General features: G+C 42.6%; 1 protein-coding gene across 3 annotated transcripts; it reads right to left on the bottom strand.

Moving 5' to 3' along the window:
• Positions 1 to 119,397: 119,397 nt before the first annotated feature.
• Positions 119,398 to 573,815, bottom strand: TMTC2 (transmembrane O-mannosyltransferase targeting cadherins 2). Of its 3 annotated transcripts, XM_073556990.1 has the most exons (13): positions 534,212 to 534,717; positions 388,144 to 388,714; positions 340,683 to 341,511; positions 290,352 to 290,466; positions 272,627 to 272,712; positions 272,083 to 272,267; positions 266,729 to 266,807; positions 235,842 to 235,963; positions 211,185 to 211,266; positions 202,719 to 202,833; positions 170,010 to 170,073; positions 125,931 to 126,139; positions 119,398 to 123,601 (listed from the first exon to the last, which is right to left on the bottom strand). In XM_073556990.1, the coding sequence occupies exons 1-12, from the start codon at positions 534,292 to 534,294 to the stop codon at positions 125,960 to 125,962; spliced, it is 2,511 nt and encodes an 836-aa protein (XP_073413091.1). In that variant the 5' UTR covers positions 534,295 to 534,717; the 3' UTR covers positions 119,398 to 123,601; positions 125,931 to 125,959. The 3 variants fall into 3 exon arrangements, with proteins under 3 accessions (XP_073413091.1, XP_073413092.1, XP_073413090.1); XM_073556991.1 differs by lacking the exons at positions 119,398 to 123,601; positions 534,212 to 534,717 and adding an exon at positions 573,674 to 573,815 and having other exon boundaries at positions 124,735 to 126,139; XM_073556989.1 differs by lacking the exon at positions 119,398 to 123,601 and having other exon boundaries at positions 124,735 to 126,139.
• Positions 573,816 to 576,716: the final 2,901 nt, after the last annotated feature.

The following is a 576,716-nucleotide window of genomic DNA, read 5'->3' as shown; positions in this document are numbered from 1 at the left end:
GCCCCCTGCTGCCTAAACGTCACTGACACAGGCTGCAGCAGAGACAGCGGTGAGCAGCGATGGACCGGGGGACAGGGGAATATCGCTATACTCACCCATCCTGCCGCGGTCTCTGCAGCCTTGCTTCTCCACTGTCTCCCTTCCTGTCTTCAGCGGTCACGTGTTGCCACTCATTACACTTATGAATATGCGCATATTCATGAGTGGTAATGAGCGGTACCATGTGACCACTGAAGACAGGAAGGGAGACAGTGGAGAAGCGATCGAGGCAGCAGAGACCGTGGCAGGACAGGTAAGTATGATCTCTGACACCCCCGCTCCCCCTCCCCCGCCGAGCCCCTGGTATATGACCCGTGTATAAGCTGAGAGGGGGACTTTCAGCCTAAAAAAATGGGCTGAAAATCTCGGCTTATACACGAGTATATACGGTAGGTACATATTTACATGCATAATTTGTTGCTCATAAATATACAGTTACGTCATGATATTTGTATAGAGATGTAAACACGTATATTTCTTATATATATATATATATATATATATATATATATATATATATACACACACTGTATATACTGTATATATTGTTTTATATGTTTTGTTGTTGCATAAATGTGTATTCATTTTTTAAAGCATTTTTACTTGAATTTTCAGTTATATTTGTTTATATTATTCATACTTATTTTATATGTATTATTTGTGAAGATCCGTAGTCTTTAATATTGAATTTGGTTTGAACAGCTAAGGCTGGTTTCACATTTGCGCTTTTGTGCGCAGCGCATCGTGCGCACCCGTGCGCATGCGCACCTATGTTTAACATGACGTGTGCATGGTCTTGCGCACACTTGCGTTTTCGTGCACATGCGTTTTTTTGTCTTTTGCGCCAGGCGCGCCAGACGCAACATGTTGCATTTTTTGGTGCGCCCTGTCTCGGCAAAAAAACGCATGCGCACGCTTGCGCACGGAATGCGCAAAAACAACACATTGAAGTCTATGGGAACGCATGCGTGCGCATGGTCTTGCGCACAGTTGCGTTTTTTTGCGCATGCGTTTTTGAGTGAAAAAAGTCTAGAATGTTCTCTAGACAATGGAAAAAATGTCACACCTAAAAACGCATGTGCATAAAAAAACGCAAACGCATGCAAAAACGCATGTAAAACGCATTCATTATTTTCCCTGCTATCATGATGATGAAACAGATCCACATCAGCATGCTTTGCAATCAAGACAATCATCCACTTTAAATTTCCAGGTAAATGAAGCATTATTAGCTGAATGACTTCTTGCTGCAGTATTTAAGGAGACTGGATTGTACGACAGCCATACCTTAAAAAAGAAGGGCTGGGTCTCTTCAAAACATGTTGGTAATTTTGGCTCTTTTGGAACTCTGTAGTTTTCTTTGACGTCACACGCGATCACGTATCCTGCCGGTCGGAGTGCACTGCACCACAATCAAGGAGTTTGTCAGGCCAAAAGGGAGGACATTCCCACAACACAACATTCCCTCCTCAGACCTATGGACTTAAGAACACTCTACAGGCAGCAAGGATTCCGGAACCTCCAGTGACTGTTTACATCTGATGATCATTTCTATTGCCCCCACTTTATCAGGACCTATGGTTAAACATTTTTTGTTTTATCCAGCAGCTATTTTAACAATCGGACTTGTGAATTTTACTAGTGCACCTTATCTAGAATTTATTGTTCCATATGTAAATTGCTTTGAAAACACTGTTTTGTGGCTACAACCCATTTACTATTAAATAAATTGCTCCTTACATTATTGTGTGCACAGCATTCGCCTAGCAATTACTAGACTCAGTTCTAAGGATTTCTTATAAGATTCAACAATTGGTTTCTACAGTTGAAACAAGAAGTTTACATACACTGTATAAAAAGACACATGCATGTTTTCCTCAATATCTGACATGAAATAAGAATAAACCTTTCCTGTTTCAGGTCAATTAGGATTACCATAATTATTAATATTTGCCAAATGCCAGAGTAATGAGAGAATGTTTTAAGGCATTTTTATTTCTTACTGCAAAGTCAAAAGTTTACATACATTTCATTACTATTTGGTACCATTGCCCTTAAACTGAATGACTTGGTTCATACATTTGGGATATCCTTCCACAAACTTCTCACAATAGTTGGTTGGAATTTGGGCCTATTCCCCCTAACAAAACTGATGTAACTGATCCAGGTTTATGGGTGACCTTGCTTGCTCCTGCCTTTTCAGCTTTGCCCATAAATTTTCATTTGGATTGACATCAAGGCTTAAACCACTTTGTTACCATTTTGGCAGTATGCTTTCGGGTCATTGTCCACTTGGAAGACCCATTTCTGCCCAAGCTTTAACTTCCTGGCTGATGCCTTGAGATGCTGCTTCAGTATTGCCATATAAGCTTCTTTTCTCTCAATGCCATCTATTTTATGAAGTGCACCAGTACCTCATGCAGCAACCTCACAGTTGGGATGGTGTTCTTTGGCTTCCAAACTTCTCCCTTTTTACTCCAAATGTAACGATGGTCACTGTGCCCAAGAAAGTTCAATTTTAGTTTCATTAGACCACAGGACATGTCTCCAAAATAAAGGTATTTGTTCCTGTGTGAATATGCAAACATTACTCTTGTTTCACACTTCAGTCTTTTTGTTTCAGTCACAATCCGTCGTTTTGTGAAAAAAAATGGATCCAGCAAATTTGCCAGCTGGATCAGTTTTTTTCTCATAGACTTGTATTAGCGACGGATTGTGGCGGATGGCCATCCATTTCATCCGTCCTTTGACGGATCCGTCATAAATTCTTTGTCCATCGGCCGGAGACAACTGACAAAGTAACGTTTTTTGTGTACGTCGAAAAATCAGACAGCGACGGATCCAGCGCCGTCCATCCTTGGCTATAATGGAAGTCTATGGGAGCAGGATCCATCGCTGTCCTCGCTGGATTCTGTTTTTTCAAACTGAGCATGCCCGGAACAATTTCTCTTCAATTAATTTAACCCCCACAGCCTTTCAGGCACATAAAAATTCTCATTCTCTCTCTCTCTCTCCAGAATTTTGTTCCTTTAAAATTCCTACGACTGCTGCTTCGACGGATCCATCAAAAAAACGGATCCGGTGCATCAGTTTTTGCAATCTGCACAGGATCCATTTTTTCAACACTTTGACGGATTGTGACTGATTCTAAAAGACTGAAGTGTGAAACAGGCCTACATCTGTCTTTTTATGTTTCTTTTGGAGTAATGGCTTTTTCCTGGCAGAGGGGTCTTTCAGCCCATGTTGATACAGTACTCATTTCACTGTGGATATTGAAACAATCTTACCAGCTTCTGCCATCAGCTTCACAAGGTTATTTGCTTTTGTCCTTGGGTTGATATGCAAATGTCAGACCAAAGCATGTTCATCTCTGGAACACAGAACCCATCTCTTTCCTGAGTGGCATGATGTCTGGACATTCCCGTCTTGTTTGTACTTGCGTATAATTATTTGTACAGGTGAACAAGACACCTTCAGGTATCTAGAAATTGTACCCAAGTATCAGCCACACTTGTGCAAGTCCACAATTCTCTTCCTGATCCCTTTAGACTTTCACATGATGCTACACAAAGAAGCAGTGTGTTTCAGGTGTGCATTAAAATACATCCAAAGATGTGTCTCTAATTAACTCAGATGTTGTCAAAAAATATCAGAAGCTTCCAAACACATGACATCTTCATATGGGCAGTCCAGAATTGTTTAAAGGCATATTAATCTTAGTGTATGTAAACTTTTGACTTTGCAGTAAGTGAAAAAATGCCTTAAAATATTCTCTCTCTCATTATTCTGTCATTTGGCAAATATCAATAATTCTTGTAATCCTAATTGACCTAAAATGGGCATGATTTATTCTAATTTCATGTCAGACATAGAGAAAAGAATGCACATGTGTCTTTTTATATGGTGTATGTAAACTTCTAGTTTCAACTGTACATGTGGTATCTATATATATATAAAACTGAGTTTATGTATGTTTGTGTGTATATCAAGCCACACCCACTCCACATAGCCACGCCCACTCCGCATAGTCACACCCACTCCACACGCAAAGCCCCGTATAATAAATATCTAATATATATAATATCTAATCTAATATATATATATATATATATATATATATATATATATATATATATAATATCTAATATATAATTCATAGGCACATTTTCTTGACCACAACAGGTACACTGCCTGTGTTGCCCATATCAACCAATCACTAAAGCATATTTCATTTCACCAGAGCTGTTTAAAAGATGAAAGATGAGCAGTGATTGGTTGCTATGAGCAACAGTTTTCCTTGTAGACAGTTGTGGTAACTGAGGCCTATTAGTCTTATCATTTCTATGGTGTTATCATCCTTCTGTAAAGCTGGAAATAACACAATTACTGTGCTGACACAGACCACCCTCTGACACAGACTGCAGGAGGAGCCCAGAACCAGGAACTTCTCTTCGTCTGGCATGAAGCATCCTCATTAACTTAAATATTCAAACACAGATTAAAAAAGAAACACAAGATGGATTTCTCCAACCCAGGTATCATTTTAATCAGTGTAACAGCGCCAACCTGACAATGTTGACTCTGACAGGATGATGTTGGATATTAGAGGTAATAGCCCGGTGACTCTGACGGGATAATGTGGGATATTAGGGGTAGTAGACTGGTGGCTCTGGCTGATGGGATGATGTGGGATATTAGTGGTAGTAGTATGATGGCTGTGGCTGACGGGATGATGTGGGATATTAGTGGTAGTAGTCCAGTGGCTCTGGCTGATGGGATGATGTGGGATATTAGTGGTAGTAGTATGATGGCTGTGGCTGATGGGATGATGTGGGATATTAGGGGTAGTAGACTGGTGGCTCTGGCTGATGGGATGATGTGGGATATTAGTGGTAGTAGTATGATGGCTGTGGCTGACGGGATGATGTGGGATATTAGTGGTAGTAGTCCAGTGGCTCTGGCTGATGTGGGATATTAGTGGTAGTAGTATGATGGCTGTGGCTGACGGGATGATGTGGGATATTAGGGGTAGTAGACTGGTGGCTCTGGCTGATGGGATGATGTGGGATATTAGTGGTAGTAGTATGATGGCTGTGGCTGACGGGATAATGTGGGATATTAGGGGTAGTAGACTGGTGGCTCTGGCTGATGGGATGATGTGGGATATTAGTGGTAGTAGTATGATGGCTGTGGCTGACAGGATGATGTGGGATATTAGTGGTAGTAGTCCAGTGGCTCTGGCTGATGGGATGATGTGGGATATTAGTGGTAGTAGTATGATGGCTGTGGCTGACGGGATGATGTGGGATATTAGTGGTAGCAGTCCGGTGGCTCTGGCTGATTGGATGATGTGAAATATTAGGGGTAGTAGTCCGGTGGCCCTGCCTTATGGGATGATGTGGGATATTAGTGGTAGTTGTCCGGTGGCTATGGCTGACGGGATGATGTGGGATATTAGGGGTAGTTGTCCGGTGGCTCTGGCTGATGGGATGATGTGGGATATCAGGGGTAGTAGTCCAGTGGCACTGGCTGATGGGATGATGTGGGATATTAGGGGTAGTAGTCCGGTAGCTCTGGCTGATGGGATGATATGGGATATTAGTGGTAGTAGTCATGTGGCTCTGGCTGATGTGATGATGTGGGATATTAGGGGTAGTAGTCCGGTGGCCCTGCCTGACGGGATGATATGGAATATTAGTGGTAGTTGTCCAGGGGCTATGGCTGATGGAATGATGTAGGATATCAGGGGTAGTAGTCCGGTGGCTCTGGCTGATGGGATGATGTGGATTATTAGATTGAGTATGGCTATGCGCAGTGGGTGGGGCTATGCACTCAGCTTTATATATAGATGTAATCATTATAATTTGTTATAACTAACCACCATTAGTTACAATGTCCGGGCAATGATGGGTTCTTCAGCTAGTTGCATAAATTGGCCTTCTATACAGTGGTATTTGCAAGTGTGCTTGTGTTGCACAATTATCTAGCTATCTATTTTGAACGGACAGCGCACAAATCCATTTTTTGTACCTGCATCCTCAATTGAGGATTTAGAGAAATCGCCAGTGTTCTACCCTATACAATTTGTTTTGAATCTCAAAATGCTTGAATTTGAATTAATGCTGTACAGTTGTGGCCAAAAGTATTAACACCCCTGCAATTCTGTCAGATAATACTCAGTTTCTTCCTGAAAATGATTGCAAACACAAATTCTTTGGTATTATTATCTTCATTTAATTTGTCTTAAATGAAAAAACACAAAAAGAATTGTCCTAAAGCCAAATTGGATATAATTCCACACCAAACATAAAAAAGAGGGTGGACAAAAGTATTGGCACTGTTCGAAAAATCATGTGATGCTTCTCTAATTTGTGTAATTAACAGCACCTGTAACTTACCTGTGGCACCTAACAGGTGTGGGCAATAACTAAATCACACTTGCAGCCAGTTGACATGGATTAAAGTTGACTCAACCTCTGTCCTGTGTCCTTGTGTGTACCACATTGAGCATGGAGAAAAGAAAGAAGACCAAAGAACTGTCTGATGACTTGAAAAACCAAATTGTGAGGAAGCATGAGCAATCTCAAGGCTACAAGTCCATCTCCAAAGACCTGAATGTTCCTGTGTCTACCGTGCGCAGTGTCACCAAGAAGTTTAAAGCCCATGGCACTGTGGCTAACCTCCCTAGATGTGGATGGAAAAGAAAAATTGACAAGAGATTTCAACGCAAGATTGTGCGGACGTTGGATAAAGAACCTCGACTAACATCCAAACAAGTTCAAGCTGCCCTGCAGTCAGAGGGTACAACAGTGTCAAACTGTACTATCCATCGGCATCTGAATGAAAAGGGACTGTATGGTAGGAGACCCAGGAAGACCCCACTTCTTACCCCGAGACATAAAATAGCCAGGCTGGAGTTTGCCAAAACTTACCTGAAAAAGCCTAAAACGTTTTGGAAGAATGTTCTCTGGTCAGATGAGACAAAAGTAGAGCTTTTTGGGCAAAGGCATCAACATAGAGTTTACAGGAGAAAAAAAAGAGGCATTCAAAGAAAAGAACATGGTCCCTACAGTCAAACATGGCGGAGGTTCCCTGATGTTTTGGGGTTGCTTTGCTGCCTCTGGCACTGGACTGCTTGACCATGTGCATGGCATTATGAAGTCTGAAGACTACCAACAAATCTTGCAGCATAATGTAGGGCCCAGTGTGAGAAAGCTTGGTCTCCCTCAGAGGTCATGGGTCTTCCAGCAGGATAATGACCCAAAACACACTTCAAAAAGCACTAGAAAATGGTTTGAGAGAAAGCACTGGACACTTCTAAGGTGGCCAGCAGTGAGTCCAGACCTGAATCCCATAGAACACCTGTGGAGAGATCTAAAAATGGCAGTTTGGAGAAGGCACCCTTCAAATATCAGGGACCTGAAGCAGTTTGCCAAAGAAGAATGGTCTAAAATTCCAGCAGAGCATTGTAAGAAACTCATTGATTGTTACCGGAAGCGGTTGTTCGCAGTTATTTTGGCTAAAGGTTGTGCAGCCAAGTATTAGGCTGAGGGTGCCAATACTTTTGTCTGGCCCATTTTTTGAGTTTTGTGTGAAATGATCAATGTTTTGCTTTTTGCTTCATTCTCTTTTGTGTTTTTTTCATTTAAGACAAATTAAATGAAGATAATAATACCAAAGAATTTGTGTTTGCAATCATTTTCAGGAAGAAACTGAGTATTACCTGACAGAATTGCAGGGGTGTCAATACTTTTGGCCACAACTGTAAATATTAGGAAATTCAATTGCGATCATCTGCGAATCGATCTGCTCATCCCTATTTTATACGCCCTAATAAAATATATTGACAAGATTTGTCATTATGAAACTGCACCTTTGATTTAAAAAGAAAATAATTGTGATTTTGATCTGTTATATGCTAAAGACACCAGCACTTCCCTATAACTTATAATGCATAGCAATTACAAATTATGAGTAGAGATCTACTAGCAATTATTCTTGTATTTGGCTAATATGACTCCTTATTATAAGTAAAACAGTAGCCCCTGGTCTATTTACACTGCAATATTATGAACATTCCTAGAAAAGCTTGATTCATGATAATCTTGCAGTCTAAACAGGATACTCATTACCCAACAAATAGAACCAAGGCAAACTGAACGATCAATTACGGATAATGCATTGCACTTCTGAAGCAGGGTCTGCCTGGGTAAATCCGTTATTAAATGACCGTTGACTCTTGAATTAACGTTTACCTTTTAGATTTGTTGTGTACATCAAGCACACTTTGTGACGTTGTACAGCACCAACTTCATTGGTATTCATTTGGGTAAGCATTTAAAATGTTATTCATTTTGAAAAGATGCCGCTAATTACTATGCAGTTGTCTCTTTTCCTTTTTTCAATTAGTATCATTTAATGAATTCTACCATATCAAATATTGTAACCTTTTACACAGCCTGAACTCTGTAGTTCAAAATTTAATGAGATCCCATATAGGCGTTATCTATAATATCTTCTAATTATTATATATGCCACAAAAATAGCCATTTCTAGAGCTAATTAATGTGGAAACAAAAAGCCAGCTTTCTCCAAGAATGCAGCTTCCTTCACGATTTTGAATATAAATTACTCGTTGTTCTCTGAGATTTATTCTAATGGGAAAGTGGAGGAAATAATAATAATTCTTTTTGAATTAGAAACTGTACAATGACTTTTTTACCAAGAGGATTTTACCCAGGGAAATGAAAGCAGTAACAATACCACCTAGGTCAGAGCAGATGAAAACATCAAGACCTGAAATTCAGATGGGTGCAGAAAATGTCATGCTGAAGTCAGTCTTGTGAAAAAAATGAGAACACGTTACAATATGATTTATTAAACTGGTAGATGCTGATGCTGATCATATTGTAAGCTATGGCAGCAAATCAGATCCAGGAATGCTAAATTGATGTGGAAAGTCTTCATGCACACAATTGTTTTAGAGATGCAGTGACATGCCAAACTCTCTTGCTCATTTTACAGTATATTTCCCCAGAGAAAATATAGTGTGCACTATACTTGTATTAAGTCACAACTGGGAAATGGTGCCTGAGATTGCTCATTTGCTCCTATACCAGTACTATAAAGGACATGCAAAGCTGATACTAAAGGTACTGTCACACTAAGCGATATCTCTAGCAATATCGCTATAACTTGTGACGTTATAGCGATATTGCTAGCGACATCGCTGTGTCTGATACTTACCTACGACCGCTCCCCCAATGGTTATCGCTGATCACGCGAGAACGTCCAGGACTGTTTGTCGTTGTCTGCTTCCTGCGGCGCTTCCTGTGGAGAGGCGAGCGACGAGCGTGGAGCCGGGCGGGAGGACGCAGGATTGCCTGGTGTGACAGGTAAGTAGCGACCCCCGACCCCTGCGATGTCGCTGGTGAGATCTGCCTGTGTGGCAGCTCACTAGCGACCACTTAGCGATGTACCAGCGATCCTGACCGCGTCATATATCGCTGGTACATCGCTAAGTGTGACAGTACCTTAAGTTACAACCCTGGATTATCAGCTTTATGTTGACTTTTCTGACTTTAAGGTATCTGTACTTCTCAGTTTAGGCAGAGGAGTATCTATAGTGGAGTCAAATGGATTTCTAGGACCTGGTCCAGTAGCCACGTCAGGAATCTGTTGCCAATGGATGTTTGATCTGTGAACTGCCTCTTAATTGAAAGCATCTCTTCCTTGTCTGAATAGTCAGCATACAAAATTCTCCCCATCTTTGACCAATACTTATATGGTCTCTTGGGAAAAATGTTTGTTTGTCAAAAATGGGGGAAGTATAGGGGCTGTTTGCTATGGCAGCTACATTGAAGACTTGTTCATTTGGGATGTCAATGTGATGGCCACACAGTCCTTTAGACATATATCAATTCTAATTGGATGGGTCTGAAATTTGTCAGCCATATTGAGTATTACCAAATTAATTTATTGGACTTAACTTTGAGTTGTACTTTGCATTCTACTAACATTTCTTCTTACACTTTCCATAAGGAGACTTCCAGAAACTCCACCTTATATGGATCCTCATGTCACCCTACCCACACTCTCAAAAGTGATCCAGTAGGTGAGATGATCAGAGCAAGAAAAAATGGCTCCACAGCTGACACTTTTATTTACCCTCAAGGCCACCAAAATTCAAGATCGTTTTGCATTATGAGGTTATCCTGGGTGGTCTCTCCACAGAGCGCATAGTATCTCTTGTGCTTTGTGGAGAGATCTCTTAAAAACATTTTGGTTGCTAACCAATACCAGTTTGCAAAACCTCAGAATCTGCAATATTATTCACAAATATATACCCATCCATTAGGGTGATTAAGTACTTGCTAAAGTTTTGGACAGACATGGACACAGGTGTGTGGCTACGAAAGCTCTTACCTAGTCTGTTCAGCACTAAAGTGGTTAAACAAAGCACCTGGTTGCAGCAAAAAGAGACATACAAAGGAAAAACACCAAATGCATTTGTTTCAGTTTTAAAAAGTGTCCCTATGCTTTTCATCCTATAGTAACAATATTTCTTTTTGCATAAAACAATATATTAATTGCCATACTACCTTTGTTGTTTATTTTATTTATTTCAGGGAACGCCCTCTTCAATGCTTTAACTGTGGTACTTGTTCAATAAACACGCACATCAGAAGACATCTTTCTGATGCTGTTAATTCTAATATCAAGAATATTTCTGAAGTTTCATGTCATTGTGCATCAGTACACCATGGTCAAACAACATACCTTTCTGTGCAGGTGTCACGTACCCACTTCTCAGCATGCGACTTGGGGTTGTGCCAGCAAGGGTTAATCTATCTCCTCTCACTCAGTCCAGCATTCAACCTCTGTTCTATGCTGCAGTGGGAGCATAAATCACACCCCGACATAAACCACACACCCCGCTCATACACGCTGCGACCACTCACCAAACACATGGGCGATGAGTCCCAGAAGTACTACTACTACTATGTGCCAATCACCAGGAGCACACACTCTAAGGCTATGGATTCTTTAGAGCATACAAGGTTCAGACTTATTAAAGTTTTAAGCTTTAATATAAAAGGTACAATGCTTACAATAAAAACGATATAAAAATGGAAATAAAAACTGACATACAAATATGCAAAAACAGTTATAATATAAATCGAGAAAACTTACAGAAATATCGAAGTTTGCAGTCTGGTACTCTGTCCCTGAGGGAGGGAGAAATGTGGAATGGCTCACATCAGCTTTCCAGGCTGCCCCCACATGTGAACATCTTTCTTTGTGTGTAGGCCTAATTTATAGACTTAGCCCAGAGATCAGATTGCCAGACCAGCCTCTCATGTTAATATACTAATTGCTGGTTTGTGACTGGAGCATGGAGACTCTGCCAATGAATACATTATTTTTCTCTGAAGCTCTTTGTGTAACCTTTCTCATACAGTGTCAGGCTGTAATTGGCATCTCTCTTCAAAAGAGCTGGAAGGTGTTAAATGTTTCCACTTTGTGGTTCTCAGTAAAGCCCCCTGGTGAGATTGGAGACAGGAGACTGCCTTCTCAGGATAACATGCGCTGTGACCCCTGTGAGACCTGCAGCCTAGAATAGATGCTAATTACTGCCAGTCATACACCCATACCTGTACAGATTTCACTACAGCAGGGAATAAAAAGGATTAATCCACTATTGAGAGGTGATGACCATAAACATAAGATTTTCAGAACCATATGGGGTGTTTTCTCTCAATATATGTACACCCCATGTATTAAATCACAAGTAATATCACATATTGCATTATTGATCGCATGTTTTTCAGAGTTAATATATATTTTTTGTTTTTATTATATAATTGTATTTTAACTGTTTTTCATGTCTTGCATTATAAATCGGTTTGTTCATTAAATCCACACCTGAATTTTTCTTTGTGATTTTGACACCCAATGAACATGAGGGTTATTTAAAGAGATCCTGACAGGTCCTCCATGCCCTCAGAACCACCAGCCATTGAGTCTGAATACATAAACACCCTGCCTAACAGTCCCTGTATTGCTTTACAGACATAAACAGAGACTTCCGATCATGCGCAGTGCACCTCTCTGAAGCGGACAAGCGTATGAAGGATCACTTTGTGTGCAATGTAATACAGGGACTGTTAGGCAGGGTGTTTAGCTAAGCAGATAGAACTGCTAGTGGTTCTGAGGCACAGAGGACCTGAAAGCTTCCCTTTAAATGTCATTGCTTTTTTATGTTTCATGCCATAAAGACAGATCATAATTCTGAAACACATTGCATACTTACAGTCTGTTTTGTTGATATATTTTTATAGTTTATTCAAAAAGTCATCTATTATTTTGTTTTGATTGTACTAAGATTACTGTAATAGAGAAATAGCGCAATAGTGCATTATCCGATGTGCAGATAACAATTGCAAGTAATACACTCACCAAATGGAGTTTTGTAACAGGCAATGGAGGAGTCGCTGCTGCAGATCCACAAGGGACCAACATAGAAGATTCAGAATAGGAAAAATGTGGTCAGATAATCCGCGCTTAATAATCCGAGTTTTTAGTGATTCGCAGCGCGGATTGTCTGACCACATTTTTCCTATTCTGAATCTTCTTTGTTTGGATTGTGGGATGTGGATGTTTCTTCTTTTCCTGTCATTGCACACAGACCGTATGACCATGCACCTTGTGGTGAATGAGCTGGACTTCTCTTTTCTACTAGCGGAATGTCATTGTTATGTGACGCTGCACTAGGGCGGCTAATCAAAGAAATAGCTGTGGATGCTGGCAGTTAGAAGGCAGTAAACAGGGCTACCTTCTGGTGGGCATAGACTACCAACATGGCCCCTGGACCAAGTCCTGGCAATCGCTTTACACCATCTCTAGTAGTGACATTACATTTGATTCCTGCGCCTTGTGCAAACTGAGCAGTAAGAAAGAAAACTTCACCACTCCTTGTGGGGTGAGATGAACTTATTCTTGTTTTTTTTTTATTGCCACAAATATGAGGACATTTGTATGCAAGATATTGTTAAGCGGGAATACAAAGGAATGAATATTAGCAAATGGGGGGTGTAAGGATGGAATATTATTAGGTGGGGTAAGAATTGGGGAATATTGCTAATTGTTCATGTAAATGGTAGAATATCGTTGATTGATGGCACAAATGGAAGAACATTGCTAATCAAGAATACAAGTAGGTGAAATATTGCTAGGGGTGATGAAAATGGTAGAATAATGCTTAGTGGATGAATGAATATTGCTAAATGAGGGGTCATTTCTAGGGATGAGTGCCGTGCCAGAGTGGACTCGACCTCAGCCTACGCAATGTTTACCAAGTGTGCCGTCAGGGACATGTAGCATCCCTAGCCACAAACGCTCGTCCACGTGTCGGTCATTAAGTGGACAATGCCAGTAAGTGCCTTGGTTAAGGTATGAGTCATGTTCCTATACACGTTCTGGTGCAAGGGACCAAGTACCTTGTCTATAATCCTGAATGGCAATATTTCCACCTCAAGCAGCCTGGAAATGTGCCTGTTTAGCCTTTGGGCATGTGGGTGGGTGGCTGGGATAACTTTCTTTTTCATTACAAGGCCTGGAGTAGGTACAGCTGAACGCTGGGTTGGGACAGGAGGTATCTGCACAAATGTTTTGGATAGGGGATTGGGAAGCACCTAGCACAGGGGAAGAGGCAGTTGTGTCACCCGATTACATCACTCGCGTACCAAGGCATTCTGCCCACAGAGCCTGGTGCTTAGTTGACATTTGCCTGATCATGCTGGTGGTGGTTAGGTTCTTAGTGGTCAGTCTCCTGCTGTTCTTTGCGTGGCACAGGTTGTAAATTGTCATTTTGTTTGACTCAGAACTCTCTTTAAAAAGTTGCAGATTTGGGAACACCTAAGTCTTTGATGGAGAAATTCAGGACTGTCAGTGCTCTGCGTTTCAGTTGCCCGTCTTCTCTCTCTGGTCCCCCCACTGCCTCTTCCTGTCTTTTTCGGTGCTGCCAATCTCTTTCCCTCAGCACTGCTGGCCTCGCTCTGCATGTGTCATGGTATGCCTAGGTTACTTTAGGCAAAAACCCTGGGACCCCTGCGATGTCCCTCAGACTAGGGGAACCCTGTCTGTCCCTCTACCCAGGGTTTACACTGAAGGTGTGCCTGCCTGAGCCTCCACCCTGTCCCTGTCTCCTGTCCAGCCCTAAGCTGAACCCACCTCCCTCCACCCAGTGAGGGGACCAGACACCAGACCCCACAAATACGTATGGACAGGGGTAAAAGAAACACCACACAGTTAATACACAAGGGAATACAATAATGTGCAAGGGCAACCAAATATATCTATATATAACAGATTGGAGAAAGAACCACTGAGGGATATACTGCACCAGATATCAGACGTTCCAACACCACCACTGCTGACCGGTATTGCTAGCACTAGGCTAAAGCTATAGTCGGCGACGCCCATAGTCAGGACGAACTATTTAAAGACCAAGGGCGTGGCCCAGCCCTCAGCCAGCATGACAACCTGGTTAACCCTATCCCGACTGGAACAGAATACCCAACAGGGTATTACCGCTGTCTGCCGGACACCCTGGTGTGAACAGTGTCCGACATGACAGTACCCCGCCTTCTACGAGGGACCTCCGGAACCTCACCATGTCGAGGACCTGGCTTGTCCAGATGGCGACGATGGAACATAGTAACCAGTCGATCAGCATGAATGTCAGAGGCCGGCACCCATGTCCTCTCCTCAGGACCATAGCCACGCCAGTGGACCAGGTACTGTAGAGTGCGACACACAACCCTAGAGTCCACCACTTTGGACACCTCAAATTCCAACGCGCCATCCACCAAGATGGGAGGTGGTGGCCCGGGGGAACCATCCACCAAACCCACGACCTTCTTTAGCAATGCTTTGTGAAATACATTATGAATCTTATACACAGCCGGCAACTCCAAACGAAATGCCACGGGGTTGATCACTGCGGAGATTCTAAATGGGCCAATGAACCTGGGACCCAACTTAAGTGACGGTATCTTGAGCTTAATGTTCCTAGTAGATAACCACACCCAATCACCCACACACATGTCCGGACCTGGCACACGTCTGCAGTCAGCCACCCGTTTGTACCTGGAACCCACCTTCAACAAGCGCTGCTTGACTCTCCTCCAAACAGACGACAATTGAGCTCCCAACTGGTCCTCCTCAGGGATGCCAACTGAGCACCCCTGACGCAAGGTGCAAAATTGAGGATGTTGACCATACACACAAAAAAAAGGAGATTCCCCAGACGATTCCTGGCAATGGTTGTTTATTGCGAATTCTGCCAGAGGAAGAAACGCTGACCACTCTTCCTGATTGTCGGAAATAAAGCAGCGCAAGTATTGCTCCAGGTTTTGGTTCATCCGCTCAGTCTGTCCATTCGACTGAGGGTGGAAAGCCGATGAATGTGATAATTTGATTCCAAGGCGAGAACAAAAAGCTCTCCAAAACTTTGCCACAAACTGTGTACCTCGATCAGACACAATGTCAGACGGGACACCATGAAGTCTGACCACCTCGCGAATAAATATCTGAGCAAGAGTCTTAGCATTGGGCAAAGACGGTAAAGCAACGAAATGTGACATTTTGGAGAACCTATCAACAATTACCAAAATGACCGAGTTCCCTGCCGAGGCGGGCAAGTCAGTAATAAAATCCATGGAAATCTCAGTCCATGGCTTACTGGGCACCCCGAGAGGCTGCAAGCTACCAGCGGGACGGGAACGAGGAGTCTTGGCCCGTGCGCACGTGGTACAGGCAGCCACATATGAGGCCACATCCTGCCGGATTTTAGGCCACCAAAAATGACGCGATACCAGTTCCAGAGTGCTCTTAACCCCTGGATGACCTGCCAGTACCGTGTCGTGATGTTCGCCCAACACTCTAGAGCGTAGATGTAGTGGCACAAAAGATTTATTAGCAGGCAACCCCGGCGGTACCACCTGCTGAGCCTCCGCAATCTCTGCCTCAATCTCTGTCGTGATGGCAGATACCACCACACCCTTTTGGAGAATAGGCACCGGCTCTTCACATAACTCTCCACCAGGAAAACACCTGGATAAAGCGTCTGCCTTAACATTCTTCGACCCAGGTCGATAGGTAACAATGAAGTTGAACCGGGTGAAGAATAATGCCCAGCGAGCCTGTCTGGAGGACAGGCGCTTAGCAGATTCTAAATAAAGCAAATTCTTATGGTCGGTTATCACAGAAATCTGATGAACAGCCCCCTCCAAGAAGTGTCACCACTCCTCAAATGCCAATTTGATGGCCAATAATTCCCTGTTGCCAATATCATAATTACGCTCCGCAGGCGACAGCTTCTTGGAGAAGAAGGCACACGGATGCAACTTGGCCCAAGAAGGGCCCTGAGACAGTACAGCCCCCACTCCAACCTCCGACGCATCCACCTCCACGACAAACGGTAAGGAGACATCGGGCTGCACCAGAATGGGCGCTGAGGCAAAACTATTCTTGAAGAATTCAAATGCCTGTACCGCAGGCTCAGACCAGTCAGAAAAGTCGGTACCCTTCTTAGTCATGTCAGTCAGTGGTTTGGCAATCATAGAGAAGTTCTTAATAAATTTCCTATAGTAATTGGAGAAGCCAAGAAATCGCTGAAGCGCCTTAAGATTATCAGGCTGATCCCAATGTAGTACCGCCTGCACCTTTGCGGTGTCCATCTTAAAACCTGAGGCGGAGATTATATAACCCAAGAACGGTAGCTCCTGTACGAAAAACACACATTTTTCAAGCTTGACATAGAGCCTGTTCTCTCTGAGCAACTGCAGAACCTGTCTAACATGCTCTATATGTGTATCATGGTCGCGAGAGAAAATGAGGATGTCGTCAAGATAAATTATAACGAACCTCCCCAACAGCTGAGAGAAGACATCATTAATGAAGTGTTGAAAGACCGCCGGTGCCATAGTCAACCCAAACGGCATTACCAAACTCTCAAAGTGACCCTCAGGGGTATTGAACGCCGTCTTCCACTCATCCCCCTGACGGACTCTTATAAGATTGTACGCCCCCCTGAGGTCCAGTTTGGAGAACCACCTGGCACCAACCACTTGGTTGAATAAATCGGGTATAAGTGGCATAGGGTAACGATCACGGACCGTAATCTGGTTGAGTTCTCTGAAATCCAGACACGGGCGTAAACCGCCATCCTTCTTTTTAACAAAGAAGAAGCCAGCAGCCAGAGGAGAAGAGGAAGGTCTAATATGACCCTTGCTCAGGCTATCCGCAATGTATTCCTTGAGAGCTAGCCTCTCGGGACCTGAGATATTAAACATTCTAGCTTTAGGTAACTTGGCCCCTGGTTTCAACCTAATAGCACAGTCATAGGGGCGATGCGGTGGTAGTTCTGAACAACCCTTCTCAGAAAATACATCCGCATAGTCCAGCAACGGCTCCGGGATACTGGGGGTCAAAGCGGAAATACATGTAGCCAGGCACTTCTCCTGACACTCCCTGCTCCACTGAATTATGTCCTGGGTCTTCCAATCAATAACAGGATTATGCATTGACAACCATGGAAAGCCCAGAACCATCTGAGCCGGTAAGTTACTAAGCACCTTACAAGTTACCCGCTCTGAGTGTAATACTCCAATGTGGAGTTGTATATCCAACACACACTCTGTGATCTCCCCTTGAGACAACGGGGAAGCATTGATGGTAACCACCCGGATGGGGTTCGGCAATTTCTCCACCGGAAATCCCGCTGTATGCGCGAACTTCTCATCAATGAGATTGGCAGCTGAGCCACTATCAACAAACACTGTAATAGAGAGCATTTGCCCCCCAAGTGCTACCCTAGCAGGGAGCATACACTGGGAAACCATGACGGAGGATACACAAAGGCTCAGACTAGACTCCTCCAAACCTTCTGAGCCTATCAGTTTTCCGCCGGTGCGCCCTTCTTAGGTACCAGGGGGCAAGCGTTAATAAAATGTCCTCCTTTGCCACAAAAAAAACAGAGCCCCTGCCTTCTGTGCCAAGGACGTTTAGGCTTGTTACTCGGTGACTGTGCTATACCAGCGATCTGCATGGGTTCCACGGATTCAGCCGCGGCAACCTCACCGACCACTCCCCCACCTCCCGGAGGCAACGAAACCAGCGCCCCCTGACGGAGATGTCGGTCTATGCGTACTACAAGTGCCATCGCAGCCTCCAGAGAGGCAGGAGTCTCGTACATTAGGAGAGTCTGTTTAACCCTTCCAGAAACCCCATGCAGAAATTGACTTCTAAGCGCAGGGTCATTCCACTGCGTGTCCACCGCCCAGCGCCGGAATTCCGTGCAGTAATCCTCAGCTGGTCGATCACCCTGTAGCAGTGAGCGTATCTTAGACTCTGCTAAGTTTAATCTATCCGGATCGTCATAGATCAAACCCTGAGTAGAGAAAAAAAAATCTACAGATTCAAATGCCGGTGAGTCTGAAGGGAGTGAAAAGGCCCAGGCCTGTGGGTCACCACTCAGCAAAGAAATCACCAAGCCCACGCGTTGAGCCTCTTTACCTGAGGAATGTGGACGCATACGGAAATACAATTTGCATGACTCACGAAACACCGTGAACCTACCACGATCACCAGCAAATCGTTCAGGAAGGGGAAACTTGGGCTCAGCTGCCCTGACTGCAGCCTCAGCAGGTACTGCAGGAGCTGACAGGCCTTGTTGCTGGACCGCCCCCCTGAGTTCAGTGACCTGTATGGATAGAGCCTCCAGCTGCTTGGTTAGGGAAAGTATAGGATCCATAGTAAGTAACCCCTATATTCCCTATCTATACCTCTTTTTTTTTTTTTCTTTTTCTCTCACTTTATTATTTGGGCCGACTATAATGTCATGGTACAGTATGCCTAGGTTACTTTAGGCAAAAACCCCGGGACCCCTGCGATGTCCCTCAGACTAGGGGAACCCTGTCTGTCCCTCTACCCAGGGTTTACACTGAAGGTGTGCCTGCCTGAGCCTCCACCCTGTCCCTGTCTCCTGTCCAGCCCTAAGCTGAACCCACCTCCCTCCACCCAGTGAGGGGACCAGACACCAGACCCCACAAATACGTATGGACGGGGGTAAAAGAAACACCACACAGTTAATACACAAGGGAATACAATAATGTGCAAGGGCAACCAAATATATCTATATATAACAGATTGGAGAAAGAACCACTGAGGGATATACTGCACCAGATATCAGACGCTCCAACACCACCACTGCTGACCGGTATTGCTAGCACTAGACTAAAGCTATAGTCGGCGACGCCCATAGTCAGGACAAACTATTTAAAGACCAAGGGCGTGGCCCAGCCCTCAGCCAGCATGACAACCTGGTTAACCCTATCCCGACTGGAACAGAATACCCAACAGGGTATTACCGCTGTCTGCCGGACACCCTGGTGTGAACAGTGTCCGACATGACAGTATGCCAGCTTCCAAGGTTGGGTCAGTGACTTCGTCATCCACCATCTTGTCTTCCACCACCTACCCCTGGTCTTACTAACTTTGTGACTTAACAACAACAAGACTTAGCGGCAACTGTGTCTGATAATCATCTTCCTCCTTATCCCAAATTTGAAGTTCCACACCATTATGTTCTTGTGGCTGTGACTGCTCTAAGTTTTGTGCATGTTGTCTTGTCCCAATTGGTGCACGCAGGTTGAGAGGCCACAGTCAAGAAATTTTGTGGTAAACAGCTCATCGGAGTGTCCTAGTATGGGATCACTAGTTTCCTTGGACTCAACATTGTGGGAGAAAGGAGGATCAGGGTAAAGATTATATGATCCAAACTTTAGGCTGGTGAGACTGTACCGTGTGGAAGACAGTTTGATGCTGCCAAGCCTCCTGGAAGCATTATCTGCTATCCAACCAACCACATGATCACACTGCTCTGGCTTCAGAAGTGGTGTACTGTGCCTCCCTGCAAAGTGGAGCAGGAACCTATGTGTTGTGGATGGGCATTTTTCTTGTGCTCCAGCAACAAGTGTAGTCAGACCTGCCCCATGTCCTTGACATTTGAGTGCACCATCATCAGCACTTCTACTTCCCCGTCCCTTAACACATAGCTTATGCATTTTTGTAATTGCTAGGTCTCTTGAAACCAAGTTTATTTTTAATCAAAGAAAAAAAATGGTCACCTGCAACAATCAAAGTTTTTTTTTTTAGTTTAGTCCACCATAATGTAACAGAAAGAACAGAAAAAGTGCATGGATGACAAATTAAATCCAGAAAAATGTTTCAATTATTTTTCTCAATTCTAGAGATCACAGAAATGTTCATAAACCATGTAACACTGTATGTCTGAGAAATCTAAGCTCACAAATTTAAAATCTTTTGTTCACTTTATCACAGAAATGTTCAAAGACCACGTAACACTGTCTGAGAAATGGAGGCCTACAAAATTATTGAAAGCTTTTGTTCACTGAGATCACAAAAATGTATTCCACACTACGGAATAGTGTATGGCTGAGTAATATAGTCAAGGAAAATGATTCAACAGTTTTTGGGTGTGTTGTATTACACAAAAGAGAACCTCAAAGCACATAATACATGATGGCTCAAAATATATTCAATTTTTCCAACACCGAGGAAAAAAACTGCAGTTATATGTTTGCCAACGGACTCCACAGTCCTAATACCTTTCTACAGACTAAATTCTGCCACTCTTCCTGCTTCTACGAATCTCTCTCCCTCTGTAGGCTAAATGCAGTTTGTATGTGCTGCAAACGATTAGCCCATATAAGGACTGTTAGTATGATGGCTCAAATTCAGTACCAGTATCAACATTACAGGCCTCAGATTCGTTATACTGTGCACACAGGCCTAAAAAAGCACTCTCTCCCTCCAATACAAAGTGAAACAGAGCTGTGCAATGGCATCAGTGTGCCGAGTCAGACGGCACCTATCCTTTTATAACCTCTGATGATGTCAAACAGCCAGCTATTCAAAGTAATGCCACAACCAAGATGGCTAAGGCATTGCAGTGACTCACAGGCAATCCCCGCAAGTTTATTGGCTGCGTAAAAGGCTCCAAAGATGCGGGTTGAGAATTCAAGTTTTACATCGAGCACCTCCAATTACTCCGAGTAACAAGCACATCCATGCACCATAATACTCGAGTGATAACTGTGCATCACCGAGCACGTTCGCTCATCCCTATTAACAATGTATCACTGCATGTCTGTGTCTAATAATTTCATACATAGCATTAGTAATGAATCTTTCATTTGGTTGAAGATAAACACATTATTGATTTTTTGTTAATAAATTGGTTAACAATAATTCTAATAAACTCAAAAGTACATTAGTTTATTTTCCCATTATAATGCCAGCTAAACATTGAAATATAATTTGAATTTTGGTTGTTGTTATTTCCCATGGGCACAACACTTGCCTTTAGTAGGTCAGGGAATATCCTATTGTAACACTAATATAGCTATTGTAACACTATTACCAGCACCACTGCATGGTTCTCCTTCCCCCTACATGCAGGCATGCTGGCATACTCACTGCTCTGGTCCCGTTATGCTGGCAAGTCTCCTGCTTGTGCACACTACACTTCCTAGCAGCACGCCTCGGGCACATGCTTGTGTTCCCCCATTCTTAAAGGGTCAGCACGTGCACATAGTACAATGCTCACGGCGAATGGCTGGGAATATCTCGCAGCTAGAGATATGTGAATCTGAACAGTAAAGTTCGGGGTCTGTACCAAACATCAATTGTTCGAGCATGGACATCGAACACGGACTTCAGCGGTGGTCCTGATATGCGGTAAGATCATTACCACTGACAGGAGAGCTGTGGTTCCCATGCTGTCAGATGACAGCATGAACCTCCGCAGCTGTGACCGGCGGTAGAAAGTTTACCACCAGTCACAGACGTCGGCTGACTGGGCTCCTATTTCACCAAGGAATCCTATTATATTATGCCAAATAGCATTTCTCTTAAATTACCATATGTGTCCACCAAAATCTCTGGTTATATTATCCCTTATTGTGCTTACTGCCCACACAATGAAAATAGGCAAACCGCATGAATTCCAAGTTCCCAAAAGGGTGTACTTACTATAAAGTGAAGAGAGGTGTTTAAAGCCTGTAATGCCGTCCCCGCGCCCCAACGCGCGATTCGCCCACTTGCTTCTTCCAGAAGCATAATATAATAGGATTCCTTGGTGTTACTCTTATATGGTATATATATATTTCCCTTGTATTTATATAACGTAGGATGTGCTTTTGATAATTTGCATTTATGTATAATTTATGCCATGGGCTTAATAACAAGACTTTTTTATTATGATATGTTATATATCTTCCATTGTGATATAGGAATAACCCTTAATGTAAACATGGGGTTTTTTTTGAGCCAGTTAATGCTGTCCCTTTGGGGTATGTTGTTTGCATTGATAGAAAGTAGCATTTTTATGGATTTTTAATAATTAAATAAATACATTTTTTGACATCATTTATGGTTCTCTTCTGTTGGTGTCAGTTGAAATACTGCCTCCTTTGGTTTGTGTATATGCCAAGTGGAAAACAACCAAAAAGACAAATCTCCAATGAAAAAGGAGTTTACATGGGGTTTACACCTTAAATAATAAATTTAAAAATACTGAAACAGGACACCAGATATATATACAATGCATCTCATTGAGATCAGTCACTTAATAAGAGTATGCAGAAGTTGCACATAACATATATATATATATATATATATATATATATATATAGTAAGGTAGCGCTGTCATTCAAGGTTGGGGACACTCGCTAGGCAGCCAAATAATCACGTCTGGCACGGGTTTTTCATAAAACAATAACAGTCCATGTGGTTTATTCAGGCATCATAAACCCACAGCAGCTCATATAAACAGCATAGCGTCCATGACAGAGCTTCACTCTGTTTATCCTGTAGTCATACAGGTTGGGCAATGTCCAGCACACAGGCTCTTGAGCCTCACAGTTATATCCCCTGTCAGGGTTACCTTCTCATAGCTGTTTCTCAGTGCAGAAGTTCATTCCCTCTCCCTGGGGAACTGTCAGACACGTGCAGCCATTATGCACACAGGCACTCAGGAAGGCTTACACATTTTCTAGCGAGACCTTCCAAATGGACCAACCGTGTCCCAGCATTCACTCATGTAACCTACCCTGGCCACCTTATATGGTCCGTAGCCATGCACACCAGGTCACATGGCTATGACCTCATCACAGGTCCTTCACACTCACATAGTCTTTTACTACCAGCATTTTCAGACACACCCCTGGGTAGATTTGTAGGTAGCTCTCCCTAACACATTGGCACGAAAGATCAGCTCTGCTGATCAGCACATAATCAAGCCTTCATCCCAAGGTCACCCACCTTGAGATACATTACGATCATTCATCATCCTACTCCTATCAGGACACTGGAAATGCTTATACGCCTGTCCTGGGACACCCACACAGCGCCCCCTAGCGGACTCAGTGGTCACTACACCACTATATATATATACTGTATATATAAACAGAACACCATAATTCACCAATATGTTTGAACAAAGAGTATAGAAGTATCAAATATCTTATAGAGGTAGGTGCAGGAAAAAAAGAAGAAAGGAGAAGTGTGGTATAGCATGACGAAAACCCCACGAGTATCTTCTGCAGTATATCCTGACACAGTGCAAATAAAAGTGTAATTATGATACCTCTGAATAAACATAACCATTCAAGCTGTGTTATAACTACACTGTGCCCCTGAATAATTGCCCCTCACTCTTCTCCCTTCACAAAAAATTATATCCACTAGGTCCCTATTTTGATACATGTCCTCAATACTGTCCTCACCTATGAAATATTGCCTCCACACCATCCCTCTTTATAAACTTTAACCGCCGTACTGCCCACCCATATGAATTATATTTACTGTGCCATCTCCTTTATAAATGATGGCTGCCATACCATCATCCCTTATGATACATAAATACAACATGTACTCCCTCACGAACTGTAGATGCCTTACTGTCCCCCTTCATGACCTATGGCCTATACTCTGTGTTCACCATTCACACTGTTCCAAACGTTATAAACCACGGCCTTGGTTATGACCCTGTTTCCTTACCTCTTCTTTCTGCATGCTGCTGTAAGGGTCGGCCAGGACCGTAGTCATAGCCAAGAACACCGGGGCTCTGGTGTCCTGAACTCCCCTCACAAAAAATCACTTTCACCATTTGTCAGCATACCTGTGCCTTCAGGTCCAGTTACTTCGGATTCCCCTTTCCGCTGTGGGAAATACTCTCCAAATTGGTCAGAAGAAACTGAGACACAGACCAATTCAACTTTAATAATAACATCTTTACTGGTTTCTTTGCACAGCGCATCCACAGACTTCACATTCTTTATAACAGGCTTTACCAAACAATGTTCCTTTTCTTTCCCTGCACAACTTTGACGGTCACAAAGTGTGAGCCCAGAGCGAATACTCTCACTGCTTCCGTGGGGTCCCTGGACTGTTTTGCCCCGGCTCCCAGGGTTTCTGCCCAAGCAATGAGGTGCCTCATCCTAAATCTTCTCCAACTGTTCTAGCCTGCTGATTTTCCTTTACCGTAGCTGTGGATGGTTGGTGTTCTCTTCACTACAGGTTGCATGACTGCTGTGGCATCCTGGGCATATAGCCCATGTGGACGGTTCGGGCATCCATAGCCCTCTGATCCTAACTTTTCCTGTGTCTAGCCTTACCACACAGCAGCCCCTCCTATGTTAACCATTTTCTATACAATTCACAACACACTAACTGAGAGCATTAAACACTAGAATGCCCCCATCTAGTGGCCAACAAAAGATCTGCACTTTCCCTATTATAACAGCACATAAATATATAAATTACATATAATACAGTAAAGGTAATACATCCAATGATGTAGCAGTACCAAGGTGGCATAGATACATTATTGTGTAGCAGTACAAAAAAGCATGTGCCCTCCTTTTATACACTGCCCACCTATACTGTGCACTCATACTATATACTGCCCCATCTCCCTATATATAATGCCCCCACACTTTGCTTTCCTTTTATATATTGCCTCTAAACTGTGCCCTTACAATACCATGCACTGTCCTCCCTCCCCCACTGCATCTAGCTCACTCTATGATTTTGAACCAGTCACAGAAGAAGTAAGTAGGCTCCTTGCATCTTCTCGCCCAACTACTTGCACCAGTGACCCATTTCCGTCACATCTCCTCCAGTCCCTTTCCCCTGCTGTCACCTCTCACCTAACTAAAATATTTAACCTCTCGCTCTCTTCTGGTATCTTTCCCTCCTAATTAAGCATTCCATCATACATCCACTACTTAAAAAACCATCCCTTGACCAAAACTGTGCCGCTAACTATAGACCTGTCTGTAATCTTCCCTTCACCTCTAAACTCCTGGAACGCCTGGTCCACTCCAGTCTTGTCCGCTATCTCTTCTTGACCCTCTCCAATCCGGTTTCTGCTCTTTACACTCTACTGAAACTGCCCTCAATAAAGTCTCTAATGATCTACTAACAGCTAAATCAAATGGTCATTACTCCATGCTAATTCTTTTGGATCTCTCTGCAGCATTCAACACTGTGGATCATCAGCTCCTCCTCACTATGCTCCATTCCATTGGCCTCAAGGACACCATTCTCTCCTAGTTCTCCTCCTATCTCTCTGACCGCTCCTTTACTGTATCTTTTGCCGGTTTCTCCTCCTCTCACCTTCCCCTTACTGTTGGGGTTCCTCAAGGATTGGTTCTAGGCCCCCTCCTCTTCTCCTTGTACACTGCCCCTATTGGTCAAGCAATCAGTAGATTTGGTTTCCAGTACCATCTCTATGCTGATGACACCCAATTATACGCTTCTTCTCCTGACATCACGCCAGCCTTTCTAGAAAACACCGGCGATTGTCTAAACACTGTGTCTAACATCATGTCCTCACTATATCTGAAATTGAACCTGTCAAAGACTGAACTCCTTGTGTACCTATACCCGACATTGCCATTTCTGTGTGTGGTTCCACTATTACTCCCCAGCAACATGCCCGCTGTCTTGGGGTCATACTTGACTCCGAGCTTTCCTTTGCCCCCCACATTCGATCACTGGCTTGCTCTTGTCATCTGCACCTCAAAAACATTTCTAGAATTCGACCTTTTCTTACTTTTGACTCTGCAAAAACTCTTACTGTTTCTCTTATTCATTCTAGTCTCGACTATTGTAACTCTCTTCTAATCGGTCTCCCTCTTACCAAACTCTCCCCTCTCCAATCTGTCTTGAATGCTGCAGCCAGGATCATATTCCTCACCAATCGTTACACCGATACCTCTACCTTGTGTCAGTCATTACACTGGCTACCCATCCACTCCAGAATTCAGTATAAACTTATTACCCTCACCCACAAAGCACTCCATGGCTCAGCACCACCCTTAATCTCCTCCCTTGTTTCAGTATACCACCCTACCCGCGCCCTCCGTTCTGCTGATGACCTGAGGTTAGCATTCTCAATAATCAGAACCTCCCACTCCCGTCTCCAAGACTTTACACGTGCTGCGCCAATTCTTTGGAATGCACTTTCAAGGTCAATACGATTAGTCCCCAATCCCCACAATTTTAAGCGTGCCCTGAAAATGCATTTATTCAGACTGGCCTATCGCCTCAACACATTAACCTAATCTATCCCTGTGTGGCACAGCCAAAAGTTTTACCATAACCAGGTTCCCCGTATCATTTTCCCACATGCTTTATGCATCCATTAGCCCTCTGTGTCTGTACTGTTACACACTTAACATTATGGCTGGTCCATACAATCAGGGCAACTGTTACCACCCACCTTTCGTGTCTACCTCTTTCCTCATAGACTGTAAGCTTGCGAGCAGGGCCCTCATTCCTCTTGGTATCTGTTATAATCTATGTGATTATTGTTATGCTGTAATGTCTATTGTCTTTACAAATCCCCTCTGAAATGTAAAGTGCTGCAGAATTTGTCGGCGCTATAGAAATAAAATTTATTATTTACTAACCCCTATATTGTACCCTCCTACTATATACTGTGCTACATACTATATACTGCACCCACACTGTCTATTCTGTCTCACCCATAGTGTGCTTTCACTGTCATTGCTCTTGGCAAAACTTGTCCGATTTACACGTCATGTGTGATGAATGGTTATTGAAAAGTGTCCCTCTGTATAAGCCGCCTCCATCTCCCCCCTCCTCTTTAGTTTTGCTCCTTTGGCAGCGTCTGATGAGCTGAACTGCCAGTGAACCGCTCAGCTCATCAGACGCTGCCAAAGGAGCAAAACTAAAGAGGAGGGGGGAGATGGAAGCAGGCGAAGCTAAAGCTGTTCAATGTGCAGGTGCAAGATTTACAGCCCCGCAGTGTGAATACTTCATTACACACTGCGGGGTGGGATCAGGGAACTCCAAAACATGCAGGCTTCATAGCTTGATGTCAGTTCTCGGGCAGCGCACACCGCGCATACCCGAGAACTCCTGGAACAACGCAGGCGGCCTCCGGCATCCAACACAGGAGGAGGCAGTGCCAGATGCTACAGGGGGTTGATGGACAGTTGGGAGGCGGCTTAAACAGAGGGACACGCCGTACCTCTCTGACTGATTCCAGGTATGAGGACCTAGTTATAAAAGTCAATATTTTGCCGTTTATGGGGGTCAGAAAGAGAAGAGCCACCTTCACAGAATGCAGCCTTATTGGTGCTGAAGGTGGCTCTTTTAGTTAAAAACACCCTGGGGGAGTGACAGGTTCCCTTTAAGAGATCATATCTCATTATAGAAAATTTGTATTAAATAGAGTCTTAATTTTTTTGTTAGCATTACCTATAGCTTTACTTGTCATCCTATAGGCCCCCTTTAATGTTTGAAGAGTTAAGTTTAATCTGTCATTGGAACTAGCTCTCTTACGTCATCTATGTGGGCATGCAGGTCATAGGAAGCTGAATAAAATGATACCTTGATTTCTGCAATCAGATGTTTTATGCCAGAGAAATTCATATTTTTTAAATATGTGACTGAGCTGTTAAGATCTATGGGAGGGACATGGATGTCCCTGAGAATCTGCATCCAGAGGTTATTTCAAATGGAAGGGGGTATTACCAGTGTGAGACATGTAATGACTGACAGTCTGCTCTCCAGATTATAGATGAATGAACTTGTTTGGAAGACGTTCGCCAATCTCAAATTTGGCACAAACATTGCACATTCAGATTTGTGTTCGGATTCCGGAGCATTTTCCACAAATCTCAGTAAATGATTGCGTTTCCACTAAGGCTTACCACTGGTAAGATCATTACCGTCGGTCAGAGCACTGTGGGGGCATGCTGTCAGATGTCAAATGACAGCATGAGTCTGCAGCTGTGATTGGAGGAAAAAGGTTCACCTCCGGTCACTGGCATCAGCTGATGGAACTACTATTCTCATCAGCCAATGACTGTTGCCGCTAATAACTGTTAGAGCAGGAGTGGCTGATGGGAGTGGTCAGTCAGTGCCTGCGCTTTAAATAAATAATACAAAAATTATAAAGACTGGCATGGGTTACCCTGTAATTTTGAAAACCTGCCAGGTAAAACTGACAGCTTTGGGTTGCAACACTCAGCTTTCAGCATTAGCAAGGCTGGTTATCAAGAATAGAGGGGTCCCCAAGCGTTTTTTTCCCCCATTTTTGACAACCAGCCAGACTAAACCTGACTGCTGGAGGCTGGTATTCTCAGGCAGGTAAGGGGCCAGGGATATTGGCCCCCCAGCCTAAAAATAGCAGCCCACAGCTGCCCAGAAAAGGTGCATCTATTAGATGTGCCAATTCAGGTGCTTTGCTTGACTTTTTCCACTTGTCCCGTGGTGGTGGCAAGTGGGGTTCATTTTTGTGGGGTTGATGTCACCTTTATATTATCCGATATACAATATAAAGGAGCAGCATCTATAAGATGCCTATCCATGCTATTCCTATAGTTATATTGTAAATAAACATACAGCAAGAATAAAATCCTTTATTTGAAATAAAAACAAAACACTCTTTTTTATTTAAAAATGAAAAACACAGTTATACTCACCTGACGCCCATTACAGTGAAGCCCTCGTCTCCTGTAGTAAAACAAAAATAAAAAAACAACTATATCCCTCACATGCAATAATCCAATATATACAGAAACTAGAAATATGTGATACAGGTAATATAAGAGAAATGCAGATTTATCGTGAATGAGGAAATAAAAACAAGTCTGCCAAAGATTGACATATAAACCTAAATATATCTCATAAATATAGGTACCATATATACTTGTGTATAAGCTGACCCGAGTATAAGCCAACCCCCCTAATTTTGCCACAAAAAACTGGGAAAACTTATTGATTTGCGTACAAGCCTAGGGTGGAAAATGCAGCAGCTACTGGTAAATTTCAAAAATAAAAATAGATACCAATAAAAGTAAAATTAATTGAGACATCAGTAGGTTAAATGTTTTTGAATATCCATATTGAATTAGGAGCCCCATATAATGCTCCATACAGTTCATGATGGCCCCATAAATGCTCCATACAAAATACACCCCATATAATGCTGCACAAAGGTTAATAATGGCCCCTGTTATGAATGGGTCACCGAGGAGGATAGCAGGACCAGGCTAAGCCACCAGAAAACCAGAGAGGTTGGTAACTTAGCAGATTGCAGACCCCTGATCCTATCCACACAACTAGCAGTAGCCGTGGAGCGTACCTACAATGCCCTAGATGCCTCGGCACAGCCAGAGAACTAACTCAGCCCAAAGCAAGAAAGGTGAAATCTAAACTGCCCTGGAGCAGGCCCCAAAGGAATAGACAGCCCCCAAACATATATTGTTGGTGAGACAAGATGAAAACACATACGCAGGCAGAAAAATAGACTGAGCAAATGATGGGGCCCAAACTGACTAGACAGGACAGGAAAGGAAAGACACTGTCTGCAATCACGCAAAAACCCTGAAAAATCCAACACGTCTGATGCAAAAAAACACTGAAGTCACACGACTTTGCCCCCACTATATCAGCACTCTGGTATATACTGAAGGCAAAGCAAAAAGAGACCAATATAACAGGGGACAGAGCAAACTGACACAAGCAGTAACATATGGGCGGTGATCCAGCATAGCCCCAGCAGGAGCAAGCTGACCCGCACAAAGCAGAGATAGACAAAACCAGATCAAATGCAAAAAGATTAGCAAATGAACCTCTTAGCTGAACCATGCAGGAACAGAGCAGGAGACATCAGACACCAGACCTCAGAAGGCACAGGAAGAAAATCACCAGCAGGGATTGAAGGAAGTCAGCTGTCTTAAATACACCAGTCAGAAACCCCAGATCTCCAATCGTCATCATCATTATCAGGTTGCAAGCCTCTGTCAATCTGACCAGCTCCACTACCTCCAGTAACCACCAGAGAGAGCCCAGCAAGAGAATTCACAACAGGCCCCATAAAGAGAACTCGCAACACCTCTGTCAATCTGACCAGCTCCACTACCTTCAGTAACCACCAGAGGGAGCCCAGAAAGAGAATTCACAACAGGCCCCATAAGATGCTCCATGGAATAATATGCCCCATATGCTCCATAAAAGTTATGTCCCCATAGGATGTTCCATAAATTAAGCCCCCATTAGATGCTCCATAGATTATGCCCCCATAAGATGCTCCATATATTATGCCCCCATAAGATGCTCCATAGATTAGGCCACATAAAATGCTCCATAGATTATGCCCAATATGCTGCCCCATAAGATGCTCCATGATTATGCCCCCATATGCTGCCCCATAAGATGCTCCATAGTTTATGCCCCATATGCTGCCTCATAACATGCTCCATAGATTATGCCCCCATATGCTGCCCCATAAGATGCTTCATAGATTATGCCCCCATATCCTGTCCCATAAGATGCTCCATAGATTATGCCCCATATGCTGCTGCAAATAAAAAAATGACATACTCACTTCTCGTCACTGGGGGCCAGGTACCGGTGTCCAGAGCAGGCGGGGACACCGGCGCGCTATGGGGAACAGGTGCAGGTGTCACTGCTGGCTCAGGGCCCAGACACCTGCGATATTCACCTGTCCCCAGTCCATCACTGCACGCTGCTCTGGCTATCGCGTCCTCTTTCAGTTCAGGCAGAGGGCACAGTGCGCACTAACTACGTCATCGCACACTCTGCTGCCTGAATGTCACTTGCAGAGGACATGGGGGACAGAGCGGCGTGCAGTGATGGCATGGGGACAGGTGAATATCACAGATACTTACCCCCTCCTGGCACGGTCTCTGCAGCCCAGGCCTCTCCAGCAGCTATTCCTTCCTCCAGCGGTCACATGGTAACGCTCATTAAAGTCATGAATATGCACATATTCATGACTTTAATAAGCGGTACCATGTGACCGCTGAAGGAAGGAGCCTGAGACCATGGGAAAAGCGGGGGGCTGCAGAGACATGCCGGAGGGGGTAAGTATGATCTGACACCCCCGCTCCCCCTTCCCCGCCGACCCCCTGGCATATATGTCTCACGTATAAGCTGAGAGGGGGGACTTTCAGACCAAACAAATGGGCTGAAAATCTCATCTTATACGCGAGTATATACGGTACTTATAAGAGAATGACTAAATCTGCTTTCTCATATACAGGGGGGAAAAAAGTATTTAGTCAGCCAGCACTTGTGCAAGTTCTCCCACTTAAAAAGATGAGGGAGGCCTGTAATTTACATCATAGGTAGACCACAACTATGAGAGTCAAAATAAGAAGACAAATACAGAAAATCACCTTGTTTGATTTGGCAAGATTTATTTTGCAAATTATGGTGGAAAATAAGTATTTGGTCATTAACAAACCTTCATCTCAATATTTTGTTATATATCCTTTGTTGGCACTGACAGAGGTCAAACGTTTTCTGTAAGTCTTTACAAGGTTGGCACACACTGTTGGTGGTATGTTGGCCCATTCCTCCATGCAGATCTCCTTTAGAGCAGTGATGCTTTGAGTCTGTCACTGGGCAACACGGACTTTCAAATCCCTCTAAAAGTTTTCTAAGGAGTTGAGATCTGGAGACTGGCTAGGCCACTCCAGGACCTGCTGGTATAGGTACATTGTGTTTTATCAAGACCAAAGTCAGTGCAGCCGTCTACCAAGAAATTTTAGAGCACTTCATGCTTCCCTCTGCCAACAAGCTTTTTGGAGATGGAGAATTCATTCTCCAGCAGGATTTGGCACCTGTCCACACTTTCAAAAGTACCAATGCCTGGTTTAAAAACAACACTATCACTATGCTTGATTGGCCAGAAAACTCACCTGACCTTAGCCCCATAGAGAATCTATGGAGTATGGTAAAGAGGAAGATGAGAGACACCAGACCCAACAATGTAGACGAGCTGAATGCTGCTATTAAAGCAATTTGGGCTTCCATAACACCTCAGCAGTGCCACAGACTGATCGCCTCCATGCCATGCCACATTGATGCAGTAGTTGATGCCAAAGTAGCCCCGACCAAGTATTGAGTCTATTTACTGAATATACATTTCACAGGAACACAGAGACACAGAACAAACAAAAAATGAAAAAATACTCTGCTGTAAAAAAATTCCCACAATAAACAGCAAGTGCTAGTAAAAAGATGATAATAAAACAGGGTATTTAGTTGATACTTTTTTGCAAAAAATGTATGCTAAGCCGCTCTACCAAACGCCAAGGAATAGCCATCAGAGCAGTCCTATCCAATGTATTTAAAACCTGAACATGTGAATAGTACCTATATGAGCAGGGTTCAGAGATGCAATGTCTGATGTGGACATGCTGTGTGAGACGGCTCTGATGGGTATACCTTGGAGTTTGGTAGAGCGGCTTAGCATACATTTTATGCAAAAACCGTATCAACTAAATACCCTGTTTTATTATCATCTTTTTACTAGCACTTGCTGTTTATTGTTGGAATTTTTTTTACAGCAGAGTATTTTTTCACGTCTGTTGTACTGTGTCTCTCTGTGTTCCAGTTTCTTGGTGGTGTGAACAAGGCCGGATTTAAGAGGTGGGTGGCCCGGGGCCCATTTTGGTGGGAGGCCCATTTTTCAAGGTGTTGCAATATGTAATACAAAAACACAAAATGAAACGAATGCAAGTTTATTTAAAAAAATCATTTACGCAGAGTAATTCAGGTAAAATCATTCATTTTTTACAATCCAGGCACTGTCCTTGATTTTCGTGTTGCAAAATCACTAATGATGTCACTAAAGTCCAATTCACGCAGTATATCTGACTCGATGCTCATGATGCCCAGAAAGTTTACATTTCTAGATGATCCAACCAATTTGTTATTTCCTCTAAATGCTAAGCCACGCTCGGCAATAAACTGAATAACATTTACTACTCATTTCAATACTGACCTCCAATAATGCTCCTGAGCCTCGACCTGTTGTGTTAGCTCCACATCAATTCGCCCAATCGCTTTTAACCTCATATTGAAAGCAATTGTAGAGTTCAGATGTTCCGCTGACTGCTCATGACTTTTTATATGTTCTTGTGAATGTTTCCAATCACAGAATCCATTAGATGAAAGCTGAGAAGTCTCAGATGCTGTAATAAAGCACATCAATCTGCACGTGAAGCAGTAAATGCATCCTTTAGAGGGAGAGAAGCATAACCAATATGACTTCTCCATTATGATTTTGATGCCGGAAAAGCCCAAGTGTGCACATTCTTGGAATATTGCGGTCCTTTCTAGGTTGCTGAACAGAGTGTGCAATGAACAAACTTTCATCACAGTGCTGGATTGTTGATACCCCCTTTTCAGCCAGTAATCTCGCATCTGTTCCAAAATAATGGATGGCCAAAGTCCAATGTCATCGCCCGCTGGTGGGCCCTCAACTTCACTTCTTCATAAGATGTGCCAATGTGACACCCCAGAGTCCGGTTGTCACAGTGACATTACCTCCCTCTAATGGGTAAAGTCATGCTTGGAGGCAGAAAAGGGACCCCCATGCTAGGCAGCATAGATTTAATCACAATTTCCTGCTGCAGGTCAGAAAAGGAAAATGCCTTATAAATTCTGGCCAGCAGAGGGGGTTGATGAGTCAGGTAGAAGTCAACTGAGGGAGTTGTCATGGAAACGAGAGCAGCTGTGAGCTGTGAGGAGAAATGATGATAGTTAAACGTGAGGACGTGAGGTAAAGAGATTTTTCTGGAAGATCCTGTCAGATGAAGACAGGGAGCTGATCTGTGAAGAGGGAAAGGACAAGAGCAAAGACTGACAGACTCTAGGGAAGCTAAAATACTGCATATAGCAGACCCCTGAGTGAAGCGCTAATAAAGAGAAAAGGGACATCAGAGTCCTAGGCTGACAGGAACTGTACGCCCTGATAGCCGAATCTGAAAGTACAGGGGATTGTAAATTCCTGTGCACATTGAACACCTGAGGGCACGTCAGTGGATAAGGAGCCCGGGGCTGATGGTGAAAAGGACGGTACCCGTGGAATAGGCTCACGCTGACAGCAGTACAGGTTACTGAAACCATCACGAATAGAGGGTCGCAGCATAGTTATATACAGCGGAGCTCCACACACAAAGCGCAGAAAGGAAGGTCCTAAATCCCCACCTGGCAAGGTGGATCCCCTGAATGCCTCCAGGCGAGCCGGACTCATTCCATCACCTGTATGTGGTACTCCGGACTGCAACCTATTACCAGTAAAATGTAAAGAAACTGCACCTCTCTGTGTCTTTCTCTCATTTATCTGCAGCCCAACGTTTACAGCCATTTTTACTATTTATTTAACATCTTTGCCCTGGTACTACAGCTCTACCTGTGGAGGGCTACAACATCATAGCTGCACCCAACATCCATCCCAGAGGAACAACACCGCAGCGCTGGTCACCTCTGACCAGAATGCCACAGGTGGCATCACGTATTTCACCATCTATAAACATTATCTTTATTTTTACCACATTAATACCACACAACTTTCCCCTATTTTAATTACTGGATGCCTCTAGGCCACGGACCGGGTCGCCGCCGTGACACCGTCCCCCATTGAAGTCGACAAGCCCGGAACCAAGTACCGCCAGACCCCAGGGGGCGCTCCACCACTATCAGTCTCCTTTTCTTTGTGTTCTTCAGTTGTTCAGCCTTTTCTTTTCCAGGATCAACAACCATTTCCACTGAAGCATTGTCAGGTTGATCAGATTCTGCAAGGTCATTACTCCTTTCCGACACTTACCTTGAACGAACAGTCCAATTTTCTTGTCTTCGATATCTCTTCTGTTGATTTCATTGTTGCTTCTTTTGCCTTACGTCTTTTAGAAGCCCCAGACTCCCAAATTCTTGTGCGATGTCTGTGCCTATCTCCTTCACGATTGTCCATGATAGTAATCTAAAAGTAACAAAATGACCTTGTCAACCCTTGAAGTCCTGAAAGGTAATTAAAGATTAAAATATGTACATATGTATGTATATTGTAGAAATTTGAGCTGTCTATATCAAAGACTGTTGCTGGGCTCTATATGTCAAAGGCTACTGCTGGGCTGTATTTGTATGAAAGGCTTTTGCTGGGCTGTAAATGTATAAGAGGCTTCCTCTGGGCTGTATTATATATGAGGAGCTGCTGCAGGGCTGTATATATCAGAGGCTGTTTACCTGCATATATCAGAGGCTGTTGCTGTGCTGACTGTATATAGAATAGAGGCTGAGGGGCTCTATAAAGTGTATACACAGCACTATACTGTAAACAGGTCCACACTATATACATACAGTATACACACTGTAATGCAGGATATAGTGTGGACCTGTATATACAGTATAGTACTGTGTAGGACAGGAGCTGCAAGAAAGATACACAGACAGACACACAGACACATTCACAGACAAACACACCCACCCACACACAGAGATCATACTCACCCACCGCGACAAAGACTGAACCACTTCACTCTGGATCTTCAGTGACTGAAGATCCAGGCTGAAGTCCTGCCGTGCTCCGCGGTGGAGAATAATCTTCTCCCACCGACATCGTGGCTCTGCCTCCTTCCTTGAAGGTAGCTGAACTGAATAAACTCTCATCTGATCTAATCTGAGGATCAGGGAGCAATATAGCTGAATAGGTAGCGTGGCGCACCTAGAAGCTTCTCTTGGTATCGGAGAAGGCCATAAGCTAAGCATTAGGTACAGGTACTAAGGAACTCTTGATAGCCAGGTCAGTGGATGCTGAGGCAGGTGCCATGACTCTGCCGCTCTGTGCCAGCTACTGAGATGTAGGACCGTAGCCAGGTCCCTACACTTTCAATAGTTTCTCTTTTGTTAAATGTTCCTTATCATTAGAAATGGTTCACAGCAAAGATAGACATGTATTTTACATGTTTTGAGATATTTATCCCTATATTGATGGGAGGCCCCCGCTTGGTGGGTGGCCCAGGCCCCTTGGGCCCCCCTAAATCCGGGCCTGGGTGTGAACACTGTCTTACTGACTTGTTCACTGTATGTGCATGGCCCATGCATTTGTTTGTATTCAATTGGTTTCTTGCTTTTGCAAGTCTTTGGGAGGTTTCCACCCCTCCCATGTGGGCCATGCACATATAAAGCTGTTTCACACAGCATGTCCACATCAGACATTGCCTCTCTGAATCCTGCTCATATAGGTACTGTTCACATGTTCAGGTTTTAAATACATTGGATAGGGCTGCTCTGATGGGTATACCTTGGCGTTTGGTAGAGCGGCTTAGCATACATTTTTGCAAAAAACGTATCAACTAAATACCCTGTTTTATTATCTTTTTACTAGCAATTGCTGTTTATTGTTGGAATTTTTTTTACAGCAGAGTATTTTTTCACATTTGTTGTACTGTGTCTCTCTGTGTTCCAGTTTCTTGGTGGTGTGAACACTGTCTTAGCGACTTGTTCACTGTATGTGCATGGCCCATGCGTTCATTTGAATATACATTTCAGTAGGGCAACATTTTGGATTTTAAAGTTATTTTTTCAAGCTGGTGTTATAAAGTATTCCAATTTACTGAGATAATGACTTTTGGATTTTCATTGGTGTAAGCCATAATCATCAACATTAACAGAAATAAACACTTGAAATAGATCACTCTGTAATGACTCTAATATATGCGTTTCACTTTTTGTATTGAAGAATTGAAATAAACTTTTGGATGATATTCTAATTTTGTGAGATGCACCTGTATATGTTGCAGATAGCCCAGATCAGGAGACCAAGTAGTTGGGCTGATTGACTACACAGGTCTGCAAGAGTAAAATTGTTCAAAAAGTAAGAGGTAATTTTGATAAACTTTCAATAGTTGAACTCAGTCAAAATCTCAAAACAATTCTATCTTATAGTTTTTTCACAAACACTAACCCCATAGGCTTTTTCTTGCACTATATTTTGACCCCTTTGGTGTTTGATTTTGGTGTCATTAGATTGTTTATAAATTAATGGATGGGGTGCTGCGAATGGCTGCTGTAGGCAGAGAAGATTTTCTTAACCCAGATTCCAAAGAGTGTGATAGTGTCACATAGCATCCCATCATAGCATAGTTTTCATTTTACCTCAGCAGTATAAGAAATGTAATTGGTTATTATGGGCAGTAAAGACAGTTTTTTTTTTCTTAATCACAGTTCATAACAGTGTAGTGGTGTCCATAGCAATCAGAGCACAGCTTTCATTTTACTTCAGCAGTATAAGAACTGAAAGCTGCACTGTGGATCGGTTGTTATGAGAACAAATGCAGATTTTCTTTTAGACAGAGTTCATAAGAATGTGGTGGTGTGCTAACCAAGGTTCCTTTAAGTATTTAGTGGTTGTGGTGGATTAAGCTTCTGTTTCTAAAAATATGTTTGAAATGGCTACAAAGGGGGTGTCATAATCCACCTGACAACTTTTGCTTCATTTGCAGTTGTTTTGAAGAAACAACGAAGGAACGTTACAGACTTTGTGTATTCTGCATACTTTGGTATAAAACTAGGTGATCAGGACAAAGTGTGGGCACAACATGTAGTATGTTCTGTGTAGAAGAACTACGACAGTGGTCTCTAAAGGGAAGAAAGATAACTTTTATTTTGGCAGAATTGCTGTCGTTATTGGGATCCAAGCACAGTCTGTAATGTAACCCACAGATCAATGAAACAAGTCTAAGGGCTCATACTCACTTGCGAGAGACTCTCATGATTCTCGTGTGAGTCTCTCGCATGAAAACCCGGCACTCGGACCGGAGCGTGTGGCTGCACAGAAATACATGTAGCCACACGCTCCAGTCCCAGTGCTGGAGGCTGTGCCAGGTTTTCATGCGAGAGACTCACACGAGAATCCTGCGAGTCTCTCGCAAGTGAGTATGAACCCTGACACTGCATTCATATATTCATGTGAAATGTCCGCTTGCATCTTTTTCTTTCGGACAGCATACAACCCATAGAGTTGAAGAAATCTATTTACACATCTATGAAAAACATGAATCTGAAAGAAAGATTCATAAGACTCAGAACAGATCTAATTCTGATGCATGTCTGCAGATCAAACTTGTCCATACAAATCAAAGGGGATCCGCGAAACCAGATGCAAATTGGACTGCTATCAATTTGCTTTCATTTTGCTTTTTTTTTCTCATGGATTTGCTGCTAACTGAAAAATTTAAATAAAAATATGTAACCTTTCGAGATTTTTTATTGGCTTGGAAACAAATGCAACTTTTCAGTGAAAAAAAAAACAGATGAGAAAAAAAAACCATACAAGAAGGATGTAACTGGGACCTTAGAAAATAAATGATCAGTTTCTTGCGGGTGGTGAAATTCACACAGACCCTTACAAAATGGTGATGCACATAGCAACAAATTGGATTATTTTTTTCAAATACTAATCTGAACTGAAAAATTAGAAGCTAAACAGCGTTAACTAATCTGCTCTCTGAGGCCGGATGCACACGATCCGGAACTGGCAGCACTTTGGACACAGCGCATGTTCGTTGCGTCCAAAGTGCTGCCGTCTATTGAACGCAGGAGAATCCACATGTGTTCATTGAACCATGCGGATTCAGTGCGTCCAGTACATTCTATGGGTAAAATTTCTCTTGTGGAGACTAGAGTCTGCAAAAGAGAAATTGACATGCTGCTAGTGATGAGCGAGCTCTATAATGCTCGGGTGATCGTTGCTCGGGTCGAACAAACTGGAATACTCGGGTACTCGGACAGAACAACGAGCCCAATGTAAGTCTGTGGGAGACCCGAGCATCGTTAGCGCAATCCCCCCCCCGGGGTCCTTTCAAGGTCTAAAAACTTCAGAAAATGATGGAAACACTGCTCAAATGACACGGGAACATCATGGCAACTGCCGCTGGAAGCATTTCTCATTCCTAGGTCACAGATCTAAACAATGTTGTCAGATTTTCACACCCTTTTTACAGGTGCACCAAAAAACCTACAAAAACTAAACCAAAATAGATTTTGCTGGAAAATATGTTAACGAACATCCTTTCCAGGTTAATGACTTTTATGTAAGCCAAAATAAGTAATCCAAAACAATAATGTTCCTCCATCACTTGGGCTATGTTCACACACAGCGTTTTTGAGGCGTTTTTCAAATTTAGAGAAAATAGGGGGGGAAGCCAGCACTGCTTAAGGTTAGAACGCATAAATTGAAGTGCATATGCACATAATATCCAGCTGTATTCAAAAATGAGATATTTGGCAAAAAAATTGATCAATTCAATTGAGCCACCCCGCCGCGCCAAGGCAATCTCATGTGGGGGGTCCTACTCTACATTTATAATAAATACTGTGCCATTACGGCCTCCTAAGAGCATGACCACATCAAGTGCAATCTGTACCTGAACATTACTGGATCCATTATGATGGATCTAGGCTGCTGTGTACACACACGGCAGCCCCGCCCTGCCCCAAGCTTTATTTAATTGTGCACCTGTGTCTGGGCCAACATCGCCCTTCATCTATGTTTGCTGGTCGGGCAATGTGTGGAGGTCAATCCTGATATGTCTGTGTTCAGACCTGGTTGGCCTTCATCTGCACTTGCTTCATCTGGCTTCATGGGAGCGATCCAGTAATGTTCAGGTACAGATTGCACTTGATGTGGTCATGCTCTTAGGAGGCTGTAATGGCACAGTATTTATTATAACTGTAGAGTAGGACCCCCCACATGAGATTGCCTTGGCGCGGCGGGGTGGCTCAATTGAATTGATCAATTTTTTTGCCAAATATCTCATTTTTGAATACAGCTGGATATTATGTGCATATGCACTTCAATTTGTGCGTTCTAACCTTAAGCAGTGCTGGCTTCCCCCCCTATTTTCTTGTTGTTGGTTTGTGGCTCACCACCACTATTGCCGTGCACGCTTGGCTATGTCCGCTATAATTTTTCTGTGTTCATTATGATGGATCTAGGCTGCTGTGTACACACACGGCAGCCCCGCCCTGCCCCAAGCTTTATTTAATTGTGCACCTGTGTCTGGGCCAACATCACCCTTCATCTATGTTTGCTGGTCGGGCAATGTGTGGAGGTCAATCCTGATATGTCTGTGTTCAGACCTGGTTGGCCTTCATCTGCACTTGCTTCATGGGAGCGATCCAGTAATGTTCAGGTACAGATTGTACTTGATGTGGTCATGCTCTTAGGAGGCCGTAATGGCACAGTATTTATTATAAATGTAGAGTAGGACCCCCCACATGAGATTGCCTTGGCGCGGCGGGGTGGCTCAATTGAATTGATCAATTTTTTTGGCAAATATCTCATTTTTGAATACAGCTGGATATTATGTGCATATGCACTTCAATTTGTGCGTTCTAACCTTAAGCAGTACTGGCTTCCCCCCCTATTTTCTTGTTGTTGGTTTGTGGCTCACCACCACTATTGCCGTGCACGCTTGGCTATGTCCGCTATAATTTTTCTGTGTTCATTATGATGGATCTAGGCTGCTGTGTACACACACGGCAGCCCCGCCCTGCCCCAAGCTTTATTTAATTGTGCACCTGTGTTTGGGCCAACATCGCCCTTCATCTATGTTTGCTGGTCGGGCAATGTGTGGAGGTCAATCCTGATATGTCTGTGTTCAGATATATAAAACAAAACCATACGGAACCAAATGTAAATCCCAGTAGAGTCGCCCACTATGTAGTGCCGTCTCAATGGGAAATGGACACTCCAGCATAACATATTAAACAGAGAAAAAAAGGGGAGTACAAGTCCAATCACTTAAAAATAATAAGCAAAGTTTATTAAACATGTAGTACTAACAGTTACATAAATGACAAAAGATATATAAAGGATCAGATAAGTATCTGCTGCTTGTTAGTCCTAAGAATTGACAAAATAAAGTGCTTAGTGCCTGTAACAAATATGGGCCATACTTGAGGGATATAAAGGTAAGAGAGATCCTAACAGGTGCGCATCCTGAAAAAATCACTATCCCAAGCCATAGTGCTTACCCATATTGAACTCTGCCAAGGACCACAAGCAGCGCCGCCACCGACGCTCGTTTCGCTTCTTTTTCAAGGTGCCGTTTGTGGCTCACCACCACTATTGCCGTGCACGCTTGGCTATGTCCGCTATAATTTTTCTGTGTTCATTATGATGGATCTAGGCTGCTCTGTACACACACGGCAGCCCCGCCCTGCCCCAAGCTTTATTTAATTGTGCACCTGTGTCTGGGCCAACATCGCCCTTCATCTATGTTTGCTGGTCGGGCAATGTGTGGAGGTCAATCCTGATATGTCTGTGTTCAGACCTGGTTGGCCTTCATCTGCACTTGCTTCATCTGGCTTCATGGGAGCGATCCAGTAATGTTCAGGTACAGATTGCACTTGATGTGGTCATGCTCTTAGGAGGCCGTAATGGCACAGTATTTATTATAAATGTAGAGTAGGACCCCCCACATGAGATTGCCTTGGCGCGGCGGGGTGGCTCAATTGAATTGATCAATTTTTTTGCCAAATATCTCATTTTTGAATACAGCTGGATATTATGTGCATATGCACTTCAATTTGTGCGTTCTAACCTTAAGCAGTGCTGGCTTCCCCCCCTATTTTCTTGTTTTTCAAATTTAGCATTGCTTTCAACTAATACAAATCCATTCACTGGGAAATGTCATTGTAACATTTAACAATCCTAGCTGGCCATTTGTGTGACACATAAGCAGACACATCTTGTTTAATTTCTGAAGGAGGGACTCAAAGTCACAGAGCCTATTTTTACAGGGGCATCAGGCAGCATTAATGTTCTTAAAGGGCCATTATTAAACAGTGGGTCTCCTATGCTGTTATTGACTATGCAGTGTCAGTGCGTGGATGGGCTGCCAAGAATTACAAAACACCCCAAAACCTCTTTCACTAGAGGTACAGAAGGGCTTCCTGAAAAAATGTTGCATTGAATGCAAGGCCTGGCTTTCCGCAAAGTTACATGCACCCCAATAAGCTTTTCAAGCCACGTATTGGATGGGCACTTCACATTATTCATTTTGTACTCCCATACTCTTTTCTTATGCATTGACAGCAAGGCCTGCTCTGCTGCCAAGTCATATGCACCCCAATAAGCCTTTCAACCCAGGTACTGGATGGGCACAGGAAAATCCACTTCACATTATTCATTTTGTACTCCCATACTCTTTTCATGGGAGTACATGAAAACTGCAACCAAGTCATATGCACTCCAATATTCCCATTCACCCCTTGGAAGAAACATGGAGGAGGGCCTCTTAAAAAAAAAAAAATCCCATTACAAAGGAGCAGTTCTCCTAGACTTGTTATGCCCATACACTAAGTGTATGGGCTGGCAAACATTTTCTCCTGTGGGGTACACCTGAACCTTTTTCAAAACAAGTATTTTACGCCCAGCATCACCAACCACCCTTGTTAAGAATTCGACACTGGCTGTAGCAGCACGGAATACGTTAACCCTGGTGATCTAGTTGCGGTGGATGATGAGACATGGAGGAAGGCCTGATTAAAAAATAGACCCAATATAAAGGAGCAGGTCTCCTTGACTTATAATGCCCATACACTTAGTGTATGGGCTGGCAAACATTTCCCCTGTGGGGTACACCTCAAACTTTTTCAGAACAAGTATGTTATGCCCAGCCTCAACAACTACCCTTGTTAAGAATTCGACACTGGCTGTAGCAGCACGGAACACGTTGACCCTGGTGATCAGGTGGCGGAGGATGATGAGACGTGGAGGAAGGCCTGATTAAAAAATAGGCCCTATTTAAAGGAGTGGATCTCCCAGAATTGTAATGCCCAAGGCAAACATTTCCTCTGTGGGGTACATCTCAACCTTTTTCAGAGCAACTATGTTACACCCAGCCTCAACAACTACCCTTGCTAAGAATTCGACACTGGCTGTAGCAGCATGGAACACGTTAACCGTGGTGATCTAGTGGCAGTGGATGATGAGACGTGGAGGAAGGCCTGATTAAAAAATAGGCCCAATTTAAAGGGGCAGGTCTTCTAGACTTGTAATGCTCATACACTTAGTATATGGGCTGGCAAACATTTCCCCTTGAGGGGTACATATTTTTTGAAATTTGATGACGGGCATCATAACACCCTTGCCAAAAAATAGAGTGGCTGGAGCATGACGGAATACGTTCACCCTTGTGTTCGAGTCGTGGTGGACGATGAGGAGGACACCAGATAGCCAAAATCATGAAGCATATACCCATGTGTGGGTTTGAAGAGGTGCATAGGAATACACTGCCCAAAAAAACACTACATTTGAGTTTGTTTGCTGTCATCATTTGGTGGTGTCAAGAAGTCTGGCCCAATCCATCCCTTGTTCATTTCTATAAGAGTCAGCCTGTCTGCTTTTTCTGTTGAAAGGCAAATGCGTTTATTTGTGATAATTCCAACAGCGGCACTAAAAACTTGCTCTGACAAAACGCTAGCGGCAGGGCAGGCCAGGACAGGCCAGGACCTCCAAGGTGTAGAGAGCCAGTTAATGCCACGTGTCAAGCTTGGATACCCAATAATTAAAAGGCACTGAGGAATCACGGAGTAAGTTTGTACGGTCAGTAAGGTACTTCCTCAGCATCTTAGAAAACATTGCATTCCTTGTGAGATTACCCCGCACCTCAGGGCCAGGGCGATGGGAAGGTCTGATAAAACTGTCCCAGAACTTTGCCCTGCCTCTTCTGGAGTGGAGATGCATCTCTCTCACCTGTCCTCCTTGGTTGGCCAACGAACTGCTGCCAGCGTGTTGGGAAGGGAATTTTTTTTTAATAATTCTGCAACAATGGCCCTATGCTACTGCACCATTTTGGTACACCTGTCTGCCTCTGGTACAAGAGTTTGAAAGTTCTCCTTGTAGCGTGGGTCTAAAAGTGTCACTAGCCAGTAATGACTGTTACCCAATATTTTTACAATACGAGGGTCGCAGGAAAGGCAGAGCAACATTATGTCAGCCATGCATGCCAGACTGTTAACAGGCAAGCTTTCCGTGTCCTCACCAACAGGATGACTGACAAAGGTATTCTCATCCTCCTCTTCCTCCCTGTCCTCAGGGCATCCACACTGAACAAACGGTATGACAGTTGTGCTTGTTGTCCCATCTATAGTGCATGAAAGTAGCTCCTGTTCTTCCTCCTCCTCTTCCTCATTGTCAACCAATCCACGTTGGGATGACATGAGGCTGGGCTGTGTGTAATCACACTGTATGCTTCCTTGATCCATGTCCTTGTGCTCCGCCTGCAATGCAACCGCTTTCATTGTGAGCAGAGAGCTTTTCCGAATGCAGAGGAGTGGGATGGTGACGCTAATTATGGCGTCATCGCCGCTCACCATCTTGGTGGACTCTTCAAAGTTTTGGAGGATGTTGCATATGTCTGACTGAAAAATGACGGCCTTGTTGATGCTGTATCCAACAACTGCACGCTTCTGCTCACAAATCCTTTCCAACATACTGTATGTAGTGTAGAGTTCCAACGCGTGGGGCCATCACAAACCAGTCTGTGAGCGGCTGAAGCTGTAGCTGACTTTCTAAAATGGCCACACAGGTGGCGTACTTTCACCAGCAGATCTGGCAGCCCCGGGTAGCTTTGTAGAAAACGTTGAATGAGGTTAAGCACATGGTCCAGGCATGGTACATGTATCAGTTCGTCTCGCCTCAGAGCTGCCACTAGGTTTCTGCCATTATCACACACAACCATGCCTGGTTGGAGATTCAGTGGTGTCAGCCACACATCTACCTGCTCTTTCAGAGCTGTCAACAACTCTTCAGCATTGTGCGGTTTGTCATCTAAGCAAATTAGCTTAAGCACAGCCTGTTGCCGCTTGACTTCGGCAGTACTGCAGTGCTTCCAGCTTGCGACTGATGTGCTTATTTCAGAGATGGAGGCTGAAGAGGAGGAGGTGCAGGAGATGTACACAGTGGGGGCAACCCTGACTGATGTAAGGCCCACAATCCTTTGTATCAGTAGGACGTGTTCCGTCCCAAGGTCTGACTGGTTCATGGCTTCCACTATGGTAACCCAGTGTACCATCAGTGAGATGTAGCGTCCCTGCCCACAAGCACTTGTCCACGTGTCCGTGGTTAGGTGGACTTTCCCAGTAGCAGCATTGTTCAGGGCACGGAGACGGCCACTGCCATCAGGTTGCAGAAAGCTTCCGTCTCCACAAGCCTAAAAGGCAACATTTTGACCACAAGTAGACGAGAAATGTGTGAATTTAGTCCTGTGGCCTGTGGGGTATTTGCTGCATATTTATGCTTGTGTTCCAATGACTGGGGTATGGACAACTGAAGGCTGCACTGGGAAAAGGACAAGGGGTGGACGTGCTTGATGATGGTGGTAGTTGAGTATGGGCAATGACAGATGCAGGGCAGAAGGCATCTTCACATGCACCGTGGACAGGGGATTGGCTTGCATGCACAACAGTGGATGAAGCAGTGTTTTTTCCCACATACACTGTTCCTGGGGCCTGGGTTTTGGACCACAAAATCGGGTGCTTTGCTGTCATGTGCCTGATCATGCTGGGGGTGGTCAAGCTGTTAGTTTTGCTACCCCTGCTGATGTTGGCATGGAAGGTTGTGCAAATGGCCTGTTTGGGGTTATCGGCAGAGTCTTTAAAAATCATCTAGACTCGAGAAGACCTAACAGTTGCACTGCCAATTTCCGTCATATTGGTGTTACGAGGAATGGTTGCCCACCTTCTGTCTGCTGCCACCACACTGATTCTTCCTGCCTGTTGGGGTGCTATGCCTCCCTCCCCCTGAGTGCTGCTGTCCTCGCTCTGCATGTTCTCCTGCCTGATTGGGTCAGTTACTATATCATCCACCACTTTGGCTTTCACTTCCGCACCCTGGTCCTCCTCCTGACTTGCTGGCAATTGTGTCTCATCATCGTCCACCTCTTGTGACACATTCCTACCATTCCCTTTGCGTGACCGTGGCTGCTCAAATATTTGGACATCGCTACATGCAATCTCATCTTGCCCGTTTCAAGTGGACCGGGCGAGAGGCCCGAATCTATAAATGGAAAAGTGAACAGCTCTTCGGAGTGCCCAAGTGTGGGTTCAGTTGTCTCCGGGCACTTGGCGTGGTGGGAGGAAGGAGGATCAGGGTGAGGAATGTGCGGTCCAGACTCAAAGCTACTCAGGCTTGACCGTGTGGAACACAGGGTGGTAGTGGAAGTGGTGGTGGCAAACTGACCGAAAGCATTATCCACTAACTAAACAACAATTGTTTCACACTGCTCTGGTTTCAATACTGAAGCCCTGCTGAAGGCCCCTAGTAATTGGGTCCTGAAGGGCGGGCGAGAAGATGTGGGTGTTTGTTGTGGCACAATTTCAGCTTGCCCACATGGCCTCAGTGTCTGAATGCACCATCACCATCATGTCCACTTCCCCGTCCCTTGCCATGCACCTTGTTCATTTTATCATAAATGGACTACAATATTTTCCACGTTCACTACAAATAGCTGAATTGGTAGTGAACTTGTATGTGAACCGTGTGCGGGAAAACCACACTTTAAAATATTTGGACTGTAGGTAAAAATGTATTTTTTGTTATCAAACTACAGTCATGGCCAAAAGTTTTGAGAATGACACAAATATTATATTTTCACATGATCTGCTGCCCTCTGGTTTTTATGTGTGTTTGTCAGATGTTTTTATCACATACAGAAATATAATTGCAACAATATTATGAGTAACAAAAGGTTATATTGACAGTTAGAATGAGTTAATGCAGCAAGTCAATATTTGCAGTGTTGACCCTTCTTCTTCAGGACTTCTGCAATTCTCCCTGGCATGTTCTCAATCAACTTCTGGATCAAATCCTGACTGATAGCAGTCCATTCTTGCAAAATCAATGCTTTAATTTTGTCTGAATTTGAAGGTTTTTGTTTGTCCACCCGTCTCTTGATGATTGACCACAAGTTCTCAATGGGATTAAGATCTGGGGAGTTTCCAGGCCATGGTCCCAAAATCTCTATGTTTTGTTCCCTGAGCCATTTAGTTATCACCTTTGCTTTATGGCAAGGTGCTCCATCATGTTGAAAAAGGCATTGTTGATCGCCAAACTGCTCTTGGACGGTTGGGAGAAGTTGCTCTCGGAGGACATTCTGGTACCATTTTTTATTCATGGCTGTGTTTTTAGGCAAGACTGAGAGAGAGCCCATTCCCTTGGCTGAGAAGCAACCCCACACATGAATGGTTTCAGGATGCTTGACAGTTGGCATGAGACAAGACTGGTGGTAGCGCTCACCTCGTCTTCTCCGAGTAAGCCGTTTTCCAGATGTCCCAAACAATCGAAAAGGGGATTCATCAGAGAAAATGACTTTACCCCAGTCCTCAGCAGTCCACTCCCTGTACCTCTTGCAGAATATCAGTCTGTCCATGATGTTTTTCTGGAGAGAAGTGGCTTCTTTGCTGCCCTCCTTGAGACCAGGCCTTGCTCCAAGAGTCTCCGCCTCACAGTGCGTGCAGATGCACTCACACCTGCCTGCTGCCATTCCTGAGCAAGCTCTGCACTGCTGGTAGCCTGATCCCGCAGCTGAAACACTTGTAAGAGACGGTTCTGGCGCTTGCTGGTCTTTCTTGGGCACCCTGGAGCCTTTTTGGCAACAAGGGAACCTCTCTCCTTGAAGTTCTTGATGATGCGATAGATTGTTGACTGAGGTGCGATCTTTCTAGCTGCAATACTCTTCCCTGTTAGGCCATTTTTGTGCAGTGCAATGATGACTGCACGTGTTTCTTTAGAGATAACCATGGTTAACAGAAGAGAAACAATGATGCCAAGCACCAGCCTCCTTTTAAAGTGTCCAGTGGTGTCATTCTTACTTAATCATGACAGATTGATCTCCGGCCCTGTCCTCATCAACACCCACACCTGTGTTAATGGAGCAATCACTGAAACGATGTTAGCTGGTCCTTTTAAGGCAGGGCTGCAATGATGTTGAAATGTGTTTTGGGGGATAAAGTTCATTTTCTAGGCAAATATTGACTTTGCAAGTAATTGCTGTTAAGCTGATCACTCTTTATATCATTCTGGAGTATATGCAAATTGCCATTAGAAAAAAATGAAGCAGTAGACTTTGTAAAAATTAATATTTGTGTCATTCTCAAAACTTTTGGCCATGACTGTAGTGTCAATAACTAGGGTAAGACACAGTAAAAACAGTAGAATGTAGGCCTGAAATGCCACAATTTGTAGGCCACAGATAGATCTGGTATGTGATGGAGATACTACACTGTTCAATTTGTGGTCTGTATTTTTAAATTTTGTACCCCAAAATAGTGTATGGAAATAGGGTAACAGACAGCAAATACAGTGAAATGTAGCCATAAAATGCCACAATTTGTAAGCCACAGATAGATCTGGCGTTTGACGGAGATACCAGACTGTTCAATATGTGGCCTGTATTTTTAAATTTTGTACCCCAAAATACTGTATAGAAATAGGGTAACAGACAGCAAATACAGTGGAATGTATCCCTGAAATGCCACAATTTGTAGACCACAGATCGGGCGTCTGACAGAGATAGCACACTGTTAACCCCTTTATCCCAAGGGTGGTTTGCATGTTAATGACCATGCCAACTTTTACAATTCTGACCACTGTCACTTTGAGGTAATGACTCGCCCCCAGAGGCCGTGGGGTACTCGGTGCCGGGCCCGTTGATTATAATGGGAGATGTCACAGTGGCAGTGACCCGGTCCGTGGCCTCAGGCGGTCAATGTAAAAGGGATACAGTGATGGGGATAAAGATGTTGCGATGATTCGTGACGCCACCTGTGGTTTCTGGTCAGTTTGACCAGCGCTGCAGGGTTGCTTCTCTGGGACAGATGGTGTGGTGCAGCAATGATGTTGAAGCTCCCAACAGGTGGAGCTGTAGTCCCAGGGCAGTGTATATGAGGTTGGCAAGTGGGGAGATGGTGTAAAGAAGTAGATATAGCAGTGCCGGGTGTAAGGTGCAAGAATAAGTGGAGGACACAAGGGCATGTAGTTCCAAGGCTTTACTCAGTCTGGTGCACACAGGTGCCCGCTTCAGTGCCGTGTCCTCCAGGTCAGGGGCTCAGCCAACTCCCAGGCAAGGTAAAGTACACCTTTCCAGCACTCCTCCAACATGTGCCTTCTCTGAACGTCTCCACACTAGCGCCTAATCTGAAGTACCTGTAGTTGCATATTAAACTCAAGTTCCTCCTTCTTGATGTTACTGAGAACTCTACTTGTACTGCAGACAGCTGTAGCCTGCTTCGGGGACTCCTTGCTATCATGTCCCGGCTCACCCACGTTGCTGTTGTGCCCCCAAGTGTTAGATGGGAATAAAGTGGTGATGACTTCTATTCCTCTGGTTTCTGCTGCAGGAACATCAGTATCCATACAACCTCGGGGACCAGACCCCCGCCATGCACTTCAAACTTGAGGAAGGGCTCTGCTCTGACCCTAATCCTTAGTTCTCTTCTTCTCCTTACGTTCCGTACTAAACTATCTTCCTTCTGAAGAATCATGCTTTCTATGGCTCTTTCCAGTGCCAGCAGCTCCAGGTCACAGGAGTCTGCTGCAGCACTTCCTTCACTTCGTCCCTCTCAGGGGATCTTCTATCACAGACTGACCTTTTCCTAATATTCTCCCACTCTCTTGGGCAGTCATAGCTCCACCCACCTCCCAGCACTCTTCGTGTTCCAAGCAGGGAGCCACCAAGGTTTCTCTTATTGTACTTCATGATAGTGGTAAAATTTCTTTGATATGACTTGTGTTTATTTGTGAAAAAAAACAGAAATTTGGCAAAAATTTGTAAAATTTCACAATTTTCCAACTTTGAATTTTCATGCCCTTAAAACAGAGAAATATGTCACATAAAATAGTTAATAACATTTCTCACATATCTACTTTACATCAGGGCAATTTTGTAACCAAATTTTTTTTGTTGGGAAGTTAAAAGGGTTAAAATTTGACCAGCAATTTCTCATTTTTACACCACCATTTTATTTTAGGGACCACATCAAATTTGAAGTCACTTTGAGGGGTCTTTATAATAGAAAATACCCAAAAGTGACATCATTCTAAAAACTGCACCCCTGAAGGTGCTTAAAATCACATTCAAGAAGTTTATTAACCCTTCATTTGCATCACAGGAAGTTTTGTAATGTTTAAAAAAATGAACACAACTTTTTTTCACAAAAAAATTACTTCAGATCCAATGTTATATTTTACCAAGGGTAACAAGAGAAATTGGACCCCAAAAGCTGTACAATTTGTCCTGAGTACACTGATACTCCATATATGCAGGTAAACCACTGTTTGGGCACATGGCAGAGCTCGGAAGAGAAGGAGTGCCGTTTGACTTTTCAATGCAAAATTGGCTGGAATTGAGATCGGACGTCATGTCGCATTTGGACAGCCCTTGATGTGCGTAAACAGTGGAAAACCCACACAAGTGACACCATTTTGGAAAGTAGACCCCCAAGGAACTTATCTAGATGTGTGGTGAGCACTTTGAACCCCCAAGTGCTTCACAGAAGTTTATAATGTGGAGCCGTAAAAACAAAAAAATCGTATTCTTTTTCACAAAAATTATTTTCGCCCCCAATTTTTTATTTTCCCAAGGGTAACAGGAGAAAATAGACCCCAAAAAATGTTTTGCAATTTGTCCGGAGTATGCTGATACCCCATATGTGGGGGTAAACCACTGTTTGGATGCATGGCAGAGCTTGGAAGGGAAGGAGCACCGTTTGACTTTTTCAACACAGAATTGGCTGGAATAGAGATCAGATGCATGTCATGTTTGGAGAGCCCCTGATGTGCCTACACAGTGGAAACCCCCAATTCTAATTTCAACCCTAACCCCAACACACCCCTAATCCCAACCCTAACCCTAACTAATTTTTATCAGCAATTCATGAATTTCTTTTTTGGGGGGGGGGCATATACACCATTCCATGTGTGGTAAAATTGATAAAGTAGTTTTATTCTTCGGCTCAGTATGAAGTTTTGGCGCTTTTATACAATAAAAACTTTTATATAAAAAAATTATTTATGCATTGCTGTATTCTGAGAGCTATAACTTTTTAACTTTTCGCTGATGACTCTGTATGAGGCTTGCTTTTTGCGAGACAAAATGACTTTCAGCAGTACTACGTTTATTTATATCTGTCTTTTTGATCACATATTCCACTTTTTGTTCGGCGGTATGATGATAAAGCATTTTTTGGCTTGTTTTTTTATGGTTTTCACTAAAGGGGTTAACTAGTGGGACAGTTTTATAAGTCGGGTCGTTACGGACGTGGGGACACCAAATATGTGTACTTTTATTGTTAAGGGTTTTTTTTATTCAAAAATGTATTTATTGTTGCAATAAATATTGATTTTTCTTATTTTTTAAATATTTTTACAATTATTTAAAACTTTTTTTTTATTTAATTCTTACTTTTACACTGTGTCCCACTATGGGACACTCATTTTGTGCAGGATGATTGCTTCTATAGCATGCAGATCTGCATGCTATAGAAGCTGTCAGCGCTGCATGCATTTTACACTGACCTGTGTGCCTTCCTGACATGCACTGTGCATGACAGGAAGTCTCTCAGGCCTGGAGACCCGGATGCTGCCATAGAGACCTGATGACAATCGGGACCCCGCGTCATGCTGTGGGGTCTCCGATCCAAATACAGAGGGACTGTCACATCTGACAGCCCCTCTACCTGCTCTCAGAACGCTGAAATCATGTTTGATTGCAGTGTTCCAGGGGGTTAAAGTGCTGGGAACGGTCCGTGACCGCTCCTGGCACTTAGTGCCGGGTGTCAGCTGTGACAATCAGCTGACACTGACCGTGATTAGCCACGCTCTCCCCCGTGAGCGAGGCTGATCGGTGATGATGTACTATCCCGTCCATGGGAATTCAGTCCCAGGGCACATGGACGGGATTGTACGTCATCTGGCAAAAAGGGGTTAAATATGTGGCATGGATTTTTTTGGCCACCAATATTATGTGAATAAATAGGCTATGACACTACAAAAAAATTTTTTGGAGGACTAAAATTGTAAAATATTTAGCGCAATGATATGTGATGCGTGTGGCGGACAAAACAGTGTTAAATATGTGAACTGTAGCTAAATATTTTTTTGGCAGATGAATATTTTTTTGGCAGATACTCCAAAAAATACTACATTACCACAAAAAATGTCAGAATTTTCTGCGCACTCAGATGTGATGCCTGGGACGGGTAAAGCCATTTAAAATTGCTGGATTTTCATGCTGTAGTATTAAAAGGATCTGGCTGTAGTCTGTAGTGTCAACAAGCAAATGGAGAAATAAAAAGGGCTCTTGAGCGCTTTGGGATAAAATAATTAGGATTAAGGTGTAAAAAAAAAATATTCCTAGCCACTGATACATTGAGCTAGGTATATATGTAATAGGCAGCAGCAGACAGTAAAGGACCCTTTTGTATGCAATGATATCTATATACCCACATACAGTGCCTGCATGCCATGCAATGATGTGTATATACGCACATACAGTACACTCCCTGCCTACCTAGCACTGCAATCTATATACCCCATTATTAGTCCTAAGGCTGGGATCACATGCAGCTGCATAGAAATACATGGAGCTGCTCGCTCCGCTCCTGAGTGCCGACAGCAATGTCGGATATTAACATGCGAGACTCGGCCGTATTCCTCGCATGTGTGATCCCAGCCTTAGAAGGACTGTTGGTTTAGCTGGATTTGTGGATTCTATGATGGTATACCCATGCTAACTAATAAAAGCACAAATCTGTCCCTAGCTCAGCAACAGCTCTCCCTACACTGTCTGATTCCGGATGTAACTGTGACGAGCAGGGTGGCGGCAGGTCTCTTATAGACCTGATGACGCTGTGCAGCAAGCTAATCACTGTAATACCCCAACAAAGATGGCTGCGGCATTAAAGTGCATGACAGACAATCCCTGCATGTTGATTGGCACTCTAAAGAGCGCCAAAATTGCAGGGCGGAGACCCAAACTCCAGCCGAATAATCCCGGAAATGCTCGGTGCTCGCCGAGTACCGCAATTAAAGCGATACTCGGGCAAGTACTGAGTAGTGGCGAGCATGTTCGCTCTTCACTAATCAGCATCCTTCATTTTTTGTATCATCTTCTTTGTTGGCTGGTACATGGATGGAGGTATAGGTCTGTACTTTTCTTTGATTGGAGAATGGGAACAAGTGGGAATGGGGTGCTCGATTGTATGGAATCTCTCGAAGTCAAAGGCAAACTTGCTGAATATATGCTGATGTTCATGGGCAACTCTAAGTACTCCATCTTTTTGCTCGAGGGGAGTCCCTTCAGCGCCTATGTAGAGTTCATGCCACCACTCTTTTTCAGCTTCTACACTTAGAGAAGGTTTAACTTGCAGAGAGCATTGGGATTCTTGAAGGATATCCTAAAAATTGAGTCTACTCAGTTTTGTTACCGTGGTATATTTATGCAGGGTCACAGATTGGTCCCTGCAATTTATGAGACATGCAGGTACTACACCGTAACAGTAGCCAAACTTCTTGCAGCTATAATGACTGTATCATCTTTGTGTTCATTTGGTTCAACTAGAACTTCATAGTCCTGACCCTTTAAACCCATATTATTTTTTGCACCACATCATAGTTTCTGTACGCGGTTTTAGGATTACAGGCCTGGAGTCCATTATCCTGGCAGGGCCGATCTCCCCTCTTGAATTAGTAAATTTCTGGTGACTAACAAGAAGGCGGAGTATCTTCTGAATGGTTGTCCTCTTCGTGGGGGATGCAGCACTAAGAGCGCAAGTAATGCTTTATAATTATTACTGTATTGGAATCTTCGGAATAGGAAGTATGCGGTTGCAATAATTGAGATCCTTAGAACATGTGAACAATCCTTAACATTCTATTTTTAAACTGTCTATAGCCTAAATAAATGAATATTCATTGAACTTTACAGAAAACATAGCATAAAATTCTCAGTTTTATGGTGTTGTATGCAACAAATCCATCCAGAAAACACAACCAAAATTGTAACTGACACCATGATATTTCTAAGTACATATCCTCTCATGTAAATTAAAAAGTGACTGACAAGCAATGCAATATTTAGCGACTGTGCTTAATTTCTTGCTGACTAAAGAATAAATCTCAACTGCAAATCCCATTATTCCTCTTTTTATGCTGTTTTTATAAAATGATAAATCATAGAACAGCACAGCCATGTTGATTAACTAAAATCCGCTGAATGAACTCATCATCATAAATGAAGCAATAAATGTTGATTACCCAGCAAGGCACTAGAAATATTGGAGGCGCTTTCTGCATGGTGCATATGAACACTGATAGCACACATAAGAATATTTATATTGCTAGGCATCAATATTGTAATGCAAGAGAAATAAATACTTTCACTAAGTAGTGAATTTAAGTGAAACTCCAGGATTAAATTAAGGAAGCTGGTATCTGGGAAACTGCCGCTATGTATTTACTGTGTGCACACAAGCGCAGCCATACAGTATAGTCCATAGGTGTCCTGTGTATGCAGATATCAGGGTAAGTGGAGGTTGATTACAGACAAGAATTTCAACTCAATAAAAGTGCTTTAATAGTAGTAGACCCCGGCTAATGCTCTTGAGGCTAAATGACAACTGTTGCAAAAAGAGTACACAACCACCAAAAAACGTACAGGTAAAAGTCATTGAATTGTTTCAAATTAAAATTCATGAGCTCCAGCAAATTTTCATAAAAAATTATGACTTCCGGTGAATACATTCATTGTGAACCACAATAGTGCAAAGTCTCTAATTCCCCTGAAAAAAAGGTTTATAACACTCTGAGGTGTCCTAAGATTGAATAAAAGGGGTTGTCCCACAAACAAAGTACATTTTAACTAATAGATCTTAGAATAATAATAAATTCCACATCTGGTTGTGTTAAAAAAAAATATTCTGGGCTGAGTAAATCCTAAAAAAGTGCCCCTGCTATGTACTGTGTAATGGTCTGATCATACCACAGCTCCTGTGCAGAGAAGGACGAAAAAGAGAGTATACAGACAGGACAGCATGGGATTGCAGCTGATTGTTTATGTGAGGTAAAACACGTTTCAATATAGGCAGGGAAATGTTTTACAGAAAGAAGTATTTGTAATCCAATTCTGTCCTGTCTGTATCCTCCCTTTTGCTTTCTCCCCTGCACAGTAGCTGTTGTGTGATCAGACCATGTCCCTGCACACAGCCATTACACAGTACACAGCAGGTGCACGTTTATAAGATTATCTCAGCACAGGAACATTTTATATTAACACATCCAATTGTGGCACTCAGTTTATTCCAAGATCTATGCAATAAAAACAGATCAAGACATTGTATCTATTCCAAATGGATATAAATAAATCCATAACCATGCAAAAAAAACAAGCAATTACCCAGCTAGCTCAATCAACAGAAAATTAAAAATGCTACAAGTCTTGGAATATAGAGACAAACAAAAAAAAAATTATTTTACAAATTTCTGAAATTTTTTCTCTACTTAAATGAAACAAATGTTTGGTATCGCCTTATTCATACTTATCTGCATACAAACGTAATTCAGAGTAATTTTTACAGCAGAGTGCACACCGTAAATACAAAACCCAAAAAACAATTTGGAATAGCATTTTTGTCACATTTTTACTACACTGTTTTCCAGCACACAGAACGTGAAAATGAATTGTGTTTGTCAAAAATTCAACCCATCTTGAAAAAAATAAGCCCTAATGCTGTATATGTGTCATGAAGGTGTTGGGACTTTGGGCACTTACCAGGTCCCTAGAACAAGGGGCACCCTGCTCTATCCCTGTTCATTGGATTACTCCTGAAGGTGGAGACGCCATGTTCTCGTACCTTGCTATGCTCCTATATCTAGCCTGATCTGTTCCGAGAAAATTGAGGTGTCTCTTTATGCCTCGGACAAAAACAGTGGTCCATATGGATAGCCTGAGACATAGCCGCCTCCAGGGAAACCGGGGTCTCATACAGGGCAAATGTATATTTTACCCTCACAGAAAGCTCCTGGCAGAACTACAGAGCACAAGGTCATTCTACTTAGCATCCATGGACCAGTGTAGATTCGGTCAGAGAGACGCAGTCAGAGTCATCGTATATATGACCCAGAGCCAGAAAAAATTCCTCAACCATCTGAAGCGACTGAGTCGGGAGTCGGCCTCCTACTCTCAGCAGGCTGTTGTTGTCGATGAATGGGTTGAGTTTTCTCAATTCGCTGCTCGCCGGTATTGAAGCTTTGTTAATAAGACATTGGATTTCTGCAAAGTAGGTTTCTCTTTGAATAGTGAAGATGATGTGGTTTCTGGAGAATTCTAAGTCCAAGGTAACATAGGTATTTTTACAAAGATGGCAACCTTTACATTTTTCTGTGTCACAAGCTCTGGTGGACCTGAACGAGCAAGCTATATGGGTCAGGCAGGTAATGGCTCGAATAAGTGACTTCAAACTTGAAAATTTGTCGAACCTGTGAGATCCAAGCTGGATAGCAGAGGTCATTGTATGAAGTGTAAACACCTGAGGGGAGATTTCAGCATCTGAGTCCTCTCCTACTAGTTCAAAGGTGTCTGGAAAACGTTCCTCAGTGTACAATAGTTTTGGTCCTGAGACCCATGTTGTGCTTCCTAGTCAGCTTGCGTCAACTTCTCTAGTTGCGTGATCTGCAGGATTCTGGTCCATGGGAATGTAATGCCACTGTTTCAGATGAATTGATCTCCTAATTTGTAGCACTCTGTTATTGACATAAACATAGAATCGCCTGGTTTCGTTGTGGATATATCCCAGGACTACTTTGCTGTCAGAGTAGAACCTGGCCTGTGTCAGGTCAATATCCATCTCGAATGCGACAAAATCCACTAACTCACCTAAGACTGCGGCACAAAGCTCTTACCTGGGTATAGTGTGCTCTGGTTGTGGTGCTATTTTGGCCTTCCCCATAACAAATCCAATGTTGCTCTGACATTTGTAGTCTACAGTTTTGAGATAGGCAACAGCAGCAATTGCTTTGACAGAAGCATCTGCAAATGCGTACAGTCTTTGGCTTTGTATTTCTGTTGATGGCAAAGGGGTGTATGGTCTTGGTACGTTCAGGTTGGAGAGGGCTGCTAAAGAGTTCTTCCATCCTTCCCATTTGATTCTCTTATGTGGCAGAGGTCCAACCCAGTCAAATGTTTCCCTAGTTAAGTCTCTTAGTAGGGCTTTGCCTTGAATAATGACAGGAGCTGCAAACCCAAGGGATCGTACAGACTGTTGATGGTGGACAGGACACCTCTACATGTGAAAGGTCTTTCTTCCTGGCTGACCTGAAAGGTGAAAGTGTCTGACTGTAGATTCCAGAGAAGCCCGAGGCTGCGTTGCATTGGTGCAGGGTCTAACCTAAAGTTCAGGTCTCTGAGACTGTTACATAAGTCCTGAGAAGGGAATGCTTCCATGAGTTCTTGGCTGCTTGAGGCTATTTTGTGAAGCCTGAGGTTCGAGCAGGCAAGCATCTCCTAGGCACTCCTGAAAAGACCGATGGCAGTCTCATTTGAAGGCATGGCTTTCAGACAGTTGTCAACATAAAAGTCTTTTTCTATGAATTGTCTGACAGCTGATCCATATTCTGTTTCTCCTTCTTGAGCCGACCTTTTGAGACTGTAAATGGCGACTGCAGGTGAATGACTGTTGCCAAAGATGTGCACTCTCATGCGATACTCTGTGCCTTCTTTAGTAGGATCATTGTCTCAGTACCAGAAGAATCTTAGGAAGTTCCTGTCTCTCTCTCACAAGGAAACAATGGAACATTTTGTTGGATGTCAGCGATGAAGACAATGGAATCCTTACGGAAGCGCATAGGTACTCCAAGCAGTTTGTTATTAATGTCTAATCCTGTCAGTAGAACGTCAATCAGGGAGACATCATCAAACTTGGAACTGGAATCGAACATCACTCTAATCTGGCCTGGTTTCTTAGGGTGGTACATTCCAAAAATGGGTAGGAACCAGCATTCTTCAGAGTATTTGAGAATGGGAGCTAGCTCTGCATAACAATTCTCGAAAATCTTTGACATGGAGAAAAAAATGATTTTTCATCTCTGGTTTCTTTTGCAGATTATGTTTGAGAGAGGAGAAACATTTTAATGCCTGATTTCTGTTGTTCAGTAGACGTGGTCTGTGGGTACTGAAGGGAAGAGGTGCTACCCAGCTGTTGGTCTCATCTTTAACAAGTCACTTGTCCATTACCTCCAAGAACAACTTGTCCTCTACCGACATTGCCACTTGGTTGTCCTGCTGAGCTCTCTGGAAGACTGTGCACCCTAACTAATCCTCATTCCTCATAGCTTCCTGACACTATACTGCTGTCGTGAGTAAAGTCTATTAAATGATTGGGCAGATGGATGCTGTGTGGTAGTTCTCTGACATGGAACTCATTGTTACATGGTTGAAACAGAGATGGGTGTCCTTTCTCCAATGTATTTGTCAGCATGCTTGTAACAGAAGATGGGGCCTGCATGCGTCCCAAGCATATGTTTCCTATTATGACCCATCCTAGATTTAGCTTTTGGGCATAGGGAGCATTGTGGAGTCCATTGATATGACATCTCATTTTATGAACCTGCAGGATATCTCTCCCCAACAGCAGTATTATCTGGGCCTGATGGTCAAGTTCTGGTATAAGGTGTGCTATGCGTTTTAAGTGAGCATGCTGGATTGCCACATCTGGCGTGGGAATTTCAGATCTGTTGTCCGAGATCTGGTTACACTCGATGATCGTAGGTAGTGGTAGGCAGAATTGTCCATCTAAGGACTCAATTTGGTAGTCAGTAGCTTTCCTGCCTGCTGTTGTAACAGTACCTGCACACGTCTTTAATGAGTAGAGAGTGCTTGGCCCTTTGATGTTGAATAGGTCAAATAATGTTGATCTAGTCAAGGATCGAATACTTTAATCATCCAAGATAGCATACAGTCTTACAGCTTTGTCTCTATGGCCTTTTGGGTACACTCTGACGAGGCATATCTTTGAAAAGGACATACTGTCTATTGTCCCTTTACAGACTTCAGTACATTGTGAAGTGATCTCTGGCATAGCTGCATCAGTGTTCCTTTCCTCCCCACCATGCTCACTGTCAGCTGGCATGTTTTGTGTACTCCATGGAGCTGGGCCAGGGCGTAGAGCAGTGTTATGATCTGTGGTGCCATATTCTGTGCATTTTACACTAACCTTGCAATTCTTGGTGAGATGAGTTGTGGATGAGCAGCACTTGTAGTAGATACTGTTCTCTTTCAGGAAGCTTTTGCGATCTGGCATTGATTTTCCTCTGAAGGCTCTGCATTTCAGGAGAGGATGAGGCTTCTGATGGAGCAGGCAATGCTTGTCAGGGTCCTGTATCTTTGTCTCTGATTGGGAGCAGCCAGCAGACCTGTAATCAGAACCTGGAGAAGAAACATAAGTCTTGTGTACTGCCACAAACGTTCTGTGTGGATTTGGAGCTGGTGACTGTGAGACATGACATTGCAAAGTCAAAGCTGGGATCATTTCTAATTCTCGCTTGTTGGTGCATAAAGTCTACAAAAACGGAGAAGGGAGGGAATGGAACACTGTTTGTATTTGTACGTGGCACCATGTATGAGCCACCTCTCCTGTAGATTGTAGGGTAACTTTTAAACTATAGGGTTAACACCTCTGGCTGTGTCGAGGAATGCAAGTCCTTGTAGGTCATCTTTGCATTTAGCAACTTGGACTTCCTTTAGCAGGTCGCTTAGTTCTCTAAGTTTCTGGAGACCTTTGTTAGATATTTTAGGAAAGTCAACAATTCTTTTGAACAAGGCTCTTTCTATTACCTCTGCAGAGCCGTAACACTCATCCAGCCTCTTTCAGATCTCTCTGAGGCCAGTCTCAGGGTGGTTTATATTAATGTCTCTGATCCTTACTGAATGTTTGACTGACTCTTCTCCCAGGTATTTGACTGAGAGGTCTAGCTCTTCCCTGTGTTGTAGCCCCAAGTCTCTAGTGACATTTTGGAAGGAAGCTTTCCAAGCTCTTTAACATTCAGCTTGGTCAGTGAATTTCATGAGTCCCTTGGCAACCAGTTCACGTTGTATGAAGAACGTAGCAAATTCTGTTGTGAACCGGTTGTCAGCAGAGTACACTGGTGATGGGTCGCCCTGATAGTGATGTGAGGTGCGTTCATACCTGTTAGTACCCTCTGGGTGGCGCCAGCTGGTGTCGTATTGCTTCGGCCTGACATACGGTGTGTCACCAGAGTGATCTACATTGGTTACCTGGTGAGGGGCAAGGTAGTCATTAGCAGAGTTGTTTTGCTCTACATTTTCGAGTTTGTTTCTGTCCTGAAGCTAAGCCTCATGATGAATCTCACTCGCTTCACTGAAGATGTCTTGTTTTGATACTGGTTCAGGGTTATAGTTTGAATCAGGAAGTTCATTAACGTACTGAGATGTGCGTTGTGGTGAATCTTGCAGTGGAAACTCCGGACTTGACATACTGCAAGGTTTTGTGTGGCTTCTAGTGATTCTGCTTCGGCGAGGGCTGTGGCAGCTTCTGTTTTTGCTGCTAGGCTCTCTAAGGTGGCATCCACATGTGCCTTCTCTAACTGCATCCTTCTCTCTTGGTCATCCAGGTGTGCTTTCTCTATTTTAAGTTGCATCTCTTGGTCAGCAAAGCTTGCTCGCATTTTGGCAGCCTCAGCATTTGCACGGGAAATGGCGACTGCGCTGCTGATGGATGTAGTCTTTGAGGAGACAGAGGTAACAAATCTTGTCCTGTGTGAATTTTGACACATGGTGTCTTGGGGAATACAGAGATTGCTGTAAGCTGTCTCTGTGTAGCCGGTGACTTGAATCCCACTAGCTGGATGGTTGCCATTTCACTGTTCTATCCTCACTAAATGAAGCAGACTCAGGTAGCTATACAGCAGTCAGATAAACTGCTATACCGGGGTCCAATAAGGAGACTGTGGTTGAGTTTGTGCTTTTACTGAACGATATAATATATTGATGCGGTGAAACTGTAAACAATCATATACATACAATCAGTGCATGGTACAGCAGAAATACACATTATACATGTTATACATTGTGCATGAAGGTTACAAGCTAGAACTGACTAGGGATACAGCTGACTATGCTAAGGCTACATTCACACGCAGGTTTTTGCGCTGCGCACCGTGTGCAGTGCAAACGCACATAAAAAACACATCATGCGTTTGTGTGCCTTTTTTTGTTGCGGTTTTGAGCATGTTTTTTTAAAAAACGCATGCTTTTTTTGCGCTGACGTGCGCATTACCATTACCATCATGCCTCTGTCCTGTGTCTGGGCGCTGCCTCCTCCTGTGTAGTATGCCTGTGCTGTGACAACTCTAGCTGCGCCTTTCCCCATCCCCTTTCTCTTTCTTTTTCCTCTCTCGGCACACAAGCAGGTCACTCGCAGGTCAGCTCATCAGACGCTGCGTGGTGAGGGAGGAAAAAGAATGAGGAGGGGGATGGGGGAGGCTGCAGCTAGAGTTGTCACAGCACAGGCATACTACACAGGAAGAGGCGGCGCCCAGACACAGCAGGGGCATGATGGGCGGCTGGCAGATGGCTGATACTGGGCTTTGGTGGCAGCTGCCTGACACTGGGCACTCCAATTTAGCTTCTTATTGACTAAAATGCCTAAGTCTTTTTCCATGTCTGATTTCCCCAGCAGTTTCCCCATTTAGTAAGTAACTGTAGCATCTGTTTCTCCTTCCCATGTGCATAACCTTACACTTATCTGTGTTAAACCTCATTTGCCATTTTTCAGCCCAATTCTCCAATTTACTCAAATCTGTCTGTAGTTGCAAACTGTCCTCCATTGTGTTAACTTCCTTACATAGTTTTGTATCATCTGAAAATACTGATATTTTACTGTGTAAGCCATCCACTAGATCATTAATAAATATATTAAATAGTAGGGGGCCCAATACAGAACCCTGTGGTACCCCACTAGGAACCCTGGCCCAATCTGAGTATGCACAATTAATAACGACTCTTTGTTTTCTATCACTAAGCCAGCTACCTACCCATCTACACACATTTTCCCCTAGCCCAAGCTTTCTCATCTTACTTACCAATCTTTTATGTGGGACAGTGTCAAATGCTTTAGAGAAGTCGAGATAAATGACATCCAATGATTCTCCTTGGTCCATTTGAGAGCTTACATTCTCATAGAAGCTGATCAGGTTAGTTTGACAGGAATGATCCTTCATAAATCCATGTTGATATGGAGTTAAACATTTATTAACATTGAGATATTCCATTATGGTATCCCTTAGAAACCCTTCAGAAATTTTACCCACAACAGATGTTAAGCTTACCGGCCTATAGTTTCCAGGTTCCCTTTTACACCCCTTTTTGAATATTGGTACCACATTTGCTTGCCGCCAATCAAATGGAACAGGCCCTGTTTCTATAGAGTCTTTAAATATAAGGAATAGAGGCCTGTCTATCACATTACTTAACTCCCTTAATACCCGAGGGTGAATGCCATCAGGGCCTGGTGATTTGTCAATTTTAATCTTACTAAGGCGGTTCTGCACTTCTTCCTGGGTTAGGCAGGTAATACTTAATGGGGAGTTTACATTATCACTCTGCATTTCCCCTGGCAAATCCTTTTCCTGTGTGAACACTGTTGAGAAAAAAGTATTTAAAACATTTGCTTTTCCCACATCGCTTTCTATGATCTCACCCTCATTGTTCTTTAAAGGGCCGACACCATCAATTTTAATCATTTTACAGTTTATATAATTAAAGAATAGCTTGGGGTTTGTTTTACTTTCCTTAGCAATGAGTCTCTCAGATTCCACTTTTGCTAAATGTTTTTTTTTTGCACATTTTATTTTTTTCTCTATAACATTTTAATGCTTCTTTATTGCCTTCTTGTTTTAGCTTCTTAAATGCCTTGTTCTTGTTATTTATTGCCCTTTTTACATCCTTATTTAGCCACATTGGTGTTCTCCTGTTCCTAGCCCTTTTATTTCTGTACGGTATGGCTAGCTCGCAGTGGGTGTGTAAAACTGATTTAAATATTTCCCATTTATTTTCTGTACTCCTATTTTTGAGGACATTGTCCCAATCAATTCGGCGAAGGTCCTCTCTAAGCTGATCAAACTTTGCATTCCTGAAATTCAGCTGAAATGCAGCATTTTTGTAACCCCCTTCCAGGGCACCTAACTGAAGGACAAGTGGAATTGTATTGTATTGTGGTCACTGTTCCCTAGGTGCCCGTCGACTCGTACTTCTGTTATTCTATCTGGCCTGTTGCTTAAAATTAAGTCCAGAAGGGCTGTCCCTCTAGTTGGGCCCTGCACAAGTTGTGACAGATAATTATCCTTGGTCACTGACTGAAATTGGTTTCCTTTCTGAGATACGCATGTTTCAGTTTCCCAGTCTATGTCGGGGTAGTTGAAGCCCCCCATAATAATCACCTCATAGATAATCAAAGATAATCAAAGATTACAAATTAGATGTCGGAGACAGAACACAGTTCATTAAGTGGCTTTCCCTTTTCCTCTCCCCCATATGTATTTTTTGAGCAATTACAAGTTTTCCAGTATTGAGATTCACAAAAATTATTTCACCTTGCATCAAAATTTTGGGGAAAATGAAGAGAATTTCAATTTCAAAAGATGCACTCATCTCTAGAAGTTGGTCTATCAAGTTTAACCTTTGTCAGCTAATTATGAATTTTCTCGATAATTTAAAACCCATAATGCCATTTGTCATGAGAAAAGCATCCAGCCCATTCTTAAATGCTGATATAGTATCTGCCTCTTTCCTCTTATGATAGAATAGTCAGACTGTGGAATGCCTTATCAGTAAAGAACCCTTTCCTATTCAGATGCTCAAAAAGTATAATTTCTCCTTGCGGAGAATGACATGCTAAGCATGTCTAGATGAGGAGACTTAAAGCCGGCTTTAAGTCTCCTCATCTCGACATGCTTAGCATGTCATTCTTCGCAAGGAGAAATGATACTTCTTGGGTCAGACTCCTCTCTCACAGCCAAAAAAGATCTCACACTTTGCACTGACGAGGGGCAGTAGCCCAAAACACAGTGTCTGCAAATTGAGATTCTGGCTTGGCTTTTATCCTAAGTCATGTAACAAGGCTCGAAGGGTCGACATTGACTTTTAGGATTGCTACTTCCAATTGGTGGCACTAGAGTTCTAGTCCTCTTCCTCTATGAAGAGACAATTTGCATAATTAGCACTATTCAGATGCTGAAATTAGTTTTCCTCTATATGTAATGAATGCCCCAAAGTCATTCTAGGGCAAGACCATGAGGTCAGATTTTATTCAGATTCTTTATGGAGGTGTTATAGCTAAAACGAGGGATGGATTTGAAAAATGAGTAATATTATCTGTCCTTTATGCTTTTTATTACCTTTACTATCTACATCTGGTTTTGGCTTCAAAATTACCTCAGAAAACCTCAGCAAAAACCTGACTGTGTGCCCTGAACATATTACAGCTGATCTTTATATATCATAGATCGGTTTAAATGAATCACTTAACAGTTTGCACAGGAAAGATGCATATCTTTGTACCGTGTTAGCCAGTAGATAGAAAAATATTAAGATTTGAGATTCTTCAGTGGTTGATATTTTTTAATGGCTAACTGAAAAGATGGTAACAAATTGCAAGCTGTCGAGACAATTTAGGTCTCTTCATCAGGCATAGAATAACACAAAATCAAAGTCAAGTATTTATACACAATGGGACACAAAAATAATGCAATATACACTCACTGGCCACTTTATTAGGTACACCATGCTAGTAAGGGGTTGGACCCCCTTTTGCCTTCAGAACTGCCTCAATTCTTCGTGGCAGAGATTCAACAAGGTGCTGGAAGCATTCCTCAGAGATTTTGGACCATATTGACATGATGGCATCACACAGTTGGCGCAGATTTGTCGGCTGCACATCCCTGATGCGAATCTCCCGTTCCACCACATCCCAAAGATGCTCTATTGGATTGAGATCTGGTGACTGAGGAGGCCATTTGAGTACAGTAAACTCATTGTCATGTTCAAGAAACCAATCTGAGATGATTCGAGCTTTATGACATGGCGCATTATCCTGCTGAAAGTAGCCATCAGATGTTGGGTACATTGTGGTCATAAAGGGATGGACATGGTCAGCAACAATACTCAGGTAGGCTGTGGCATTGCAACGATGCTCAATTGGTACCAAGGGGCCCAAAGAGTGCCCAGAAAAAATTCCCCACACCATGACACCACCACCACCAGCCTGAACCGTTGATACAAGGCAGGATGGATCCATGCTTTCATGTTGTTTACGCCAAATTCTGACCCTACCATCCGAATGTCGCAGCAGAAATCGAGACTCATCAGACCAGGCAACGTTTTTCCAATCTTCTACTGTCCAATTTCGATGAGCTTGTGCAAATTTTAGCCTCAGTTTCCTGTTCTTAGCTGAGAGGAGTGGTACCCAGTGTGGTCTTCTGCTGCTGTAGCCCATCTGCCTCAAAGTTCGACGCACTGTGCGTTCATAGATGCTCTTCTGCCTACCTTGGTTGTAACGGGTGGCAATTTGAGTCACTGTTGCCTTTCTATCAGCTCGAACCAGTCTGCCCATTCTCCTCTGACCTCTGGCATCAACATGGCATTTCCGGCCACAGAACTGCCGCTCACTGGATTTTTTTTCTTTTTCGGACCATTCTCTGTAAACCCTAGAGATGGTTGTGCGTGAAAATCCCAGTAGATCAGCAGTTTATGAAATTCTCAGACCAGCCCTTCTGGCACCAACAATCATGCCACGTTCAAAGGCACTCAAATCACCTTTCTTCCCCATACTGATGCTCGGTTTGAACTGCAGGAGATTGTCTTGACCATGTCTACATGCCTAAATGCACTGAGTTGCCGCCATGTGATTGGCTGATTAGAAATTAAGTCTTAACACACAGTTGGACAGGTGTACCTAATAAAGTGGCCAGTGAGTGTATAAGACAAGTGACGTGAAGCAGAACTATCATTATGGAAGAGGGATAAACAGTTCACAGATAAGGAGTGTTAAAGTTTTATTGTCCTGTCATTGATGAAGTGGCCTAAACACCTTGGTGTCCTCTGAAAAACTTTTTTGAATTAGGACTACAACTATAATGACCAGGCCAAACGTTCCCTGCTATCCACCCCCACACGGTATCCGCAGCTGAAGGAATTATGACACACACCAGTCTTGGGGATAACAGTTGCTTTTACTTCAGCAAGAATGGGAATTATAACTTGGAACAAATAAGGAACAGTTGGGTTTTCTAAGAGATACTATACTGGAGTATCTGGACAAGAATAATCTCATGACCCAATATCAACATGGGTTTACAAGGGACCGTTCCTGTCAGACTAATCTGATATGCTTTTATGAAGAGGTAAGTTCCGGACTGGACCAAGGGAATGCAGTGGACGTGGTGTAGATGGACTTTTCAAAAGCTTTTGATACGGTGCCACACAAAAGGTTGATACATAAAATGAGAACAATGGGGATAGGGGAAAATATGTGTAGGTGGGTTAAGAGCTGGCTGAGGGATAGGAAACAAAGGGTGGTTATTAATGGATCACACTCGGACTGGGTCACGGTTAGCAGTGGGGTACCACAGGGGTCGGTTTTGGGCCCGCTTCATTTTAACATATTTATTAATGACCTTGTAGGGGGCATAGAGAGTAGAATTTCAATATTTGCAGATGACACTAAACTCTGCAGGGTAATCAATACAGAGGAGGACAATTTTAAATTACAGGAGGATTTATGTAAACTAGAAGCTTGGGCTGATAAATGGCAAATGAGCTTTAATGGGGATAAATGTAAGGTCATGCACTTGGGTAGAACGAATAAGATGTATAATTATGTGCTTAATTGTAAAACACTGGGCAAAACTGTCACTGAAAAAGACCTTGGTGTATGGGTGGACGACAAACTCACATTTAGTGGCCAGTGTCAGGCAGCTGCTGCAAAGGCAAATAAAATAATGGGATGCATTAAAAGAGACATAGATGCTCATGAGGAGAACATAATTTTACCTCTAATAAGTCACTAGTGCGACCACACTTAGAATACGGTGTACAGTTCTGTTCTCCGGTGTATAAGAAAGACATAGCTGAACTGGAGCGGGTGCAGAGAAGAGCGACCAAGGTTATTAGGGAACTAGGGGGTCTGCAATACCAAGACAGGTTATGACACTTGGGGTTATTTAGTTTGGAGAATCGAAGGCTTAGGGGTGATCTTATTACAATGTATAAATATATGCGGGGACAGTACAAAGACCTTTCTAATGGTCTTTTTACTCTTAGACCTGTGACGGGGACAAGGGGGCATCCTCTACGTCTGGAGGAAAGGTTTAAGCATACTCACAGACGCGGATTCTTTACTTTAAGAGCAGTGAGACTATGGAACTCTCTGCCATATGATGTTGTAATGAGTGATTCCCTACTAAAATTTAAGAAGGGACTGGATGCTTTTCTTGAAAAGTATAATATTACAGGGTATATACACTAGTTTCCTTAATATTGCATTGATCCAGGGAGCTAGTCTGATTGCCATATGTGGAGTCGGGAAGGAATTTTTTTCCCCAATGTGAAGCTTACTGTTTGCCACATGGGTTTTTTTTGCCTTCCTCTGGATCAACATGTTAGGGCAAGTTAGGATAGGATATGGGTTGAACTAGATGGACTTAAAGTCTCCCTTCAACCTTAATAACTATGTTACTATGTCTCTCAAGGGTAGTCCACAGCAATTACAGTTCACACTTAGATACTGAGATGTGATTGGGGTCTGGAGCTTTAAGAGCACTGGACAGTGTCTTTTGGCATTTTACAGAAGGAGGAAAACGCAGCAATTAGAGGTTACAGACATGTACTCGGGGTTAGCTCCACAGTGGGTCATGGCATGTGCACAAGTACTTACAGGTGAATGTGAAAACTGTGGTGAAAACAGTGAGAAAAACTTTAGAATGATGTTTGTACAGGTTAGAGAGGGAATTCAGGCCTGCAGGAGATCTTGAGGTAAAAACATCCTCCACGTGTGTTCTGCTCTCCCTGAAGGCATCCTTCAGACTAAAGAACATTCTAGACTTGCCTGGAAAACAGCTCCGCCTATTGACCATCTGACTAGGAGCTGGCCAATAGGACACCGAATTCACATCTCAGATCCTTACAAAACAATAATTATGAGTCATTGTACACTTTCACCATTAGATGGTGCCAGAACACAGCAAATGAGAAATGCATTTCATCTAAAATGGAGGTGACTAGAGACAAAGAATTGCAGCTCACAAATGTAGGGAATAATGTAGAGGGGCAGTTAGAGAGTGAGCAGTAGTGTACAGAAGCTACTCACAATTCAGGATTACTTAAAGGGACGGACACACTCTGGAATGGGTCACTACACTACCATCCAAGAACAATTGAAAACCAAATTACAAGAGCCAACAGAATATCAAGGAATCACCTCCTACATTACAAAGCTAAAGAACAAAGCAACCAGGTGCTTCTAGTAGTCACCTACAATCCAAATCTGAAGGTGCTAAGGGGAGCTGCATGGAAATTACAACCTTTACTTCAAAAACATGCCCAATTACAATCCTTATTTCCAGATCCCCACTACTTAGGCAGCCCCCAAATCTAAGAAACATCATTATCAGAAGTTGCCTGTCCTCTCCAACAGCTACAGGAATCTTTTCCTGCAATCATAAAAAATGTTAAACAGGTCCATTTATAATGATCATGGATAAGATAAAGATCCCCAACTCACATCAGGACTACAAGATCCCAGGTACTTTCAGCTGCGTCACATCTAATGTGGTGTACTTAATTATATGTACCAAATGCCCAACTGGGGTTCTGTATGTAGGGAAGGCAGTGCAAAAACTTAGAACAAGGATGAATTGTTATCACCACATAGTAAAAGAAAAAAAAATAATAGATCTACCTGTGGACAAACATTTTTGTATCCCTGATCACAGCATCATGGACATGAAATTACTAGTATGAAAAGGCAGCTTCAAATTTCAGAGAGACAGAAGGATCTGGCAGTATAAACTTATGACAACCTTTGACTTACTCAGTGCAGGAATGAATGTGTCGCATGGATTTATGTCTCTCTACATCAACTAAGGAATGTGCTCCTTAGACTATTTGGGCTCATCCCAATCATGGACCAGACTTCAATCACAGAACAATAACATTTTCACACTCCTTGTTTATGAACTGTTCCAATATTTACAGGCACAACTGTTTATCCCTCTCTCATAATGATAGTTCTGCTTCATGTCACGTGTATTATCGAATGCAATATTTCTCTGTACCATTGTGCATAAGTATGTGACTTCATATTTTGTGTTATTCTGTGACTGATGAAAAGACCTGAGTGGTCTCAAATCCTTGCAGTTTACCATCTTTTCAGTTAGCCATTAAAAAGTATCAGCCATTGAGGACTCTCAAATCTTATTATTTGTTTTAATAGTTTTCAGAGCTAGAACATTTTTTGCACAGACTTTTTGTTGAACTATAAAATAAAATACGATTATTAGGCTGCTAACATAATTTTTCTTTTCTCTGATCACTGTTTTTGTAGCCATTTTGACATTTAAGTCTGAGAAGATACCAGTCTACTTCATTGAGTGGTGTTATAGTAAATCATATATTATTACATGAATACACTATATATCTTTAACAATGTAGAACAATATGCCAGAATAGAGATAATCTGCAAGCTGCCAAAATTAACAATTCTGAAAACCAGACTAAGTAGTTTGTAAAATTTATGGTTAACTTCACTGTGTCAAAGTTTATAACCATCAGCTTCATAACTACTAGTTTTTACTTTAATAAATCTTTTTCAGCAAAGACTAGGTCAAGAGCATTACTTTAAATTATCGGATTTTAAAAACTGCTGTAAAAATAAAAGCCTAGGATTACAATCACATACATCATAACTGGAGAATACATATATGTAGATATACACACATGGTCAAAATTGTTGGTACCCCTCGTTTAATGACAGAAAAACCCACAATGGTGACAGAAATAACTTGAGTCTGACAAAAGTAATAATAAATCAAAAATCTATGAAGCTGAACAAATGAAAGTCAGACATTGTTTTTCAACCATGCTTCCACAGAATTTAAAAAAAAATAAAACCGTGAAATAGGCCTGGACAGAAATGATGGTACCCCTGAAAATAATGTGACAAAAGAGACATGTTAAATCAAGGTGTGTCCACTAATTAGCATCACAGTGTCTACAATCTTGGAATCAGTGAGTGGGTCTGTATAGAGGGCTACAGATACTCACTGTGCTGTTTGGTGACATGGTGTGTATCACACTCAACATGGACCAGAGGAAGCGAAGTAAAGAGTTGTCTCAAGAGATTAGAAAAAAAATTAAAGACAAACAAGTTAAAGGTAAAAGCTATAAGACCATCTCCAAGCAGCTTTATGTTCCTGTGACTATAGTTGCACATATTATTCAGAAATTTAAGCTCCTCGGGACTGTAGCCAACCTCCCAGGACGTGGCCACAGGAGGAAAATTGATGACAAATCAAAGAGATGGATAATATGAATGGTAACAAAAGAGTCCAGAAAAACTTGTAAACAGATTAAAGGTGAACTTCATGCTCAAGGAACATCAGTGTCAGATCGCACCATCCGCCATTGTATGAGCCAATGTGGACTTCATGGGAGATGACCAAGGAGGACACTATTGTTGAAAAGAAATCATAAAAAAGCCAGACTGGAATTTGTCAAACTACATTTTGACAAGCTACAAAGCTTCTAGGAAAATGTCCTATGGACAGGTGAGACAAAAATTGTACTTTTTGGCAAGGCACATCAGCTCTATGTTCACAGATGGAAAAAAGAAGCATATCAAGAAAATAACATTGCCCCTACTGTGAAACATGGAGGAGGCTCGGTTATATTCTGGGGTTGCTTTGCTGCATCTGGCACAGGGTGATTAGAATCAGTGCAGGGTACAATGAAATCTCAAGACAATCAAGGCATACTAGAGACAAATATGCTGCCCAGTGTCAGAAAGCTTGGTCTCAGTCATAGGTCTTGCAACAGAATAATGACCCAAAAAACACAGCTAAAAACACCCAAGATTGGCTAAGAGGAAAACATTGTACTATTCTGAAGTAGTCTTGTATAAGCCCAGACCTAAATCCTATTGAGCAACTTTGGAAAGTGCTGAAACATGCCATCTGGAAAAGGCGACCTTCAAACACGAGACAACTGGAGCAGCTTGCTCTTGAGGAGTGGGCCAAAATACCTGTCGAGAGGTGCAGAAGTCTCATTGACAGTTACAGGAATCGCTTGATTGCAGTGATTGCCTCAAAAGGTTGTGCAACAAAATATTAAGTTAAGGGTATCATCATTTCTGTCCAGGCCTATTTCATGCGTTTTATTTATTTTTTTTAATTCTGTGGAAGCATGGTTGCAAAGCAATGTCTGACTTTCATTTGCTCATTTTCATAGATTTTATATTTATAATTACTTTTGGCAGATTCTAGTTATTTCTGTCACCATTGTGGGTTTTTCTGTCATTAACCCCTTTCTGACATGTGACGTATTAGCCCGTCCATGTGACCCGGGCCCGTGGGACCATGGACGGGACAGTACGTCACCGCGATCAGCTACGCTCACGGGGGGAGCGCAGCTGATCGCGGCCGCGTGTCAGCTGATTATAACAGCTGACACCCCGCACTATGTGACACCGGTGGTCACGGACCGCCCCCGGCACATTAACCCTTGGCACACTACGATCAAACATGATTGCAGTGTACCGGGGGCATAGGGAAGAATCGCGCAGGGAGGGGGCTCCCTGCGTGCTTCCCTAAAACCCTCAGAGCAACGCGATGTGCTCGCATTGTTCCGAGGGCCTCCTCCCTGCAGGCCCCAGGATCCAATATGGCCGCGGGGGCCTTCGGCGTCCTGCAGGGAGGCGGCTTTCTTAAGGGGGTTTTACACATAGCGATATCGCTAACAATATCGCTAAACCATCACCGATTTGGTGACGCAGTAGCGATATCGCTATGCGTGATACTTACCTCCGACCGGCTCCCCCGCTGTCCATCGCTGATCGTGCAGCTCCATTTCTCGTCGGGCGCTTCCTGCTGGCGCCGACGAGCGATGCGTGGACGCGGACAGGAGGACGTCAGGATCACCGCGTCTGAAAGGTAAGTAACGACCGCTAGATCGCTGCTGTATCGCTGTGAGATCTGCCTGTGTGGCAGCTCACTCTCGACCATTTAGCGATGCACCAGCAATCCTGACAGGGTCGTATCGTTGTCGGGATCGCTGGTGCATCGCTAAATGTAAAGGGGCCTTTAGTGTCTGCGAGCAGCCTCTGCAGTGCCTGTCAGATCGCTGATCTGACACAGTGCACTTAAAAGTGTCAGATCAGCGATCTGACACTGTAAAGTAATGTCCCCCCTGGGACAATATAATAAAGTTAAAAAAACAAGTGTAAAAATAATTTTTAAGAAAATCCTAAATACATTTTTTTAAAAAATTCCCTAATAAATTATTTTTTTGTAAATAAAAAACAATAAAAGTACACATATTTAGTATCGCCGCGTCCTAAATGACCCACCCTATAAAACTATCCTACTAGTTAACCCCTTTAGTGAAACCCATTCAAAAAATAAAAAACAAAGCAAAAAAACAAACTTTATCATCATACCACCGAACAAAAAGTGCAATAACAAGCGATCAAAAAGACGCATATAAATAAACATGGTACCTATGAAAATGTCATCTTGTCCTGTAAAAAACGAGCCACCATACAGCAACATCAGCAAAAAATAAAAAAAGTTATAGCTCGCAGAATAAAGCGATGCAAAAACAAATTTTTACATAAAATTGCTTTTATTGTATAAAAGCGCCAAAACATAAAAAAAACATAAATGCGGTATCGCTGTAATCGTACTGACCCAAAGAATAAAACCGATTTATCAATTTTACTACACGTGGAACAGTGTAAACGCCCCCCCAAAAAAATTCATGAAATGCAGGTATTTGTTCATTCCGCGGCCCAGAAATCGTAATAAAAAGCGATCAAAAAATGTCAAGTACCCGAAAATGGTACCAATAAAAACGTCAACTCGTCCCGCAAAAAATAAGACCTCACATGACTCTGTGGGTCAAAATATGGAAAAATTATAGCTCTCAAAATGTGGTGATGCAAAAACTATTTTTACAATAAAAAGCGTCTTTTAGCATATGACAGCGGCCAAACATAAAAACCCGCCATAAATAGTAAATCAAACCCCCCTTTATCACCCCCTTAGTTAGGGGGAAAAATAACATTAAAAAAAGTATTTATTTCCATTTTTCCATTAGGGTTATGGCTAGGGTTAGGTCTAGAGTTAGGGCTAGGGTTAGAGTTAGGGTTGGGATTAGGGTTAGGGGTGTGTTGGGGTTAGGGTTGGAGTTAGAATTGGGGGTCTCCACTGTTTAGGCACATCAGGGGCTGTCCAAATGCAACATGGCATCTGATCTCAATTCCAGCCAATTCTGCGTTGAAACGGTCAAACGGTGCTCCTTCCCTTCCAAGCTCTGCCATGCGCCCAAACAGTGTTTTACCCCCACATATGGGATATCAGCCTACTCAGGACAAATTGCACAACAACCTTTGTGGTCCAATTTCTCCTGATACCATTGGGAAAATAAAAAATTGTGAGCAAAAATATAATTTTTGTGGAAAAAAATGATTTTATTTTTATGGCTGTATGTTATAAACTTCTGTGAAGCACTTGGGGTTCAGAGTGCTCACCACATATCTAGATAAGTTCCTTGGGGGGTCTAGTTTCCAAAATGGGGTCACTTGAAGTGGGTTTCCACAGTTTAGGCACATCAGGGGCTCTCCAAACGTAACATGACACCCACAGACCATTCCATCAAAGTCTGCATTCCAAAATGTCACAACTTCCCTTTCGAGCCCCAATGGTGCCCATACAGTAGTTTTCTCCCATATATGGGGTATCAGCGTACTCAGGACAAATTGGAAAACAACTTTTGGAGTCCAATTTCTATTCCTTGGCAAAATAAAAAAATTGGGGACTAAAGATCATGTTTGTGGAAAAAATGTGATTTTTTTTATTTTCACACCAGGGCGTTATAAACTTCTGTGAAGCACTTGGGGGTTCAAAGTGCTCACCCCACATCTAGATAAGTTCCTTTAGGGGTCTATTTTCTAAAATGCAGTAATTTGTGGAGGATTTCCACTGTTCAGGCACATCAGGGGCTCTCCAAACGCGACATGGTACCCTGTTATGATGAGTCACCGAAGGAGGAAAAAACAAAATACCAGCTAAGTCCAGAAAAACCAGAGAGGTTGGCAGCTATCGGATTGCAGACCCCTGAACCTATCCACAACAACTAGCAGTAGCCGTGGGGGGTTCCTACGGTGCCCTAGACCCCTCGATCACAGCCGGAGAGCTACATAGCCTAAAGACAGAAAGGGGAAAAACTAAACTGCCCCAGAGCAGACCCCAAAGCAATAGGCAGCCCCCAACATATGATGGTGAAGCAAGATGAAAACACTAACACATATAGAAAGATAGGTTGAGCAAATGATGGGGCCCAAGCTGACTACATAGGACAGGATAGGAAAGCTGCTGTCTGCCATCCGCAAAAACCCTATCAAAATGAGCCAACCGACTGATAGGAAAAACAGGCCCTGAAGTCGCTATGCTTCAAAAGACTATATCAGCACCCAGGTATATTCTGAAGACAGAGCAAAAGATCAACAGATCAGAGACAAAAATGGAATTCAGCTCACCCCTGGCCGGGGATGGCAGAACTTCCAAAAAACAAGGCAAAACAAAACTGAAGAGTACAAAGCAGAGCAGAAAAACTTAGCTTTGAGACGCAGGAATCAGACTGGTCTCCAAGAATCCAGCAGGAAAATCACCAGCCAGGAAGAAGGGCGTCGGCAGCCTTATATACAGTCCTCAATTCCAGCCACCCAGTTATCATCTAGCTGCCCAGGTGTTTTGTAATCAGTCTCACTACCTTCCTTCACCAGAGGAGGGAGTTCATCAGACCTCATTGGTGAAGGGAAAATTGAACTCACAACAGTACCTCCCCCTTGAGGAGGGGTCACCGAACCCTCATCCATGCCACCAGGGCGATCCAGGTGAGCCCGATGAAAGGCACGCACCAATCTTTCGGCATGAATATCAGAGGCAGAGACCCAGGAATTATCCTCCTGACCATAACCCTTCCACTTAACCAAATACTGGAGTCTCCGTCTAGCCAGACAGGAAACCAGTATCTTCTCTACCTCATATTCCATGTTACCTTCAACCAATATAGGGTCAGGAGGTGCCACCACAGGAACTACTGTTTCAACAAACCTCTTCAACAAGGACTTATGAAACACATTATGAATTTTAAATGTGACAGGAAGAGCCAACCGAAAAGAGACCGGATTAATAATCTCCAAAATCTTGTAAGGTCCAATAAATCTAGGCTTAAACTTAGGAGAAGTCACCTTCATAGCGATATTTTTTTATGACAACCAAACCATATCACCCACCTTAAACTGGGGACCAACGGTCCTACGCCGGTTGGAAAACCGCTGGGCCTTTTCCTGGGAGAGAGACAACTTATCCACTACTTGGTCCCAGATCTGGTGCATTCTCTCCACCACAGTGTCAACACCTGGGCAGGCAGAAGGCTCCACCTGCCCTGAAGAAAATCGAGAGTGAAAACCAAAGTTACAAAAAAAAGGTGACATCAAAGTGGCAGAACTAGCTCTATTATTTAAAGCAAATTCGGCCAAGGGCAAAAATGAAACCCAATCATCCTGATCGGCAGAAATAAAACATCTCAAATACGACTCCAAAGTCTGGTTTGTTCTCTCCGTCTGCCCATTGGTCTGAGGGTGAAACGCAGAGGAGAAGGACAACTGAATTCCCAGCTTGGAACAGAAAGTCCTCCAAAATCTAGACACAAACTGAACTCCTCTGTCAGATACAATGTTCTCAGGAATCCCGTGCAAGCGAACCACCTGTTGCAAAAACAAGGGCACCAACTCAGAGGAAGATGGCAACTTAGGGAGTGGTACAAGATGGACCATCTTAGAGAATCTATCACAAATCACCCAAATAACAGTCATTCTCTGAGAGACAGGCATATCAGAGATAAAATCCATTGAAATATGGGTCCATGGCCTCCTGGGCACCGGCAAAGGCATCAACAAGCCACTAGAGCGAGAACAAGGTTTAGACCGGGAGCAAGTCCCACAGGACTGCACAAAATTCCTGACATCACGAGACAAGGCGGGCCACCAAAAAGACCGACTCACCAGATCTCTAGTACCAAAAATACCTGGATGACCAGCCAATGCAGAGCAATGAACTTCAGACATCACTCTCTTCCTCCACTGGTCAGGAACATACAACTTTCCACTGGGACAACGCTCAGGTTTGTCCTCCAAAAACTCTTCCAGAGCACGTCTCAAATCGGGCGAGATGGCAGAAAGAACCATCCCCTCGCCTAAGATGGTAGCAGGCTTAGTCACAACAGGAGAATCAGCAAGGAAACTCCTAGAGAGGGCGTCTGCCTTGACATTCTTAGTGCCCGGAAGAAAAGAGACCACAAAATCAAAACGTGTGAAAAACAAGGCCCACCTAGCCTGTCTAGGATTCAAGCGCTTGGCCGACTCCAGGTAAATCAAATTCTTGTGGTCAGTAAGGACCACGACTTGGTGTTTGGCTCCCTCCAACCAATGTCTCCACTCCTCAAATGCCCATTTCATGGCCAACAGTTCCCGATTCCCCACATCATAGTTACGTTCAGATGGGGAGAACTTTCGGGAAAAGAAAGCACAAGGATTCATTTTAGATGTCACAGGATCTTTTTGGGACAACACCGCTCCTGCACCAATCTCAGAAGCGTCCACCTCCACCTGAAACGGGAGTGAGACATCAGGTTGCCGCAAAACCGGAGCAGAAGTGAATCTTCGCTTCAGCTCCTGAAAGGAAGAAACAGCCTCCGGAGACCAATTCAGCACATCAGCACCCTTCCTAGTCAAATCCGTCAATGGCTTGGCAATACCAGAAAAATTAGCTATAAATTTCCGATAAAAATTAGCAAAACCCAAAAACTTCTGGAGGGCCTTCAAAGAAGTGGGCTGAACCCAATCATAAATGGCCTGTACCTTGGCCGGGTCCATTTCAATAGTTGACGGAGACAAAATAAATCCCAAAAATGAAATCCTCTGTACCCCAAAAAGGCATTTCGATCCCTTGACATACAGGGAATTCTCCCTCAAAATCCGGAACACAGTCCGAACATGTTCCACATGAGAGTCCCAATTCTTGGAGAAGATCAAAATATCATCCAGATAGATAATCAAAAATGTATCCACAAAGTCTCGGAATATATCATTCATGAAGCACTGGAAGACAGAAAGGGCATTAGTGAGCCCAAAAGGCATCACCAGGTACTCAAAATGTCCCTCCGGAGTATTAAACACCGTCTTCCATTCATTCCCATGCTTAATGAGAATAAGATTATACGCCCCCCTGAGGCCAAGCTTGGTAAACCAGCAAGCACCTTTAACTCTGGAGAATAGATCCGAAATCAGGGGTAATGGATACTGATATTTAATAGTAATTTTGTTGAGGGCACGATAATCAATACAAGGCCTTAATGAACCACCCTTTTTAGCCACGAAAAAAAACCCAGCACCTAAGGGTGAAGAGGATGGTCTAATATGACCCTTCTCCAATGCCTCCTTAATATAGGATCGCATAGCCTCGTGCTCGGGTACAGATAAATTGAAAAGCCGACCCTTGGGGAATTTACACCCCGGGTTCAGCTCAATTGCACAGTCATAACTCCTATGAGGAGGCAAAGACGCAGACTCATTCTCACTAAATACATCATAAAAGTCAGCCAAATAGTCAGGAACATCATGCGACTGGGGAGAGGTGGAGAAAACAGGAGCAGCATCACTAAGGGCACACCGACAACCCCAACTCACCACAGACGAAGATTTCCAATCCAGAACTGGATTATGGATTTGCAACCAGGGAAACCCCAGAACAATGGTATCATGTAAATTATGCAACACCAAAAATCTGCAATTTTCTTGATGGTCTGGGGCGACCCGCATTACCACCTGGGTCCAAAACTGAGGTTTATTCTTCGCCAAAGGAGTAGCATCAATACCCCTCAAAGGGATAGGCGTCCGCAGAGGTGTCATAGGAAATCCCCAACGTTTAGCAAAATCCAAGTCCAACAGGTTCAGAGCTGCTCCTGAATCCACAAAAGCCTTGGCGGAAAATGTGGACAGGGAGCAGATCAGAGTAATTGCCAGAAGAAACTTAGGTTGAACACCACCCACAGAAAACGTGTGTGCACAACGTTTCTCTCGTTTAGGGCAGACAGAAATAACATGCGAGGCATCGCCACAAAAAAAACACAGCTTATTACGCCTTCTGAACTCCTGACGTTGCACCCTAGACAAAACTCTATCACATTGCATAGGTTCAGACATTTGTTCAACAGGTGGCAACATATCTCGTGTAGTTTTGCGTTCACGTAAACGCCGATCCACCTGAATGGCTAATGACATAGAATCGTCAAGACCAGAGGGAACAGGAAATCCCACCATAGTATCTTTTACAGTTTCTGACAAACCCTTCCGAAAGAGGGCTGCCAAGGCACCATCATTCCAGGTAGTAAGGACCGCCCACTTTCGGAATTTTTGACAGTACAACTCTGCCGAATCCCGACCCTGGCTTAATGCCAACAGGGTCTTTTCAGCCTGATCAATAGCATTAGGTAAACTTAAAATAAAAAATATTGTTATTCTTACCTTCCGGCGTCCCGCGCAGCATTCCCGCCTCTCTCCACACATCCGTTCCCAGTAATCCTTTGCGAAAATGCCCGCGATGACGTCCGTTCGCGCGGTCATTCGCGCGACGTCATCGCGAATAACCGCGAGACATCGCGATCACGCGAGAACGGACGTCATCGCGGACATTTTCGCAAAGGATTACTGGGAACGGATGCGCGGGACGTCGGAGGGTAAGAATAACACCATTTTTTATTTTTTTTTACATTCTATCTTTTACTATTGATGCCGCATAGGCAGCCTCAGTAGTAAAAAGTTGGTCACACTCGTCAAACACTATGTTTGACGAGTGTGACCAACCTGTCAATCAGTTCTCCAAGCGATGCTACAGATCGCTTGGAGAACGCTAGCATTTTGCAAGCTAAATACGCTTGCAAAATGCTAGTTTTTCCGCGGGAATTTAAAATGCGATTTTCCCGCGGAATGGAATTCCGGAATTCTCGCGGTAATTTCCGCGAGAGTTCCGGTACGTGTGCACTTAGCCTAAACGCAAGGCATATGAATGAAATTTTACCACTAACACAAAGTACAATAGGTCATGAGAAAAACAAATGTCAGAATCACCAGGATCCATGGAAGCGTTCCAGAGTTATTACCTCATAAAGGGACAGTGGTCAGAATTGTAAAACTTGGCCCGGTCATTAACGTACAAACCACCCTAGGGGGTAAAGGGGTTAAACGAGGGGTACCAACAATTTTGACCAGGTATGTTATCATTTGTGTACAGTTGAAACCAGAAGTTTACATACATTATATAAAAAGACACATATGCATGTTTTTCTCAATATCTGACATGAAACCAGAATAAACCTATCCCGTGTTAGCTTTATTAGATTACCATAATCTATTATATAAAGCTCAAGTGTGTGTGTGTATGTGTGTATGTATGTATGTATGTATGTCCGGGATTGGCATCTGCACCGTCGCAGCTACAGCCACAAAATTTGGCACAGTCACACGTCTGGACCCCGAGAGCGTCCTAGGCTATGTTGTGAGGTGAAATTTTAACCCCGCGCGTTCCAATTCACCAAACAATTTTGCCCCTATCTACATAATGGGGAAAAAGTGTGTGTGTATAAAGCCCCGCCCCTCATTATGTCATAATGGTTGCCATGGCGACGCTGATGTCATCATAGGTTGCAAGCCCTGCCGCTCATTATGTCATAATGGTTGACTATGGGATAGAGGATATGTGATGGGTATATGGGCACTGGACTATGGGATGGAGGATATGTATGATGGGTATATGGGCACGGGACTATGGGATGGAGGATGTGTGATGGGTATATGGGCACTGGACTATGGGATGGAGGATATGTATGACGGGTATATGGGCACGGGACTATGGGATGGCGGATATGTATGATGGGTATTTGGGCACGGGACAATGGGATTGAGGATATGTATGATGGTATATGGGCATGGGACTATGAGATGAAGGATGTGTGATGGGTATATGGGCACTCGACTATGGGATGGCAAATATGTATGATGGGTATATGGGCATGGGACTATGGGATCGAGGATGTGTGATGGGTATATGGGCATGGGACTATGGGATGGAGGATGGGTATATGGGCAATCGACTATTGGATGGAGGATATGTATGATGGCTATATGGGCACAGACCTATGGGATCGTGGATATGTATGATGGGTATATGGGCACGGGACTATGGGATGGAGGATAATTATAATTTGCTATAACTAACCACAGTTAGTTACTATGCCCGGGCAGCGCCGGGCTCTTCAGCTAGTTATTAATATTTGCCAAATGCCAGAATAATGAGAGAACGTTTTGACCCCTTAACGACCGCCGATGTGCCTTTAAACAGTGGCAGTTAAGGGTACTTAAACCGCATCGCTGAGGTTTAAGGTTATAACGCCCCCCAGAGTCGGAATTTCTCTGGAGTCTCGGCTACTGGGAGTAGCCGAGACCCCAGAGAACATGATTCAGGTCGGTTTTACCAACCCTGGTGTTGCGATTGCCATTATTAATAGTATCACGTCGACCGCAAAAAAAAAAAAAGTAAAATTTTCCATTTAATATCTTTCTCCTCTGATGTGATCGCACATCAGAGTAGATAGAAATAGGGTCCCCCGATCATCGGTACCTCTGGTGTCCGTGCATGCCCCCTTGAAGTCCCCCGGGCCACTGAAATCTTCTTCTGCGAGAAAATTGCGGGCGTATGCACAATGTGCCTATCAAGATCTGCAGGCCGGCACCTGACAACAATTGGAGATTTTTGCTATTGGTTCATTTTGATCACTGTGATAGAGCCCATCATAGTGATCAAAATAAAAAATAAAAAATAGTCAAGCAACCCCCCTTTTATCACCCCCTTCGTTAGGTAAAAATAATAAAATAAAAAAAGTGTATTTATTTCCATTTTCCTATTAGGGTTAGAGTTGGTCTAAAGTGAGTTGGGCTAAAGTTAGGGTTAGATTTGGGGATAAAGTTAGGGTTAGGGTTGGGGTTAAACTTAAGGTTAGGGTTGGGGCTAAAGTTAAGGTTAGGGCTGGGGATAAAGTTAGGGTTGGGGCTAGGGTTGGGACTATGCTTAGGGTTGGGATTACGGTTAGGGTTGGGATTAGGGTTAGGGATTAGGGTTAGGGGTGTGTTAGGGTTAGGGATTAGGGTTAGGGGTGTGTTAGGGTTAGGGATTAGGGTTAGGGGTGTGTTAGGGTTGTTTGTGGTTAGGGTTATGGTCAGGGTTGGGATTAGGGTTAGGGGTGTTTTGGGATTATGGTTATGGTGAGGGTTATGGTTAGGGGTGTGTTGGGGTTAGGGTTGGAGTTAGAATTGGGGGGTTCCACTGTTTAGGCACATCAGGGGCTCTCCGAATGTAACATGGCATCTGATCTCAATTCCAGCCAATTCTGCATTGAAAAACACAAACGGCGCTTCTTCGCTTCCGAGCTCAGCCGTGTGCCCAAACAGTGGTTTACCCCCACATATGGGGTATCAGTGTACTTAGGACATGGAATACAAAAATTGTTGTGAAATTTCTCCTGTTACCCTTGTGAAATTAAAAAAAATTGGGTCTAAATTAAAATTTTTGAGAAAAAAGTTAAATGTATAATTTTTTACTTCCACATTCCATTAATTCTTTTGAAGTACCTGAATGGTTAATAACCTTCTTAAATGTGTTTTTGAGCACCTTATGGTGTGAAGTTTTTATATTGGTGTAACTTTTGGGTATGGTATTTTCTGCCATATAGACCTCTCAAAGTCTCTTCAAATGTTATGTGGTCCCTGAAAAAAATTGGTTTTGTAAAACTTGTTGGAAAAGTGAAAAGTTGCTGTTAAACTTTTAATCCCATTAATATGTTTCAAAAATTGTGTAGATGTAAAGTAGACATGTGGGAAATGAAATTTATTAAGTATTTTGTGTGACATAACTCTGGTTTAAAAGCATAAAAATTAAAAGTTTAAAAATTGCAAAATGTTCAAATTTTGTCAAATTACCGATATTTTCACAATTAAACGTGTCATATTGAACAAATTTTACTACTATCCTAAAGAACAATATGTTACAAAAAAACATCAGTGGGATATGTTGAAGCGTTCCAGAGTTATTACCTCATAAAGTGACATTGGTCAGAATAGTAAAATTTGACCTGGTTATGAATGTGAAAACAGGGGATGAAAGGGTTAAAAAAAAAAGCAAAAGCAGATTTATAAGGGAGAATCTGCATGTACCGTCACTGCAGATATTACCTCATAGGCTGATATTTTTGCAAATGATATGTTAGAGTCGGATACTTTCACTTTAGAGGAGATCTCATGGTTCCAGGGGTTGCACTTATGGGAATGAAGAATCCTTGATAGTATAAAATTAAGGTTTTTTATTACACCAGTTCATTTTGGTGATGGACTGGTACCTTTTTCAAGCTTTAAAAAACAAATGTTTTGGGTTTTATTAACCTTGAAAAAAACAATCAGTCCGTTGCTGAAACGAGTTGATGTAATAAAAACCTTACTTTTATAGCATTGAAAATTCTTCATTCCCACAAACACAACCCAGGCACCGTGATCTCTCCACTTATCTGAATTGCTCTGTGGAAGAATTTTTCTTCCAGCAATGGGGCTGCAGCCACGGATTCTAAGGCATTTATAAGTGCTGCATCCCTACACAACCACCTCAGGTGAGCACCACTATCACCCTTACCCTCTCATATTTAGCTTGCAGTATTGCCCTACTGTCAGGGCCGGTTTTAGACAAAGTGGGGTCCCGAATGCTCACATACTGCACCATCACTCAAACATTTTGGTTGTATTTACATGCACTTTCAGGCAGCTAAACGAGCGATTGACAATATTGAAATAGTTTGACGCTTGTTTCCCGGCCTCTTTAGTGTATGTGTACACGTTCCGTAATTTGCAGCACTTTGGAAGCAGCACATGTCCCCTGTGTCCAAAGGGTTGACAGTTATTGAACGCAGGTGAATCTGCAGGTGTTCACTGAACCGTGCGTATTCGCCGCGTCCAATACATTGTACGGGTGAAATTTATCTTGCGTCGGCTTACGTCTCTGCAAGATAAATAGACATGCTGCAGTCTATAAAGACATGCTGCATGTCCGTCTCCGCGGGTAATCCGCGGGCGTCTGTGCATGAATTGTGGACATGGTATTTCTTGAAATCCCATTCACTATGCTGCAACATTTGGACGCTGCACAAGTACGCAGCGTCCAACTCGCATCATTTACTGACTGTGTGCACCTACCTTTACTCCGGCTGAGGAAGAATAATAAGAATAATGGGTACATAGAGTCCTCGATACAGTATAATGCAGGTCCCATATAGTACATTTAGTAATATGCACTCCACATGGTCCTTGATAGAGTACATTGCAGCCTCCCTCAGAGTATAATGCAGCCTCCCTCAGAGTATAATGCAGCCCACTCATAGTATAAAGCAGCCCCCAGAGTATAAAGCAGCCCTCAGAGTTTAATGCAGCCCTACACACACAGTATAATGCAACCTCCCAGAGTATAAAGCAGCCCCCTCATAGAACATAATGCAGCCCCCTCAGAGTATAATGCAGATGCCTGAGTATAATGTAGTCCCCAACACAGAGTATAATGCACCACCCAGAGTATAATGCAGCCCCCCACACAGTATAAAGCAGCCCTCTCAGAGTATAATGTAGCCTCCCACACATAGTGTAATGGAGCCCCCCACATAGTATAATGCAGCCCCCTCACATACACAGTATAGTGCAGTCCCCCAACACATATAATGCAGCCCACACGCAGTATAATGCAATCCCCACAACACAGTATAGTGCACCCCTCATACAGTATAATGCAGCTCCTACACAAAGTATAATGCATCCCACACACAATATAGTGAAGCCCCCTACACACACAGTATAGTGCAGCCCCCACACAGTATAATGCAGACCCAACACAAAGTATAATGCAGCCCCCCACACACAGTATAATGCAGCCTCCAACACACACACAGTATGGTGCAGTCCTCACACACAAACACAGTATAGTGCAGCCCCCCACATACAGTATATTGCAGCAGGCACAGACACACATAACATAATATAGTGCAGTCCCCCACACAGTATAGTGCAGCAGACACACAAAATACAGTATATTGCAGTCCCTCCACACACAGTATACTGCAGCAGACACACACTATAATGTGTATAATGCATACACAAACACACTATAATTCATACACACAATATTTACCTCTTCTCCTCATCCCTCCGCTGCTGGCACACACTGCTCTCTCCTCCATCACTGCTTTCAACTGTATCAGCATCTATGATGCCGATAAGTTGAATGCACGATTCGAGAGGGGGGCAGTGCCGGGCCCCTCTTACTCAGGGGCCCCATAGTGGCAGCGTGGTGTGCTATTAGCAGCACACCACTGGCTGGGGCCCCTAACGGTGGCACTGCCTATCGTGCTCTACTGTCCCCACCAAATATCAGCATAGTCTGGTACTTTGCAATTTATGTTAGCCAACCGAGATTGCCTGGTTTAAACAAATTATTTTTGAATATTACATTGGTAAATATGAAAAGTCACCCATTCAGGACCCTCACTTAACAGCCAGAGGAGAAAGTGGCAACAAAAAGCTCTAACACTACAAAACATCACATGTTCGAGTATTGAGGGCACAGCCCATTGAATTCAGTTTATGATTTTCTTGGTCATACAATCATAACTATATTAATGTGCAAAATTTCCTACAATGCAAAAGTAAAAATGTGGTGAGTGACAAAGTCCATACACAAGTTCCATGGTAAGTTAGAAACATTAGCGATCCAAATGCATTCTGTATTAAATAAACTATTCTATAAAAATTAATATCATTCACATTACACTTATTGTTTGTACTTGTGCTTTGTTTTAGGCGTGTGACTGTATGATTGATGGGCAAAGAAAACTGTTCTACTTCTAATGCACTGATGATTTTACAGTAAACATTTTACAAAATAAATCCCATATTTCTGTACACATACAATGTGTTGCTAGGAAACTTGAGAAATGACATTGTGTCATTTTAACCCCTTCACCCCCAAGGGTGGTTTGCACGTTCGTGACCGGGCTAATTTTTACAATTCTGACCACTGTACCTTTATGAGGTCATAACTCTGGAACGCTTCCATGGATCCCGGTGATTCTGACATTGTTTTCTCGTGACATATTGTACTTCATGTTAGTGGTAAAATTTCATTCAAATAGCTTGCGTTTATTTGTGAGAAAAACGGAAATTTGGCGAAAATTTTGAAAATTTCGCAATTTTCCAACTTTGAATTTTTATGCCCTTAAATCACAGAGATATGGCACCCAAAAAACTTGATAACTAACATTTCCCACATGTTTACTTTACATCAGCACAATTTTGGAACCAAAATTTTTTTTTGTTAGGAAGTTATAAGGATTAAAAGTTGACCAGCGATTTCTCATTTTTACAACACCATTTTATTTTTACGGACCACATCACATTTGAAGCCACTTTGAGGGGTCTATATGATAGAAAATACCCAAAAGTGACAACATTCTAAAAACTGCACCCCTTAAGGTGCTCAAAACCACATTCAAGAAGTTTATTAACCCTTTAGGTGCGTCACAGGAATTTTTTTGAATATTTAAAAAAAAATGAACATCTAACTTTTTTTCACAAAAAAAATACTTCAGGTTCAATTTTTTTTATTTTACCAAGGGTAACAGGAGAAATTGGACTGCAAAAGTTATTGTGCAATTTGTCCTGAGTACGCTGATACCTGATTTGTGGGGGGGAACGACTGTTTCGGCGCATGGCAGAGCTCAGAATGGAAGGAGCGCCGTTTGACTTTTTCAATGCAAAATTGTCTGGAATTCAGATCGGACGCCATGTCACGTTTGGAGAGTCCCTGATGTACCTTAACAGTGGAAACCCCCTACAAGTGACCCCATTTTGGAAACTAGACCCCCCAAGGAACTTATCTAGATATGTGGTGAGAACTTTGAACCCACAAGGGCTTTACAGAAGTTTATAACGTATAGCGGTACAATTAAAAAATCATATTTTTTCCACAAAAATGATCTTTTCACCACAATTTTTATTTTCCCAAGGGTAACAGGACCCTAAAAGTTATTGGGCAATTTGTCCTGAGTACGCTGATACCCCACATGTGGGGGTAAACCACTATTTGGGCGCATGGCAGAGCTCGGAAGGGAAGCAGCGCCATTTGACATTTTTGGCTGGAATTGAGATCGGACACCATGTCGCGATTGGAAAACCCCTGATGTACCAAAACAGTGGAAACCCCCCACAAATGACACCATTTTGGAAACTAGACCCCCTAAGGAACTTATCTAGATGTGTGGTGAGAACTTTGAACCCCTAAGGGCTTCACAGAAGTTTATAACATAAAGCCGTACAATTAAAAAATCATATTTTTTCCACAAAAATGATATTTTCACCCTCAATTCTTATTTTTCCAAGGGTAACAGGACCCTAAAAGTTATTGTGCAATTTGTCCTGAGTACGCTGATACCCCACATGTGGGGGTAAACCACTATTTGGGCGCATGGCAGAGCTCGGAAGGGAAGCAGCGCCATTTGACGTTTTTGGCTGGAATTGAGATCGGACACCATTTTGCGATTGGAAAACCCCTGATGTACCTAAACAGTGGAAACCCCCCACAAATGACACCATTTTGAAAACTAGACCCCCTAAGGAACTTATCTAGATGTGAGGTGAGCACTTTGAACCCCCAAGGGCTTCACAGAAGTTTATAATGCCCGGGCATGAAAATAAAAAAATCGTATTTTTTCCACAAACATGATCTTTTAGTCACCATTTTTTTATTTTCCCAAGGGTACCAGGAGAAATTGGACCACAAAAGTTGTTGTCCAATTTGTCCTGAGTATGCTGATACCCCATATGTGGGAGAAAACTACTGTATGGGCAAACGTCGGGGCTCGGAAGGGAAGTAGTGACGTTTTGGAATGCAGACTTTGATGGAATGGTCTGCGGGTGTCATGTTGCCTTTGGAGAGCCCCTAATGTACCTAAACAGTGGAAACCCCCCAGAAATGACCCCATTTTGAAAACTAAACCCCCTAAGGAACTTATCTAGATGTGAGGTGAGCACTTTGAACCCCCAAGGGCTTCACAGAAGTTTATAATGCCCGGGCATGAAAATAAAAAAATCGTATTTTTTTCCACAAACATGATCAATTAGTCCCAAATTTTTTTATTTTCCCAAGGGTAACAGGAGAAATTGAACACCAAAAGTTGTTGTCCAATTTGTCCTGAGTATGCTGACACCCCAGAACGTGGGAGAAAACTACTGTATGGACACACGTCAGGGCTCGGAAGGGAAGTAGTGACGTTTTGGAATGCAGACTTTGATGGAATGGTCTGCGGGTGTCATGTTGCCTTTGGAGAACCCCTAATGTACCTAAACAGTGGAAACCCCCCAGAAATGACCCCATTTTGAAAACTAGACCCCCTAAGGAACTTATCTAGTTGTGAGGTGAGCACTTTGAACCCCCAAGGGCTTCACAGAAGTTTATAATGCCCGGGCATGAAAATAAAAAAATCTTATTTTTTCCACAAACATGATCAATTAGTCCCCAATTTTTTTATTTTCCCAAGGGTAACAGGAGAAATTGAACCCCAAAAGTTGTTGTCCAATTTGTCCTGAGTATGCTGACACCCCAGAACGTGGGAGAAAACTACTGTATGGACACACGTCAGGGCTCGGAAGGGAAGTAGTGACGTTTTGGAATGCAGACTTTGATGGAATGGTCTGCGGGTGTCATGTGCGTTTGGAGAGCCCCTGATGTACCTAAACTATTGAAACTCCCTACAAGTGACCCCATTTTGGACACTAGACCCCCCACGGAACTTATCTAGATGTGTGGTGAGCACTTTGAACCCCCAAGTGCTTCACAGAAGTTTATAACGCTCGGACGTGAAAATAAAAAATCATTTTTTTCCACAAAAATGATATTTTTGCCCCCAATTTTTTATTTTCCTAAGGGTAACAGGAGAAATTTGACCCCAAAAATTGTTTTGCAATTTGTCCTGAGTAGGCTGATACCCTACATGTGGCGGTAAAACACTGTTTGGGCGCATGTCAGAGCTTGGAAGGGAAGGAGCACCATTTGACTTTTTCAACTCAGAATTGGCTGGAATTGAAATCAGACGCCATGTTGCATTTGGAGAGCCCCTGATGTGCCCAAACAGTGGAAACCCCCAATTCTAACTCCAACCCAAACCCCAACACACCCCTAACCCTAATCTCAGCCCTAGCCCTAACCCTAGCCCTAACCCTAATGGAAAAATGGAAATAAATACATTTTTTTAATTTTATTATTTTTCCCTAACCAAGGGGGTGATAACGGGGGGTTTGATTTACTATTTATGGCGGTTTTTATGTTTGGCGGCTGACGCACGATAAAAGACACTTTTTATTGTAAAAATAGTTTTTGCATCACCACATATTGAGAGCTATAATTTTTGCGTATTTTGACCCACTGAGTCATGTGAGGTCTTATTTTTTGCGGGACGAGTTGACGTTTTTATTAGTACCATTTTTGGGCATATGACATTTTTTGATCGCTTTTTATTCCGATTTTTGGGACGCAGAATGAACAAAAACCAGCGTTTCATGAATTTCTTTTGGGGGGTGTGTTTACACCGTTTCGCGTGCGGTAAAATTGATAAAGCGGTTTTATTCTTCGGGTCAGTACGGTTACAGCGATACCTCATTTAGGTCATTTTTTTATGTTTTGTCGGTTTTATGCAATGAAAACTATTTTATATAAAAAATAATTATTTTTGCATCGCTTTATTCTGCGAGCCATATCTTTTTTATTTTTTCATTGATGATGCTGTGTGGTGGCTTGTTTTTTGTGGGACAAGATGACGTTTTCAGCGCTATCATGGATATTTATATGCATCTTTTTGATCGCGCGTTATTACACTTTTTGTTTGGCGGTATGATAATAAATCATTATTTTTTGCTTCGTTTTTTATTTTTATTTTTTAAGGGGTTCGCTAAAGGGGTTAACTCATGGGACAGTTTTATAGGGCGGGTCGTTATGGACGCGGCAATACCTAACATGTGTACTTTTATTGTTTTTTTTTATTTTCAAAAAATGGATTTATTTGGGGGAATATTTTTTTTTTTTTGTAATTTATTTGGCGATTTTTTTTAAATTATTTTAACACTTTTTTTTTTTTTTTTAACTTTATTAAATAGTCCCAGGTGGGACATCACTGTCCTGTGACAGATCGCTGATCTGTCACATCACAGATCAGCGATCTGTCACAGGCAGTGCACAAGGCTTCCTCATGCCTGCGCTTTGCAGGCACTGAGGAAGCTAGCTTCCTGCAGACCCCCGAAGGCCCCCATCGCCATCTTGGATTCGGGGGCCTGCAGGAAAGGAGCCCACGGCAGCAGCGCTGCACATTGCGCTGCCGTGGGGGGCTCAGGGAAGCACGGAGGGAGCCCCCTCTCTGCCGATGCTTCCCTTTAACCCCCGGTACACCGCGATCATGTTTGATCGCAGTGTGCAAGGGGTTAACGTGTCGGGGGCGGTCCGTGACCGCCCCTGACACATTATCACAGCTGACACCCGGCACAATCAGCTGACACCCGATCGCGATCAGCGGCGCTCACCACGTGGGCGCCGCTGATCGCGGTAGACATACTATCCCGTCCATGGGCATAGGGGCCCGGGTCCCATGGACGGGATAGTACGTCTGATGTCAGGAAGGGGTTAAAATGACTTAAATAAGTGCATGAAATTAGTAAAAAAAAATAATGATAGTTATTGTAATTCACTTCTTATAATGACTGTATTGTGATCATACAACATTATACAATTTTACCAATTTTTAAAGCCAACTATGCCTTAAATGTAACCCAGGATGCCTTAAATGAATAAAGCTAAGATAACTAGGAAACAAAGACTTGAAAAGTTGACAACACAAACTACAGGGAGAGGTAATGATTCTAAAATGCTTTGGTGGCAAATTAAAAATGCAATAATTTGCAAGGTAAAAAAAAACAAAAAAAAATCCTATCATTTTCTTTCTACTGGTTTGACATTTAACATTTTTGCAGTTCAGAGTAAAAAGGGCTTTCTAGAGGTTCAAAACATCCTTTAGTGGGCAAAATATGAAAATAGTAACTTATTAAATTCATGAAATAATACCGCACCTTTCTCCTTTCTTCCGTACTTACAGCATGGTAACATTGTGTTGATTGCATCTGACCATCATCATACACCGTGATATCACTGTAATGGGCACTGACAGGGCACCACAATCAGGTGATGTGACTGTCATCACACTTTAAACAAGCATTAGATAGAATAAAAAATATCATTGGTCTGTTTAAAAAGTTTACATATTAATGTAGTGCCCAAAAACTTTTCAAAAAACATTTAAAATTTTCTTGAATGTCATTATTTCAAGTGTTAAAAGTTGTATAATTTTAAAACAAATTGCAAAAAAAAACAAAAGATGTTGTGGAGACATGGAGGGTCATTGGTGCTGTCGCTACTGGCCTGAAACTGCATGGACCAGGGCTCATCCCACTGAATGCCCGCTTTTCTTTCCCTTGGGCATAATACTACTTAGACTCCACAGGGTGAGGGTAAATCAGTGTGCCAATACTTTATTAAACCACCAAACAAGCAATAACATATAGAACAGTCCCATCAAAATACTCCAGATTGGTGAAAATGACAGTCTCAGTCTTTTGCTGACTCACCGGAATTAGAACAGCTGCGACTTTGGGCTTCCAAGGTCAACTACCCCCTCCAGTGGTAACCTGCTTTTGGCGGGCACCTATGGAGAGGAGGTAACGATAAGATTAGGAAGCTATCAGTCCATTTAGGTACCTAGCCACTAGCCAGCTGTGCTGATTGTCCCAACCTGGTTTCTCATAGAATCATAGAATCGTAGAGTTGGAAGGGCCCTCCTGGGCCATCTGGTCCAACCCCCTGCTCAAAGCAGGATTCGCTAAATCATCCCAGACAGATGTCTGTCCAGCCTCTGTTTGAAGACTTCTAGTGAAGGAGAACTCACCACCTCTTGTGACAGCCTGTCACACTCATTGATCACTCTGTCAAAAAGTTTTTTCTAATATCTAATCTGTCTCTCCTCCCATATGGTTTCATCCCATTGCTTCTAGTCTTTCCTTGTGCAAATTAGAATAAAAATGATTCTTCTACAATGTGACAGCCCTTGAGATATTTGTAGACAGCTATTAAGTCTCCTCTCAGTCTTCTCTTCTTCAAGCTAAACCTTCCCAAATCCTGCAACCTTTCCTCATAAGACAGGGTTTGCAGACCGGTCACCATTCTGGTCGCTCTTATCTGTACTTGCTCCAGTTTGTTGATGTCTTTTTTAAAATGTGGCGCCCAAAACTGGACACAGTATTCCAGATGAGGTCTGACCAAAGAGGAGTAGAGGGGAATAATGACTTCACGTGATCTAGACTGTATGCTTCTGTTAACCCCTTAATGTCCAATGACGGACACAGTCCGTCATCAGACATATCCCCTGCTTTGATGAGGGCTCCGGCGCTGAGCCCGCATCAAAGCCGGGACATGTCAGCTGTTATGAACAGCTGACATGTGCCCGCAATAGTCGCGAGCGGAATCGAAGCTGACAGCAGGCATTTAAATAGCATTTCTGGCCGCCGGGCCGGAAATGACGTCATCGTCAACCCCCGTCACATGATCGGGGGTCGGCGTCATGTTGCCTTAGCAACCAGAGGTCTCATATAGACCTCTATGGTTGTTACAGGCTGATGGCTTTCAGCGCCACCCGGTGGTCGGCGCTGAAAGCACAGCAGTAAATCTGCTACATATGGGCGATCTGCTCATCGCCCATATGTAGCAGAGCCGATTGGGTTGCGCATGCTTCTAGCCTCCTATGGAAGCTATTGAAGCATGCCAAAAGTAAAAAAAATGTTTAAAAATAAAAAAAATTAAAAAAACCTAAAAGTTCAAATCACCCCCCTTTCGCCCCAATCAAAATAAAACAGTAAAAAAATCCCACATACACATATTAGGTATCGCCACGTTCAGAATCGCCCAATCAATAAAAAAAGCAATAGCCCGATCACTAAATGGCGTAGCGAGAAAAAAATTCAAAACGCTAGAATTATGTTTTTTTGGTTGCCAAGACATTGCATTAAAATGCAATAATGGGCGATCAAAAGAACGTATCTGCACAAAAGTGGCATCATTAAAAACATCAGCCCAGCACGAAAAAAATAAGCCCTCACCCGACCCCAGATCACGAAATATGGAGATGCTACGGGTCTCGGAAAATTGCGCAATTTTTTTTTTTTTTAGCAAATTTTGGAATTTTTTTCAATACTTAGATAAAAGAGGATATAGACATGTTTGGTGTCTATGAACTCGCAATGACCTGGAGAATCATAATGGCAGGTCAGATTTAGCATCTAGTGAACCTAGCAAAACAGCCAAGCAAAAAACGAGTGTGGGATTGCACCTTTTTGGCAATTTCACCGCACTTGGAATTTTTTTCCCGTTTTCGAGTACACGACATGGTAAAACCAATGGTGTCATTTAAAAGTACAACTCGTCCCGCAAAAAAATAAGCCCTCACATGGCCATATAGACGGAAAAATAAAAAAGTTATGGCTCTGGAAAGAAGGGGAGGGAAAAATGAAAGTGCAAAACCAAAAATACACCTGGTCGTTAAGGGGTTAATACATCCTAGAATTGCATTTGCCTTTTTTGCTGCTGCATCACACTGTTGACTCATATTCAGTCTGTGATCTATTAGTATACCCAAGTCTTTTTCACATGTGTTGTTGCTTAGCCCTATTCCTCCCATTCTGTATATGCTTTTTTCATTTTTATTGTCCAGATATAGTACTTTGCATTTTTCCCTGTTAAAAACCATTCTGTTAGTTGCTGCCCACTGCTCCAGTTTATTTATATATTTTTGAATCCTCTCTCTCTCTTCTCTAGTATTAGCTATCCCTCCTAGCTTTGTGTCATCAGCAAAATTAATCAGTTTACCCTCAATTCCTTCATCTAAATCGTTGATAAAGATGTTGAACAATACAGGGCCCAGGACAGAGCCCTGTGGTACCCCACTTGAGACATTTTTCCAACTCAATGTGCAGCCATTTACGACCACTCTTTGGGTCCGATCACTAAGCCAGTTATGAATCCACCTAACAGTTGCCTTGTCCATTCCATACCTAGTCATTTTTTCAATAAGGATTGTGTGAGATACAGTACTTTGTCAAATGCTTTGCTGAAGTCAAGATATACTATATCTACAGCATTTCCCTGATCCACCCAATCAGTGATTCCGTCATAGAAGGAAATTACGTTAGTCTGACATGACTTATTAGTTACAAACCCATGCTGACTGTTTAATCACTTCATTCTTATCCAGGTACTGACATACATGTTATTTAATCATTTGTTCAAAGATCTTTCCTGGTATAGAAGTCAGACTCACCGGCCTATAGTTGCCTGGGTCCACATTCTTCCCCTTTTTTGAAGATAGGAACAACATTTGCTCTTCTCCAGCCTTCTGGGACTTCTCCTGTTCTCCAAGAATTTTCAAAGATTAAGGAGAGGGGTTCAAAAATTTCTTCTGCTATCTCCTTCAGTACTCTGGGGTGTAATTCATCTGGACCTGGAGACTTGAATTCCTTTAGGTTAGTTAAGTGTTTCCTCACTATCTTTCTGTTTATAGATATCCTGGATTCTTCTATTCCCTTAATAGGACAGTGAAGAAAAGTTGATGCTACATTTCCTTTCTGAGAGAAACAGATGCAAAATAGGAATTTAAAAGTTCGGCATTCTCATCATCCTGTCTTACCATTTCATCATTTTCGTCCTGTAAAAATCCTATCGCATCTTTGACTTTTCTTTTACTTTTGACATATCCCCAAAATCCTTTATTATTGCTTTTGACATCTCTTGCAAGCCTCAATTCATTGTCAGCTTTAGTAATCTGATTTGTGCCCTGCAGGTTCTGCAGACAGCATTATATTCTTCTTTAGATATGCCTCCCTCTTTCCATTTTATAAACATTTCTTTCTTCCTTTTTAGCATGTGCTTAAGTTCTGTGCTCATCCATCCTGGTTTCCTTAAATGCTTCCTATTCTTCTCTCTTTTCCGAATTGTTAACAATTGTGCTTTGAGAATTTCATTTTTCAAGATTTCCCATCCTTCCTGGACATTTTTGTCTTTAAGGATATCCAGCCATTGGATCCCTCCAATTCTCTTTCTGAATCCATTAAAATCTGCCTTTCTGAAATCTAACCTTGACGTCTGAGTCTTCACCGGTCTTCCTCCTCTAGTTATCCAAAATTCTAAAATAGCATGGTCGCTACCTCCTAGGGTCCCTGCCACTTTTACCTCCTCAACCTTTTCCTCCCTGTTTATAAGGATTAGATCCAAGGTAGCAAATCCCCTTGTTTTCTCCCCTACTTTTTGGAAGATAAAGTTGTCAGCAAGAGAGGATAAGAATTTCCTTGACCTGTTAGTTTTGCCTGAGAGAGATTCCCAACAAATGTCTGGATAGTTGAAATCACCCATGACAACTATGTCATATTTTTTGGAGAACTCGGCCATTGGATGCATAAAGAGTTCATCCATATCTTCAGCTTGCACAGGCGGCCTGTATTAAATACCTAAAATGGTGTCCTTTCCATTGTTCTGTCCTTGTATTCTTACCCAAACAGTTTCCACAGAACTCCCAGTCTCTGAAGCTTCAACCTCTGTGCAGATATACGCGTTTCTAACATACAATGAGACACCTCCTCCTCGTTTATCAAGTCTGTTTATTGCAAATAAGTTGTATCCTTCTAGCCTTGTATTCCAATCATGTGTATCGTCCCACCAAGTTTCAGTGATTCCAATGACATCATATTTATTTTCCTGTGTTAGTAGTTCCAGTTCTCCTTGTTTGTTGCCCATGCTTTGTGCATTAGTATAGAAACATTTTAGTTTGTGATTGGTTTTTCTTTCTCCAATATTTTTACTTAGATTTTTTTGTCTTGGTTCTTTCCTCCCACTTCTAATACCAGAGTTCTCAATATCATTTGCCAGGTGTATGGCTTTTTCTGGCCTTTTGCTTCCCTTCCCACATTGTTCTAGTTTAAAGCTCTCCTGATGAGTGTAGCAAGGCGACTTCCAAATACATGTTTTCCAGTCTTCATAAGGTGCACCCCATCTCTAGCAAGTAGTCCATCGTATAGGTAATTCACTCCGTGAACCAGAAATCCAAATCCTTGCTGACGGCACCATCGACGTAGCCAGTTTTTCACCTGCAGAATCTTATTCCATCTCCTTGTTCCATGTCCATCCACTGGGAGGATTGAAGAGAAGACCACCTGCGCTCCCAGTTCTTTCACTTTCTTTCCTAAGTTTTCAAAGTCATTGCAGATGGTTTCCAGGTCATTTCTTGCTCTTTCATTTGTCCCCACATGTATTAGCAGGAATGGGTAGTCATCAGTAGGTCTGAAGAGTCCTGATATCCTGTCAGACACATCTTTAATTTTTGCACCTGGAAGACAGCACATTTCTCTTGAAGTTATATCCGGTCTGCAGATAGCGGCCTCTGCTCCTCTCAACAGGGACCACCACTCTCCGTTTCTTCTTCACAATATTTTTCTTTCTCCATCCAGGAGGATTCTGAAGGCGTACAAGGTTGCTGTTTGTGGGCAAAGTCTTAGGCCTGTTTCACACTTCCGTTTTTTCAAATCCGTCAAAATCCGTTGGTTTCCGTAAAAAAACGGATCCGCCATTTTTTTGCAGGATCCGTTTTTTTGTCCCATAGACTTCCATTAGTGGTTACCGCGGATCCGTCAAAAAAACGGATCCATTTTTTTAAAAACGGATCCGTTTGCATCAGTTTCCGTCAAAAAAACGGAAACGGATCCGTTTGGCGGACACAAAAACGGAAGTGTGAAACAGGCCTTATCCTGATGTATTTCTTCATCGTTCTCCTGCGTAAGAGCCTGGTACTGGTTCCTGCAGTATGGGTGCTGACAGCCTCCTGATCCTCCTGCTTCTCTGGGTCACATGCTTCTATTCCTCTCTTTCTTCAGGTGCACTTCGAATTTCTTCTCTTTCTGTAACATGAAGAGATAATTCTGCTCTGTCTAAGAACTCTTCTCCTTCCTTAATGATCTTCAACGTAACTAACCTCTCTTCGAGATTTTGCAACTTTTTCTCCAACAGGGACACAAGCTTGCATTTGTGGCATGTGAAGTTTGGCTTTTCCACTGGTAAGTCTGTGAACATGTAGCAAGAAATGCAGCTCACCAAATGGCTCCAGGCCTCTTCCATATTGAGATTTCAAAACGATGAAAAATGAGCCCATATTCTCCTCAGGACTCTTCCCCTGGTTTACCGATTTCCTCTTTTCAGCTGCAACGGCCAAAACCCAGTGATTGTTGAGCTCGCGGAGACTCTTCACTTATCCCAGAAGGCACTGGGAATATGCAAATGATCTCCTCAGGACTCTTCTCCTGGTTTACCGATTTCCTCTTTTCAGCTGCTATGGCCAAAACCCAGTGATCGTTGAGCTCACAGAGACTCTTCACTTATCCCAGAAGGCACTGGGAATATGCAAATTATCTCCTCAGGACTCTTCCCCTGGTTTCTCTGGATGTCTTCATGTGGCGAGGTGACCGGATGGTTCTAACCTGTCTTTTTCAAATGTATCCATGGTGCCAGGTGACCGAAGGGTTTCAATCCTGGCTTCCCCAAACATCTTGATGGGATCAGTGATGCTCACTGAATCATATCTGTATTCTTCCAGATATGGCTGTGGGTCTTTAGTCAGTATCCTGTAGAATGTCAAATCTTTGTCCCTCTTGATGGAGCCATGGTGTCCTGGCAGCTGTCCTGTAGAGTGTTCCTAGCGGTGTTTTTTGTAAAGAGTCTCCTTTTGCCAAAGGATAGAAAATCCCTTTTTATACCCACATCTGTGTTCCAGGTCATCTTCCACAGGTCAGGGTGAGGTGAGATGAGTTTATATTTCATTGTTTGAGTATTTAATCAATCTGCATAGGTTGTCCTTCTCTGTTTTGCAGGTCAACAAACTAGCTAGACTTATATAATGTGTAATCAACATATTAGCAAACATCTATTGTTCAACTACCCTATGTCCCTATCCCACAAAGATATCATCAGATACCTGCAGCAAACAATTCAAGAGTCAGCATTTAAACAATAGTCTATGATTCGTATGACAACAGTCTACCTATGTTTCTTGACCAACCAAAGAAAAACACAAATTCAACACTCAGACACTAGCTTATTTCTCCTGGCCTAATGAAAATAGATGTTGGGATCATTAAGATTAAATGCTGTGTCATCACAGATGTCAGATTTTGTTTTTTTTTTAGATTTATATTAGTGGATGTAAATTTAATACCATATAAACAATCTGAGCAGAGTGCTCAAAAAATTCACAATGAACAGCCAGAATATAATGAATCCTTATAGCAATTAAAAATAGGTAAGTATTTATTTTTTAGCATTGCACAAAAAAGTAATCGGCGATCTTGAATGTGAATGAATCAGATGTCCGTTTTTCAAGTATGTGTTTTTCACAGGGAGAACCTGTGACCATTATAATCTATGGAGCTGTAAATACGTCCATGTTTTTTTCCAGTCCGTGAGCCCTCAATAAAAAAAATCATGAAGACATGACCATTTTTGATCTGAGTCAGGGTTCAAAATTACCTATACAAATCTATGGTCCATTAAAAATCACTAACAGCACATATTGTCGTTCATGTGCTCTCTGTTTTTTGGAATTGCAGTGTGTAAGAAAAGTTTTGCAATTTAATTATTTTTTGTGGGAGAAAATCACTGATATAACACTTATGGTAAAAAATGACCCACTGACCAAGCACTGATGGAAAAAAAACTGATGAAAATTAGACTATTTTTTTGTATATGAAAAAATCTCAGATGTCTGACTGAGGGTTTAATGTGTTAATTTACTATTTATTGGAATACTGAAACTATCGAGCTCAAAAAAATTAAGGGAACACTTAACACAATGTAACTCCAACTCAATCACATTTATGTGAAATCAACCTGTCCACTCTTGAAGCATCACTGATTGTGAATCAATTTATCCTGCTGTTGTGCAAATTGAACAGATAACCAGTAAAAATTATAAGTAATTAGCAAGACCACCCCTATAAAGAAGTGTTTCTACACGTGGTGATCACAGACCATTTCTTTATTCTCATTTTTTTTTACTGTTGTTTTGGTCACTTTTGCATTTTGTCATCTCATCCCTACGGTAGCATGAGGTGGTGTCTACAACCCACAGAAGTTGCTCAGGCAGTACAGCTCATCCAGCATGGCAAATCAATGCGAGCTGTGACAAGAAGGGTAGATGTGTCTGTCAGCACAGTGTCCAGAGCATGGAGCAGATACCAGGAGACAGTCCAGAACACCAAGAGACGGGGAGGGGGCCGTAGGAGGGCAAAAATCCAGCATCAGGACCACTATCTCCTCTTTTGTGCCAGAAGGAACTGGAGGAGCAGTGTCAGAGCCCTGCAAAATGACCTCCAGCAGGCCACTAACATCCATGTGTTAGCTCAAATTGTCACAAATAGACTCCATGAGCGTGGTATGAGGACCCGATGTTCACAAGTGGTTGTTGTGCATACAGCCCGACAAAGTGCAGGGCAACTGCCATAGGCCAGAGAACACCAAAATTCTCAGATTTAACATTGGCACCCTGTGCTCTTCACAGTTGAGAGCAGGTTCACACTGAGCTCAAGTGACAGTGTTTGGAGACGCTGAGGAGAATGTTCTGCTGCCTGCAACATCCTCCAGCATGGCCAGTTTGGCAGTGTTAGTAATGGTGTGGGGAGGCATTTCTTTGGAGAATGCACAGCCCTCTATGTGCTAGCCAGAAGTATCCTGTCATTAGGTACAAGGATGAGATCTTCAGACCCATTGTGAGGCCCTATGCAGGTGCAGTGGGCCCTGGGTTCCTCCTTATGCAGGACAATGCGAGGCCTCATGTGACTGAATTGTGTCAGCAGTCCCTGTATGATGAAGGCATTAATGCTATGGACTGGCCTGAAAAAATTGAGTACCTCTGGGACATTATGTCTCATTCCATCCATATACATAACATTGCACCACTGTCCAGGAGTTGACTGATGCTTTAATCGAGGTCTAGGAGATCACTCAGGAAAACATCCGCCTCCTCATTAGGAGCATGTCCAGGCATTGAAGGGAGGTCATAAAGGCACGTGAAAACCACACACACTACAGTCATGGCAGTCATGGCCAAAAGTTTTGAGAATGACACAAATATTATATTTTCACATGATCTGCTGCCCTCTGGTTTTTATGTGTGTTTGTCAGATGTTTTTATCACATACAGAAATATAATTGCAATCATATTATGAGTAACAAAAGGTTATATTGACAGTTAGAATGAGTTAATGCAGCAAGTCAATATTTGCAGTGTTGACCCTTCTTCTTCAGGACCTCAGCAATTCTCCCTGGCATGCTCTCAATCAACTTCTGGATCAAATCCTGACTGATAGCAGTCCATTCTTGCAAAACCAATGCTTTTATTTTGTCTGAATTTGAAGGTTTTTGTTTGTCCACCCGTCTCTTGATGATTGACCACAAGTTCTCAATGGGATTAAGATCTGGGGAGTTTCCAGGCCATGGTCCCAAAATCTCTATGTTTTGTTCCCTGAGCTATTTAGTTATCACCTTTGCTTTATGGCAAGGTGCTCCATCATGTTGAAAAAGGCATTGTTGATCGCCAAACTGCTCTTGGACGGTTGGGAGATGTTGCTCTTGGAGGACATTCTGGTACCATTCTTTATTCATGGCTGTGTTTTTAGGCAAGACAGAGAGCGCCCATTCCCTTGGCTGAGAAGCAACCCCACACATGAATGGTTTCAGGATGCTTGACAGTTGGCATGAGACAAGACTGGTGGTAGCACTCACCTGGTCTTCTCCGAATAAGCCGTTTTCCAGATGTCCCAAACAATCGAAAAGGGGATTCATCAGAGAAAATGACTTTACCCCAGTCCTCAGCAGTCCACTCCCTGTACCTCTTGCAGAATATCAGTCTGTCCATGATGTTTTTTCTGGAGAGAAGTGGCTTGCCCTCCTTGAGACCAGGCCTTGCTCCAAGAGTCTCCGCTTCACAGTGCATGCAGATGCCCTCACACCCTCCTGCTGCCATTCCTGAGCAAGCTCTGCACTGCTGGTAGCCCGATCCGCAGCTGAAACACTTAAGAGACGGTCCAGGTGCTTGCTGGTCTTTCTTGGGCGCCCTGGAGCCTTTTTGGCAACAATGGAACCTCTCTTCTTGAAGTTCTTGATGATGCAATAGATTGCTGACTGAGGTGCAATCTTTCTAGCTGCGATACTCTTCCCTGTTAGGCCATTTTTGTGCAGTGCAATGATGACTGCACGTGTTTCTTTAGAGATAACCATGGTTAGCAGAAGAGAAACAATGATGCCAAGCACCAGCCTCCTTTTAAAGTGTCCAGTGGTGTCATTCTTACTTAATCATGACAGATTGATCTCCAGCCCTGTCCTCATCAACACCCACACCTGTGTTAATGGAGAAATCACTGAAACGATGTTAGCTGGTCCTTTTAAGACAGGGCTGCAATGATGTTTTAATGTGTTTTGGGGGATAAAGTTCATTTTCTAGGCAAATATTGACTTTGCAAGTAATTGCTGTTAAGCTGATCACTCTTTATAACATTCTTGAGTATATGCAAATTGCCATTAGAAAAAATGAAGCAGTAGACTTTGTAAAAATTAATATTTGTGTCATTCTCAAAACTTTTGGCCATGACTGTACTGAGCATCATTTCCTTGTCTTGAGGCATTTGTACTAAAGTTGGATCTGCCTGTAATTTGATTTTCCACTTTGATTTTGAGAATCATTCCAAATCCTGACCTTTTAATTTACATTGAACATTTTTATGTTTTATTGTTCTCAATGCATTTCACTACGTAATGAACATTTGCAACTGGAATATTTCATTCAGTGATATCTTTGATGTGCATTTTAGTGTTCCATTTATTTTTTGAGCCGTGTATATTGTATCAGGATAAAGTGGCAGATCATTGCATTACAAGGATATCTATAAAAGACCATGAAGAGAGAAAATATTTAAGCTGATTGATCTCTGACCCTGATATTAAGTGCAAAGACTTCAATTTGTATTGAAGCCAAGAAGGTGAACATAATATTACATCAAAGTAGGTATAGATGCATTGTAATATAGCTCTACCAAAAATAGACGAAGCACAGTTGTTTCAGTTGCCATCCTATTTCAGAGAAACGAGCGCTCGGATTTCACTAGTCTCCATGGTGAAAGTAAGTTAAAATCTAAATATACATTTCCTCGTACAATTCAACATTTAGGCCAATTTAAATTGCTTTTTATTCATTTAAGTAGAAAATTGTTAGGTAAGTAATTCAGACCATATTATATATAGAATGAAACTAAATGGCTGGTGTCTGAAAACCATTCACAGACACGCCTTTCTCTGAGCAATCTTTCCACAATGCTTTCAAGCATTATTATTCTAAATTCTGTTATTCGCAGAATCAAATGCATACTTATTGTTAATATCTAAACGAAGCCCTAATAAAGTTTATTTCTTGAAACTTTCTTCTTTTTCATCTTCATCTGTCCTTCTGTAACCAACCTCACATTGCTGAATGGACATTCATATCATTATTGTCTCAAACTACATTTAGCAGAAGCACTTGCTTCTCCTCAGTCCTAGAAACTAGTGATGGGCGAGCACTAAAATGCTCGGGTGCATGTTGCTCTGGTCGAGCAAATTGAAATGCTCGGGTGCTCGAACTGAGCCCAATGTAAGTCTATGGGAAACCCAAACTATTTTTTGTCACAACCACCCAGAGGTCTTTTTAGGGTATCAAAACGTTGGAAATCTAATCTATGGGAACAGTGCTGAAATTACATGGGAACATCATGGGACTGCTGTGAACAATGCTGTCAGTGTTATGCCCCTTTTACAGGCACACACTAAAACATACAAAAGCGAAACCAAAATGGATTTTCCTGTGAAATATGTTAAGGAACATCCTCTCCAGGGTAATGATTTGTATATAAGGCAAAATAAATAACCCTGCCAAAAAATGTACCTCCACCACTTGGGCTATCTTCACACGTGGCGTTTTTTCAACTTTAGCATTGTTTTTGTAGGAAGATGGACCGGGCCGGTGGTACCTCTCTCGCGCTGGTTCTGGAACTGTCGGGGCTGTCACCATTGTTGCCAGGGAGAAAGCTTTCTTACCTAGACAGATATTTGCACAGGACTGTAGATGGCGTGTCTGGGATCAAAGGGACAGCGCGCGGGGAAGCAAAGGACTTGGCGGGAAGACAGAGTGCGCAGCAGAAGGTTGGTTCACTCTCCTGTCCGCAACGCGATACCTCAGTTCCACACTGTATTTCTCCGGCTTATCAGTGCACTGACTGAGCAGACAGTAGCTGTGAGTCGGCTCACCCTTAACACCGAGAAGCCTCCTCTCACCATCCCGCTGATTCTCGTGGCCCAAGACTGACCTGGTGCTTCACACAGAGCCAGGCAGTTTCATGCCCCGCTGCCACCGATAAACTGAGCCATGCTTCAGTGATTCTACAGACTGTGACACCACATGTTCGTCAACCCGGTAATGCAGGACCATGCTTAGGAGAGTCTGGATAAGCAGCCCTTGTCAGGAACCAGCTCCTCAACTATCTTCAGGATCATGCCAGAGACCTTACGCATCACCTACGTGGATGTTGCCGTGAGATTGCAAGCCTTCACAGCCTGGACACCAGCAGACTGATAAGTTTACCTATTTCATGAACCATTGCTCTTATATAGACATAATATTCATGTTTACTCTCTATTAACCCATTACCTCCCTGAGTGGAATATTCTCTGTAATAAACCCGTTAACTCTTGTTCTGCCTCCTGCTCATTACTACAGCCTCCATTTCCTGCTATCTCACACTTTAAACCAATACAAACACATTAACTGGAAAATGTCATTTTATCATTTAACAACCTTAGCTGGCCATGTGGTGTGTGACACATCACCAGATACATCCTGTTCCATTTATGAAGTAGGGACTCAAAGTCACAAAACCTATTTTTATAGGGGCAACATGCGGCATTAATGTTCTTAAAGAGCCATCAGCCGGCTATGCTTTGCTATTCCCATTATTCAACAGTGGTTCTCCTATACTGCTATTGCCTTTGCAGTGAGTGGCTGGGCTGTCAAAAATTAGGACGCACCCCAATACCCCTTTGACAAGACATACAGGAGGGCCTCATGAAAAAATCTTCGCATTATAAGAAAGTGGGTCTCCCATAGTGTTTGCCTATGCATTGAATGCAAGGCCTGCCTTGCCCCAAAGTTACACGCACCCCAAAAACCCTTTGAACCGACATACTGGATGTCCACATGAAACCAAAGTTCCCATTTTTTCATTTGGTACTGCCATACTGTTAGCCTGTGCATTGAATGCAAGTACTGCCTTGCCCCAAAGTTACACGCACCCCAATAACACTTGGAACAAAAGTACTGGATGGCCACATGAATCCAAATTTCCAATAATAATGAATTTTGTACTCCCATACAGTTTGCCAAAGAAGTGAATGCAAAGCCTGTCCTGCCCCAAAATTACACGCACCCCAATAACCCTTTGAACCGACGTCCTGGACGGCTACATGAAACCAGAGTTCCCGTTATTTTTCATTTGGTACTGCCATACTGTTTGCCTATGCATTGAATGCAAGGCCCGCCTTGCCACAAAGTTACAAACACCCCACTAACCCTTTGAACAGGTGCAGTGGATGGCCACATGAAACCAAAGTTCCCATGATGCTCATTTTTTTTACTCCCATACAGTTTGCCCTTGAAGTGAATGCAAGGCCTGCCCTGCCCCAAAGTTGCACGCACCCCAATAACACTTGGAACAGACATCCTGGATGGCCAAATGAAGCCAAAGTTACCATTATTAGAAATTTTGTACTGCCACACTGTTTGCCTATGCATTACATGCAAGGCCCGCCTTGCCACAAAGTTACACGCACCCCAATAACACTTGGAACAGACGTCCTGGATGGCCACATGAAACCAAAGTTCCCATTATTATGAATTTTGGATTCCCATAATGTGTGCCCATGAAGTGAATGCAAGGCTTGCTCCAAATGTGGATGCACCCCTATAACCCAAAAACAGACATCCTGGATGGCCACATGAAACCAAAGTTCCCATTATTAGAAATTTTGTAATGCCACACTGTTTGCCAATGCATTGAATGAAAGGCTCGCCTTGCCACATAGTCACATGCACCCCAATAACCCTTTGAACCAAAAAACTGGATGGCAACATGAAACCAATGCTCCCATTATTATGAATTTTGTACTCCCATACAGTTTGCCCATGAAGTGAACGCAAGGCCTGCCCTGCCCCAAAGTTACATGCACCCCAATAACCCTTTGAATGGACTTTCGGGATGACTACATAAAACCAAAGTTCCTATTATTTTTAATTTGGTACTGCCATACTGTTTGCCTATGCATTGAATGCAAGGCCTGCACTGCCACAAAGTTACACGTACCCCAATAACCCTTTGAACCGACGTACTGGATGGCCACGTGAAATCAAAGTTCTCTCTATTATAAATTTGGTAGCCCCATACTGTTTGCCAATGCATTTAATGCCTGGCCTGCCCCAAATTTACACACACTCCAATAACCCTTTGAACTGCCGTAGTGGATGGCCACATGAAACCAAGCTTCCTGTGACGTTGCAGAGAAGCAAGCGCAAGAGTGGACCCTCTGGACCATGGAACTGACCTACCCCTGGGCGAGCTGACCTAGTGGAGGCCGACCCCTATACAGGGATTGTCAGGAGCAAGCCCAGAGTCACAGGACCACGGCAGCCGATACCAAGAGGGGCAACTCAAGCAGTGAATGGGGACTGAGACTAAGTGGAACCACGAGAGGGCGGAGGCCTGGAGGGAACAGGAGCCGGAGACACGGATCCCAGGACACAGGCGGGTACAGGAGAGAAACCAGAAGTGGACATCAGGACTAGACTACAGGTAGGGCTGTAGCGGAAGGTAGCGGTGGGGAGAGTAAGGGTACACAGCGGGGTTGAAGAAACACTAAGGAACGAGGGTGCGGTTGCAAGCAGGACAACGCAAGAGTACACAGGGAAACTGTAGGGATGCGAGAGCACAAGGCAGCAGGCACAGGCCCAAGTTATAAAGCAGATATTAACTGAATAACCAGGCACCTCCACATAGAGGAGGTGTTCAGGAATAGCCCATGACTGACCTGGATTGGCTACCGCATTCCACAGGGCTGAAGCCTCCAAAGATATAAAAATGCTTGAGAAAGGTGCGGAGGGACCCGGCGCATGCGCAGACACCGAAAAGAGCAAGAGGCCGGAAGCAGAGGGCAGACGCTGTGGGACAGTGTTTTGCATGTTTTACATATTTCCCATAAGGGATGGGGGCATTGCTCTAGAATCACTGCGTTGAGAAACATGTGATGGTGTCTCTGCAGTGTTGGATGTTGATCTCCATGAGTTCATTCATCCTCATTTATCACAGTCTTCTACTAGGCATTGCTCCTACTGGCCAGTTTCCTACTCCACACTGATGAGGGGCAATACCCCGAAACAGCTGTCTGTGGATGGATACCATGTTTTGGCATAGGTGGTTTCCTTCATTGGAGACTGCCCTTCCCGTGGTTGTTCCTTCCCAGGGAAAGACCTGGCTAGTCATTGCTTGCGTTGAGAAACAGGTGATGGTGTCTCCGTGGCTTGTGTTTTGCATGTTTTACATATTTCCCATAAGGAATGGGTGCATTGCTCTAGAATCACTGCGTTGAGAAACATGTGATGGTGTCTCCGCAGTGTTGGATGTTGATCTCCATGAGTTCATTCATCCTCATTTTTCACAGTCTTCTACTAGGCATTGCTCCTACTGGCTAGTTTCCTACTCCACACTGATGAGGGGCAATAACCCGAAACAGCTGTCTGTGGATGGATACCATGTTTTGGCATAGGTGGTTTCCTTCATTGGAGACTGCCCTTCCCATGGATGTTACTTCCCGGGGAAAGACCTGGCTAGTCATTGCTTGCGTTGAGAAACATGTGATGGTGTCTCCGCGGCTTGTGTTTTGCATGTTTCACATATTTCCCATAAGGGATGGGAGCATTGCTCTAGAATCACTGCGTTGAGAAACATGTGATGGTGTCTCCGCAGTGTCGGATGTTGATCTCCATGAGTTCATTTATCCTCATTTTTCATGGACTACAGGTAGGGCTGTAGCGGAAGGTAGCGGTGGGGAGAGTAAGGGTACACAGGTACACAGGCACCTCCAGATAGAGGAGGTGTTCAGAAATAGCCCAAGACTGACCCGGATTGGCTACCGCATTCCACAGGGCTGAAGCCTCTGAAGATATAAAAATGCTTGAGAAAAGTGTGGAGGGACCCGGCGCATGCGCAGACACCGAGAAGAGCAAGAGGCCGGAAGCAGAGGGGCGACGCGGTGGGACAGTGCAGGGACAGAGCACCGAGACCCAGGGGAGAAGCCAGAGGGATCGTTACCTGCAGCAGACAAGGTAAGTGACTGATGGGCAGGCACAGCAGCGGCAGCAGGCACGGCGGCAGTGACAGTATTCTCCTCTCTACAAACCCTCCTACCATGACTGGAGAGGAGCCTATTAAGGATACGAGGGGCACTGATGTTCTTTAGCGGCTCCCATGACCTCTACTTAGGGCCAAAACCCTTCCAATCAATCAAGAAAAAAGTTCTCCCACGAACCTTTTTCATGGCCAAAATATCTTTCACCTCAAAAGACATTCTCGGCACTCAAAGGTTGTGAAGAAGCACCAGAAGAGTGAAAGCGGTTGAAGATAGCAAGTTTGAGCAGAGACACATGGCAGGTATTGGGAATGTGGAGGAGGCAGGCAATCTCAGCTTGTAGGCCACATAGTTGACTTGTTTCAACACCTCAAAGGGACCAATGTAGTGAGGACCCAACTTGTACAATGGTATCTTGAGTCTAATGTATCTTGCAGACAGCCACACCTTGTTGCTGGGACTGAAAGGAGGAGAATGCAGGCGTCTGTTATTGGTGTGTCTTTTCATCCTACCAGACGCTTGGTCAAGCGCCCCTTTGACGTCTTCCCAGATCTGAGAAGTCCAGGATCGAAAAGTCGGCCGCTGGTACTCCTGAAGTTAGGGAAACAGGAAGAGGTATACCCGGATGTTGCCCGAACATGATGAAGAAAGGAGTCTTGGTGGAGGGCTCACTGAAGTGATTATTATAGGCGAACTCAGCCCAAGGAAGCAGGTCGACCCAATTATCCTGGTGCGCGTTAGAAAAGTCTCGACGATAGGTAGCTAAGACTTGATTAGTCAGCTCCATTGGCCACTGGTCTGAGGGTGGTAGGATGAGAAGTCCAATGTCACCTTCACGAGTCTGCACAGAGCTCTCCAGAAGCGGGAAACGATGTGCCGAGGGAACCCGTGGAGTATGAAGATGTTCCCAATAAAGATCTTGGCCAACTCAGGGGCGGATGGAAGACCGGGTAGAGGAATAAAATGAGCCATCTTAGAGAACCGATCGACCACCACCAGGACGACGGTACAGCCAGAGGAACTGGGAAGGTCGGTAATGAAGTCCATATGCTGCCAAGGTGCAGATGGCACTGGGAGAGGGAGCAGCGTTCCAGAAGGTAATTGTCAAGAAACTTTGTTCCTGGCACAAGATGGACATGAGGCAACAAATTCTTTGAAATCCAGATGCAGAGTAGGCCACCAGTAATAGCGGGTAATGAGAAGTTCCACTAACAGGAGCTCTATGGAATGCTCTCTCTGTCTCAACAAACTTTTCTACATCCATGATCTCTTCATTACTAACAAAGTTTCCTTCCTCGCCATCACCGAAACCTGGCTCACCCCCTGTGACACAGTCTCTCCTGCTGCACTTTAATATGGTGGATTCCACTTTCCCACATCCCCAGTCCCAGCAGAAAGCATGTCAGAGGAGTTTGTTTTCTCCTGTCAGATAACTGGTCCTTCACCCCAATCTCACTGCCACCCTCTGTTACCCTCCCTTCCTTTGAAGTGACTCTGTGCACATCTACTCCCACTCCAACCGGCTGTCATTTACCACCCTCCAGGGCCAGCCATCACCTTCTTCGACCATTTGACCACCTGGCTACTTCATTTCCTTTCCGCTGACATCCCCACTATGATCTTGGGAGACTTCAACATCCCCATTGACACTTCTCTCTTTCAGCTGCCACTAAACTATCTCTCACTTCCTTCTTCAGCCTCAATCAATGGTCTTCTGCAGCCACTCACAAAGATGGCCACACACTGGACCTCATCTTCACCCACCTCTGTTCCCTATCCAACCTCTCTAACTCACCTCTTCCGCTTTCTGACCACAACCTACTTACATTCTCTTCCTTTCCAGGTCCACAAACGTGCACACCCTAGTACAAATCTTAAACACCTGTCTGAATTCCTTCTCTCTCTTACAGACATAACTTCCCTACACAATGTGGATGCCACTCTATATAACACAATAATTGAAGCTCTGGTATCAATTGCCCCTCTCACACATACCAAAGCTCGCATAATTAACAGACAGCCCTGGCACACCAGCCTGACCAAATAAATGAGGCAGGCTTCCAGGGTTGCTGAGTGGAGATGGAAAAGATCCCACTCCAACGAGCACTTCATTGCATTCAAACAGTCCCACTACATTCAAGGCCACACTAGCTGCAGCAAAACAAACCTACTTCTCATCTCTCATATCCTCCGTCTCACAACCTAAAGAGCTACTCAACACCTTTAATTCTCTCCTGCATCTCCCAGCACCTCCTCTCTCTCCACTCATCTTAGCTGAAGACTTTGCCTCATTTTTCAAACAGAAGATTGATAACATCAGAGACAGTATTGGTCGACAATCCTCAAGAGTCCTTCCTCCTAACTGCCCAGCCCTCCTCCAAAACCAACTTGTCCACCATTACAGAACATTGACTCTCCACTCTACTCTTAAGATCACATCTCTTCTTACAAAACCACTCCTTTGTTGCCCTGGTGGTGTGCTTGGGATCATTATCATGCTTAAAGACCCATCCACGTTTCATCTTCAATGCCCTTGCTGATGGAAGGAGGTTTGCACTCAATCTTTTTTTCCACCATAATTTGTAAAATAAATCTTGCCAAATCAGACAAGTTGATTTTCTGGATTTTTTTTCTCATTTTGACTCCCATAGTTGACTCTCATAGTTATGTGTTCTACCTATGATGTCAATTACAGGCCTCTCTCATCTTTTTAAGTGGGAGAACTTGCACAATTGGTGACTGACTAAATACTTTTTTCTCCACTGTATATTAGTCGGCAGGATCTTCTATGCATGTGATTTTGAACACATTCATTTTGGGAAACCTATGTTTTTTGCCATTTTGTGGGACAAGATATTCACTGTCTTAAATGTTGGTATTCTTCACCAATGAATTACTGTGCCACATTATTCTTTTATATTAACCCCTTAACCCCCGGAAGTATTTTAGTTTTAGCATTCTCATTTTTCGCTCCCCTTCTTCCCAGAGCCATATTTTTTTTAATTCTTCCATCAATATAACCGTGTGAGGCTTGTTTTTTGCAGGACGAGTTGTAATTTTGAACGACACCATTGGTTTTACCATGACGTGTACTAGAAAATGGGAAAAAAAATTCCAAGTGCGGTGAAATTGCCAAAAAGTGCAATCCTAAATTTGTTTTTTGTTTGGCTTCTTTTACTACTAGGTTCACTAAATGCTAATGCTGACATTATGATTCTCCAGGTCATTACGAATTCATAGACACCAAAAATGTCTAGGTTCTTTTTTTATCCAAGTGGTGAAAAATAATTCCATATTTTGTAAAAGAAAAAAAAAAAAAAAAAAAAAAAAAAAAAAATTGCGCCATTTTCTGAGACCCATAGTGTCTCCATTTTCCATGATCTCGGGTTGGGCGATGGCTTATTTTTTGTGTGCCGAGCTGACATTTTTATTTATACCATTTTGGTCCAGATATGATCTTTTGATCGTCCATTATTGCATTTTAATGCAATGTCGTGGCAACCAAAAAAACGTAATTCTGGCGTTTTGACTTTTTTCTCGCTACGCCATTTAGCGATCAGGTTAATCCTTGTTTTATTGATTGATCGGGCAATTCTGAAAGCAACGATACCAAATATGTGTATGTTTGATTTTTTTTTATTGTTTTATTTTGGATAGAGCGAAAGGGGGGTGATTTGAACTTCTATATTCTTTTTATATTTTTAAAAACATTGTTTTCTACTTTTGGCATGCTCCAATAGTCTCCATGGGAGACTAGAAGCTGCCAAAACCCGATCGACTCTGCTACATACAGGCGATGATCAGATCGCCTGTATGTAGTAGAATTACTCACTTGCTCTGCGTGCCGACCACTGGGCCGCTTGTGGGTCACGGTTGCTAGGAGAACGGCTCTCTGACCCCTCGTGTCACATGGGAAGCCTGGCGGTGATGCAATTTCCGACGCTCACTTCACGTGCACCGCATTGAGTGCCCTGTATTTGAAACAGCTGTTGCTGGCATATAAATATCTTTACTGTAGTGACAGTTTGCCATGGCCCAACGTTGAAGCCTACGTGGCAGGGGCTGGCAGTCTGTTGACAACATTGTGATCAACGTGGGTGAGGATCAATCTTGAGTTAGCAATTTTACTGTTTGCCCCTTAACCCCTTTCCTACATTGGACGTACTAGTCCATCCATGTGACCTGGGACCCAAGTCCCAAGGACGGAATAGTACATCTAGTGCGATCAGCTGCGCTCACGGGGGAAGCGCCGCTGATCGCGGCCGGGTGTCAGCTGATTATCACAGCTGACACCCGCCACTATGTGTCAGGGGCAGTCATGGATCACTCCCGGCACTTTAACCCATGGCACACTGCGATCAAACATGATCGCAGTGTACCAGGGGCACAGGGAAGAATCGCGCAGGGAGGGGGCTCACTGCGTGCTTCCCTGAGACCCCCGGAGCAGTGCGATGTGTTGCGCTGCTTAGAGGGTCTCCTTCCCTGCAGGCCCCCAGATCCAATATGACCACGGGGGCCTGCAGGGAGGCGGCTTTCTCAGTGACTGCTGAGAGCAGGCTCTGAGAAAGCCGGCAGCAGTGCCTGTCAGATCGCTGATCTGACACAGTGCTGTGTAATGTGTCAGATCAGAGATCTGACACTAGACAGTGATGTCCCCCCGGGACAATAAAATAAAGTAAAAAAAAAAACGTGTAAGGCTACTTTCAGACTTCAGTTTTTAAGCATCAGGCGCAATGCGGCGAAAAATGTAAAAGCTGGATACGGCGCCGGTTGCCACCGGATCCGGCTTTTTTCCCATAGACTTACATTATCGCCGCATTGCGCCTGATGGCCATGCGGTGTGTCCGGCTTTTGCCGGAAACGGCAAAAAATGCCTGTCCGGCGTCTGCAAAAAAAACGTTCCATGCAACATTTTTTGACAGCGCCGGACCGCTTTTTTGCAGAGCACATGCGCGAAGCCTCTTTCTCCCTCTCCTGCACCGTAACTTGCAAAAACAGATGATCCGGCGGGCTGCGGCTTCTACCAGATCCGGTTTGCCAACTTTTCTCCGCAGCCCGTCGGATTTAAAATCTGGAAATGCGAAAGTAGCCCAAGACAATTTATAAAAAATACCTAAACAAATTAAAAAAAAATATTCCATAAAAAATACATTTTTTGGAAATAAAAAACAAAACAATAAAAGTACACATATTTAGTATCGCCGCGTCCATAACGACCCACCCTATAAAACTGTCTCACTAGTTAACCCCTTTATTGAACCCCTTAAAAAATAAAAAAAGCAAAAAAATGCTTTATCATACCGCCGAACAAAAAGTGCAATAACACGCGATTAAAAAGACGTAATGTATATAAACAAACATGGTACCGCTGAAAAGGTCATCTTGTCCCACAAAAAATGAGCTGCCATACAGCGTCATCAGTGAAAATATAAAAATTATAGCTTGCAGAATAAAGCGATGCAAAAATAATTATTTTTTATATAAAATTGTTTTCATTGCATAAAAGCGCCAAAACATAAAAAAAGACATAAATGAGGTATCGCTGTAATCGTACTGACCCAAAGAATAAAACTCCTTTATCAATTTTACCACATGTGGAACAGTGTAAACGCACCCCCCAAAAGAAATTCATGAAATGCTGGTTTTTGTTCATTCTGCGTCGCAAAAATCGGAATAAAAAGCGATCAAAAAATGTCACACGCCCGAAAATGGCACCAATAAAAACATCAACTAGTCCCGCAAAAAATAAGACCTCATATGACTCGATGGGTCAAAATACAGAAAAATTATAGCTCTCAAAATGTGGTGACGTAAAAACTATTTTTACAATAAAAAGCGTCTTTTAGCATATGACAGCTGCCAAACATAAAACCCCGCTAAAAATAGTAAATCAAACCCCCCTTTATCACCCCATTAGTTGGGGAAAAATAATAAAATTTAAAAAAATGTATTTATTTCCATTTTCCCATTATGGTTAGGACTAGGGCTTAGATTAGGGTTAGGGTTGGAGTTAGAATTGGGGGGGGTTTCCACTGTTTAGGCACATCAGGGGCTGTCCAAATGCAACATGGCATCTGATCTCAATTCCAGCCAATTCTGCGTTGAAAAAGTCAAACGGCGCTTCTTCCCTTCCAAGTTCTGCCATGCGCACAAACACAAGCAGCCTACTCAGGACAAATTGCACAACAACTATTGGGGTCCAATTTCTCCTGTTACCCTTGGGAAAATAAAAAAAAATTGGGGACTAAAAGATCATGTTTGTGGAAAAAATATGATTTTTTTATTTTCACGCCCAGGCATTATAAACTGTGAAGCCCTTGAGTGCTCAAAGTGCTCACCACACATCTAGATAAGCTCCTTGGGGGGGGTCTAGTTTCCAAAATGGTGTCATTTGTGGGGGGTTTCCACTGTTTAGACACATCAGGGGCTTTCCAGGGGCTTTCAGGGGCGTCCGATCTAATTTCAGCCAAAAAAGTCAAATGGTGCTGCTTCCCTTCCGAGCTCTGCCATGCACCCAAATAGTCGTTTACCCCCACATACGGGTATCGGTGCACTCAGGACAAATTGCACAATAACTTTTGGGGTCCTGTCACGCTTGGGAAAATAAAAATTGGGGGTGAAAAGACCATTTTTGTGGAAAAAAAATGACGTTATAAACGCCTGTGAAGCCCATGGGGATTCAAAGTTCTCACCACATATCTGGATAAGTTCCTTGAGGGGTCTAGTTTCCAAAATGCGGTAACGTGGGGGGTTGACATGACATGGGGGGTTGACATGACATGGGGGGTTGACATGACAAACGTGACATGGCTGAATTCCAGTCAATTTTGCGTTGAAAAAGTCAAACTGTGCTCCTTCCCTTCTGAGCTTTGCCATGCGCCGAAACAGTGGTTCCCCCACACATATCAGGTATCAGTGTACTCAGGTCAAATTGCACAATAACTTTTGCAGTCCAATTTCTCCTGTTACACTTGGAAAAATAAAAAAATTGGACCTGAAGTAATTTTTTTTGAGAAAAAAGTTAAATGTTAATTTTTTTTAAACATTCAAAAAATTCTTGTGAAGCACCTGAAGGGTTAATAAACTTCTTCAGGCTATGTGCCCACATTGCGATTTAATCCGGACACTCAAAACCGGACTCCTTCCCAAGAAATCGCGCGTTCTTTTCAGCGCGATTTTACCGCAATTATGTTCGCGATTTTCACGTGCGATATTCAAGCACTTTCCAAGCGATTTGAAGCATTGCTTGGAAAGTGATTGACAGGTTGGTCACACTCGTCAACAAGTGTGACCAGCTTTTTACTATTGAGGCCGCCTATGTGGCATCAATAGTAAAAGATAGAATGTTAAAAATTAAAAAAAAAAAATAAAAAATCGGGGTATATTTACCTTCCGACGTCCCGCGCAGTCTCAGCGACGCTCCCGTTCCCAGCGATGCCTTGCGAGACCTGTGATGACGTTGGTCTCGCGTTGCTATAGCGATCTCACGAGACCGCTAGCGTAACACGAGACTACGTCATCACAGGACCTTGCCACAAGGCATTACTGGGAACGCTGAGGCCCGGGAAGGCTGCGCGTGACACCGGAAGGTAAATATACCCCGATTTTTTTTTTTTTTTTTTTTACAGGGGTATGGTACCCAGCGCCTGGAGGACAGTCTCCTCTCCTCCACACCGTGGGTACCAACCGCACATGAGACGCTTAACTTTGCGCATGGTGGGAATAGCCACATGCGGGAAGTAAGCGGTTCTCATGCATTCCTATGAGTGCGGAATCGCGGCCATTCCGCAAAAAAGAATGAGCATGCTGCATTTTTTCCGTGATGCGATTCCGCCGCGGAAAGCGCAGCATTAGCACAGCATGTGCGGAATGCTACAGGAATGCATGGGGTGCGTTCTGTACTAGTGTTTTAAACATTTTCGCAGCATTTTCGCGCTGAAAATCGCGGCAAAAACGCTTAAAAATCGCATCGTGGGCACACAGCCTCAATGTGGTTTTGAGCACCTTGAGGGGCGCAGTTTTTAGAATGGTGTCACTTGGGTATTTTCTAATCATATAGACCCCTCAAAGTGACTTCAAATGTGATGTGATCCTTAAAAAAAAAAAAAAAAAGTTGTAAAAATGAGAAATCGCTGGTCAACTTTTAACCCTTATAACTTCCTTAAAAAAAAAAATGTTGGTTCCAAAATTGTCCTGATGTAAAGTAAACATGTGGGAAATGTTACTTAAGTTTTTTGTGTGCCATATCTCTGTGATTTAAGGGCATAAAAATTCAAATTTGGAAAATTGCGAAGTTTTCAACATTTTCGCCAAATTTCCGTTTGTTTCACAAATAAACTCAAGTTATATCAGTCAGAATCACCAGGATCCATGGAAACGTTCCAGAGTTATGATCTCATAAATGGACAGTGGTCAAAATTGTAAAAATTGGCCTGGGCATTAACGTGCAAACCACTCGGGAGTAAAGGGGTTAAAGCTTTATGCACAATGTATACTAAGGTCTATCTAAGAACTTGATCCTACCGGTTGTATACTTTCTAGTCTAGTGTTGTTTAACTGACTATTTTTACATGTGTCCTTCTTAGTGATTCTACCCATACAATATTTATGTATCTACATGTATCTAATGATTTTATTGCTGTCTATACTTGATGTCTATGCATAAATAATTTTGTATATACTTAGAAGACAGATTTCATGACTCCAATTTTTCTAATTTTATGTATCAATTGGAGTTGTCTGTCGTGTTGGCAGATTTGAGAAAACCATTTCTGACGTCAGATATTACATATTGTTGAATATTGCTCTGATTTGATTATTCATAAAAAGGGACAGGACAAATGCACCTTACTGAAGGGAAGAGATTTTGGCCAACAACCACCTTCCCTCAGTAAGAGCATTGAAGATGGGTCATGGCTGGGTTTTCTAGCTTGACAATGACCTGAAACACACAGCCAGAGCAAATAAGGGGTAGTTCCGTAAGAAGCATTTCAAGGTTCTGGAGTGACCTAGCCAGTCTCCAGACCTGAACCCAAAATAAAATCTTTGGAGGGAGCAGAAACTCAATGTTGTCCAGCAACAGCCTTGAAACCTGAAAGATCTGGAGAAGGATCTGTATGGAGCAGTGTGCCAAAATTCCTGCTGCATTTTGTGCAAACTTGGTTAAGAACTACAGAAAACATCTGAACTCTGTAATTGCAAAGGTTTCTGTACCAAATATTAGGTTCTGTTTTCTATTGCATCACTTATTTCATGCAATAAAATACAAATTATATGTAAAAATCATACAAAGGGATTTTCTGGATTTTTATTTTAGATTCTGTCTCTCACAGTTGAAGTGTACCTACGATAAAAATTACAGATCTCTCAATTCTTTGTAGGTGGGAAAACTTGCGAAATTGCCTCTCCAGGTCTCCGTCTAACCATTAGACGGGCAAAGCTCAGAGAAGATTACCTTACTACAGATCTCTATGGTAAAATCCTTATGGTTATTGGCAAACTTCAGCCTGGCTCTCCTTTGCTTCTTATTGATGAAAGGCTTTTTTCTACCTTTACATGACTTGAGCCCTGCCTCTATTAGGCTGATATGAACTGTTCTTGCCGTGCACTTCACCCCAGCTGCCAAGTACAATTCCTTTTGTAGGTCACTTGATGTTGTCCTGCGGTTGCTGAGTGACATTCGAATAAGATGACGGTCATCCTGGTCAGGAGTCATTGTGCCCTGTGCCGGTCTGTAGCTTTGCTGTCCCCATTATCTGCTGCTTGACCTAGTTGTAATGGACTGCCAACTTAGAAATTTTGAGGATGGAGGCAACATGACACTCACTGTATCCCTCTGCTAGTAAAGCCAGAATTGAGCCCTTTCTTTCTTCACGCAAGACTTTTTTTTTCAACTCCTTTGGCATGGTTAAAAGTTATTTTTTCATTCCTATAATTTTTGGGATATTACTAGCACTTGCTTTGCCATCCAGCTTGTCTTATTGCAAAAGATTGTGAACACCACAGCAGGGTTTTTTATACTTTCCTTTGTTATAAATAAGATTTGGTTCAAGTGATCACCTAATCAGAAGTACATTAAGTAGAATGAGGTGTACTCTGGTTGGAATTCAACTGACACTGGAATGGAATGGCTGTCAGACATGTAAAGAAGCTGATTTTTATAAAACTGTGCAATGGTCTCTCAATTTTTTGCCTAAACTGTATGTATAAGCTACACTTCTTTTGGAAATAACCCTTTAAAGAATATTTGTCATTTCATGTTACTGTTGAAGATAAGTTGTGAAGGCAAGAGAAGTTCCTACTCTCCTCTGTGTAGAAACTCTTCAAACGTAGCAGCAAGGAGAACAATATACAACAGTACTATAGATATAGTTGTCAACGCAGTTCTGGGGTTAGGCAAACATTTACATGGTGTGAGGCATTGACGGTGATCATGTGCGAAGGTCGAAATGTGTCCCCCAGGATGAGGATGGAGTCATATTAAACCCGCTAGAACGCCTTGTGTTTACCGCAGACCACCTGTGAATTACTAGGCATATTAAAAGAAAGTGTGGATTGGGTCCGAGTAGATGACCCAGTGAGATTTGTATGCAAACCCTTCAAGGGCTTTTATTGAATAAGCGAGGCAGTGAGGTGGATCATATGCAGGGGTCAATATGTGTTCCTTCAAGATGCAGACAGAGTCATATCAAACCAACTGGAGAGTCTTGTTCTTACAGCAGAACACCTGTGAATCACAGGGCAAAATAAAATGAAGTGTGGATTGGGTCCAAGTAGTTGACCCAGTCAGATTTTTAGGAAAACCCGTCAAGAGCTTTTGTTTTTAGAGGTATTTGCAGGTTTGGTAGTGGGGCAAATCCCTCTCTCCACTCTAGGTTTTGGAAGTGGCTATATGGCAATGAATCCATTTAAATCTCTCAGTTTGGCCTTGAGTGTGTCAGCTTGGAGTTTGCAAGCTGAAGAGCAGGAGGCTCTGTGCAACCCAGGCCTGTGTGGAGCTAAAAACAGAGCCAGGGACTTCAAAGCTGCTGATGTACCGCTTTGAGACATGGCGGTGACATTGGCTTTTGAACACGGACTGTATTTTGTAGAAACCTGGCTATGATCCGGAGGACATCACTCTCGTTATGTGAGTTTGAGAATAAAGACACTGTTTATGTTGAACTTTCTGTGGTCCTTGCCTATCTGTCGCACTGCACCAACCCCGCTAAACTACAATGGGAAAAGAAGTCAGAATGTGTGTGTCTCTCTTTTTGTGCTCCTCTTCCCCATGCCATAGACTTAAATAGGCAGCTTTAATCTATTCTCTCAATGAGAAATCATACCTCTTATCTTGAGCAGGGTTGATTTTAGATGTGTTTTTATTATTTTTTTGATGTAGTATTGCTGTTTAATGATTCTTTTAGATTCCTACATGAGATATCACTATCCTATCGGCTAACGATTCTCATGCCTAAATTGCAGTCCACTAGCTAGAGTAGGCTTTTAAGGATAATTATTAAATATTGAGTGCATGACCACCAAAGTTAATTAAGATTGACTCATAGCCTCCATGTTTTGTGAATGACTAAATGAGAAGGCATAGTGTTTAAGTGGCTCATTCAAAAAGAAAAAGAAAGCACAGTTCTCTGATAGGTTTCATATACTTAATCTTGATATGGATTTATGCAAAGTTTTTTTTTTTTAAACAAAAGTAACCATTCAAAATTAGATTACCCCTAAATTTCAGAATAAGATCAAAATAAAAACATTTCACCGAATTTGTGTACAATAGGTTTAATTGAAAAGTTTCCTTTTTTGCCTTAATGAGTTGGTCTAGAAAATATGAACACACTGAATACTTAGTTTCCAATTGACATTAAAGTGAACCTGTCACCTATATTTCAGAATAATCAATTATTGACAGTAGATTAATTGTACTATATACAACATTTTTCACGGCCTGCTGGAGATATGAAATGTGTCTCGTCATTTTTAATGTATTGAAAAAATGCAAATAATTATTAAAAATCTTTATGGGCAAACCTTATGGTTGACAAGATTAGAATGTATGGGACGCATAAAAGGGACCACTGCTCGAAACACCAGATCAAACAGCAGGTGAAAAAAAATGCTTTTGCTATGGAGGACCTGCATCATGTGGCCATCCATATATCTGAAAGGGTGGCTTGTATAATCATGTCTATCTGCTTGCATTTTGCTAGCTTCAGAAGTCAGGGTGAATAACTGAGCCCATATTAGAGACCACCAATTTAAAGAAGGGGAGGGATGGGATTTGGGATGCAAATAATACAAAATGCAAATATAGCCTTTTTACTTTTCTCTAAATGCTGTCAAATAGGTTTCAAAATCCACACACAACAAAAAGGTGACAGGTTCTCTTCATATAGTTCAAATATATGTAAAACAGAACCAAATGTAAAGCAATGTTAAGTAATTTTGTAAGATGTATTCCAATATATATATATATAGTAGCCCAAAATGTGGTTGCAGTGGTTTTCATATAACTCTTTCATAGGAAGAAAAATGATCAACTGAAAAAGTGAACATTTGTTACAATTCCTCAAAATTAACATCCAGTTGGAACAGTAAATAATACGAGAAATTCACATTCTTAGGTAAAACATATTACACTGCAGTTTTTCCTTTTTTTTTTTTTTTTTTTTTTTTTTTTTACAGAATTTAGAAACAAAATGCCCAAACTGCATTTTAACTGTTGATTGGATAAGAAGACCCTGTTAATAAATTCTACAACCCTGTTAACACATAATAACTCCGGTATTAGGCTTAATTAGGAAAAATAATATCATAGCAAACCTGTGTTATATAACCTTTAAGTGCTGGATTTAGGCTACTTGCAGAGACAAATCGTGTTTTCATTAGTGCAAATGTTTGAAAGAAACAGCCGCATACGTTAAGGTAGAAACTTTTTAAAAAAAAAAAAAAATCTTAAGCCTGTCGTAATATTTCTCGCTAAATGAAATAACGTCTAGAAGAAAATATTTGACTTTTCCGTAAAAGTTTAAGAAAAATAAATCTCTAAAAAGTACTGGCTTTAAATATCACACAGTGATAAATATGATGTGCTATATACATTAATAACCAGAAGGGATCATTTACAATTCTAAAACCGGGTGAAATTAATAGAGCTGCATGGCGTGCATTAACCATTTCCTTTCAAAGATAATAATTGATACATTGAAGAAAGTAACAGACGGTAAAAAACAAACAGTAAATATAAATGTCAATGATGCAGCTGGCAGGTTGCTTGGCATATTTTGTCTTGTTTGGAACGGTTTATTGTACTGTCTGCAAGCAGAGAAAAAAAATAAAACAGAAGCCTAAAGAGCAAATATCAACATATGGGAGCACAGCAAACTCAATCTTGCACCACAGGAATGGAAAGACTGAACAAAAAAGAGCTGTACAGCATAAGTCTCTCCGTAAATGTATAAATAAATTTATATTATATGTACATGGACACTGTATGAAAACAGATGAGTTTTCATAAAGCCATAGAAAAATTTTTGCTTAAATCTTAATGTAAAAATTACTCTTTTAAACAAAAATGTGAAGTATGTGAATATAAAACACATTTTGTAAACTATAAAGTTAAGTGAAAACTCTTTACTTACCGGTATGTGAACTATTCTATTTGTTACATTTTTTGCTTATTATTGAAAGGAGTGGGTGAGACCTGCAACCATATTGTTAAGGCCCCGTCGCACTAAACGATGTCCCAGCGATCCCACCAACGATCCGACATGATGGGATCGCTGGGACATCGTTAGGCTGATCGCTGGTGAGCTGTCACATAGACTGCCCTAGCGATCAGGACCAGCGACGCTGGACGCTGGTTTCTAATGTAAACGTCGGGTATCCAGGAGCCGCGCGACTCCTGGATACCCGCTGTTTACCTTGGAAACCGGCGTACACGCTGGTTTCCAAGGTAAACATCGGGTATCTAGGAGCTGCGCGACTGCTGGATACCCGACGTTTACCTTGGAAACCAGCAGGTATCCAGGAGCCGCGGCTCCTGAATACCCGACGTTTACATTAGCAACCATCGTTGCTGATCCCTCGCTGCCACACGCAGCGATGCCCACTGGGCAGCGGGAGACCAGTGATCGAAAAACGGCCCAGGTCGCTCGAGCACGATCAGCGATAACCGGCAGGGGGGCTGGTCGCTGATCCCCGTCACACACAGCGATCTCGCTGGCGAGATCGCTGATGTGTCACAAAATCAGCGATCTCGCTAGTGAGATCACTTAGTGTGACGGGGCCTTTAGGCTATATTCACAAGATGAGATTTTGATGTTGCAGATTTTCTGCACCCATTAAGAAAAACAGGTTACTAGCCTTTTTTCGAAATACACAGCGTAAAAAACTCACCAAAAACTCATGGTGGGAATGTAACCTTAAAGCGGCTTTCTCAGGACCAAAACTTATGGTTGCATGATGGTTGACCATGCGCTCTCCTACTCCAGTCAAGGTCTATGGGACTGAGTATAGCACAAGGTTATCCATCAGTACGATATACTTTGAATGTTGTGGCAGTGAACTGGTTGCCCGTCACACCATTCAAATTAGACCGCTGTTCTCTGGAGTGCTTGGACACTCAACAATACAAAGGAAAAGTGATGTGTCAATTCTACTAACCCCTTTAAATTTCAGTGAAGGAAACAATGTGTCAAAGTTTTCAGAGGTTTTCCAAACAGGACAAAAACTGTTACCTAAATATAGTGTTCTGACTGTTGATCTCTATTGTGAAGAGTTTATCTACCAAACAAAGAGTTTAAAAAAACCCATTCACATGTGCTATACTATACATTTTTGAAGACTCTACACTGCATATCTGTGGCTATTTGGCCTTGAGTATACAGACTTATGTGTAACATCAGGACTAAAACTTTTTTGTTGCAAAATAAAAGTAACACTGGAGTAACATTTATCAAGGACATACAATGTTAGCAATATAGCAAAAAAAAGTGTCTGTTTATTACATGTACAGAAAAGATCACAACAGGAAAACAGTAATAAGTGGAAGCAAGGTAACATTTCAACCCTACCCGGGTCTTTCTCAAACCTCACTGCAAAACGAATACATAAAGAATTAATGTGCAGTACATATTTACACATGATAATAAAACAAGCTTAAATAATCTGTTCGTAATAATTGTCCCTTCATAGTATATGAAATAAATATGATGCATTATAGCAGCCAATTGACATTCCAAAAACTACTTAGGCAATGGTGGGATCACATAGAGAGCCGGGACTGTGATATAAAAGTATACACAGCATCCATAAGGGCAGGCGAGTGGCATGAACATGCTGGAGAGTATTGGGTAGAATAGGTTGAAAATACTGAACTTAGGAGTAGAACAGATATATTCAAGTGTATTGAGTGAAGTCCACACTGGGGCTGTGGGAAAGGGATATAGTATAAGTACAATAAAGGTAATCCAGTGGGTGCCTATGGGTAAAATATTGCTTCTCACTGACCTCTACATTAATTCTTTATATATTTGTTTTGCAGTGAGGTTTGACAAAGACCCGGGTACAGTTGAAATGTTACCTTGCTTCCACTTATTGTCATTTTCCTGTGTTGTGTCCAGATGGCTGTAGAGTGGCTTCTAATCCGCTCTTCTCCGTTTATGGGGTGTAAAACTGATTGGCAGACAGCTCCCAGCTGCAAAACTGCTGGGAGACGACTAAGTCAGCATGACATTGACAGTCATGCCACATTGATAAAGCAGCCTAGAAGAAGAGCAGGTCTGTTGAAGTGGAGCAGCTGAATCGACGGCAAGAGCGGTCAGTGACCGATCTGTACCGGCCCTGGGTAGTTGCCTCTTTAGTTACTACCTTCCTATTAGTTTTTAGGCCCATAGTAAAAAAAAAAAAAAAAAAAAAAAGTATGGAACTTCAAAATTTCTTTGTGTCCAGATTGGGGAAGACTGTCTCCTAAAATAAGGATAATATCATTTAGTATATCATCATATACAGTAAATATGATAATCTATTTAGTACAACAGAGCTGTAGAAAATTATTTGCCCTTTAAATACACATGAAATTGCTAAGGTCATTACGATTTTATATGGTTAAAGGGTCGCTTACAAAAAAACTTCTAAGTAATAAGCCTATTGCCTAAGGGGGAGTAGGATGCAAAATGAGAACCAGGCTATCTACAAAGCTGTCAAAATGTACCTGTATTGCCTGGACTGTTCCTTTAATCAGGTGGATTGTTAATTCCTTACACAGATGTAGCAAACGTTACCTTTACATTTAACATGTTACATGCAGGATGTAGCAAACTTTAATTTGACATGTCAAAAAGTCAAGGAAACGTACGCTTCATCATGGTATACAATAGGTTTGATGTTAAGTTACAGTTTGTTACATCTGCATATTACAAGAAATGGAACAGGGTTATTGTTCATCCAATGCATGCACACAGTGCAACCCGTCTCAGGGTAATTTATTTTTACCCTAAGGGTATGTGCACACGGTGCGGATCTGCAGCGGTTTTGGCCCTGCGGGTCCGCAGCAGATTTAGGTGCGTTGTACAGTACCATTGTTTTCAATGGTAAACTGAAAAACGCTGTGCTCATGCTGCGGATTTTTCCGTGCGGGTTTGCTGCGGTTTAAAATCCGCAGCATGTCAATTCTTTTGTGCAGAACCGCTGCGGTTTCACACCTTATCCATTATGAGGTGTGAAACCGCAAGGCAAAACCGCAGGCTAATCCGCAGATAAACCACAGGACTTTACTACAAAATCTGCACAACCAAAAAACTACATGTGCACATACCCTAGCCTTGAATAGTGGCTATAGTTATCAAGTCCAGTTATTGGATAAATGAGGCCTGCTGTTCTAATTTAGCATGGTCAGTATATATGTGGTTTATGGGAAATCACCACAATAAACTGAAAGGCTGCACTGGAGCTAATACAGAACAGTGGTTATATCAGGAAGGCAATCGCCTCGCTCCCATGCCACACATAGAAGATTTTTATAAGTTTCAGGAATTCTATACTACACTTGTGTAACGTAATTACTGGCTCTAACATTATATAGAAATCAATAGAAGACAATATTGTGGTAATCCATCTTTTTCATTTTCACAAAATAAATATTTTATTTGCCTTAAAATAAAGGAGAATCTTGTGGATTTTAAAACACACACGCCCAGAGAGAGAGGGAAAAAAAAAAAAAAAAATCAGGTCCTTCATCACCTTCACTCACGACCACATATTAAACTTCCAGCAGGCGCAGGGCATGGTTTGTGTCACCCTTTGATTTTACTTTGTAAAAACAAACGGACCCATACTAATGTAACTAAGCCAGAGACAGAATATTAAGATATCCTGATAAGGAATTGTGTTGCATTGCTTTTGTTAGAAGCAATTTATCACTGCTCAAGCTCAATCATACAAGCATGTAAAAAAAAAAATAACGCATCAGATCACATCAGCAACCCAACTGAAAACAGTTTAGTTTGGCAGAAAATAATTACACATTTAATAAAATTAGTGAATTAGCTCTGTAAAGGAATCAATGTAAATAATTACTGTATTTTAGTATTGAAGATTACTTATATTGTTATACCTTGCATTATAACTTTATAGACTACTATCGATTTTGGCCTACAAAAGGTACTGTCACACTTAGCGATATCGCTAGCAATATCGCTATAACTTGTGACGTTATAGCGATATTGCTAGCGATATCGCTGTGTGTGATACTTACCTACGACCCGCTCACCCGCTGGTTATCGCTGATCGCGCAAGAACGTCCTGGACCGTTTCTCGTCGTCAGCTTCTTGTGGCGATTTCTGTGGAGAGACAAGCGACGAGCGTGGAGCCGGGCGGGAGGACGTCAGGATCGCCTAGTGTGACCGGTAAGTAGTGACCCCCGTCCCCAGCGATGTCGCTGGTGAGATCTGCCTGTGTGGCAGCTCACTAGCGACCACTTAGCGATGCACCAGCGATCCTGACCGCGTCATATCTCTGGTCGGGATCGCTGGTGCATCACTAAGTGTGACAGTACCTTTAAGAATTATGCACCGGTTGCATGAAGACAGACCTCACTTTAAGTGCTTTTTGTAATCCGGGCTAATGCAAGCATTTTCTAGTCTCTTTACGGATTTCACATCCTCCAACATCATTTTTTTTTTTTAATACAACTACTTTGCCAAAAGCAAAAATTTCTCCTAACATCGCCTATGGTTCCCAGACAGAATGCCCAGTTGTAGCTCATCTGTTGCTTTCACATCCAGTATTAGAAACTAACATTTGGTCAAATGTCCCTAGTCTTCTTTGTCACGTTTTTGACGTCTTTAGACCTTGTTTCTCCATGATGTTCCACAATTTCCGAAGGTTAGACTGAGTGATGCCATCATCCGGCTTGAACTGAAGCGCTCGGAGGTAGTTGGCTTCTGCTTCTTCTAATTTACCATTGAGATGAAGAATGGCACCCAAATTCATCAAAGCAGCAGGATACTGGAATTACAGAATTAAAATTAGACAAAAGTGCCCCAACAAAACAAGTTATCATTGTGCTTATGGCCAACAGTACAAGTTATACTCAAAGTTTCATGATAATTGAACACATATCAAATTCAACTTTTTATATTGTTTTAATTTCTGCTTTATTTCCGCTAATAGACTAGTATTTACATTAGCATTTTTATTGATAATACAGCATTTGCAATTACTACATCTCGAAGTAGGCCAGGTGTTTCCTCCCTCTACTAATGTACCTATACCCGACATTGCTATTTCTGTGTGTGGTTCCACTATTACTCCCCAGCAACAGGCCCGCTGTCTTGGGGTCATACTTGATTCCGAGCTTTCCTTTGCCCCCCACATTCAATCACTGGCTCGCTCTTGTCATCTGCACCTCAAAAACATTCCTAGAATTCGACCTTTTCTTACTTTTGACTCTGCAAAAACTCTTACTGTTTCTCTTATTCATTCTCGTCTCGACTATTGTAACTCTCTTCTAATCGGTCTCCCTCTTACCAAACTCTCCCCTCTCCAATCTGTCTTGAATGCTGCAGCCAGGATCATATTCCTCACCAATCGTTACACCGATGCCTCTACCTTGTGCCAGTCATTACACTGGCTACCCATCCACTCCAGAATTCAGTATAAACTTATTACCCTCACCCACAAAGCCCTCCATGGCTCAGCACCACCCTACATCTCCTCCCTTGTTTCAGTATACCACCCTACCCGCGCCCTCCGTTCTGCTGATGACCTGAGGTTAGCATCCTTAATAGTCAGAACCTCCCACTCCCGTCTCCAAGACTTTACACGTGCCGCGCCAATTCTTTGGAATGCACTTCCCAGGTCAATACGACTAGTCCCCAATCCCAACAAAGTTAAGCGTGCCCTAAAAACGCATTTATTCAGACTGGCCTATCGCCTCAACACATTAACCTAATCTATCCCTGTGTGGCACAGCCAAAAGTTTTACCATAACCAGATTTCCCGCATCATGTTCCCACATGCTTTATGCATCCATTAGCCCTCTGTGTCTGTACTGTCACACACTTAACATTATGGCTGGTCCATACAATCAGGGCAACTGTTACCACCAACCTTTCGTGTCTACCTCTTTCCTCATAGACTGTAAGCTTGCGAGCAGGGCCCTCTTTCCTCTTGGTATTTGTTATAATCTACTGTATGTGATTATTGTTATGCTGTAATGTCTATTGTCTGTACAAATCCCCTCTGAAATGTAAAGTGCTGCGGAATATATCGGCGCTATAAAGATAAAATTTATTATTTATTATTATTATTTCACAGATTGACTGCTCTAACTGTAATGAATCCTTTCCATATTTATGCCTGAATCATATTTCCTTCATATATATTTATAGATGTTATAAGGTCACCTGTAAGGCTATGTGCACAAAGATTATTTTGGAGTTGGTCCGCTCAGAAAAATGCATAAAAAAATTGCTTAAATGTAACCTGTCAGAACCTCAAACACTATTAACCTGCAGATATGGGGTTAATCTGCAGGTTAACAGCATTCTAAAGACGCAAAGTCGCTGCACCAAAGGTTCAGCTACCGGGAGGAAATGAAGTTTATTCTTCCCAGCAGCTTCTGGAGTTCAGTAATAAAGGCTTCAGTCATTGCTCAGTACATAGTGAGTGGTGGCTGTAACCACAACCCGGCACTGACTGAAAGTTCATTTCCTCACGCTGCCAGGCTTTCAGTGCAGCGGCCACAAGGCTTCAGAATGCTATTAACCTGCAGATTAACCCCACATCTGTAGATTGTGTTTGGGGACCGGACCGGTTCCCTTTTAAGAAACAATTCATTCATACATTCAGTCTTTTGAGCGTTATGTTCTATAAAATGCCAAGTGCAAGAAAAGAAAGTGCATGTAACTTTTTTGACATAGCTCCTGATGGAATCTGCTGCAAACTATGACCTGTCCATTCTGAAGGTTGCAAAAAACTCTTTAGGAAATACCCCCCCTCTAAAACGCTTTAAAAGTGCTGCCAGAAATATTTACAGGTTTAAAAAACTGGATGCAAAGAGGGAAAGTTTCATATAGCGATTTTCCACTAGAAAACTCATTTTTATCTGTCCAAAAAGAAAATCTTTTGTCAGCACCTTTCTCCCCAGATAGCTACAGTATACTGTGCAGCAGTGTTCTCTAATTGTTAGTCTTTGCATTTGCCTCCCCTGCCCTTCGTAGGTCAAGTGCACTAGTGAGAGCACAGCATTGGGAAAAAGTGGTACTAGTATCACAACCATACAGCAGACAGTTAACACTAGTCTAAAAAATACATTTACACTGCACGATTAATGTGAATGAGCGATCCAAGGAACACTAGTTTTATATAAAAAAAATTGCAGTTTAAATCGGCTGCTGATTGATCTGTAAACAGGACCTTCGCTGCCATTGACCACTGACAAATGGGGTCCAGGATGGGGCACAAATGAAGACCAAAATGGGGGACATGAGGGCCAAAATGGGATACATGGGGACCAGGATGGAGCACATATGAGGACCAAGATAGCGGACATATGGGCCCAGAATGGGGGAAATATGAGGGCCAACATATGAAATATGAGGACCAGGATGGCGGACATATGGGGTCCAGGATGGGGAACAAAGACCAAAATAGGGGGACATATGAGGGCCAAAATGGGATACATGGGGACCAGGAAGAGGGACATATGGGGAACAGGATGGGAGACACTATACACAGAGCTCTTGCGTAAATGGCACTGATGGTAATATCAGAGTTGTGGTTTTTATTAATGAACAGTATTGCAGTGTTCAGTCACTATAATAATAATAATCTTTAAAGATTATTAATATTATAGTTGGGGTTTTTATTAATGAACAGTATTGCAGTGTTCAGTCACTATGTGGTAATATGTGGTCTGGAAATGGTGTGGCAGTATTTGTCCCTTGTATGTGGTAGTTTTCGGTCACTATGTGGTGGTAATATGTGGTCTGGTCATGGTGTGGCGGTATTTGTCCCTTGTATGTGGTAGTATTCGGTTACTATGTGGTGGTAATATGTGGTCTGGTCATGGTGTGGTGGTATTTATCCCTTTTATGTGGTGTTATTGGTTATAATATGCATTTGCTGTGTAGCTGTAATGGTAGAGGACAATGTGTAGCCATATTATTTTGGCCTTTTATAGTGTAATATTGGTCTTTTTATAGTGGGTTTTAGGTTAGCAACTTGGTATACTCTATTTATATATCTATAGACCCTCTTTTAAATGGAGCTGGTTTTGTATGGGGGAGACATGCTCTTTCAGGCTTGGGCCCCTAATCTTTTAGGACTCTATCAATGACCCCTGTCATTTAGTATAGTTAAACTAATGTAACCGGATCTTGAAATTTTTGTTAATTGGTCATACATTTAATACTTTTTTTTATATTCAATACATATTGCTTACAAAAGCAGCATGCCTACTTGAAAATCTTGAGGATGTCTGTAACATAGTACACTGTGCTGTAATGGTTTATTGGACATGATATGGCTATGAGACAGATGATTGCTCTGTAGAGGCTAAGCATGACTTAGTTTTTAGCTTAAAATTTTAATTATTAAACCCTTTTTTCATTATCAAAACGATCAATTATTAAACAGTGTATTAAATATCAACTGCCCATTTTGCACAAGATGTTCATAATAAAAAGTAGTCATTACATCCATATTAACAGAACAGTTAACAAATCTCTATGTAATTGATAAATAAAAATGCTTTAATGATTCTTCTAAGCCCGCTGTTGTATGATATGATCAATATCGTTAATTGAAGCAACCAAAAAAACATTCATATGGTGACAAGATGGCAAAAAGAATATTTTTAAGAATTGTTGCTTCACAAAGGATAGGATTTCTAAATCTGTAACCAAGGTGCCTGCAGAGCTCGATCTCATTGGTATTTATAAGGTATAGAAATCTTCGTTGACACAGTCAAGTATGTGACCAGGGTGAAAAAGCTAAAAAAGTGGATCCTGATGCAAAAACCAACTGAGTAACTGTTACAGGTTAATGATAAGTACTGCTGTAGAAAAGCTTTTAAAAGCTATTCTCCACTTATAAAAAAAAAAATCTGTGCACTCAGCAATTTTTTTGGCAGGATTATTGCAAAGATAAAAGCAGATAAGTCCACTGATGAAAGAATAAATCCATTTCTTTGTAGTACTCTAGTTTAGCCTCCTTCCTTAATTGTGCTGTCCAGCAGTGACCTGTATCTTGTGGCTCTTCCAGCTGTTGTAAAATTACATCTCCCAACATGTCCTAACAGTCACAGTATACAAGATATTTGGGACTCTAAATAGAAGTCTAAAAATTAAGCCAAAGCCATTTGCATCTATACCTAGTAATATGATGTGAGGCCAGAGCTCATTGGCAACATACACGTACACTCACTGTAAAAAGCAGGAATTGCCATCACTTACACAAACTGCAATGTTTCCTATTGTTTAAGGACCACATTTTTATTTTTCTCCAGAAGGAAATGCTGGAGAATTGGATTTCATTTGGACCCCTAGGATACCGAGACAAGCAAGTTGCAAAAAGTCAACAACAGGTGAATTCTTGTGACTTGCTGGTGGGGGTAACATAGGAGTCACAATGAGACCTCGTTCACCTGCATTACTCTACGATGTAGCAGTGGCATTAAGTGATTTCTGCCCTTGACACTTGTGCTATTGGCCAAAATAGCTTTATAGACCAAGTCTTAAAGGGAATTTGTCACTAGGTTTTTGCTACCTAATTGCAGAGCAGCATAAAGTACTGACAGATACTCTGATTCCAGCGATGTGTCACTTACTGGGCTGCTTACTGTAGTTTTGATAAAACCATTGTTTTACCATCAGGAGAGTATCATTAGATGACTAGTAAACCTGCTGTCATGTAGTCCTCCATATTCATGAGCTCTGTATAACCCCGCCCCAACCACTAAATGGCAGCTACACAGTGCAAGGGCAGAAAACTTCCAGTCACTGATTGGGGTGGGCTAATACAGAGCTTAGCATTCCGAAAAATGGCACATCGCAGCAGATAAAGTGATTTTATCAAAATGACAGCAAGCAGCACAATGAGTGACACATCACTGGAATCAGGGTCTCTGACCTTACATTATTCTATCAAATTGGGTAAGAAAAACCTTATGACGGACTCTCGTCAATATTAATCCGTACGCAATATTTGAGATCAATTTGTAATTCTTTAGTAAGAGCCATTTCTTACAAACAAAAAACACCAATCATAGTAGTTCAATATAGATACAAGTACAGTATTTTATTCAAACTTATCTGCCATAGTATACTCCAAATATAACAAAAAAATCGCTTTAAAGTGTCCTTTAAAGTTTCAGTCAAAATACTGTACGGTATATTAGAAATCGCTTTATTTACGATTCCCGTGACTTTCCCTTTTAAGAATGATGGTGTCTACTAGCAATTACTTACTAAAACTAGATTACACACATCAAAGTAAACAGCAGTCTTTCACAGAGCAATATTTACATGCAATTTACGTTGCTTTACAGTAAATGAACTAATTTATATCTCATCATGGCCTGAAGCCATTGTCCTACAATAAAATGTTCAAAGAGCTAGCTAAGTCTCTGAAATTCCCATCTTTAATTTGATCTGAAACTTACAGCAGCCATGGGAGTTCACTAGGAGGCTAGTAACATCATGAGGCATAAATATATTTAACTGAACTTTTATATTCATTTGGAGTGCAACAACACTGCCCAAAGCAAAAAAAGCAATGAAAGCAATTTGCCAACATGTATTGGCTACAGTCTAAAAAGAGCCTGAAACGCGAGGACTAATTCATTTTTTAAAATGCTCTTTAGAAGTGCTCAAAGCTAATAAATTGCATCTTACTGAACATCTTAGTTAACACCCTGTTAAAAGTCTATATTTATGTCAACTTTCTTCTTGTTCTATCAAGTACGTCATTGATGAGGATGACTTCTCTAATGTATGCAGTTTCAGGGCACCAAACTAAGAAGAAATGGTGGCACAGCAGTTAGCATTGTTACCTTACATTCTAGGTATCTGGGCTTAAACCCATCTATGGGTAATATAAGCGTAGGGTGTGTGCCTGTGTGCGAGTGTATGAGAGAGTGTGTGTGACAGAGTGTGTGTGACAGAGTGTGTGTGACAGAGTGTCTGTGACAGAGTGTCTGTGACAGAGTGTCTGTGACAGAGTGTCTGTGACAGAGTGTCTGTGACAGAGTGTCTGTGACAGAGTGTCTGTGACAGAGTGTCTGTGACAGAGTGTCTGTGACAGAGTGTGTGTGCGTGAGTGAGTGTGCGTGAGTGAGTGTGCGTGAGTGAGTGTGCGTGAGTGAGTGTGCGTGAGTGAGAGTGCGTGAGTGAGAGTGCGTGTGTGAGAGTGCGTGTGAGAGTGCGTGTGTGAGTGCGTGTGTGAGTGCGCGTATGAGAGTGTGCGTGCGAGAGTGTGCGTGCGAGAGTGTGCGTGCGAGAGTGTGCGTGCGAGAGTGTGCGTGCGAGAGTGTGCGTGCGAGAGTGTGCGTGCGAGAGTGTGCGTGCGAGAGTGTGCGTGCGAGAGTGTGCGTGCGAGAGTGTGCGTGCGAGAGTGTGCGTGTGAGTGTGTGTGTGAGAATGTGAGTGTGTGAGAATGTGAGTGTGTGTGATCTCGAGTGTGTGAGAGTGAGTGTGCGTGTGAGTGTGCGTGTGAGTGTGCGTGAGAATGTGTGTGCGTGAGAATGTGTGTGTGTGAGAATGTGTGTGTGAGAATGTGTGTGTGTGAGAATGTGTGTGTGTGAGAATGTGTGTATGTGTGAGAATGTGAGTGAGAATGTGTGTGTGTGAGAATGTGTGTGAGAGTGAGTGTGTGAGAATGTGTGTGAGAATGTGTGTGTGTGAGAATGTGTGTGTGTGTGATCTCGAGTGTGTGAGAGTGAGTGTGCGTGTGAGTGTGCGTGTGAGTGTGCGTGAGAATGTGTGTGTGTGAGAATGTGTGTATGTGTGAGAATGTGAGTGAGAATGTGTGCGTGCGAGAGTGTGCGTGCGAGAGTGTGCGTGTGAGTGTGTGTGTGAGAATGTGAGTGTGTGAGAATGTGAGTGTGTGTGATCTCGAGTGTGTGAGTGAGTGTGCGTGTGAGTGTGCGTGTGAGTGTGCGTGAGAATGTGTGTGCGTGAGAATGTGTGTGCGTGAGAATGTGTGTGTGTGAGAATGTGTGTGTGAGAATGTGTGTGTGTGAGAATGTGTGTATGTGTGAGAATGTGAGTGAGAATGTGTGTGTGTGAGAATGTGTGTGTGAGAGTGAGTGTGTGAGAATGTGTGTGAGAATGTGTGTGTGTGAGAATGTGTGTGTGTGAGAATGTGTGTGTGTGAGAATGTGTGTGTGAGTGTGTGTGAGTGTGTGAGAGTGTGTGTGTGAGAGTGTGTGTGTGAGAGTGTGTGTGTGAGAGTGTGTGTGTGAGAGTGAGTGTGTGAGAGTGAGTGTGTGAGAGTGAGTGTGTGTGAGAGTGTGTGTGTGAGAGTGTGTGTGTGTGTGTGTGAGAGAGAGTGAGTGATCGAGTGTGTGAGTGAGTGAGTGTGCGTGTGAGTGTGTGTGTGAGAATGTGTGTGTGTGTGAGTGAGTGTGTGAGTATGTGAGAGTAAGTGTGTGAGAGTGTGTGTGAGAGTGTGTGTGAGAGTGTGTGAGAGAGTGTGTGAGAGAGTGTGTGAGAGAGTGTGTGAGAGAGTGTGTGAGAGAGTGTGAGAGTGAATGTGTGAGAGTGAATGTGTGAGAGTGAATGTGTGAGAGTGTGTGTTAGTGTGTGTGAGAATGTGTGTGAGAGTGAGTGTGGGAGAATGTGTGAGAATGTGTGTGAGAGTGAGTGTGGGAGAATGTGTGTGTGTGAGAATGTGTGTGTGAGAATGTGTGTGTGAGAATGAGTGTGAGTATGTGTGAGAGTGTGTGTGTGAGTGAGTGTGTGAGAGTGAGTGTGTGAGAGTGTGTGTGTGAGAGTGAGTGTGTGAGAGTGAGTGTGTGTGAGAGTGAGTGTGTGTGAGAGTGAGTGTGTGTGAGAGTGTGTGTGTGTGTGTGTGAGAGAGAGTGAGTGATCGAGTGTGTGAGAGTGAGTGAGTGTGCATGTGAGTGTGTGTGTGAGAATGTGTGTGTGTGTGTGAGTGAGTGTGTGAGTATGTGAGAGTGAGTGTGTGAGAGTGTGTGAGAGAGTGTGTGAGAGAGTGTGTGAGAGAGTGTGTGAGAGAGTGTGAGAGAGTGTGTGAGAGTGAATGTGTGAGAGTGTGTGTTAGTGTGTGTGAGAATGTGTGTGAGAGTGAGTGTGGGAGAATGTGTGAGAATGTGTGTGAGAATGTGTGTGTGAGAATGTGTGTGTGAGAATGTGTGTGTGAGAATGTGTGTGTGAGAATGAGTGTGAGAATGTGTGAGAGTGTGTGTGAGAGTGTGTGTGTGAGAGTGTGTGTGTGAGAGTGTGTGTGTGAGAGTGTGTGTGTGAGAGTGTGTGTGTGAGAGTGTGTGTGTGAGAGTGTGTGTGTGAGAGTGTGTGAGAATGTGTGTGTGAGAATGTGTGTGTGTTTGTGAGTGAGTGTGTGAGAGTGTGTGTGTGTGAGAGAGAGTGTGTGAGAGTGAGTGTGTGTGTGAGAGTGAATGTGTGAGAGTGTGTGTGTGTTAGTGTGTGTGAGAATGTGTGTGAGAGTGAGTGTGGGAGAATGTGTGTGTGTGAGAGTGAGTGTGTGTGAGAGTGTGTGAGAGTGTGTGTGTGAGAGTGAGTGTGTGTGAGAGTGTGAGAGTGTGTGTGTGAGAATGTGTGTGTGTGAGAATGTGTGTGAGAGAATGAGTGTGAGAGAATGAGTGTGAGAGAATGAGTGTGAGAATGTGAGTGTGTGAGTCTGTATGTGAGAATGTGTGTGAGAGTGAGTGTGTGTGTGTGAGAATGAGTGTGTGTGAGAATGAGTGTGTGTGAGAGAGTGTGTGTGAGAGAGTGTGTGTGAGAGAGTGTGTGTGTGAGTGTGTGAGAATGTGTGTGTTTGTGAGTGAGTGTATGAGAATGTGTGTGTGTGAGAGTGAGTGTGTGTGTGAGTGTGAGAGTGTGTGTGTGAGAGTGTGTGTGTGAGAGTGAGTGTGTGTGTATAAATGGAAATTTTCTCTGAACTACTCAATGACTAAACATTTTTTGGTCGGGTTAATACCGTAATGTTATTTAGGCGAGCCTTTACGCAATCCGGCTATATATAGGCATTCACTAACATAACCTGCTAACCAGCTTACCATTACACTGGCTCCAATGTGCATGTTACATACTGAACAATAGCCATGGAGTGCAGAAAATGTCTTCTGAAAGCAAATATTACTATGGCAATTTCCCCCAATTCATCTAATAACTGTACAATTGTACTCCTCCATAAAACAAAATACAGAAATAGCCAGTGTGAAAGTAGGATATCCGAAATCACAAAAGTAAAGAAAAGGGACTTTTCTTACATGAATAATGCAGGAAATCCCAAGACAGACATTTGTGGTAGCCAGGAAAGTTTATAAAAACACAACATATTTCTTTCATTTTCATCCAATTTAGCAATGCAGTTAGGGTAGAGTTTTGCAATTACCACTAATCTTCATTGACGTTTACCTCTTCAGTGGTCATGCCCATAAATTCATGGTGCGCCCTAATTTCTGTTTACATAAAGGCAATCTGTCTAAATGTCTGTAAACCGATCGCTTACAACCCTAACAAAGTGATTGCAAAAGAGGAAGTGATCCTATACTTGAGAGGCTTTCAATTACACCACTGATTCTCTAGGGGATACTTTTGTCAAATTAACTATATTCTAACATCATGTAAATTGGATTTCTTATTACAAACAGAATCTATCCTAATTGCTGAAGAATGCAAATTGATACATGCTGTAAATATGCATACAGTCTATGAGAGATCATGAGAAAAACAAAAGTACACAGCTATGGATCAGAACATAATAAAATAATGTCCTGACGCAGAAAACAATAAAATTAAAGGTGTATTTTGTTTCGTTCATGACTGTGTAAATACACACACACGTGTTCAAAGTCTTTTACGCAGATGAGGAAATAATGACATAATGCTGCAAAGTAAGAAAGCTTTCAAAACCAAGTGTTAATAGTTAATTTTTATATTTATAGTTAATATTTGGTGTGACCTCCCCTTTGCTTTCAAACAGCACAAATTATTCCAGGGACAGGCGAAAGTCAGGGAATTGCAAAGTTTATGATCTGGTGTATGAATAACTTATTTCACCAAACAGGTGATAAGGATCATCATCTTCATTTGTAGTTTAAAACACTGTTACTAACAAACAGAAACAACAGTGTAGGAAGCTTAAAAGTGGGTGAGGGGGCGTGGCCTGGATGCCTAGGATGCCAGTTGCATGAGCTGAATGCTCCTTCCCGGAGACCCTGCAAAGCGACAATCTCAGCGCCTTTCCTGCATATTAATCAACCCACCCGGCTGCCCGAATCCTCACTGATCACTGGCAAAATGACAAGGGGTAAGAGAAATCTCAAAAACCAAAGCAAATTGGAGATTTTCTTCAACAGGGATACCAGGCAAAATGGCCCCTCAGTAAGCAGAGTCTCCTGCTCCTCGGGAGAGTCCCCCTCTCCACTGCCCCTGAGCCCAGCAAAGACCACCGCTGCGGTGCAGGATGAGGCAACACCCACCTCACCTTATCTCCGGGGTCCGGGTCCATCACCAGGATCTAGATTTTCCCCACTTGCGGAGGGACACGAGGGAAATGTAGTTCCAGCAGACCGAGGGATGGATATGCAGCAATGCACACCTCCCCTGCACTCCCAGAATAACAAGAGAGATGTTGCAGAGAAAGGGGAATCTGGAGGGGACAATTGTAAATCTCTTGCAGTATTACAGCAACTTCCTACAACAGATCTCCCTGCTTCAGGAACTTTAATTAAAGATATGCTTATGGCTTTTAACACCGCAATGCTAAAGGACTTGTCTTTAATGTTAAAACCAGTTACATCTCACATTCAGGAGGTGGTGGAGTGAGTGTCCCATGTGGAGGACAAAAAGGGAGAACCTGCATCTTCCCATAACAACCTTATTGACTCTCACAATGACATGGCAGAAGACATAGAAGCCATATATAATAAACTTGTGGACTTGGAGGATCGTAACCGCAGGAACAACCTGAAATTAAGGGGTGTACCAGAAACCACCACACCCTCTGAGCTGAGGGGTTATGTGCAAGATTTAATCCAAGCGGTGGTCCCCTCCTGTTCACCATATGAACTAATCATTGATTGAGCGCACATAGTATCTCGCCCAAGCCACTTGCCAGACACTGTTCCGAGGGATATTGTTGCACGCATTAATTGCTATCATATTAAAGAGGAACTTCTGTCTTATTCCAGAAAGAAAGGACCTCTACCTTCACCTTTCCACCAAATGAAAATTTATGTTGATCTCTCGGCAGAGACACTGTGCTTCCGCAGACTAATGAATCCCATCACTGCAGCCCTCAGAGAATCTCAGGTGGTGTACAGGTGTGGGTACCCCAAGAAATTGCTCACTAACAAAAAAGATCGTGGCATACTGTCTCTCCATATGAAAGAGGAAGAGATTTGCTTCGTACCTGGGATATACAAGTGCAGGAACAACCTCAGAAACAAAGAGAGCCGCCTGTAAGGGCAGAGGAGACATGGCAGAAAGTCCTCCCAAAAAGAAACTGGCACTGAAGATATAATCATTATCTATATTTTACTATCTTTTAACAAGGGTGTTATCCTGACTGGTTGGTGCGGACAGTGATATACCCTCCCGCGGATTTCCTACTCCCACGTTTTGTGGACCGAGGTGCAGTCCTCGGTCTGTTTCATGACTTTACTTCTGATTTTATTAGTTTGCATTGTGTTTGTTTTTTGTTTTTTTTCTATCCTTTTGCATACCTGTGGTTTATTCGGGTCCAGCATTTTCCCGCTTTGCAGGGAATTCTGACAGGTGTAATGGGCAACCCATTAGTCATACTAGCATCTGTATGTTTACAATATGGTTATTACAATCTGCTAACTTAATGTTAGAGGCCTAAACAGCCATCATAAAAGATCTTGTATGTGGAAAGAGGCGGTCGCAGCAAAATGTGAGGTGTTTTGTGCCCAGGAGACGCACATATTGGAGAAAGACTCCCACAGACTGTCTCATCTGCGCTTTCCATATGTGGTCCAATCTAATTTCTCGAAAAAAAAAAAAAGAGAGGGGTGATGTTAACTATCAAGGGATCTGTTGCTTTCTCCTCGACTTATCTAGAACTTGACCCTGCAGGTCGATACCTCATACAAGTGGGCACCATAAATAATGTTTTATATACTATAGCCGTCATTTATGCTCCAAACCAAGCGCAGACTAGATTTATCAAAAAATTATTAACTAGAATCAATAAAGTTAAACAGGGCCACGTAATCATATGTGGGGATTTTAATTGTGTTTTGGATAATTCTCTGGACTCTTACACCCAAAGCTCCAGGGGGCCGCCTGTTCTCCTCCCCTTAGCCTTTCGGGAGGACCTATATGACATATGGAGGGTTCTTTATGCATGTGAGAAGGACTATACCTACTTTTCACAGGTACATCACTCCTACTCCCGGATAGACCTATTCTTGGTTAGCAGGTCTCTCCTTAATATTGTCAACTCATCAGAAATAGGTATAATAACTTGGTCGGATCATGCCCCCATAAAGATGTCTATTCGGAAACTATCTGAGTGCCCCCTTTACTCCCTGTGGAAGATGAACCCCTTTATTCTAAAAACCCCCCATTTAGTGGCACAAACAAAAGTAGCTCTTAAAGAATACTTTGAGCTCAATGCGGACTCGGTCACTAATTACTTCCATGTATGGAATGCCCATAAAGCGTTTATCAGGGGCCACTTTATTAAAATAGGCCATATTCTTATATTCTTAAAAAACAAACAGAAAAACGCTTTCAGCATAGTTCAGTTCACTGGAATACATGAATAAAAAAGAGCCCCATCCTCTGCCCAAATGTGTAAATTACGTGATCTCCGACTGGAATTGCGGGAATTACTCTTACACAATTATGAAAAAAATATTATGATCATCAAAGCCCATTACTACTCCCAAAATAATAAAGCGGGTAAACTGCTAGCATCCAGAGTGAAAATTAAAACTTCTAAAACTAAGATCCCCTTTTTGAGGAACTTATCTCCCGATTCTAAGATATACACTCCTCGGGAAATCGCCAATAAATTTAAGGATTACTATGCTTCTTTGTATAACTTAGATCCAAGAGCAGACCTCCATGGCCCAACAGCCCCTGATACAAATCTGTTTTTGTCAAGCATTAATCTCCCAACTCTTGCACCAGACCAGATAGAAATCTTAAACGCACCTTTGACGGAGACTGAATTGACCAAAGTGATTAACTCTCTCCCAGAGGCGAAGGCCCCAGGCCCGGACGGTCTTACAAACTTGTACTATAAAGCTTGCCAGGAGACCTTAGTCCCACACTTATGCAAAACCCTATAATTAGCAGCAAATGAAGGGAGCTTCCCAAAAGAAATGCTGACAGCTACTGTGATCACACTCCCAAAACAGGGAAAGCCACCGGAGGAGCCCCAAAACTTCCGCCCGATTTCATTGTTAAACACTGATGTCAAAATTTATGCTAAGTGTATTGCTCTGAGATTGGTGCCTATCATTCCTTCCCTTATTAACCCAGACCAGGCCGGTTTTGTGCAAGGGCGGACTGCAGCTGACAACACCAGGAAAGTAATTGATTTGATAGATGTAATAAATAGAAGGGGAACACCAGCTGTGGTAGTGGCCTTAGATGTCGAGAAGGCAATCGACCGAGTGAGATGGTTGTCTTCTCGGTTCTGGAGCGTATGGGGTTTGGGGGTCGGGTGCTGACTGCTATTAAAGCTCTGTATTCTGCTCCGTCAGCCAGGGTTTTTGTGAATGATACCATGTCAGAGACATTCCCCATTACAAATGGCACTAGGCAGGGGTGTCCTCGCTCCCTCCTAGTGTTCATTTTAGCTTTAGAACCACTTGCCCAAGCAATCAGACAAAGTCCAGATATCTGGGGCATAGAGGTGGGGAAACAATCTCATTGCATCTCGTTGTATGCTGATGATGTGATATTGACGTTAGCACGCCCCCTGGAGTCTTTGCCGGCAGCTCTAGAGATTATGGAAAAATTTGGCCTCCTATCTTACTACAAAATTAATGAGAATAAATCTCAAATTCTACCCCTTAACATACCATTACCGCAGTTGAAACGCCTTAAGGCCACTATGAGGATGGACTGGCAGATGGAGGAAATTTCATACCTGGGAACGTTGGTAACATCATCCTCCACTAATTTGTACAAAGCCAATTACCTCCCCCTACTAGCAGATATTGAGAATGTGATGAGCAGACTCCAGAAATTTGAAGTCTCCTGGGTGGGTCGTATTGCACTGTTTAAGATGTTATTACTGCCCAAAATGTTATATTTATTTCACACGGTGCCGATATCACCTCTGAAGGTGTTTTTTCAACGTTCTCATAAGCTTCTGAACGCCTTCATCTGGGGAGGAAAGCAGCCTCGGTTGTCGAGACATTTGTTGCAACGCGCAAAGCCAGTGGGGGGGTGGGACTCCCTAATGTGAACGATTACTATATAGCAACTCAACTCAGCCGGTTGAAAAACTGGTGGAATCGTGACCCCCCAAGTAGGTGGTCCCAATTAGAGGCACATTTTGCACCCTTACACGATCTCAGGGCGGTGCTATGTGCAGCTCTGGTTGACCCACGAAACCTGGGGGCCCTTCTTCCACTGACTAAGCACTCCCTGTCTAATTGGCTTCAGGTTCACTCCACTCAGACACACATCCCTGCATTGCCTCTCGAGGCACCTTTAGAACTTCTGGAGGTGTTATCAGAGGACCTTGACCTGTACCATTGGAAGATAGGCGGGATCATGGTATTAAGCGATATAGTTGAAGATCGCACTCTTTTACCTTTTGCCCAGTTGAAAAACAGGTTTGGCTTGACCTTTAATGACCATTTCTCAAATCTCCGGTACAATACATTTTAAAGAAATATCTAAACTTCCCATATAGGGTTAATAGTGATATTATTAGGACCCTCATCTTCCTCATCCTTAGATATGGGCTTGAGACCCCTTTATGATTCCTTGGGACATAAGAGCAGATTTGTAAAATCTATACCCTTCATATCTTGGGAAAAAGACCTTGGTAAAGCCATACCTGACAAGGACTGGTTGAGAGCAATTAAACTGGCAGGACGGACGTTTAGATGTGCGTCCCACTTTGAATCACACTTGAAGCTGATACTCCGCTGGTAGTTTACTCCCGTAAAGCTCCATTCCATGTTTCCCAACACCTCACACCTATGTTGGCGAAACTGTAATCAGGTGGGGTCCTTATATCATATATTTTGGGATTGTCCACTTATAACTTCTTTGTGGGATCACGCCTTTAGACTTATTTCACTTGTAGTGGGACAGATCGTCCAGCCGTCTCCCGAGATGGCGCTCCTCCTCTTAAACATACATGCACTCCCCCCGTGCTCTAGAGTGGTAACGGCTCATATTGTGTTAACGACAAGACTCCTATTAGCTAAACAGTGGAAAAAAGATGTCATTCCTAAGAAAGAGGCCATAGATCAAGCAGTTAATACGTTTATTTTTGAAAAAATGCTAGCCCACAAAAATAACGCCCTACAGAAGTTCACCAGGGATTGGCAGGCTTGGGAAGCGACACAGTTAGCGAGTCACAGTTGAACCAGTCAAATAAAGGTTGGGGGAGGGCCCTGGGTGGGAGAGGGTTAAGACCAAAGCTCTTTGTTTATACTGCAATGGTTGTATAATTACACATTTATGTTACTTTGACCTGTGTTGTACATTTGTGATAATGTTGTATTATAGTATTTTCAATAAAAACAAATTTAAAAAAAAATAAATGAGTGAACAACAGCCAAACTCTGCTACAAAGGTGAGGTTGTGGAAGATAGTTTCATAAGTCATATAGGTGATACATCGTTTTAAGACTGAGGACAGCAGATACAAAGCAGTTATACTACATCAACAAGGTCTCTGCGAGGCAATGACTTCAAAGCAGACTGGGGTTTCAAACTCTTTTGAAGAAGCACCAAGAAATGGACAACATAGAGGACCGTAGATGCAGTGGTTGGCCATGGAAACTTACTGCAGCAGATGGAAGACACATCATGCTTACTTCCCTTCCAAATTGGAAAAAGTTCAGCGATGTCATCAACGCGTAACTGGTAGCAACTAACGGGATCCAGCTACCCATCTACAGGAAGCCTGGCTATAAGTGGTCTTTATGGAATAATTTTGGCCATAAACCATACATTTGATATGGAAACAAGGCCAAGTGATGTAACTATGCATAATTATATAGGAACTGGGCTGTAGAAAATGTGGAATTTTAAGTCAAAGTTTGAAGAGTTTAGCTGTAAGATAAGGCAGTTTGTTCACTGAAGGGCTGGAGAGTAGTTTGGCCAACAGTGAAGCATGGTGAAGGTTTCTTGCAATTTTGGGGTTGCATTTCAGCTAAAGGATTGGGGGATTTGGTCAGGATTAGTGGTGTCCTCAATGCTGAGAAATGCAGGCAGATATTTATGCATCTTGAAATACAATCGGGAAGGTGATTGTGACCACAAATTTCTTCTACAGCAGGACTATGAACCCAAACATATAGCCAACGTAATTAAAAACTATTTTCAGAGTAAAGACCAACAAGGATTCCTTAAAGTGAAGATATGGCCCCCAGAGAGCTTTGATTTCATCATTATCGAATCTGTCTGGGATTACCTGAAGAGAAGTATTTTCAGAAGCCTACATCCACAGATAGTCATCTAAGTTTATTTATCCAAGATGTTTGGAATAAACTCCCTGCAAAAATACTGTGTGCAAGTGTACCTAGAAGGTGGTCCCTAGTGATCAGCGGATCTGACAATATTCAAATTGACTAAATTGCGTGGCTTTCAATGGGAAATTCGATTCACAGCTAAGTTAGTCTCAACAAATTGAATATTCCTTATGTACTGGCATCTCTCATACAGGTCTGGCAAAAATTAAGAGACCACCGCATCAAAACCTTGTCATGGGCAGCCCATTTTCCAGACATGGATCCCAATGAAAACCTCTGGAATGTAATCAAGAGGATGATGGATAGTCACAAGCCATCAAACAAAGAAGAACTGCTTACATTTTTGCACCAGAAGCAGTGTGAAACACTGGTGGAAAGCATGCCAAGATACATGAAAGCTGTGATTAAAAATCATAGTTATTCCACAAAATATTGATTTCTGAACTCTTCCTGAGTTAAAACATTAGTATTATGTTTCTCAATAATTATGAACTTGTTTTCCTTGCATTATTTGAGGACTGAAAGCACTGCATTTTTTTTTTATTTTAACCATTTCTCCTTTTCAGAAAATACAAAATTTAGTGCTTGGAAATTCGGAGACATGTTGTCAGAAGTTTATAGAATTAAAGAACAATTTACATTTTACTCATAAATATACTTATAAAGAGAAAAATCAGACAAACTGATAATTTGAAAGTGGTGTCTTAATTTTTGCCAGAGCTGTATTTGGATATCTTTGTAGATAATGGATGATCATCCTAAATGATCGCAGACTTGAAGATATTTCCTCAGAATCGACAAGATATTCTCCGCTAACATGAAAGATGTGTGCAATTTAATTTGTCAAGATGTGATGAAATTACCCACAGTCACTTTATAGCTTGTCTAATAAAAATGATAAGCATAGATTTGCCTCATGTGTTCAATCGGTCTAATAGGTGTTTCATTAAAAGAAACAGATTCCACTTAGTCGTATAATTGCTATAGGAATACCTATAGTAGTACCTGACCTGGTCTCATATAGCGATCATCTTACATTATAATAGAGTGAGCATAAACAAAGATGATGCTTATGACGTCTATAACAAAAAGGTCAATATTAATGTCTCCTCTGGTTATTGTTCCCCTAAAGTATGGTGGGGATGGTGTTTTCAGGGTGATGTGCAGTGTTAGTTTTCTGCCAGATACCAGCTGGCCGCTTACATGACATGTCGAAGAAAGTACTCTGATTAGATGAGACTTTTAGGGCTAAATGCAAAATGCTATGTATGGCAGAAAACTAACACTGAACATCGTCCTAAAAACACCATCTCCATCATCCATCAAACATGGTGGTGGCAGCATCACGCTGTAGAGATTCTTTTCATCAGCAGGAACAGGGAAGCTGGTCAGAGTTAATGGGTAGATGGATGGAGCTAAATACACAGCAATCCTGGAGGAAAATCTGTTAGAGTCTGCAAAAGACTTCAGACTGGGGCATAGGTTCAGCTTCAGCAGAACGACTATAAACATACTGCCAGAACTACAATGGCATGGTTTATATCAAAGCATATTCATGCGTGTGAATGGCCCAGTCACACACTAGATTAAAATCCCATTGAGAATATGTGGCAATACTTGAAAACTGCTGTTCACAGAGGCTCACCATCCAATCTCACTGAGCTATAGTTAGTTTGTAAAGAATGGGCAAAATTTCAGAGTCTAAATGTGATAAGTTGGTGGAGACATACCCCCAAAGACTTGCTTGAAGCTGTAATTGGACCAAAAGTTGGTCTTATAAAATATTGACTGGGGGGGGGGGGGGAGTTGAATACATTTTAGTTTGAGAGTAACATGAAAAAATGTAGAAAAGTTCACGGGGCATGAATACTTTTTAAAGGCATTGTATACATTAACCAGCGATAAGACATTAGCAGAAACGCAATGGGGCAGCTTTAGTAACATTTTATTAAATGTTGAACAGTTTAGAATTACTAGATGCACTAAATGTGTCACAATGGTCGATACTGGACACAATGGTCGATACTGGATGACAAACTTGGAGCATCTTGGCTTAAAGAGATATTCCCATCTCCAAGAAGCTATCCCAATATGTAGTAGGTCTAATAATAATTATATTAGCAAATATCTCCAATTAGCAATGTAGTTTAGTTTTTCTGATTTGCAGTATATATTTCCTCATGTGCAGGACCTTAGGTATCCATGGTTACGACCACTAGCAACTAGCTAACTGTCACTATATCAGTGGTCATACCCACGGATACCTAAGGTCTTGCAATGTCTACACATGAGGAAAGACAGAGCAAATTAGAAAAACTATACACTATTTCTAATTGGAGATATTTGCTAATATTATTACACCTACTACATATTGGTATAGCACCTAAGAGATGGGAATACCCCTTTAAGTCACTTTAGACCAAGTTTGGTTTCTGTTCTACAATGCCTGGCTGGGGACACTACACTATCTGCTTTGTTGAGTAAGGCATCACATGAATATGTCACACATGCGCTTCAGTGCATTTTAGTAAGTAAATATGTCCCAATGTTCTCAAAACAATCATAATAATAATTACTATTTTATAATAAGCAATTAAAATAGTATTCAGATTGTTCTAAAACAGTAAATACACAAAGACACCAAAAACGGTTCTGACTTTTAATATTGCGTTTTCCCTATTAAATGGGAAATTCCCCTTTGTATATATCTACCAATTTCGCACTATTAACACCAGATCTAGCTGCAAATTGGAAAATACAGACAGAGGTGCTTATTTCGTTTTATTATATTAAATGGCATGAAACCTTATAATTATCACATAAGCATGTGCTAACCCTCTCTTAATTGAAATGGGCTCACAAAGAGGATAGGGGCAAGGTGCCTGATCCTGTTATGCCACAAATCACTTACTGAGGAATCTAGCAGCTGGTTTGCAAAAGCTATTAACGTCATTATAAAGCTATTTATACTGCTATATGAACGAGATCTTCTGAAGCATTCATCTTTCAAGAGTGTGCAGCTACTTTACCAACACTCAAAAAACTCATTCTCCTATGCGAGAATCACTAAGAAGGTGCAGAATGGAAACTTGAGGTGCTCATTCATTGTAGGAACCCCTTTCAGACACATTAGCAGGGCATTGTCAGATAATTGAAGAGACTACCTCATGCCTGCTATATGGATAAAGAAGTTGAAAAGAGCATTTCCCGCTTGTCATTACACACATATAATGCAATTCTTCATTTCCCTGTTTTCACACCGCAGGGAAATTTAACACTTGCTGAAATGACACACTACAGTTAGTAGCTGATCATGGATGTACATGTCATTGGTTCAATGATAGGGAGGCAGCACAGTGGCTCAGTGGTTAGCACTGTATGTTCTCCCCGTGTTTGCGTGGGTTTCCTCCCACATTCCAAAGACATACTGATAGGGAATTTAGATTGTGAGCCCCAAAGGGAACAGCGATGATAATGTGTGCTATAACTGTAATGTGCTGCGGAATATGTTAGCGCTATATAAAAATTAATTATTAGGGAGAAACTTTTCAGGATTAGTAAAATAGTAAGGCTAAATTAATAAAATATCAGATCCATTTTTTATTTACTTTTTTTTTCACTCTAGTCCCTAAAATAAATGCGTCATGAACCAGCACTTCCGTGCCCTGCCTGATGTCACTATTATGTCGGAGGAATCACGTGGTAGTTTCACTTGCACCCACGTGACGTTTCGCAACCCCTGGGGAGACGCAAGGTCAGCTTGGCACAGTTTTACACAAACAACTTGCTGTCCAGACAGGAGTGAGTATGTGGCCCATGCAGTAACTGATGTGGCACCAAAATCGCTCACAACCCCGACAGGCTGAGAGGCCCCTTTCACTAGCACAAGTCAAACAGAACCTTATCAGCTCACCATGAAAGGTGTTAGGCCTGTTCCAGAGATCTCAAAAATGTAACCATTGTGTGGCTAGGACGTACAATAACTACATATTCTCCTTAAATTTCATGAAATTCCCCTCTGACTGGAAATTTGAATGAAGAAGTAGTACAGTGTGGGCTCCACAGGTGGTCATCCTGTATGAACTTGGATACTAAATTGTGTGGCTGGACCACCTGCTAATCCAGGTGTCCTGTTGCAGTTACAAATGCTGAAGGATTATAAGCTACATTAAATCCCCCTATATTCTTCACAAAGTATAATAAGTTATTCTGTACATCACAAATCCACATCAACATTCACCATGTTTATGTTGTCCCATCTAAATGTTTCATGAAGTAGAGGCAAAGAGCAGAATTTCAGGAGTCTGCTGTCTTCTGGTCTTGTTGCTGATAAAAAAAACTACCGTATTTTTCAGATTATAAAATGCACTTTTTTTCTCCACATTTGTTAGAAAAATGGGGATGTTTCTTATAATCCGAAGGTAGCTTACTTGGGGGAATAGTGCGGCTGGGGTGGGTACAGCTACAGAGGAGCGGGGTGAGAAGAGGCAGGGTCACTGCTACAGGGGGCCGGTGGGGGCAATGCTGAAAGCCCTGTGCTGGGAGGAGGGCATGTTCGGCAGTGCGAGGCTGCAGGCCCTGGGCTTTCATAAGATGGTGGTGGTGAAACCCCTCTCCATTGATTTCCCTACAGTGAGCTTCGGGAAAATGTATAGCGCGTGTGCAGATTGAGATCTTGAGAGACGAGATTGGACTATAAGATGCACCATTTAAAAAAATTTTTTTTCCATATTTTCCCTCCCAAAATTGGTGGTGCGTCTTATATGATGCATCTTATAGTCTGCAAAATGCAGTATACTATCTGCTGCAGCTTTGCTAGTCCTCTTAATAATATAAGTGAGATCCTGCCGAGTAGTCCTCAATAACCACAAGCTCTAATTATTCTCACCCCACACTACTAATCAGTAATTGGCAGCTTTCTGCCTGTGCACAGCATTTAGTATTTTATACGACCCTACAAGCTTTAACTTTACTAACTATAATCATTGAAGTAAATAGATATGTAATAATCGATTCCGATTGGGACACAAAAATAGGCAGATTTCCAATTCAGATGAATGTTTGCTGACAACTACCGTGAGAGTTATGTTGATAACTATGTCTGCGGTTAACCTTTAATTAGTCGTGTGGGGACCACTGGACCCCAAGCGAGCTTGTTTTCAGCAGATTTCCGCAGGTATGGAAGGTAGGTAACCGTCCGTTTTGGTAGCTTCCTAGCTACACGAGATACGCAGGATAAGTGATTTCTGAGCCAAATTATTACTTGTTGTTTCATAGTCATAAGTAGATTTTTACATTTTGTTGATTACTAAACATTTTATATTATCACTTAGCTAACACATTGTACCTTAAGTTCCTAATTAAAGTGAATAATAAACTAAAATTTGTTATATATGTTTTTTTTTTTATATGGAAACTGAGGTCCTATAGACCCCATGCGACTAATAGTGTAAGTATTTTGGCACAACTAACTGAAGGCCAATAAAAGAACTCTGCACCAAATTGCTCCAGTCACCATTCATTTTTAGACATTGCACACGTTCACTTAATGGGATGCTTTTTATCTATTTTTCTTAACCAATTGGTGCTGAGAGAGAGAAGTTGAATCAGTTGCTGTTCTGTATAAGAAACCCCAAAGAAAGTGTTATGAGCTCCATCCAATTAACAAAGGGCTTCTCCTATCACAATATATATGATGACCAATTCATAGGAAAGCTCATTTGTATTGGATTAGTGGGGTCTAAACCTCTGCACCCCTATCAGCTGATAGCAGCTCTTATGGTGTCCCGATGGAATCGTTGAACGGCGCTGCCCTGCACAGCTCCATACAAGGTGTAGCGGCCGCTGCCAGGTACTGCTATTCTGCAGTACCAATGAGTAAGTGAATCGGAGCTGTTCTGCAGTGCCCAGCAAGGGTACCACTGCACAAGTATTGCAACACCATTCAGTGTTTACTTCTGACAACCTGCAGAGCTGCCGGGTTTTGGACCTTCACTGATCAGATGTTGATGACCTATCCAAGAGGTATATATAACTACACTGTGAATGGACAAACTCTTAATTGGTATTTATATAGCTTGAAGATGCTTTCTCTTCAGTGCTGTACAGATTTTTCATGTTTAGCAGTTCTGTCTTGCTGTTAGAAATATGCAAGAAATGTCTGCCGTTACGTAATGGAAAGTACTCTGAGAGCAGTGTGATGTTGATGGAAATCGTATATCACAGGAAGCAAGCTGTGTTAAGAACGGGTCAGACAAGCCTTGCAGGTAGCACTATTTATTTTAGATGCAGACATGCGAATGCCAACTATCTAAAGATGGTGGATTGGGCTTTGTGGATTTTGTGAGCTTTTGTTTCATATGCTTTAGGCCAGACTTCAAAGACTCATCTTATTGTGACTTCATAGCCAGATGTGAGAGATACTTAAAAGCGATTTTAGTCAAAGATTATCCATTCACAGTTTTCCATTAGGAGCTTGAGGCATATGTCACACCTCAAACTATATTAGAAAGATATTAAAAAAAAAAAAAAAAGAACACAAAGAACAGATGGTCATGGAGGAACTTGAAATGCACATACACTCAAACATTTTTAAAGTAAGAAATGTACTTGTTTCAACATAAAAAATACGTAAATATACACCAATCAGCCATAATATTAAAAGCAGTTACAGTAAGTTATAATTAGTTAAAGAAGTTGAGCACTGCTTTTACATTGATGACCTATCCTTGGCCAACAATGTTTGATTGGCCAGGGTCAGACATCTGTCATCTCTGCTGATCGCTGTTATTGGTGTCAGCGGCCGCTGGCAGGAAGTATTCACTTGCCAAGCTGCTCTATCTTCTGGTAGAGGCCGAGGTTTGGTATTGCACATCCATCTCCAATTGAAATAAATAGGTGGCGGATGTGCAGTTCCCTATGGCAATGGCCATTATCAAAAGATGGCCAGCTCCGTGAGTGAGAACTTCCGGCCGGCAATTGTCGCCAACACCAATAACAGCTGATTACCTGGCTCCCCCACCAACCGACCCTGTCCAATCAGACATTGATGACCTACCATAAGGATAGGTCATCAATGTAAATGTAGTGGATGACCTCTGTAATGTTAACTGTTCTGACAAGTCAGTGTTTCATAGTTTATGTATGGACCGTGAGCCCCCCGATCCAACTGCAGGTCTCTCGACTCAACATTCGCCAGTTTCAAAGGCATATAGGAATCTCAGTAGGAGAGACTTAGGCCATGGGCACACGCTGCGGTTTTTGCTGCGGTTCTGCTGCGGTTTTGGCCCTGCAGAACTGCAGCAGTTCCGCAGACATGGTACTTTACCATGTTAGCCTATGGGTTTTTGAAAACCGCAGTGCTCACGCTGCGGTTTTTTACCTGCGGAAAAGCTGCATTTTTTTTCCGCTTCTGCTGCGGTTTCACACCTTTAACATAGTAGAGGTGTGAAACCGCAGGGCAAAACCGCAGGCCAAACCGCAGGTCACTTTACCTGCGGTTCCGCGGGAAAAAACCCGCAGGTGAATCTGCAGTGTGTGCACATAGCCTTAGTGGGTCCAGAAATCATGGTCTGTACACGAACCGTGAAACATGAACATGTGAATGCAGCCTAAAATGCATTTTAGAGAAGAATTTCAAGTAATGCATTATATGCAATTAGAGTAACATGTATTTAAATCTAAATTTATCACAAGATTGCTAGACGTGGAAATTTATTAAAATACGTCATCTGATGATGGAAATGAAATCCCTGAAATTTATTAAGGGAAAAAAAGGGAACTAAATATTCCCTTAAACCAAATATATGACACAGCAGATTTTAATAAATTACTTCACCAGTATAACCTGCTGTGAATTACTATATTATACACTTAGTTTCTCAAGTGCCAAGATGCTCAATTGTGTTAAATAAAATATCCCTGGCTGCAAAATGCCGCTATAAACATAATCAAAAACGCTTTTGAGCAGAGGTCTTCATTAACGTCCTTCAGGAGTATTAAATATAGTCCAGCGTATACAAAGCAACAGATAAAAGCTCCACAGGGAATGGAGAACGGCTCATTTCATCCACAGCAATATTCCACAAACGACAAGAAATATCTGCTAAAACAGTTAAGCCTTCTATTTATGAACCCAATGTTGCAAAAGATTTGTTGCTTTAAATGGAAAAAATACTCCAAGTTTAATTTGCATTTCACTTTGTGTCTACTAAAAAGTTTTCCTGTAAAGCATATCTTATGAAAAAATCTGCTGGCTGTGATAGGAAATCTTCTTTAACCCCTTTACCCCCAAGGGTGGTTTGCATGTTAATGACCAGGCCAATTTTTACAATTCTGACCACTGTCCCTTTATGCGGTAATAACTCTGGAACGCTTCCATGAATCCCGGTGATTCTGACATCGTTTTTCTCATGACATATTGTACTTCATGATACTGGTAAAATTTGTTTGATACGACTTGCGTTTATTTGAAAAAAAAGAAAAAAAAAAAAAAGGACATTTGGCGAAAATTTTGAAAATGTCGCAATTTTCCTACTTAGAATGTTTATGCCCTTAAATCACAGAGATATGGCACACAAAAAAACTAAAGAACCGTATTTTCCAGCGTATAAGACGACCCCCCAACTTTTCCAGTTAAAATAGAAAATCTTCTTAAAAGTCGGGGGGGGGGGGGGGCTTCTTATATGCAGTGTGTCATCTTATATGCCGGGTCTGGAGCAATCTGCATATGGCGGGGGAGTGGTCCCGATGACGAAGGGGAGGGTGTAAGTGGAGTTCTCATCCCCCTTTTACCTCATTGGTGGCAGCGGTGCTATCTGCGGGTCTCTGTGCTGTGGATCGGCGGCTCCTCCATCTGCAGTGTGGCGGCTCTGTGCTGGGGGTCGGCAGCGGGTCCTCTTTGTCCAGCATGGGGGCGCTGTGGCGGCTCTTTGGACAGCCTCGATGCTCCTCGGGCATTTCCCCAAAGCCCTGAGGCCCAGGCAGCTCCATTGCTGCGATGCGGGCGCCTCCGGGAAAATGGCCTCCGGAGCCCATGCATGCTGATTCAGATCTCGTATCCCGAGATCTCGGGATGAGATCTGAATCTGAGCATGCGTGGGCTCCGGGGGCCATTTTCACGGAGGCCACCACATCGCAGCAATGGAGCTGCCTTGGGCCTCTGGGCTTTGGGGAAATACTGGAGGAGGCCCAACGCTGGACAGAGAGCCACCGCAGCTGCCCCCCAGCACAGCGCCCCCACGCTGGACAAAGAGGAGCTGCGTCGACCCCCAGCACAGAGCCGCCACACTGCTGAAGGAGGAGCCACCGCACCGCTGCCACCAATGAGGTAAAAGGGGGATGATACCACCACTTACACCCTCCCTTTTTCATCGGGACCACTCCCCCACCATATGCACTCAGTGTATAAGACGACCCCCGACTTTTAAGAAGATTTTCAGGGGTTAAAAAGTCGTCATGTACGCCGGAAAATACGGTAACATTTCCCACATGTTTACTTTACATCAGCACAATTTTGGAACCAAAATTTTTTTTCTTAGGAAGTTATAAGGGTTAGAAGTTGACCAGCGATTTCTCATTTTTACACCATTTTTTTAGGGCCCACAACACATTTGAAGTCACTTTGAGGGGTCTATATGATAGAAAATACCAAAAGTGACACCATACTATAAACTGCTCCCCTGAAGGTGCTCAAAACCACATTCAAGAAGTTTATTAGTCCTTCAGGTGCTTCACAGGAATTTTGGGAATGTTTAAAAAATGAACAATTAACTTTTTTCACAGAAAATTTATTTCAGATCCAATTTTTTTTTATTTTACCAAGGGTAACAGGAGAAAGTGGACCCCAAAAGTTGTTGTACAATTTGTCCTGAGTACGCTGATACCTCAAATATGCAGGTAAACCACTGTTTGGGCACACGACAGAGCTTGGAAGGGAAGGAGCGCAGTTTTAAATGCAAAATTGGCTGGAATTGAGATCGGATGCCATGTTGCATTTGGAGATCCCCTGATGTGCCTAAAAAGTGGGAACCCCCCACAAGTAACACCATTTTGGAAAGTAGACCCCCCTAAGACACTTATGTCTTATGTATGTGGTGAGCACTTTGAACCCCCAAGTGCTTCACAGAAGTTTATAACGTAGAGACGTAAAAATAAAAAATATTTTTCACAAAAATGATCTTTTTGCCCCAAATCTTTTATTTTTTACAAGGGTAACAGGAGAAAATGGACCCCAAAAGTTGTTTTCCAATTTGTCCTGAGTACGCGGTTACCCCAAATGTGGGGGTAAATCACTGTTTGGGTGCACAGCAGAGCTCGGAAGGGAAAGAGCAACGTTTGACTTTTTCAACGCAGAATTGGCTGGAATTGAGATCGGACACCATGTTGCGTTTGGAGAGCCCCTGATGTGCCTAAACAGTGGAAACACCCAAACTATAACTCCAACCCTAACCCCAACACACCTATAACCCAAATCCCAACATTAACCATAACCCTAACCACAAACCTAACCCTAACACACCCCTATCCCTAATCCCAACCCTAATCTTAACCGTAACGGTAATCCAAACACTAAGCAACTCTAGCCCCAACCCTAACTTTAGCCCAACTCTAACCCTAAATGGGAAAATGGAAATACTTTTATTTTTACCTAACTAAGAGGGTGATTGTAACGATAAAGTACCTATCATGTATGATTTTCCTTGTTATTACACTATCCTAGAACGATTCATAGCTGCACAGAGACAAGCGACCCCCCCTTCCTTCCCCCTTGTCACACGCTGCAGCTGTGACCCCCCTGCTCCAGGGGAGATTTCTTCACACACACACTCAGTGTAACCTGAGACACCAGTGAGTGATTTCCCTCCCCACAGAGGGAGCTTCTTTGTCTTCCCATGTGCTCTGACTTCCCATAGAAAATAATGAGAATCTAATCATTTGGTCATAAAGCCATGTGAGGTTGTGATAGAAAAATAAAAAATACATATCCGTGACATTCGTGGACGGGGCTATTTAGTCTGTGTTTTTCCCAGTTCTAGCTTCAGAGGAATCCGAGAAGTGGATTCATGCGCAGCCGGGGCAGCCCAATGCTTCGTGTTTGGTTTTGAATGAACGCCAGCGACAAGCTGAATAAGATGATACTATGTGCATTTCTATACGAGGTACCATCTGCGAGATATGATTATTATAGTTTTCTTAGCCAGACTGAAACTCTGAAAGCAGGGGGAGGACTGTCACAAGTCAGCCCCTTTAGTGATGTCAGAAGCCCCGGGGTATAAGTCACTTTCACACAGGACAGCCCTAATTCTAGCCTGGGAAACTGCTGCATCCAGACCCCTCAATGCATTGTGACATTTGGCTCCTCCAACCAGCATGGTTTTGCCTGAAATGATCTAAGTAACATGTGAGTGCCTCTTTTCTTCCATTAATCCTCTTTTTTTATTTGTAATTGCGGTGTACATAATTTAATTGTCTTATATTGTAAAATCTTTTCATACCTTTTGTAAACACTGCCTACCTTTTGGAGTAAAATATAAAATTATTACTAGTAGTTCTCTATGTTGTATGACGAATTCACATGTCTAAAAGTTAATGACGCTAATAATTTGGGTTGGCTTCGGAAACCCTGTATTAATTTAAAATATTAATATAGAAATCGAAAGCTGGTGGCAGCGAAGTGTGTTTTGGCTAGGTGGGTAGCGCTGACAGTGACGGAGTGGTTTTTTTTTTTAAGCTGATTGAGTGGCTGCGGCCAAAGCATTTATAATTCCCTTGCTGCAGCGGGCCTAATAGCCAGTGCATAACAAGTAGCCCGTCCAGCGACTAATTATCCTAGGTGCAGTTCCCTGACTGACCTGAGTGTAAAGGGGATGCTGGAGAGCTGCAAGTTCCAAAGCAGATTTGGAAGTTCCAAAGCAGAACTGGAAAGTGGGACATACATAAATCCTGGCAGTTTGTAACACATTGTGGCAGGGGTGGGATAACTAAAATAAGCCCCCCCTGCGGTAAATTGTAAGGTCAAGACTAGCTTGCTGTTTTCATCACATTGTGGCAGCGGTGGGATAACTAAGATAAGATAAAACCAATTTAGTGCTTCAGGAAGTCAGTAAAAAGTAGATAGGAGTGTTCAAATGATAATCATGTTAGATCACAGTATTCTGGGGGTTTAAGTTCCGGGAGAGGTCTGTGATTACTCCTGGCACTTAGTGCAGGGTGTCAGCTGTGAGAATCAGTTGACACCTGGCCGCGATCGGCCACACACCATCAGTGTGTGCGGCCGATCGCTATGACGTACTATACCGGCCATGGTCAAATTGTGCAGGGTCACATGGACGGTATAGTATGTCAGATGGCAGAAAGGGGTTAAGAAACGGACAAGCTGAATTGAAAGGGTCAAAAAAATAAATTATTCTTTTAAGAGTAAAATATCATAAAGAAACACTAAACATAGAAAATGAACACTTATTTTTTTTTTCTGTTTTTGTACACAGTATCATGCAAACAGTTCAGGCAAGCGTGGGAAAAATTGTTGCAATGTAAGAATTCTTCGAAAAATAGTGTCATTAACCCCTTCCCAACATGTGCCGTAAACCAGCGTTTATATACTTCCTCATGATCGTGCGAGCACATGCTAAGCGCCACTGTGCTCAAATGAAGGTGTCCGTTCTATATGAGAGCTAACACTCTGCAGCAACGCCCATGATTGCTGCTAGTACGTTTCACGAGTGTTTAACCCTTTCATGACCAAATTTCTGTTTTCACGTTTTCGTTTTTTGCTCAACTTCTTCCCATAACTTTTTTAGTTTTCTGTCAACATGGGCATGTGAGGGCTGGTATTTTGTGAGACAAGTTGTACTTTTTAACAACACCATTGGTTTTAAAATATCATGTACTGGAAAACAGAAAATAAATTCCAAGCGCGGTGCGGTGAAATTGCAAAAAAAGAGTGCAATTCCACAGTTGTTTTTTTCCGGTAAGCGCGAGTTAAATGCTGCTGTCAGAAATTGATCCCGGCATTTAACTAGTTAACAGCTGCATGTGGATCGCGGTTCCACCAGCGGCTGCTGAAGCCACATGTCAGCTGTATAGATCAGCTGTCATGTTCCCAGATAGATGCGAGCTCTGGTGCTGGGGAAGTCCAACATCGGCGTACTAATGCGCCTAATGTCGGAAAGTGGTTAAACCCTCTGATGCAGCTCTCATGTCAATAGTGACAGTGATCGCGTTGTGCCGACGGTCTTCATGGTGACCTCGGCCCGAAAGATGGCCACGGGGTCACCCAAGGATGGTGTCCTGTAAGCTCCTACTCAGAGCAGGAGCTAAAAAGCCTCCTCCCTGCAATGCACTGATCTAATGACCTGCAATGCAGAAGCATGGTATTAGATCAACGATCAATCAGTGGAAAGTTAATGTGGCTTCCTGAGATAATGTAAAAATATAAAGAAAAAAGTTATACAAAATTGTAAAATATATGTAAATAAAAAATCACAGAAAAGAAAAAATTATTTATAAAAAAATACATTTATGTAATGAAGTACACATACAGATATGTGAAAAAGTGTTTGCCCCCTTTCTGATATATTCTTTTGCTTGTTTGTCACACTTAAATGTTTCAGAACACCAGAAAATTTAAAATAATTGACAAAGTTAACACAAGTGTGATGAACAAAGCAGGATTTAGGGCTCCAATGTTGAATAGCAAGGCCTTTTAGTATGATAATGAGATAAGGCCTAAAACAGAAATTCAAAGCGTGAGTAGGAGCCACCCCAGCATGGGGCAGGAAGGCTCCTGGGGGCTTCAGTTAGAATATACCTATCAGCTAGACACAGAAATACACATCCATTGTCTCTCCCAGCCGCCCCGACTCCATCCTAGGATCATGGATTATGAGCACATCTTTCGAGTTATGGACTCATGAAAAATATCTGAGTGACCCTGAGGAAATCGCACATCTGGCAGTATGACTCCTGAGGCGGTGAGGGTTCTGGGGCCTGAGATACATAGATTGGCCCTCCACAGCAACCCAATGGGGCCATGTTTGCTCTCCACACGACAGGCAAAACAAACCGCATTCACTGGTACCTCTCACGTCCTGATCCGATCATGCTGTTGAAAGTTACCCCCTTTCTTAGATATTGGGAATAAGTTCTGCAGGGAGCTAAAGGGTGGAGATTATTAGCCCACCCTCTGATACAGAGGGAGGGACCTAGTGTGCTTAAGAACTAGCAGCCCATGGCAGAGAGTCTCTCTCACAGAAGAACCAGACGATGATCTAAGAAGGAACTGGGGACAGATCTGCCAAGGGGAGCAGCGGCCCATGCTTTGGGGCCTGTCCGGCAACTAAGATTCTTGTACCTGTGGTCTGCAGAGCTCCCGGCACCCACATGCAACCTACAACCTGGTAAATTGTCCTCCAGCTTAATATCTCTAAGTCTTGTACCCTTATTGTTATATTTTACCTTGACTGCAAATCCATTGTAATTCCATTGTATAGCTTACTGCATATTTCTGTAATTATCTAGTGCGCCCTTAAGGCAATTAAACCATAAAATTAATCTTGGGCTGATGCTTTTACTCTGATTACGAATCTTAGAATACCCAGCGGGTAACAGGACATCCTCCCCGGCAGCCATTTGCTCTAGTTGCAGTTCCCTTACTGACTTGAGAGACAAAGGGGGCGCCGGAGAGCTGTGCCTGTGTAGTTACGTCACATTGGTGACGTGGGAGGAACGGGTCCTGTTTCCTCCACAAAAAGTCAACACAAAACACAGTTTTTAAATGAAGGTCTTTATTATTAAGGGAAAAAGAAATCCAATCCTCCAGGGCCCTGTGTGAAAAAGTGATTGCCCCCTGCCCTTAAATATAAATTAACTGTGATTGATCACATCTTTGGGAAGCAGAGTTCAAATTCCCTATGCACACACAGGACTGACTACTGCCACACCTGTTCTCAATCAAGAAATCACTAAATAGGACCTGTCTGACAATAGATATACCGCGATACAAAAAAATTCTGGAACAAATAAGAAAGTAATTGAGATCTATCAGTATGGAAAAGGTTATAAAACCATTTTTAAAGCATTGCGATTCCAGCAAACCACAGTGAGAGCCATTATCCACAAATGGCAAAAACATGAAACAGTGGTAATCCTTCCCAGAAGTGGCCAGCAGACCAAACATACCCCAAGAGTGCTGCGATGACTCGTCCAAGAGGGTACAAAAGACCCCACAACAACATCCAAAGAACTGCAGGCCTCACTTGCCTCAGTTAAGGTCAGTGTTCATGACTCCACGATAACAGACAGGGCAAAAATGGCCTGCATGGCAAAGTATCAAGATGAAAACCAATACTGAGCAATAAGAACATAAAGGCTCATCTCAGTTTTGCCAGAAAATATGTTGATGATTCCCAAGACTTTCGAGAGAATAGTCTGTGGACTGATGAAACAATAGTTGAACTTTTTGGAAGATGTACTGTATGTCCCATTACATCTGGCATGTAAATAATACAGCATTTCAGAAAAGGAAGATCATACCAACAGTAAAATATGGTGGTGGTAGTGTGATGATCTGGGGTTGTTTTACTGCTTCAGGACCAGGAAGACTTGCTGTGGTAAATGGAACATTGAATTTGTCAGTCTACCAAAAAATCCTGAAGGATAATGTCTGGCCATCTGTTCGTGAACTCAAGCTGAAGTGCACATAGGTTATGCAGCAGGACAATAATCCAAAACACACCAACAAGTCCACCTCTGAATGGTTTAAGAAAAACTAAATTAAGACTTTGGAGCGGCCTAGTCAAAGTCTTGACCATAATCCAACTGAGATGCTGTAACAGGACCATAAAAAAATTGTTTCATGCTCGGAAACCCTCTAAGGTGGCTGAATTAAAACAATTCTGCAAAACTAAATGGGCAAAAATTCATCTAGAGCGTTGTAAAAGACTCATTGCCAGTTATCGCCAACGCTTGATTGTAGTTGTTGCTGTGTCCCAACCAGTCATTAGGTTTAAGGGATAACCAGTTTTTCACACAGGGCACTGTAGGTTTGGATTTCTTTTTCCATTAAAAATAAAGCTCTTCAATTATAAACTGCATTTTATGCTTACTTGTGTTATCTTTGTCTAATATTTAAATTTGCTTGGTGATCTGAAACATTTAAGTGAGAAAAACAAATAGAAAATCAGGAAGGAGGCAAACACTTTTACACAGCTGTATTTGATATGCTGTGCCTGTAATGACCCAACCAATAAAACTGTCTCACTAGTTAACCCCTTCAGTGAACACCGCAATGAAATAAAAAACAAGGTAATAAAACTATACTTTTATAATCCTACCGCCAAAAAAAGAATAAACTGCGATCAAAAAGTCGAATGTAAATAAAAATGGTATCTCTGAAAAACGTCATCCTGTCCCAGGTAAAAAAGGTGCCATACAGCTCTGTTAGTGGAAAAATAAAAAAGTTATAGCTTTCAGAGTAAAGCAATGCAAAAATTATTCTTTTTCCTATAAAATAGTTTTTATTGTGAAAAAGTGCAAAACATAAAAAATAAATATAAATGTGATATTGCTGTAATCTTACGGACCGGAAGAATGAGGCAGCTTTATCAATTATATCACAGGCAGGAAAAAAAACCCTCCACCCCCCCCCCCCCCAAAAAAAAAAATCTGAATTGCTGGGTTCTGTTTATTCTGCGTACTCAGCTATAGTGTAAGCTTTATGACACTATTCCAAAAAACCCTCAGGGGTCAAATGTTGCACACAGTCTAGAGAGTATCCCACATAAAGTCAATGAAAACATAACCTTTAATGAACCATTAAAAGGACATAACACACAAAAACATGTTTTTGTGTGTTATGTCCTTTTAATGGCTCATTAAAGGTTATGTTTTCATTGACTTTGTTTATTCTGCCTCACAAAAATCAGAATAGAAAGCAATCAGAAAATGTCATTTGACCAAAAATGGTACCAACAAAAACATCAGCTCACCCAGCAAAAAACAAGCTGTCACATGACTCTTTCAGCTGAAATGTGGACAAATTTAACCCCTTAGTGACAGAGCCAATTTGCTACTAATTCTGACCACTGTCAATTTATAAGGTTATAGCTCTGGAACACTAACAGATCCCGCTGATTCTAAGAATGTTTTTTCGTGACATATTGTACTTCACGTTAGTGATAAAATTTCTTCGATATGACTTGTGTTTATGTAAAAAAGGAAATATGGCGAAAAATTTTTAAATTTTACAATTTTCAAAAAGTTCAATTTTTAGGCACTTAAATCAGAGAGATATGTCACACAAAATAGTTAATAAACACCATTTTCCACATGCCTACTGTACATCAGCATAATTTTAGAAACAAAATTTTTTCTTGTTAGTGAGTTATAAAAGGGTATGAAGTTGACCAGCGATCTCTAATTTTTACAACAAAATTTACAAAACCTTTTTTTTTTTTCAGGGACTACGTCACATTTGAAATCACTTTGAAGGGTCAATATGACAGAAAATACCCAAAAGTTACACCATTCTAAAAACTGCACCCCTCAAGGTGCTCAAAACCACCTTCAAGAAGTTAATTAACCCTTTACATGCTTCACAGGAACTGAAGCATTGTGGAAAGAAAAAATGAATTTTAACTTTTTTCACATTTTACTTCAGAACCAGACAAATGTAAAAAGAGAAAATGAACAACAAAATTTGTTGTGCAATTTCTCCTGAATACGTAGATACCCCATATGAGGGGGTAAACCACTGTTTGTGTCATGATCCAAGGTGGATCTGACAAGTAAATGGACAAAGTGAACTTTTTTCCCTTTGGCTTAGTGCCAAAGTGGGTTGATTGCCCCCGGTGGCCATTAGAATTATTACACGTGGTGTTGTTTGTTCTAAGTTGCCCCGGTGGTGGTGAGCGGTAGTGCACTCTAGTTTCTTTGGTTTAATGTGCACGTAATTATAAATCAGGTGTGAGGCTCTATAAAAGAGAGTCAGGTGTGTTCAATCACTGTTGGTGATATTGTGAGTTAGTCATTCTCAAGAAAGCCTGGGTGAAAGAAGGAGCTGAATGAGAGTCCTGGGCAGCCCAGCCAGAGGGGTTGAGTCAGCTATGGAGTCTGCATGGAGGGCTGGCATGGCGTGGTGGAGTCGCAGTTTATGGTGTCAGCAGGAGGTGCATGCATGGCTTGGTGGAGTGGCGACGATGGTGAGAGTTGCACTCAGCATGCTGGACTTGGTTGCTGAAAACTGGACTCAAGCATGCTGGACTTTTTGGCAGAAGCTGGACTCATCTTTGGGACTCTGTTAACTGGGCAGCTGCAACTGGTGGTAGACACTGCTCCAAGGCTGCACTATGGTGATGGATCCGGTTATGGTGATGGATCCGGGTGGAGAAGATGCACGCAGGTCGTGGGCTCTGTTGCTAGGAGCGTACGCAATAGAGCAAAGCTAAGTGGTGTTCCCCCTGTATTGTCATTTTCCCTTGTGTGTGTTTAGTGCAGTGGTGGGATTAGTTTCCGCACCAATTCCCTAGTGAGGGTTTAGGGTCAGGGCGAGTCAGGGTTTTAAGGTTCCTGTGCGTCGCCCGGGGGGGAACCGGCATAGGGAACGTTAGGAGTGCAGGGACTCTGGCTCAGGGGAGTGCAGGAGGTCTCCACGTCCCTATTCCCTATCGCATGGCCCACCATTGCTAATGTTACCCAGGTTCCCCTTTATTATTTAAATTCACCTTTCTGGAGGCGGGGTTTCCAGACTATTGTATAAATACGTGTAATACCTAGATTCGCCAGTTGGAGGCGGTGTATCCAGCTGCACGTCTTATTATTTAAATTCGCCCAACTGGAGGCGGTGTATCCAGGGTCACGTGTGTCATCTAGGTTCGCCTTGCGGTACTCGCTGCGTCCAGACACACGTGACCGTGACAGTTTGGACACACGACTGAGCTCGGAAGGGAAGGAGCGCCGTTTGACTTTTTCAATGTAGAATTGGCTGGAATTAGTAACAGGAGAAATTGGACCCCAAAAGTTGTTTTCCAATTTGTCCTGAGTATGCTAGTACCCCATATGTGAGAGAAACCTACTGCTTAGGCACACGTCGAGGTTCGGAAGGGAAATAGTGACGTTTTGGAATGCATACTTTGATGGAATGGTCTGCGGGCGTCATGTTGCATTTGCAGAGCCCCTGATGTGTTTGAACAGTAGAAACCCCAATAAGTGACCCCATTTTGGGAACTAGACCCCCCATGGAACTTATGTACATGTGTTGTGAGAACTTTGAACCCCCAAGTGTTTCACTAAAGTTTATAACACAGAGCCATGAAATTAAAAAAATTTTTTTTTCCACGAAAATGATCTTTTAGCCCCCAATTTTTTATTTTCACAAGGGTAACAGGAGAAACTGGACCCCAAAAGTTGTTGTTCAATTTGTCCTGAGTGCATGGCTCGGAAGGGAAGGAGCATCGTTTGACTTTTTCAACACAGAATTGGATGGAATTGAGATCAGATGCCATGTCGCGTTTGGAGAGCCCCTCATGTGCCTAAACAGTGGAAACCTCCCAATTCTAACTCCATCCCTAACCCCAACACACCCCTAACCCAAATCCTAACCACAAAACTAACCCTAACGCAACCCTAACCCCAATCCCAACTATAACCACAATCCAAACCCTAACCCCAACTTTAGCCCCAACTCTAACAATAACACTAATACTAGCCCCAACCCTAGCCCTAATTTTAGCCCCAACCCTAATTTTAGCCCAAACCCTAACCCTAACTTTAGCCCAACTCTAATGGAAAATAGGAAATAAATACATTTTTTTATTTTATTAGTTTTCCTTAACTGATAAAGGGAGGATTGATTTACTATTTTTTTTTATTTTGATCACAGTGATCAAAATGAACCAATAGGAAAAATCTCTTATTGTTGCCGTGTGCCGGCAGGCAGATCTCGGTGGGTGCACTGCGCATGTGCCCGCCATTTTCTTACCAGAAGACAACGCTGGCGGCTGTCGAGGGAAGGAGGGCCCAGAGACAACGGGAGGTATCTGTGAACCCTATTTCTCTCTCCTCTGATGTGCAATCAAATCGGAGGAGAAAGAAATTAAATGGCAAATCGGACTTTTTTGCAGTCACTGTTATACCATTAATAACGGTGATCGCAACCCTGGGGTCGGTAAAAAATGACTCGAATCATGTTCTCTGGGGTCTCTTCTACCCCCGGCAGCCAAGACCCCGGAGAAATTCTGACTCTGGGGGGCGCTATAAATTTTTTCCACAGTTAATTAACGGCGCTGTGGTTTAAGTACCCTTAACTGCCACCATTAAAAGGTGTATCGGCGGTCGTTAAGGGGTTAAAAATTATAGCCATCTAAATCCGTGACATTTTTTGCAATAAAAAGTCTTTTAGTGTGTGCCTGCAGCCAAACATAAAAACACGTTATAAATCTGGTATCTCTGTAATCATACTAATCCTAAGAATAAAGTCATCTGATGACTTATACCACATGAGGAATGAAGTAAAAAGTGTGTGTCTCTTTAGGCGTACAAAAAAGCATGGTCTGTCACAGTTTAGTGCACTTCTGAAAAGGAATACGCTGACCAAATGCCAGACGGAATCCAGATTAACTCTGTTACCTCACTGCAGTAAGTGGCTCCCTCGGGGGGGGGCATCTGAATCATGTCACTCAGAGATTTAGATGAAAACCCCAGTATAAGTGCTCAGTGTTGAGTGCCGGATAAATATGATCCCAAATGCTATGTAAAATGTTCCCAAAAAGAGTCAACTTAATCCACAAAAAAAGCAAGTCCCCATTCAGGTATGTCATCTGTTAACAGAAATATAGGGGGCTTCCACATTACTGGTAGTACTGAAGCTCTGGAAAAGTGCTATGGCTCTTGCCCCCAAAAGAAATTCAGCAAATTCTACACTCCCAAATCCAAATGCCCTCTCCCTTCTGAGCCCCACAGTGTGTCTAAACTACATTTAGCATTCACGTCTGTCATTTTGATAGTGATGAGAGCCCATCTAATTGACAGGTCCATGTCTCCAGAATAAAGCTGGGCACTACAACATACTGGTCTACATTCTACAGAAATTGTGGAACATATTTTGGTGCCATTTTTACTAATTTCCCAGTGTGAAAATGTAAAATCTAAGGCTAAAACAACATTTTGGTGGTAAAAAAGTAACTATTTTTTCTTCACTGTCCAATGGTATAAAATTCTGTGATACACCTGTGGTGTCAATATGATCACAGATGAATTTATTGGATTGGTGGTGTGTAAAATGGTGTCACTTATGGGGAGTTCTGCTGTTCTGGCACCTCAGGGGCTCTACCAATGTGACATGGCACCCTCAAACCAGTACAGCAAAAAGTGAACTCCCATATGCCGTTTCTTCCCTTTTAAGATTTGCATTGTGCTTTAAAATTGGTTGTTGACCACATATGGGGGGTTGGTGTACTCAAGAGAAATAGAAATTGCTATCCTGCTATCCTTGCGAAAATGAAAACTTTTGGGACTAAAAACATTTTTGTGGGAATTTTTTTTTTCATTTTCACAGATCAATGTTGTTAAATTCTGTGAGGAATCTGTGGGTTCAAGGTGCTCACCATACGTCTCGATAAACTCCTTCAAGGGTCTAGTTGCCTATGGTCATTTGCGTGGGGTTTCCACTGTTTAGGCACATTAGGGGCTCTCCAAACGTGACATGACACCTGCAGACCATTCCATTAAAATCTATGTTCCAAAAGGTCATTCTTTCCTTTCCAATACCTGCCATTTGCCCAAACAGTAGTTTCCCCCCACATAGAGGATTTGTGCGTACTCAGGAGAAATTGCACAACAAATTTTGAGGTCCATTTTCTATTGATACCTTGTGAAAATCCAAAATCTGCGGCTAAAAGAACATTTTTGTGGGAAAAATATGATTTTTTTTATTTTCACGGCTCTACGTTATAAACTTCTATGAATCACCTGGGGGTTCAAGGTGCTCCCCACAAATCTACATAAGTTCTTTGAGGGGTCTAATTTCCAAAATGCGGTCATTTGTTGGGGAATTTCCACTCTTTAGGCACATCAGAGGCTCTCCAAACGTGACATGACACCCGCAGACCATTCCATCAAAGTTTGCTTTTTAAAACTTCACTCTTCCCTTTCTGAGTCCTTTGACACTACGTCCGCTAATGATTCCAGCAAATTTTTCATTAAAAAAGTCAAATGTCGCTCCTTCCCTTCCAAGCCCTTCCTGCTAAGAATATTTTTAGTGGGAAATAAGTGATTTTTTTTCATTTTCACAGTGCTTACCACACATATAGATAAGTTCCTTGAGGGGTCTAGTTTCCAAAATGGGGTCACTTGTGGGGGATTTCCACTGTTTAGGCACATCAGGGGCTCTCCAAATGCGACATGGCATTCACTAATGATTCCAACAAATTTTACATTCAAAAAGTCATATGGCACTACTTCGAAGCCCTGCCATGCACCCAAATAGTGCTTATCGCCAACATAAGGGTTATCCATATGTTCAGTAGAAATTGCACAACAAATTCTGGGGTCTATTGCCTCATGCTACCCTTGTAAAAAATATTTTTTTCAAAAGGACAATTTTTGTGAAAAAAGTTAATTTTTTCATTCCACATTGCTTTGTTTTTTGTGAAGCACCCAAGGTGTCAAACATCTTGAATGTCATTTTGAGCACCTTGAGGAGTGCTGCAGTTTTTAGAATGGTGTCACTTTTAGGTATTTTCTGTCATATAGACCTCTCAAAGTCACTTCAAGTGTGATGTGGCTCCTAAAAATACGGTTTTGCAAATTTGAAGTGGTTAACATATAAATTAACGTACCTTTAATGTAAATGAATTTCATTATGTTTGGGGTCTTTGGCCCGCTGCAGAATAAATTTGAAGGTAGACAGACTCTTCCCTGATAATATTACATGATGATAAGCATCTGCCTGTATTTTGCATTGAGGACACCATTATTCCTGACCAAATTACAACTGCATTTAGAGAAATGCAGCACCAAATTTGCAAGAAACATCCACTATTCTTCACTGTTGCCTGCAGACGCTCCTTATCTATTTGCTCTCCAGCCCTTTGGTGAACAAATGATCTTCTGTTACTGTCAAACATATATAAACTTTTGACTCATCAGTCAAGACACTTGCCGTCATTTCTCTGCACCCAGTTCCTGTTTTTATGGGATCTCTTGGCATTGTTTAAATTTGAAAGATATGGCTTTTTTTTAGTTGCAATTCTTCCATGAAGACCATTTTTTTCCCAACTTTTCTGAGCACTAGATGTGTATAGCTGAGTCCAACTGGTTTCTGCCAATTCTGAGGGAAGGGCGCTGCTGGACAAGTTGGACAACTTCAAATTTCAAGGAGTAAGCAACCTCATGAGGTACCTTTTACTTACTGCAATAAATTTACTTGGTCATCCACTACATCTATGGTCAATGTTGCCCATTTAGGGTATGTTTCCAAGGTCAGTATTGGCAGCGCTTTGGACGCAGCTCCGTCCAAAGCGCTGCCAGCTTTTGTACGCGCAGTGATTCCGCATGTGTTCATTGAACCATGCGGAATCACCGCATCCTATACATTGGACTGATATTTATCTTGCAGAGACTGAGTGTCTCTGCAAGACAAATAGATTTGCTGCGGTCTAGAAAGACGCAATGCATGTCCGTTTATGCAGGGATGCCGGAGGCGTCCCTGCACGCACAGTGTAGATGGGATTTTATAACATCCCCTCCACTATGCTGTAACATCTGGTTGCTGCACAATGGACTCTGCGGCTGTACGCAGCATCCAATCCGCAGCGTTTACTGACAGTGAAAACATACCCTTATTGTTGCTATTTCATAAGAGCTTGTCTGGGAGAGACCTTAATGATACAATATAACTAGCTTGTGTCTTGTTGCTGGGCTGAGTCTTGCTATGGTTTATGACCCGACATGAAACTGTCTTATTCTAGGAAATCCACTTTTTCCTTTCGTAATATATAAATTAGCTGTTAAAATATATGGACCAGACAGATCTCCACCAAAATCTGTTTCCAGAGCTTCTCATTATCACATTATTGGTATAATTGGTTTCTCATAAACCTGACTATAATTGTCGACCTCAAAGAAGTAATGCTGTTTTGAAGGCAAAGGGAGGTCATACCAAATATTAATGTGATTTAGATTTCTCTTTTGTTCATTCACTTTGCATTTTGCTAATTGATAAAAATGAACTTTTCAACATTCCATTAAAACAAGAAAAATGTTAACCAAAACAAAGAAAGAATATTCACACACAAAGCTTTTTGTAATGCTATTTGCAGCCTCTTGTATGAAAGGTACAGAGCCTTGCGAAAATATTCGGCCCCCAGGAACTTTTCAACCTTTTCCCACATATCATGTTTCAAACATAAAGATACCAAACGTAAATTTTTGGTGAAGAATCAACAACAAGTGGAACACAATTGTGAAGTTGAACTAAATTTATTGGTTATTTTAAATGTTTGTGGAAATTCAAAAACTGAAAAGTTGGGCGTGCAATATTATTCTGCCCCTTTAACTTAATACTTTGTTGCTCCACCTTTTGCTGCGATTACAGCTGCAAGTCGCTTGGGGTATGTCTCTATCAGTTTTGTACATCGAGAGACTGAAATTCTTGCCTATTCTTCCTTGGCAAACAGCTCGATCTCAGTGAGGTTTGATGGAGATAGTTTGTGAACAGCAGTTTTCAGCTCTTTCCACAGATTCGATTGGACTCAGGCCTGGACTTTGACTTGACCATTCTAACACCTGGATACGTTTATTTTGTGAACCATTCCATTGTAGATTTTGCTTTATGTTTGGGATCGTTGTCTTGTTGGAAGACAAATCTCCGTCCCAGTTTCAGGTCTTTTGCAGACTCCAACAATGGTAATATATTTGGCTCCATCCATCTTCCCATCAATTTTAACCATCTTTCCTGTCCCTGCTGAAGAAAAGCAGGCTCAAACCATGATGCTGCCACCACCATGTTTGACAGTGGGGATGGTGTGTTCAGGGTGATGAGCTGTGTTGCCTTTATGATAAACATATCGTTAGGCATTGTTGCCAAAAAGTTTGATTTTGGTTTCATCTGACCAGAGCACCTTCTTCTACATGTTTGGTGTGTCTCCCAGGTGGCTTGTTGCAAACTTTAAACAACACTTTTTATGGATATCTCTGAGAAATGGCTTTCTTCTTGCCACTCTTCCATAAAGGCCAGATTTGTGCAGTGTACAACTGACTGTTGTCCTATGGACAGACTGTCCCACTTCAGCTGTATATCTCTGCAGTTCATCCAGAGTGATCATGAGCCTCTTGGCTGCATCTCTGATCAGTCTTCTCCTTGTTTGAGATGAAAGTTTAGAGGGACGGCCGGGTCTTGGTAGATTTGGAGGTATGATACTCCTTCCATTTCAATATGATCGCTTGCACAGTGCTCCTTGGGATGTTTAAAGTTTTGGAAATCATTTTGTATCCAAATCCAGCTTTAAACTTCTCCACAACAGTATCACGGACCTGCCTGTTGTGCTCCTTGGTCTTCATGATGCTCTCTGAGCTTCAAACAAAACCCGGAGACTATTACAGAGGAGGTGCAATTATACAGAGACTTGATTACACACAGGTGGATTATATTTATCATCATTAGTCATTTAGGACAACATTGGATCATTCAGAGATCCACAATGTACTTCTGGAGTGCGTTTGCTGCACTGAAAGTAAAGGGGCCAAATAATATTGCACGCCCCACTTTTCAGTTTTTGAATTTCCATAAAAATTTAAAATAACCAATAAATTTCATTCAACTTCACAATTGTGTCCCACTTGTTGCTGATTCTTCACCAAAAATTTACATTTGGTATCTTTATGTTTGAAGCATGATATGTGGGAAAAGGTTGAAAAGTTCCAGGGAGCCGAATACTTTTGCAAAGCACTGTATTTGCCACAATCTTCTGATTCTTTCCAGAGAGAGGTTGTTTGGAAGGATTTGACACTGTTCAGTTGCATTCATAGAACAGGTTTGTCCAGTTGTGATAAAAACTGCTAGGGCCACAACTAGCAAAGTCTGGCACGTATCTCCAGCTGAGAATGTGCTTTATTTCAAATAATTTAGTTTTTAAAACCTAGCGGTATAATTTTTTTTACTGGATGCACCATTTCATAAAGTAAAAAGCTGCAAAATTTAAGGCCAACAGTCAGAACTGGGACTAAATTGACCTCCATCAAGTTAATGCGGGTCTTTCGATTTGTTTAACATATGGGATGAGAGCTTTCTCAGTGCTTACAGTACAGGCAGCAGGAAAAGACCCCAAAGGAAGAACCATACACAGCATGAGATCGAATTTATTTAACCAAGTTATAGTCTTAATACAAAAAAGATAAGCCCTAAATTACAAAATGGATAAATGAAAAAATGAACCAGTATATGGTCTGTTAAGACTAGTTTTGCAGATAGGTCAAATATAAGTGAATGCATAAAAAAGATGTACAGTATGTTCTTTGATAATTGTAAGACATCTAAATGTACTGGCTAAAATTGAGTTGATCCGACAATTCTAGGAAAGGTTTCCATGGGGAACACAGATTTTAGGTTGTATGGGAAAAAAACTTAGATTTTACTAAGGCTAAAATTTGTCATTTTATTCAATTACACACATAAGCAATAAACCCTTGGAACATTAGTGGAACGTGTCAATAATGCAAATATAGCCAATATGGAATGGCCAAAGTGACTGCACCTTCTGACTCAAAGTTACAACCTCATATATGTATGAGGGGCTGTAATTTTGGGTCAGGAGGCCCACAGTCAGTCTGAACATTGTGGTCCAAAAACGGACCATGAAAAACGGTTGTCTAAACGTTGCCATAACCCAATCCATACTTTTAAAATAAATAATTACATTTATGATATGGTGTAGAAAAATTTACAGCATCCAGCTAGTTAAAGTAATTCACTTACATTAGGCCGCAGTGCAGCTGCCATTTTGTAGTATGTTTCTGCTGCTTCATTTAGACTAGCTTGCCTAAAAAGGAAACAATTATATTTATCAATCACTAAATAGATGAGTATCTGATTATTTCAGAACATACAGTGAAAATGTTGTTTACATGTTAATTATAAATTACATATAAATTAAATATACCGGTATCAAAGTATCCCATATGTTTCACAGAGCGTGACATAAATTACTCTATTATTCTACCAGTCCAGATTCGGTTATTTATTCACAGTAATCAGTTTAGTTTTTGTTTTTTTCTTCCTTTTTTATTATTTACAGAAACAAATATTTTAACTACTGAAACTGCTCACTGTTCAGCTCACTAATAGTCATTGTCCAGAACATTAATAAGATCTCTGCCCATCAATCATTCTTTAGTAGAATTATAAAGGCAAGGTCACATGTAATACAACAAGGCAAACTTATTGCAAGCACCAGAATGAAAAATGACATTCACAAATTAAAAGCTCATTTCTTTTGACACTATTGTAGTAGTATATTGCGAAAATTACATTGGTGCAGAAACTATGCTATCACTGAAACGCAAGAACGTTTTTACAAAGTTGCATTCTTTGGCTTTTTTTTTTACATTGACATTAAAACTGTAATCTTTAAAGGATTTGGAAAACTTCTAGTGTTTGGTACACTTAAATGCATATACTCTGGGCTAAAAATATTATTTGCAATTATTTAGCATTTTTGGCTTTTTTCATTGCTCATTCCAGAATGACATAATGGAAAATCCATAAGTGAGATTGTTCATTAACTCACAACATACTAATTCCTTGGAGATGTTGTCTTTGGTGAGATTTGGACTCAGGAACCCAGAAATGAAAAGCAACAGAGCTAACTACTGTGCCACCGTTCTAAATTTTTGTTGCTGCACAAAAAATATACAGTTGTACTAGCCAATCAAGGGTGGTGTATCACGGCCTGATATCGCAGGTATTTCTTCCGAGGGACAGAAATGTATGCAGTATCTTGATTCAATAACTTAAAGAATAACCTCTTACTCGAATCCAAGCTGAGAAACCAGTTAGTGACCCTATTAATTAGTTAGTGACCCTCTCTCTCCAATTACTCAAGTCTACGCAAGTATAAACACAATATGAGGCTGAAAGGCCTTTGGGTCCTATCAGAGACAAGGGCCTGGTTGCTAAAAACAATAAGACGTAGAAAGGCCTTTTGACCTATCAGACACCAAGAATTTGTTGCAAAAAATATGGGGCTAAAAGGCCTTTGGGCCCCATTAAACACCAGGGCCTGATTGATAAAAACAATATGAGACAGAAAGGCCTTGAGGAATAAAAGCCTTTAGGTCACATCAGACTCCTGGGCGTGGTTGCCAAGAACAATATGACATAGAAAGGCCTTTGGGCTCCATCAGACACCAAGGCCTGGTTGGTAAAAACAATGTGAGGTAAAAAGGCCTTTGGGGCCCATCAGACACCAGGGCACAGTTGGTAAAAACAATATGAAGCAGAAAGGTCTTTGGGTCCCATCAGACACCAGGGCCTGGTTGGTAAAAACAATATTAGGTAGAAAGGCCTTTGGGTCCCATCAGACACCAGGGCACAGTTGGTAAAAACAATATGAAGCAGAAAGGTCTTTGGGTCCCATCAGATACCAGGGCCTGGTTGGTAAAAACAATATGAGGTAGAAAGGCCTTTGGGTCCCATCAGACACCAGGGCACGGTTGGTAAAAACAATATGAAGCAGAAAGGTCTTTGGGTCCCATCAGACACCAGGGCCTGGTTGGTAAAAACAATATGAGGAAGAAAGGCCTTTGGGTCCCATCAGACACCAGGGCACGGTTGGTAAAAACAATATGAAGCAGAAAGGTCTTTGTGCCCTGTCAGACACCAAGGACTGATTGTGACAACTGCTTCAGCACCCACTATCGCTATTTATGTCTGTCAGAAAGTTCATTGACACCAGGTACTGTGAATTGTTTCTGGGCTTTTACCATCATCATTTCTTTTTTCTCAATCTAGAAACAAGCACAGTAAACTCAGCTCAATTTACTTTTCTCATAAATAAAAGAAAAAAAAAATTAAAAATAAATGGCGTGTCAATGCCTTAACATATTTACGTTTGGGTCCTTCATCGGTTTTCTATTTAAAAGACTGATTGGTTTGCAAGCTGCTATGTAGCATATTTCTATTTACTGCTAGCATTAAATAATTCTCCTGCTCTGCCACAGAATATAAAATATTACAGCCGAGGAAATCATTATTCACCCAGAGATGGTTAATGGATTAATTTTACATTGCCCAGATAACAAAACAGCAGGATGAAATATGAAGTCCACTTTTCCCTTTTTTATATATTTATTTTATTTCCTGTGCAACTGTTACATTAGTTTCTGCCTCCAAGAACAAGCTAGTAAGGAATTCATGTCAGTATAAAAAAAATGCTAATATTATTTCCACGGCTATAAGCGTTCCGCGAGTCTCGTTTGTAGTCTGCTTACAGAAATATGATCCTCCATGCAATGCACAAAATGGATGATGGTTATTACATTCTCTACTACTCAAGTGGAAATGAAGAATTAAAACACTGCAGAAATATTTCTCCACAATCACATGCTCAGAGAGTGGTATTTAGCCATTGCTCCATAGAAAGTAAAATCACTAAAACATACATGAAGTATAGTCCTCCAGGGAGTCTCACCAGTTTAAAGTGGATAACTGATAAGGGATTTTCCTTCCACATGAATAATGGTTTATCTAGTTCACAAACATATTTAAGCCTCCTAAAATGATGCATTGCTACTATCTACAGCTCTGCGTTTGTCATTTCTAAAGGATATTGTTCTTCTGCAGGGATTCTTCTTGAAGAAAAAAAATACTGAAATTCTACTGAAATGCAGATTTTGCTTTTCTGATCTGTTCATAGTTCAGGAATATAAATGAGAATGTCACAGACAATAATTAGAAGATAAAAAATTAAACCCTCTCCATTGTAGCTAATGAAATAAGTAAGAAATTCAAATTATCATTATGGCAAGATTTTGCACACTTTTAAATTTGCTTCAGTGGTAATAAAAAGTGTTTAGGAAAATGTATAAAAGGAACAATTGTTAAAAAAAAAAAAAAATACTGCACAGTAAATAAAATAAAAATTCTTAATGTTATACTCCTCAAAATGTAAAAGCATTGCTAGCTGAACAGAAATGTTTCTGGCATTAAAGGTGCTTTCTGGGTCTGTTTTTTATTCATAGCCTATCTTGAGGATAAGTCATCAACATTACAATTGGGTAAAGACTGGTAAGGCAAAGTTATTCTATCACATAACCCAGTTAAATGCACTTTAACACATCTATGGTCTTTTAAACAGGTTTGATTCCCACAGGAAGAAGTAGTCAGGCGAAACCTAGGGTGAGACGATAACTGGCATGTCTGTTTGTGATTTTATCATCTTTAACAAGATAGGAATTTGTCAGTAAATTTTTTATTTTATTATTTTCTTTAACAACGTGTCTGGCTGGAATGCTCTATGTTTAGTAGCTTTTTAAAAGTTTTTGACATTAAAGAAACTTTGTGTCTTAACGCAGCAAAACCACACCGGTATCAAACATCTATAGATACACCTGGGGAGGGTGATCTTTTTTTCCGTCAAAGGCCAGTTGGATATTTATAACATCCTTCGGGGGCCGTACAAATTGCATGCGGATGCCGCCCATATACAGTCATATGTTAAAGTTTGGGCACCCCTATTAATGTTAACCTTTTTTCTTTATAACAATTTTGGTTTTTGCAACAGGTATTTCAGTTTCATATATCTAATAACTGATGGACTCAGTTATATTTCTGGATTCAAATGAGGCTTATTGTACTAACAGAAAATGTGCAATCTGCATTTAAACAAAATTTGACCGTGCAAAAGTATGGGCACCCTTATCATTTTCTTGATTTGAACACTCCTAACTACTTTTTACTGACTTCCTGAAGCACTAAATTGGTTTTGTAACCTCATTGAGCTTTGAACTTCATAGCCAGGTGTATCAAATCATGAGAAAAGGTATTTAAAGTGGCCACTTGCAAGTAGTTCTCCTATTTGATTCTCCTATGAAAAGTGGCATCATGGGATCCTCAAAACAACTCTCAAATGATCTGAAAACAAAGATTATTCAACATAGCTTTTCAGGGGAAGGATACAAAAAGTTGTCTCAGAGATTTAACCAGTCAGTTTCCACTGTGAGGAACATAGTAAGGAAATGGAAGAACACAGGTACAGTTCTTGTTAAGCCCAGAAGTGGCAGGCCAAGAAAAATATCAGAAAGGCAGAGAAGAAGAATGGTGAGAACAGTCAAGGACAATCCACAGACCACCTCCAAAGACCTGCAGCATCATCTTGCTGCAGATGGTGTCACTGTGCATCGGTCAACAATACAGCGCACTTTGCACAAGGAGAAGCTGTATGGGAGAGTGATGCGAAAGAAGCCGTTTCTGCAAGCACGCCACAAACAGAGTCGCCTGAGGTATGCAAAAGCACATTTGGACAAGCCAGTTACATTTTGGAAGAAGGTCCTGTGGACTGATGAAACAAAGATTGAGTTGTTTGGTCATTCAAAAAGGCGTTATACATGCGCTGTATTGTTGACCGATGCACAGTGACACCATCTGCAGCAAGATGATGCTGCAGGTCTTTGGAGGTGGTCTGTGGATTGTCCTTGACTGTTCTCACCATTCTTCTTCTCTGCCTTTCTGATATTTTTCTTGGCCTGCCACTTCTGGGCTTAACAAGAACTGTACCTGTGTTCTTCCATTTCCTTACTATGTTCCTCACAGTGGAAACTGACAGGTTAAATCTCTGAGACAACTTTTTGTATCCTGCCCCTGAAAAGCTATGTCGAATAATCTTGGTTTTCAGATCATTTGAGAGTTGTTTTGAGGAGCCCATGATGCCACTCTTCATAGGAGAATCAAATAGGAGAACTACTTGCAAGTGGCCACTTTAAATACCTTTTCTCATGATTTGATACACCTGGCTATGAAGTTCAAAGCTCAATGAGGTTACAAAACCAATTTAGTGCTTCAGGAAGTCAGTAAAAAGTAGTTAGGAGTGTTCAAATCAAGAAAATGATAAGGGTGCCCATACTTTTGCACAGGTCAAATTTTGTTTAAATGCAGATTGCACATTTTCTGTTAGTACAATAAACCTCATTTGAATCCAGAAATATAACTGAGTCCATCAGTTATTAGATATATGAAACTGAAATACCTGTTGCAAAAAACAAAATTGTTATAAAGAAAAAAGGTTAACATTAATAGGGGTGCCCAAACTTTTACATATGACTGTATGTCATCCTGACACCAGCACTGGTGTCAGGATGTAATCTTTCATTGCACAAGCCTCAGTGTTCAGTAGAGAACACTGTGTGCGAGCTCACACAGCAAGAAGAAATTAATAGTTTGGTGGCCATCAAAATACAGCTGCTGGCCCAAGCATCAAGGGATGTAAATGGACCACGGACCAGGGGTTCCCCACCCATGAGATAGACCAACACACAAATGTGGAAGAGGAGGAGGACTTTCTAACTTCTCCAAAGAACGTGGATGTGGTAACGTGAACTTAATTGCATTAGGTGGCCAACCAATAAGTAGGCGGGGTGTCAGGAATAGAACTCACTAATCCAAACAATATTAAAGAACTAAAATCATCATTTACGTAGAGTCTTGATTCTTGAATGCTTTTTAAACCCAGGAGCTAATTGCTAATATATTTATTTTATTTAAAGATGGGTTATACAATTCAACTAAGATATGTCATTATAAAAGAACAACTGGCTCTAAATGAACGAGAGAACATAAAGTTTCTAATATTTCAAGGTTCATGTCTACAAAATAAAGAATACAGAATGACATTTGAAACAAGAATCATCACATAGTTTAGAATCTATTGTCACTGAGTAGAATTTTACTGTAATAATATAACCAATTATGAAAAAAAAAAATTGTGGCTAGTCACCTTGAAACTCATTTACTTCTTTGATTACAGTCTTTGATTAGAAAATTTAGACACTGACTGGAAATACACTTAAAGCACTTGGATAATCTGGGGTATACAAATTTATTAGGTTGAATGTCTTACTCTACCTAAATATAATGCAAAATGAACAATTAATACTTTAACCCCTTCTCGATATCCGTGGTATATGTACGGTGCTGTGGGAGCGTGTCAGCAGCCAAACAAAAAATAAAAAATAAAAATCTGGTAACGCTGTAATCGTACCAACCTGAAGAATAAAGTTGATTAATCACTGTTGATTTTTTCATGTTGCCTCGAAAAGAATCTCAGTATGGCTCTGCTCACATTTATCCTGTGCTCTACGCTGAGCCCTTACATCGGGGTTTCCGTGTAATTTTCTGAAATACGTGACTCAGATGGAACTCATGAAGGAAGATTCCTTATACTGAAGCAGATGGAGTCACTGTGGATGCTGTCTGGCCTGTGATCATACTGTGTCAGTCTTTTTAGGCATTCATAAAAGAGCAGTCCGCCGCAGTGTTGTTTACTTCTTTAAAGAAGGACAAGACTGAACAGACAACAGAGTAACTCTGCTGCCTCATTATAGGGAGTGGCTCCCTTGGCTGTTTCATCTGAATCACGTCACTCTGAAATTTAGATGGAAACCTCAATATAAGTGATAAGCTTCAACTCAATTCACAAATAAAGCAAGTCCCCACTCACGTCTGTCATCTGTTAACAGAATAATAGGAGGCTTCCATGTTATTGGTAGTACAATGGCTTGGTAAAATGCTATTGCTCCTTGTCTCCAAAATAAATTCAGCAAATTCTGCTCTCCCAAATCCAAATTCCCCCTTGCTTCTGAGCCCCACAGTGTGTAAACCACATTTAGCATTCACATGTTTGACATTTACAGGTGCATATCTCCAGAGGCATGAGATGGGCACTACAATGTACTGGTGACTTCAACGTACTGGGCACTACAATGGCAGTTTGCAATTTTCACTCAGCAACACCCACTACTACTTGAGTCTGTAAAACACCTATTGGGTCAAAATTGTCAATACACCTGTAGATAAATTATCAAAGGGGTATCATAGTAACATAGTTATTAAGGTTGAAGGAAGACTTTAAGTCCATCTAGTTCAACCCATATCCTATCCTAAATTGCCCTAACATGTTGATCCAGAGGAAGGCAAAAAAAACCCATGTGGCAAACAGTAAGCTTCACATTGGGGAAAAAAAATTCCTTTCCGACGCCACATACGGCAATCAGACTAGCTCCCTGGATCAACGCAATATTAAGGAAACTAGTGTATATTATACCCTGTAATTTTATACTTTACAAGAAAGGAATCCAGTCCCTTCTTAAATTTTAGTAGGGAATCACTCATTACAACATCATATGGCAGAGAGTTCCATAGTCTCACTGCTCTTACAGTAAAGAATCCGCGTCTGTGAGTATGCTTAAACCTCCTTTCCTCCAGACGTAGAGGATGCCCCCTTGTCCCCGTCACAGGTCTAAGAGTAAAAAGATCATTAGAAAGGTATTTGTACTGTCCCCGCATATATTTATACATTGTAATAAGATCACCCCTAAGCCTTCGATTCTCCAAACTAAATAACCCCAAGTGTAATAACCTGTCTTGGTATTGCAGACCCCCCAGTTCCCTAATAACCTTGGTCGCTCTTCTCTGCACCTGCTCCAGTTCAGCTATGTCTTTCTTATACACCGGAGACCAGAACTGTACACTGTATTCTAAGTGTGGTCGCACTAGTGACTTACATAGAGGTAAAATTATGTTCTCCTCATGAGCATCTATGCCTCTTAATGCAGCCCATTATTTTATTTGCCTTTGCAGCAGCTGCCTGACACTGGCCACTAAATGTGAGTTTGTTGTCCAGAAAAAAACACCACAAAAAATTATTGGATCAAATATTCTGAAAAAACCAAGAGAGCAAAAGGAATTTGACCCTAAAAATTAACTTTTATTCCAATATTTAAAACCTGGATAGTACCAGTATAGGGAGCAGGGTACATAATATTTTGGACATACAAATTATGCAATATATCAGGGCACTACACTCGCCCTAATAAGCCCTAGTGCGTCCCTTCCTTGCCGCGGAGGTTGGCACCCTAATATATGCGAAATATATTATACTATACTGGTACTATCCAGGTTTTAAATATTGGAATAAAAGTTAATTTTTAGGGTCAAATTCCTTTTGCTCTCTGAGTTTGTTGTCCACCCATACACCCAGGTCTTTTTCAGTGACAGTTTTGCCCAGTGTTTTACAATTAAGCACATAATTATACATCTTGTTCGTTCTACCCAAGTGCATGACCTTACATTTATCCCCATTAAAGCTCATTTGCCATTTATCAGCCCAAGCTTCTAGTTTACATAAATCCTCCTGTAATATAAAACTGTCCTCCTCTGTATTGATTACCCTGCAGAGTTTAGTGTCATCTGCAAATACTGAAATTCTACTCTCTATGCCCCCCTACAAGGTCATTAATATGTTAAAAAGAAGCGGGCCCAAAATTGACCCCTGTGGTACCCCACTGCTAACCGTGACCCAGTCCGAGTGTGCTCCATTAATAACTACCCTTTGTTAACTAAACCTGAGCCAGCTCTTAACCCACTTACACATATTTTCCCCTATCCCCATTGTTCTCATTTTATGTATCAACCTTTTGTGTGGCACCGTATCAAAAGCTTTTGAAAAGTCCATGTATACCACGTCCACTGCATTCCCTTGGTCCAGTCCGGAACTTACCTCTTCATAAAAGCTTATCAGATTAGTCTGACAGGAACGGTCCCTTGTAAACCCATGTTGATATTGGGTCATGAGGTTATTCTTCTCCAGATTACTCCAGTATAGTATCTCTTACAAAAACCCTCCAGGATTTTACCCACAGTTGAGGTTAAACTTACTGGCCTATAATTTCCAAGGTCAGTTTTTGTCCCCTTTTTGAATATTGGCACCACATTTGCTATGCGCCAGTCCTGTGGTACAGACCGTTATTATGGAATCTTTAAAGATTAAAAATAATGGTCTATGACTGTGCTTAATTCCTGCAGTACTACGGGGTGTAGCCCATCCGGGCCCGGGGATTTGTCAATTTTAGTGATTTTTAGACGCCGCCGTATTTCCTGCTGGGTTAAGCAGGTGACATTTAAATGGAGAATTTTATCCCTGATCATGTTATCCGTCATGGGATTTTCTTGTATAAATACTGTTGAAAAAAAAGTCATTTGGCATATTGGCTTTTTCCTCATCCACCATGTCACCCAGACTATTTTTAAGGGGACCAACACTATCATTTTTTAGCTTCTTACTATTTATGTATTTTGGGATTATTTTACTTTCTCTGGCAATGAGTGCCTCTGTCTCAATCTTTGCTATTTTGATTTTCTTTTTACAGAATTAATTTAATTTTCTGTATTTATTTAATGCCTCATCACTACCTACTTGCTTTAATTCTCAAAATGCTTTATTTTTGTCACTTATTGCTCCCCTTACAGCTCCATTTAACCATAGTGGTCTCCTCCTATTTCTAGCATGTTTATTCCCTTACGGTATACATTGTGCACAGGTCCTATTCAGGATGCTAATGCCTCCCATTTTCTTTGTGTATTTTTATGTCTCAGGATATCGTCCCAATTAATTGTACCAAGATCATCTCTCATCCATTGGAAATTTGCTTTCCTGAAGTTTAGTGTCCTTGTAACCCCTCTACTACACATCTTATTAAAGGATACATGAAAACTTATTATTTTGTGATCACTATTACCCAAGTGACCCCCAACCCTTATATTTGATTTTCGGTCTGGCCTGTTGGTTAATATTAGGTCTAGTAGGGCGTGGCCTGAGCGGCATGTGAGGAGGACGTGTGCCCGCTGAGCTCCCGCATATTCCTGCTTTATTCAGCCGTTTCGTCCCCACAGCACGGCTAGTATAACCCCTGGAGGCTGCACCGGAGTCGGTGGACACCGCGGGGCACCGGAGATTGCCGCTTCACCCCAGGATATGGGGAAAAGAGGTCAGAGAAGGGTGGCAGGAGAGGCTGGAGCGGGGAGCCAAGATGGCGCCGCCGCCTCAGCGCGCGCTTTGGAGGAGGCCGCAGAAGACAGCGTGGCTAGGAACAGGGCAGTGGCGGCCAGGCTGCAGCGCTTTGCCCGCACGGCTGAGGCAGAACAGGAGTCTCTCCAGGACTCTGATTTGGACCAGGAGACTGTGGCAGAGGACATGAGCCCGGGAATGGGGGAGGAGGAGGAGGCTGCCCATGCCAGAGAGCAGGGGGGGAAGGGAGCTGAGCCTAGCTGGAGTGATCTGGTGGAAAGAAATAAACAACACCTCACAGCCTTGCAATTACAAGTTCCAGACGAGCCCACCAACAAAGATGTAATGCTGGCAGTGGTGCACTGTGGGACTGCGATCTCACATGTCCTGACGCAACTGGGCTTTCTGCAGGAGTCCATGCAGACTGTGCGACATGACCTGCACAGTGTTAGAGACAGAACAAGCCAGCTGGAAAAGCGTATGGGTGCTGTGGAGAATTCTGCCTCTGACTCAGGACAGCATTGTACAGAGCTCAAGAAGGATATGGCAGCTGTCTGGGCTAAAACTGATGACCTTGAAAATAGATCCAGACGGAATAATGTTCGTATTGTGGGCATGCCAGAGCGTTGTGAGGGAAAGAATCCTACTGCCTTCATTGAAACATGGCTTAAAGAAACAGTAGGTGAGGACAATCTAACACACCTGTATGCAGTGGAAAGAGCACACAGAGTGCCGACTCGGCCCCCCCTCCCTGGTCATCCACCAAGACCTGTGCTGGCTAAAATCCTTCATTACAGGGACAGAGACGCTATCCTTAGATACTCGAGAGAACACCCTGACCTTACAATGGAGGGATCCAGAGTCTCCATTTACCCGGACTTTTCGCCGGAAGTTCAGAAGATGAGAGCGAAGTTCATAGACATCAAGAAGCGTCTGAGAGCCTGCGGCGTCAAGTACTCAATGTTTTTCCCGGCTAAATTGCGTGTTGAGGCCTGGAATAAAAGCCACTTTTTTCTGGACCCCAGGGAAGCCGTGGACTGGTTGGACCTTAACGAGCGACAATTGAGGAAGGAGAGGGAGGAGCAGGAATGTGGCTGATGGTTTCTCGACTTGCTTAGCTGTTATGGAGTCATGCGGTTGGAGTCTGCGGTCCTGATGCAATGGACTGCCTAAGAAGTTATATTTCTATCTATTCTTTTATTATTCTGTTATATGCTGTTCTTTTTTTAAGAATTTGTGGTCCTTGTGGGGCCTTAATCTGAATATGGATAAGGGACAATGCAAAGTGCTGTGGGGTTGTATCCTGTCAAATGCGGGTAGTGAACAGGAATTGAAGCGCCTGCTGAATGGGGTGGAAGGGTTCGACAGTACCCTTACTTGCTGCACCCTTGGTTCAGCCCAAGGAATTATTGGAGGGTGTTTTTTGGGGGGAGGGATTGGGTTCAAAATGTCCTTTGGCATGCTTGTACATTTCAATATTGGCTATGGTACGGCCGGGGGGGAGATGGTAGGCAATATGCTATGGTACGATAATGGCTGATCTTAAGATACTTAGTTGGAATATCAGGGGGTTGAAGTCGCCAGTAAAACGACAGGCCATATTCTCCTTCATAGCGGACCAGAAGCCGGCGGTTGTTTGTTTGCAGGAGACGCATCTCACACAGGAGACGCTGGGAATCCTGGATAAGAGATGGGTACAGGCGGGCTTTCACTCTACTCATTCCCAATACTCTAGGGGGGTTAGTATATTGATTCACTCCAGGACTCAATTTAAGTGCCACCGAGTGGTGGTGGACACAGAGGGGCAATTCGTCCTTTTATCTTGTACAATCTTTTCCATCCCACTGGTTTTGACGTCTATATATGTACCTCCGCCTTATAGCAGTAGAGTTATCTATAAAGTTCTGGCCATTCTGAGAGATTTTCCGGGGGTTCCGCATTTGGTGGTGGGAGATTTTAATAATATTCTGGATTCACACTGGGACAGGGGTAGCCATGAACCTCTGAGGCTGGGAGGTAATCTTACGCCATTTGGGGTTCTCGTGCGGGAGATAGCTTTGACCGACTTGTGGAGATGCCGTAACCCTGGCGTCCGTCAATTCTCGTGCTTCTCCTCTACTCACTCTTCCCTGTCTCGCATTGATCTGGCCCTGGGTGATGATCTTATGCTGGGTAAAACTTTAGAGGTTAAATATTTGGCGCGAACGGTATCTGATCACTCGCCTGTTTCAGTCATGCTTAGGGGGGGTGGGAACGGGAGGAATGATAGACCTCTCTGGCGTCTTAACCCGTTTTGGCTGCAGCTAATCGATAAGAATGGCGGCTTTATCCCTGAGTTGCAGGAATATCTTAATCTTAATAGAGGCTCGGCTTCTGTTGGGATCGTCTGGGAGGCCTTAAAGGCATACTTAAGGGGAATGTTCATACGAGAGATTTCTAAAATAAAGACCGCCTCCAGGGCAAAATCACAACTTACATTTAGGGAACTGGAGGATGCGGAAAGGGCCCTTGCAACGCAGAGCACACCTGCCACTCGGAAGCGATTGGGGGAGGCGCAGTGAAAGGTGACCAAACAGACATTAGAGGCGGCGGCGCAAAAACGGCTGATTCAATCTACTCAGTATTTTGAGAGTGCGGAAAGTGTGGGGCATTTGCTTTCTGTCGTGACATCGGCACAGAGAGGGTCGGCGGTTATAGCGGGTCTTCAAGATGTGAATGGGCGACTGCTCACTGACGCACCGGGGATTTTAAAAATTCTAGAGATATTTTATGCTGACTTGTATTCCTCACATGCTAGGGCCCCGACAGAGGATGTTGTTTCCTTTTTGGAGGCTGCTAATCTCCCAAGATTGACTCCTGAGGACAGACGCTCTCTAGATAGACCTCTAAGTCTGGACGAGTTGGAGGAGGCTCTGGGAACCATGTCCAATGGTAAGGCTCCTGGGGTAGATGGGTTGCCAGCTGAGGTATACAAGCGGTATAGAACGGTATTGCTCCCTGCTCTATTGACAGTGTTTAATGATAGTCTGGAACGGGGTGTTCTCCCACCGTCTATGCGAGAAGCTGTCATTGCCGTGCTGTTGAAAAAGGATAAAGACCCAACTCTGCCTGCGTCGTATAGGCCCATCTCCCTGTTGACGCTAGACATTAAACTTTTAGCGAAGGTCCTGGCCATTCGACTCTCAAAGGTAGTAGCTGTGTTAATACACCCTGACCAGACGGGGTTTATGCCCAACAAATCGACGGCTATGAATATTAGGAGATTATATCTGAATATGCAGGTGAGGCCTGATAATGCCGGGAAGAGGGTGGTTCTGTCCCTAGACGCCGCTAAGGCATTTGATAGTGTGGAGTGGGACTATTTATGGGCGACGCTTCACTGTATGGGCTTTGGCCCGGGCTTTATTGGCTGGATCAAGCTCTTGTACTCGGAGCAGAGTGCTCGGCTGAGGGCTAATGGTCAGTTGTCTGACCCTTTTTCACTTCATAGAGGAACAAGGCAGGGATGCCCTTTATCCCCGCTGCTGTTTGCTCTCGCGGTGGAGCCGTTGGCCTCGAGGATAAGATCGGATGCTGGCATAGAGGGATTCCGGTATGGGGAGCATGAGGAGAAGGTAGCATTATATGCGGACGACCTGTTATTATTTTTAGCGGACGCGGACAGATCATTACAAAACACGATGACACTTCTTGGGGCGTTTGGGGAGGTCTCGGGTCTGGTTATTAACTGGGAGAAGTCTGCGCTCCTCCCACTGGACTCAAGCTCCTGCGATGTGGTAGGTGTGCCGGTTGCAACGTCCCTTCAATATTTGGGCATAAAAATATCCAATAAGCTGACAGATTATGAGAGTCTAAATCTTGTCCCGTTGTTGGACAGGATCAAACAGAAGGTTAAGGCCTGGGCAAAGTTACACCTCTCTGTAGTGGGAAGAGTGAATCTGTTGAAGATGGTAGTTATGCCGCAACTCTTATATGTCCTTCATAATTCCCCTGTCTGGCTTCCTCAGAACAGGTTTCATAAAATTAATATGATTTTTAGAGAGCTCGTCTGGCTGAAACAAGGCGCGAGAATTAAACTTGAACACTTGCAAAAACCTAAGGATGAGGGGGGACTTGCGTTGCCCAACCCATGGCTTTATTTTTTGTCTTCCCAGTGCCAGCATGTAGCAGGAGGGATGGAGGGCGAGTTGGCGGATTTGGTGGGAGGTCAGAAGATCCTTCAATTTTTAGTGGGACGGGGATCACTGGTGTCGAGTCTGGAGTCGGGTAGATTTCGATCTCTTGCATCCAGGTTTCCTACGGTGCTTCTAATGGTGAGAGTATGGGATAAGCTGAGGCAGCTGAGAGGAATACGCGGTCTTACAAAGTACTCCCCCATGTGGGACAATCAGCATTTGCCATGTATGAAACCGCTCAGAGGCTTTGCTCACTGGAGGCGGATTGGCATATGGTGGGTGTCGCAGCTGGTGGAGGGAGGGGTTTATAAAACTTTCGAGCAACTGGGACGGGAATTTCCCCTCCAACGCTCTATGTTTTATCAATATTTGCAGCTGCGTCACGCGTATATGGTGCAGAGCAAAAAAGTTGACCTAACCATACACCATGACGTCCTTATTCATAGGCTCGGTATGCAAGGGTCCACCAGAGGACTGATTTCAATGGTGTATGGTGGCTTACTTGGACAGGTCCTGTCAAGGCATCCTATTGGCGCACTGATAAAGTGGGAACAACAGCTGGGTACGATATCAGTGGAGCAGTGGGACTCGATTCTACAGATGATTCCCAGATTGTCTCTTAGTGAGCCTGGCCGCCTGTCTCAGCTATATGTCCTCTATAGGACATACAGGTCTCCCGAATGGTTGTTTAATAGAGGGTTGCGGTCGGATTCAAGGTGCCCCAAGTGCACAGCAGATAATGCGGACATTTTACACATGATGTGGACATGTTCTTGCCTGCAGATATTTTGGATCGTGGTCCTTGGCCTTATACACTTGGTCACGGGACAGGATATTCCCAGGGACCCCATGATTTGTGTTCTGGGTTATGTTGATGAGGTGGGAGGGGATCAATATCTTAAAATTGCTGTGGCCAGAATGCTATTTGTGGCCCGAAAGCTGATAGCTTATCACTGGATTTCTGACAAAATCCCCTCAAGAAAAGAATATATTAATAGGTTGAACCAAATATTATATAGGGAAAAGTCTGTGTATCTTAGGAGAGGTGTGCCGCATATTTTTGGGAAAATATGGGAGGGATGGTTGAAGATTCCCAGCCTGGCAGCCTCGAATCTTCTGGATTAGTGGGTGGGCTTTGGAGGTGGTCTTCTGTCGGTTGTTTCTTGCCTTTTCTCAAGTGATTTGGCTGTGTGATACAATTGGGTTTATTCGCTATGTACCAGTCCATGCCATCGGACAAGGGGAGGGGGGTGTTATGGGGGAAGGGAATGTTTGATAACATGTTGTAAGTTGTACATGCCTGTCATTTCCAAAACTTTTAATAAAAACTATCTGATTAAAAAATATTAGGTCTAGTAGTTCCAAAATGGGTAACTTGAAAGGTAATTCTGCTCTTCTAGAACTTAGAGGCTTTGTATATGGAGTCTGCAAACTACTGTAGGAAAATATGTGCTCCAGGAGGCAAATAGTGCTCCGTCCCTCCCGTGTCTCGCCGGATGGCTAGTCAGTACTGTACAGTCACATATGAAGTACCGTATTTTTTGGACAATAATACTCACAGAACCATAAGACGAACCCCAAATTTTCAGAAGGAAAATAGGAAAATAAATAATGTGTCAAATGAGGGTCCGTCTTACAGTCCGAATTCAGCTTTCCAGGGAGAGGATCCACACAGGTGGAGAAGTCACAGGGGTCGTTCGGTGGTCGACTGGTGCGGTGGCCTCCGAGAAATCCCTTCCCAGGCTGGTGTGGTGGCAGTGCTCTGTGTTGCGGAGGTGCTCTGTAGGGTGACTGCTCTGTGCTGTGGCGGCTGGGCTCTGTGCCGTGGCGGTAGCAGTGCCGCTCTGTGCCTTGGCGGTAGCAGTGCCGCTCTGTGCTGGGGCAGGACTGCTCTGTGCTGGGGCAGTGGCAGCTGCGCTCTGTCCTGGGGCAGCAGCGCTCTGTGCTGGGGCAGGTTCGCTCTGTGCTGGGAAAGCGCCGCTCTGTGCTGGGGCTAGGATAGTGCCGCTCTGTGCTGGGGCAGGTGCAGTGGCGCTCTGTGCTGGGGCAGGTGCAGTGGCGCTCTGTGCAGGGGCAGCGCCGCTCTGTGCTGGAAAAGCACCGCTCTGTGCTGGGGCAGCGCCGCTCTGTGCTGGGGCAGCGCCGCTCTGTGCTGGGGCAGCGCCGCTCTGTGCTGGGGCAGCGCCGCTCTGAGCTGGGGCAAGGATAGTGCCACTCTGTGTTGGGGCAGCGCCGCTCTGTGCTGGGGCAGTGGCAGCGCCGCTCTGTGCTGGGGCAGTGGCATTCTACATTCATCTGAAATTACGGTAGCCATATTGGTGCAATTTTTTCCCATTTCTGAGTGTGAAAATGTAAAATCTGGGTCTAAAACAAAATTTTGGTTATAAAAATGTAATTATATTTTCTTCACTGCCCAATGATTTAAAATTCTGTGAACCAACCTGTGATGTCAATATGATCACTGCACCCCTAGGTGAATTAATTGAGAGATGTAGTTTCTAAAATAAGGTCACTTGTGGGGGGTTCTGCTGTTGTGGCACATCAGGGCGTCTACCAACGTGACATGTCACACTCAAACCAGTCCAGCAAAATCTGGACTTCAATATGAAAGCTCCTTTACTTCTGAGCGTTGCATTGTGCCTCAAAAGTAGTTTTCAATCACATATTGCACAACTAATTCTGGGGTCAATTTTCTCCTGTTATCCTAGTGAAAATGAAAAATATTGGGGCTAAAACAACATTAATGTGGGAAAAATGAGTGTTTTGAAGCACTTGTGGGTTCAAGGTGCTCACAACATAGCTAGATAAATTCCTTGAGGGGTTTAGTTTACAAAATGGTGTCACTTGTGATGTGTTTAGGCACATGAGAGGCTGTCCAAATGCAACACTGCGTCTGCTAATTATTCCAGCAAATTTTGCATTGAAAAAGTCAAAGGGAGCTCCCTTCCCTTCTGAGCCGTGCCATGCACCCAAATAGTAGATTTCCTCCACATATTGGGTATCAGCATACTCAGGAGAAATTGCACACCAAATTGTACAGTGCAGTTACTCCTGTTACCCTTGTGAAAAAAAAATGGATCTGAAGTAAAAAAATTTGTGAAAAAAAAAAAAAAGTTAAATGTTAATTTCTTTCTTCCACATTGCATCTGTTCCTGTGAAACACCTAAAGGGTTAGGGTTAATAAACGTCTTGAATGTGATTTTGATTACCTTGAGGGGTGCACTTTTTAGAATGGTTTCACTTCAGGGTATTTTCTGTCATACAGACCCTTCAAAGCGACTTCTAATGTGATGTGGTCCCTAAAAAAATGGTTTTGTAAATTATGTTGTAAAAATGAGAAATTGCTGGTTGACTTTTAACACTCTTCATTTCCTAACCAAAAAAATACCTTTCAAAAATTGTGCTAATATAAACGTGATAAATGATATTTAGTAACTATTTTTTATGACATAACTCTCTGGCTTAGGCTGGTTTCACATTAGCGTTTTTTGCGCAGCACATCGTGCGCGTCCATACGCACCCATGTTTAACATGGCATGCGCATGGTCTAGCGTTTGCACGCGTTCATATGCGTTTTCGTGCACATGTGTTTTTTAAGATGCGCGCCAGACGCAAGCTGTTGCATTTTTGGGTCCGTCGAACGGTGTAAAAAAACCGCATGCGCACACTAGCGCACGGAATGCGACAAAATAACGCATTACAGTCTATGGGAACGCAGGCGTGCGCATGGACATGCGCAAGCCTGCATTACAAAACGCATGCATTTTAAGAGTTAACATGGCTTGAAACTGGTTAAAATGCTTGCGCCTAAAAACGCAAATGCATGCAAAACGCATGATGCGTTTTTTGCATGCGTTTCTATTGCGCACGAAGCGCTGCGCTAAAAAAACGCTAATGTGAAAGTAGCCTTAACGGCATAAAAATTAAAAGTTTGAAAATTGCTATCCGTGGGATCTGTTGAAGCATTCCAGAGTTACTACCACATAAAATGTGATAAAATTATACAATTTGGCCTGGTCAAGAAGGTGAAAATTGCCTCGGGGTTGAAGTGGCTAAGAGCACTACAATATATTTTTATTAACATTTACCGTATTTTTAGGATTAGAAGATGCACTTTTTTCCCAAAAAATTTTTGGGGACAATTGGGGTGCATCATATAGTCGGAATATACTTACAAGTAGTATGGTGGCAGCAGGAGTCGGGTGGTCCGACACTGCAGGGCGATGATCACACACTCTTCAGGATGGTGCGTCAGTATTCGGCGGTGTAAAGTGGTACGGGGACTCCACTGACATTTTGTGAAAGCCTGAAGCCCCCACATTTTCATTGCTGTGATGGGTGGCCTCCGGGAAATTGGCTGCTGGAAGCAGCGCATGCGCAAATTGAGATCCCGGCAAAGAGATCACGTCCCGAGATCTTGGGAGACGAGATCTCAGTACCAAGATCTCAATCTGCGTGTGCACCGCCCCCGGAGCCCATTTTCCCGGAGGCCACCGCATCGCAGCAGTGGATGTGTAGGGGCTCCAGGTTTTCACAAAATGTCAGCGGAGCTCTTGCACCACTGAGCACTAACGAACCTGCCGCACTAGCCTGGGATGGGATTTCCCGAAGGCCACCACTTCATAGCAATGAATGTGCGGGGGCTCCGGGCTTTCAAAAAAATGTTGGCGGAGCTCCCGCACCATGAGCACCGCAGAACCTGACGCACCAGACTGGGATGTGAGTCATATCATCGACGGACCATGGAACACCCTCTGTGACCACACTCCACCAGCGCTACCTATTTCCCACGGTAAGCTGAATTTGGACTGTAAGACGGACCCCCATTTGACACATTAATTTTTTTTCCCATTTTCCTTCTGAAAATTTGGGGTGCGTCTTATGGTCTGGTGCGTCTTATAGACCGAAAGATATGGTATTTTAAGTAGATATAAAATATAAAAACAAAATATAATACAGATTTGATACAACCTTTTTTGTTCTCTTCACACCCACACACTTGTATAGGTCAAAGAGAGTCATTAATCCCCCCTTTTGCTTGCCTTGCTTTTTCCTACTTTCAGCTCTCCGGTAAAAAAAACTAGCCAGCTTCCGTTTATCTCCATTTTCTTTTTTTTACGCTTTAAAGCTGCTGTTCATAGGCCTACGGCTACACTGTGACCTTTGCAATACAAAGTGTTACTTTATGATTTGGTCCATGTATATTCAATGAGGATATTAAAATTTGCAGCGCATTTTCCAGCACCAACTATCTGGCATCAAGACTTCATTATTACAGCATGCGATTTAACTGATATACTTTACTAGATTCCAATGGTACAAAGTGTGTATTTAGAGTTAAAGTAGGTCTGACTCCAATTTTCTTCAAAAGCTATTTTATGTTGTTACTTGGCCATCACATTGGAAAGTATCTCATGGCACTGATCTTGCTGGGGAATACTTTGTAAGGCTTACTGTTTATATATGTAACCTCTAATACAAAGCTACTAATACTGAACTGGTATCTGGCTGAGTGTTCAGATAATTAACCTTTATGTCAGAGAATACCACAAATATTTCATGGGCAATGCGCAAGAACCAAGAATAATACCGACAGACAAAACATTTCCTTCATAACCATAAAGTGACCATAATCTTTGCAGGAAAAGACAGAAAAATTGTGCTAAGTGACCACATGTGATGAATAACACTCGAAAACTTAGCATCAGTCATAGATTATTTCCTACTAGTCCAGACAATGGAATTGCTGGCATACGTTTGTGTATATTGCAAAACGGCAATTTCTTTAGGGTGGAAAAAGGGTGGGGGGATGTAGGCAGACAGCAATAAAGCAGGACATGTGAATACATAAAATTCTACATGAATACTACATAAAATTCTATTATGCATACTTAGAAGTTGAATTTAATTGACTTGACAGTAGTTAATAGAACATATTAAGCACAAATAAATTATATAATATACTGAAATGAGACCCGCGATGAAGCTTAATAACGAGATGGACGCACAATTCTGTCATAGGAGATATGACAGAATTGTGCGTCCATCTCGTTATTAAGCTTCATCGCGGGAACAATTTGCAACTACGGCTGGGAAAGTACAGCATTCAATCGCCCCCATGTGACAGCAGCCTAACCGGGAAAGAAAAAACAAGAAACTATACACGCTTTTTTTTTTTTCCTAATGAGCGGTTTAATGACACTTTTATTACAGCTCTCCAAAGGAAGGTACATTACTTCAATTAAATCTTTTAATTAGAAATATATAACTATTGGAGGCATTCTTGTAAATCACAGTATGCATAATACAGGACTGGGGAACAGATATGTATGCAAGGTTAATAGCTAGCAGAGAACATAATTAAAGTTTCCAGTTGCACATCATGAAACCGACGCACTGTTAACTATCCAAGGACAATGAAAGGATAATAACTGCACTTAAGAGCTCATTGCATCATAACTAGTTGAACTGCAACACTCTGATCAATCAATTACTCATCAAGTTGGAGCTACACTTAATGCCTATTCGACCGGCGCCATCGGAACACTATTGTAAATGACTATGCTTAAATAAGATAATCTGGCTTCTTCATATCCAGAACTTAAAACTCTCTTTGTGCAAATCCCTGGAAAACAGAGCAGGTGGTCTGCGATGGGAGTATCTCAAATTCAGAGATACGGTGGATAGTTATTCACCTCATCCCTGATCTTCAGATATTTGTGGCTTTTCCCAACGGTAAGAACAGTTTGAATCCTTACACTCCATATAATATTTTATGATGTACAAGTTATTAAAGTTACATTTTTACTAAAAACTTCAAGTGTAAATGTTCACTTCACTTTTAGACTAATTCATCTCCTTTCATAGTGTGATAAATAGGCAAATCCGCGAAGCACAATATTTAACTCCTTCACCCCCCGGGGCCATTTTCAAATGGTTAAACTGACCTGGCAAGTTGATTCTCCAGGTCAGTACAAGTACGCAGATACCAAATATCATACATATCATATATATAGATATATTTTTATTTAAGTGGTGAAAAAAAAAGAAATCTACACGGAAATTATAATTCTGCTTTTGTCGCCATTTTCCGAGACCCGTAACGTTTTCAGTTTTCGGGATCTGGGGTTGGTGAGGGCATATTTTTTGCACTCTGAGCTGACATTTTTACCGATACCATTTTGGGGTAGATGCAATGTTTTGTCTCTTATTACATTTTATTGCAATATTGTGGCAGCCCAAAAAAAACTTAATTCTGGTGTTTTGATTTTATTTTCTCGTTACACTGTTTACAGATTGGATTCATTTATTTAATTTTTTTTATAGATTGCATATTTCTGAACAAAGCAATACCAAATACATGTATTTTTTATTTTTTACTTCATTTTCAAAAGGGGGTGATTTTAATTTTTTTTCCACACATTTTTATGAGGCTCTGGCCTTATCATTCTAGGCTTAAATGACAGATCACTGAACCTACAGTGACCTGCCTCCTATTTTAAACACTGCACCTGCGCAATTAATATTTTGGTATTCAAAAACAAAAAAAAATGTTGCTTAAACAAAATGGCGCTGGCTCAAATGTAGTATCATCTATCGGTAAGGGTTGCTCTGAAACTGCGCATGCGCCGCCCACTGTATTCTTAAGATCAGTGTCGGAACGTGCACAAAAAGAAGAAATTGTCACCGCTCAACATAGCAATGCTCCCGCACTGCTCCCCAGAACACATTGGGCAGCATAGAGCAGATTGAGAGCATCACTTACCGATAGATGCTACTACGCATACGCTGCCAGCGCCATTATGTTGAAGAAAAATTTTTCTTTTTGAAGACCAGAATATTAAATGTGCAGGCACAGTATTTAAAATAGGATGCAGGTTACAGAAGGATCAGTGACCTGTCATTTAAGCACAGAATGATGATGATCATGAGGCCAGAGCACCAAAAAAAACTCGCCCACAGGCCTGCCCCATCGCACGAGCATCTCATTAATTCAAAACTGCCAGCATGGATTAAACTAGAACCACAAGACTGATTTCTTCAATCCAGGTATCATTTTAAGCAGTGCTAACAGTGCCAAGCTGACAATGCCTGTAGTTCACTTGGCAAAATCCTGATGACTGGTTCGCTTTAAAACAGGGACTGCTTATAGCAGATGGGGAGGGTCTAAAACAGTATTAAACTGCAAGATAATCATGAATGAGCATTGTTAAAATTGCTTCCTCCACGATTATTTTACTGGGTAAACAGGCTGCTGATCACCTGATGAACAAGCAAAATGCTCATTCATAGGATCTTCAGCACAGAAGCGGAGTTCCTAGACTTATTACGCTGATATTGCTTACAACAAATTGGGTGCACATAAAGGCAACAGGACTATGCTTCTACCCAGGTTTTCGGTGACATATTTGTTTTAGTAGATACTTTGTAAATATTACTTTAGTAAAGGAATCAGCAATTCTGGAGCATGCTTTTCGAACTCTGCATTATACTATCCAATCAGTGCTGACAGTGTCAGACTGTGTAAGGCTATACCATAGTGGCTAAGGGAATTAAAGTATAATGACTAGTAGTCAATTTACTATTAGATCACTGTTAGGATTTTATGGAGGAAGTAAGCGGGAATACAATTAATTGATAAAATATAATAATCTTTATTTTTTATATAGCGCTAACATATTCCGCAGTGCTTTACAGTTTGAACACATCATCACTGTCCCCGATGGGGCTCACAATCTAAATTCCCTATTAGTATGTCTTTAGAATGTGGGAGGAAACCGGAGTGCCCGGAGGAAACCCACGCAAACACAGGGAGAACATACAAACTCCTTGCAGATGTTGTCCTTGGTGGGATTCGAACCCAGGACCCACTGAGCCACCGTGCCGCCCTAAAATAGACAATTAACCTCAACACAAGATGACGTATAGTCACTGGGGTGTGTGGCAAGGGCTCAGGAACTGTGCTCTCTCCATATGTGGCAAATGGCGGCTAGGTTATACAGTTAGCATCTGTATCTCCCAATAAACATATTGGAAGGTAAAGCTCTGTAACCACTAAGCAATATATATGGCTGTTGAGTTCCATCCCTTATATTGCATAGTTTTGGCTGCTGCCAGAGTGGATTTCAGCTGATCGGTGGGGGATGTTGGATCCCATCAATCTCATATTGATGACATGTCTTATGGACAAAGCGTAGCCATACTGGTTGCATGTTTGAGCTCCTTAAAAACTGATGGTAAAGACATTTTATTACGGTGTTCAATGAATATCATAGTAAGAGCTTTACAATCAACTGCTGAGAAGAAAATAGAATAAAAACAACCAATATGGCTGCCATGCCGAGTCAAAAATAGGTTTTCCTATTTAAAACACTTATGACCAATTCATAGTAGCTTTAATACTGGGTCTCCCTACAATCACAAGAATGTGGGTCCCATTTTTCACATCTTAATGGGACAATTTATTGAAATGTATCCATTTTCAACACAGCGACATCATGTATGCTCAACCACACCTCATTCAAAAACCTTCCACATACCATCTACCTGTTGGATAACAAATATGTTTTGATTATTAAAACTCCTTTAAAATTTCTAAAAAAAAAAATCCCTATGTTGTCGGAGAATGTGCACGGAGATCATCACATAAAGATGTCTATGTACCGATGCTACAAAGCAGGCCACTTATATAGTAACATAGTAACATAGTTATTAAGGTTAAAGGGAGACTTTAAGGCCATCTAGTTCAACGCATATCCTATCCTAACCTGCCCTAACATGTTGATCCAGAGGAAGGCAAAAAAAACCCCATGTGGCAAATAGTAAGCTTCACATTGGGGAAAAACACGGGTATTACATACCTGGTAATGTGTTTTTTCATGAGACATGACGGCACCACGAGAGAGGGGATCCGCCCAGCGAGGACAGGAAACCTTCAAGATAAAAGGGGCGGCTCCTCTCTCCGCATCAGTTGTTTTACAGAGCACGAGAGGAACTCCGCAGGTTAGTGTACACATAAATAATACAACTTTAACGCTGATAAATTTCCGACACCAAGGGAGTGTATAATACTAATAATGCACCCAACTAATGACGTGATCAAATAGGGAGGGAATATAAGGGTGCCGTCATGTCTCATGAAAAAACACATTACCAGGTATGTAATACCCGTGTTTTTCCATTCTACATGACGGCACCATGAGAGAGTTACAGAGATTTGTATTCTCTTTAGGGGGGGATCACTGCTTGTAACACTCTTCTCCCGAATGTGAGATCAGAGGTAGCAGATAGGTCTAATCTATAATGTCTGAAAAAGGTAGATGGAGAGGACCAAGTGGCCTTACAGATCTGGTCGATGGAGGCGTCCGCTCTCTCCGCCCAGGACGTTGCCATGGCCCTCGTGGAATGGGCTTTTAGGCCCTCTGGAACAGCCCTACCTGCACTACTATATGCTAGTATGATGGCCTCTCTCACCCATCTAGCTATAGTTTGCTTAGAGGCTTTAAGGCCCTTCCTTGCCCCCTGATATGAAACAAACAGGGCCCTCTGTTTCCTCCAGGGTTTTGTCATCTCCAAATATTGTAGGATACATCTCCTAACATCTAAGCAATGTAGCCTCTCCTCCTTCTTGTTACCGGGGTTAGAACAAAAGGATGGCAAGACTATTTCTTGAGCTCTGTGGAATTTCGACACTACCTTAGGGAGGTATGCTGGGTCTAATCTTAAGACAACTCTATCGTCCATAATCTGAGTGTACGGCGGGTCTGCTGACAGTGCGTGTAAGTCCCCCACCCTACGTGCCGATGTAAGCGCTACTAATAAGGCTGTTTTTAAAGTTAACACTTTATCTGATGTCACGTTTAGTGGTTCAAATGGACTTTCTGTTAGAGATGATAGGACTAAGTTTAGATCCCAGGGAGGAGGTTTAGGAGATGGGACAGAGTTGGCTCTAGTACAGGCCCGGATAAACCTGGCCACCCATCTATCATTTGCTAGGTCATAATTGAATAATGCTGCCAGTGCTGAAACGTGTACTTTGAGGGTGCTGACAGCTAAGCCCAAGTCTAAACCCCTTTGCAGAAACTCTAGCACTGCCCTCACAGGTACTTCCCCCTCCTGTATTGGGCCCGAGGTGGACAAAAATTTTCTCCATATTCTCCCGTATATTTTTGTAGTCACTGGCTTTCTGCTACTGATTAGGGTGGAAATTAACCTTTGTGAAAACCCTTTTTTCTCTAACAGCGACCTTTCAAATTCCAGGCTGTCAAATGCAACCTGGAGTTCGGAGGGTGATTGAAGGGACCCTGTGTTAGGAGGTCGTGGTCCTCTGGGAGTACCCACGGGTCCGTCACTGACATCACTCTTAGCCAGTAGAACCATGGTCTTTTTGGCCAAAAGGGAGCTATCATAATTACTCTGGCTCGGTCCTCCCTGATCTTCTTCAGGACTAATGGAATGAGGCATATCGGAGGGAAGGCGTACAGGAGACCTGATGTCCATTTTATCCTGAAGGCGTCTACCGCCAGTGGCATGTCTGCCGGACTTAGAGAGCAGAACTTTTGAACCTTTCTGTTGGTTTTTGAGGCGAAGAGATCTATTATGGGTTTCCCCCACATAAGCATAATCCGTTGAAAAATGGACTCTTTTAGACACCATTCGCCTTGCTTCAACCGGTTCCTGCTCAGAAAGTCTGCCTTCAAGTTGTCCACACCTCGGATATGCAGGGCCGATAATGAGAGAAACTGACGTTCTGCTAGAGTCAGGATTCTTCCCGCTATCTTCATTAATGACCGAGAACGGGTGCCCCCCTGATGGTTCACATATGCTACTGCTGTCCGATTGTCTGATAGGACTTTCACGTGATGTCCTGTCAGGTGTGTCAGTAAACCTTCCAACGCCCTTTCGATGGCTAACAGCTCCCACTCGTTTGAGGATAGATCTCTTTCGTCCTGAGCCCAAGGATCTTGAAGCCATAGGGTGTCTAGATGGGCTCCCCAGCCCCAAGGGCTGGCATCTGTCGTGATTACTCTGGAGGCTGTGTATGTCCAGGGTACTCCCCTTGGAGAGGACTCCATCTGTAACCACCACCTGAGTGACTGGAGTACAGGGTCCGGGATGGTGAGTTTTTGCTCTAACTGCCCCTGAAGCCTCAGATCGTTTTGTAACATGCACCACTGAAGTTCCCTTGTGTGAAACTGAGCCCATTTTATTGCTGGTATGCAGGAAGTTAGGGATCCCAACACTGACATGGCTTTCCTCAGAGTCATTACTGGCTTTCTTAATGTTGTCCTGATTAGGTTTTTGATTTTTCCTTCTTTTTCCTCTGGGAGGCGACATTCCTGCACCACTGAGTCTATTGTTAGGCCCAAAAAATTCTGGATCATTGTTGGTTCCAGTTTGGATTTTTTGAGGTTCAGTTGCCAACCCAGAGTCTGAAGTGTCTCCATCACTATCTTGACTTGTTCCTGACAGTGAGAGAAATCTCTCCCCACTATCAGGAAGTCGTCCAGATATGGTATTACCAGGGCATCTTTTTCCCTGAGATGTGCCGAGACCTCCGCAATTAATTTCGTGAAGACCCGGGGGGCTATTGCTACCCCAAAGGGCAGAGCCCTGTGTTGGAAGTGATGCCACTGAGATTTTATCTGGACTGCCACCCTGAGATATTTGCGGTCTTGCTGCCGGATCGGGACATGATAGTAAGCGTCCTTGAGATCCAGGACCGCCATGTAACACCGAGGAAAGAGGAGTTTCACTGCAGATCTTATGGTTTCCATCTTGAATGATGGGACTATCAAATATCTGTTGAGGCTTTTCAGGTTTATAATTGTCCTCCAGGAATTGTCTGGTTTCTTTATTAGAAATAGGGGGGAGTAAAAGCCTTCCTTTTTTTCTTTTTTCCGGAACTTCTTCCAGTACGAGTTTCTGTATGAGTGACAATACCTCCTCTTCCAGACTCTCTTGTCTTTCTTGAGAAGATTGCACTGGAGTCTGAATGAATTTTTGTGGTGGCCAATGGTGGAACTTTAATTCCAGACCTGACCCCACTATCTGTCGGATCCAGGTGCTGGATGAGATTCTCTCCCAGGCTGGGAGGAAGTGAGAGAGCCTTCCCCCCACCTGAGAAGGACCGTCACTGGGAGGGCTTTTTGGCTTCCCTGGAGGGCTTACCGAAATAGAAGCCTCTCCCTCCTCTGTATCGTCTGTCAGAATTGTTTTTGTCTCGATCTCTGAATTGTTGCTTTCTGAATTTTCGGCCCCTCTGAAAGGAGCGCCGAAACGCCTGAAATGGTTGTTTTGGAAAATTTTTCTTTGTATCACCCGCTTTTTCCAATACGTCATCCAACGCTGGTCCGAACAAGAAATTTCCCTCGCATGGCAGAGAGCACAGTTTCATCTTTGCCTGAGTGTCTCCCGGCCAGCATTTTAGCCATACTGCGCGCCGTCCTACATTGGTTAAGGCTGCTGACTTTGCTGCTAGTCTGGCCGAGTCTGCAGAAGCCTCTGCGAGAAAGTCTGCCGCCGCTCTAATAGCCGGTAATGCTTCCAGAATTGACTCTCTGGGCACTCCATGTTCTAGTTGATCCTCCAAGTTGTCTACCCATATCTTTAGAGACCTAGCCACACACGTAGCTGAGATAGCTGGTCTTAGTGCCCCAGCCGAGGTTTCCCAGGCTGTCTTAAGGCAACTGTCAGTCTTTCGGTCCAGCGGTTCTTTCAGAAACCCCAGATCCTCAAAGGGTAGGGAGGTTTTCCTGGCGACTTTTGATATCGCTACGTCGATTTTGGGAGCTCTATCCCAGGATGAGGATGCCTCTTCCTCAAAGGGATACCTCCTCTTCAGAGAATTAGATATCTGGGACTTTTTCTCTGGTTTTTCCCATTCGCGTTTTATGAGCTCTTCTATTTGCTCATTAATAGGGAAGGTCTTACGCTTTTTCTTTTGTAGTCCACTGAACATAAGTTCTTGGGCTGTCTTTTTTGCTCGCTCCTCTACCAGACCCATGGTAGATCTGATTGCTTTAATAAGTTCATCCGTAGATTCTACTGGGAACGTATCTTCCCCATCTGAGCTACTATCTGAATAGTGCGTTTTATCTGAGTCCTCCTCTGATCCTGTATAGTCTTCTTGAGAGACCCCTGAGGGGCTGGATCTATCCCTAGTTTTCCTATCTGCATCCGCAGTTTGCAATGCACTTACTGACTTACAAACCTCGGTTTGAATTAGGGACCTCAGACTATCCGAAAATGAGGGAGTCTCCTCCGCTATAGTTTTGTTAATACACTCCTGGCATAACTTTTTATTCCAGGCTGTTCCCACGGGACTTTTGCATAAAGCACATTCTTTATTTTTAGATTTTCCCCTACTTTTCCTAGGGACTTCCTATACTCCACCCCGCCAGTGTATGTAAGAGAGGGAGGAGAAGGAAGAGAGGAGACCAGAGAAAGAGAACAGACATTAGAGTACTGGACTTTCTCGTAGTTCACTCACCACTCGGACGCTTTCATAAAACGGGTACCGGATCTGGAGGCTGACTGGTCTTCTCACTGTCTCCCAAGGAGACTAGGGACCCCTCCTTCTTGCGTTGACGATCCGCCCGTGCGCTGCCCGAGCGGCTTCTACTGCTGCTGCGGCGTGTCTGGCTCTTTTCGTGTGAGCGTGACCGCCTTGCTTCCTGGCGTGGTTGTATATGCTCTGGTGAGGGGCTCTCCATCCTGCCGTATATGTCTGCTGCTATCTTGTGCTGAGAGCAGTCACACCCTACCATATAATGGTGTAGTGACGCCTGCCGCTACTGGTTTAAATAGCAGCCCCCAGCTTCCAGGTGCTTAGCAGGAGCCACTTAATGAGAGCAGTCACCTTCCGCCTAAGAGGGAAGGTTATTCCCCCTTTTTTTTTTTTTTTTTTCTAATTGGACCGCCTGGTCCCCGCGCCCTGCTTGCGCCCTGTGTGTGCGCGCCACCGCCTGTGCCCGCGCGTCCCCAGTAACTGCGCACACCCTCCTGTGTCTCTGCTGAGCGCGCCAGTACTACTTCCGGGTCGCCGCTTACCACTTCCGGTTTAGCGTCGGCTTCCTCCCAGCAAGGCCCCGCCATGCGTGCTCCCATGCGCGCATCCTTGCCGCCCCGGTGTGCTCAGCGGCGCGATCCCAGGTTGCCCGGTGAGCGCCTGGGCCCTATACCGGCCATCTGCTCCCTCTTACCTGAGGAGAAGAGGATGGGCGACCACTATACCACCAACGCATCCACCAGGTAAACCTTCCCCTGAATCTTGCAGGGACTGGCGTCGGGTCTCAACAGGGTGGGTACACCAACGTGGCACCCCCGAGGAGCAATATCTTCGCCCAGACACCGATGTGTCGCATGGGCTGCATGGCCACCGTACGTCGACAGGGAGGGAACACGAAAAGTGGCCTCCGTGGACGTTTTACGGGGTATTTTTACCTCTTGGAGGGTACACCACCTGTGGCCTCCAAGGTATCCAGCTTCACCCGGGCATCTGCCCCATGGGCTGTGGCCATGCACTCGCTCAGGGGGGACATAGGAATATATGACCCCCGAGGCGACTACCGGTACCTGGTATCAGGTGTAGCAGACCGGCGCCTGCTATTTGATCACCCGATCCAGGCCCAGGCATCCTCTTCTTTCTTCCATCAAGAGGTTTTCATCTTGAGGGTTTCCCATCGAGGACAGGAAACCAACTGATGCGGAGAGAGGAGCCGCCCCTTTTATCTTGAAGGTTTCCTGTCCTCGCTGGGCGGATCCCCTCTCTCGTGGTGCCGTCATGTAGAATGGAAAAAATTCCTTCCCGACTCCACATACGGCAATCACACTAGCTCCCTGGATCAACGCATTATTAAGGAAACTAGTGTATATACCCTGTAATATTATACTTTTCAAGAAAGGCATCCAGTCCCTTCTTAAATTTTAGTAGGGAATCACTCATTACAACATCATATGGCAGAGAGTTCCATAGTCTCACTGCTCTTACAGTAAAGAATCCGCGTCTGTGAGTATGCTTAAACCTTCTTTCCTCCAGACGTAGAGGATGACCCCTTGTCCCCGTCACAGGTCTAAGAGTAAAAAGATCATTAGAAAGGTCTTTGTACTGTCCCCGCATATATTTATACATTGTAATAAGATCACCCCTAAGCCCTCGATTCTCCAAACTAAATAACCCCAAGTGTAATAACCTGTCTTGGTATTGCAGACCCCCTAGTTCCCTAATAACCTTGGTCGCTCTTCTTTGCACCCGCTCCAGTTCAGCTATGTCTTTCTTATACACCGGAGACCAGAACTGTACACTGTATTCTAAGTGTGGCCGCACTAGCGACTTATATAGAGGTAAAATTATGTTCTCCTCATGAGCATCTATGCCTCTTTTAATGCGTTCCATTATTTTATTTGCCTTTGCAGCAGCTGCCTGACACTGGCCACTAAATGTGAGTTTGTTGTCCACCCATACACCCAGGTCTTTTTCAGTGACAGTTTTGCCCAGCCAGTGTTTTACAATTAAGCACATAATTATACATCTTGTTCGTTCTACCCAAGTGCATGACCTTACATTTATTGCCATTTATCAGCCCAAGCTTCTAGTTTACATAAATCCTCCAGTAATATAAAATTGTCCTCCTCTGTATTGATTACCCTGCAGTTTAGTGTCATCTGCAAATATTGAAATTCTCTCTATGCCCCCTACAAGGTCATTAATAAATATGTTAAAAAGAAGCGGGCCCAAATCTGACCCCTGTGGTACCCCACTGCTAACCGTGACCCGGTCCGAGTGTGCTCCATTAATAACCACCCTTTGTTTCCGATCCCTGAGCCAGCTCTTAACCCACCTACACATATTTTCCCCTATCCCTGTTATTCTCATTTTATGTATCAACCTTTTGTGTGGCACCGTATCAAAAGCTTTTGAAAAGTCCATGTACACCACGTCCACTGCATTCCCTTGGTCCAGTCTGGAACTTACCTCTTCATAAAAGCTTATCAGATTAGTCTGACAGGAATGGTCCCTTGTAAACCCATGTTGATATTGGGTCATGAGGTTATTCTTCTCCAGATACTCCAGTATAGTATCTCTTAGAAAACCCTCCAGGATTTTACCCACAGTTGAGGTTAAACTTACTGGCCTATAATTTCCAAGTTCAGTTTTTGTCCCGTTTTTGAATATTGGCACCACATTAGCTATACGCCAGTCCTGTGGTACAGACCCTGTTATTATGGAATCTTTAAGGATTAAAAATAATGGTCTATCTAGGACTGTGCTTAATTCCTGCAGTACTCGGGGGTGTATCTCATCGGTGGATTTGTCAATTTTAGTGATTTTTAGACGCCGCCGTACTTCCTGCTGGGTTAAGGAGGTGACATTTAATGGAGAATTTTTATCCCTGATAATGTTATCCGTCATGGGATTTTCTTGTGTAAATACTGTTGAAAAAAAGTCATTTAGCATACTGGCTTTTTCCTCATCCACCATTTCACCCAGACTATTTTTAAGGGGACCAACACTATCATTTTTTAGTTTTTTAGTTTCTTACTATTTATGTAGTTAAAGAATATTTTGGGATTATTTTTACTTTCTCTGGCAATAAGTCTCTCTGTCTCAATCTTTGCTGTCTTGAATTGCTTTTTACAGATTTTATTTAATTTTCTGTATTTATTTAATGCCTCATCACTACCTACTTGCTTTAATTCTCTAAATGCTTTATTTTTTATCTCTTATTGCACCCCTTACAGCTCTATTTAGGCATAGTGATTTCCTCCTATTTCTCACATGTTTATTCCCATACGGTATGTATTGTGCACAGGTCCTATTCAGGATGCTAATAAACATCTCCCATTTTCTGTGTGTATTTTTAAGTCTCTGGATATCGTCCCAGTTAATTGCACCAAGATCATCTCTCATCCGTTGGAAATTTGCTTTCCTGAAGTTTAGTGTCCTTGTAACCCCTCTACTACACATCTTATTAAAAGATACATGAAAACTTATTAATTTGTGATTACTATTACCCAAGTGACCCCCCAACCCTTACATTTGATATGCAGGCTGACCTGTTGGTTAATGTTAGGTCTAACAGTGACCCCCCTCTTGTTAGGTCCTGCACCAGTTGTGAATGGTAATTGTCTCTCATAGTAGTCAAAAACCTATTACCTTTGCTGGAACTGCAGGTTTCGGTTCCCCAATGTATTTCAGGGTAGTTGAAATCCCCCATAATAATGACTTCTCCTTGAGTCGCAGCTTCATGTATTTGCTTTATGAGGATATTCTCTGTTGCTTCCATTATTTTTGGAGACTTATAACAAACCCCTATCAGTAATTTAAAATTTTTCCCCCCTCCCATTATCTCTACCCACAGGGACTCTACATTTTCATTAGATTCATAAATATTATCACGAAGGATGGGCTTTAAGGATGATTTTACATATAAACACATGCCTCCCCCTTACCTAAGCATATGAGCTGCATTGAAGACAACATCAAATTCAGAGCTGTCCAGTTCTGCAGCTTTCTTGGCCATTTTTGCGGCTTCTACAATACGACTTTCTTCAAGAAGAAACTGGCCTGAAATGCAAATACATATAATCAGATGTCAAGAAATAGCACTGCTGCATTCAGTGGTAGCGGAAAGGCAGTGAGCGCAGCTGTCAGCGAGCACATTCATGCTTTATCTTGGTGATAGATGTTGTCTGCCTCATCCTACCTTTTCCTATGCTGCAATCATTAACTTCCCTGCAATAATTCAATCCAGAATGAAAACTCTGTGTTCTACCTCTTCACAGAGAGTAGGGCCAGGAAAGTTTTCTTTCCTTTTCCTAAGTGATTAAATCTGTCCGACAAAACATTTAGAACCAATTAGCAGCTATCAGATGACCACATAAAGCAGTGGTTATCTACGTTTCACTTGTCTGATGTCTCATCATGGAGCATGCACAAAGCAGAAATTACTACAGTAAGGTGGTCAATTAATCATATTAGAAAAGTGTAAGAAGATAAAAGAGCATAAGATAACACATATCCTGACGTGTGTAGCGCGAATTGGGAGGTATTCATGATATACAGTACATAATTATATTATAGACAGTCAAGGATTTTTCTTGTATATCACAATAATATATATACTGTAAGTTATATAGTTAGAAATCGGAATCCTCTATGAAATTTGCAGAACGGTGAGGGTGGACTCTTCAGTATATGATCCAACAATACCAAAAACCCTTCATAGGTTAAGAGGGAACTTGACAGTAAATTAACCATTTGAACTTGTGACATCTTGCCTTTACCTCCCCAAAGCTTGAGTGTTGCATGCTAGTCTGCCGCTCGATAATATACAGGTTTGTCTAGCAAGAAGTCAGTAACTGGTTAATGCTTTCTGCTGGATAGCGTGAACTACAGCTCAGTCGTTTTGGCTTTACATCAAGTACATTAGGGCCATAATTAAGCACCACAGCATTTTAAAAGAGGGCAAAATGAATTGCGAGACAGGTAATTTAACCCGATGAAGCGCAAAGTGACATTTGCACAAGTGTGCACCTCAACACGCATCTTTCTCCAGTCAATGACTGGAGTGAAACTTATTGCATAAAGTACATCAATGCTCACCATGAGATTGAAGAGAAGTTTGTCATGACCCATTCTGCCCCCATCCCAGCTCCACCCACATAGTTGAAGCTGGGAGAAAATGGCAAGGAAATGCAAAAAAAGTTGCAACTTTCCAAACATTTTTGCACCAGTTTTCTGGCATAAAAGCTTTAATGAATCGAGGCCTAAGTCTAGTTGATCAGCCAACAACACAGCAGGTCAGCAGACCAATTCCTGCACATCTCCCTACTTTAATTTTCACTTGACACTCCAGCCTTGCCAGTTTTACCAGCAAGAACTAACTCTGGTTACATTACTCCTGTTGATCCCTTTTATCTGTGCCAAATTATTTGATACCTGTCACTGACCCTGAACTTACTAAACCATCCGCTTCCATGACGACTAACAGTGATTCAGTCCTCCTGGTTCTCATCTCAGTACTTCATCTACTGTATGTCTCTGCCTCCTTATTTCATCATTAAATCCATGTCTCTGTTATTTTCCTAGCTAGATAACTATCTCCTTCCAATTCGCTCCACTGGCCAAAGGCTGAGCAGGGAGTCATGTAAGGGAAGATCCAAGTAAAGGAGTTAAAAGGTGAAGGCTGTGGTGAATCTGGGACCTGTTAAGGTAAGTGGCTTGCTCCACGTCAGTCGGTGGAAGTGCTTTTTAGAGTTCCTAGACTTCCACATATGGCCCTAGTATAACACTGTGATGGCAAAACTTAGAGATTCATATGATAAAACATCCATCAATGCGTTGTTGTTATGTAGATTTTGCTTCCGATCCCCAACTACATACCGTATATATTCTACAATCCATACAATAATTTACATATTTTTTTTCTTTTTATTAAATCTGGCATACTGTTCTAAACATATAGACCTTTTCCTTTAGTGCAGATTTCTATGTTTTTTTTGCAAGGGAGTGTTGCTAACAGGATTCTTTGGGGGGGCACGTTTTTAGACTGCTTGGTATAATTCAATATCTCTGGAACTGCATGGCAGATCTCTAAAAAGAAAAAAACTGAATACTCAGGGGAGCAGAAATAAAACGAGGACAAAAAATGGCCACTATTGACCTTGCGACAAGTTCTCTTTAAGCAACTACATCACAAAACAGAAAATTCCAGAAAACGTTTTTCATATTGTTAAAGTGCTCTTGATCAGAGCCTTTAATACAATTCTTACACTGCTCCTTGAGTCGCCCCATAGATGTCTTGATATACTTTTGGAGCACTCCATTATAAAGCAGAATCATTTCCATTAATGCAAATAAAATACAGAATGTCTCACACTGTAGCTAATATTATACTAGAACATAAAATGCAGATACCCTTACTTGTGATTTATTTAACACGTCCTTTATCCTGATTACAGACTACTAAAAAATAGTTTTAAAAAAATAACTTCCTACTAAATCAGATGCCTAATTGTACAAACCACTGTAAAATGCCTTAGAAGATTGCTTTGTATCAAGCACAGTGATTGCCGATGGGACCAACTACAAAGAGGGCGAGCACTTGTTTAATAGGGTTCATATATATTTTCAATGGGTCATGTTACACTCATTCCTTTGAAGTAAATGGTCATGAATCAATTTCTGACAACACTTAAGAATTGCAAATAACATAAACTGAACTTAAGTCTTTAATCCACTAAACTGAGCAGAAAGTTTAGCAGTACACAACAGTGTCCGAACGACTGTCAATCTTTCATTCCATGCAAGCAAATTAATCAAAGTAAATGAAAGCAGTAAAAAGCCACCCATCCGTCTGCCGATAGCTTGGGCGGCATAATATTCACAATGTCTGACGATGTATTATTATACACGTCTCGAGAGCCATTCTTTTGATGGTTGTTATAAGCAGAACTTCTAGCTTGCATTCTAAATGGGACCGGCAAATTATAATAATGGTGTGCAGCTGTTGGGTCCGACACATGGTCTCATAAAGTGCTCATGGACAAAGTTAGACACGCACCATTCTTGTTGCATGCTTTTTTTTGTTAGTGTCAAAATGTCTAAATAGGTACTCATCACATCTTTTTTTAGATAATATGAATAAATCTAAATATATACTATTTTTTCTTGTCTCTAAGTAGACCTTGTAAGGTAGGGAATTTCCAAGGTGGCTATGCGTCATAGACCTTGTAAGGTAGGGAATTTCCAAGGTGGCCATGCGTCATATAGGCCTATCACATGTACCACCCATTGCACGCTGCCATGAATGACTAGTAGAGATTGTACAGATACACCATTAGAGACCAATACATATTTACAGCAGCATGCAGGCTCAGAAACTACTATATTATATTACGAATATACTGTGTATAGATAGTACTCTACTTGCAACTGAAGCATACAAAGTTTTTTCTATTTTTAACTTAAAAAAATGGTGCCATATTACATCAAATGACAAATTACAAAGATCTTCTGCATTACTTCTAGGGGAGAATATCTCAAAATTAACGTGCAATAGGTGGCACATAACTATAGTTTCAAATTATCTTTTGTTCTTGCTATTTTTGACAACTGGTCTTTCGAGAAAAACATTTGTGGTGCCTGCAGCTAATAATCACACCAGCAAATGATAAAAAAGAGAGATCTCAATTTTAGTTTCTGCTTCCAGTCTTTCAGTCAGTTCAACTGACTACCATATTGGAAGTAGCTAAGAGGCCGATCTGTCTGAGAAACTGTGTGTTGTGTGTATCATCACGTTCAACCTATTGGGTGGTCCTTCGTAAGCGCCACACAAAGACATTCCTCGCTGTGCAAAGAACTTGCAGCAAAGTAAGTTAAGAAGGTCGACTGATTAATTTATTCAAAATTAGTTTCTTTCAAATCTGTGGTCAAGGGCCTGGAGCTTTCAGTTCACGCTGATTTTGGAATGCAGCTTCGTTTGTATTGCTCTTGGCAATGCTAGCTTATGAAGAACACTGGATGATGGTCAAGCCCTTTCTGTTGATTAGCAATAATAAAAATTATTTAATCACGGTGAAATAAAGAATATAACTATCCATGAAGCTGAAAGAATGGCCCATAAATTTAAGTCAAGAACAAGTGCCAAAGGTTTATTTCAACCAATAAAAACACATCACTTTAAATATATGGTATTTTTTCTGTGCTTCTTATGCTTTTTTGAAAAATATTTTACAAACCAAAACGATTTGAAATTATAAAATGTATCTTAAACAGATGGTATTGGATTTGCTCCTTTTCTGCTTTTATTCTTATTTTGGTGTTTAAAAACTATGATAATAATACATATTGACTTAAACCTACGATCATTTGCTTTTACTAAACATAGCACTGTATCTACAGTGAAACTCACGGTCTCCTATGAATACCAGCTAAATGCTGTCTTTCACAAAAGAACCATCGTGCCAACCAAGGAAGTCTTCAGCAGACCCCCAGATATGATGGCAACAGAACTGTGCCACGCAATCATAATACGGGTGTGCCGATGGGCGCATGGAATGACGCAACCCCTGTTGGCACACATTAAAGGGAACCGGTCACCAAGTTAGGCCGATATGAGATGTGTCCACCACCTTTCAGGGCTGATGCACAGCATTATAAAATGCTGTATATCAGCCCCCAACCCAACCTGGAAGAACTGAAAAACAGCTTTTATTATACTCACCTGCGGGGCAGTCTGGTCCGAGGGGGTGTCGCTCTTCTTGGTGGGAGGCGTCGGACCTAGAAGAGCGAGATCAATCGGACCGGACTACCTCGCACGTGGCAGCTAGTCCTAACCCCTTTGGTGCATCGAAACAACGCTGGGGCTCTTACCCTTGGGCACATGCCGGGCATGTAGTAATATTATACGGACTTTTAATTTTACATCTTCTGATGGCAGCAAAGATTACCGCATCCTGACCTATATTTCATGCAGCTCACGATATGTCGTATATTATGCGACATGCCCTTGTAATTTGATTTACGTGGGCTTAACATCTCGTGAGTTGCGTGTGAGAACCCGTGAACACGTCAGGGATATCCTGGCGGCAAAGGAATCTATGGATTGTCCCTGGCCTAAAGACAATCCCTAGACATTTTAGACTCTGTCATGATTCTGATCCGTCTGGACTACAGATACGTGGGATTGATCGGGTCCATTGTGGGATTAGGGGCGGTAATTTTAAGCTCACTTTGGCACAACTCGAGTGTCGATGGATTGTTACCCTCGGCACAATGCATCCTAAAGGTTTGAATGAGAAATTATCATTTTCACCATTCCTATAATCTGTCCTTGTTCTCTCTTGATTTTAATTGGTGTTGTGGGTTGTTTTTATTGATAATATTTTTTTATTTGTTTAGTATGAGTATATATGACCATCTGGACTATTGAAGACGATCTTTTTCAACAAGCTGTGAAGATTTGGACCCTGTTTATAGCCCGATCTGAAGAAGAGTTATTTATGATCTTAATGCATTGATATGTTCAACCTAGTATCATGTTTAATGTTGTATTATATTATGTATCTTTAATTATACGATTCTTGATCCGGATATGACATATTAGTATGTTTTTTGTGGTAGGACATATTTTGTTCATTTATTATTTTTCATTTTTCATTATTTGTTATTACTTATTTTTCATTATTTTTATTTTATTATTTATTACTTATTTATGTATTATTCATTATTTATGTAATATATAGTTTTTATTTTTGTATATGCTTTTTTGTATATGCTTTTTTGTGTCCTGGCCACAATGGTTGCAATGTAATGTGCATTGAGGTTGTTACCTTGATATAGTCTCCTTAATGATTATTGGTTGACATATCTATGATTGGCTCTTGTAAACGAGGTTAGGCTTGTGTGCACATTTGCACTTTGCCTTTGAGCCTATTCACTTCTTTAGTTAAGGCTTTTGTGGCAGGCGCATGCGTTGTGCACATGGCCGCCGCGTCGTGAAAGGCATCCGAACGGCTTCGGCGCTCGTCGGGTCTCCATAGTGATGTGGATGCCATGACGCGCGTCGATTTCCGGGATGGCTAAAAATGACGCGGCGGGGACTCCGTGTTCACCGCGCATGCGCGGCTAGAAATGGCCGCGCGCGTCAGGAAGATTAGTGCCTCTATAAAAGGGTCTTTAACCCATAATACAAGTCACACAGCCCCCCGAGGAAGCCCTTTGGAGCGAAACGCGGCGGGGCCTAGTCAGCGCCACCTGAAATTCCCACATGGGTAAGAGACTAACTTTATACTCGGATGTTTTGGCATGGTAATAATAGATTGGGTAATTAGGGAGGTCCCAGGTATATTATTGGAGGGCCTTTGTCCCTCAATTTACCTGATATGATCTTTGTGCACTATGCTGTTTGAAACCAGGTGCGTCCCTATACACAGTTCTTTTAAGATACACTGTTATCCCTGTAATGTTATACTATAATAATGACATCAGGTATTGCCTCTCGTCCGTTTCACCTATATGGTGCCAGTTGTTATGACTACAATCTTTTCAGGTGATTTTGCTGTTAGTCTTCCACCTTATGTACTCAATTGTTTTGTATATATATATGCGTTTTTATGAGGACACTAATAAATACATTTAATGGATTTTGCACAAAAAAAAAATTGTTTTTTGTGATTCACTGGGATTTTTTGAATCCAGGCGTTTTAAACTCTTGTATTTTGTAGGTTTACCTCGCACGTGAGTATAATAAATTATTTTTCTTCTCTTATAGGTCGGGGCTTATATACAGTATTATAGAATGCTGTAGATCAGCCTTGAAAGGCGGTGGCTGTAACTCGTATCAGCCCAACCTGGAGACAGGTTCCCTATAAATGCTACTATCAAAGACTGACAGAGGCATTTAACAAGATAACAGCAGAGAGCAGAGCTCCACTCCACCCACGGCTGCTACAGGCAGCTGATGGTTGAATAATTCAGCCATCATCTGCAGGAAAAGATGTGGGTTTGGCATTCGAGCTCATATCAAAGTCAGGTACCCGACATATGATATAACTGTACATCATATTTCGGGAAGAGGTTAATGGGAATCTGTCAGTAGGCTTTTGCTAAATAATCTGAGTGCAGCATAACACAGGGCAAGGGAACATGATTCTAAGGACACATTACTTTCCTGGATTGATTGGTGTATTTTTCACACATGTGATTATCTATTCCATATCTGTGTTTTGCCCTTATGCAGATCTAATTCCGTTAGGATAACATTATAATAAAAACTACAGCAGATATTACCAAAAAAGTAATTCTTTAAAATTAATTTTCATTCTGGACATGACTAGAATCTGCAACAGTATGTACATAAATAAAAAAATTATAAACTACGTGAAAAACATGCCCTATTTTTAACCTTGCTATAAGGTCTAATAGCCAAGATGCAGATTCTTTTTAGTACAACTAGGATGCTCATGTACTACAATGTCAAAGTCAAATAACAAAATGTAATAAAATTGTAAAAACACTACTTTTCATGGAAACAACACATTACAATTATAAAAGTAACTGATGAATTAATGTTTTATTTCATAAAACAAAAGTACACATAAAAAAATAACAAACTTTGTAATATATCTCAGAGAAATCTGCTTTCTATTTTTCCTGGACTGATTGATTATTATGAAAATTCTCAATTCAAGGATAAAACCAGGATTCAGTGAAGAGATAGGATTCAGTATTCAGCGACTGAAAAAGGAGATGGCAGTTGGTGCTTTTAAAACTCTATGGAGAGGATAGAGGCGCTACATGAAAACAGTCTACTGCAAGATTGCATCAAACGACAGTTACAGTTTCACAGAACTTTATGAGCAGCAACTGCAATCGCAATCTCGCATTTCAGTAATGAATGAGGTCTAAGGGGTAAGGTTTCTCGTTGTGGAGATTGACATGTCAAGCCTGCCATACCAGAGTGAGGAGACTTAAAAGCCATGCATGTTCCTCTGGAAAATTAAGTATGAAAATTTCCTCTTCAGAAAATAAATTCTATGATTCCATGAGAAATGAATGAGAAAATTTTACCACTGAATTATGAATTTAGAGAAGGAATGATCAGTCCAGGGGAACTAAGAGGCAGATTTATCTAGTAATCTAGTAAGACATATTACAAAGTTTCCTATTTTCATGTGTACTATTGATTAATGAAAAATAAATAAGTAAAACAATGGTTATTCTTTAAAGGTTCGGTTAACATCCTTTATGCTGAAAGCTTACATAAATGAATAGGTCAAAAACAGATACCAAACTTTGAGGTAGTTTATAAATAAAGATAAAATAAATGCCACTTAAAATAATGCAAAAAAGGACACAAAATCCATGGCCGAGAACAGTAAGTAAGATGATGACTATTGTTACTGATAACTCACCATAATGCATATAACAATTTCCTTTGGTGGGATCCAGCTGAATTGCTTTCAAAAAGTAACGCTCAGCTTCACTTTTACGACCCTAAAAGTAAACAAATATTTTATTATTTATTATGATGTACTTAATGCAAAAAACACAATTTACAAAAAAATGAATATATTTATTTTTCTTTACATTTACCCAATGAACTATACTTGAGTTTTCCTGGAACGCTTTGGACTGATATATTGGAAATGAGTGAAGATATGTAGGAAACTTATGAACATAACCTGCACCACCTCGACCACATTAAGCTCTTGGGTGGTCCATCAATGACTCCACACACACATTCCTTGCTGTTTGTGGCGACTTTCCCATAAACTTCTTAAGTAGTTTAAAAACTTGGTGTTTTGAGAGACATATTTAATTGATGTCACTATCTATGACTGTTATAAATATGCTAGTCATTTTTAAGTGCGTTACGTTTTAAATGAATTAATCTAAAAGCTATGTAAACAAAGTATATGTTTCAATTACCCCAAAAATGTCTAGGAGATCTCCTGACCTTTACGCTTGCTTTGAACTGCCAGCAATGTTGTAACTTTTCATTTTCTAATTAATCCTTAGAAGGTAAAGTATTGCAAGGTGCTAGATGATGGTCTCCATCACCCAAGCAACTTTCTAATATGGTGGTGCCAGACATTTGTTTTCTTAAAAAAATGTAACATATTTAGGTATATGTACCTTATCCAATAGCTCCATTTAGAGCCTTATGATATCTGTGAGGTCGACACTTGGCACCCCCAACAAGCAGCTGATATTTGCTCCAGGAAAGGCCAAATGTAAACAATGTATAGAGTGAAATAATGCAGCTCTGGACATTGTTTAGCGGTTGATGCAGAGCAGAGCAGTTTAGCTCCCATTCTATTAATAGATCATTCATTTTGCAGTCCCAAACAAAACCCCTTTAAGTGCAAGTTGTTCAAAATAGTCAAGTTTAATTACTGATAAGAGAATTATAGAAATTCCCAATTTCATAAATGTTTGCAATGTCCGATGACCAATGCATGTCTGCACCATCTCAGCTTCAAGAATATCTGTACTTCATCTTAATCAAAATTCTTCCTCATGAGTATTAATTAGGGTTTCCGTCAATTACACAATTCATAATTTAGTAGGTTCCTCTACATGCTGACAACTTGACAGGCTTATAAAGTGAACTGACTCTTCTTGCTGAGGAATACTGAAGGGGTTGGACAAAGCTGGACGCAATTTAGTCAGAAAAAAACCAACAATAAATAACGGTAAGTAATAAGCATAAATTGAAGAGGAATGGTCAGTGTCACATACACTCATCATTAAAGCACACGACGTGGGGTGAAACTGCAAATGTTAATCTACCTCCTTTCACTCAATCTTGCACTCAAAGTCTGTCATAGGCTGCAAGGTGAGCATAAATCAGACCCCAACACAGTCCATACATCACAGATACACAACATACTTCCATCATTCATCACACAGAGTGTTAAGTTGCCAAAATATACATTAATGTCTGACAGTCAAAAAGCCACACTTTCCAAAAGGCTGTGGATTATTTGGAGAATAAAAGTACCAAATGCACTAAAGTACTCAGAAGAAATGAATAAAGAAAGGGAAACGTGTTTACACATAAATATGCAAACAGTTATGTGATGACACAGCATTTAATCTTAATTATCCAGATGTCTATTTTCAGTAAGAGAGGACGCATATACTGTTATCTATATGCTGACTTTTGAATATATGTGTTTTACATTGGTTGGTCATGAAAACACAGACTATTGTTTGTTGAGCCTGTAATATTGACTTTTGAGTTGACGTTTGTTGTAACATATTGTGTAGTTATCCTGGATGACAGAGATGAAGGGTAATTGAACAACAGATGTATGTTGATTACACATTGTCCAGGGTAGTTTGCTGACATGCAAAACAGAGGACGGACTATACCAATTGATTAAATATTCAAACAATGTGAGTTATTCTTCTCATACTTTCCTCTTGACCTCTGGATGATGGCTTGAAGGACAACAGTTATGAACTATATAAAGCAGATATGCTTTTGTAAGAAAAGATCCAAAGAACCAGAGACTTTTTATAAAACTACAGCCAGGAACACTCTACAAGTCAGCAGCCAGGACACCATGGCTCCATCATGAGGGACACAGATTTGACATGCTACAGAATACGACTGACCATAACTGAAACCATGGATACATTTGGGGAAGCTAGTATTTGAACCCACCTGTCACCAATCTCCATGGAGATGTTTATAGAAGCCAGGTTGTGACCGTCCGGTCACCTGGCCTTGTATCTCAATGGACTGTCAGCTTCCTAAGCTTGTTGCTACCTCCTCTCTATGTGTGCCACACGTGGGGGGTTGCCGACTCTGGAAGTCGCAGCTGCTTTAATCCCAGCAAGTCAGCGGAAGGGCAAGACTCTAATTTTGTACCATCTTGGGTATTTTGTGGGGAGTGTTCTGTGTTTTTGTCTGTTTGTGGTTCAAAAAAGTATTGCCACACTGTTTCACCCTCACACTGTGGTGTATGAGTAGTATTTTTCCAAGGTAAAAGGAGAACGGGGGGTTATGTTGGAAGAACCATGGTCCATGAGGTCTCCAGCCAGTGGATTAGAGCATCCGCTGATTCCCTGTGTCTCCACAAGTTATACAATAGAAAAGGGAGAAATTACAGAAATACCTAAACACTATATCTAATCTATAGTTCTTCTTCTGTTTTCTTGAGGGTAGGGAAGGTTTACGGGTCACACTCAGCTCAACTGACACCCAACATGTGAACAGTTGTCCATTTTTTAACCCCTCTTTATATGCCTACTCCTGGGCTCAAGTTTCAAGGACAGCCTATATTTTAATAGGGAAATAGCAAGTTTGTAACTGGACTGTAGGCTAATAAGTAGGCAAGTATATTGTATATTAAATATCTTGCTTTCTTTTATCCCCCTTACTATAATAAACTGGGGATGCCCAACTTTGCCGAATAGGACCATCTGACCATGCTTTGAAGCTGATGCTCACCAGGCCAAGGTGTCAGGAATGACACACTTCGTAGTCCCTTCGATACATTCTTTGATTCTGTATTCCTTTTAGCATCTGGAACTGTAGAGTCGACAGACTTTATGGCCCTTTGTGCAGAGTTAAAGGGGTTGTCCGGGCTCTTCACATAATCTCAGTACATATCTGGGCTGCAGAATTATGACAATAAGTAATTTACTTTCTGTCACTAGTTTGCACGGTTTTCTAGATATTCTGAACAGAACGTCCAAGGGGGGGTGTTATGGCATTGAAATGAGAACTAGTCGTAACCTCCTACTCTACTCCAAACATGCCCTCTATAGCAACAACCCCACCCTCCATAGCTACAGGCCCTCCCCGTCCACATGAAGAAGCCCTCATCACACAGTAACAAATCCTCCCCCTCTAGCAGCCTCACTGCAGAGAGCAGCTGCTCCTCCACCAGACACATGCTGAACAGTGATCTATGGAAAGTGAAACTAGTGAGGAGGGAAAATCGTCCTGTATTCTGGGCCACTCCATGATTACAATACATAACTCATTATCAGTAATTCCTTCCCTCACTGTCCTAGGCTGCTGGCAGCAGTGAGGACTGTGTGATAGCCAGTGATGGGGGTCTGCAGCTTCTAATCTGCACAGGGGATGGCAGTCACTGATGTAATCTGTTCTGTGACAAAGCCTCTGTTGTGTGAATGAGACAGCTCTGTGTCACTGATGTCTTCACACAGCAGCAGATTTGGTGCAGTGCATGTGAGAGCACTGTGTCTCTAATGACACAAATACTGATGGGAGCAGCCTGTCCCAGAATACAGGACAATTTTCCCTCCTCACTAGTTTCACTTTCCATAGATCACTGTTCAGCGTGTGTCTGGGGGAGGAGCAGCTGGGTGGTCTGCTCTCTGCAGTGAGGCTGCTAGAGGGGGTGGATTTGTTCCTGTGTGATGAGGGCTTCTTCATGTGGACGGGGAGGGCCTGTAGCTATGGAGTGTGGGATTGTTGCTATAGAGGGCATGTTTGGAGTAGAGTAGGAGGTTACGACTAGTTCTCATTTCAATGCCATAACACCCCCCCTTGGACGTTCTGTTCAGAATATCTAGAAAACCGAGCAAACTAGTGACAGAAAGTAAATTACTTATTGGCATAATTCTGCAGCCCAGATATGTACTGATATTATGTGAAAAGCCTGGACAACCCCTTTAATTATGAGAATGTCAGAGTTAACATAATATTAAACTCCTAATATTACAATTTCCCTTACAGTCAGCTTTCTGGAAGTGTAAAAATGCTTAGGTTCTCCATAAAATAAGAATTTAGAGAACTTTGCTGTTGGGCTGTTATTAGTTCTGGAATTGAAGTAGTTGAAAATGTGACGTGTTACCATTTCACTTGTCAATTATCAATTTTGTTACAAACTGTGACACTATCTAATCATCTTATGGACAAGCTGAATGGACTGCTCAGTTGTCAATATATTAATAAAACTCTCCTATCTCTCTCTGGTGGCCTACGAGGAATTCTACTCTACCTGTTCTTCATTTGGTCCCTGGGACGTAACTGCTTTCAAAAGCACTCCTAACACAAATAGCCTAATAATTCAGGCAAGAAAAAAACACTAATAGCAATAATTGAATCCATATCATTGCTTTTTTTTCTTGATTTTTATTAGATTATTTTCAGATTACAGTATGTCTATTTCCAACAATATATGGATTTCCTATTTCAGTAATGAAGGGGCTTTTAGATCAATGCCAGAGGAGGTACTTGTACCACAATGGACAGCACATGCCAAAAGCAGCAGGGATCCTGAGAATGTAATGTCCTTATTATTCACAACACAGGAAAGGGCAGCTTTCTATTAAAATATTAGGAATGGAAAAAATGAAACACAGATACATGTACAATGACATTTTAGGAAAAGTCAATAAATTATACTCCGCTCTACTAAAACTTGCTAACATCAGAAAATTGAGGAAAGTCCTAAATAGCCCAGGCTGATATCAGTGCAACAAGTCAATTGTTTCAATAAATATCAAGAAAATCATGTTGAAAAGTAATATGGAGATAAAAAGGTGCTGATATTAACCAAATACTTTTCAAAATTGTAGTCAGATTCTCATTGTCAGATGTGATGAGAAAACTACCGTATATACTCACGTATGAGCCGAGATTTTCAGCCCATTTTTTGAGCTGAAAGTCCCCCTCTTGGCTTACACGCGAGTCATATACCAGGGGGTCGGTGGGGGAAGGGGGACCAGGTCATACTTACCCCCTCCTGGCGCGGTCTCTGCAGCCCCCTGCTTCTCCTGGTCTCAGGCTCCTTCCTTCAGCGGTCACATGGTACCGCTCATTAAAGTCATGAATATGCGCATATTTATGACTTTAATGAGTGGTACCACGTGACCGCTGAAGGAAGAAGCCTGAGACCGGGAGAAGCGGAGCTGCAGAGACTGCGCCAGGAGGGGGTAAGTATAAGCTATATTCACCTGTCCCGGGTCCATCGCTGCACACTGCTCTGTCCTCTCCGTGTCCTCTATCTGTGATGTTCAGGTCATAGGGCACGGTGAAGTAGTTAGTGCGCGCCGCGCCTCTGCCTGATTGTCACTGACAGGATGCGGAGGAGAGGACAGAGCAACGCGCAGCCATGGAGCGGGGATCGGTAAATATCGCCAGTGCCGTGGTCCTGAGCCAGCGGTGACATCAGAACATCAGAGCCTGCTCAGGACACCGACATCGGGCCCCCAGCGACGAGAGGGGAGTATGTAATTTTTCTTTCCTTATTTGCAGCGGCAGCAGCAGCAATATATGGGGGGGCATAATTATAGAGCAGCATATGGGGGCGTAATCATGGAGCAGCAGCATATGGGGCATAAACTATGGAGCAGCATATGGGGGTGTAATCTATGGAGCAGCATATGGGGGCATAATCTGGGGGCAACTGTTACCACCCACCTTTCGTATCTCCCTTTTTTTTCCCTCATAGATTGTAAGCTTGCGACCAGGGCCCTCATTCCTCTTGGTATCTGTTATGACTTATGTGATTACTGTTATGCTGTTATGTCTTTCGTCTGTACAAGTCCCCTCTAAAATGTAAAGTGCTGTGGAATATATCGGCGCTATATAAATAAAATTATTTTAATCTATGGAGCAGCATATGGGGGCAAAATCTATGGAGCAGTATATGGGGGCATAATCTATGGAGCCGCATATGGGGGCATAATTATGGAGCCGCATATGGGGGCATAATTATGGAGCAGCATATGGGGGCATAATCTATGGAGCAGCATATGGGGGCATAAACTATGGAGCATCTTATGGGGGCATAAACTATGGAGCATATTATGGGGCAGCATATGGGCCATAATCTATGGAGCATTTTATGGGAGCATAATCTATGGAATATCTTATGGGGCCATAACCTTTAAGGGGCAGCATATGGGGCATTGTTAACCTTTGTGCAGCATTATATGGGTTGTATTTTGTATGGAGCATCTTATGGGGCCATCTTGGACTGTATGGAGCATTATATGGGGGCTCCTGATTCAATATGGATATTCAAAAACATTTAACCTACTGATGTCTCAATTCATTTTACTTTTATTGGTATCTATTTTTATTTTTGAAATTTACCAGTAGCTGCTGCATTTTCCACCCTAGGCTTATACACGAGTCAATAAGTTTTCCCAGTTTTTTTTGTGGCAAATTTAGGGGGGTCGGCTTATACACGGGTCAACTTATACACAAGTATATACGGTATATATCGCCACCACATAAAATTCTGCACACTGACCATATTATTTATATTATGTTTTTACTATAGTATATTATCAGCCTACATTAGATTTGCCTTTCAGATAGCTGTCAATATAAATACTTTCGCTGAATCTCACTTGTTACAGATAAAAAGTGCACTTTATCAAATATTGAAAATACTAATGAAAAAGGAACAAAAACATAATTCTATGTAAGTGCAAGAATATACTGTATACAGCAAAAAAGGCCAAAGCTTTAAGGAAATTCACATGGGACTTGGTACACTAGACCACACACAGAGATAACTACCTCTGGGGAGTTGCAGTAATCCACCCACTCCATTCTCCAAAATATCTCTTAAGTTATAAAATGTAATAAAATCACAGCATCTCCAGCTTGAATATTACGTTTCACATTAACTACTGTATTTTGGGCATTAACCTATTATCCAAACTGAAAAAAGTAGCCAAGCTCAAGCAGTCAATTATAAATAATAAATATTCAGAAAGTGGAATGTATCTGGATATCTTTCCAGTAAGTTTGTTTACTTGTAATAACTGGTAAATACTTGAAAATGTGCCATTTCAATGTTGTGCATTACACTGCAAGAATTGTTGTAACTCTGAATCACACAAATAGATATATTTTTTTTTTTTAATTAAAAAGTAAAAATTATCCCTGCTCACATAGTAGCCCTAAAATGAATTTTCAGCCTTTAAAAACCCCTCTCCCCGGCTGCAATTTGTCTATTTTTTTTTTTTTTAAATACCAAACCCTGCTTTACGCACCCTTCCTAGGTCCAGCGCAGAGTCTCTGCTGCTACTGCTCCCCCCAGTATCTGTTATTGTCTGCAGCGTTGACCTTCATATGTGATTGTGTGGGTGTAGTGTGCGTCACGTGTGCATGTGTAAATGTGTGTGTGAACTATAAGTGATATTTATTAACACATTTCTGACAAGTGTTTAAACTGTTCATCACAGTTGAGATCTTATTCCCAGGTCTGTGATGCACATTTTTAACATTGCAATCTCACGGGTGATATCACTGTATTACATAGCCCAACCACAAATGCAAGAATAAATTAAAAATTAAATTAAAGTGAACTCTGGAACTCCCTCCCAGACAAACCAATTTCCTATCTTTTGAATAACAAAATATCTTGCAATAACTCATGGCCCCTAGAAGCTACAAAACGTCCAATTAATTAACTTCAACAAATTCATGTGTCTCATTTTATGAAACATATCAAAAAATTAACCACTTCACCTTCCAAGTGGCTTTGGTTAGACTTGCTAATGAAAATAAAACCGCCTATTCCAAGACTAATTTCAAAAATATACATCAACCTTTTAAACGCTTAAATTAACATTACTCCACTATTTTTCCATTCTTGGGAAGTTGAACTCAATATCACCCTATCACCACAAGATAAACAAATGATTTGTTCCAACTCTCATGGCTTTTCTAGATCCTTTCAAGGTGGTATCTCACCCCAGAGAAGCTCTTTCATTTGGGCTTAGCCGAGTCTCCAACTCTTCTGGAGATGTGAGCGGTCGAGGGTCACACAAACCCACATTTTTTGGACATGTCAGAAACGTCAACATTCCTGGCACAAAGTCAATGACATCCTGAAGGCCTAAGGCTAGTTTCACACTAGCGTTTTTTGCGCTGCATTTTTGGCAGTGCAAACGCATACAAAAAATGCATCATGCGTTTTGTATGCGTTTGCTGCTTTTTTGCGCATGTGTTTTAACCATTTTTTAGCCATTTTTACTCTTAAAACGCATGCGATTTTAAACGCAGACGTGCGCACATCTGCGTTCCCATAGACTCTAATGTGTTTTTTCGCGCATTCCGTGCGCATGCTTTTTTTTGAGACAGGTCGGACGGACCAAATATGCAACAGGTAGCATCCGGCGCGCTTGGGCGCACACTACAAAAAAAGCAAGCGCACGTAAAAATACGAACGCGTGCAAACGCTAGACCATTCGCACCCATGTTAAAGATAGGGGAAAAGGACGCATGCGCATGTATGCAAAAAAACACTAGTGTGAAACCAGCCTTAGGAGTGTTAAAATCAGAACTTACTGCCCCAGAAGTACTTCTGTCCCTCCCCACGCCAAATTTCAAACCTAAGAAACATCTTCTACCTTTGTTGTTGGGGGCCGCAAAACACCCGATTGCCTTGAAAAGGATACAAAAAAGCCCCACCAGTTTTGGGGGAATGACTTAAGAAAATTAAACCTATCTATCGACTAGAGGAACTCTTGAGTTAGGAGACTTTTTCCCACGACCGTTTCCTAAAGATCTGGGCTCCCTGGTTTAGATTTACTGGAAAGGATTAGGTTTTCTAGTTAATTCTTGGAGGCCACGGTGATCGATCTCGCTTGGAGGGAGGCCCCTTTGATCCAGAGTGAAGAGAGCTTCCTTTATAGTTTATATGACCCTTGATTTTTTGCCATAAACTTTCTTCTAGGATAATTATATTTACCATAAATAAATGCTTACACGATAAGTCTACGCCAATTGTTAGTTATTGATACACCTGGTATTCGTTTTGTCCTTTTTACACCGCTTGTACTGGTTTACTAATTTTCTGTTTTATAATCTATACAAACTCACGTGTATAATGGTGTTTATACAATTGACAACGCACTTTGTGATATATTGAGCTGAGAGTTAAATTTTATTGTATGTTTAAAATTCATAAATAATTAAAAAAAACATTAAAGGGGTTTACCGGCTTCAGAAAACCCCTATTCCCTGGGCTGGCTTTCATAGGTCCACTTTAAGCAAGCTGTGTCCCTACCGAATTGTACATTTTTCACATTATAACTTGGAGCCTTTACTTACAATGGTATAACACAGGAAGCTTATCGTGATAGGACAACAGTATGGTTTCGGAAATCAGTAGTACACTTCCTTGTAAGAAAATGTTAAGTAAGAAAGTAATCTTCTAATTTACATAACAAAAAGATGTAGATTTTATATTTAAGTTCATAAATAACCCAAATCAATACAAATATGGTAAAAGGTTGCCTTCAGGTTACACAACAGTCTCATCAAAGTCAGTTATTATTCAGCTCCATCTCCTGACCAAAAATAGATTCTCAAGATCAGTGTGGCCAAGGTCATAATTCTCACAAGTTAGAAAAAAATGTGTCTACTATTAAAAAACAACAACATTTTTTCATGTAATTCAAATACCAATGAAACAATTTTCTGGAAATTCTGATTTGTTTTAAACAGGAAAAAAATCCGATTTATAAACATGCTAAAACTGCCAAATATGGACGCTGTAAGCCTTTTTGTTGTTTAGTGGTTTGATTAACAGGCCACCCAATTCACAGATCAGTGCAATTGCAATTATGTCATGCCAGAACAGGATGAGTGTCTGGATGAGCACTTCTTTCTCACATTACCACAAAAACATTACGCAGCCCGAAAGCCAAACGCTGTCACTAGAAGAATAACTGGACTCTTGCTTTTCAGCAATCCAGGCATACTTTGCCAACAAATATCTACATTGAAACAGTTTTGAAAGTTACAGTACAATACACATAGTATATATGCACTGCTCCTAATCTCTTTGCTTTGCATTTTGCACATTAGGCTGCAGCTATAAACGAACATTATTTTGGACCAAATCCACTTTCTTCGTACAAATAAAAAACAGGTCTTGGTGAAGATTTCAGAAATGTACACTAAAAGAAGAAATTTAAGTGCTCGGCACCAATTCAGGAGGGGTTCATTGGGGTTTCGTTAATACACTGCTCAAAAAAAATAAAGGGGAGACTGAAATACCACATCCTAGCTATACCTAGATGAATTAACTATTCCAGTTGCAAATTTTTATTCATTGCATTTTGGAATGGGTTGAGAACAAGAAAACACAAAAATAAATCATAATTAATATCCCATGGAGGTCTGGATTTGGAATTATACTCAAAATCAAAGTGGAAAATCAAATTACAGGCTGATCCAACTTCAGTGGAAATGCTTGAAAACAAGGAAATGATGCTCAGTAGTGTGTGTGGCCTCCATGTGCCTGTATGACATCCTTAAAATGCCTGGGCATGGTCCCGATGAGGCGGTGGATGTTCTCCCGAGGGATCTCCTCCAGACCTGGGTTAAAGCATCAGTGAATTCCTGAACAGTCTATGGTGCAACAAGATGGATGGAATGAGACATGATGTCCCAGATGTGCTTGACTGGATTCAGTTCAGGGGAACGGGCAGGCCACTACATAGAATTAATGCCTTCATCATGCAGGAACTGCAGACACACTTCAGCCACCTGAGGCCTAGCATTGCCATGCATCAGAAGGAATGCAGGGCCCACTGCACCTGCATATGGTCTTACAATGGGTCTGAGCATCTCATCCCGGTACCTAATGGTAGTCAGGGTACCTTTGGCTAGCACCTGGAGGGCTCTGCGGCCCTCCAAAGAAATTCCTCCCCACACCATTACTGACCCACTGCCAAACCGCTCATGCTGGAGGACGTTGCAGGCAGCCGAATGTTCTCCATGGCGTCTCCAGACTCTGCCTTGTCTGTCACATGTACTCAGTGTGAACTTGCTTTCATTCGTGAAGAGTACAGGGTGCAAATGTCGAATCTGCCAACCTTGGTGTTCTCTGACAAATGCCAATTGCCCTGCAAGGTGTTGAGCTGCAAGCACAACACCCACTTGTAGATGTCGGGCCCTCATACCACCCTCATGGAGTCTATTTCTGGCAGTTTGAGCAGACATATGGATATTAGTGGCCTGTTGGAGGTCATTATGCAGGGTGTTGTGAGTTCATTTTCCCCTTCACCATTGAGGTCTGATGAACTCCCTCTTCTGGTGAAGGAAGGTAGTGAGGCTGATTACCAAGCACCTGAGCTGGATGATGATGACTGGGTGACGGGAATTGCTGACTGGATATAAGGCAGCCGACGCCCTTCTGCCTTGCTGGTGATCTCTCTGAGGGATTCTAGGAGACCAGTCTGATTCCTGCTCCTCAAAAGCTAAGTTTTCTGCTCTGCTTTTTGCATTTGTGGTTTGGTTTTGTTTTGCCTTGTTTTTCTGAACTTCTGCCATTCCCTGCTGGGGTGAGCTGAATTCCTTTTTCCTCTGTCTTCAGAAAATACCTGAGTACTGATATAGTCTTTTTGAAGCCTAGCGTCTTCAGGGCTTTTTTCCCTATCAGTCTGTTGGCTCTAGTTTTGATAGGGTTTTGCGGATTGCAGACAGACGCTTTTCTATCCTGTCCTATTTAGTTAGCTTTGGCCCCATCATTTGCTCAGCCTATCTTTCTATCTGTGTGAGTGTTTTTTCATCTTGCTTCACCGTCATTATATGTTGGGGGCTGCCTATTGCTTTGGGGTCTGCTCTGGGGCAGTTTAGATTTCCCTTTCTGTCTTTAGGCTATTTAGTTCTCCGGCTGTGATCGAGGGGTCTAGGGCATCGTAGGAACCCCCCACGGCTACTGCTAGTTGTTGTTGATAGGTTCAGGGGTCTGCAATCCGATAGCTGCCAACTGCTCTGGTTTTCTGGACTTAGCTAGTATTTCTGTTTTTGCCTCCTACGGTGACTCATTCATAACAGCAGGGCTCTGTCACTGCTCCTCATGTTCCTCCTTGCACAAAGGATGAGGTAGCAGTCCTGCTGCTGGGCTGTTGCCCTCCTACGGTGTCCTCCACGTCTCCTGGTATCGGCTCCATGCTCTGGATCAGAGGTCCCCAACCTTTCGGACTTTGAGAGTCACATTCATCTATGAAAGAGGGTCGCGAGCCACATCCAGATGCTGCCCCACTCACAGTAGTGACATCAAGAGCCCCGATTACATGTATAATTACAGTCAAAGATTTTCCACTGAAATCACACCAAGGCAGTATGCCAAGCTTCACGGTTTCCTATCTTACTTCATTTAGATCTGCTCTTCTGAGCAGGGCTACACACAAAAGTCATCATCTGGAGATCTGCTCTTAACAGCTATTTGCTACACCTGGTGATACTGCACCAAGCTGGCAGACGGTTGCAAGCCACACATCACAGACCTGCGAGCCACATATGGCTCCCGAGATACAGCTTGGGGACCCCTGCTCTGGATACTATGCTGACAGACACAGCTACCCTACTTGCCACAGTTCGCATTGTTGAGCCTTCTTGGAGGAACTACCGGAGCAACTTCTGTGGGTTGTAGACACCGCCTCATACTACCGCACAGTACCTCTAGGGGTGAGAGCAATGACAAAATGCAAAAGTGAACAAAACAACAACTAAAAATGATAAGAATACAGAAATGGTCTGCAGTCACCACCTGCAGATCGTTTCCTTTATAGGGGTTGTCTTGCTAATTGCCTATCATTTCTACCTGCTGTCTGTTCCATTTGCACAACAGCAATTTAAAGTGATTCATAATCTGTGTTGCTTCATAACTGGACAGGTTGATAACACAGAAGTGTGATTGACTTGGAGTTACATTGTGTTAAGTGTTCCCTTAATTTTTTTTTTTTTAGCAGTGTATGAAGCTGTTCACTTCTTAAAACGAACCCCCAGAATTTATACTTCCAATTAACCCAATTCTCCAACTTAGAGCAATTTTTGGGTACTATTAATTTTTCAGGACCAATGGAGATGACATTCTGCCCTGACTCTGGTAAAATTCAAGACATTTGGCCTTCATTCGAATCCCATAAAAAATATATGTCAAAACAATGTAAAAAATGATACTTGTGTGAAGTATCTGTAGACTATTAACCACATGTCGACCTTCATATTCAGATACCAGAGCAAAAGGGAAGACAGATGGGAGGGGGTGTGGAGTGTAAGTGCAAGTGCAAATGTGTAACCCGAAGTAATATTAATCAAAGACCTAAATAAGCAAACCCAGACAATGTTTTGCCTACAAAAACAATAGGAGCCAGATGTCTCAATTACATAAGGAAGCAAGAAGAAAAAAAAAAAAGGCAGATTTCTAGTTCTTTTAGGAACAGTTGCAGAAAGGAACACTAGCAATGGTAATATCGAATCTATCATAATATAAGGATAGATAACAGTCAGTTGGGGAAGGCGGCACAATTAAGAGAATTAATTAAGGGTTAATTTTCCTTATAAAATATACTAAGTTTATTTTCAAATATGGCACCAAGAAATCAACATTAAATAATATATATACCAACTGAAATGAATATAAAGCTTACTACAAGTAGATTTAAAGTGGGTTTTCATGCAGATTTTTGACCCTTAGGCCTCATTCACATGTTCAGTATTTGGTCAGTATTTTATATTCTAAGTAATTGTAAGCCAAAACCAGGAGTGGGTGATAAATCCAGAAGTGATGACATGTTTCTATTATACTTTTCCTCTGATTGTTCCTCTCCTGGTTTTGGCTTACACATACTGAGGTGAAATACTGACCAAATACGGAACGTGTGACCGGGACCTAGCAGAAAACTACCGTATTAACTGGATATAATGACATATAATGAATGTCATATATAAACAATCTGAAATCAAGGAAAGAGCGCACACAGGGCGATAAAAGTGATTTTTTTGGGTGACAATAAACGGTTAGTGCACTCACCTTTACAGGTTGTGAACAGTCACAAACCCTTGTAGAATGTGAAAGGAACCAGTGGTCGCTGCAGACTCCCGTAGATACCAGTGTCACAAAGGAGGAAGAAAAAGACTGTTTTTCAATGTATCCACGCTGACAACACAAGGACAGAAATATTCTTCATAGCTTTATTGTGCCGACGCGTTTCATGGCAGATCTGCCACTTCCTCAGGGCCCAAGAACTCGGCACAATAAAGCAATAACGCGTCGGCACAATAAAGCTATGAAGAATATTTCTGTCCTTGTGTGGTCAGCGCGGATACATTGAAAAACCCGGTCTTTTTCTTCCTCCTTTGTGACATATATATTAGCAAAGAAATGATTGACTACATAGGCAAGCCAATATTAATATAAAAATACAGTATAGCACTTATATTGGACAAGGGCTATTAAGAGGTTTTTGTCAAGCAACAGTGATAATAGTACTCCATATGTTATATTTGTCTGAGAATAGTCATGACCACCTTTTCCTATATGCTGCTGGCAGAGGCTACTACCCCTCCTATGACTCCACTCTATAAGTGGTCAATCTATAGTGGGGAGACATGCTACAATGAGTGATTCTAGTTCCAGTTGACCTGGACTGACATGCATGACAAGGTCGGCTAGTGATTTGGCCAGCCTGTAATATGACAATAGCCATATTGCCATCCACAATGTCTTGTGCCAATAATGACTGCTTGTCGGGGTATCAGAAGCTGGACCCCTGGCGATTGCTTATCTGGATGTGCTGATGAGAGCCTCAACTTGTTTTGTTTCACGATCATGATATACAAATTCAGCACCTTCCTGCATTATGAAAATATTCCAAAATTCTGTGCCATTTTACGTTACAAATTCAATTGGGAGATTCAAAAATAGAATGCAGCTTCAGAAAACCGTTCAATCTTGTGGCAATTTGTAAGCCAGTCAAAGGCTTTAAGAAGCATTTTACAAGGGTCTGAGGACCTTTTTTGTTTCCATGTTTCCATTGTTTGACTCGTCTTTAAAAATTTGTACTTTTCTTTTTAGTCAGTGGTGGCAAAAAAAAACCCTGAAATCCAATGAGACCAGCATAAGATTCAAAGCTGCAAATGAGGAGCAAGCAGATCTGATGACCTGTCCATTTATTTAACTATGCTGGGTCAATATGTCAGAGGGCCATTACAAAGTAAAGAGCAACAGAAGGTCAATGGTAGGACAGCACATGAAAAACTGTATTATAAATAAGAAGTAATGTACTTAGTTATCTTGTCTGATGTATAAAAATATTTTTACACACAATATAACATATCTTTCTTTCTGGGTTACATTTACATTAAGAATTGATTTTAGCACAGTGTTTCCCAACACTGTCCCCCAACATATCGCGTTTTCAGGATTTCCATAGCATTGATAGAACCAGTGACAGTTTGATGCCTTAGTAAACAAGGGGAACTGCTACGTTGGATCTAATCCTTATAAACAGGGAGGAAATGGTTGAGGAGGTAAAAGTGGCTGGGACCCTAGGAGGTAGCGACCATGCTATTTTAGAATTTTGGATAACTAGAGGAGGAAGACCTGTGAAGATTCAGACGTCAAGGATAGATTTCAGAAAGGCAGATTTTAAGGGATTCAGAAAGAGAATTGGAGCGATCCAATGGCTGGATATCCTTAAGGACAAAAATGTCCAGGAAGGAGGGGAAATCTTGAAAAATGAAATTCTCAAACCACAATTGTTAACAATTCCGAAAAGAGGGAAGAATAGGAAGCATTTACGGAAACCAGGATGGATGAACACAGAACTTAAGCACATGCTAAAAAGGAAGAAAGAAATGTTTATAAAATGGAAAGAGGGAGGCATATCTAAAGAAGAATATAATGCTGTCTGCAGAACCTGCAGGGCCCGAATCAGATTATTAAAGCTGACAATGAATTGAGGCTTGCAAGAGACGTCAAAAGCAATAATAAAAGGATTTTGGGGATATGTCAAAAGTAAAAGAAAAGTCAAAGATGCTATAGGATTTTTACAGGATGAAAATGATGAAATGGTAAGACAGGATGTTGAGAAGGCCAAACTTTTAAATTCCTATTTTGCATCTGTTTTCTCTCAGAAAGGAAATGTAACACCAACTGTTCTTCACTGTCCTATTAAGGGAATAGAAGAATCCAGGATATCTATGAACAGAAATATAGTGAGGAAATACTTAGCTAACCTAAATGAATTCAAGTCTCCAGGTCCAGATGAATTACACCCCAGAGTATTGAAGGAGATAGCAGAAGAAATTTTTGAACTGCTCTCCATAATCTTTGAAAATTCGTGGAGAACAGGAGAAGTCCCAGAAGACTGGAGAAGAGCAAATGTTGTTCCTATCTTCAAAAAGGGGAAGAAGGTGGACCCAGGCAACTATAGGCCGGTGAGTCTGACTTCTATACCAGGAAAGATCTTTGAACAAATTATTAAACAACATGTATGTCAGTACCTGGATAAGAATGAAGTGATTAAACAGAATCAGCATGGGTTTGTAACTAATAAATCATGTCAGACTAACTTAATTTCCTTCTATGACAGAATCACTGATTGGGTGGATAAGGGAAATGCTGTAGATATAGTATATATTGACTTCAGCAAAGCATTTGACAAAGTATTTCACACAATCCTTATTGAAAAAATGACTAAGTATGGAATGGACAAGGCAACTGTTAGGTGGATTCATAACTGGCTTAGTGATCGGACCCAAAGAGTGGTCGTATATGGCGCACATCCAGTTGGAAGAATGTCTCATGTGGGGTACCACAGGGCTCTGTCCTGGGCCCGGTATTGTTCAACATCTTTATCAACAATTTAGATGAAGGAATTGAGGGTAAACTGATTAAATTTGCTCATGACACAAAGCTAGGAGGGATAGCTAATACTAGGGAAGAGAGAGAAGATTCAAAAAGATATAAATAAACTGGAGCAGTGGGCAGCAATAACAGAATGGTTTTTAACAGGGAAAAATGCAAAGTACTACATCTGGGCAATAAAAATGAAAAAAGCGTATACAGAATGGGAGTAATAGGGCTAAGCAACAGCACATGTGAAAAAGACTTGGGTATACTAATAGATCACAGACTGAATATGAGTCAACAGCGTGATGCAGCAGCAAAAAAGGCAAATGCAATTCTAGGATGTATTAACAGAAGCATACAGTCTAGATCACGTGAAGTCATTATTGCCCTCTACTCCTCTTTGGTCAGACCTCATCTGGAATACTGTGTCCAGTTTTGGGGGCCACATTTAAAAAAAAAGACATTTACAAACTGGAGCAAGTTCAGAAAAGAGCGACCAGAATGGTGACCGGTCTGCAAACCCTGTCTTATGAGGAAAGGTTGCAGGATTTGTGAATGTTTAGCCTGCAAAAGGGAAGACTGAGAGGAGACTTAATAACTGTCTACAAGTATCTCAAGGGCTGTCACATTGCAGAAGGATCATCTTTATTCTCATTTGCACAAGGAAAGACTAGAAGCAATGAGATGAAACTGAATTGGAGACACAGATTAGATATTATAAAAAACTTTTTGACAGTAAGCGTGATCAATGAGTGGAACAGGCTGCCACGAGAGGTGGTGAGTTCTCCTTCAATGGAAGTCTTCAAACAGAGGCTGGACAGATATCTGTCTGGGATGATTTATCGAATCCTGCTTTGAGCAGGGGGTTGGACCAGATGGCCCAGGAGGTCCCTTCCAACTCTACGATTCTATGATTCTAATAATTCCATCACCTGTACAATACTATGGAAATCCTGAAAACATGATCTGTTGGGGGTTGTGAGGAATGGGGTTTGGGAAACACTGGTTTAGCGTGATGCACCAAGCTATGACTTTCTTCTCTAGCCATTACATAAGATGTCAGTCTATGTCCGTGGTCCTCAAACTACGGCCTGCGGGCCACATGCGGCCCGCCGAGGACATTTATCCGGCCCATCAGCCCCTGGGCCTGGCTGACATTGAACTTCACTACAGCTCAGTGCCGGTGGACCCTGTAATCGCAGGCAGAACGACGAGGCGGCAAGGAAGGGGACTTGTGGCCTTCCATATGCAGCACAGACCTGCGTGGCCTGATGAAGTCACAACGCCTGTGCCAGAAGAAGACGGAGTCGAGCGGGCACCTCTTCAGAGCAGCAGGGGACATAGGTGAAAACTTTTTTTTTTTTTTTTAACGCCGGGTCTGGTCTATTATGCAGACCTATGCTGTCTATTGGGGACATTTACCTGCCTATTAGGGACCTAATGATGCCTATTGGGACATTTACTTTCCTTAATGGGGACCTATGCTACCCATTGGGACATTTACCTGCCTATTGGTGACATTTACCTGTCTATTGGGGACCTATGCGCCCATTGGGGATCTATGCTGCCTATTGGGACATTTACCTGCCTATTGGTGACATTTACCTGTCTATTGGGGACCTATGCTGCCTATTGGGGACCTATGCTGCCTATTGGGGATATTTACCTGTCTATTGGGTACCTATGCTGCCTATTGGGGACATTTACCTGTCTATTGGGGACCTATGCTGTCTATTGGGGACAGTTACCTGTCTGTTGGTGACCTATGCTGCCTATTGGGGACAGTTACCTGTCTATTGGGGACCTATGCTGCCAATTGGGGTCATTTACCTGTCTATTGGGGACAATGCTGCCTATTGGGGATTATGCTGTCTACTGGGGACCTATATTGCCTACTGGGGTCTATGCTGCCTATTGGGGACATTTACCTGCCTATAGGGGACTATGCTGCCTATTGGGGATATTTACCTGTCTATTGGGGTCATTCACCTGCCTATTGGGGACTCTCGCACCACACCAGTCTGAGCCTGAGGTAAAAGCAGAATTCCTCCATTCTGGGCACTGGTGAAGGCTGAAAGGATATGGACTGGCAAGGCTGCATTGATGGGCACTGATCAGATTGCATTGATGGGCACTGCAGTCTGTATGTCTCTGTGTGGGCAATTTTATTGCTGGTATATTGTTTTTGTAGCGCTGTATATATATCCCTAGGATACCATGATATCAAGAAAGAGAACAATTGCTTCACTTGTTACGACTATCAGTGACAAATATGGAACCGGACATTGACCATCTCAGCCAAAAGCAGGCCCATAGTTCCCATTGAAATACTGGTAAGTTTGTTGATTTAACTTTACTTCTTCATTTTCAATATTGTATTTGCTCCTGTTTTTTTTTTACTTCAAAATAAAATATGTGCAGTGTGCATAGGAATTTGTTCATAGTTTTTTTTTAAACTATAGTCCGGCCCTCCAATGGTCTGAGGGGCCGTGAACTGGCCCTGGGTTTAAAAAGTGTGAGGTCTATGTTATTACACCAATGAAATACAGCCATATCCCAAACGCTGACTTTGGGGGAATACTGAGATCATGGTATTGTCCGCTATGGAAGAGACACTAAATGACACTTCAGCTTCCATTACAATAATGCCTCCAACATCTGCTCTCAACCATGATTATATTAAATATAAAAACACAGTAATGAAAAGCACAAAGTTTCTGACAGAAATTTCTATGAAGAGAAGAGATAATTAAAAGAAAAAAATCCCAAAAGTTCATCCTTTCACTTGTTCCCTTTGTGCACAGACACTGTGAGGGTCTGTAAAAAGCTCTCTTTCTATTACCATTAGAAAACAAGACTGTACCCAAGGCCACCTGGTGTGAAGATATGCATATTAGAAGAACAGGACTGCACCTGCCTCTGTCACTACTGACAGAGTCTTGGTACAGAAATAGGAGACCTTCAATTAGGAGTCTTAAACAAGATCTATGTTTCCTTTGTGGGAAGGAAATAAATGACTGAGCTGCTAGAACTCATAAGCTTTCACTGCATACTTGCACTCCTGCAGTAAGACAAATAAGTTATTCAGGGCGTCCTTTATAGTTGCTTCAAGATATTTAATAAAATACGGGAGATCTTACAGACTTCCTTCAATCCTTTGGTATCGTCTGACTACAAATATTAATACATTTTTATTGGATATGACATACTTCCCACAGGGCACCAAAAAGCTATGCATCTGATGGATATCCAACAACTTTGCTTTTCTGTGTATAACACCAAATGTAAATGAAGGTACTGTGTTCAGTCTTGGCAAAAATACAATTTGCTGGCAAATCCCTGGCATAAGTAATGCCAACCCTTCTCCCAGCTATGCCACTGCTACACCACTCTTCTAGGCGGTATAACATTATTGTTAAGAGCACCCATCTAACAGCATTTTATAAGCCAATACTTAAACTGTAGCACTAGTCTCAAAGTGGCACAAGCACTTGCACAACAACTAAAATAAAAAAACTAAAAATGGCTAATTTCAAGTTTCATTGGCATTAGGGATTGGCCTTGGTATTTTATCTGGACCAAGACCACTCCCTAATGCCACTGATAGATCTTTTTTGCACTTTTATTATGCAGGTTGCAGGCCGGGTATTTGGAGTGGTGGCTAGGTAATGTAGGGTGTCTGGCCTGTGGATGCACATTTGATATTGGCAGCACACCTGATGTAATAGTTGGGAATAGGCTGCTACACAAATAGAGGTGCATCTCAGGTAATGGTGTGAATGGCACCCTATGCAGACCTGTGCGCAATTAGAATACTAAGCAGCCGCCCCACAGATGTTTGGTGGGTTAGTAAGTGGTTGTTTTCAGTATTTTGCACCTGTGCTAGCCCTGCCTTTAACATTTTATCATGGGAGACCGGCTACATCCTGTTTGTGCAATTGTGTTTGGACATGGTATTGCAATACCGGAGGTCACAGCTGAGCACTTATGCTGTCTCACCAGCAGGGATGATTTCACCGCCCATCAGAAGAGCTACGCTGGAGTATCCCACGCTGTCACACAGCGTGGGAAACACCAGCTTTTGTGCTATGTTAGGCTATATTATGCGATATAATCGACTAATAAATTGGCGAATATTGCAAATTCTGTGATCGTGAGCTGAAATAAACATTGAAATATTCTATCTCTAGACCTGAATGCTGGGATCCCACGACTAGGAGGTTCAGGCCTGACTTTTCAAAGTTTAGATGGATTCTTTACACTAGTATTGGGGACTGTTTTCTACATTTCATCGAATACGTCATATTTAGTAAAATCATATGTTTGTGGCTGCCCACTGTTTTCTTAAATAAAAAGAGAAGCCACAGACAGATTATAGGTTATCTAAGTTACAATCAACTATAGATGAAGCCTCAAAGCTCCAGCTGGGCATTGACCTACAGCCACTTCTGTACTGTAATAATTCAGCTATATCAAAGAAGCGGTACCAGACTGCAGAGAAGACCCCCTGCTTGGTGTATAAAGTAGTAGAGGTCACGTATTCAAGTGAACTAACTCTTCCCAGAACTAAAGTGCAGCCTATAGTTCTCATATTTAGACATGCAATATACAGCAGTAGTAAAAGACAAAAAAAAAAAAGAAGAAAAACATTTATTTTTCCCACAATAGAAAAATGGACGCATATAATTATTGAGCAATATGAATAGCATGGATACAAAACAGCAACTCGCAAGGGCACTAATGCTGGATGGAGAAAGGTTTGAAGCTAAAGGCAGAAGTACACCTTTTGGTCTATGACGGGGAAAAAGGTGAAGGCAAAATAACATGGCATCACACCAGACTGCTTGGATCAAAGAAGATTAAAAAATAGTTTTCTTCTTTTTCTGCTTTGATGTTTCAGTTTGTTATCATGGCATTTGGGGTTGGGGTGGGGACTAAGGAAGGAATGAATAGATGTAAGAAAATAGGATTATAATGTAAGTAATTTATTTATGTATGGCTTGTTTCTGGAAGTATTTCAATAAAAAAAGCAACATGAATGTATTTTCTATTTATAATTCGTATTAAATGTATTTGTTAAGTTCTACGAAACATTAGAATACAGTCCTAGTGGGCACGTAGGTCATAGGAAGCTGAATAAAAGGATACCTTGATATCTGCAATTAAATTTTTAATCCACTTTTTAAACACGTAAATAAGCTAAGATCTATGGGGCGGACACTGATCTGCATGAGAATCTGCCTCTAGAGCTTAGTTTAAATGAAGAGGGGCATTACCACTGTGAGACATGTAATATCAGACAGTCTGCTCTCCCTAAATAGCTCACATATTATGTATCATTTATATATTAGGAAAAATGTGGATTTTTCTGGAATGCAACATCAGATCGCAGATATTAAGCTATCATTTTATTTGGCTTCCTATAACCTACATGCTCATGCAGATGGCTCAGGAGGGTTGATCCTACTGACAGTTTCCCTTTAAATGACTTCAATGAGTTCAACATCTGCTTGATTGACTTGAGTTATTGTCCAAGGTTTTCTGTACATTGCTTCAGAAAATGGCTAATACAGTCATATGTAAAAGTTTGGGCACCCCTATTAATGTTAACCTTTTTTCTTTATAACATTTCAGTATTTCAGTTTCATATATCTAATAACTGATGGACTATATTTCTGGATTCAAATGAAGTTTATTGTACTAACAGAAAATGTGCAATCTGCATTTAAACAAAATTTAACCGGTGCAAAAGTATGGGCACCCTTATCATTTTCTTGATTTGAACACTCCTAACTACTTTTTACTGACTTCCTGAAGCACTAAATTGGTTTTGTAACCTCACTGAGCTTTGAACTTCATAGCCAGGTGTATCAAATCATGAGAAAAGGTATTTAAGGTGGCCACTTGCAAGTAGTTCTCCTATTTGATTCTCCTATGAAGAGTGGCATCATGGGCTCCTCAAAACAACTCTCAAATGATCTGAAAGCAAAGATTATTCAACATAGCTTTTCAGGGGAAGGATACAAAAAGTTGTCTCAGAGATTTAACCTGTCAGTTTCCACTGTGAGGAACATAGTAAGGAAATGGAAGAACACAGATACAGTTCTTGTTAAGCCCAGAAGTGGCAGGCCAAGAAAAATATCAGAAAGGCAGAGAAGAAGAATGGTGAGAACAGTCAAGGACAATCCACAGACCACCTCCAAAGACCTGCAGCATCATCTTGCTGCAGATGGTGTCACTGTGCATCGGTCAACAATACAGCGCACTTTGCACAAGGAGAAGCTGTATGGGAGAGTGATGCGAAAGAAGCCATTTCTGCAAGCACGCCACAAACAGTGTCGCCTGAGGTATGCAAAAGCACATTTGGACAAGCCAGTTACATTTTGGAAGAAGGTCCTGTGGACTGATAAAACAAAGATTGAGTTGTTTGGTCATACAAAAAGGCGTTATGCATGGAGGCTAAAAAACACAGCATTCCAAGAAAAACACTTGCTACCCACAGTAAAATTTGGTGGAGGTTCCATCATGCTTTGGGGCTGTGTGGCCAATGCCGGCACCGGGAATCTTGTTAAAGTTGAGGGTCGCATGGATTCAACTCTGTATCAGCAGATTCTTGACAATAATGTGCAAGAATCAGTGACGAAGTTGAAGTTACGCAGGGGATGGATATTTCAGCAAGACAGTGATCCAAAACACCGCTCCAAATCTACTCAGGCATTCATGCAGAGGAACAATTACAATGTTCTGGAATGGCCATGACAGTCCCCAGACCTGAATATCATTGAACATCTGTGGGATGATTTGAAGCGGGCTGTCCATGCTCGGCGACCATCAAACTTAACTGAACAGGAATTGTTTTGTAAACAAGAATGGTCACAAATACCTTCATCCAGGAACTCATTAATAGCTACAGGAAGTGACTAGAGGCTGTTATTTTTGCAAAAGGAGGATCTACGAAATATTAATGTCACTTTTATGTTGAGGTGCCCATACTTTTGCACCGGTCAAATTTTGTTTAAATGCAGATTGCACATTTTCTGTTAGTACAATATACCTTATTTGAATCCAGAAATATAACTGAGTCCATCAGTTATTAGATATATGAAACTGAAATAGCTGTTGCAAAAACCAAAATTGTTATAAAGAAAAAAGGTTAACATTAATGGGGGTGCCCAAACTTTAACATATGACTGTATGTGCTGGAGAATGAGTAGCATAGTCGTGTTTTTATCAAATGGGTCTTGATAGATTTATTCTTTTAATGTTTATAAAATGTTTGATCAACTAAAGCAGAAAAATTCATAAACCGGCACATGCATAGCCCACCTGCCAACTTAGGAACAATCAAACCACAGAAGCCTTCATTTTCAAAAATAAAATACAAAGAAAATTCACTGCAATTTTACAAACTTTTTCTGTGAAGTGTTTGTAAAGAACTTGCACTATAAAAAGAGTTGTCTTTCTCACCGTAAGGGTCAGTAGCTTGCCATAAGTAAGATGTGCTGGGATGTGGTCGGGCTTTGATCTTAGAGACTCCGTGTACCATTGCTCGGCTTCAGACACCTTGTTTAACCTCATGTAGGCTTCCCCTGTAAAAAAAAATAAATAAAAAATAATCGGACATGGGTTCAATGTTACTTGCATCAGTAACTTTATGCTAAAACAAACTGTACCAAGCAAAAAAGCCTGATAGGAGCAGCAGACACAAAGTTATCCATCTGGTAAGCAAAGATACGGAGGGGAAATCATTGAGTCATGGTGGAAAGGGTTGAAGGAAGTTCTTAAGTTCATTCTCTTTGCAGTTAATCTGAAAGGGGATACACCGCATTTCATAGTGTCTGAACTTTCTGAATTGAGGCAACCTCATTTGGGAGATTTACAATGCAAAGCAGTTTCTTTCTAGAAGTTCATGAGTCTCATAGGGATAGAAACAAAAGGCAAAGATAATATGAAGAATTTACAGAAGAATGTTTAAGAAAGTCTTCCTTTTTGAAATGATAAGTAGCACAAGTTTACGCTAAGGCTAAATTATCTCTGATACGAATGCAATCATACACCCTATAGTTTATGATACAATATGTGACCTTAAAGGCTATGCCAACATTGGGAATAAAATTTATTATTACTTCAATACATATAAAATACATGAAGCTAAATTTTAAGTAAAGATAAAGCACTATTTTTTTGTCTGCAGTTCCTATGTATACCGTAACTGCGTGTCATTATGGTTATAAATTACAAAAACACCCTCAATAACTAGATCATACTGTCAGAATCTTGCAATGTGTCCTCAACATATTTCTAATCTGTCCTCTCCAGGATATCCAGCTGTTTTTGACAGTTGAGTTGCCGACCCGATCCTTTTAATTGCAGAAATAGGTTTATTTAAACCCATTGCTGACCACTGACAGGTCAAGTTTTGATACTTTTAATCAGCAACAAAGCAGATCACATTACAAAATGAGTAAAAACCTACACTTAAAACAGGAAAAACTGATTTATGTGTTTATAGGTAAAACATTACAGGTCAGGCACAATTTAAAAACAACTACAAGCTTTATGGTCAATTGTTCTACTTCCTTCAAGAGAGCAACTTTAGAACTACAATGAAATTATTTAGGCTATTATTTCAGATCACATTCTCCAGAGAATTCTGTATTGGCAAAAAAAATTTGTTAATTTGCTGTGATTGATGGGAACAGGAATTATTTTCTTCTGGAACGTGCACAAGCTTTCAAGATTTAGAGCTAGATTTACAAACGAGAAGTTGGCTCAAACACGATAATTCCCCCCAAAAAGTAGAATTGCAGAAAAATCATATATGATTGTATAGGAAGCAATCTAGACATAAAAAGTTGAATGAGGCAGCACAACTGAAATATCTGGACATAGTTTTTTTATATTCGTTATTTGCTTCAAATACTTATCCCAACATAGACAGGAACACAAGCATATGTGTGTGTGTGCATCCCTCCAAAGAAATGGCACCCCACACCATTACTGACCCTCTGCCAAACCTGTCATGCTGAAGGATGTTGCAGGAAGCAGATCGCTTCTCACGGCGTCTCTAGACTCTGTCACATGTGCTCAGTGTGAACCTGCTTTAATCTCTGAAGAGCACAGGGCGCCAGTGGCGAATTTGCCAATCCTGGTGTTCTGTGGCAAATGCCAAGCGTCCTGCATGGTGTTGGGCTGTGAGCACAACCCCTATCTGTGGACATCGGACCCTCAGACCATCCTAATGGAGTCAGTTTCTAACCATTTGTGCAGACACATGCACATTTGTGGCCTGCTGGAGGTCAGTGCTCCTCCTGTTCCTCCTTGCACAAAGGCTGAGGTAGCGGTCCTGCTGCCGGGTTGTTGCCCTCCTATGGCCCTCTCCACATCTCATGGTAGCGCCTCCAGCCTCTGGACACTACGCTGACAGACACAGCAAACCTTCTTGCCACAGCTCGCATTGATGTGCCATTCTGGATGAGCTGCACTACCTGAGCCACTTGTGTGGGTAGGTCTGTGGTCCCCACCTGCAGAACCACTCTTTTATTGAAGGTGTCTTGATAATTGCCAATAATTTCCATCTGCTGTCTTTGACTTCACAGAAGTTTGATTTCGTTGGAGTTATACTCTATTGTTTAAGGGCTCCCTTTATTTTTTTTGAGCAGTGTGTATATATATATATACACACACACATATATATATATATACACATATATACACACACACAAGCCCTCTTTTCTGGGACAGGTTGATCTTAGTGTCAAATGTCCATAGAATGCTTTTCTAGAACTGGGCTGGCTTCATTAGATGTTTTTTGACAAAGTCTAATTTGGTCTTTATTTTTAACTCCTTCAAGACCCTGCCCTTTTTCGCTTTTTGGTTTCTGTTTTTTGCTCCCCTTCTTCCCAGAGCCATAGCGAATATATTTCTCCATCAAAATGGCCATGTGAGGGCTTGTTATTTGTGGGACAAGTTGTACTTTTGAATGACACTATTGGTTTTATCATATAGTGTACTCAAAAATGGGAAATAAATTCCAAGTGCGGTGAAATTGCAAAAAAAAAAAAAAGGTCAATTCAACAACCTTTTTTTTTTTACCATGTTCTCCAAATGCTAAAACTCTCCTGCTATTTTGATTATCCAGGTCATTACGAGTTCATAGACACCAAACATGTCTAGGTTCTTTTTTATTTTTTTGATTTAAGTGGTAAAAAAAAAAATCCAAAGTTTGTTAAAAAAAAAAAACACAAAACAAAAAAAAAAGCACCATGCGTATCCATTTTTCGTGATCTTGAATTGGGACCACTGAGCGGCAGTCATTGCAATCCGGCACTGACAACCATAGAGGTCTCCAAGAGCTCTCTGGTTGTCATGCCTAGGAACCGGTGACCGGCGATCACATGACGGGGGTCATCAGTGAGTGGATTTCTGGCCTGATGGCCGGAAGCGCGCGTTAAATGCCACTGTCAGAGTTTGACAGCGGCATTTAACTAGTTAATAGCTGTGGGTGGATCACGATTCCACGCACGGCTATTACGGGCACATGTCAGGTTGAGTTCAAAACAGCTGATATGTCGCGGGAAAGATGTGGGCTCAGCGCCGGAGCCCACATCAAGGGGAGGGAAGCGACCTTCGCTGTACTAGGATGGCGGAGGTTGTGAAGGGTTTAAGGGTGATCCATGGTTTGCACCTTGTGGTGTACCCTCTATATTTGTTCTCATGAAGTCTTCTCTGAGACATCTACTAACCTGGAGAGTCTTCTTCACTTGGGTGGTTATTGTGAAGTGATTTTTCTTTGGCATGAAAAGGATTCTATGATCATTCACCACTGCCAGGCCTTTTTGAGTTCCAAAGCTCAAAAAATCCCCAGCACAAATTATTTTTCCTTAAAATTTACCATTCACCAGTCTTTGTATGCCTTGTTTATTTAAGAAAAAAGTTGGCAGCCTCACACTGCTGAATTTTCTAAACATCACCTATTTGCAAAAGCAGACTCAAATGTCTCCCTTTGGCTAGTATGCCAGGTCCGAACTTCTGGGTTGTGGTATCGCGCAACTCTTTATGGTCCTCATTGCTGTGAAAGAGTGACTTCTCGCTTTTTTTTTTTTTACTAAACCAGCGGTAGTGCGTACTAAGCTGTTACTGAATGGTAACATGATTAGAGTGATTACAGTTCAGTAACAGCTTGGTAAAAAAAAAATTGGCAGCTCTGGGTTACAGCACAGTGCAAGATCTTGCTCTTCCATAGCAACAACGTTGGTGACAGCTTGCGGGATCCTGCTCTTCATGCCAGGAGCCAACAACCAAGAAGTTCTGGTAAAACTCAAGTCCGGAGGACATTAGGGACAGCTTTTGTTAATCGGTGTTATTTGGAAAATTCACCTTTCTGAGGCTGCCCACTCTTTTCTAGTGATAGGTGCTCTTTAAATATTTTACATGTGTAGTATAATAAGCACATGATGTTACAGGCTGAAAGTCTACAGAGAGATTCGGAAGACTTTGAACTAGATTCATCAAGACCAACAATTATCATGCCAGTCATGATGAGGGGGCATGGCGGAGTCAAATGCTCGTGTTTCATTAAGAGGCGTGTGCCTATTAAGGAATGAGGAGTGTTTGAAAAGTGGCAGTCACCTTCATGCAACTCCCCACTGTTCCAAAACAATGCACCTTAAAAAAAAAATAGAAAAGTCATGTTGTCATCAAACATTCTTTTTCAGACTGAAACCTACAACTACAATTCAATTACATCTAAGTACATAGTAGGATAATAAACAGGTTTCAGATGAAAAATCTTAATGTTCTTCATTTAGGTCTCATAGTACATTAGGATTAACATGTAAGAACTCATGCTGACAGCTATAGCCTCAAAGAACATATACACAAAATGGAAAAAAAACTGAAGAGCCAACCAAAATGATTCATTTTAGTAATAACTGCTATCTACCATTAGACAAAAAATAAATATATATAACGGAGTTGTCACATTGCAAAAAATCACCAGACTATTGGTACTCTTGAGAAAGCTGAGACAACAGGACAAAAAACTGGCTGGGCACTTTTTTGTTGCACTGCGACCACCTTCTTCCAGACACTGATAAGTGGGCAGAGCAGTTGGACCTTTGCCGACTGAACATTTCTAACATATCCTAGCATCAGTGTCTGTTCTGAGAGAATCCCAATGAACCTATGGGCAGCACGATGGCTCAGTGGTTAGCACTGCAAGGAGTTTGTATGTTCTCCCCGTGTTTGTGTGGGTTTTCTCCGGGTACTCGGGTTTCCTCCCACATTCCAAAGACATAATGATAGGGAATTTAGATTGTGAGCCCCATCAGGGACAGTGCTGATAATGTCTGTAAAGCGCTGTGGAATTAATGGCGCTATATAAATGAGTAAAATAAAATAAATAAATAAACCAATCATAATTTGACCTGCTATTTCTTTCCAATCATTGCTTTAAATTGTGACTGGCAAAGAAAATCCCATTTGAGGAACAATAAATTGGCTTGTATGTCTTAATGGAAAAAAATGAAGGTATGAACACATCATAATTAGCTATCCAAATCGGTAAATGATTTGAAGAGACTGCTCTAGATAAACACATTGTGAATCACACTTATCACATAGAGAGGAAGGAGGCAAGTCCCTTAACATCAACATGTAACCGCTGACAACAAATGTTATTATCAAAGTCCTCAAAATGTTATCAGCATGGCACAGGACACAACCTCATCGTCCAACTCTCCCCGAAGGTTCAAGAAATGATTATTTCCAAGCATACCTTTCCTTCCGGATTTTAACATAAAAGATAGGGAGGGAAGTCTTTGTCTTGAGTGTTGTTTACTACATCACAACTCAAAAAATGACAAGTTATAAAGTAAAACGCAGAGAAAAATGGAATAGCATAGGAAACATCTCTCCAGCTAAGACAGCTCTGCTCATGCTGGGATAAACATACTACAAACAGGTGTAGAGTCTGTAAAGCTATATTAGCCGCTGGAGCGATTTGTCAACTTTACTTCCAGTTGGAATTTCTGATTGCATTATTCCGGCTCTGGAAAGACTGCAAATATCATCTCCGCACGGAATGCTAGAATTCTTTCCATCTATCAGAGTTTGTGTAATCCTTTAACTGCCTGGTCATACCTGATTTATAGGGAACTTGCATTAAGATGTGCTATGAAAAACTTTGAGTGGGAAGCCAAGGAACTTGGAAGGAGCCTTCTTCGAAATTGTTCTGCAGCCACAATTATTTTGGCTGCTTGCGACCATATGCTTAGCTAAAATAATTAGAATACCAAAACTAAACACCCACTAGAGACAACTCAAAGCAAAAATTCTCTTAGCTTAGCTAGACACCAAAGGACACTAGATACTGTATATGGAAAGCAGTTTAACCTTTGATGTAATGTTAGGCTGGAGTCACTCTAATTAGTTTTGTTGAGAAGTTAATGTGCTTACAGGGTATCGCCTTTAATTGACGCTACACATTGCTATCCAGGTCAACACAAGTTAATTAGGGACTGATAGAATTATTTATTTGTACAGTGGTGGATTTTACATAGGACACAAAATTGCGATCAATTAAGTGAAAAATTCAACATCAATGACTTGAAATACCCCATGCTGTGTGTCGTGTCCTGTTTCCACATAACATAATAATAATAATAATAATCTTTATTTTAATATAGCGCTAACATATTCCGCAGCGCTTTACAGTTTGCACACATTTTTCATCACTGTCCCCGATGGGGCTCACAATCTAAATTCCCTATCAGTATGTCTTTAGAATGTGGGAGGAAACCGGAGTGCCCGGAGGAAACCCACGCAAACACGGGGAGAACATACAAACTCCTTGCAGATGTTGTCCTTGGTGGGATTCGAACCCAGGACTCCAGCGCTGCAAGGCTGCAGCCACTGAGCCACCGTGCTGCCCATAACATAAGGTTTTACAATCACTGATAACCAAATACACGCTTCATGCCAAAGGATTTCTGCATAAACTGCATTTATACTTAAATTTAACTTTAACATTTTATTTCTAACCCAACCAAAATGGTGATTTATAGTAGATTAATATATTGCAGGTCATGTGGCTGTTTGTATAGTCAGATAAGCTAAAAAAAAAAAAAAAATCAGAACTGATCCGCCAAAGAAAAAGCAGATTGTAATCTCTGCATTTGCCTTCTCATTATAACCCGCATAGTTCCTGTCACACACTCTGCATGCCTCCATCTACAAGTCAGTTGGAGTTCTGTATCCAGTGTAATATCAAATTTACTGCTCTCAATTCAAAAAAGCAGAAGTTGGCGAGAAGTTCACAAATACGTTGTAAAAAGTAACTGGGCAAATTATTCCTCTTCTGTATCCAGGATAAGGAGATATACGAGGTATGTGTAAGGCCTCATTCGGCTATTATTGAGTCACAATGAGTTTGACACATGAATAAACTGGGGAGAGATAAAGAGCAATAAGGTCTTATCCAATGACAATGGAGTGTCATAAAAAGTGAGATATACTCACCTTGCCAAGTTGCTTAATGGCAACACATGAACAACAAGTGAAAGCTGCTGCACAGATACCGATCCTGAGGACGATCACTGGTACAATGGAAAACGAAGAGCGGGTATCACTTATGCGCTGGGACTAAAAAAAGGGGCCCTGCGTGACCCCAAAACACGTTGACTTGTAACCTGTTCCAATAAATGATTTGATTTTGAGGATTTTTCATCTCAGCAGTGCATATGTGATACCGCCCTTCGTTTTCCATTGTATGAGTTTGGTGTTTTTAATGAATAGAACACTTACTCATTATAATCTATGGAACCGTTCACGTCGGAGTTTTTTTGACAGAGACATCTCTGATGATGTATCAAAAATCAATATTACCCATACATGTCCATGGGTCCATTAAAATAATGGACAGGACATGCAAGCCATCCAAGTGCAACCTGTGTGCTGCCCATGAATAACGTCGTAATGGGTAGAAACACACTGATGGTAAAAAATGACAGTTGACCAAACACTGTTGCAACTCAAATCCTAAAAACTGATGAACAACGATCCGTGTTTTTAATTAAAGAAATATCACGGACGTCTGAATCTGAATGAGAACTAAAAGTTATTACTGTATTTGTTCCGTTACATTTTCAGAGCAGAACACAATACCCCAACCACGCTGGGTTTGCGCCCACTCAATACTGCAGTCTGCAAGTAACTCACCAAGTCTATAGGCTTCTGGGAGGGAAATACCAATTTGGTGTTAATTTGGTGGTATTTCCTTTCGCTCTAAAGTAATATAGTGATTACAGATTCCACATCCTAAAGCAAATGTGTATGAGTATAAATTACGGTAATAACCAAAAACTTTAGAGCCTCTTCACATCAACACTACCATAACACATCAGGAACATTATTCGACAGCTCTTGCAAAAGTAGTCTGCTAGGTATCACTATGATTATCTTTTTGCAATAATAAATATCTTGAGTTGCATCATATGGAAATCATGACTTCATCAACATATAGAGTTCATGAAATATAAAAATGTAAATTGAGCAAAATTTTTCATTTTTGCATAACCTTGCACCACTAATGGAGAGCCCAGGCACCATCATGGGCAACCTGATGAGGGGACAGAAAAAAATGGTTGCGAAACCTTGATATAGCAAACCAGCAGTACAAATCCCCATCCTGAGATTACAGCACAACGGATTCATCCTTCTACATGCTATAAATGGACAGGATCAGTTGAAAATTCTACTAGAAGTGCAAAAAATATCCTGGAGAATGAGATTGATCATACATTTTCTTCGGTTTACTTTAAAAACTCATTTCAAGAGTTTGTTGTATAACTGTATGTGTGTATACAATATATTATATATATATATATATATATATATATATATATATATATATATATATATATATATATATATATAAAAAAATCAAGAAAAAAGGGCAGCACTACCAAAACAATACAGCAGGTGCAAAACCTATTTAGCAGTGTCCAAACAGCCAAAACGACAAAAGGAAAAAAATAGGCAGCACTCAAATTAAATGTGAAAAAAGTGGATACTTTACTGATCCTCAGATGGCGACGTTTCAACGGTGACCCGTTTTTGTCAAGCAATGTGCTCATAGTCAATACTGACTTAAATAGTAGTAACACATGTGTATAAAATTCCAATGATTAATCCTTTTTACATATTCAAAATAGCCATTGTCATAGTAACGTTTACAAGTGCTCCATTAAACATATATACATATGACCAAAGATCTAGAATACAAAGTGCAACAGTGCATATACAGTGCTTTAAAAAGACTCAACTTGCCTATAAAACTGATCATGACACAACCTATGAGGGTACTAAGGCTTATATAATTAAAAAAGTTAGTATACTTTACTTATATCTTTGCAGCTCTCTGTCAATGCTGGCTACTAGCTGTGGTCAGTGTTGTTCATTACTGCCCAGCTCCAACAAGTGACTCATCACTGCATGGCCAATCATTGCAGGGTGCCTGAGCATGCTCACTGGACATACTGTTCAGAACTGCCATTTTGCTTCAGGGCATTACAGCCCTTATGCTAAAATGCATACATTGGTGCCTGGGGTTGCGTTTTTCACACCTGGAATGGTCACAAACCTTAGAGGCACCCACCAGGGTGAAAATGTGGCTGCGTTGCTATTTTAACAAGAGATGACAACATCACACAGTGATGTGTGTGTATATATACACACACACACACACAAATCTGGCAAAAATTAAGAGTCCACTTCCAAATGTTCAGTTTGTCTGATTTTTCTCTTTATAGGTATATTTTTGAGCAAAATGTAAATTGTTCTTTTAGTCTATAAACTTCTGACAACATGTCTCCGAATTTCCAAGCAATAAAGCTTTTTTTTTCTGAAAAGGAGAAATGGTCAAAACAACAAAAAAAACAGTGCTTTCTGACCTCAAATAATGCCAAGAAAACAAGTTCATAATCATTTAGAAACAACAATACCAATGTTTTAACTCAGGAAGAGTTCAGAAATAAATTTTTTGTGGAATAACCATGATTTTTAATCACAGCTTTCATACGTCTTGGCATGCTTTCCACCAGTCTTTCACACTGCTTCTGGGGCAAAAATGTAAGCAGTTCTTCTTTGTTTGATGGCTTGTGACTATCCATCATCCTCTTGATTACATTCCAGAGGTTTTCAATGGTGTTCAGGTCTGGAGATTGGGCTGCCCACGACAGGGTTTTGATGTAGTGGTCTCTTAATTTTTGCCAGAGCTGTGTGTGTGAATTCTGCTCAAAATTAATTATAATTATTTTTTATTAATGCTATCACCTATTATTGCGCAGAATTAAGTATGCTGGCATCCCCCTAAATATTATTATTATACTTCAATTATATAACGCTATCTTATTCCATAGCGCTTTACAAACATTATCAACACTGTCCCCAATGGGGCTCACAATCTAAATTCCCTATTAGTATGTCATACAGTATGAGCCCCATATGACCCCATATATACAGTATGAGCCACCACACAGCCCCATGCCCCTGTATACAGTATCAGCCCTCAGATTCCAATATACAGTATGAGCCCCTTATATAAATATGAGCCCTCACAGATTGCCATCTATAGTACGAGCCCTCACAAATTCCTACATACAGTCTGAGCCCCCACATAATTCCCTATATACAGTATGAACCCTTACATAGCCTCCTATATAGAGTACAAGCCCCCCACATAGATCACCTTGTACAGTATGAGCTTCCACATAGCCTAGTACACAGTATGAGCCCTCACACAGCCCCAATATACAGCATGAGCTCCACATAGCCTCATAGGTATAGTATTAGCCCCCTGGATACAGTATGAGCACCCACATAACACCCACATATACAGTATGAGACTTCACAGATCCCTATATACAGTACGAGCCCTCACATAGTTTCCCTATATATAGTATGAGCCCTCACAGATTTCTATATACAGTATCAGCCCCCAAATATCCACCTACAAAAAGAATGCGCACCAACTTAGTTCCCTACATACAGTAGGAGCCCGCACATAGCTCCCTAGATACAGTATGAGCTTCCATATAGCCTCTTATATGCAGCATGAACCCCCATATACCCTGCTTTATACAGTATGATCCCTTACATAAGTTCTCTAGATACAGTATGGGGGCGCATATAGCTCCCCTCCCTAGATACAGTATGAACCTGATCATTGCTCGCTAGCTACAGTATGAGACCCCACATAGCCTTCTATATACAGTAAGAGCATATATATATATATATATATATATGTATACATAGAGTACATCTATATCGATATATATATATATATATACACACTGTATATATAAAAATGAGTGTGTATCAGCCACGCCAACTCCACATAGCCCCACCCAATGACTAAGCATCATTCATTTCCCCAGAGCTGTTTAATAGATGAAAGCTGAGCTGTGATTGGTTGCCATGAGCAACAGTTTTCACACTCCACAACACCTCAGCAGATACTGACCGGGTGGGAGAAATCTAGCATCCCCGGAAACATAAGCTTCCAGCCATTGTCTGCCCCCCAGAAAGGAGCAGAGAGCACATGACAGAAATGAATCACCCTCTCCCTCCTCCATCCCATAGTCTAGTGCCCATATACCCATCACACATCCTCCATCATATATTCCCATAGGCACAACTTCTTGACCTCACCAGGTACACTGTCTGTGTTGCCCATAGCAACCAATCACTAAGCATCTTTCATTTCACCAGAGCTGTTTAAAAGATGAAAGCTGAGCTGTGATTGGTTGCTATGACCAACAGCTTTCCTTGCAGACAGTTGTGGTAACTGAGGCCTATTATTCTTATCATTTCTATGGTGTTATCGTCCTTCTGTAAAGCTGGAAATAACACAATTTATTACCGTGCCAACACAGACCACCCTCTGACACAGACTGCAGGGAGAGCCCAGTATTACACAGGATAGGATTAGATACACAGCCCAGTATCACACAGGATAGGATTAGATACATAGGTCAGCAGTCAGTTTCACACAGGATAGGATTAGATACACAGCTAAGCAGACAGTACCACACAGGATAGGATTAGATACACAGCTCAGCAGCCTGTATCACAGGATAGGATTAGATACACAGCTCAGCAGACAGTAATACACAGGATAGGATTAGATACACTGCTCAGCAGTTAGTAACACACAGGATAGGATTAGATACACGGCTCAGCAGACAGTAACACAGGATAGGATTAGATACACGGCTCAGCAGACAGTAACACACAGGATAGGATTAGATACACGGCTCAGCAGACTGTACCACACAGGAGAGGATTAGATACACAGCTCAGCAGAATGCATCACACAGGATAGGATTAAGGTACTGTCACACTTAGCGATGCACCAGCGATCCTGACCAGCGATATGATGCGGTCAGGATCGCTGGTACATCGCTAAGCGGTCGTTTGTGAGCTGCCACACAGGCAGATCTCACCAGTGACATCGCTGGGGACGGGGGTCGCTACTTACCTGTCACACTAGGTGATCCTGATGTCCTCCCGCCCGGCTCCACGCTCATCGCTCGTCTCTCCACAGGAAGCGCCGCAGGAAGCTGACGACAAGAAGCAGTCCAGGATGTTCTCGTGCGATCAGCGATAACCAGCGGGGGAGCGGGTCGTAGGTATCAGACACAGCGATTTCGCTAGCAATATCGCTAAAAAGTCACAAGTTATAGCGATATTGCTAGCGATATCGCTTAGTGTGACAGGCCCTTTAGAAACACAGCTCAGCAGACAGTATCACACAGGATAGGATTAGAAACACAGGTAAGCAGACAGTATCACACAGGATAGGATTAGATACATGGCTCAGCAGACAGTATCACAGGATAGGATTAAATATACAGCTCAGCAGTCAATATCACACAGCATAGGATTAGGTATACAGCTTAGGAGACAGTATCCCACAGGATAGGTTTAGATACACAGCTCAGAAGACAGTATCACACAGGACAGAATTAGATATACAGTTCAGCAGATGATATCAAACAGGATAGGATTAGATACACAGTTCAGTAACAAGATGTGCCAAAGGAGAGGACATTTTCATTCCAAGAATTCCACTCAGTCCATCTGATTTGCCTTTTGATTTTAAACGCCTCCAGTTTCCAGTTTGACTGGCATTTGCAATGTCCTTTAACAAGGCTCGACAGTCCTTGAAAGTAGTAGGGATCGATTTGCAATCTCCATGCTTTTCTCATGGTCAACTTTACATGGGCTGTTCAATAGTTGGAACTGCCAAAAATATGTTCACCTTTGCACCGAAAGGAAACACCAAAAATGTTGCTTATCAAAAGGTTCTTGAATAAGGTGAAAATAAAATACTATCAATACTTAGGTAATCTTTTAGTTAATTTGTGCTGCAAATCTGTAGTATTGAATATATGATGCGAAATGTTTTTATGTGCCATATAATCATCATAATTAGTTACAACTTACCCCAGTTAGTTACTATGCCCGGGCAATGCTGAGCTCTTCAGCTAGTATATATATATATACTCGCTCTTGTCACCTGCATCTTAAAAACATCTCCAGAATCCGACCTTTTCTCACCTTTGAAACTGCTAAGACTCTTACTGTCGCTCTTATTCATTCTCGTCTGGACTACTGCAACTCTCTTCTGATCGGTCTCCCTCTTACCAAACTTTCTCCTCTCCAATCCATCTTGAATGCGGCAGCCAGGGTCATACATCTGTCCAGCCGCTTCACCGATGCCTCCATCTGTTGCCAGTCGTTACACTGGCTACCTATTCACTACAGGGTCCAGTACAAACTTCTCTCTCTCACCCACAAAGCTCTCCACAGTTCTGCACCGCCTTACATCTCCTCTCTCATCTCTGTCTATTGCCCTACACGTGCCCTCCATTCTACAAATGACCTAAGGCCTGTTTCACACTTCCGTTTTTGTGTCCGCCAAACGGATCCGTTTCCGTTTTTTTGACGGAAACTGATGCAAACGGATCCGTTTTTAAAAAACGGATCCGTTTTTTTGACGGATCCGCGGTAACCACTAATGGAAGTCTATGGGACAAAAAAAACGGATCCTGCAAAAAAATGGCGGATCCGTTTTTTTACGGAAACCAACGGATTTTGACGGATTTGAAAAAATGGAAGTGTGAAACAGGCCTAAGACTAACATCCCCCGTAATCCGAACCTCGCACCTCCATCTCCAAGACTTCTCTCGTGCTGCGCCAGCTCTCTGGAATGCACTTCCCCAGATGATCAGCTTGATACCTAACCCCGACCTATTCAAGCGCGCTTTGAAAACCCATCTCTTCAAACAAGCCTACCACATCAACTACTCAGTAAACTAACTTTGCCCTGTTCCCTCTTTCCAAATATTATTCTGAATCTGCACCCTACTATTCATCTGTCTCCACACCCTCCATGCACATAACTGCACTTGATAATTGACTATTGCACTTAAACACATGGGCTGATGACCAGATCATGCAGCTTTATTTGTAAATCCCTATTTATTATAATTGCCAGACCTGAAATAACAAGCACTTTTCACCTACTGTGTCCCCCCCCCATTTCCTTGTAGATTGTAAGCTTGTGAGCAGGGACCTCACTCCTAATGTCACTGTTTAAATTGTCTTAACTTGTATTGAATTTATTGTCTGTACATGTCCCCACTTAATTGTAAAGTGCTGCGGAATATGTTGGCGCTCTATAAATAAAAATTATATATGGGCATGGGACTATGGGATGGAGGATGTGTGATGGGTATATGGGCACTCGACTATGGGATGAAGGATATGTATGATGGTGTGGTGCTAATAAAAATATGGATATCTTATAGCCTACATATTGTAATATATTGTTTATATGCTTTGATATAGTGTGGTCATTAGACCAAGGGTGGAAAGTATTGCAAATATGAAATATGGTTGTTTGAATCCAAACACTATATTGCAATATACTATGGTGTAATATCATTAATGCTGAACTTTGATACTGAGACCAAAGCGTTTGCTCTGTGTCAATACCGTAAGACAAGGAATTGTTCTATGGTCTTTGAAGCTCTGTGTTTCAAAGATTCCTTATCCTGATTTGCACACAAGTGATATTTGCTTTGACTGAATACTTTCTCTTTACTATACCCTGCCAATTGGGGGGTGGTTGATGGGAAGGAGCTTTCACAGAACACAGAACTTAAGCACATGCTAAAAATTAAGAAATGTTTATAAAATGGAAAGAGGGAGGCATATCTAAAGAAGAATATAATGCTGTCTGCAGAACCTGCAGGGCACAAATCAGATTATTAAAGCTGACAATGAATTGAGGCTTGCAAGAGACGTCAAAAGCAATAATAAATGATTTTGGGGGTATGTCAAAAGTAAAAGAAAAGTCAAAGATGCTATAGGATTTTTACAGGATGAAAATGATGAAATGGCAAGACAGGGTGTTGAGAAGGCTGAACTTTTAAATTCCTATTTTGCATCTGTTTTCTCTCAGAAAGGAAATGTAACATCAGCTGTTCTTCACTGTCCTATTAAGGGAATAGAAGAATCCAGGATATCTATAAACAGAAAGATAGTGAGGAAACACTTAGCTAACCTAAATTAATTCAAGTCTCCAGGTCCAGATGAATTACACCCCAGAGTACTGAAGGAGATAGCAGAAGAAATTTTTGAACCCCTCTCCATAATCTTTGAAAATTCTTGGAGAACAGGAGAAGTCCCAGAAGACTGGAGAAGAGCAAATGTTGTTCCTATCTTCAAAAAGGGGAAGAAGGTGGACCCATGCAACTATAGGCCAGTGAGTCTGACTTCTATACCAGGAATGATCTTTGCACAAATTATTAAACAACATGTATGTAAGTACCTGGATAAGAATAAAGTGATTACACAGAGTCAGCATGGGTTTGTAACTAATAATTCATGTCAGACTAACTTAATTTCCTTCTATGACAGAATCACTGATTGGGTGGATCAGATTGGGTGGATCAGGGAAATGCTGTAGATATAGTATATCTTGACTTCAGCAAAGCATTTGACAAAGTATCTCACACAATCCTTATTGAAAAAATGACTAAGTATGGAAAGGACAAGGCAACTGTTAGGTGGATTCAAAACTGGCTTAGTGATAGGACCTAAAGAGTGGTCGTAAATGGCTGCATATCCAGTTGGAAGAATGTCTCAAGTGGGGTACCATAGGGGTCTATCCTGGGCCCTGTATTGTTCAACATCTTTATCAACGATTTCGATGAAGGAATTGAGGGTAAACTGATTAAATTTGCTGATGACACAAAATGAGGAGGGATAGCTAATACTAGAGAAGAGAGAGAGAGGATTCAAAAAGATATAAATAAACTGGAGCAGTGGGCAGCAACTAACAGAATTGTTTTTAACAGGGAAAAATGCAAAGTACTACATCTGGGCAATAAAAATGAAAAAAGCATATACAGAATGGGAGTAATAGGGCTAAGCAACAGCACATGTGAAAAAGACTTGGGTATACTAATAGATCACAGACTGAATATGAGTCAACAGTGTGATACAGCAGCAAAAAAGGCAAATGCAATTCTAGGATGTATTAACAGAAGCATACAGTCTAGATCATGTGAAGTCATTATTGCCCTCTACTCCTCTTTGGTCAGACCTCATCTGGAATACTGTGTCCAGTTCTGGGCGCCACATTTTAAAAAAGACATCAACAAACTGGAGCAAGTTCAGAGAAGAGCGACCCGAATGGTGACCGGTCTGCAAACTCTGTCTTATGAGGAAAGGTTGCAGGATTTGGGAATGTTTAGCTTGCAAAAGAGAAGACTGAGAGGAGACTTAATAGCTGTCTACAAATATCTCAAGGGCTGTCACATTGTATAAGGATCGTCTTTATTCTCATTTGCACAAGGAAAGACTAGAAGCAATGGGATGAAACTGAATGTGAGGAGATAAAGATTAGATATTAGAAAAAACTTTTTGACAGAGTGATCAATGAGTGGAACAGGCTGCCACGAGAGGTGGTGAGTTCTCCTCCAACAGAAGTCTTCAAACTGAGGCTGGACAGACATCTGTTTGGGATGATTTAGCGAATCCTGCTTTGAGCAGGGGGTTGGACCAGATGGCCCAGAAGGTCCCTTCCAACTCTACGATTCTATGATCACATCAATGGGTTGGCATGACAATCGGGGGTCTGCAGACTACCCCTGTGCTTGTCATTGCTGATCTGCTATGAACTCCGCCCCATGGTTGGCGTTCATAGATGATGATCATTTTTGCTACACATAGCAGGGCTGAAGCATTGCTATGTGTAGCACAAGTGATCAGAAGATCACAGCTTCAAATCTCCTAAGGAGACTATTAAAGCAATTGAAAAGTAAAAAAAAGGTTTTAAAAATCTAAAAAAATTAAGAACTATAAAAGATCAAGTCATTCTCCTTTGTCCCATTCAAAATAAAATAAATAGAATTTAAAATACTCATATTTTGTATCTCTGTGTCGAGAATTGCCAGATCTATCAAAATAAGAAAATCAAATGCCAGAGTTACATTTTTATGGCCGCCGCAACATTGCAATAAAGCGCAATAAGATGGGGAACATAACATTGTATCTACTCCAAAAGAGTATCAATAAAAACATCAGCTCAAGACTCAAAAAATAAGCCCTCACCCAGCCCTGTATCCTGAAAAATGGAGACACTACGAGACTGAGAAAATGGCACAATTTTTTTTAAATATTTTTTTTTTTTTACAAACTTTGGATTTTTTTCACCACTTAAATTAGACAGAACCTATACATGACTGGTATCAGCAAACTCGTAATGACCTGGGGAATCATAATAATAGTCCAGTTTCAGAATTTAGTGAACATGGTAAACAAAAAACCCCCAAAATATTTGTGGAATTATATATATATTTTTTTTTTTTTTGCAATTTCACAGGACTTTTTTTTTTCTCCTGTTTTCCAGTACACTATATGGTAAAATTAATGGTGTTATTCAAAAATACAACTCATCCCACAAAAAACAAGCCCTCCTATGGTCACATGTGATGGGAAAAAAAAAACGTTATTGGTCTGGGAAGAAGGGGAGAAAAAAACGAAAACGCAAAGTCGTAAAATCACAAGGTTGTGAAGGGGTTAAAAAATAACATTTGTAAATTTCCTTGAAAAAAAAATTAAAATTGCTGCTACATTTTTAAACCTTCTTACTTGCTAAAAAAAATGAAATAATTTGCAAATGGTGATGATGTAAGGCAGATATGAGATAAAGGTTATTTATTAGCTGTTTTGTGTGGTATGACTATCTTGATTAGAGGAATAATCAGTCAAAGCTTGAAAATTACTAATTTTTGAAATTTGTCAAATTTCTGACATTTTTATAAATAAGCAAGAAACATATCGAACTAAATTCACCATCAACATAAAGTACAGTGTGTCACGAAGAGGAAACAAATGTGAAAATCACTGGGATATGTTGACACATTCAAAAGACTGCTACATAATATGATACATCTCAGATTTGAAAAATGTAGCTTGCTCACTAAGGAGTATAAAGGCCCCGTCACACTAAGCGACTTACTAGCGATCCCGACACCGATCTCAAGGTGTCAGGATCGCTAGTAAGTCGCTATGTGATCGCTGGTGAGCTGTCACACAGACAGCTTCACCAGCGATCAGCACAGCGATGCCGAGCGCCCGGCATCGCTGGCCATCGCTGTAAAATAGAATCAAAATAAAAAATATAGTTATATTCTCACCTTCCGATGTCCCGTTCAGCCATCCTGCCTCTCTCCAGGCTCCGGTCCCAGTGATCCTTTGCACGAATGACCGCGAGATGTCACGGTCTCGAGGGATAACAAAGTCTCGCGGTCATTCGTGCAAAGGATCACTGGGACCGGAGCGTGGAGAGAGGCAGGATGGCTGAACGCGACGTCGGAAGGTGAGAATAACTATATTTTTTATTTTTTTTATTATTTTTTTACACCTGATCGCTGGTCTCTCGCCTGTCACACACAGCGATGCGTGCTGGCCAGCGGGAGACCAGCGACCAAAGAAATGTCCAGAGGTTTCTTCCAGCGATCAGCGATACCGGCAGGGGGGCCGCTCGCTGATCGCTGTCACACACAGCGATCTCGCTGGTGAGATCGCTGTTACGTCACAAAAGTTGTGACTCAGCAGCGATCTCGCTATCGAGATTGCTTAGTGAGACGGGGCCTTTAAGGCCCTTTTACATTTAGCGATGCACCAGCGATCCGACCAGCGATCCCACCCGGTCAGGATCGCTGGTGCATCGCTAAATGATCGCTAGTGAGCTTTCATACAGAAAGACCTCACAGCGATTCAGCAGCGACGCAGCGCACGATACTTACCATTCACACGCAGCGATCCTGCGTCCTCCCGCCCGCCTCCAGCGTCGCTCGTCGTCACAGCAGGAAGTCTCAGCAGGAAGCGCCCGACGAGAAATGGAGCCGGACATTCTCGCGCGATCAGCGATGGACAGCGGGGGAGCCGGTCGCTGGTAAGTATCACACATAGCGATATCGCTAGCAATATCGCTATAACGTCACAAAACCAGTGACGTTTTAGCGATATTGCTAGCGATATCGCTTAGTGTAAAACCCCCTTTAGAATAGCTAAAACTATCTAACTTAATTTAACAATAGATAAAACTTTCCCTAACAATAGATAAAACTTTCCCTAACTATAGATAAAACTTTCCCTAACTATAGATAAAACTTTCCCTAACAATAGATAAAACTTTCCCTAACAATAGATAAAACTTTACCAAACAATAGATAAAACTTTACTAAACAATAGATAAAACTTTCCCTAACAATAGATAAAATTTTCCCTAACAATAGATAAAACTTTACCAAACAATCGACAAAACTTTCCCTAACAATCGATAAAACTTTCCCTAACAATCGATAAAACTTTCCCTAACAATCGATAAAACTTTACCAAACAATCGATAAAACTTTCCCTAACAATCGATAAAACTTTCCCTAACAATCGATAAAACTTTCCCTAACAATCGATAAAACTTTCCCTAACAATCGATAAAACTTTCCCTAACAATCGATAAAACTTTCCCTAACAAAAGAGAAAACTTTGTATTCTCTACAACGTTTTATCAACTTAATTAAAAAGTTTGTAGAAAGGTTTACCCTTTAAGGGTATCAGATCTTACGGTTTTTGACAGTTACCAATAAAATTTTGCATGACATACATAAACTAATAAATATAAATAGGTTTTAATAGTAAAATCTACTTAAAATATTATACAAATGCTGTACAATTCTGCACCCGATATGAGAATGTGGAAGCTGTACTGGTCTTAATCCAGTTTAAAATCATAACATTTTCATTTTCTCAAAGCTAAGTCAAAAATCTAATCACCCAATTGCGGAAAGCAAAAATTAAGATGTACCTCCACATTTCAGTTATAAAATAACAGCATTACACTAGAAAGCTTACATTTTCGCACCACTAAATGCCTAGAAGCACAAATTACTGTAACAGGTGGCCCCATGTGGTTTTACATGCAATGTAATACAATAAACCGTACAATATCAAGTTTCGAGGAAAGGAAAAGACATCTAAACCTGAACTTGATCCTTAAGCAATCTTTAATTTTGGCATTAAAGCACGTAAACTCCCTAAGGGATCATTACAGCTTTTGACCCAAAGTTTTAATTGAAACTTTAAACAAAATATATTTCTTTCCTAATACGTTTGAGCCAGCTCTAACCTTCGTAGCACACACCGTAATGCCAGACAAATTAATCTCTCTAGCTTCATATGCACTGTCTGATTTGTACTCAAAAGATTAATGTCACAGAACAGAGAAAAATAGGGCATTTCCAGAGATGATGTGATGGTTCTCCATTAGGTAACAGTCTGACAAGATGACTCATTTGGAGAAAGGTTCCCTTCTCCGTAGTGAATGGCTTCACTTATATTAACACATTTAGTACAATGCACTATTGACAGAAATAAAAGAACAAAAAAAATCCAGATGACATTAAACATCTTATACCACCGTTAAACCCTAATATTTTTTTTTCATTTCTCAGGTTTAGGATTAAAACTGCTAAATTGTATTAAACTCCACCATAAAAACAAAAATGAAAACTTGAGCAACAATGAAAACAGTATTTTTTTTGGCACAGAACACACAATGCATGTTTTTTAATGCAATTTTCATATTTTTCAATGTATTCAATTGAATGGGAAAATATTTAAATAATCGACATGTCGTGGTTTTAAGAATACAACACTACAGCTCAAGAAACGCAAGTAAAAAATGCATCATGTGAATGAAAGTTTAAAATCTAATTTAATCTGCATCAACAAACACCGCAACAAAGCCACGTGTGAATTCTTATCATTCAGTACCAGCAGATGACACTATGCTCTGCAAGGAAATCAACACAGATGAGGCTATAATTCTACAGAGAGAAATAAAACAAGTAATGTGGGGGGAGCTAAAAGCTTGGGCAAAGAAGTGACAAATGAGAAGGAAACCAGTCAGCTGATTCATGCTGCAAAACCCACGTGCTGCATGAATCAGAACCTGGTGGCATGCTTGTAGCCAGGTATCTTTTACTCTGAAACGCTCCAGGATTTCAGAGAAAACAGTTTGAAAAGCTGGCTAGAGAGTATAGGGAGCAACAAGCCTAGTCCGGCGCTGTCGCTGATCAGCTGTGCCGCTCTATTTCACTAACAGGTCTCTCACTATGTAAATACATTTGGAGGGCTAGAGCGGTGAAGCCAACCTGGGGCTGGCAAAGTACTAGTTCTACCTCTCCCAGAGCACTGCAGAAAAAAACATACTTGGCTGCAATCATGCAGCCAGGCTCGGATTCATGCTGCCCGTAGTTTGGACATAATGAAGAGAACGACAGGTTACCTTGAAGTTTCATGTGGATAAATATAAGATAATGCAGAGGAAACAATGTACAATTATCTATTAAACAGTAAAGAACTAGTAAAAGTGCCACAAAAAGGCTTGGATACATTGGGGGGAGAGCAAATGCTACTTTAGCAGCTCAAATAAAGTGAGTGTAAAGGAGAGCAACCAAAGTAATAGGTGAATTGCAAGACAGAAAAAAAAAACTTTGGTTTATTAAGTTTAGAATAAAAAATGGCTCAGGGACTAATTATAAAGTATAAAATATGAAGGAATATTACAGAGATTATTTCAAGGATCTTTTAATACCTAGTTCAGTAACTACGACAAGGGAGCATCTTCAACAGCTAAAGAAGGTGTCACCATCATTACATATGGGGATTCTTTACTGTAAGAGAAGTCAAACTAAAACATTTAGGCTGTGTGCACACGAGTGGATTTTTAGCGTTTTTTCACAGCGAAAACGCTAAAATTCCGCAACCCATTGAATTCAATGGCATTCCGCACAAGCTGTGCTAATGCTGCGTATTTTTCTGCTGAGGAATCGCATTACAGAAAAATACGAAGCATGCTCACTCTTTTTGCGGAATCGCGGAGATTCCCCATACATAGGAATGCATTGGTCCGCTTACTTTCCGCATGTGTCTATGCCCAGCATGCGCAAAGTAAGCAGAAAATGTGCGGATGGTACCCAGGGTCTGGAGGAGAGGATACTCTCCTCCAGGCCCTGGGTACCATATCCCTGATAAAATAAGAATTAAAATAAAAAATAGTGATATTCTCACCTTCCGGCGTCCCACGCAGCATCCCCAGGCCTCAGCGATGCTCCCGGCAAGTCCTGTTCCCAGTGATGCCTTGCGACAATGACCTGTGAAGACGTAGTGGTCTCGCGTGATGCTACGTCATCTGGGGTCATTGTCGCAAGGCATCACTGGGAACGGGACTTCACATCGTGATGATCGGGAAGGCTGCGGCGGCCACCAGAAGGTGAGAATATCACGATTTTTTATTTTATTATTTTTAACATTCTATCTTTTTACTATTGATGCCGCATAGGCAGCCTCAGTAGCAAAAAGTTGGTCACACTTGTCAAACACTATGTTTGGCGAGTGTGACCAACCTGTCAATCAGTTTTCCAAGCGATGCTACAGATCGCTTGGAAAACGCTAGCATTCTGCAAGCTAATTACGCTTGCAAAACGCTAGTTTTTCGCGGGAATTCCACATGCGTATTTCCCGTGGCAGGAAGTTGCGCAATTGCCACGGAAAATTCCGCAGCAATTCCGCACATGTGCACATAGCCTTAGGCACGCCATGCTTCAATGGTTGGTTCATTGGGATGAATACCTTCCTTGATAAATATAATATTACAAGTAAAGGATATCAGAGTTTAGATAAAGAATAAATCTCTGGATCCAATGCCTGAAATCCCATATTTGCAGTGAGCATGAATTCTTCTCAGCTAAAATGTTAACTAAGACACTAATGTGTTTTTCTGTTCCATAGGTAACAAATCAGCAAGATAATAAGTTGGACTTGATGGACATGTGTCTTTTCTTCAACCTCATCAACTATGTAACTATGAGGACAAGTCAAAAAAAATTCTGCACTCCGGATACAATAAAATTTCTATTGGTCGCACAGTTCTATAGCACTTTCCGTATGAAATCACTGTCTCTCCAGTAACTGCTGTGCAAGTCTAACTGTATTAAGTCAGTTCATTGTGACTGCAATGTGAGAACCAATATGTGAACCACCATAAAGAAAACCCAAAGCCATTTTTTTTCAAAATTTTTTTTTTTTTTTTATAAAATAGAGTAAATATGCAGACAAATATAACTGACAGCACCTAGAACAAGGTAGGTTTTGAAAAAAACATATAGATCATCTCAGAAAAAGAGGGGAATATCAAATATAAGCCCTCTTGAATACCAATACAAACAATATTTTTATTTGACAAAAATATACAAAAGTAGTCCTATTGCAATAAAGGGCTACAAAGACGACATAATTAACAGTATATTACAAAAAACAAAACCAACCTATCACCACCCAACCACAAACACACAAAAAAAAAAAAACAGCTGAATAGCCAGTAGAGTTTAAATGTCTTTGAGGAAAAGAGCACCTGCTGCTAAACTGAAGCAGTGTGAACTATAATATAGCTCACTAAACTTGGTGAAAACATTGTCTCAAAAAATGCCCATAAAAAACTGACCCTCAATAGGAGGTATTCTTCTCCAGCTAGTCATCCTGTAGACTGCACCATTTAAAGTACTAGATGGCCAAGAATTCCACTACCTGGATGTAATATGCCTAGTCTAGAAACCTTCCCTCAAGCAATCAAGAAACTGGGCTCTTATAGTGAAATGCACATAAGCTTGATGTACAGACATGCTATGTCTATTCAGCTAGTTATCTGAACATGCTTAGTAAATTATAGTCCTTATCAAATACAGGAATCCTATATCACAGTTTTGGTCTTTGGTACAATCAATCCCAAGACCACAAAAAAAAAAAAAAAAAAGGCATGCCCAGAAAAGACCATAATAGGGTACTTATCTGAATCCAGTCCCAATGGCATCGTTTCACGCGTTTATTGAAAAATAATTAAAATAAATTCGGTAGCCAAAGTGTAGAAAATAATTGTCTCACCCTTAAATAATTGTGTAACTATGTTTTTATAGATACCAAAATGAGATACATAAAATGGTTTAATCACTTTTAATTAAATTTTTTTTAGAGCGGTGTGCTGACCCAAACAATGCAATTATGCCTTTTTCCGTTTTTCATATGTACCATAGTGGATAATTAATTCTATATTTTGATAGCTAGGACTTTAGTGGACATGTCAATACTATATTTATTTTTTCCCTTTCCTTGTTTTTAACAGGGAAAAAGAATTAAATGAATTTATAAAAGAGATAAATCAAGAGATTTACTGCGGCATCTAAATAGTTAACTTAGCGCCATCAGCAGCTGTTAGAGTCAGATGTTGGCTATGTAATGTAGCCGGCAGCAGCTACATGTGGAGGGAGCTCAGCTCCTTAGATCCCTCAATGTATGCAGACCCCTTCCCAGTACGTTAACTCATGTTCTAATGAGGGAAGGGCTAACTAATATTAATGTTAAGTAAGCAAATCAAGGAATTTAGGTCACTTTGAACAACTAGCTGAGAAATATTTAACAAAAGAGAATTAGAACAAGAATATAAAGTTGAACTAGAAAAACCCAGTTTGCTTTGTTTAATTGAATTAGTAACAGGCAACAAAAAAAAAAGTTGCTAAATACACTGAAAAAATAATACAGGGAACGCTTAAACAGAATATAACTCCAAGTAAATAAAACTTCTGTGAAATCAAACTGTCCAATTAGGAAGCAACACTGATTGACAATAAATTTCACATGCTGTTGTGCAAATGGAATAGACAACAGATGGAAATTATTGGCAATTATCAAGACACCCTCAATAAAGGAGTGGTTCTGCAGGTGGGGACCACAGACCACATCTCAGTACCAATGCTTTCTGGCTGATATTTTGGTCACTTTTGAATGCTGGTTGTGCCTTCACACTCGTAGCATGAGATGGACTCTACAACCCACACAAGTGGCTCAGGTAGTGCAGCTCATCCAGGATGGCAAATCAATGCGAGCTGTGGCAAAAAGGTTTGCTGTGTTTGTCAGTGTAGTGTGTTATGAGTGGGTCACCAAGGAGGATAGCAGGCCCAGGCTAAGCCACAGAAAACCAGAGAGGTTGGTAACTAAGCGGATGCAGACACCTGATCCTGTCCACACAACTAGCAGTAGCCACACAACTAGCAGATCCTAGACACCTCAGCACAGCCGGAGAGCTAACTAAGCCTAAATCAAGAAAGGGGAAATCTAAACTGCCCCGGAGCAGACCCCAAAGGAATAGATAGCCCCCAAACATATAATGTCGGTGAGACAAGATGAAAACACAAATGCAGGTAGAAAAATAGACTGAGCAAACAATGGGGCCCACACTGATTAGACAGGACAGGAAAGGAAAGACACTGTCTGCAATCACGCAAAAAACCCTGCAAAAGTTCAACACATCTGATCTGATGCAAAAAACACTGAAGTCACACGACTTCGCCCCCCACTATTATCAGCACTCCGGTATATTCTGAAAGCAAAGAAAAATGCAAAGCAAAAAGAGACCAATATAAAAGGGGACAAAACCAACTGGCACATGCAGTAACATATGGGTGGTGATTCAGCACAGCCCCAGCCGGAGCTAGCTGACCCTCACAAAGCAGAGATAAACAAAACCAGATCAAATGCAAACAGAATAGCAAATGAACCACATAGCTGAACATGCAGGGAAAGAGCAGGAGACATCAGACCTCAGGAGGCACAGGAAAAAAATCACCAGCAGGGATAGAGCGAGTCAGCTGTCTTAAATCCCAATCAGAAACCCCAGATCTCCAATCATCTTCCTCATTATCAGGTGGCAAGCCTCTGTCAATCAGATCAGCTCCACTACCTCCAGTAACCACCAGAGGGAGCCCAGAAAGAGAACTCTCAATCTGACCAGCTCCACTATCTTCATTAATCACCAGAGGGAAGCCAGAGAGAGAATTCACAACAGTAGTGTCCAGAAGCTGAAGGCGCTACCAGAAGACAAGCCAGTACTACAGGAGATGTGGAGGGGGGCCTTAGGAGGGCAAAAACCGAGGAGCAGGACCGCTACCTCCGCCTTTGTGCAAGGAGGAACAGGAGGAGCACTGCCTTGCAAAATGATCTCCAGCAGGCCACAAATGTGCATGTGTCTGCACAAACGGTTAGTAACCAACTCCATGAGGATGATCTGAGGGCCCGACGTCCACAGATGGGGGTTGTGCTCACAGGCCAACACCGCGCAGGATGCTTGGCATTTGCCACAGAACACCAGGATTGGCAAATTCGCCACTGGCGCCCTGTCCTCTTCACAGATGAAAGCAGGTTCACACTGAGCACATGTGACAGATGTGACAGAGTCTGGAGACATCGTGGAGAGCGATCTGTTGCCTGCAACATCCTTCAGCACGACCGGTTTGCAGTGGGTTATTAATGGTGTGGGGTGGCTTTTCTTTGGAGGGCCGCACAGCCCTCCATGTGCTCGCCAGAGGTAGCCTGCCATTAGGTACCGAGATGAGATCCTCAGATCCTTTCTGAGACCATATACTGGTGCGGTTGGCCCTGGGTTCCTCCTAATGCAGGACAATGCCAGATGTCATGTGGCTGGAGTGTGTCAGCAGTTCCTGCAAGATGAAGGCATTGAAGCTATGGGCTGGCCCGCCCGTTCCCCAGACCTGAATCCGATTGAGCACATCTGGGACATGTCTCGCTCCATCCACTAACGTCACGTTGCACCACAGCCTGTCCAGGAGTTGGTGAATGCATTAGTCCAGGTCTGGGAGGAGATCCCTCAGGAGACCATCCGCCGTCTCATGCCCAGGCGTTGTACAGTAGGAAGGTCATACAGGCACGTGGAGGCCACACACAATACTGAGCCTCATTTTGACTTGTTTTAACGACATTACATTCCGCTTTAATTTTGTGTGTGACTCTAAATCCAGGCCTCCATTGGTTAATAAATTTGATTTCCATTGATGATTTTTTGTGATTTTGTTTTCAGCACATTCAACTTTTTACAGAACAAAGAATTCAATGAGAATATTTCATTCATTCAGATCTAGGATCTGTTATTTGAGTGTTCCCTTTATTTTTTTAAGCAGTGTATAAATAAATATATATATATTTACATATTGTATATAAAATTATATATAAACATACTGTATATACATAAAAATACATATATATCTATATATACAGTGGGGAAAATAAGTATTTAATACACTCAATTTTGCAAGTTTTCCCACCTACAAAGAATGGAGAAGTCTGCAATTTGTATCATAGGTACAGTGCAACTGTGAGAGACAGAATCTTTAAAAAGATCCAGAAACTCATATTGTATGATTTTTACAAATTTAGTTCAATAAAATGCAAATTAATTAAGTATTTGATACAATAGAAAGACAAAACTTAATATTTGGTACAGAAACCTTTGTTTGCAATTACGGAAGTCAGAAATTTCCTGTGGTTATTGTCCCAAGTTCTCACACACTGCAGCAGGGATTTTGCCCCACTCCTCCACATAGATCTTCTCCAGATCTTTCAGATTTCAGGACTATTGCTGGGCAACATCGAGTTTCAGCTTCCTACAAAGATTTTCTATTGGGTTCAGGTCTGCAGATTGGCTAGGCCATTCCACAACCTTGAAATTGTTTCTTATGGAGACACACCTTAGTTGCCCTGGCCGTGTGGTTCAGGTCATTGTCATGCTGGAAGACCCAGCCATGACCCATCTTCAATGCTTTACTAAAGGAAGGTGGTTGTTGGCCAAAATCTCACAAAACATGACCTCATCCATCCTCTCCTTCCATACAGTGCAGTTGTTCTATCCCCTTTGCAGAGAAGCACCCAAAAGCATAATGGTTTCTCCACCATGCTTCACAGTTGGAACGGTGTTCTTGGGGTGGTACTCAACCTCCTTCTTCCTCTGAACACGGCGAGTGGAGTTGATACCAAGTTCTATTTTGGTCTCATATGAAGACATAACATTCTCCCATGCCTCCTTTGGATCATCCAGATGGTCATTAGCGAACGTCAAACTGGCCGGGATATATGCTGGCGTGAGCAGGGGGACCTTGCTTGCCCTGCTGGATTTTAATCCGTGACGGCGTAGTGTGTAACAAATTGGCTCTGTCACTAAGGGGTTGAAAAAGACTTTGAAAAACTGGAGTAAGTTCAGAGAAGAGATACCATGATGGTGAGCGGACTGCAAAGTATGTCCTACAAGAAACGGTTGAAGGATCTGGGAATGTTTAGCTTGCAAAAAAGAAGGCTAAGAGGAGACTTAATAGATGTCTACAAATATCTGAAAGGCTGTCACAGTGTAGAAAGATCATCCTTATTCTCATTTGCACATGGAAACATGAGAAGCAATGGAATGAGACTGAAAGGGAGAATTTAACAGTGATGGTGATCAATGAGTGGAACAAGTTGCCATGAGAGGTGGTAAGTTCTCCTTCAATGAAAGTCTCCAAACAGAGGTTGTACAGACATCGGTCTGAGAAGGTTTAGTGAATCTTGTATTGAGCAGGGAGGTTGGGCACGATGACCCTGGGAGGTTCATTCCAACTCTAACTCTATGAACAAGGGCTCATTCAGACAAGTTTTTTACGCACGAGTTCTATCCGTGATTCTTATTCATAGCACTCGTACCTATAACAGTTTATGGGGCTTTTCACATCTGTGATTTTTTTGTGTACAGAGTGATTCATGAAAAAATCATGTATGCTATCTGTGTGCGGTTTGTTTTTCACTGACAGATAGGAGAAGGAATATAAACTTTTTGTTTTCTCATTAGTTAAAACGGGATGAAACGCATGAAAATCAGCGATGGAACGTATGAAAATCTATGCTGAAATGCAGTCTATTTTTCCTGCACGTGAAAAAAATGTATGTCAGAATGAGCACTAAGAGAGACGGACACACAAAGACTCTGCTGTCTTCTAGTGAGTGTTTCAATTTTCCCCCAATTGCTTGTTGCACTGGAGTTTTGCCCCCATGTTGCTTCCTCTGAACACATGTGCTACACAGAAGCAAGAGAGCAAGACGCACCTCTCTATACTGAGTATAAGAGACATCCTAAAAGTTAGTTCCAACCCGACAACTCTGAAGCAACAGAAAATTAGAGGAAAAGATAAATATGGTAAAAACTGCAAGTGTTATTCCTCATGTACACACATGAAAGCTTATCCTGAATAGTCACCTGACAAGACAGGTACACTTCATGGTCAGCGAGCCAGGTGTTCTTCAGGTTTTAAAAAGGATTTTATGTGTGTGTGTTATTGAATAGGTCAGTATTATTCACATTAATAACCGAACAGTGACGAGATCACCAACTCGGTTTATTGCTGAACTACAATTCTAGGATTCTGAAAAAAAGCTGTGATAATAAAAATCTAATGTAAAATTGCATAGATGTGAGAGCAGGAATTTCAACAGCAGGTGAAGAGAATCGCTTGCCAATGAAGTCATAACATTTATGAAATGTGAAGAGCAATGCACTACGCAGGAGGAAATAATGGAAAAATGGATATGACAGATTAACACTTTCGGAGTGCTAAATGGTGCTAGTCATAAATTATACACCATTTCCCAGGGAATAAAAACCAACGTTAAAAGGATTTTATAGTCTCTATGTGCAAAACTAAAGAGACATTAAAAAATGGACAAAAACACTAATACACTAAAATGACACACACCGCCGGGACTGGAAAATTGTACGTGGGAACTGGTAGTTTATTTATTATAATTTGCTCACTAACGCTGACTCCAGCACTGGTTTCCATTAGCTATCATATGTAAAGAAATCTCCAGTGTTGAAGTGATGGTAGCGCAATAATAGTATTAGTACACGTCATAAGAACTTTTGTAGAGTGTTGGGTGACAAAACTTGGGCAAATATATTTTGGTACTATACAGCAGATTAAAGACAATGAGAAAATTATTTTAAAGGGAATCTATGATCAGGTTTTTGATAGCTATTCGGAGAACAGCGAGATGTGGGGCTGAGACCCTGATTCCAGTGATCAGTTAATGGAATGCTTGATAAAGTCTCGGTTTTATTAGCAAGAAATTATCACTAGAGGACTAGTAAACCAGCTGCCATGTAGTCCAACCACACCCCACCACTGATTGGCAGCTTTACTGGCTATGGACAGTGTATAAAGAAAGCTGCTAATCAGTGGTGGAGGTGGGGTTATACAGAGCTCAGTATTCAGAGGACTGCTCGATCTGCAGCAGATAAAGTGATTTTATCAAAACTGCTGCAAGCTGAGAAGTGACACATCGCTGGAATCGGAGTCTCTGTCCCTACCTCATGCTGCTCTCAGATGGGGTAGCAAAAACCTGGTTTACAGAATTCCTTTATGTAACATGTCAGCAGTGCATGTGTGTTTCTTTAAGAAAATTTGTAGTATTACATGATTAGTCACATGTGGATGCAAATAAATAAAAAGAACACCCTAATTGACAGAGCATTAATTCATGTTTACCTTAAAATGATAAGTTATATTACCAGTTTTCTTAACCTTTGTAACCTGCTAGCCGATGGGTAATGTGCGGCTGCTGCCTGAACACTGGCACTGTAAGCAGTGACTGACACAAACTCTGGATTTAGGACATTTTAATGCAGCAAATTTGTATTCCTGTACCATTCAGTCTACAAAGGATATGAAGAACTGAATAGCTAATATTTCTTGTTACAGCCATGAACCAATATGACTCGACTGTTAATCCAAGATACAGAGGTTACATTAATATTTATCACATTTTTGGGCTCATTTTCTTACCCATCATGTTATATAAGCTTTGTGGTGCAAATTGCCTTGGCATTTTCAGTATTGCTTCTTTATACACAGCGAGTGCATCCTAGAGATAAAAATATATATATATATTATGCACAAACAATATTCATGTAACAGCAGAGATAATGAAAATTAAATTACCTACTGGTCTTGGAAACATTACATATCATATATACAAATGGACAAAAATCAGTAGATGACTGAATCTGTTCTTGACCAAATCTGCACTTACCCATAAAGATTCAGATACAATATTGCAATTATAAATTATTCTATTGCTTATGTTTTACTTATTTTGTAAAGTCACAAAAGAGTAACCAAAACTTCAGAATAAGCTGTTGTGTGTGTACAAGAGAAATAACACTCTTTCTGGCCACTATACGATTTGCATACTGTATTATTTCCATCTGCAGGCTCTATCTGTAGTTTGCAATTGACTCTGAGCTAGTGGGAGGAAACTAGATGCTATGATCTCGCCCATACACAGCACATGATCGAGTATACTTGTTACGCGAGATTTCCCGAGCATGCTCAGGTGGTCTCTGAGTATTTGGAAGTGCTCAGAGATTTTGTCTCTGTCGCCACAGCTGCATGATTTGCAGCTGCTAGATAGCCTGAATACATGTGGGGATTGCCTGTTTGTTAGGAATACATGTATTCAGGCTGTCTAGTAGCCGAAAATCATGCAGCTACGGCGACAGAAACTAAATCTCCAAGCACATCCAAATACTCGGAGACCACCCGAGCATGCTCAGGAAATCTCGAGTGACGAATATACTCACTCATCACTAATACCTACTCTTCATTCCTTAGCCAGCATACAGACAAAAGCAGCAGAGGAGATTATACAGCAGTACTGAGCTATGTAGGTGAGATTCCAGCTCTGGGCGAAGACTTGTTACAAGGCTCAGCAAATTCATTCTGTGTCTCTTTGTGCCTGTTGTCTTACTCTGCTTATCACTCCGTATTCCCAATTCTGTCTCCATAGAGTATACAACAAAGGTGTAACTTGACATTCAAGGAGTCCCGGCACTCACGTAATGTACAATTAGTTTTTATTCAATCAACAAGGAAATCCAATATGATGTGCTTCAGCCCAAACACATCCTACTGGATTTCCTATGTTGACTGAATTGAAGAACTAATTGTACATTACGTGAGTGCTGGGCCGCCTTGAAATTTGGAATTATATTTCTCTACAAGCACCACCCTGACATATAGAGTGCAGAACCATTTTTTTATTTTGTATTTCAACCTGACTTTCAGGCTTTAGTAAGATGGAAATTAGCAGTTTATTCAGAGCGAATGGGGAAGAAGTGGCTCATAAATGGAGAAAGCAGCAGATTTGGCTGCAAATTGTTTTAAAAATTGTCTGTACTACTAATTACTGATTTCTTGAAAGTACATGCATGAATCTGTGCCAATGCTGCTGTGATCACAAGACTATTAGCTGGCAAGATTACTCTATAGATACAATTTCTAGTTTTGTGAAAACTACTCCTACTTTGCATCATAATAAAGGAGGCACGCAGCACGCAATACGTGAAGCTAATCGAGCACTAATGCTTTTAATTTTTATTTAATAAATCGAAAATACTCAAGAAAATAAGCAACTTTTAACATATTGGATTAGAGAAATCTGTTTCTTTTTCTGTTAGAACTGATCTTTCATTTTCAAAATTCTCAATTTACGGGTAAAGTTATGTAAACAAGAAGTTGGTAAAGGAAGGAGGAGCTCGGTCTCTCCCTCCTCCCTCTCCCCTATACATACAGTACAATCTTATTAGTAGTAACTGTCATCTTACGTCTCAGAAATGGAATAATCTGTCTCCAACATAGGTTTTACCAGGGAATTGAGAATACTGATAATGGATGACCAGTCCAGCAGGAGAAAGAAGCAGATTTCTCTGATGCGATATATTACAAAGAATCTTATTTTCATATGTACAATTGACCTATGAGATAAAAATTACTATATAAAGTAATGTATTGAATTTAAATTTTAAGTGAACCAATGGAGTAATGTTGAATGAACAATTTTCAACCGCTGAAACATACATATTAAAATAAAGAACATCAAATCCAGTGTATTTAGACCATAGAATTAAGTCTCCAAGCACTTATACAGTAGCAATATCATCTTTTGTAGAACTACTAAAGTATTCTCCACAAAAAAAAAAAATATCAGTCATAACAAACATGCAGTAATAAATGGATTTTTTATATTGATTAAAACAATCATAATATTTAAAAAAAAATGGAATCCCAATACTTGGGAGGATAGCGTGAGAAGATCCATGAAGTTCTCGGTGATTCATAACCTTATCCGTAGGAGCAGAATAACAGATCTCAGGGACTTGGTTAATTCTGATAGATTGACTATTTAGAGGAGTTTTCACTATATTTCTACTCACGGGACCATCCCAAAACACCACTATTGCACTAACTATGCACCGTACGCAGACATTTCTCCGTACTACCTGTCTTGTACATATTTCATAAGAAGTATTCACGAGACAATTATGCACAGCTCCTAAAGGGGACAGTGACAGGTTAACACTTTTTCAAAATCATTGTTGCGTATTAAGCGCAGTTAATGTCTACTGTAATCTCCGTACTGTAAATTGTATACCTTGCAGCAAATGAATAAAATGAAGCACAAAATTTGTCAAATTGTTAAACGACGGGATAAAAATACAGTATAAAAAAATGTAAAGCGGGAAACACTGTATTTAGTTGTATGTTTTTTTCATTAGAGCTAATTTATTCACTTACTGTGATTGATGTAATTGGAGCTTTCACTGATTAAATTTGCAAATATTTTAATTAGATCCCTAGCCTAAAAACTACAAGATTTGGATCATTTTCACTTCTAATTACACTAACATTATGTAAATTAGATATTTAAGGTGCAAATAAAAATCTAATGTCTCCTATGCGCTAACCTTATTTATAATCTGCAGTGTACACGCTTATCTCCATCTGAAATGGAGCCACAGTGCACATGCTCCACCACAGGGGACTTGGGAGCCCCCTCTACACTAATCAAACACTTAAGGAGAATGTGGAAACCACAAAAAATGCGATCAAGGATCCCAAACCATTATATATTAATTCATATCTTTATTGAAAAAAGAAGACAGGACTTGACAAATGGGGGACATGTGCAAAGAAGCAAAACAAAGTGCAGCAGTGCAAAAACGCGCAGGGCAGTCACGGTCAAGGGAAGAAGGAACAAACTATTAGCTTAATATACAGATCCATTTTAAATAATTCAGGAGGCATACACTATACAGAGGGTGTTTATCTTACAAAAAAATGCCTATGGCAGCAAATGATAATAGTCACCACACAAAAGAGGTCTATGCCTATCGGATGTTATCAATATTTACACCATGTATGTAAATTAGGTTACACTGCCCACATGACTGTTCATATGTTGTTACCATAAAGCAATAAGAACACCCGTTCTATTAAGGGACCTATGATCTCTCCCACAGTGGAGCAATGGTACCGCCCACCCAGAAGGGGTTAATACCCCGAGATTGCATACCTCAACTGATGCCTTCTAATGACCAGACCATCCATACATACCCCGACGCGCGTTTCGGAGCATGTGATACCACCATACGGTGAAACATATCAATCCCCTCTCTTTAGGCACATCCCATTAGACCCATAATACCATATGCATATCTCATGTATATGTGGTATTTTATCTGGAGTGGGGATGAACAACTGCTATGTATTCTCTGCACACCTGGTTTTGATATGTCAGGAACATGTGGCTCTGTTGTATATGTTATAATGCATATGGTTCACATTGGTGCCCTTAAGTTTGCCCCATGTTAATATGGCCGCTGAGGCAATAGTGCCGCGCATGCGCGCCTTGCCGTCTCCCTCGGCGTGTGCAGCCCAGCCCCTGTCGGATGCCGGATCACATGGGCCCGCGTGTGTCTGGTGACGTCAAGGGGGGTGGCACCACTTTGAGTGGGGCGGGAGGGTGTCGCGTCTGCGGCACTTCCAGTGGGCACATATAAAAATGCGCTTTATGTGCCATCACATATGCCCCCTGAGGAAGGAGCTTTATGCTCCGAAACACGCGTCGGAGTACGTGCGAACGGTCTGGTCATTAGAAGGCATCAGTTGAGGTATGCAATCTCGGGGTATTAACCCCTACTGGGTGGGCGGTACCATTGCGCTATTGTGGGAGAGATCATAGGTCCCTTAAGAGAATGGGTGTTCTTATTGCTTTATGGTAACATATGAACAGTCATGTGGGCAGCGTAACCTAATTTACATACATGGTGTAAATATGGATAACATCCGATAGGCATAGACCTCTTTTGTGTGGTGACTATTATCATTTGCTGCCATAGGCATTTTTTTGTAATATAAACACCCTCTGTATAGTGTATGCCTCCTGAATTATTTAAAATGGATCTGTACATTAAGCTAATAGTTTGTTCCTTCTTCCCTTGACCGTGACTGCCCTGCGCGTTTTTGCACTGCTGCACTTTATGTTTTGCTTCTTTGCACATGTCCCCCATTTTTTAAGTCCTGTCTTCTTTTTTCAATAAAGATATGAATTAATATATAATGGTTTGGGATCCTTGATCACATTTTTTGTGGTTTCCACATTCTCCTTATGTGTTTAGCAGCGATTGATCCCTGATGGTCCAGTAATAAAAGCATCTAGGTAGTTGGACATAGGATACAGGATGCTGGTTTATTCCTTTGCTATTGTGACCTGTCACTAATCAAACACTTGCCAGCTATCCTCTCCTCCGCTAACTCTATAGCAGCAAACAGGTTAGTGTCTAGCATACAACCATTCGAAGGGTCAACATGGCTAGTCTATCATTTTTGTCTTTGAGGTCATGGGTAGGTTTACAGCAGCAAACAAAAAAACCCCAAACTTATTTTCTTATTTTAAGATTTAAATGCAAAATACAATGTTTAAAATATTACAAGGCAAAAACAGCTGTAAGAATAAAATGGAATAAGATAAAGATTAGGAAATGGAAAGAGATCCTGTGAAGGAGAGCCGCTGATGTTTGGATCCAACCACAACCCTGGTGGCATCTCCTGGGTCTGACCTTGGGGCTACTGACAGACTCGTAAGGGTCCCATCCAGATCACCCACATTAATTCTCTCTAGTTAATTATATGCAAACGTACACAGTTTTAACCACTCCCCATGGATCTTTTCATGTGCAAAACAATGGTACTGGTGTCCATGTATTGCCTTCTTTCGCAATTAACCATTTTTATCTGGGGGTGGGCATATAAGAATTTGTGGTGGAACCTGATTGGATAAAAAGTCTGTAGACACTCACCTCATACTGTCCTTGTTCATGGTACAACTTCCCCAGATTATAAAGGCAACTGGTCACTGAACTCTTATGAGCATTTGGATCTTTTAAGTTTTCATCTGGGATGTCTGAGCATTTCAAGAAAGTCCTTCTGGCTTCCTCCGTTCTTCCCTGATTCATAAGAATTATACCTGTATTCAAGTATGCCGCTACAAAAATAATTAGAAGTAAATATTAGAATATGTGTATAAACTGGCAAAGCTTAAAAAAAAAAAAAACACAAAACAGAATATTCCAGTGGTACACTACTGGGCTTAAATTTAATTGTTGACTGAGTCCTGCCAATGATTTTATTTCATAAATTGAGGGACCACCATGGGCGATCACAAATTCAACCTACATGCTTTTTAGAAGCTTTCATCTCTCCACACACTGCCAATTAGGATGCCAGTTGTGATGATGGTTTTGTGGTGAGGTTTTAGCCCTTCATCTTATTTCAAAAAAAGACTGAGATGATAATGATATACAGATGTGACCAGGGAAGATAAAATGTAAATTCATTACTCACATGCCAGTGTAGGCCTGCTACCAATTGCTAACTTGTAGTAGTGAAGAGCCTCTGCAAACTTGCTGTTTTCCTGGAGCAATAAGCCTCTGTGTGAAATATGGACTGATTTTAGTTTAATTATTCCAAAGTATGCAGCATACGCACATAAATAGGGTTAGTAATGCAGAATTTGTAGTTCTATCATTATGATCAAGTCATGATTAAATTCGACCATAGATACTACAGCTTAATTTTAGAAGGACACCATGACAGAACTAGATGGAGACTATTACAATGGGGTCTGTCAAGCACCGTTAATGTCACATTAAAGTCAGTAATGAGCGGTCATAGAGGAGCGCTTAGGAAGCAACCCAGGGGCAGACTAGGATGTCAGGTCTCCACCGCAGCTCCAGCCGAAAACCTCCGATGGAGGATAGGAGCAATGAGAATATAGAAAATGGTCTTAGGAGCGCAGGAAAGAGACTCAGACAAGAGATGGGGTTAAACCAAAACGTGTTTCGACGGAGAATCCGTCTTCATCAGGTGGATTTTCATTTTAACCCCATCTCTCGTCTGAGTCTCTTACCTGTGCTCCTAAGACCATTTTCTATATTCTCAAAGAATTTGTCACGGTCTGATTTTCATTTTTTTTGCTACTAGTACAGGAGAGAAAACCTGAATTCCTAATGCAAATGTGAACTGGACCTCATTTGCAGCCTTGTATCCAATTATAATGATGTGTCAAGTTAAATCCTTATCATGATTATGTTAATACTGATAGGTTAAGGGGGAGACAGGGCGCTTCCAATGCATAGGTCTGTATGGAAAGTAGATGAGTGCACAGCAAGTGTTAGGCTCACCTGATAGGGTTGTGAGAGTCACAACACCTACAATCGCATAAAACAGCTGCAGCAGTCTGCACGAGGTCCAAGGACTTGATACAAAGAGAAGGCTGGTAGTGCAATGAGACTGCGCTGCTGTGGTAGAATTCAAGATATCTTTATTGCCAACGTGTTTCCTGAGCCAGTCCCAGCTCACTTCATCAGGGCATCAGATGCACTACCAGCCTTCTCTTAATACTGATAGGTTGACTTATTTTAGATAGATTTTTCTGTGTGTTGTGCCTTGGAAGGTTTTTAACCAATAACGGAATGGCCCAAGAAATCAGTCAATGAAAGGTAGTGTCTCATGTTTTGTAGAAGTGCAGCGCTCCCCAAGCTCGCCACTTGCTGGGAGGAGTGCTCCGATTTCATTGACAGCTCAGACCAGCGACATTATCGCACCAGTTGCCTGAATTATGCGCTCCTCCAATGCAGGTATGTGAGACAGCAGGACCTCCGAAGAATTGGAGGAGCACAGTTACACTAATGCGGCCCCAAGCACGAGCTTCCAATCCATTCCAGCCAGCTTAAGAGCATCGGTTACAAACTAGAGCTTGTAAGCACTGCACATGTTAAGTTTCCATTGCTGGAGCGTAGTAGTGGACAGTTTACTTCAATTAAATTAAGGAAGAACAGAGAATAATTTAAACAACTAAATTGGAAAGTTGCTTGCTTATACAAGCACTTTTACATTTTAACCATTAAGATAAAAAAGAAAACCTTGAAGAGCCCAGGAATTACATTGCTGACGGGGCATGAAATATTTAAGGGTTGTGAATATAAGAATCTCTTTCACTGTTCATCTTTCGCTACCAACCGACCATTTATCTTTTCTCATTTATTATCACAAATTCCATAGTAATGGGTTCATTAGGTAACTGGCAATGTATGTGCGTTGATTTCTTAAATGTGTGAAGGATTGCGTGAATTTAGATGTAAATGTGTGAAGCACACTGTACTGAGCTGAAATACACATTTAGGATAAAAAAAAAAAATGTTAAGGATATTTTGAGCTTGTACGGCTAAACACGACTAGGACATTCTCCTTGATTTCCGGAATTTACTATTTTGAATTTGACATTGCCCTGAAAATTAGGCAAGAGGTACCAGCTAGCCTCGGTCTAAAATACACTTCACCATGTAACAAAACGGAGTGATAAATTCTAACCATGTGGATATTTCATTTCTATTATTGAAAAGGTTATAACAAACAATTGAGCTTTGCTTTATTGTTAGACGTCTCTTCCTAGAAATCGCTGCCGTCGAATGGATTGTACTGGAAATGACTTTGGCAGTTAAGCAAAAATTATGACCTGACCAAAGAACATTTAATTGCTTTGGAATTACAGTTACACATTTCATTAAAAAAAAATACATATATTTAAAGATTGAGCGCGCAATAGTATATACTGTAGTTGTGTCTACATTCTCAGGATTGTATTCCTTCTTCCATACTGGCTGAAAAGCACCGACAACTTGATCTACAGCAGGCTGTCATTAGATCTGTTTATCTTGGAATTTTTCTGTAATCCCAGCTGAATCAGGTCTCATTGGGATGCTCATTTTACGTAGCAGAACAAGGCAAAAGCAGATTTCTATCTCGTCAGCAACGAAACACTGTATGACTGGAAATAAAACATCCCGCAAACCTCTTCATATGTTACGAATGGTTTTTTTCCTCCACACAATAAACCTATATTTAATGATTGACGCTTAGGTTTACAAATAATTACAGGGAATCTGTCGGCAGATAGTTTTGTAACCTGAGAGCAGCATAGAGTAGGGGAAAAGACCCTGATTCAAGAGATGTATCACTTAATGGCCTGCTTGTTGTAGTTTTGATAGAATCCTTGTTTGTCTGATGGAGATGTAGCAAAGCGAAGGCTTTTGGGCTGTGTATATCCACGCCCACATCACTGACTGGCAGCTTCCTGTATACACTGTGAACAAGCTGCCAATCAGTGGTGGGGGCGGAGTTACACAGATTAGCCCGACTACCTGGCACGAGAGCTGTAGTCCGGCGGTGTTAATCTCCTGCTAATAAAATACTGATCGCATTGAAACTACACACACGCAGCCTAATTAGTGACACATCCATGGAAACAGGCTCTCAGAATTAAAATAGCAAAAACTATCTGACAGATTCCCTTTAAAAAGAACATGTTACTTGATTCATACTGCCCAAACCACAGGCAGCATGAATGAGAGCCTGGCTGTATGGTTGCAGCCAGGTATACATTTCTCTGGTTTCACAGAACATACAGTTGAAATCGGTGGCAATTTTTGGACAGGACTAATCTTATCTCTGCCTATCTTTTATGTATTTTATATTTCTTCTCCATTCCTGCTACCATAGAGCAGTACATTGTGAGAGCTCAGATCATGTCGGTCGTTTGACCATTTGCAGAATACAATTCCAAAAAGAAAAAAAGATAAATATTTACTGTAATATTGAGAATGAATTGTGATGACAACATGTAGCTCAGAATATATAGCAAGTTATAGAAATAGTTTTGTGAGAACAGATTCAGAAGAACCTGTGACTTCATCATTTAAAGTTCTGCTCTTTCAGGGATTTTTGACCCACTGGGCGGTCCTATCAGAGATTTATTTGTACACATGATAAGACCACTGCCACTGATAAGACCGCCCACTGGACCCAAAATCCCTGAAGAAAAACAGATTTCGATGACCTCTTCTCACAAAACTACAAACCAATCTGCTCATTTCCCCCTGCTCTACAATACAGTGCCTGCAGGTTGGACTGCACTTTCATAGTGACAGGTTCCCTTTATATGGTGGAATTTAAAACTACATGTTTGACAAAAAAGCCCTCCTATGGTTACTTTGATGGAAAAAATAAGATGACCAAGGACATATGATATATATCAGGACTTTAAATCTGTTGTGACTAACACAATGTAATAAATTGAAACCATTAGAGTTAGATGAAAGTTTTTCTCCTTGTTTTGGATCTCTTCAAGGGGAGTGAAGTTGTAAGACACATCGGGAAGAAAGCTTGCTATTATCATCTTCCACCTTGTATACAGGGAGCAGCATGCAGAAAAGTACACTGGGGAGCAAATGTTCATAGGACTGCTCATTCCCAAAAGAAGCTGACTGAAAAATTATTGCAGAGTCAGTTTTAAACTTTTGTGAAACACTACCCGTTCTTACACCGAAAGACCTGGCCCGACAGCAGGGTCCCAGCAATGAGCTAAATGCTTCATATACACCTATGAAGCAGTCATCTCAGGTGAGAAAACACAGCAAATGTGTAAACTGTCCCAAACCCCTTGCAGAAAAGGAATGGTCTATCAACAACCTCATTTTGTAAGGTTTTTCCCAGGCATAAAGGAAGGCTGCTAAAGATACTTTATTCCTAACATTTGGACATCTTACTTATCTACAGTCCTTAATGAGGGACGTTGCTGGGGTACACAATTAAAAGGGTTTTCTCACTAGAGACGGTGAGACTAGGGCAGCATGGAGGCTCAGTGGATAGCACTGCAGCCTTGAAGAGGTGAAGTCCTGGGTTCGATTCCCACCAAGGGCAACAGGAGTTTGTATGTTCTCCCCGTGTTTGCGTGGGTTTCCTCCCACATTCCAAAGATGTACTGATAGGGAATTTAGATTGTGAGCCCCATCGGGGACAGTGATGATAGTGTGTGCAAACTGTAAAGCGCTGCGGAATATGTTAGTGCTATATAAAAATAAAGATTATTATTATTATTAGAGACATTTACAGCATATTGTTAGGATATGCCATAAATGACTGGTATGTGTATGCTGTAGATAAGCCCCTGATGACTGTGGCCACAGCTTATAGGCCAAAAATGGGGTGACAGATTCCCTTTAAGAAGGAGAAACTGTGGGCAGTGATTTATCCACCTTGAGAAAGTATCCGGATGGTGCTTTGCAGGTGAAGTGGGTGTGGATACGTAAGCTCTGGGTCAGATACCGATCTGACTCTGTGAAAAAGTTTGCTAATATTAACTAATTCAGGCCAGATCTAATGCCAGATTATTGGGTGGATCTGTATTTTGACTAAGATTTCTGAAGTTAGCTCCTACGGGTAATCAAAGGTTGTTAAGGAAATAAATAATTAGGGAGATTAATTTTATGTAATTCATTAAAATCTTCTGCAAGAAACTCAAGGTGGAGTTAGGACTTGGGCAACATTTAAGAATTGATTGCATATTTCACGTACAAACAAGAAGGTTGCTGAATATTCTGCATTCGTCACCAACAAGATTACGTAGTACTGTCCCTTTGGTCTGAAAGCTCAACCACCCCCACACTGACCCCAGCACAACTCACAGGATGAGCTGTCAGGTTTGGCAGCCATTCTCTTTCTTCATTTAAGCAATGTTGGGTTCAGCAGAGTCCACCATAATCCATCTCATCCATAATCCATCTCCTGTAAACTGTCAGCCATAACAATATTTTATAACAAGTGATTGAAAAATGTTGACAAGAAAATTATTAAACTTTGGGTACTTCAGAAATTGGACTTCAAAACAATATAAAAAAATTAAAATATTTCCGTAATGTGATGTGCCTTTGCTAAGAAATAAAGCTTTGATGTAAGATGCAAATCAGCTTGTAAAGTGTATGCCCCCACTGCACTTGCAAGCTTATTTGCATGTGATTTCAAAAGGTAAAACGGGACTGTCAGCATGATCGTGCACACAACACACCAAACCATTTCAATGTGCATGAAGGTCTTTCCAAGAGAAGTCCAGCACTACCTTTACATGGACAATCCATCCCTCCATTACTGAGAAATCAGAGTTGGAATTGATAAGCAAATGAGGCTGTAGACCTGAAGCCTGTCACTCCAGCTTGATTCCTGGCCCAGCACCATCTCCTCCTGCTCCTCTGTCAGAGGCCACATAGCGTAGAGGTTGTCAAGTCAAGCAGGGGGAGGTGGTGCTGAGTGAGGAATAGAGCTGGAGTGACAGAGGCCTCAGCTCTTCAGCCTCATTTGCATATCACTTCAGACCCTGATTTTGCAGTAATGGACGAATAGACTGGCCAGATAAAAAGTATTGCTGGATTTGTCTTTGAAAAAGTTACATGCGAATATTAATAGTTTGGGGAAAATCCTGCTGTCAGATTCCCTTTCATTATTCCGCATGGGTACATCGGATTTGTACAAAACTAGGACGTTTTTTTGGTTTTGGTAGGATCCACAGCTATGGGATTATTGTCATAGGTTAGATTGCCTTAGGAGCATAATGCTCAGACCTTATACAATTTACACAAACTCAATTCTAAACCTTGTAGGTGATAATCTAACATGTAAAGGACTTAAGTAAATGCTGACAGACATACAAGTACAGCACCGAGAATTCAGTTTATATTAAGAGTCAACTGCATACAGACTTGAGGGGCCTTTAACATTGATCATCTATCCTTAGACTATGTCATCAATATAAGATCAGTGGGAGTCCACACCCAAGGGATCAGCTAACCTGAGGTCTATGATACATGTGAATTGGCACAGCTCTGTATATTATGTGTGGCCCTACATGTTACTGTAGCTTTCTCCTATTCACTTGGATGCCAGTCCCAGAACCAAAAATATGGAGGTAGATGCTGCTGACATCAGACTTCCTTTCTATTTCAATGGACTAGAAACAGAAGAAATGTTACTAGAAAACAAGCAAACTGCTATGCGCTTCAATACTGAGCTAAACTCTTCATCAGGCCAATCATAGACGGAAGCAATGTGGAGTTTATGTACACAAAAATATAATTTGCATAACATTAACACATACATTAATGTCATTTAACACTACTGCAGCGAGTAGTATAATAACATTAACATACTGCTCACTTCAATCATAAATTACCATTAATTTGCATAAGAATAATACATTAATGTATTTTGCCACCATTTTTATACCATGCTCAATCTAGTAAACTGGCTGCAGTTGAAGGTCTTGATTCTACATGCAATTTCCAGTCTAGGGTCTGTGATTGCTCATCATCCTAAAATGAGCAGATGAGCTCATCTGAACAAGTGTCTAAACAATGTTCAGGCAATCTACGTACGGCGCGGTAATATTAGCTATTAACTAATAAATTAAATAGGAGAAAGACGCAGTGTCATTCATGGCCACTACACAATATACGGAGCTGTGCGATTTTTGATGCGCTGTGGCTGTTTCAATCTGCTGATCTATGAGAGTGCCAGGATTCAGACCCTCACCGATCCGACATTGGTGACCTTGCCTACACGTTGGGTTTGTTGTGCCTTCACAGTTCCTGCAAAACTAATATACGTGGACAGTTCTCTACTACAGCTAAACTAGATAGTAAAGTAGTACTCCATGGGACAGAAGAAGCAAGACCACTCTTTACAGACGGGGGCTAACTTTTGTAGAAATCAGAACCGTAAGCTCTTTCAGTTTTCAGACTGGAGAGAAACTATTCACTTGGCCATTATAAGGCACTAGAGTGGATTTAAAAAAAAAAGTCTACATGTACATTTCCACTTACTTTTTTTTTTTTTTTTAAAGCGAATGAGTAAATTTATATGGATTCCTCCTATAAATTAACAAACAGTATACATTCAGGTTCAGGGCTGGCTTTACAAGTATGAATAAACATGTGCTATCGATTCTTGTTCGTATTGCATCTGACACCATCTGTCGGCATCTATCAAGATGAGAAGAATTCAGAATCCATTCATTAATTTGCGCAGATGGAAAAGCTGCCGTAACAGTGTTGATAACCATATGAGACTCCGTAGACACAGGTAGGAATTGCATAATTTCACCAAATCTATTCATGTTAGCAGAAGATGTGCTAGATATTCCGTGCCGCGATCACACTAATCAAAGCCAACTACCCATGAGGCAAAAAAATAAATGCAAAACTAAATGAAATGAAGACAATACAGGAGGCACCTAGATGGCAGGGTATTAAAATGTTTCCTGACCTAAAACGGGTCAAAACAAGCTGTGTACCTTCAGGGACAGCTGCACCTTGGCATGGATCCATTTACAAAGGCTCTCCTTGACTCCAGTCTCTAGCCAGGGGATTAGTATAAAGCTTGCCCTATTTACTAACCAGCTGTAAGACACAAGTGCCAGTTTTATGTTACGCCATTTGCCTTAATAAATTGTTATACACCAGTAAGGAGGGAGGAAAACAGAGATTGGTGTTAAGTGTGGGAAGAAGGAAATCTCAGATGAAGAGAAGTGGAAACCCTTTGAAATAATTTTTTCTTTACGATGGATAAGAGCTACAACTACGATGGAAGAGAGCTTATGGATAATGGCTCTCTACAATATCCTGTTTTCAAAAGAGTTAAGGATCGATTCATGTTTTTGACCGTGCTCCCCTATGCTCCTTCAATTCCCATAAACAGAATTAAAACCCCCTCCTTCCCTTACCCCTTTTTTATACCAAGATCTTCCCTTGCTTCTTCTTTATAAAATGAACATTAATACTTAGTATAGTGTGTACATCATATTGTTATCACCCTTTTGAACATTTTAAAAAAAAATCTATCATTATACCTAATTTTTTTTTTTAATTTTATTTTTTTTTTAATTTTATCATTATACCTACCTATATAACTAAATAAAAACTTTACAACGAGCTATTTGTTTTCTAAAATACCTTTTGTCTGGTCACCATTACATGTATCGCTCAATGGTGATACAACGTTGCACACAAGTTTTGGTAAATTGGTGGGACTACTCCAACTTCTCAGAAGTTAAACGTTTCACTATGAACGTACAGGGCACATAGGCAAAGACCCGTAAACTGTGATGCAGTTTCACAGTGATTTTCCTTGTGAAATTGCACTGCAAAACCCTGGCAGTTTAGGAAAAAGCACATGTAGTTTTACTTCACATCATTGGATGCTTTAAATACACTTTATTTGGAGGAAAAAAGGGAGAAGAAATTTAAAGAGTTAAACTATCTTCAGAAGTTATCACCTATCCAGCTTAGAGCTTCTTGGGAAGAAGTGCAATACAAATATTTGTCTGTGTACCCATGGGAAGATAATATGCTGATTAAGTGGGGTTCCAACCGCTGGGACTCTCACCGATCCGGAGAATGAAGTGACGGTTGGCCATGCACACCACCACTCATTCTCTATGGGACTGCAAGGGGAAAGCCGAGTATAACGCTAAATGGATTGGTGGTACATGAGCCCAGCCATCGCTGTATTTAGGCAAAGATCCTTTCTCATCACTGATTGAAGTCCCAGCAGTAAGACCTCCACTGATCATCAAGTTAAAACCTATCCTAAGAATATGTGGCTATTCTCATCTTTAAAACTTAAGTGATATCTCCACTATTTATTTTAGATTCACATAACTTTCCACCCTCGCTCAGTTCAAAACCTTGGACTAGCTCAGTTCATAGGCTTGGACTACCAATCAACTTACAACAGCATGCCAAGGTGGAAAGTAATAATAATAATCTTTATTTTTACATAGCGCTAACATATTTTGCAGCGCTTTACAGTTTGCACACATTATCATCGCTGTCCCCGATGGGGCTCACAATCTAAATTCCCTATCAGTATGTCTTTGGAAAGTGGGAGGAAACCGGAAAACCCAGAGGAAACCCACGCAAACACGGGGAGAACATACAAGCTCCTTGCAGATGTTGTCCTTGGTGGGATTTGAACCCAGGACTCCAGCGCTGAGAAGGTGAGGTGCAATGCAAAGATCATTCTTTGGAGGGCCAGTATAAGTGATTCTGGAACTTATGTTAAAGCTCAATTGACCCCACTGTGAAGGGGGTGACAGTCTAGTTATGAGCTTTCAGTTCTGTGTCTTGGATTGGGATTACTAATAGTTAGTAAATCAATGGACAATATGTTAAAATAAGAGCATAGTGGGTACGAAAGAGAACCTTTGATGAAGCTGAGGGTAATTTTGATTACTGTACTTATAATCATTAGTCCTCAGTAACTGCTATTAATGTCTACATATATGAATTATTATCTTGAGACATTTAGATATGCCCTTCTGTACATTTGCTCATAGCAGAGCATTTAAAAGATAAAACAAAAATGTGATTTTCAATCTGCCGTCACAAGATGTTCATGCTTATGGTGCCTATGTGTGACCACTTAAAAGTTCTAGGTTGATATTGGATAGTTAGTGTCCTGTGCTAACGACTGAACACTGTCTTCTCCCGGAAGTCTGTGGCAATCTTAGGAGTTCCAGGTAAAGTCGAAAGAGATTTTTTTTCCAGGTCCAAAGCTTGGGTCCCTATCGTTTTTAATGGGGTTTGGGTTCTGGTTGAAGGTAAGGTACAGTTCTGGTACCTGAACCCAACTTTGGACTAAAATTTGGTCAGGTAGCAAAACCAGAGCTTCCACAGGTCTACTCATCCCTAGCGTGGATCTGATTTACAGCTTGCAATGGATTTGTATTGAATTGGTAATCCTTAAAGGGAATTTATCACCAGCTTTCTGTGTGCACGCTGCATAGGCAGAAAGCTGGTGGGGGTGGGGTTAAACAGAGCTCATGAATGGAGAGGAATACATGCAGCAGGTTTTTCATTCTCCTGCTGATCCTGAGAGATTAGGGTCTCTGACTCTACAATATGTTGCTCTCAGATTAGGTGGCAAAAACCTGGTGACAAATTCCCAAATTTCTGAAAAGGTGAAGAGGGAACACATTGGTAGGATACTTCTCTATAGCATTTACTTTTATTTCTCAAATTGTAACAAATTGTGTCGTTTCATAATGTTGCCTAAATTTCAAGAAAAAAAACAAAAACAAACTAGAGACTGACTTTCATCCAGGTGGGGAGGGAACGTATAATTCCATGTACTGTATGTGTGAAGCTTTCTTTCTTTGTAACATGCAGGCAGCTCAGTAGGTGATTTAGAAATCCAACAATTTATGAGACTTTTGAATCCAAGTGTGGATTACTGTTACCTGTAGAAATTTCCGTATTTTCTACCATAAACTGTCGCGCAAATGCTAGAAAAAGGAAAAAAAAATATAGAATCAATTCATTAGTACCGCCATGTAAGTCTCTGGGAGCCAGGGCTAAATATTTGCCTTTAAATACTTATGTAATGACAATTTCTCCTTGGCTTTCCACATAGCAAAATAAACAGAGGCCAAATGAATCTGGGAATGTGTTTCATGTTATACCTACAAGAGCCTGAATGAACAACCGAACCAATTAGCAGCTTTATGGAGTGTTTATTAAAAATGCAATTGTCGGTGCCAGTTTATAAATATTGAGTTTGCACTTTAGACTGTGAAGCCACGAGAAGGATGTATCGGCAGCGATAGGCAGAAGCGTGGCTGCAGCTTTCCGGTAGTGTCATCAACAGAGGATAAGCTGCATATCAGGGCTCTAATTAAACATGGGAGCAATCAATAAACATGGGCCGTAAAAGGACGCCATGAGTCTAGTGAAAGCCTTAGATATGTTTCATCTTCCTGGAACATAAAACCCTACACATTCATTGACTAGCGACTAGAATACACGAACAAGTAATCAGAGTTCTGGACACTACCACAACTCCAATCAAGACATTTCCTATTAACTGTACGGTATATTTTGCTTAAGGCGGCCAACCGATGTTTTGTTTGTATCGATCTTGAGTTGTGTAAGGTCACATAAAACATTTAAAATGGTGTATGTTTTCGTATGGAACCAATTAAGTCCTGAATGGATTGCGGGATGATGTTTGCCATGAGTACACATTCAGGATAATCTATGACCCATCACGGAAATTGTCTTCATCTCGCTAAGAGCAAACAGAGTTTTTACAGAAAGGTAAAAAAAGAAAAAGAAGACTTGCGCAAAATATATGTACAAGCATTGGTTATTATATCCGCTAAGATTAATGATACCGCACGTTGAAACAGTACAATAGAAAGATTTATTATGTACATTAAAATAATGGTGTCCCGGGAAAATACAGCCATCTTTCCCATACCAACTTTTTTTTTTCCCTTACTCTAAATAATAACTTTGCTGTTTGGATCGGCATAATAACCCATTTGCAACATTTTTCTGAGTGCCAAACAGTTAAGTTGTCCTCGAACCCCTTTTCCAATAATGTTAACCCAGGTGCACTAGGAGTCTGTAATAGGAAATTAAGCTTTCCAAGGAAAAGATTTCAGTTGGCAATTAGGGGACACGTGGAAACCCCACACTAATGCCCAAAATCTGTCTAACTTCACAATTAGCAAGTCCCCAATGGACAATGCATCATTTCCTATTTACTGGGAGATTTCATCTGCTACACATACCATTGGTGTGACTGCGAGAACACATGGGTCTACAGCACGCTCACAGCGCTTATCTTATGTGAGCAAAATTCTATGCTTTACTCATACAAAGCTTCATCCTAGACTGGAGACTAGTCTGAGAAACTAAAATGCTGTTAAGTAGATTTGTAGCTAGGCCATCATACGATTGGCTCAAAATTTGCTTTCTACCCAAACAGCCTCATTCAAGAACTTATTTATTGAGTGAAGAAATTCCAGAAAAAAATGAGATGTTTCAGGCAATACCTGACCTTCATCAGTCATCTGGATAGAGGAGATCTGTGTGACAGCGCGCTGTGTGAGGGTCCGCAGTGTCCACTGATAAGACTTTCTGTCTGAGTTTTCCTGTTTCTGCTGCTTTCTCCCCTTTTGCTCTGCATCATTCCACTGATGATGTTCCCAGTTGTTGGTTTTGGGGAGCAGTATGTGAAATCTCTGCTGGCAGACCAGCTAAATGTTTATTCAGTCTTCTCAGGGATGTGTACTTTTTATCCCTCCCTTAGAGAGTTGTCAATCACAGCTCAGCAGATGACCTAGCATTCTAGCAGTCTCAGTCGCTGCTGAACTGTGACTGGCAGCATCTGGAAGGGAAGGATGAAGGTGCACGCCGCCAGATAAGCCTCTGAAGAAACACCTAGTTGAACTGCAAGCCCAGATTTCACATACTGCGCTCCAAAACCAACAAATGTGATTTCTCTGCAGTGGAGCAATGCAGCGCTAAAAGAAAAAAACTGCAGATTCAGGGGAACTCAGGGATTGTTACAAGGTATGTAACCCTAGTTTATTTTTTAAGTGGATTCCAGAATTAGAAAAAATGCCTATTTTCTTCCAGAAACCGTGCTGCACATGTCCACAGTGTTATTGGAGCTCAGTGCTATTCATTACTGTGGATCTGAGCAACAGTTCTAGACACAAGTTATGGAAGAATGTAAACATTTAAAAAAAAAATAATCATGCTTTTCTTTTATGGACAACCCTCAAACAGCTCCTTCAGGAAAGAAAACACTTGTCAGAGAGCATTATACTTAGTCAGACTATTTCCAATTCCCTTAGATGCTGAGCTGCCAAATTTCACATGACAGCTCTCTCCATGACAGTGTAATTAACCCAAGGATCTCATGGGTGCAAGGGACTTCATTGTGAAAACCAGAAATGTTCTTGTCCTTTTGGATGTTACAACTGAGCTGAGGGAGATCTTAAAGGGAAGGTGCCATCCAAAAGATTTTTTTTCAGCAATTGAAAAAATGTAAAGAATTAATGTTTACATTTTTTTAAAAAATATTATCATTTGTTTTTAATTTTGCAAAATATGAAAAATAATTTTAAAAAGTTTGGCATTTCCACTTGTTAACACTAGGGGGAGCAGCTACTGAAATCTGGCACAAAAACCTATGACATCTAGGAACACAGTGAGCAGCCATTTTGATAGGGCCTGCAAAGTTACTGACTGTCTTTGCATGCAAAGTCTGGATCAGAACAGGCCATCAATCAGCAGAAATGTTTCCTGGATTTCTGTGGAGCAGACAAGCAGACGGTCCATCCATGTGTATAAAACACAGCGCTCTATGTACAATCCCTGGCACCGAACAGGGTGCCCCCCATAGACCAGCACACTGCTCTCCTGAAATAGTCTGTGCTGCTGTCACCCTGCTCCTTCCACCATATATCAGGCCCCTGTCGCCTCGCTTTCACACATCGCCAGGACAGGATCTGAGGAGAGGAATGGGGTCTTCGGTCACCGAGGATGGCAGGCAGGAAGGATTCTGGGAGCAGGGAGACAGCAGCACAGAGTATTTCAGGAGAGCAGTGCGCTGGTCTATGGGGGTCACAGAGGGAGATATATGGGGGAGGAGCAGGGTGACAGCAGCACAGAAATCCAGGAAATATTTCTGCTGATTGATGGCCTGTTCTGATCCAGACTTTGCATGCAGAGACCCCATTCCCCTCCTCAGATCCTGTCCTGGCGATGTGTGAAAGCGAGGCGACAGGCGCAGTCCGGGGTGACGCTGGGAAGCAGGATGGGGGGAAATCTAGCCATACAGTAACGATAAAAATGAGACCCCTCTCTTCAGCTGCCTCCCCAGCCCTCCCCTGACTGCACCTATTACCCCTGACCCGTGTGCAGGTGCTCAGCCAGAACCACCCTAGAATGGGTCCGCTTTTAGCAGATAATACTGCCATAGTGTTCTCACATAATATCGCCATATACTTCACACATAATGCCGCCATATAGTTCATACCACCATGTAGATCACACATAAAACCAGCAGGGTGACAGCAGCACAGAGTATTTCAGGAGAGCAGTAACACACAGGATAGGATTAGATACACGGCTCAGCAGGCAGCATCACACAGGAGAGGATTAGATACACGGCTCAGCAGTCAGTATCACACAGGATAGGATTAGATGCACGGCTCAGCAGACAGTATCACACAGGATAGGATTAGACACATGGCTCAGCAGGCAGTATCATACAGGATAGGATTAGATGCACGGCTCAGCAGACAGTATCACACAGGAGAGGATTAGATACACGGCTCAGCAGTCAGCATCACACAGGATAGGATTAGATACACAGCTCAGCAGTCAGCATCACACAGGAGAGGATTAGATACATGGCTCAGCAGTCAGCATCACACAGGAGAGGATTAGATACACGGCTCAGCAGGCAGCATCACACAGGATAGGATTAGATACACATCTCAGCAGGCAGTATCACACAGGAGAGGATTAGATACACGGCTCAGCAGTCAGTATCACACAGGATAGGATTAGATACACAGCTCAGCAGGCAGCATCACACAGGATAGGATTAGATACACGTCTCAGCAGGCAGCATCACACAGGATAGGATTAGATAGACGTCTCAGCAGTCAGTATCACACAGGATAGGATTAGATACACAGCTCAGCAGTCAGTATCACACAGGATAGGATTAGATACACAGCTCAGCAGTCAGTATCACACAGGATAGGATTAGATACACGGCTCAGCAGGCAGTATCACACAGGATAGGATTAGATACACGGCTCAGCAGACAGCATCACACAGGATAGGATTAGATACACGGCTCAGCAGGCAGTATCACACAGGATAGGATTAGATACACAGCTCAGCAGTCAGTATCACACAGGATAGGATTAGATACACAGCTCAGCAGTCAGTATCACACAGGAGAGGATTAGATACTCGGCTCAGCAGTCAGTATCACACAGGAGAGGATTAGATACTCGGCTCAGCAGACAGTATCACACAACAGAGGATTCGATACTCGTCTCAGCAGGCAGTATCACACAAGATAGGATTAGATACACAGCTCAGCAGTCAGTATCACACAGGATAGGATTAGATACACAGCTCAGCAGTCAGTATCACACAGGATAGGATTAGATACACAGCTCAGCAGTCAGTATCACACAGGATAGGATTAGATACACGGCTCAGCAGTCAGTATCACACAGGATAGGATTAGATACACAGCTCAGCAGTCAGTATCACACAGGATAGGATTAGATACACAGCTCAGCAGTCAGTATCACACAGGAGAGGATTAGATACACAGCTCAGCAGTCAGTATCACACAGGAGAGGATTAGATACTCGGCTCAGCAGACAGTATCACACAGTAGAGGATTCGATACTCGGCTCAGCAGTCAGTATCACACAGGAGAGGATTAGATACTCGGCTCAGCAGACAGTATCACACAGGAGAGAATTCGATACTCGGCTCAGCAGTCAGTATCACACAGGAGAGGATTAGATACTCGGCTCAGCAGGCAGTATCACACAGGAGAGGATTAGATACACGGCTCAGCAGGCAGTATCACACAGGATAGGATTAGATACACAGCTCAGCAGTCAGTATCACACAGGAGAGGATTAGATACACAGCTCAGCAGTCAGTATCACACAGGAGAGGATTAGATACTCGGCTCAGCAGACAGTATCACACAGTAGAGGATTCGATACTCGGCTCAGCAGTCAGTATCACACAGGAGAGGATTAGATACTCGGCTCAGCAGACAGTATCACACAGGAGAGAATTCGATACTCGGCTCAGCAGTCAGTATCACACAGGAGAGGATTAGATACTCGGCTCAGCAGGCAGTATCACACAGGAGAGGATTAGATACACGGCTCAGCAGTCAGTATCACACAGGATAGGATTAGATACACAGCTCAGCAGTCAGTATCACACAGGATAGGATTAGATACACAGCTCAGCAGTCAGTATCACACAGGATAGGATTAGATACACGGCTCAGCAGTCAGTATCACACAGGATAGGATTAGATACACAGCTCAGCAGTCAGTATCACACAGGATAGGATTAGATACACAGCTCAGCAGTCAGTATCACACAGGAGAGGATTAGATACTCGGCTCAGCAGACAGTATCACACAACAGAGGATTCGATACTCGTCTCAGCAGGCAGTATCACACAGGAGAGGATTAGATACACAGCTCAGCAGTCAGTATCACACAGGATAGGATTAGATACACAGCTCAGCAGTCAGTATCACACAGGATAGGATTAGATACACAGCTCAGCAGTCAGTATCACACAGGATAGGATTAGATACACGGCTCAGCAGTCAGTATCACACAGGATAGGATTAGATACACAGCTCAGCAGTCAGTATCACACAGGATAGGATTAGATACACAGCTCAGCAGTCAGTATCACACAGGAGAGGATTAGATACACAGCTCAGCAGTCAGTATCACACAGGAGAGGATTAGATACTCGGCTCAGCAGACAGTATCACACAGTAGAGGATTCGATACTCGGCTCAGCAGTCAGTATCACACAGGAGAGGATTAGATACTCGGCTCAGCAGACAGTATCACACAGGAGAGAATTCGATACTCGGCTCAGCAGTCAGTATCACACAGGAGAGGATTAGATACTCGGCTCAGCAGGCAGTATCACACAGGAGAGGATTAGATACACGGCTCAGCAGGCAGTATCACACAGGATAGGATTAGATACACAGCTCAGCAGTCAGTATCACACAGGAGAGGATTAGATACACAGCTCAGCAGTCAGTATCACACAGGAGAGGATTAGATACTCGGCTCAGCAGACAGTATCACACAGTAGAGGATTCGATACTCGGCTCAGCAGTCAGTATCACACAGGAGAGGATTAGATACTCGGCTCAGCAGACAGTATCACACAGGAGAGAATTCGATACTCGGCTCAGCAGTCAGTATCACACAGGAGAGGATTAGATACTCGGCTCAGCAGGCAGTATCACACAGGAGAGGATTAGATACACGGCTCAGCAGGCAGTATCACACAAGACAGTATTACAGATATGCCCACACTGGTGAAACTTCCAGCCCCCCCCAATTATACACTAGACTATGGGCTGTATAAGTCACTGTCCTCAGACAGCCATAAAAGCTGTCATAAAAAGGAAGGTGTCAGATTACCGGAGATCACTGGGCCTGTGAGTGAGGAGGCGGAGACAGAGCAGAAGAACACAGTAGAGCAGGAAGCACAGGGCCGAGCACATTAGATGCCCAGATACCCACGTAAGGGCTCCGTCCCATTAGAATTACACCCAGCATGCAATACTTACAAGTTATACAGCATATCGGCCATATTGCTTCGGTAGTACAAGGCATTCCTATAAGCTTTTTCGGCTTCAGAAATCTTGCTTTGGCTCTTCAGAACATTCCCAAGGTTACCCCATGCTGCCAGATAGGAAAACAAAAACAAGGGTCACATTTTCCGTTTGTTTCCCTTTAAGAGACATATAATACATCTTCAGTATGATTTTACCTGAACACATTTTAGCAAACCAAAAGGAACTGATGCCATTTTTTGCAGACAGTATCATGATAATGACTTTTCTGGTAGGAAATATATTATTTTCTGCTTGACACCAGCATGCCAAGTGCGTCCATTCATTCCTGACAATGTCACACTCATTACTAGCTGCTGCAAACAGTCGATGCAGTAAGCTTGTATTCCGGGATGGGTCCTGTCTCGGCTCTCCCGCTGTCAAGCAATAATGCTATGCTACAAAGATCAACTAATAATGACAAATGTTCCCGCACAAGTAATTACTTTAGCGCAGGAAGTGTCTGCTGAATCATGAAGGAATCAGATGGGAAAAACTCAGCAGAAAGCATAGCGGTCCTTACCAGGACGGTGCAGCCGAGGGCACGGCTCCGGCGCTCATCACAAATAGAAATCTTACAACCAATATTGGATAAAGGCAGAATGAAACGACACGTTTTATGTGAAATCAAAGCTTCACCCAAAACCCAGCTGCTGGACGCTACACACATAACACGTTTAGGTGGCGTTTTTTGCAACATTCTTTACTCTGGTGCATAAAAGACGCAGCGTTTTACAGGACCAGCATAATCAATGTGATTTCGGAATACTCATGCACAAAATATTTTTTTTTGTTATTTCCACACCTACCGTATTTTTCGGACCATAAGACGCACTTTTTTCCCCCAAAATTTTTGGGGAAAGTGGGGGGTGCGTCTTATGGTTGCAATATACTAACCTACACGATCATGGCTGGAGGCGGGTGCCGCGGGGCTCTGTAGTGCGGTGGTGGCAGCGGGCTGTGCTCCGCTGCAGGGGCAGCGGCTCTCTGTGCTCCGGTGCAGGGGTGGCGGCTCCGCCGGCATTTCCTCCAAGCCCAGAGGCCCCCGCACATCCTTGCTGGCCGCCGCCATGTTGCGGTGGCCTCCGGGAACACGGACGCCGGTCCGGGGACAGCGCATGCACAGGTTCAGATCTCGTCCCGAGATCTCGGGGGACGAGATCTCGTTGCAGAGATTTGAATCTCGTCCCCCGAGATCTCGGGATGAGATCTGAACCTGCGCATGCGCCGTCCCCGGACAGGCGGCCATCTTCCCTGTGTCCGTGTTCCCGGAGGCCACCGTAACATGGCGGCGGCCAGCAAGGGATGTGCAGGGGCCTCCAGGCTTAGAGGAAATGCAGGCGGAGCCGCCGCCTCTGCATCGGAGCACAGAGAGCCGCCACCCTCACCCCACAGAGCCCACCTGCCCCAGCCCAGCTGCCCCAGCCCTCGCACAGCACAGCTGCCCCAGCCCCAGCACAGCACAGCTGCCCCAGCCCCAGCACGGCCCAGCTGCCCCAGCCCCAGCACAGCCCAGCTGCCCCAGCCCCAGCACAGCTACCACAGCCCACCTGCCCCAGCACAGCCCACCTGCCCCAGCACAGCCCAGCTGCTCCAGCACAACCAACCTGCCCCAGCACAGAGTCGCCACCGCACGAGCCTGGACCACTGAAGGACCCCTGTGACCACTCCTCCACCTGTGCCAGATCCCTTCCCAGGTAAGCTGAATTCGGACTGTAAGACGGACCCCCATTTGACACATTATTTTTTTCCCTATTTTACACAGCATATCAATTCTTTCAAATCTTCTGACGCATTTTTCACCCACACAAGTGAATGGGTAAAAAAAGCAAGTAAAAACGCTGCAAAAAAAAGTAAAAATGCAGCAAAATCGCATATTGTAGGTGTGAGGTTTTTTTTTTTTTATACATTTTTATTTGTGTTTTTCCCCATTCATTTGAATGGGTGAAGAATGCTGCAAAAATGCTGAGAGAATGGACAAGCTGTAGATTTGAAAAAAGAAAAAAATGCTTAGAAGGTTCAAACCTGCAAGGGAAAAATAAGCAGCATGCCATTTTTTTCTGCCATGGAAAAAACTCAGCGTTTTATAGTACCAGCAAAGAGTTGACAAGCCCTTATTTTACTCAAAAGTAGACTAAGCAGTATGTTGTCAACTTATAGCGGTCATTTACAAAAAAAAAAAATTGCATAAATCAATGGCACAAATGAAGGTAAGAAATTAATCTTTAGCTTACCGCATTCACAACAAGTGTGAAAAAGTGTGTGAGTGAAGGTTCAAGAGTGAAAGTGACAGAGAATGAAAGTGCACGAGAGTGAAAACACGTGAGCATCAAAGTGCGTGAGAAAAAGCCCAAGAGAGTGAATGCAAAGTGCAAGCACACAAGAGAAAGTGCAAGAGAGTGAATGCACAAGTGAGCGTGAGTGCATGCAAGAGTAAGTGCTAGACAGTGAATTCATAAAGGAGTGTGAAAGAGCAGGAAAGCATCCTGCATTTGAGAAAGTGAGTGTGTGAGAGTGCAAGAGGGTGAATGCACAAGTGAGCAAAAAAGCAAGTGAAAAAATGAAAATGGAAGAGTGGACACAAGGTGACTTATTCAGAAAAATCACTTTAAATGACAGGTATGCCTTAAATTAAAACATGCTACACGTTTCCAAACAGAGTGGATCATTTATCGCAGGGTTCCCCAACTCCAGTCCTCAAGGCCCACCAACAGGTCATGTTTTCAGGATTTCCCTTGTATCGTACAGGTGATGCAATTATCACCTGGACAATACTAAGGAAATCCTGAAAACATGACCTGTTGGTGGGCCTTGAGGACTGGAGTTGGGGAACCCTGATTTATCAGACAAGTCAAAAAATTACTCAAACACACTTAAATATTCAAATTAATGATACAAATTAGACAAGAAATGTTTCATCATGTGTGTTGGTCACTTAGTGACGTAACCTCATAATTTGAATATTTAAACTAGGCCTGTGTTTGACATGCCTGATGAAGAAACCGGATCGGCTTGGAAATGCGTAGCATGATTTTATCCAATAAAAAATACATATTCCTACAGCCCTCATTACGGCTACTGGCAACACTCCTTTTACCCTCTGTTTGTTTGTTTTTCTGCACTTTCCTGCAATCTGACCCTTGGTTGGTTCTATAGGTGGAGCAGTTGTCCAGGAGATTTGATTATCCAGGTTTGTGTTGTGCCTGACCTTTGAGCAACAAGATGTGTAGAGAATATGCTCACCCTATCACCGCCATCTTGCCCTTTGGTTTCACACCACGGCTCACTCTCTTTGCTAATTTTTTTACAGGTAGGCTTTAAAAACAAAAGTGGACCTCAAATGTTTTCTGCAATGTAAAATAAGAAAATCCAATACTACTCCGCCTCCCTGGGTCCAGTGCCAGGTTGCCGCCGCTACTCTAGTCTCAATGTTTCAGCTGCAGCAGTGATATCATGTCACTAGATCACATCATCGCTGCCTCCAATTACGGTGCTTATATCTTAACTTGCACTTGAACCTTGCACATGCAACTCTCCGCTTTAACGCCCCACTAGCTAAATATTGGGAAAATCCCAGCCTAAGCTTTTTAATATGGAGGCCAAGGCTAAAATTGACAAAGAGACAAATAAAGTTGTGTTTAATCCCTTCATGACCCAGCCTATTTTGACCTTAATGACCTGGCCATTTTTGGCAATTCTGACCAGTTTTTTTTGTTAGGAAGTTATAAGAGTTAAAAATTGACCAGCGATTTCTCATTTTTACAACAAAATTTACAAAAACCATTTTTTTTAGGGACCATCTCACATTTTAAGTCACTTTGAGGGGTCTAAATGGAAGAAAATAACCAAAAGTGACACTATTCTAAAAACTGCACCCCTTAAGGTGCTCAAAACTACATTCAAGAAGATTATTAACCCTTCAGGTGCTTCACAGCAGCTAAAGCAATGTGGAAGGAAAAAATGGACATTTTAAATTTTCCAACAAAAATTTTCGTTTAGCATCAATTTTTTCATTTTCACATGGGTAACAGGATCCTAAAATTTGTTGGGCAATTTCTCCTGAGTACACCGATACCTCATATGTGGTTATAAACCACTGTTTGGGCACACGGCAGGGCCCGGAAGGGAAGGCGCGCCATTTGACTTTTTGAATGGAAAATACGCTGGAATATTTAGCGGTTGCCATGTCGAGTTTGGAGAGTCCCTGTGTGCCTAAACATTGGAGCTCCCCAACAAGTGACCCCATTTTGGAAACTAGACCCTCTAACAAACTTATCTAGATGCATAGTGAGCACTTTGAACCCCCAGGTGCTTCACAAATTGATCTGTAAAAAAAAAAAAAAAAAAAAGGACTTTTTTTTTCACAAAAATTTTCTTTTAGCCTCAGTTTTTTCATTTTCACAGGGGCAACAGGATGCAATGGATCCTAAAATTTGTTGGACAATTTCTCCTGAGTACACCGATACCTCATATGTGGTCATAAACCACTGTTTGGAGGTACGGCAGGGCCCGGAAGGGAAGGAGCAACATTTGACTTTTTGAATGGAAAATTAGCTCCAATCGTTGTCGTGTTTGGAGAGCCCCTGTGTACCTAAACATTGGAGCTCCCCCACAAGTGACCCCATTTTGGAAACTAGACACCCCAAGGAGCTTATCTAGATGTGTAGTGAGCACTTTGAACCCCCAAGTGCTTCACAGAAGTATAAAACGCAGAGCCATGAAAATAGAAAATAATTTTTTTCCTCAAAAATGATTTTTTAGCCCACTATTTTTTATTTTCACAAGGCTAACAGGAGAAATTGGACCACGAAAGTTGTTGTGCAAGTTGTCCCGAGTACACCGATACCCCATATGTGGGGGGGAACTACTGTTTGGGTGCATGGGAGAGCTCAGAAGGGAAGGAGCGCGATTTTGGAATGCAGACTGATGGAATGTTCTACGGGCATCATGTTGCGTTTGCAGAGCCCCTGATGTGCCTAAACAGTGGAAACCCCCCACAAGTGACCCCATTTTGGAAACTAGACCCTCCAAGGAGTTTATCTAGATGTATAGTGAGCACTTTGAACCCCCAAGTGCTTCACAGAAGTTTATAAACGCAGAGCCATGAAAATAAAAAATCATTTTTTTTCCTCAAAAATGATTTTTTAGCCCGCTATTTTTTATTTTCATAAGGGTAACAGGATAAATTCGACCCCAAAAGTTGATGTCCAGTTTGTCCGGAGTACGCTGGTACCCCACATGAGGGGGGGGACCAATGTTTGGGCACACGTCGGGGCTCGGAAGGGAAGTAGTGACGTTTTGAAATATTGACTTGATGGAATGGTCGGCGGGCGTCATGTTACGTTTGCAGAGCCTTTGATGTGCCTAAACAGTAGAAACCCCCCCACAAGTGACCCCATTTTGGAAATTAGACCACCTCCAAGGAACTTATCTAGATGTGTGGTGAGCACTGAACCCCCAAGTGCTTCACAGAAGTTTATAACGCAGAACCGTGAAAATAAAATTTTTTTTTTTTTTTTCACAAAAATCATTTTTTTAGCCCCCAATATTTTATTTTCCCAAGGGTAACAGGAGAAATTAGACCCCCAAAGTTGTTGTGCAATTTTTCCTGAGTACGCTGATACCCCATATGTGGGGATAAACCACTGTATGGGCACAAGTCGAGGCTCGGAATGGAGTGAGCGCGGTTTGACTTTTTGAACTCAAAATTGGCTGGAATAAATCGTGGTGCCATGTCGCATTCGGAGACCCCGTGATGTGCCTAAACAGTCGAAACCCCTCAATTCCAACTCCAATGCTAACCCCAACACACCACTATCCCAACCCTTAACATAACCCTAACTACAACCCTAACCCCCAACACACCCCTAAACCTAATCCCAACTCTAACCCTAACCACAAGCCTAACGCTAATCTCAACCCACACCTAATCTTAACCCTAATTCCAGCCCTAACCCTATTTCTAACCCTAATTCTAACCCTAACCCTATTTCTAACCCTAATTCCAACCCTAACCCTTATTCTAACCCTAAATGGAAAAAAATATATATTTTTTTTTATTTTATTGTTTGTGCCTGGCTATGGGGGTGATAAACGGGGGGTGTACTTACTTTTTTTTTTTCATTTTGATCACTGTGAGAGTTTATCACAGTGATCAAAATGAAAAATGAATCGGCAGCCGGCAAATTCATGGGCGCCGCCATCTTGGACAATGGAAGGCGCACTGCGCATGTGCCCGCCATTTTGCAAGATGGCGGTGCCCATGATCTGGACGGCGGGACACCGGGAGCCACATCAGGACATCGGAGGTACCGGGGGGAATTGGAAGGTGGGGGGAGCGATAGGAAGGGGAGGGGGAGCAGATGATGACGGCGGCGACCGATCGGTGGGGGGGGGGTCAGGCGTCGGTGTCCAGCCATGTCCGATGCTATTGCAGCATCGGCCATGGCTGGATTGTAATATTTCACCAAATTTCATTGGTGAAATATTACAAATCGCTCTGATTGGCTGTTTCACTTTTAACAGCCAATCAGAGCGATCGTAGGCATGTGGGGGCTAAGCCACGCCCCCTAGGATTAACTCTAGTGTGTCCTCTTTGTGCAGGTCGGGTGACCTTCCAGTGACCCCGATCACCCGACCCGCAGGAGGGCGATTTATAGCATGACGCCTACATGGGTCGTTTGGGCACGACTTTTCATGACGCCTACGTAGGAGTCATGGGTCGTGAAGGGTTTAACTTTTTATGAAACATTGTCAGAAGGATCCAAATTTGGAGGAACTGGAACAGAAACCAACGATTCACATCAAGACACTAATGAAAACTGATCACTCCATTATATGTCTATCATCACATGACCAGTAATTGAAAGAAGGGTTAAAATTTTACCTCTATTTTTACAGGCTCTGTACTAAAATAAATAACACAATTACATAAAAGAATTGCAAATTGGATTGGGGCATAGCTGGAGCATACAAGGTGAATGGAAAGTTGTGTTTCTCATTAGCAACGCATTTCAGGCACTGAAGTATTAGCAACACTTTGCTCTTTCACTCTTCTATTAAACAATGCATCATCTAGAAAGCTATCTGTGTGGGTGGTGACACAACCTGCCTTAAGGCATACATTGTTTCAAGAAGTCTTTCAGACCAGAGATATCTGATTAAGTCAATTGCTGTACACAATCTTTTGGCCCTCTTTGTGGAAAATTGAAATAGGAAACAATGCTTAAATATTGAAATCTTGAGCAATTTAAAAACAGACTTATTTAGCCATAAAGTGCACAAACTTTCATCTGGACTTCATTAATGCGAGGCATGGAGAAGGTTGACAGTGCCCCAAACAATAGGCTGAAAATGAGGAACAAAATAAAGCAGATAAACTAAACCATGGGTTCACCCGCAGAGTACTAACATATTAGGAAGGTGCCAAAACATGATCTTATCACAAATGTGTCCTTTACAAGCAAGCTATCCAATACTAGAGCAGATGGTACTGCACTGCTACCGGAATCACCAACTATCTCAATGTTAGCAAAACACTGCCAAATTTCCTGAAAAATTAGTATTTTGGATAATTATATATTTTTAATACTGTCCCCAAAATAATAATAAAAAAAAAACAATAAAAATCAGATCTTAGTGATCCAGTAACAGATACTTGGGCAACCTCTTAGACTGTATTACACATTTTTCGATCAATACGATCAAAAAGATAACACAAACTCTCATTAAAGGGGTTTGTCGGTTTCAGAAAACTCCTGTCAACTGGCTGCAGTATGTCATTAAAAGGGCGCTTTACTCATCATTCACAGGTCCAGAGCCGTGTCTCCAGAGCTGACATCATGTTGAAAGCACTGCAGCTATTTACTAAGCTCGGCGGCTCAACCAACGTTGACAGAACAGGCCGTTCGGAGAACCATTAAGCTCACTGTTTGGCTTCCACGTTATCAACGTGACTAATGATTAACCATTTAGCTAACAGCTATTTTTCCTGACCACCCCATGGACAGGAACGCTTGCCAAAACATTCCCGTGTTCTCTAGGAGTGAACCACTGACAAATTCCTCTAGTTGCGGCCTATTTCTGCACCAAATAAAAGGATGGCCAAAACCAAAAGTTGCTGGAAATATTCAGGTTAGAGGTTTTCTATGGTTGGGAACCAGGATTGTGTTACTGGTGCAATTTCTAGATTTTGTCAACTACTCCTTGCCCAGGTTATAGATAAGCATCTGTTGACACTTAAAGACAAATGGGAGCAGGATGTTGGGGTAACAGACAATGAGCAGTGGGATAACATTATTCTTGATTCCCCAGCTGTCCAATAGTGAGGCACAAAGGCTGTCACAGATGTAGATCTGCTGAATGAGGTATACAGGGCTCACAAATTCCTGCATAAAATTGAGGTAAGAGGATGACTTGTGTCCGAGATGCAGTTCGGGCCCTGCGGATTTGCTACATATGTTTTGGTCATGTGGTTCCATCTGGAATTTCTGGACCCAAGTCATAGACCACATAAACACAGTGTTTAGGGTTGTGATTCCTAAGCATCCTCTGGTTTGTGTCTTGGGTTTTGTGTACGGGGTTGCTGAAGATGCAAACAAGGCTGGCACTTAAAAGAACGTTATATCAAGCCAGTAAAACTACAGCAGGGCACTGGTTAAACAGGGTACCACCTACTTTTAGGGAATTTATGGAAAAAATTAATTTACTGCTACGTCTGTTAGAAGGAGTATATCAAAAGAAAGCCCTGCAAAAATTCTGTAAAATATGGGAGGACTGGAAAATTCATCAAGGGATGGATATTATGGCCTTACTTGGGGGGTGCTGGGCAATATTATTACTTGTGTCAAGCGAGATATGTCTGATTAAGGTCCTTGGAGTGATGCATATACAGTGGGGGAAATAAGTATTTGATCCCTTGCTGTAAGTTTGCCCACTGACAAAGACCTGAACAGTCTCTAATTTTAAGGGTAGGTTAATTTTAACATTGAGAGATAGAATATCAAAAATAAAATCCAGAAAATCACATTGCATAAAGTATATAAATTTATTTGCATTTTGCAGTGAGAAATAAGTATTTGATCCCTCTGGCAAACAAGCCTTAATACTTGGTAGCAAACCACTTGTTGTCAAGCACAGCAGTCAGACATTTTATGTAGTTGATGATGAGGTTTGCTCACATTGTCAGGAGGAATTTTGGTCCACTCCTCTTTGCAGATCATCTCTAAATCATTACGATTTTGAGGCTGTCACTTGGCAACTTGGAGCATCAACTTCCTCCATAAGTTTTCTATGGGATTAAGGTCTGGAGACTGGCTAAACCACTCCGTGACCTTAATGTGCTTCTTTTTGAGCCACTCCTTTGTTGCCTTGGCTGTATGTTTTGGGTCATTGTCTTGCTGGAAGACCCAGCCAAGACCCATTGTTAATGTCCTGGCAGAGGGAAGGAGGTTGACACTCAGGATTTTATGGTACATGGCTCCATCCATTCTCCCATTGATGCAGTGAAGTAGTCCACCTCCATGCTTGACAGTGGGGATGGTGCTGTTTGGGTCATAGACAGCGTTTCTCTTCCTCCAAACACGGCGAGTTGAGTTAATGCCAAAGAGATCAATTTTTGTCTCATCTGCCCACAGCACCTTCTCCCAATCACTCACAGAATCATCCAGGTGTTCATTAGCAAACCTCAGACAGGCCTGCACATGTGCCTTCTTGAGCAGGGGGACCTTGCGGGCACTGCAGGATTTTAAACCTTTACGGTGTAATGTGTTTCCAATAGTTTTTTTAGTGACTGGGGTCCCAGCGGCCTTGAGTTCATTAACAAGTTCCCCCTGTGCAGTTTTTAGGCTGATTTCTCACCTTCATCATGATCAAGGATACCCCATGAGGTGAGATTTTGCATGATTCCCCAGATCGTTTTTCAACTGACAGTCATTTTGTATTTCTTCCATTTTCTTACTATTGCACCAACAGTTGTCTCCTTCTCACCCAGAGTCTTACTTATGGTTTTGTAGCCCACTCCAGCTTTGTGCAGGTCTATGATCTTGTCCCTGATATCCTTATAAAGCTCTTTGGCGTTGTCCATGTTGTAGAGGTTAGAGTCTGACTGATTAATTGAGTCTGTGGACAGGAGCCTTTTTATAAAGGTGACTATGTAAGACTCCTGTCGTTAATGCAGGCAACGAGTTGATTAGGAGCGTCTAACTGGTCTGTAGGAGCCAGAACTCTTAATGGTTGGTAGAGGATCAAATATTTATTTCTTACTGCAAATACATTTAAATAATTCATGCAATGTGATTTTCTGGATTTCAATTTTGATATTCTATCTCTCAATGTTAAAATTAACCTACCCTTAAAATTATAGACTGTTCATGTCTTTGTCAGTGGGCAAACTTACAAAATCAGCAAGGGATCAAATACTTATTTCCCCCAATGTAAAATATGTTTCCATAATGTCCTTCCTGTTTCAGGTGAAAACTAAAGAAATTGGAGACTTGGGACTTATCTTTCACAATGTTTATTTGCACGAGTGTACAGATTGCCGCCTTCAGCTTAAATATGTTGATTAATATAATGAGATACTTGCTAATTGCTATGTGGTCTGGAACAAGGAGGGGGGTTGGATGAGTGTTGTCTTTTGTTGTATGTTGAAAAATTCAATAAAAATGTATCTGATTTAAAAAATACATAAAAGGATGGCCCATTTTAATTATACAGCCAGAATCCTTCTCTTCTATATACACATTATACCACTGGACGATTCCACCGATATCATCTGACTTTAATGTGCATGGGAATGTAAATGCCATATTGTTAGAATTAGGGTTTCTGTCACAACTTTACGCTTTCTATCAGACAGGACATCCCAAATCTGGTGACAGATTCTCTTTAGACCAAAGGGTCAGACTTATAACATGGATATGAACTGTCCTAGATTACCATACTCGCGAATATCCAAACTGCTTCCGGAAGTGAAAGAAGCACAAGAACTGTCTTTTGGAAGCTTGATAAACACCACAGACGCTGAGGCTTTAAGTAGAATACTTTCGGACATACACTATAAAGTTTGGGTTGGGTCTTAGAAATCTGATTTCTACCCCAGAAAACACTTAGCATGAATTAGTAATGCCTTCTGGAGGTCAGATGAAGGATGACATGTTCTGCGAGCACTTACAGATGCGATGTCTGGCTGCACAGTACACTCTATATACAGTATCTATGTGCATGTACAGTACTGGGAATGTATACATAGGCACAATATTTATTTTCCCTTTACAATGTTGCCTTCCACCCGCCGGGCCATTATTCATGATCATTTTTACAGCTGATTAAACAGGGTTTGTTTAACGGTTTCATTAATGCGTTCTGGTTCCCATTTTAGAAGGCTCGTATTAATCTTCCCGTTCCGTGTACAGCTGAACAGTATTAAGCAATTGGAGGCAATTTGTTTTATTGTAAGTGCAACAAAATCCTGTCCAACATAGACATAAGTGATTAGAGTTCGACTAAGACATACAGGTGGTCACAGCATTGAGACGGAAGGGGAAGTCACCATTACATTCAATAGAGCGTTCTTTGTGCTATGTAAATGATACAACATCTTGAAGAAACTCTTGAAAATACTGTAGTTACTCATTAAAAAACACTTGAAATTATGTAAAAAAAAAAATAGGCGGTAAGGCACATAAAAACGCCATATCAACAGATCTGAAAGCTTGAAAAGTCTCTTGGCTCAGTGACAGACATTGCACATGTACAAATGTCCTGCAAAGAGCATAGGAAAACATTGCAACAAAAGTAAACATGTACACATCGATTATTATTTGTAGATTTCTTTGCCGCAAAAATCAGTGTTGGTAGGAAAAATGTGCATTTTTATATTTTTTTTTATGTGCGTATATATTTGCATTTTTTCCCCTATTCATTTAAACGGGTGAAAAACGCTGCAACAAAGTCGAAAGAATCGACATGCAGATCTGAAAAAAAAAAAAAAAGATTTGAAAGTTCAAAACCGCAATTGAAAAATGAAATTTCAGAAACTCATTCACTTTCCTGGTACTGTGAAATGCTACAATTTTTCCGGAGCAAAGCCATGTGGAAAACAACGTGGTAAAAAAGCATGGTGTGACCAAGCCCTTACACTTACTATGAATGTCGTCAAATACTACTAACACCAAAGTAAATGAAAATGTTCCAGGTAAATGTAGAGTCAGAGCAAGAAACAAGTAAACTATTTGTGCCCATGTACAGACCTGTGTGCACAGAGTTCATATGTCAGTGTACAGAGCACCATTCTGTACCGACGTGCGTCGTGGTCCTAAGTGTTACTGAATGCAGGTCTCTTCCAGGTGGCAATCAGCTCTGATGAAAGTCCATTGTAGGACCGAAACGTTAACAAGGATTGCCTATTAAACGTGTTTCTATTCACTGCAGTTACTTGATTGCCAAGTTCTTTCTATTCTGAATGGCAGTGTAGATGTACAGGCTGAAATTCATCACTTGCAAAAAAAAAATTTAAAATAATTTTCTTTTTGTCTTGTGGCATTCACTGACAAATTTTAGAATCATAGAATCGTAGAGTTGGAAGGGACCTCCTGGGCCATCTGGTCCAACCCCCTGCTCAAAGCAGGATTCGCTAAATCATAAATTTTGTGGCACATTCATCTAAATGAAACACGCTCTGCATGAATTTTGAAAAAAAAAAGTTTAAAACAAGTTCTGCGTCTTTAACCTGTTTTGCAACTTTTTAATTTAGAAAGTGGCATGTTCTGGATAAAATGTCAAAAAAAGCTTCAGGAGTACATAAAAATCACTACAGGGGGAAACTGGGGTACATTTAAGCCAAATTTTGCTATGCTTTGAAAAATTACAATTGATAAATCAAGCAAAACTCCAAACTCTGCTCACATTGATGAACTAAAGAAAAAGCAAGGACGAACACAAAGATGTGAGTTTAAAACGGGCACAAACAAAAAAAAGGTGCAAAATACTAAAAACTCAAAAAAGAAAAGACCACAAATGCAATCATAAGTCATTTTTAATGTATGTACAGAAATATTCTACTATGGAACATTAAGGGAGATTTACTAAGGCAGCACATTACACAAGAGATAAAACGCACTCTCTGACCTAAGTGCCTGTCCCAGAAGTACAAATCTACGCTAGCCAAAAGCCACTTTCTTCGATGCTGCATCCTTTTTAAGTGTGTCGCGAACAGGAAAAGTAAACCAAATCTCCAAGTGATAGCATGTAAATGGCGTGCTCCATAATTAGCGATTTTTATGCCAGTTTCTGATGTAGTTGCTTTAATAAATGTTCCACAATATTCTAAAAGGTTAAACTGAAGAAAATGTCAAAAGCAAGAAAATTTTTTTTTTTTTACACAAATGCTTAACTTTGGCAAATACAAATAGTTTGACTCCATTATGCTTAACCCTTTCACCCCGAAGCCGGTTTTCCCCTTCCTGACCGGGCCAATTTTTACAATTCTGACCACTGTCACTTTATGAGGTAACTCTGGAACGCTTAAATGGATCCCACTGATTCTCAGACTGCTTTTTTTCATGACATATTGTACTTCATGATAGTTGTAAAATTTCTTTGATATGACTTACGTTTATTTGTGAAAAATATCGGAAATCTGGTAAAATTTTGAAAATTTTGCAATTTTCAACCCTTTAATTTTTATGCCATTATATCAGAGAGTCATATCGCACAAAGTATCTAATAAATAACATTTCACACGTCTATTTTACATCAGCACAATTTTTAAAACTTTTTTTTGTTAGGAAGTTATAAGGATTAAAAGTTGACCAGCGACATGTGGGGACATGTCGCTGGTCAACTTTTAATCCTTATAACTTCCTAACAAAAAAAAGTTTTAAAAATTGTGCTGATGTAAAATAGAAGAAGCGGCAAGCGAAACGCGCATCGGGGCATCCTCCCTATCAGGTCTACCCCACAGTAATTATGATTATTCATTGACAGTCAGTTATGGTGGATGTCCAGCTTAATGGTTATGTAGCTACTTGCTGATACATTGGGCACTTGCAATCTTTTATTATCATATGAATCATTAGCTTATGACCTAATCCATCTCTGTGCTATGGCACTTTATAATTTACTGACGGTCAGTTATAAATGTTCTGCTGATGGTTATGCAGCAACTTGGAGGTATATCAGGCACCGGCACTTTTGACTTTCTTACATGACCCATCAGTTTAAGTTCTAATTTATTTTTTTGCACTTGGCACTTTACTCTTTTATATTTCGTATGCCAATTTTTGGAATCCACATGTGATGTGGCCATGTTGCTCTACACCTGTCAAATTGTATGTGAGATTATATTACATTTTCTCTGATGTAGACCGCTTGGTTTTAGTTCCCCTATGTGTATGCCATTTTTTATGACTGGTTTATATTTATGTAACAAATAAAAATGTATTTTATTTTATCTTGCGTCTACACGTCCCTTTTTTGGATTCTATTATAATTTGAAGTGTATCCTTTATAATTTTGGTCTATTTTTGGGATTTTATCTGTCGATTAGTGCGAGTCCCAGCAGTCAATGCTCCACTGAACAAGTCATCCACACTACCTTGATAGAGAAGTGATAACCTTTTTTCACTGGACAATTCATTAAAAACCTTGCCCTATGTCTTTTTAGTAGAGTTGGTAACATAATTAATATTTTATGGGACTTATACCCTCACTAAGGTGTCAAAGTTGCCATCGCACCCGGACCCTAGAGACTATGGGGTCCCAAATGTCCCTTTGACCCATATGAAAAGACTATTGCTGTTAAAGACTTGTGTTAGTTGGGAGCCTTATTGGAGAGTTTGCATTGGGGCCCACAAGCTTTAAGTTACACCACTGGGAGCAACCCCAATAAGAAGGGTTTGACAACCCTTTAAAATCTCCTACTAATGTCTTTGACCTTTTTGGAGCAAGAATAAGGCTAAGTGCACACGTAGCAGAAAATTTCTGCTCAAAAACCTGACTCCCTTCCCAGAAACCGCGACTTTTTTGTCTTCGCGTTTTCGTCGCGGTTTTGATGCTTTTTTTCCGGCGCATTTTCAAGACGCATTGAACTAGGCAGAAACGCAGAAAAATCCGCAAAATTAATGAGCATGCTGCGTTTTTTACCGCAATGTGCTTTTTTGGCGGTAAAAAACGCATCAATATGCACAAAAAGTGCAAAATGCATAGAACTTAATGGGAAGCTTATTTTTAGCGGTTTTATAGTCAAAACCGCTAAAAAAACGCTGTGTGTGAACACAGCCTAAATCTAAATTTTACAGGCAGTTAAAAAATAAAACATAATTAGGAATATGGAATGGTATTTCCTTACTACTGATCCTGTTTTAGTTTTCACAACTAAAACTGGCCAAACACATGAGATAACTGTTGGCAGCTATATCTTCCAACTCCCCCATACACATGGGATGAACGTTCATCTGTTCTCATTGGGAAAGATGATACCAGATGCCTTAGCAGAGGCTTCTGCTCCCTGAAAGTAAAAAGATCGTCCAATAATATTTCAATCATGTTGTCAGGGGAAAGTCAAGAAGTCTCCATACACACCTGATGGTCAGTCTGCCAAAATCGCAGGTGTCAGACAACTTTTACTTAAGGTGGATGAGGGCCTTACACCACAGAAGATGAGCTGTATACTAGCGATTTACTATGTAGAAAAGTTGGAGTGCTCTCATCAATTTAATTGATATTGATTTCTACAGTCTGTGGAGGTATGTAAAGCTTATTTGTCATGCATTCTTATTATAGGAGCTTTTCACTACCCAGACATCCCCTTTGCTTTTCCTATATTCCCTGTACATAAAAAAACAGCCTATGCTAACTTTTGGCGCTAATGTTGTTCCTGTGATGTTGGCACCTGGTCTCTCGGGACGTTGTTACGTCATGTGAGCCCTGGAGCCAATAAGCAGCTGCTTATCTTTCACTAGATGGTGGCCCGATTCTAACACATCGGGTATTCTTGTCTCTCTCCCTCCACGCCGCACATCTCCCGATGGAGGTGTGTGTAATTCGAATGCGCTGATTGGTCGCGGCCGGCTGGGCGTGATCAATCAGTGCAGCGGGTTTTCCATTACAGAGTTAGACAATTATATAGTAGATGTCAACTGGATAAAACTGACACCCGGAAGCAGTGGGAATTTCTGTTTTCTTTCTGAATCCCTCCAGATGTCAGTTACGTCCAAAGCAAGTGAGAGTGAAGGGGCCACTGGTTGGTTGCAGGGAAAAATAACGTCACGCAAGCTCCGAAAGACAAAGCGCCAATGTGCAGAAACAAAGCTGGCAGCGGAAGTACGTACAGGCTGCTTTCATTTTATACGGGGGAATATAGCAATTGCAAAGGGATGTTTGTGTAGTGGACAACCCCTGTAAAGCTGGGATCACATATGCAAGAAACTCGCACAAGTCTCGCATCTTAATACCTGACACTGCTGCCGGCACTTGGGACCACAGAAATACATGCAGCCACGCACTCCAGTCCCGAGTGCCGGCAACAGTGCCAGGTATTGAGATGCGAGACTTGTGCGAGCTTCTCGCATGTGTGACCCCGGCATAATAGAAAAAGCATAAAGATCTGTCAGTTTGGTACAAGTAATGTACAGTAGACTGGAATTGTCATAATGCATCGTGTGCTATAACAGGACATTCCTTTCTCTCTCAAATTAGCCAGGAACGTATAATAATAAAAAAATAATTAGTAAAGACTCCTAGATTTACGTGGGTGTCACATAACAGAGCTTGATAACACACCGAGTGCAGGCGTGCTTAGAAGGTGTCTTGTAGAAACTACTGACAAATATGTACGGTACATAAAAGATTTTTATTTTCCTGGGCGATATAAAAAGAAAGTGCCTTAACCTGGTATGTCACTTTAAATCGTTATATGACTAAATGCCTTATTTTTATCCAGATCTTAAATATTCAGATTGTTGCCAGTAAAAACAATAGAACGCAAATTTTCACTGATTGATTTTCCAGCTTTGCATAAAACAAAACAGTTTTCCAAATTAGAATTGCTGGGTTATTCTAAGGTCTCTGTTTGCCACAGAGCTACAGGGGTCATGTATAAATTGGGACGTTTGGATGGTGTATAGCTTTTTATACTGATGAGATGAACTTAAATTCGTAACATGTTATTGATCAAGTTATTCAATTGGTCATAGTTGAAAAGTAGTATGTAGGGCAACTAAAGCCCCCGTTACACACTGCGATATCGCTAGCAATATCGCTGTAAAATCACCGATTTTGTGACGTTGCAGCGATATTGCTAGCGATATCGCTGCATGTGATACTTACTTCCGACCGGGTCCCCCGCTGGTTATCGCTGATCGCGCGAGAAGCTCCTGGACCATTTCTCGTCGGTCACTTCCTGCTGCGCTTCCTGTGGCGCCGACGAGCGACGCGCGGGCGGGAGGACGCAGGATCGCCGCATCTGACAGGTAAGTAGCGATCCCCGTCCCCTGCGATGTCGCTGGTAAGATCTGCCTGTGTGGCAGCTCACTAGCAACCACCTAGCGATGCACCAGCGATCCTTACCGCGTCATATCGCTGGTCAGGATCGCTGGTGCATCGCTAGGTGTAACGGTACCCTTAGTCTACAGTTCTACCTCTTTCATGGGGAGAAATGCTTTCTAGACCATCATTAGGGTTCCCACTTAAAGAAGCACGCCCCATCAAAGTTTTTATACTCTTAATTTATATTGCAATCGTATTATATAGCACTGTGTACTTACGACTGCTCATTTTACCTTTCTACCCAGTTAATTCTCTGATCTCTGCTCTATGTAAAAACAGGAAGTCTTTTTTATCTATGCATGACTCATTCCTGACTTCAATACCTTATCAAGCTGATCCCTCTTCCTCCCTGCCAGGGACTTTGGCAGTGATTACTGATGCAGGGAAAAGAGATCTCCTTTTTCTGCAGAGTTTGGAAAGATTCAGCAAGCCTATTTTTAATCATGTGATGTCACAGACCTAATGTTTTCCATTAGAGAAGTATTAGCTGAGTAGAAAGGCAAAATTAGCAATTGTAAGTACACAGTGCCATATAATATGATGATTGGAATATCTTAAGAGGATACAAATTTGATTGAAGTGCTTCTTTAAAGCCAATGCAGCTTGTTTAAATAATTCATGTTTCTCCAGTACTTATTTTAGACTTTAAGCCCCTCACTCTGAATCCTATTTTCAACTTCCTGACAATTTCAACTTCCTGCCTTTTTTTCAATTCTGACCACTGTCATTTCATGTGGTAATAATGGAATTGACTGGTTCTGAGATTGTTTTCTCGTGACATATAGTACTTCACGAAAGTGGTAAAATTAGTTTGATATGACTTGAGTTTTTTTGTTAAAATATCAAATTTGGGGGAAATTTAAAAAATGTCACAATTTTGAAAGGTTTCATTTTTATGCCTTAAACTAGAGGGTTATATCATACAAAATAGTTAAAAAATAAAATTTCTCACATGTCCAGTTTACATCAGTAACATTTTTTGAACAATTTTTTTGTTAGGAAGTTATAAGGGTTAACAGTTGATCAACAATTTCTCATTTTTCCAACAAAGCTTACAAAAACATTTTTTAGGGACCACATCACATTTGAACTGACAATGAGGGCCTATGTGACAGAAAATAACCTAAAGGAATATCATTCTAAAAACTGTACCCCTGACAGTCCACAAAACCACATCCAAGAAGTTTATTAACCCTTCTGGTGCTTCACAGGAATTAAAATGTGAAAGAAAAAAAAAAAAAAAACACGGTAGGGCTCAGAAGGGAAGGTGCGTCAATTGAGTTTTGGAGCACAAAACTGGCTGAAGTAGACACCTTGCCGTGTTTGCAGAGCCCCTTATGTACCTAAACAGTAGAAACACCCCAAAAGTGACCCCATTTTGGAAACTACTCCCTTCAAGGAGCATATCTAGAGGTGTGGTGAGCAACTTGAACCAACAGGTGCTTCACAGATTTTTCTATTGTTGAACCATGAAAAAATACATTTTTCTCAAAAATGTTGATTTATCCAAAAATATATTTCATTTACACATGGGTATTGTTATGCCGCGCTCACCAGGAGGCGGGGCTTCGGCCCCGACGTCACTCCCTCCAGTACGGCGGTCCCTCAGGGGTCCCCGTCGGGTGCGCACGCGCAACTCTCGTCCCCGGGTCTCCTCCTCCATGCCACGTTTGCGCTTGCGCACTCCTGTCAGTGCTGTATAGGGCTCGGTCCTCTCTATGGTATTGGAGGACCTGACCCGGAACCACTAGTGGTCATGTGCTTTCTGGCTAGGTCCTGACCCGGAACCAGTAGTAGTCATGTGCTATATCAGATGACCTCCCCCTAGGGGAGGTGCCTGATTATTGTTGTGCTTCCTGGCTGGGTCAGCTGTGTTCCAGCCTGGCTGTGCGCTGTTCTCAGGTCCTCTGCTCTGTCTGCTATTCTGTGGTGCTCCTAGCACTTGCTCTGAACCCTTGTTGCTTCATGCTCAGTTGTGCCTCCTGGCACATCCTCTCGTATCCTGTCCCTTGTTTCTTGCTCCGCCGTGCCTCCTGGCAGTCACTCTATTCCTGTGTTCTGTTACTTGCTACACGCCTTATGCGCCCACATGTACCCGTCTAGCACTACCCTGTACTCAGCGCACTCCCGTGTACTCTCCTGTGTTCCCTAGTATCCTGCACCCTCCAGTCACATAGTCTCGTATCTCCTGTGAGCCGGCCGCCTGGTGCCAGCAGTCGTGGTATCGTATCCCCTGGGGCTTGCTCCTGACACTCCCTGTATAGGGGGTGGTCCTCACTAGGCTAGCTCGACCTGGGAGGGTTGGTGCCGCGACCCAGAGGGTCCACTCCAGGAGTCGCTAACACTCTAATAGGTATCAGGAGAAAATGGACTATACAATTTGTTGTGCAATTTGTCCTGAGCATACCGATACTCCATATGTGGTGGAAAACTACTGTTTGGGCACACAGCAGGGCTCTAAAAGGAAGGATAGACAATTGAATTCTGGAGCGCAATTTTGGCTGGACCAGATTGTGAATACTCTTGACATGACAAAACAGGAGAAACTCCCACAAGTGACCCCATTTTGAAAACTACACGTCCTACGGAATTCATCTAACAGTGTAGTGAGCATTTTAACCCTCAAGCAATTCACAGAATTGTATAACATTAGGCTAAATCAAGGTAAAATTGCCTTTTTTTCCACTAAAATGTTACTATGGACTCAAGTTTTCAATTTTCAAAAGGGATAATAGAAGAAAATTGTCAGGGGTGTGTCAGGTGTGACAGACAGTCATCCTGGATCTGGCTGTAGAAGGTCATTGCGCTTAGCTCTACAAGCACCCGCTTGATTTATGCATCCCTCTTATGGAGTGATATCCTTCTCCCTCTAGAACACTAATTCAGTTGTCATTGATTTTTTCATAAGTCCAATATTCATCAGTATGTGGTAAGTGTGTCCGATTTTAACATCAGTGTTTTTTTCAGTGACTTGCAAAACTTCTGTCCTCTGCAGTGTTAATCATAGATAGCACACTGATGGCAATGTGTTCCATAATTGATTTTTCAAGGACTCAAACTTGTATGGATGATTTTGATCCATAAATACAGTTATGCCAAACGGTTTCAAAAGGATACAAATTTCAGCATTCACAAAGTTTGCTGCTTAAAGGCGTTGTTCACTACGAGGACAACCCCTTCTGGAGGTAAATGTTTGGCTGGCCTGAACATAAAGAAGTAGTCAAAGATGACCTGCAGCCTGGACTTCCTCTTCATGTTGAAGTAGTAAGAAAGCAGGGACAGTGACACCAGTGCCGAATGGGTATTGGGATCACGTGTCATAACAACTGGGGAGAGCAAGTGCCAACACGGTGGGAATGGTGCAAGCGTGCAAGGTGAGTATAGGCTTTTTTATTTTATCGGGACCAAACATTCAGATCAAGAAGGGGTTGTCCTAGTAATGGAAAAAAATAAGACCTAGTCACAGTCAGAACCAGCATTTGGGGAGGAGGGCAACTGGTCAATTGCCCAGGACTCCCACTCTCTTAGGAGCACCCAGGATTTCTATGCCAATGTTAAAATCGCTTAAGGACCTTTAACTACAATAGCTAGAGAAACTAAAGCGGAGACAGGCTGGGTGCAAGGTCAGCATTAGGGGAAGATGGGGGAAAACTAGACAATTTCTCAGAGCCCCCACTCTTAGGGGCATCATTTGAACATGATGTCAAAGGTCCTTTCACTGCAGGAGTCTAGAAGAACTGAAGAAGACACAGGCTGGTATGTACCATATGTGCAATGTGTGTATACAAGTGTATCTGCCGTATGTGTGATGACATGATTGTACAGGTGCTTCTCACAAAATTAAAATATCAAAAAGTTAATTTATTTCAGTTCTTCAATTCAAAAAGTGAAACTCATTACAGTGTTCTATTTCAGGTGTTTATTTCTGTTAATGTTGATGATTATGGCTTACAGCCAATGAAAACACAAAAGTCATTATCTCAGTAAATTAGAATACTTCATAACACCAGCTTGAAAAATGATTTTAAAATCCAAAATGTTGGCCTACTGAAATGTATGTTCAGTAAATTCACTCAATACTTGGTCGGGGCTCCTTTGGCATCAATTACTGCATCAATGTGGCGTGGCATGGAGGTGATCAGCCTGTGGCACTGCTGAGGAGTTATGGAAGCCCAGGGTGCTTTGATAGCAGCCTCCAGCTCATCTGCATTGTTGGGTTTGGTGTCTCTCATCTTCCTCTTGACAATACCCCACAGATTCTCTATGGAATGGGATAAGATCATTCCGTTTGTAATGACTCAATATAATATATGAGATTCACTTTTTGCATTGAAGAACTGAAATAAATTAACACTATATAGTATCCAGTCTATATATCTGTTCTATTCTGACAGGTCATGCTGTGAAATTACTGTAAGCGGCTGATGAAATGTGGAGTTTCCTATGACATGTGTGCTTAAAAATCGCACAGCAAATATATGGTTCGTGTGCCGTGATTATTTTTTCTCGCACCCATTGACTTGTGTTAGCGAGTCTCGACGGTTTTACACGCCATACGCAGCATTTTATTGATATTGTGGAGTGAATTACGTTTGTTTTTAATGCGTTTCAGCAGCAGAAATTTTCCACATTCAATGCAACTCTACGGGGAAAATCCACACAGGAAACTCAGCGTACTCGTCAGAGAAGTTATGTTGTGGGTCTTCAAACACAAACCTTGGGTCAGTTTATGCAGAGTAAAGATAAAAGCACAGTGGGCATCAGGCAGTGATCGTTGAAATCAGTAAGGTTATCGCAGTTTACAAGCTATGCACTGCAGTCACCTTACCAACATCATCGCTTGTCATTGCTGGCACGTTCTCACGCTAATATCAGTGTGTTCCAGCTGGCGTGCTGAGTGGTTGCTTCAGGCCACCGCTTAACAAACCATACGGATGTAGCAGGAGTTCGTTGTGGGACATTATTATGGAATATGTGCGGACAGTTATTAATTACTTTGTTTTTTTAATTTTATTTGGATCTTAATAAATGAGTAGGATTTTTGTTCAAATAAAGGACTTTGCCCTGTGTGTTTTTTTTAATTTAAACTTACAGGGTTAGTAATTTGTAACCCCAAACCCCAGGGCTTGATGTCAATCCTAACATAAACCCCATCCTTATCACCCCACTTGGCAATGCACCAGGGCAAGTGTTAAGTGCAAGGGCTAAGCACCAGACTTAGAGCATCTAATGGAGAAACAAACTGAGGCCCATTTTTTCCCTGAGTGCGCATCGGGAAATATTTTCTTGCACAGTGCAAAGCTCAGAAGGGAAGGAAAGCCATGCTATACTGCAGATTTTACTGTAATGGTTTGCGGGCACCATCAGCCATTGGGAGAGCCCCTGGGTTGCCAGAACAGCAGAACCCCCATAACTGACCCCATTTTACAAACTACATCTGTCAATTAATTAATCTAGGGATGCAGTGATCAATCTAACATCACAGGGGTGTCACAGAATTTCATATCATTGGGCAGTGAAGAAAAACTAAACACATTGTTGACACTAAAATGTTGTTTAAGCCCCAGGTTTTACATTATCACTCAAAAAGTGCATGAAAATGGCACCATAATTGGTCCCATAATTTCTACAGAAGTTGGCAATAGACACACTCAGGAGGGACGTAGCGCTATTTGCTTCCGTGTGCAAAGATTTTCCTAGAACAGTTTGCGGACTCCATATACAGAGCCCCCAATTGTTAAATGAGCAGAATCCCCCCTCAAGTGACCCCATTTTGGAAATTATAGCCCTTTTGGAATTTATCTAAAGCCGTATTGATGACTGACACCTTAGTTGATTTCAATTAATATTGCCAAGTGTAAATTGCAAACTGCCGCTGTAGTGACGAGTATGTTGCAGTCACCAGTACGTTATGAACAGCTCACGCTTCTGGAGATATGTACCCGTAAGTTAGGCAGGCTCTCATTGCTTCAGAAATGCCAAACATGTGGGCGCTATATGTGGTTTAGGTACACTGTGGGGCTCAGAAGGGAGGGGGGCATTTGAATTTGGGAGTTCAGAATTTGTTGGGTTTCTTTTGGCGGGTGAGGAGCCATTTCGCTTTTCCAGAGCCTTTGTACTACCAGTAACGTAGAAACCCCTATATTTCCGTTAACAGATGACAGACCTGAGTAAGGGATTGCTTTTTTGGGGATTGAGTTGAAGCTTTTATTGGGAACATTTTATCTAACGTTTGGGATCACGTTTATCTGGCGCTCTACGCTGAGCACTTTGGGGTTTCCATTCAGATGAAACCCCCGAGGGATCCATTCACTATAATGAGGCAGCAGTTACTTTGGACTACATCTGGCCTCTGTTCAGTGGTGTCCTTTTCAGAAGTGCACAAAACTGTGGCCGACTGCACTTTCATGCAATCCTAAAAAGAAGGACACTGCCGGATGACAGGTCCTATGGCATCAACAGTGCTTCTATCTGCATCATTTTAGAGAATCTTCCAAAGCGTGTTCCGTCTAAATCACGTATTTCAGAGATTTACACAGAAACCCCGATGTAAGTACTCAACACAGAAAAAATATGCACCGAGCCTTACTGTGATCTTTGGGAGGCAGAATGAACAAAACAGCATGTGAAGAATTGGTTTTATTTATTTTTACGCCATTCCTCATGCGGTATAAGTGATTAGGCAACTTTACTCTTCAGGTCGGTGCAATTTCAGAGATACCAGATTTATATTGTGATTTTACGTTTGGCTGCTGTCACACACTAAAAGACGCTTTTTATTGAAAACAACAATTTTTTGCATCAACAAATTTTGACAGCAATAATTTTCCATATTTTGGCCACAGTCATGTGAGGTGTTGTTTTTTGCGGGCCGAGTTGACATTTTTATTGGTACCATTTTCAGACATCACATTTTTTGATCACTTTCTACCTTGATTTTTGGGAGGCAGAAGAAAAAAAAAAATCAGGATTTTTTTTGTTCCGCGTGTTGTAAAATTGACAAGGCAGTTTGTTTCTTCGGGTCAGCCCGTTTACAGTGATACCCCATTTATTTTTTATATTTTGGCGTTTTTACACAAAAAGTATTTTCTAGAAAAAAATATTTTTGCATCTATATTGAGAGCTATACCTTTTTTATTTTTCTGTTGATGGGGCTGTATGGCAGCTTGTTTTTTGCGGGACAAACGTTGACGATGGAGCTGTATGGCAGCTTGTTTTTTGCGGGACAAACGTGACGTTTTCAGCGGTACCATGTTTATTTATATCTGTCTTTTTGTTCACATATCCCACATTTTGTTCGGAGGTATGATTATAAAGCATTATTTTTTGCCTTGTTTTTTATTTATTTTTTATGGTGTTCATTAAAAGGATTAACAAGTGGGATTGTTTCATAGGTAGGGTCGTTCTGGCTCCGGCGATACCAAATAAGTGTACTTTTAATTATATTTTTTTTCATAAAATTATTTATTTACAGGTATAATATATTATATAGATTTTTTTATCATTTTTTTTTATATTTTGACAGTTTTTTAAAACTTTTTTTTCTTTTACTTTAACTTTTTTTTTTTTTACTTTGTCCCACTATGGAACTTTAATTTTTTTGCAGGCTGATCACTTGTATATATTGGGGATGCAGGAGCATGCCTATGCTATGCAAACTGTCAGCATTGCACTAACAAAGTTGCTGATCATGCTCTAAGCCGGATAAAGCAACTTTGATAGCTCTGGTGACACGGATGTCGTCTTGACAACATCAGGTCACCATGGCAACGATCGCGACCCCACGATAATATCGCAGGGTTTCCAATTCAAGGGCAGAGGGGCTGTCTTCCCCCTGACTGCTCCCAAAATGCTGCAATCAAGTTCGGTTACAGAATTTAGAAGGTTAAAATGCCAGGAGTGGTGAGGAACTGTTCCTGGCACTGAGTGCCGGGTGTCAGCTGTCAGACTGATGGCAATTGCAGGAATGTAGCCATACGTCCCAGGTCAATAAGGCCCAGACCACATGGACATATGGATACATCTAGGGTAGGAAAGGTTTTAGTAGCCTGGGAAGACCCAAGTTTATTACCCTTTTCCGAGACTATAAACAACCACCCTCAGCTGTCGCCTTTCCCTCAGTTGATTAAAGAAAATAAAGGGGACCTCCGTGCTATTTTTTTATTTTATTTATTTAGCTAAATACATGTACAGTAAGCTACACGTGCACTGCACTGATTATACATGTCAATGACATCTATCCCCGTAGATAAGATTGTTTATTAGTTAGAAAACTAGCTTGACAGAGAATTACTATATGTAAATGCTCATGTTAAAAATGCATTGCATACGGATTGCATATGCTTGGCATACGGATGCAAAGTGAGGGAAAAAAATAAAAAATTACATGATGCTCATCTGACACTCTCCAACTTTTATGGGTGAGCATACCCTAGCTCTTACATACACTCCAGTCCAGGGCCAGTAATCAGCTAATCCCTGCAGTACACAGTGCATGTGCTGGGGGAATTCACAAGTCTGCAGTCACACAGAGAGACTTCGGACTTGTCATAGATCATGTCCTGGCATTTGATGCGGGCTCCGCATGACAGCTGCTGGTCCGTGCTTGTCATTGCAGATCTCCTATGAACGCCAGCCCATGATGATTGTTTGCTACACATAGTAGGTGTTAAGGCCTGCTATGTGTAGTAAAACAATCAAATTATCGTAGCTTCAAGTTTCCTAAGAAGACTATTGAAGCCAGTAAAAGTAGAAAAAAAATAAATAAAAGTTCTAATCAGTTGACTTAATAAATGGTTGATAAGCAGGTTTGTGTATGCAAAAACTTCATTCTGTTTTAGGCCTCATTCCCCCTTCTATGTTTAATATGTCCATAAAAAAAGGTACTGGTGTCATCAATGTTTTGGAACAGTGAGTAATTAGTCATTGGTATGTCCTCGGTGTACGGCCCAAGTGTCATCAGCGTATGGCCCACATACGCGCAGTTCTTATTGGTCACGTGATGGAAGGTCCTGCAGTTACAATGAAGTGCCGGAATGAGCAGCTCCTGCCGCGCGCCCTCGCAGGAGGAGGATGTCAGCACAGACACAGGAAGAGCCACGGGGGAGCTGGAAGCACGGAGCCATCATCGGAAGGTGAGTTAAGTGTTTGTTATTTTATCATGTGCATGCCAGCAGGGGGGAATATAGGGACGGGGGGCCCGTGTGCATGCCAACAAGGGGGAATATAGGGACGGGGGGAATATAGGAATGGGGGGCCCATGTGCATGCCAGCAAGGGGGAACATAGGGATGGGGGGGCCCGTGTGCATGCCAGCAGGGGGGAATATAGAGATGGGGGGCCCGTGTTCATGCTAGCAGGGGAGAATATAGGGATGGGGGGCCATGTGCATGCCAGCAGGGGGGCATATAGAGAGAGGGGGGAAATGTGCGTGCCAGCAGGGTGGCATATAGAGAAAGGGGGCATGTGAGTACCAGCAGGGGGGCATATAGTGACTGGGGGGGCCATATCCAGGATGGGATGGGGGGCAATGTGCCAGGATGGGGGTTATATAGATACCAGGATGAGGGACATATATATGATTTTAAAGACGGACACTGGCATTCTAAGACACATCTTCATTTAACATAAGAACAAAATTTCTCTTTTTCTTCACCAAATTTGGGGGTGTGTCGTATAATCAGATGCGTCTTATAAAGCGAAAAATATGGGTATATCATTTTGAATCCTCTTTTCTCTAGTATTAGCTATCCCTCCTAGCTTTGCATCATCAGCAAATTTAATCAGTGTACCCTCTATTAATTAATCTAAATCATTGATAAAGATGTTGTACAGGGCCCAGGACAGAAACCTGTGGTACCCCACTTGAGACATTCTTCCATCTGGATGTGCAGACACGACCACTGTTAGCGTCCGATCACTAAGCCAGTTATGAATCCACCTAACAGTTGCCTTGTCCATTCCATACTTAGCCGTGTTTTCAATAGAGATTGTGTGAGACACTTTGTCAAATGCTTTTCTGAAGTCAAGATACACTATATCTACAGCATTTCCCTGATCCACTTAGTGAGTGATTCTGTCATAGAAGGAAATTAAGTTAGTCTGACATGACTTATTAGTTACAAACTCATGCTGACTCTGGCTAATCACTTCATTCTTATCCAGGTACGTACATAGAGTACATGTTGTTTAATAATTTGTTCAAAGATCTTTCCTGGTATAGGAGTCAGACTCACCGGCCTATAGTTCCCAGGGTCCACCTTCTTCCCCTTTCGGAAGATAGGAACAACATTTCTGTTCTCCCAAAATTTGAAAAGATTATGGAGATTGGTTCAAAAATGTCTTCTGCTATCTCCTTCAGTACTCTGGGGTGTAATTCATCTGGACCTGGAGACCTGAATTCATTCATTTATGTTAGCTAAGTGTTTCCTCACTGTCTTTCTGTTTATAGATATCCTGCATTCTTCTGTTCTTTTAATAGGACAGTGAAGATGAGTTGATGTTACATTTCCTTTCTGAGAGAAAACAGATGCAAAATAGGAATTTAAAAGTTTGGCCTTCTCAACATCCTCTCTTACCATTTCATCATTTTCATCCTGTAAAAATCCTATAGTATCTGAATTTTCTTTTACTTGACATATCCCCAAAATCCTTTTTTATTGCTTTTGACGTCTCTTGCAAGCCTTAATTCATTGTCAGTTTTAGATAATCTGATTCATGCCCTGCAGTTTCTGCAGAGAGCATTATAATCTTCTATAGATATGCCTACCTCTTCCAATTTTATAAACATTTCTTTTTTCCTTTTTAGCATGTGTTAGGCTGGTTTCACATTTGCGTTTTTTTTCGCGGTATTTTAGCGCTAAATAGCGCATGCGTTTTTTTTTCCTATACTTTGCATGGGATGCGCTTATGTGCGCATACACATGCGTTTGTACGCGTTTTACCGCGCATGCGTTTTTTTGCGGTATGCGCTCGGGCATTTTTTGAGCGTCCGACTTGCCTCAAAAAAACGCATGCGCGCGCAATGCGTTTTTTTACAGCAAGACACCCATTATAAGTCTATGGTGAGCATATGTGCGCATTGGCATGCTTATGTATGCGTTTTTTTGCACATTTGTTTTTTTTTTACCATTAGTTTAGACAATGGAATTTAGGGGTTTGGGTTAGAGTTAGGGTTAGTTAAGGGGGTTTAGGGTTAGGGTTAGGATCAGGGTATGGTTTGGTTAAGGGTTAGGGTCAGGGTTAGGATCAGGGTATGGTAAGGGTCAGGGTTAGGGTCAGGGTTAGGGTTAGGATCAGGGTATGGTTTGGTTAAGGGTTAGGGTCAGGGTTAGGATCAGGGTATGGTTTGGTTAAGGGTCAGGGTCAGGGTTAGGGTTAGGGTCAGGGTTAGGATCAGGGTATGGTTTGGTTAAGGGTTAGGGTTAGGGTCAGGGTTAGGGTCAGGGTTAAGTATGGTTTGGTTAAGGGTTAGGGTCAGGGTTAGGGTCAGGGTTAGGATCAGGGTATGGTTTGGTTAAGGGTTAGGGTTAGGGTCAGGGTTAGGGTTAGGGTCAGGGTTAGGATCAGGGTTAGGGTCAGGGTTAGGGTCAGGGTATGGTTTGGTTAAGGGTTAGGGTCAGGGTTAGGATCAGGGTATGGTTTGGTTAAGGGTCAGGGTCAGGGTCAGGGTCAGGGTTAGGGTCAGGGTTAGGGTCAGGGTTAGGGTCAGGGTTAGGGTCAGGGTTAGGGTCAGGGTTAGGGTTTAGGGTTTGGGTTAGGGTTAAGTATGGTTTGGTTAAGGGTCAGGGTTAGGGTTAGGGTCAGGATTAGGATCAGGGTATGGTTTGGTTAAGGGTTAGGGTTAGGGTCAGGGTTAGGGTTAGGATCAGGGTATGGTTTGGTTAAGGGTTAGGGTTAGGGTCAGGGTTAGGGTCAGGGTTAGGGTTATGTTGGAAAAAAACGCAAACGCGGTAAAAACGCACTAAAAACGCATACAAACGCATAAAAACGCTGCGTTTTTTTTCATGCATGCTCATAAAAATGCTTGAAAAAAACGCAGCAGTTGTATGCTTTTGTATGCGTTTTTTAATGCTTTTTTTGCGGGAAAAACGCGCTGCAAAAAAAAGCAAGTGTGAAACTAGCCTCAAAGGTCTGTGTTCATCCATCCTGGTTTCCTTAAATACTTCCTAGTCTTCCCTCTTTTCAAAATTTTTAACTCTTGTGCTTTGAGAATCTCAAAATTTCCCATCCTTCCTGGATATTTTTGTCCACATGGATATCCAGCCAATGGATCCCTCAGAATCTGTTTCTCAGTCCCTTAAAATCTGCCTTTCTGAAATCTAACCTTGAAGTCTGAGTTTTCTCAGGTCTTCCTCTTCTAGTTATCCAAAATTCTAAAATAACAAGGTCACTACCTCCTAGGGTTCCAGCTACTCTTACCTCCTCAACCATGTCATCGCTGTTTATAAGGATTAGAGCCAAGGCAGTAGATCCCCTTGTTTTTTCCCCTACCTTTTGGAAGATAAAGTTGTCAGAAAGAGAGGATAAGAATTTGCTTGACCTGTTAGTTTTGCCTGAGAGAGATTCCCAACAAATGTCTGGATATTTGAAATCTCCCATGACCACTATGCCATATTTTTTGGAGAAATTGGCCAGTTGATGCATAAAGAGTTCATCCATATATTCAGCTTGCACAGGTGGACTGTAGTAAATGCCTACAATGGTATCCTTTCCGTTGTTCTCTCCTTGTATTCTTATCTAAACAATTTCCACAGAACTCCCAGTGTCTGAAGCTTCAATCTCTGTGCAGATATACGCGTTTCTAACATACAATGCCGCACCTCCTCCTCGTTTATCAAGTCTGTTTCTTGCAAATAAGTTGTATCCTTCTAGACTTGTATTCCAATCATGTGTATTGTCCCACCAAGTTTCAGTGATTCCAATTACATCATATTTCTTTTCCTGCATTAGTAGTTCCAATTTTCCTTGCTTGTTGCCCATGCTTTGTGCATTTGTATAGAAACATTTTAGTTTGTGATTGGTTTCTCTGTCTCCAATATTTTTTTTATTTAGATTTTTTGTCTTTGTTCTTCCTTTCCACTTCTAATAGCAGAGTTCTCAATAGCATTTGCCAGGTGTATGGCTTTTTCTGGCCTTTTGCTTCCCTCCCCACATTGTTCTAGTTTAAAGCTCTCCTGATGAGTGTAGCAAGGCGACGTCGAAATAAATGTTGTCCAGTCTTCGCAAGGTACACCGATCTCTAGCAAGTAGTCCATCTTATAGGTAATTCGCTCCTTGATCCTGAAATTAAAATCCTTGCTGACGGCACCATCGACGTAGCCAGTTGTTCACCTGCAGAATCTTATTCCACCTTCTTGTTCCATGGCCATCCACTGGGAGGATGGAAGAGAAGACCACCTGCACTCCCAGTTCTTTCACTTTCTTACCTAAGTTTTCAGTCACTGCAGATGGTTTCCAGGTCCTTTCTTGCGATGTAATTTGTCCCCGCATGTATTAGCAGGAATGGGTAGTCCTGATATCCTGTCAGACACATCTTTAATTTTTTGCACCTATAAGACAGCATATTTCTCTTGAGGTTATATCAGGTCTGCAGAAAGAGGCCTCTGTTCCTCTCAACAGGGAATACCCCATGACTTCATCTCGGCATGTTTAAAGGGAACCTGTCACCTCGTTTTTCAGCTATAAACTGCGGCCACTGCCTTTCGGGGCTTATCTACAGCATTCTGGAATGCTGTAGATAAGCCCCCAATCTAGCCTGCGCAGGAGAAACGACACGAAGCATGGAAGATGACGACATCAAATGAAGATGGGAGGCGCCAGACCCAGACCTGCGACACCCATCGGACCGGACCGCCCCCGGGTGAGTATAATAAAACTTGTTTTTCTCATCTTTCAGGTTAGATCAGGGGCTTATCTACAGCATTATAGAATGCTGTAGATAAGCTCCAAAAGGCAGTGGCCACAGCTTATAGCTAAAAAGCAAGGTGACAGGTTACCATTACCATGTCACTCTCCGCAACGAGAAACATTACCCCTTGGATCCCTCTCAATAACTCAAAATTCAAGCTTTATTTTATTTATAACTGGTAAGCGAGTTTCAAGCTTAACCAAAGACCTTTTTACTAGAATGTTTTTGTTATACAATCAAACTAGAAATGTGTCTGCTGAAAAGCTCCTCATTTGCCTTGACTTTTTAATTATTACAGTAACATTTAATGTATGAACAGGAAATTAGTCTGGATGAACACAATAAAGTATGAGATGGAAAAAAATAGACAATAGCGTTAAGATCACAGTGACAATACAACGTAATTGCCAAGCTTTTAAACATTAAAGTTAAAAAAAAAAAAACTATAGTTAAAGTAAAGCACATTATTACGGTATAACTTCTAGAGATGTCAAATAAGGTAAGCATTACCTTTTACAAAATATTCTGCAACCTTATTCGGAATCTAGAAAAAAAAGAATGTTTATGTGCTGAATAATTCTGCTACTGACTGAGGTTTCCCGGACTACTCTCCTGTGCGCGCTATTTATCCTAACCCACCCTTACTCAAGCATTCTTGCTTCATTCGACAATGCTACAAGGTCTGTCGAATTCGCATTGTACTGTTGACAGAGACAATTTTGGAGACGCGACTTAAGCATTATCTCCATTAAAGATAATGCCACATTGTGGCATATAATCAAAGGCAAAAAAAGACCACTTAAGTATATGAGCACACAATGTTTTCATACACATGCGTACCCAACAAGTTTTTCAGGAGGAAGAAGTTTCAAGAATGTTGTTGTTATTCCTGAAGAGTCTTTTTGGTCGTTTTCTGGGAGAACTTTTTTTTTTTAAACTCATGTTCAGGACATGAATTTTAACCAGTTGGTGTCTTTGGAAACCTGAAGCAGATGAAAGACGCTCAAAAGACTGAACATAGGTGCAAGATGTTTATACAATACTATGCATATGTTCATTCTACGGAGTGTCCATTTAGCACTTTATCAGGAAGGTTATAGAGTGTACCTACCTGAAAAGACATTGTGTACACATTCCCTTCTCTGCACCTTAATTTTAGGATATGTACACACAACACCTTTTTCAGGTGGGCCGGGGGCCCTCCAGAAAACCACCTGAAAAAGCACTCAAAGGAATGAACGTATGCATTTCTATGGGAAAACAATTTGAAGTGAACATGTTCCGTCTTTAGCACGTCACTCTTCACACTGAGGTCAAAATGGACGACGTGAGCCCTCCTGACAAGTGTATCAAATTTTGTGCCACATTGGTTATGTAAATCACATCTCTATATATAAAGATGTGTGTGTGTGTGTATATCACCAACCAATCATGAAGTATCTTTCATTTCACCAGAGCTGGTTAAAAGAAGCTGAGCGGTGATTGGTTGCTATGACCAACCATTTTCCCACTTGACAACACCTCAGCAGACACTGACATGGTAGGAGAAATATAGCATCCCTGGGAACATAAGCTCCCAGCCATTGTCTGCCCCCCTGAAAGGAGCACATGACAGAAATGAATCCCCCCTCCCGTGCCCATATACCCATCACACATCCTCCATCACGTAGGTATATCTTACCTCTTAAAGGGATCATTGGTATGGAAAGTTAGGGCAAATCCATCCAGCGCTTTGGTTTTGACCCCAGGCCTCTCTTAAAAGGGATCCCCGGTATGGAAGATAGGATTGTTCAACTCAGCTCTGTGGTTCTGACCCCAGGGTTTCTTAAAGGGATCATTGAAAGGAATTTAGGGCAAATCCACTCGGTACTGACCCCAGGCCCTTCTTAAAGGGATCCCCGGTATGGAAGTCAGGGCAAATCCACTTAGCGCTCTGGTTCTCTGGTTCTGACCCAAGTCCACTCTTAAAGGGATCCTCAGTATGGAAGTGAGGGAAAATCCACTCTGCGCTTTGGTACTGACCCCAGGCCTCTCTTAAAGGGATCTCCGGAATGGAAGTTAGGGCAAATCCACTCAGCGCTCTGGTTCTGACTCCAGGCTGATGGGATGATGTGAGATATTAGTGGTAGTTGTCTGATGGCTCTGGCTGACGGGATGATGTGGGATATTAGTGGTAGTTGTCCGGTGGCTCTGGCTGATGGGTCGATGTGGGATATTATGGGTAGTAGTCTGGTAGCTCTGGCTGACGGGATGATGTGGGATATGAGTGGTAGTTGTCCGGTGGCTCTGGCTGATGGGATGATGTGGGGTATTATGGGTAGTATAATCACTGATGGTGCTGGTCTCCTGCGCTCCAACTACTGGAGGTGAAGAGCCCTTATTGCGGTCATGCACACACCGGATGGCGCGATACAAACACCCGGACAGCTGGCTTCCCGACACAGCTGTGTACTGCGGCCAATTAGTACACTGGCATGTAATTGGCTATATACCCCTATTTATACCACATGATTCCGCATACCTAAACACGCCCCCTGAGGAAAGAATAATGAAACGTGCGTTGGGGTGGGAGAAAACGCTACCAGCAATGCTGCACTTTATGGGACCCCTATGTATCACTGCGATTTTCCTCCTAATATGGGTAATGTGCAATATATTCTATTTATGTTGGTTATATATATTTAATAGATAGTCATATGGGATTTATGATCAGGGTATTTATACCTGCCTCTTTGAATATATGTATTAGATCGTAAACTTTTTTATATGCCAAATGATTACCATTTATCTTAAGAGGGATATTTTCCTGGACGTATATTAATTTGTTGTGCTTTGGCGGCCTTTTTTCCTTTATTGTGAGGCACCTTATAAATAATTGTATACGAAATTGGTTCATTTATTTTTAATGATTATATTAATAAATATGACTTAACAAACTCAATTGATATTTTGGTTCTTGTGTTGTGCACTGGACATTGGTGATCCACCCATGTTCACATTTGTAGATTTTTAGTGTTTTGAACTGAACCGTGTAATTTTTGGACTTTGCTCATGTTGATATCTATATATTGTTTTCCTTGTATAAACAGACGTCCTTTCATTGTGAATACTACTATGGATTTCAAAGCCAGGGAAGTGGCCTGGCAGACAAAAGGCTCTGATTTTTTCAAAAAATGTGCCTCCAATACTTCTAATGATACTACTGATTCTAATAAAGAACTGATACGCCAGTACAAAAATATGCTATTGAAGAAAACCAAGATCTGGTGGACAAAAACGTCTCTGGACAATTACTATGGACTCCGGATTTTTCCAAGAGGTCTAAGAGTTCAATTGCATCCCTCTTTTGACCTCAATAATGAAACGCTTACCAAACGGTGGATAGAAGCAGTAACTAATTGCTCTTTGACTTTCATCCAAATTATCAGTGAACATAACACCTTGTCCTTGAAAGCATTGGATGATGAGATCCTGAAATTACAGGAATCCATAAATAAGGAAATCCAGGCTGATGCTCTGGATAAATGTTTGAAAGAAATAGAGAAGGATTTGGAAAAGTGGGAATCAGACCTCAGCAATGGTAAATTAAACAAATTCTCCAGAGATCTTTTAGACTATGACACTAATAAAGTGTTCCGATGGCAATATATCAACAAAATCAAGAAAAATTCAATTTCTAGAAGCGAATCATCCAGTTCTATGGCTTCAATGTCTGAAAGTGAAGCATCTAGAAGTGATATCGATGGTGCATCAACTTCTGGCCCTATTACCAGATTTTCTGAGAGGAGATTTTTCAACAACCCAAACAGAGGAGAGAAAGGAAATTTAATCTGGATAAGAGTAAGGTAATTAACCTCTCTACACATACTCTCTCTAAAATTCAGTTACGGGTTCTTGAGAAGGGTCTAACCTTCTCTCCGTCTCATTCTTTAGATCCATTTTTAGCTACTAAAGATGTACACTTGTTTGCAAGGAAGATAATTTTGCGCAAATTGCAGTTTAAATCTGATGAACACGAACTTTTTCCTACAACTGAAGAGCAGGAGGCACTCCACAATCTTGAGTCCCTTCTGGATGAAAATCTGAAATCTACAGAGGATAGTAATTTCCCAAATCAGCTTTTCAGTAAATCAAAAAAATTTCCTGCATTGAGTATCTGCCCTACGGTGGATATTTTTACTAGACTAGTTACATCTTAACTAGAACTATTAACTAAAACTAAAAAACGATCTTATAACATGAATTTTGACGAACCCAAAGCCTTAAAACAATTGCAACAGTGGCATGATGTGACTTTTAAACCGGCCGACAAAGGCGGAAATTTGTTTATTTGGCCCTGTTCGTTGTATGAGAAACAGGCCAAAAAACTTAATGACACTAGATATTATAAAAAAAAAAAAACTCTGGTAATCCAATTTCCGATTTTCAGGCTGTTTTGATTCACATACTGGAAAAAGCATTTCAAGAAGGCATTATTCCTAAAAAAAAAAAAAAAAAAAAAAAATGCTTGATTTTTTTCAAACTTTATCCCCCCAAATTGCCCACTTTGTATCTTATCCCCAAAATTCACAAAGACCCCCATGACCCCCCTAAGAGACCAATTGTTTCGGGCAATGGGGGTCTTTGTGAATTAATATGTGATACGGTTGATTTCTTTTTGAAGCCTCTTGTAGCCACTCACCCTTCTTACATAAGGGACACCACATCCGCCTTACAGAGGTTGGACCGTATTAGTCTCACTGATGAGATGATGGTCACGGCGGATGTGGAGTCCCTTTATACATCTATCAGACATGAAGATTGCATTGTGGCAGCTTCACTATTTCTACGTTCCAGCAATATGGAGTCACGCTTGATTGATCTCATCCTGATACTCCTAGAATTCATCCTGACCCACAATTGTTTTATTTTTAATAAACAAATATTTTTACAATTACAAGGCACCGCTATGGGAGCATCTTGCGCACCATCTTATGCCAACTTATTTATGGGTGCCTGGGAAAGGGAGATTTTTGTTTGCAATCCGATATCTGGAATTGATCATATTCACCAGTGGATGAGATACATCGACGATGTATGGTTCATTTGGAAGGGAAGTATGGCTGAGTTGGAGGTATTGATGGGCAATTTAAATTTGAATGATAAAAACTTCAAATTGACATACAAAGCGGGTCGGTCTCAGGAATTTTTGGCTATCAAGATCAATACATCTGGTGGTGAACTTACCACAGACATGTACCGTAAACCCACGGCTACCAACTCTTTATTAGAGGCTTCTTCCTCTCATCTTCCCACTACCATTGAAGGAATCCCTATTGGGCAATTTTTACGTGCTAAACGGATATGTTCCAACAATGAACTTTTTGAAAATCAAGCATTAGATCTCAGACGATGGTTTCAGAATAGGGGATATTCTTGTTGCTCGATTCAAAAAGGTTATAATCGAGCTAAAAATACAACATGTGAAGAGCACCTATATAATCAGTGTAAAGAAAAATCTGATGACATCAGACTAATAACCACGTATAACAACCAGTGGTTTAATCAGGTTAAAGTTGTCCACAAACACTGGCCTGTACTCATGTCTGACCCCATTTTGATAAAGTGCCTTCCACAGAAACCACTGATAACTGTCAGACGCTCAAAAAATTTGAATGACTTGGTGAGAAGCCATTATGAGCCACTCAAAAATAATGAAGATCGTAATTGGTTGGCAGTTAAGGGCTTTTTTGTAAGGCCTGCAGTAACATGGAGAAAAGCAAAACCTTTACAAATGCTAAAGGGGACAGGGTCTTCAATATTAGACATCACCTCTCTTGCTACTCTAAGGGAGTAATATATTATGCACAATGTCCGTGTGGCAAAATATACATCGGTCTAACCACAAGAGAACTACGCATAAGGACCAGAGAACACGTGAGAGACATTGAGAAAAGTGCATCCGTAGAAGATCCTTCTGGTCTTAAAACGCTCCCAAGACACTTCTTTACCCATCATCAGAGCAACTCGAGCCTACTGAAGATAAAAGGTATTGACATTGTTTCTCTAGGCTCTCAGTGGGGGGACATTTGGGTAAAATTCTCGTTCAAATGCAAATGGATCTTCAGGTTAGGTACACTGGCCCCTATAGGTTTGAATGAAAACTTTGTCTTTAGAGCATTTCTTTGATGTGTTGTGTGCATATATATATGTGCATACAAATGTGTGTGTGTGCATATAAAAATGTATACAATTCTTCGGTAGCATCTTTCTTTTTATGGGTGGGGTTTAATTTCGGTTGTTTTTAATGGTTTTAATAATCTGTTTTTTTTTTAACCTAATTGGCATTGCTCTTGTTTTATAGATATCTATTGCCCATATACACATTGTGATTGTTCTTTATATCATTCTACGTCATCTTTGGAGGGTTTATTCCTATGTGGCCTGGAGGCTGTAGATTATAACGAAATAATGTGGACACTATCACGCTATTACATATAGTCTGTCTGATAAATGTATTTACCGTATGTAAAGCATCTTATTATTTTTTATGATATGCACTATTTGCACCATATAAAAAATATATATAATTTTGCACTATATAATTCATAAATCAATTAAAAAAAAATTTTGTTTATATAAATACAATGTTTATTGATTATATTATGTATGCACTTTAGCACTTATTAATGATGTAGCGCTTATGTAGACTTATATTGCGTTGTTTATTGCAATAATGTTATAGTGGGTTTATTTGCGCACTTATTCAAACTTATGTTACGTTGTTTATTACTATATCCATTGTAATAATAATGTAATAGTGGGTTTATTTGTGCATTTAATCTATATTGTTTATCACTATGTAATTATGATATGATAATGCGATGATGTAGGCACTTCTACACTTTATTATTCCACACATCTGAGATCTTTAAGTCTCCATCTACATGGACAGCCACTCCTTTACTCTGTATTCCCTTATGGAATTGCACGGCAAGCAATGGTCTTGGATGAGCGCACTTTTTGCTGGGCGGTGACCTGGGCCCGACGACCGCCAGTTTCACGGCACGCTGGAACGCACCGCCATCATTACATTGATGGTGCTGGTCTCCTGCGAAGGGCCCTTATTGCGGTCATGCGCACAACGGATGGCGCGCTACAAACACCCGGTCAGGCGTCTTCCCGACGCAGCTGTGTATTGCGGCTAATTAGTCTACTGGCATGTAATTGGCTATATACCCCTATTTGTACCACATGATTCCCCATACCTAAACACGCCCCCTCAGGAAGGAATAACGAAACGTGCGTTGGGGTGGGAGAAAATGCTACCAGCACTGCTGCACTTCATGGGACCCCTAAGTATCACTGCGATTTTGATCCTAATATAGGTAATGTGCAATATATTCTATTTATGTTGGTTTATATATTTAAAAGATAGTCATATGAGATTTAGGATCAGGGTACTTATACCTGCCTCTTTGAATATATATCATATTAGATCATAAACTTTTTTATATGCCATATGATTACCATAGCAGGCACATTGCAAATTCACTATTGATCTTAAGAGGGATATTTACCTGGACGTATATTAATTTGTTGTGCTTTGGCGGCCTTTTTTCCTTTATTGTGAGACACCTTATAAATAATTGTATACAAAATTGGTTCATTTATTTTTAATGATTATATTAATAAACATGACTTTTTAACAAACTCAACTGATATTTCGGTTCTTGTGTTGTGCACTGGACATTGGTGATACGTCCATGTTCACGTTTGTGGATTTTTAGTGTTTTGAACTGAACCGTGTAATTTTTGGACTTTGCTCATGTTGATATCTACAGTATATTAGGGTTAGTAGTCCGGTAGCTCTGGCTGGCGGGATGATATTGGATATTATAGTGAATGTGGCTATGCGGAGTGGGCGGGGCTCTACACTCAGCTTTATATATATATATATATATATATATATATATATATATATATATATATATATATATATATATAGAGAGAGAGAGATAGATAGATAGCTATAATCATTATAATTTGTTATAACTAACCATAGTTATTGTAGTTACTATGGCCAGGCAGCGCCGGGCTCTTCAGCTAGTTAGAAATATAGTCCAGTGTTGGAATCCAACATAGACAACGCATATATAAGAACACTGAACTCACAACTGACTCTATAAACACTGGATAACACCAAAGACATACATCAAAGAGACCATAAGCTGTAAGGCTATGTGCACACATAGCAGAAAATTTCTGCTTAAAAACCGGACTCCCTTCCCAGAAACCGCGCGTTTTTTTCTGCGCGGTTTGCGTTTTTTCCCGCGCGGTTCCAGACCCATAGAAAAAGCCAAAAATGCGGAAAAATCCGTGAAATTAATGAGCATGCTGCGCTTTTTACCGCGAAGCGGTTTTTTCGCGGTAAAAAAACACGCATCAATATGCACAAAAATTGCAAAATGCATAGAAATGAATGGAAAGCTTATTTTTAGAGTTTTTATAGTGGATTTATTGGCAAATCCGCTAAAAAAAACCGCTGTGTGCAGTGCACACACCCTAAGGGCGGGGGTCAAAAAAAAACCTGCAAGGAAGGCAATTGTGTGTCCTGTGGTGTGGTGCCTTTTTTTCTACTCCATTCTGGACCCAAGACTGCCACCTTCAAGAAAGCATTGACATCAACAGCCATATGCATGTTTCTGAAGAACACCAAAGACTATGACCTGCTTGGATGGTACCATTATGTGGAGGGGATGAGCAATATATGAACATATTGTAAGAAAAGAAGGGGTGTAAAAAAACCAGGGCTGTGGAGTCGGTAAGCCACAGTTGCGACTCCGACTCCTGGATTTTATCAGGCTCCGACTCCGGCTCCGACTCCGACTCCTTCATAAATGGCCAATTCATAACAAATTTACTGTTGTAAAATATTACACATTGTGCTTATTCAGTTTCTCACCATCATATAAGTAATCAGACCACTTAGAGCAAAAACTACATTTATTAGAATACAATTAGAATATAGCAAATAACTTTTATAAACTTTTCTAAACTGTAAGTAAATATGCAATAATCACTTTTATGCAGTTAATAAGAAGAAATCTATAAATTTGTCCTCAGAAAAAGTATTGCCTCTGTCAGATCCTCCTTCATGGATGCCCTCAAATCTGATCTAATTATTTTGAGAGCAGAGAACAACCTCTCTACACTAACTTGTGTTGGTGGCAAAGCAGTAACCACTCAGGCAACATCTCTGACAATGTCAGGATACAGAGGAATCGCTTGTTGCACTTTTATTTTTGATGAACGGTCAAATTTCTCAATTTCTTTTAGTGCACATGAAAAATTCTGCTGAAATGTACTGGCTGTGTTCCTTGATGGGGATGACTCTTCTTCTATGCGGGAACGCTTTGCACGGTCCTTGTGATCCAAATATTTTTCGAAATTAAATTCTTCATCAGTTGATGATGAGGGTGAAGATGTGGCAGGACGACCAAATTCTTCTTGTTCCTCCTGACTGTTCTGCAACCCTTTCATCCTTACTGCTATTTCAAACAGAGCTTCTTTTCCTTTACTTAGCTGTTGATCATCTAGAAGAATCCGATGCATTGGGTCTACATAAACAGCTGCCAAAAGAATGTTATTTTGTAATAGTAGCTCCTCTCTCCGTTTCATTGATGTAGCAATGCGACTTGCAATTAACCCTCCTCTTTGGGACAGGCGAAACATCAGGTTCTTCCACTCCTTTAAGAAAATACCTGGAGTTAAGTCCTCTGCTTGTAATTTTTTAGTCGCTGTAAATGGGTGCTCTAGCAATTTTTCCAGCTCAGTCACCTGATTCCATTGACTTTCATTTAGCGTCAGTTGAGGGTTAGCCATGTCTACAAGAAAGGTTTTCAGTTCAACCAAGCGCTGAATCATTAAGTAAGTACTGCCCCCATCGTGTGGCTTGATCAATAATTGCCCCTTTTCCAGCACGTCTCTTCAAAATTGAGTCAACTTTATGGGTTCTGGCAACAGTAGCCAATTTTCTCACCTTGCCAATCAGTGCAGCAGCATGTCCTTCTTGCAGACTGTCTCTTATAGCCAGCTGTAGCGTATACACAACACAGCGCATGTGATGAATGAAAGAACATATTGACACAGTTTCAACAAGATCATCTAAACTATCATGTTGCTGTTCATCTGAAGCAACTTCAGTTTGCTCCTCAGTTACAATACTGTGTTCCTCTATTTCAAACATTTCTGTGTCTGTGGACCCAGAATGTTCTTCTAGCTGCTGGTCACCATCATTACTCTCATTCATTAGCTTAATAGTACTTATCATATTTGAAGCATTGTCAGTTACGACAGAAAGAACTTGCTCTTTTTTAAGTTCATAGTCTTGCAGAACCTTTTCCACCAAGACCTGGAGAAACTCACTGGTGTGATGAGCTTTGGTGTCTTATACTGCCAATGTTTTGGTAACTATTTCATTTTTGTCACAAACAAATCGGACATTGATGGCAAAATAGTTCACTCTGTGACGTGTGCAGGCATCCATTTTAAGAAACAGAAAGCGTCCCTTGAGAGTTTTTTTAAGTTCTTCCTTTTGTTTAAAAGCTTCTTCGATTACTAATTTTCTAATACTCTCTCTCTCCAGAGAAACACCAAGCTTGCGGGCCATTTCCCCATTCAGATACATAAAAGCTGGTCGTGAAAATAATGAAATAGGCCCACTATCCTTTACAACAAGCTCTATGATCTGTTTTTTAAATGTATCTACTGTCATTGTCACAGTAACTTTGTCACTGACAAAATATCTTGCAACTGATGGCTGCAAAGTTCTCTGCTCCTTTGTTTGGCTGGAAGAGCTGGGCACTGGTTCATTGGTTTGGATGCAGTCTTTCTCATCCACTGCTTTCAGTACTTCTGGATGAAAGCGCTGTAAATGTCTCTTTAGATTAGAAGCTCTGGTAGGAGCATTTTTATCTTTGCCTGAATATGCACTCATCTTGGCTTCACAGCATTTGTTTTCGTCTGGATCATTTGTCATACACTGACAGACAATGTTTTCTATCTTGAGTGATGGTGAAATGTTCAAATACAGCTGATTTAATGTGATGCTTCTTTGACATTCTCAGGTTTTTAATTCTGCACTCACAATCCAAATGACAATTGTTTTTCCTAAAAACAATTGTACAAAATTATTGCCAGGTCGTACAACTGATATAGTGGTCAGTAATACTGTTATTATTCCTCATGTACTCACAGTTAACTGATGCAAAGTTTGTTGAAAGGATAATACTTCTTACAGTCTTCCTCTTCTGAGTAGCAGGCAGCTGTGAGATGCTTGGAAGTCGCACACCTAGTATGATCTAGTCTAGAGGAGGAGCTTTACTACTAAGAATTTGCAACACATTTTCACTTTCAGTTTCATACATTGTAAGTAGGGGGGTTGGGGCAGCATGAGGTTAACCAAGTATAAGATTAGATAAGGGCAGTGGAGAACAGTGACACACAAGAAGTAAGAAATGTCTCTATCTCCAGCAGAACTGCTTATCACTGTTGTTCATAGTTTGATAGAACATATATATTTGAGTAACATTTATAAAATTCATATGAAAGTTCAATTATGAAATATTAATACATTTTTTTTAAAGCTGGAGTCGGAGTCGGTACATTTCTACCGACTCCGACCAAAACTAACTCCGACTCTGACTCCACAGCCCTGAAAAAAACCCAAAGATTATATGAGCCTTAAAAGATTCAATTTTTTAAACACTAAAAGCATACATAGAATAGTTAAAATGCATGTAATGCCAGAGGCTGCCATGTGTGTTGAGGCAGCAGGGATCTCCACTACAACACTGTTTCACATGTAAGTTTCCTTATCCATTATTGTATGTGCCCGTTATCTGTTACTAGGATAAGTCTACCTAAGTACGGCCTTATTACTTATAGGGTACATCTTCATACAATTACTTATTACTGTGTGTATTCCACTTCATCTACTTGTATGGATCCCTGACTCAATACATGGCAGCCTCTGGCATTACATGCATTCTAACTATGTATGCTTTTAGTGTTTAAATAAAAATTAATCTTATAAGGCTTATATACGCTTTGGGTTTTTTTTTACCCCCCCCCCCTTCTTTTGGTACATTATTATTTTGCCTAGTATATATTTACATTTTGTGTTTTCTGGATATACTGCTAATATATGAGCTATGTCTGACCATGTGACTGATACAAAGGTCCAAGAGGTAACATTCCTCCTTGCGGTGAGCAACATGTCAAGACTGACATGTCAAGGTGAAGAGACTTAAGCCGCAATGCTTCTCTGGGAAATGTGCAAATTGTCTCTTCAGAGAGGAAGAGGACGGGAACTCTAGTGGCACCTAGAGGAAGTAGCAATCCAAAAAGTCAATATCGACTCTCTAACAAGGCTTGTCAGATACCTTATGATAAAAGCAGATACCAAAATCTCAATTTGCAGACACTGTTTCAGGGTACTGCCATTCGTCAGCGCAAAGCATGAGAGGTTGAGAGGCTTCTAACCAGGATCCAATGGCTAACGTTTCTCCTTGCAGAGAGTGACATGGCTTGACATGTCAGTACCCCGAAACACAATGTTTGCGAATTGAGATTTTGGTTTTGGCTTTTATCCCAAGTCATGTGACAAGGCTCATTAGAGTCAATAATGAGTTGTAGGATTTCTACTTCCTATTGGTGGCACTAGAGTTCTAGTCCTCTTCCTTTCTGAAGAGACAATTTGCTATAAAGGTAGCACACCAAGTTAGTTAGGCAGTCTTCTTACTTCCCATCTTCTACCACCCTTTCCTATACCTTTCTCCTCTCGCACTCTTGTCCCTTAGTTAGATTTCCCTTATGCATGCCATTGTAAATAACTTATTTGTAATAAATCCCCTATTAAAGATCCAGTAGATCTTGTAAATATTAACTGGCACCCAAAAACTCAGCAGATTCTACATGCAGTCCCCAACTGGAGCAGCCATTCTGGCAGAAATGCACAGGAGTTGTAAGAGGAGCCTAATTCATTAAGAGATGTTTGCCTCTTAATTAGACACATCTTAAGGGTCTTTTACACATAGCGATATCGCTAAAGTGTCACCGATTTTGTGACGCAACAGCGATCTCGCTACATGTGACACTTACCTCCGACCGGCTCCCCCGCTGGATATCGCTGATCGCGCGAGAACGGGATGGTCCATTTTCTCATTGCCGACTTCCTGCTGACGCCAACGAGCGACGCATGGATGCAGGCGGAAGACGTCAGCAGAGCTGCGTGGGACAGGTAAGTAATGATTGCCGACCGCTGCTGCATCGCTGTTGAGATCTGCTTGTTTGGCAGCTCACTAGCGACCATTTAGCGATGCACCAGTGATCCTGACCGGGCCGTATTGTTGTTGGGATCGCTGGTGCATCACTAAATGTAACGGGACCTTTACTCCAGCACTGCCTTCATTAAGATTGTCAATCCTAATAAATTAGGCAATAAAGTTCTACAAGTCAGCTTGCAACTTCTGAATACCTTCCACAGACAGCACTATAGGCCTCTCCCCCACATTCAGCCCCAGTATAATTACACCTATAGCCTCTCACATATAAATACACCTGTGCGCTTACTGCCTGCACCACACCATCATATACAGACTAAAAGGGTCAATCCAAAAATAGAAAGTACGGTAATCGCTTATCCATGAGATATGAAATAGCTTGCTGTTTTGTTGGGGATCCAAGCTGTAATGGTCAACGTGTGACTGGACACACCGCCTCCAGCAGGGTGAATTTATATGATACACGCAACCCTGGATACACCGCCTCCAGTAGGGCGAATTTAAATAATAAGACGTGCAGCCAGATACACTGCCTCCAGCAGGGCGAATTTAAATAATAAGGGGAAATACCAGGGAAACAATTACAATTGGTGGGCCCTGCGATAGGGAACGGGGACGTGGAGACCTCCTGCACTCCCCTGAGTCAGTGTCTCTACACTCCTACCGATCCCTAGGCCAGTTCCGCATCGGGCGCCGATCAGGATACCTTTAAACCCTAGCTCGCCCTGCACCTACCCCTTTCTAGTGAAATGGCCGGTGCAGAGACTAATCCCACCACTGCACTGAAACACACATAAAGGAAAGGCACAAACAGGGAAACACCACTTAGCTTTGCTCTGTTGCTCTTGCTCCCAGCAACAGAGTCCACCACCAGAATGCAGCTTTCCTCCTGAATAGCTGCCACCAAGCTCTGTCAGAGCTGCAAGGAAATCCCCTGACTCCTTCCACACCAGGACTCTGACTGTGCCGCAAGGAACTCTCTCTAGCTCCTTTCTCCACCAAGGATGGCTGGAAATGAACACTATCACCAACCCCAGTGAGAGCACATGACACACCTTTAAAGTTAAGCCAGAGGAATCACACCTGTTAGTGATTCCCGTGTAATAACGCTAACCACCACCAGGAAAAAACTAGACCAAAAGACACCACTGTGTAATAATCCTAATGGCCACCACGGGCAAAACCAAACTTAAGCACACAGCTTAAGGAAAAAAAAGGTTACATGTGCTTTTAACTGTCATCATCCAACCTGGATCATGACACAAGCGCGGTGAGCTCCAGAGACCCAAGAATAAGCCTCTGGAACCCCAAGAACTATAAGACTGAAGGAAATAGCTGAGCACTGTTCTTGCCTTTCTTCAGAAATCTCATAGAAAACGAATAGAGCATTTGTCAAGCATGTTAACCTGTGCTCCATTCAAAACTCTACTATGCAGTGCCTCGTTTTTAGGTTTACTGGACAGACACCCAGCAATCACCTATTTTATAAATAATCCTTTAAGGCACCCATACCAAAGGGCAGTGTGCTACAATTCCCAAATGGAGAATTATTGGTTGCATTGACAACCATTTTAGTAGCCATCTGGTCTTTCGCATACGACAAGGTTGGTTCATCTCGTTTACTTTTCAGTGACAACAAGAAGTGCAGCAATATTTTTCTTCATTTTTGAATAACGACCTAGCATAATAAAACTTAGCAAGGATGGCCAGACGTAACTGCACAAAATATCTAAGGCAAACACAATATTCACATCTTTGTAAATTCTCTAATGTATAGACAATCAATTCAAGGCCAATCTACAACTTTGGGTAGAAAACCTCTTATAGGAAACAAAAGTTAAATTTACTAAAGCAATGAGACTGTAAATGTTATATATATATATATATATATATATATATATATATATATATATATATCTATATCTATATCTATATATATATATATATATATATCTATATATATATCTATATATATATATATCTATATATATATATATATATATATCTATCACAGAAATTTCCGATAAAGATATCTAAATGCTGTTGGTATAAAACAGCAACAGGGAATCAAAAAATATCTATTCCAGGCCTTTTTTTTTTTGCAGGATTTCACCAAGTCCTGTTTCGCACCAGCGCACTATTATACATCTGCAATATGGGCTTGTCAGTATTCCATCAGTGTCTGATACAAATTTGGCATCACTTGCTCATTTTTTTTTATACTATTGAACAAAAAGAATTATTGTTTGTCTAGAAAATAACACAAGTTAAAAAACTGATCAAAATGGTAAGTATTTGATAATGGAGAGGTCTGTAATTTTTATCGTAGGTACACTTCAACTGTGCAAGACAGAATCTAAAAATAAAAAAAAATAAAAAAAAACAGAAAATCACACTGTATGATTTTTAAATAATTAAATTGCATTTTATTGCATGAAATAGGTATTGAATCACCTACCAACCACCAAGAATTCTGGATCTCACAGATCTGTATTTCTTTATCAAGCCCTCCTACTCTTCACTCATTACCTGTATTAACTATACCTGTTTAAACTTGTTCACTGTATAAAAGACATCTGTCCACACAATTAATCACACTCCAACCTCTCCACCATGACCAAGACCAAACAGCTGCCTAAGTACACCATGGACAAAATTGTAGACCTGCACAAAATTGGGATGGGCTACAGAAGCAAAGGCAACAACTGTTGACACAATTATTAGAAAATAAACAAGATGACTGTGATTCTTCCTCAGTCTAAAGCCTTCTTCTCACATAACGAGATCGCTGAAGTGTCACCGCAACAGCGACCTTGCCAGCGATCTCGCTACATGTGACACGCAGCGGCAACCGAACCGACCCCCCCGCTGGATATCACTGATCGTGCTTGAATGTCTGGGGCCATTTTTTCATCGTCTGCGGCCCGCTGGCCAGCGCGCATCGCTGTGTTTGATGCCGACGAGCGACCTTGTCGGCGACGCAGAACTCAGGGACGCAGGTGGGAATCATCTAAAAAGCTGCTGTGTGACAAGGTACCAATGACCGGCGAGGTCGTTAAACGGATCACCGAATCGTTGCTGCGTCGCTGAAGAGATCTGCCTTTTGGCAGCTTACTAGCGGCCATTTAGCGACGCACCAGTGATCCTTACCAGGTCATATCGTTGTCAGGATCACTGGTGCGTCGCTAAGTGAAACAGGACCCTAAGGCTCCATGCAAGAACTCGCATCATGGGGTAAAAATGATTTTGAGAAAGGTCAGGAATCAGCCCAGAACTACATTGGAAGACCTGGATAATGACCTGAAGAGAGCTGGGACCAGAATCTCAAACTTTACCATTCATAACACTATGCTATCATTAATTAAAATCCTGCCAGGCACGCAAGGTCTCCCCAGCTCACACCAGCATTTGAAGCTTACCAATGGCCATCTGGATGCTCCAGAGGTGGCATGGGAGGTCATGTCAGATGAGACCAAAATAAGAACTTTTTGGTATCAACTCCACTGCCCATGTTTGGAGACAGATGAAGGATGGGTACAACCGCAAGGACACCATCCTAACAGTGCAGCATGGTGAGGGAAAAAATCATACTATGGGGGTGATTTTCTCCAAAGGGGACAGGACGACTGCATCATATTGAAGGGAGGTTGGGTGGGTTCATTTATCATGAGATTTTGGCCAACAACCTCCTTCCCTCAGTAAGAACACTGAAGATGGGTCATGGCTGGGTATTCCAGCATGACAACGATCCAAAACACCCAGCCAGTGCAATTAAGGAGTGGCTCCGTAAAAAGCATTTCAAGCTCCTGGAGTGGCCTAGCCAGTCTCCAGACCCGAGCCCAATAAAAAAAATCTTTGGAGGAAGATGAAACTCAATGTTGTCCAGCGACTTCCCGGATACCTGAAAGATCTGGAGAAGATCAGTATGGAGGAGTGGAGCAATATCCCTGCTGCAGTGTGTGCAAACTTGGTCAAGAACTACAGAAGACATCTGACCTCTGTAATCGCAAACAATGGTTTCTGTCCGAAATATTAGGTTCTGTTTTTCTACTGTATCAAATACTAATTTCATGCCATAAAATGCAAATTAATTCTGTAAAAATCATGCGAGATTGTCTGGATTTTGCTTTTAGATACTGTCTCTTACATTTGAAGTGTAGCTACAATACAAATTACAGACCTCTCCATTCTTTGTAGGTGAGAAAAATGCAAAATCTGCAGTGTATCAAATACTTATTTTCTCCACTGCATGTTTGAATTTTCTCTGCTTGATTAGACAAAAAAAATCCATTAAAAACAAAAATTGCACAACAATAATGGGTTGCAAACGTGTGTCAATTCTATGATACCCCAACGGAAAAATACTTTAAACACGGACCACGGTAAAGAATAAAATCACATTTTATTAAACAAACCAGAAAAAATGGTATATGACATAATAGAATTTGGTAAAAGTGAGACAAAACCACAGATGAGGGGACAAGGTGGAAAGCCTGGACCAAAGATAATATATACGCTAGAAGGCACAAAATTGGTGGGTATGAGCCAAGTTCACTGATGAAAATCAGGAGGTATACAGAGACACCTGACAGTAATATGGACACAGTATACCCTATCAAAGTATGTGCTAATCAATACATAGGCATGGTTTAGAGTGTGCACATAATCCATGTAAAGTACAAAGGTAGTCCAGGGAGGAAGCATCTATATGAGAAACGTACGTCGGGTATGGTGAGCACACTCTTTAGGTATGAGATGTTGAATAACATGTGACCTTCACTTCACTATATAGGGATTTATACTGGTCTATATAGGGATTTACTTGGTTGTGTATACGCTCTATTTGGCAGATACCACGTCGCCTCATCTGTGATTTTTCCTCGCTTTTAACAAATTCTATTATGTCATATACCTGTTTTTATGGTTTGTTTAATAAAACGCAATTTTATTCTTTACCTTGGTCCGTATTTAAAGTTTTTTTCGGTTGGTGTGTCTATTACGTATACTTTAAGGCATCTAAACATATCATTTTTATTACAGGTGTTTCAATTCTATGATACTCACCAAAATAATCATACATGCTTGTGATATAAAAAGTAAAACCATTACATTATCATGTTTTAGCATCTGTAAATTACGGTAGTAGACATAAATAAGTGCAGAAATACAGTTTGGCTAGAATTTGATTATGGCATCCTAGGCACAGGACATAATGATGTTGTAAATGCATGTTTTAAAAGCTTGTATTTCAGCACCATCTTGTAAGTGCATAACAGCGTGAAAGGCTAAAAAAACAAGCACTAAACTTGCCACTCATCCTGGAATGGTTTGTTTAAAGGAAGTTAATGAGGGTATAAGGACATCCAATCTGTTACCTCCTAGATTAGAACACAAGAAACCTCACTAAAACACATAAAAGAAACAACTGCAGCAAAACATACAATCAAAACAAAGGCATCATTGTCAAACGATTACAAAGTAGACAACAGAATAAGAGATGGGTTACCTTTTGCTGGATTGACTTGTATTCCTGATCTATAGAGCATCTCTTCATTTTTCCAATCCCCGTTTCTAACAACAGTTTTCAGTCCGTAAAAAACAACTAACGCAGCGGCAGCATAAAAAATTAGGCTTTTCAGAAAGTTTTTTTGGGCCTTTATATAAAGAGCTCGGGCCCCAACAGCTATTAGTAAACAGAACCCCATACTGGGAATATAAAGTACGCGCTCTGCTATAACAAAGCCAACATAGAAAAATAGGTTACTAGCGGGCACAAAGGGGATTATCAATAGAGATAAAGCTAAAACAACAATGTTTTCTGTAGAAGGAAGTTGCAATCCATGGTTAATATGGTTTTCTACACCATTTTCAAGTTTTGAGACAATGGTAGTCCTCGGCTCAGAGTTCTTGTATTCTAAATCTGATTGACAGCTATGGCCATTAGTATTCTGCTTGCCATTCATGAACACTTTCCCATTGCATTCTTTTTTTGTACTGGAGCTCTTGAGACTTGTGTAGGCAAGGAGGAAGAGCAAGACGTAAAAGGCCACAGTGTGTATATTCCTCCAGTCGATGACTGATTTAATCAGAGGCACAGCATCCATCGACCAATCAAAGCTGAGCGTGTCAGGGCAAAAAAGGAGCCAGAGGTTCTTAGTTGACAAGTATAAGAAGGTCATGGTACGTGTGAGTAAAATTTCACAATCCGCAGCTGGGTTGTCAGAATTAGAAAAACTTGGTGGTGTGTTACCCATCCAGTAAAAACGAGTACCAAGCAACAAGACTCCACAGGCAACCAGAAGTCCAATGCTAAGTATAAGAATCCAGTTCTTGCCCTGTAAGCAAATTTATTACAAAAGAAAAAAAAAAAACAGTGGTTAGTCAAAAATCTATTACAAATGTGATACATCCAACAGCAAACAATCAAAATGGACAGAGCAATCTAAGTTCTATACACACAAGTATTAAACACCAAAAGGATTAACCGCAAACTATACGGAATAAAATATTCATGTATCATTTAACTTAATCATTAGAGAAGATTGTTTGTTTGTTTTTTTTCACTCTGCAATTTTGATGCAATGATGTGCAGCCAAGAGCTCACGTAGGAAGTGAGTTAAGGACCTTAATTTTTAACAAAAGGTATGGGATCTCACTGTCGGAACCCACATCAATCAGAGATTTATAGAATCTCTACTCTGTATGTCACTTGCGTCTGGGATGAGAATAACTCTTAAGAAGCAAATTGGTTTCAGCAAATTGGTTTCAGCACAGTAGTCTGGCAGTCTGACGGCCAAGAGAAAAAAAAAAGAAGAGATTTCAGCTACAGTGCAGGATCATGGCTCATTTAACCATAACAAGCCCAAGTCCTGATATAGCATATCAGACAAGAACACTACCACCACCATGCTTTACATAAACAGAGAAAACCAAAAACAAAAAACAAATATCCTAAAGTAAAAAATAAATTGCAAAAATTGCATGAAGGTAGTAATAATAAGGGTATTTAGTAAACATAATTTTGATCAGAAGATTGTACAAGCCATCCCGCCACGTCAAGGCAACCCTTGTGGGACAGTCGTAACTCTTGTATTTAAAACCTTTCCACTTGTCAAGTGACATAAATGTGAACAAGGACCAAGGGACTGAACCACCAGTAAAGCATAGGTCAGACAGAATGGATTTCCCAACTCAGAAACAGGGCGGTCACACCCTTATATGCACAGAATGCACAATTTACTTTTTCAGCTCAGATCTAGTTTCTCATTTACATAAACTAAGTAGACTAGTTAGAATATGACAATTCCAGTCCAAAATATGTTTTGGGTTAAAATAAACTGTCCATTTCTTTAACTGCAAGTTGAAATTCTAAAAATTGTGTTCGAATAGTACTGCATCTTGGTCATCACCGATTAAACCAATCTTTGGTGTTTTTATGCCACCTTCCCGCCATGCTTTAGAGATCCACACTCCCACATGTCAAAAGGAGGAACAGATTCTAGTACAAAGGAAATGTTCCAAAAAGAAAAATTTGGACAGTTCTTCATATAATTTGTATTTGTACTAGGATCCATTCAAACATCTGAAAGGAAAAATATATTTAGGCTGTGTGGCCACGATGCGATTTCTAAGCATTTTTGCCGCGATTTTCTGCGCGAAAATGTTTAAAAATCTTGTACAGAACGCACCCCATGCATTCCTATGGCATTCCACACATGCTGTGCTAATGCTGCACTTTTTTCCGCGGCGGAAACGCATCGCGGAAAAAATTGCAGCATGCTCATTCTTTTGTGCGGAATCGCAAAGAATTGCCGCGATTCCGCACCCATAGGAATGCATGAGAACCGCTTACTTCCCGCACGTGGCTATGCCCACCATGCGCAAAGTTAAGCATCTCATGTGCGGTTGGTACCCACGGTGTGGAGGAGAGGAGACTGTCCTCCAGGCCTTGGGTACCATACCCCTGTAAAAAAAAGGATAAAAAATAAAAAAAAAATCGGGGTATATTTACCTTCCGACATCCCGCGCTGCCATCCCGGGCCTCAGCGTTCCCAGTGATGCCTTGCGGCAAGGTCCTGTGATGACGCGGTCTCGTGAGATCGCTATAGCAACGCGAGACCAATGTCATCACAGGTCTCGCAAGGCATCGCTGGGAACGGGATCGTCGCAGAGACTGCGCGGGACGTCGGAAGGTAAATATACCCCGATGTTTTATTTTTTAATTATTTTTTACATTCTTTCTTTTACTATTGAGGCCGCATAGGCGGCCTCAATAGTAAAAACCTGGTCACACTTGTCAAACACTATGTTTGACGAGTGTGACCAACCTGTCAATCACTTTCCAAGCGATGCTTCAAATCGCTTGGAAAGTGCTTGAATATCGCACGCGAAAATCACGGCAAAATCGCGAATATAATCGTGTAAAAATCGCACGGAAAAAAAAAACGCGTGATTTCTGGGAAGGAGTCCGGTTTTCAGTGTCCGGATTTAAACTCAACCTGGGCACATAGCCTTAGAGTAGAGCAGATCTTGCTACCATAGTGTGAAGGCAGCCTTGCTATGTAGTCGGGAAGTCATGGAGCTGAGGTTAGATAGATTTTACAAGTCTTTGGATGTTCTTCAAGGATGTTTTGCTTCCTGGATGAGTTATTGTGTCCTTGGAGTAATTCTGGCAGACCCAACACTCCTGGGAAGATTAACCACTGCTCCAAGTATTCTCCTTTTGGAGATCATACCTTTCACTGTGGTTTTGATGATTTCCAGACATCTACAAATCTCTTGTTAACCCTTTCCACATTTTTTTTTTTACAATTTTTATTGGATTTTTATTATGGTGCAGCAGTTACTCTATAAATAGGGTGGTTGTGATTCAGCTAGCTGTAATCAAGCCTGTGTGTTCGTTCTGCAAAATGTGATTGCCAATTAATATGAGTAACTAGGAGGAAATGCACAACTTCTTATGGATGCTGAAAAAGTGTGTTCCTTAAATAAATCAGTTAATAGTTTAAAATCTTGTGGGTATGTCCACACAGGATGAAAGTTGCAGCAGTTTTAAGATTCAGTATAGAATAAGTGGTGAAATCTGCAGTGAAGATCCACAGGATAGAGCAACATGACAAAAAAATTTCAGATCCACACTACTGGGCAATTTACATTCAATTTTATGCAATGAAGATTTTTTTTTTTTTTAGCAGTGCATGGTTGTGTTTTGGTTAAAGTCGCTGCTGTGAGAGGGGCAACAAAAACCACGGAATACAAAATGGGGAGACACAAAGGAAGGAAGATACCGTAATTGTCCTTGCAAATTTCTAGATATGTTTGATTAGCAAATCACAATTGTTTTGTCTAGGAAGGTAACAACTATAGTACATTTAAATGGCTGCCATATTGTGACACTAGCAGAAACCTGTACTAAAATGTTAATATGACAGGTGCCTGTGAGTATGTGCAGTAACAAACTCCATGGCTGTGACCCGGTGATAACCTTTAGCCCATATTATCAAGATAACTCCAGGTCACAGCAGCCGCGCAACATTCGGAAATACATGGTGGACAGTAGAGTGCGCGCAGCCTCTTCTAACCTCAGTACCCCTGGTATCTCCAGTATTAGATTAAAATGACATGGAGTATATGGGATGTCAGCATACTTAACTCTGCTCAATATTAAGTGATACAGTTCATATTAAATGATTATAATTAATATGTTAATATTGAGCAGAGTTAATTTAAGCCTATTGGTTCGGCCCTACACAACAGTGGAGACCTAATATGTGGCCTCTCAGAAAAAATAAATGCCACCCTTGTCGTACACCAACTGGCCAGTTCTTCCCTAAAGAAGCACAAGCCTAGAAATGACCAGTTAGACTGGAAGCAGAGACTTCACATACTGCCTGTGGCCTCTCAGAAAAAATAATTGCCCACCCTTGTCGTACACCAACTGGCCAGTTCCTCCCAAAAGAAGCACAAGCCTAGAAATGACCAGTTAGACTGGAATCAGAGACTTCACATACTGCCCTCCTGTATTGCCAACTGTTCAGCAATAAGGTTCGGATACGGCTTTAAAGAAGGCTACTACTTGGATATGACACAATTTTATTATACAATGATTATAAAACACCAAATTAATGGAATGGCAGATATAATATTACCCTGTCTTGTTAATTAATTTCATGTGAGTCATACAATTATTATGAATTATAGTACAGAGAAATAAGTATCCATACTATACATTACAAAGCATTGTAGCATCACTTCTCTACTGGAGGGACCGCAGTGTCAGTGAGAAGGAAAATACTCTGGTCTTGTCATCACAGAAACTGTGCACCCACGATAGCTTCTGGAAATGTCCCTTCCTGGAAATGTCCCCTCTCTTCACTGACATAGGGTCCACCTTTTTATACACAACACTCCCACATTACAACTGTGCAGTATGTTTGGTCTGCATCAGAATCTTGAATCTGCACAGTACGTTGTTGTCTTGACAACAGCACAAGACTTCAAGGTCTGTTTGTTATAGACTACTACAATCTTAGTTTGCACCAACCAGAGATTCGTTTTCCATTAGCATGTCTCTTAACAATAGCACAATGCATCAGGGTTGTTTTGCTACTGATTATAACCCAGGCTCTGTTTGCCTCTGGTCAACTTGTCAAAGTTGTCTATCACTGTTCAAAGTTCAACATATGTTGCTTGTTACAAAGTTAACTCTTCATGCTCATAGCATAATGCTCTAAGATGGGCAGCATGACTTCCATAATCGCCTATTCTGAAAACTGGATACCTATCGTAACTCAGACACACACTCATACATGTCAAGATGTGTATCACAATCGGTCCTCGATTATTGATGTCATGCATGACCCAATATTGCTACATGAGACCATAACATTTTGGTCTCTCGTCAATCGAGAATCATACTATTATTGAGCACAAGACTTCCTTGTTCAAGCAGCATAAATATTCATTATCTATACAGTTGTTATTCCTATTGTAAGAATACACCACACAGAATTAGTTGGAAACCTCCTTGTAGAATTCCCATCAACCACCCCCCAAGTTAAAGTATTCAGTATCTATAACTGTTTGTCAACGCAAATATCACAGTGGTCACTTGTGTACAAATCAGGATAATGAATCTTTGAAACACAGAGCTTCAAAGACCACAGAACAATTCCTTGTCTTACGGTATTGACACAGAGCAAACGCTTTGTGGCTCAGTGTCAAAGTTTAGCATTAATGATATTACACCATAGTATATTGCAATATAGTGTTTGGATTCAAACAACCATATTTCATATTTGCAATACTTTCCATCCTTGGTCTAATGACCACACTATATCAAAGCACATAAACAATATATTACAATATGTAGGCTATAAGATATCCATATTTTTATTAGCACCATACCTCCAAAAGCAACAAATATGAATATCAATGCAATATAGTAAGGCAAAGGAAAAAAGAGTAGCATAATCAGGTGAAAGGTATTTTACTTATTTTTGGAGCAAGGGACAGGTCCACTTTAAAATACACTCTAATAAATGCATATGTTTTGGATACATTTCCATTCTTTTACATCAGATTTGCACAGTTTTTGAAGGCAAGAATAACACATGCCTGTTATACTTACATTAAAAAGAAAAAATAGACAATTTATATGGTCTGGGGTAAAACGGATCATGAATCATTCATGTAAAATAAGACTGTACAATAATTTCATGCCATAAAATCACTGTAAAAGAAGCTGCACTTAGAATTTCTTAATTTTCAGGTTTTCTGTAGATCAGTACCTTTTGTTTTTAGCCTAGGTGGTTCCAAATCAATTGCAGAAATGAGGAGATTTGGATTCTTACAAATAAAATGTTCATCATTCCAACACAATCCTATAATCCACTAGGTTTTCAGATTATCACCAAAATGTGCATCACAAAGCAAGCCTTTAGGTTTTCCAATAATGTAAAGTATTCAGAAAGAGTCCTGCAGCAGTACCGACTTTGTCTGGTATGGCTACCATGGAATTTAGACCATGTCAGTTACAATTCGGCCTGTGAAGACATTGCAAACCAGATGTCTGACATCCTCGATGTCACTTATTAGGCGTCTCATAAGAAAGAATGAGGAAAGAAAACAAACACGGCATTAGACGTGATTACTTTCTATTTCTGGGGCTACCACACAGGCAGCTGTCCTCGTGTGATCAAGGAAAACCATTTCTTATTTTGCAAGTCATTTATTTGGAAAATAGGGTTAACATCAGGCCACTTCATCCCAGTGGTTCACTAATTTATAAAGGCTGGAGGTATGAACTTTCCCCTACAACATTATTATCCAATCATTTCAGGATTCCGCTGCACAACAGTAATAATCGAATGTTTCACATCGGAAGGCTCACTCATCTTCACTGTCAATGGTGTGAGAGTTCACAGGCTCTGTTGAAAGGTAGCTTCCACCATATGAGTAGAGATCACATTAGTAAGTCACCACATGTATGCAGACAATCGGCCAGGGTGATCAGTCAGCGATTGAGGCTGACGGATGACAACGCTGGCATTACATAACCACTCTGGGCAATGTTCATCCTTCTTCAGTGTCCACAAGCACTCTGTTCTAATTTTGTCTTCCCGGCATCATGCTGTAAAGTGATTAGGTACATATGGACTCACTAAGGAGCCTTGGTTTCCACAGCTGGATGCAAGCAATCAAATCTTCTGGTCAGAATCAGGTCTTAATAGTTTTTTTCAAGTTACTTAGAAGAACCATCTTCAGTTCCAACTAACAATAATATTATGAATACATTGTAACAGGATTTTTGTTTTGTATTCATATTTAAATCACATTTATACGGTTAGTGCTACTCTAAAAGGGATCCCTCAGCTGCCCTCAGTTGCCTAGTTTAGTTAATACTTGCATTGCCCAATAATGTGCCAACTATTGAGACTCTTTTCTTAGATCTCTAACTTGTACCATTCCCATGTTATTCTTCTGGAAACTTATGTAAACGTACATCTGTTTTTTTCCACTTTGGGGTGTATTATTGCACACTGACACTGTCCCAATAAGAGCCTATAGTGCCAGACAGTGTTGTGAAATGACCATCTTGGGAAATGCTCATTTGTCAATTCATACATTTTCAATAGGAATAAGAAATAAAAAGACAGACAGTAAAAAAGAAGAGAGGAGCCAGAGTTGTTATTTCACAATGAATGTAAGTTCTTTGCCATAAATATATATTTTTTACATGGTGTAAATGACAAAGCTTTCCCAAATATGGTGTTCTTTTTCTTTTGTTCCTGCACCACTCCATTCCTGAGAAATGGCTGACTCCTTATATGCAAATGCACCATCTCAGGAATGGTGAAGTAGAGGAGCAAAAAATAACGCAAGAATCAGAAGAGTGGTATTTACAGCCGGTTAAAAAAAAAATGGCAACTGACAGGTTCTCTTTAAAGGGAATGACACCACATTTGACCTATCTAAACTATTAATATTGGCATGCAGGCTCTAAACTGCTGAATAAACTTCTACCTGTAGGTCTCACATCAGAAATGTGATTGATAAATCATCTTTTATCACTATAAAAATGACCTCTTCCAGCCTCTGGAGCGGATGATGCCTGGAAGATAACACTGCCTCCAAAGCTTGTTTTACACGAAGGGGAAGTTACTAGTGTGAGAAAATTAACACAAGCCAGGAGAAAAGAAATTGTCTTCTTGCAAACACATTTTTTGCTTTTCTTTCAGCTCTGCAGTATTGTAGCAATACTGCAACCCTGTCTACCTCTGAGATGGAAGCTAAAGCTGAAAGGAATCTGCAGATGTGTTAGGTATAGTCACACACAGCTTTGCAGTGAGATAAGGAGAGCAGGGAGCAGTCATTACACATTACACTGGTGTCATTGGTAGCCATTACACATCACACTGGTAACTCCATCATGCAACAATCTCTGGAGGCAGAGTTATCTGCCAGACAAAATCCTCCCCAGAGCTTGGAAGAGGTCATATATACACAGTGATAAAAGATGATTTCTCAGCAACAAGTCATTTCATATGAGGCATACAGGGATTACTTTTTTTTCAGCATTCTATAACCTGTATGCCCATATTAATAGTTTAGATAGGTCAAATGTGGTGACAGATTCCCTTTAAGTAAAAAAAGTGATCACAGCAGTGACGTAACATGAAGCTTGGAGCTCCAATATAACATCTCTAACATATTCCCCAAACTATCACAGATTTTGATTAGTGATAAACTTCATATTAGACAAAGGGACCCTTTTGGGACCACTTACTTTCTAGTAACCAGTTGCGAATGCATCTCTTTCCCCTAGTATAGTCATGCCCCTGGTCAAGGGCACAGACACCATAGCGGCAGACCATGTAGCTGCTCAATGACTAGCAGAGAAAGAGTGCCTAATCCTGCTTGTTTTATCCCCTTTACTACTGGGTGACAGTAACCAGTGTAGAACACCCTTCTCCAGAGAACTGCATTGCGAATTATAGGACTAACAATCTAGATTGGAAGATTCAATATAATGTGACGATTGATCTTTTTTATGATACATCTTCCAGAAATCTGAGCAACATTTGCTTTGTTCCCACAAGGGGCAAACTAAAAATGAACTATGTTTTACAGACGCATTAAGTACTTGCAGCATAAATTGAGCAACGCTGCTGATTTAAATTCTACAGGATGTTAATCTATGGTGTGAATGCTATCGCAGATTTCAGAGGTTGCAATGAAAACGCTGAAATATGTGGTTTAACCATACTATTTTCACAATGACAGCAGAAGAATTTTTTTTATTGCTGTAGATTGCACTGAGATATTACGGAAGGGAAGGCTCAGTGGGAAGATACTCTTTAAGGTTACCTCTTATTTGCCAGGACAACTCCACTACTAAGAGGCAATTCTGAACAATCGCTAAAGCTACTTAGTATGCCTACATAATTACAGCTTCAGCAGAGTGCCTAAATAAACTGATGAATATTCAGTCTAGCCTCTACTCATGGCCAACAGAAATAGCACTGGCTTTGCTAATTATGTCTCCCGCATCTGCCATCAATTACAAGTTTTGAACCCAAGGAAACTTCTAAATTAAAAATAAGAAATGCAGACAAGAAGGAGTCTTATGGTTCAATCACCAAGCAGGCAAGGTTATATTACATCACACATATTATTTCCCGGAATAATAATTATCTCACAAATGATATGTACACGGAGCATAACAGATGAGATTTTATGAAGCCCCTCAACTCTCAGTGGAGCACTGTCTGCTCTGATCATTGCTTGGTAAATGGAGAACTGTGATGTTTCTAGACCCAATTCTGTGATAGGCATACATAAGTCGGAAATGTTAGTTGCAGCTTTTTACTGTGTTTCACAACCTTCTTTAAATAATTACATAAAAGAGTTTAAAGTTATATATTGTTGCATAGGTTGGAAAAAAGAGCTAGGTCCATCAAGGTCAACCTTTCTCCACCAATTATAAATGGTGATAAATGGATGTATGTTCAGCAGCTTGTCCCTCCTTTCTCCAGCATTTTGTCGTTTGGGTAAGCAAATGACATGGAGCATTACATGGCAGCTACATATGGCCTTCTATTTAAAGGTTTAAGGATTTTCACATTGTGACAAATGTTTTAAAAGGGTCATTCTGGTTTCAGTAAAGGCCTGTTCCTTGGCTGGTTTGTAAAAAACAAAAACATTAACACCACCACTGAGCTCTAATAACCTTCCCTGCTCCAGTACAAAGTCTCTGCCACTGTTTGCCTGAGATGGTAGGTCGACAGCGCTGCAGCTAATGAGTGAGCTCCGCGCCTCATGTGGTCTACTTGAGCAGAGACTGGGGAAAGGGTTCTGAAATTGGAAAACACCACTAAAGATTCACAATGTACTGAATATTTTACAGTACTCCTTCCCTATCATCTCTTTCTTGGGAGAGAAGAGCTTTAACACAATATCAATAATGCAATTTGGAGATCAGTTATTCAGTTTTCTATATAGCTTGAGGTAGTATAGGGAACTAACAGGCACTCAATATTTCCCCTCTGGTTATCGAATTTACAATAAGGTCACAATTTGTGGGGTTTTGCTATTATACAATTTTATTTCTATGTGTCAAATGCCCAAAAACATTAAAACTAATCTTTTAAAAAGATTATGATGAAGCACCCACAGTGCTAACACATATCATATTACACGAGACCACTCACGTATCACTTTTCCTTCCGGCACTAAGGTTGTATGTCTAACAGGTCTCCGGCTGCCCCTTCCAGACAGACTTCAAGCTGTGCCATTGACAGGCCTCCTCTAATTTATACAGGCTCTTGGAAAGTCCAGAAAGAGTAGGAAAAAAAATCACTACAATTACTTTGCAACCACCCGTTTTTCTCATTGAGTTGCCATTGTGCCCATTTAAAACAAACCACATTGATCCTTTAGTAAAAGCGATCACAACTAAAAGTGACTAAGACAAAAAGCTAAACAACAAATGGCTGTTATTCACATTGATAATTATTTTTAGTCCATGGTGATTTTAAATATTAAAAGGTGCCAAACGCTGGCACCATTTATCAACAGCCTGCATTCACATACCGATGTTTTAGGTCCATGTTATGGCCGAAATTCCCAGTCTGCCTAGCTCTGAGTCTCTTAATCTAACAGAACAAAGTCTTTAAGGCATGGAATGAAAGCGTTGGTGATATATTGCAACATTTATCTTTTTTCGATTCTTCAAGAACAACCGCTTTTAGAGCCTTGATGCTGGATGGAGAGTGATGCTCAACTTGTCTCTTCAGAATTCCCCATAGATGCTTTGGTTGAATATAAATCAGAAGACATACTTGACCACTGAATCACTTTCACCCTGTCCTTCAGAGATGACGTACATTTGTTTTGGATCATTGGACATGTTGGACTTGTGCACATCTAACAAGCGCAGGGAGTGAAGATAGCATCTTCTCTTTTGGTATAGACAAAAAACACTAAGGAACATACGAAAAGTTAGTAAGTCGGTAAGTGGTTAAAAAATGAGATTTTATTATGCAAGTATAAAAAAGTGGGGACATACACAAACAAAAGGACGCTAGGTGCAAGAAACAGATGTGTTAATAAAATTGACATATGCCAAGGGTAAAAACAGGGGGAAGAAACATGCTACATTGTAATAATAATGTATATATTGTGTAGAACCATGATTCAATAAATGAATGTATGTATATACCTTAATTTAAAGGCAATATCAATATGATCCACAGCTGTAGCTGACTGAGCAAGTTAAAGAATATTTGGAATTGAGAGTCCTCAATGGTTGATACTTTAAATGGCTAACTGAAAAGATGGTAAAAAAGTGCAAGCTTTAGAGACTACTCAGGTCTCTTCTTCAGGCATATAGACTAATGCAAAATCTGAAGAATCACATATTTATGCAAAACACAGCACAAAACTGTCATTATGGTTGAGTGATAAACAGCTGTGTCCATAAATATTGGAACAGTTCGTAGATAAGGAGTGAAATGTTTATTGTCCTCTGATTGGGGTCTGGGTTCTGTGTTGTGATGCCCCCACAAGTCTGAAGAGCAAATTTCTTAATTGATGTAAAAAGACATAAATCCATGCGACACATGCATTCCTGTAGTGAGAGTGTCAAAGGTTGTCATAAGTTTATACTCCCAGACTCTCCTGTCTCTCTGAGATTTGAAGTTACCTTTCAATACAAGTAATTTCAGGTCCATGGTGCTGTGATCAGGCATTCCAAAATGTTTGGCAACAGGTAGATCCATTCTTTTTTCTTTTATTGTGTGGCGGTGAGAATTCATCCTTGTTTTAAGCTTTTGCACTGTCTCCCCTACATACAGACCCCCAGTGTGGACATTTATTAAATACACCACACATTAGATGTGATGCAGCTGAAAGTACCTGGAATCTTGTAGTCCTGATGTGAATTGTGGATCTTTATCTTGTCCATGGTCATTATAAATAAACAGGTTTTACATTTTTTCTCGTTGCAAGGAAAGGTTCCTGCAGCTGTTGGAGAGGACAGGGAGCTTCTGACAATGATGCTTCTTTGATTTGGGGATTTGGAGGCTGCCTAAAATACAGTAGTGGAGGGTCAGGAAAAATGGATTGTAATTGGGCATCTTTTTATAGTAAAGGTTGTAATTTCCGTGCAGCTCCCCCTTAGCACCTCCAGATTTGGATTGTAGGCGACAACTAGAGGTACCCGGTTGTTTTCTTTTTTAGCTTTGTAATGTAGCAGGTGATTTCTTGCTATTCTGGTCGCTCTTGTCATCCGGTCTTCAATTGTTCTTGGATGGTAGACCTGATTCAAAAAGGTCTTACTTAGGCGACCAAGGTGTTCATTTCTATCCGTGGGGTTGGAACATATGCGATTGTATCTGATGGCTTGGCTGTAGACAATATAATTTTTTTTGTGTGTTTTGGATGTCCCATTTAAGGTATGTTGGACGGTCGACTGGCTTCTGATACAGGGCTGTCTCTATGTCATTGTTCTGTAGCTTAATGATGGTGTCCAAAAAGTTAATTTCAGTGTTGGAGTAGTTGAGTGTAAGATGAAATTGATTAAACTGTTCGTGGAATGTCTTTAGCTGTGGCTCTGACTCCTTCCAGATGATTAAAATATCAACAATGTAGCGGTAGTAGGCAAGAGGGCTGATAGGACATGAGGACAAGAAGTCACTTTCAAGCTTGGCCATGAAAAGATTTGCATACTGTGAAGCCAATTTACTTCCCATTGCTGTGCCAGTCTCCTGTAGATACATCCTGTTGTCAAATTCAAAGAAATTGTGGGTGAGGATGAATTGCAAAAGTTTCACCACAGAATCAGCATTAGTCCCTGTGTTTTCTATGAAGAATTTTCAGGCATTTAATCCATCCTGGTATGGAATATTAGAGTATAAAGATTCCACATCCATGGTGGCCAGGATGGTTCCTTCTGGTTGAGGAACTATTGCTGCTAGTTTATTCAATAGGTCAGTTGTGTCCTGAATGTAGCTGGGTGTATCCTTTACCAGAGGTTTAAGAATACCCTCTACCCTTCAGATAACTGCTCAGTAAGGGTGCCCACACATGAAATAATTGGTCTTCCTGGATTTCCAGATTTGTGGATTTTGGAAAACATGTGAATGTCCCTATTCTTGGACTCTCTGGTATCAGGTCATCAGTTCTTGTGAATTCATCAGGCAGACAAGATACTAACTTGTTCAGTTCCTTGTAATAGTCCTGTGTAGGATCCAACTCCAATTTTTTGTAGTAGCGTGTGTCCATAAGTTGTCTGTGTGCTTCCTTCATGTAGTCTGACATATTCATCATGACTATTGCACCTCCTTTGACAGCAGGTTTAATGATGATTTCTTTGTTGGTTTTTAAAGACTGTATAGTCTTTCTCTCCTGGGCACTGATGTTGGATGCTTGTCTCCTGTTGGTGTCTACGAAGGTGAATTTTATCAAATGTCTGAATGAGTCTATATATTTATCGAAATGAGCATTGCGTCCAGGTGGAGGTGTCCAGTCTGACCATTTCTTGGTTGTTAGGATCCCTTTTCGAGTGTTTTCTGAATCTTCTGCATCATTGAAATATTCTCTCAGGCGCAGTCAATTGAAAGCATTAGGCCCAAATTACACAATATTAATACTAGAACAGGTGCAGAAAGGCGCTTTAAATGAGGTAAATGAATAAAATGTCCCAGAGCACAACTGTGTGCACTGACAAAAAGTCAATCACATGAATAATTCAGCGAGGAGGGCTGCCAGCAAAGGTCAGCTTTCTATGACCTTTGAGACAGGAAGTGAAAGGAAACACTGTTTGCTACAAAAACTCCAATCAGTCTTCAGCTACTGTTTTACAATTACAAAAAAATATATATGTTACTAGATAAAAATAATATTTAGTGTATGTCAAGTACAGGTAAGTTAATAGATGTAAATGCACACTTACAAACAACCAGTAATGAGAGTTAATGAATACATAGCTAAGTAGCAGAAAGGCCTCCTTAGTGAAGCGCCCACCCCAGGTCCTACTGCTACTTTGGTACATGTTCATTAACTCTCATTGCTGGTTGTTGACAAGTGCACATTTAGGCTGTGTTCACACATAGCTTTTTTTTTTTGCATTTTTGCAGCGTTTAACGCGCGATTTTTCCACGAAAACGCAAAAAAAAAAAAAAAGCATCCCATGCAATCCTATGGGATTCCGCACATGCTGTGCTAATGCTGCGCATTTTTCCGTGGAGGAATTGCATCGCGGAAAAATATGCAGCATGTTCATTCTTTGTGTGGAATCGCGGGAAAATCCGCACACATAGGAATATATTGTTCTGCTTACTTTCCGCATGTGGCTGTGCCCACCATGCGAAAAGTAAGCAGAACATTTGCGGATGGTACCCACGGTCTGGAGGAGAGGAGATTCTTCTCCAGGCTCTGGGTACCATATCCCTGTGTAAAAAATAGAATTAAAATAAAAATCATGATATTCTCACCTTTTGATGTCCCTCACAGCGTTCCCAGGCCTCAGCGATGCTCCTGGCAGGTCCCGTTCCCAGTGATGCCTTGCGATAATGACCTTTGATGACTTTGCGATCTCACGATACTGTAGCAGTCTCGCGAGACTGCAATGCCATCAAAGGTCATTGTCACAAGGCATCGCTGGGAACGGGACCTGCCGGGAGCATCGCTGAGACCTGGGAACGCTGCGAGGGACGTCGGAAGGTGAGAAAAACACGATTTTTATTTTTTTTTTTATTATTTTAAACTTTATATCTTTTCACTACTGATGCCGCATAGGCAGCCTCAATAGTAAAAAGTTGGTCACACTCGTCAAACACTATGTTTGACGAGTGTGAAGAAACCTGTCAGTTTTCCAAGCGAATCGCTTGGAAAACGCTAGCATTTTGCAAGCTAATTACGCTTGCAAATCGCTAGTTTTTCCGTGGGAAATAGGCGGAATTATAAAATGCGGATTCCTCGCATATTTCCAGCGGCATGGAATTCCACACGTGTGCACATAGCATTACAGTTGAAAGCAGAAGTTTACATGGACTATATAACAAGACACATATGCATGTTTTTCTCAATATCAGACATGAAATCAGAATAAACCTCTCCCGTTTTAGGTCAATTAGGATAACCATAATTATTAATATTTGTCAAATGCCAGAATAATGAGATAGAGAATGTTTTAAAGCATTATAGTATATACTTGAGTATAAGTCGAGGCACCCAATTTTCCACAAAAAAATGGGAATACTTATAGACTTGAGTATAAGCCTGATATGCATTGTCCCTTCATCGCTATCCTTGTTTGCATGGCTCCTCATCCCTATCCTTGTCTGCATGGCTCCTCATCCCTATCCTTGTCTGCATGGCTCCTCATCCTCATTCTTGTATGTATGGCCCCATCAAAAAATAAATCATTATACTTACCTTACTGGGTTCCCTAGCAGCGTCTTGTTCCGGTGTCAGCAGCTGCTTTATGCTTGTAAGCAGTGCATGGCAGTGACATCATGAACTTCTCACAAGCAGAGCACAGCTACCAAAATAATCCCTGCTCCCCATGTCGGAACTATGTGCGTGGCAGGCAGTGAGTATTCATTTCTATTAAGTAGCGCGCACTGTGTCCGCCGCCGGGCGGTCATGTAAGCCCGCTACTTAAGAGAAATGAATATTCACACCTCTCCTCGCCTATGAGAGTGGAGAGAGGTGAATATTAATTTTTCTTAAGCAGCGGGCACATATGACCGCCCGGAAGCTGCAGAAACCGGTTGCTGTGGCTGACACTGTGCTCGCTGTTACAGTGAAATTGACATTCACTGCCAAGCGCAGTGAATATTAATTTCTCTGCAACAGCGGGCACAGGCTTTAGTTGCAGCACCCGGCTCTTGTGACCTGCCACTCCCCGTCCATCTTCTGAACCCTCACTCGAGTATAAACTGAGGGGGACATTTTCGGCTCAAAAAAAGTGATGAAAATCTCGGCTTATATTCAAGTATGTACGGTACTGCAAAGTCAAAAGTTTACATACATTCCATTAGTATTTGGTACCATTGTCCTTTATTGCATTTGGTACCATTGTCCTTAACCTGAATGACTTGGGTCAAACATTTGGGATATCCTTCCACAAGCTTCTCAATAGTCGGTTGGAATTTGGGACCATTACTCCTGACAAAACTGGTGTAACTGATCCAGGTTTGTAGGTGGCCTTGCTCACATGCCTTTTCAACTTTGACCATAAATTTTCAATAGGACTGTGGTGGCCATTTCAAAACATTGACTGTTATTCTTAAGTTTCTTTGTTACCATTTTGGCAGTATGCTTCATTGGCCATTTGGAAGACCCATTTCTGCCCAAGCTTTAACTTCCTGGCTGAAGTCTTGAGATATTGCTTCAGTACTGCCACATAATCTTCTTTTCTCATGATGCCATCTATTTAGTGAAGTGCAGCAGTCCCTCTTGCAGCAAAACAACCCCACAACATGATGCTGTCACCCCCTGTGTTTTTCAGTTGGGATGGCGTTCTTAGGCTTCCAAGCTTCTCCCTTTTTCCTCCAATTGTACCGATGGTCATTATGCCCAAAAAGTTCAATCTGAGGGACCCGTTACACTAAACGACCCACCAGCGATTCCGACAACGATCAGACCTGTTAGGATCGCTGGTGCGTCGCTACATGATCACTGGTGAGCTCTCAAACAAGTAAACTCATCAGCAATCAGGACCAGTGAGGACGCTGGTAACCAGGGTAAATAGCGGGTAAGTAAGCGCACGCATCACTTAGTTACCCGCTGTTTACCCTGGATACCAGCATGTTCGCGCTGGGAGCTGGTATCCAAGGTAAACAATGGGCAACTAAGTCTGCTTACAGCGCCGGGAGCTCGCTGATCATTGGTCTCCCACTGCCACACGCAGCGATGCTTGCTGGCCAGCGGGAGACCAACGATCAAAAGATGGCCCAGGACATTCCTGCGCAATCAGCGATACCCGGCGGGGGGGGGGGGGGGGTAGCTGATGCATGCCACACACAGCGAGACCACTGATGCGTCACAAAAACGGTGATGTGTCAGCGATCTCGTTAGCGATCTCGCTTAGTGTGAAGTACCCCTTAGTTTCATCGGACCACAAAACAGGTCTTCAAAAATGAAGGTCTTTGTTCCTGTGTGCATTTGCAAACATTAACCTGGCTTTTTATGTTTCTTTTGGAGTAATGGCTTCTTCCTGGCAGAGTGGCTTTTCAGCCCATGTTGATACAGTACTCGTTTCACTGTGGATATTGACAAAATCTTACCAGCTTCCGTCATCATCTTAACAGGGTATTTTACTTTTGCCTTGGGTTGATATGCACATATACCAAACCATGTTCAACTCTGGGACACAGAATCCGTCTCCTTCCTGAGTGATATGATGGCTGGACAGTCCCCTCTTATTTGTACTTGCATATAATTGTAGAGATGAACAAGGCACCTTCAGGTCTGTTGAAATTGTACCCAAGGATGAGCCAGACTTGTGCAAGTCCACAATTCTCTTCCTGATATCTTGGCTGATTTCTTGAAAATTTCCCATGATGCTACACAAAGAAGCAGTGTTTCAGGTGTGCATTAAAATACATCCACAGATGTTTTTCTAAATAACTCAGATGTTGCCAAAAAACAGAAGCTTCCAAAAACATGACATCAACATATGGGCAGCGCAGAATTGTTTAAAGGCATAGTAATCTTAGTGCATGTAAACTTTATACTTTGCAGTAAGTAATAAAAATGCCTTAAAACATTTTCTCGCTCTCATTATTCTGGCATTTGGCAAATAATAATTATGCTAATCCTAATTGACCTAAAACGGGAAAAGGTTTATTCTGATTTCATGTCAGATATTGAGAAAAACATACACTATGTAAAAAGACACATATGCATGTAAACTTCTGGTTTCAATTGTACATCTATATACCTGTACTTGCCATGAACTTGTGCCTCCATTTGCACAACCAGCTACAGCTGTGGATCATATTGATATTGCCTGTAAATTAAGGTACCTAAATTCATACAGTATATTGGACTTAAGTTCTACACTATATAAACATGATTACACACACATTTCATTTATTTAACAGTATCAGCATTTTAATGGAATAAAACAGAAACACAATAATCAGGCATTTATAAATAGGTATCCATCTCTGCTTCATTGCCATTCAAACATATAATTTTCTTTAAAAAGCAGTGGAAGATCACAGAACTGCAAAACTCCGCTTTTACAATGTAACTTTTCCAAATCACGCTGGCATTGGTCATACTGCCCATTTCCTGTACCAATAACCTAGCCAAGGTTAAAGTATTAAATCATACAGTATTATTATATCATGTCCTTTGCTAAAGCTCCAAGGTGAAGAGATACATATCAAGATTATACAAGTGCAAGCAGAAGACTGAAGGTTATCCTCCAGGGAGAATTTTATTCTTTGAGATGTGACTATTATATTTATACCGATACTTTATGAAGAAGGCTTTCCATTAAACCATAGTAGAATTTAATCATTGACAGTAATGAAACATTTTATTGATTTTAATATATTTTTTGTTACATTTCTTTACCGAACTGTGCTTGTTCTATATTCACAACTCTGAGTTTAAACAAATTAATTGATTTTGGTTCTGTTTTTATGCTGCTGTCTCCATGATCCAGAGTCAATTAAGTTACTTTGGAGTAAGTGTCGCCGTATCTGAAAACGATCAACTAAATACCAAGACGCAAAGTAGATGCAGGATAGCAAAAAGACCTGTTTATTACAACCGATCCCATCCGGTTATAATTTTCCAGAAAGAAAAATACAGAAGGCTAAAGAGTCAAAAACACAGTTGCTTCTAACAGATAGCGGCACCACAATGGAAATCTACATGTTAGTGATTTTTTTGGGCAAACTAAAAAAGTTATAAGTAGTACAAAAAGTAAAAGAGCCCACACATCCATATGTGGCCATCAGCTGACAGCTACCTTTCCAGACAACCGCAGCCATGGGGAGAGCAGAGTATGCCGCTGATGATGCAGGCTAGCCCGATGGATAGTGCAACGCCCTCAACTAATGAAGCCAACTCATGATGAATTGGAAATACATTTAAAGGGAGTCTGTCACATCCAAAATTCAAATTAAACTACTTACACATTCTTATAGGGGACTTTGTCACTACAAAAGTCATATCAGTAGTACAGTTATATTACATATGTAAGTGAGGAGTTCTAGGTGCATCCTTGGCATGGCCAGGTGCTCAGTGCACCGTTTTGCCCTCCCTCAATTACAATCCTTTGCACCTCCCCTTAAGTTGCTTGACAGTACTCACTTTGGAGTGCTGTGACCTATATGAATGTATTAGAAGTTTAAAGGGAACCTGTCACCCCCCTCAGGGTGTTTTTCAGTTTAAGAGCCACTTTCAGCAGCACTAAGGCTGCATTCTGTGAAGGTGGCTCTTCCGTTTCTGACCCCTAGTGATGCTGAAATTTCGACTTTTATAACTAGCTCCTCATACCTGTAATGTGTCCCATAGATATGGTGTGTTCCCCTGTATCAGCCGCCTACCATCCGTCCATCATGCCTGTCCTGTGTCTGGGCGCCGCCCACCACCCATCCATCATGATGCCCCTGTGCGTCGCTGCATCATCCTGTTTTGAATTCCGGCGTCTGTGCTGTGACAAGAGTTCTCGGGCATGCGCAGTGCGTGCTGCCGAGAACCGACATCAGGCTATTGCGCCTGTGTATTGTGGAGGCCCCAGATCCCGCCCCGCAGTGTGTTATGATGTATTCACACTGCGGGGCAGTGGCATCCGCAACACACACATACTCACTGATCGCAGTCTTCCTAGGTCTCCAGCGCCACTCCAGTCATCTTTAGGGTCACATGACGATTATGATTTGTCAGATGATATAGGGCTAAGTGAGAACCTGAAGTCTCTCTTATGGTATGTACACAAGTTGAAGTGTTTGCTGCACCAGACATTTCTGCAGAAAAAACTTGAATCTTGGCAGGAAAACGCTGCATAAAAACCTAACATTTCTTGGTGCGATTTTGTTTCATCTTTCCCCATTCATTAGAATAGGTGAAAAAAGCTGCAAAAATACTTAAGGAATTGAAATGCTGCATATCTGAAACTGCTTCAAATCTGCAAGGAAAAAATAAGCATTCTTTGTGGAAAAAAAGAGGCATGTGAGCATAATCTTACAACGGAAGCCAACGAATCTAAAAATCTAATTCTGGCTCAGATATAGAGATCTGGAGAGTATCACTTAAAGGGAATCTGTCACCACATTTCACATATCTAAACTATTAATATGGGCATACAGGTTATAGACTCCATGAAAAAATCCCTACCCATGTCTCTCATATCAGATGACTTGTTGCTGAGAAATCATCCTGTATTACTATATATAAATGACCTCTTCCAGGCTCTGGGGAGGATGTTGTCTGGAAAGATAACTCTGCCTCTAGAGATTATTTACATGAAGGAGGTGTTCCCAGTGTGATATGTAATGGTTACCACTGTTACCAGTGTGAGACAAGTAACAGTGCAGGAAAAATGGAATTTGTCATCTTGCAAACACATTTTTTGCTTCTCTCTCAACTCTGCTGTATTACAACACTATTGCCACACTGTCTGCCTTTGAGATGAAAGCTGAAGCAGAGAGAAAACTGCAGATGTGTTAGGTATAGTCACACACCGCTTTCTGCTCTCCTGATCTCACTGGAGAGCTGACATTACACATCACACTGGTAACAGTGGTAATCAGTACATATCATACTGGTAACAGCAGTAATCATTACACATCACACTGGCAAATCCCTTTCATGTAAAACAAGCGCTGGAGGCAGAGTTATCTTCCAGACAAGATCCACCCCAGAGCCTGGAGGAGGTCATTTATATGAAGTGATAAAAGATGATTTCTCAGCAACAACGCATCTTATCTGAGACACACAAGGAGGACTGTATTCAACAGTCTATAGCCTGTATGCCCATAATAATGGTTTACATAGGTCAAATGTGGTGACAGATTCCTTTAAAAAGGGAACCGGCGCGGCACTGGAGAAGATGGCAATTGGCCAATATATGACTATATCTACTCTAAACTACATATACAGGTTTAGCCCATAAACATTTTAATGGGAGTGCTTCTTTAAGTTGTTCCCATAAGCAGAAAACATTGAGACAAAGGAGAGAAAACGATAGGTAGACTTGATGATGCTGTTTCCTGAAGTGTTAAAGCCTATAACTATCAGATTGCCCTCAACCAATTCTACAACCAAAATTCTGTCCAGTTCTAGAGCATCATAACGCTAACAATAATGACTAATAAAGCTGAATCAAACTTTTTTTCATCACTGTAATGCAAGAAAATTCTACAGCTATTAGCAAGGTAACTAGAGACTTAAAGGTTGAATGTCTGTCGGAGTGCTGAGGCAGCATCTGAGCGGCTGGAGTATTACAATAAAAGCCACCTAATGCTTACAGCACTGGTAATCTTATTTAGTATGGGAAAGCAGTTTATCAAGCTTACTAGGCAGTTCTATTAAGAGTGTAATTCCTTAACGCTACACCTAGAAGTGAAACAGATTGATTAAAAATAAGGATACGTTGAAATTCCTCCAGTCCGACACCCACTACTGTGGAAATTGAAGACCAGAGGAGTTAAATAAAAATACATTATATATATATATATATATATATATATATATATACATACACACACACACACACATATATATATATATATATATATACACACACACGCACACACACATATACCGTACATATTTAGTTGTACAAGTTGACAAGACTATATGTGGTGATGTCACATTACAGTCCTAAAGCCAATCACTCGGCTCAGTGGGTATGTCGATGCAGAAGGCGCAGATTGTACTTACCAATGTACTATTAAACTGTCATTGGCAGGGTCATGGGGAAGCGGGGCAACAAAACCTTACTTTAAAGAGGGGTTGGTGGGACAAGAGCTTACTCCATGGTTTCCATATTAAATATGGTGCACAAGATTTTTAATTGACTGATATATTTTATTTGATACAGTACTTCATTGGTAGATATTTGGAACACTCAGTATGCTAAAATGGATAAATCAGGCAGCGCTGTGTGAACTTTACTATGTGCTGCTCAGATAGCAGGTAGAGTAGATGGGGTTGTCAGACTAACTAGTGCTAGAAGACAGGCATCCACACACTGAGGAGCACCTCAGCAGTCAGGGGCGCACAGCGACGTATTGGGTGCACCTGTCCTGCATAACTATGCACCTATACAGGACAGAGGAACACTACCAAAGAAACCCAGCAAAGCCCCTCTCCCCAGTACAGGCCAGCCCTTTTTCTCCCTGCCCACTTCAGCAGGGCGCTGCTGCAAAGGTTTCCATTTCTTTGGAGGTCCTGTCCGCAGGCACAACAGGGACAACCAAAAGGCTGGGTATAGCTCATCACAGACTGCTCTAGAAGGACTACATATACAAACCTATACTAATTAACCATACGCCATCTACTCAAAATAGTCCCTCAACAGCATACGCATGCAGCTGTTGTATACTCCAAAAAACATATGTTCCACGTAAGACGTGCCTCCAAGCGCTGTACCAGAAATACTAAAGGAACTTTCTGGAATACAAAACGCCAGCAAATTTGATTATTTGACATGCGGGGGTGACCTTGCCCCGTCCTGTCCCCTCCCAAGCTCTGCCCGTTTCATCACAGCCAGTTCAAACTGGCGTGAAAACACCAAAAGATGTTACATTTTTGCTCAACTCCCCGTTGTGCAAAAATTATGCAAATTAAAACTGTTATAGCTATTTTCTAGCGTAAAAGATTTGATGAATAACTCCCAATGTGTTTACATAACTGCCAATAAGTGTGCACTGCTTTCCTGACATTTAGAGAAAAAAAACTAATGAATCTTTGGAGAACAAATGGAAAACTCTTGTTTCGAAAACGAACCCCAGAGCTAGCCTACAACTTTAGGTAACACCTAGATATTAATGTAAAAGGCTGCATTTCAGAATTACTACACAAATCATAAGAAGTCATAATATATATCTGGTATGTGAAAACACCAGGCTACGCATTTAGTAAGTGACAGGGTTGCCAAAAAAATTAGCATTTTGTGACTGTGCAGTATGAGCCAAAAACATGACATTTAACATATTGCTTTCAGCAATGAGGTCATCGAGAAAAGCACGACTGTCATATTACTTATACTTGGCCTGCTCTTATGTAAATCCAAATGATCAAATTACAGGTTGTCGGAATGCTATAATCTAAACTGAGACATCTGTGAACATGTGTCATCTACAGAGTCCATGGCTATCGAAATTCAGGAAGCCAGAGACATTGGATCAGGGACACATCATACCGAGTGCACAATGGGTACATACATATTTAGATCCCTCACACATGACTTTTCAATGACTAGGAATTGTAGAAGTATGTCATTACTGAAAAGCAAAAGTCTTAAAAAATAAAATTACATGCATTGCTTTACGTATAGATACTTCAACACAATAGGGTGAATGTGTGCACTCAGGGTCTTTAAGAAGACTGTCTCGTTTTTAGCTTTGCTTATATAGCAGCATCATAATCTGCAAAACTTTACAGTCATCATTAGCACAATCTAGATTCCCTATTAGTCTTTGGAATGTGATGAAGCCCACACAAACACAGGGAGAACACGCAAACTCCTTGCAGATGTTGTCCTTAGTGGGATTTGAACCCAGCACTGCACCTTGCAGTGCTAACCACTGAGCCACCGTGTTGCCCCAGTTGGGTATAGAGTATAGAATGTTGGGGCCTCTCAAGTCTTGACAGCACTGCAGATCTTTAGAAATGGGACTCACTTCTCATACTGTAATACGGTGGTAAAAAAAAAAGTTTGATGACCATGTTAAAAAGCATTACCGTACTTGAAGTAATGTTCTATTCTGATCCCTGCTCCCCAATTTAGTTTGGCCACTCCTCGCATACAATGTTGAGGTGGCTGCCCATGCTACAGATAATGTCCAGATGCAACCACCATCGTGGGAGAGTTAAAGAAACTTTCCTTCAAGGTTTCAGATTTATCACTGCAGATTTTGCACAGATTTGTACCAAATCCTCAACAAAAACTGCAATAATTTGATGCGGATTTGCAGCAGATGGCATTCTATACACTACAAAGGGCGTGGTCAAAATCATCAGCAGATTTGATCTCTTGTCAATTTCCATTGCAGATTTTATTTCTGGAGGACAGAGAAGAGATTTGGAAAATCTCATCCAATTGATGCTGCAATACGCTTAAGATCTCACGCCCACAAATCGAAAATAATCTATCGAAAATAATCTCAAAGTTAGGCCAAAAAGGCCCTTGGGTGGGTAAGACCAGCTGGATGCTTTCTTTTGGAGGAAGGGTAATAAGATCTAACATTTATCATCGTACATCACAAAATTGTATAAAAAGACATTTCACAGTAAGACACAAACGACAGTTTTAAAATACTTGAAAGCAATTGAAGAACAGTTTTCCAGCCCGAGTATGCAAAGATACATATGGAGCAAGTCACAGGAGAAGCGTTCATTTACTTCAGTCCAGCATTTACCAGTCATCCATGGCAGGTTTTCAAGCTCCTTGGCTAACGTAAGTACAAGATTAGCCAAGCCACAAGTAAAGTCATTGTAGAATGCATAATTGAAAAGAGTGGGAACAGCATCCTATCCAGAAATGGTACTAAACGTTATTTTACGGGCTTGGCACTTCTCTATTGATGAAGAATACAGGATTTTTTTATCCTGTCATATACATGCTACAGTGAAAGCCATCCCACAATCTTAAAGACACACTCCAATCAAAGTTAGTATCCTCTTAATATACTGCAATTATCATATTGTATAGCACTGTGTACTTACAATTGCTCATTTTGTCCTTCACCCCAGATAATTCTTCGCTTTTCTATTAGGTCTATATTAAAAACTGACTAGATGAATCCTTCTAAGCTCTATCTAGAAACAGGAGATCAATTTTCTCTGCATGACTCATTGCAAAGGCCATTAGTAGGAGAGGAGTGAAGCAGCTGGGTCAGTAGGTGAAAACTGAGGAGAATGATAAATAACAGGACAAGAGACTTTCTGTTTCTACACAAAGCAAAGGAAAGAGAAGAATTAACTGTGCAGAAAGGTAAAATGAGAAACTAAGTGCACAGTGCTATATAATATGATGAATGCAATATACTGTATTAAGAAAATATATACTTCTGGGCCATAGAAAGTCATGGTGTATGCGCAATACTCTTTTTTGGCTTTGGACACAGTAGGGCAAAGCATACTGCGCACGTGTGAGGGACCATTTGAATGCGCACGTGCGAATGCAGGAATTACCCAAAAGGAATGCGTAGAGCAAGCCAAGAGGGGAGGAGGAGACGGATAATAAGCCCCGCCCACCGGACTGAGCAGATTTACATACACCGCGGGAGGAATAAAAAAAATGCTATTTATGTATCATTGGTGGGGAGTCAAGGGGTAAAAAAAGTAAGTGTATAATGCAGAACTGACACTAAATTGAATGATATTGTTACATGATATGCAAAAAAAAAGTGGTGACAGATTCCCCTTAATATTGCACACTGTAGAAGTAATCTGCTAAGTGAAAGTAAGAAAAGTTTAAACTGCCATCAGGATACTACAGAGCTTACAATTACCTTTGTAGCGACTTGAAGTTTTAAAACAGCCATGTGCATCTCTCAATAGTCATCATGACGGTGCTTCAATGGCTCCGTTAGCAAGACCACTCTCCCATGATCGACTTTATACCAATCAGGACTACAGAGACCACTATATCATAAAACTTCAACATCCTAGTTTTCAATATAAGAGGTAATGCCTCTCCTTGTGGGAGTGACGTGCCAGTAAAAAGGAGCCTTACATGCAATATAATCCAATTTCCCAGAGGAGCATTGCATAGCCTATCAGTCTACTGACACTGGCACCCCAGTCAGACCTCTCATACAGCCAAACCAAATCTCATGCATTGCACTAAGGAAGAGCAACACCCTCAAACATGTCTGGGAATTGAGATTCTGGTTTAGCTTTTAACCCAAGTCATGTGACAAAGCTGGTTCCAGGGTTGATATTGACTTAAGATTGCTACTTCCAATAGGTGGCGCTAGAGTGCAAGCCCTCCTCCTGAATTGGCAATTTACATTCTAGTAACAATTTAACAGGTCAGGAGCCATTACATAGGTATATATGAGCCCATTAGCACCATGTAGCGATAACTTTGCTTAAAGGCTTCCTTTAAGTGAAGTAAACCCACACTTTAATTAATTGCAAAAGAAAACACAATTCACCAACACTTATTCTCAGAAAACTACTACTAGTAAATAGAGATATTTAGATTGTGGGAAACTGACAGCTCCCCAAGGGAATCCATCACTAGCATGTTGAATGATATTTGAACAGCCTATAAAGTAAAAGAGAAAGGTAAGCTACCTTACCATCTTAACAAACAATAACTGAATGGCAGTTTATGCTATTGCCTAATACCCAGGTCCTCAGTGAATAAAAGGGTTGTCTCATCACATACTTCTTTAACATTGGAGTCACTGCAGATCACCCTCAGTAAACAGCTGATTTTGCTGTTGGAAGCTGACACTTATACAGTTAGGTCCATGTATATTTGGACAGAGACATTTTTCTAATTTTGGTTCTAGACATTACCACAATGAATTTTAGACAAAACAATTCAGATGCAGTTGAAGTTCAGACTTTCAGCTTTCATTTGAGGGTATCCACATTAAAATTGGATGAAGGGTTTAGGAGTTTCAGCTCCTTAACATGTGCCACCATTTTTAAAGGGACCAAAAGTAATTGGACAGATTAGATAATTGTAAATAAAACGTTCATTTCTAGTACTTGGTTGAAAACCCTTTGTTGGCAATGACTGCCTGAAGTCTTGAACTCATGGACATCACCAGATGCTGTGTTTCCTCCTTTTTGATGCTCTGCCAGGCCTTCACTGCGGTGGTTTTCAGTTGCTGTTTGTTTGTGGGCCTTTCTGTCTGAAGTTTAGTCTTTAACAAGTGAAATGCATGCTCAATTGGGTTGAGATCAGGTGACTGACTTGACCATTCAAGAATATTCCACTTCTTTGCTTTAATAAACTCCTGGGTTGCTTTGGCTTTATGTTTTGGGTCATTATCCATCTGTAGTTTGAAACGACGACCAATCAGTTTGGCTGCATTTGGCGCGATCTGAACACACAGTATGGCTCTGAATACTTCAGAATTCATTCGGCTGCTTCTGTCCTGTGTCACATCATCAATAAACACTAGTGACCCAGTGCCACTGGCAGCCATGCATGCCCAAGCTATCACACTGCCTCCGCCGTGTTTTACAGATGATGTGGTATACTTTGGATCATGAGCTGTACCACACCTTTGCCATACTTTTCTCTTTCCATCATTCTGGTAGAGGTTGATCTTGGTTTCATCTGTCCAAAGAATGTGCTTCCAGAACTGTGCTGGCTTTTTTAGATGCTTTTTAAGCAAAGTCCAGTCTAGCCTTTTTTTGCTTGATGCTTATGAGTGGCTTGCACCGTGCAGTGAACCCACTGTATTTACTTTCATGCAGTCTTCTCTTTATGGAAGATTTGGATATTGATACGCCTACCTCCTGGAGTGTGTTGTTCACTTGGTTGGCTGTTGTGAAGGGGTTTCTCTTCACCGTGGAGATTATTCTGCGATCATCCACCACTGTTGTCTTCTGTGGGCACCCAGGTCTTTTTGCATTGATGAGTTCATCAGTGCTTTCTTTCTATCTTTCTCAGGATGCACCAAACTGTAGATTTTGCCACTCCTAATGTTGTAGCAATTTCTCAGATGGGTTTTTTCTGTTTTTGCAGCTTAAGGATGGCTTGTTTCACCTGCATGAAGAGCTCCTTTGACCGCATGTTTCCTTCACAGAAAAACCTTCCAAATGCAAGCACCACACCTCAAATCAACTCCAGGCCTTTTATCTTCTTAATTGAGAATGACATACCGAAGTGATTGCCCACACCTGTCCATGAAATAGCCTTGGAGTCAATTGTCCAATTACTTTTGGTCCCTTTAAAAACAGGGTGGCACATGTTAAGGAGCTGAAACTCCTAAACCCTTCATCCAATTTTAATGTGGATACCCTCAAATGAAAGCTGAAAGTCTGAACTTCAACTGCATCTGAATTGTTTTGCTTAAAATTCATTGTGGTACTGTCTAGAACCAAAATTAGAAAAATGTTGTCTCTGTCCAAATATATATGGACCTAACTGTATGTGTCATGCATCTGGCTGCAGTTCTCTTGCCCTGAACTACACAGCCTCATAAGTCTACGAGGCTGCTGAAGCTGCGTCAGGATACTGGCGACGGGTCCTTGAATCACAGACTAACACCTGAAGTGTGAATGAGACCATATGGGGGGTAATATGCATAGGGCTCATCCATAAATAGAATTTAGCCAATTCTGCATGGAAGGATGTCCAAAAGCACTCAAAAAAAAAATAAAAAAAAAAGATTATCTTTTAAGGAGTGGTAATCATAATTTAATTAATTGTTATATTTTTTGAAAGGCTACAATTGGTGGGAAAAAACGAAAAGAAGCAGTACCTACCTCTACCAATCCCCCATCTCTTCCCATCCAATAATCCAGATATTCCCCACTGGCTTCTATTCCCTGTTGTCCTCAACATGCAAGAAATGGCGCTCAGCCAGTCACTGGGTTATGCGAGTCACCTGTGGTAGCCATTACCTGAACTAACATTTCGTGTGTGTGGAGGCAGCACCACAAAATAAGACCAAAGGGGAGACCATTAAGCAGTGGGACAGGAGTGTTGGGGATAAAGTCAGGATTGCTTCTTTTCGATTTCATTCCCCTAAGGTCAGTTTTTTTAATTGACGCCTGTATTAAATTAAACCTGTCACATTGAACATAGAGCTAGAAGGGCTGAACAAATTAATATGTTGGTTTGTGGGAAAAGATTCACTAAAGTATTTAACTCATCCACTGAATTCTCTGCTCATTTTGGGGTTAGGAGTCCAGTGGGAAATCCTATTCAGTAATGAACAGCTATCTCTATTGGCACACTTCTACAAGGAAGGCTGTCAATCACTGATTAACCATAGAGAAGAAAGTGGATAGGAACAATCCGTCCCGTGCAAAAATTTCCTTTGTTGTGGCATCAAGTTACCAACAGCAGGCAGATAAAACCATGGAGCAATTTCAGACGACGATCGTTTTGCCCTTACATTGCGCTTCAACAGGTCAACACCTGCCACATGTGGATTATTTCTTCTGCACTGGTGTACCACACGGCCAATCCCTGATTGTAGGCTGGCTGTTTCATTTGGTATTATTGCACCTGTGCAGCTGCCATTTTACTTGGGTCCGCTGCACCCTGTATTAGTGCAGATGCATTTAGGCCTGTCTGGTTTGTATCAGAATTTTTTGGAGGATTTTTTTCCTCTTTTTGAGGTTTTCATGTTAAAGTAGGACTGGCAAGTGTAAGGAACTTTGACGCAGTTTGCCAGCTTCCGTATTAAGGCCTTAATATCAACCAATACCTTACATATATTGATATTTTTTTTGTGCACTTTTTGTATTTCTTTCAGGGTGCAGTTGGGCCCAAATGGTTCTGCAAACTTGTGGCCTCTGTTCACACGGGATGCATTCTAGTTGGCACTGGGCAGCCCCTCTCTATGGTGTTACTAAGAGGCTGTTAGCCAGAAGCCCTGCATTCCCTGTGTGAACACTGCCACATGCGGATTATTTCTTCTGCACTGGTGTGCCACACGGCAAATCCCTGATTGTAGACTGGCTGTTTCATTTAGTATTTATGCACCTGTGCAGCTGCCATTTTACTTGGGTCCGCTGCACCCTGTATTAGAGCTGATGAATTTAGGCCTGTCTGGTTTGTATCTGAATTTTTTGGGGGATTTTTTCCTCTTTTTGAGGTTTTCATATTTTCCTTGGAAGTGGCACCCGTATTCCCCGATGTGTGTGCAGCTTCATTAACCCGAGGTCATACAACTGTGCCTTTTGTCCTGCTTTTTTACTTCTATAGTATGCAATCACTGATTAAGACCGCCCACTGGACTCCAAATGCCTTACTATACATAAGTATCAATGACTAACTCACAAGTTATGCTGAATATCTCCTATAAACCTATATAATAATCGCTTCAGCTCCTGCTCTATAACTGGACCACAGATTGCAGGGCATTTCCAGGCTAACAACAGAGTGCAGTAAAGTAGACTAACATTATCAGTAGTGTTATTACACTATACAAATGTGGTTTATGGAACGTACTAGCAATTATGAACAAGCATCAGGTAAAAATAGTGTGTCATAACATTTTCCCACTCCACGTACTTAAGACATCCTCTTGATACTCATCGGTGGAATGAAATTGTCCCCTCCAAATACCTATAGGTTCTGTAGCACCATGACACAGGCTTTCCCACTGATAAAGCACAATGGATGAAATTTAATTATAGAAAAGAACAAGGATGTCTCATTTTATCGTTTTAAAGATTGTCAACAGAGTTAATTAACACCACGGTAAACACACAAGACTACTGATTAGCGCATTCTATTAATTACTACATTAGCATATTTTACAATTAACAAAGTAGACCTAATAATTGGCAGTTAGCTGCAACGGGTAGGAGATTAGTTTAGAGGAACCGAGGAGATGATTGTTATTCTATCACAAGGCAGGCTAATGTGTCCTAATCTCTGCTGTTCTTTTCAGTAAAGTGGGAAAAGGAATTCATTAGGCTTTCCTTCTGGCTGCCATTCTCCAGCAGATACATAGAACATACACACTGCCACCCACTCATTAGTTACTTATCCACTTTATAGTGGACTCAATATAATGCAGTCGTGGAAAAATACATAATAATCCTATAAAGAACAGAGCTCTAAATGGGTTTTTGACAGATATTTTGTTATGTGAGGTATTCGTATCTTCATGATTCAGGAGCATCTGACGCCAGCACATCTCATTATTAGACAGGCATGAACAAATGACACATGATTTATTCCTTCCAAAGACCATACTAAGGACCAGGGGGGTACTCATTACGGGTGGAAGAAAGGCGATTCCGACAGTTAAATTGGAAAGGGTTCTTTACAGATAGAGCAGTCAGACTGTGGAATGCCCTACCACAAGAAGTAGTAATGGCAGACACTATAAGAACTTTTGAAAAAAGGGCTGGATGATTTCCTCAGTACACATAACATTGATGGTTAGATATCTAACCACTCTAACCCTCTAAACCTAATCTCTAACTAACTCTTTAACCCTCACTATACCAAAATGCTTATGCATGCCCTAATCATCTCCCGCCTCGACTACTGCAACATCCTCCCCTGTGGCCTACCTTCTAACACGCTCGCACCCCTCCAGTCCATCCTCAACTCTGCTACCCGACTAATTAATCTCTCTCCTCGCTACACTCCAGCTTCCCCTTTTTGCAAATCCCATCACTGGCTCCCAATTTCCCAGCATACCCAATTTAAACTACAAACACTGACCTACAAAGCCATCCATAACCTTTTTCCTCCATACATTTCCAAACTAATTTCTCAAAATCTTCCCTCACGTTACCTTTGGTCCTCGCAAGACCTCCTTCTCTCCTCCACGCTTACTCGCTCCTCACCCGATCGCCTCCAAGATGTCTCCCGAATATCCCCCATCCTCTGGAATTCTGTTCCCCAACACGTCTGGTTATCCACCACATTTGGATCCTGCAAACGGAACCTGAAAACCCACCTCTTCAAAAAAGCTTACAACCTGCAATGACCACACGGCCACCTCAACACCATTGGAGGACCCCCGACCTACTGTCTCCTTCCCCATAATCCTGCAGAATGTAAGCCTGCAATGGCAGGGTCCTCTTCCCTCTGTACCAGTCTGTCAATGTTAGTTTTGTTTACTGTAAGTGATATTTGTATTTTGATTTAACCCCGTCTCATGTACAGCACCATGGAATCAATGGTACTATATAAATAATAATAATAGTATAATTTAGAGAGAACATGCATAATTAGTGGAGAAAGGTCTTTTTTCAACCTATGTAACATTGGTCTTGATGAATCAGGCCCATTAAATCTGATGGCTTAGATTTTGCCCATCAACTAAATTTTGTAAGCTTATACTATTCTTATATTTTATCACTCTGAACCTCATAAAATAATGTCCAAGACTGGCCATGCCTCCTGTAACCTCTACAACGGTAATACTCCAAATCTGGCCATGATGCCCTGCCATTTTCTCAATAAACCTACACTGGATTAACCAGAGTTTGTACACCATTGCTCTACAAACTATAAAATCCAAAATGCCCTGACAGCTTCAGATTGTGGGGCAATAGTGAAGGACCTCTGGTCTAAGGCCAAGAATTCATAGCAATAGTAAGAGTAACCGCAACTGTCCTCCAGGTCCAGCTTCAATGAGATCATAAAATAATATTTGAACTAAAAAAAAGTGTAATATTTCTTTTTGTTTCCAGCTAATACTTTCAGAACTTTATAAATCCGACCTCAAACTCTTATATTACAAGACTGTCCAGAACAACTAACTCAAAGTGGCTTGGATTGTCAATTTCATTTAGTAACAGAAAACCCAAACTTCTCACCCAAGTTTGCATCCAAAAAATGTATTAGCATATGATTTACGCTAACATTCACGAGCCTCTGAAGAATTAACACCTCCGATCCAGGGCTGGATCATCATGTCAAGCTTTCTGATGCTCCCATCATGTACACAGACTTTCCCTGGGGTGCAGCTTGTCTACACTGAATTACAAATAAATTAGTAAAACATGTCTTCGCTCACACAACGCCATCAATCCTCATCTGCTCCTAAGGGATTCTGTGACAAGTGCATGCCTCTGCATTTCTTTATGTTAAATTAGAACTTTTAGACAGCTGCACATTCCTTAATTATAAATCACTGGGTTCACCCTCATAGCCCGGAAATAGCAGCCATATTGTCATCTTGCTTCTATTCCTCAGTAAAAAGTCATGCTTTTAGACCATTTGTTACAATGTGCCCCTAATAAAAACATGAAATACAAGCCCAGCTATTTTACAGTAAGTCAATTCACGTGAGTTATGAGGCTATCCTGGAAGTCAAAGCATAGCACAATTTATGTTTAAAGGATTGTCTAGACATATCTACAAAACAAAGAATTAGAACAAATTGTCTTTCTACATTTACTGATGGCACTGGTATATGATGTGCACCATTTTAAAGGGAACCTGTCACCTCCCCAGGGTGTTCTTAAGTAAAAGTAGGTCACTGGCAGGTCAGCTCCTCAGACGCTGCGTGCTGAGGGAGGAAAAAGAAAGAGGAGGAGGGGGATGGGGGAAGATGCAGCTAGAGTTGTCACAGCACAGGCATACTACACAGGAGGAGGTGGCGCCCAGCCACAGGACAGAGGCAAGATGGACGGCTGGCAGACAGCTGATACAGGGGGAAACACCATACCTATGGGACGCATTACAGATATGAGGACCTATTTATAAAAGTCAATATTTCTGGGTTACTAGGGGTCAGAAACAGAAGAGCCACCTTCACAGAATGCAGCCTTAGCGCTGCTGAAGGTGGCTCTTTTACTAAAAAACGCCCTGGGGGGGGGGGGGTGACAGGTTCCCTTTAAGGGAAACTGTCAGGTCCCCCATGCCCTCCAACCCTATGTATGATGAAACTCCCTCCCTAACCAGCCCTGTATAACGAAATTCCGTTAAATAAATGCTTTTTATAATGTCCCCGTTTCCTATGCTGAGGGCTTTGACTAGTCGATGAGGCGTTAGAGTCCTCAGACTAGTCATCTCTCTTTCCATGTTATCACGCCCCTGTGGAAATGATAACTTGCACGAGCTGACTTCAACCTCGCTCATGCAAATCAACGCTTATTTTCGGCAGAATCAATGAGTCTCTGAAGCCGGATGTACGCTTTCCGGCTTAAGAGACCCACGGCGCATGACCGTAAGTTTAGAAGATGTGCGTCTCTGAAGCCAGGAAGAGTACACCCGGCTTCAAAGATGCATGACGCTGCCGAAATTAACTAATGCCCAACTGACTAGTCAATGCCCTCATTAGCATAGGAACAGGGGAACTTATAAATACTATTTTAAAGCATTTGTGTAACTGAATAATGTTATACAGGGTTGGTTAGGGAGGGAGCTTAATCATAAATAGGTGAATGCTGCTGGGTTGGGGGGCATGGGGCACCTGAAAGGTTCCCTTTAAAGGTAAACTACAACACAGAGGGTATCTGTTTCTTTATGTCCAGACTCTGTGGACTTGAACCTTCTTTTTTGCCTCGATTAGTTCAAGTGTGAACTCTCAGAAGTCTTTGCAGCCCTACAATAGCACTATGCTGAACACTCGTTCGGCCTATAGCTATTCCTTCTCATAGACATGCATACTTGGCAGAGTGTGCAAGTGTTCTCAATAGGGAGTGGGAAATATCCTGATGCCAGACACCTAAAGGTAGGTGCAAAACAACATCTTTTTTCAGGCAAATTTCACTTGGAACCCACCTGCACCTAATGAATGTTTCACATAATGAACACATGCACCACAATATCAAAATGACTTGCTGTGCACATTCTGTCTTTTGTAACTTATTTTAACCACTTTAACCTTTGAATGATATGAACCAAAAAAAGGAACTGACCTTAGGCGATCAGGTGTCCGACACAACCTTAAGGCTATGTACCCACGTAGCGTTTTTGATGCAGAATATTCCTGAGCGGAAACGCATACCATCTTCCCCAGAAACGCTTGCGTTTTATGGCACGCTTTTGTACGCATTTTTGACGCTTTTATTAAGCGTTTTCGCATGCGTTTTCCTATGCGTTTTTGTAATTGAAGGTATGCGGAAACGCGTGCGTTTCCGTAAAATTAATGAACATGCTGCGTTTTGTTCCACTTACCCGTTTCCGCAGTGGAAAAAAACGCACCATTAGCACAACATTTGCGGATTCTATTATGATTACATTGAATGCTTTTCTTAAGCGTTTCCGCAGCAAAAACACTTGTCTAAAAGCGCAGCGGAAACGCTTAAAAAACGCAACGTGGGAACACAGCCTAAACACAAATTTCTATACAAAAAGAAAATGATGTTGGTGGCAAGACTGCTACAAAATCTCTGAAAAAGACAACAGAGAAGTTGCTTCAAGAAAAACACTGCCGTCATTTCCCGATGTATCATTTGCTTCAAAAACTAAGCGGGTTTGAATTCCTGGACAATAGCGCTCTTCAAATTCCTGCATCTTAACCCATCTACTGAAATCTATGTACTATACACTCACCCAGACAACCGATGGCTACAGGACAAAGCCGCAGCTTATTCCTACTCCAAACTATTAAAGGTAACCAAACCATTGGAAGTGAGTGGCTATCATACTACTACCACCCTCATCACATATATTAGTGGCCACTCTCTGAAAGTGCCACCTTCTTGTTTTTTACCTTGTACAGTTGACCATGAGGGAATGTAATAGTAATATAAATAAAGTATACAGAATTCGATTAAGTATGCATCTATTTTATTTCTGTCTAAATCTTAAAAGAAAAATTAAATCTGAAAGATACGAAGATACTGTTAGGCCCCATAGACTGCTACAAGTTACGATTCATTCAGACATTCATCCAAATTGGTCAGAGATCGGACAGAAATGCATGGCCTAGAAGCTGAGCGCAACAGTCTCATCGAAATATATGCAGCTGTCAAGCTAGTGTCGGGAAACCCATAGCCAGTCTGTGCATTAGCAGTTTGATCTGGGACCGATGTGGACAGAAGTCTGAATGAGTCCTCATTGCATTACACCCCTTTGTTCTAGTTAGTATTCTTTAGGTAGAATAAGCTAAAATTTTGGCTTAAGAATTATAAACTGTTCTACACATATACACACACACTTATAATATATACACAATCACACACTTTCTTGCAGGGTAACATATGGCTTTTCGATGGAGCTGACAAAAATAATCAAACCAACTGAGCACACAACCATCTGGGTAAAATAGAGCATTGGATACAAGGGCATGTCAACCCTTTACCACCTGATACTCGGAGATTGATGACACCAAGTCATTAATGCACAGCAAGAGCTGTCATTCCTCATCTATTTCTTCCATCCCTGTTCCAATAACATGCTTTTATTGTAGTTAAACAACATATTATTCACCTGTATGTCCAGTTGCTTCTGATAAAACAAGGGAATATTGGAGAATTTTAGAATTTTGTGGCCTCCTCCACACAAATGTAGTCAAAGCAAAAAAAATACTCATTCAACTCAGACTCCATGAATATCTCGTCTTTCATAGTGGAAAATATTACATGTCGGATACACTAGCGAGATTATTATGTCGAGAACATTGGATCCATATTTTGTCCCATGTCCTTCGCTGTGACTATTAAAATGAATCAATAAAGAAAACAAACACACTAAATGTTTAGCCAGATGTTACCATTGTATTTTAGCTTTGGGCATGGCGCGGAAAACATTGGGAGTGATCCAAGATAACGGCGGGTAGGAAAGGGGGGATTACTACAAGATGCAGCCAGGAGAGAGGAGAATCAAGGCCAGAAGAGAATTAAGGAGATAATTAACCCATTGAGCAAAACAAGGATTTGCAAGAAAATTCTAAAGCCTTACAAAACCCAATCAAAGGCGATTGCAATTGTCATCAGTAATAAGGAGGCAAACGGAGGATGAGAGACACTAAGCCTAAAATGAAAGCCTCTTTATACATACTTAACAAAAACTCCATAAGCAACAGTTATAAATCTATGCAAATGTTGCAGAAGATTGTCTCCATAAGTGCATCTTTCATGTGGGAAACATCATTTCTCCGACTAGCAGATTTAAAGAGGCTATTGAGGAAGTTAGCAGGGTGCAACTTCATGCCATGGAGGACAGAAGTGGACAATAGATGACCATTTCATAGACATTATAGAAAGAGAAAACTTGAGAACCTAGTTACAAAATTTTTATGTGGAAATTTATAGATTTTAAAATATAATTCCCTATTATTCGGGGTGATCCACTGTAGGATTTTCTCCATCTTTTAATGCTCACCACTATCCAACTTCTACTTTTGGTATCATGAAGTCAACCTTAGGATATAGCCTTGCGTAATTATCCAAATAGACCCTGGTAGAATTAAGACTATTTGTCATCGCTGTAAAGTGAAGTATTATTCCTGGCAGAATTTATTAGGTAAGTACGGGTGTATGATGCCAATTTCAGGATCTGCCAACAACCTGATAGCTAGGAAGACAGTACGGTATATCTAGAAACAACACAGTTCGGATGAACTTGACCATGTCCGTTACTGTTCTCCCCTAAAAGATGACCCGCACCGGAGGTGTTGCCTACTGAAATAACATACATACGCAATCTGCTACAAACTAAACAGCAACCGTTGCTAAAAAATAGCAGCTATCTTTTGTGTATTGGGCCATCTCACTATGATCTAATGCCCTGAAAGGCTGGCAAATCTCGAGTGCGGAGATTGGGGAGAACAGAGAGCAGCGAAAATGGATCCCTTCTGTTCGGTTATCATTCTTGTGAGGTGCATTGCAGTGATTCAGCACTCTAATTTATAAACTACATCCATGCTGCCTATTAATAATATTACAAATGGGAATTATAAAAAGTTAAAGGGGTATTCCAAGCAAATTTTTTTTAAGGGATAAGTGATTTGAAAAGTGTAAAAACAACAAACAAAAGTCACTCATATCTGCATTCCGGTCTTTGTTGACAGGCTGTTAATAAAGGGAACAGGTTGTGTGAAAAAAAGGCCTTCAACCTGGAGTTTAATAGTGTTTTAAAGTTGTGCGGCAACCCGACTGATAGCCCAGCTACTGGGAGTATCTTTATTCTTCACAGCAGTCTCTGGCTTTCAGTCATCACACTGAAGCACGGACTGACAATCGGCTCATCAGCGCCGGGGTGTGTTTACAGTCATAGTTGACTGAAGTCGCGCCAGCCATGCCTTTAAGACTTAAAGCTGGAGACTGTTGAGGAGGGATAAAGATTGTGTCTTCCTGGCAGCCAGGCTTTCAAAGTGGTGGTCGGGCAGCTTAAGGAAGTTATTAACCCACAGGTTGTAGGGAGTTTTTAAAGGGAATCTGTTGCGGTGTGAATATGCTGTGACCTGCCTAGGATCGGAGCTGTAAGAGTTCAGATCCTAGGCTGGTGCCTGGCAACACTAGTGCCACCAAGGCCAGCTCCGATTGGTGTGATCGATATCATCGATCGCACCAATGACAGGGCACAGAAGCGAGTTGACAGCTCTGTGATTTGTCTGTGACCGCGCTGAACATCCTCACAGTGACTGAGGATTTGTGCAGAGCAGTTACACTATCGGATCGTAACTGTGCTGGGCCTTGTGGTGCCATAGAAGCCTGTGACACCGCAATCCCTCACTGCTAAAGAAAGAAGAGAGAACAGAGAAAAAAGGAGAACAGGGAAGAAGGAACCGAAGAAAGAAAAGAGAAGACAAGCCATCTGTAAGAAGATCCCTGTCTCAACTCTCCTCCACCCCAAAGCCCCTCTATCCCTTCACCCCTCCTTTTTACCCCCTTCCACCATCCCCCTTCCCAGAAGGAAGAGAGAAGGAAGCGAGAAGGAAGAAAGACAACTGTAGGTGTACACCTCACAACTACAAAAGTTCCTTGTGGGGGGTTTCCACTGTTTAGGCACATCAGGGGCTTTCCAAATGAAACATGGCATCCGATCTCAATTCCAGCCAATTTTGCGTTGAAAAAGTCAAACGGTTGGTTCTCCTCCTCCGAGCTCTGCTGTGCGGCTAAATAGTGGCTTTTCCCCATATATTAGATATCCACATATTCAGGAGAAATTGCATTACAAATTTTGGGGATCATTTTTTCCTGTTACCCTTGTGAAAATAAAAAAAAATTAGTCTAAAGTTATATTGTAGTGAAAGTCTTAGTTACTCACCGGTTAACGGTATTTTTCGGAGTCCATGACAGCACCACCTGAGAGAGGGGATCCGCCCTTCAGGAACAGGAAACCTACAGATACAAAAGGGCGGCACCTCTCCCACGCATCAGTTGGATTACAGAGCACAGAGGACCACAATGGTTAATAGCATAACTTATATACAATACTATACACGACTATTTAAATTACCCGTGTACGTATAAGAGGAAGGAGTGCACACCCAAAATAGACTAAAAGGGCGGGAATATACGGGTGCTGTCATGGACTCCGAAAAATACCGTTAACCGGTGAGTAACTAAGACTTTATCGGTCGTCCATGACAGCACCACCTGAGAGAATTACAGAGAGTAATAACTATTTAGGGAGGGACTACAGCCTGCAGCACCCTTATACCAAAAGAGGTCTGTGGAAGCACCCAGGTCTAGCCTATAATGACTATAAAAGGTGCTCGGAGAGGACCAAGTAGCCGCCTTACATATCTGGTCGATGGAGACTTCTGATCTCTCGGCTCACGAGGTCGCCATGGCTCTGGTGGAATGCGCCCTCAGCTTCCCAGGTGGCGACCTGCCTTTTGAAGTGTATGCTACAGAAATTGCTTCTCTAATCCACCTGGCTAGTGTATTTTTTGACACTCTACAACCTTTCCTAGGGCCTTGGTGGGAAATAAATAGGGCATTATCTTTCTTCCAAGGATCGGTAGCTGCCAGATATTCTATGAGGCATTTCCTAACATCCAGGGTATGTAGTTTTTCTTCCTTCTCATTAGCTGGATTAGGGAGGAAGGATGGAAGGACTATTTCCTGAGTCCTATGAAAGTTAGAAACCACTTTAGGTAAGTACGCCGGATCAGGTCTGAGTATTACCCGTCCTAACCTGTATATAAGGAGGACGCCTAAATAATGCCTGGATGTCGCTTACTCTGCGAGCTGAGGTTAGAGCTACCATGAAGGCTACTTTGAGGGACAGATTTTTAATGGAAGCTGATGAAATAGGTTCGAATGGAGCTTCCGTCATGGCCGTAAGGACTAGATTCAAGTCCCATGGCATGAATCTATCCTTCACTACTGGCCTGGACCTACCTGCTGCCTTAATGACCTACTGATCCAGTAATTACCTGCGATGTTGCAGCTAAAGAGAGCCCCCAAAGCTGATACTTGTACTTTAAGAGTACTAGTGGAAAGTCCCATATCCAGACCTTTCTGAAGAAACTCTAAGATCTGATTTATTGGAGTTGAACCCCCAGCAACTATTTCAGAGCGCTGCAGGAACTTCTTCCAAATTCTAGCATAGATCTTGGTAGTAATGGCCTTCCTATTCTTAAGTAGGGTGTTAATCAAGTCTGGGGAGAAGTCTTTTTCTTTTAAGAGTGCCCGCTCAAACTCCACGCCGTCAGATGTAGGCCAGCCACCTGAGGGTGGAAGACTGGGCCGTGGGATAGGAGATCCGGGATGTCCGGAAGAACCCAAGGATCGGACACCGACATGGTCCTGAGGCATGAGAACCATGCCCTCCTGGGCAAAAATGGAGCAATGACTATGACCCTTGCTCTGTCTCTCTTTATTTTTCTCAACACCAAGGGTAGTAGCGATAGGGGAGGGAAGGCGTATGCTAGCCTGAAGTCCCGCTTTATCAGAAAGGCATCTACCGCCAGGGGGTTCTCTCTGGGATTTAGGGAGCAGAATAGTCTTAATTTCCTTGGTGGCGAAGAGATCTACCTCTGGCTGTCTCCATTTTTGTATAATCAGGTCGAAGATCGAATTGTTTAGGGACCATTCTCCTTGTTTTAGTAGGTTGCGGCATTTATGTCAACAGGACAAGGGATTCCCAGCCAGTCTCCCATGCCGGTACTGGCCCGGCCTCAAGCTGCTTAACGGCTGCGCTCTGACGAGGGCATGCACATTCAGCTTAGAATGGCTGTTCTGCTAGTTGGAACAACCGTTCTGCCACATTCCTCAGGGGTTTGGAACGAGTCCCACCTTGGTGGTTGACATAAGCCACTGTGACCTGATTGTCGGAGAACACTCGCACATGATGGCCCTGCAGATACATAAGTAACTTCTTAGCTGCCTGCTCTACTGCTGTCAGTTCTTTTCAAATTAGATGACATTTTTATCTGGTGATGGTCCCATAGGAACTGGACTAGGACTTCACCCATATGAGCCCCCCAACCGGAAGGGCTAGCATCCGTAGTGACTATGGGGGATATGTCACACTCCCAGGGAACCCCTCTGGACAAATTATCCTTTTCTAGCCACCACTCTAGGGACTCCCTTGTGCTTCGGGACAAGGTTAGCTGGCCCTCCAAGTAACCTCCAAGGATTTTTTGATGCAGTAAGACCTCCCCTGTAGTGTTCTTAAATGAAACTGGGCCCACTGGACCGCCGGATACAGGAGGAAAGGGAACCCAGAAGGGACATGGCTTTCTTGAGGGACATGGTGGGGTTATTGGCAGCGTTTAGGATCTGATAGTGTAGGCGAACAAGCTTCTCCGGAGGCAGCCTGTTTCTCAGAATCAGGCCTAAAAATTGCTGAATTCTCATCGGCTGTAACCGAGATTTTTTTTTTTATATTAAGCAGCCAACCTAACCGCTCTAGGGCCGACATTGCCCTCTGTAGCTGTTCCTTACAATGTTTTGCCGTTTTCCCTATAATCAGGGAGTCATCTAAGTAGGGGACTACTAGAATGTTAGATTCACGTAGATGGGCCATAACTTCCTTCCACCACTTTAGTAAACACCCGGGGAGCGACTGCCACCCCAAAGGGGAGGGCCGCATATTGGAAATGTTCAACTGACCCATTTAACTGAACCGCTACTCTGAGGAAGCGCTGATGGGCTGTATGAATGGGTATATGGTAGTATGCATCTTTTAAATCTAACACCACCATAAAGCAGTTTTGAAACAACAACTTTATTGTTGAATTGATTGATTCCATTTGGAACGGCCGTATAACCAAGAAATCGTTTGAGGGACTTGAGATTAATTATAGTCCTAAAGGAGCCGTCTGGCTTGCGGACCAGGAACAGAGGGGAGTAGAAACCTTTCCCCCTTTCTCCCTCTGGAACCATAGTCAGGACTTTCTTGTGGCAAAGCTCATGAACCTCAGCCTCCAGGGCAGCTTGTTCTGATGTGGAAGACCTGAGAGGGGTGACCTTAAATTGATCTAGGGGAACCCGGGTGAACTCTAGTCGTAAACCCGCAGCTATCACCCCCAGTATCCAGTTGCTGCTAGAGATCAGCGACCAGGCTGGGTAGAAGGCAGCTAGTCTCCCCCCACAGCATCTAGTCATTGGGGCGGTTTTTTAGTGTCACGTGATGGACATTCCTGGCGCCCCCCTCCTCCGAACATGAAACCTGTACTCTCCTTCTTTTGTCGTCCCATCTGCCCTGATCTCTAGACGGCCTTCTATGGAAATATCCTTTCCTGGTGAAGGGGCGTCTATAAGAAGGATTCGGGAGGCTGGGGAACTTCTTTTTATCGTTCCCGGCTTTCTCTAAAAGTTCGACCAGGACGGGGCCAAACAGATATTCCCCTCATATGGAATGGAGCAGAGTCGTGACCTGGCCTGGATATCTCCTGGCCAGCATTTTAACCAGAGGGCCCTTCGAGCTGCGTTTGATAACCCAGCTGATCTAGCCGCCATCCTTGCCGAGTCTGCTGAGGCATCAGCCAAGAAAGCCGCAGCACTCTGGATGATCGGTAGAGTTTTCCGACTGGATGCTCTTGGGGCTCCGTCCTTCAGATGGGAATCTAGTTGATCTAGCCAGACCATCACGGATCTGGCTATACAAGTGGCAGCTATCGCTGGTCTTAGGCCGCCTGCTGACATCTCCCATGTTCCCTTTAGAAAGGAATCCGCTTTTTTATCCAGCGGGTCTTTTAAGGAGGCCATATCATCGAACGGTATGGAGGACTTTTTGGAGGCTTTGGCTACTGCCGCGTCCAGCTTAGGGGCCTTATCCCATCTGTTTACCACTGGGTCATCAAATGGGTACCTCCGTTTGAAGGCAGGTGGTAAGGAGCCCCTTTTTTCGGGTCTCTTCCATTCCCTTTCTATCAGGCTCTGGACCTTATCATTTAATGGAAAAGCTTTGTGTTTCCTGGGATCTAGACCTCCGAACATTACCTGTGCCGAAAGCTCTGTCTTTGAGTCTGCTACTGCAATGGTGGACATAATTGCTTTAACTAGCTTGTCCATCTGGTCTAATGGAAAGCAGAATCGGCTTGAGTCTTCATCCGAAGAGGATGAAGTGGAGGCCGGGGAATCCGAGGAGTAATTGTTCCTAGGGGCAGCTGAGGACTCCGACCCTGAGAAACTAAATTCTCTCCCCCTAGAAGAGTCCCTTTTAGATAGGGCTTTCATCTCTGTCCCTGTAAGGATGGGGGAGAGTGCAAGGGCCTGTCAGTCTATGCCTGGGCCCCCGTCCCCTTCCAACCCCTACCGTCTGTCGCACACATGGCTGACATAGTCTTTTGGGGTGGCCGTCTGGTAAGGGGCAACTACAGAGCGCACATTCCCTGTGCTTCTGTTTTACCGTAGCTTTCCTCCCCTGCGAAACCAGCATAAGGGAACACTGCATCAGGGTACATTCACGGAGATCTCTTACCCATGCAGATGAGGCAGGTACCGGATCACGGAGGGAGGCAGGGGGAATCCTTTAGACTGGAGGAACTTCTGCGGCTCTGCTCACTCGTCCGCTTCCACTCGTATGAGGCTTCACCGAGGCCTCCTTCTGTGGGTGCTCCTGCACGTCCTGCTGCTCTATGGGGGTTCTGTCATCCATCGCTGGGCCTTCAGAAGCACCCCGGCAGCATCACCTCCTGCCCTTTAAGGCCTCCCAGTATCCGGTCAGCAGGGCACTGGCGCGGCACCTCCCCCAGGAACCCTCCCGCGACCTTCCCCCGCATGAACCGTCCCCCCCCCCACCGCCTCGGGTACCGCGCGTCCCCCCGGATCGCCGCGCACACTAGGAAGGCGGCCGGCACCCGACTTCCGGTTTTGGCGTTCCCGGCCCCGCCCCTTCCACCGCGTCACTTCCGCCGCGCGTCAGAGGCCGCGGGAGCGCGCGGAAAGGAGCCGGCACGGCGCCCCCGGCTCCGGTATGCCCGCCGCCCCCATGCGCGCCAGCCTGCGCTTGGCGACCGGACGCAACTGCCGACCCGGCCGGAGGGGGTTTGAGACCGGACCCCGGGGGAAAACGCATCAGGAGGGGCCTGCATACATACCTGGTGCCCGCATTCTGGAGACGGCTGTCCACCGGACCCTTTGCTCCGCCTGCTCTAACCACTGCCGTGGCGACCTACCCGGCCCCACAGTGGCGCTTCCAGGTACCCCGAGCTTGACCGAGGTAGGAGATCCCCCCGCTACCTGAGTCGGTCAGCCGGCCTGGGAATCCCTCGACGACTCCATGATGGACGATCTGAAGGAAGTCCCGTCCTCTAGGAACAGGAAACCAACTGATGCGTGGGAGAGGTGCCGCCCTTTTGTATCTGTAGGTTTCCTGTTCCTGAAGGGCGGATCCCCTCTCTCAGGTGGTGCTGTCATGGACGACCGATAAAAAAAGTTAAATTTTAATTTTTTTCCTTTCACATTCTATTAATTCCTGTGAAGCACTTGAAGGGATAATAAACTTCTTGCCATATACACCCCTCAAAGTGACTTAAAATGTGAGGTGGTCCCTAAAAAAAGGGTTTTGTAAATTTTGTTATAAAATTGAGAAATCGCTGGTCAACTTTTAACCCTAATGGAAAAAAATGTTGTTTCAAAAATTGTGCTGATGTAAAATAGACATATGGGAAATATTAATTATGAACTATTTCGTGTGACATACTTCTCTGATTAAAGGGCACAAAAATTCAGTTTGAAAATTGTAAAATTTTCAAAATTTTTGCAAAATTTCTGTTTTTTTACACAAATAAACACAAGTTATATCAAATACATTTTTCCGCCATCATAAAGTACAGTGTGTCTCAAAAAACAACCTCAGAATCACTAGGATCCGTTGAAGACTTCCAGAGTTATTACTTCATAAAGAGACAGTAGTCAGTTGTAAAAATTGGCCTGGTCATTAACGTGCAAACCACCCTCGGGGGGTAAGGGGTTAGTTACCTGGACACAGTTTGGTCAGCTTCTCTCTTGTATAAAAAAAGGTATTAAAAAAACATAGCAGCAGCATTTTTATTTATTTTTATTTTATGGCATTTATTCAGTGTTTTTTTCTAGCCTACATTAATCAGCATGCTTAAGCATATGCATTTTTAGTGACTTTTTTGCACTTTTACAATTACAATGTAAGTAATTCGTAGGTCAGTTTAGAACTAAATGAATGGTAATGTCAAAAATGGATTAAAAAAGATTGCACAAAAACATGATATATTACTCATTTTTCTTTGCAGAGGGATAAAAAATAAATGGAGAGTGTATGGGTTCACTCTCTCAGGTAGCTACTTGGAACATGAAGACACAGGGTTTTTTTTTTTATATATCCCAAACGGAATTGTGTTTATTTCCACTGGTTGTACAGTACCAAAACAAAACCATATACATAAAATCCCTAGCCTTGTCCAAGTACTATAGACCCTGGCTATTCATCCATGGATGAGCTAGCCCCAGCTTGGTCACACAAAACTGCTATCGTCTATATCAACCAATGATTTTGCAGTATGGTGTACACGGCCTGTGCTGTCACTTCTCAAAGATTTTGGCTCATCTCTGTGCGACTGCAACACACTCCCCGCTTGATTCAGCTTCCCCATCTGAATGAGGTAAATACATGGCCTTTGTCTAGACGCAGCTATCCAGGTGCATCTTATCAGGACCTGTGGTGCTAGGATTTAACCACTAGCTTACCTGGCTTTCCTAAAAGACTACAAGTGAAAAATTCTGACTAAAAAGATGCTAAACAACACACATGCTGAATTTGTAAAAGCACAAGATAAAGTGTGGGGGACAGGGGTGAAACACCATTGGAAAAAAACACTATGGCCCGGACTCGTCAACACCAGCAGTTAGCTCACCAGTCCTGATTAGGGTGCATGATGAACTCAAACGCTCCGGATTCATGATTCACCTCTATGGCATAGATTTTTTGTCTTTGGGAATGTCACAGATCGTCATGAATTAGATGAGCTGTGCTGTTACGACAACCACTGTGACCCCATCCCGCTGCAGCCTACGGGCCCATTTCATACTTGCATTTCAGAAAGTTTTTCGGCATGAATACCTCACAATTACGGTAATTATTTTGATTGAGAAAAATTCCTCAAACAATTTGCACCTTTTTTTTTTAGTTGTCTTGTGTTCAGTATTCAGATTTTTATGCCATTTTTAAGTTTTCCATTTCAATTTAAGCTTTTTTGGTTTCATAAAAAAGTCACTAAATTTGCACATATATACTGTCAGTCCTCCCTGGAGTGATTTTGTGTAGGACAGTTATTTGGGTGCAATTTTTGTGCACTTTGCCAAATATGTGTCAAAGAGAGAACAAGTTTGGATTTTGAGCAATATTCATGAACCATTTTAAAAATTCTGGCCAAAAAAAAACAGCGAAAACCAAAATTAAAAGAAAAAAAAAAAATTGACTTGAAACACGCCCCCCCCCCCACACACACACACACAAAAAGATGAATCAGGGACAATGAGAATAAGATTTCCTTGTGGAGTTCAAGCTAACATCTGTTTGTTTTTGGTCCCCAAAAAATGTTTGTTTTTTTCCTAAAAAGGAACCCTAAATGTAGTTTCTGACATTTCATGCTTTGCTCTGGCAATCTAGTTTCATTGCATCAAAATTATTCTCAAAATTAGCAGGACCCAAGGGAAGATTTCGCTTTTGGTTCCTCGGCTAAACCAGAGTTTCTCTTACCATTCATCAGGTACTGATTTCTAGATTATACATCAATATTAATTTTACGGCAGCAACTTTTAGGCTCACTTACCTTTACAACAGCAGAAATGACATCGCTTATTTTTAATTTGTGAAACACAAAAACATCATAAACAGCAGACACCGCCAGAACAGTGACTCCTTGTTCTTTCCATAGCATGCTGCAAGTTGCACACAATCCACTAAATAGGATCCAGCACCAGCTCCTAAGAGAACAGCTCCGGGTAGTACAATGCTTTACGTAGCAAAGTAATGAAAGTAGAAAGAAGAGTCCAGCTCCGACATCTGCTCGACCTACTATTCCAGCAACAGCTTCCGTATGGATCGGATGAGAAGCAAATAAAAGTCCAGCTAAGAGAGTCCAGCTTCCACTGCCAAAGAGGGCTTTACAAAGGTGTGTGAAAAGGCCTGTGACGGCTGAATGCAACAGGATATTCACAAGGTGATAACTCCAGGGATCTAGACCTCCAAAGACGTAGTTAAGGCGAAAGGAAAGAGTGCATAGTGGACGGTAGGACTTATGGCTGCCACTGTGAGTAAGTAAGGTGCCCCAAAAATCATTGAAGAATATTTGGATCCAAGGAGTTTCGGGAAGCAGATCCTGATTTGTCTTGATAGCCCGGCTAAAATAAGAAAACAAATTCAAAGATAATTAGCATATATGCAAACAATCAGCAATTTCTATTAAATTAGAATTATTACAAACTATATATTTTTATATTTACATTCAGTATCTATGATCCAAAGGACTGGCCACATGGTCCATATTTCGGTGAAGGCTAGTGTAATGTCAACTCTTATTCCTAATAAACAGAGCACTTTGTATGACTTGGGAAGATCATCACAAGTGGCATTTCTACTTTCCCGATTTACCCGTTGCCTTGCAATGTCATGCATGACTAAAGGACTTGCCCAGCCTTTTTTTAATGAGGCACAGAGTAGGGAATGTAAAATATTTTATATTCATATGCCAATTCTACCGTAACGCCAGCAATAATACTCCGATGATGCCATAAGTAAACACTGCCCATAGAAGCCTTACATTGCAGCGATCACACCGCCTTGGTGTGAATGACATCACGTCTGGTCCTGCCAGTATTTGTGAACTGATCAATCAGTAAAGCAGATTTTATTATTTTATGTATTTCCTGTTTTGTGACCTCAGAAGCCGCACTGATGAGCTGTGTAGGTACATTTTAAAATACTTTGACACAGACTTTTAATTACCATCTGCACTTTTGACCAAAAGAAATGCTCCTAAAAACGGCAATGAGAATGATGTGAATAACGATGCAAAAAAACTATTGCATTTGCGCACATCTTTGTCTAGATTTTCGTGTGTTTTTGCCCATTTTTCATGTATCTGCTTTTAAATTGTGACTTTTTCAACATATATCTTATCTTATGTGTTTGCCTTTTTTTGGTGACGGGGTTTGGGGTTCCCAGATGTTTTCAGCCGACTCCTCAATTGTGACTTTTTCCACAAATGTAGCCCCTGGAATGACTTTTACACATGAACCATTTTTTTGCATACTGCACAACTTTTGCGACCATTTAGGGGAACATGTGACTATTTGTGCTGAAAAGATTAAAGAAAAAAAATTAAGAACAATTTCTGACTTTGTGCAACATTCATGAACTACATGTGCCATTTTGAAGAATGTGGTGCCAAAAACATCAACAAATACCTTGAGACAAAAAAAAAAAAAAGGAATGATGAATCGTCCCCTATGTTTGATCCAGCCTTAGGGTTTCATTGCTGCTCTACTAATGGGAAACTTTTGGATAGTGTCACAATATGACAAAAAAACTGTATATACTCAAGTATGAGTTTTTCAGCACATTTTTTTGTGCTGAAAATGCCCCTCTCGATTTATACACAAGTGAGGGTCCAGAATATGGAGGGGGAGCGGCAGAGCAGCATGTCACAGGACGCAGGAGCCAGCTTCTGTAGCTAACTTTTGTGCCCGCTGCTAAAGAGAAATGTATATTCACTGCGCTGACACAATGTTAGCCGCAGCAGCTGGCTCCTGCAGCGGCCAGGAGGGCACTTGTGCCCGTTACTTAAGAGAAAAGAATTTTCACTTCTCTCCACTCCCATACTCATTTCTCTTAAGTAGCTCACTACTTAATAGCAATGAATACTCACCGCCCTCCGATGCCAGTGTGGGAAGCAGTGCGTATTCCGGCAGCTGTCTCGGGTTGTGAACAGCGCATGACGTCAACGCCAAGCACTGCTTACAAGCATAAAGCAACTGATGGTACCAGAACAAGACGCTGCGAGGGATCGCAGGAAGGCAAGTATATTTTTATTTTGTATGTTTTTTGATGGGAGCCATGCATACATGGATGGGGATGTGGGCCAATCATACAAGGATTGGGATGAGGAGCCATGGAGACCAGGATAGGGATGAGGAGCCATGCAGACCAGGATAGGGATGAGGGGCCATGCAGACCAGGATAGGGATGAGGGGCCATGCAGACCAGGATAGGGATGATGAGCCGTGCAGACAAGAATACGATTGAGGAGTCATGCATACAAGGATAGGGATGAAGAGCCATACATGCAAGAATAGGGATGAGGAGTCATGAGAACCAGGATAGGAATAAAGAGCCATGAATTCAAGGATAGAGATGAGGAGCCATGCATACAAGGATAGGGACGAGGAGCCATGCAGACCAAGATAGAGATGATCATGCATACAAGAATAAGGATGAGGAACCATGCATATCAGGATAGGGTTGAGGGGACATACGAGTCTATAAGTTTTCCCAGTTTTTGGGGTAAAATTAGGTGCCTCGTCTTAGACTCGGATCGGCTTAAGCTCGAGTATAAACGGTAATCATATCTATAAACATATATTATAATCAGTCTGATTCATTTTTACCACAAATGAATGACAACTTTCATCGCCACCATAACTTCTACAGTGGATCCAAAAAAATCAGCTGATATGGCAGAATTGGCGTACAAAGCTAAACGAAGAACATGTGATAGCACTTTCATTGTTTACACTACTGTATCATATTTGTGGTGATATATGAAATACTCAAACACCCATGGAGTTTTATATACTTCAAACTAAAGAAATAAAGTTAATATATAGCATAAAAACAATCCCTTACTGTAGATTATCTTTATAGCATTTTGTAAGTAGAAAATCATACAGATTGGGATTCGGGGCAAGGGTTCAGAGCTTGAGGATCAGTTAAGATCATCATCGTGATTCTCATAATAAAACACGTAAAAGTGATAAATATTTTGCTTCCATGACTGAAGGTCAGGTTAGTAGAATATGTTATACTTGATCTTTGGGTGCCTTACTGTGTATTTACACTCTTGCTCCTACTTCTGAGCTTGAGTAAAGCCCGTTACACATAGCGATATCGCTAGCAATATCGCTGTAACGTCACCGATTTTGTGACGTAGCAGCGATATTGCTAGCGATATCGCTATGTCTGATACTTACCTCCGACCGACTCCCCCGCTGCTCATCGCTGGTCGTGAACGTCCTGGACCATTTCTCGTCAGGCGCTTCCTGCTGGGCTTCCTGTGGCGCCGACGAGCGACGCATGGACGCGGGCGGGAGGACGTCAGGATCGCCGCGTCTGACAGGTAAGTAGAGACCCCCGACCCCTGCTTTGTCGCTAGTGAGATCTGCCTGTGTGGCAGCTCACTAACAACCACTTAGCGATGCACCAGCGATCCATATCATTGTCGGGATCGCTGGTGCATCGCTAAGTGTAACGGTACCCTTAGACTATAAGATGCCACATATGGTTATATTGGTAACATGCAAAATGCATACCGTAAACAGAATTTCTAATGTAGTCACCAAAGCTATAATTAATCTCCTAAACTTGAACAAAGATACAAATCACAATATTCACTTTATTTCCTTAGTATCAAAGAAATATGCTTCTTTCTCCTCCTGGATTGACGCTGCATACTTAATTCATGGGTAAAATGGATAAAATCAAAGAAGACAAATTTTCCCCCTATTGAGATAAGACATGACAGTTGGTGCTTGTAACATTCTGTGGAGAGGGAGAAGGAGGAGGAGGTGACGCAGGCAGACACTGACGATCTGCAGCAAGTTCTCCTGAAATGATAGTTAGGGCTCGCTCATATGAGCAAATAAGTTAGATGAGTGCAAAAATCGGATTGCACTCAGACAAGTGTTATGCTGCAATTTAGAACTTGAACTGTGAAAATTAAAAATCAAAATATTCCAGCAAAAATGTTGGCTTTGCCCCAAATTTGTCATTTTCACAAGAGTAAAGGAGCAATATGCACCATATAATTTGTTATGCAATTTCTTCTGAGTACGCTGATGCCCCATATGTGGCTAAAAACTACTTTTGAGGCACAGTGCAAAGCTCAGAAGGGAAGAGGCGCCATATTGGAGTTCAGATTTTTCTAGAATGGCTTGAGGGTGCCATGTCATATTGGCAGAGCCCCTGAGCTGCCAATACAGCAGGAAACCCCCCCATAAGTGTCTCCAATTTACATACTACACCCCTCAATGAATTAATCTAGGCGTGCAGTGAACATATTGACACCACATATGCCTCACAAAAATGTATACCACTGGGCGGTGAAGAAAGAATAAACTACATTTTTACTGCTGAAATGCTGTTCTAGCCCCAACTTATTTATTTTTATAAGGGCTAAGAGGGAAAAATGGACCTTTCAGTGTGTTATGAAATTTCTCCTGAGTACAATACCCTACATGAAACTGGGAACAACTTTTGAGACACAGTGCAAAACTCAAAAGGGAAGGAGCACTATAATTTTGTGAGATTTTACTGTTATGGTTTGCGGGTGACATGACGCACTTGGAGAGTGGACTTTGAGGGGCCTATATATTGGAAACTCGCCAAAAGTTATACCATTTTAAAAACCCCACCCTTCAAATACTTTAAAACTGTTGTAAGGAATTTTTTTAACCCTTCAGTTGCTACACAGGAATCAATGCAATGTGGAATGAAAAAAAATTCTCACTTTTTTAAGAGGTAACACCAGAAAGTAGACCACACAGTTTGTCACCCACTTTATAAGTAGTCAAAAAGTTCTCAAAAAAACATAGAAAAAATGAATGGCACTAAGATCCAACCATCTGACTTGCCACAAAAGAAGAACGGCATCCAATTAACAGCGGTATACTTAGCTTCAGGTTGTGGTGCACAGCATTGTAAAAACATAATAAAATTATTATAGCTTACGGGTGAGTGACACTTTTTTCTAGTCAAAAAGTTCTGTTTGGACAAATGGCAGGGTTCAGAACAGAGGAAGCAATATTTGAGTTTTGGAACACAAATAGATTTCATGTGACATGTCACATTTGCAGGGCCCCCAAGACTACAAAACAGCAGAAACCCCCCACAACTGACCCCATTTTGGAAAATACACTCCTCACGGATGTTATCCAGAAGTATAGTGATTATTTAGCACCCAAAGGCAATACATAGGTCGCCATATTGAATATATTGCCATTAGTGTTGCGTGCAAGTGCTCGCTACTTGAGTTTCCATTGGGTACTCAGGAATTCACACAGTATCGCGGCTGCTCAAGTGACACGCTCAACTCCCAGCCCCGCATGATTCATGGCTGTTAGACATCCAAAAATCATGCTGGAATTGCCTGTGTATGGCAGGCAATCCCACATTGTTTTTTTCAGGCTGTCTAACAGCCGTGAAACATGAAGGGCAGGTACTCAAGTAAGTCACTCAAGCACTTACAATACTCTGTGCATACCGGAGCGCCTGATGCAAATTTGAGTCGTGAGCAGCACTTGAACTCAAAATTAGTCACACCATAAGCCCAACCCCAAATCTGAGCCCCATTCTAGCCCTGAGCCCCACCCTAGCCCTGAGCCCAACCTTAACAGCAAAGAATGAAAGAAATAAAAGTTGTAAAAAAAAATTATCTGACTGGGAGATGACACAGGGGGTATGACATACTAATCATTGGCTATTGATCCCAGTGATATGGTGTATTGAAGTGATCAAAAGGAACGAATAGGAAAAATACCTGCTGATTGCCAGGAGATTTCACTGAGTGTACTGTGCATGCGCCCGACATTTTTCAGGAAAAGGAAGCGGTGGGCCAGGGGATGGAGCAGTAGGAGCAGGAGAATGGTGGAGGTACCAGGGGGAAGGGCTTGGAGACATCATTTCTCACTACTCTGACATGTGTATCATGTCAGAAGAGAGAGAAATTATTTCAATAGCGGGCACACTTATAACAGTAACCACACGATCGAGGACCAGAAAATCCATCCCAGATCGTTTTCTCCATGGTCTCCCACTATTCCCAGTAGCTGAGACACTGGATATTTTCAGATTCTGGGGGGTGCTATGGGCTTATTCCCGATTGCAGCTTTAAAACGGCGATGAAGTGGAACCCGTTTTAATGCCTATCAGTGGTCGTTAAAGGGTTAATCTCATAAATCATTGACAGTTAGTAAACAACAGTACACACTTTGACAAGTGGCACATCCCTGAATTCTGCGTTTCAGCCCCTAACTCATGCTTGTCTTCACATTACATTGCAAAAACCTTCTGACAGTTTACGTTCAAGAAAGGGCAAAACAATTTATTTTAATCTATGAATGGCAGAAATCTTTTGCTCTCATACAAGAGAAGAATAGAAAGAAAAGAAAGTAATTTTTATAAAATCAGTTTCTGATGATCCATTTAAAGCTTAAAACCGGAAAGAACTCTTGAAATGCATTCTGTGGTGAACAGAAGATAGAAATCACTTCTAAAATAAATTCCTAACCTAAAGCTTTAAACGGATGCGTAGAACTTCAATTCTAAATTGTAATCTTAGTTACAACTACTCATTGTATCCGGGCTAACATTCATTCACTCCACAGAAAACAGTTGTGGTTTTGTCTTTCGCTTTCAGTACTATTTAAAGCAATAATCTGATAACTACATGAGGTTAGCATAAAATTACAAAAAAGTGACCCTACCCAACAAAATTGGACAACCTGGCAACTATTGACCTCAGACTCCGAGCAAGACAAACGTCTTTAGTCTACACAGATCTCATTAAAGATTAAAGGGGCATTTCAGCTCTGCTCATACCGGGAGGCAAGCATGGCCAGTGAAGTCACATCTACTGGTATGTAACAAAAGATATTATGCACCTATTAAATATTATACCCCATTAAATTTTAGCAATGCCCAAAAGTATCACAGTGCCAACACTAGCGGCTTCCTGGGTTGCCACACTACTGGGAGAAGCAATCAGACTTGACTGTTACATAAAAGTGTCATTTCAGCAAGGTCTGGACATCAATGTCCCAAGAACGTTCTTTATTTCAGATGAGGTGTATCAGAGAAATCCGCTTTCTCTCCAGTAAACTCCATTCAGGAACAGCATGGAAATCCGTTCATTTCCCTGACCACCATATGTGCAGACAAAATGTGACCCAATTGTCAGTATTATAGAATAATTATTACATGCTGAATTTTAATTTTTACCTTACCTGACCTAAAAACCACAGTGGCTTTCACGCATACGAGATTCCAGTAAATTGAAGCAATCCACACAATATTAGCTACGTATTTCACATTGTATAGTAAATCACGTCTCATGTTCATTTTACCCTCCAGTAAGCTGGAAGAAAGGAAATGCATCTGTTTACAGCAACCTCAATCATTTCTCCCTTGTAATTTGCAATGTTAGAATTTTACTTTTCCACCAACCATCAGTTTCAAGTCTATAAAGCTGCAGTGGATTAATATTCTAACCCTGGAGGGTGTTCTAGTTTGGAAAGTAACCAGCAGAAAAAGAGCATCACATTTCCATGATTACACAAGATATTTACATGATGTCAGATGGGCAGAATTACATCCACGTCATTAGTTCAACCATTGGCTCTGCCGAACAGTAGGCGAAAACATGTTCCAAATTGCTGTAGTTCTTATGATTCCTAATTTCTCAGTTTCCAGGTTGCTAATCATTATCTGAGCCATGTCATTGCCCAGTGACCCTCACAAATGACAAAAATGAAGGCATTGTTCTGGCTGACTTCTCACTTTAAGATCTTTGCATATCCAAGTCTGTTGATCAAGCCTCCAGCAACAGGAGTTTCCAGTGTTTCATGGCCACTAATCAACGTAAGTCTATGAAAATCTCATTCTGGCACTCAAGACTTGCATTGAGATCTTGTGATGTAGCTTCTGACTTCCAGCCACTCAGAAGCTGTGCTTACAAGAGGGCGATTGCAGGATTGGAGCGGTGACGAAAAATGGTGAAGAAGCTGGAAGGGGAGTATATGACCGGGGGAAGGGAATTTATATTTGAAGCGCCATTGTAGCAGTGAAAAAAAATGCTGGAGTGGTGCCTTAAGTAAAAACTGCACTAAAGAAAGCTAATAGTGGTCAAATACCTGGAGCAGAGCATTGTTGGGTGTGTCCCTGATGATGCCCTATTCCATCACATCCTACCTTTATATGGGCAGTGATTGGAAGAAGCCTTTCTATGAACCTCCTTTTCTCGACCACTGGACCTTGCCGAAAGGCACCAAGAAGCTTGAATACATGAGTGATCTCATTTTATAAACAAAATTTGCAAGGTTATAGGGTGCAAAGGCTTACTGAATACATGGTACTTCACTATCAAAATATTGCAGTGCATGTCATCTGAGATGCGTAGCCAAGAAGAACATACATTTTGTGATTTTAACAATAGCTAGGATTATCGAAATACCAAGAACAGTGCAATGTAGATGTTAATCCACACAAAGTAAATACTGCATACAGCTATGCTGAGTGAGAGGAAACACCCTGTGCAAGTCCTATTATAAGGCACTATCAGTCACGTCTCCTGAACAGTGTAATACACCCTTTTTTCAGATTTGGAAGGGAAAAGCACAAAGTAAATAAAACGACTTTCCTTGACATCACTCTGAGTGAACCTGCGAGACCAATGCAACGTCGTGATGATGAATGACTACATTGTTAAGTGCTGACAATCTAATCTAGCAGATAGGCAAACAAGACATTACAACGGAAAAGTCTGAGTGCTGGAATGACTAACAGGTGTTTTTCTGGTAAATGAACATGTCTTCAATCAACACTTCCATTCAGAAATACGGTATATTAGATAATCCAGCTGTTTTAAAACAATGGAAATACTACAAGTGATGGACATCCCAAAATCATAATGTTCCTGGCAGTGTAGGGTATGCAATTAGTGATGAGCGAGTATACTCGTTAATCGAGATTTCAGAGCATGCTCAGGTGATCTCCGAGTATTTGGATGTGCTTGGAGATTTAGTTTGTGTCGCCCGCAGCTGCATGATTTGCGGCTGCTAGACAGCCTGAATACATGTATTCCTAACAAACCAGCAATCCCCACATGTATTCAGGCTGTCTAACAGCCGCAAATCATGCAACTACGGCGACAGACACTAAATCCCAGAGCACTTCCAAATACTCGGAGACCACCTGAGCATGCTAGGGAAATCTCGAGTATCGAGCATACTCGCTCATCACTATATGTAATCTATGTTAAAGAATCAGTGGAGGTCTACTCAGACCCTCATGAACATAACGTGCACAGCGGCCTGCTTGCAATGCCTGCAATTACAACATGCCCTCATTTAGAGGAACTGTATCTAGCTAACATAAATCATCTGCGAAAACTCCAAAGGCGTGTCCAACAATAGCCAAAATGGGATTCCGTACATGGCTATACTATCATTATTTATTTTCCATTCCTTATATAGGGCCAGCATATCACATCTTATACCTTGCACATTATTTTCTGTCCCCGAAAGAACTCACATTGTACTGTAAGTTAGGCAGTGAGGAGCGGTCTGTAAATCAGCATGACATCAGCAATAGCACCCATCAACAGAGCAAAGCAGAAGAGAAGCAACTTTTCTGTTAATGTGACATCGCCAGCAATGTCACAGGAAGCAAGAGAATTGCTGGCCGGACTGTGATTTACCAGAAGAGATCATCCCCGGACAGAACAGGCAGGAAGTTGTCAACTACGTGCCGGCAAATTCTTAGCCCCAAAGGAAAAAGAAAATAAAGTCCCAAATGAGACCTTTAACCAAGCATTGTTTTTGGAACATAGAGAACCGAAAGACCCTGAGATAACATGGTTGCAAACCCCATTGCCTATCAACAAATAAAGGGCACTGAGCCCAAGTAATATATCTGATCAGGATTCACATTTTTGTTTAATCTTGTTTTATTTTTCAGACCCATAATCATATTCTTCATGTTTGTATCTCTAATATCTTGAATAACATTTGTAATTTTGCTGGTTGGTGGGAAGGCATGTTGCTGACATTTGACTTGCCCTTTCTAATCTTTTATTCAATAATGTCACAGCAGCATATGATAGGAGTATAACTGGAGCACAGAATCAAAGCTCCGGACCTTTCATATGCAACTTCAGTGTCAAAGAGAATTTTTCATCAGTAGACCAGAAACTGAACATTTCTCTCTCATAAATCTCCTTGATGCAATTCATTTACCACCCATCTGATCAGGCCGTCATCCTTGGTAATGTTCATCTGCAAAGTGCTATTTTGTATTACAAAGAAAGAGACCTCCACACAATCCAGTATTTTAATGATGCGCTGATCCCAATATATCTACTGGTTCTGTGCACAGCTTTTGTGTTGGGGCAAAATGTATGCAAGGTGTCACAATGACTGCGTTTCATTACAAAGGTCACGCTTTATTATGGAAGAAAAAAAACAGCATTTGTGAGTCTGCCTAGAATTAAGCCTTCCGTGCCTGTCACCGCAATGACGAATGAGAAGCAAATCACCCAGTCTGAGAGCTGGCTGGAGCCCACTGTTCCTTGGGTTAGAAAAGATAATGAAACAGTTCTTGTTCTAGCCCTGATCTGCAAGGCAAAGCTGGGTATGAATGCCCGAAAACAAACATATGCCTCTAGACCGTCAGCTGCTTAACAGGTTTACCAGCAAAAAGACAGAATTAATGGATATTCTCCAATACTAAAAGAAACACAAGTAAAAAAATACAAAAATGACAAAATTACATCGAATTTCTATGCAAGAATTAAGCTTTTATATCGTTAGGGAAAAAAAATCTAGTATTAGTAAGTTTAGTGAAAGTTAGTAAAATTTGGACTTTTAAATACAAAGTACAAGTGAAACTAAAGTCTGAAAATAATCTGTTGATGGTTGAACACGGACAATCAATACTCCTCGATCTCAAATAATATCAAAATTATGATTGTCACCTAACTACTGCTCAAACTTCTAATTTACTAAATATATGGTCACTTCTACTAGCTTTCTGGGGAAAAAGTACAATATTGTTATTACAATGGCTTGTTTTCTTATTTAAGTTCTTAAGAAAAAAAATACAAAATTATTTTATTATATATTATTTAATTATTTTTTGCACACGTATTGTCTTTTATGTTACAAAAAAAAAGAAAGAAAACAGAAAAAACAACAACTCTGTGAAATATTGGTTTTCCATCTGATTTGCTCGATCAACGAATAGGTCCACCAAGAAATGGATTAGCACACGGATCTCAACCGAGTGCTCTCTGTTTTCTTACTAAAGTGTAGGAGAAGCTTGGAAACTTTATACATTTTGGCTTATTTTAATTTTACAAGAACACTAGATGCCATACTAGAGGTAAAACATGAGGGTAAAAAAAAAAAAAAGTTGGATCTAGCAGACTGATCGAATGGAACAAAAAAAAGGATGTCTACATGATGCCTAAGAGACTGATTTTTAATAGCTCAGATAGATCTAGATAGTGAAGTCTGGGTTTCCATTAATTTATGTGCTGTCTCTCAATATTCTAAAAGCTTCACATTAGGGACAATTATTAAAGAAAAAAAAGATACACTTTGGCACAGGGTTTGTATTCTTGTTAATCTATAAATCTGCATCTATCTCTATCTTAGTAGGTGTATAGAAACCACAATATATACGTTGTGGAAAAACTACCTAAACATAAAGCAGCCCTCATGGTACGCACTTACTCGCTGCACAATTGCCATGTGTTCCTACAAGTAATTCTGATTCAAACAGATGGGAACAAAAGTTGGTGACTTCCAAGATCTGTAATTAGAGCTTCGGAAGACTGTTTGCTTTCTCATGACAAAACAAAAAAACTTCTTTTTAATTCATCAGTGTCCCTTAATACTTCTAGTATGTAGTCTCCATAGAAACATCCCATTGTTCGTTGTTATACGGAGGCCAGTTTCTATAGGGATAACGAAGAACAGGAAGACTAGACAGCTCAGGACAAATTCTTTTTCCATATCTGTTCAAGGGAGGTAATAACTCCTTGTTTGGGATGTCACTGCTTTCTCACAGATAGCTTGTGAATACTTGTCATTTCCTCGCTGAATGGGCAGAATTCATTGCATAGCAATTTAGAGGGAAAAAAATACAAGACTCATTCGTAACCCAACATGCTAACAAAAGACACGCTGAATTTCAAAGTGACAGTGCAAGAAAAGAAAGGAACAAAAAGCCTAAGTTTAGTGGCACACCGAGAACTGGTAATGGCTGTTCAAACAAGGGAAACTATGCCCCATCCCACAGTCAACATCCCATTCTGATGGGAAACCACCAAGAGCAAGCCACGAGAGCCCAATTATCACTCAACTGTCCCATTGCTTAAAGATAGTGGAGGAGAAAAAATCTGCCAAGCACCCAATCAACTTTTGACAGAATAGAAAGAAACAGCGAGTAACAAATGCCCCCAGCCTTACATTTATGAAACCCACTATTATTCTAGACAACCTAATGTACCAGTGTAATTATGCAATTACTAACATTGCTGATGACTATAATGTTTCCTTGTCACACACTAAAGTTTGCACATGTCAAACTTGTATTTTGCAAATTCTGATTTAGACTAATTTACATATCAACGTTACAGGGGCAATTGAGGTTGTATACATTTTGTCGTTGTTCTCTTTTAAAAAAAAAATAAATAAAAATAATCTCCAAATTAGTGTCTAAACTATACGCTAATCTTATCAAGCCCCCAGAGGGCTTCAAACCTCTTTATATAACCTCTTGGGAATCGGAGTTAAAGTTGCCTCTATCTCACCAAGAAGTGAGACAGGTGCTTGCCAACTCTCATGGGTTTTCCAGATGTATTCTATTACAAGAGAACGCATTCAAGATACTCTCCAGGTGGTACAGGATTCCAGAACGCTTGTTCCACCTAGGTTTAAGTGATACACCGTTGTTGCTTGAGATGTTCTGGTGCAATATGCTCTCTTGCGCATATTTTCTGGCTTTGCCCGGGTATTTCAACTTTCTGGAAAGATATTAATGACTCATTTCCTCATATGGGTTTGACACCAACAGACGTCACTCCCCTTGAAAACGTTTAAACCAAGAAAACATGACTTACTCTCCTTACTAGTAGCTGCAGCGAAACAACCGATTTCCTCACACTGGAAGTCTCAAATCCCCCAACGATAGGGGAATGGCGCAATAAGATCCATGACTTATACAGACTGGAAGAATTATTCAGTTGGGAAACCAGATCCCATGAAAAATTCAAACGCATATGGCTCCCTTGGAAGAAATATTCCGATACTCTGTTGGGGACAAGCTGAAATTTCTTAAATTTACTTGAGCAGAACACGCAGTGCAGGTGATCGAGTCCGGTACTCAAATTAATAACCCCCTTTTAGTATAAAAGTGCAATCTACCTTATGCCTTTTCTAATTTACACTACAGGATTTTTCTTACTGTGAGTTCACCTGTCACATTTTTGTTCACTTATAAATGATCCTTCAAGGATCAATAACATTGGAAGAGTAATTGCCTGATATGTTTTATGTTTCCTTATGTTTGTTTCATATGTTCTGTTTGACCTGTACACTGCGCTTTCCAGCTCAGGCCTGTTTCACACATCAGTTTTTTTGGTCAGTCAAAATCTGCTAAAATGGCGGATAACGAATCTGTTCCTGTACTGACCACAACGTTTGGCACCGGACCGTTATTTTTACGGATCTGTCGAAGGAAGAATTTTAAAGGAACTGCTGCCTGGGGAAGGAGAGAGAGAGAGAGAGACAGAGGGAGAGAGAGACAGAGAGACAGAGAGAGACAGGGAGAGAGAGACAGAGAGAGAGAGACAGAGAGAGACAGAGAGACAGAGAGAGAGACAGAGAGAGAGAGACAGAGAGACAGAGAGAGAGAGACAGAGAGAGAGACAGAGAGAGAGAGAGACACAGAGAGAGACAGAGAGAGAGAGACAGAGACAGAAAGAGAGACAGAGGGAGAGAGAGACAGAGGGAGAAAGAGACAGAGAGACAGGGAGAGAGAGACAGAGAGAGACAGAGAGAGACAGAGAGAGACAGAGAGAGAGACAGAGAGAGAGACAGAGAGAGAGACAGAGAGAGAGACAGAGAGAGAGACAGAGAGAGACAGAGACAGAGAGAGAGACAGAGAGAGAGACAGAGAGAGAGAGAGAGACAGAGAGAGAGAGAGAGACAGAGAGAGAGAGAGAGACAGAGAGAGAGAGACAGACAGAGAGACAGACAGAGAGAGAGACAGAGAGACAGACAGAGAGAGAGACAGAGAGAGAGACAGAGAGAGAGACAGAGAGACAGAGAGAGAGACAGACAGAGAGACAGAGAGACAGAAAGAGAGACAGAAAGAGACAGAGAGAGAGACAGAGAGATAGACAGAGAGATAGACAGAGAGATAGACAGAGAGATAGACAGAGAGACAGAGAGAGACAGAATTTTTTAGCTGCCAGAACAGTGTTTAGTGTTAAATTTGCGGCTGAGTGAAGTCTTTTGGGCATGCGCAGTGAGAAATGCGGATCCGGCCGCCAGAAAATAACGTTGCATGGTCCGTCTGGGCATGTCGGCGGACGTCAAAATTTTGGTGGATCCGCAAAAAAACGGATCCAACGGATGGCCATGCATCAAGATCCACCGGTAATGCAACTCAATGGTAAAAAAACGGATCCGCCAAGCAAAATGGCGGATCCGTTCTTTTTGCAAAACGGCGGATTTTGACTGATGGTAAAATACGGATGTGTGAAACAGGCCTTATCAACACCGACATGACTAACTTGTATATTCTGTAAAGTACTGTTTTGAAAGCTATGTACAGGTTGTTTGAAAAATTTATAAATAAAGATTTGCACAAAAAAAAAAAATAAAAAAAAAAATACGACTTCTGCCAATGTCAAGTATTCTATAAGTTCTCATTAGAAAACAAAGATGTGCTCCATCGGACAACCAACTCACAAAACAGAATGCGTAACAGACAGAGCTTGAAATCTATTATCAAAAAGACCATTTTCAGAGATCGCAGAGGATTCAGAAAGCTGTTGGATTTCACCGAGGCATTGTATTTGATAACTCTGACATTCTTCCTGCATGCTCCTTTGTTGCCCCTAAACACTTGTGCATAAAAGACCTTTAAATACTCACTGAAATGAATGATCGCTTTACATTTCTAGGGACATGAATTTTTTTTCCTTCATTCCATGTTTACTGGAACGTGAAAACAAAGGCTCTTACGTTACCTAATAATGCAGGCACACATTGTTCAGTGGGGCTTTCTGTTTTCTGGTATACAAAGTGGAATAGGTAGAAGTTATACGGAGATAAACACTATTGTATATGGGTGTAGAGGGCAGCATTATGACTCATTAATAACTAGAGAAAACAATAAAATTATGTGCCTAACAGAAGTATGTGAGCTGGTTCAGTGTATGAAGAAGACAAAGCATGCTCCAATCCTTAAGGCCTCATTCCGACATCGAATTGTTTAGTCTATGAGAAAATCAGACCACTTATTCTGATTAGACTCTGACCAGAGATCTGACTTTGTTGTACATCGAAATAAAAAAATACTACACCTTCTCCATTCAGGCAGTCCACGAAAATCAAACAATGGTATTTTATCCAAGTGCAGTCCGCTATTTCCATGGACCCTATGAATTGCATAGGTGATTTTGAGTCAGCCCTCGGATCAAAATCGGACATATCTCTGATATATTCCACGGACTACTCGGTCTGATGTAAAAAAAAAATTGGGCTTGTGAATGGCCCAATAGACTATGTTATGACAGATACAAATGCTCTCTGTGAGAAACACGAATATCACTCGCGCTCAAAAATTGGAGGTCTGAATGAGGCCTTATTCTTAGGAGCAACTAAGGAATATATATGTATAGAATCAAATGTAAATTGAAAAATTTATCATATGGAGACACTGTGGTTATCAGCCTGTTGTGTTCAATTTTCTGTAACAAAATGGGAAGTTTTGGCTCCTCATGTGCCTTAACCCCACTAAAAAATCAAATAAACACGTTACCAATTGCACATGTTTTCTGGTGAAAAGAATAATAACGATGGGGTATGCAATCTTGCCCGTGGCCACAGTATTGTCCTTTAGAGAAAGTGCTACCGCAGCTTCACATACCTCTACTCCATAATCTTGGTATGTCATGGTCAGACATCAAAGCTTATCTTTGCTGCCTCAATTTTAATCAGACATCATACTTAGCTTTAAGTACCGTATATTGTCAATCACTATTTTTTCCATTTTTTATTAACTTTTTTATAGGATTTGCATAAAAGGTATATTTGTACCCACATGAATGCGTATTCCTCTCTGCATTATAGCTATGTATAGAGCATATTACCTTTGACTTTATTTCTTGAGTTAGGTTCACCTAGGCATTTTATTTCTAAAGGACTGCTAGCTCCAACGATTGTTATTAGTACCCATTTTGTAATTACAATAAATGTGATTGTTGTATTTTTTTTATTTTATAGTGACAGTGCGATGAAGGTTTAAAAAACAGTTAAAACATTATGTTATGTCACAGATCACTGAATCACAACAAGCTGGTAACCACAGTGTCTCCATACAATAAGACAGAAAGAAAGAAAGAAAGAAAAGAAAAGGAAAGGAAAGGAAAGAAAAGAACTAAACATGGGGGTGTGCTGTGTATCCCACAAGTATTGTTATTGAGATTATTTTACTCTCTAGCACCTTCCAACCTATTCTCAAGAGAGTAGTTCATTTTCTTCATTACTTCAAGGTTTGGTTGTTTCATGTTCTCATGGCAAAATGCAAAAACAAAATAAAGCTTAGTTCATTGGATCCTACCTGCCCTTTAAAGGGTTTATCCACTACTATATTTTTACTATGGGTCTAAGAACTTAAAAGGCAAGTTCTCGCTAACTACCTGTGTGTTCTACTCAACGCTGGCACAGAGCAGTCATTGACCACTCTTGCGGCGATTCAGTTGCCGACAATTCAGTTGCTCTTTGTCAACAAAGCAGCTCTTCCTCTTCCAGGCTGCTCCATTGATGGGGCATAACTGCTGACGCCATGCTTATTGGCAACCGGCTCCTCAAGATTTGACAGCCAACTTCCCTCTGCCTATCAGCATGACATCAGCAGTCATGCCCTGTCAACAGAGAAGGAGAAGCAGCTGCTCTGTCGACATGTTAGAAGCTGCTTTGTGCCGGTAGAGATTGGTATAGGGCACAACAGGCAAGTACATAGCAACTACCTGCCTGTTAGGTTTTTGGCCTATATTAACAAAAAAAAGTCCTGGATAAACCCTTTAAATTTGTAGACTTTAATTCAAATTTTTGATAGTGTATGCTCCCAATCACAATGGGTTACACATTGTCAAGCAAGATGGGTACATACAAGTTGGGCATCCTGGGTGCCAAGTACCTTGTTTTATAAATGCAGTCTATATGGCAGAAATGCAGTTCAAAACTCATCTTTAATGTACACATATAGTTTAGCACACTATGTGTGAGCGTCAGTGCGTGTCAGCGTGTGTATAAGAGTCCAATAATATCCTACAACAAGAATATATGTGGTTCCATGCTGTCATGTACCAATCTCTGCGGTTTGCACAGTAGCAGTGGCCTGTACATATATATCCATGTTTTATTATTTTATAACATCATTTGCCTTATTAATATTTTATGCCATAATATGAACTTACCTGAAATGAAACCAGATACCTCCACACACAGGCATTTGGATAAAATAAATTCTACAAGGACAGAGTAACATCATTTCGTTAAATAAAACAGCGGAAGAAGAGAAACGGCCTGGAAACACAGAGTGTGTGTTTATTTAATTAATGTCAAAAAGGAAGTCCATTTCCTGTGGTGAAAATGTAACCCTTTAAATAGACTTCAAGAAAAGACAAGGCACAACCTTGAGTAATATACTGTGCAATTTTCTCATCAGCTGGCTTAACAGCATACAACAATGCCTGGAAACGTCTTGATGACACGGTTTGGAAACTTATTAAGGAAAAATGACAGTATCCAGTAACATTTGTCAACAAAATGACAAAGTGATCATGCAAGAAGTCACCAAGGAGTTTACAAACCCTACAGAAAAACAAAGCTTCGGAATTCATAGCGACTAATTTTCTTAAACAGAGTTCTGCCACAACAGCTGTAAAATTCCTTCTAGAAGTTAGTTAAAGCTTCATATGAACCAAGACCAATAGAAAAACTGTTCCTGGGGGAAAACGGTCAACGGAGACTAATATTATAGTATAGGAAAAACCGTAGTTCACGGAAGATTGAATTTATAACTGCTTTATGATAGCAGAACTGAATAAAAAATATCAACGGAAAAAGGCCAACATCACGTGTCACAATCTTACGCTATGTTCATACATTGCGGTTTTGCTAATTTTTTTATGCTAAGTTAAAGCTGCTTACAAAAAGGAGGTTTTGCTTAGTTTTTGCTGTTTTTTTCCTTTTGTTTTGTTGCGTTTTCAGGGTACATTTGTCTCTTGTGCATGCTCATAAAAAGTTTAGTGCTTTTTAAAAAAATATGACTCAAATTAATTCGGTTTTGGAACCAAAAACGCAGAAAAACCTGATACCTGCGTGTTTGCATCATTTTTGCACTATCCATTGCTTTCAATAGGTAAAAAACGCCGAAAGAATTGACATGCTGCATTTTTCAAAAAACAAGGTCTTTGACAAAATAGAAAAAAATCAAGGTGTGTGCATTAGTTTTCCGAAATCTCATAGACCTTGCTGGTACTGTGAAACACAGCTGAAAATTTGCATTAAAAAATGCTGCAAAAAACAACCCATGCAAAACAGCAAAAACGCAACTTGTGAACATAGCCTTAATGTATATACCGTATATACTCGAGTATAAGTCGATCCGAGTATAAGTCGACCCCCCTAAATTTGCCTCAAAAACCTGGGAAAACTTATTGACTCGAGTATAAGTCTAGGGTGGGAATTGCTGAAGATACTGGTAAATTTAATGCTGCACAACATACAGTATGCCCCCAAAATGCTGCACAGTGATTGCTGGCCCAAATAATGCTGAACAAAATACAGTATGCCCCCAAAATGCTGCACAGTGAATGATGGCCCAAATAATGCTGCACAACATACAGTATGCTCCCAAAATGCTGCACAGTGAATGCTGGCCCAAATAATGCTGCACAACATACAGTATGCCCCCAAAATGCTGCACAGTGAATGCTGGCCCAAATAATGCTGCACAACATACAGTATGCCCCCAAAATGCTGCACAGTGAATGGTGGCCCAAATAACGCTGCACAACATATGCCCCCATAAATGCTGCACAGTGAATGGTGGCCCAAATAACGCTGCACAACATATGCCCCCATAAATGCTGCACAGTGAATGGTGGCCCAAATACCGTAATGCTGCCCCCAAAGTGATAGGATTACTGGTAATCCTATCATGTTGCTGCCGCTGCCCCTGCTGGAATAAAAAAAAAAAAAAAAAAAAAAACACACTATATACTCACCTACGTTGATGACAGCTGCTCCTGAGCGTCGCCGGCTCTTCAGTGACTCAGGCAGAGGGTGCGTGCTTTCCACGTCATCACGCCCCCTGCACGTCACTGCCGGAGGATGGGAGAGAGCGGCGCGCAGAGATTTTGAACGCCGCCGCGGCCCTATCATCACCCGCCGCGGCTGCCAGGACGCTGCAGGGGACCGCAGACGAACACCGGGGACCGCGGAGACGACTGGGACCGCGGAGATGACGGGGACCAGGTAAGTTGGCACCGTGACCCGAATATAAGTCGAGGGGGGTTTTTTCAGCCCCAAAAGTGGGCTGAAAAACTCGACTTATACTCAAGTATATACGGTAATACATTGCAAAGGTTCCCATACAGGAATTTTGGCGGGACTGGTCAAATTCTCAATATACCCCAAAAAAATATGTTGGGAGAAAGAATTGAGCATGCTGAAATTCAATAAGTTCAATCCTTTTGTTCTAAAGAAAGGTAAAGAAAGGTCATTAATGTATGATCGGTGGGAGTGTGACACCTACCACACCAGTCGATCTGCTGTTCCCCTATTCAAACCAGTACAGGTCAGATGTGCAGCACCCGGTCACGGCCACTATCAGTAGATGGAGCGGATCCATAATTGAGCACTTCCGGTAGACGCCGATACCAAGAAAAGCTGTCCAACAGAAGCGCTGGATGTCGCACCCCCACCAATCAGACCTTGATAACCTACCCTAAGGATAGTTCATCATTATTAAAGTGGTAGTTAACCTCCTTAACCCCTCCCCGACATGCACCGTATATGCCGTAATTTTCGCTTTATAAGACGCACCCCCAAATTTGTTGAAGAAAAAGAGAAATTTTTTTATGTTAAATGGGGGTCTGTCTTATAATGCCAGTGTCCGTCTTACAAATCATATATATGTCCTTCATCCTGGCATCTATTAAACCCCCGTCCTGCCACATGGCTCCCCTGTGTTACTGGCACATTGCCCCCCTGTGCTGCTGGCATGCACATGGCTTCGCCATCCCATCCTGGATATGCCCCCCTGTGCTGCTGGCATGCACATGGCTCCCCATCCCATCTTGGATATGCCCCCCTTTGCTGTTGGCACACACATGGCCCTCACATCACATCGTGAATATGCCCCCCCGAGCTGCTGGCACGCACATGGCCCCCCATCCCATCCTGGATATGCCCCCTGTGCTGCTGGCACACACATGACCCCCACATCACATCCTGTATATGTCCCCACTGTGCTGCTAGCACGCATATCGCCCCCCACCCCATCCTGGATATGCCCCCCCTGTGCTGCTGGCACGCACATGGCCGCCCATCCCATCCTGAATATGCCTCCCTGTGCTGCTGGCACGCACATGGCCACCCCATCCCATCCTGGATATGCCCCCTGTGCTGCTGGCACATGCATGCCCCCATCCCATCCTGGATATGCCCCCTGTGCTGCTGGCATGAGCATGCCCCCCATCCCATCCTGGATATGCCCTCCTGTGCTGCTGGCACGTACATGATAAAATAACAAACAGTTAACTCACCTTCCGATGATGGCTCCGTGCTCCCAGCACCCCCACGGATCTTCCTGTGTCTGTGCTGACATCCAGGAGCTGCTCATACAGGAATTTCATTGTAGCTGCAGGACCTTCCATCACATGACCGCAGTGCTGCACACTGGGAGTCACGTGACCGCAGGTCCTATTGGCACAGACACAGGAAGAGCCAGAGGGAGCTGGGAGCACGGAGCCATCATAAGAAGGTGACTACAGTGACGGGGCAGTGGGGAGTGCAGGCACATGCAATATGCGCTGCTCCCCTGTCCACCAACTCGGCACGTTTTCAGCACCAAGGTGATGGACAGCGGGTGCAGTGAATATTACATGAGCCTAATGAGCGGGAGCACTGACCACCCGCTGTCTCTGCAGCCCGCAGCCAGCCCACCCCAGCCCCCTGACACCACTCCAGAGCTGCCCCCCTCCTCTACAGCACACATTCAGATTATAAGATGCACCCCCCACTTTCCCCCCAAAATTTGGGGGAATAAAAGTGCATCTTATAATCCAAAAAATGATTTTATATTATATATATACACACACACACATATACACACACACACATACTTCATTGCTGGAATCCAGCTCCCTCAGAGCAGTGTATGTGTACGGTGCAACGATCACCAGGCCTTACGCTGAGTGCCGCATTGATCAGGTGCGGGTGTGTCAGCTGTATGTAATAGCTGACACCCCACAACAATGCCCACGATCAGTGCTAGCACCAATCGCGGGCATTTAACCCATCTGATGCCGCTGTCATTAATGACAGCGCCATAGAGACGCATCGAGCAGGGAGGGGACTCCCTGAGCGCTTCCATCAGAACATCGCGATAACCAATAAATACATAAATGTAAATAAAAAAACAAACAATAAAACTACACATATTTGGTATTGCCGTGTCCGTAATGACCTGCTCTATAAAACTGTCCCACTAGTTAACCCCTTCAGTGAACAAAGTAAAATTAATAAAAACCAGACAAAAAACAATGCTTTATCACCATACCGCCGAACAAAAAGTCCAATAAAATGCCATGAAAAAGACAGATGTAAATAAAACTGTGCAGCTGAAAACGTCATCTTGTCCTACAAAATAAACAAGCCGCCATGCAGCTACTTTGGGAAAAAAAAAGTTATAGCTCTCAGAATAAAGCGATCCAAAAATAATTATTTTTTCTATAAAATAGTTTTTAGTGGAAAAGTTCCAAAACATAAAAAAATATAAATGAGGTATCGCTGTAATCGTACTGACCTGAAGAATAAAGTCGCCTAATCACTTATATCGTAGGAGGAATGGCGTAAAAATAAAACAAATTCTTCAGCTGCTGTTGATTTTTTCCATTCTGCCTCCCAAAGATCGCAGTACAACTCAACGCTCATTTATCCTGCACTCTAGGCTGAGCGCTTACATCGGGGTTTACATGTAAATCTATGAAATACATGATTCACCTCAGGGGCTCTGCCAATGTAACATGGCACCCTCAAACAAGTGCAGCAAAATCTGAATTGTAATACGGAGCTACTTCCTTCTGGGCTTTGAACTGTACCTGAAAAGTAGTTTTCAACCACGTATGGAGTATCGGTGAACTCAGGAGAAACTGCACAACAAACTTTGGGGTCCATATTTTCCTTTTGCCCTTGTGAAAATACAAAATCTGTAGCAAAAAAAAGATTTTTGTGTGAAAAATGTGATTTTTTTTATTTTCACGGCTTAACCCCTTAACTCCCGGAGCTTTTTTCAATTTTTCGCTTTCCGCTCCCCTTCTTTCCAGAGCCATAATTTTTTTATTTTTCTGTCAATATGGCAATGTGAGGGCTTATTTTTTGCGGGACAAGTTGTACTTTTGAACAACACCATTGGATTTACCATGTCATGTACTCAAAAACGTGAAAAAAAATTCCAAGTGCAGTGAAATGGCAAAAAAGTGCTTGGCTTTTTTGCTAGGTTCACTAAATGCTAAAACTGACCTGCTATTATGATTCTCCAGGTCATTATGAGTTCATAGACACCAAACAAGTCTAGATTCTCTTTTATCTAAGTGGCGAAAAAAAATTCCAAACTTTGCTTAAAAAAAAAAAAAAAAAAAAAAAAAAATTGCGCAATTCTCCAAGACCCGTAGCGTCTCCATTTTTCGTGATCTGGGGTCGGGTGAGGGATTATTTTTTGCAGGCTGGGCTGACGTGTTTAATGATACCACATTTGTTCAAATATGTACTTTTGATCGCCTGTTATTGGATTTTAATGCAATGTCGCGGCGACCAAAAAATGTAATTCTGGTGTTTTGAATTTTTTTCTCGCTACGCCTTTTAGTGATTGGGTTAGTCCTTTTTTTATTGATAGATCGGGCAATACCAAATATGTGTAGGTAAAATTTTTTTTTTGTTGTTTTATTGTGAATGCCAGGACGGGGGGGGGGGGGGGGGGGTGATTTGAACTTTTAGGGTTTTTGTTTTTCACCTTTTTTTTTTTTTTTTTTCTTTTTACTTTTGGCATGCTCCAATAGCCATATGTAGCAGATTTGCAGCATTGGTATGAGCACACAATCTGCCTGCAACAACCATAGAGGTCTCTATGAGACCTAGGCAACGCTTTGACGACCCCTGATCACATGACGGGGGTCGGCGATGCGCTCACTTCTGGCCGGAAGCGCTAGTTAAATGCCCGCTGTCAACGAAATCCTAAACAAGACCAAAATAATAGAGGACATGTCACGGCTTTTAGGTGAAGTACCTGCTGGTTTAAGGTGCTCAATACACATCTAGATAAGTTCCCTAAGGGGTCTAGTTTCCAAAATGGTATCACTTGTGGGGGGGGGGGGGTTCCACTATTTAGAGACATCAGGTGCTCTCCAAACACGACATGGCAACCACTAATTAATCCAGGATATTTCACATTCAAAAAATCAAATGGCACTCCTTTCCGTCCAAGCCCTGCCGTGCACCCAAACAGTTGTTTTCCTCCACAGGATGGGTATCTGCGCACTCAGAAGAAATTGCACAACAAATTGTATTGAGCAATTTCTCTTGCTACCTTGCAAAATTTAGAACTAAAAAAGGATTTGAGAAAAATTTGATTTTTTTTTCATTTTCACAGCTTAACGTTATAAATGTCTGTGAAGCACCTGTGGGTTCAATGTGCGCAATACAAATCTAGATAAGTTCCCTAAGGAGTCTAGTTTCCAAATGGTGACACTTGTTGGGGGGTTTCCGCTGTTTAGGCATATCAGGGGCTCTCCAAACATAACATGGCGGCCACTAATAATGCCAGCAAATTTTACATTCAAAAAGTGAAATGACGCTCCTTCACTTCTGAGCCCGGTCGTGTTCCCAAACAGTAGATTTCCCCACATATGGGGTATCAGCATGCTCAGGAAAAATTGCACAACAAAATATATTGTTGATTTTCTCTTGTTACTCTTGCGAAAGTCAAAAAAATTACATCTAAAGGAAAACTTGTGTGAAATAACAGTAAATGTTTATTTTTTAATTGCACACTCCACAAATTCCTGTGAAGCAACTGAAGGGTTAATAAACTTCTTGATTGTGGTTTTGAGTACCTTGAGGGGTGCAGTTTTAGAATGGTGTCACTTTTGGGTATTTTCTGTCATATAGTCCCCTCAAAGTTACTTCAAATGTGATGCGGTCCCTAAAAAAATGGTTTTGCAAATTTTGTTGTAAAAATGAGAAATCCCTGGTCAACTTTTAACCCTTATAACTTCCTAAAAAAAAAATTGTTTCCAAATTGTGCTGATGTAAAAGTAGACATGTGGGAAATTTTATTTATTAACCATTTTGTGCAGTATGACTCTCTGATTTAAGGACATAAAAATTAAAAGCTTGAAAATTACAAAATGTTCGCCAAATTTCCATTTTTTAACAAATAAACACAAATCATATCAAAACAAATTGTACGAGTATGATGAAGTACAATATATCATGAGATAATCTCAGAATCACTGGGATCTGCTGAAGCGTTACAGAGTTATGACCTCAAAGCGACAGTGGTCAAAATTGTAAAAATTGGCCTGGTCGGGAATCTGAAAACAGGCTTCAGGGCGAAGGGCTTAACAGCTCCTGATTACATGTCACATTTCTTCCACGTTTTAACGTTCTAGAAAATTTGTTGGTTACTTTACCCTGTTATACTGATGAAACTTCCATTTTGCTCATTGCAATATCAAGCCCTTCAAAAACTTTACTTATTCTTGTCTCTCTTCGCTTTTGTATCTACTTATGTTTTGCCATCTATACTCTGTGATCCCTCGGAACACAGCTGACTTTTACAAAGGTTTGCTTTAAAAGAAAAAGAAAAGCTAAGAGCTTTGCCTTTCATTTTGGGTAGGGTGCAAATAACATTCTGCTAAAATGTTTGCAATTTTATAAATGACAATTTAAGAACTAAGACAATTTTAAAAAGCAGAGGACATTTTACATATAAATATTTATAGCTCTTATTGACTGTGAAGGATAGCTCAACAAGAAAAACAAAAGTAATTCAAGACCACCAAAGATGTATGGAAAACAATTGTTATTTCCCATGCACACCCTTTGTAAACAACATGTGGTTTGTTGGGCTAATTAGCATATGACAAGTCAATCTAACAAAGGAAATCCATCAAGGGTTGGCATATTAAAGAGCAGTTCAAGCATTCTCATCCCTTTCTAAAAGGCTGACAGTAGCCTTCCCCCTCTATTGCTAAACCATCTACGCGGAATAAGGCAGAGTGGTCATTTGTGGTAATACAATGCAGAGTGCTTGCCCCGCTCTACAAGGTTGAAGAGCATATTTATATCACTAGGACAATGTACGCCATTGTTGTGTTAGGAGTAGATGCCTTCTTGGATACAAATTTTAACAATGAGTGAAAGATAATGCAAGAGTAACCCATAATGCATCCAATAAAAACAGGAATACTCTCCAATGAGAACATTAATAGGAAGCAGATCATGATTAAAAAACAAATATGTATCAGAAAACAGATTACAAATAAATACATTTAAAGGTGTCTCGATGTTGCCCTCAATAGACATCTGTAGACCAGTGCCCTTCAAAGTGAGGTTCCCCTCAGTTGTGGTTGAGGAGCAGCATGTAGACTGCTTTAGCCTTTCTACAGTTAAACCAACATTTCGATAGCAACACCACTAGGTTAAGGTTGACAAATCTTAAAGGGAATCTGTAGTAGGATCAACCCTCTTAAGCTGTGTATATAGAAAGCTGAATAAAATGTGTGATCTTTTTATATGTGATTCAAATATTTTTATATGTGATTCAAATATTTTTATATTTTTGAAATTCACATTTACTTAATATGTATATGAGCTGTTAAGATCTATGGTTTGGACACAGACCTCCCTGAGACTCTGCCTCCAGGACTTATTTTAAATGAAAGGAGGGGTTACCAGTGTGAGACATGTAGATCAAGGGAGCAGACTTGCCAGTCATTACAGTCATTGTGATTTTTGGGGGAGATCTATGTCCGACCCATAGATCTTAATAGCTAATAAACACATTAAGAAAACAATTGGATTACTCTGGAATAAAACACTGTATGGCAGACATCAAGGTATCATTTTATTCAACTCTCTATGACCTATGTGGCCATAGAGATGGTTTAGGAGGGTTGGTCTCACTGACAGATTACCTTTAAGATAGACTGAGGTCATTTTTCAAAATGCCGGTATGGACTACTAGTAAGGCCCATTAGATAAAGACCAAAGCCCTACTACAGACAATGCAATATCTCAGCTAATATTGCCAGTTACTGAATGCTTATACGGGTCAAAAGTGCTCAATGCCACATATGTACATTTTATCAGAAGTGTATACTATTATATATGTACATTTACTAACATACGGTAAGTTCAAGAAAGTATAATGCTGCTAGTAAAATCCAGTGTCATACCATTTACATTTTAATTACCAGTGCCCCCTTCACAATGGTGTCTAAAATGTAACTATACACAAAGATACTGTAAAAAGAATGGTCCTTGAAATATCAAACTAAAATGATGGACTAGTTTTCTGCATACATACAGTACAGACCAAAAGTTTGGACACACCTCATTCAAAGAGTTTTCTTTATTTTCATGACTATGAAAATTGTAGATTCACTCTGAAGGCATCAAAACTATGAATTAACACATGTGGAATTATATAATTAACAAAAAAGTGTGAAACAACTGAAGATATGTCTTATATTCTAGGTTCTTCAAAGTAGCAACCTTTTGCTTTGATTACTGCTTTGCATACTCTTGGCATTCTCTTGATGAGCTTCAAGAGGTAGTCACCGGAAATGGTTTTCACTTCACAGGTGTACCCTGTCAGGTTTATAAAGTGGGATTTCTTGCCTTATAAATGGGGTTGGGACCATCAGTTGTGCTGTGCAGAAGTCTGCTGGATACACAGCTGATAGTCCTACTGAATAGACTGTTAGAATTTGTATTATGGCAAGAAAAAAACAGCTAAGAAAAACGAGTGGCCATCATTACTTTAAGAAATGAAGGTCAGTGAGTCTGAAAAATTGTGAAAACTTTGAAAGTGTCCCCAAGTGCAGTGGCAAAAACCATCAAGCGCTACAAAGAAACTGGCTCACATGAGGACCGCCCCAGGAAAGGAAGTCCAAGAGTCACCTCTGCTGCGGAGGATAAGTTCATCCGAGTCACCAGCCTCTGAAATCGCAAGTTAACAGCAGCTCAGATTAGAGACCAGGTCAATGCCACACAGAGTTCTAGAAGCAAACACATCTCTACAACAACTATTAAGAGGAGACATTGTGTTGCAGGCCTTCATGGTAAAATAGCTGCTAGGAAACCACTGCTAAGAACAGTCAACAAGCAGAAGAGACTTGTTTGGGCTAAAGAAAACAAGGAATGGACATTAGACCAGTGGAAATCTGTGCTTTGGTCTGATGAGTCCAAATTTGAGATCTTTGGTTCCAACCACCGTGTCTTTGTGCGACGCAGAAAAGGTGAACGGATGGACTCTACATGCCTGGTTCCCACCGTGAAGCATGGAGGAGGTGTGATGGTGTGGGGGTGCTTTGCTGGTGACTCTGTTGGGGATTTATTCAAAATTGAAGGCATACTGAACCAGCATGGCTACCACAGCATCTTGAAGCGGCATGCTATTCCATCCGATTTGCGTTTAGTTGGACCATCATTTATTTTTCAACAGGACAATGATCCCCAAACACACCTCCAGGCTGTGTAAGGGCTATTTGACCAAGAAGGAGAGTGATGGGGTGCTACGACAGATGACCTGGCCTCCACAGTCACCAGACCTGAACCCAAATCGAGATGGTTTTGCTGGACTGCAGAGTGAAGGCAAAAGAGCCAACATGTGCTAAGCATCTCTGGGAACTCCTTCAAGACTGTTGAAAGACCGTTTCCAGTGACTACCTCTTGAAGCTCATCAAGAGAATGTCAAGTGTGCAAAGCAGTAATCAAAGCAAAAGGTGGCTACTTTGAAGAACCTAGAATATAAGACATATTTTCCGCTGTTTCACACTTTTTTGTTACTTATATAATTCCACATGTGTTAATTCATAGTTTTGATGCCTTCAGAGTGAATCTACAAGTTTCATAGTCATGAAAATAAAGAAAACTCTTTGAATGACAAGGTGTCTCCAAACTTTTGGTCTGTACTGTACATGCACATTTATTTGGAAACCTTTCCAGGAAAAAAAAAATTAAATCAAATTAACCAAAATACAAGAGAAAATAAAAGATAAAAAAGACACTTAATGAATCGTACAGAAATTTGAAATCTTAACTATTAAACATAAAATTCTCATACCCTTTTTCCTAGCACTAAAGTATTTATTGTGTAAAACTGAATTTCAAAGAATCTGTTTCTCGAAGACAAAACATTCCAATGGAATAATCCCAGTATGAAATATTTAGAGAAGATGGCATAAAAGTGTGCAATACATGATCTTTCATACACACTTCATGGTGCAATTTGCCTTAGATATACAATGCATTTACTGTCGGATTCTCCTGAACAACCATAAAGTTTCATGCTTCTGAAATATCCGTTGAGCTGAACATTGAGAAGCTGGATTGTAGGTTCTGGTTGGTATTCTAGGAGAGCATTTAGTAAATAAGCCTTTGAGTACCTTAGATTTGGAATAACTCCCATTTGTCTTAAAAAAGAATATCCATAAATCGCAGACATTTAGTGGTCTTTGACAAGTATGACTAGTTTACATTCACGCCACATAACAGCCACAAGCAGTGTTTCTTCAACAACAATCACCAGTGCATACTAACAACCTGGTTTACAAGGACATCCCTGTGTGCACATACAGTCACTACTCTCCACATTCTCCACATTCTAATTAATGACTTCACTTCTACAAACAAGGCCCGCCAGCGCAACACAACCAAAGAACAATTTGTTGCCCATGTACTTACAAGTTTTTTCTTTTCAATTTTCTGTTTGGGTGAAAGCATTAAATAGAAGATTTTTTCCGGATTGTAAACCTTACAGACAAAAGAATTAAAACTGGGGTAGTAATAGCTCAAGGGCAATCAATTACTTTAGAATGGGCAAATCAAGACTATAAGAAGTCCATGCCTAAATATTACTCATTTTGAAAGAAAGATGGGAATGTCGATCCAAAACATCAACTAGACCATAGATATATATGATAGCGGCAATATTACAGTCAATGAAGCACATGCGGTATTACTGCATGCTGCAGGTAAGTGCATATTTTAGGGATATTCTTTACTAACGTAGGTATAGAAGTCAAGTTGACACAAGAGATTGATCTTAGCACAGCATTGCTATTTATGATATCTTGACTTCTAATTATTTCCTACCAACACGAAAACCAAGGAAACAGTTATGTTAACACACTGTATAATTATATCCCGCTCTGCCTTGCTCCTTAAGCCCCCATTACACATAGCGATATCGCTAGCAATATCGCTGTAACGTCACCGATTTTGTGACGCAGCAGCGATATTGCTAGCGATATCGCTATGTCTGATACTTACCTCCGACCGGCTCCCCCGCTGCTCATCGTTGGTCGCGCGAGAACGTCCAGGACCATTTCTCGTCGGGCGCTTCCTGTGGCGCCTTCGAGCGACGCGTGGACGCGGGCGGGAGGACGTCAGGATCGCCGCATCTGACAGGTAAGTAGCGACCCCCGACCCTGCTATGTCGCTGGTGATATCTGCCTGTGTGGCAGCTCACTAGCGACCACTTAGCGATGCCCCAGCGATCCATATCGTTGTCGGGATCGCTGGTGCATCGCTAAGTGTAACGGTACCCTAAGAAGCACCCATTACTGCTACTTCAGAACCTTACTTGTGCTGGACAAAATCTGCATGTTGACCAATAGTTGAATTAATGGATCAATGCTTTCGTCCCCAACCTCTACCAGTTTCTCGTTTGGTGCATTTGTCAAACAAAGCTTCTGGCCTTGAGACTCTCCATCCTTTTTTTCCACCCATTTCTACATTACCCTATTACTTGTTAAATCATATAGCTTTGCAAAAGGGTGGTGTAGTGCCGCATATATAGTGATGGCTCCCTGCCCTAAAAGTAGTTCTGTTCTCTCACTGCAATGTACACCTGTGATATCTACTGTATGGTTGTCCATCTTTACAGATCTTACAGTGCTGTGGAAATTAATTGGGACAAAGCATTTTTTTAAGTAAAATCGTAAGTTGGTTACCAGTCAGTGATCCAAACCAGTTTTAACTGCTTTGAACCGGTGTGAGTGCCTGTTCAAAGCAGTTAAAACTGGTTTGAATCACTGACTGGTAACCAACTTACGATGTTACTTAAAAAAATGCTTTGTCCCAATTAATTTGCACAGCACTGTTGAAGTTGGAATATTGTAATTAAGGGGTTAGCAGGCAGCTATCACTAGAGGCAATGTTCATGAGGGCTTGCAACACATAATACAGCTGGCCATAAGCATTAGATAGCTGTCGACCAAACTACTTGACTTGGATGAGCGTTCCTCTGTTCACCAAGAGAGCAGCTGCTAAAATCACATGACTGCGGCTTTACTACAGGCTGAACAGAAGGATTGGTGGATTGAATTCACCTGATTCCTATACCCTAGCCATAATCAGTCACAAGGCTCTCATGCACATTAGTTGGGTGGTAGATCTCACCAAAAATCGGCACACTCAACCGACTTTATCAAATAAGTATTGAAGCTTAACCCCTTAAGGACCGGGGTTATTTTCGTTTTTGCATTTTTGTTTTTCGCTCCCTTTCTTCCCAGAGCCATAACTTTTTTATTTTCCATCAATATGGCCATGTGAGGGCTTATTTTTTGCAGGACGAGTTGTACTTTTGAACAACACCATTGATTTTACCATGTTGTGTACTACAAAACAGGAAAAAAATTCCAAGTGCGGTGAAATTGCAAAAAAAGTGCAATTCCACACTTGTTTTTTGCTTGGCTTTTTTGCTAGGTTCACTAAATGCTAAAACTGACCCACCATTATGATTCGTCAGATCATTACGAGTTCATAGACACCAAACATGTCTAGGTTCTTTTTTATGTAAATGGTGAAAAAAAAATGCAAAGTTTGCTAAAAAAAAAAAAAAAAAAACAAACATTCTCCGACACCCGTAGCGTCTCCATTTTTCATGACCTGGGGTCGGGTGAGGGCTTATTTTTAGCGAGCTGAGCTGATGTTTTTAATGATACCACTTTTATGCAGACACGTTTTTGATCGCCCGTTATTGCATTTTAATGCATTGTCACAGATCAAAAAACCGTAATTCTGGGGTTTTGACTTTTTTTCTCGCTACGCCGTTTAGTGATCGGGTTAATGCTTTTTTTTTATTGATAGATCGGGCGATTCTGAACGCGGCGATACCTAATATGTGTATGTGGAATTTTTTTTTTTTACGGTTTTATTTTGATTGGGGCGAAAGGGGGGTGATTTGAACTTTTAGTTTTTTTTATTTTTAAACATTTTTTTTTTTACTTTTGGCAAGCTTCAATAGCCTTCATAGGAGGCTTGAAGCATGCACAACTCGATCGGCTCTGCTAAATATGGGCGATGAGCAGATCGCCCATATGTAGCAGATTTACTCCTGTGCTTTCAGTGCCGACCACCGGGCGGCGCTGAAAGTCAATCAGCTTGGAACAACCATGGAGATCTCTATGAGACCTCTGGTTGTCCAGGCAACATGACGCCAACCCCCGATCACGTGATGGGGGTCGGCGATGAGCTCACTTCCGGCCCGGCGGCCGGAAGTGCTATTTAAATGCCCGCTGTCAGCTTTGACAGCGGGATTTAACCAGTTAATAGGCGCGGGCGGACGGCGATTCCGCTCGCGCCTATTGCGGGCACATGTCAGCTGTTCAAAACAGCTGACATGTCCCGACTTTGATGCGGGCTCAGCACCGGAGCCCTCATCAAAGCAGGGGAGATGTCGAATGACGGACTGTGTCCGTCATTGGACATTAAGGGGTTAAGGCTTCGACAGCAAAACAAAGGTGCAAGGAGCCAGACAAAACAATCGAAATGAAACAATTTCTTCTAAGCTGTGGTGGTCTTATATGATGAGCTCTTTAATGGCTCATGATTTTTTTTATATTTTTTTAGTACCAGCATGGCATTTCAGTGGCTATCACCGAGTTTTAATCGACCAACGGCAACACCTGCATAAAATTTGTAAATTTTTCAGATGTTCTTGAAGAATTCCCCTAATTCACTAGTTTCTTCCTTAAAAACATAGTAATAAGTTAACTGACTAAGTATAAAATTTGCCCGTGTGTGCAAAGAAACCGGCTAAACGTAAATGATGGCAGCTTTTGTACAGCAATGTAGAATATGGTAAGCAAAGAAAAACAAATGCTAACACAATAACAACTCCTAAAAACAATAAGAAAAAAAAAATAAAAAGTTTCAATACCATCAGTAATTTCCTAGGCACACTGGCTCCAGGAACGTTTCCAGCCTCGGGCTATACCAGGTAAGAACCGAAAAAAGAAGGTGTACACACACACACTACATATACATATATATATATATATATATATATATATATATATATATATATATATATATAGCATGTGTATAAAAAAACACATAAAATGGTTATTCTTGGATTGCTAAATCTGTTGCATTGCACTTGTTTCCAGGGTGATGGAAATGAAACGATTACAAATCACTTGTCAGAAAGACCTAACAGTGTTATTTCGTTTACCAACCAATTTAATTTAGGAATCAACTGGGAACAACATTAAACAATTTATGTTCACTGTAACTGCCTAAGCTGTATGCAAAGTCTGATTTATTGGGAAATTATGCTCTATTTTATGTGCAAGAAAGCATTTTCTCAAACATTTATTACTATACACAGTTACAAAGCAGTATTTAAGAAAGAGCAGTAAGATTTAATAAAATTGCATTTATTGAGTTAAAAGGGATTCTAGTTCTGACTGTGCTGTACGCACTGCCCAGAACTGCTGTTACCTTACTTCTCCCATGCACTACTACCTTACTTTTCTGGTTCATCAGAAGTGTTGCAGACATTTCTGCAATTCTAAGGGTATGTCTCCACGGTCAGTATATGCAGCTCGCCCAAAGCACTGCCGGCTTTTGTACGCGCGGTAATTGTAAAATGTATGCAGCGCGGTAAATGTATGCAACATCCAATCCGCAGGGTTTCCTGACCGTGAAAACATACCCTTAAAGTGTTTCCATACTTCATACTTTGATTTTTCTGCAGCAAGTGCATGGCTTTATTCCAGCTCATTTAAGATTAGTGGGAGAGTTGTAAAAATTTAAACAAATCCATTAAAGGGTTATTCTTAAGTTGTGTGTTTAGCAGCGCATTGCTGCACAGCCTTTCACTTTCTTGTCTTTGGGGGGTGGACACTCATCCTTAAGTGACAATTCTGGTTAGTCCACTGCTGAGCTTATGCTACTCTGACACATTAACCGTCAGCGCTTTTTCTGAAGTCTATACGGGTATCACTATATTTGCTTACAAGGATAACATAGCCTTTGCATTAGCACAAGGATGGAGAAAGAAAGAGCAGTGGTTAGCAGGACTGTGGTGGAAAATGCTTGTGGGGGTGGGGATTATGATTTGTGATTTTACAGGACTGATAACAGGTCAAAGAGCTGAAAAGGAAGGGAGGGAATAAAGAGTTAACTGCTATATAGAACTCAATAAGCTGGTGGCTGAGATCTCAGCCTGGTATATAGCTACTGTGTATACCGTACTTCATCAAGCTTTGGTGGTCCATCTCTTTGGCAAACTGTACACTATGTAAGATAAAAGCCCCTCATCACAGGAGAATGAGAGCAGATAAAAGAAGCAAAACTTAAGGGCCCGTTACACATAGCAATATCGCTAGAAATATCGCTGTAATGTCACCGATTTTGTGACGCAGCAGCGATATTGCTAGCGATATCGCTATGTCTGATACTTACCTCCGGCCGGCTCCCCCGCTAATTATCGCTGATCGCGCGAGAACGTCCTGGACCATTTCTCGTCGTCAGCTTCCTGATGGGCTTCTTGTGGCACCGACGAGCGATGCGTGGACGCGGGAGGACGTCAGGATCGCCACATCTGACAGGTAAGTAGCGACCCCCGACCGCTGCTATGTCGCTGGTGAGATCTGCCTGTGTGGCAGCTCACTAGCGACCACTTAGCGATGTACCAGCGATCCATATCGTTGTCGGGATCGCTGGTGCATCGCTAAGTGTAACGGTACCCTTACTTATTTCATTTGGTCTGTTTGCAGTTCACGAATGGGTTCTCCAAATCTGGAGCTACTAAGGAACTCCAGACATGAACCCAGAAACTCTTTTGTATAGGGAATATTTGTGCTATTATACTTATGGAAATTCCTATAAAGCAGTTAGCTAACATGAAAGCATATTAGCTTCATTAATATAACTGCACACACATATTTTTGGCCCTCAACTATTCCAACCAACCCTGTAATGCACATGCATACTTTTCTTGGTCATGTATGCCCTGTGTTCTCAATGGTGGGGGAGAATTGGCTGCTGCCAGACATCACTGGCAGAAATTTCGATGCACTAGAACAAAGGATTGATCAAGTTACAATTCAACATGCTTGATCCTTCCCTCGCCTTGCATCCTGCTTTTGGGAGAATCTACACACATTAGATGCTTGGCCAGCTCCATGGAAATTTGTTTCATAGAATACGTATGGCCGCGTTTATTGATGCAATTAACCACAAGAAATGTGACAGGTAGTACTTGTACTGTCAGGCTTTCAGTATAAGGCCAGTGCAAGCAAGGAAATACAATACCATTGTAGAGCTTTACATTTAAATTTAGCTTGACAAGCGGAAGATTCCACAATTTCCTCATAATGCTCAAAGCTATAACCACTTCTGCACAAATCCTTCCATCTCACCTACTCACAGTTGTACACCATATAGCCATACAACATCTCATGCTAACCAATTGAGGTTAAACCATGACCGCTCAATCTCAAGGAAAAGGAGAAGTTCTGGAACAATTATTATCGGCTCCACATTGTAAACGCTCTATGAAAATATAAACTTAAAATACACAAATACTAAAATGCATTACTTCGTACCAATTGTCTCTTCAGAGAGGAAGAGAACTAGAACTCTAATGTCACCAATAGGAAGTAGCAATCCAAAAAGTCAATAATCGACCCATTAAGGAGCCTTGTCAAATGACTTAGGGTAAACGCCAAAACCAAAATCTCCATTTGCAGACACTTTGTTTCGGGGTACTACCCCTCATGAGTGCAAAGTGTGAGACCTAGTTTGGCTGGTGAGAGGCGTCTGCCCGGGATCCAAGGGGTAACAATTCTCCTTGCGGAGAGTGACATGTCAAGCCTGGCATGCCGAGGTGAGGAAACGTAAGACGCAGTTCTCCTCTGAGGAAATAAGCAAATTGTCTCGAGAGAGGATGAGGACTAGAACTAGTCCTAAAAGTCAATAACGACTCTCTAACGAGCCTTGTCACATGACTTAGGACAAAAGCCAAAACCCCAAATCTCAATTTGCAGACACTATTTCAGGGTGCTGACTCTCGTCAGTGCCAAGTGTTACTTCTTACCAGTTATTTGCTGCAATAGTGCCAACAGACTGTGGTGCAGCATTTTTAATGGGATCTGATATGTAGCAAAGTGTGCAATAGGAATAATATCTCATTAAGATATTGACCCAGCTCCATAAAACATATGGACTGAGTAAACTGCACAGTAAATAATAAACAATAATATAATAAACAATAATATGATATATAACCCGCCCACCATTTCAGGAGTAAGCAGCACTGAACATGAGTTTCTGAATTTTCATCACTTTATACCTTGTAATGAGGAAACTTTAGGACACAACCTGGAAAAAATCATCCCCGTGGAATACAGAAGTGAGCAGGATGGAGCCGGACTAAAGATTTTTATGAAAAAGGAGGAAAAATAAGTTCTAAAGGACACAACAAGAATCTCCTGGAGGACAGACAGCAACAGGTCTAACATCCAGAGGACAGCAAGCACCCTCAGGTAGGACCATCCTCACCACACTCAATCTTGCTAGAACTTAAAACTATCAGAAATAAGAATTAAGGCCCTGTCACACTTAGCGATGTACCAGCGATCCCGACCAGCGATATGACGCGGGCAGATCTCACTAGCGACATCGCTGGGGACGGGGGTCGCTACTTACCTGTCACACTAGGCGATCCTGCGTCCTCCTGCCCGGCTCCACGCGTCGCTCGTCGTCACAGCAGGAAGCGCCGCAGGAAGCTGATGACGAGAAACGGTCCTGGACGTTCTCGCACGATAAGCGATAACAAGCGGGGGAGCGGGTCGTAGGTAAGTATCAGACACAGCGATATCGCTAGCAATATCGCTATAACGTCACAAGTTATAGCGATATTGCTAGCGATATTGCTTAGTGTGACATGCCCTTAAGAATTATAAAAATGGAATGTTAATTTGGAACAAGAGAAACAGAACAAAGTAAATGCTGATAGAGAGCCGGAGACACAAGGCAGCAGGGGGTCAAAGATACAGGGGGTCAAAGTGAGCCAGAAATAAGACCCACAGAAGAGAGACGAGAACCTGCTACCAGCATAATCTGCACAGACCCCCATCAGCAGCCACATCCCCCACCAACAACATCATAAAGTCCTGACACCGTCCTCATAATGGTCTCAAATGGGAAATACCTGAATACAAGGCGGCTATTCCCAGGAAAAAGGGTCAATAAAATCCGCTGGGCAACTATTGAGCACGTGACAGCGGTCATCAATCCACGGTTTTCCAACCCAAACCATATCATTATACACACCAGCACAAACAATCTGCCAGACCAGCACCAGCAGATCTCAGGACAACTGGCCCAACTAGCAAAGACGGCACAACTAAAATTCCCTGACAGCAAAATCATTCTGTTATCTCAGCTCCCAAGAAAGGATATATCCAACCACACCTTCCAGAACATCAATATGGACCTAACAGCAAGAATGAAATCTGTGCCAGGAGTGATTCTGGCACAACACCCCTCCATAAATCACCATCACCTCTATGACAGTAAGCACCTGAACAAATCAGGGGTCAGCCTTCTGGCCAAAGAGCTGAAGGACATTGTACTAAACAGGGACCACCCTATGCCTGGATCCAACACCAACCAGAATCCCGTGAAAAAACACCCGACAATAAGAAGAAAAGAAACAATTATATCAAAGGAAGCAGAAAACATACACCCTCACCCAAAATTGGACCATCAGAGGAGGAGACCACCATGGAGTAGTTCACCGACCTCACACAGACATGCAAAACAGAGGCATACAGAGCAGAGACATACAGAGCAGAGATATGGAGGAGATAAAGACTCTGCTCAACACAGTGTGCAGGAAACTATTGTGACTGGATGGAACCAAGCACATCTACAAAACAGTCAGAAATCCAGTTTGTCCTACACAGCCATACTCATTACAAGGTATATACGCCCAAGATGTATAGAAAAATGACTTTACTTACAATCAGCAGCTGGAATATTCAGGGTCTCAACACCTCGGCCTTTGGATGTAAAACAAATGACCCTTACTTTATACATAGACATTCAGATCCTCCTGGAAACATGGACCAGAGCTGAAAACAAATCTCTGGTGCCCATCGGATACAGGGAAATCTCTGTCCCTGCCCTGAAAAATAAAAACATCAAACAGGGCCGGAGCTCAGGAGGAATATTGATCTGGTATAAAGAGGAGCTCCACCAGTATATCAAACCGGTGAAGAGAGGAGGCAGCCACATATGGATCAGAATCAGCAGCTCTATCCTCACCTCTCAGTCTGATGTCCATCTCTGCGCCACCTATATACCACCACCAGAGTCACCCTACTTCAATCCAGACTGCTTTGAGATCTTACAAAGAGAAGCCATCCACTATCAGGGCCTGGGCAAAGTTCTCATCTTTGGAGACCTCAATGCAAGAACAGGGAGAGAAAACGACTTCCTGACCACGGATGGGAACATCTACATATTTGGAGCAGAGAGTGATGGCCAAGACTCAGTACTCACAGAGAGAAACAGCTATGACAGTACAGTCAACATAAGTGGTAAAAAGCTCCTGAACATATGTAGAAGTTTAGGGACTTCATATTCTTAATGGACGAACCAAAGGAGACTCCTTAAGGAGGTGTACACTAAACTCCCATGTAGGGAGAAGTGTAGTAGATTATGCCATTACAGATATGAACCTGACAAATATTCAGCACCTTCATAGTCTCCCCACAAACGCACCTGTCAGACCACAGCCAACTTCTTCCGTACTTAAAATCTACAGAGAAACCACCCACTCAAAAGCCACAGCAGAGCGGCCTCTTCACCCGGCCTCCATCCTATAAATGGCACAAAATGTCGGCATTAAAGTATAAAGAGGCTCCCAGCAGACCTGAAATACAGCGGATGCTCCACCACTTCTACAACTACGAGTACCAGCCTAACCCAAAGCGAGTGAGTCAAGCTGCAAAAGACCTCAACAATATATTCTATGCAATGGCCAGACTGTCCGACCTTAAAAAAGTCAACTACAAGAGACCAAAAGAAAAACAAATCAACGGATGATTTGACAGAGAATGTAAAGCCGTACGGAAGACCCTGAGAACAGCCTCAGACAAGAAACAGAGACCCCAACCACCCAGGTCTGAGGGAAGCCTATGAAACCATACAAAGGCAGTACAAGACCATCCTCAGGAGGAAGCAGAGTTACATCTCCACCAAACTTAACCAACTCCAAGATGCCCTCCAAGACAACTCCTTCTGGGAACTATGGAACCACATGGGCACAAAAGACAACGAAAACAACATCCATATCCAAAATGGCAACATCTGGCTCCAGTACTTCAGAGACCTCTATAAAGACATTCCAAAGGAAGAAATAAGCCAAGAACAGGAAAGCATAATGGCAAAACTAAAAGCAATGGAGGAAAAAGTAAAAAATTTCCAAAACCCTGTGGATACACCTATTACATTACAGGAAGTAGCAGAGAGAATCTCTTCCACAAGATGTAGAAAAGCCGGTGGCCTGGATGGAATCTTACCAGAAATGCTGAAGTACAGCCCACCAGAAATACAGGCCATAATTGTTAAACTCTTCAATATTGTGCTAAGTGCCGGCTACTTCCCTCGTACCTGGAACCAAGTCCTCATCACACCCATCCACAAGAATGGGGACATGTATGACCCTGCCAACTACAGAGGAATATGTGTCAGCAGCAACCTGGGAAAGGAAAACTGTTCAACAGCATCCTGAACAAGAGGATCCTCAGTTTCCTCACCGAGCACAACGTCCTCAGCAAGAGCCAAGCAGGGCTCATGCCAAACCACCGCACCACTGACCACATCTATACCCTGCACAGCCTCATTCAGAGCCACGCTCACAATACAAAGAATGGGAAGATATACGCCTGTTTCGTGGACTTTAAAAAGGCCTTTGATTCGGTGTGGCACCCAGGCTTATTCCTGAAACTGCTGGAGAGCGGAATAGGAGGAAAGACCTACGATGTTATCAAAAGCTCCTACACCGAGAACCTCTGCAGTGTGAGTGGCAGAAGAATGGCTTATTTCCAGCAGAGCCAAGGAGTCAGACAAGGCTGCAACCTAAGCCCAACGCTCTTCAACATTTACATCAACGAGCTGGCTACCGCTCTGGAATCTTCCACAGCACCAGGTCTCACCCTCCACGATGCGCAAGTGAAATTCCTGCTGTGTGCAGATGACCTGATGCTTCTGTCACCAACCGAGAAAGGCCTCCAAGACAACCTGAAAATCTTAGAGAAACTCAGCTCCACCTGGGCACTACCGGTCAAAATAAAGAAAACCAACATCATGGTGTTCCAGAAGAGAAAAGAGAAAATCAGACCGGCACCCTTCATTTGTCCTCAACAACTGCACCCTTACAGGAACGGATAAATATACCTACCTGGGCCTAGAGATTCACCGGTCAGGGAGCTTCAAACAAGCCATAGAGACCCTGAAAGACAAGGCCTGCAAAACCTTCTATGCCATCCTAAGGAAACTCTAAAATCTGAAGCCACCAGTGAGGGTCTCGTTAAAAATCTTCGACTATCATCGCCCCAATCCTCCTGTATGGCAGCGAAGTCTGGGGTCCTCACACCTACCCAGACAGGTCAAGGTGGGATTCCAGCCCAAAAGAAATATTCCACCTGGAATTCTGCAATCACCTTCTCCAAGTCCATCGGAGCACCTCCAACAGTGCTTGCTGGGCTGAGCTGGGCAGATTCCTTCTACACCTAAAGGTTCTAAAGAGGGCACTGTCATTCCGGGCTCACCTACGTAGGAGCAATCCAAGCTCCCATCACCATAAAGCCCTGACACATGTAGGTGAAACAGAAGAACCAGGACCCTTGGAACAGCTCACCCAAACCCAACCTGACCAGAACACCAATCACAACAACCTGACAAAAGCCAGAATCAGGAAGATGGTAGACGAAGGGCAGGAGAGGTACATAAGTGACTGGTAGAACGACATCATCAGCTCACAGAAACTGACCATGTACCGGATTCTATAGAGAGACTACAGACTGACCCCATATCTGGAGAAACTCCCAGACCCCAGAGACCGCGAGATCCTGAGCCAATATAGACTCAGTGCCCACAGTCTGGCCATCAAATCCGACAGACACAGGCAGAGCTACACTCCAAGGGAGGAAAGACTGTGCCAACACTGAGACCAGGAGGCACTGGAGGATGAGACCCACTTCTTGCTACACTGCTCCAAATACTCAGCAGTGAGGGACACTCACTTCAGAAGACTCTCACATCTCTTCCCGGATTTCATCACCATGAAGGAGGAAGAGAAAACATATATCCTGCTGGGGGAAGATGAGAGAGCAGTGGAGATAGCAGCGCAATATGTGAGCGAATGTCAGACTGCGAGAAAGACAGCCATGATATGCCATGGACTTCTATAGCCCCCACCCTGGATATGCCCCATCCCCCCATCCATCTTCCCTATGCCATGGACTTCTATAGCCCCCACCCTGGATCTGCCCCATGCCCCCCCATCCACCTTCACTATGCCATGGACTTCTATAGCCCCATCTAGGATCTGCCCCCATCCACCTTCCCTATGCCATGGACTTCTATAGCCCCATCCTGGATCTGCCCCCATCCACCTTTCCTACAGCCCCTACCCAACATCCCTACAGTCCCTATCCCTATTCCCTTTTGTACACTTGCTTTGGCAAAACTAATGTGTATATAGTCCTGTCAATAAAGCTTCTTTGAATTTAAATATGCCTGGGGATATTTACAATCATGGATGGTTTAATTAAAAGTAAAATTGTTTGCATTATAATGTCACAGTTGACAAAGGAAGCTATAAAGCTAAGGTATTAAACCAAGAACAGTTTTGCATCTCCAGATAATGTGCAGTATTGAAAAAATATAAATAAAAAAATGCGCACCTTCTCAATAAAGGGCCATTACATTTGGTATTCGTAAAAACAATGTGCGGTACTTCCCATACTTTGCAGATATGTATAAAAAAAAAAAAGAAAAAAAAAAAAAAAAAAAGAACAACCACATAAAAAATTTAAAAATTGCAAAATGAAGGACAGGCTGTATCGTTAGCTATATTATAGCAATATACAGTATATAGTCTGTAAATATGGTATACTCCGATCACTTATTTATTCTACCTTCGATGGATACAACTATTCTTCCAAATTGTCTATATACATCAGATAGAATCTATGTGACATGAGAGAGATGATCGACATGAGAGAGATGATCGACATGAGAGAGATGATCGACATGAGAGAGATGATCGACATGAGAGAGATGATCGACATGAGAGAGATGATCGACATGAGAGAGATGATCGACATGAGAGAGATGATCGACATGAGAGAGATGATCGACATGAGAGAGATGATCGACATGAGAGAGATGATCGACATGAGAGAGATGATCGACATGAGAGAGATGATCGACATGAGAGAGATGATCGACATGAGAGAGATGATCGACATGAGAGAGATGATAGACATGAGAGGGATGACAGATATGAGAGGGATGACAGATATGAGAGGGGTGACAGATATGAGAGGGATGACAGATATGAGATGGATGATAGATATGAGATGGATGATAGATATGAGATAGATGATAGATATGAGATAGATGATTGATAGATAGATATGACATAGATAGATAGATAGATAGATAGATAGATAGATAGATAGATAGATATAGGCAGCACTCAACAAGCTCAGATGTAAAATGATGGAAGTTTAGTTTTCCAATGTGCAAAGTAGCTCTATACATACACACACAGCATATATGAGCAGAGAGATGGTACTTGGGAATTCTTGGAACACACAAATTCAAGAAGGAATTTTATGCAAGTGAGCTTCAAATAAATACAACCTGCAGAATACATATAAATCTTATTACTAGCTACTTTCCTTACACATTGTTTAAGCTAAGAATAAATATTCCACAAATTCTTACATAAACCAAAGCCCCACATAAAAAATGTGCCCAGCTTCAGGTTAATCCTAATGATAGCAAACTGCTTGTATTATCACATTTATGCTAATCCACACGAAGGAGTGATAAAGGCATAAAATACTGCAGATCTTGTAAGGAAATTTAGAATGAACTTGGTAGAGAGGTAACATTGTACACTTCAAGAGATATAATATATAATAAATATATATATATCAGCACTACCAAAATTATACAATTTGTGCAGAACCTATTCAGCAGTGTCCACACAACCAAATTAATAAATCAAGAAAAATAGGCAGCACTCCAAATTAAATGTGAAAAAAAAGTGGATACTTTACTGATCCTCAGGTGGCGACGTTTCGACGGTGACGGTCACCGTCGAAACGTCGCCACCTGAGGATCAGTAAAGTATTCACTTTTTGCACATTTAATTTGGAGTGCTGCCTATTTTTCTTAATTTATATATCTATAGATATATATATCTATAGATATATATATATATATACACATATACATATACACACACACACACATAGCTAGAAAACAAATCTATAAATGAAAGATTTACCTTAGACACAATGTACGGCAATTTTCAGAACTCCCATGCACAGCCACCTCTGCACTCCAATAGGTTCCATGCTTTTGAGATAGAAGTGTACCCCACCATAGGGTTCCGCATCTATCAGGTACTCATGACATAGTCTATTGATATGCCATAGATATTTAAAGTGGATCAACTCCTTTATATATTTGGTGGAAATACTACTTAAAGCGCACTAAAAAAATTGATCCAATAAAAAAAATGGAAGGTTTCCACCTGCCATTCATGTTTAAAGAAGTTGTCCACTACTAGGTCAACCCCTTCTAATACTCCACGCTTGGACCCGATAAAATAAAAAAACCTATACTCACCTCCTGGGTAGGTACTGTTCTCGCAGTGTAGGAACATGACCACAGCACCCAATCAGCGTTGAACATGAGGAAGTCCGGGCTGCAGTTGATCTCTGACTTCCTCTTCATGTTTAATTTGTCTGAAGGTGGGGGCAGTGACACCAGCGCTGATTGAGTGCCAGGCACCACTTATCATGCAATTGCACAAGAGCCACAGGAACAGCGCCGGCACTGGAGGTGAGTATAAGATTTTTTATTTTAATCATTACCAAGCGTGGGGTATGAGAAGGAGTTGTCCTAGTAGCTGACAACCCCTTTAACAGAGCCTCATACACATACATTGAAAGGCTGGTGCTGATCTACAAAAAGAATCAGAGAAGGACATGCATGGAGAGTAACGGAACAGATAGAGATCTCTCTCATATACAGTATGTACATAAAGACCGGTTAATCAGCTCGATCGATGTAAAAGTAGGTCATCCTGTTATGTGAATTACTGCATTGGAGTTTGGTAGAAATCTAGAGATGTGGAATTAGTATGGGTTCAATTTTTAACATCTTTGTGTTTTCACTGTTAATCACATTGTTCAGTAGGTGGAACACTTTGGAACAAACGTCAAAGTTGAAAATTGCTCTTCAGTTACCAATACAAAACACATTAGCGGTAATATGCGTGCTGTGAGCAGGTATAAAGTAATAATGACCTTTCTTATTTAATAGCTATCCTGTGAAAGCATTCAAGTCATGAAACAGAATGTCAAAGAACAACTAGATAAACCCTTTCCCTATAATGTGTACCTAGCGCTGCTTTTTTCTCAAGTCTTTATGGGTACGTCATAGGAAGGACACAGAGGATAAGCATTCAAAGCCTTCTTCATTTTCTTATTCTCGCCTTCTAAGGGCCATCATTTTTTTCCATTAACATACTGTAGCTTGACTTTTGTGGTGCAAACTATGTTTCAAAAGGATCACTTAATATGTGTTTTATTTTACATTGAAAAAAAAAAATGACACACTTGTCTTTCAAGTCATTTGTTTGTTTTTTTATCAATGGTACCATGCAATGCCTTGGCTTCTTTGTGGGGACCATTTTTAAATGGGCTAAAATTAATTAAAAGATAATAAAAAACAAAAAAAAGTGTGACTAGGAACTTAAAGGGGTTGTCCACTACTCAGATTTGTACGATTCCCCCATTTTAAAATAACACTTATAGTCACTTCCGATGTTGGTGGCCCTGTCTCTCGGCAATCATGTAGCAGTGTAATGTCACGCAAATCCTACAGCTATTCAGTGGCTGCTTTACTCCCCCTGCCTTCAGATGTATCACATACATCCGAAGGAAGAGAGAAGGCAGAAGTGGTCACTTCCTCCAAATGTAAGCAATTGGTCACATCATTTGCGTGACATCACACTGTTATGTGATCACCGGTACAGACAGTGCTGAAACCGCTGAAACGGTGCCAACACTGGAGGCGAGTATAAGTGTTATTCTTTTAAATGGGGAAAATAAAACCAATATATAAAACCAACATCAGGCCATCAAGGAGTAATTTCTCCCAATTACAGCAGATAGCTTGGTAACCAATAATCAGATGGGTGAGAGAGCTGGATTTTGAACCTCATACAATCAGCTCTTACCAGCACAGGCTGGATGTAAATATTCTATAGAGCCGGAGCAGCACAGTTCTGTACACTTCATAGAGATCATTCCTGGGCACTGCAGCTCTGAGTCTGTTGAAGTGAATAGTAGCTGAGCTGCAGTGCCTAGAAAACGCCATTATACGGTATACAGAGTTGGGCTTTTCGGGTTCCATACATTGCTTATATCCAGGAATGGTAGCAGATGACATGTCTAAGGTTAGGTCATCAGTATCACAGTTATATACAACCCTTTTAAAATTTGTTACATTACAAATGTTCAGAAACTAATGGCAATACTATAATCTATTTATACATTTCTGTTTTTAACCTGTAAAATTATCAATAACATTCTTATTTTTTCCTCTCAAAGGTTTAGTGCAGCTAAGCTAACAAGTCAGTAAACGCTTTCCCAAAATCTGCAATGATTCACTGACATTTCTGGGAACTGAATGGAAGTAAATATGATAGACCAAGCAAACGGACTTCCTGTGAAATTAGATCGGAAACCTCAATTCCCTTCCCAGTCCTAACTTAAAAGTGGCTCCTTCAAAGTGTTGATAAGAAATCACTCAGCTTTAAGGTGATTTGTCCACGTCTGAAACTGGAATTATTACAGAACTTTAAGCTTTGGATCTGCGCAAAAAAAAAAATAACCCAAAACACAAGATGTACAAAAACATACAAAACACAAAATGCACCAATATACACAATACACGTAGGACTAAAAATAAAGTTATAATCACCAATGAAAGCAGCAAACACTGAATTTCCTATACTGGAACATTTTATATTCATCTTCATCATCAGAAAAAGGATCCCAAAAAAAGGAAACAAAATACTGAACGTAAAATAAACCATCTAGATTTATATTTATAGTGGAAACACCTAATTGTAGATTTTGATAATTATATTCCAACCTTTTTAAAGGGTATTTTGTTGCGCAGTTTCAGCAGTTGATGGGACTTATAGAAATCGCATCCTCGCTGTGCTTTTGGGGTTATTTTCCCCTACATAAACTGACCTGCAATGCATGTTTGAAATCTGCAACGTGTCAATTTCTCTTGCGGGTACACCGAGATTTATGTGCCGATTTTCTCAGTAGAGTTGCAATAGATGCAGAAAAAACAGTTCCAATTTGTTGACTGTGACTTGTAGGATCGCTGCTTCCAACAGGTGGCGTTATAGAGTTCAAGTCCACTTTCGCTCTGAAGAGGCAATTTGCATATGCATTTTAAGTGCATTTTTGCTTCGGAATGATTATATCCATAAAGTTTTGTCAAAGCCAAATACCAGAAAGTATCCAAAACAAAGCAGCTTTACTTAAAACATGCCAACAACCAATATAGCATGTACGGATATTCATGAAAGACAATGAAAACCTTCTCAACTGATGAATAAACCAAATTAAAGCCCAGATTATAAAGACTTAAAAAATATTTTATTAATTACACAATAAAAGAAAAACCAGACAAATAAGACATAATACAATACCATAAAATGTCATAATGTAAGGCTGGTTTCACATTAGCGCTTTTTAAGCGCACGCACGGCCGGGGGTCGCTCCGCCCCCGAGCCGGCTCTCTGCCCGGCGTGCCCGCCCCTTGCTTGTAGCGCCGCCTCCTAGCGCACAGCGGCGCTTGCGATTGGCGCACCCTATCTTTAGCATAGGGTGCGCAGATCGTGCGCAGGCCGTGCGCTAGTTGCGCTTTAACCTGCGCTGCGCACTTTTGACGGTGCGCCGTGCGCGCCAAAATCCGAAAAGTTTGATTTTGGCGCGCACGGCGCACCGTCAAAAGTGCGCAGCACAGGTCAAAGCGCAACTAGCGCACGGCCTGCGCACCCTATGCTAAAGATAGGGTGCGCCGATCGCAGGCGCCGCTGTGCGCTAGGAGGCGGCGCTACAAGCAAGGGGCGGGCACGCCGGGCAGAGAGCCGGCTCGGGGGCGGAGCTACCCCCGGCCGTGCGTGCGCTTAAAAAGCGCTAATGTGAAACCAGCCTAAGAAGGTAGTTACATAGTGAACACATGAGCCATAAGTAAATATAGTGATCATAAAAGTTCCATCCGCAACAAAGTGCATATAATGAACAGACAGAGTATAAAAACTCAAATAAAGTGCATAGGAAATGTAATAAGATCATAGATACCCGTGATCAATGGCTAAATGCGTCTCCAGCTCCCTCCAACGTACGTTTCGCCTACCGTGGCTTTCTCAAGGAGAGTCTTTCTCCTTCAGCCTACTCAGGACATATTGAACACCAACTTTTGGGTTCCAATTTCTCCTGTTACCCTTGGGAAAATAAAAAATTGGGAACTAAAGGATCATGTTTGTTGAAAAACTATGATTTTTTTATTTTCACGCCCACTGTTATAAACTTGTGTGAAGCACTTAGGGGTTCAAAGTGCTCACCACACATCTAGATAAATTCCTTGGGGGGTATAGTTTCCAAAATGGGGTCACTTGTGTGGGGTTTCCACTGTTTAGGCACATCAGGGGCTCTCCAAACACGACATGACACCAGCAGACCATTCCATCAAAGTCTGCATTCCAAAACATCACTACTTCCCTTCCGAGCCCCGACGTGTGCCCATACAGTAGTTTCCTCCCACATATGGGGTATCAGCGTACTCAGGACAAATTGGACAACTTTCAGGGTCCAATTTCTCCTGTTAACCTTGGGAAAATAAAAAATTGGGGACTAAAAGTTCATGTTTGTGGAAAAAATATGATTTATTACTTTTCACGCCCATGCGTTATAAACTTCTGTGAAGCCCTTGGGGGGTTCAAAGTGCTCACCACACATCTAGATAAGTTTGTTGGGGGGTCTAGTTTCCAAAATGGGGTCACTTGTGGGGGGGTTCCACTGTTCAGGCACATCAGGGGCTCTCCAAACGCGACATGGCGTCCGATCTCAATTCCAGCCAATTTTGCATTGAAAAAGTCAAACGATGCTCCTTCCCTTCTGAGCTCTGCTATGCACCCAAACAGTGGTCTACCCCCACATATGGGGTATCACCGTACTCAGGATAAATTGCACAATAACTTTAGGGGTCCTATTTCCCTTGGAAAAATAAAAATTGGGGGTGAAAAGATCATTTTTGTGGAAAAACATGATTTTTTAATTTTATGGCTGTACGTTATAAACTTCTGTGAAGCACTTGGGGGTTCAAAGTTCTCACCACACATCTAGATAAGTTCCATGGGGGGTCTAGTTTTCTAAATGGGGTCACTTGTGGGGGTTTCCAGGGGCTCTCCAAACGAGACATGGTGTCCGATCTCAATTCCAACCAATTTTGCGTTGAGAAAGTCAAACGGCGCTCCTTCCCTTCTGTGCTCTGCCATGCGCCGAACAGTGGCTCCTCCCCACATATAAGGTAGCAGGGTACTCAGGACAAATTGCACAATAACTTTTGGGGTCCAATTTCTCCTGTTATCCTTGGTAAAATAAAAAAAATTAGACCTGAAGTAATTTTTGAAGGGTTAATAAACTTGTTGAATGTGATTTTGAGCACCTTGGGGGGTGCGGTTTTTAGAATGGTGTCACTTTTGGGTATTTTCTATCATATACACCCCTCAAAGTGACTTCAAATGTGATGTGCTCCCTAAAAATAAAATGATGTTGTAAAAATGAGAAATCGATGGTCAACTTTTAACCATTCTAACTTCATAACAAAAAAAATTTTGGTTCCAAAATTGTGCTGATGTAAAGTAAAAATGTGGGAAATGTTACTTAAGTATTTTGTGTGTCATATCTCTGTGAATTAAGGGCATAAAAATTCAAAGTTTAAAAATTGCTAAATTGTCAAAATTTTTGCCAAATTTCTGTTTTTTCCACTAATAAACGCAAGTTATAGCAAAGAAATTTAACCACTAGCATGAAGTACAATATGTCACAAGAAAACAATTTCAATCACCAGGATCCATGGACGCATTCCAGAGTTATTACCTCATAAAGTGACAGTGATCAAAAATGTAAAAATTGGCCCGGTCATTAACGTGCAAACCACCCTTGGGGGTTAAGGGGTTAAAATCCCCCATATAATATGTCTTTTGTTGAAAAAATACATAACATTTTATTGATAAACAAAATTGCAAATAGAAACATACATTACAAAAAAACATAAAATGAAAATAGCAACAAAAAACTAGCCAAGTGTCCAGTGCCATGTATCAAACAAAGATTTGTCACAAACCCACATAAGGAATATAACAATCATGACATCACAGTCCTTATTGCAAAGTAGGCAAATATCTATAGGAAAGTGTTACATGTATAGGTTAGCCACATATAATGCAAACAAATGTTAGGGCACCAGAAGGCCAGCACGAAAGAGAACCCCCATCGTCTATACATACACACATATACAGTGAATTTCAAAAGTATTCACCCCCTTGATATTTTTGGCGTTTTGATACCTCACAACCTCGAACACAGTTTCACAATTGGATTAAGGTCTGGTCTTTGACTAGGCCACTCTAAAACATTTACACATTTCCCCTTAAACAATTTGAGTGTTGCTTTAGCAGTGTGCTTTTCCATCACCATGTTTCACTATGGGAATGGTGTTCTGGGGGAAGATGAGCTGTGTTGCTTTGGCACCAGGCACAACGTTTACCTTGGTGACCAAAAACTTCAATTTTGATCTCATCTAACCATAGAACTAACTGTCCTCCATACATTTGAGGAGTCTCCCTCGTGTCTTTTGGCAAACTCAACACAAGCCTGACAATTTTTGTGTGTAAGTAAAGGCTTTTTTATGCCAGCTGTTCCATAAAGGCAACCTCTACTGAGTGTATGGCTTATTGTGATCGTATGAACAGATACTCCAGTCTCTGCTTGGGAACTTTTCAGCTCCTTTAGGGTTACCTTTGGTCTTTGTGCTGCCTCTCTGATTAATGAACTCCTTTGTCCGTCCAGAGAGTTTTGATGGGTGGACCTTTCTTGGCAGGTTTGTTCTGGTATCATGTTCTTTCCATTTGATGTTAATGGATTTGATGGTGTCTGGGGATCATCAGAGATTGGGATTTTTCTTTTTTAATAACCCAACCCTGACTTGTACTTCTCAACAACTTTGTACCTGACTTGTTTGGAGATCTCCTTGGTCTTCTTGGTGTTGTTTGGTTAGTGGTGCTTCTTGCTTAATGGTGTATATACTAACAGACCATGTGACACTTAGATTTCACACAGTTGGACTTCTTTTCACTAAGGCCTCTTTCACACATCCGGTTTTTGTCATCCGGCACGATGCGGTGAAATTTTTAATAACCGGACCCAGCACCGGATCCGGTTTTGTCCCATAAGCTTTCATGGGCGCCGCATCGTGACGGATGGTTATGCGTCGTGTCCGGTTGTTGCCAGACACGGCATAAATTAGCCGTCCGGCATCTGCAAAAAACGTTCCCTGCAACGTTTTTTGTCAGCGCCGGACCGGCTTTTTCCACAGCGCATGCCCGGACTCTGCGAATGTTAACCCCACAAGTGCCCGACGAGAGAGAGATCTCTCTCTGTCACCCGGACACTTGTGAGAGATCTCTCTCGCCGGGCACTTGTGGGGTTAACACTCACAGTGTCTGGGTGAGAGAGAGAGATCTCTCTGTGGGGTTAACCCCACAAGTGCCCGGCAAGAGAGAGAGATTCTCTTGCCTGGACACTAAGTGTTAACCCCCATGTCTCTCTCTCTCCACCCCCCTCTCCTCTCCTCTCCTCCCCTCCCCTCTCCTCTCCTCCCCTCACCTCCCTTTCAGCAGCTGTCTCATTGGCTGCCTCTGTCCACCTCGTCCTGCGGCTCCTTTAATAATGTCCGAGCCGTATCGTCTCGCCGCACACACATCCGGTGTCACGGCTGCAGGCCAGATCCGGCGGCCCGGCTTTTCGCCGCACGCCGCGGGACCCCACACACCGGATGTGTGAAAGTAGCCTAAGCCTGTGACTTACGGGAATTGCTTGAACCAGAAATATAGGGTCCACATAGCAAAAGGGGTGAATACATATTCACATGTCAATTTTTAGTTATTTGATTGCACAAAATTAATTTCTGCCTATAATTTTCTCACTTCACTTAACCAATTTAGACTACTTAGTGCTGATGCATCACACACAAATTGTGTATATTATATCTACACGCATACATATTTACATTCTGAGGCTGGTTTCACACTAGCGTTTTATCGCGCACGCGCAATGTTCCCCTATCTTTAACATGGTGATCGCAGGGTCTTGTGATTGTACGTGATCATCAGCGTTTAGCGTGCGCTGCGCATTTTACAGGTGTGCGCCTAGACGCGCCGTACGCTACATGTTGCATTTTTTGTTCCGCCTACATAGTTAAAAAAATCGCGCGCGCACGTTGTGCGCCAAAATGAGCATTACAGTCTATGTGGTCGCTGACGTGTGCTTGGCTGCGCGCACGTCAGCACCTTGTGCGCGCACGCGATTTGAGTAAACAATGTCTAGACACTTGTCTAAAACTCCCCCTAAACAAGCAACATTGTTTGGGAGGAGTGTAGACAAAAGAAGGTGTCTTCAGGCTCACACAATTACTTTACAGACAGCCTTGCAGAGACCAGACAAGCACCTCCAAGAGCCTTCCACCTGTGGATTCAAGCTTCAGGAGCCAAAATGTGAGTATTCTTCAACATAATGTCTATGTGTCCTGTACAATTTTATAATGTACTAATGTATTTTTTGTTTACATTTCAGCATGTCTTCTTCTGGATCACTGTATTCGCCATCTCGGCAAGAACTGGCCCAAGCTGATCGTGAGGTGAGGATGTTGCTGCCTTTGGGTAAGTATAGCTGCCTCTAGAAATGTGTTTTAATTTTTTTTTTTTTCTTTACAGACATCGGACACGGGCAGTGAAGATGAAGTGCGGGAGCGGTCTGAGCGGGAGGATTTTGAGCGGGAGCAGCGTAGTCAAGTCGTGACGAGGAGACGCAATGTGACTATATAATGTGTCTTTTTTTTTTTCTGTCTTTACTGTCATCTGTTATCTTGCTTCTCTGTTACTTTTTGCATCTTTATCATTCTCTAAAATTCCAAACATTCTAATATTTTTTTTTCTAGGTTCCATAACGGGATGACGAAGAAGTAGTGTACATAGACAACGAGCATCTGATCCGCCTTGTCGAGGACCGTATCCCGTTGTGGGACAGCCATGACGAGCAGTACAAAGACACAGTGGTGACCCGGCAGCTCTGGAATGAGGTGGCCGCAGCGATGATGGATGGCTGGGACAGCGCCTTTCCGAGTTCAAAAAGGGCGTTCAGTAAGTATAAAGATGTTCTGTGATACTGCATTGATTTTGGTTCCAGATGGTGCTGTTGTGTTTTTGGCAAGATATATTCTTGCATCAAACACAACAATGCCTTGTGGAAAACAGTGATTGATTTTTAGATTCAACTGCTGCATTGATTTCTGTTCCTGATGCTGCTGTTGTGTTTTTGGCAAGATATATTCTTGCATCAAACAACAATGCCTTGTGGGAAAACGGTGATTGATTTTTGTATTCAACTGCTGCCTTGATTTCTGGTCCTGATGGTGCTGTTGTGTTTTTGGCAAGATATATTCTTGCATCAAACACAACAATGCCTTGCGGAAAAACAGTGATTGCTTTTTAAACTGCTGTCTTGATCCTGTTTTCACTCTTGCTCCAGAGGATACTGTTGTTTTGGCTGCTACATATATTCTAGCAGGAAACATAACAGTGTCCTCAGGATCAACAGTGACTGCATTGCGTCTATAATAAATTTGTACTGCAGCATTGACTGTTTGCAAACTTCTATCAGGTGTGCGTGCTGATAATTAAGTTGCCTTCAGTGCATTGTCTAACTTTTTTTTTCCCCAACAGTGAACAAAATCCGCACACGTTGGTGCTCGATGAAGGACCGCTTCAACACTGATCTTCGTGCTGAGGGACAGGTTCGGAGTGGTTCAGCAGCAAGGAGCAGAAGAAAATACCGCTATTATTGAGAGTTAGCTTTCCTGAGACCGGTCCTTGCCAGCAGAGCGTAAGTTTTTTTTTTTATTTTGGTTTGTTATTACTATGTGCTTTTCAATTCCACAGGTGATGCTTCTTGTAAATGCATACTACTAATGTTTTCCCTTTCTTTCCGCAGCACTTGGAGCAGCACCCTGCAACATGTCCCGGGAGCGGTTCTTCATTGATCGACCTCGGACCTGTCCCAGCCATCCGACAGCCAGGAAGCATCTTGCAGGTCAGCAACACAGACAGCTGGTGACCAGGAAGCTGGTCCATCAGGTGTTCCCCTGTCCCAGGTCTCTGTCACTAGTTATGCGGGCACTACCCGCCAGCGGCAGAGGGGCTCGGACAGGCCTGTCATGCCCGAATTCATGCTCTTGAGCGAGGCCTTTAAGGGCAGCCTCAAGGCGCTGTCCACCAGAATGGAAATCGGTTTTTCCCTGATGGAACGTGGTTTTAACCACATGGAACACCGCTTCCACTCTGTTGACCAGCGCCTTGACCGTCTGGAGGCTGACCTCAACAGACCAGTGCAACATTTTTTCAGTAAAATTGAACAGGGCATGGCGGAACACCTTAGTCCTGAGCAACAGCTGAGTGTTACAGGCCTGCAATACTGCTTACTTGCAGGCTATGCAGCAGAATCGGTATGTTCAGCAGTCAGTGGTGTCATTTCCAACAGTTCCACGGCTGACTCGCTTCACCACACTACCGACTTCTGCTGCATACCACTGCATGGCCACCTGCATTCCCAGCGAAGCCGGACACCACTACACCACCCCAAGTCTGAGTGCTGCTGGACACTCCTCCACCACCACCACTATGGCAAGCGCTGCTCCTGTATGGAGCACCACCACCGCTACAGCAACTCCAGCTTGGAGCCAAACCACCACAGAACCTGCTTGGGCCACCGACACAACCAGTCAACATCAAAGGAGCGCCGCCAGCACTCCTCATCAAAGGAGCGCCGCCAGCACTCCTCATCAAAGGAGCGCCGCCAGCACTCCTCATCAAAGGAGCGCCGCCAGCACTCCTCATCAAAGGAGCGCCGCCAGCACTCCTCATCAAAGGAGCGCCGCCAGCACTCCTCATCAAAGGAGCGCCGCCAGCACTCCTCATCAAAGGAGCGCCGCCAGCACTCCTCATCAAAGGAGCGCCGCCAGCACTCCTCATCAAAGGAGCGCCGCCAGCACTCCTCATCAAAGGAGCGCCGCCAGCACTCCTCATCAAAGGAGCGCCGCCAGCACTCCTCATCAAAGGAGCGCCGCCAGCACTCCTCATCAAAGGAGCGCCGCCAGCACTCCTCATCAAAGGAGCGCCGCCAGCACTCCTCATCAAAGGAGCGCCGCCAGCACTCCTCATCAAAGGAGCGCCGCCAGCACTCCTCATCAAAGGAGCGCCGCCAGCACTCCTCATCAAAGGAGCGCCGCCAGCACTCCTCATCAAAGGAGCGCCGCCAGCACTCCTCATCAAAGGAGCGCCGCCAGCACTCCTCATCAAAGGAGCGCCACCAGCACTCCTCATCAAAGGAGCGCCGCCAGCACTCCTCATCAAAGGAGCGCCGCCAGCACTCCTCATCAAAGGAGCGCCGCCAGCACTCCTCATCAAAGGAGCGCCGCCAGCACTCCTCATCAAAGGAGCGCCGCCAGCACTCCTCATCAAAGGAGCGCCGCCAGCACTCCTCATCAAAGGAGCGCCGCCAGCACTCCTCATCAAAGGAGCGCCGCCAGCACTCCTCATCAAAGGAGCGCCGCCAGCACTCCTCATCAAAGGAGCGCCGCCAGCACTCCTCATCAAAGGAGCGCCGCCAGCACTCCTCATCAAAGGAGCGCCGCCAGCACTCCTCATCAAAGGAGCGCCGCCAGCACTCCTCATCAAAGGAGCGCCGCCAGCACTCCTCATCAAAGGAGCGCCGCCAGCACTCCTCATCAAAGGAGCGCCGCCAGCACTCCTCATCAAAGGAGCGCCGCCAGCACTCCTCATCAAAGGAGCGCCGCCAGCACTCCTCATCAAAGGAGCGCCGCCAGCACTCCTCATCAAAGGAGCGCCGCCAGCACTCCTCATCAAAGGAGCGCCGCCAGCACTCCTCATCAAAGGAGCACCGCCAGCACTCCTCATCAAAGGAGCACCGCCAGCACTCCTCATCAAAGGAGCACCGCCAGCACTCCTCATCAAAGGAGCACCGCCAGCACTCCTCATCAAAGGAGCACCGCCAGCACTCCTCATCAAAGGAGCACCGCCAGCACTCCTCATCAAAGGAGCACCGCCAGCACTCCTCATCAAAGGAGCACCGCCAGCACTCCTCATCAAAGGAGCACCGCCAGCACTCCTCATCAAAGGAGCACCGCCAGCACTCCTCATCAAAGGAGCACCGCCAGCACTCCTCATCAAAGGAGCACCGCCAGCACTCCTCATCAAAGGAGCACCGCCAGCACTCCTCATCAAAGGAGCACCGCCAGCACTCCTCATCAAAGGAGCACCGCCAGCACTCCTCATCAAAGGAGCACCGCCAGCACTCCTCATCAAAGGAGCACCGCCAGCACTCCTCATCAAAGGAGCACCGCCAGCAATTCTCCACCTCGGAGTCCCCCAAGAACTTTGGCTGAGATCCCAGACAGGCAGCCTCCTTCTCGGAGCACCGACCAAACTTTGTCCCCTTCTAGGAGCACCGCAACTGCCACTTCTAGCAGCACCGCCACCACAGAGCAGCAAAGGGGTGATCCGCATTCCCTATTTTACAGGGCAACGCCACAGTCCACCATCACCAGGTGGTCGACCAAAGTAAGGCGGTCACAGGGTGCAAGTCGGTGTGGGCAGGATACTCCTGCGCCAAAGGAAAAAAAAAAAAAAAAAACAACTTTGTTCATCCATCCACCCTCTCCTCCTAATGTGAGACATGCATCCATGTCCATTCCAGAGCTCCCTTCCCCCAGTACTTTCGTCACCCCTTCTCCTAGAACCCCTTCGTCAACCTCCAGTCGTTCCTCGTCTCTCCACACACCCAAAGTATCCCAATCTTCCCCCAAACGTCATTCCTAATAAAAATGTTTTTTTCTTTTAGTTTTTGTTACAAAATAAATGTGCAATTGTGCTTTCAAAATATTTGGATTGGTTACTGTGTCAATCGCCGACTACACACACTGCGCCATACACACACTGTGCCGTACACTTAGCGTTTTTGCCACCAGATATCTCCATTACTGAGCCATGTTTCTTGTGTCAGTCTTGGAGATATGTGTTGGCAACGAAACAAATCAACATGACTTGTCTTTTCAACAACAGTGTCTACATTCTAGTAATATTGCATAGACTGGATCCAGCAGGGTTCCGCAACTCCAGTCCTCAAGGTACACCAACAGTTTTTTTTTTTTATTAACATACCAAAACATGTATTAAAACCTTTTTTTTTTAACATACCGACAAGAACATTTTTTTACACCATTTGCTCTTGCTATTCCACTCATCCTACATCTGAGTTGAAGTAGGACGCAAATTGGTCCCTCATTTGGCCAACTTCAACGGATGACCTGAGAGGGTGCTGTGTAAATTCAGGCAATGAATTAGGAGCAACATCATCAAGATCAAAGTTCAGGTGCTCTCGAGAAATTACAAAATTATGTAGAACAACACAGGCCTTGACCACCTCATCCACTGTTTCCAGTTTCAGATTAATAGCTGTGCCAAGAATGCGCCATCTAGATACAAGTATACCAAATGCACACTCTACTGTTCTCCTGGCCCTGGTGAGCCTGTAATTAAAAATTCTTTTGTTGAGGTCCAAGTCACGGCCGGAGTAGGGATTGAGCAGGTTTTGGCACATCTGGAATGCTTCATCACCAACGACTACAAATGGCTGTGGCGGACCTTCGGTGTTGGGAAGAGGTCATGGCATGGGGAAATGGAAGTTGTTGCCATACAACCTCATGCCCATGTCTGAACAAAAATTAATATTTGTGTATTAGTAAATTTTTATTAAACGTTTAATTAAAAAAAATATATATATATATATATATATATATATATATATATATATATATATATATATATATATATATATCTCTGCAGCCTTTGGTTCAATACATGCCATCAAAAAATTACTGCAGCCTTTAGTTAACTACATGGCAGAACTATAATTCTGCCAGATTTGGAAGAGTACATGTCACAACCAAGAAAAATCAGCAGGCATTGGTTTAGCAAAACGACGTACCTTAATGTGACCAGGAGCCGTTCCTCAGGAGTAATCGCACGCCGAAGCTGTGTGTCCTGTCTCCGGATGACTTCTTTTACCCGACCAAGCAAAAAGTTAAAGGTTTCTTTGGTCATCCGGGTATAATCCGTAAATTTCTCCGGGTTTGCCTGGAGCTTGCTGTAGAGGGTGTGGTACGCTCCACGGCTCTCCCGGAGTTCAATAATCGGATGTATCCACAAACGTCGCCGCTGCCGTCTTCGCTGCCTCTCTCTCTCCCTCTGTTCATGGCAAGCAACGGCATAAGCCTGAGCCATCCTCATGTCCAGATCCAAGTCAAAGTCAAAACTCTTCCAGCGCAGATCCATGTTTCGCAAGTCAAATGCAAGCAAATGTGAAGAATTCACCTGTAAACAGGGGCTATCTAAAGAATTTCAATAAGACACGCCCACTGGTGTCCCATTGGTGGAGCGTGTTGCAAGAATTTTTCAAGAATTTTTTCTTCAGTTTATTGTGCATAACAAATGCAAACGCATGAAAAACGCTTTGTCGTTATGCACACAATAATGCTACAAAAAACGCAGCGATTACAAGCGCCTTTGACATGCATTTCATGTGCGCTCCAAATGCAGCGCAAAAAAACGCTAGTGTGAAACTAGCCTGAGTCACATGCACGTGTGCGTTGAATTTTTTTTTTTTATTAGGCTGATCTAAACACAGTATTGGGGGGTGTCTCGCACTGAACCCCCACCCTCTTCTATGAGGATCCATGTTGAATGGTCAGCTTGGGGTCCAGTCAAACAGCTAATCAGCATGGATAGTGACAGTGTGACCGCTACCGATCGAACATTGTTGACATATCTTAAGAAAAACCCATCCACTTTAGAGAACTGCAAACACCATTAAATGGAGTACAATTAGTTAATATAGAGTAGAAAATGTCTGTCTGTGTAAGGCCAGTAATACATAGCGAGTGTGAAAATGATCCTTTTGCAGCACATAGCCACATCTATGGCTATTGCTTTACTAATGTTTTATGCTGGATATAAAGTACTAATAAAGGTTAACCACACTACACTAATCCAGATACAATTATTGCCGGATATTTTAAGGCTACACGTGTTACTATGTCAGCTTCCAGAATAATGGACACAGAACAGTTGAAATGCTAAGCTTCTAAATTACTCTAACACGCTCAAAACATTACACTGTTTACAACCAATGAAAGCCGCCCGACAAACACTAAACCATTATTATTTTAACCATAGAATACTTGTCTATTGAGTTATAAAGTATTCTCTCTCCTTTTCAGAACTCTGTATAATTACACAAGAACAAGTCTAGGGTAAAAACAGACATATCACGTTACAAATTTTGCTGCAAAACTACTAAAAATCTTTGACAAAACCACACAGCTATCCTCTTTAGCCATTAGCCAAAAATGCATGCTATTTCATGAAATGTAGCCAGAGATCTCTGATGCTGCTGATCTCCTGGAGGAATAAGCATGAGGATTCTGATATTTTAGTACATCACATAGGGTTGTACAAAGTTACAGCTCCAATTAAAAGGTTAGGCTTTCAACACATTTTGCTATAAATTTAGTGAGTACTCTAGCTTCCGACATGGAGGCTACACTTGTTCATAGCGGTCAGACAAAGCCCTCTGGCTGGTATACAATACATATTAGAGAAGAGCAAAGATTCACACTACCCTGTTTCGGCATCCTCTTCACTACTCCAAGCAAGTCAATAACAATGAACTACAAATGTCCTCGGCCAGCAATCAAATGCCGGCATCCTTTGTGCCTCCTGCAAATACTAGGCCTCTACAACATCCTGCCATGCATGGCGCTGCAACATCACAGAGACGTAATAATCACTGTAGGCGCCCAGAAAGCATTTGAGCGGTGGATGAAGAAATACACGGCTCTGGTCAGCTGCCATGGAGTTCCAAAGAGAATACAGGACCAGGGCTGTGAGAATGTTTTCTCTCATCTCTAGCTAGTATACAAACATATTATACACATATATATATATATATATATATATATATATATATTTTTTTTTTTAAGCATTTCATCAGATTCAGGTTCTCTTGCCTTGTCCATGTATGGTTTGTTCCAGTAGCCCATTTATCATCAGATTGTCAGATAGTCCTGGTTCCTCGACATCTGACATGGAGTTTGTTAATCCTGTCGACGTCCAAAGCGGTGTGACTCTTTTCGCGGCATTCTCATGTTTATTGAGGTAGGCACCATAGTCCAAGGACCACTACTGGTATATCTCAACAGGGCAGAGCCGGGATTTGAAACTCAGCCTCACACGTTGGTGGTTGTGCACTTTAACTACTAGGCTATAACAGCCACCTAAGGCAAGTATTATAGTGTTCGGAGCCTTAGTATATAATTTACTATTTAAATTTAAATATTTTTCCCATATAGTGGGCTGTTCTTTAGAACCAACCATATATTGTGATAGTAGACAAGGATCAGAAGACAGCAATGAAAATAGATGTGGCAGTGCCAAGTGACAGCAACATCAGAAAGAAGGAATATGAGAGGCTGGAGAAATACCAAGGCCTCAAAGAAGAACTGGAGAAGATGTGGAAGGTGAAGGCAACAGTGATTGCAGTGGTCATAGGAGCATTTGGAGCAGTTACCCCTAAATTGGGAAAATGGCTACAACGGTTCCCAGGAGCAACATCTGAGCTCTCTGTCCAGAAAAGCGCAATGCTGGGAACAATTAAGATCCTGCGCATAACTCTCAGGCCTCTGGTAGAGGACCCGAGAATGAGAAAGGACAAAAAAAGACCACCCCAATTGGAGGGTGAGAGCGAAGTTTTCTATTTTATATATTAATCTTTATTTATATAGCGCCAACATATTCCGCAGCGCTTTATAGTTTAACAGTTTCAAAACACAAGTCATAAGTAACAACGTTAACAATTAACGTCATCAATAAAATGATTAAAGAAAAATTAGACAACAGCTTGTGAGAGTTTCCAATCTACAATGAGGTGGGGGAGATACAAAGTACAGGTGCCTAGTTACAATGATGGTCCAGCCATCTTGAGGGAGTGGGGGATAGATGGGGATAGTGAATGGGCTACACATGCACACTTCCACATAAAATTACTTGGATTAGTGAACGTGATAGGCGGCTCTGAACAAATGTGTTTTGAGGGAGCACCTAAAACTATGCAAATTGTGGATATTCCTAATTTCTTGGGCTAGAGCATTCCAGAGGATTGACGCAACGCGGGAGAAGTTTTGGAGTCGGGAGTGGGAGGTAAGGATTAGTGCAGAGGTTAGTCCAAAGTCGTTTGCAAAGCACAGCGGTCGGTTAGGCCGATAGACAGAAATGAGAGAGGAGATGTATGTGGGTGCCGCACTGTGGAGAGCTTTGTGGGAGAACAAGTACTTTAAATTGGTTCCTATAATGAATGGGCAGCCAATGTAACGATTGGCGAAGAACAGACGTGTCCAAATACAGATTACCTAGATGGATGACTCTGGCTGCTGCATTAAGTATGCACTGAAGAGGGGAAAGTCGAGTAACTGGGATGCCAATTAATATAGCATTGCAGTAGTCCAGGCGAGAGTGGATCAAGATGACAGTTTGGGGTTTTATTTCCATGCTGAGAAAAGGGTGGATTCTAGAGATGTTCTTTGGTGTAAGCGGCAAGAGATTGTATATGGGATGTGAAGGGGAGATTGGTGTCAAACATATTACGCAGACAGCGTGCCTGCTGCCGGGGTGTTATTATGGTGCCACCTACGGAGAGGGAAATGTCAGATATAGGGAGATTAGTAGACGGCGGGAGCAGAAGATTCAGATAGAGGGCGGACATGATGTTGGAGACTGCGGACAGTCAGTCACTGGCGTTCTGTAGTACAGCGGGGGTAAGGTCAGGGGATGACGTGTATAGTTTTGAGTCATCAGCATAAAGATGGTACTGAAAGCCAAATCTGCTGATAGTCTGTCCAATTGGAGCCGTGTAGCGAGAGAAGAGAAGGGGGCCAAGGATTGAGCACTGAGGTACCCCGACAGCGATAGGAAGAGGAGATGAAGTGAAGCCAGTGAACAAAACACTGAAGGAGCGGTCAGAAAGATAGGAAGAGAACCAGGCAATAGCAGTGTCCTTAATGCCTAGTGTTTTGAGCCTAGAGCGTAGAAGACGGTGGTCAACAGTGTCGAAAACTGCAGAAAGGTCGAGAAGAGTGTTCACAGTTATATTTTGCTGTTAGAAGGTCAATGGTAACTTTGATGAGTTTAGTTTCAGTCTAATGTAGGTGGAGGAAGCCAGACAGTGATGGGTCTAGGAGGGAGTGAGTGGAGAGGTAACAGGTAAGGCGAGAGTAGACTGGGCGCTCCAAGAGTTTAGAAATGAAGGGGAGATGGGAGACTGGTCTGTAGTTGTTTGTTCAGGATGGGTCGAGAGAGGGTTTCTTTAATAATGGAGTAACGGAAGGAGGATGGGAAAATGACTGAGAAGAGGGTACGATTAAAGATTGCAGTTTTGTGACTTGTGACGACTGGAGAGAGGGACTGGAGATGTGAGGGAAAGGGGTAGGTAGTGCATGTAGTCAGACGAGGAGAAGAAGAGAGGAGTCTGGAGACTTCTTCTGTGATGGGATTAAATTTGGAGAGTGAGCCAGGGCAAGTGCAGGGAGGGATGGGAGACACATCACTTAGTGGTTGGGAGCGGATTTCCTGATGGATGTTATCTATTTTCTCTACAAAGTGGGAGGCCAGGTCATCAGCACCAATGTCTGTGATAGGGGCTTCTGCTTTTGGCCTGAGGAGGGAGTGAAAGGTGTCAAAAAGTTTAGCCCATTTTTCAGTTAAAACACCCTCCAGTTCTTTGAGAGACGATGGCAGCGGAAATCAATGTCTAACTTGAATCTCTAAAATCGACCATAAATGCTCAATAATGTTGAGGTCTGGGGGTTGAAGGAGCCAGATGAGATGCTCAACTTCATTAGAATGTTCCTCATGCCATGCTTTAACGATTCTAGCTGTATGAATTGGTGCATTATCATCCTGAAAGATGGCGTTCCCCTCCGGGAACAGTGCTTGAACCATAGGACGCACTTGGTCACCCAAAATGCCTAAATAATCTCGGCTGTTAATTATTCCATGAAGGGATATCATTGGCCCGGCGGATCTCCACGAAATAGCACCCCGGATCATAACAGAACCTCCGCCATGTTTTACGGTTGGGAGAAGGCAGTCTGGATGGAATGCTTCTTTCGGCTGTCTCCAAATGTACACTCGGCCGGAGGTCGGAAATAGGGTAAACGATGATTCGTCTGAGAATATCACGTTTCCACTGCTCGAGGGACCAATTCTGGAGGTTTCTACACCACTCTAAACGCTTGGAAACATTTGTCATTGAGAGCAGCGGTTTTCTAATTGCAAATCCAGATTTGTGCAGCTCCCGACGAACAGTTTTCGTGGAAACTGGGTTCTGTAGGTGTTCATTGAGCTCAGCAGTGATTTTCAGAGCCGTGGTCTTGCGATCCTCTCTCACAATTCGCTTTAGAGTCAGACGGTCTCTCACAGTCAACTTCAACTTTCGGCCGGACCTGTGCTTTGCTGCGGATGTTTTTCTTTCTCTTTCAAATGCAGTCATTACTTTGGAGACAGTACCTCTTGACACGCCAAGCATTCGGGCACTTTCTGTTACACTAGCGCCTTCCATACGAGCACCAACAATTTGGCCTCTTTGAAAATCCGAGAGGACTACCATTGGTATCAGGTTCTTATCAATGTTCTTACAATTCTGCAAAACAAACAGTTAATTTACATACACATATCACATAAAACAAATAATCAACTACAAAACATTACCATAGGTCATGGTTTGCATGTTTATAACATGTTTGAAGATTATGATGCCAAAACGTTAGGATATATATATATACACATATATATATACACACACACATATACATACACATATATATATATATATATATATATATATATATATATACACCCCCCCCCCCAAAAGGGGGGAAATAAGTATTTGCTCCAACGCTGACTTTGTAAGTTTGCCCACTGACAAAGCCATGAACAGTCTATAATTTTAAGGGTAGGTTAATTTTAATATTGAGAGATATACAAAAAAAACCAGAAAATTACATTGTATAAATTATATAAATTTATTTGCATTTATTTGCAGTTTCCAGTGAGAAATAAATATTGCACATTATCGGCAAATACTGGAAGCAAATTTGCAATCATCAGCCCGGAAGCTGCGCATGGGAGGTACTTGGACGTTCCAAAATTACAACAATCAAAAACACAAGGCCAAGTCGACCTGTCATTGGCTACAGCAGAACAAAGTGATGGTTCTGGAGTGGCCATCTCAGTCTCCTGACCTCAATATCATTTAGTCACTCTGGGGAGATATCAAGCACGCAGTTCATACTAAAAAGCCCAGGAATTAACAGGAACTGGAGGATTTTTGCCAAGAAGAGTGGGCAGCTTTACCATCTGAGAAAATAAAGAACCTCATCCACAACTATCACAAAAGACTTTCAAGCTGTCATTGATTTTAGAGGGGGAAATGCACAGTATTAAGAAATGGGGTACATGAACTTTTGATCAGGGTTATTTGGATGTTTTGAGTTTAAAAAGAGAAAACATAGCCACTAACCATGAGTGGAGAAAAAGGTTGGACACAAACATGAAGCCAGAAAAAATACTGATGAAGGATATGAGATGCGGCAAAAAAGACCCAAGACAACATACTGTACTCCAAAGGGAGGTAATCAAATTTCTAAAACAATTCACATGGAGGAGTTTGGAACAAAACAAAATCCTCTAAACTGCATGCTCGGAAATACCAGAAGCCTGACAAACAAGATGGAAGAACTAGAAGCAGAAATATCTACAGGTAAATATGACATATTGGGAATAACCGAGACATCGTTAGATGAAAGCTATGACTGGGCAGTTAACTTACAGGGTTACAGTCTGTTTAGAAAGGATCATAAAAATCAGAGAGGAGGAGGGGTTTGTCTTTATGTAAAGTCTTGTCTAAAGGATATTAGCGAAGGGAATGAGGATTTCGAGTCCATATGGGCTGAAATACATGGAGGGGAAAAATAGTAACAAAATTGTCATTGGGGTCTGTTACAAACCCCAAATGTAACAGAAATCATGGCAAGTCTACTACTAATGAAAGCGGTTTATACCTTGTGGGAATAAAAGGACAAGAAATAGAAAAAACCCAATGTGGCTAAACAAAGTAGTAAGAGGGGCAAAGAACAGTAAAAAGAAAGCATTTAAGCTACTAAAGCAGGATGGCACCGTTGAAGATCTAAAAAACTATACTATAGGGAGAAAAATACTTTATCTAAAAAACTAATTAAAGCTGCCAAAAAGGAAAAAGAGAAGCACATTGCTAAGGATAGTAAAACTAATCCCAGATTTTCAACTATATCAATAGCAAAAGAATCTAAAGTGAAAGTGTAGGCCCCCTTAAAAAATTGCGAGGAAAGAATGGTTGTAGATGACGAGGAAAAAGCTAATATATTAACCCCTTTCTGCCATGAGACGTACTATCCCATCCATGTGCCCTGGGACTTAATCCCCAGGGACGGGATAGTATGTCATAGCGATCAGCTATGTTAAAATTGTTAAAATAATTAAAAAAAAAAAAAAATTGCCAAATAAATTAGAAAAAAAAAAAAATATTCCCCCCAATAAATTCATTTTTTGGAAATAAAAAAAAAAAAAAAAAAAAAACAATAAAAGTACACATATGTGGTATCGCCGCGTCCGTAACGACCTGCCCTATAAAACTTTCCCATTAGTTAACCCCTTTAGCAAACCCCTTAAAAAATAAAAAACGAAGCAAAAAATAATGATTTATCATCATACCGCCGAACAAAAAGTGCAATAACGCGCGATCAAAAAGACGCATATAAATATCCATGGTACCGCTGAAAACGTCATCTTGTCCCACAAAAAACGAGCCACCATACAGCATCATCAGCGAAAAAATAAAAAAGTTATAGCTCGCAGAATAAAGCAATGCAAAAATAATTATTTTTTATATAAAATAGTTTTCATTGCATAAAACCGACAAAACATAAAAAAAAAAGACCTAAATGAGATATCGCTGTAACCGTACTGACCCGAAGAATAAAGCCGCTTTATCAATTTTATAGCACGCGGAACGGTGTAAACGCACCCCCCCAAAAGAAATTCATGAAACGCTGGTTTTTGCTCATTCTGCGTCCCAAAAATCAGAATAAAAAGTGATCAAAAAATGTCACGTCCCCGAACATGATACCAATAAAAACGTCAACTCGTCCTGCAAAAAATAAGACCTCATATGACTCGGTGGATCAAAAAAATTATAGCTCTCAATATGTGGTGATGCAAAAACTATTTTTACAATAAAAAGCGTCTTTTAGAGTGTGACAGCTGCCAAACATAAAAACTGCCATAAATAGTAAATCAAACCCCCCGTTATCACCCCCTTAGTTAGGGAAAAATAATAAAATTAAAAGAAAATGTATTTATTTCCATTTTTGCATTAGGGTTAGGGCTAGGGTTAGGGCTGAGATTAGGGTTAGGGGTGTGTTGGGGTTAGGGTTGGAGTTAGAATTGGGGGTTTCCACTGTTTGGGCACATCAGGTGCTCTCTAAATGCAACATGGCGTCTGATCTCAATTCCAGCCAATTCTGAGCTGAAAAAGTCAAATGGTGGTCCTTCCCTTCCAAGCTCTGCCATGCGCCCAAACAGTGTTTTACCCCCACATATGGGGTATCAGCCTTATCAGGACAAATTGCAAAACAACTTTTGGGGTCCAATTTCTCCTGTTACCCTTAGGAAAATAAAAAATTGGAGGCAAAAATATCATTTTTGTGGAAAAAAATGATCTTTTTATTTTCACGCCCGGGCGTTATAAACTTCTGTGAAGCACTTGGGGGTTCAAAGTGCTCACCACACATCTAGATAAGTTCCGTGGGGGGTCTAGTTTCCAAAATGGGGTCACTTGTGGGGAGTTTCAATAATTTAGGTACATCAGGGGCTCTCCAAACGCACATGATACCCGCAGACGATTCCATCAAAGTCTGCATTCCAAAACGTCACTACTTCCCTTCCGAGACCCGACGTGTGCCCATACAGTAGTTTTCTCCCACATATGGGGTATCAGCGTACTCAGGACAAATTGGACAACAACTTTTGGGGGTCTAGTTTCCAAAATGGGGTCACTTGTGGGGGGTTTCCACTGTTTAGGTACATCAGGGGCTCTCCAAACCTGACATGGCGTCCGATCAGAATTCCAGCCAATTTTGCATTGAAAAAGTCAAAACGGCGCTCCTTCCCTTCTGAGCTCAGCCATGCGCCGACACAGTGGTTCCCCCCCACATATCAGGTATCAGCGTACTCAGGACAAATTGCACAATAAATTTTGCAGTCCAATTTCTCCTGTTACCCTTGGTAAAATAAAAAAATTGAACCTGAAGTATTTTTTTTGTGAAAAAAAGCTAAATGTTCATTTTTTTTCAAATATTCAAAAAATTCCTATGACGCACCTAAAGGGTTAATAAACTTCTTGAATGTGGTTTTGAGCACCTTAAGGGGTGCAGTTTTTAGAATGGTGTCACTTTTTGGTATTTTCTATCATATAGGCCCCTCAAAGTGGCTTCAAATGTGATGTGGTCCGTAAAAATAAAATGGTGTTGCAAAAATGAGAAATCGCTGTTCAATTTTTAACCCTTCTAACTTCCTAACAAAAAAAAATTTTGATTCCAAAATTGTGCTGATGTAAAGTAAACATGTGGGAAATGTTACTTATCAAGTTTTTTGTGTGCCGTATCTCTGTGATTTAAGGGCATAAAAATTCAAAGTTGGAAAATTGCGAAATTTTCAAAATTTTCACCAAATTTTTGTTTTTTTTCACAAATAAATGCAAGTTATTTGAATGAAATTTTACCACTAACATGAAGTACAATATGTCACAAGAAAACAATGTCATAATCACCGAGATCCATGGAAGCATTTCAGAGTTATTACCTCATAAAGGGACAGTGGTCAGAATTGTAAAAAATGGCCCGGTCATTAACGTGCAAACCACCCTTGGGGCTTAAGGGGTTAAACACCTTCTCCACGGTGGAAAATAAAATGCTAGGTGAAATGCCAAGAGACAAAGAAAACCCTACATTAAGGATCTAAAACAAGAAGTGGTGCGACATCGGCTATATAGGATTAAAATAGATAAATCTCCAGGGTCCAGATGGCATACACCCATGAGTACTAAGAGAAGTAAGTAATGTACCATTATTTGTTATATTTAGGGACGCTTTAGCGACAGGGTCTGTTCCACAGGACTGGGGCATAGCAAATGTGGTACCAATATTCAAAAAGGGCTCTAAAAGTGAACCTGGAAATTATAGACCAGTAAGTCTAACCTATATTGTTGGTAAAATATTTGAAGGGTTTCTGAGGGATGTTATTCTGGATTTTCTCAATGAGAATAATTGTTTAACTCCATATCAGTATGGGTTTATGAGGAATTGCTCATGTCAAACCAATGTAATTAGCTTTTATGAAGAGGGAAGAGGTAAGCTATACACTGGACCAAGGTGAGTCATTGGACGTGGTGTATCTTGATTTTTCCAAAGCGTTTGATACCGTACCACACAAGAGGTTGGCATATAAAATGAGAATGCTGGGTCTGGGGGAAAATGTGTGTAAATGGATAAGTGGCTTAGTGATAGAGAGCAGAGGATGGTTATAAATGGTATATTCTTTAACTGGGTCGCTGTGACCAGTGGGGTACCGGAGGGGTCGGTGTTGGGACCTATTCTCTTCAACATATTATTAACTATCTCGTAGAAGGTTTACATGGTAAAATATCGATATTTGCAGGTGATACAAAACTACGTAAAGCAGTCAATACAAAAGAAGATAGTATTCTGCTACAGATGGATCTGGATAATTTGGAAACTTGGGCTGAAAAATGGCAGATGCAGTTTAACATTGATAAATGTAAGGTTATACACATGGGAAGAAGGAATCAGTATCACCATTACACACTGAACGGGAAACCACTGGGTAAATCTAATATGGAAAGGACTTGGTAATCCTAGTTAATGATAAACTTACCTGGAGCAGCCAGTGCCAGGCAGCAGCAAACAGGATCATGCATGGAGTGCAATAAAAGAGGTCTGGATACACATGATGAGAGCATTATACTGCCTCTGTACAAATCCCTGATTAGACTGCACATGGAGTACTTTGTACAGTTTTGGTCACCGGTGCTCAGGAAGGATATAATGGAACTAGAGCGAGTACAAAGGAGGGCAACAGCAAAATTAGGATTATTTAGTCTAGAAAATAGACTGAGGGGCGATCTAATAACCATGTATAAGTATATAAGGGGACAATACAAATATATCTCCGAGGATCTGCTTATACCAAAAAAGGTGACTGTCACAAGGGGGCATTCTCTGCTCCTGGAGGAGAGAAGGTTTTTCCACCAACATAGAAGTGGATTCTTTACTGTTAGGGCAGTGAGAATCTGGAATTCCTTGCCTGAGGAGGTGGTGATGGCGAACGCAATCGAGGGGTTCAAGAGAGGCCTGGATGTCTTCCTGGAGCATAACAATATTGTATCTTACAGTGATTATGTTCTTTAGAAGGACGTAGATTTGGGGATTTATTCTGAAGGAATATAGGCTGAATTGGATGGACAAAACATGGATTTTTGTGATAACTCACAGTAAAATCCTTTTCTCCGAGACGCTCATTGGGGGACACAGATACTGTGGGTGTATGCTTCTGCCGCTAGGAGGCTGACACTAAGTGAAAAAAAAGAGGTTAGCTCCTCCGTTGTATACACCCTCGCCCCTATTGCAGGCGGAACTCAGTTTGGTATCAAAGCAGTAGGAGGACAACAAAAATAAGCCTTAATACAGGTACAACATGTCCAGAAAAGGACCACCCTTATATCACATAAATAAATGCGTATTAACTAAACAAAAACAGAGCCAACTGGCTAATAGGGTGGGTGCTGTGTCCCCCAATGAGTGTCTCGGAGAAAAGGATTTTACGGTGATTTATCACAAAAATCCATGTTTCTCCTTCGCCTCATTGGGGGACACAGATACTGTGGGACATCCTAAAGCAGTCCCTGGGTTGGAGAATTGACTCACCGATCCAAGCTACATGCACCTCTTGTTTAAAAGGTGTGCCACCGCTGCTTGGAGAATCCTTCTACCCAGGCTCGCATCCACCGAGGCCTGAGCATAGATATTATAATGTTTGGCAAATGTGTGCAGGCTGGACCAGGTTGCTGCCTTGCAACCCTGTTCCGTCGAAGCCTGGTGCTGAAGCGCCCAAGAGGCGCCCACTGCCTGAGTAGAGTGTGCTCTGATTCCTGCTGGAATCGGCGTGCCTCTAATGCGGTAGGACTCCTGAATAGTCAAATGAATCCATCTGGCTATGGTCGATTTTGAGGCAGCGAGTCCCTTCCTGCGCCCTTCGGGGAGCACGAACAGCGTGCCCGTCTGACGAAAGGGTGCCATCTGCGACACGTACCTCCGGAGGGCTCTTACCAGGTCTAACGTGTGAAGAGCCTTTTCCACATGGTGCACCGATGCTGGGCAAAATGAAGGCAAAACAACATCATTAATGTGAAAAGAGGACACGATTTTCGGCAGAAAAGGGGGGGCTGGTCTGAGAACCACCTTATCCTTATGGAAAGTGAGGAACGGAGCTCGGCAGGATAGGGCCGCCAGCTCTGAAGCCCGCCGATGGAAGTGATGGCCACAAGGAACACCACTTTCCAGGAAAGGTACCTCAAAGAGATATCCTGAAGTGGTTCAAATGGAGCTTCCTGCAGAACACTTAGGACCATGTTAAGGTCCCAGGCGTTCATAGACGCCTTATAGGGAGGTACCAAGTGGGAGACTCCCCGAAAGTCTTCGCCTGCAAATTGGTAGCAATTCTGCGCTGGAACCGGAGGGATAATGCCGATATCTGTCTCCTGAGGGAACTTGGGGCAAAGCCCGAGTCTAATGCTCTATTGACTGAGCTATCCGGGTTCTCTAAGCCCGACTGGAGAAAAGCCAAGATGCTGGGGATCGAGAATCTCAGCGGAGAAACACGGCGGCCTCAATACCAAGCAAAAAACACCTTCCAGGTGTGATGGTAAATTCGTGCTGAAACAGGCTTCCGGGCGCTAATCATTGTAGCGGCCACCTTGCTCCCGAACCCAGCCTGGGTTAGAATCCAAGATTCAACAGCCATGCCGTCAAACACAGGGCCCCTGAGTTTGTGTGGCAAATCGGCCCTTGAGACAGTAGATCTGGGCGCTCTGGCAGGCGCCAAGGAACGTCGGCAAGCAGCTGCATTAGATCTGCGTCCCACGCTCGACGGGGCCAGCAGAATCGCCAGCACCCCTTCCGTCTTGATCTTTTCGATGACTCTCGGAAGTAGTGGCATTGGGGGCAATAGGTCTGGGAGGCGAAACTGGTTCCATGGCAGAACCAATGCGTCCACCGCGAATGCCTGCGGGTCCCTGGTCTGAGCGACATATGCGGGCACCTTGGCATTCACTCTGGAAGCCATTAGGTCCACATTCGGAGTTCCCCACAGTTGACAAATCTGCTGAAAACTTCGGGATGTAGAGACCACTCTCCGGATGCAAGACCCAGCCGGCTGAGAAAGTCTGCCGCCCAATCTTCCAGATGTGGTGAAAACCAGAGTAGGCGGCCGCCCACCTTACCGGTGTTGTCTGGAAAAGGCCTTGAGTCATTTGGCCCATGATCTTTGGGATCTGGATCCCCTCAATCTGGGCTGCTGAGTATGCATTCTCCCCAATGGGTTGGCTCTATATGAGACCTGCCACTCCCTATTGTGGTTGGGGCGGCCTGAGGCGGCAGAATTGGCCTCTGTAGTCCACCCGGGGTTGCGAAAAGCCCGAAATGTGCCTGAAAACGGGTGACGAAACAGCGTTTTGACCCTTTGTTGAGGGAGAAACCCGCTCTTTCCTCCTGTGGAGTTGGAGATAAGTTGATCCAACTTTTCCCCAAATAGGTGGCCGCACTGATAAGGCAGGGAAGTCAAGGACTTCTTAGAAGTAGAATCGGCTCGCCATGTCCTTCACCATAGGGCTCTTCTGATAGAAATTGCATTAGGGGCAGCCAGTGCCGAGCAATTGTCTGCATCCAAAGACGCATTGATTACATAGTCTCTGGCCATCGCCATCTGACCTGCGACCTCCGAAATCTCTGCAGGTAGATCCCGCGCGACCTTGTTTAATGTTTCTGACCATATCATAGCCTTGGCCACCCAAGTTGCTGTGAATGAGGGAGCGAGCGCTGACCCTGACGCCTCATATACTGAGCGAGCTAAGTTCTCTATAAGGCGATCCGTGGGATCCTTAATTGAGGAAACCCTAGGGATGGATAGCAGGGTCTTAGTGGCTAGGCGCGAAACCGGGGGATCCATCATCGAGGATTCCATCCATTTTTTTAAGGAGGTTCAGAGCAAACGTATATCTTGTTTCGAGCGACGCTGGCGTATCCAGGTCAAGGGGCTCGTCTGAGTCGCAATCTGAAGTCTGCTCGCTATCAACCATTGGTGACGGGGAGCGAGAAGCAGAACCTACGGACGCCAAGGCACCGGATGGACTGGGCGACACCGTGTGGATTCATTTCCCTCGGGTCTGCCTGGAGAGAGAGCGGCCCCTGCAGGCCGGAGGCTCTTGTGATGTGGAAGTCCCCTCTAAGGCCGGCGAGCCACTGTCCCTGCCCCCACCTGAGGCCTGAAGGGACTCAATTGCCTGAACTGAGACAGTGATAGGGCCCACTCTGGGGGGCTTGGCACATTGGTCACAGTCGCAGTGGAGGACGGACATTGAGGTTCTGTTAGGCGTCAGGTTCCAGGCGCTGCACAGCGGGAATCCCGAGCCTTGTCCTCTGTGGTCCACCCACACCAGCATTGTGGGTTCGGTCGCAGGGGAGGGCTCCTGGGCGCGTTAGGAGTCACAGGTTTCACATAATTTTTTACTCTACGCTCGTGGAAAACTGGCCCCACAGGAACTGCATGCGGCATAAAGGAACGTGTGTGATTTCCCTTTTCCGGTCATTTTGATGCCAGGCTCAATAACTCCCTCCATTTTCTATAAAAGGGTTGAGGGAAGGGAGGAGGAAACAAACCCCCTTTTATCGCACGTAGCGCAGCTCCAGGGTCGCACTTACCCTGTTCCTGTGTCCCCACGTGCTCCTGCCGCTGCGCTCTCCTGCGCTACTTTCTCCCCTGAGTAGGCCGAGACGTCCTCTCCCGATCAAGGCCTACCCTGTAATGAGACCGGGGCTCAATTTGTTTGCGTCCGCCCTAGCCACGGGGGCGGCGCCGGAAATGAAATCACACCGGGGGCGGGACTTCCACCCACGACCTAGTCACGTCTGAAGCCGCGGGCTAAATTTCTACCCCTGCCCGCCCGCTGGTGGACCCACAACCATGGCGATCCTGCCGGCCCTTCTCTGAGCCGCTCCATGGACCGACATCCGTGCTGGCGGCCCCCGCCTGGGGGGGTAGGAGGGAGGAAAGGAAATGCTGTGGACCAGGTGAGCACAACCTTCCGCCTGGAGCCTTCTCAATGGAGCTCCCGGAACGCTGCCGCAGGGCTCTCCCCAGTCCTCCATACCTGTGATAACCTCCGCTACAGATCCAGCACACCAGGTAGAGGGGATGGGGTAATCTTCTGGACGGTGCAGGCACCCTAGCTCCGTCCCCCCTGCAGGGGCGAGGAGAGGGACCATCCGCCGCCATGCAGCACCGCCGTCTAGCGTTGGTGGAGCAGTGGGGGCCGCACAGACTAGTCTTGTGCCTCTGTGCAAGCCCATGGTTTCAATAGCTAGGGGTGGACAGGGCTAAGTCCGGCATTATGTCCCACATCGCGAGAGAGGATACATGGAGGGATACTCGCAGGTTGATGGTTTGGGGAAATCGGATCCTTTCAATAGGATGCGTTGCCCCTGTCTTATCTTCATAAAATAAAAAAGAAAAAATAGAAGTCTGGGGAAAAAGACCCAGATATGTCCCACGGTGCGGGAAAGGATACGCGGAGACGATACTCAACGCGTGCTCGCCCGTTGATGGTTTGGGAAGATCGGACCCTTTTAATAGGATCTGTCACCCCTGTCTCATCTTCATGGGAAGAAAAAAAAAATAGTCTGCAGACATCCAGACGTGTGTGCCTCTAAAGGACACTAAGCAAAAAACGGAGTTCCGCCAGCATTAGGGGCGAGGGTGAATTTGACGGAGGAGCTAACCGCTTTTTTTTTTCCCACTTAGTGTCAGCCTCCTAGCGGCAGAAGCATACACCCACAGTATCTGTGTCCCCCAATGAGGCGAAGAAATATCTTTTTTCGGCCTTGCTAACTATGTTTGGTGTTATCATTCATATTATCTGAAAAAAAAAGGCCAAGAAAGCATTCTCAACATGTAACAAAGGAAGTTATTTGAAATAGTTTTCTATACTGCAACATATATTACATTATTCTAGAATATTTGTGCACAGGCATGCAAAAACAGAGTTCTGATGACAGGCACTTCAAAAGACTTTACGAACTGATTAAGAAGCAGCAATCATTAGTACAAACACTAGGAAAGTATGACAAATACTGACATTCCCGGCGAAGCTTTTTGATATTGCGTTGCAATGCTGGAGGGAACAGCCAGAGAAGTGAGTTGTTTAAGAGGAAGAGTAACAGGGACAGCTCAGTTAGAATTAATTTAAGGCGGCAGCTATGTGCTTAACTTTCTCTAATTCAGACACAGCAAGGCGTGAGACGAGCTCGGAATCAGGCCATGATTGTAATAACAGGTCAACATTCCCGCATGCACGTTTGACAGCCATAATAATCCTTGTGTTGACAGAAAAACCTACAATAAACTGTAAAACTAAATATTGGCTTAAACCATCTGTCAGAAGGGATATTTAAAACTCCGAGTAATTGAGCACTGGTAAGAAAATTGTCTGTTCCCACTGATAAACAAGACAAAGGAGAAGTAATTTCATATACAGGAAAGCTCCACACATTTCCTATTGAATTTCTCTAAACTGATGTGAAATTTTATTGATTTCAGCTCTAAGTATCTATGGATTTTCAATGTCTTTCTCTTTATCTTTATGTGGCATTGGAAGCTTGGCAGGCCTGGTATAAAGGAGCTGCGTGGCACTGGCATCATCAATCATAGATACAGTTTACAATCTATAATAATAAGAACTCTCGGGGTTACTTGGAGGATTAAAGAGCAAATTTTCAAGTGATGTTATCTAGGCAATTTCAATTGGAGAATTCGTACACAGTACAGTACAGTTCTTACTTTATAAATAAACCTATGACTTGTTCCTATCTTACATAATGGTCACCGCAACATACTGCTGGATCCATTGCGAAACGGACATTATCAACTTACACAGAGGCCTGTCTGGTTCCACTGAGAAGTCATTGTTTTGACAGGAAAAATAGCAATGTAGTACTTTTTCCGTCAATACGGAAATACGGAAAGAAGGCTCCCTATAAGGCATTCCCTTTATCCATTTCATGATACGAAGTTCAGGCTACCCACAGAAAAAAATCTAGTAAAAACGTAAAGTGGTGGAAGCAACAAACAGTTCATGCCAAAATATACATAATACAAATCAGATAACCAAAACATACAGTGCAATTCTAGGGGGTCAATGAGTTTAATACAGAGCTCTACTTTCCGCTTAATTTTCAGTATATATGCAGCGTCTTGCGCCCGTAGGCGGAGCTACCGGCGGAGGCGCAGCAGGGGGCAGGGCTTAGCGGCGCGCCGTGCGCAGCCCGACGCTGCGGCCGTAAACGCTAATGTGAAACTAGCCTAACACAGTGAAATGTAAGCAAATTCGTTAGGCTTACTGGTGACTTGGATTAAAAAAAAGACAGAGGTCAAGGTAGAGACACAGCCCCAGGATGCTGGCGCACAGGTTGAAAGGCACGTGGAACAATGTGGACTTAGACACACTGGCAGCCAAAAGGGCCAGGAGTGCATGCCAGAGGGAAATGATAAGTATAAAGCAGCACACAAAAGTAGGCTGAGGGACCATACGCATTATGGAAGTATGAATGCACAATAACAGTTCAATATGCTTACTGAAACAGATGGGTTAATCCAGAAGATGGCTAGCAGAGGGTTAACCAGCTGGACAGAACGTATTCAGGAAATTCCAAGATTACTACACAGTGTGAACTGATAAATCAAAATGAGCAAATACCCTGCAGTAAAGAAATAGCAACTGGGCATGAAAATAATATCAGGTACGTCGATAACTTGGTGTGAACTGAAACTGGACCACTCCAAATAACAACTAAGCACAAGTCTCAAAACTAGAAAAATGGTGCATCTTTAACTGGGTCATAAGCGGCCTAAGGAGATGATGTCACAGAGACATCTATGGCAACTTGTAAAACCTTACAAGGAGGGTGGAGGGATAGATAGCCAAGCATGACAACTCTGGCACAAGTGTATGGCAAAACTTTTTGCACAACTCAAAGTTGCCCAAAAATGTTATGATATTTTTTAAATTTTACATCAGTAACACTTTTTTCTCAATACAAATAAAGCAAAAAACTGCTGTAATAATAATTGTGCTGTAATGTGTGAATGTTCACATTCTAAATTGTAAAACAATGAGCAAAACTTACGGTATGTCATATTTAGTAAAAGGAAGGGGAATTAATGTGTAGTGACCTTTAAAGTTAGTTTTATCAATGATTAACTGCCACTTGTCTAAGTTATGGGAAAAAAACAAAACAACAATGTGGTTCGCACTTTGAGTCTAATAATGGACTATTGAGGCAGAAAGCAATTACACAAGGACAAATAAACAATTACGAGTAGCCAAGTATTACTAGACACCATGGAGTTCTGCTGAAGCTCTTCAACTAGATAAGACAATGAATTATACATCCTACACAGAAAGAGGACAGGTCAAACGCTGGATTAGAAGTGACAAATGCGGCTGCTAAGGGTGTGTGCACACGTTGCGGATTTTGCTGCGGATCCGCAGCGTTTCTGGCCCTGCGGGTCTTCAGCAGAATCTGTTGCGTTGTACAATACCATTTTACTCAATACAAAATGGAAACTGCTGTGCACATGCTGCGGAATTTTCCGTGCGGTTTTGCTGCGGTTTCAAATCCGCAGAAAGAAATGACATGTCACTTCTTTTCTGCGGATTCCGCTGCAGTTTACCATCTCCTCCATTGTAGAGGTGATAAACCGCAGGGCTAAACCGCAGCCTAATCCGCAAGTAAACCGCAGGTCTTTTGACCTGAAATTTACCTGCAGATTTTACAAAATCCACAGGGAGAAATCCGCAGCACCTAAAAACTACGTGTGTTAATTGGTCGGTTTGCATACAGCCAATCAGCGATCGTTCAATGGCCTTTTGAGATCAGCATACTATACTTTTATGTGCACAAAATGATTGCTAATGTGCCTTTATAAGAAAAAGAAATAAAATGTATTGGGGCGATGTTCAGCTGTGAATGATAAATTTGAAGACAGCTTAAAATTCAATGCACCCGACGAACGAGCATTTTGTTCATTCGTCCAGTGTTTCCCATCCCAATAGTTTGGATCAATATTTCCTGATTGTGTGATTGTCTAAGTGGCACAAAAGACTGGTAACATTTTTTTCTTATTCAAAATGTTATTGTCTTATAATACACAACAAAAAGAAACATATCAACACGTTCAAACGAACACACCATATGGAATAGTAACTACTGAAAAAGAGAATTGTGCAGTAACATGAAAACAAACAACTCTATACGGTATGAACTGTAATTTGCAAAAGACAATTGACAACCTGTTAAACTAAATAACAAGAAGGAGACGTGAAAAGAGAAGAAATGTTTATAGGGACCGTGAGGACAAATCACTAAGGCAGAGTATGAACTATGATACCGGCATATTAAATATTGTAAAAGGACAAGATAGCAATTATCTTAGCATATTTTGGTACATCGATGAGGATAAGAAGGATTCCCAATGAAACCATTTTGCAGCCACTTTGTTAGCTGCTTCTTGTGTATGGGCTATCAGGGATTCCATCCGGTGAACTCTAGCCACCTCCCCAAACCATTCCTCTAGCGAAGGCTGGTCTACGGACTTCCAGGGTTGTGGAAATACTACCTTAGCAGCCTGAAGTAGGTGCCTCAATAACGATTTCTTAAAGGCATTCTTAGGCATGGGAAACATGGTAGAATTGCTTCTGGGCTTTTAGGGATTGACAGTCACGTCATTTGTTTAATCACTTTAAGAACACCTTTCCAGAAGGCCTCCAAAGCTGGGCACGCCCACCTTATATGTACCAACGAACCCACATTGCCAGCACAAGTTGGATAGTAACATTTTATAATAATGTACACTACTGTAAGTCATTTACACAACAAAAATAGGGGTCAGTGACCTGTAGAATGTAAGTCCGCAAGGACAGGGTCCTCTCTCCACTGTACCAGTCTGTCATTGTAAATATGTTTACTGTTAACAATATCTATAACTTTGTATGCAACCCCCCTTCTCATGTACAGCACCATGGAATTAATGGCGCTATATAAATACATAATAACTTGATGTTTCTGGGCCCCAATACAAAATTTCTACCAATGCCTTCCCAACTATCTTGTCTATAAAAATACGGCAAAGGAACCTTTGGGGCCCTTTTAGTCTTTGGGGTCTTGGTACAACAGCAACCTCTGTATATTCTGTAACTACATTCCTACAGACAGACAATGTATTTCTTGCAACTTTGTAAAAGCAAAGACAATTCTAAAAAAATAAACAAGTCTTTACACTGCTGGCAAGTCTTTTTCCTCCACGCAATAGCTGCTGGAATATACAAACAGCTGCAAGCAGAGTAAATCAATGTAATGAAAGTTCAGGAGCTCTTAATGGTATTGGGAACAAAGTTAATTATAGATTAGTAGACTGACGTAGGGAACAGAGACGCCTTGCACTATACTAGGTGTCTGTAATTGTGAATACCGCTGCTTCAGCTGTCAAAGCAGTCAATGGGAGACTAAGCTCAGCTAGGCAAACAAAGGGATGAATGCACAGAAAATCTGAGAATGTCTGACTCTTTAATATCCAACCCTGGTCCTTGAATCTACGGAGGACCCAGAGCATGTGTTCTACGTTTTTACAAACTGGGGGAAAAAAAAACACTAAACCACCAAGCACTTGTCAGTTAATGATGGTTGTAAAATAAAAAATAAAACTGGTAGGTGGCGATGCCTGTGGGGCTATTCCGCGTGCAGCACAGAGTCTTCAGGAGAGCCACTGTATTCATTATAGCTTCACACACAACATGTACAGCGCTGTCGTGTCTAGGTAGACGAAAATTGGATTCATAAAGAACCAGAATATGTTATATTATAGATGTTCGGCATTTTATCCCCACCAATAACCTTCCATATGCCCGTACACATATACACATACACATATATTTGCACATATCTTATAAAGTCATCTAATAAAACAATGGGAAGGGTCCTGCGAAAGGAGATAATCTCGCCATATGGTTTGCAAGTACTAAGATCAAAAAACCATTCCTTGGGATTAAAATGTAATGTTCATCAGAACAAAAAAAAAAAAGGGAAAATATATAGGGGAAGAGGTGCTGAATACTGAACTATTCATATACCATGATAACTGGATTTTAGTATCGTAAATCACAATTCGTCTCACACAGTTAAATTTACCAATTGTTGGAATAACATTCCAGATAACATATACACTAGCAAGAACATTTCTCACCATATGGCTTTAACCCCTTCACGACCAGTGACAGCGTATGCATCATGAAAGTCGGTGCCATTCCGACCAATGACGCATACCCTGTGTCATGACTTCAAAGCCCCCTTGCAGGTCGGGTGACCTAGGTCACTGAAAGGTCACCCGACCCGCAGATACAGGGGCTTTGTACTTCACCACGGGGGGCGTGGCTTCGCCCCCACGTGGCTACGATCGCTCTGATTGGCTGTTATAAGTGAAACAGCCAATCAGAGTGATAGTAATATTTCATCAATGAAAATTGATGAAATATTACAATCCAGCCATGTCCGACGCTGCTGTAGCATCGGACATGGCTGGTGACACGGATCAGACCCCCCCCACCGGTTAACGGGGGGGGGGGCGATCTGCCCCCCGCCCCTGAATGACAGCGGCGATGTGCCGCTGCTGTCATCATTTGCCCCCCAGCCTTCCCATCGCCCTCCCCCTCCCACCTCCCGGTACTCACCGAGTGCCGCTATGGCTCCCGGTGTCCCACGATCCCGGACCATGGGCGCCGCCATATTGGAAAATGGCGGGCGCATGCGCAGTGTGCCCGCCAGCTGCAATTTCCTTTCATTCATTTTGATCACTGTGATAAACTCTCACAGTGATCAAAATAGAATGAAAAGTAAATAACCCCCCCCCCCCCCCCGATTATCACCCCCATTGGCAGGAACAACTAATAGAATAAAGAAATTATTTTTATTTTTCCGTTAGGGTTAGGGTTGGAAAGAGGGTTAGGGTTGGAAAGAGGGTTAGGGTTAGGGTTGGAACGAGGGTTAGGGTTGGAACGAGGGTTAGGGTTGGAACGAGGGTTAGGGTTGGAACGAGGGTTAGGGTTGGAACGAGGGTTAGGGTTGGAACGAGGGTTAGGGTTGGAACGAGGGTTAGGGTTGGAACGAGGGTTAGGGTTGGAACGAGGGTTAGGGTTGGAACGAGGGTTAGGGTTGGAACGAGGGTTAGGGTTCGAACGAGGGTTAGGGTTGGAACGAGGGTTAGGGTGGAATTAGGGCTAGGGTGGAATTAGGGCTAGGGTTGGAATTAGGGTTAGAATTAGGGTTAGGGTTGGAATTAGGGTTAGGCTTGTGGTTAGGGTTATGGATAGGGTTGGGATTAGGGTTAGGGGTGTGTTGGGGTTAGGGTTATGGTTAGGGTTGGTATTAGGGTTAGGGATGTGTTGGGGTTAGGGCTGTGGTTAGGGGTGTGTTGGGGTTAGGGTTGAAGTTAGAATTGAGGGGTTTCTGTTGTGAGTTCATTTTCCCCTTCACTACTGAGGCCCGAGGAACTCCCTCTTCTGGTAAAGAAAGGTAGTGAGCCTGATTATCAAACACCTGAGCCTGATGATGATGACTGGCTGAGTGGAGTTACTGACTGGATATAAGGCTGCCGACGCCCTTCTGCCCTGCGGGTGATTTCTCTGTGGGATCCTTGGAGTCCAGTCTGAATTCCTGCTCTTCTAAAACTAAGTTTTCTGCTCGGCTTTTTGCATTTGTGCTTAGACTTTGTTTTGCTTTGTTTTTCTGGATTTCTGCCATTCCCTGCTGGGGTGTGCTGAATTCCTTTAGCTCTGTCTTCTGAAAATACCTGAGTGCTGATTTAGTTTTTGAAGCCTAGCTGCTTCAGGGTCTTTTTCCATATCAGCTTGTTGGCTTATGTCTTTGATAGGGTTTTGGCAGATTGCAGACAGCAACCTTCCTTTCCTGTTCTGTTTAGTTAGCTTGGGCCCCATCATTTGCTCAGCCTATCTTTCTATCTGTGTGTTTTTTCATCTTGCTTCACAGTCATTATATGTTGGGGGCTGCCTTTTACTTTGGGGTCTGCTCTGGGGCAGTTTAGATTTCCTTTTCTGTCTTTAGGCTCTTTAGCTCTCCAGCTGTGATCGAGGGGTCTAGGGCATCGTAGGAACCCCCCACGGCTACTGCTAGTTGTGTTGATAGGTTCAGGGGTCTGCAATCTGATAGTTGCCAACTTCTCTGGTTTTCTGGACGTAGCTTCTATTTTTGTGTCTGCCTCCTACGGTGACTCAATCATAACAGGTTTCCATTGTTTAGGCACATCACGGGGGTCTCCAAACGCGACATGGTGCAACCATTGATTCCAGCCAATTTTGCGTTCAAAAAGTCAAACAGTGCTCCCTCCCTTCCAAGCCCCGACGTGTGCCCAAACAGTGGTTTACCCCAACATATGGGGTATCAGTGTACTCACGAAAAATTGCACAACAACTTTGGTGGTCTAATTTCTCCTGGTACCCTTTGGAAAACAAAAAATTGGGGGCTAAAATATTTTTGTGGAAATTTTTATTTTTTTTTTATTTTCACGTCTCTGCGCTATAAACTTCTGTGAAGCACTTGGGGGTTCAAAGTGCTCACCAGGTATCTAGATAAGTTCCTTGGGGGGTCTAGTTTCCAAAATGGGGTCACTTGTGGGGGGTTTCTATTGTTTAGGCACATCAGGGGCTCTGCAAACGTAAAGACGACCGCAGAGCATTCCATCAAAGTCTGCATTTCAAAACGTCACTACTTCCATTCCGAGCCCTTACGTGTGCCCAAACAATGGTTCCCTCCATATATGGGGTACCAGCGTACTCAGGACAAACTGGACAACAACTTTTGGGGTCCAATTTATCCTGGTACCCTTGTGAAAACAAAAATTGCTGGCTAAAAATCATTTTTTTTTTAGGAAAAAAAATTATTTTTTATTTTCACGGCTCTGCATTATAAACTTCTGTGAAGCACTTGGGGGTTCAAGGTGCTTACCACACATCTAGATAAGTTCCTTGGGGGGTCTAGTTTCCTAAATGGGGTCACTTGTGGGGGGGTTCCACAGTTTAGGTACATCAGGGGCTCTGCAAATGTAACATGATGCCCACAGACCATTCCATCAAAATCAGCATTTCATAATGTCACTACTTCCCTTCCGAGCCCCGACGTGTACCCAAACAGTGGTTTCCACCCACATATGGGGTACCAGCGTACTCAGGAAAAACTGACAACAACTTTTGGGGTCCAATTTATCCTGGTACCCTTGTGAAAATAAAAAATTGCGCATTAAAAAATAATTTTTTGAGGAAATAAAAATATTTTTTATTTTCACGGCTCTGCATTATAAACTTTTGTGAAGCACTTGGGGGTTCAAAGTGCTCACTATGCATCTAGATAAGTTCCTTAGGGGGTCTAGTTTCCAAAATGGGGTCATTTGTGGGGGAGCTCCAATGTTTAGGTACACGGGGCTCTCCAAACACGACATGGTGTCCGCTAACGATTAGAAGTAATTTGCATTTCAAAAAGTCAAATGGCGCTCCTTCCCTTCTGAGCCCTGTCGTGCGCCCAAACAGTGCTTCCCCCACATATGGGGTACCAGCGTACTCAGGACAAAATGGACAACAACTTTTGTGGTCCAATTTCTCCTGTTAGTCTTGTGAAAATTAAAAATAGCGTGCTAAAAGATCATTTTTGAGGAAAAAAAAATATTTTTTATTTTCACTGCTCTGTGTTATAAACTTTTGTGAAGCACTTGGGGGTTCAAAGTGCTCACTACACATCTAGATAAGTTGCATAAGGGGTCTAGTTTCCAAAATTGGGTCACTTATAGGGGAGCTCCAATGTTTAGGTGCACAGGGGCTCTCCAAAGGCGACATGGTGTCCGATAAAGATTGGAGCTAATTTTCCATTCAAAAAGTCAAATGGTGCTTCTTCCCTTCCGGACCCTGCCGTATGCCCAAACAGTAATTTATGACCAGATATGAGGTATCAGTTTACTCAGGAGAAATTGCTCAACAAATTTTAGGATCCATTTTATCGTGTTGCCCATGTGAAAATGAAAAAACTGAGGCTAAAAGAAAATTTTTGTGAAAAAAAGTACTTTTTTTTTACAGATCAATTTGTGAAGCACCTGTGGGTTCAAAGTGATCATTATGCATCTAGATAAGTTCCTTGGGGGGTCTAGTTTCCAAAATGTGGTCACTTGTGGGGGAGCTCCAATGTTTAGGCACACAGGGGCTCTACAAACGCGACATGGCAACCGCTAAATATTCCAGCATATTTTCTATTCAAAAAGTCAAATGGCACTCCTTCCCTTCTGAGCCCTGCCGTGCGCCCAAACAGTGGTTTATGACCACATATGAGGTATCGGTGTACTCAGGAGAAATTGCCCAACAAATTTTAGGATCCATTTTATCCTGTTGCCCTTGTCAAAATGAAAAAATTGATGCTAAAAGAATATTTTTGTTGGAAAAATTAAAATGTCCATTTTTTCTTTCCACTTTGCTTTAGTTCCTGTGAAACACCTGAAGGGTTAATAATCTTCTTGAATGTAGTTTTGAGTAGCTTGAGGGGTGCAGTTTTTAGAATGGTGTCACTTGTGGGTATTTTCTGCCATATGGACCCCTCAAAGTGACTTCAAATGTGAGGTGGTCCCTAAAAAAAATGGTTTTGTAAATTTTGTTGTAAAAATGAGAAATCGCTGGTCAAATTTTAACCCTTATAACTTCCTAACAAAAAAATATTTTGCTTCCAAAATTGTGCTGATGTAAAAGTAGACATCTGGGAAATGTTATTTAGCAACTATTTTGTGTCACATAACTCTCTGGTTTAACAGAATAAAAATTCAAAATTTGAAAATTGCGAAATTTTCTAAATTTTCGCCAAATTTCTGATTTTTTTCACAAATAAATGCAAAAATTATCTACCTAAATTTACAACTAACATGAAGCCCAATATGTCACGAAAAAACAATCTCAGAATCGCTAAGATCCGTTGAAGCGCTGCTGAGTTATTACCTCATAAAGGGACACTGGTCAGAATTGCAAAAAAATGGCCTGGTCATTAAGGTCAAAATAGGCTTGGTCATGAAGGGGTTAAAGCTCTAGGGATGTATTCCTAAGCATCTTTTTCTCTCTGAGCATGAGTTTACTATGTCTAGAAGTAACCATTTGAGGAATTTTTAGAATGGACACTAACTTAATGTTTTTATATAGAGTACTTCTTTCCATATACCCCTCAATAGAAAATAGGAACGTCAGAGGGTAGTCATTGCAAATGTTTAAAAGCACTACTAGAGAGGAAAGCCAACCCGACCATGTCCATGCATGTGTTACATACTCAATCATTCAATCAATTGGCATGTAATGTCATCATTTGTTATATAAACCTTCCCCCAATTATCACTGCAGGTCGCCAGCTGAAACTCCCCCCCAGTGATCACTGCAGTCTGTCCTTTCTCAAAAGGCAGACCCACTGCAAGCACTGAAAAAACTGCTAAAAGGAGTCAACCCTTTAGAAGGATGACAAAAGTGCTAATACTTCAGAGTATAGCACAGATAATAAGTGCACATTATGATAATGGCCTTGTGGGTGCAAACATTTGTCAGCAGATGGACAGCTCCATTTAATTATGAGGCACCATCCATTGTATATACAGTAGATTGAGTTACGCCTCCGTGCAAATACAGATGTTAAGACCAAAGCGTCAGTATTTAAAAGGAATGCATTAATAAATGAATTGTGCATTTTTTTTTAGCAATAAATGAGAAGGCTGGGAATTTTAGAGGGGCTCTTATCTGCGGTAATCTCAGTAAAAATGAAAAAATAAAAAAACAGTTTTCCACAGTACATTTTTAATTAAGCTTTAAAGACTCATTTCCAATTTCCTTGATTTACCCAACAGACTGTCTTCTCCCTTTGGGCAAAGCAGCACTATTTAAGAGTGCTATTGTAACAATCCAATAAACTCACAAAATGGAAACAAGGAAGGGGTTGCTGATATCACTTAGGAGATGGAAGGATGTAGACTACTTTTTTTCCCATTTTGAAACTCCCTCAGAAACATGTATACCTACTACAAAACCTGACACCAAACTGAAGGCTAATGTTCAGACGTTTGTGAACCCTGTAGAATTTTCCATATTCCGGCATAAATTTGACCTAAAACTACATAAAAATGTCACACAGGTACTAAAAGTAGATAAAGAGAAACAAATCAAAACATAACATTAATTTAACCCCTTAATGACAGCCAATAAGTCTTTTTACTGACCTGAGATATAAGAGAATATCATCCCCACACAGGTGACAATCCAGCAGCTGTCAGCTGTACACTATAGCTGACAACTTGCTGTATCACAAATGATTAGTGTTGGCACCGTCCATACCTGTTTAACCCCTTAGTTGCTGCTGTCAAAAATGAATATCGGAAAAATGGTTAAAAGATTGTGGGGGCTTCCGCTTTCATCTAATTGACACACCGAGATTATGATTGTGTGGTCCTGATGTTTGCCATAGCAGCTCATGGCCAAATAGCGGCCTTAGAGTCTCCTGGATATAGTGATCAGTTCAGAAGTTAGCGACATTTAGGTGGTAAACAAACATTTTTTCATTCCTGCTATACCACTTTGCATTAATTCCTGAAAATCACCTGAAGGGTTAATACACTACTTGACAGAAGTTTTCAATATGTCAGGGGGTGCGCTGTTTTTAAAATGATATCACTTTTTGGGGTTTCCAATATATAGCACCCCCAAAGTCACTTCAAACCTGGATAGGTCCCTCAAAAAATAAATTTTGTAACTTTCCTTGAAAAAATGAAAAATGACTGCTACATTTTTAAACCTCCTAAAAGGCTAACAAAATAAAATCAGAGCCAGCATGGGTTTGTAATAAGCAAGTCATGCCAGACTAATCTAATTTACTTCTATGATGGAATCACTGGGTGGATCAGGGAAATGTGGTAGATATAGTATTTCTCGACTTCAGCAAAGCATTTGATAAAGTATCTCATACTATCCTTATTGTAAAGATGACTAAGTATGGGATTGACAAGGCCACGGTTAGGTGGATTCATAACTGGCTCAGTGATTGTACTCAAAGAGTGGTAATAAATGGTTGCACCTCCAATTCGAAAAGTGTTTCAAGTGGGGTACAACAAGGCCCTGTCCTGGCCCCAGTGTTCAACATTTCTATAAATGATCTAGATAATGGAACTGATGGTAAACTAATCAAACTTGCAGATGATGCAAAGCTAAAAGGGATAGTTATCACTAGAGAAGAGAAAGAATTCAGAAGGCTCTAGATTAGCTTGAACAATGGGCAGCAACTGGTATTTACATCTATAGAATGGGAGGAATAGAACTAAGCAACAACACATGTGAAAAAGACTTGGGGTATACTAATAGATCACAGACTGAATATGAGTCAACAGTGTGATGCAGCAGCAGAAACGGCAAACACAGTTCTGGATGTATTAAGAGAAGTATAGACTCTAGATCACATGAAGTAATTATCCCCCTCTACTCCTCCTTGTTCAGGCCTCATCTGGAATACTGTGCCCAGTTTTGGGCACCAATTTTTAAAAAAGACATGGAAAACTGGATTAAGTTCAGAGAAGAGCTACCCAGATGAATTTGAGGACCGGCAGAGGCCATGCCCCAGTCCCACCCCGGCTTTGCCCATTTAGCTGAGAGAAAATGTCTTGAGAATGTCAAAAGTTGCTAAATTTTAGTACAGCCTCAAGTTGTAGCAAAATTATGCAAATTTTCAAAGCTTTTTACACCAAAACATTAGTGTAAAAGCTTTGATGAATTGGGCCCAGTATGTGGTCTGTAATGTCAAAGGCTGCATTCATATATCCATATTCAAAACGCAAATAGAACCACAGGTTCCGAATCATTATTACACTTGAGCTTTTGTCTAGTTTTGGTGGGGGGTTTTTCCTGTTTTCATTTGCACCTTATTCTTCTCTTAATTGGTGACTTTTTTATTTATGTGTTCTCCTGTTTGGTAATGATCGTCACTGTGGGTGGGGTTTGGGATTTCCACATGTTTTTAGCTAATTTATGAATTGCAACTTCCTAAAAAGTTGATAAATTTAGGTGCAAATATAGGCGAACAAGTAGATTATTACAAGGGATGGAAGACTTCACATTTGATGAGAGATTGAAAAAGTTGGGCTTGTTTAGCTTAGAAATAAGACACCTCAGAGGACATTTCATTTACATGTACAGCATTTTAGTTGGACATGCAACTTTTGCACAAACATGAGACAAAAAAAGGATAAAAACAAAAATAAACATTTATTTTCAGCAAAATCCTATAACCTCATGTGCCAGACTGAAGAATTTGAGGCAAAAGCATCAATGAATAGCACAAAATTTTAAAAAGAGTGACTTTAAAAAAAATTGCAAATGATAAATTTGATCTGTGCACATATTCTGTAAAAAACTGGATTTGTATGTCCGGTCTGTGAGGCTGAGAGCATGTCCTGTTCTCATTTGTTATCCAGATTAGACTTGACCATCAAAGTCTTTGGAGATCCTTATAAAACTGATGACACACAGAAGACATACTTTGTACTTCAGAGTTCCAGTCGCGTTTCATCCAATTTCACTGATCTGCATTGCTAAAAGTCAATGGATTAGAAAGGTTGAGATGGAGGGGAAAAAAACACATACAGCTTGGATAAAAAATGGAGGTAAAACGGATGACACAAAAGGAAAAAGGTCTGTTTTGCATGGATGTAAACATAGAGAAGTATGTGTGAGTGTAGTCCAAGTCAGATGGACTCTTAGAACATCAAGTAGTTTAGCTTGTCTTCTTAGAGCTTATAAGAGGTTCCCCTCATTATTTTGTACGCAAGATTGAGAATAAAGATTAGCTATTAATATATAGGATGGGAAGTTTTACCCCAAAGTCACAGGGACAGTTAAAAAGAAAGATGCTAGTAATGTCCATGAATGAGGACCTGGAATAGTGCAAAAGATCTGTACAGTAGAAACCTGTATGGATGAAAGGATAACCTAATAGAATTGCATTCTAGCTACCTATTATAACCAAAGGCATTAAATACAACAGCTTAATCCAAAAGATCAGCAACATGTCCACCTTACTATGGATCAATGAGATGGATTGTATGTCTATGTTGATTAGATTGAGTGAAACGCAACATTTCCAACTTCTTAATGAAACAGATGACGGAATTGAAATAAATGCTGCGGTGGCCAAATTTCACAGATTCATGCCAACTACTGATTCAGCAGAACACCATGTCTCTGCTTTACTCCTGGATTTCTGAAAGTTTCGATGATGGTAAAGTGATGATGCTTGATAAATAAGTTTGAGGTGGCTGCAGTACATCAAACAGCTCAGTAATTATGGAGCAAGATAATGAGCAAGAGAGAGAGCAGAGCAGTGTGTGCTGCGGAGCTAGACTATTAACCGTACCTTGTCATTAAACTCGCTTTCTAAATTAAGAGTCAGGAATACGCTTCTCTTACATTCAACCAAGAAAAGAAATTAGAAAACGAAATTCAATACATAATTAATATTAAAAGAAATGTATAAGCAAAAAAAATTGCACATCCGAACACCCCTTTCTCCCGGTCTAGGGTCCGCAGCATGGCCTCATTCCTGCCTCTGCCAGCAGCGACTCTGGGACCCAGCTTCACTGCAGCCACCAACCCCGTAAGCAAAAAGACACCAGCATTGTAAGAAGCACCACCATTTTATTAAAAATAAAGTTGGGGTGCGTCTTATAATCTGGTGCATCTCATAAACCGCTAAATACGGTACTCCTTGCTTTATATGGGTGAAAAAACGCTAAAGGAAGTAACATTCTGCAATTTTCAAAAATGCAGCAAGTTTTCCAACTCAGTCAGGAAAAAACCCAATGTGTGTGCATGAGATTTCTGGAATCCCATTGAGTTAGTTACAACCCCTGGCAAAAATTATGGGATCACCGGCCTTGGAGGATGTTCATTCAGTTGTTTAATTTTGTAGAAAAAAAGCAGATCATAGACATGGCACAAAACTAAAGTCATTTCAAATGGCAACTTTCTGGCTTTAAGAAACACTAAAAGAAATCAAGAACAAAAAATGTGGTAATCCGTAATGGCTACTTTTTTTTTTAGACCAAGCAGAGGGAGAAAATTATGGAATCACTCAATTCTGAGGTAAAAATTATGGAATCACCATGTAAATTTTCATTCAACACTAACACCTGCATCAAATTAGATCCGCTCGTTAGTCTGCATCTAAAAATGAGTAATATATCAAGGAAGAAAACAATCAAAAAATCCCAAAACACATGGAAATTGCAAATACAATTTATTGATAAATTACAGACAGTGAGGAACAAGGATCCAGACCAATTGCACATGTAAGGGAACAAAGGACACATACACAGGTGGGAAAAAGGGAGAGGAAATTAATGTGATTAACATGCAAGTACTGGCTATAGATATATGCTCTCAACAAAATTGCACAACTGCCAATTGGCCTCAATAGAGTCTCAGAAGACAGGCATTGTATTATAGTTAAGCCACAGACAGTGCTGTAATGAAAGAGTTAAAAATTGGAGTTTTTACCTTATCAAAGTAGGAGGCAGCCCACCCGATGTGTCCCCCTCCCCGACACGCGTTTCGGCGTGATTGCCATTCTCGCGGGGGGGGGGGGGGGGGGGGGGGGAGACACACACACCGGGTGGGCTGCCTCCTACTTTGATCAGGTAAAAACTCCAATTTTTAACTCTTTCATTACAGCTCTGTCTGTGGCTTAACATAATACAATGCCTGTCTTTTGAGACTCTATTGAGGCCAAGTGGGAGTTGTGCAATTTTGTTGAGAGCATATACTGTATCTATAGCCAGTACTTGAATGTTAATCACATTAATTTCCTCTCCTTTTTTACCCACCTGTGTATGTGTCCTTTGTTCCCTTACATGTGCAATTGGTCTGGATCCTTGTTCCTCACTGTCCTTCATTTATCCTGGTCTGTAATTTATCAATAAATTGTATATGCAATTTCCATATATTTTTGGGATTTTTTGATAGTTTTCTTCCATGATATATTAGTATATGGTGCGATTATCCCATTACTATCCATCTACATTTTTTGACCAATAATATTATGACATTTCGTAGTAAATTTTTGGAGAGTAACATATATGGGCAATCAATTTATCCATGAAGTGTATATGGTATCTAAAAAGGAGTGATCACTCCTTGGAGAGCTGTTGCACCAAGAGGACTGACATGAATCATGGCTCCAACACGAAAGATGTCAATTGAAACAAAGGAGAGAGTAAATCATCACCCAATGTTGCAAAAGATGTTGGTTGGTCACAGTCAGCTATGTCTAAAATCTGGACCAAATACAAACAACAAGACAGGTTGTTAAAGGCAAACATACTGGTAGACCAAGGAAGACATCAAAGCATCAAGACCGGAAACTTAAAGCAATATGTCTCCAAAACAGGAAATGCACAACAAAACAAATGAGGAACGAATGGGAGGGAATTGGAGTCAACGTCTGTGACCGAACTGTAAGAAACCGCTTAAAAGGAAATGGGATTTACATACAGAAAAGCTAAACGAAAGCCATCATTAACACCTAAACGAAAAAAACAATGTTACAATGGGCTAAGGAAAAGCAATCGTGGACTGTGGATGACTGGATGAAAGTCATATTCAGTGATGAATCGCAAATCTGCATTAGGCAAGGTGATGATGCTGGAACTTTTGTTTGGTGCCGTTCCAACGAGATTTATAAAGAGGACTGCCTGAAGAGAACATGCATATTTCCACAGTCATTGATGATATGGGGCTGCATGTCAGGTGAAGGCACTGGGGAGATGGCTGTCATTACATTTCAATAAATGCACAAGTTTATGTTGATATTTTGGACACTTTTCTTATCCCATCAATTGAAAGGATGTTTGGGGATGATGAAATCATTTTTCAAGATGATAATGCATCCTGCCATAGAGCAAAAACTTTGAAAGCATTCCTTGAAAAAAGACACAAAATGTCAATGTCATGGCCTGCAAATAGGCCGGATATCAATCCAATTGAAAATCTTTGGTGGAAGTTGAAGAAAATGGTCCATGACAAGGTTCCAACCTGCAAAGCTGATCTGGCAACAGCAATCAGAGAAAGTTGGAGCCAGACTGATGAAGAGTACTGTTTAACGCTCATTAAGTCAATGCCTCAGAAACTGCAAGCTGTTATAAAAGCCAGAGGTGGTGCAACAAAATACTAATGATGTGTTGGAGGGGTTTTTTTTGTTTGTTTTTCATGATTCCATAATTTTTCCCCTCTGCTTGGTCTAAAAAAGTAACCATTACTGACTACCACATTTTTTGTTCTTGATTTCTTTTAGTGTTTCTTAACGCCAGAAAGTTGCCATTTGAAATGACTTTAGTTTTGTGCCCATGTCTGTGATCTGCTTTTTACCTACAAAATTAAACAACTGAATGAACATCCTCCAAGGTCGGTGATTCCATAATTTTTGCAGTGGTTGTATATGTATGTCAGCAGCACTTGGTACCCATGATCAGCACTTTGCCATCACATTTAAAAAGAGAATATAACAATTACATTACAGCTTTAGAGAAGCTGACTGACACAGTTCCTGGTCCTGGAAACCTTTGTTAATCCGCTGTGGCTGGTAATACGTTTCACCTGTATCTAGGATTATATGGTTAGGCGAAGTCCATCAAAACAGGGGCTGCACCTCCATTCACTTGCAATGTATCTTCATACTGGTTGGTTGAATTTAGTTTGATAGAGACCTTCAATTGCCTAAAGCAATACATGGGGAGCTTAGAAGCTTACTGCATACTGTTTATCCTCTGAAATGACCAGTGTGAGGTGCCAAGGGGAGAGGTACTAGAAAACAGGTATATTTCTCCCCGTTTCATTTCATATGTCTCCCTGTACTGATGATGAAGCCAGTTTATTTCACTGTAATCCAGTCCTGGTTTCCTTAGTGATCAGCATGGAAAGGACTGGTAGTTCCCCCTCCACTTATTCAATCCAGGTTTTGGTTTCCTGACTGGTCCAGCTGATAAAAATCAGGAGGAGCTGGGATCTCTCAGTCTATCTAGTCTGCTGAGCTGGGAGCTGACACAGTAAGATTACATGGACTTCTTTGCTGTTATATAGGTTTATTTTGTAGTTAGCCTGCTATTGTTAGTTAGTGGCCAGACGGCCTTAGATGTTTTATTTCATGTTTGGCATGTGTAACATTGAATAACAAGTGTGCACAATAAATATGCCGTGTCCATATTGCTAGTCTGCTGAAGTGACTTCATAGCCACACGCTTGTGCCAAAGCAAAGATCCCAGCTGAGCTATCTATTCCCCACAAATGGTGTTTCGAATGCGGGCACTTGTGGCTGATGGACTGTGACTGCAGAGTAAACGCTGTGTATGTCCTGGCTGAAAGCTTCTGCGCTTTTGAAGAGCCAAGAGTCCAGTAATATGGAGGAACTAGTGAAGCAGTTATTGCAAGCAATTGTGCAACAACAGCAGACTAATACTTGTTTCCAGAAGGCTCTGGAGCAGCAACACCAGATGCAGCAAGAGCAGTTGGAGGCAATAAAACAGGCCTTAGTTCGGCAACCCCGAGATGAGGGAGACCGTGCACAAAGCGCTGCTAGTGCGCAGAAAGCCGTACAGAAGACTTTGCTTAAAATGACCGCAGACGATGATGTGGAAGCATACCTCACCGTGTTTGAACGTATTGCAGAACGTGAGCACTTACCACTGGACAGATGGGCTGAGGTAGTTGCTCCATTTTTAAGCAGAGATCCACAAAAGGCCTATTATGATCTGAGTGGAGCGGATGCTATGGACTATATCAAACTCAAAGGCGAAATCCTAGCAAGGCTGGGAGTAAACACGTATGTACGTGCACAGAGGGTGCATTTATGGAATTTTGTGGAGCATCAGCCAGGCCGCTCACAAATGCATGATCTCATCCATCTAGTAAAAAAATGGCTGCAACCAGAGGCTTTGACGTCCGCAGAGATGGTGGAGCGTGTTGTTCTAGACAAGTACCTGCGGTCCTTACCCGCTAAGATCCAGAGGTGGGTTGGACAGGGTGACCCAACTACCGCTGACCAGTTGGTGAATATGGTCGAACGCTACAATGCCTCTGAAAGCCTACTCCAAGGGACGTTAGCACCCCACTGGCTCCCCAAGAAATCGCTGGAGAGTCCTGCGAAACCTACTTCATCTTCAAAAGAAGAGAACATCACAATGAAGGGTAGCAGACCTACAAAGGACTATGGAGGTGGTACGGGCTCACATCAAGCCAGCAGACCTCGTCTGGGATCTCCATCGAGGAGACAAGGGCCTATACAATGTTGGCGATGTCGCGGGCTTGGCCATGTAGCAGCTAACTGCCCAATGACTACACAGCCAATGGACTGTAATGCTACGAGGCGTCTTTCGTTATATGTGCAGTCAGTCTGTGTGGCGGAGACCCTCACGGGAAATGAACAACACGTGTGCCACGTCGAGGTTGACTGTTATAGTGTGAATGCCGTCTTGGATTCCGGCAGTCAAGTAACTTTGGTACATGCCAGTTTGGTGGACTCTAGAGCCCTAACGAACTTAACCGTGGGCATTAGTTGCATCCATTGGGATACTAAGAACTACCCCACTGCCTCGATTACTCTTGCCACGCCAGTAGGGACCAAAAGACATCAGGCGGCAGTCAAAGTCTATGGGACACAGTGTAATCCTGGGGAGAGACTTTCCCTTATTTTGGGACTTGTGGAACTTCAAAAGTGGCATGAACCCTCTAGCTGAAGACGGTACTCCTGAGCTAGCCTCTGAACCATTGCAGCAAGACGACGGAGAACCCATCTCAGAGGAAGTACTAGAATCTGCGGACTCTCCTCTGGCTGTGTATGCAGGCGAGGCAGACCAGCTAGAGGATGTTTTAGAAATGCCTGATCTTGAGGTGGCCCGTGGTAAGTTCGGGACCGCTCAGCACCAGGATCCTACTCTAGCAAGGGCGTGGGAAAACATAAAGGTCTCCGAGGGAAGACCATTGTACCCAGGGGTTCAAAACGAGTTCCCACACGTGGCGGTGCAGCAGGATATGTTGTATCACATAGACAAGGTGCGAGGGGTGGTGGTAGAACAACTAGTGGTACCTAAGTCCTTTCGCAAGGTAGTTTTGGAGTTGGCACATAAACATCCCTTGGGAGGACACCTGGCGGTAGAAAAGACAAAAAACCGTATTCCGCAACGTTTCTTTTGGCCGGGTCTAGTGGGAGACGTGACCCAGTACTGTCGGTCATGTCCTACGTGTCAATTGACCGCACCTATGTCACATTTTAGAAGCCCCTTAGTGCCCTTACCAATAATAGAGGTGCCCTTCGAGAGGATAGCAATGGATATAGTCGGTCCATTAGTTAAATCTGCCAGGGGTCATCAGTACATTTTGGTAGTATTGGATTACGCCACGCGTTATCCCGAAGCAGTGCCCTTGCGGAATGCCAATGCGAAATCAATTTCAAAAGAGCTGGTTAATATGTTTTCCCGCACCGGCATTCCGAAAGAGATACTTACGGATCAAGGGACCCCCTTTATGTCTCGTATACTTAAGGATTTATGTAAACTACTAAAAATCTCCCATTTGCGTACCTCAGTATATCACCCTCAGACTGACGGTTTGGTGGAGCGCTTTAACAAAACCTTAAAGGGAATGTTGAAAAGGGTGGTGGATAAGGACGGGAGAGATTGGGATGCCCTACTACCATACCTCCTGTTCGCTATACGTGAGGTACCCCAAACCTCCACAGGCTTTTCACCTTTTGAGTTGGTTTATGGGCGGTGTCCTAGAGGCCTGTTAGATATTGCCAAGGAGACTTGGGAACAAGAGGTGACTCCTTATCGCAGTGTAATTGAACACATAACACTTATGCAGGACCGAATTGCAGCAGTTATGCCAATAGTTAAAGAGTGTTTAGAGCGCGCACAACATGCCCAAAGCACGGTATACAACCGAGCGGCAAAAACACGAGTCTTTCAACCCGGAGACAGGGTGTTGGTATTGGTGCCTACTATAGAGAATAAATTTCTTGCGAAATGGCAGGGACCATACGAAGTGCTGGAACGAATAGGTGAAGTAAACTAGATGTGTATTTCCTGAAGGAAGTACAGATAGTGGTTTGAAATGATGCCCGGGCTGCCCCTTTAAGAGAGACTTGCCTGCTGCCCCTGCAAGACTTTCAACTCAGGATCCGTTTTAACTGTGGGTGCCTCTCAGGGGCATCTTTGGCATCATGGTCCGATTTTGTGGGTGAGGCCCCTCAGGGCCCGATATTGTGGGTCGGGCCCCTCAGGGTCCGATTTGGTAGGTGGGGCCCCTCAAGGTCCGATTTGGTGGCCGGGGCCCCTCGGGGGCTGATTTGGTGGGTAGGGGCCCCTCGGGGTCCGATTTGGTGGGCGGGGCCACTTTGGGTCCGATTTGGTGGGTGTGGCCACTAAGGGTCCGATTTGGTGAGCAGGGCCCCTCAAGGTCCGATTTGGTGAACGGGGCTCTTCAGGGTCCGATTTGGTGGGCGGGCCACTCTGGGTCCGATTTGGTGGGCGGGGCCCTTCAGGGTCCGATTTGGTGGGCTGTGCCACTCTGGGTCCGTTTTGGTGGGCGGTGCCACTCAGGGTCTGATTTTTTTAGCGGGGCCACGCTGGGTCCGATTTGGAGGCCAGGGTGGATCAGCCTCCGATTTGGAGGTCGGGGTGGCTCAGCCTCCGATTTGGAGCCTGGGGTCACTCCGCTTTCGATTTGGCGCGCCGGCCCTTTAAGACTCAATTCAGTGAGCTGGCCCTTTAAGAATCACTTTGGCGCGTCGGCCCTTTAAGAGCCAGTTTGGCTCACTGGGCTTCTAAATCCACTTTGGCGCACATTCTCTCTCAGAGGCATGCGTCATGTGATGAAGCTAGATTTGCATTTATGCTGTTGGTTTCGCTTTAAGAGCTGAAATTATCTGCCAGAAACGCTGTCCTAGAGACGTCATGTGAAGTTCGTAGGCATTGGCATAGTAACTGGGTGAGCCTGTGCATATCAATGAGCTTAACTGCCACCTCACGACTGTCCCATGTTTTCCCTATGGCAACATTTTCGCATCGAAATGCATTGAGGAAAATGTTTTTTCAAACGCAAATTGCGCAAAAACTCCAAATCCGATTTACATGAAAAATACTTAGCACACCACTCGTGGACGCTGGCTTCGAAACGACACCTCAACGGAGTCTGTGCGTGTAGCAGTTTGGGCCGCATTAATTGCGGAAATCAACTGAATAGTAATAATAATACTAGATGTGTATTTCCTGAAAGAAGTACAGATAGTGGTTTGAAATGCTGCCCAGGCTGCCCCTTTAAGAGAGACTTGCCTGCTGCACCTGCAAGACTTTCAACTCAGGATCCGTTTTAACTGTGGGTGCCTCTCAGGGGCCACTTTGGCCTCAGGGTCCGATTTTGTGGGTGGGGCCCTCAGGGCCTGATTTTGTGGGTGGGGCACCTCAGGGTCCGATTTGGTGGGTGGGGCCCCTCAGGGTCCGATTTGGTGGGTGGGGCCCCTCAGGGTCCGATTTGGTGAGCAGGGCCACTCTAGGTCTGATTTGGTAGGCGGGCCACTCTGGGTCCGATTTGGTGGGTGGGGCCCCTCAGAGTTCAATTTGGTCAGCTGGGCCCCTCAGGGTCTGATTTTGTGGTTGGGGCCTTTCAGAATCCGATTTAGTGGGCGGGGCCCCTCAGGGTCCAATTTGGTGGGCGGGGCCCCTCAGGGTCCGATTTTGTGGCCGGGTCCTCTCATGGTCTGGATTTGTGGGTGGGGCCCCTCAGGGTCCGATTTTGTGGGTGGGGCCCCCTGGGTCTGATTTGGTGGGCGGTGCCCCTCAGGGTCCGATTTTGTGGGTGGGGCCCCTCAGAGTCCGATTTTGTGGCTGGGGCCCCTCAGTGTCTGATTTTGTGGCTGGGGCCCCTCAGGGTCCGATTTTGAGGGTGGGGCCCCTCAGGGTCTAATTTGGTGGGCGGGGCCCCTCAGGGTCTGATTTTGTGGGTTGGGCCCCTCAGGGTCCGATTTGGTGGGCGGAAACCCTCAGGGTCCGATTTGGTCAGCGGGGTCCCTCAGGGTTCGATTTGGTCAGCTGGGCCCCTTAGAGTTAGATTGGGTGGGCGGGGCCCCTCAGGGTCCGATTTTGTGGTTGGGGCCCCTCAGGGTCCGATTTTGTGGGTGGAGCCCATCACGGTCCGATTTTGTGTCCGGGGCCCCTCAGGGTCCGATTTTGTGGTTGGGGCCTTTCAGAATCCGATTTGGTGGGAGGGGCTCCTCAGGGTCCGAGTTGGTGAGCGGGGCCTCTCAGGGTCCGATTTGGTGAGCGGGGCCCCTCAAGGTCTGATTTGGTGGGTGGGATCTCTCAGAGTCCGATTTGGTGGGCGGTGCCCCTCAGGGTCCGATTTGGTGGGCGGGGGAGCACTTTGGCGCACATTCTCTCTCATAGTCATGCGTCATCTGATGAAGTTAGATTTGCATGTGTGCTGTGGGTTTCGCTTTAAGAGCTGATATTTTGTGTCAGAAGCTCTGTCCTGGGGGCGTCATGTGACGTTCGTAGGTGTTGGCATAGTACCTGGGTGTGCCTGCGCATATCAATGAGCTTTGCTGCCATTTCAATCACCTCAGGGCAAGTTTTAAGTTTCCCATTGAGAAGCATTGAGACAGTGCATTCCAATGACGGGAAGAAAAATTTTCAAGCGCAAATTGCGCAAAAACTACAAATCCGATCAACACGAAAAATACTTAGCACACCTCTCGTGGATGCTGGCTTCGAAACGACACCTCAACGGAGTCTGTGCGTGTAGCGGTTCAGGCCGCATTAATTGCGGAAATCAACTGAATAAAAAGAAAAAGTTAGCAGCGTTCGGATTACAACATTAATACTAGATGTGTATTTCCTGAAGGAAGTACAGATAGTGGTTTGAAATGGTGCCCGGGCTGCCCCTTTAAGAGAGACTTGCCTGCTGCCCCTGCAAGACTTTCAACTCAGGATCCGTTTTAACTGTGAGTGCCTCTCAGAGGCCACTTTGGCCTCAGGGTCTGATTTGGTGGGTGGGGCCCCTCAGGATCCAATTCCTTGGCCTGGGCTCCTCAGGGCTTGAATTGTTGGCGGGGATCTCTCAGGCTCCGATTTTGTGGGTGTGGCCCCTCAGGCTCCGATTTTGTGGGTGTGGCCCCTCAGGGTCCGATTTTGTGAGTGGGGCCCCTCAGGGTCCGATTTTGTGGCCGGGGCCCCTCAGGGTCCGATTTTGTGGCCGGATCCCCTCAGGGTCCGATTTTCTGGCCGTGGCCCCCCGGTCCGATTTGGTGGGCGGGGCCCCTCTGGGTCCGATTTGGTGGGCGGGGCCCCTCTGGGTCCGATTTGGTGGGCGGGGCCCCTCTGGGTCCGATTTGGTGGGCGGGGCCCCTCTGGGTCCGATTTGGTGGGCGGGGCCCCTCTGGGTCCGATTTGGTGGGCGGGGCCCCTCTGGGTCCGATTTGGTGGGCGGGGCCCCTCTGGGTCCGATTTGGTGGGCGGGGCCCCTCTGGGTCCGATTTGGTGGGCGGGGCCCCTCTGGGTCCGATTTGGTGGGCGGGGCCCCTCTGGGTCCGATTTGGTGGGCGGGGCCCCTCTGGGTCCGATTTGGTGGGCGGGGCCCCTCTGGGTCCGATTTGGTGGGCGGGGCCCCTCTGGGTCCGATTTGGTGGGCGGGGCCCCTCTGGGTCCGATTTGGTGGGCGGGGCCCCTCTGGGTCCGATTTGGAGGCCGGGGTGGCTCAGCCTCCGATTTGGAGGCCGGGGTGGCTCAGCCTCCGATTTGGAGGCCGGGGTGGCTCAGCCTCCGATTTGGAGGCCGGGGTGGCTCAGCCTCCGATTTGGAGGCCGGGGTGGCTCAGCCTCCGATTTGGAGGCCGGGGTGGCTCAGCCTCCGATTTGGAGGCCGGGGTGGCTCAGCCTCCGATTTGGAGGCCGGGGTGGCTCAGCCTCCGATTTGGAGGCCGGGGTGGCTCAGCCTCCGATTTGGAGGCCGGGGTGGCTCAGCCTCCGATTTGGAGGCCGGGGTGGCTCAGCCTCCGATTTGGAGGCCGGGGTGGCTCAGCCTCCGATTTGGAGGCCGGGGTGGCTCAGCCTCCGATTTGGAGGCCGGGGTGGCTCAGCCTCCGATTTGGAGGCCGGGGTGGCTCAGCCTCCGATTTGGAGGCCGGGGTGGCTCAGCCTCCGATTTGGAGGCCGGGGTGGCTCAGCCTCCGATTTGGAGGCCGGGGTGGCTCAGCCTCCGATTTGGAGGCCGGGGTGGCTCAGCCTCCGATTTGGAGGCCGGGGTGGCTCAGCCTCCGATTTGGAGGCCGGGGTGGCTCAGCCTCCGATTTGGAGGCCGGGGTGGCTCAGCCTCCGATTTGGAGGCCGGGGTGGCTCAGCCTCCGATTTGGAGGCCGGGGTGGCTCAGCCTCCGATTTGGAGGCCGGGGTGGCTCAGCCTCCGATTTGGAGGCCGGGGTGGCTCAGCCTCCGATTTGGAGGCCGGGGTGGCTCAGCCTCCGATTTGGAGGCCGGGGTGGCTCAGCCTCCGATTTGGAGGCCGGGGTGGCTCAGCCTCCGATTTGGAGGCCGGGGTGGCTCAGCCTCCGATTTGGAGGCCGGGGTGGCTCAGCCTCCGATTTGGAGGCCGGGGTGGCTCAGCCTCCGATTTGGAGGCCGGGGTGGCTCAGCCTCCGATTTGGAGGCCGGGGTGGCTCAGCCTCCGATTTGGAGGCCGGGGTGGCTCAGCCTCCGATTTGGAGGCCGGGGTGGCTCAGCCTCCGATTTGGAGGCCGGGGTGGCTCAGCCTCCGATTTGGTGTGTCGGCCCTTTAAGACTCATTTGGGTGTGCTGGCCCTTTAACAATCACTTTGGCGCGTTGGCCCTTTAAGAGCTAGTTTGGCTCACTGGGCTTCTTTTAAATCCACTTTGGCGCACACATTCTCTCTTAGGGGCATGTGTCATGTGATGAAGCTAGATTTGCATTTGTGCTGTGGGTTTCGCTTTAAGAGCTGATATTATGTGGCAGAGGCTCTGTGCTGGGGTTCAAGTGAAGTTCGTAGGCGTTGGCATAGTAACTGGGTCTGCCTGCGCATATCAATGAGCTCAACTGTCATTTCAATCGCCTCAGGGCACGTTTTGCCATTTCCTATTGAAAAGCATTGGAGACAGTGCATTCCAATGACGGGAAAAAAAATTTTCAAACGCAAATTGCGCAAAAACTACAAATCCGATCGACACGAAAAATACTTAGCACACCTCTCATGGACGCTGGCTTCGAAACGACACCTCAACGGAGTCTGTGCGTGTAGCGGTTCGGGCCGCATTAATTGCGGAAATCAACTTAATAATAATAAGAAGAAGAAGAAGAAGAACTAGATGTGTATTTCCTGAAGGAAGTACAGATAGTGGTTTGAAATGGTGCCCGGGCTGCCCCTTTAAGAGAGACTTGCCTGCTGCCCCTGCAAGACTTTCAACTCAGGATCCGATTTAACTGTGGGTGCCTCTCAGGGGCCACTTTGGTCTGTGGGGCCCCTCAGGGTCTGATTTGGTGGGTGGGACCCCTCAGGATCCGATTTGGTGGGCGGGGCCACTCTGGGTCCGATTTGGAGGCCAGGGTGGCTCAGCCTCCGATTTGTAGGCAAGGGTCGATCAGCCTCCGATTTGGAGGCTGGGGTGCCTCAGCCTCCGATTTGGAGCGTGGGGTCACTCAGCTTTCAATTTGGCGCGCCGGCCCTTTAAGACTCATTTCGGTGCATCAGCCCTTTAAGAATCACTTAGGCGCATCGGCCCTTTAAAAGCTAGTTTGGCGCACTGGGCTTCTAAATCCACTTTGGCGGACATTCTCTCTCAGGGGCATGCATCATGTGATGAAGCTAGATTTGCATTTGTGCTTTGGGTTTCGCTTTAAGAGCTGATATTATCTGGCAGAAACTGTGTCCTGCTGGGGTCATGTAAAGTTCGTATTCGTTGGCATAGTAACTGGGTGTGCCTGCGCCAGGGCCGACTCCAGGTTTTTGAGGGCCCCGGGCGAAAAAGTCCCAGTGGGCCCCCCCTTAACACATACCACGACTCATGCCGTGTGACATCCGTGGTGACCGCCAAAAACGGACTTGTCTCCGCATGGATCACACGGACACGCATGTGATCCACACAGACACTCGCTCTGTGGCAAAACACGTTCATGTGAAGGAGGCTACTGATTAGTAGTGTACGCATGAAAGAAAGAAGAGAGAGAGAGAGAAAGAACAGAGAGAGAACAGAAAGAAAGAGGGGAAATAAAGAACAGAGAAAGAAAGAGAGAAAGAATGGAAGGAAGAACAGAGAGAGAAAGATACAGAGAGCGAGAGAGAGAAAGAAAGAACATAGAAAGAACGAACAGAGAAAGAAAGAAAATAAACAACAAAGAGAAAGAAAGGAAGAACAGAGAGAGAAAGAGAAAGAAAAGAACAGAGAGAAAGAGAAAGAAAGAGGGGAAAGAAAGAACAGATAGAGAAAGAGTGGAAAGAAAGAACAGAGAGAAAGAAAAAAGAAAGAAAAAGAACAAAGAGAAAGAAAGAGTGGACAGAAAAAAAGAACAGAGAGAGAAAGAAAGAAAGAAAGAAAGAAAGAAAGAAAGAGAAAGAAAGAAAGAAAGTAAGACGGGAAAAAAGAACAGAGAGGGAGAGAAAAAAAAGAGGGGAAGAAAGAACGGAGAGAGAAAGAACACAGAGAAAAAGCGTCAACAGAAAAAAAGAACAGGGAGAGAGAGAAAGAAGGAGGGGAAAGAAAGAAAGAACAGAGAGGTAGAGAGAAAAAGAAAGAGGGGAAAGAACAGATGGAAAGAAAGATCAGAGAGAGAGAAAGAAAAAGAGGAAAGAGAGAACAGAGAGAGAGAGAGAAAGAACAGAGACAGAAAGAAAGAAAGAGAAAGAAAGAAAGAGAACAGAGAGAGAGAAAAAAAGATTAGAGAGAAAGAACAGAGAGAGAAAGAAACAGAGAAAGAAAAATTCTATAAAGATACTATAGCAGCCCAGCTCCCATTGTAGTGCCCACCTGAGCCTCCTGGTGCAGGACATATCATGATCCGCTCACATGCCCGACATCCCCGATTCCAAGGCGATCCCGCTGTCCGCTCTGTCAGAGGAGGACACGGTGATGGATCTGAAGCATTCCTGGTTCCGTCACAATCTCCTACTGAAATTACCTAATTTCTGGTCAGCTTCCAGCAAGTCACTTCCGGTAGAACGTTACGTGCAAGTTTTAAATTGCTCCTTGGGGCTCCACTGTGTACTCCTGTGTCCCGCGGGGAAAGTATGCTCCCGGCTGGGGCAGTCTCTCTCTCAAAATCAGGACTGTCTCGCTGGATCCGGGATGGTTGGGACTCGGGAGGTAAAAATGCTCCCCACCATACACCTCGTACACACACGGCTCCGCTCCGTACACCCCCGGCTCTGCTCCGCTCCATAAACACACGGCTCAGCTCCGTACACACAGGGCTCCGTTCCGTACATCTCGTACACACACGGCTTCGCTCCGTACACATCGTACACACACGGCTCCGCTCCGTACACCTCGTACACACACACGGCTCTGCTCCATACACCTTGTAAACCCCTCCTGACCCCACCAAACAACACACACGGCTCTGCTACATCCACCTTGTAAAACCCCTCCTGACCCCACACAAGTACACACACGGCTCTGCTACATCTACCTTGCAAAACCCCTCCTGACCCCAAACAAGTACACACACGGCTCTGCTACATCCACCTTGTAAAACACCTCCTGACCCCACACAAGTACAAACACGGCTCTGCTACATCCACCTTGTAAAACCCCTCCTGACCCCACACAAGTACACACACAGCTCTTTTACATCCACCTTGTAAACCCCTCCTGACCCCACACAAGTACACACACGGCTCTGCTACAACCACCTTGTAAACCCCTCCTGACCCCACACAAGTACACACACGGCTCTGCTACATCCACCTTGTAAAAACCCCTCCTGACCCCACACAAGTACACACACGGCTCTGCTACATCCACCTTGTAAAACCCCCTCCTGACCCCACACAAGTACACACACGGCTCTGCTACATCCACCATGTAAAACCCCTCCTGACCCCACACAAGTACACACACGGCTCTGCTACATCCACCTTGTAAAACCCCCTCCTCCTGACCTCACACAAGTAGACACACGGCTCTGCTACATCCACCTTGTAAAACACCTCCTGACCCCACATAAGTACACACACGGCTCTGCTACATCCACCTTGTAAACCCCTCCTGACCCTACACAAGTACACACACGGCTCTGCTACATCCACCTTGTAAAACACCTCCTGACCCCACACAAGTACACACACGGCACTGCTACATCCACCTTGTAAACCCCTCCTGACCCCACACAAGTACACACACGGCTCTGCTACATCCACCTTGTAAACCCCTACTGACCCCACACAAAGTACACACACGGCTCTGCTACATCCACCTTGTAAAACCCCTCCTGACCCCACACAAGTACACACACGGCTCTGCTACATCCACCTTGTAAAACCCCTCCTGACCCCACACAAGTACAAACACGGCTCTGCTACATCCACCTTGTAAACCCCTCCTGACCCCACACAAGTACACACACGGCTCTGCTACATCCACCTTGAAAAACACCTCCTGACCCCACACAAGTACACACACGGCTCTGCTACATCACCTTGTAAACCGCTCCTGACCCCACACAAGTACACAAACAGCACTGCTACATCCACCTTGTAAACCCCTCCTGACCACACACAAGTACACACACGGCACTACACCATCCACCATGTAAAACCCCTCCTGACCCCACACTAGTACACACACGGCTCTGCTACATCACCTTGTAAACCCCTCCTGACCCCACACAAGTACACACATGGCTCTGCTACATCCACCTTGTAAAACACCTCCTGACCCCACACAAATTACACACACGGCTCTGCTACATCCACCTTGTAAAACACCTCCTGACCCCACACAAAGTACACAAACAGCTCTGCTACATCACCTTGTAAACCCCTCCTGACCCCACACAAGTACACACACGGCACTGCTACATCCACCATGTAAAACCCCTCCTGACCCCACACAAGTACACACACGGCTCTGCTACATCCACCTTGTAAACCCCTCCTGACCCCACACAAGTACACACACGGCTCTGCTACATCCACCATGTAAAACCCCTCCTGACCCCACACAAGTACACACACGGCACTGCTACATCCACCTTGTAAAACCCCTCCCTGACCCCACACAAGTACACACACGGCACTGCTACATCCACCTTGTAAAACACCTCCTGACCCCACACAAAGTACACACATGGCTCTACTTCATCCACCTTGTAAACCCCTCCTGACCCCACACAAGTACACACATGACTCTGCTACATCACCTTGTAAACCCCTCCTGACCCCACACAAAGTACACAAACAGCTCTGCTACATCACCTTGTAAACCGCTCCTGACCCCACACAAGTACACAAACGGCACTGCTACATCCACCTTGTAAACCCCTCCTGACCACACACAAGTACACACACGGCACTACACCATCCACCATGTAAAACCCCTCCTGACCCCACACTAGTACACACACGGCTCTGCTACATCACCTTGTAAACCCTTCCTGACCCCACACAAGTACACACATGGCTCTGCTACATCCACCTTGTAAAACACCTCCTGACCCCACACAAATTACACACACGGCTCTGCTACATCCACCTTGTAAAACACCTCCTGACCCCACACAAAGTACACAAACAGCTCTGCTACATCACCTTGTAAACCCCTCCTGACCCCACACAAGTAAACACACGGCACTGCTACATCCACCATGTAAAACCCCTCCTGACCCCACACAAGTACACACACGGCTCTGCTACATCCACCATGTAAAACCCCTCCTGACCCCACACAAGTACACACACGGCACTGCTACATCCACCTTGTAAAACCCCTCCCTGACCCCACACAAGTACACACACGGCACTGCTACATCCACCTTGTAAAACACCTCCTGACCCCACACAAGTACACACACGGCTCTGCTACATCCACCTTGTAAACCCCTCCTGACCCCACACAAGTACACACACGGCTCTGCTACATCCACCTTGTAAACCCCTCCTGACCCCACACAAGTACACACATGGCTCTGCTACATCCACCATGTAAAACCCCTCCTGACCCCACACAAGTACACACACGGCACTGCTACATCCACCTTGTAAAACCCCTCCCTGACCCCACACAAGTACACACACGGCACTGCTACATCCACCTTGTAAAACACCTCCTGACCCCACACAAGTACACACACGGCTCTGCTACATCCACCTTGTAAAACACCTCCTGACTCCACACAAGTACACACACGGCTCTGCTACATCCACCTTGTAAACCCCTCCTGACCCCACACAAGTACACACACGGCTCTGCTACATCCACCTTGTAAAACACCTCCTGACTCCACACAAGTACACACACGGCTCTGCTACATCCACCTTGTAAACCCCTCCTGACCCCACACAAGTACACACACGGCTCTGCTACATCCACCTTGTAAACCCCTCCTGACCCCACACAAGTACACACACGGCTCTGCTACATCCACCTTGTAAACCCCTCCTGACCCCACACAAGTACACACATGACTCTGCTACATCCACCTTGTAAACCCCTCCTGACCCCACACAAGTACACACACGGCTCTGCTACATCCACCTTGTAAAACACCTCCTGACCCCACACAAAGTACACACATGGCTCTACTACATCCACCTTGTAAACCCCTCCTGACCCCACACAAGTACACACACGGCTCTGCTACATCCACCTTGTAAACCCCTCCTGACCCCACACAAGTACACACACGGCTCTGCTACATCACCTTGTAAACCCCTCCTGACCCCACACAAGTACACAAACAGCTCTGCTACATCCACCTTGTTAAACCCCTCCCTTAGCCCACTGTCCCACACATAAACGTTACCTCATCCATCCAGACCAGCACCATAATGACAAGCGACCAGCACAGCAGAGTCCTGCAGCCGCCCTGATCATGTGACCCCTGACTCCTCCCCTCCTGTGACCTCATCACAGGTCCTGTGTCGGCACCGCACACAAGATTACAGCCGAAGGAAGCGATGATCATTGCTGGCAGTAAGGCTGTGTGCACACGATGCAGATATCCAGTGGATCCGCAGCGGATTTTACCGCGCAGAAACACTGCATATCCGCATTGTGAAGTACAGTAGCCTTAAAATCAATGAAAAAAAAACGCTGTGCAGACGCTGCGGATTTTTCCGCGCGGTTTTCCTGCGGTTCAAAATCCGCAGCATGTTACTTCTTTTGTGCGGTTTTCCATCTCCCCTGTCTCCAAATCCGCAGGGGGAAAACCGTACAAAAACCGCAATAAAACCGCAGGAAAAATGGAAGAAATCCGCAGGAAAAATGCAGGTCATTTGACCAGTGGATTTATTCCATTCTGAGCGGAAAAATCCGCAGGACCAAAAAGTCGTCTGCACTCAGCCTAAGGGGCTGCGTCACTGCTTGGGTCCCTCGCGGAGGGCGCAGGTTGGGGTCAGTACATGGGGGCATGGCGGCGGCCAGCGGGTATCCCAGACAGCGTGAGTGGGCCCTCCCATTTCACCAGGGCCCTGGCATTTGCCCGGGTGCTGACGCCGGCCCTGGCCTACGCATATCAATCAGCATAACTGCCACCTCACGACTGCACCGTGTTTTCACTATGGCAACATTTTCCCATTAAAATGCATTGGAGACAGTGCATTCCAATGACAGGAAAATGTTTTTTAAAACGCAAATTGCGCAAAAACTACAAATCTGATCGACACGAAAAATACTTAGCACACCACTCGTGGACGCTGGCTTCGAAACGACACCTCAACGGAGTCTGTGCGTGTAGCGGTTCGGGCCGCATTAATTGCGGAAATCAACTGAATAGTAATAATAATACTAGATGTGTATTTCCTGAAGGAAGTACAGATAGTGGTTTGAAATGGTGCCTGGGCTGCCCCTTTAAGAGAGACTTGGCTGCTGCCCCTGCAAGACTTTCAACTCAGTATCCGTTTTAAATGTGGGTGCCTCTCAGGGGCCACTTTGGCCTCAGGGTCTGATTTGGTGGGTGGGGCCCCTCAGGATCCGATTCAGTGGCCTGGGCTCCTCAGGATTTGAATTAGTGGCCGGGATTCCTCAGGGTCCAATTTTGTGGGTGGGGCCCCTCAGGGTCTGATTTTGTGGGTGTGGCCTCTCAGGGTCCGATTTTGTGGGTGTGGACCCTCAGGGTCCGATTTTGTGGGTGTGGACCCTCAGGGTCCGATTTTGTGGGTGGGTCCCCTCAGGGTCCGATTTTATGGGTGGGGCCCCTCAGGGTCCGATTTTATGGGTGGGGCCCCTCAGGGTCCGATTTTGTGGGTGGGGCCCCTCAGGGTACGATTTTGTGGCCGGGGCCCCTCAGGGTACGATTTTATGGCCGGGGCCCCTCAGGGTACGATTTTATGGCCGGGGCCCCTCAGGGTCTGATTTTGTGGGTGGGGCCCCTCAGGGCCTGATTTTGTGGCCAGGACCCCTCAGGCTCCGATTTTGTGGCCGGGGCCCCTCAGGCTCCGATTTTGTGGCCGGGGCCCCTCATGGTCCGATTTTGTGGCGATTTTCTTGGTTGGACCCCTCAGGGTCCGATTTTGAGGGTGGGGCCCCTCAGGGTCCGATTTTGTGGGTGGGGCCCCTCAGGGTCCGATTTTGAGGGCGGGGCCCCTCAGGGTCCGATTTTGTGGGCGGGGACCCTCAGGATCCGATTTGGTGGGCGGGGCCACTCAGGGTCCAATTTTGTGGGTGGGGCCCCTCTGGGTTCGATTTTGTGGCCGGGGTCTCTCAGGGTCCGATATTGTGGCCGGGGCCCCTCAGGGTCCGATTTTGTGGTTGGGGCCCCTCAGGGTCCGATTTTGTGGTTGGGGGCCCTCAGAGTCCAGTTTTGTGGTTGGGGGCCCTCAGGGTCCGATTTTGTGGCGGGGCCCCTCAGGGTCTGATTTTGTGGTTGGGGGCCCTCAGGGTCCGATTTTGTGGCCGGCGCCCCTCAGGGTCTGATTTCGTGGCTGGGGCCCCTCAGGGTCCGATTTTGTGGTTGGGGCCCCTCAGTGTCCGATTTTGTGGCCGGGGCCCCTCAGGGTCCGATTTTGTGGTTGGGGTCGCTCAGGGTCCGATTTTGTGGTTGGGGCCCCTCAGGGTCCGATTTTGTGAGTGGGGCCCCTCAGTGTCCGATTTTGTGGCCGGGGCCCCTCAGGGTCCGATTTTGTGGCCGGGGTCTCTCAGGGTCCGATTTTGTGGTTGGGGCCCCTCAGGGTCCGATTTTGTGGTTGGGGGCCCTCAGGGTCCGATTTTGAGTCCGGGGCCCCTCAGGGTCTGATTTCGTGGTTGGGACCCCTCAGGGTCCGATTTTGTGGCCAGGGCCCCTCAGGTTCCAATTTTGTGGCCGGGGCCCCTCAGGGTCCGATTTTGTTGGTTGGGCTCCTCAGGATCCGATTTTGAGGGTGGGGCCCCTCAGGATTTGATTTTGTGGTTGGGACCCCTCAGGGTCCGATTTTGTGGGTGGGGCCCCTCAGTGTCCGATTTTGTGGCCGGGTCTACTCAGGGTCCGATTTTGAGGGTGGGGCCCCTTAGGGTCCTATTTTGTAGTTGGGGGCCCTCAGGGTCTGATTTTGTGGGTGGGGCCCTTTAGAGTCCGATTTGGTTGGCGGAGCCCCTCAGGGTCTGATTTGGTGGGCGGGGCCTCTCAGGGTCCGATTTTTGAGGGAGGGGCAGCTCAGGGTCCGATTTTGAGGGCGGGGCCCCTGAGGGTCCGATTTTGTGGCCGGGGCCCCTCAGGGTCCGATTTTGGGGTTGGGGCCCCTCAGGGTCCGATTTTGTGGTTGGGGGCGCTCAGGGTCCAATTTTGTGGGTGGGGCCCCTCTGGGTTCGATTTTGTGGCCGGGGTCTCTCAGGGTCCGATTTTGTGGCCGGGGCCCCTCAGGGTCCGATTTTGTGGGTGGGGCCCCTCAGGGTCCGATTTTGTGGGTGGGGCCTTCACGGTCCGATTTTGTGGGTGGGGCTCCTCAGGGTCCAATTTGGTGGGCGGGGCCACTCTGGGTCTGATTTGGTGGGCGGGGCCACTCTGGGTCCGATTTCGTGGGCGGGGCCACTCTGGGTCCGATTTGGATGCCAGGGTTGCTCAGCCTCCTTTTTGTAGGCCAGGGTCTATCAGCCTCCGATTTGGAGCCTTGGGTCACTCAGCTTTCGATTTGGCACGCCGGCCCTTTAAGACTCATTTTGGTGCGCCGGCTCTTTAAGAATCACTTTGGCGCGTCGGCCCTTTAAGAGCCAGGGTGGCTCACTGGGCTTCTAAATCCACTTTGGCGCACACATTCTCTCTCAGGGGCATGCGTCATGTGATGAAGCTAGATTTGCATTTGTACCTGGGTTTAGCTTTAAGAGCTGATATTATGTGGCAAAAGCTCTGTTCTGAGATGTCATGTGACGTTCGTAGGCGTTGGCATAGTAACTGGGTCTGCCTGCGCATATCAATGAGCTCAACTGCCATTTCAATCGCCTCAGGGCACGTTTTAAGCTTCCCATTGAAAAGCATTGACACAGTGCATTCCAATGACGGGAAAAAAAATTTTCAAACGCAAATTGCGCAAAAACTACAAATCCGATCGACACGAAAAATACTTAGCACACCTCTCATGGACGCTGGCTTCGAAACGACACCTCAACGGAGTCTGTGCGTGTAGCGGTTCGGGCCGCATTAATTGCGGAAATCAACTTAATAATAAGAAGAAGAAGAAGAAGAAGAATAAGTTAGCAGCGTTCGGATTACAATATAGTGGTTTTTTCAAACCACTATAATTATAAAATACACCAACCAGACAAGAGAAAGCCCGAACAAATATACCACATAAACTTGCTTAAGGCCTGCCGGGACAGGAAGAGTCTGGTGGCAGGAGCTGCCCTTGAGGATGGGCCTCGAGGGGCACCACCTTCTAAGGTGAAGGACCCCCAGGTAGCTCCGCCAGAAGTGGGTATTGCAGACACGCTATCCGAAAGCCAAAAACGAGAGACCAGGGAGTTCATACAGAGGAACGCAGATATTTTCTCGGAACTTCCTGGCTGGACTCACCTAATTAAACATGACATTGTTACTGATCCACAGGCGCGGGTACGGCTAAAACCATATCGAATTCCGGAGGCTCGGAGACAAGCCATTGCCCGGGAAGTGAAGAAGATGTTAGAGCTCGGGGTCATTGAGGAGTCCCGGAGTGATTGGGCTAGCCCTATCGTACTGGTGCCCAAACCCGATGGGACTATTTGATTTTGTAACGATTTTCGGAAAGTAAATGAAGTATCGAAATTCGATGCCTACCCGATGCCAAGAGTCGATGAACTGATAGAGAGACTGGGTTCGGCCAGGTACATATCCACTATTGACTTAACAAAAGGTTATTGGCAGATTCCCCTCACGGAATCAGCCAAAGAGAAAACTGCCTTTGTTACGCCCCAGGGATTATTCCAGTACCGAGATATGCCATTTGGGTTGCATGGTGCCGCCGCCACCTTCCAACATCTAATGGATATTGTCCTAAAACCCCATGGCTAGTATGCATCCGCGTACTTGGACGACATCATTATCTTTAGCGATGACTGGGACACGCATTTGTCAAAAGTACAAGCCGTCTTAGACTCCCTAAAAACAGCTGGGTTGACTGCCAATCCCAAAAAATGTACGTTGGGATTGGAAGAGGCTCGCTATCTGGGTTATAGCATAGGGAGAGGCGTCGTGAAGCCTCAAGCCAATAAAGTGGACGCTATTCAAAATTGGCCATGACCGGTAACCAAAAAACAGGTTGGAGCTTTTTTAGGGATCGTTGGTTATTATAGGCGGTTCATCAAACATTTTGCGACCATCGCAGCTCCTCTCACAGATCTTACTAAGGGGTCGAAATCTGTCACAATAAAGTGGAATGCAGAAGCAGAGGAAGCCTTTCAGCGATTGAAAACAGTCCTCTGTGACCAACCAGTGTTGGTTGCACCAGACTTTAAACGGGAGTTTATTGTCCAAACGGACGCCTCTGGGGTGGGCCTCGGCGCGGTTTTGTCTAAAAAAGTAAATGGCGAGGAACACCCAGTGGCCTATCTAAGCAGAAATCTTACGAGAGCAGAAAAGAACTACAGTGTAGTTGAGTGGGAAGCCCTGGCAGTGAAATGGGCCCTGTGCACCTTGCGCTATTATTTACTAGGTCGCCAGTTTAGACTAGTGACGGACCATTCGCCCCTAACGTGGATGTCCCGGGCAAAAGAAGGCAATGCGCGGGTGACACGCTGGATCTTAGCATTACAAGGGTTTAAATTTTCCGTTGAGCACAGGGCGGGCACAGCGCACAGAAATGCAGATGCGTTGTCTAGAACGCACTGCTTGGTGACTCGTCGTGTCCGACCCCACGGGCTCGAACAGAGGAGGGGGGTGTGTGAGGTGCCAAGGGGAGAGGTACTAGAAAACAGGTATATTTCTCCCCGTTTCATTTCATATGTTTCCCTGTACTGATGATGAAGCCAGTTTATTTCACTGTAATCCAGTCCTGGTTTCCTTAGTGATCAGCATGGAAAGGACTGGTAGTTCCCCCTCCACTTATTCAATCCAGGTTTTGGTTTCCTGACTGGTCCAGCTGATATAATCAGGAGGAGCTGGGATCTCTCAGTCTATCTCCTCTGCTGAGCTGGGAGCTGACACAGTAAGATTACATGGACTTGTTTGCTGTTATATAGGTTTATTTTGTAGTTAGCCTGCTATTGTTAGTTGGTGGCCAGACGGCCTTAGATGTTTTATTTCATGTTTGGCATGTGTAACATTGAATAACAAGTGTGCACAATAAATATGCCGTGTCCATACTGCTAGTCTGCTGAAGTGACTTCATAGCCACACGCTTGTGCCAAAGCAAAGATCCCAGCTGAGCCATCTATTCCCCACACCAGCTATTATGCAGTAAGCTACTATTGATAGGCAGTCCAGCTCTTTTCAGTCATCTGGATCATTTTACTCCGCTCACCAAAAACAGCTGACTCTTTTGGATCACAAACGGATCCACTCTCCGATGTGGTCAAAACCTAGAAAAAGGATATACTAATTCATGGACATTTAAATTACTAACTATAAGGGTTCTGCCCACAAGGGCCAGAGACAAAACTACTACAGACTGACACCTTATAATACCATTAAATCAGCATCAGTACTGCTGTGCCTAGGAAAAAAAAAAAAAAACTAAGAAATAATTAACAGATGTAATCTAAAAAAAATAAAAACAATGAACAATCCAGGATTCCCATCATCATAAACAGGAGGTGACATCACCACGCTCTCACATTGACAAGTTCACATCTTAAAAAAAAAACAACAGGCTCAATGTTCAGAAAATGATCCCTGTCTTATCTGCACAAAACTGTCAATGTGTTCAGCGACATGAAGTGAGCCACAGATTTATGGTTAGTGTTAACTATGCTACTGACATGAGGTACTAGAAATGTGGTGTGCATCAAGTCTGATATCGAACAACAAATAAGCTAAACACGCATGCCAATGAATTACTTTGGCTCATCATCTCTGTGCCATGTGTCTACGTTGTCAGAAATTATACTCTAGTCAGGGATTAGAGTAATATTTCTGGCATAACGGTTAATAAATTCATACGCCAGGCATCACAAAGCCATCTCCCACCAAGGCCTCACCCATCTCGCAGAGCTGGCCGGGAATGATGTGAAAATAATAATTTTTGCAATGTTTTTATGCAACTTCGAATAGCAAAAATGTTTGCAGATTTTCCAAAAAATTTGACTCTAGATTTCTGGTGTAAACACTTTTGCGCAAGTAAGCGCTGCTCGAAATTAATCAAAGGGTCTACAGGGACACTGTAGGAGCCTAGCCACACTGACAGTGTCACTGCTGGGTGTCACTGTTGACTCCTGTCTGCAGTACAGTAGCGAGAGACAGTGGCCACAGACAGGAGCCAGAGATGAGAGTCAGCAATGACTATGTGATGTGAGCTCAACTGAGCGCCTCTATTGTCCCTGCAGATGTGCTAAGATGCTGATGTCATACTTTGATTAACTGCACTGAACCCATCGCTGCTGGCTCCTTCTGCAGAGCAGCTCACTATAATGCAGAGAAACGTCAGCAATAAGAGCACACACTGACACTGAGCATGGCTGGATAGCTGGGCTACTGCAGTCAGTGTGGAGGTGCAAAGCGGCTGATTGATTTCTGCAACTAGACCCCTAAACTCTATATTACAGGTATGATTTTTCATAGCGGTTAAGCACTCAACACACTTGTAGAAGTGGTATAATTAGCTCTTTGGAGACGCCTGACGATATTTAAAGGAGTTGTCTGTCCATCTTACCCATCTAGAGTATAGGTCACCAATTTCAGATCAGTGAGAGTCCAACACTGAGCAACCTCACCAATCTAATCGGCCGTATGTAAAACAGCGCAACATTGTACAATATATAGTGGCCACCGGTGTTCTCAAGAATAGTTTCTGATGTAGAGTTCCAGTGTTTGCTACACATAGGATGGTGCTGTACTGTTCAGCCTTTCAATGTTTACATATGGCCGCCACGAGAACCTAATAACAGCTGACCAGTGGGAGTGCCGCATTTCAGATCCCCCACAGATTTGATATTGCTGCCCTAACCTGAGAATAGATCAAAATAAAAATGTTCACTGTACAGGTAAAAAAAGATTTGCACGACTTGTAGGTCATTTATGGTGGCAGGAACATGGCAGTCCAAACTCACTAGTCCAGCACTCAGAAGCCTGCATCCAAAGCACCTGTAGCGTTTACAGAAGCCCACCAATGACATAATTGGCATGCCATGAAGACATTATCTTGAGAGGGTCTTGTAGAAGTGGAAGCTGGACCAGGTTACTGCAAATTTTTTTAAAGTCTAGTTATCAATCCTAAGAAAAGGTCATCACTATTAAAAGCCTGGACAACCCTGGACACTGTTTACTGCCATGAGATAAAATAATCCCACTGTCCTTTGATGGACACATAGATGCAAGGCTCATTAGAAGACACAGCTCTGATAGCCGTACCATAAGGAGTCATGCAGCTAAATATCCAACATATGAGTAATACACAGTTTAATCCAATTAAGTGAACCACGAAGGCTTCTATTAAAGGACTGCAAACAGGGAGCCATGAAAATTATGTAGCTTAGAATTATACAGAAACATGTAAATTGCGCCTAAAGGGATGCTGTCGTAATGAACTTGCCATCTGTCATGCAGGCTACATGTGAAACAGCAGAAGCTGAGTAGTGTGATATATAGTTTAAAGGGAAAAGTTTGTACTTCATTCATCTAATTTCACTGATCCTTCTATGATAAAGATGTCCAGTGGGCGGCGCTATTCATTAATTGTCAACTCACTGTAACTGCCCCAGAGGAAGCAAAGACTTAACTAAATAACCCACTAGCTATATTGATCTTATCCTCAAAAATGTAATATTTTGTTGAGATCCTCCTGCTGTAGTCCATGCTGCCAAAAGACTGCATATTCTGCATGACATGTTCCCTTAAGGCCTTAAGACTGGCAATACTCTAATTATTGGTGGACATGCTCTTGTGTCATAGTCATTACTCCCCAGCAACATGCCTGCTGTCTTGGGGTCATACTCGACTCCGAGCTTTCCTTTGCCCCCCCCCCCACATTCAATCACTGGTTCGCTCTTGTTATCTGCATCTCAAAAACATTTCTAGAATTCGACCTTTTCTTACCTTTGACTCTGCAAAAACTCTTACTGTTTCTCTTATTCATTCTCATTTGGACTATTGTCACTCTACTAATCGGTCTCCCTCTTACCAAACTTTCCCCCTTCCAATCTGTCTTGAATGCTGCAGCCAGGATCATATTCCTCGCCAATCGTTACACCGACACCTCTACCTTGTGCCAGTCCTTACACTGGCTACCCATCCACTCCAGAATTCAGTACAAACTTATTACCCTCACCCACAAAGCACTCCATGGCTTAGCACCACCCTACATCTCCTCCCTCGTCTTAGTATACCACCCTACCCGCGCCCTCCGTTCTGCTGATGACCTGAGGTTAGCATCCTCAATAATCAGAACCTTTCAATCCCGTCTCCAAGACTTTACATGTGCTGCGCCAATTCTTTGGAATACACTTCCCAGGTCAATACAATTAGTCCTAAATCCCCACAATTTTAAGCGTGCCCTGAAAACGCATTTATTCAGAATGGCCTACCACCTCAACACATTAATCTAACTAACCCTGTGTGGCACAGTCAAAGGTTTTACCACAACCAGGTTCCCCGCATCATGTTCCCACATGCTTTATGCATCTATCAGCCCTCTGTGTCTGTACTGTTACACACTTAACATTATGGCTGGTCCATACAATCAGGGCAATTGTTACCACCCACCTTTCGTGTCTACCTTTTTCCTCATAGACTGTAAGCTTGCGAGCAGGGCCCTCATTCCTCTTGGTGTCTGTTATGATCTATGTGATTATTGTTATGCTGTAATGTCTATCGTCTGTACATGTCCTCTCTGAAATATAAAGTGCTGCGGAATATGTCGGCGCTATAGAAATAAAATTTATTATTATTATTAGTGATCTGCCCTATGTGATACAATGGAACAATGTTAATATGTTGCAAAAATTTCTGCCCATGCAGTAAAGACTATCACAATTCAGATGCATGAGCATGTTGAAAGGTTCAGAAAGAACAAAAAAGAACTAAAAAAAAAACTATAGTTTGTATGATGAACACTTTAACTGCTTTCTACATCAATTGGTCAAGGCTTTCAGGTCCTCCGCTTGCAGTTCTTCAGTAGGAACTGAGAAGAACCTGTTGCGTTCACACATTGGACATAAAGGTGCATGATGTGTTAAAGATACTGTTAGGATTTGTTTTGCAATAAGCTGTATCCACTGTGTGCCTACAAAAGGCAAGGATAGATTTCTATCCACTGGAAATAAACAATTACGGTAGTTATTACTGCATGACTACAAGCAGAGTTCCTGAAAATTACAAGGTATTATTAGAGGCAGTATTAATGAAAATATTAACCAAAAAAGGGAAAAAAAAACAAACCAAAAAACAACAAGATTTCCTCTCTAAAATCAGAATGCACTTACATTTTAAAAGCAAAAAAAATAAATAAAAAGACAACTGTTGTGAAATGGTTAAGCATCTAAAAATCTGCAAGGCTACGTATATGCATATATGTATAGCTAAAATTGTTTATTATTCACAAAAGCCGAGCATTTGCAGGAACAGATTGCAATATAAAAACCGCAACAAAGCAAACATTAAAGATCAAATGAAACAGATGGAGTTTTCTTGTAAATTGTTTGGAAACAGAGACAAGTGTAAAATCAAAGTCTAGTTATGCTGCACTGTGTTACACAGAAGACACCAATGCAAGATGAACGCACAGGGAGAAAGAAAATATTAAAGGGCTGTTCTTTTTTCAGAGGCACTCCATTCCCCTGACCCATACATCCTCCTTGCCAGTAAGGGGGACCAGTTTAGCTGATAGGCTCAGCATGGTAGAGACGTTGTCCCAAACTATGCGCTCTCCGATGCTGCAAGCAAAGGCAGGTTCGCCTCTGGAGCAAGCAGAGGAGCGCAATTGCACTAAAGATAGCTAAATGCAGCTGTCCGGCCAGCTTCAGAGCGGTAATTACAAGTTGTAGCGCACAGTGCTTGTAAACGTTGCAATCCTTTCCTAGAATACCAGCCACCACTTAAAGACTACAGAGGGAATCCGAAACCTAGACAACAAGTGGAACATATGAACACTGAAAATCCCTCTGTTTTTGAGAACACAAAGTATTTTGAACAATTACTTTGCAATTTCACCCATTTACAAAGAGGAGACAACCCTTGTTTAACTAGAATTTAAAATGATTATTATTATTCGTAAAGTTCACATAACACAAGTCAAAAGCGATGATTCAATCCACTGTTGTAAAATTTTACACACTTCAAATTACCAATAATTATAGTTCTTAGGAAGGTTCTCTAATTCAATTAAAAAAAGAATATAATGGAGCAGCATACAAAAGAGAAAGTATTTTTTAAAGAGAATCTTTCATTACATTCATGTCCTCCAGTGGGGGCACAAATACTTAATGACTGGAATGATTAGTGAGAAGTAGGGAGCTGAAACTGGACAACACTCCCAGATCCAAGTATTCCATAGTGCAATAAAGATTTTCTGGACGTAACATTGATGACTAATCCGTAGGACACTTGTCCTTTACCACTATTGTGCCCTCCTCATTCTGTTCGTCTAAGTATGCCACAACTGGCTTTGCCAATTCATACTGGGCATTAAAGGGAATCTGTCACCCCTTTTTTTCGAATATGAGCTGCCGGCACCGACATCAGGGGCTTATCTACAGCATTCTGCAGTGCTGTAGATAAGCCCCCGATGTAACCTGAAAGATATGAAAAAAAGAGTTAGATTATACTCACCGGGGGGCAGTCCGATCTTGGTCCGATGGGTGTTGTGGTCTGGAGCCTTCCATCTTCTAACGGTGACGTCTTCTTATTTGCTGCCTGTCATGGCTCCGGCGCAGGCGCACTGCTCTGCACTGTTGAGGGCATAGCAGAATACTGCAGTGCACAGGCGCCGGACCTCTCCCGCAGCCAACAGGGCAGAGCAGTGCGCCTGCGCAGGGGCCACGATAGGAGGGAAAGAAGAGGACAGCATAGTATGAAGATGGAAGGCGCCGGACCGGACAGCAACACCCATCGGACTGGACCGAACGCCGGGGTGAGTATAATCTAACTCTTTTTTTCTTATCTTTCAGGTTACATCGGGGGCTTATCCACAGCATTGCAGAATGCTGTATATAAGCTCCTGATGTCGGTGCCTGCAGCTCCAATTCCAAAAAAAGGAGTGACAGATTCCCTTTAACAAAGCTGTATGGTGCATGCTTAGAGGGTAAGGAGGAGAGGAAAGCCCAGCCAGCAAACGTCATTGGTATAGTGGCACAGTGGTTAGCACTGCAGTCTTGCAGTGCTGGAGTCCTGGGTACACATCCCAACAAAAATAAAAATCTGCAAGGACTTTGTATGTTCTCCCCGTGTTTGCGTGGGTTTCATATGGGTATTCTTGCTTCCTCCTACATTCCAAAGACATACGGATAGGGAATTTAGATTGTGGGTCCAATTGGGAACAGTGCCGATAATGACTATAAAGCGCTGAGGAATTGAGAGCTAAATTAGTAAGCATAATAAATAGACTTATGCGAACGTAATGTCATAGGTAAGGAAGTGTCGAGAGATGCAAATAGTGCAGTCCTGCCATCTGTGGCCGCACTAAGCAAACGGGATATTGGAGCTCATGAAAGCATATTAGTATATGAAAATTACAGGTAAGTAGTAATACAGGACAACCCCTTTAATTATGCCTGATGACAGTGTTTTATTTTACAGGTCCTACTATGACCGTGCATTTGTCAGACAAGCACTCCTTATCAAATATTTTACAAGAAATATAAGCTATAAAATAAAAAAATAAAAAAGTTTTTAAGTTTGCCAAAATCATTCAGCTACTTATATCTAAGAGGAAAAAACCTGCCCCAAAGTAATATTATCATTATGTGAAAAACTACAGAAGCTCATCACTCACTGAGAACTATACAAGCGGTATACAGTCAATGCACTAAGAAAATAATATTAGGAATCTAGGTTATTGCATGCATAGAAAACGCAATCCCTTTCAATGAAATGTTGAAGGACTAGCCACAGCACCAATAAAGTGGCAATGTTTTAAGGCTCCCATACACATTAGAAGACATCTGAGGTTTAAGGAGGGACGTCCAGGCTCTTACCTGACAGAAGATCGGCAACTTAGACTTTCAAAGCCCAATCCTTGTCCGCCCATTAAGGGCTCATTCTGATATCAGTTTTTATATTATTATTATTATGCATTTATATAGCGCCATTTATTCCATGGCACTTTACATGTGAAAAGGGGAAATATAGACAAGTATAAAACATATGTAAGACAAGGGACACACAAGTACATAAGGAGAGGGGACCCTGCCTGTGAGGGCTCACAGTCTACATCTTGAAAAAGAGATTTAAGTCACTGCCAGTGGCTTTCGCCTCTTCTCCCAGTGAACACACATTTACACTCATATGCATGAAGGCTTCGGGAGAGATCTGCTAAACGCTTATGTATGGAGGTGCCAGGAAAGATAGTCGCCTGCATACAAGTGCTGTCGGATTTTATCACAGACTCAGATTGGTTTGATTCTACACTCAATATAGGACAAATGTCCGTGCTTTTGCATAGACCACTCAGTCCCAGGTAAAATAAAAAACAAAACAATAATAATCAGACATGTGAACAACACCATAGACTATCATAGGTTGCTAGCCATGAAAAACACGGACTGCACTCATCTGAGAAAAACTGACATCTGAATGAGAGGACAGAAAAAAGGGCAAATAAGAGGGCCCAAACATAGCGACAAATGTTAGCATATCTAAAAAACAAAAAAACAATTTGTACAGTAAAGGGTGAAATTAAATTATACAATAGAGGTTTAACTAAGGGATGCTTTGTGTGCTTTTAAACTTGTAAAATATCAAAGGTCGGAGGAGATTACTATAACTTACACCCAAATAAGCCCTAAATTACTACAGAAAGTACAGAATAAAACAAAAGAATTTCATAACCATAGGAATAAGCAGGAGTCACAACAGCTCCCCAGACTATAATGAGCTGCATTTGTAAGCTCACATTAGCCCGTTTCTCACCTCCTTCTGCAGTAAAGTGTTGCAATTTGTACTTTCTACTCCTTACCATGTATGCACCCTTATTTTACTGGCCTAAAGAGCAGGCTGGTATTTAATAAATAAAGGATAACAAGAACACTTAGTGCCATTAAACTCCATTCTGTATAAGTGCTGACAGCAAAAATTTTGCAGTGAGCACAAAAATAACTTTAGCACACTTCAATGGAGAATCTCATTAATGTGCATGTAAATTACATCCATATAGCTGTCACAGTCTATCACTTGACCATGATGATAATACAGAACCACTGCAGCTGTGGTCTGTAAGGAATTACATACCCATAACAAGAAGTTGCTTTTATTGCAATAGACAGATCAGCCAATACAGATACTAGACTCGTGACATATCAATGTGGATGACATGCCACACATCTGACACGTGATCTTTGGTGGCTTGCTTGGTCATCATCCGTGACATCACCTATATGGGCCAGCTCTAGAACTATTTCTCAACAGTGCATTCATGATAAATACAGCCTGAATATGGAATATCATGGTGATGTAATAAAGCAGCTTAACAATATCATGCTTTGCAGCTAGAAGAAAGTACAGCAGGTCTGTAACACTTTCATCTAGAATATGTATCTGACATGTGAGTCAACATGACAGCTTTTAGCAAGAATTAAAGAGGCAACGTTTCTCCTTGTGAAAAATGACATGCCTGGCATGTCAGTGTAAGGAGACTCATATGCCATGCAAACATTCTCTGGGAAATTGAAGAGACAATGTGCATACTTAGGCTACTTTCACACATCAGTTTTTTGCCGTCAGGCAGGATCCGGCTATTTTTAGAAAAAACGGATCCGGCATAAATTTTGGAGAACTGTAGAAACGGATCCGTTTTTCTGCCGGATCCGTCTAGCAGGTTATATCTGTTTCCTGGGGGCTGGCCAATTGGATCTGAGCATGCGCAGACTTAAAAAAACAGATCCAGTGGCTGGATCCGTCTTTTTCTGGATCCGGCGCCCATAGACTTTCATTGTGGCAAAAAGCCGGACGCGTCGGATCAGTGCTTCCGTTTTTTTCGCCGGAGACAAAAAACGTTACAGTAGCCGTTTTTTCCAGACGCCGGAATGAGACAAGTAGCCGGATCCGGCAAAAAACGGATGAAACGCAATGCCATCCGGCGCTAATGCAAGTCAATGGGAAAAAACTGGATCCGGCATTGCATTTCGCCGGATCCGGTTTTACAAAAAAAGCCGGATCACGCCTGACGGCGAAAAACTGATGTGTGAAAGAGGCCTTAAAGAGAAAGAGGACTTGAACTCTAGAGTCAACTATTGGAAGTAGTAACCCTAAAAGTCAATATCAACCCTTTAACTAGCCTTGCCACATGACTTAAGATAAAATCTAAACCAGAATCTCATTTTTGTTGCCCTTAATTAGTGCAAAGCATGAGATCTGATTTTGAAAGGCTTCTGACTAACATTTAAGAAGTAACGTTTCTCCTTGTGAAGAGTGACATGCCTAGCATGCCAGTGTAAGGAGGCTTACAAGCAATGCAAATCAGATTTCATGCCTTGCACTGATGAGAGGCAACACTCCGAAACACTTTCTGCAAATTGACATTCTGGCTTGGCTTTGATCCTAAATCAAGTCCTCTTCTTCTATGAAGAGGCAAGTTGGATACTTAAAATTTCAGAATTTAACTTTATTTTATGAAAAGTGTTTAGGCATTTTAAAAGTTAGTCTCTTAAAATTAAATGGGCACAAACTGCAAAGGGCTTATAAAAACAAGCACTTTTCCGGGAGGTGCACACGGTCAGTGAACGCTGCGGATTGGAAGCTGTGTACTTGTGCAGCATCCAAACCACAGTGTCTAGATGTCACAGCATAGTGGATGGGATTTCAAGAGATCACCCGCGGAGACTGACATGCAGCGCGTCTTTCCAGACCGCACCATGTCTATTTAATCTTGCGGAGATGCGAGCCTACACAAGATAAATTTCACCCGTACAATGTATTGAATGCGATCAATCCGTGCGGTTCAATGAACATATGCAGATTCACCTGCGTTCAATAGACGGCAATTATTGGCTGCGTCCAAAGCTTTTACAATTTCTTTGCTAAAGAGCTCAAGCGCTTCTCTGAAGATGGCAGGGTCACTGTATCCAGCCAGCTTCAGTTTCCATGCACCCAGATGTTGGAGAGATAAAGCTGCTTATGCGTGAGTCAGCTGCTGCTTCCACCTGTCAATCACTTAGGGGAGCACTACCCCCACCAAGCAGCAAGCTGGGAGGCAGGGGAGCAATGTGCGCCCAAAGACCACATTAGAACAACCCTTTGAGAACGCCTGGAAAACAGATTAAGCTGAATATTTCAATGTTGTGCCTTTAGGAAATATGTAATATTTTTATAACTGACAGTTGGGCGTACACTAACAAATACTGTACTGAAGGCCTATTCTCACTATGGACAAAAGGTCAAATTTTTCCTAAATTACAGTTTTAGAACTGTTGATACATTAGACAAATGAGCAACATAAATATTGTAGCAGTTGCAGAAAATCTTTTTGCAAGTTATAGCCATGAATGTGAATAAAATAACTGTAGAAGTGAAATTATAAAATTTATCAAATAAAACACAACTGTGATGCATTTTCCTGTTTAATTGTGGTGAGAGACGCGATACCCTACTGGAAAAATAAAAGGAAGAGAAAATTTGCTACACACCAAGTAAATGAGGCTGAAAATATAACCATGTGACACCGGCAAATCAAACGGATAAAAATATGCAAGAAAACTGTAATCCATAATGATCAAGCAATCACCAGAAGGGAGATGAGCTCATAACCATGCTGCTACATCGACACTGCCTCGCTTATTCATTTACTAAATGAGACCGTTTATGGTGGAGCATGGAAAGGAGTTCAATGATTTCTGTGTAAACATAAGAGGTTTCATGGAAATGCACATAGCAAATCACATTTCCTAACCGAGCTTCACAGTATTTGGCCATAAGAGCAGCCGTTTCCCTGATACAATGTATTCTCCAGGCACATAATCTAAATGCAACAGCTAATAATAGGGTATTAAAATCTAGGTATATAACCGCTTTCTACTTAAGGCCTAATGTAAAAGTTTGGCAATAATGGGCAGTCAGCATGTCCAGTCACACATCAGGACACAGGCAGTGGGACCAAGCGTTTGTCACCCAGCATGCCCTCAAACAATGGCCAACACATTTCTTATTAAATATAACCAAGGCATACCAATCTCGTGGTCATGTACTTCAGTGGCTTCACCAGTTCTTTTAGCTACTGAGGGCTAGCTAGCTGCAATCAATGAACGGGCAATTTGCGCATTTAATTTCACAGAGAATTATTGCATGCCCTATAAGTTTCCTTAGGCTGGCATGTCGCTCTCCACATGAGAGACGTTACCCCTTTAGACTGTAGTAAAAAGTAGGGGACCATTTTTATAAACATATGAGACTCTTCCCCAATGCTAAGAGCTGGTTCATGTGTCCCCACCCTGATGGTCCGGTTAAACGTTATCTTCACCTGTCCCACAAGATAGGTGATAGCTTGATCAGCCGGCATTCAATCTGAGTTTGATGAAAGTGTAATTTACATAATCGATCAGATTCTCTCGCTTCAGAGAATCATCGCTTGTGTGACCACGACCTTACAATGTCTACAGAGCAACAGAACGAGGCTCCATAGGATTACACTTTAATAGAGACTTCCAGCTCACGAATAGAGCATAGACAATTGCTCATTTTGCCTTTCTACCCAGTTCATTATTCTCTTATCCATTAAGTATATGACAACATGTCATTGAAATCAGACTTGCTGAATCCTTCTAAGTCTCCTTTCCCTGCATGAGTTTTCACTCTAAAAGTCCCCGGGAGTTAAAGAGGGTGATGACTCATGCAGGGAAAAGAGACTTCCCATTTCTCCATAAAGCAGAGGAAAGAGAAGAATTCGCTGAATAGAAAGGCAAAATGAGCAATTGTAAGTGCACAGTACTGTATAATATGATGACTGCAATATATTAAGAGGATACAAACTTTGATGAGAGTAGTGCTTCTTTAATATACCCAGCTGAACAACGTAATGAAAGAAGCATCTACAGTGATGACCCTAGCAGAGTTTTCAGTTTACAATTCCCAGCCACACAGTGTCAGGATTTGCTACGTTTAGTTGTTGATAAAGACCACAACTTTTCATTGGTAACGCTAATGATTGGTTGTTTCAATACAGTAGTTATTTCTCTTCTGGAGAATGCACAATAAAACATGACAGCTTCATGGATTATTGGAAAGCAGTACGATTTCAAGGCCTTTCACCTCTAACCAACTCATGGAAAATTACCTTTGTTAAAAATTAACTAATTCAGCTAAAGAAGTACAACAATTATCCTAAGATTTCTTAGCAGTACAAAAAAATAGATTGCACCAGAACCTGTTTTTTTTTAACCATTCTCTCTATCCTACAGTAAACTATCCAGTAGAATTAAGAATTCATCTGTACAGACATTTATAATTCAGTGATAAATCTGAAGGCACTTCAAGCATGTTGGGACCTGTTCGGATCATGCAATTAAAGGAAACCTATCATTAGGTTCTTGCTGCCAAAAATACAAACAGAGTAATCAGATTGCAGCCAGGACTGGTTTACTGGAGAAAATAAAATAATCTTATTAATGGAGCCCTATAGATTTGCTAAGAACACACAGGGACCTTTTCCCCATTTTTTTTTTTCAAAGTGGACTGCTATTCTATAAAATCTTTTGAATTGTACAAATCCGAAAAACAGCATCCATGGAACACTGAAGAGCTATAGGCTTTCACATGCCTTCAGTGTTCAGATTCTATATGAATCACACTGAAAACAAATGAAAAATCTAAGTAGGAGGTTAATGTTAGTCATTATATTTGTGGTGTGATAACTGCTACCACATATACATGTAAGTAACGTTATATTTGAGGTACAAGCCTCTCAAGCCGTTGGCCAACCACAAGTGCAACCACAATTTTTGGGTCTCCAACCTTATCCATCATTCTTTACCAAACAGAAAAGCCAGCTTACAGGGAAGACAATGCAAACCTCGTCACAAAGGCACCTTGTCATCCTTACAAGAAACAAAACAGTAATTACTTAATAAGCAGATGCTCAACACGAGACTACATCAAAAAGGAAAAGCACATCTGAAACAATGAGGTCCTTGCCACACAGGATCCTGTTTGCTGCTAGTAAAACACGATAAGAGGCTACAATCTTCTTTACAATGGATAGAAAGCACTGCATTTAATTAATTGCGTATATGAAGTAATTTCCTAGAACTAAAGCCACCAAAGCATTGGATTATCAGGATGCTTTATCTACAACAATTCAAATTAAGATGGAAATCAATAATCGGTAGCATTAATTAAACTATTAACTACAAAACACAAAATAATTCTACCTTCCTTTAATGACTTATCACATCTATGCTCTTATTATTCTATTAGCATCGGAGTTATATTTTCCAGCAGTCTCTGAATTGCATGAAAAACATTAACGTTGGCCTGAAAAGGAGAATACATTCATAGATATTGCAACAATTTCTTTAAATTGCCATCCTTAAATTCTTAAGTTTTAATCGATCAGATTTAAAAAGATAAATGACACAAACATTTAATCTAAATCCCAGAATGATCGAGTATACATCTGTTACATGTCTCATTAATCATTGCGATATAAAGAGTTGTGCAGCCTTCCCATTTACCACTCACTGAACTCAAACAGATATTACAAATAGCGAGGGACTGTAACACAAAGCATATACATTTTTACAGATAAAACCAGAAAACCCTTTTAATCAAAACAGTTCAGTATGAAATATAATGATCACAAATGGAAAGTAATTTCAAGAAGAGCTTGGACCAGACTGCTTAACTCTAGTGGCTAGATTAAAGAGTCTGTCAGCACAGAATGACTGTTCAAACCAAGTACAGGCGCTCTGTGCATTATGGCGGAGCCAAATATTTAAGTCCTCCTTCCCACCTACTTGTTTTTCCTTTACCACCACCCATTCACACCTCTCTTCTTTGATTGACAGCTTTGGCTTTATAGAACCAAAGAAAAAAGTTGATAGATGGAAAAGGTGTTCTAATGTTTGATCATGCGAAGGGTGCACCGAGCGCCTGTACTATGTTGGAACAGTCATTTTGTGCTGACAGAGTCACTGTTCTCAATTCTCCTAGACACATACCGTATATACTCATGTGTAAGCCGAGATTTTCAGCCCATTTTTTGGGCTTAAAGTCCCCCTCTCGGCTTATACTTGAGTCATATATGGTATGTGTCTAGCAGAATTGAGCAGCGTTGGACTGGGGATAGGTGAAAATTGCATATACTTACCCCCCGGCACGTCTCTGCCACCCCCCTGCTTGTCCCACGGTCTCAGGCTCCTTCCTTAAGCGGTTACGTGGTACCTCTCATTAAAAACATGAATATGCGCAGGAAGGGAGATCGTGGGAGCAGCAGGGCTGCAGAGAACGTGCCAGAAGGGGGTAAGTATGTGATATTCACTTGTCCCCAGTCCAACGCTGCTCGCCGCTGTCTGCCGCGTCTTCTGTCAGTAACATTCAGGCAGCAGAGGGCGCGGTGACGTGGTTACCGTGTGTCGCACCCTCTGCTGCCTGAACGTCACTGACAGAGGACGAGGCAGACCGTGGCGAGCAGCGATGGAGCGGGGACAGGTAAATATCTCAGGTGCAGGTTCCTGAGCTAGCAGTGACACCAGCATCTGTCCCCGAGCGATGGAGAGTTGAGTATGTCTTTTTTTTGCAGCAGCATACGGGGCATCTTATGGGGACATAATCTATGGAGCATCTTATGGGGGCATAATCTATGGAGCATCTTATGGGGGCATAATCTATGGAGCATCTTATGAGGGCAGCATATGGGGGTATAATCTATGAAGCATCATATGGGGGTATAATCTATGGAGCATCTTATGGGGCAGTATATGGGGCCATAATCTATAGAGCATCTTATGGCGCCTATTCTCTGGAGCATCTTATGGGCCAGCTTATGGGGCATAATCTATGGAGCATTTTATGGGGCCATCAATCTTTATGGGGCAGCATATGGGGCATAATCTATGGAGAATCTTATAGGGCCATCAACCTTTATGGAGCAGCATCTGGGGCATATTATTCTATGGAGCATCTTGTAGGGCCATTATTAACCTCTGTGCAGCATTTCATGGGGTGCATTTTGTATGGAGCATCTTATGGGGCCAACACGAACTGTATGGAGCATTATATGGGGGCTCTTGATTCAATATGGATATTCAAAAACATTTAACCTACTGATGTCTCAATTAATTTTACTTTTATTGTTATCTATTTTTATTTTTGAAATTTACCAGTAGCTGCTGCATTTTCCACCCTAGGCTTATATGCGAGTCAATAACTTTTCTCAGTTTTTTGTGGCAAAATTAGGGGGGGGTCGGCTTATACATGAGTATATACGGTATATATTTTATTTTTTTAATAAGGCATCCTAATCTATAGTTTATGACCTAAGAGATGGGGATCTTGCCTTTCTAGCAGGGTTGCCAGCTGTCTGTCTGTAAAAATATTTTTTTGCCCTGTCCTTAAAAAAAAATAGAAATCAGTATTCTCTAATGTGACAATACTTATTGTTTCAAAATAATTACACAAAGTAATTTCATATGCAACCAGTCAACACAACATGCAGACTATATGACGTTTCACACAGGGGACATATTTAGCGCAATTTGCCTTATGCAATCAGTAAACTCTTCCACGATGTACGATTTTGAAAAACCTTTCCTGATTTAACATGGGGGAAGAATTAACATCCTATTCTTGCCATTAAACATATACAACGTCTGCAGGGCGCCATAATACAGCCACGTGCACCGAGCCTACTAGTTCCTATATGAGGACAGTGATGATGAGCACAAATTAACCACAGGGTTTAACACAAATTTTATTTAAAAAAAAAGCCACTGATTATGAGCAATATTATTATTATTATTATAATCAATAAAAAATCCAACATACCACTGATTATGAGCAATATTATTATTATTATCATCAATAAAAAATCCAACATACCAGAGAAAAAGTTTAGCTTACTTTTTCCATTATTAATAGTACAGAGGGCGTTATTAAAATGACCCCCATTTATTAAAGTTCACGTTACTATAGTTATTTTTATTCATAGCAAAAGATCTAACTAGTACAAGAGAAAAACATTACATTTTCTTCTAAAGGGTGAAACATAAAAAACTATCACGCTAGAAGTGTAGAAGAAAGCACCTTATAAATCAAACCTGTACATTAATAATGAGATGGAAATGTATACATAAATTCACAAGCAGATGGCACTTACTCTTTTCCCAAATGCACCGCGGCTCTTTCTTTGGCTTTGTGTATGTGGGTCACTTGCTTGATTAGATCTCAAGTGGCAAACCAAAGGGACTTCGAATACATACCCCTTCTCGCTCACAAGCCTGGCCTGCTGCTAATTCATGCATCAAGTTCATTATTGTTTAGGGAAATTGAATTTCCAGTTGCTCACTACACAGTCTACAGACAAGCAAAATATCCTTTCCATTGTGTTTTACATTTGTCCGAACATGAAAAGATTTTGCGCTACCGCAATACTAAACACGTACTGTACTTTTATTGTCCAAAGAATGAGTTTACGACCTGACTGCTGGTCTGAAAGAAACAGTCCAAACAGTAGCCCTGCATGGCAGCACAGAACATGTGCCAGTGGTCGGCAATAAAGAAAATCCCATTAAAAGTGTTTATTTACTTTCATTAGTTTCCAACAACAGCACAGGCCAGTTGGAAGTCACCTTAGGCAGCCAACCAAGACAAAAAGCAGAGATCCATTCCAGGCCTAGCCATTATGCTGTGCATTTTCCAAGTGGCAGCAAACATGGTCAATTTAATGCTATTTCTCCTTTCTTTTTTAACTTTTTGCATATGTTCAACAGGATGCACTACGACAGAGCCCAGGAAACTCCGGACACCACTTACAATAGGATATTATATGGAAAAAGTCTCAAACATCAGGGATTTTTCTCATTTATTTGTTAAATCAGAGTTTTATCAGTTTTTCTCAGATGAAAAAAAAACTGATGAAAAGTTTCTCATGCTTCTCATAGCAGTCTGTCAGAAATGGACGTCACGCAGATAGAATCCGAGTGCTGTCCGATTTGTTCATAGACCCATAGACTTAGAATGACCAGTTTGATTCGAGATTCAGATCCTAATGGAACATGTCTCTGCAATTTTGTGCTGACAACTTGGTCCACAAAAATACAGGGATATTTGACTGCCCCATAGACTAGCTGCCTGTTCTAACCAGTTATTATGTTTGCCAGTTCAGAGTGATCATGGGCTGCTCCTACCAAAGATTGTCATTCTACCGGTGACGTCACTTCGATACAGCAGCTTCTTCTCTTCCACTTTGCTGTCCTATTGATAGGGCATCACTGCCAGTGTCATGCCGAATGACGGCCGGCTGTTAATCAGCATGAAGTAGCCAATGACGCCATGTCGACAGCACAGCCCGGAAGAGAAGGCACAGCTCTGTTGACGGGAAGTGAAATGAAGCAGAAGAGTCATCGGCTGATTTCATCGTCGGATAGAAAAGGCAGGTAGTTTAGTAACTACATGTCTGTAAATTCTTTTGCTCCATGGGAAAAAATATCCAAAGTCCCAGATAATCACTTTTAAGGCACTTTAGGTGTCACTAGCAAATTGAAAATATGTATGCTGTAGCCAAAAAAATAAGTGTTGATCTACCAATAGTGACACACTATTGTCAAAGTGTGAAAACAAGTTTATATGGTTCACATAGCGTTAATGCAGTCCGATCAAAGCATAGCGTTGACAGACTGCATTAACACTACTCACTTAACGCAATTGCGTTATGTGAGCCCGCTAGCGCAGATGAAGCTAGCCCAGATGCTTAATCTGCGCTAGCAGTGACGGACCCCCGGACGCTGCAGCCCTTGTCGATTTATGGCATGCGCTAGCGATGCGCTCCTAATGGGGGTGAATGGCAGCGTTAACGGATTGCGTTACATCGCGTTATGTCGCAGTGTAACGCAATCCGTTTAACGGACTGCATTAACGCAGTGTGACCAAATGCAAAACACAGGAATAAACCAAATGCAAGTATGCTTCTTTATACATTAGATGCAAAAAATTTCATCTAGCAGCAGATATGTTTAAGAAATTTCTATACCTAAAGCTCACTGATGCCAACTTGGCAGCACATGGATTTCTATAAGGTCTATTAGTGGAACAGAATATTCTGCAACAAATCTGCCACATATGAATTCATCTTTTATTAATGTAACTTACTAAATGGGAATTACTCGATAGGAGCCTGTGCCAAAGTGGCTGAAACGCAGCTATGCATTTACGTATAGCAGCTTTTTGAAATCCACTTTATGCTGCAGATATCACCACGGATTTCACACTTTGCAAAGCAACCTGTCACAATTCATGATACCCAAACCACAGGCAGCATGAATCAGTTGACTGCACAATTTTCCAAGTATATTTTTTTCTAAAATGTTCCATTGTTTCAGAGAAAATATAGTTAGAAGATCCAGTCAGGGACTATAGCAGGAGACTATACCAGTCCAATACAGCCCCGAACAGCTTCTACCAGCATTGCTCCAGGTGATCTCTCGCCAGGCTCTTAATCATGTTGCCAACGGATTGGGGGCACAAATTAGGTCACAGCTCCCCTTTAAATATGCAGTAGTAAAACATTGCCTTTCACTGATGCGGTTTTTCACTGTGGAATGGGAGTGTACCCTAAAACTATGAGAAGGTGGAGAATTTTTGAGGCAAACATGACAGGTTTTTCAAGGAGAAACTCTTTTAGGAAACACTGATCATGGGGGGAGTTAGGAGAGGGATGGGAGGTTTTATTTTCTTAAAACAACATTTTCCAGTAATTTTACAGAGTTTTCACTTATTCTTTTCAGCAGTGTAGAGACAAGTGCGTCTTCGCAGGAACATGACTGGGGGAAACTGTGTGGATAACGTAGAAAGCATCATCCACATTAAGTAGGGCAGGAGGACAGCGACTGTAGGAAGAGGGGAAACTCCGGATAAAGACCAGAGATGACCATTGGACCAGACTGCTCGATCTGTGGGTATAATAAAAGATCTTTTGGAGCTATGCAATGAGGACTGAGGACATATATACAGTTTGTGGTAAAAGAGGCCTTAAAAGGTGGTGGCCATACTTTATATTGGGTAAACCTGGTGACAGGTCCCCCCCCTTCCAAATTGCTAATCATCATTCTTGGCAGCTCACCATATTGTGAAAACAGAAGATGTGCTGCTGAAACAATGACCGTCTGTGCGCACAGAACAATCTAGTATAGATCATTCCGTGCAGATTAGCAAATGTAGCCAATCAGTGGCCATTTACAAACTACCATAGGCTCCTGTAAACTCAATCTAACAGTTCCTACATGTGGTTAACAATCACAAAAAAAATTCAAAGCAAAGGATCGTTCACGATAAAAACACTGTGTAACTGAAAAATCCATGCCAAGTCATTTTCTGGTTGTCACAGAGGTTATTAGCGGGTACTTGAGAGCTGGATCGCTTCTGCCTAGCTGGTTCAATTTTAACTGTTCCCAGCTTTCATACTATGGGAAGCATTAAGCGATGTTATCAGCCTGACATATTCACTGCAAGTAAGTCTAATAAGATACAAGTTTCGAAAAGTAATTTCTGTTGCCAATTTTTACATCTTCACTAGTGATGAGTAAATGTGCTAGGATAAGGTGTGATCGGAGCACGCTCGTGTGCTAACCAAATGTCTTCAGCATGCTCGAATAATATGTTCATGTCCCTGCGGCTCCTTGACAGCGGCAAGACATGCATGGATTGCCTTTTTGTTGTGCATGTAGAACAACTGTGAGACATGCAGTCGCGGGGACTCGAACATATTATTCAAGCACGCCGAAGACACTCTTAGCACACGAGCATGCTTGGACAACACCTTATCCGAACACGCTCGCTCATCACTAATCCTCACCAGTTCACCTATTAGCAGCCATAGGCCACACAAATCCCACTACTTTTGTTTGATAGGGAAGAGGGCAACAAAGCCTTGTGTACACAGAAGAGTGCTCAACACCTGACCAAATAGACAAATTACCATAGAATTAAGGCCTTGGTTCAAAAAAGTCACTAGAGAGGTTCATATCATTTCATCACTTTGTAAACCTGCATTTCTAGATCGCGGAATTGCCATTTATAGGTACAGTAGCCAAATATATATTTAACATATATTATAGGACACTTTTTCCCATTAGAAGTCTCAAATTTGTTGTCTTTCTGCTTATGCGACAAAGCAATTCACAGTAGATAGCATTTTACCTTAGGAGCAGTACACAAGTCATTGTAAAAGAACCTCATCAGTGTCTATGAGACTGTAATGTCGGGTCTGGAGACCCACAGGTATTATGGTCTGTATACAAAACCATAACATACACTCCCATTTCCGCATCTATTGCAATTCTAATGCAAATCCACACACAAACTTAGCATACCCACAAGAAACATTGACATGTTATGAGTTTCAAACAACCTGTCAGTTTACACAGCGGGAAAAAAAAAAAAAAAAAAAAAGTGGGCATAAAATTTCTAAAAATCTTATTAAGTTTGCTGGAATTGTAAGATGCTATTTTTTTGAGCAGCGAAAATGCGCAGGGTCAAAACTCACCGAGAGCTCACCTTGTAGGATTTTAACCTCAGGTTGTCTGCCGACAAGCACATAAAAATAATCGTTCGGGTTTCATCCAGAAAATTAGAACTTTTTTTTTTTTTTTTTTTACTTTCATCAGATTTCCATCCACGCACAATACATGTGTCTGTTTTTAAGGTCTCTGTGAAGTCTATGTGCTATCTCTTTTCATACAACTACAGTAAAACATGTACAGGATCAAAGACAATTTCCTTGCTTTATAACAGAAACGTATCCGTAACAATTAGGCTGAGTGCAGACGGACTTTTTAGCCCTGCGGATTTTTCCACGCAGAATGGAAGAAATCCGCAGGTCAAATGACCTGCATTTTTCCTGCGGATTTCTTCCATTTTTCCCGCGGTTTTTGTACGGTTTTCTCCCTGCGGATTTGGTGAGAGGGGAGATGGAAAAGAAGTAACATGCTGCAGATTTTGTACCGCAGGAAAACCGCGCAGAAAAATCTGCAGCGTCTGCACAGCGTTTTTTTTTATTCATTGATTTACATGCTACTGTACATCACAATGCGGATATGCAAATCTGCATAGTGTGCACACAGCCTTAGACAGTACTCGGATGGTTTGGGTGGAATCCAATTTTTTTGTACCACCCACAGACTTGAAAGGACAAGTCTCGCCAGAAACTCGCATGAAAGTAGTGCATGCTGCGATTTTTATTTTATGAACAGCGCTATTGAATAACATGGGTCAGTGTGCTGTCCTGTTAAAAATCTGACAGTGCACATCTGATTTACACGCTCATCTGCATGAGCCCTAAAGGGAGCAATGCTGGAGACAAGCTCAGGCCGGGATCACACTACCGTGTGTGATGCGAGAAACTCGCACGAGTTTCTCGCATCAACACGCGGCAATGCCGCCGGCACTCAGGACCGGAGCTGCATGTATTTCTATGCAACTGCAGCTCCGGTCCCAAGTGCCGGCAGTAGCACCGGGTGTTGATGCGAGAAACTCTTGCGAGTTTCTCGCATCACACACGGTAGTGTGATCCCGGCCTATAATGGGGAACTGCAGTTTATACAATTCTCTAAGGAACATAAGTAAAGGTTCACAAAGGATCCTGGTAAGTAACTGTGATTCTTTGTACTTACAGAGACCGTCGCCAGAAAAAAAACAATTAACCTGCAGATAAGGAGTCAATCTGAAGCTTAATAAGGTTTTTAACCTACCCGCAGTTCACATGTAGCAAAATGCTAAGGGGAGAAAATGAACATTATGGCTGCTTTGGTTTCAGTCACGGGGACGGCACTAGTTCAGTCACCGCTCGAGTACTGAGAGCGGCAGCTGTAACGACGCCCCTGGCACTGACCGAGAGCCGGCCACAATGCAGTGCCAGTCAGGGCCAGGGGCGCTGTTACAGCCGCCGCTCTCCATACACAGAGTGATGACTGAACCAGCGCCACCCCGTGACTGACACCCGAACGCTGTGGGGGAAGAATATTCATTTTCTTCCCGCAGTGTTCTGCCAAGTGTGGGCGCCGGACAGGTTAATAATGCTATTAACCTCCATATTTGCCGTTAACAGCGGTTTTTCTGGTGAAGGGCTAATTTTAATAAGTAGCATAAATGTAAGGTCTTCATTGTTTTTAATATTTTTCCACTTGTTTTATTCACTGTGGACTGTAAGGCTATGTGCCCACGTAGCGATTCTGAAGCAGAATAAACCTGAGCAGAATCGCACACCCTGCTCCCGGGAAAACGCATGCGGTTTTTGACGCGCTTTTGTAAGCGTTTGTCAAGCGTTTTTGCATGCGTTTTCCTAAGCATTTTTGCCCATATAATTGATGGTATGCAGAATCGCGTGCGATTCCACAAAATTAATGAAAATGCTGCGTTTTTAATCGCTAAGCGTTTCTGCAGCGGTTAAAAACGCACCATTGGCACAACATGTGCATTTTTCATTAAAAATCAATTGAATGCTTTTCTTAAGCGTTTCTGCAGCAGAGTCGCTTGTCTAAAAGCGCTGCAGAAACGCTACGTGGGCACACCGCCTCAAACTTCTACTATGGAAACATCGGACAGTTTATGCATGACATTTAGAGAGCTCTCATTCCTAACGCTACTACTGCAATAAGCGGCCGATTCTCCATCAGGAAAATGTGTATCAAAATCAGCTGCATGTCTGGTGTTAGAAGAAAAGCTCATGAATATGATCATATAAAGGATGTATGAGGTACTGGTCTCTCATACGGGTTCAAGTTGTACTTCTAGTAGCCTCCAATTTTTTACAAAGCTACCCAATGTAAAGAAAAAGTGTACCAAATGCCAATGTACGGTCATGTACTGTTATAGAGGGTGCGCTCCAAAAAACATTATCGCCATGGAAGAAGAACAAATACCATGGCCCATAGACGTACCATATAGTATGGCCACAAGTCCGTAATTTGGCATCACCAGGATTGTGTGCACTGCGGTACTAGGTGCATGTCATTTTCAATGTCAGGAAGATGAGCCCTTATACCACATCGGCATAGTGCAATATTATCTGTGATAGGAGCGTCGCCAGTATACAGGAGTGCCCACTTTTACGAAATACGTAAGGCCACGGTCACACATTCAGTATTTGGTGAGTTTTTTACCTCAGTATTTGTAAGCCGAAGCCAGGAGTGAAACAATCAGAGGAAAAGTATAATAGAACCACGTCACCACTTCTGGATTTATCACCTGATTTTGGCTTACAAATACTGAGGTAAAAAACTGACCAAATACTGATCATGTGCACGTGGCCCAAGTTTCAGGCTTCTGGACACTCCATAAAAGTTCTCCAGGCAAAGGAACGCAAAGCATTAAAGTGAAATATGAATATGCAGGTAGTACAAAAAATGTGTAGCATGTTCAGACCCTGAGCAATAAATGAAATATAAAGACCGGATTACATAAATGTGGAATATGTTGCTTTAAGTATGTGTAAACCATGCCATTCATTAGCATGCCCTGCTTATATAAACCGTAGTACATGTTATAGAAATATTTGTCTTGGCTTCTATGGCATATTAACCTTTTAAATGCAGTTCTGTAATAAACAGACATTATTTCACATTATATATTTACATTAAGCAGTTCGGAAACTTTTTTAATGCATTGCTAGTAAAAATGTCTGAAATAGTTCCTTCATAAAAACTGTTGTGAAAACAGGTGAAGCCTTTTACTGGGTATATATTAATTTTTACACTCCAACCCTAATTTATTAATTCAGATTACGAACAAGACTCTTTGCATGGATAATGGAACACAGAACCTTCAGAAAATGTGGAAAAAGTATCCTGGGCGAGCCTTTTATTCAGTCATTTATTCCACTCGCTCAAGATTTATGATTGTATTTATGTAAATGATGAAAACTCTATAATGACACCTGCTTTTTCCTGTGACTACCAAGTTAGCCAGGCACGGACCTAGCAGAACCCACACCAGCCAATCAGATCTCAGCTTTTATTGTCCAACCTTTTTTCATTCGTATCAGAAACTGACCTGCTCGTGCACGTATGGGCTCGAGAGTGAAGTTCAACATTGCACTAACAAGCTGGGCCTATATTGGCTTCACAGTACTGGTATATTAGGCGAAATTCCCACAATTAGTTTTTGATGCGGCTTATTTTCGTTGTGCAAAAAAAAAAAAAAACAGCATCTAAGGCCATGTTTTCCTGCATTTTCACCTCTTTTTTGGGTGTGGATTACACGAGTGATTTGCCTACAGCCCGTTTAATAAGGTTAGTTTTATTTATCAAAAATGGTGCACTTTGTTTTTTCATTTTCTCGCGTCAAAAAACAAGCAAAAACGCTGAAAGAATTGACATGCTTCAGATTTAAAAAACGCTGCAGGTCTTTCTCAAATTTAGTGGGGGAACAAAAGTCAGGTGAGTGCTTTTGCTGGTACTGTAAAATGCAGTTTTTAATTTGCATAAAAATACTGAAAAAGTGCTGCATGTGAACATAGCCTTATAATTCCAACCCAGTGGACGGGATTTATAGAAAACTCATGCCCACTGTACTTTTTTTTTTTTTTTCTTACTGTGATGCATGCACTTGGGGCTGAAAGTCATTTTTGAAATTGGGTTTTCTAAAAATGTTGCACCGTTTGCCTCCTATAACCTCTGTATAACACTGTCTATTGCTGACTGCAGAATGAGTTACCGGGGTCGGACACATTATCTTCATTTTATCAGATGTGTTGGGGACATGATTCTGCGGCACTTATTATATAGGTGTGACAGATTCTCCTCCTGCTCTCGTTAGCGCAGATTTTCTCACAGACTGCACAGTTCTCCTCTTCACACAATGGCTGCAGGTGGAGGATCATGTGACCAGATGTGTCCAATTGACACCTCAAATGAAAAAGCTGTTTTTCTATTGGAGGAGACTGATGGACAGATCTGGTCACATGCTTCTCCACCAGCAGCCATTGTCTGGAGAGGAGAACTGTGCAGTCTCTGAGAAAAGCTGCAATATCAAGAGCAGGAGAAGAATCTGTCATAAGCTGGGATCACACATTCGAGAAACATGGTCGAGTCTCGCATGTTAATACCCGGCACTGCCGCCGGCACTCAGGAGCGGAGCGTGTGGCCACATAGAAAGACATGCAGCAGCACGCTCCGCTCCCAAGTGCCGGCGACAGTGCCGGGTATTAACATGCGAGACTCAACCGTGTTTCTCGCATGTGTGATCCCGGCCTTACCTATATAATAGGAAATGCCACAAAATCATGTCCTTAACAGATAATGTGGCCGACCCAGGTAATTCATTCTACAGCCAGGACTAGACAGTGTAATAAAGCAGCTATAGGAGGCACACGGTGCAAAATGTTTAATGAAACCCAATTGCAAAAATTATTTTTAGCCCCAACTGCATGAAAAGGTAGACAATCCCTTTAAGAAAAAACTATGTTGTCCCATGGTCCTGCTAATCTTATTGCTCTTCTCTAGTGTAGAACATTCAAACATTGACTTGAAGTCAGGTCAGAAAAAGTAATGAAAACGGGGTTGTGTATCAAATATAGAAAATGTGAGATCTGCCAATCCAGGTTGCTTTAACGAAAAAGCCAAAAACAAAAATATCAGAGACTTTGGTACATTAGAGCATAGCCTTAATAGGAAGAATGGTCCATGCATTATTTGTCTTTGTAATTTGTTCATAGGCCATTGTACTAGCTCACTATCAAGACATAAGAAATGGGAATGAAAAGATGAATAGATAAAAAAAAACAAAACTGCAGGGTAGAACAGTATATTTTACATATTCAAACGAGCACAATTTCACCTGTTCCAAATCCAGGCTTTGGGCACTCTGACAAGTAAAAGTTGTGAGTATTTAACATTCCTAGGACAACAATTTCAGGAAATTCTCCTGGTCTTGCTCCACTCTTGACATTCGGTCCCCTGTGAAATGCAGGGGTCAACAAGTGATGAGATCCAGGAGATTCCCATTTGCTGCTTCTTCTATAGTGCACGGCATAATTTAGAGCAGCGTTACAATTTCGGCAACATTCTTCAGCCAGTACCAGATCCTAATGAAAGCAGTATGTGGTATGTTAGCACACGATATTGGGAGGCAGATAAATGTGTCCAAACATCTGAAAATCTCAGAGAGAACACATGATAGTAATATTCGGCATAAATTACACGATAGATCTGCTACAACCAGAGACCTGTACTATGTGAAATACTGTGCACACAATTTCCCTCTTATCTGCCCAAGTGAATATGCAAGAATTAGGTTAAGTTCATACCTTAGATAAGAAATATAAACTCTGACATGGTAGGAAATGAAAAATTATCAACCATATTTTTATCATCCAAATCCAAGTGCAGCCAAGAATCTAAAACTTAAACACTTTCTGTAATATTATATACTACGGAAAAATGTAGCTCTATCTACTACTCAATGTGGCTGTATCTGCTACATTATCTTGCTATGTACCAAAATTTGTATTTGTATCTGCAGTCTATAAAAATCATCTCAGTTTCCAGAGGAAAAAAAAAACCTGCTGCTCATGGAAGGTCACGTCCACTTAAATAATTATGAGCTGCAAAATCTTCTTTTGTAAGTTTGGAATAATTGGACGGTACTAATGCTCCAATGAATAAAGGAACCTGGGACCTATTCATTTTCAGCAACTGGGTAAAAGATCAGATGACCGACAACTTCCCGCACATAAAAACAACACGAGGGATCATTTAGCCGACAGTCATCTCTCCAGAGTACCCCGAATACAGTAATGCTCGGCCAAGTGCTCCTGTGCTTTCTATGAGAAAGTCATTGCAGACTTCTCTGACGTGGGATTAGAACAAAGGGATAGGCCATCACAAATGCAAAGTTCCAGATACTTCTCTCTCCATCTCCACACCATTGGTCAGAATGGACTTGGGAGGTAAACATTAGACTGTCAGACATTCCAACCAATATCAGCGGGATCGGCAGACAATCTCATGTGTATGAGAGCTTAAGCATGTCTTCAATAATAATTGACAGACAGCTGAAATGATAACTAGGTTTAAAGAGAACCAGTCACTCAATCTTTGCTTCCAAAATCATGGGCAGCATGAATCACAGCCTGGCTACATGAAAGGCCAGGTGTTTCCTCCAGCTTTTCAGAAATCACATGGATTGAAGAGTCAGCTGAGGTCCATAAGAATGGATGCACCCCTGACCGGCTTCTCCCCGCACCTCTATAGTTTATTGACAGATCTCCTCCAGGAGTATACATCGAGAGCTGTCAATCAACTGCAGTGATACAAAGAGAAGACAGTCGAAGACAGTGCCCAGCTAATCACATCTGGTCCTATGGTCCCAAGGCAGCTCTTCAAACCACGATTTCCCTGAAACACCGGTGCATTACAGAGGGAAACATATGTGGCTGCAATCTTAATCAATAAGAATATATCAAGAATAAGTAATCACAAGGTAGTCAGAGCTGCGGCTGCTGTCTCACCCCCTGTTGATCGCTTATATGTCTGAAGGCGAGGGCAATGATGCCAGCACTGATTCAGCACAGGGACAATATAACCACCACATGTGAGCACCCAAAAAAGTGAGTTCCGATATCGCTGAAACACAACCGGCAACCAAGCCAAGTAGCAGTCTTTAATTTAACAGAAACAAACACTCAGATTGAGAAGGCATTGTCCAAGTAGTGGACAACCCCTTTAACAAATTATAGGTAATCTGTCAGTAAGTTACTTTTAGCCCACAATGCTATTGATTATGAGAAAAGAAACCAGCCCTTTTTTTAAATGCCGATAGTGCCTGCCATTCCTACATCTTGTGGTAGGGCATTCCTCAGTGCAACTGCTCTACCTATAAAGAACCCTTTCCTATGTAGCTGCCAGAATTGCCTTTTCGCCACACTATAATGAATGTCTCCAGTCCTTGGAAGGAATAAGTCACATGCCATTAATTCAATTTGAGGCACTGTTAGCAGCCATAGGACGCTACTGCATTATGCTTACTATCATACTGCAGTCATGGCAGATTTGCACCTGTTCATTTATTTAGAAGGTGCTTTCTTTTTTGGCATGAACGATAGATACAGTGGGCAGGTGATAGAGGAGCAGGGACTATAGCTCAGTTCATAAAGAAAATACAACTTTCCTTCACTTTCTGTAAATTACACTTCAGATGGGAAAGCATTCTTCTTCATGTCCAAAGAGGAAAATGATGGAATACTTGTGTGGATTGTAAAAGCCAGGCCGGCTATTGGCACGGTTTTATTGTGCTGCAAAGGAGCTGAACCACGCAGAGCAGGCCAGCTCTTTCTGAACATGGGAGAAATTGTTATGCAGCACAGATTTGCGCTACAGCTGCAAAGTGATTTTCAAATGAGGCACTTAGAGCACGGCAGGAATAAGAAATCCCTGGCTCTCCTGTGCCGGGCTGTTAATTTTGTCTATCGGTTAACACTTAGTCACTGCTCCAGGACATCACCTTATCTTGTAAGGTCAGAAGACTTCAGTAAAAGTATCATTTAATATCTCTATGGGAGTGGAGAACAAAAAAAAATTCTATTGGATAAAACTCAGCTAAGGCCTGTTTCACACTTCCGTTTTTGACCATAAGTCAAAATCCGCCGTTTTTGCAAAAAAACGGATCTGCCATTTTTTTGACGGATCCGTTTTTTCCCCCATTGATTTGCATTACCGGCGGATCTTGACGGATGGCCATCCGTTGGATCCGTTTTTTTGCGGATCCGTCATTTTTTTTTGCGTCCGCCGAGGTGCCTGGACAGACTATGCAACGTTTTTTGCAGTGGGGGATCCGCATTTTTATAGTGCGCATGCCCGGAGGAATGAAGTCAGGCGGAAATTTAACCCTGAAATCATTTCTGGCGAACAGAAAAAAATCTCTCTCTCCTCTTCCCGGGCAGCAGTTCCTTAAAAATTCTTCATTCGGCGGATCCGTCAAAAAAAACGGACCGGTGGCATCCGTTCACATCAGTTAACAACGGATCCGCTTTCCGCCATTTTGGCGTATTTTAACTGACACGAAAAAACTGATGTGTGAAACAGGCCTAAGGGATCGACCATCGGTGAAAAAGTTCGTTACTGCAAACCAACAGGTGGATTCTAACAAACTACGGTAGATCATAGTCTAAACGCTTTCTACAGTCAACACACCGTAGTAACAAAACAAGAGTACATAATAGAAAGGACTTGTACAGAAATCAAAGGGGAAGATGTCCACAATGATTAAAAAATACATAAATAAGATGTATATTAGTGGCCCAGATCCCTTTTTCTGTTCTGCCGCACACTTCTATGCATCTCGCACATGGTATGAGAAATATGTAATGCTTCAAATCCTCTTCACTTCCAAATCTCCATACTCAAAAATGTCACAAGATGTCATTGGCTTATGTTGCACAGTGACTTTACCTTTTTTTTTTGTCATTTCCCAGAAAAAAAAAAAAAAAAAAAAAGTATCGTATTGCCTTTACAGACAAGGCACAAGTAAATGCAGCATTGCTAACAAGATTGGATTCGGACATTTCTTGCCACGTTCTCTAGGAGCATACACAGGAGAACGGTGCAAGCACTTCCATTTAATGGTGTTTCTTTGTGTGCCTCGGATGCACGATTTACAAAGGGTAAACTGCGTAACAAGAAACAAATTCATCGACAAAAGTGCAGATATAAAGCTTATCTGGGCTCCACTGTACTGTAAAACATACAGTCACATTCCAAAATATTTACCGTAATATGTGGATGTGACTGCTTATGCAAATAGTAATTAAAATAAAACATTCAGCATTACTTTATGGTGCAACGTCAACAAATAAAAAAGGAACAGTGTTAACCCTTTAGAGGTCTGGGCCAAACCCTACCTTTCTATCAAGAGTCGTTAACCATATATAGGTGTATATTAGACATCTTGTAATCACCCAGATATTATTGGCATCAAGATAAAAAAAGGTTATAACACCAAGTGCCAGGGATACTTTCACACGGCAGGGTTTCACATCAATCAGTATTTGTAAAACAAAACCATGAGTGGAAAAGAAAAAAAAAAAAAAAAACCTCACAGGAAAACTGTAATGAGAATTTAACACCTCTCGTGTTTTGGACCCACTCCTTGGCTTTGGCTCACAAATACTGATATGAGAAAGTGGTCCAGTTCTTAGCATGAAATCTGAACAAAATGACCCTTAGGTCTTTATTCACACATTTGTATTTTTGGGATTTATTTCACAAGTATTTTTCAGCCAAAACACAGAAAAACTGTGAATTTTTCACTTATAGTTTGTCTTCTTGGAACTAGTGCTGCTTAAACTATTGATGATGTGTAAATTCAGATCAGTTTCAAGCATCTGATTTTTTTCATATGGGTTTTATATGTGTTTTTCCACTGATTATAATGGTCATGTCAAGTCCAGATTTTATCCTAGTCACAGGTCAAAATCACCCAGTAAAGGAGTGAAAGCCCTGAACAGCACCCTAATGGCATCTTACTGCTGTAACTTTTTATTACGGACTGTTTGATAGGTGATGCTCGACAAACCTCCATCAGTTTTTTTTCTTTGCAAGAGAAATACTGATGGTAAAAAACTGACACACTGACCAACCACTGATGAAAATCGGTACGTTGCTCATGCATGCAAAAAAAAGTGAAACCAGTCTAAGAGGGCACTCTACTCTTTCAGGACATATAGCATAGTAGAGATTTTCTGTTATGATGTCTATAGGGAGGTCAGGTTTGGAAACTGTCAGAAGCGGAAGTCATAAAGGATTGCCAACGTTTAAAAAAAAAAAAAACTTCCTAAGAAAATAAAAACAGCACTATGGCACCATCCATATTGCAACATTCTGAAGAGTTCTGACATCTGTAGGGTGAGTTCACAAGCAGATTTATTGCAGAACTTTGGAGGACTGTCCCATTCATCTGAATGGAGATTACAGAAAATCATGCGCATGCTACAGAGAAAAAGCCCACTCAGATTTAGGGTCATATTGTCAGTCCGAGTGCCATCTGTGAAAATAAACGGACTGCTATCGGACCAATGTTATTCAATGGTGCAGAGCAGATGAGTGGGGGGTTTTTTAATGACCGAATTTGCGTGTGGAAAAAAAAAAAATCACAGCATGCACTAGTTTCTCCCGTAAATTGCATGAGATTCACCCATTCAAGTCTATTGTGGCGGTAAAAAAAAAAAAAAAAATATTCAGATGCCACACGGAGCCACAGTATAGCATCCAATTTTTATGGATACATTGCAATTCTGTAACACGGGAAACTGTACATGGTCTGATAAATGATTAATCGCTGCTGAGGTAAGAAAACAGATTGCATGCAGCTGACAGGTGAGAAACAAATCGTCCTAGTTTTCTGGATGAAACTCTGAATTATTGTTTATACGCTCGTGTGAATCTATACAGAGGACTTACAATGGGAGACATTTCTGCCACAAATCTGTGGTGTGTGTGAATCCTGAACAGAAATCTGTCAGAATTGTACAACAATCACTACGTGGGTTCAAACCAGGGACAATTTGGTGCAGATTTCGGGAACACACCTCGCAGGTAAACTATTTTCGGAGAACTAACATACGTGGAATTTAAAATATTTAAGCCACCAAATCTAAATGTAAAATGATACGGAACAACGCAGGCTAATAGATTGTGCATCTATTTTTCCTGAGCAAATCAATAGCACCACCTGACACCAGGGATAGGAGGTGGGCACTGATGTAGCGGGGATCACTCATAACTTGGTGTAAAGGGCTGCATGGAGCTGGCTCAGCATTGAATGATGAATGTGGTGGAGAAATCTCAGAGATAAGCCATTTCCTTGTGTAGGAGGAATCAGCTCCTATCTTTGGTGTCCAGCATAAAGTTGGGTGTGTGACATGTGGACTTTAAACCCTTGCATGCCCATCTGTGAGACTCCATTGCAAGGCTCTTTGCACACAACTATTCTATTAGCAGTGCATGTGGCATCTTGAAGACTCCACTTTCTTCTGTCCTGTCACAAAGAGCTGCATTACCAGCTCACACAAGCCCAGGGGATCCATTCACTCCCCACAGTAAAGAGAGGCTGATGAAAGCTGTCAGAGTAAATCTATGCTCACTTTTTGGATGGTTTAATTTCAATGGAGCATGAAACTCCCCAGGATTGTTAAAAGGCTTAGCCAGGCGTGCCGTTCTCCCAAATATATTTTAATTATGCATTGGTCTTAATTGTAATCAGATTAAAAAACCTTGAAAAGGGGGCACAAATTGAAGTTTTCCCCTATGACTACTTAGAACTTATGTCAGCTTTCTAAGGAGGGGACCACTACTTGGCGATGGAAGGGGAAAGTAGTCATCCAATTAACAAGACACATGTGCAGCTTCTTAAAAGAGCAAAGATCTATAGGATGGGGCTATAGTGGGGATGTGAAGTATAGAGGTTTAGATGCCGCCGCAAACACATGGCACTTAGACAAAAACTTATATGACGGCAGCAAGTGAGAAGTGTACATTTAAAAAAAAATGGCATTAATTCTAGGTAAGTTGGCTGAAGTGACACTGACTTCACTGTGAGCTTAATGTGAGAATGAGATGAGAACATGGACAACGCTACGCATTCCTGATTCTTGGAGATATGTCATCTCCCAAGAGAAAAACCCTGAGATATCACAGAAACAAAGCTTTGGATACACAAGTCCTTATATATCAGGGATACCATATACAGTGGGTAGGATTATATACATGTGGGGTTATCACTGCACCTCCCAGCTCATCACTTCACTACATCAGGGTTATTGTGAGCCCTAATATCACGGATGATCTAATAATATGGATATGGCTCCTAGATTATGGATCACTAGTACTACTGATCTAGTAAAGTGCTGAGCACTGATGACCTGGGAGGTGCAGTGATCACATATGTAGAAGCCTGAATCTCAGATGTAGTCTAACCAATGCACCCAGCAGACTTGCATAACTGCGGTATACAGCAGATAGATATATATATATATATATATTTTATGGCACCACTGCCTCTCTCTCTCTATATATACACACAGCTATGAAGTTGGCCTCTAGGCTCCATCCTGTGCCCTGCAGGGATTCCCTACCTGGCCCATCTGCTCAGCAGTCCTGTGTATGTACCTAGATGATCCCATTCATACCGAGTGCCCAGCAGGGATGATGGGCTGGGAGTGCAGTGAAGTTCCCAGAGGGGGTGATGCTGGAGGAAAGGTCCTGGAGAAAGTTTCCCTCCTACCTGTCATCATAGCAGAAATCAGCGCCCAGGGTGTTGAGATACAGGACGAGCCCCAGGGCGCTGCTCAGCACCTCAGCGATCATGTCTCCTGCCCTCAGCCGCGGCTCTTTGTCTGCTCACAGCCCGCTCTCCATGCCTGCTCGCCGGCCGGGGATGGATGGCGCTGCCCTGCCCCGTGCACTCCGTCAATCCCGGGATGGCAGCTTCCTAACCCATGTCAGCGCTCCGTGGTGTACGCGGCGGGCGGGCGGGCGGCAGGGACGGGCGCTGCGCTGACAGTAGTGGTGCTAGGAGGACCGGCGATCCCAGCTGTCCCCGGCAGCGGACTGTCAGCACTGAGAGCAGCCGGCCAGCAGCATCCCGGGAGCAGCAGCGTGCAGCTCCGTGCTGCCTCACTGCGCATGCTCGCACGGTCCTCCCCTCTCGGGCCACGCCCCCTATTCTTCTCCTGATGTGTCAGTCTCCGCCGGTCCCCGCCAGTTGCTGCCCTGAGCACCGACTCACTAGTGATGGAAGAGCCACCCAGCTTTCTCACACCCCGGAGCACATGTAGTAATGCCTCCCTTGTAATTATACAGCCGCACGTTGCTGTTCAGGGCTCTAGAAAAGTGAGGGCAGCAATAATAGGGGGAAGGTCAGAAATGACACCCACCGCCACCTGCGACCAGACCCTACTGTCATTCCCTGCATCCTACATATGGAGTCTCATTGTAAAAAAAGGAAAAGTGTCGCATTTATCACCGAACAATGGAGTATACCGAAGCTCAAAAGTGCAAAACAACCAGAAATAACACAAAAGGCTGTAGAGTAAAAATAAGGACGGTCCGGACCGCAGATGGCATTACTACAGTGCCCCCAGCCTGAAGACTGCGTCACCTGCGTTGTACCTCACAGCCGGAAAGAGGGGGCAACCACCAGACTCACCACCCATGAGTGGGCGAGCGTGAGCCCCAAATTAGATCAGATATGGATACCTCACAGCCGGAAGGAGGGGGCAACCACCAGACTCACCACCCATGAATGGGCGAGCGAGAGCCCCAAATTAGATCAGATATGGATACCTCACAGCCGGAAGGAGGGGATGACCACCAGACTCACCACCCATGAGTGGGAGAGCAAGAGACCCAAATTAGATCAGATATGGATACCTCACAGCCGGAAAGAGGGGGCAACCACCAGACTCACCACCCATGAGTGGGCGAGCGTGAGCCCCAAATTAGATCAGATATGGATACCTCACAGCCGGAAGGAGGGGGCAACCACCAGACTCACCACCCATGAATGGGCGAGCGAGAGCCCCAAATTAGATCAGATATGGATACCTCACAGCCGGAAGGAGGGGATGACCACCAGACTCACCACCCATGAATGGGAGAGCAAGAGACCCAAATTAGATCAGATATGGATACCTCACAGCCGGAAGGAGGGGATGACCACCAGACTCACCACCCATGAATGGGAGAGCAAGAGACCCAAATTAGATCAGATATGGATACCTCACAGCCGGAAGGAGGGGGCAACCACCAGACTCACCACCCATGAATGGGCGAGCGAGAGCCCCAAATTAGATCAGATATGGATACCTCACAGCCGGAAGGAGGGGATGACCACCAGACTCACCACCCATGAATGGGAGAGCAAGAGACCCAAATTAGATCAGATATGGATACCTCACAGCCGGAAGGAGGGGACGACCACCAGACTCACCACCCATGAGTGGGCAAGCGTGAGCCCCAAATTAGATCAGATATGGATACCTCATAGCAGGAAGGAGGGGGCAACCACCAGACTCACCACCCATGAGTGGGCGAGCGTGAGCCCCAAATTAGATTAGATATGGATACCTCACAGCAGGAAGGAGGGGGCAGCCACCAGACTCACCACCCATGAATGGGCGAGCGAGAGCCCCAAATTAGATCAGATATGGATACCTCACAGCCGGAAGGAGGGGGCAACCACCAGACTCACCACCCATGAATGGGAGAGCAAGAGACCCAAATTAGATCAGATATGGATACCTCACAGCCGGAAGGAGGGGACGACCACCAGACTCACCACCCATGAGTGGGCGAGCGTGAGCCCCAAATTAGATCAGATATGGATACCTCACAGCAGGAAGGAGGGGGCAGCCACCAGACTCACCACCCATGAATGGGAGAGCGAGAGCCCCAAATTAGATCAGATATGGATACCTCACAGCCGGAAGGAGGGGGCAACCACCAGACTCACCACCCATGAATGGGAGAGCAAGAGACCCAAATTAGATCAGATATGGATACCTCACAGCCGGAAGGAGGGGACGACCACCAGACTCACCACCCATGAATGGGAGAGCAAGAGACCCAAATTAGATCAGATATGGATACCTCACAGCCGGAAGGAGGGGACGACCACCAGACTCACCACCCATGAGTGGGCGAGCGTGAGCCCCAAATTAGATCAGATATGGATACCTCACAGCAGGAAGGAGGGGGCAGCCACCAGACTCACCACCCATGAATGGGCGAGCGAGAGCCCCAAATTAGATCAGATATGGATACCTCACAGCCGGAAGGAGGGGACGACCACCAGACTCACCACCCATGAATGGGAGAGCAAGAGACCCAAATTAGATCAGATATGGATACCTCACAGCCGGAAGGAGGGGACGACCACCAGACTCACCACCCATGAATGGGAGAGCAAGAGACCCAAATTAGATCAGATATGGATACCTCACAGCCGGAAGGAGGGGATGACCACCAGACTCACCACCCATGAGTGGGCGAGTGAGAGCCCCAAATTAGATCAGATATGGATACCTCACAGCAGGAAGGAGGGGGCAGCCACCAGACTCACCACCCATGAATGGGCGAGCGAGAGCCCCAAATTAGATCAGATATGGATACCTCACAGCCGGAAGGAGGGGACGACCACCAGACTCACCACCCATGAGTGGGCAAGGGTGAGCCCCAAATTAGATCAGATATGGATACCTCACAGCAGGAAGGAGGGGGCAACCACTAGACTCACCAACCATGAATGGGCGAGCGAAAGCCCCACATTAGATCACATATGGATACCTCACAGCCGGAATCAGGGTACGACCACTAGACTCACCATCCATGAATGGGCGAGCGAGAGCCCCAAATTAGATCAGATAGGATACCTCATAGCAGGAAGGAGGGGACGACCACCAGACTCACCACCCATGAGTGGGCGAGCAAGAGCCCCAAATTAGATCAGATATGGATACCTCACAGCAGGAAGGAGCGGGCAGCCACCAGACTCACCACACATGAGTGGGTGAGCGTGAGCCCCAATTAGATCAGATATGGATACCTCACAGCAGGAAGGAGGGGGCAACCACCAGACTCACCACCCATGAGTGGGGGAGCGTGAGCCCAAAATTAGATCAGATATGGATACCTCACAGCAGGAAGGAGGGGGCAACCACCAGACTCACCACCCATGAATGGGCGAGCGTGAGCCCCAAATTAGATCAGATATGGATACCTCACAGCAAGAAGGAGGGGGCAACCACTAGACTCACCAACCATGAATGGGCAAGCGAAAGTCCCAAATTAGATCAGATATGGATACCTCACAGCCGGAAGGAGGGTACGACCACCAGACTCACCACCCATGAATGGGCGAGCGAGGGCCCCAAATTAGATCAGATATGGATGTGTCTCCATGTTTCACTTTCTAGCAGACAATTGTCCACAAAAAAAAAAATCCGGACATGTGAAGCCCCTTCGTATACTGTAATGGCTGTTTTATCTATCCGTGAAAGACACAATTACAAAGAAAAAGGAAGTGATGGGCTTCCATGGTGCAGGAAATTTACACAGTATGTGATGGGAAACTCAATTGTAACACTGCCTGAAAGGAGTCAGGAAACATCTTTTTTTCACACCTTTGGTCTCCATCACAAGTCAGTGTGCCCAGTACATGTGATGGCAGTTTTCACACATACCATAGAACCTTACACACATAGACCCATTCATTTCTGCAGAAATGAGCAGGTCAGACACTCGGACAGGCTTGACCCGACTACTGTGTATATTGGAAGTCAACGGGAAACGCAAGCATTTTTCCAGAAGACCCTAAGGGTATGTGCACACGCCGTGAATTCTGCGTTTCCGCAGTGTTTTTGGCCCTGTGGAAACGCAGCAGATTTTGCTGCGTTGTACAGTCCCTTTATTTCCTATGGAAATAAAAAACGCTGTGCACATGCTGCGGATTTTTCCGCGCAGTTTGGTGCAGTTTACAATCCGCAGCATGTCAATTCTTTTGTGCAGAAACGCTGCGGTTTCACACCTCATCCATTATGAGGTGTAAAACTGCAGGGCAAAACCGCAGGCAAAACCGCAGATAAAGTCCTGCGGATTTATCTGTGGTTTTCACTACAAAATCCGTAGAGCCAAAAAACTCTGTGTGCACATACCCTAACAGGAGGGCTGGTGAGGCAGGAAAATTGCTGTCATGGATGGAAACAGTCCTCAAATAGAATGGAAACATCTTGGGGAAGACACCCGGACGCATCTCTGACTCACAGGTCGTTGATGGTTCAATGCTTTCAGATTTTATGTTTAACATTGAAAGGGTATTTCCATTGCTTACATTTGTAACACATAGACAGGATATTTTATAAATATACAGTATATGACTTGCATGTATTTAAGAATAAGGCCCCTTCACATGCAACTGTCAATTGAAAGATGGTTGGAATTGCCATTCATTTGGACTAGCTTGGCCCGTGCAAAATTTTCGCACATTGGTCATCGTGGGCGCAGGCAATTTCATAAAAAGCAGGCTGGTCAAATTGTAAATGTATTTCATGAGATGATAAATACAGACAGGTATTTATATATGTTGCTTGGTAATACAATACATTGTTTTGATAACTAGAGGCTATAAAATGTTTGTTTGGGTCTTTTCTTGTTGAAGGGATCAAGTTTACCTTTGAAATGGTGTATCATTTGTGTGTGTGGGGTGAAGTAATCAACGAAAAAGCAATGCATGTTTACAAATGTGTTTGCATATGTGACTCACCTGCAGTGAAGTGTGCAATCCTCCAAAGTGCCTGAAATAGGCTGAGCAAGCACTTGAGCAAGCTGGAAAGACTTCAAGGCAAATGGTCAGATTTGTTTGTGATGTCTGTAAGCAGCTTTGTGGTAGCGTGCTTTGGGGTAGTGTGCTGCCACCTGCGGGTAATTTGACCTTTCAAATTGTGTATCATTTGTTTGTGTGGGTGGAGTATGAACAGAGCAAGTGTGCACTTCAATAGGCAGTGCATGTTTACAAATGTGTTTGCATATGTGCCTCCCTGCAGTAAAGTGTACAGTCCTCCAATTTGGCTGAAATAGGCTGGGCAAGCAGTTCCGCAATTAGGAAAGCCCCTAAGGCAAATGTTTGGATTTGTTTGTGGTCTGTAAGCAGCTTTAGGGTAGTGTGCTTTGGGGTACTGTGGTGCCACCTGCAGGTCATTTTTCCTTACTGCAGGTTTATGAAAATTAATGTTTAAACTGTAGTTTGTGATCATATCCTGGATGTGTGGTTTGTTTGGCTATTTTCTTGCTGCAGGGGGCAAGTTTACCTTTCAAATGGTGCATCATTTGTGTGTGTGGGTGCAGTATGAACGGAGATACAAAGTGATCACCGAAAAACAGTGTTTAGAAATAATAGAATAGATGGGATTTCCTGTCCTCCTTTCAACTGATAGACGTGTGCAAAGGCCTTGTTCGCAAGACACATGCAGTTACCATTGGTGGGACCTGCATCTACTATATATATATGATATTTACTGTGAACATGACAGAAAGGATTCAGCACCTCTTTTCTCAAGGTGAGGCTGGGTACAATTCCAGTCCAATATTTCCACACTTGCCAAATACTAGATTTTTGTGTATTTGGGGGAGTGACTAATTGCGCAGTCTGTGCACGCTATCCACCCATCACTCTAAGGCACGTGTGTCAAACTCATTACAGCGCATCCCACTGTGACGAGATGTGCAGAGGACCTGGTCACACTATGACTGGAGCAGCTGGGGAGAGGGCAGAGATCTTTATTTTTTTTAATGTGGGGCCATTATACTGGAGCATTATGTACAGCCTTTTATACTGTGTGGGGCACTATTTGAGATGATTATACTGTTTGGAGCACTATGTGTGGCCATTATACTGTATTGATTGCAACATGAGGCCATTATAATGTATGGAGCACTATGTGAGGCTGTTATACTGTATGGAAGGCAATGCAGGGCCCTGTTATACTGTATGTACGGAGGACTATGTGGGTCCCACTATAGTGTATGGAGCACTTTTTGTGGTCATTACACTGTATGGAGTACTGTGTGGAGAGTACAGTTAGAGAACAATGCTGTGATATGGTCACCATTCCTTCTTAGTATGAGTGAAGGAGGAGGGTACTGTGGAGGAATTCAAGGTTTTTTATCCTTTGTTATTTCAAATTTAAATTAAGCCATTCGGCCATATGATTTCTACTGCTCTTACACAACATGCTGTCACGGCCCCGATCCCCACTTGCCTCGCTGCGCGCACCTCCCGGCGTGCCCTGCTCCCCGGCGCGTCCCCGCGCCCGGCCTCCGGCTCCCTCTGCGTCGTGCACCTGCGCACTGCCTTACTCCTGGCGCGCAGCCTCCTGGGTAGAGTGACGCGCTGGCCCTGCCTCCAACATGGCGGCGCCCATCTCTACTTATGCTCGGCGTCTGGACAGGTAAGACGCCTGTCTATTGAATGCGGTGACGCTGTCTCTTGGCGGCGTTCTCTGTGTTTCAGGCCCTTTCATTCTTGCCACTGCCTGTGCTGTGCTCTGTGTCTCTGGTTCCCTTATCCTTGCCTCGCGCTTTCTCTGTTTTCTCCCCTTCTGTACTTTAGCCATACCGTACCCTCCTTGGGTCCCTACACCTTCTCTGTCCTGCTCCTTCTGTCTTCTCGTCCTACCCTCATACCTTCCCTGTTGTTCGCCTTGCTTCCCGCCTAGTGTATTATTTGTGCTTCCTCTCTATTACAGCCTCCAGTCATTGTCACCCTCGGCTCTCCGGTCCTGTGCCCTGCCCAAGGTCTCTGTGTTCTCCTGTGCTTAACTGTACGGATACGTCTGTGCCTCCTTACCAGTCTATAGCCCCAGTCGTCACTTTGGTTCTGGCTGTCACGGTTCTATCACCTGGGGGTCTGTCCCTAACACTCCCTGTATAGGGGGTGGTTCTCAACTGGGCGCTTGCCCTCGGGGGCTCTGGAGCCGTGACCCAGAGGGTCCACTTCCGGGTTTTCTCTACATTCCTCTTTGCAACAGCAAACCGTAACACATGCTATTACAATATTTTATTCTAAGATCTATTAATTAAAATGTAATGGGACAACATCTTTATCTTTGTTTGCATATGAAAAAGTCCATCGATAAATTTGATAAGGAAAAATTTCCTCAATTGTACACATTTTTTAAATAAATATCAAGGTTGGCCCACGACTTTGTCCAAGCTTTTAATTTCGGCACTCTGTGTATTTGAGTTTCACATCTTTGCTCTAAGGGTTCGGTCGAACAAGCATGTTGTCGGTCTGAGTGCTGTCTTTTGAAAATAGACAGCACATGGACAGCACTAGTACCAATGTTATTCAATTGGGCTGATCAGATCAAGTCTACATGTGAAACAAATCAAGTTTCTTCCACATGTTGGGTCAGACTTACCCATTCAAGTCTATGAGTCTGCAGAAAAAAACGGATCTCATATGGAACATACGACAACATTAGGGTTTTTTTTACGAATACATTGCCAATGCCATTTTTTAATGTAGGAAACTGTAAATGGACTTGTAAATTATTAATAGCTGCTGCTGTAAAAAAAAACAGTTTGTACACGGATGAGAAGTGAGAAAATAATCTTTTTCTTGATGAAATTCTGCCGATGTTTTTATACGCTCATGTGAACCATGCCTCAGACTGTCGCTGGATTCATTTTACCTAAAGTTAATTTGAGGCATAGGCACAAAGGTGAGTCTTCAGTATAAGGGTCTGATCTGTAAGCGGTTGCTGGCAGATGGACATATGTACTTTGATCAAAATGTGCACCAATAATCTGAAGTTTTTACGTGTGTAACTGGGTCGCCCTCCCAGGGCTGTTGGGTACTCGGTACCGGGCCAGTCTCTCAGAGGGGAATGTCACAGCAGCGGTGACCCGGTCCGTGGCCCTGGGCGCCATGTAAAAGGGAATTAAGTGATGGAATAAAGTTTATGAGTGAATGATTTGTGACGCCACCTGTGGTGTTTGGCAATGAAGCTGTTAAGCCGACGCTGCGGACAGATCCACTGGGACAGATGGTGGGGTGCAGCAATGATGGTGTAGCCCTCCACAGGCAGGGCTGGAGTCCCAGGGCAGAGTAGATGAAGAGGGTAGGTGTTGAAGAAGAGGGTGTAGTGTTTGGCACAGAGATGTAGCAGTGCTGGAGAGTTTGCAGGAAGAAGGCAAGGACACAACAGGGTGCAGTTTCTTTACCTTTACTATGCTTGGCAAATGCAGTCCAGGGTCCAGATTACAGATGGCACAGGAGCTGGCTAGCCTGGAAGCAACTTAGGAATCTCTCTAGGCAGATGGGTTGTGTAGTCTCCTTCCTAGCGCTTAGTTTTAGGTACTTGCAGTACTGTGTTACACTGACGTTCCACTTGCTTATTCTCTTTAGAACTCCCTCGTATGGCAGACAGCTGTAGCCTTTCTCTTCTGGCTCACACGTCGCTGTTGTGCCTCCGAGTCTTACGTGGGAATAGAGCATCTACAGCTTCCTATTCCTCCGGTTTCTGTTGCAGAACCATCAGTGTCTATACAGCCTTGGATACCGGGCTCCAGATCATGCGCTATAGCTGGGAATGAGCATGAACTCTCTGCTCACTCTCCCAGCTCTTCTCCTCACGTCCACACACGTTGCCCTCCTCACACAAACTCCTAATTTCCCCTTCCTGGCCCTCAGAAAGCAGCTCTTCCCCCAGTTTTTGGGTTCAGAGCTCCCTCTGCTGGCCTGGAGTGGAAGCTGTTTTGTGTGTTGTGATTCACTGCCAGAGAGATCCTTTATTGCTTCCAAGCATGACATCATACTCCCTAGGAGAAGGTAATGCCACTGTGGCGACCATACTCCAGGAGGCGCCCCTTTCCCCCCTAATGCAATTCAGTACTCCTGGACTGAAGGGAAAACAAGTAAAACATATTAACAATTATAAATATAACAAGATTTAAAAAAAAATGAAAAATACAAAAACCAAAACCAAAAGCTCAAAAATAGTTCTGATGACGATTAGTCCATGCGTCAATGTCCTTGGTCCATTTCCTTAGCAAGTTGGCAAACTATTTACAAGTATTGTTTTGACCACACATAGTATTGTGGTCCAGCTGTCCATGAAAACAAAATAAGATCTTCTAAAAGGTTCTTACAGAGTCTCTGTAGGCACAAAACTTGAAACGTTGCATATTTACAGATTAACAATTACAAAACTTATCTATATGCGGAACCTTAAGGGTGGAATACCTTGGGTACTACGGACCGATCTACGTAGCACTGGTGTTTTTTGGGGACCTTACTGGTTGCCTTGTGTTAACTACTGGTGTAGTGTGTGTAGTACTGGCTACAATACTGGTGGTTCTGCGTAGCACAGGGATACTAGATTTCCTAGGACCACTTCTTCTCACCGTGGGCATGACAGATTCACCACTTGCAGGGTGAAAATTCTCTTATTGTACTGCTGGTGTAGCATCTGCTGCTTGTACTTGCTGGTTTTCAGGGTGGTCTTGAGTCACTTCTTCTTGCACTACCAGTTGGGGAAAGATCAAAACTGGCACCACTATGGCTTGATCTATTCTGGTCCAGTTTGCAGGAAATTATCCAAGTACAGTGCTGACCTTTTCTTCTTCTTCTATGGGTTGAAGGTTGTTTTGTTCTTCCATTCTATCCTTTAGTTGGTCAGGGCACAGTTTCAGTTGATCCCTCGATGCTGCTGATGAGGTTTCTCCTCCATCCTTACTGGTAAGGCACACCTTGGTGTTGTCGAAGTTTGATGGTAAGACGGTGTAGGGTTCAGCTTCCCATTGGTCATCCAATTTATGCATCCTCCTTTTCCTCTTTAGGACTTGTTCTCCTGGTGACAAGGGAACTGCAGGTGCATGTTGATTGTAGTTCTTTTCTTGTTTTTATCTCGCCTGAGCTAGACTCTTTTCTACACACTCTTGTACTCTACGGTACTGTTGCTGCCGTTCTGTATCACAGTCAGCATCTGGTGATGTCACCTCAGGTGTAAGGACTCCCATATCCAAATCAATAGCAGCTTGCCAGGTCTCGTTCTCATTAGGTAGGCTGGAGTGCAGTTGGTGGAATTCACAGGAATGTGATTGTAGAGGTCGACCAGATCTGGCAACTTTTCTGGCCACAGATTCCTCTCTTCCAAAGGCAAGGTCTTCAGTAGGTCGATCACCACCTGATTAATCTTTTCACACATGCCATTGGTCTGCGGATGGTACGGTGTTATCCTGATCTTCTTGCAACCGTACAAGTTACAGAATTCCTGGAACACTTCTGCCTCAAAGGCTGGACCTTGATCTGTAAGCACTCGCTCGGGATAGCCATGTGGTCGACAAAAGTGCCATTGGAATGCTCTGGCTGCTGTCCTGGCTGTTTGATCCTTGACAGGCACGACTACCAGGAATCTCGAGTAGTGGTCGACGATGGTAAGAGCATAAACATAGCCTGAACGGTTTGGGACCAGCTTCACATCGTCCAGGGCGACCAACTCAACGGGTTGTTTGGTTATTATTGGCTGCAATGGAGCTCGCTGGCTGTTACGGTCCTTTCTGCGCAGGTTACATTGTTCACACTCCCGGCACCAATTTTCAATGCCTTTCCTCATACCAGCCCAATAGAATCTGTTGTGAGTTCATTTTCCCCTTCACCATTGAGGTCTGATGAACTCCCTCTTCTGGTGAAGGAAGGTAGTGAGGCTGATTACAAAGCACCTGAGCAGAATGATGATGACTGGGTGACTGGAATTGCTGACTGGATATAAGGCAGCCGACGCCCTTCTGCCTTGCGGGTGATTTCTCTGAGGGATTCTTGGAGACCAGTCTAATTCCTGCTTCCCAAAAGCTAAGTTTTCTGCTCTTCTTTTTGCATTTGTGTTTTGGTTTTGTTTAGCCTTGTTTTTCTGGATTTCTGCCTTTCCCTGCTGGGTGAGCTGAATTCCTTTTTGCTCTGTCTTCAGAAAATACCTGAGTACTGATATAATCTTTTTGAAGCCTAGCGTCTTCAGGGCTTTTTTCCCTATAAGTCTATTGGCTCTTGTTTTTGAGAGTGTTTTTGCGGATTGCAGACAGCAGCTTTCCTGTCCTGTCCTATTTAGTTAGCTTGGGCCCCATCATTTGCTCAACCTATCTTTCTATCTGTGTTAGTGTTTTCATCTTGCTTCACCGTCATTATATGTTGGGGGCTGCCTATTGCTTTGGGGTCTGCTCTGGGGCAGTTTAGATTTCCCTTTCTATCTGTCTTTAGGCTATGTAGTTCTCTGGCTGTGATCGAGGGGTCTAGGGCACCGTAGGAACCCCCCACGGCTACTGCTAGTTATTGTTAGGTCCAGGGGTCTGCAATCCGATAGCTGCCAACTTCTCTGGTTTTCTGGACTTAGCTAGTATTTCTGTTTTTGCCTCCTACGGTGACTCATTCATAACAGAATCACCCGCCATACCGCAGATCCTAGGGTACCCAATAGCAGGAAAGAATTGTAAAAAAAAAAAAAAAAAAAAAAAAAGTATGTATATTTTTTCCTCTATATCTCTGAGGCCGTAGGGGGAATTTTTTTTTTCTCTCAATGGAGATAAAGCAATTGTCTGATCGTGTGGAGCAGCTTGCTGTGGAAGTGCAGGGAATTTCCACCTACCTTGCTCATTCACATGCTGCTGAACCAAAGATCCCTACTCCTGATGTGTTTTTTGGGGATTGGTCTAAATTTTTGAATTTCAAAAATAATTGTAAATTATTTTTTGCCTTGAAGCCTAACTCGTCAGGTAGCTCCACGCAGCAGGTTAAAATTGTCATCTCTTTGCTGCGTGGCGATCCCCAGGATTGGGCGTTTTCTTTGAAACCAGATGATCCTATTCTGACTAATGTGAATGCATTTTTTCAAGCCTTGGGGTTGTTGTATGATGAACCTAATGCTATTGATCAGGCTGAAAAGACCCTGTTGGCATTGAGCCAGGGTCGAGATTCTGCAGAATTGTACTGTCAAAAATTCCGAAAGTGGGCGGTCCTTACAACCTGGAATGATAATGCCTTGGCAGCTCTCTTTCGGAAGGGTTTGTCAGAAGCCGTAAAAGATACTATGGTGGGATTTCCTGTTCCCTCTGGTCTTGACAATTCTATTCCATTAGCCATTCAGGTTGATCGGCGTTTATGTGAGCGCAGGACTGCACGAGAGGTGTTGCCACCTGTTGAACAAGTGTCTGAACCTATGCAATGTGATAGAGTTTTGTCCAGGGAGCAACGTCAGGAGTTCAGAAGGCGTAATAAGCTGTGTTTTTTTTGTGGAGATGCCTCGCATATTATTTCTGTCTGTCCTAAACGAGAGAAACGTTTTGCACACACGTTTTCTGTGGGTGGTGTTCAACCTAAGTTTCTTCTGGCAATTACTCTGATCTGCTCCCTGTCCACATTTTCCGCCAAGGCTTTTGTGGATTCGGGAGCAGCCCTGAACCTAATGGACTTGGATTTTGCTAAACGTTGTGGATTTCCGATGACACCTCTGCGGACGCCTATCCCTTTGAGGGGGATTGATGCTACTCCTTTGGCGAAAAATAAACCTCAGTTTTGGACCCAGGTGGTAATGCGGGTCGCCCCAGACCATCAAGAAAATTGCAGATATTTGGTGTTGCGTAATTTGCATGATACCATTGTTCTGGGGTTTCCCTGGTTGCAAATTCATAATCCAGTTTTGGATTGGAAATCTGTGTCTGTGGTGAGTTGGGGTTGTCGGTGTGCCCTTAGTGAGGCTCCGTTTTTTTCCACCTCTCCTCAGTCGCATGATGTTCCTGACTATTTGGTGGACTTTTATGATGTATTTAGTGAGAATGAGTCTGCATCTTTGCCTCCTCATAGGAGGTTATGACTGTGCAATTGAACTGAGCCCGGGGTGTAAATTTCCCAAGGGTCGGCTCTTCAATTTATCTGTACCCGAGCACGAGGCTATGCGATCCTATATTAAGGAGGCGCTGGAGAAGGGTCATATTAGACCATCCTCTTCACCCTTAGGTGCCATTTTTTTTTCGTGGCCAAAAAGGATGGTTCAATAAGGCCTTGTATTGATTATCGTGCCCTCAACAAAATTACTATTAAATATCAGTATCCGTTACCCCTGATTTCGGATCTATTCTCCAGAGTTAAAGGTGCTTGCTGGTTTACCAAGCTTGACCTCAGGGGGGCGTATAATCTTATCCGCATTAAGCGTGGGGATGAATGGAAGACGGCGTTTAATACTCCGGAGGGACATTTTGAATACCTGGTGATGCCTATTGGGCTCACTAATGCCCCTTCTGTCTTCCAGTGCTTCATGAACGACATTTTCCGAGACTTTGTGGATAAGTTTTTGATTATCTATCTGGATGATATTTTGATCTTCTCTAAGGATTGGGAATTCTCATGTGGAACATGTTCGGACTGTGTTCCGGATCTTGAGGGAGAATTCCCTGTATGTCAAAGGATCGAAATGCCCTTTAGGGGTACAGAGGATTTCATTTTTGGGATTTATTTTGTCTCCGTCAACTATTGAAATGGACCCGGCCAAGGTACAGGCCATTTATGATTGGGTTTAGCCCACTTCTTTGAAGGGCCTCCAGAAGTTTTTGGGTTTTGCTAATTTTTATCGGAAATTTATAGCAACATTTTCTAGTATTGCCAAGCCATTGACTGATCTGACTAAGAAGGGTGCTGATGTGTTGAATTGGTCTCAGGAGGCTGTTTCTTCCTTTCAGGAGCTGAAGCGAAGATTCACTTCTGCCCCGGTTTTGTGGCAACCTGATGTCTCACTCCCGTTCCAGGTAGAGGTGGACGCTTCTGAGATTGGTGCAGGAGCTGTTTTGTCCCAAAAGGATCCTGTAACATCTAAAATGAATCCCTGTGCTTTCTTTTCCCGAAAGTTCTCTCCATCTGAACGTAACTATGATGTGGGGAATCGGGAACTGTTAGCCATGAAATGGGCATTTGACGAGTGGAGACATTGGTTGGAGGGAGCTAAACACCAAGTCGTGGTCCTCACTGACCACAAGAATTTGATTTACCTGGAGTCGGCCAAACGCTTGAACCCTAGACAGGCTAGATGGGCCTTGTTTTTTTACACGTTTTGATTTTGTGGTCTCTTTTCTTCCTGGCACTAAGAATGTCAAGGCAGACGCCCTCTCTAGGAGCTTCTTTGCTGATTCTCCTGTGGTGACCAAGCCTGCTATCATCTTAGGCGAAGGGGTAGTTCTTTCTGCCATCTCGCCCGATTTGAGACGTGCTCTGGTAGAGTTCCAGGAGGACAAACCTGAGCGTTGTCCCAGTGGAAAGTTGTATGTTCCTGACCAGTGGAATAAGAGAGTGATGTCTGAAGTTCATTGCTCTGCATTGGCTGGTCATCCAGGTATTTTTGGTACTAGAGATCTGGTGAGTCGGTCTTTTTGGTGGCCCGCCTTGTCTCGTGATGTCAGGAATTTTGTGCAGTCCTGTGGGACTTGCTCCAGGTCTAAACCTTGTTCTCGCTCTAGTGGGTTGTTGATGCCTTTGCCGGTCCCCAGGAGGCCATGGACCCATATTTCAATGGATTTCATCTCTTATATGCCTGTCTCTCAGAGAATGACTGTTATTTGGGTGATTTGTGATAGGATCTCTAAGATGGTTCATCTTGTACCACTCCCTAAGTTGCCATCTTCCTCTGAGTTGGTGCCCCTGTTTTTGCAACAGGTGGTTCGCTTACACGGGATTCCTGAGAACATTGTATCTGACAGAGGAGTTCAGTTTGTGTCTAGATTTTGGAGGACATTCTGTTCCAAGCTGGGAATTCAGTTGTCCTTCTCCTCTGCTTTTCACCCTCAGACCAATGGGCAGACGGAGAGAACAAACCAGACCTTGGAGTCATATTTGAGATGTTTTATTTCCGCTGATCAGGATGATTGGGTTTCATTTTTGCCCTTGGCCGAATTTGCTTTAAATAATAGAGCTAGTTCTGCCACTTTGATGTCACCTTTTTTTTGTAACTTTGGGTTTCATCCTCGATTTTCTTCAGGGCAGGTGGAGCCTTCTGCCTGCCCAGGTGTTGACGCTGTGGTGGAGAGAATGCACCACATCTGGGACCAAGTGGTGGATAAGTTATCTCTCTCCCAGGAAAAGGCCCAGCGGTTTTCCAACCGACATAGGACCATTGGTCCCCAGTTTAAGGTTGGTGATATGGTTTGGTTATCATCAAAAAATATCGCTATGAAGGTGGTTTCTCCTAAGTTTAAGCCTAGATTTATTGGACCTTACAAGATTTTGGAGATTATTAATCCGGTCTCTTTTCGTTTGGCTCTTCCTGTCACATTTAAAATTCATAATGTGTTTCATAAGTCCTTGTTGAAGAGGTTTGTTGAACCAGTTGCTCCTGGGGTGGCACCTCCGGACCCTGTATTACTTGAAGGTAACATGGAATATGAGGTAGAGAAGATACTGGATTCCCGTCTGGCTAGACGGAGACTCCAGTATTTGGTTAAGTGGAAGGGTTATGGTCAGGAGGATAATTCCTGGGTCTCTGCCTCTGATATTCATGCCAAAGGATTGGTGCGTGCCTTTCATCGGGCTCACCCTGATCGCCCTGGTGGCGTGGATGAGGGTTCGGTGACCCCTCCTCAAGGGGGAGGTACTGTTGTGAGTTCATTTTCCCCTTCACCATTGAGGTCTGATGAACTCCCTCTTCTGGTGAAGGAAGGTAGTGAGGCTGATTACAAAGCACCTGAGCAGAATGATGATGACTGGGTGAATAGAATTGCTGACTGGATATAAGGCAGCCGATGCCCTTCTGCCTTGCGGGTGATTTCTCTGAGGGATTCTTGGAGACCAGTCTGATTCCTGCTCCTCAAAAGCTAAGTTTTCTGCTCTTCTTTTTGCATTTGTGTTTTGGTTTTGTTTAGCCTTGTTTTTCTGGATTTCTGCCTTTCCCTGCTGGGTGAGCTGAATTCCTTTTTGCTCTGTCTTCAGAAAATACCTGAGTACTGATATAATCTTTTTGAAGCCTAGCGTCTTCAGGGCTTTTTTCCCTATAAGTCTATTGGCTCTTGTTTTTGAGAGTGTTTTTGCGGATTGCAGACAGCAGCTTTCCTGTCCTGTCCTATTTAGTTAGCTTGGGCCCCATCATTTGCTCAGCCTATCTTTCTATCTGTGTGAGTGGTTTTTCATCTTGCTTCACCGTCATTATATGTTGGGGGCTGCCTATTGCTTTGGGGTCTGCTCTGGGGCAGTTTAGATTTCCCTTTCTGTCTTTAGGCTATGTAGTTCTCCGGCTGTGATCGTGGGGTCTAGGGCACCGTAGGAACCCCCCACGGCTACTGCTAGTTGTTGTTGTTAGGTTCAGGGGTCTGCAATCCGATAGCTGCCAACTTCTCTGGTTTTCTGGACTTAGCTAGTATTTCTGTTTTTGCCTCCTACGGTGACTCATTCATAACAAGAATCTCTCCCGGAGCAAGGCCTCCAACTTCTTCCATCCGAAGTGTCCAGCTCCATTGTGGTATGCATCTAAGACCATTGATGCCTCCCTCTTTGGGACTATCACTTGCCAGACCAACTCATGAGTGCGGGCATTGATACTCCTCCAGCACAGCTTTCCCTCATAGATGAACAGCCTGCCTCTTTCCTTCCACAACTGCTGGGTTTCTTCAGGAGCATCTGGACTTGGGCGTGAGTCAGCTTGTGACAGTAGCTCCTTTACCTGGCAGAATGCGTTGTCGCTATCCTGCGTTTCTGACCAGTCATGATGAGGCAATGGATTTAGGGTAGCCTCTTTCATGACAGACCGTATGTTTCTCACTCCTTGGGCACGTTGGGCCGCAATTGGCCGGTGGTAGCCAGGTAACTCTATTTCTTCGAGTGCCTCAGGGTCTTCTCCTGCATCTGGCAGATTGGGCATTCTGGACAGCGCATCAGCATTGGCATTCTTGTGCCCCGCTCGGTACTTGATGGTAAATTCATAGTTAGACAGCCGGGCCATCCATCGCTGCTCCAGTGCACCTAGTTTGGCAGTTTCCAAGTGAGTCAACGGGTTGTTTTCCGTGAAGATGGTAAACTTGGCTGAAGCTAGGTAATGCTTGAATCATTCAGTCACAGCCCAGACTATGGCGAGGAACTCCAGTTTGAAGGAACTGTAGTTGTCAGGGTTCCTTTCAGTGGGACGAAGCTTCCTGCTGGCGTAGGAGATCACTCTTTCTTTGCCATTCTGTACCTGTTACAGTACTGCTCCCAGTCCCACGTTGCTGGCATCAGTATACAGAACAAATGGTTGGTCATAATCTGGGTAGGCCAGAACTTCATCTCCTGTGAGAGCCATCTTCCGCCGAGTGAAGGACCTCTCCAGTTCCTCATTCCATTCAAATGTAGGACTCTTCTTCCTGGTTTTCTTGGGCTGGCCCACCAGAAGATTTTGCATAGGCGTGGCTATCTCAGTGAAGCCTTTGATGAACCTTCGGAAGTAGCCTACCATCCCGAGGAATTGCTGTACCTCATGGAGATTGCTGGGCTTCTGCCAGTCCCAGATGACAGTGACTTTGTCAGGATCCAGTGCCACACCTTCTGCACTCACTACATGACCGAGCTACTGTACCTTGGGCTTCAGGAGGTGGCATTTGTATGGCTTCACTTTCAGGCCAAAGTTGGACAAGGCTTCAAACACCTCAGCCAGGTGCTTCAGATGGTCTTCATAAGTCTTGGAGAAAACAATGACATCATCAAGGTACAACAGAACTGTCTCGAAGTTCTTGTGTCCAAGACAGCATTCCATCAGCCGTTGAAATGTCCCGCGGGCGGTGCAGAGCCCAAACGGCATGTAGATGAACTCGCAGAGACCCATTGGTGTAGTAAACGCTGTTTTCTCCTTGTCTGCCTCTGCCACGGGAACCTGCCAATACCCACTAGTGAGATCCAAGGTGGAAAAAAAGTTAGCAGTTTTAAGTGCAGCTAATGACTCCTCAATTCTGGGTAATGGGTAGGCATCCTTATGTGTAATGCTGTTAATTTTTCTGTAATCAACACACATTCTCATGGTGCCATCTTTCTTTTTCACTAAGACTATTGGAGCTGCCCAGGGGCTACAACTGTCTCTGATCACCCCAGCCTCCTTCATTTCCCGCAACATACTTTTGGCACATTGATATTGTGTTGGGGGTATAGGCCGGTACCTTTCTTTAATGGGTGGATGATCTCCAGTGGGGATATGGTGTTGAACCCCTTTTGCCTTCCCAAAGTCTAGGGGGTGTTTACTGAATACCCGCTCATACTCCTGAGTCACTCGGTAAACCCCATTCTTTTGGTATGAAGGGGTGGAGTCAGTTCCCACCTGCAGCTGCTGACACTACTCCTCCAGCTGCTTTACAGAGCCATTGTCCTCCATCTGGTCGGATGAGACCAAGGGCTCTGCAGCCTGTATGGCGTTGTTGCTGACAGTAAACAGCTTAGCAACTGTGGCATACCGAGGTATTGTGGCCTCCTGTTCCCCATAATTCAAGAGGAGTACAGGTACTCTCCCTTTGCGAACATCAACTACCCCTCTGGCTGTCAGGACAGTGGGCCTGCTATCAGAGTACACTGGCTCTACCAAGGCTTGGTAATCTTTTCCTCTGAGGCCTATGGCTGCCAGACACCAGATTAACATTTCACATCTGGGGGGGTATCGCAATGGGGAAAGAATCACTCACTCTGACGCTACCAATTTCTCCGCCAGACAGTTCTACCTGCTGTCTTTGCATCAGGGCCTTGATCTCCTTCTGCAGGACTCGTTGTTCACTGGAACCAGCAGTCTCAGCCACCTGTGGCAACAAAACAATAACCTCGGAAAGACAATTTTCAATCACTTTAGTACCAAGGGTCAACATTGGATTACATTCTCGTCGATCAATGTCTGCAGCTATCAGACCTTGAGATTTTAACTCTACTCGCCCCACTTTAATGGTAATCTCTTTACATCCTATTTGCGGCAAAGACTGACCATTGCTGGCAACTACTGTGAGTTCATCACTTGGGCCACGGGTAAGTTCAGAGTCAGCCCAATACCGCTTGTAAAGGATATATGGCATAGTTGTCACCTGAGAGCCAGTGTCCAGCAAAGCGTTCACTGGGATGCCGTCAATCACCACTGGGAGGACCGGTCGCCCTCCAACATACTTGGCTCGCCAGTTCTTTGGGCCTTGTGGTCCTACTCCTGGGGGTTGGCCCTCTGCCCCAGGGGTTACTCGTTTAAATAACAGAACCTTGCAATGTGGCCTGCCTTGTTGCAGTGACGACAGATGGGACGTCCGTCCAGGTCATAGCGATCGTTGTCTCTCCCTCTGCGTGGCGGGATCCTCTTCTTCCGTAGCCATGGGACATCCTCTGGACTGGAGGCCAGCTGGATCTTCTCCTTGGATGACACTTGCAGGGACTGCACCGTTTTGGCAAGTGCAGCCATATTTTTGGTCGGCTCCTGGACCTGAAGACGCAGTTCGGCAGATAGGTCTTTGTCCAGAGTCTGTGCATCAGCCCCCAATGGGCTGAGAGGGAAAGAAGCTGCTTTTTCATGGTATGTGATCGCTGGGCACCTAGGGGGCGCTGGACGGCTGACATTTGGTTCATGCAGCACCCGGATAGCCCTGTCTTTGAAGTCTGCAAAGTCTAGATCAGGGTTCTGTAGGGCTATGATGCGCAGCTGTGCTCTGTGGGTACTGGATAGGAGTCCTTCAATAAACTGCTCCTTTAACAGTCTGTCTCCATCTTTCACACTTGTGAAGTATAGCGTGGCACTGTTGCAGGGTGCACAAGTAGGTTACCCAAACCGAGAAGTAATAATGAAAATAACTTGGCACTCAACTTCTAGTATTCATGAGATAGGAGAAGAATTTTATTTAGGCAGTCTGCAAAAACGTTTCAGCCAACAACCTGGCCTTCGTCAGTCCGACTGCTTATGATAATTAGCAGTGTCCAGTGCTGTGACTAGTGGTGGAAACCACGTCTGGATCCCTACACACCTAAATAGGACCTGTTGTACTGACTTACCCATGTAAAAGAAAGTGCTCATCGCTATAACAGCCAGCTGTACTACTCTCTACACTCTTGCATATAACAGGATTTTGGCTTTCCATGGGCATATCATACAGGCAACTCCATTATAAGTATGTAAAAGGGAATTAAGTGATGGAATAAAGTTTAAGAGTGAATGATTCGTGATGCCACCTGTGGTGTTTGGCAATGAAGCTGTTAAGCTGACGCTGCGGACAGATCCACTCGGACAGATGGTGGGGTGCAGCAATGATGGTGTAGCCCTCCAAAGGCAGGGCTGGAGTCCCAGGGCAGATTAGATGAAGAGGGTAGGTGTTGAGGAACAGGGTGTAGTGTTTGGCACAGAGATGTAGCAGTGCTGGAGAGTTTGCAGGAAGAAGGCAAGGACACAACAGGGTGCAGTTTCTTTACCTTTACTTTGCTTGGCAAATGCAGTCCAGGGTCCAGATTACAGATGGCACAGGAGCTGGCTAGCCTGGAAGCAACTTAGGAATCTCTCTAGGCAGATGGGTTGTGTAGTCTCCTTCCTAGCGCTTAGTTTTAGGTACTTGCAGTACTGTGTTACACTGACGTTCCACTTACTTATTCTCTTTAGTACTCCCTCGTATGGCAGACAGCTGTAGCCTTTCTCTTCTGGCTTACACGTCGCTGTTGTGCTTCCGAGTCTTATGTGGGAATAGAGCATCTACAGCTTCCTATTCCTCCGGTTTCTGTTGCAGGACCATCAGTGTCCATACAGCCTTGGATACCGGGCTCCAGATCATGCGTTATAGCTGGGAATGAGCATGAACTCTCTGCTCACTCTCCCAGCTCTTCTCCTCACGACCACACACGTTGCCCTCCTCACACAAACTCCTAATTTCCCCTTCCTGGCCCTCAGAGAGCAGCTCTTCACCCAGTTTTTGGGTTCAGAGCTCCCTCTGCTGGCCTGGAGTGGGAGCTGTGTTGTGTGTTGTGATTAACTGCCAGAGAGATCCTTTATTGCTTCCAAACATGACATCACACTCCCTAGCAGGAAGGTAATGCCACTGTGGCGACCATACTCCTGGGGGCGCCACATAACAATAATGGAATTCATGTGTATAAGGCCGGGTCACACTAACCGACGCAAAATACGGTCCGTATTTTACATGCGTAATACGGATGAATGACCCCTAAATAGAGCTCCGTATGTAATCCGTAAGCAAGGTGTGGTCGCGTATTTTGCGCATGTAAACATCTGTATGTAATCCGTATGGCATCCGCATGGCGAGATTTTCTCGCAGGCTTGCAAAATGGACATTTAATGGTTTTGAGGCCTGCTGTTTAAATCATTAGCCTACACCCTATTTATTGGCTCTGGAAAAGGTGGCTGCCACCATTATGTCCATTTGTGACCTTGCCTTGACTAGGTGTGTTGGTATTGTATCTGCAACATGGCAGAGAGTCTGAGTTTCAACACAACTGAGCAGGTTCTCTTCAACTGGCTTTTGTCACGCCGCTTTGGTCACTCATACCCAGTGATAGTGGATCCGCGGAGGAGGAGACGCATGTGGGTCCATCCACTTTTGAGGCAATGACTCACAAGAGGTCATTTTCACCGCCTCTATTCTTCTCTGCGGGATAATCCAGAAAAATTTTTCCAATACTGTCGCATGAGCCTTGCAACATTTGATCTCCTCTTGGACACAGTGCGCCCTGGGATAACCTTTCAGGACACAAGGATGCGCAAAGCTGTATCTGCAGAGGAGCTACTTTTACTCACATTACGGTATGTACTACACAACCACATTCTCTATGTTCATGATGTGTTGCCCAAAGTATGTTTTTTTTTTGTTTTTGGACTAATTTTTTTGGCCCTCATCTTATTCCAGGTATATTTAAACTTACAGACCAGAATGTTATGTGTAATATGTACTGAATATCACGTAGTCAGTGTGCGAGCAAAAATATGTGTGTTAGTAGATATGGAACAATAAAAAGTTTGGTATGTATGTACCTGGTGTTTTGTTTATTTTTGCATTCTAAAATGTTCCATTTCTGTTGTTCTTCAGCTTCCTGTCCACTGGCCTGTCTTATGCCGTCCTCCACCATGAGTTTCTCATTGGAAGATCTACCATTTCTGGCATAGTCAGGTCGACATGTAGTGAAATATGGTCAAGACTACATCAACTCGTCATGCCCGAGCCCAGGATGGAAGACTGGTTGAGGATATCAAGGGACTTTGAGGAGGAATGCCAGTTTCCTAATTGTATTGGGGCCCTTTATGGCAAACATATCCGGGTGCGTAAGCCGCAGAACTCTGGCTCCCAATTCTTCAATTATAAGCAATACTTTTCTGTTGTATTGTTGGCTCTGGCCAACCCTCAATACAAGTTTATAATAGTTGACATTGGGGCCTATGGAAGAACGGGAGACTCTAGAGTCTTCAATACTTCCATTATGGGTTGACGGCTACGCACCAACCGGTTGGATCTACCCCCACCACGCTAGCTACCAGGCTCCACTCAAGAATCAGTTCCTTATGTCCTTGTGGCAAATGAGGTGTTTCAGTTAACGCGCAATGTCATGAGGCCATATCCCCGGCGCAACCTGGACCACCGGCACAGAATTTTTAACTTGCGCCGATCACGTGCTCGGCAACTGGTGGAGGGTTCCTTTGGCATTCTTTGTGCCAAATGGTGGGTACTCCAGTCTGCCATTCAGCTGAGTGAACAAAATGTTAATGAAGTTATAAAAGCATGTGTCGTTCTTCATAACTTCACCAGGATACATGATTGTTCCTCTGCTGGTGTTGTGCGTGGGTCGGACAATGTGCGTAGGGCGAGACCACATATCATCCCTCAACGTAGACCGCTCTCTGGGCTCAAAGTGCATGATATTTTCACAAATTACTTTATGTCACCTGAGGGGGAAACTTCTTGTCAAGAGCGTGCTGTGTCTATGTTATAAATTTTTTATTTCTGTCTGTGTAAATATACATATTTCAAGGCCTTATGATTCTCTCACTGTTTAATTGCCTTGGTAAGCGTATGTTAGTATGCTGACACTTTTTTTATAATTGAGACAGAGATGTAAAATGTAGTAGACAAATGTTTACTTTTGCCTTATTTTTTTTTGTTTGGAAAAACATATTATTGCCATATGATAAATGTGGCAATGGCCCAAAGTGGCCTTTTTGCAGATGTGAAAATTTAGAAACAAAACATTTTCAGAAAAACAAAAATACAACAAAACCATTATGCAAGACCAAAATGGCTACATTACAAATTTTGGTAGGTCAGGGGAGGAGAAGGCAGAAGACCAGCCTGTGTTAGCTGCTGACTACTTTGCCCAACTTGGCAATCGCCCTGTGTGGGAGCATACTGTTGCCCATGGTGTGGGTAGTGTACTGCCTCCTGGGATTGTGGTGGGTACTGGGCTGACTGAAATTGTAGAGGGGCCTCTTGTTGGGGTTGGTAGGCCCGTGGCTCATACCCACCAAAATAGCCATGTCGTCCCCAACCAGGTTGGGACCGGCCTCCAACACTGGGTGGGAACAAGTGGCCATATTGGTGAGGTTGGCTACAGGCAGACATATGTGGCTGCTGTGGGAAAGGCTGGGTAGGGGGAGGAAGGGGGTGAGGTGTAGGCCCACGTATTTGAGGATCCTCAGAGCCTGCTTGAGCAAGCATGTGTGTGGGATGTCTAAGGTGCATCAGATTCCTTGGGGAAAGCTGCCACCTCTCCCTCCAAATATTCAAATAACTCATATTGCGTATTGGGGTGTGTGCTTGCATCAAGCAGGTTCTGAAAACATCCTCGATTACGTAGCCTCACCTTACGGGAAAGGGCCCGAAGATATCGGGCCAGGCTGTGTGAGTATGCCTCCTCGCCATCATCATTATTGACTCTAGCCAGAGAGTTCAGTACCCCTGTGTCAACATTGGTACGGGTATCTTGGGCAGGGATCTGGCACCTTCTTCTTCCTCGCCGGGATGGTCCAGTAGGCTGTGGGGAGCCCTGGATCTGGGCAGTTGGGCTGCTGCTGATGTTGCCCTGCTCCTCCTGTATGGCGGATGGTGCAGCAGCAGACAGCCCTGCTTGTGCATGTGGTACTGGTGGTGGGGTTTGTGGTGCAGGCACTGGGTTTTCCGTAGAGGAATCTCCACCCATGCTTCTTTGAGGGGAGAAGATGGGCCAGCCACCTCTTCCCCTACAGCCCCAGGATCTATGATGGGCTCGGTATCTGAGCCAGTTGCTCTGTCCATAAGGTTGGACTGAGTTCTGTTATGAAATAGAACAGAACTCGAATTAAAAACTTTTTCTTGGCCCTCTAAAGTATCTGTGTAATGTGGTGTGAGGAATCTACTTACGGTCTCAGATCCAGAATTGGAGCGAGGAAGGAGAGGCGGTCATAATAGATATATTTCCTCTTTATGTGGCCCGCATCACCACTCCTGGCACGCTGTTGATGTTTCCGTCTGTATTGGTCGCGGATGCTGCGCCAGCGTCTCATCACATCTTCCACTGCAATGTGACAGGCAAATTTCACATATTTGCTAGCTCAAATTTGCTACAAGTAGCCTGGGCATGTGGCCTTCTAGGATGTGCTTTCTACCCAGGGTGGCATATATAATTGGGGCATCCAGCCCAGATACACAGGGTCACAATAGTTCAGGGATCAAGTAACTACACTTAATAACTTGGTTGGCTAGGAGGATGAGGAGCTTGTGGCCTGGGCCAAATTATGTCAGTGTAAAGCAATGGATCACATAAAAATCTACATGTCTCATGAGGCAAAAAGGCCAAGCACAGGAAGGGGGGGGCTGATTCTAAATGCCTTTTTTGATGTGAGGTAATTTTAAACACTTTTTGGGTTGTACTTACTCATTTGCTGCTGCTCCTCACGTGGCCGATCACCAAAATCGTGGAACATCTGGTGACACATGCACCTCCATGACGCCTCCTTTCTTGCCCGGCTGGCATAATGGGCATCACGTTGGTCCCAGATTGCCGGTTGCTCCTGCACTAATACAATAAGCATCTCCATATTGAGGAAATATGGTGCCATGATGCTGCAGGACTCCGTGGAGGCGTACTTCCTGGATGTCTGGAGCGCTTTTTGAGCTAATTAGCATGTCTAAGCTTCCTGATGATGGATTAGCCTATTTCCTGTCACCTGCCAAAAGACCTGTGTATTTCTTGCAAGTCACACGTGTGGTCCGTGTGTAATGCGTATTTTTTGCGCACCCATAGACTTGCATTGGCGTACTATGGGCGTAGTACGCTGACAATCGCAGCATGCTGCGATTGGCACGGACCATAGAATACGGATGAGAAATATACGGCTGTTGGGAGCTGACCCATAGAGAATCATTTGTCCGTGTGTAATGCAGGGTTTTAACGCCTCCCACTCGTCCGTATTTCACTCTAGTGTGACCCCGGCCTAATAGTACAAAGTGCTCTTCAATAGTGTTTGTAGCCAAAAAAATGGCACTCTTTTTACCAGACATGTATGCAGTTCACCCAATGAGGCACACACGAATGTTAAGAGCAACCACTAAACCAGTCCAAAAAATAAAATGTGACATCTGTGCCCTTTTACACCTGGAGGCCTGGTATTGGTTAGCTGACAGTAACTTGGATTACAAAATGTGCACACACTTTATAAATTACAAACGTAACCGCACCCCAACCTGATCTCTGTCGGCAAGGAAGAGAAGATAATTTGCTCCAGTTTTGCTCTAAAAAGCTGTCTGTTTTATAACTGTGCCCGTTCTCTTAGAGCAGCACATATTAGAATATATATATATATATATATACAGTGTTCAGTTTAGACCAGAAAAACAACATGTTTTATTTGGCACACTATTGGAAACAATGCTGAAGATAGTCGTCATCATTGTAATAGTGCCAGCTCTCATTCTACATACTTTATGCTATGTATTGACTGGTGATATATGTGCCAAAATTATACACCAAAAATGATGCCATTCGATAATAAATCCCTAAGAATATGCTAGTCCTGAGTTCTGACAAGAGCATCTATAGGATGTCCATAAATAAGTGCACTCATTAAACAGGGCAGTATCAGGATCGCTGTAAATTATCGGGTTAGTCCGTAAAAACGAAAAATACTTTTTTTCCAGTGTCTAGGATAAAAAAAAGATGTGTTTTTGGGGGGGGAGTAGGAGCAACTTTAACTAAAGATTTGTGATAGTATTTAGCATCCGTTCACCATAAAATTGCTTTCTTCATTTTAGCATCTGATTTGTTATATCACTGATCAGCTTATAGTTCATTCTAGAATTCCGGTTTGTATGTAAAAAATGTTGGTTACCTGTGATTTATGGACAAGTTGTAGTTAAAAAAGAAAGAAATGTGTTTGGTAACAGTTGCCACAAAATCAGAGATGGGATGTGGGAGGGTGGTTGTATATTGTGTTAGACAACCACCTGAAAAAGACTATAGGGATAGGCCTAGTGATGTGTGAGTATACTCATTCGAGATTTCCTGAGCATGCTCGGGTAACCTCCGAGTATTTTGGGCGTGCTCGGAGATTTAGTGTTTGTCGACACAGCTGCATGATTTGCGGCTGCTGGACAGGCTAAATACATGTGGGAATTGCCTGTTTGTTAGGGAATCTCCACATGTATTCAGCCTGTCTAACAGCCACAAATCATGGAGCTGAGGTGACACAAACAGATGTTGTTATGCTTGCATCAAGAATTTGGTGAAATCTCATTGAATCCAATCTTCCCTCTACCCGTTAAATGTTCCCTGTGCCATTGGCTACAACACACCCTAAAGCATGATTGATCCACCTCCATGCTTAATGGTTGGCAAGATGTTCTTTTCCGCAATTCTGTGCCCTTTTTTCTCCACACATACCTTTGATCATTGTGGCCAAAGAGTTCTATGTTAACCTTATCGGTCCACAGGACTTATTTTCAAAATGCATCAGTCTTGTTTAGATGTTCTTTTGTACACTTCTGACGCTGAATTTTATAGTGAGGGTGCAGGAGAGGTTTTCTTCTGATGATTATTGCATGAAGTCTGTAGCGCTATTGCCAGCACCTCTGCATGGTGTCCCTTTCTTCTCCATGCAGCGACGCCAGCTTACTCACTGCCCTGGTCCTCGATACAGTCTCTGGCGTGCTCCAGCCCCTGTGTCTTCCTGGTGTGCATGCTGCACTGTGTCTCAGAGGCGTGCCTAGTGCACGTGTGTGTGTGTTTCCTTTTTCTTAAAGAGGCAGCAGGCACACATGGTAAATGTCCTCAACTTATCAGCTGGGAGGTATTTAGGTAATATGTTCACTTGCAAGGTGTCTCTAAGCCAATAGTTGGGAGGTTTCTTGTATAAAAGGCTGCCTCCCCAATTGGGAGGTGCCAGAGGAACCCATATAGTATCTGTTAGGTGGTTTAGTGTTGCAACTGTATGTTGCCACGTCCCCATCCTTAGTCTATTTAACTTGATCCCGTATCCTGAGTCTCACTAGCCTAGTATAGTTAGCCCTTGTTTCTGTGGCAGCTTCGCTGGTGTCTGTACCCTGAAACTGCACTAGCAGTGTCACGTTGGGTGAAGGATAAGCAAGTGCACAACAGATGGAAGGAGGAGCCCACACACTAAGGAAGGGGGATTAGGCAGATCTAAGATCACCGTGTCTACCTAAACGTCCCTATATATTTTCAGCACCTATTGCCGAGCAGAAAACTAATCCCTGCCTGACCCTAGTGATAGGCCCTACATAGGAAGAGGATGGGGTTGAACACTAGTCAGTCACCAGTAAAACTAAAGACAGAGAGGGGTGACGGCCGGGGGGGACATTTAGCTTGTGAAGACCACCGAAATTTCTCACCAGCAATCCCCCAAGGTCCTCAGGGAAGACACTATCTGACTGCTGGAGCTTCCAACAAGACTGAGAGAAGTATGAGCTAAACGCAAAGACCTTCTGCAGCTGGATCCAGGATGACTGTCTGTCACACCTGACACACCCGTGACAGGCGGTATCTCAACTGTTTCCAGAGACCAGTGTGTCTAATCTATCCCTGTGGCTGTCCTGTCAGCACAGTCTGAACCTGTCCCTGCGGCTATCCAGTCGTTACAGTCCAAACCTGTCCCTGTGGCTATCCCGTCTGATATCCAGAGACTGCACAATCTGAACCTGTCCCTGTGGCTGTCCTGTCAGCACAGTCTGAACTTGTGCCAAGTGGCCATCCTGTCTTGTCTACTAATCTGGATTAATGGATTAGATTCCTTGGGGTCATCTGCTACTTCCAGATGTCGCTGGTCGTACCGGCTGCAGTTGTACCTGACAGCTACCTGCCACATAAGCTTGACCTCTCCACTAGAAGCTCCAGCGAACACCAAGGTAGCTGCTTCATCACGCCCCTGCAGGGTAGATCCGGTCCATGGCACAGTGGGTCCATGAACCACGTGCGTCACCTGTGTGCATAACAGTTTGCTCAGGCTATGGACCCCGCTAAGCCTCATTGCCCTCTGGTCTTTTGTGATGTTTGATTCTCTGTTTGGCCAGTATATGCGTCAAGAAAATGTTTTTCATCCTCAGTCTCAGAATGCCCGATTGGAATCTCTGATGTATTGATAGCCTGATAATTGTGTGTCTAGAATGGAACCCATTCTGTCCTGGAGCAGTGCCTGCGAAACTTTGAAGTTTTCAGTCAGCCATTTTCTTCTAATCGGGTCAAGGTGGGATTCCTAATGTCCTACCTATCAGGAGATGCCCTGGCAAAGGCTCAACCTCTTATGGGAGAAAGGAGCATCAATCACATAGGACCTGCAGGCTTTCCTGGTGTCCTTCTGAACCCAGAATCTCCTGAAGAAACTTCCCTTTACAGTTTTCAGGAGCTGACCAGGCAGGTGACGTGTGTGAGGAAGCCATTACATCTGGATCTGTCCTTCCAGAGACCACCTGTTCATCAATCTGTAAAGGCAGCTATCTGTGCTGAAACCATGAAGGTTGACAGGAGTGGGCTGCCTGTGCAGCGACCTGAACTCACTCATGAGAAGGTCTTCTGGTATCGATGCGGTTGTATGTAACACCCTGACAGTCTCAGAATGCCCGATTGGAAGTCCTGATGTCTGGACAACCTGAAAATTGTGCTTTCAGAATGGAACCTGTTCTTTCAGATCTGCCTCGGTACTATGGGGATCCAAAGAAGTGCCATTGGTTCCTGGAGCAGTGCATGTGAAACTTAGAAGTTTTCAGCCAGCACTTTAACTCTGATCGGGTCAAGGTGGGATTCCTAATGTCCTACCTATCAGGAGAGGCCCTGGCATGGCTCAACCTCCTATGGAAGAAAGGTGTTTCAATCACATCGGACCTGCAGGCCTTCCTGGTGTCCTTCTGAACCCAGAATCTCCTAAAGAAACTTCCCTTCTCATTTCCAGGAGCTGACCAGGCAGGTGACGTGTGTGAGGAAGCACTCACGTCTGGCTCTGTCCTGTTCCTCAGTCTATAAAGACAGCTATCTATGCTGAAGCCATGAAGGTTGTCAGGAGTGGGCTGGCTGTGCAACGGTCTGAAATCAGTTGTGATAAGGTCTTCCGGTATCATGGTGGTTGTGTGGAACATCCCAACCGTCTCTGTCCCATGAAGTCTAAAGATCTTCAATGTCTAAGACCAGTGGGAGTGGCTATATGAATAATTGTGGCAAATGGAGGCTTCGGTCCAGCAGTGTGAACCTGTCCCAGAGGTCGTCCTGTCTGTACAATTTGAACCTGTCCCAAGTGAGCATTCTGTCCTGTCTAGGAATCTGGATTAACGGCTTAGACCCCTTGGGGTCAAGTACTACTGCCGGACATCTTCCTGGAGTGGAACATGGCAGTTACGTGCCGCACAAGCCTGACCTCACCACTTGAGGCTCTTGCAAACACCAAGGTAGCTGCTTAGTCACGCCACTCCAGGGTAGATCCAGTCCATGGCACAGTGGGTCCACAAACCATATGCGTCACCTGTGTGCGTAACAAAGGCCATATTTGTGCAGGTGTCTCTGAACAGTAGAACAATGTACCACAACTCCAGAGTCTGCCAAATCTTTCTGAAGGTCTTTTGCAGTCAAGCAGGGTTCTGCCTCTCCAGCAATCCTACAAACAGCTCTCAATAAAATTTTGCTTGATCTTCCTGACCTTATCGTGACCTCCAATGTTCCTGTTAATGGCCATTTCTCAAATATATTTCAAACAGAGGAAAGGGCAAATTGAAAATGCTTTGTGATCTTCTCATAGCCTTCTCCTGCTTTGTGGGCCTCCACCATTTTCATTTTCAGAGTGCTAGACAGCTGCTTAGAAGAACCCATGACTGCTGTTTTTTGGTACAAGGTTACAGGAGGGTGGGTTTTATAAAGCTGTAAAATTTGAATCACTTAGGCTGGTTTCACATTAGCGCATTTTCAGCGCGCGCACGGCCGGGGGTAGCTCCGCCCCCGATCCGGCTCTCTGCCCGGCGTGCCCGCCCCTTCCTTGTAGCGCCGCCTCCTAGCGGACAGCGGCGCCTGCGATCGGCGCACCCTATCTTTAGCATAGGGTGCGCCGATCGTGCGCAGGCCGTGCGCTAGTTGCGCTTTGACCTGCGCTGCGCACTTTTGACGGTGCGCCGTGCACGCCAAAATCCGAAAAGTGATTTTGGCGCGCACGGCGCACCGTCAAAAGTGCGCAGCGCAGGTCAAAGCGCAACTAGCGCACGGCCTGCGCACGATCGGCGCACCCTATGCTAAAGATAGGGTGCGCCGATCGCAGGCGCCGCTGTCCGCTAGGAGGCGGCGCTACAAGGAAGGGGCGGGCACGCCGGGCAGAGAGCCGGATCGGGGGCGGAGCTACCCCCGGCCGTGCGCGCGCTGAAAATGCGCTAATGTGAAACCAGCCTTAGAGAGGAAGCTATTGGGTTCTAATGCTGGACATGGTGAGGATATGGGGTCTCATGCTGGACATGTTGAGGTTGTATGGGTCTCATGCTGGACAAGAGAATGCTATGGGGGTCTCAGGTTGCACATGGGGAGGCTATGGGGTCTCATGCTACACATTAGGAGGCTATGGGGTCTCAAGCTTGACATAGTGAGGCTATGGGGTTCTCATGCTAGATATTGGGAGGCTATGGAGTCTCATACTGGACACGGGGAGTCTATGTAGTCTCATGCTGGATGAGAGGAGGCTATCGGGTTCTTTTGCTAGACATGTTAAGGCTAGCGGGTTCTCATGCTGGACATGGGGAGGCTATGGGGATTTCATGCTGAACATGAGGGAGGCTATGGGGTCTCATGATGGACAAAGGGAGGCTATGGGGTCTCATGTTGGACATGGGGAGGCTATGGGGTCTCATGCTGGGTATGGGGAGACTATGGGGTCTCATGCTGAACATAAAGGCTATGGAGTCTCATGCAGGACATAGGGAGGCTATGGGGTTTCATGCTGGAAACGGAGAGGCTATGATGTTCTTATGCTGGACATGGGGAGGCTATGGGGCTCTCATGCTGGAGGTGGGGAGGCTGTATGGGGCTCTCATGCTGGACATGGCGAGGCTGTATGGGGCTCTTATGCTGGACATGGCAAGGCTGTATGGGGCTCTCATGCTGGACATGTCGAGCCTGTATGTGGCACTTGAGGGGAGGTTATGTGGGGTCTCATATTGATCATGGGTAGACTATGTGGGTTTGATGCTGATCATGGGGAAGCTATGTGGGGACTCTGATGGTATATAGGGAGCTGTGTGGGGGCTCTTACGCTATATAGAAGGGGGGTGCAGGCTCATATGGTATATAGGAGGTGTAGTGCTGTGGGGTTGGTGCAGTGTGACAGATAGGCATTGACCACTAGAAAGTTCACAACAAACACGTTTAGGCTAAGTGCACACGTACCGGAACTCTCGCGGAAATTGCCGCGAGAATTCCGGAATTCCAGTCCGCGGGAAAATCGCATTTTAAATTCCCGCGATTTTCCCGCGGAAAAACTAGCATTTTGCAAGCGTATTTAGCTTGCAAAATGCTAGCGTTTTCCAAGCGATCTGTAGCATCGCTTGGAGAACTGATTGACAGGTTGGTCACACTCGTCAAACACAGTGTTTGACGAGTGTGACCAACTTTTTACTACTGAGGCCGCCTATGCAGCATCAGTAGTAAAAGATAAAATGCAAAAAAAATAAAAAATGGTTTTATTCTTACCCTCCGACGTCCCGCGCATCCGTTCCCAGTAATCCTTTGCGAAAATGCCCGCAATGACGTCCGTTCTCGCGGGATCGCGATGTCTCGCGGTAATTCGCGATGACGTCGCGCGAATGACCGTGAGACTTCGCGATCCCGCGAGAACCGACGCCATCGCGGGCATTTTCGCAAAGGCTTACTGGGAACGGGAGCGTGGAGAGAGGCGGGAAGGCTGCGCGGGACGTCGGAGGGTGAGAATAACAATATTTTTTATTTTTAAATTTTTTTTTTACAGGGATATGGTACCCAAAGCCCGGAGGACAGTCTCCTCTCCTCCGGACCGTGGGTACCATCCGCAATTGTTCTGCTTACTTTCCGCATGGTGTGCACAGCCACATGCGGGAAGTAAGCGGAACAATGCATTCCTATGGGTGCGGGATCGCCGCGATTCCGCAAATTAATGAGCATGCTGCGGTTTTTACCGCGAAGCGATTCCGCCGCGGTAAAAACCGCAGCATTAGCACAGCATTGCGGAATCCCATAGGAATGCATGGGATGCTTATTTTTCGCGTTTTCGCGGCAAAATCGCGCGATTAAAACCGCCACAGAAATGCAAAAAAAAGCCACGTGTGAACTCAGCCTTAATATCTAAACAACTCACACAGTGCTCTGTATCCTCCAGATCGCAGCTGGGGCGTCACAACAGTCCGTGCACAAGACCAGTTGCTGAGGGTGACAGCATCACCGTAGTACGCTGCAGGGTGCCAGTTGTTCGCTGCTCTTAGCTCTGTGTACCTCACACAGCCTGGACATTGCAGAGCCACCTGCTCTGCTACTTGCAAACAAACACTGACACACCCAACCCTCTGCTGCAGGGTTTTTACAAGGAACCTATGACCATAGGTCACTTGGAAGACCTGGCCGGGAGGAAGCAGACCACCCCACTACTATTCTGTAGTCCGCTTCAAAAATAAAAGCAAATGGCAGGTTTTCTTAAATCTGCTTTGGGGAAATAGCTTTCCCAAGACCAACACTTACATGTATTTTGCATTGCAATCACAGCTACAGTATGCCTGTGACTGCAATGCACTACCACGGCCTCAGTACACTTCTGTACGCATCCTGGGGGACACATAGCGACCCTCGCATATAACACCGGTCACTGCCTCAGAGAGTATATCAGTATGCTTAATTCTGCTCAATATTAAGTGATACAATCAGTATTAATATAAAAAATTGAATTAAGATGTTAATATTAATATTGAGCAGAATTAATTTCAGTCTATTGGGTTGGCCTCCACAGCATGGTCTCTCATATGGCAGCTCTGGAAAATTATACTGACAGACAACTCTGTTCCTCCTAATTTTTTACCCTGCAGCTTCTCCCATTGCAATTCCACTGTACCTCCTGTCCAAAAGTCTAAAGGGGTTTATCAAAGGAAAAAAAAATAACCCCAGTCCTCCGCAGGCCAATTCCTGTACTTCCTGCAAAAAAATTTTCAGTGATGTCTACACTGTTTGAAACCTCTGGAAGAATGATTGTCCAGAGAAAAAAAAGGTGAGTGCTATCATAAGTCCTGCTTCATGCAAACAATAAAACATTCTGAGACCATTCATGTGTGAGATTACGTTTCATTCAAGAAAATGGGCTCACTCACAATTTTGCATAAGAACACTGCCATAAATAAGGCTACTTTCACACATCATGTTTTTTTCGACAGGCAGGATTCAGCTATTTGTTAAAAAACTGGATCCAGCTGCTGCTGAATCCGGTTTTCTCTCATTGAATTGTATTAGCGCCGGATAGTACCGCATGGCCTTCCGTTTCTTCCAGTTTTCGCCGGAGATGGCTAAATGTTTTGTTCCGGCGTCTGGAAAAAACATCTGTAGTAAAGTTTTGTGTCTGTCGTGAAAAACTGGACAGCGTAGGATCCGGCGCTTCCGTTTTTTGCTATAATGGAAGCCTATTGATGCTGGAATGCACCGGATCCAGAAAAAGACGGATCCAGCCACTGGATCCGGTTTTTTAAGTCTGCGCAAGCTTAGATCAAATTGACCAGCTGGTGGATCGTAAGGCTCAGGGAGGGGGGGCCCTAGGAGGGGGGTAATGTTAGGAGTCGGATTTCAGCGTTTACTCAGCAGGGATCCATATCCTCACATTCTGAACTCTCCTATTTTTCCACTGCAGAGGAGATTGCAGAGGAGATTGCCTTGCATCAAATCTCTCCTGAGGCTAAGTCCTTCTGTCCTCTTACTGGGCATGCTCATGGGACGATCTTCCATTGGAGATCGGGAGTCATGTGCTCAGGTCCCGCTCCAGTTCTCATTGGTCCATCTCAGAGATCTGGAAGTGTGCAGAAGGTCCCGGCTGCTATAAAAGGCGCGCATGGCTGTTCCGCAATGCGCTAGTATAGACTTACTTGCTGCTGTGTGAATGAGGACGGATGCATGATTCTGGTGACTGACTCATTTGAAACCCCTTCCCTCTGATACTATGCATGTGGATAGGGACTGAGTTAGAATCAGTGCCAGCGCTCCTCTGCTGCGTTTTCCACAGCTGCTAGCGTCCGACATTGCGCTTGCGCCTTGCCTTTGTCGTTTAGCGGCAGTGTCCACACCGCGCTGCAGTAACAGCCTCCTTTGCATTCGCAGTTGCAATGCCGCACACACGGTAGGTCTAGTCGGACGTAGTGCTGCCGTCTTGGGCTACTCCTGTGACCGTATACCGTGTGTGCGTTTCTCAGTCATTTGTGTTTGTACTTTTTGCATCTCTGTGAGTTAACTGAGATTGCTCTGCGCACCTGGGTGAAGTTTAACCCTGTGCGCATTACTGCCATATTGCTCCTGCCACCTGTAACGTCCGTCTGCGGTTCTGGCTGCAGCCAGGCAACACCCCGAGAAACACTGATACCCTTTACCCCTATACAGGGATCTGGATTTACAACAGAGCCCAGGAGGTACTGTTTGAATAGGAGCAGCGGCCAGAGCAGGACGGTCGTCAAAGTGAAGTACAAAAACGGCAGGCAATAGCAGAGTCAATTTCAGGCCAAGGTCAGAGTCAAAAACCAGGAGGGCAGCAGAGGTACAGAATCGTTAGGAAGTAGCAGAGTCAGAATATCCAGGCCAAGGTCACAAACCAGGAGAGTAGCAGAAGTACAGAATCGTCAGGCAAAAGAGGGGTCAGAAATCCAGGCTGAGGTCAGAGTCAAACAGAAATCAATCACTAAGTAACACACAGGGGAACCAAGAATATATCCGGCGGCTTGCAAGACCAGTCCCAAGGTATTTGAGGGATCAGGTCATCCCTCACAGGTTCCTGGACTGGTGATGTCATTAGGGCCGCCCCCAGGACCAGGCCAGATGGAGTTGCAGTAACCCCCTGATGACTGACAGAGGGGCGGAGCCTGCGCCCACCAGATGCCTGCGCAGGAGCCACTTCTCTGTCACCACCATAACTCACGGGCGGACCACGGCGCCTCCCAGTGGCCGAGGCAGGAACAGCCGTCCCCGATTCTGACAGTGAAGTGGCGGTCTGGCGCCTCCTAGTGGCCGTGACCGGAACAGCAGGCCTCGAATCCAACGGTGACGTGACAGACCGGCGCCTCCTAGTGGCTAAAGCTGGGACCATAGGCCCCGAGTCTGACGGCGATGTAATAGAACCACGGCGCCTCCCAGTGGCCGAGGCAGGAACAGCCGTCCCCGAGTCTGACGGCGAAGTGGCGGCCCGGCGCCTCCTAGTGGCTGCGACCGGAACAGCAGGCCCCAAATCTGACGGAGACGTGACAGTACCCCCCTTCCAAGAGGGGCCTCCGGACCCTCAAAACCTGGTTTGTCAGGGTGAAGGAGGTGAAACCTTCTAATTAGTGCTTTTGCATGGATGTCCCGCGCAGGGACCCAGGACCTCTCCTCCGGGCCGTAGCCCCTCCAGTGTACCAGATACTGTACGGACCCTCTTACAAGGCGGGAGTCAAGGACACCCTGGACTTCATACTCCAAGGACCCTCCGACCGAAACGGGAGGAGGAGGGGACGGGACAGGGTGAATTGGGGAGCGATACAACTTGAGGAGAGACTTGTGGAAGACATTGAGTAATTTGAAAGACTGAGGGAGTTTTAAACGGAAGGCCACCGGGTTAATCACCTCTATAATCTCGTATGGACCAATAAATCTGGGACCCAGTTTGGCAGACGGTACTTTAAGCTTGATGTTTTTGGTGGAGAGCCAAACCTTGTCTCCAACTCCCAGGTGCGGTCCTTTGGATCGCCGTTTGTTCGCTGCCGAGGTCTGTCTAACCCGGGCCCCTTTCAAGTTAGAGTTTATCTCAGACCAAATGGTTTTTAAACGATGAATATTTTTCTCTACCCCAGGAAGCTCCGACATTCTGGCCGAGAATGAGCCAAAGCGCGGATGCAGCCCGTGGTTGCAGAAAAAGGGGGTAGACTTAATGGAGTCCTGATACTGATTGTTTAGGGCAAACTCGGCTAGTGGCAGATGTTCTGCCCAATCGGACTGGTGTTCTGAGATGTAGCAACGAAGGTATTGCTCCAGAGCCTGGTTGACACGTTCGGTTTGCCCATTGGTTTCAGGGTGGTAAGCCGAGGAAAAAGATAGCTCAATACCAATGCGTTTACAGAACGCCCTCCAGAACTTTGACACGAATTGGGTACCCCTGTCAGACACAATATTGACCGGGGCACCGTGTAAACGTACCACATGTACAATAAACAGTTTACTCAACGTTTCCGAGTTAGGTAACCCCGACAGGGGGACAAAATGACATTGTTTACTGAACCTGTCCACCACCACCCAAATACACGTCTTTCCATCTGAGGACGGAAGGTCAGTAATGAAGTCCATGGAGATGTGGGTCCATGGACTCTCGGGGGTGGGCAAGGACTGGAGCCAGCCGGCAGGGCAAGTATGGGAGGACTTGGCGCGGGCACAGACCTCACATGCTAAGACATATTCTTTGCAGTCCTTAACCACCGTCGGCCACCAAAAATTCCTAGTTATCAATCTGGCAGTATTATTAAGACCAGGATGGCCTGCCAAAACAGAGTCATGTGATTCTCTAAGCACTTGTAGGCGAAATGCAGGCGGAACGAACAATTTGTTGGGTGGCGTAGTGTCAGGGGCTTGTTCTGGGGATTTACGGATCTCCTCCAGAAGGTCCAATGACACTGCGGACACAATAATCCCAGTGGCCAATATCGGAACTGGTTCACAGTCCTCGGCTTGTGAGGGGCAGAAACTGCGAGAGAGGGCATCGGCCCTCACATTTTTTGTACCAGGGCGGAAGGTGATTATAAAATTAAACCTAGAGAAAAACAATGCCCACCTTGCTTGTCTAGGATTTAACCTTTTTGCTGATTCTAGGTATGTCAGGTTCTTATGATCGGTAATTACCGTGATCTTGTGTTTGGCGCCCTCGAGGAAGTGACGCCATTCCTCGAAGGCCCATTTAATTGCCAATAGTTCCCGATTCCCAATATCATAGTTTTTCTCCGTGGGAGAGAATTTGCGGGAAAAAAACGCACATGGACGAAGCTGAGTGAGGGATGTAGTGCCTTGTGATAGCACTGCTCCCACTCCGACTTCAGAGGCATCCACCTCCACAATAAATGGACGGTCCAGATCCGGCTGAAGCAAAACTGGGTTGGCCACAAAACTCTCTTTTAACGTAGAAAACGCCTGAATTGCCTCAGGATTCCAGTTGGCCACGTCCGCCCCTTTCCGGGTCAGATCCGTGAGTGGCTTGGCAATCTCTGAGAAACCTCTAATAAACTTGCGGTAATAATTAGCGAACCCCAAAAATCGCTGCAGCGCTTTCAGCGATTTTGGTTGCACCCAAGCCTTAATAGGCTGGACCTTGGCAGGATCCATGCGGAAGCCTTTACCTGAAACCATGTATCCTAAAAACTGTACCTCCTCAGCAAAAAAGACACATTTCTCCAGTTTAGCAAACAAGGAGTGTTCACGTAGTCTTTGTAGCACAGAACAGACGTGTTGAGAGTGTGTCACAGGGTCAGCAGAGTAAATCAGAATGTCATCTAAATACACCACGACATACACCCCACAAATGTCTCTAAAAATATCATTAACAAAGTGCTGAAATACGGCAGGTGCGTTGCTGAGTCCGAACGGCATAACCAGGTACTCAAAATGGCCAAGGGGTGTATTGAAGGCCGTTTTCCACTCATCTCCCTTTCTTATGCGGACCAGATTATATGCCCCCCGGAGGTCAAGTTTAGTAAACCAACGGGCTCCTGTTAGCTGATTAAAAAGATCAGGGATGAGTGGAAGCGGATACTGGTTTTTTATAGTGATTGCATTCAACTCCCGATAATCAATGCAGGGTCTGAGACCACCATCTTTCTTCTCCACAAAGAAGAACCCGGCCCCAACTGGAGAAATGGACGGTCTGATAAACCCTTTTCTTAGGCTATCTGCAATATAGTCATTCATGGCCTGACACTCTGGGCCAGAGAGATTAAATATTCTTCCCTTAGGGAGACGGGCATCCGGAATCAGATCAATAGGGCAATCATACTCTCTGTGAGGGGGTAGCTTTTCAGATTCTACAATAGAAAAGACATCCTCAAAATCTCTGAAAGCAAACGGTATGCGGGGGGTTTTAACCTTAACTTGGTTTACTGCCAAGGATATGCAATTTTTCTGACACTGTGGGCTCCAGCGTACAACGTCACCCAAGTGCCAGTCGATGACAGGATTGTGCTGGCGTAGCCATGGCATACCCAGAATAACTGCAGAGGTTAAATTGTCCATCACAAAAAATGACACCAGCTCAGTGTGTAAAGCTCCCACAGACATAGCAACCTTGGCAGTAACAAACTTAACCCCCTCCTGAATAATGGACGTGCCATTAATAGCCGTGGTTTTAATAGGGGCATTAAGTTTTAGTAGAGTTACACCCAGATTCCTAGCAGTCAAGGAATCCATAAAATTTCCTTCAGAGCCACTATCCACATACGCGTTTAAACACAGCGATTTCTGACCACATGAAACTGAAATGGGTAATAAAACTTTAGCCGCATCTGCGGGCAATACCTGAGCCCCTGGGCAACCATAGCCAGAGTAGTTGCCCAGAGGTCGACGTGCCAGGAGCATGGATCTCTGAGGTGCAGCTCTCTCCCTGAAGACTCCAGACTGCCGCATAGTTGTCCAAGAAAATGAGAGAGATCTTCCAGGCTGTGCACTGCAACAGGTGTTCAGGCTAAAAATCAGCTCAGTCAGAAGAAGAAAAAAAAAAGTTCAGGGAGACTGCTTTTGTATATGTTGGGTATATACACAAGAAGCAGTTAATTTTATGGCCGGATATAATGTAACGTCCGTCTGCGGTTCTGGCTGCAGCCAGGCAACACCCCGAGAAACACTGATACCCTTTACCCCTATACAGGGATCTGGATTTACAACAGAGCCCAGGAGGTACTGTCTGAATAGGAGCAGCGGCCAGAGCAGGACGGTCGTCAAAGTGAAGTACAAAAACGGCAGGCAATAGCAGAGTCAATTTCAGGCCAAGGTCAGAGTCAAAAACCAGGAGGGCAGCAGAGGTACAGAATCGTTAGGAAGTAGCAGAGTCAGAATATCCAGGCCAAGGTCACAAACCAGGAGAGTAGCAGAAGTACAGAATCGTCAGGCAAAAGAGGGGTCAGAAATCCAGGCTGAGGTCAGAGTCAAACAGAAATCAATCACTAAGTAACACACAGGGGAACCAAGAATATATCCGGCGGCTTGCAAGACCAGTCCCAAGGTATTTGAGGGATCAGGTCATCCCTCACAGGTTCCTGGACTGGTGATTAGTGTTGAGCATTCCGATACCGCAAGTATCGGGTATCGGCCGATACTTGCTGTATCGGAATTCCGATACCGACTTCCGATATTTTTTCAATATCGGAATTCGGCATCGGAATCGGAAGTTCAGTTGATTGACGGCCTGACGTCATCATGATGCGCGGTGTGTGCGCATCATGATGCGCCGTCATTTCGGGCCTTCCGGGGGTCTCTGCCGGCCTGCCGGGGGGCTGTGCCGGCCTGCCGGGGGGCTGTGTGGACTGCCCGGGGTCTGTACCGGCCTGCCGGGGGGCTGTGCCGGCCTGCCGGTGGTCTGTGCACCCTGTGGGGGTCTGTACCGGCCTGCCGGGGGGCTGTGCCGGCCTGCCGGGGGGCTGTGCTGATGTCTGGGGGTCTGTGCAAGCATCGTCCGATGGGACTACAAGTCCCATCGGGCGATGCCTGCTACCATGACAGTGATTGACACATTAGCCAATGATGGGACAGTAGTAGTCCCATCATCCGGCTAATGTGTTAAATGTTAAAAAAAAAAAAAAAAAAAATACTACATACATACTACATGCATGCTACATACATACTACATGCTACATACATACTACATATATACTACATACATACTACATACATGCTACATACATACTACATGCATGCTACATACATACTACATGCTACATACATACTACATGCATGCTACATACATACTACATGCTACATACATACTACATGCATGCTACATACATACTACATATATACTACATACATGCTACATACATACTGCATGCTACATACATACTACATACATACTACATACATACTACATGCATGCTACATACATACTACATATATACTACATGCATGCTACATACATACTACATGCTACATACATACTAAATATATACTACATACATACTACATACATGCTACATACATACTGCATGCTACATACATACTACATACATACTACATACATACTACATGCATGCTACATACATACTACATGCATGCTACATACATACTACATGCATGCTACATACATACTACATATATACTACATGCATGCTACATACATACTACATGCTACATGCATGCTACATACATACTACATACATACTACATGCTACATACATACCACATATATACTACATACATACAATACATTCATACAATACATACATAGACATACAGTACATATAACATAGAGTAACATACTTACCAATACTTGTCACATTGTTCCCCGAAGCCATTGTCTTTTCCGGAATAAATATTAACATAACAAACCACAAAAATACTCACCCACGATCCGAAGCAGTCCATGAGTGTGTCCCACGACGATCTTGGGTAGAGAACTGCAGCATCAGATGATGCTGCCGTTCTCTACGGGCTGCAGGAATCCAATGACGGAAGGTAGGTATCCTTCCGCACTGTATTCCTCCGCCACTTAAAAAAAAAAAAAGTCCCTAGTCTCACTTTATGCCATTGCTGTGTGGGAATTTCCCATATATATGTGGTATGTATGTAGCATGTAGTATGTATGTAGTATGTATGTAGCATGCATGTAGCATGCAGTATGTATGTAGCATGCATGTAGTATATATGTAGTATGTATGTGGTATGTATGTAGCATGTAGTATGTATGTAGCATGCATGTAGTATGTATGTAGCATGCATGTAGTATATATGTAGTATGTATGTAGCATGTAGTATGTAGCATGCATGTAGTATATATGTAGTATGTATGTAGCATGTAGTATGTATGTAGCATGCATGTAGTATGTATGTAGCATGCATGTAGTATGTATATGGTATGTATGTAGCATGTAGTATGTATGTAGCATGCATGTAGTATATATGTGTTATGTATGTGGTATGTATGTAGCATGCATGTAGCATGCATGTAGTATGTATGTAGTATGTATGTAGTATATATGTAGTATGTATGTAGCATGTAGTATGTATGTAGTATGTATGTAGCATGCATGTAGCATGCAGTATGTATGTAGCATGCATGTAGTATATATGTAGTATGTATGTAGCATGTAGTATGTAGCATGCATGTAGTATATATGTAGTATGTAGCATGTAGTATGTATGTAGCATGCATGTAGTATATATGTGTTATGTATGTAGCATGTAGCATGCATGTAGCATGCATGTAGTATGTATGTAGTATATATGTGGTATGTATGTAGCATGCAGTATGTATGTAGCATGCATGTAGTATATATGTAGTATGTATGTTGCATGTAGTATTTATGTAGTATGAATGTAGCATGTATGTAGTATGTAGTATGAATGTAGC

The sequence above is a fragment of the Dendrobates tinctorius genome, unplaced genomic scaffold (assembly GCF_039654945.1).
Source record: "Dendrobates tinctorius isolate UK_male_01 unplaced genomic scaffold, ASM3965494v1 ptg000241l, whole genome shotgun sequence".
NCBI classification, from domain to species: Eukaryota; Metazoa; Chordata; class Amphibia; order Anura; family Dendrobatidae; genus Dendrobates; species Dendrobates tinctorius.
The sequence above is the reverse complement of the archived record's forward strand: the minus strand, read 5'-3'. Positions and strand labels throughout refer to the sequence as shown.

Coding starts and splice junctions, on each gene's coding strand:
- TMTC2 (XM_073556990.1), bottom strand. CDS start 534,294: ATGATCGCTGAGGTGCTGAGCAGCGCCCTGGGGCTCGTCCTGTATCTC. Junction 341,512..388,143: donor TCATTTCTGCTGTTGTAAAG/GTAAGTGAGCCT, acceptor ATTTGCTTACAG/GGCAAGAACTGGATTCTTAT. Junction 202,834..211,184: donor AAATTGTTATATGCATTATG/GTGAGTTATCAG, acceptor TTTGCATTTCAG/GCCAGTTTCTTCTTGAAGAA.